The sequence below is a fragment of the Neofelis nebulosa genome, chromosome 7 (assembly GCF_028018385.1).
Source record: "Neofelis nebulosa isolate mNeoNeb1 chromosome 7, mNeoNeb1.pri, whole genome shotgun sequence".
In the NCBI taxonomy this organism is placed as follows: domain Eukaryota; kingdom Metazoa; phylum Chordata; class Mammalia; order Carnivora; family Felidae; genus Neofelis; species Neofelis nebulosa.
Genome location: NC_080788.1, coordinates 18,714,608 through 19,291,323, shown reverse-complemented (window position 1 = coordinate 19,291,323; position 576,716 = coordinate 18,714,608). Strand labels below are relative to the sequence as shown.

The 576,716-nt window shown below is 44.1% G+C and overlaps 4 protein-coding genes and 1 long non-coding RNA gene across 23 annotated transcripts in view; 3 read left to right on the top strand and 2 right to left on the bottom strand.

The window, feature by feature from the left end:
- The window catches only part of ASB7 (ankyrin repeat and SOCS box containing 7), a 50,778-nt gene extending 37,939 nt beyond the window's left edge, over positions 1-12,839 (bottom strand). The window contains exons 1-4 of one of the 5 annotated variants that reach the window (XM_058736768.1): positions 12,136-12,839; positions 11,879-11,972; positions 4,469-4,590; positions 1,571-1,832 (exon numbers count right to left, since the gene is read on the bottom strand). In XM_058736768.1, coding sequence (XP_058592751.1) covers positions 1,571-1,781 — 211 coding nt within the window. In that variant the 5' untranslated portion in view covers positions 1,782-1,832; positions 4,469-4,590; positions 11,879-11,972; positions 12,136-12,839. The remainder of the gene's footprint in view (positions 1-1,570; positions 1,833-4,468; positions 4,591-11,878; positions 11,973-12,135) is intronic. The other 4 variants (XM_058736769.1, XM_058736771.1, XM_058736766.1 and 1 more) reach the window with 4 other exon arrangements.
- Positions 12,840-12,933: 94 nt separating this feature from the next.
- On the top strand, positions 12,934-41,211 carry LINS1 (lines homolog 1). Of its 7 annotated transcripts, none has more exons than XM_058736759.1 (9): positions 12,967-13,839; positions 23,379-23,482; positions 24,668-24,832; positions 26,959-27,459; positions 27,569-27,658; positions 28,508-28,649; positions 29,527-30,117; positions 31,765-31,936; positions 33,771-41,211. In XM_058736759.1, the coding sequence occupies exons 4-9, from the start codon at positions 27,037-27,039 to the stop codon at positions 34,651-34,653; spliced, it is 2,301 nt and encodes a 766-aa protein (XP_058592742.1). In that variant the 5' UTR covers positions 12,967-13,839; positions 23,379-23,482; positions 24,668-24,832; positions 26,959-27,036; the 3' UTR covers positions 34,654-41,211. The 7 variants fall into 7 exon arrangements, with proteins under 7 accessions (XP_058592748.1, XP_058592745.1, XP_058592742.1 ...); XM_058736761.1 differs by having other exon boundaries at positions 12,997-13,055; positions 13,807-13,839; positions 23,379-24,832; XM_058736762.1 differs by lacking the exon at positions 23,379-23,482 and having other exon boundaries at positions 12,964-13,055.
- A 3,466-nt stretch (positions 41,212-44,677) lies between these two features.
- On the top strand, positions 44,678-170,561 carry CERS3 (ceramide synthase 3). 6 transcript variants are annotated; one of them, XM_058736754.1, is made up of 14 exons: positions 44,699-44,759; positions 48,295-48,357; positions 60,916-61,002; positions 64,885-64,997; positions 84,151-84,324; positions 96,268-96,385; positions 101,666-101,784; positions 108,485-108,542; positions 109,427-109,477; positions 113,654-113,746; positions 116,642-116,770; positions 118,993-119,099; positions 130,867-131,020; positions 168,244-170,561. In XM_058736754.1, the coding sequence occupies exons 5-14, from the start codon at positions 84,152-84,154 to the stop codon at positions 168,403-168,405; spliced, it is 1,164 nt and encodes a 387-aa protein (XP_058592737.1). In that variant the 5' UTR covers positions 44,699-44,759; positions 48,295-48,357; positions 60,916-61,002; positions 64,885-64,997; position 84,151; the 3' UTR covers positions 168,406-170,561. The 6 variants fall into 6 exon arrangements, with proteins under 6 accessions (XP_058592741.1, XP_058592737.1, XP_058592736.1 ...); XM_058736753.1 differs by having other exon boundaries at positions 60,916-61,029; XM_058736756.1 differs by lacking the exon at positions 60,916-61,002.
- Positions 170,562-216,395: 45,834 nt separating this feature from the next.
- On the top strand, positions 216,396-562,919 carry ADAMTS17 (ADAM metallopeptidase with thrombospondin type 1 motif 17). 4 transcript variants are annotated; one of them, XM_058736749.1, is made up of 24 exons: positions 216,396-216,572; positions 217,077-217,447; positions 229,618-229,783; positions 280,767-280,939; positions 291,335-291,418; positions 292,139-292,296; positions 299,496-299,539; positions 352,805-352,910; positions 391,467-391,607; positions 394,058-394,208; positions 421,221-421,322; positions 422,365-422,510; positions 437,328-437,494; positions 445,522-445,649; positions 458,132-458,252; positions 462,692-462,760; positions 475,706-475,786; positions 485,242-485,399; positions 488,299-488,458; positions 491,042-491,177; positions 539,795-539,999; positions 544,358-544,510; positions 558,700-558,877; positions 560,006-562,919. In XM_058736749.1, exons 1-24 carry the CDS (start codon positions 216,494-216,496, stop codon positions 560,173-560,175), a joined length of 3,447 nt encoding a protein of 1,148 aa, XP_058592732.1. In that variant the 5' UTR covers positions 216,396-216,493; the 3' UTR covers positions 560,176-562,919. The 4 variants fall into 4 exon arrangements, with proteins under 4 accessions (XP_058592732.1, XP_058592731.1, XP_058592734.1 ...); XM_058736748.1 differs by having other exon boundaries at positions 421,218-421,322; XM_058736751.1 differs by lacking the exon at positions 462,692-462,760.
- On the bottom strand, positions 438,501-446,423 carry LOC131516128 (uncharacterized). The gene is made up of 2 exons (XR_009263911.1): positions 446,277-446,423; positions 438,501-439,830 (listed from the first exon to the last, which is right to left on the bottom strand). It is a non-coding gene; the product is annotated as an uncharacterized LOC131516128 (long non-coding RNA).
- Positions 562,920-576,716: the final 13,797 nt, after the last annotated feature.

The window sequence follows — 576,716 nt, the reverse complement described above, 5'->3', positions numbered from 1 at the left end:
GCAGAAGCAGAAAGTAACAGGACTAGGTTGTCAACTCTTGGGGTCACCTGGGTGGCTCAGCTGACAGAGCGCCCAACTTCAGCTCAGGTCATGATCCCACAGTTCATGAGTTCAAGCCCCGTGTCAGGCTCTGTGCTGACAGCTCGAAGCTGGGAGCCTGGAGCCTGTTTCAGACTCTGGGTGTGTGTCTCTCTCTACCTCTCCCTGCTTGCTCACTTGCACTCTGTCTCTCTCCCTCTTAAAAATAAACAAACATTAAAAAAAAATGTCAACTCTGATCTTGGTAAGCACTGCCAGAATTTTTCAGATCCTATGGCTTTCAATTTCCCTGATCTTTCTCCTGTTCCTCTCCGTATTTCCCCTTCATCAACATCAGGACTGAGGTTTCTAAAGAGGAAGGTGAACTGAGGGAAGAGCCAGGGTGGCAGGAGGGAGGGAGGACAGCTACACAGCAGGCATGGGACAGCGAATGGCTGGGCCGTCAACGATCCACCGTTTCAGGGATTTAGTTGCTGTTACAGAACCCCTGGGGTGTGTGAAGACCCGGGGTCCCGGGCTTAGCATTGCCCTGCAATTAGTTCCCACTCACAGCCTCCATGTCCCTAGTTTCACGTAATTCGCACGACCTTCAAGAGAGCCCTGGGACTTCTCAAGTTTTCTGTACTTCAGGTGGGTTTACAAGGCTGACTCATCTCATAACATAGCACACCTTAAAACAAAACCAAATGGTTGTCAAAGAGCAGTGCAGGCCCCGGAAGGGGCATGTGTGGAACCTGAGTCCCAAATAAGCTGCTTTACACCATAATTTACAAAGATAACATGGGTATGAATACAGAATACATCTAGCCCATCTTTGGAAAATTAAGAAATTCAACTGGGGAAAAAAGTAAACTAGTCTGGGATAATTATTAGTTCTTATTATTATGGAAATTGTTAACTATGGGAATGCACAGATTTTCAAAGCAAAAGCATAAAATGTCAGATGTCGTTCCCAAATGTGTATATTTATACACAACAAGACCTCAGATAATCTATCTTCTAACCTACAAACTATGTACAGATCTGGAAAAGGCAGGAGCTCTAAAACAGTAATAAAAGATGCCATCCAAAAGTTTTTTTTTTAAAGAGGTAACTTCAAAAGATAGGACTTCATTAAGGGCATGACACTTAAAGGGACCCCTGCTAGGTCTGTTTGCATGAGCAATTATCAAACGGGAAACTTGTGCAACTCTCTAATTGTGGGTACCACAACCACTTCTGCTTCCGAAACAGAAGCAGCCGGACAACATGGAGGGTTGCTTTTACTTGAAATGACCCAGGAAAATCTGGCTGTGTATAAATACAGTTACAGGCGGGGGAAGCACATTATATTCACCAAATTGCGCTTTAAACAATCTGGTTTTAAGCAAAACGCAGCACACCTGCAACAAATCTTCACAAAGGAGAGAATAAGAAGGTGGGTATCAACCAAAGGGAAGCATTAAACATTATATACATGTACACATATATTTAAACTAAATATAATTTAAGTTTCTCCTTGACAAAAAAGCTTTGCTTCCAGAAAACTCACCTCCATGTTCTAGAAATACTCGAACACATCTTTCCTTCCCTCTTGCTGCAGAGAAATGAAGAAGGGTCCAGCCATTAGCATCCCGGCCATTTGGAGAATAGCCTTGTTCTAACATCTTTCGTACTGTGTGAACATCCCCGGCAGCCACTGCAGCCTGAATCTGCAATTCTTCCTGGAGTTCAGGGTTCCTTCGACAATGGTGGTGTAACATCCTAGCTGAGTCCACTTTTTACCAAGGATTCATTAGGTCACAGGGAACAGCCTTTAAGGGCAAGTAGAATATGTGAAATTTAGAATACTTGGCTCCTCGCAGTGTGTCTATTAAATAGCACAGAATTTTCCATTGTTAAATCATGTAAATCTTAGTCATGACAGTTCATCCTACTACAACTAATTAATATGCACCTCCTATAACCGGAACTTTGGTAGCTTCCCAAAGATTATAAAAGATTTCAAACAAAAAGCCAGGCATAATGCCTTAAGTTGCGGTTACAGGAAATTTCTTCTGTAGTCTTTTGAAAACTCAAAGCAAACATCCTATGAACATAGCAGCATTATTTTAGGTATAATGGAAGGTGATGCTGGGCAGCCAGAAAATGGGAGACAACAGAGTAGTCAGGTGAGTGCTCGTCTTAAGAGTTTGATTTCCCTGGAGCACTGTCGGGGGTGGGGGGGGGGGGGGGACAGGGCTCAGTCGGTTAAGCATGTGACTTCCTCCACTCAGGTCATGATCTCATGATCCCTGAGTTCGAGCCCCCCGTCAGGCTCTGTGCTGAGCTCAGAACCTGGAGCCTGCTTCAGATTCTGTACCTCCCTCTCTCTCTGCTTCTCCTCCACTCATGCTCTGTCTCTCTCTCTCTCTCAAAAATAAACAAACATTTTAAAAAAATTTTTAAAAAGAGTTAATTTCCCTAATGCATGCAGTTATAAACCATTCAAGGACTCGATCACAGATCGAGTGAATGCAGGGTATCAAATGGTCAATTCATAGCCTATGAAGATTAAAGACTATGAGAAGCAGTTTAAAAAAAAAATGAAAAACTTCAGATGAGCCCCCTAAAGTATTTCAATATTTTATTTTTAGCTCCAAAAGGTGAAAGGTTTGGGGGGGAAAGAAGTGCGTGGGGTAAAGTAAAATGCATAGAGAGTATGCATTTTCCTTTTGTTCATTTCTTTCTATCCTCCCCACTTTGTTATTTGATGCATGATTTACCACCCCTCTTCTTCTGCCACGTTATCTTTTCTACTTTTCTAATTTCAGTTTTCTAAAAGTTTTACTCTAATTGGCAAAGTACCAAGATCACACAAAATATCTAAAAACTCTAAGAATCGGGGCACCTGGGTGGTTAGTCACTTAAGCATCTGACTTTGGCTCAGGTCATGATCTCACGGTTCATGAGTTTGAGCCCCTCTTCGGGCTCTCTGCTGTCAGTGCAGAGCCCACTTCGGATCCTCAGTCTGCCCCCTCCCCTCTCAAAAACAAATTAATTAAAAAAAAAGAAAATGTAGAAAATCCAAGTGAGATAAAAAAAAAAACAAAACAAAAAAAACTGTAAGAATCGAAACACCACCACATGAAAAAAAATCATTTTAAAGAAAAAGTAGTGTCCTGGACTTCTGCACCCTCTAACAGGTCACAAAAGAGGTGTGCACTCAGGCTCAATATAAAATGAGATCTCCTTCATGCAAAGAGGAAAAAGTCCAAAGTGAATTGTGAAAAGTGGCCCTTACATGTGTGTGTACAAAAACTTTTTCAGTGGGTTTTTAAGCTTTACAGAAGCTTACAGAAGCTTAAACTAACACGCTTCTATGAAGCCATTCCATCTGGGCTAATTTTAAGGAATAGATTAGACTCATCTCCTAATTAGGCGGCTTCCATTTCTAAAAATAAAAAATTATGTGATAAAGTCCTTTAAAGACATTTTGGTCTCCTATGTAGGTTAGACATCTTGGGATAATCTTGTTACCAATAATAATTTATCTTGCAAAACCTCTTGCTATAGATTGTGCAAAGGTAAACTTAAGCCTGACCTAGGTCAAATCATCACAGCTTAAGAATACAATCAAATGTCCTATGTTGTTTCATAAAGTGAAAATGGTTATTTCAAACTCGTATTCCTATTAAGTAATATAATTTAAAAATATCAGGCTACTATTACAAAGAGCTATCTCCTCAGAGAAAATTTGGAAATGAGAAATTTCCTGACAATTTGTCTCCTTAATAAACATGATTTTTCCCCTTATCCCTTTGCTTAATTACTTTTTCAATCAACACTATAAAACTAAGTCTCTCATCTTAAAAATGACCAAAAACCCTTTTGGAATAGGTTTCTGTGTATTTTTAGAGTTGTAAGCAAAGACACTGAATACCACTGGAAGAAATTAATGAAAACTACTACTATATGCTCAAAATCAGCTTTAACAGATTTTTTTTTTTAAATGAGACCATTATCTTGGCTCTTAAATGAGGTCTACTATGTAAGATTCAAACAGTATAAAAAATAAACAAACAAAAACCTGGATTTTCTTTTTTTTTTTTTTTTTTTAATTTTTTTTTTTTTTCAACGTTTTTTATTTATTTTTGGGACAGAGAGAGACATAGCATGAACGGGGGAGGGGCAGAGAGAGAGGGAGACACAGAATCGGAAACAGGCTCCAGGCTCCGAGCCATCAGCCCAGAGCCCGATGCGGGGCTCGAACTCACGGACCGCGAGATCGTGACCTGGCTGAAGTCGGACGCTTAACCGACTGCGCCACCCAGGCGCCCCAAAAACCTGGATTTTCTTTTAGCAAGTGTTGTGTTTAGTATATGTTAGCTGCTTTGAAGGGAAAAGCAACAGCTATATGGATTTTCCTCCCCAGAACTGCACAGATGACCAATAACCTTCAGTCACTTACCTTGTGGAAGAATGTCCCTTCTTCTGATACGTGGATTGCCTAATAACCATTGTGCACATACAGCATTGTGAGGAGAAGGCTCAGAGTGTGTCCAGATTGCAGCGTGATTGAGCTTTCTTAACCTAAAAACAAATACCAATTATGGGAAGATTCCTAAAAATAATAAAAAATCAGAGATGCCTACACACTCTACCTTTCGATGAGCTTAAATTTTAGTGCTTTCTATCAAACTTCCAGAGCAGAGAAAGAACTCAGGTCAGTTCTTACAGAAAATGATCTTGAGACTTACATTAATCTCCAAACTGGTACGGATATGGTGTATTTTCAGGATTTTTTTTCTTAAAAGGGCAGTTTTTTGAAAAAGTAAATTAAAAAAAAAATCACACATTTGAAATTCAGATGCAAGTACAGGTTCCTTTTATCTTATTTTTTGCTCTATTCAGAATATATTTTCAGGCTTGCTTCATCTGAATTACTTTTTAACTGACACTGTTAGGCGTGTGCTCTTTTCTAAACAGGACAAAAATGAAAGTATGTGTTCATTCAATATAGTAGGTGGTCAGGGCCAAAATGGAATCTATGACAACCAAAAGGAGAGTATATCTTTAAATGCTGGTTCTTCATATGCCCTAAAAAGCATTATGTTAATCATTTTGAAATGGTTATTCCTTTATATATACATCAAACTGCGTAAAAGATTAACAACATCCTTGCCAGCTTCCCTATATGAATTCTGGAAAAATCCTCTCTACAATTGAAAGAAAAAAAAAGGATCTTTCTTCATATAGATTAAACCCTAGGTCTATGAACTCCATTAAGGTTAAGAGCACATGCTAAGTGACTTCCACACTTTATGCTCAAATCACTCTAGAAATTACTCACTGGGAGAACTACTACCCCACCCCATCCCAGTAGGGTAGGTATGCTAAGCCCTCCATCACTTAAACAGGAAAGGCTGGGCTACCTGAAAACCTGACAACCTGATGTACTATGGGGAAGAGTGGCAGTCCTAGGTGCCGCTGGTTGCACACCAGAATTTACAACCAATCTACATCAGTATATAGTCCACTTTGACCCTTTCCTTTTTCCAAGGCCAAAGACTTGGCCAGCACGCACTTGGAAACAATATTTAACTTAAAACGGACTATCATTTCTTAAAAAAATGAATTAGAGAATTAGACATGATCAGAACAACTCCTACAAGGCAAGCTGCAAAAAATGCAGAACTATCATTACAGAGATGCCCAATTCTGAGAGTGGGGCAGGAAATATACAATATGAGCCTGGAGCATCTCACTGTGCCAAAAAGGAAGTACTCAAAGAGAAATGCAGTGATGGGGGAATGTCATAGGAACATGGGCCAACCACAAGAGCTCTTAGTAGCTAAGCTGGAACAACTTGAACAAGATAAATATAAGCGGTATGGATTCTAACCCAAAGTCTAGAATAAATACCAACAGGCCCATACTGCTCTGATTGAATAAATAAAGGATGGAGCAGAAACAAATCTCCTGTACAGAATTCCATATAATTGCATGGATCCCCCCTACTCAGGGAGGTAGAGCATAACTCCCTTCTCCTTTAGTGTGGGCCATGTAGAGATTTCCTTCCCATGAGGACAGCATGGAAAAGGAGGGAAAGAACAACTTTACGGCAAGAAACCTGAAAAACACTGCCTCAGCCTGGTGATCGTGGTTAACAGGCAGCAGTGCCAAGTCACGTGACAAGCATGGAATGAGGAGAATGGCAATTTACCGTGGTGATCTTTCTCTCCAAAGCCCATAACCCCCCTAATCATGAGAAAAACACCACACAAATTCCAGCTGAGGGACATTCTACAAAATACCTGACCAGTACTCCTCAAAATGTCAAAGCCATCAAAAACAAGGAAGTCTGTGGAATTGTCATGGCCAAGAAGAGCTTACGGAAACAAGAAGGCTAAATGTAATGTGGTATCCTAGATGAGATCCTGGAACAGAAAAAGCATATTAGGTAAAAGCTAAAGAAGTGTGAACACGATATGGATTTTAATTAATAATAATGCTCATTGTTGGTTCATTAATTGTGACAAATCCATCTATTAATATAAGCTGTTGGTGGCAACTGGGTGTGGAGTATATGGGAATTCTGTACTGTCTGTGCAATTTTTCTGTAAGTCTAAAACTATACTAAAATAAAAATTTGTTTAAAAAATGCAAACCGAGGTCTCCAATGATAAGCCTCCAGCATTTTCCACAAAGGAACAGGTGATTATTTTCCACATGAGCTACATCTACATTGCAAAAATCAATGGCACTGGCTGCCTTACTTCTAAGGGTGTCCTTGGTATCCCCTGCCTCCCAAGAGAAGGGGAGATAGCTCTCCACGGTTTCAAGCCTTTAGGAATCTTGTTCTTAGGCCTTCTATCTACCCATCGCCCCTTCCATGGAGGCAGAGGGGGTAAGTGGGGAGGAGGGCATGCAAAGTGGGGGTTGAGGGGAATATGAAATGGTACTGACTTATTAACAATATCAAGAAAAGGCTTTGTGTTAAAGGATGAAGTGACTATTTCTCTGAACAAGAAAGATGCACAAACCACAATAACTTGCAATAATGCCGTATGGGCTACTTCAATCAGACAGATGAAAGTCCACGGAGCCCCTGACATGTGTTTGGCACACTGCTAGGCCTTGGCCACTGGTGTCGCCCCCTGGTAAAACTTTACTAGAGAGTTCTGCATACTTAAAATAAATTAGATACACCTAAAAATGTTAAGATCATTTTTCCCTTTTCTGACAATACCAAGTGCTATAAACAATAACTATAGGTTTAAACCAAAAGAGCACTTTAGATGCAATAGTTTTTACTGGAAAAAAAACAAGACACACACACCATGCACACAGAATCCTTTGTCAGCTGCATCCCTTAAATTATGAAAGGCAATGACTTAATTACCATTACCAAAACATCCTAATAGTCCAAAGCACCAGACAAGTAATTAATTTTTATCTTGGTGTTATTTTAGGAGAGTTTGTACTTAATAGAGTATAGCTATCCACATATGAATACATTTAAAAAAAAAGACTATTGAACTTAAAAAGTAAATACAATATCTAGTGCTAAACATGCTATTTAAAAAATGAGAGAGAAGTTGGGGTGCCTGGGTGGCTCAGTCGGTTAAGTGTCCGACTTTGGCTCAGGTCATGATCTCACAGTTCATAAGTTCAAGCCCCGCATCGGGCTCTCCACTGTCACTGCATAGCCCACTTCAGGTCCTCTGTCTCCCTCTCTCTCTGCCCCTCCCCTGTTCCTCTGCACGTGTTCTTTCTCTCTCTCAAAAATAAATACTAAAAAAAAAAAAAAAAAAAAAAAAAAAAATCACAGAGAAGTCCAGACACAGGAAAATGGAGAAAAGTCTATATTCTCAAGGAGTGCACATTTGAAAATCTGATAGTTCATGAAGAAGTCACCTATAAAATAATAGAATATGGCCAAGGAGGCTATTTTCTAAAGAAATAAATGTACAGTGTAAGCTGTTTTTAAATTAATGACTCACAATGACTAAAATTCTGAGGGTATAATCTTAGAAATCCCATTCCAGGTTTCAGTCAGAAAAGACAAGAAACAAAAAACAAAAAACAAACCATGCAGACAAGACTTCAGAATTATGTATCAAAATGAGCCACTTCCCCAATGTCTATCATTTTTATATGAGGTTTTACTGCAGAATAGTGTGGTGAATTGTGTTGTTTAAATTTTACGAATCCATCTTTTCTAATCTACGTCAGGTCAAAAGGAAACAATGCAGGCCTCTGAGCTTTTACACTGTTGACCATACTAGAAAGTATACATTTAGGAATTAAAATTAACACTGAGGCACCTGGGTGGTTCGTTCAGTCGGTTGGGCATCTGACCTCAGCCCGGGTCATGATCTCACGGTTCGTGGGTTCAAGCCCCACATTGGGCTCTGTGCTGACAGCTCAGAGCCTGGAGCCTGCTTCGGATAATATGTCTCCCCCTTTCTCTCTCTGCCCCTTCCCACTTGCGCTGTCTCTCTCCCTCTCTCAAAAAGAAACATTTAAAAAAAATAAAAAATAAGATGTTAACACTAAATTCTATAAAGATGCCAAAGGAACTTCATTAAGTTAAAACTAAACTTCTTGCTTCACATAATTAAAAGAAGTTTATATTCACAGAACAGAGTGAAGAGTAAAATAACTATAATATAAAATATATTTAAGACCTGTCTAAAATTGTATAAAACTTTCACCAGATTTGCCACATGTCCCCGATTTCCTCTGGCATAAATGATTAGTCACTAATGGCTCTTTGCATATTATTTTCACTAAAAGTCCACATATTTTTGGATTAGGTGATACAAATTAGAACTGTGCTTTCAGATTTCACACCACTAGAAGCAAGATAACAGCTTGCTACTCAAAAAAGGAAATAAGCATTTCTTTGTAGAACAGACAGAGATATACAGGCTGGTAAGAAAATAAAATCAGCAACTCCAAGGATATTGGCTCTGAGGAAAAAAAAAAAAAAACAAAACAAAACACCATTGGGTCACAAGTTCTAAGAGGGAAGATGGCTGCATGGCTGCAGAAACACTGTAAGGCCCAAAGTATACAACATGGCCGAGGTCTATGTTGACCAGCACTATTGATATGATCAAGAGCCTGGAACCCAAAATAAAGTAGAAGTGTTTTCTAGTATCACTCCTCATGGTTAGCATGGTGTTTATGTTCTAAAACAAGTAAGGGTATTCATATTTCCTCCAAATTACTGGGCCTCTGCGTAACACAAGGATGTGTTATCATGCACAACTTATCTATAATTCTCAAATGTTCCAGCAGAAAAACCAACCATTTTCATGGAATGTGAAGGAGGCAAGAAAGGAAATTGTATAATTCACTATCCAGACTCAACTCAAGGCTTAAATCACAAATGTTGTAAATGAGGAGGTCTTGTCAATATTATCATATTAACCCCTGTCCGGCTTTATCATCTTAGCAGCCTTACATCAGTACCTAGAAGGTTTGCAAAAAAAGAGACAATCATTCTCCTTAGGGAATGTCTTCAGCTGAAAATGAAATAAAAGGCTGTAAGTCAGATATTAGGTAATATATAAACCTTATCTGACTTTAGGCTTTTTAGGAATAGTATGAACTTCTGTGTTACCAAAGTTAAACGTGAAGAAAATAGATATATATAGAATATTAAATAATCACGCATGGTATTACTTCAGGTATAAAGAATGTAAGTATAGAGCCACAGCATACTCTAAATGCATCACTGTAGATCTTCAGTTAAAATCAGTTATTCTCCCTATGTGACTATAAATCTATATTTGGTTATCAAATAATTCAGGCTCTTTCCATTTTTTTTTTCTCTAAAAACCTGTATACACGGCAATCGAATTAACACAAAGTTAACTACCAATCTGAAAAATATAAACTACCTAACTGTCCATGCTGGTAAATAATTACCCATATTAAACGTTTTAAATGTTCAGCATAATCTAGACCAAACACTCTCAATCATGCTAATACTAGGAATAGATGTCAACGATTTATATACATATTCCCTAATTAGAGAAAGGCAGTTAAAAGCTGAGAGGAGCAATGAAATATTATTTAAGCAATGAGAATGATCTGGCTGGCAACCAGAAGAAAGCAGTGTTCTCTCTGTAACTTACAAGCCTGACTCGCCACAGACCTGCTCCCTTACCATCTCAGGTGGTAACACCCCTTGCAAATGAAAACATGCTAGAGTCATATCTAAAGTAGAAAAAATATGTAAGTGAGAAGGCCTGAATAGAAAACACATCATTTGTCTTTACCTTAAAAACATATTCCAAATATGTTAGCATTTAAAAGACAAAATTCCTAAAGTAATCATTGGGCATCTCTCTGGAGATTTCCATATTTGCATAATGAAAATTGCCTTTAACTTTTATAGACTTCTGCCTAGCTTTTACTGAAGTGAAGTGGACCCTATATGCACATAAAGGCTGCCCTAAATGTTCACCATGGAACAGTCAGTGGTAGATACTGATTTTCAATTCCATTCAGTAGCATACACTCTCCCTTTGGAGTCCAGTACCAGGTCTCAAGAATATGCAAACCCTCAGAGCACTTAAAAGTATCTTTAGCAATGTCTTCACAATTAAAAGAATAAGGAAAGGCATAAATTTCTTTTGGGGGAAGGCAGAAAGTCCAGTGGAACAGAGTAAATCAACGATTTCCTAACAACTTCTGCTATTTTAAGTACTTCTTTGTACCTGAAATTCCCTAAACAATCTGAGATATTAAAATAACTCTGAGATTAACAAGTCACTTTATACTCCTGTTATTGGATGTTAGAGAAGTCATTCACTTGACTAATTTGTGAATTAACTCTTATATAATTTCCCTGATCATATTCCCTCTTTAGGAATTACATGAATGTCCTAAACTTACCTTTGGTGTATTTTCCAGAAGCAGCAACAAAATACGACGACAGAAATGTGATCACATGAATTAGATGCTTAAATTTCAATCTAACAAATTATCTGTAAGGATTTTGAAATAAACCTTATCTATGAAGAGTGCAAGAATAAAGCCCTAGATTCTAAACACACCAAAACATCCCTGTTTTCAAATTCTTGAGTGTCAAATGATTAACAAAATATTGTATGAAGTTTTGTAAGTTCTTCTAGAAAATCTAAGGTGTCATAAATATTACTTATCGTTTTATAACAGTTTCAGAACCCATTCACATCTGTCAACAGAAACACATAAAAGCCAGAAGAGTTAGTTACAGGTACGTGCTTCAGGAGCAAATATTGCTTTCATACTATCCACACTATTAAGGTACACAGATTCACTTTTCACTAGCAGAAAAAGTCAAGTTATTTTCCAAAAGTCATAAATTTCAAGCCATTACCGCATCTTCCTCTACCAAAACCTTGTCCGTTAGTTAACTCAAAAGATTTTCTGACAGAGTTAGAGGAAAGGTGATAGGCAGACATAAGGGGAAAACAGAAAATTGTGGTTTAATTAAAAAGCAGAGTCATTCAGAATTAACAAGCAATAACAAGGAATTGAGGAATTCCTCTGAGAGTAAGGTTTGGGGGGGGGGGGGCTACAAAAAGGTCTCAAAGTCTCAGAGCAGGGTAAATGGTACAGTGTACAGAAAGATAATGCAAAAAAGAAAAAGAAAAAAAGAAAACACAATGTACAGAGAAGGGAAAATATGTTTCTGGGATAGAGAAGTTATTATTAATTAAAATCTTAAGGATCAGGCACCGGCAGAGTTTTGTTTTTGCTGGGAAACTGGGTGCCAGGAAAGACTTGCATTTCCAGGTAACCACGCTGAAAATAAAGCAATGCTTAATGAGATAGGGGCTAGAAATAAACAATGGGGTGGGGAGATCTGGCTTATTACCTTTATACAGGATGCTGGTCAGAGGCTCTCTGCTGCTTCTCTGGTGGGTGGCTTGACCCTTCCTGCTCTCTCGTCTCCTCTAGCCAGCTCAAACCTGGAAAGCAAAAACCAGTGAGTGGTGCAGTGACCCAGGGGCGAGGAGGAAGGGGCTCTGAGAAGGGGTAGCAAAAGGAAGAGTGATAAGGGCAGGCAGGAAGAAGCAGTGATTCTTCCTCCCCGCCAGTCCCCTTCCCCTCGGGGGAGGTAACTGACTTTACCTGTCTCCTCAGCTGCTGCTTCTCTTCCTCCTTTCAGCCTTCTCCACACTCACCAACTTCTCCATTGAACAAACATCCCAGGCAGGGCCGGACACGGGTGTTCCTGATCCTTCTTGATGCCTCACGGCCCCAGCCCGCCGAGCATCCAGACAGCCGAGCAGAATGGGGACGACGGTCCTGACCGCCGGGCAGCCTCGGGGCAGGGGTGCAGGGAGGAAGTCCCGGCTCGGGTGGGGGGGGCAGTCCCGGTCTGAGGGCTCGGAGCAGGGGGCTGCCGCGCTCCGGGCCGAAGGCTCCCAGCTACCGGGGCACACGAGAGGTCTCGGGGCAGCGAGGTCCCGGGTCATACAGGGTCCGAAGTGCCAGCCGCAGGGGCTCCAGGCAGGGGGCTTTCGGGATGCACTTTGCACTGGGCCACCCCCGCCCCCTCCCTCCAGCACTTTGGGGTCACTGGGATGGGACCAAGCCTTCAGCAGCCAATCAGCGGCCGCACTGGAGCCTGAGCCCGGAGCCGTAAACCAGGTCCGGGGTGGGTGGGGGTGGGGGGTGGGGGCGACTTGGTTGGTTGGTTGCTTCCTTCTCCCCTCCTTACCCCCAGCTGCCCCCACCCCTTGCCTGCCGTAAAGCCATCTGCGCATTCGCGACAGTTAGAGGAGGCGTGCCGATCGAGGCTGGGACTCGTCTCGGATTGGCCTCACTCATTTCCCCCTCGGCTTCCCCACTGTGGCTTCCGATGCTCCGCCCCTGGCGGAGGGACTCGAAGCCGTTGCTAAGAGACACTGTACGCCGAACGGGACATCTGCGCATGCGGAAGGAGAAACTAGCTTATACTTTCCGCGAAGTACGGTGGCCTGGAGGGCGCTTTTGTGGGTTAGGATGGTGGTGGCCAGGCTGAGTCTCCCAAGCCAGATCCCTGGCAGGTAACTGAGAGCGGCCGCGGAGCTCGGCGGCGGGGGAGGAATGTGTGCCGCCGACTGAAAGGCAGGTCAGAGGGTCTAAGGTTGGGGTGGCAGCAGTCCGCAGGAAGCGAGGAGAGGGGCACCCTGAGTCGCCGCCCCTCCTCAGCGCTTTTCAGAGGCGGGTGTCGGGTCTGTGGCTCGTCTTTCGGTCCCCGAGGCCCCTTTACCGACCAGGCTGGGCTTGCCTCGCCCGGAGAGAAGAGGACTCTCTTTGGAACGGTGGTAACGCTGCAAAAGCTTTCCTGCGAGGATAGCCACCCTCACGGATTTCTGACAATGGAGGGGAAAGGAGAATGGAAAGTAATGCGAGATGGACGGGTTTATTGAGTGCGTGTATTCATTTAGAAAGTGATAACTGGCTAGACACGGTTCTAGCCGGTAGGGAGACAACAGTGAACAAGAGAGGTGCGATCACCTGTCCTCGTGGAGCTTTCGCTTTAAGATAGGAGACGGATAAGCACAAAATTATCACAAAGGGATAGGTTATATAAAGTGAAGCAAATAGTGGGATCGAGTTTGACTAGGATGTGATGACTATCTTAGATAAGTAGTCAGGAAAGGTCTCTGAGGAAGTGATATTTGAGCTGAGATCTGAATGAGGAGGGGCCAACCGTGCCAAGATCTGGGGCGATGGGTTGAGGATAATTTTGAAGGCAGGTGGAATCAACAGTGCAAAGGCTCTGATGCTGGAATAATCTTTGCTGTTTAACAGCAACCGCAAGAAAGACCCTCGTACTTGAGCAGAGTGAGTAAGAGGGAGAATGATTGGTAGTGAGGTTGGGGGTGTGGGAAAAGCTGCGGATCTTTGCAGGACATTGTAAGCCATGTAGGGAAATCACAATATCTTATTTATTTTTTGAAAAAATCCCTGACTGCTCAGGGGGAAAGACTGTAGCTGAGAGCGGAGTTACTGCAAATCTGGAAGGCTATTAGAGTAATCTAAACAAGCACTGACATTATTTTAAACTGAGCCATCTGATATACCAAACATTTGGCTACCACCAATGTCTACATAGAAAGGCCTATCTGATTATATAAAGGAAGTAATTTAATATGCCAATTACTTTTAAGTAATAAGATAAATTAAGATGTTGTGTGGCCGGTGGGGGTCGCTGCAAACACTTTGAATTTGCACGCGCCCCCCCCCCGCCCCACGTTGTCTTCTACACTATTCTTCATTCTGGAGTACATGTTTTGGTGCTTTCCTCATGAGCTACATACTGGCTTATGTAAGCAAGCACCTCAGTCCTGCCCAGGGAAGCCCATAGTCAAAGTGTGGGTAAACCAAACTAGAAAATATTTATAGACCATGCAGTGAGATAAATAGTGTAGTATAGGCTGAGGGAGCACTTGGCACAGCCCCCTAATCCTGAGTTAGATATGTGAAAGCCTTCCCCTGGACTGCAGGTTTCCACATTAAAGGTTGAACGTGGGAGGGAGAAAGTTGAATGTGATTTAGTCAGAGGGTGCCAGGCAAAGCTTGGGAACCCTTAAAGTGCATGGTTTTTGAGGACCTTAGAGAAATCCTGTAGCTTAGTTTGTGGGGCAGAAAGTTGAAGGGATTCCAAGAGGCAGATCTTGAAGGACCTCTAAGCCCTGTCCAGGGGTTTGGACTTTTTCCTAAGGAAGGTGGAGGGGTTTTTCAGAGGAAAGTGGGTGTGATGTGGGCTAAGAAACAACCACGTAGCAAAAAATCTGTTAGTTTGTGGGGGGCAGAAGTATTGTACTGCAATAGTGGCCGTGAAAATGGAGAGAATTGGGGTGAGGAAGAGTTCCAGGAAGATGCCTGAGTTTCTAGCTTGGTTGACTCAGAGATACACCTAAAGTGAGATGTAAGAGAAAACAAGTTTGAGGGACCTTAGAAGTTGAGCTGAATTTATGCTAAAGGTGCCTGTGGGACCTCCAAGTGCAACTCTCTGATAGCGTTTTGAGTCTGGAGCCCAAAACTCTCTGGGCATACTTGGGTATAGCACCCAGAAGACAGTTAGACCCTAACTGGATTCTGGAGTTGTTAGCATAGAGATAATAATTGAAGACATTGAGAATCCATGAAATTGCTCTAAGAGAGAGGCTATAGAGGACTGAACACTTAAAGATGCCAACTGTTTTTCTATTTTATTGAGAAATAATTGGCATACACGATTGTGTCTGTTTAAGGCATATGGCATGATGGTGTGATTTTTATAAATTGTGAAACGGTTGCCGCAGAAGGTGCAGCTAACACCCATCTTCTCATATAGATACAATAAAAAGAAACGAAAGAAAAAAAGGAAAAAAATGTTTTTCTGGTGATGAAAACTCTGAGGACTTACTCTCTTAGCAACTTTCCAGTATGTCGTACAGCAGTGTTAGCAATAGTCGTCATGGTGTACCTTACATCCCTAGTATTTATTGAACTTATAATTGGAAGTTTGTATCTTTTGGCCACCTTCCTTGAATTCCCCTCCGCTGCATCGTCTGCCTTTGTAACCACAAGTCTTTTTCTCTATGAGTTTGGAGTTGTTTTTTGTTTCGATTCCACATATAAGTGAGATTATACAGTATTTTTCTTAGCATAATGCCTCCAAGGTCCTTGCGTGTTGTTGCAAATGGATTTCCTCATTGTTTATGGCAGAATAATTTGCCATTGTATGTATATTACACAATTTTTTCATCCATTAATGGACACTTAGGTCACGTCCATGTCCTAGCTATTTAAATAATGTTGTTAGGAACATGAGGGTGCAGATATGTTTTCAGGTTGGTTTTTTTTGATGCTTTTGGATATATTCCCAGAAGTGGAATTTTTGCATCATATGGTAGTTCTGTTATTAATTTTTTAAGGATCCTCCATACTGCTTTCCAGATTCCAGAGTGGTTGCACCAGTTTACATTCAATGTAATTTACATTTACATTTACACCAATTTACATTACAATGGTGCACAAAGATTCCCTTTTCTCCACCTCTTGCCAGCATTTGTTAACTCTTTTTCATGATGGCAATTCTTAACAGGTGTGAAGTAATATCTCATTTTTGTAGTTTTAATTTGCATTTCCCTGAGTGGTGAGGTTGAGCATCTTTTCACGTACCTGTTGGCCTTTTGTATATTTTCCTTGGAAAAATGTCTATTTAGCTCTTTTGCCCATTTTTATTTTTTAAAATTATTTTTATTATTTTTTATTTTTTAATTTATATCCAAGTTAGTTAACATATAGTGCAATAATGATTTCAGGAGTAGAATCCAGTGATTCATCCCCTACATATAACATCCAGTGCTCATCCCAACAAGTGTCCTCCTTAATGCCCCTTGCCCATTTAGCCATCCCCCCACCCACAACCCCTCCAGCAACCCTCTGTTCTCTATATTTAAGAGTCTCTTATGTTTTGTCCCCCTCCCTGTTTTTATATTCTTTTTGCTTCCCTTCCCCTATGTTCATCTGTTTTGTATCTTAAATTCCACATATGAGTGTAGTCATAATGATATTTGTCTTTCTCTGACTAACTTTGCTTAGCATAATACCCTCTAGTTCCATCCACATTGCTGCAAATGGCAAGATTTCATTCTTTTTGATTGTCAAATAATACTCCATTGTGTATATACACCATATCTTCTTTATCCATTCATCTGTTGGTGTGCATATGGACTCTTTCCATACTTTGGCTATTGTCGATAGTGCTGCTATAAACATTGGGGTGCATGTGTCTCTTCGAAACAGCACACCTATATCCCTTGGATAAATACCTAGTAGTGCAATTTCTGGGTTGTAGGGTAGTTCTATTTTTAATTTTTTGAGGAACCTCCATACTGTTTTCCAGAGTGGCTATACCAGTTTGCATTCCCACCAGCAGTGCAAAAGGGTTCCTCTTTCTCCACATCCTTGCCAACATCTGTTGTTGCCTGAGTTGTTAATTTTAGCCATTCTGACTGGTGTGAGATGGTATCTCACTGTGGTTTTGATTTGTATTTCCCTGATGATGAGTGATGTTGAGCATTTTTTCATGTGTCTGTTAACCATCTGGGTGTCTTCTCTTGAAAAGTGTCTATTCTCGTGTCTTTTGCCCATTTCTTCATTGGATTATTTGTTTTTTGGGTTTGAGAAGTTCTTTGTAGATTTTGGATACTAACCCTTTATCTGATATGTCATTTGTAAATGTCTTCTCCCATTCTATTGGTTGCCTTTTAGTTTTGCTGATTGTTTCCTTTGCTGTGCAGAAGGTTTTTATCTTGATGAAGTCCCAATAGTTCATTTTTGCTTTTGTTTTGTTTCCTTTGCCCATTTTTAAATTGGATTATTTGTGGTTTTTTGGTTGAGTTGTACGAGTTCGTTATGTATTTTGGACATCAGATGTACGGTTTGCAAATATTTTTTTCCATCCTGTAGGTTTTCTTTTCACTTTACTGATGATTTATTCAGCTGTGCAGAAGCTTGTTAGTTGGACATAGTTCCACTTGTTTATTTTGTTGCTTGTGCTTTAGCAGTCATCCAAAAAATTACCAACACCCATGTCAAGGAGCTTTATTCCTGTGTTTTCTTATAGGAGTTTCATGCTTTCAGGTCTTATATCTAAGTCTTTAATTCATTTTGGGTTAATTTTTGTGAGTGTAAGATATGGATCCAATTTGATTCTTTTACATGTGAATATCCAATTATCTCAGCACTATTTATTGAAAAGACTGTCTTGTCCATTGAATATTCTTGAATCCATGGTTAGATATTAGTTGGCTGTATATGTGGGGATTTATTTCAGGGCTCTCAATTCTGTTTCATTGATCTGATTGTTTTCATGCCAGTTTTGATGGCTATAGCTTTATGGTGTAGCTTGAAATCAGGAACTGTAATGTCTCTTGCTTTGTTCTTTCTTAGGATTTTTTCTGGCTTTTGGGGGTCTTTAGTGGTTCTGTGTAAATTTTAGGAGTGTTTTTTCTACTTCTATAAAAAAATACCATTGGAATCTTAATAGGGGTGGCATTGAATCTATAGATGACTTTTAGTAGTATTGACATTTTGACAATATTAATTCTTCTAATACGTGAACATGAGATACCTTTCCACGTATTTTGTCTCTGAATTCTTTTATCAGTGCATTGTGATTTTCAGAGATCTTTCACCTCCTTAGTTACATTCATTCCTAAATGTTTTTGTTTGTTTATTTTTGGTGCTATTACATGTGGGATCAATTACTTTATTTCTTTTTCAGAAAACTTGTTGTTACTGTAACAAAATGCTACTCATTCTCATATTTAATTTTGTATCTTGCAGCTTCACTGAATTCTTTGATTAGATCCAACATTTTTTTGGTTGAGTCTTTAGGATTTCCTTTATGTCAAGTCATGTCATCTGCAAATAGAGATAGTTTTACTTCTTCCTTTCTAATTCTGATACTTTAATTTAATTTTCTTGCCTGATTGCTCTACCTAGGACTTCCAATATTGGAGAATACTGGGACATGGAGAAAGATGAAGAGTAGAACTAGGAGGGCAAAGCATGTGACATGCTGTTGGAAGATATCCCTTCTGCGTCCATCTTTTATAGGGGAGGGAGGTCCTCTTGAAATCACAGTTCACCAGCTATGTTCCTTTTGTGTTCCAGGCCTTGTCAGTGCCTTAGCCACCCTCCTCAGCCTCCTCTGACTTTGGCATCACCCTTGAACTTTCTGTAGACTCTAACTAGACTCATTTTATTTGTTTGTTCGTTCATTTGTTTGTTTAGACATAATGATTGCTGTCTTAGTTGGGACAGAAACCAGAATCATGGAAGGATAGCCTTTGTTTAGAAGTCTCAACTTCTGCCTTTAGAATCACAGCATCTTCATTAATGGAGCAATGTAGATTCAGTGACCTGTGGAGCTATGATCAGATTTGAACTTACTGTTGCATTTGGCCAAAGCCCAGTTTTGAGTTTTTCAGTCAATTGACAAACTATAGTAGCTTTTCATATAAAGAAAAGCATTTTTTCATTATAACAATGACCATGAAAGTAATTATTTTTCTGTATTCTGAATTTAAATATATAGGTTATCTAAAGAAAATCCTAAAGAGATAGTGGCACCTTTTTTGTTGTTGTTTTTATTTTCTGCATACAAAAAAGGATTAAATTACTAGCAGCTTGGTTTTTGATAATTTTGAAATTGGGTGATGGCAGAATGTTTTCTAATGAATAGACTGTGCACTTAAAATTTCTACCTATTTTTTACTTAGGAATATTAAAAAAGTTTTTTTAATGTTTATTTTTGAGAGAGAGAGAGAGAGTGAGAGAGACAGAGCATGAGCAGGGGACAGGCAGAGAGACAAGGAGACACAGAATCCATAGCAGGCTCCAGGCTCTGAGCTGTCAGCATAGCCCAACAACATGGGGCTCAATCCCACGAATGGCAAGATCATGACTTGAGCTGAAGTCAGATGCTTGACCGACTGAGCCACCCAGGCGCCCCTTACTTAGGAATATTTTTTAAGAAAATACTTTTTAGGGGCGCCTGGGTGGCTCAGTCAGCTAGGCATCCGACTTCTGCTCAGGTCATGATCTCACAGTTCCTGAGTTCGAGCCCCACATCAGGCTCTATGCTGACACTTCAGAACCTGGGGTCTGCTTCAGATTCTGTGTCTCCCTTTCTCTGTAACCCTCCCCTGCTTGCACTCTGTATCTCTCCCAATAACAAATAATAAAAAAAATTTTTTTTAATACTTTTTAGCATTTTAAATGCCTTTCTGCTTAGTTTTCACTCTAGGAATTTTCAGAATCAAAGTTCTAATATCTTTACATTTAGATAAAGTTGATATTAATGAAATTCTATGCATATTAATGCTTGGGATCAGAAGGCTGATGTCTGTAGCTGAAATCATTATATTTTCTTCTTCTTCTTCTACTTTTTTTTTTTTTTTTTTTTTTTTTTAGGTAGGCTTCATGCTCAGCTTGGAGCACAACATGGGGCTTGAACTCATGACCCTGAGATCAAGACCTGAGCTTAGATCAAGAGTTGGATGCTTAACTGACTGAGCCACCTAGGTGCCCCTGAAATTATGATATTTTTAATTGAATTGTTAATTTTGAGAAATTGTAGATTCACATGCAAGTGTAAGAAATAATACAGAGAGAGACTGTGTACCCTTTTCCTAGTTTTCCAATGGTAGCATCTTTCACAACTATCGTACAGTATCAGAAGCTAGATACTGACATTAGTACAATCACTGATCTTGTTCAGATTTCCTGTTTTACCTCTGTTCATTTATCTGTATGTATATTTAGTCCTATGCAATTTTATCACATACAGCAGGTTAGTGTTGCTCTCACCAGTTCCATGGTCATAAGGATCCCTTGTGTCGGCCTGTATAATCCTACTGCTAAGCGGGAGGGGCCCTCCCTAACCACTGGCAACCACTAATCTCTTCTCCATCTCTCTAATTTTGTCATTTCAAGAGTAGAGCCGTACAATATGCAACCTTCTGAGATTGGCTTTTTTCTCTTGGCTTAATTACGTAAGAGCTATCCAAATTATTATATTTATCAATAGTTCTTTCCTTATTGCTGTGTAGCGTTCCAGTATGGTATGGATGTACCACAGGACAACCATTCATCTATTGAAGAACATCTGGGTTATCTCCAGTTTTTGGCTATTATAAATGAACCTGCTGTGAACTTTCATGTACAGGTTTTTGTGTGAATGTAAGTCTTCATTTTGTTGGAATAAATGACCAGGTGTGTAATTATTAGGTCATATAGTAGTTGCATGTTTACTTTCTTATTTTGTTTTAAAGATCTTTTATTTTAGAGCAGGTTTAGGTTCACAGCAAAACTGATCAGAAAGTACAGAGATTTCCTGTATACATACCTCCTGCCCCTCACACGTGCATAGCCCTTCCCTGCATTATCAACACCCCCCCCCCATCAGAGTGGTACATTTGTTACAATTGATGAACCTACTTCCCAAGTCCATAGTTCACACTAGGGTTCACTCTTGGTAGCGTACATCCTCTGTGTTTGGGCAAAGATATAATGATACGTATCTACCATGATAGGATCATACAGAGTATTTTCACTGCCCTAATAGGGATGCTCCCCTATTCATCCCTTCCCTCCACCCCAACCCCTGGCAACCACTGATTTTTTTACTGTCTCCATAGCTTTACTTTTTCCAGAATGTCTTATAGTTGGAATCATACAATATATAGCCTTTCACATTGATTTTTTTTTACTTAATACTATGCATTGAAAGTTCCTTTGTGTCTTTTCATGGCTCAATAGCTCTTCCTTTTTAGGACTGAATAAGATTCGATTGTCTGAATGTACCGCAGTTTCTTTATTCATTCACCCACTGAAGGATATCTTAATTGCTTCCGAGTTTTGGAAATTTTGAACAAAGCTGCTGTGGACACTTGGGTGCAGGTGTTTGTGTTGACATAAGTTTTCAGCTCCTTCAAGTAAATACCAAGGAGCACAACTGGTGGAACATATGGTTAAGAGTATGTTAGCTTTTTAAAGAGACTCTACTAGACTGTTTTCCAGAGTTACTGTACCATTTCATAATCTCACCAGCACCATAAGAGTGGTCTGGTTCTCCATGTCCTCTCCAGAATTTGGTGTCACTAATTTTTATTTCAGTTATAATGATACTGGTATTTAATGTGATTTTAATTTATATTTCCCCAGTGGCTGATGTGGTTGAACATCTTTTTAAGCACTTATTTGCCATCTGTATATCCTCTTCAGGGAAAGGTTTGTTCATGTCTCTTGCCCATTTTCTAATTATTATTATCTTTTAAAATACTGAGTTTTGACAATTCTTTATAGATTTTTAGATACTAGCGCCATGTTGGATATGTGAGCAGCCAATATTTTCTCTCCGTCAATAGCTTGTCTTTTCATACTCTTAATAGGGTCTTTCACAGGGCATAAGTTTTTAATTTTGTTGAGGTCTGGTTTATCAATTTCTGTTTTTATAGACTGTACTTTTGGAGCCAAGTTTAAGAACTTTATGCCTAACCTTGAATCCCAAATATTTTTCTCCTATTTTTTTTCTTTTTTCCTAAAGTCTTATTTAAGTCTTAAGCCCATGATCCATTTTGAGTTAGTTTTTGTGAAGAGTTGAAACTATTTTAAGTGAAGTAAAATCAAGGTCTTAATTACTCATATTTATACTGCCTTTAACTGTTGATGGGCTGATGTTGATGTATGATGTGTGGATACTTTGGCTTTTCATCTTGGGTTTGATGTATCTTCTGAAAGTAATTTAATATAAAAATTCAATCAAATGGATGTCCTGATTAGTGTTTTAACCTTTGGTTGCTGAGTGTCTTTTGAAAAAAGTAATCTTGGTTTGCGTTGGGAAGTTGTTTGGTAATTGACCTTGAGTTTAGATTTTGTGCAGCATGTGAAAATCATTCTAAGAATAGGTATTCTGCTTTACAGTATTACGGGAGAAAATCTAGAGAGTGTTGAAGATTAGTCTGTGTGAATTTTTACTCACAAAGTTTTCGCTTTGGAAGCTTATTAGAGCTCCTCTGTTCATCCATTGTCCTGAGGCTTGGAGCATCAGACAAAATTTGAGGATGACCCCAGGCTTTCAAATCAGACTTTGTCAGTTCAAATCCTGACTCTGCCACTTAACTCTTTAACTTTATCTCTCCTTGCCTTAATTTACTTATTTGTAAAATGGGTATGATAATTATCCACCTCATAAATCTGTTGTGAAACTATCACTCACTTAGATCAGTGTCTGGTACATAGTAGGCACTCAGTAAACTTTAACAATTATTATTCCCAAAGCATCGACTTTATGTGAAGATGAGTGGGAATATATTGTTTTTATATTAAGACAAACACAGTTTATTAGGAATAGAATACACAATTCAAATCATTTATAGCACTTCAACAGTAAAAGAGAGACTGGAGGCAAATTTTATGCTTATACTAGGTATTCCCTTAGGCAGTCTGGTGGTGGAGTTCATTCTCCTCTGCCAAGAGGCCTTTTCTGAAAAAAACTCTTTGAAAGACACTACCCATTTACTGTCCCAAACAGACCTTTCCTAATATTTGTTTCCTTCTCAAGCTAGACATATTTCTCATGTATATCTAGCATGGCTTGCTCAAAAGCTTGTCTGAGGGGGTACGCCTTCCTCCAGCCCAGGCTGGTAATGAGCTTGAGATGTACCAACCTTGGAATGACACTTCAGGGGGAAAAAGTGTGGTTGGTCAAATCCCCTAGTTCGTTTTTGCAGGATTTGTCCTTTCATGTAATACTATAATTCCTTTCACAAAAAAAGCTATCATTCTCCATAGGCTGCTCACAGACGTTTGTTTCAGTGCAGGTTTCTTTGGCCAGCATCAGTACTTGAAAAGACATTGTCATGAGGAAAGATTGATGCTTAGTCACAGAAGAACCAGCCTAGCATCTGTCCTCTTCATTCATTTGGTGCGTGTGAAGGGAAGGAAAAATTCTTCCTCCATCCTTCAAGCTTCAAGGCCTTCCAGCAGGACTAAGAATTAAATTTACATGAGATGGATTAACAGAAAAAAAGTTTTATGATGTGTGCACAGAGGCCCAATAATGACCGGGACGCCTAAAGAAATGACCAAGATAAGCGGTTTTTATAGTTTTTAGACAAAGAGGCAATAAATCTGTGAGGAAGTAACAGGACAGAGAAAAACTTAACTTTGGGAGCTTTTATTAGTAAGGAATTCTAAAGAGAATTTGGGCTGGGGGAATAAATTAGTAAAAAGTCACAAGGGTTGTTATACAGCCTTCTTGGCTCTAAATTCCCTATCTCTAGAGGTAAGGGTATCTCTACCTCCTGATACAGGGAGGACTCCTCTCATGGGAGATTTATTTCCTGCTTTGGCAGGGACAGCGGAGGAGGGTCTGAGCGTTCTTGACAGGCCATCTCTTAAGTAACTTTTATTTGAAATAATCAATGTGCCAAAGTGGCACCTTTCAGGGCAGCCTGTCCTTGGCCCTGCTACACCTGCCTGGCATGTGTGAGCCCTCGTTGATGCTTTTGTTTTTTCCTCTGTCTATAAAGAGTCATTTTGAAAATGTCTCTCCTTAATTGAAAGTTTATAACTTTTAGATCTGATTTCTCGCGACCACGCTTACCAGAGAACCTGGGTCCCACTATGACAGAAAATAGCCCATATCCCCCCCGAAATGCTCACTTGATCATTTGTTTGTTTATTTATTCATTTACTGGTATCCACTTCAGTTTTGAGTGCTGAAATGGCCCTTTTCCTGGGTCAAAAACGGTTGATTAGCAGCAATCTTATTCTCATTCATGGTAAAAATTCAAGAACTTATAAGATATATAGAAATATTATTGGAAGTGTTTTTACTGTTGTAGCATTGAGATAAAAATAATTTCTTTTGTGGCTAAAAATTATAATACACTCACACATGTGCTATTAGTTAAAACCTAAAATAGTCTATTGTCATAGGATATTTGACATACAAAAGTGTCAGTAGTTTATGTCAACTTAAGTAAAAGATGTTATTGGTTTTATTGGGAAGAAATGTTACTGTCATAACTAAAATATAAAGTAAAATAAGTACAATGGAAATGGACTTTGAAGTAGAATATGAAAACTAGTTTCTGATTTGTGGCAGACGGAACTCACCAGACAATTAAGAAGATAAGTTTATTCAGGCTATTGCAAAAGGGAGAATGTTCATTAATAGAATACCTCTCAAAGAAGAAGGAGAGAATGTGAGTTTTTATGAAACAAGGGAGTCAATGAGGAAGCATGGAGGGGAGTCCTATCTGGGAATGTGGTGAGCACTTTGTTCTAACATTAACCATTTTTGCTTTCTGGGAGCACAGTGTTCAGGGTAACAGATAACACTGAACTTTGTCAGATAGAACAAAGTTACCGATAATTACTTACATTTCCAAATGATGTGGGATGTATGTCACAGTTTGAAAAGAGGATTCAGAGAAACTTAACCAAAGTTTCACTCATAACTTTACATTAAAATTTACAGGTTTCTTAATACTTACAGGGCAAAAACAAGGCAGTTCATCTTGGTGGAGGAGAGGGTAGGAATCAGGAGTTGAAATGCCCTAGAAGCTAAGCCAGGGAAAGAAACCTGTAGTGAGGGAGGTTTAAAGACCAGGCAGGGGCAAGTCAGTGGGCCATACTGTAGAAGTGAGACCAACCCAAAGTAAGTGACAGGACTCCTAGTAGGTTTCCTCCAGGGATGACTGAGGTTAAAGATGGGCAGGGCATTTATAAATGGGCCAGAGCAGATGAGGCAAGGCCCTGGAGTTTATTAAAGGGTAGATTGTCAGACAACAAAATCATCACCAGTACACAATGAACTTTATTGGCAATTGTATTTAACTTGTTAACTAATGAAAGAACTAGGCAAATGCCACAACTGGCCTAAAGAGGAAAAGTTAAAGAGCCACATGAGTTTATATGGAGTAAGAAATGTGGAAATAAATTTACAAATAGAAAGCATAATTGGCTTTTCCCACCGATTGGGGAGGTTGCCCCTCCCCAGACAATTATTTACATGATTTGGGGGTTCCCCCTTCCCCCATACCCCCCCCCCGTTTTAGTGGGGGGTTTTTTTACATTCTTTTTTTTCCCTGTTATTCTCAAGTTAGTTAACATACTGTATAGTCTTATATTTGCATGTTGTAAGATAACAATTATTTGCATTGCTATCAGTAATCTACAATTTACAAAGGTGTGAAATAGCTCAAAGGCTATGAAAGGACTGAGTCCCAGAGGATCAGATAATTTCCTGAGGCTCAGCATTCCATTGGATTTTCAGTAATTTCTAGTTTCTGCCAAGATCCTATTTTTCCTCATCATCTTGCTATTTAGTAACTACATTAATACCATTAATACTCCTATTACTCATAATATTTTCTGTTCTATTCATCTATCAGTGATTGTCCATATTCCCTGCTTTATAAGCCATGCCTGACCCCTTCTTCCCACTCTTGCTGGTCTCCATTGTGTCAGAGTCAGGGACACCCGAATGTCTAAAGTTGTATCCAGCTACAAGTACAGTGTGCTCCCGTTTGGATTACTTTTGCTTATTAACATCTTGTTTTTTCCTTGGGATGGCATTTTTAAATTTTTTATTAAATGTTGAAAGCGGTGACTAAGGATCTTTATATTATCACTAAATTGAAGTTGGGAATTAATCATCATAACCACAATAGTTTGACCACATAACTATCTAACTAGGTTTTCATCTGTACATTGAAGGTAGTGTTTTTTTCTTAGTTTATTTATTTATTTTTGAGAGAGAGAGAGAGAGAGAGAGAGAGAGAGAGAGAGAGAGAATCCCAAGCAGGCTCCACACTGTCAGCACAGAGCCCGATATGGGGCCCGATCCCACGAAACATGGGATCATGATCTGAGCGAGCCAAGATCAAGAGTTGGACACATAACCAACTGAGCCACCCAGGCGCCCCTGAGATGAAGGTTAATGAATTGGAATTGAGCCCCATGGGTCTCAGCCTGAGTGGGTTTGCCCCCAAAGGAGGTGCTATAGGCATCTAGTGGGTAGAGGCCAAGAATGCTGCTATGCCACCTACAAGGCACAGGCCAGCTTCCCCATAACAAAATTATCCAGTCCCGAGTGTCAGTGCCAAGGCTGAGAAGCCCTTGTGGCCCACTGAAAAATGTTAGAGGGAAGGTGAAGTTTCTGCTCCGATAAAATTAAAAATAATTTTATGGCCTTAAATCTTATAGAAAGCATGCATTTCGTTTTTATGGTCTTAAAATAATGTTCTTATTACCAGTTTTCCATTTTAGAAATTAAGCAGTCATCCTTACCTTTAACTTGAGAGACTAATGATTAAGTGGAAACAGATGCCTTTCCCTTGTACTACGATGTATATAACACTTGTAATTTAAAAATTATTTTTCCTATTTTAGGTTTCACCGAAGAACCCTCTTAGAGATTCATCGCATTTCTAAGATTAATATTTACAGTTTGGAGTCGTCAGCTTTCTCATGAGATGTATTTTGGCAGCCAAAATGAAAGCTTTTTTTGAAGTGTTAGAACAATTCTACAAGAAGGTACTTCTGGGAGCCACACTTGAAAATGAGAGCCAGGAATACATCTTTTATCTCAACCCAGCAGTTTTAGCTCAGGATTGCTCTACAGCCACTTCTCCAGAATGCTCGAACCGCCATGGTGTCCAAGGCAGGCACCAGCCACCCAGCACCACGTTGGGTACCATTTCCGTAGTGTCTGTGTGTTTGAAGAGACACTCTCCGACATGCAGCGCCCGAGAAATCATGCTCCTTCAGTTAACAGTAATCAAAGTGATGATAACCAGAATATTGTCTGTTGAAACGGACTTCCACGCAAAGGAAAAATACAGAGATATAATTACAATTCTTTTAAAATCCTCTGACATCGATTCAACCTTAGTAAGCCAGTTGTTTTTTGTGGATTTTTTTTTCTTTAGATGCAGATTTTTAGGACAAAAGTTTTGACAACATTTGGCAATAGTGGATAAACTTATTTGTTTTCCCATAGACCTGTATGTTCCAAAACTCGGATAAATTGTTATGTCACATGGCTGCCAAGTGCCTTGCACTACTTCTGTATTTCCAAATGAGAGAAGAGGTAAGATAAGTAATCAAATTATGTTACTTCTTTTATAGTTTCTTTAAAATTGTTCTTTGGCCCTCGATTTTCCCCTTCAGATGTTTGTACCAATAAAATGTTTGCTCACCTAAGAACACATAAATCCACAAAAGTGTAAGAATGGAGTAATATAATAGTGACTTATATCAAAGATTAGAGTCTTAAATATGTTGTAAACCATTATAAATCCGATTCTTCACCTCAAGGATGGGTTTCAAGTCAGTCCATAACTTTCTTCAGCTTCTCAGAGGAGCAGGTAGGCCTGCTTCCTTGTCTCCAAAGAAAGATTTAGGAACCCCTGCTGAAGACCAAGACCATTTTTACAGGTTTAACATAAATAAATTCTAAGAATGGTCCTCAGCATAATATTAAAAAAAAAAAAATACAAACAGCATCAGATTTTTCTCTTATCTCAGAATTCGTTAATAAATGTAAGCACCTACTGATTTATTTTAGCTATAATTCCTTGTTGTTTTCTCAACATTTTTTTCCTAAATACAAAAAGGTGGTATTTGTAGTAGAAAATCTGGAAAATGGGAGAAAGTGTAAAGAACAAAATAACCACACGTTAACCACACATTATCCTACCACCTAGAAGTAATCACTGCTAATATTTTCATGTTCACTGTTGAGCTTTTATTTCTATGGCATATTGAATTTTTTAGTTAAAGAATATTAGGATATTTGTGTCCTTGTTTTCCAAATACTCTGCTTTCTTTTTTTCCCCCAAGGGAATAAGAAATGTTATATGGAGTTGTATATAATAGGTAATTTGTAATTATAAAGAAAATTTTATGTTATAACTTTACTTTTTGTTTTTTGTCGTAGATAGCATTAAGTAATTCCTGGATTGCTTTTTGCAAGACAAATCTTTCTGAATACCCTGAAAATGAGAAAGCAGTGTACTGCCTCTGGACCCTTACTTTTATAATAAAGGAAATCTTTAAAGACACATGTTCACAAAAAACAGGTACAAATTATGGTCCCCCATAAATGCCATTCCTTTGCTCCCAAGGGGTGTGATGTTTATAATGAAGATTAAAATTTATTTTACAGCATCTGATCTGTCCTCATGTATGAAAAACTAAAGACTCTCCCTCCAAATTTTTTGACTGAAGATACCTTTTTAAAATAAAACATAAGACAAAAATTAAACCTCTTTATTATTATATATCCCTTTCATAGTCTGATGCTATTGATATTTGTAAAAAGGATAATTAACCATGATTATTAGCTTTTATTCTTTTGTTTGTTCATTTGTTTCAAGTTTTTATTTAAATCCTAGTTAGTTAAGAAATAGTGTAATATTGGCTTCAGGAGTAGAATTCAGGATTCATCACTTACATACAACACCCAGTGCTCATCCCAGCAAGTGCCCAGCTGAATCCCCAGTACCCATTTAGCCCATCCCCCTGGCCACCTCTCTCCCAGTAACCCTCAGTTTGTTCTCTGTAGTTAAGAGTCTGGTTTTTGGTTTGCCTTTTCTTTTCTTTTTTCCCGTGTTCATCTGTTCTGCTTCTTAAATTCCACATACAAGTACAATCCTGTGTATTTGTCTTTCTCTGACCGACTTATTTCGCTTAGCATAATTCACTCTAGCTCCATCCACGTCATTGCAAATGGCAAGATTTCTTTTTGATGGCTGGGTAGTATTCCATTGTGTATAAAATCCTCCTCTTCTTATTAGCCGTTATCCTATGTATCTTCACTTGTTCACATGAGTGAAATAATCCAAATCCATTTTTCATCGTGTAAAGTGATAGTATTTATAAAAATTGAATTGTAAATTGTGTTTTAAGAAACCTTTGTTTTTCTTGTTGTTAATATTACTGTTTTTATCATTGCAGAAATTTTAAAGCAGTTCCTGACTCTTTTTGACACTGCTTTTGAAGTTTTTTACAATTCCTTATTTTCTCAGCATTTTGAAAGCTGCCAAGATACCTCTAAAATAATAAATAGCTTGATATGTTCCCTGGAATTGCTTGAACTTCTTATAGCTTCCAGAGTCCATCTGAAGCTACATTTCACTTGCCAGAGGATTTTATTTTTGAAACCCTCTTGTGTGCTAGGTGTTATTACCTGGCCCGTTCAGGCTTTTGTCAAAAGGAGGTTCATCATATTCATCAAAAAGTGCCTTCTCTGGAAAGTGGGTGAAGATCTGTGTCGGGGATCTGGCCCTGCCCTGATGCCACCAGATCAGCATTTAGGTGTAGACATGTTGGCTTTAGCTGATGCTGTTTTGCAAGCTGTGGATTTGGGCTTATTGAGGACATTGTCTGTCCATGGAAAACCTCCCTTCTTCGGTGGAGATGAAGTTCAACTTGCACATGAGCGTGTCCCTGGTCCAGATCATGTAATCCTCAGAGCAGCAAGCCTACTTATCATTAAATCCTTAGAAATCAAGTTTCAAAACTGTGCTTCAGCAAATGAAATGAAAGGTAATTCTCTGAATTCCTTTTGTGTGCAAAGTGATGAGTAATTGTTTAGTGATATAAAATAATTCATAATTATCAAATCTTAGGACTATAACTTCACTAATCTACATGTTATCATAGTTATAATTTATTAAGGTTTCTTTTAAAACAAGAATTAGAATTCCCTTAAGAAACATGTCAACTTTGGGGCACCTGGGTGGCTCAGTCGGTTAAGTATCTAATCTCCACTCAGGTCATGATCTCACAATTCATGAGTTCGAGCCCCCATTGACAGTGCAGAGCCTGTTTGGGATTGTGTCTCTCTTCCTCTCTCTCTCTGCCTCTCTCTCTCTTTTAAATAAGCTTTAAAAAAAAGAAGAAACAAGTCAACTTTTTGTGGGCTAAACTGAATTCATATAGTATAATTAATGACAAAAGTTAAAAAGGTGTTATTGAGTCGCCTCAAGGCAGGTGATATAAGTCTGTTCAGTTAAGATATTTGTACTATTTCATTCATATTCTGCTTCATAAAATTGGGGTAACTACTAATGTAGATAATGGATAACTAGGAAATGAATTGAAACTAACATGTGAGAAGTTACACTGATTAAGAAATTGTTGCATATAGGGGCACCTGGGTGACTCACTCGGTTAAGCGTCTGACTTCGGCTCAGGTCATGATCTCATGGTTTGTGAGTTCGAGCCCCATGTCAAGCTCTGTGCTGACAGCTCAGAGCCTGGAGCGTGCTTCGGATTGTGTGTCTCTCTCTCTGCCCCTCCCCCACTCATGCTGTCTCTCTCTCTCTCTCTCTCTCTCTCTCGCTCTCATAAATAAACTTAAAAAAGATAAAAAGAAATTGTTACATATAATATTCAGGATCTTAACTCCAAAGACTTCTGTTTAAAGTAGAATATTTAATTTAGGTGTTGGGGAAGACATGTCCTCCATTTCATGTGATAAAAAGGAATAGTAGATGTCTCTAAACAAGCAACATATAGTTTTACTAAAAGGTTTGAATTGTAAGCGGTGACTTCCCTGCGTTGCTTTGAATGGATACCATTTACGGTGTAATTACTACATCCTAAATACTATCATCCTCACCCTGTGTAGTTATAATTTACAACACTAGGTGGCGTATGTTCTACAAGTCAGAGTTTTAAATTGCGGTTACAACTCCCCAAAACTTTTTTGGTTTTTGTGCTTGATAGTAGTCTTTCTTTTAATACTTTAAATATTTAAACAAAAATTTTTCCTGTTATTTTGAAGGCAAAATGATTTTTTCTTGGTTGCATTGTTGCTTCTAGTAACAGACAGCTGCAGCTTCCGGCGAAGTGATTTCTTTTGTCTGCTACTCCTTCATTTGTATGTTTCTAGCAAGAATTCATGTAACTCTTGCTTCTCAGAGAGCATCCATTATTTGGCACTTGTGGCAAGTAGATGATCTGGTTGTACATTTTAATTGTATCTTCTTGAATGAGTCACTTCTTTTTCTCTGATGTTCAGTTTCCTAATTTGCAAAAGAGAGCTCATCCCTCACAGGATTTTTGAAAAGTGTGCATTATGATGATAATGCATGTTGGAATACTTGAAATGCTATAGTTTTCTATATAGCAAGATATAAATGCATTCCTGAGCTGTTGCCTGCTCTTTGAAATTTGCATTTTTTGAAGTTGGTTTACAGAATTTCATGGCTGAGTTACTGACCTTCTTAAAGCCTCACCTTAAGCCCTCCCTTCAGCCACACAACGCATGTGAGTGGATCTCCAGGGTCTTCATAGAACAAGACGATGACATGGTGGAAGCTGCCAGAGCATCATTGGGCATCTACCTAACGTTGATCAGGCCAGTAGATTTTAAAGTAATGGTAGTAACTACATGCCAGGAAAGCAGAAAACATTTTTAATAATGTGCTGGACATACTGTTTACTTTCCATCATTAAGGGGGGAAAAAATCCGTAACAATCTTGTGGTTTCCTTATAAGTTCCAATTCCTTTCTTTAACCCTGCCCTACATGAAAATGAGATTACATTTGAGTTCTCATTATGAAAACTTGGCTGGGTAGGCAGATCTAAGGCAGTAGAACCAGACCAGGGGGCTGGAAAACTGGGGTTCTGGTTACGCTTCATCAGTTTTACCTGTGCGATCAGGAGTGCGTTAGTACCATTGTCCGAACCTTAATTTAATCGATGTTCAAAAATGCTTTTCACCCCCAAGACTAACTTTCCCATAATGAGCTTCTAGGACTTTCACCTTTTTAAAGGTGAGTAAAACGTGTAAGTAACCAAAGCAGCAGCTCGAAATTTTCATTTTAGTATACAGTTGCACTGAGGCTGATACCAACCTGATGCAAATATGTGAAATTGGTCATGAAGTTTTGTTAGTGATGACATGGTTTCCGCTGATCCTGTTTCTGCTTTAGTAAAGCAGCTGCACATGGGGTCATATCATCCCGTGGCAAATAGCTGTAATCGGCTACGGAGTTAATAACTGATGACCTTTTACACTATTTCTGCTCTGCTTTATTAAAGTCCTAAAGTATTTGCCTTATTTCCATTTCTTTCTTGGCTTCAGAGAAAGGGATTTCTTACTAATGACCAACGGCACAGTGTCACGCTGCCAGTTTCTGACTTGTATTATGGCCCTGCTGGCAGTGGCTGCCTTCAGACTGTAAGTGTTTGGGGCCAATTTTCAAAAGGTTCTAATCAAGAACACAAAATTCCTGCATGTGATTTGAGTTAAGCTCCAAAACGGTGAGACACAAATTCAATCTGAAAACACACATGCCTATTAAAATAGATCTTAGTTGTGCTCAAAGCTGACTTCTTACTCCTCAGGAAGGAGGAAACCTCTGAATTAAATTTCTAACTTTCTTAATTTCACTATGTCCAGAGAGGCATGTGCTCATGCCCTACAAATTTTTCCTAATGTAGTTGTATCTGTTAAGATTATTTGGTTGTAAAAGGACCAACACAAACTGGTCTAAGCAAAAAAAAAAAAAAAAAAAAAAAAGGAATTTATTAGCTCAAAATTAGAAATTCCAGGGGGTCATGTTGGCATCAGACGTCACCATATACACAGGGATACAGTCACGTCATTGATCATCGCTCTTCTTCTCTGCACTCATTCTCAGGCAGGGCTGCCGCAGTGCCCAGCTGACACCAGCCTTACAGTTCCAATCTTTAATAGCTCTAGCAAAAGTCCCAGCGGGGGGATCTGATTAGCCTGCTTGGGTCACAGATTCATCTAAGGAAGCAGTCCTTGTAGCCAGGAGCATGAGGCACTCTGACTGGCGGTCTGGGTCACATACCCATCCTTATTGAGGAGACCCTGGAAGGAAAGGAAGGAGGTCAGTCTCCAGCCCCCACCTTACTCCATGCAATTAGTTACCTGTAGGCGTGAGGAACTCTGATGTCAAGACAGGAAGACAGAGGACTTTTTTTGGCAGACAATAACTAGTACTGCCAAGGTCCCTGAATTTTACTTATTTTATTGACTTGGGTTATTATATAGAGTTTGTAGAGGAAGAGATTGTTTTGATGTTTTTTTCTTTGAAGATAATGCATAGATTAAAAAGTAATCCGATAGGTGAATTTGTGGTATGTGAATTGTATCTGTTAAAACTGTTATTTTTGTAAAAAGTCATTAATCTGAGGTCTCTGTTGCCTTTATTTTCAGAGAATGTAAAGCTGCTGAAAGCTTGACCCAAGAAAAAGAAACGTGCACCCATCACACACATGAATATGGCTATAATCCACACTGCATCTTTTTATTCTTACTAAAAAATATAGGATTTGATGCTTCAGTTCTTCTTGACTTTTTGATTTCATCGGAAACCTGTTTCCTTGAATATTTTGTTAAATATTTAAAGTTACTACAAAAAGACTGGACTGACTTTTTCACGATCTGCAAGTATTTTGATGTAACCAAATCTAAAGACAACATAAATATCTGTGCTTGTAGCCCCTCACTTGTCCAAGACACGAGCAGCAACCAAACAGAACTGAGACCTTCGGCTGCTCTTGGTAATCACAGAAATGCCCGTGCTTCCAGCTCCTGGGTTTCTGATGCCTCTTCCAAACCTCTGAACCAGCTTGTGATGCCCAAGGAGACCCCTGCCACGCTCCTGGCTGATAGTCCATCTCCCCCACGAGCTTCTCAAAGTCTGGTAGATTATGACAGCTCTGATGATTCTGAGGTAGAAGGCACAGACCAGCGTTCAGCAAACAGTAAACAAGTATCTTTACACCAAGAAGCAGTGAAGAAATTTCAGGACACAGTTGGAACAAGTGGGGATGAAAAAGAAGTGAGCCTCCAGCCTCAGTCAAGGCCTCTGGTTCCCAAACAGTCTAATATTCTCTTCTCCGTTGATTGGGATACAGTCCCGAATAACGTCTCTGAAGTGGGACTGTCTTCCAAAACACTGAAGTGCTTTGAGGAGCTACAAGGTGCTGTTTACCGCTTGCAGAAGAAAAATCTTTTCCCGTATAATCCCACAGCACTTTTAAAGTTGTTAAAACGTATCAGGGCAATATATAATGAGAGTATGAACGCCTTGTAAAACGGTAGCACTTTATTTCCAGGAGCTGTTTTTCCCTAATGTAAATTGTGCCTTAATGAGATAATAGTAAAAAAATAACAAACAAAAAACCAAAACACCCTCACAAGCATTCTCTAAATCAAGTCTATCTTTTTGTCCTTTCGAAGTAACCTAGTGACTGACAAATATACATCAAATGCCAAGTCACCTGATAAATCACTTGAAATTTACAGGGTTCAAATTTGGGTTGGTCATTTTGTTAGGTTGCTAGGGCTGCTGTAACAAATTACCACAAAACTTGGTGGTCCAAACAACAGAAATCTATTCTCTCATAGTTCTGGAGACTAGAAGTCCATAATCAAGGAGTCAACAGGGCCATGCTTTCTCTCAAGGCTCTAGGGAAGAACCTTCCCCGCCCCTTCCTATCTTATGGCGATTGCTGGCACTCCGTGGTATTCTTCAGCCTGGAGCTGTGTCCCTCCAGTCTCTTCCTCTGTTGTCACATGAGGTTTTCCCTGTATGTGTCTATCCAGTTTCCCTCTTACAAGGACACCAATCATTGGATTAGGGTCTGCTGTCGTGTAGTATGGGCTCATCTTACTACATCAGCAAAGACCCTATTTCCAGATAAGGTCACAGTCACAGGTTCTGGCTAGATGTGAGTTTTGGGAATGACACTATTTAATCCAGTGTTATTTGTTATTTCCCTCCGAGCTATTTACATGTTGTAATATGATACATAAGAACTTAAAATCTCAGTGACTATCTCTGTATATGTAGGTGTATGGTCTGTTCTGTGAAAAGGAGTCTATTCTTTAAAACACATTTTTCAATCACTAGATAATACTTCTATTTAAAATCGTTGTAAGGTGCCCCTGGTGCCTCAGTCGGCTAAGCATCCAACTTGATTTCAGCTCAGATCATGATCTCACAGTCATGAGATAGAGCCCTGTATCAGGCTTAGTAGTCATTCAGGTGGAAGTGGAAAGATCAGTGGAACTAAAAAGAGGACTGCTAACTGAGACAGCAATGAGATGCTAATGTTAACCAAATAGAAGTGCAGAGGTCAAGGGGTGCCTGGGTGGCTCAGTTGGTTTCACCCCAGGTCATGATCTCATGGTTCGTGGGTTTCAGCCCCACTTCGGGCCCCACACTGTCTGTGTGGAGCCTGCTTGGATTCTCTCTCTCCGCCTCTCCCCTGCTTACACTCTCTTTCTCTCTCAAAATAAATAAATTTTAAAAAAAAAAGAAAGAAAGAAATGCAGAAGTCAGCAAGTTTGCTAACAGTTGGTATACATTGGGGCAGTTTCTACATAATTTAAAAAGCATATTAAAGAATGTGTATTCAAAGATGTACGATGCGCATTGTAAAAAAAGCAGAAATACCTGGTTAAATAACATATATACTCTAGAAAACTTCATACTTGTGGAAACAATGGGCTATATCCATGTTTACAGAGATGAAGTATCTGCAGGAAAAAACAAGTGAATATATAGGGCTCCCATCTGTTTAAGAAAAGGAGACAGGAGTAATGCACCTATACATTTATATATGCTTTTGTGTGTACAAAACCTTTATATAAGAAAGTCCTAACTGATTGCCTCGGAAAACCAATCAGAAGATTTGGCTTCTCGTTGTATATCTTTTTTTACTCTTTTATTTGTTTTTAACTGGGTGCATAGTTTTATTTTTGTTGTTTTAGTGAAAGTAACCTTTTATTTAAGAAAAGCAGAAAACAAACTGGATTCTTTATGCTCCTAACGGTACATACATGTTGAATTCCTTAAAAGACATGCTTATACTGTTGTGGTTTTGACCTAACAGTGTTTCTCTATAAAGTTAATATGGAACCATCAGCCCCTTGTTAGACCTAAAATGAGGGAAGAGGCCATCTTCTACGTATACTGAGTGTTGGTATTTCAGTCTCTGACCTTTGGGTGTAAGTCAATTTGTCACACACTCATGAAGTCCTATTAGTGGTCAAGGTGACTGATGTTGGCTATCCTTGGCCATTCAGAGTATCCAAGAGCCCTTCTGAGTTAGCCCATAAACAAAGACCAAACTAGTGATGCTTGGCGTGATGAGTTCCCAACCTGTAGCTCCACCTCTTTAAGTGAACACATAATGTGTCTCCAAGTAAGCACAAAGTATCATGAGTCTAATTTATTTAACTAGAAATATTAACAGATATAGCAAGTTCCACATATAAGTGTACGGCTTGATAGATTTTCATAAACAGCATACCTGTGGAACCAGTAACGACATCAAGAAACTACTGGCAGCCCAGAAGTCCTGCTGGGATCCCCTCCTGGTCACTGTCCACTTGTAACCATCCCAAATTGCGACAACATAGACTAATTTTGCCTGGTTTTGTTTTTTATAAAGGGAATCATTAAGTATGTGTTCTTTTATGGCTGGCCTCTTGAACATTATTTGGAAATGTGTTCAAATTTGGTTTTTAAATAATTGCCAATGAAGCGCCTTTCAGCTATTATTAGTAACAAAATACCTTTAACCCCTCAAAATTGTCTTGGCATTCCCAGCATGCTAGGATGGTGAAATTGACAAACTGGTTGAAACAAAATACAGACTCAAACAGGTTATGCAGGGCCTTGTGCAATTGGCCCCAACCTGCTTCTCCAGCCTCACCTGTCGGGTCTCCCCCCACCCACTGTCTTAGCAGCACAACCTTTTGTTGTACATAATTGTTCATCAAGCCCCATCTTAAATGTCGGGTCTGTGAAGCCTTCCCCTACTGTTCTCAACCATTAGATCTTAACATGCTTCGTATTCTCTTCACTGTGCTCTTTCCTGTATTGTAGGGTTTGTCCCATTATATTTTAATCCTTAGTCTTCATTTGCCAAGCTCCTTTTACATAGTCGTTTGTGGATAGCATCATGTCTGTGCCATTATATGTCCCACAAATGCTGACTAAATGGGATAGAGCCCTTTCCAAGGACTTGATAATCTCCTGGAGGAGACAGGTGTGCAGAGGCTTTCCTTTAACACTCACATGGCACTTCCTATGCCAGCCACTGTTTTAAGGGCTCTAATAATACTCGCCATTATGTTGGAGGGCAGGTACTATTATAATCCTTGTGTTGCTGATGAGATAAGTAACTTGGCCAAGATCACCCAACTGGTAAAGTGGCAGAGCCCAGAGAATGGATCGAGGCAGTTTGGTTCCAATGTCCTCATACTGTTCTCCACGATCTCATGCTAGAAAGGGATATTGGGGTCAGATCATCCACGACCTTCGGGGCTATGCTAAGGAGTTTTAATTGTTTTATAGGCAATGGAGAGCTATTGAGGTTTTTGAGTAAATGACTGGTTTTGTGTTTGGAAAAAAAAAAAAAAGGTGACTTCCATAGCAGTATAGTAGCTAGGCGGACAAGCAGCAAGATTAGAAAGAGTCCTGCAGGAGTCCCACTGGAGTCAAGGGCAGTGGAAATGGCAATGAGGCAGCAAGTCCTGGCTGAATGCCTGCATCCAGCTCTCTCTCTCCAGAGACCCACTACAACAAGTGTAAAGAGGCAATGAGACACAAGGACTGACTGAGCAAACCTTAGAAAACCAAATTCTTGGCTGCAATGGAGAAAGTTGAGCATCCCGATTACCAGGTGAATCTCCCTGAAGACAGGAGTATCGAGCATTGCACTGTGTGCCAGGGGATGGTTGATTGAAAGCCTATTTGAGAATTGCCTCTAGACCCTCTGTCCAATTTCGTGTAGCTAAACCATTGTGCTCTCTCTCAGGTATGTAAGAGGCTTATTTCCCAGAGAGAGTGAAACGGGGACTTTGGACTAAGGAACACCAGGCACAGCTGAGGATAGGCATATCACACTGAAAATGGGATTAAGTAGACACACTGAAAGTTGAGAACCTCTGTTGTCCCCAGCCTTCTCCCCCACAAGACCAGATACCACTTTTCTGAGGAATCTGACCAACCCGAGAAAAAAGACCTAAAGCTATATGGGAAGGTTCCCCAAAGAAATTTCTCACCAAGTCACCCTACTCTGAAGCCCACAGTCACAAACCTCACCCAAATGCATAGACCTTCTGATGGGCATGTTCAACTCTTAAGTATGAGTGAACAGCCAAGGATCATCAGGCATTTGGGGAAAGTCTCTAACATGGAAGAGAGGCCAAAACAAACTAGACAGATGAAGCTGTTAGGAAGTTAATCTATGAATATCCTCAGAGATAAATGGTTATAGAGGATATTACACTTGAATTTTTTTTCATATAAATGAATAATATGATAGAAATGAGGGGTGCCTGAGTGGCCCAGTTGGTTAAGCATCCGACTCTTGATTTCAGCCCAGGTCATATCACAGTTCATGGGTTCAAGCCCTGCATCAGGCTCTGCTGACAACATGGGCCTGCTTGGGATTCTCTCCCTCTCTCTGCCACTCCCCCTTTGTGCTTTCTCTCTCTCTCTCAGAATAAATAAAATTTAAAAAAAATTTTTTTAAATATGATAGCAGAAATAAAAAACTCAACAAAAATGTAGTCAAATTAATTTGAGGAATTCTAGAAAGTATAGCAACATGACAAAGAAAATGGAAAACAGGACAGAGAAACTATAAGAAAACTTGAGGACCAGTCCACAAGTTTAAACAACAGGATAATGGAAGTTCCAGAAAGAGAAGGAAAAAAGGGAGACAGTACTAAAATTCAAGAAAAATTTCCAGAACTAAAAGACTTGCATCATGAAACAATATTTGCATATATAACTGAAAAGAAAAAAAAAATCTAAATTTTTAAAAGGGGAGACAGGACCAACCAGAGAGACAAGTGCCATTTTTTCACTTGTGTGGCTGAAGATGCTGCTGTTCATGGAAATAAGGAAGTAGAAAGTCTTGTGAGGAGGGAGACAGATTCAGTTTCTCCTGAGCGACTTCACACACTGTCCCCCACACATGTTGATGTCCAGCAGACAGACAGAAGTCCCATGTTGAAAGTTAGAATGGCCCTCGGCAAACATGGAGGGCAGTTGCACACAGGTCTGATGAAAATCATGGGGCAAAGTGTGATTGCCCTGAGACTCAAGTGAGGCTGGAGAAAAGGCCTGGTGGAAGAAGAAAAGTGGCAGGCCAAGGACAGGAGAGCAAGAAATACCCTGAGGAAACTCTGAGGTGTTAGGCAGGGCTTTGAGAAAGAAAATGCATATGGCTCTGAGTATCTCTGAGAAGAAGCTAATGGGCGCTTTAACCATTAGGAGGCTGTTGGTGAAGTAGGAAAGAGGGATTTGGTTGGACCAAGTATGCACAGGAGAAGATGGAGAAACCTCAGGGACAGTAGTTTTCAACACATTTGTACCATCTCAGTAGTTGGAATTTTTGGTGGCATCTTTGAAGTGGTAGAAATGCTGAAAAGCAAACTATCTGAGTTAACAACAATTTGAACACTATCCCCTGAGGCAATGTTCTTGCCACCAAGCATCTCCTCAGGCTCTGGTCTGACCTGCTGCTGCTCCTCCCACCTCTTCTTGGCTGCATTCAGCCTACTCCTACTGCCCAGGTGTTGGGAAACTTGACCTAAATACTGAACTTTAATGGGTCTTGTCATTTACCACAGTGTATAAAGTTGTCTTGCTCTATTAAAATGTCTATTTTAAAACTGGGGTTGATAAAATGCTTTTTCTGACTATATTATCATAGTCCAAACTAACAAACCAAGTCTAAGTTTTTCTTGATTATGGAGCTGAACAACGCAGATCAAAAAGCCCTTACAGTTAACGCCATGTATCCCGTCCTAATTACAAAACCCACTAGGATGCTTTTTTTTACGATCTGGGAAAAACAATGATCCCTCTCTAAATTTCCCATTGACATTGAGCTATACCAAGTAGTTTGATGCAAACTAATACAGTTACTTCCCACACTGGGTAAAATACATGTTTGTGGAGAGCTAGTATTGCTTGTACTTTTCCGCTTGGAACTTTAGCTTTGTTTGCAAGGAAAATACAGTTGTTGGTTTTTTTGTTTTTTGGTTTTTTTATACTTAGAAGAACTGAGAAATGGGAGGTGATCAGGGTATGATTTCCTTCCTGGTGAGAAAAGTTCAGGTATTTTTAGTCTGGCTTCAGACAAGAGTCCACCTAGTCATTGAAAGCCACAGAGTTTAAAACATGCATCTATATTAAAGATATCTTCTAATGTGCTTGAGATTGTCTGTGGCTTCATGGCAGCACTTGTTTTTTTAAAGGCTCTATGTCTCCCGTCGGCATATTTCTCCCTTGAGTCTCATGGGACGAACACACCAACAGCACATTTATGACTGCTTATGACTTTGTTTTTTTTTAAGGTATTCAATACGTTGTAATAAGGACTGGTGGCTTTCCCAGAAGCTACACTATTTTTATTTGGTAAGAAGAGAAAAGTATATTTTCTATCTCTAAATTGCTAGGTGTTTTTTTTGTTGTTGTTGTTGTTCATTTCTGAAAACAAAAGAGTAGTATAGCTTTCTTGTATAAAATAGAATTGGAATTTTGACTGTCAAATCTCTTGTAAATGACAAAATTCTTTCTGAGTTTGCTTAATTTCTACAATAAAGATATTTCCCTTACTCTCTAGATTGTTGACAAGTAAATCATTTTTGATGTCATGTGGCATCTTTTGCTTGAATATGGCATATGCCCTCTTAAATGTGTGTCACTTTTGATATGTATAAGGAATGATTTGATGATTACATGGAAGGGAAGTGGTAAGTGGAAAATAATATTAGTTGGCAACAGCTTTTCTACCATATGGGTGAGTCTCATTGCAAACTAATAGGAGAATAAAAGTAACATTTGAGAGTAATCACAAATAGCCCAATTCTCTCCAACGTCCACACGGGCAAAAAAAAGAACGTCAGCACACCTTCAGATGGAGATTTGGAAATGGATCTAGAACAGTACTCTGCACATCCTAGATTGGCATGGAGAAAGAAGAAGCCACTGGGATTCCATCAGAAGCATTTCTTTTAACAACATCGCAAAAAGTACATTAACAAGACTACTTATTTTGTTCTTTAGTGGTCTGTTGTGGAGGATGGAAAAGGCCCATCTGCAGTGAAGATGTGTCATTACAGTGGTTATAGGTCAGTGACGACATATCCACTGCGGGAGACTGGACTCACAAACATGGGGACATGGCATTTGGAATAGTGATACGTAGAACATATGACACTGGAACCCTTGTGCAGTGTACATTGTCTACCTTGACCCTGCAAATTGAGCTGGGAACCAGCCGGTGAGAAAAACCACTGTAGTATCTAAAGAAAAGTGCATGGGGATCATCCAAGACCAGGGGTTTTGGATGATCTATTATGTGACCTTGACAACTAAACCTTTTGGAATGATTTCTTTGGTCTGACCACGTACAGTTGACCCTCGAACAATACAGGTTTGAACTGCATAGTTCCACTTCTATTTGGAATTAAAAAAAAAAATAAATACAGTACAGTACTGTGAATGTATTTTCTCAATACATTTTCTTAATAACATTTTACTTTCTCTAGCCCACTTTATTATAAGAATACAGTATATAATACATAGGACATACAAAATATGTGTTAATTGGCTGCTTATGGTATCAGTAAGGCTTCAAGTCAAGAGTAGGCTACTATAAAGTTTTTGGGGAGTCAAAGTTATACATGGATTTTTCTACTGCACAAGAGTCAGCACCTCAAGGTGTGCTGCAACACCATATTTTTCAAGAGTCAACCATATAAACAGCAGATTTATTTTATAATATAAACACAATCAAAAAGTTTTTAATAATCCAAAAGTTATTCCTTTTTATTCAAAGTATAACATACATAGTTTTAACCTTACAGATGATTTTTCTTGTCATAAATTACATCTTTGCTATTTCAGTTTATTCTTCCTCGATGTTTCCTTTGTTTTTTCTTGGGTTGCATATGGGTTGTTAGTAATTTATATTTATTCGTATAAATAATTTGGATTTATGTCTTGTAGTTAATTAGAAACATACCTACTTTTTTTTAACTATACAAATCATTATCTTTTTATGCTTTCAAAAACCATGTTCGAAAATTCCTTTTTCTAGTCATCAAAACCAAGACCAAAGCCATAAGCATAGACTCCATGCTGTGTAACATTTTGCTCACTTTCACTTCCTTGCTCCTCCAGCTCTCTGGCCATTGCTAATGTCATCTGAACTCATAAACCACATGGCTATTACCAATAAACTTTTACCCTACGTATCTTCTACAAATTTTACTTTTGCTTTTTACATTCCATTTTATTATCATTACTATATTTATTACTATTATTATATTTATCACTTAGTCTTCATTCTCCTTTCCTCTTCTGTCACAAGTGTGTCCAATGAGCTAATCTTAATTTTGATTCCTCTCCAGGTAAAGTTTCCAGGAAGGATGACTGGTGTATGGCTCTCAGCAACTGAAGGTGGGTATATTTTCTGAGACCTTGCATATCAGACCGTGTCTTTTGGTTGCCATTCCTTTTGTTGACCTAAATGACTTATCTGGGAATAGTTTTTTGTGTTGCAACTTTTCTTCAACCGTTGCCATTTTGCCTCATTGTTTTCTATCCTTAGTTGTTCTGGAGGAGAAAGGCAAGACCATCCTCACTGATTATTTTTAGGGTTAACTGTGATTTCTCCGGTGGGTGCATCCCAGATAATTTCTTGTCCTCAAAAGGTAAAAATTTCCTGAAACTCTGTCTAGATCTGGTTCTCTTTTGAGTACTCTTGTCTAGAACATGTCTTATATAACATCCTAGATATTCTTTATGTTGTCATTTGTAGATTGAGTTTCTGCTTTCTTACCTCCATGCTTATCTTCCTCCCTTATCACCTTGATCTTTGTTCTCCAGTGCATTCTGAGAGAACGTCTGAACTTTTTACTTCTTTGTACCTGATCTGATTTTCTCCAATGTCAGTTCAACTCATTATCACTTCCAAAGCATGTTTAAATCTGTGATTACTTTTCCACTTCCTTGAAATCTTTCCTCCATCTCTATTCATATGGTGCCTGTATCCCAACTCCTTGCTTGCCATTTTATCTCATCCCGAGCTCTCCTTGATGCCTTTTTATTTTTATCTCATGGAAAATGTAGTAAGACCTAACAAAACAAAACAGTAATAATTGAGTTACTTATTATTAAGAACATACATTTCCTAAACGTTTTTGTGTACTTAAATAGCAAAACAGCTATCATTTTCTGAGCACTTAATTTTTACCAGGTATCATACTAAATACTTCATAGACTTTCTTTCATATGACCCTTAGGACCCCCTGCAAAGAGGAATTATTACCCTCATTTTACTCATGAGGAAAGTAGCATTTTAAAAGGCTATGATAAAGCATTTAAAAGCCCAAGGTCACATATCCCAAAGTTAGTAAATTTTAGAGTCAGAATTTGAACTCAGGGCTGCCTGGCTCCAAAGCCTTTTTTCCTAACCACTACACAATACTGTCTCCTGTATAAATGATTTTCACAGGTTCATATTTTAGTCAAATATTCAAAGAAATAATGTTCCCTCTCTTTTGCTGGAGATTTTTCATCGCTTCATTTTATCTCTATGCTATGTATTGATCTATCTCTGTTAATTCAACCTTGTAATGAGAGATCACCACCTACCTGGGCTTACAGAATTATTCCAGAACTGCTTCGAGCTTCCTCGCCCTGCACCCGGAAGTTGTGGACAGTTTGTAGACCAGTTGCTACTTAACCTCTGGAGAGGTTGTGTAATGGAGTAACAAGGGCGCCGGGTTTGGAATTATTAGAAACCCAGATTAGAACCCCAGCTGAGCTATGTACCAGCAGGACAGCTCGGGCAAGTCACTCGGCCTGTGGTACAAGTCTGTGTTACAAGGTCAGTGTGCCCATTAACAGAAGTGCAGCCTAGGTACAGTACCTGCCGTGAACCTGGCACCCACACAGGAAGCTGTTGTCATTCCCTTTGCAGTATTCTGATGGCCTGTTGGGCCTCCCCACCCCCACCCCGCCTCCCGCGCGCCACCCCCCGCCCCTCCACCGTGCCCCCTCCGGCCTCGAGGGGCCCTCGTCCCAGGATGCACCGCTGTGCTGACCCCTGGCCCTGGCTCTGCGCACTGGAGTCCCGGCTCGGCTCCGAGCAGAGGAGAAAGGTGCTGGGGAAGGATGTGGCTCCGGGGGCTCTGGGGGTGGGGGTGTACGCGGGGCAGGCTGACCTCCCTGCCGGAGCCGATGCTGCGCAGGCTGAGCCAGGCCCCCGTCCCCACGCAGGCCGAGGACATGCCCTGAGTCCCTGTCCCCACGCAGGCCGGGGCCCTGTCCCTGTCCCCTCTCAGGGCTGAGGTCGTTGTCCCTGTCTCCACCCAGGCCTTGTCCCCGGTCCATATCCCCACGCAGGCCCTGGCCCTGTCCCCGCGCAAGCCCAGGCTGTGTCCTGGGCCGAGTTGCCTCCCCATCTTGCTGCAGCCCACTGGTACTGGGCCTTGCAAAGTCAGTTAGGCCCATCCCAGGCTGGAGTGCCTTTGTCTTCGTGGGTTTTTGTGAATCGCTGGGTTGGCTCCATATTTTCTGAATATTAACCCCACCCAGGTGAATAGAGATCTGGCCCAGGTTACTGCTCTTTTCTGTGGTAGGGGGCTCAGCAGGGAGCTGTGGACACTGTCCAGAAATGGACTTGAGAGCCTAGACTTGATCCCACAAGCCTATGGCCTTTGTGCCTCTGGCCGGGAAGCCTCTTTGAGTGGGCTTGGTTTTTGTCAGGTAAAAGTTATTATCCCTACTTTCAAAAAATACTGAAAATACACATTTATTTACTCTAAAATTCAGCAAAATTTATCAAGTGTTCAGCATGTGCTTAGACTCAGTTGTAGGTTTCTCTTCCTAGTAGTCATAGTTTGGAGACCAAAATTATGAAACTTGAAGCTTATCCAAATTTGTCTTTTATCTCATCAGAAAATGTCTTTAAATTAACTGAAATGAAGGGGGAAAAAATCTAAGTAGTATGTAGAATTATAGAAAGGGTAAAGCAATCCAATTAGGTAGTTTTGGACCCTATAAATTGTGCTCTGTCACCCCATAATGGGTCAGTAAACCAGTATAGTAGGTCCATACCAGCATTTTTTAAAGAGTCAATATTAGACTAGAATAGATAATAGATAGTATGGATAAGTATTGTTTTGTGAAACTTTCGTTTCAGTTATGTATATTTGTAGGTATATTTGTATTAGGTCATGATGTAAAAGGTATGTACAAAGGTATTGTGGGTTACATTTAAAAATTAAGTTACTGGTTTAGACCAGGATAAATATGTTACCTATACAGAAAGTACGCTTACAGTAGTAATAACCTATCTTAATAACAATTATTTACATGATTGGAACTGTGGAAGAATCAAATGGTATTTCTGTCCTCATTAGCTCTGTGTGTTTTACATTTACTTTACATGTATTAGCATGGCATGTATCTGGGTGTCCGGTCCATCACATTCAGTATAGATCATTCGTGATATGTAAGGAATGGAATGGGAGAATTGCTTCACTATGTGAGATCAGTCACTGGTGGTTAGCAATTATGGGAGCCACAAGCCATCATTGTTACTGTGAAATTATGCATGATTTACACATACCTCTGTTCCTATTGTGTGACTATGTGAGGATCTTTGCTTTACATTGTCCCTGCTGAAACTCAGTGATGACCTGTATTAACAGTCCAAGAGTTTTCCCATCTGTTCTGGTTATTATGTTACTGTCTTGGAAAACAGGACCTTGATGCAGAGCATATCTGAGGCCAAAGTTTTGCTGTTGACAGTCAGGTGGTCTTCTTCTCAGCTTTGAAGAAAGATTTCTTAAAAATTTAACTAAAATCTGGGGCACCTGGGTGGCTCAGTTGGTTGAGCGTCCGACTTCAGCTCAGGCCATGATCTCACAGTTCATGAATTTGAACCCCGTGTCAGGCTCTGTGCTGACAGCTCAGAGCCTGGAACCTGCTTCAGATTCTTTGTCTCCCTCTTTGTCTGCTCCTCTCCCACTCCCTCTCTGTCTCTCAAAAATAAATATATAAATGTTAAAAAAAATTTTAACTAAAATCTGAAGCGCTTGGTGCTCATTATAATAATTATTTTCATATTTTGTATTTGCATTTGTCTGTTGAATGATTGGTCAGTTGATTTTGATTTTAAGGATTTAAATAATGAGAAGTTTGAACCAGAGTTGTTGGGGATAATTTCCCTGTATACAATTTATCCACAAAAGCAACTGATGGGGGGAAATGTATTTGCTTTAGAACTCCACCACAGGGAGTCTGGAAATGACCAAAGAGTGACCAAGGTGGTCCAATAGCCACTATCCCACAGGTGGTCAACATTCTTAACCTCAAGTCTGGGCTTTGTATCTAGTGCCTCGTGGAATAACCAGTCTTGTTCATAAGCAGGCAGATGGGTGACAGTCTTGTTCATGGAAATAAGTCTTAGTTGGCTGACTTCATGAAACTTAGTCCGGCTTTTAAAAAAGTTTAGGCCAGACATTTACTTTTAATTTTTTTAATGTTTATTTATTTTTGAGAGAGAGAGAGACAGAGCATGAACAGGGGAGGAGCAGAGAGATAGGGAGACCAAGAATCCGAAGCAGGCTCCAGGCTCCAAGCTGTCAGCACAAAGCCTGACGCGGAGCTTGAACCCACAAACCAGAAGATCATGACCTGAGCCGAAGTCAGTTAACTGACTGAGCCACCCAAGTGCCCCTAGATATTTACTTATAAATGGCTAGTATTCTCTTTTGCAAATGCACCTTGCAGACAGTTTAATATGATCAAGCAAACTATTGTTATTATAACCACACTTATAGTTGTCATAACTGCTATGATGTAGTATATATAGTATATAGTATGATGTAGTACGTACAACTCCATAGATGTATGAATGAATGAACATTATAAATTATTCATGGAAACATTCAGTGATGCATATTATTAGTTTTTAGTGAAACTTAATTTTTATACCTGGTTTTTTTAAAGAGGAACTAGGGGCACCTGGGTGACTCAGTCAGTTAAACATCTGACTCTTGATTTTGGCTCAGGTCATGATCTCACAGTTCGTGAGATCGAGCTCTGCATTGGACTCTGTGCTGATAGCATGGAGCCTGCTTGGGATTCTCTCTCTCTCTCTATCTGCCCCCCCCTCTCTTTCAAACTAAGTAAATAAACATTTAAAATAAAGAAAGAAAGAAGAACCAACATTTGGTGTTTTTTTCAGGAAAGATACGAAACATCTGCTGTGTAAGTGAATAGAAATCATCCTATCTCATTGAACACTTTGTGGCAGCACCCAGAAGTGAAACAAGTTATGTGACATCTGAATTTCTAATTCAAAACCAGTCTAATGTAAAAGAGGTCAAAAGGGGTTCTTTTTCCTGATGTGAGGTCTCAGTAGAAGGCCGTGAAGGACCCTTTGTAATCAACTTGGTGTATATAGTATTGTGCTCATATCCTTTTAGTGTCTTCCAAAGTGTTAGACCCCAGCATTGGCTGGGTAGCACCGTTGGCCTATGGATAGTCTCCCAAAGAGGGAGAAGAAATGGGTGCTGACATTCAGGGAATGTGGTTGCCTTTCCAACCTTAGGCAGAGCTTGAGACTGAGTAACTAGAGAGCAGCGTCCATAGCTGCCTTGTTCATTGTGATTTTCCTGTTTCCAGGCTCAATAAATAATTGTTGAAGGAATGAAAATACTGTGGAAGGAGGAAGAGCGGCAGCAGAAGGTACCTATAGCTTAAAACGTAGGGGGAAGGAGTGTTATCATATCCTCGACTAATATTTATTGAGGGTCTCCTATGAACCTGGTAGTGTTTCCAGGCTATCTGGGCTCATAGGGTGTTTACAGCCTAGTGGAGACAAGGCACATACCTGCATGTGTATGACACACACACTCATCCAGTTATATGATGGAAGGATTTTGTTCTATACTGGTAAGAATGGGGCTGCATATAAAATGGGGCTCATGGTGTGATGCAGATTAAGTGTAAAGGCTCAAGTAAGAGAAAGGGTGATTCAGGTTGATTAGAGAGGCAGAATTTCCCAGAGGAAATGGAAATGGAGGTCTTGGATGAGGAGGGATTGGTCACAGGTGGGATGCAAGCGAAGGTCAGAGTGAGCATAGCTACGGACTCAGCCCAGGGACTCAAGGTACTGGAGTACAGTGGGGATGACAAGAGGATAGCCTAGGTGGGGATCCCATTTTTGAGGGGAGTTTAGGAAATCAGCTGTCATAGAAATTTAGATCGAATGTAACCAGCATAAAGATGCCATAGATTCTGGAGGAAAGAAGTAAGTTGATAAAGGCTGTGTTGTGAGATTATTTGGTAGCAACATGCAGGAGGATGGCTCTACCTCAGGAACCAGAAAGGAAAAGGGAAACAGCCCCCAAGGATTGGGATCTCAGTACCATTCTAGGTTGCACTGGGATGTTCTGGTCACTGTGGGTGCTTTGGTGGCAAAAAAGCAGCTGATGAAGGGAAATGTACTTGGTTTAGAACTCCATCATAGGGAATCTGGAAATGACCAGAGAGTGACTGAGGTGGTCCGATAGCCACTATCCCACAGGTGATCAGCACTCTTAACCTCAAGCCTGGGCTGCATTTCTGGTGCCCCATGGAATAATCAGTCTTTTGTTCACAAGCAGGCAGATGGGTGAGTGTCTTTTTCATGCGAATAAGTCTTAGTTGGCTGACTTCATGAAACTTAGTCCGGCTTGAAAAAAAAAATCATACCCAAGAATTCACAAGCTGAAGAAATGTGCCCATTTTGGGGTGTCTCAGGCTAGCCAAGCAGATCTTCTCCTGGTTCCTTGTTGGCAGGTAGCATGTAGGGTATGGGGTAGGAGGGAGAATAAAGTAAGGGGGCAAAGATAGATGGTAGTCTCCTTGAGGTCAGGGACATTGTCTCCATCTTTATATGTCAAGCACCTCGTATAGTATATGTGTTGAATAAGTGATGGCTGGATGGATCAGGGGCATTTTGTTTCCCATTATCACACATAACATGGTATTGACAGCCCATGTGTTTATTGAGACACTCATCTCCCTCTTATTGCTTGTTGCTTCCTACCTATTGTTGACACAACTCATATAAGTCTATTCAAAGCACATGGACTATTTACTTTGATGCCCAACACGATGCTGGATAAAGGAGCACAGCTGTTGAAGCTACCAAGCTGTACCTTCACAGACCTAGACAATCAGGGGATTGGTTGTTTGGGGGATGAAAATTTTATTTACCCTTCTGTCTGCTTCCTGATGCCATATTATACAGTCTTAGCTCCTCATCTAAAATCCGCAGCTTATGCTTGCATGCATGTAGGATATGAAATAGTAAATGTTTGAGAGTTCATCTCCTCTGTGGTCCCAATTTGTCCGATGCAGAGCCTATTGTACTCTGTACAACAGGTTTGTGAACACTTATGCTCATCCATATGAGTGTGTGTCTGTATCAGTTTGGGCAATCACGCTATATTTTTATTCTTGAGATCCTTAGCTCCCACAAAAGATATGATGTGCCTGGCACATGGTATGAACCCAATGAAATACTTGATCAATGAGTTAATGAATAAATGTGTGTGTTCAGAGAATGGTAATGGGTGCTACTTGGAGTCTTACTCAAGATTTAATTGGAGAATCTATGTCTATGTGCATGAAATAAAGTCTATTATAAAGTAACATAGGAATAAAGCTTATAGATGAAATGAATTAGTAACAGCAATTATAATTATCATCATAGCTAACGTCAACAGAGGTCTTACTATATGCCAGGTGCTCTTCTATGGACATTACCTCATTTACTGTTTTTACAACTCTGAGGCATTGCTGTTATTTTCCTCATTTTTCATGTGAGAAATCCAACGGGCTGAGAGGTTAGGTGATTTGCCTGGAGTCACACAGCTAATAAGCATAAGATCACATAGTTAGCACAAAGTGGAAACGGGTGTAGCAACAAGAACTTTCTGGAAGAGGCAAGTTGAGATGAGGGCTGCCTGGTCACCCACAGCCACACTTGTGGCCAGGGCCATATGCAAAGACCGTCTGGCCATCTCTCAGTGAGGGCTGTGGACTGAGAGGCAGGCAGCTCACACGACAATGTATGATCTGGCTGGCAGACAGCTCCATGGCCTTCCCAGAGTATGAGCCAGATGGATTCTAAAAACCCTTTGCTTTAAGTACTCAGAGTGTAACAGACGTAAGTCTTTGAGGGAAAAATCTCCCTCTCTCCCAACAAACTCAGACTAGAACTGGCCATCTTCGTGACACCCAGTACCCACCTGTAAGTTTTGAGAAAGCCCAATGAACTACCTTTGAAAAAAGCAACTGTCTATTGTGGTAGATAGGAAGAGACTCAACCATAAATAACCAAATTAAGTGTACCCACTCAGCATTGAGTGCCAAGAACTGTTCTGTCCCCAGAGGACTCAGCCATGAGCAAGTTAGACAAGAATCCCAGCACTCATGGAGCTAATATTCTGATGGGGAAGATGGGTCACAAATAAGTCAATAAGAGGTCACATGTGGTATATGGTGATGAATGTGATATGAAGAGACCTAAAGCAGGAGAGGGGAAGGAGCTTAGGGGGTGGCACTCAAGTATGAATATATGAGAACCATCAGTTCTGATGATCTCTCTTTCATTTTCTCACTTTCTCTCAAATTATCTGCCAGGAAATCTTTTAACACTGGGCCAGGGGGAGTGTGGAACCTGGTGAATGGGGGTAATAGAGACTCAGTTCAGATTCTATGCAGACATTCCTGTATTATTGTGCTTTACTTTATTGTGGTTCACAGATCATGCATTTTTTACAAACTGGAACTTTGTGGCAACTGTGCATGTAACAAGTCTATCGGCAGGCACCATTTCCCAACAGCATTTGCTCACTTGGTGTCTCTGTCACATTTTGGTAATTCTTGCAACAGTTCAAACTTTTTCATTATAATTATATTTGTTATAGTGATCTGTGATCTTTGATGTTACTCTTGTAATCATAAGACAGCGAACTTGACCAATAAATATGTGTGTTTTGACTGCTCCCCCAACCAGATGTTCCCCTGTCTCTCTCCCTCTCCTCAGGGCTTCCTGTTCCCTAAAATATAACAATATTGAAACTAGGCCAGTTAATAACCCAACAATGCCTTCTAAGTGCTCAAGTACCAGGAAGAGCCATGGGTCTCTCACTTTAAATCAAAACCTAGAAATGATTAAGCTTAGTGAGGAAGGTGTGTTGAAAGCCAACATGGGCTGAAAGCTAGGCCTCTGGAGCCAGCTAGCCAAGCTGTGAATGCAAAGGGAAAGTTCTTGAAAGAAATGAAAAGTGCTACTCCAGTGAACATACGAACGATAAGAAAGTGAAACAGCCTTATTGCTGATACAGAGAAAGTAAAACTTTGTCTGGATAGAAGATCAAACCAGCCATACATTCCCTGAAGCCAAAGCCTAATCCAGAGCCAGGCCCTCACTCTCTTCAATTCTGTGAAGGCTCAGAGAGAGGAGGAAGCTACAGACAGAATGTTTGATGCTGGAAGAAGTTGGTTCATGATGTTTAGGGAAGGAACCCATCTCCATAACATCAAAGTACAAAGTGAGCATCAAGTCAAGTGCTGATGTAGAAGCTGCATCAAGTTCTCTAGAAGATCTAGTTGAGACAATGAAGGTGAGTGCACTAAACAACAGATTTTCAGTGTAGATGAACCAGCCTGCTCTTGGAAGAAGATGCCATCCAAGATTTTCACAGCTAGAGAGGAGAAGTCAGTGCCTGGCATCAAAGCTTCAAAAAACAGTCCAACTCTTGTTAGGGGCTAATGCAGCTAGTGACTTTAACTTGAAGTCCGTGCCCACTTCCATTTTGAAAATCCTAGGACACTTAAGAATTAAGCTAAATCTTCTCATCCTGCCCTCAGTAAAGGGAACGACAAAGCCTGGGTGACAGCACATCTTTTTACAACATGATTTACTGACTATTTTTAAGCCTACTGTTGACACTTATGGCTTAGTAAAAAGATTCTTTTCAAAATATGACTGCTTATTGACAATGCACCTGGCTACCCAGGAGCTCTGATAGAGATGTACAGTAGGATTAATGTTGTTTTCATGCCTGCTAACCCAATATCCATTCTGCAATCAATGGATCAAGGAGTCATTTCAAGTTGCAAATCTTATTGTTTAAGAAATACATTTCATAAGGCTACAGCTGCCATAGATAGTGCTTCCTCTGCTGGACCTGGGCAAAGTCAACTGCAAGGATTCATCATTACACATGCCCTCAAGAACATTGTGATTCATGGGAAGAGGTCAACATATCAACATGAACAAGAGTTTGGAACAAGTTGACTCCAAACCTCATGGGGTGACCTCAAGGGTTCAAGACCTCAGAGAAGGAAGGGAGGGAGAGCAAGAATCCCAAGCAGCCTCTGCACTGTCACCACAAAGCTTGACACAGGGCTTGAACCCATGAACCGTGAAATCATACCCTGAGCTGAAACTCAGTGAACACACAAATGATGCTCTTTAACACTGGGCCAGGGGGATTGTGGAACCTGGTGAGTGGGGGTAACGGATACTTCACTGACTGAGCCACCCAGGTGCCCCTGCCATCTCGTGATCAAACGTAACTAGATGAAAAGCTGCCTCTTAAGGATAAGCAAAGAAAGTGGTTTCTTGAGATGGAATCTACTCCTGGTGAAGATGTTGTGAAGATTTTTGAAATGACAACAAAGGATTTAGAATATTACAAAACTTAGTTGGTCAAACAACGGCAGGATTGACTCCAACTTTGAAAGAAGTTCTACTGTGAGTAAAATGCTATCAAACAGCATTGCAAGCCACAGAGAAATGTTCATGAAAGGGAGAGTCTATCGATGCAACAAACTTCACTGTCATCTCATTTTAAGAAATTGCCCCTGCCGCCCTGCCCTTTAGCAGCCACCACCCTGATCAGCCAGCAGCCATCAACATCGAGGCAAGACCCTCCACCAGCAAAAAGATTAGGACTGGTTGAAAGCTCAGATGATACTGTATTTTTAGCAAGAAAGTATTTTTGAATTAAGATATATACATTCTTTAGATATAATGCTATTGCACATTTAATATACTACAGTAGAGTATAAAGATAACTTTTACATGCACTGGGAAGGCAAAAAAATTCCTCGACTAGCTTTATTGAGATGTTCACTTTATTGCAGTGGTCTGGAAACCAAACCTATAATGTTTCTGAGGTGGGTCTGTAATCTATCGTCCATTGTGGGGATTTAGGCAAATCATCCAGGGAGCTTTTTACACCAAGAAGATGTAGTGTTCAAATTGAGTCGGTGTACGTATTGTTCTAGGCATTTGTGAAGACATCACCTTGTCCCATAGGAGGTTTTCCATGTACCTATTTAAAGAATACACAGTTTGGTAGCATTTTGACTTAACATATCTGTCTATCAGAAAAACCTTTGCATTTGGAAAGTCTGTGAAAATGATAAGATGAAACATTATAAGGAAACAGTGTTTTTTTACCTAAAAGCCCAGAAAATTGGACTGGTTAGGTTAAGATCAATGTAGCCCAAACTGTACTCATTAAGTTTCTTGGAAGGGTTTCTCTCCTTTGAGGTAAAAGCAGGTCACTTCTATCAAACTTAAATTTCCTTCTCTAGAAAATTAGGCTCAGACTTGGTTTGCAATGTAACATGCAATTTAAATATCAGAAATTGCTCCCCGTCCCTTTCCTCTGTGTCTATACCCTGTGCACCCTCTGCTCCTGGCTAGCAGAACTTTGGACACAATTTCTAGTTCTGTGCTTTCCTCCTGTGGCCCAGAGTCCATTTTCCAGCGTCCTGCTTATGCTGTGTTTCTCTTGTGAGTTCCTAAGTGGCCCTCCAGACTCCTGACTAGGTTTGCCTAGGGTCCTCACTGCTCTTACCTTGTCCCCCTCTCCTGTTTTACTCTTTGAAATATTCCCAGTAGGTGTTTTACACACTCACTCACTTCGGTAACAGTTAGTAACAAGCTTGCTCTGCGTGTTAAAACCCATCCATTTTGCAATGCAGCCCCTGGCGGCTCCCCGTGAAACTTTGTCCACTAATATCAGGCTTAACTGCCCACGTTTAATTGGCAGAGGTGTGATGTTCACTTTCAAAAAGCAAATCATTAGGATTTAATAAACAACATCTATTTATGAGGACTTAAAATGTACAACAGATTTAATGTCTTAACTGGCTTCTAAACTTTTCTCATAAAATGAGACAGTTAAGTGTTACCCAGGGAAGAGACACCCACACACGCATGTTACCTGCTTCCTGGGGTTACATGCTTCCTGGGGTTCTCTCTCTTCTGTTAGCAGTGAACTGATACATTCATCATGAGGCACAAGGGGGAAAGGGAAAAGGAAAGGCGTCACCTTCGGAGTCTTTGAAAGAACCATATTTGTATTTATTTGTCTTCCTCAGAGGAGTTGTGCAAAGACACACTGGGCTGATGTGCACGCACACAGCTCCCCCCATGTCACAACCCACAAACCATCAGAATTCCCCACTTCTATCCCTCTGGAGGTACCCCATCACATAGATTGTGCAACAGGTTAAGTTTTACCTTTGTCCCTGAAGGAAGAAAGGACTACACCCTGACAGTGACTCAGTACAGCATATGATGATGGGATTCTTCTGGTTATTGAGGAGGTACTGAGCTCTGCCATTTGCAACCAGGAACCAGGCCGTCATCCATGCTAAGAAAGCTTACAGGGAAAAGGTAGCTGGTAGAGCTTTATCAGTGGGGAAGAGAGACACGATAAAGAAAAACAATTTAATTAGGAAGGTAAGCTGGGTGGCAGTTGGAGAATGATGGACTAGAAAGGGATAGTAGCCTGGGGTCAGGAAGACCAGGCAATTCTACGGAGTCGCCTGGTAAGGCATGATCAGAATCTGAACCACACAACCTGCCTCACTTAGTGACCACTCTGCTGAGAGCTCAGCCCTCCTGCCAGATGAGCTTTAAGATTTCCGAACCCTGTCAATAGCCCAAAGAAAGTCTGGGAAGAGGGGCGCCTGGGTAGCTCAGTCAGTTGAGCATCTGACTTTGGCCCAGGTTGTGATCTCTCAGTTCTTAAGTTTGAGCCCCATGTCGGGCTCTGTGCTGACATCTCGGAGCATGGAACCTGCTTTGGAATCTGTGTCTCCCTCTCTGTCTGTCCCTTCCCCATTGTGTGTATGCACTATCTCTTTCTCTCTCTCAAAAAATAAATAAAAACAATTAAAAAAAACGAAAGTCTGGAGAGAAAAACAGGGTAGGGAGAATTCAGTGAACGAGGCTCCCGTGAAAGGGCCTTCACCAATCCTCCATCTGTGAATGGAATTTCATTAGTGAAACTTGAGAAACTGTGGAGTCTGAAACTGGCCTCCCCTCTTCTTTGCCTCTAGTTAATTTTTAATTTGCTGTCATTGATTAGCTGACAGGAGAAGAAAGGTGTCTCTCAGCAGCTGAAGTCAGCCGATGGGAAGGGCCTTGAATCAGGCCCTCAGAGTAGGCGGCCCGGCCGGAACCGCCCGGGAGGTGAGGTTTGGCTACGAGGGGGTGCAAGTACCAACTTGTGAAGCTTCCTTGCTCGTCAAAGCACCTTTAAATAATCCACGCCCAGAGTTGTTTCATCTTCAGGCAAGAGAAAGTGAAAACGGCCCCAAAAGGTCTAATATCTCAAATAAACACTGTAAATGTAGGCATACTTGCCTTTGAAATTGGAGCGCCTCAAGCAGACAGACAACGTTTGTGTCCTGCTACTAACAGGTTCGCCTTTCGTTGTCTGTGATGGCTGTTCTCTGAGGCTGACACGAATATAAACAAAGTGCATTACCTCTGACTATTCTGAAAGGAAAGGGCGGTCAGACTTTTATTTTTTGTGACGTGGTTCAAAAAACTGATATTCCTCGCCGCCCCCCCCCCCCCCCACTAGGAAACAGGCAGAGAAGTAGTTGCCTTTCTGCGGATGGGTGGCATGCTGTTGGTGGTTGTGGTAGGGATTTAGTTAGTCCAAAGCTCCGCCAATATTCCCAGGCTTCTAGAAAGTGCTATAGCTGCTGTCAGACGCGCTCGGCGGCGAGTAGAGTAGGGTTGTCAACAGTGTTTCAGGTTTCTCTCCACCACATAAACCCCTTCCTTTTAATGCAAACAGTAAGACCACCTCGTTTAGTAGTTGGCCAATGACGGTGAGCATCAAAACCAACAACGATGAGGCAATCGTGCATTTGTCATCCCGTGTCTGACTGAGTTCCAGTCCTCTCCTCTCCCAAGTGGTGAAACAGGAAGCATCCTCCCGTCAGGAAGAAATTCAAGGTGCCATCCAGTAGCTTTGCCTCACGTCACTGATCGCCCTCAGTCGGAAATCTTGACTTGCAACTTTAGAGGGTGGGTCTCTGAAAGAATTTCAGAGCTTACACAGAGATGAGGTGTGTTGCTCTCTGATGAGAACGAAGCTGACTGGAACGCTGGAAATCTGCCTCTGACTGCTCCTCACAGGCAAGGGGCATCTTTTGTGGGCTGAGATTTCAGAAAAGGTAGGCACCATTTTGCTTTTGTTGTGGCCATTTGAGAGCTTTCAAACCACGTTGGCCTTGACTGTGTGTGTGTGTGTGTGTGTGTGTGTGTGTGTGTGTGTAAGAGAGAGAGAGAGAGAGAGAGAGAGAGAGAGAGAGATGATCAAAATGCTCATTTTTGGCCTGGTCATTTGAATCCCATTGCTTGATGACTTTTCCTTCAAAAATATTCAGTAGTGGAGAGCAAATGTTGAGTCCAGACTTCTCGTCGTGACCTGTATCACTTGCTCTCTGGCAAGTGTAAATGGATTCATTGTAGGGGTAGGAAGTGGAGTGGAATCAGGGAGTGGACTCACATGAGGCTGAGCCCTCAGTCAGTACAGCTTGGTGTATTCAGAAGGAGAAATGGAAAGGGTGACCACAGATCTCCAGGTGGCATGGCCAAGGCCATCTCAGACCGTTTCGGCATGTCTTAAGTTTGGAACAAGGCAGGACTTGCTCACCTCACAGCGGCCAACTTCTCTAAACCGGCTCTATCTTGGATGAGACCCTCTCCATGCTGTGTGTGTCCAGAGGGCATTAGCCGATTAGTTATAAAACTGTCAGCCTTGGCTAAAGGAACATAATAAAATTTTTTCTAACTCATGTACACGTTTAGTGAGGATATTCTTTGAAACAGTGTTGTTTCCTGAAAAGCCTTATGCAGAGCAAGGGAAAGAAACCTATGGGACTCACCAGATGATGAATATTAATTTATGTGTTGATCCTCAATATTCAAGTACTTTCTCAATCACGAGTGAGGTTTTTGACTTTAAACAGCACCTTTTCCTGCCTTTTCCCCTATAAGCTTTTAAAAAAGGGGTTGCCACTTAAAAATTTCATCAGTAGAATTTGCTGAACAAAGGGGCACATTTTTTAAGGGGGGGAAATAGATAATAATTGCATAATCTTCCCTTTAAAAATACTTCTGCCTTTTCCAAAAGCAATCAAATTAATTGACATAGTTTGGAGACAATTCTGGGTCAGTAATAACCTACATAATTCTGGGTTAGTAATAATCTACATTTATTGAGTCCTTGCTGTGCATAAATGCATTGCCCATTTAATTCAGTGAGACAGAACTCATGTTCTGAAGTTTTCCAATGAGGACATTTCAGCTTAGTGAGAGGTATAGTAGCATAGCAGAGAAGTGAGAAAGCCCAAAGTCTGTTGCACACAGAAATACATGATTGGAGCCTTCTCTGTTCGTATCCTGTTCTGTCAGCCCTTCAGAAACCTTGTCCTATAGAGGGGTTTCTGAAGCCATGACAATATGTAAATATGCCAACCTGGTATCTGATAGCAAAAGACCAAAAGTCAGTCTATAATTTGCTTCTGTTGGGGTGAAGGCATGGTGTGGTGAACAGAACATGGGCTAGAAAGGCAGACAGATCTAGATTTGAATCCCTGCTTTCTGCTTACTATTTTTGTGACCTAGGCAAGCCAGTGAAATTCTTCAAACCTCAGTTTCTTTATTTATAAGCTAATTATTATAATATCCATCCCGCAGGGTTATTTGTTATAAAGGATAGAAAGACAAGGTATGCAAAGTGCCTTCTGCATGACTGACAAATGATAGGCTTTTGATAAATAGTATTCATTTCTCCAGTTATTTGCTAATGTTTTCAGTGTGCTGGATCCTGTTCTGGGCTCAGGGGTATCAGCAGTGAACAGACAAGACTGTGCCCTCATGGAACTGACCAGTGTTGTTTATTCTATCATAGTGTCACTGACTTTCCTTGAAAACCAGGTGGTGATTATTGAGATCTTCTGTGGTGGAGCTGATCTGGCTTTGACACAGCCTATGAGGCAGAGTGGTAAACATCCTATGCAAAGAGCCCCCCGAAGCATAGTAAAATCAGGCAAAAAGCAAGAGCATCAGATAACTCTTTTGCAAGTATCAGTTTGTTGTGCTAATCTTTGCAGAGTTAAAGGAAAGATATGTTTTTACACGCGCCTTCACACACATGCACACACACACACACAGAGTTCGTTTGAGTTTTCTTAGGCCCCCAAGACGTTGCCCGCAGGCTGTGCATGGGAGGAGAGTCCAAGGTCTCATAAAACACAGAGTGTAGCATGGCAACCATTCATTTACCTTGGGCTCTAGGCCATCTGTACAATAGCCTTGGGCTTTCTGAGGCATCCCCAATGTGAATTTAGGGATGGAGTCCAAAGAATGAACTGGAGATAATACACCTTCAAAAACGTGGATTTGAAGAAGAGTATTTGATTTATTTACTGGCTAAAAGCCTATAGTCACGTTCACCAAATAGGCTAGTTGGCATCAAGAATGGTGCTTTGACAATCTCTCCCTACAGAGAGATAGAAGAGAGGAACAGGGGGGCTCCCTTTGGAATCAAATGCAGGTCTCCCTTCTCTTAGAAACACCTGCACACCCAATACACCAACTTTATTGGTCCTACACAGCCCAAGTTTGTTGTTTTGTTTATTTGGTGGACTCAGAATGATTGAAGAAATCTTTGTGACAGCCCTAGACAGTCCAGACAATTGTCACTATGAAATAAGACTTTCTAAAGTAGCAAGACTTGTTTTCCTAAGCCCTATGCAACCATCAGTCTCATCATGTTATGGGTCATACTATATACCTTGCCTTAAGATTGCATCTTGCAGTGGGTTTTTTAGATGAAAACAGAAATCACGCTAAAAACCTAAATTAGGGCTTAGGCATAAAACCCTAAAATGGCAAGTGAGTGGAGATATTAAAAATCTTCGACCTTGTACAACACTGTAACAGCCAAAATTCTTCACAGGGCTTTCTGTTGATGGAAGACAGATGTTTGGTTATAAATAGACGTTAGCAATCACTGTCTTTTAAAGACAGTTATTTTCAAATTTCATTATTATCATACCTTAAAGTCTGAGAAAGCCCACTAATAAATAGATGGTGGCTCTAGTGAGAAGGGGATTTAACTTGGGTGACCTTGACACAAACTTCACCTTTCCTAATTATGAGAATTTAAAATTTCTCAAGCTGTGAGTGTCTACATTCCTCGCAAATATAAAGAAATGTAAAGTCAAAGGGATTTGGTTCATTTTAATAACCATTTCTCCTCCTCCTCCTCCTCCTCCTTCTTCTTCTTCTTTTTGTTTTGTTTGTTTGTTTGTTTGTTTTTGGTTTTTTTTCCCCATCTGGTCATTGGAAAGTCTGTGGAGACAGTTCATGCTGCATTCTTAAGGAGAGTAAACTCAACAGACCCAAGGCCTATCACATAGCTGGTATTTGGTTTATAGAGGTTTCAGTTCAATGGAAATCTTCCTTTTTATTGATCTCCAAATTCTATCTTCAGGAAATATCCAAAAAATGGAGATATTTAATGAAAATCTCCAAATCTCTTTAAGACTGGCACACATGGGGCACCTGGGTGGCTCAGTTGGTTAAGCGTCCGACTTCGGCTCAGGTCATGATCTCGCGGTCTGTGAATTCGAGCCCCACATTGGGCTCTGTGCTGACAGCTCGGGGCCTGGAGCCTGCTTCAGATTCTGTGTCTCCCTCTCTCTCTGCCCCTCCCTGCTCGTGCTCTGTCTCTCTCTGTCAAAAATAAATAAACATTACAAAAAAAAATTTTTTTAAAGATTGGCACGCGCACACACACCACAGTCTCTCTCTTGCACACATACATTTACGTGCAGGTGGATAATATAAAAATAAAACCAAAGGATACATATATTGTGTGTGTGTGTAACCAAGGTTTATTTCTCTTTCTGTCATAGATGGTTCTTCTTCCATCTTTGTAGCTGGGCCTTCTGAAACATGTGACATGTGGTCACTAGGACTGGAGAAGGGAAAAATGAAAACAGGTCTCCAGCTTTTTAATTTTTTTTGAGGTATAACTGATATAGAACATGGTGTTAGTTTCAGGTATATGACATAATAATTCAACATTTGTATGTCTTATGAAATAACCACCAAGTATATCCCTCCTTTATCTCTTAATGGGAAAACTGTGAAATTCACAGATAAGGCATGCATTTGAAGAGACAAAATATTACATTTGGAGAGACAAAATGTTACATTAAGGGGCTTGAAATCATTTTTATTTACTATATCCATGTTCTAAAATGAAGTACTTAGGGAAAATCGTATGCCACAATCCATTTGTTCTCTACAGAGTACTTGTATGCAAGAACAAAGTGTTTTCCTCTTATTTTGATTCCTTTGCCAGACATATTTTAGTGGATAGTCAATAAATAGTTGTTGATTAGATTGATCTTGACATAAGCCGAACATTAAAATAATCCTTTCAAAATTCAAGCAAAAATTCTGAGAGCATTTTCTTCAATAACGAAGGTTATTTAACATCATTTAATAGCTAAATTGGCTTCAATTTCTTCCCCTCAAATTTTGTTTTCTTGTTTGACATCCCATTAAAACTTGAAGACCATAAAATCTGCTGATGCTGAACAAATCTCAAATTATGCAGATTAGCAATTTTCATTTGTAATGTTCACATCATGAATTCATTATCATATTCCGCTTTGGGTCAAAGTTGCAGGGTTTTATAATGAGCTCCTCCTGTCCTATTAGCTGTAAGTGGCTTTCCCTGACTTGTTTCAAATGGAGATCTGCTTTGGTCTATAACCAATGGTATAAGAATAAAGCTTCAGAGCATTTCTAGATGACAACTATAAGATAACATGCAAGCTGAATTTTCCCAAGTAATTGGTTCACAGATTGCACTATTGTAGTAGATTTCAGACCTTTTTTTTTGGGGGGGGGGACATCACTGATGGTAAGAAATACTTTTTAGATCTCAATTTAAATACACACACACACACACACACACACACACACCCTGACCGAAATGAAAGTTTCACAGAACAATACTGGGTACGTATTGATGTTTTCTCTTCTATTCCATCCCATTCCACTCCATAAAATTTCTGGTCATAGCTACTAATAAATTTTGTGACCTACTGGTAGTGGTTCTCAATACTGGCTGAATATAAGAATCAACTAGGGAACTTAAAAAAAAAAAAAGAAAAGAAAAGAAACTAAAGCCAAAAGCACAGTAGACCAATGAAATGAACTAGAGATTCTAGACATAAGCCTCCATCTATTTGGACTCTTGATTTATGATCATGTTGATACTATACAGAAGGGATAGGCATTTGAATATACAGACGGGGGGAAAAACCTAGAATCCTGATTCTAACCTCGAAATTTATGCACATCTGAATGTTAATTTAGGTGTGGCGGGTAAAACTATAATTTCTAAATCTGCATTGTTCTGATATGATAGCCACTAGCAACTTGTTGCAATTGTGTCCCTGAAATATGGCTGGTCCAGTAGAGACAGGTTATAAGTGCAAAACGCACACCAGATTTCAAAAACTTACCAGAGAGAAAAAATTCATAATGTCTCATTAATAATTTTTATACTGGTTATATGTTGAGATGATAGTATTTGAGATATATCGTGTTAAATAAAATACATCATTATAATTAGTTTCACTTTTTTTCTTACTACCTTAAATGTGACTAGGAGAAAACTTTCAGTTACATATTTGGCTCCAACTATTTTTCCACTGGACAACATCATTCTTGATGACGAAATAGAATATATTCATGACCTGGGGGCAGGCAGTGATTTTTTTTTAAAACAAGACACAAAAAGTACTAGCATAATGAAAAAGATCTATATATTGGACTATCCTAAAGCGAATAGCTTCTTTCCATCAAAGCTTACTATTAAAAGAGTAAGAGACAAGCTGCAGAGAGGAAGGAGACATTTGCCATACATATAAACAATGAAGAGTCATGTCCAGAATCAGTAAACAGGTCCATTAAAAAAGGTAGACCAACACAATAGAAAATAGGGCAAGAGATTTTTTTTAATGTTTATTTATTTTTTTTAATTTTTTTTAACGTTTATTTATTTTTGAGACAGAGAGAGACAGAGCATGAACGGGGGAGGGTCAGAGAGAGGGAGACACAGAATCTGAAGCAGGCTCCAGGCTCTGAGCTGTCAGCACAGAGCCCGACACGGGGCTCGAACTCACAGACCGTGAGATCATGACCTGAGCTGAAGTTGGCCGCTTAACCGACTGAGCCACCCAGGTTCCCCTAATGTTTATTTTTGAGAGAGAGAGAGAGAGAGAGAGAGAGAGAGAGAGAGAGAGAGAATCCCAAACAGGCTCCGTGCCGTCAGCACAGAGCCCAACACGGGGTTCAAACTCACGAACCGTGAGATTATGACCTGAGCCAAAATCAGGAGTCAGATGTTTAACTAACTGAATCACCCAGGCACCCCTGGGCAAGAGATTTGAACAGGTACTTCACAAAAGAGCATATCCAAATGGCCAAGAAACATGAAACATGCTCAAAAATATGAAACAAGGTACTTCCCCTGATTAACCATTAGGGGGATGCAAATTAAAACCACAGGGATGTACCACTACACACCCACCAGAGAGGCTAAAATTTGAAAGACCACAGAGGTGTTGGTGAGAATGTGAAGCAGCTAGAACTCTTATACACACATGTGGGAGTATATATTGGCACAACAGCTTTAGAAAACTACGTAACTATATGCCCTACAGAAATGCATATGTATGTTTACCAAAGGTATGTTCGAGAATGTTAACAAATAGTAGCATTATTTGTTACAGCCCCCAATTCAAAACAACCCACATTTCCTTCAACAGGAGAATAAAAAAATAGATTGCGATATAGTTATACCATGGAATACTAAACACCAGTGAAAATGAGTCAACCACTGTTACCTGCATCAACCTGGATGTATCTTAGTCATACATGTTGAGGGAAAGACTCTACATGCAAACGAATGCATTCAGTGGGATTCTGTTCATATAAGTTCCACTAGGCAACATTAATCCTTCCTGTTAGAAGTTAGTCTAGGATAGTTGGAAAAAGTGGGGTAGTGACTGGGAAGGGACACAAATGCAGGGGTTAGGATGCTGGTAATACCCTGTTTCTTGGTCTGGCTGTTGGTTCTAACACAGGTGTGTTTACTTTAGTGATTTGTTACTTTACTATCCTACACTGTGCTTTAATACATATGTTTGTTAAGCAACAATAACAACAATACTGATGACAGGATGGCACCTTCAGAGGTCCTGATTTATGTGGTCTAAGGGGAGAGCTTGGCTTAAAAATATTTTCCAGGTAATTCCCATAGAGAGCCAGAGTTGAGAGCCAGTGCATTAATGGGTCACAACTGGCTCCTTCAAACACCATGCGCTGATACAAACTATAATCATTAAATGAGGCTGTGCTAGGCTCATACTATCTTTACTTAACTTGCACTGACTTTGAAGACATAGTTCACATTGATAAATCTTAGAGACATAAGGAATCACAAAGTTAAATGGCTTAGAAAGCAAAGCAGGTAACAAATTAGCAGTGATTAGCAGGGCCTGGTGATTAATCTTGTGCCTCCCTTAAGGCCTGCAGGTCCTATGATTATTTCCAGATCTTCTGGTCTTTTCAAATGAAACTATAGATCTGGATTTTTATGTGAAAATTCCTAAATTTGAAATGTTGGCTCAAATTGTTTTAAAGCACTATGTAGGTCCCAAACTGATTGGGAGGTCCAATTCAGCCTATATCAAGATCTGCCACCGGTTTGTAACCCTGACTTAAAGTTTTAGAGTTAGAAGGAAACTTATGGGTATAATTGTATAGACTGTTAATTATGTTTCCCTTTTCTGCTTCTGCAGGGATGCTGTGAAAGTGAAGGCGAAACTTTTATATATATATACATATATATATACACATACATACATATATAGTACGTGAATTCCTCTGCAGAAAGCTCTCATTTATACTCAAGGTAATTACTGTTCATTTTATTTGTACATTTACTGTTTAATTTATTTTACATTTTGTTTTATTTTATCTCTACTGTGTTTTCTTAGCTGTGATCTTGGAAAACTACAGCTGTGACCCAAAGCTTTATTATTATGTGATATTGTTTTACGTGTTCTGGGGAGGAGAGGTGTCTGGGGAAGGCAAGTGCCGTGTTCTTCTCTATGAAATACTGTAGGTCCATATTCTGGTTTTGTTTTTTTGTTTTGTTTTGTTTTGTTTTGTTTTGTTTTGAGAGGAGAGAGGTTGAGTGAAAGTTTCCTTTGAGAGCACCAGGTGGCAAAGAGCTCCATCTGTGCTCTGGTCTGGCCCCCACCCTCCCCTTCCCATTTCCCCGAACCCCCTTTCTAATCAGAAGGAAGGAAAGGTTAGCTCTATCTGTCCTGCACTTTCCAGCTTCCAGTCTCTTCCCTGTGAGAGAAGGACTTTCAAAAGCACATTGCTTCATGGGGCGCCTGGGTGGCGCAGTCGGTTAAGCGTCCGACTTCAGCCAGGTCACGATCTCGCGGTCCGTGAGTTTGAGCCCCGCGTCAGGCTCTGGGCTGATGGCTCGGAGCCTGGAGCCTGTTTCCGATTCTGTGTCTCCCTCTCTCTGCACCTCCCCTGTTCATGCTCTGTCTCTCTCTGTCCCAAAAATAAATAAAAAAACGTTGAAAAAAAATTTAAAAAAAAAAAAAAAAACAAAAAAAAACAAAAGCACATTGCTTCAAAGTCATCACAAGTGACAGAACTGATTATTTGTATGGGGAAGAGTTATTCACAGCGCACATTTACAGATATTGACTTGAGGAAAGGCAAAACCAGGTACTTTAAAGAGAAATAGCCTTTTTACCCTCAGAGTTTACTTTGAGTCTAGCTCTGGGTCACCTTGAGCAAGTAACTTTATCCCTATAACCTTCACTTTGCATCTGTAAATTGAGGGCATGGTTTTCTGAGGATACAATGAGTGGAATGTGAGGAAGGAAATTTTGTAAATTGTGATGTATGTTATGATCGTTATAATTATGATCATCTCATTGAACTTTTTTTAAATGTTTATCCGTTTTTGAGAGAGAGAGAGAGAGAGAGAGAAGAGAAGGGGCAGAGAGAGAAAGGGGGACAGAGGATCCCAAGTGGGCTCTGAGCTGACAGCATGGAGCCTGATCTGGGGCTCAAACTCACAAATGGTGAGATCATGACCTGAGCTGAAGTTGGACACTCAACCGACTGAGCCACCCAGGTGCTCCTCATTGAACTTCTGTAAAGGTCTGTGAAAAGATAATGCTGCTATTCCCAGTTTACAGGTGCAAAAGCAGATATCAGAGCCGCTGGGCATCTGAATCACATCTCTTACCCTGTCCCCTGAGCCCACAGTCCTTGCTTGCAGGGGCCTTCGCCCCACATCCCACCAAAGCAATTCCTAGTGGGTCAGTAGAGAATGCAGAAGGTATTCATGACCAACACACCCCACCCCTGCCTTTTAGCCTACAGTTTTCTACACCTTACCAAAAGCTTTGCTAAACACAAACCCCATTGATCACAAATATTATTTCTCCTGCCTACCTTCTAGTGAGGGGAGAGCCAACAGTGAAGCAGTAGTCTGCTAGAGGGGAAACTGGGTAAGCATGTGTAAGCTGGAGTGAATAAACTACTTTCTGCTAATGAAGAAGGCGCTTTCTCTGGGAAGGAGTGGTTCAGCTGGACAGTCAGAAATTACATGAGGATTTCTGTCTCCTCTGGTGGCTGCACAGCCTGGGTAGATCTTTGGCTTCCAGAATTGCTGGGACTTTCTAGAGTTGCAGACCTACCCTGAGGCCCTGTAGACAGGCCCACCCCTAACATTGGAAGGGCCCAGGGCAGGAGTGCGTGTGGAATTAGGTGGCCCTCAGCCTGGCCCTATCCCCCTTCCCAGCCCCAAAATTGTCCTGCTGGGCTAGAAGCCCAGGACATATGTGTGCAGATGCCCCAGTGTAGGTGCCCAAGTGTGAGTTCCTTGTCTCCTCCCCAACAGTCTCCTTTTGGCCATCCCTAGGCCTAAGGGTATGTTGTGCTGTCACTTTTTTGAAGGATACACCTGGAGAAGTGTCCATGTAGGCCTTGGAAGTGGACTTAGAGGTTGTTTAGGCATGGAATTCTAGGGTCCTAGGCAGCCCTAGCGAGTCTAGAAAGGGGCTATGGTGTGTGTGGGGGCATGTAGCCTTGGCCCTATGGACTCTTTGCCCAGTGGGAGACAAGTGTGGCCAGAGGAATGCCAAAGTGGCATCTTTTAAAATAAGGCCAGGGTGTAAGGGTGGGACTGCTCCTGGGCATGAAGCTTAGGGCCCTTTGTACACAGTTGGTGCTTAATGATATCACTAATTGATGCATGACAGAGTGACAAAGGCTGAGCGATTTCAGAATTGCCATGGACTATGTAAATGTGACTCCTCTCTACCATCACGCCCTGTAAACATCCACCTGACAGCATGGCAAAGGTTGAAATTGCTTAGATTTCATAAGGTGACTGACAGCTGAGTAACATTCCCAACCTCATAAACTAGCAGGAAGAAAAATTTACTGAGAAACAGCTTCACTTGGCAGGGAAGAGAAGCATCTAGGGTTCTCCCCACCCTTGAACGAAAGGACTTCACTGAGGCTCCAATAGGGATCTCTTGGTATATTTTAAGAGACTCCACACAAGTTTAGTGTCTCTCTCTCTCTCTCTCTCTCTCTTTAATATTTACATATTTTTGAGAGACAGGACAAGCAGGGGAGGGGCAGAGTCGGGGTGGGGCACAGAGGATCTGAAGCAAGTTCTGTGCTGACAGCAGAGAGCCCAATTCGGGGCTGGAACTTGTGAACCATGAGATCATGACCTGAGCCAAAGCCAGACTCTTAACCGACTGAGCCGCCCAGATGCCCCTAGAGTGGTGTCTCTTTCACTTATATTTCATACACTTCTTGCACTTGGGATCTTTGCTGTTGAATATCATGCAATCCTTTCATTCACCATCTTTCAGAGCATTGCTGTCTTTCACATCGGCCTTAAGACATCCATATTTAAACTTCACTAACATGAGTGACACAGAGGAACTCTGAATCCCCCCGTTCAGCACGTGAAGCTAGCCGCCTGCCCTGTGGGTCCTCTCTAGTCCAGTTGCACCACCGTCTCTTCCCCTAGGTTCACATGTTGCCCTGCTCACAAAATTCGGATTAGTCATCCCCAGTAACACTTCAGCCAACTATATTTCTTGGAGAAAAAAGTCTTAGCTTAAAGAAAAAGGTCTCTAAAAAGGAAGGCTTAGGAAGCCGTAGACCTCAAATTAGGATCAATAGAGGAGTAGCTGGAAAATCACACTGGCACATGACCGACGTATGTTCCCCAGGGAAAAGGGTATTGACTGGGTGCAAGATGTGGCCTTGACATAGGGAACTCTGTATATGTTAGCATAGTGTTTTCTCTTGTTTGTAGCATAGATTTGCATTAATAGACAGAAATCAGAGACTGAAATGAAAATTATGTTTTGGGGAGAAAGTTAAGGATACCCTTTTGGAAAGAATGTATGTTTGAAAAGTCTGGTGGCTCAGTAGGCTCGGGTCATTACCCGAGGTCTTGATTTCGGCTCTTGATTTTGGCTCGGGTCATTACCCCCTGGGTCATGGGATCGAGCCCCATGTTGGGCTTTGAGCTGGGCATGGAACCTGCTTGGGATTCTGTCTCTCTTTCCCTCTGCCCCTCTCCCCCACTCACACTCTCAGTCTCTCTCTAAAAAATAAAAATAAATTTTAAAAAGTTCAAAAAAAAAGTCTGGAAACCTAGGAAAATTTTTATTTTTAAATAATGTTGCATTTTCATACAATATATGCAGGATGTTTTTCCCTCCAGCCACTTTTGCAGGCAAAATTGCTCTAAATTTGAAGCCATGGATTTAATCATTAATCAAAAGCTGTAAAATGAATAAATGAAATATTTTCCCTATGTTCTAGACTTTGCACATGCCCTCCCTAAGTCTCTGTCTCTGTCTCTCTTGATCTCTATTGTCTCTCTGTCTCTGTCTCTCCCGCTCTGTACTTAAATTGCGCTGTGCTGATACAGTGCAGAGCCCGACTGCGGACTCGAACTCACAAACCGTGAGATCGTGTCCTGAGCCAAAATCAGGAGCTGAACGTTTGACTGAGCCAGCCACGTGCCCCTTATTGTCCTAAATTTGTTGTGATTTCGGACTCAAAGAAGAAGGCCCTTGCGAACATGCAGTTGGGATTTTTTTCCTGCACTCCTTCACTACCTCTGGGCCCCATACTGTAAGCTTCCACACCCACCACAACTCACCCTCCTCTGAAGATTTCTAGAATCTTTGTCATCTTGTTCTTTTCCAAACACTGCTTCATTCTGCGGGGGCAGCAGGCTGTGTGACAGGAAACCCTGCCTTTAAGTATTACGTAAGCATATGTTTTAAAACCATTAAAATCTGGGCTTGCTTCATCAGTGTGCCTTAGTAACCCCATGTCCTTCCCTGAAAGTAATTTGGCATCCTCCTCATCTGTGAGAGGAATGTTCCAGATTCTTTCTTGATCAAGATGGGGCCCCACACCCTCCTTTAGGTTTTACTCTCTTTCATAAAATGACTCCTTTGGTGACACTGCCCAAGACAGGTTCTAGTGAGGTAAGAAATCCCTCTGTCACTGAGGAACTGAGTTACCGCGTCAAGTGACACTCATCCCTCAGAAAAGCTGCCGCCTTGCCAACACTTGGTCTAGGCAGCCTTAACACTGATGAGGGTATTGCAGGAAGCCAGTGAATGATGGCTGACTATTGGGCCACCTGGAAGGCCATGGTGCCATTGATGAGGAAATGTAAATAGTGACAGTACTAACACCTACAGCTTATTGAGCACTTCCTGGACGCCCCAAGTTACACAAAGTGATTTAGACACATGACCTTATTTAATGCCGACTTAGACTGTAGAGAAGTAAAAAATATTGTGCCTATTTTGCAGATGAGGAATTCAAGGCTTAGAGGAAGTCATGCACTCTCCTAGCTCAGGTATCGGGAAAGGGTGACGATGAGCATTCAGAGTCCCAAACCCCTATTCCTTGGTAAGCCAATAGGCCTAGGGTTGCCCCATGTCCTGTCCCAGAAATTCTACCACGGTGTGTCGTGGTTGGGGGGTGCTGGGGTCTGGGTATCACCCTAGGGGAGTCTGATCATCGGGAAGGTCTGAACTAGATGACACTGTGTAGTATTGCCTCTGCAGGACTGTCTCCAAGTTTTCTGTTTGGCAAAGTTTGTGTCCATCACGTAGGCTTCCCTTACTGAAAGAAAGAAATGGAACTGGTTATCGTTTCCCAGCAGTGAGCAATGTGCAGGTTATGGGGAGAACGTAGTTGTGAAGGTGCAGGGGTGTCTCCTTACTCTCCCTTGGGGAATCTTTTTAAACTTAGAATTTAATCCTACTGTCTAAACCAGCCTGACGTCGGATTCTTGTCCAGACCCGGTAAGGGTTAAGATCATAAGATACCATGACTCTGTAACATAGGTCCAGCATTCTGCCGTGTTCAGGTATTTCTACATACCGAATCACTCTTAAATCTGCAATAGGTCTCTGTGGAAGGCAGGACTGGCACCATGGAGCACGTGGAGCAAACAAAGATTCAGAGGGACTGAGTTGCTCAAGTTCACTTAGTTTTAGGAGGCAGGGCTGGCCCTCGAACCTTGGGCTTTCTGACACTAAAGCCATAGTTCTTTCTCAAGTTTTGTGACTGGTTGAAAGACAACGAGCTACTTGAGCTGGTGTGTGAAGCACTACATTCTTTTTTTTTTTTTCTTCTTTTTAAATTTTTGATTATATTCATCAGTCACGGGCCTGCAGTTTGTGGGACAGTCTTGCTGACTCTTCTGACTACATGGAGGGGAGGCTCCTGCAGCAGCACCCTTCCGCGCCACCCAGGAGGGCTCTGCAGACACGAGGCCAATCCTCTGGTCTCTCAAATGGGAGAACTGAGACAGGACCAGGGCGTCTCCTCAGGCTCTTCTGTGAGTCACCGTCAGTGAGCTTCCCAGCCCCCTTCTTGCCTACATCACTCACTTGTGCCTGTGACTAATAACAGGGTAATTTGTGGAGCAAGATGGGTGACTGACCAGGCCAGGGAAGACAGCTTGCAAGAAAGGACTCGGTGGAGAGGAGCAAAATATTTAATAGCAGTTGGAAAGGAAACGGTGATGTGATGCTAACTGGGTTAAAATTTCTTTACATTGCAACAGCATTGCCTAGTTACCCAGCTATTCATTTACCTTTTAGACTTCGAAAGTTAACTTTAAAAGAATGGGGGGTGGGGGTGGGGAGGAATTCTACCTTTGAAGGCAGAATTATGAACAATCCATCCTATGTAACTTTCTCATAGATTCCCTCCCAATCATCTCTCGGCCCGTTTTCTTTGAACCCTAGGATTTACATGCTTCTAAGACTTATCTATTCTGTAACTTTGCTTCACATCCTTCTGATTTCAGTCATACCTGCTTTTCTGCAAGTTCTTAGCCATGTGACTGGTCTCAGTAAACATCCTTGATCAGGGCCTCGTTTTTGGCCCTGAGCTGGACTTTGGCAATGTCTGTCAATTAATGACTGGAACAGAGATAAAGTAGAAATGTGATAAAGTTGAAGAGGCATCTGGAAGAATTACATTTTGGTGAATCCTGTCTCCGTAAGCTGCATTTTCTCTCTTATCTTCATTACCTTTGGCATCTCAAGTCAGTTTATATAGATAGATCTTTCTACTGGCTATGGAAGCACACTCTATTTTCTCTGAAATTGTTAGAGTACAAAAGATATTCTCATAGTTAGCTTTTGCATCTTTAAGAAGGCTATGAGAAGTTTTAGGTAGGTAACAAACTTGCCTTACTTCAAATCAGCCATTAGCTTTTGTAAGTGAAACATTTACATGAAAAAATGATTGTCTTAAAATGTTAATGTGAAACAAATCACCTTAATAACACCTTTTAGTAATGGGAAACTGTGTGTGTATTGGGAAAAAGCTGGCTTTCCTGGGTTTGCTTGGACAGTGCACCTGTATTTCCCTGGGACTCCGTTTCTTCATATGTACAGGGCTGGACTGGATGATTGTATGGTTTTTAGAGCAAAATTTACTTTTGTTGATTTGAGTCATTAAGCAGAAATCGGTTATAAATTTTCCTAATATTGGATCAACAGTAACAAATTGTCAACAGTAACAATAATTTAAAATTTTCAACACCAAGAATTTTACCATTTTTTCATTCCTTCTAGTTTGCCTTTGCACACACACACACACACACACACACACACACACACACTGAGATGTATATGTATAAAGTAGTATAAAAATGAGATGATATACCATCATATCATTATAGTATAGATATAATTTTGAATTTTGGGGTTTTTTTACAAGTCTAAACACTTCTCATTTTGGTAAACATCATAATTGTTAGTCTTAGCTGAATGTTATTGCATAGAGCTAACATTTCAAAATATACTTAAACCTTTCAGATTTTTAAAAATCATTATTACGAACACTGAGACTGAAGTAGTATTTATTAACTATAGCCTAAACATATTTTTTGTCCAGTTTCACATATATTCCTAAGTAGGCTTGAACATTTTGGTGACTCCTAAACTTACTACTCTAAAGGATGGTATCATTTATGTTTTTTTTTTAAATGTAGTAGTTTTAACTATATCACAGCACTGTATATTATTTTTAAATAACTTAATTTAAGAAGTGTCAGTTAAAGAATTTAAAGTTAAAGAAGAAAGTTCATTTCAGTTCCTCCTCTTCAGAAGGGCAAATGATATTGAACAGCTTGACTCCAATTTATTATTATTTATTATTATTTATTTATTATTTATTATTTATTAACAGGCATGTGATAAAGTGATTTACAAACATTTACTCACTCACGGAGTACAGTTACCATCACTGTTTTATAGATGGAGAGATTGACATTGACATTAAGTTAGCTGTCTGGGGCACATAGTTAGTCAACTGTCAGAACCAGTTCTTAAATCCAGGCAGCCTGCTCCAAAATCCATGTGCTTGACTACTGTGCTGTATACTGACTCCCTTAATATCTATTGAGCACTTACTGTTTGTACACTTACTGTATGCCAAGTTAGGGATGCTGTTGTGAGCATAACAGGTGTCCCGCCTATTCTTGTGCATCTTGAAGTCTAAGGTGGGAGCCAGAATCCAATCAACATACAAACATGTAATTACAAATTTAATACAGGTTATGAAGGAAAAGAACAGGGGGCGATGGCAATGTTTGGTTTAGATTTGGAGTAATGTGTGGTGGGGGGCAGGGGTCAGGGAAATCCTTGCTGGAACTCTTAGGGAGGCTTAAGTTGGGGCTTGAAGGATTAGGAGGAGAGAGTTGGGTGAAGATGGGGAAAAGGAGTCCTGGCAGAAGGAATAGTCAATGCACATACTGGGAGGCAGGTAAGAACTTTGTGTTTTGTTCTCAAGAGTCTGAAAGCAGACCTGACTTGCGAGATCACAAAGTGAGGAGCATGGGAGGCACAAGTCAGCCTGGAAAAGCAGACAGGGATCTAGTGTTCCAGGGTCATTCCCAGGAGACCATGCAGAGGTGAGGGCAGGCCATGAGGAGCTGCCTCCAAACAAAGGGGGGGCCGCTGGGACCCTAAGCCTCTGGCAGAGCCATCCCCACGTTGGGTTTTTCTGCACACAACAGCAAACAGTAAGTTGTGATTTTCTAGGAATTAAACTTCATTGGCTCAATATTTAAGTTAGGAAGCGGGCTATTTAAGCTAGGAACCCAGATCAAGGCATATTGTGAAATTTTATTACAGAGCCAAGAGAAACATGGCCTGAAGAGAATGGCACTAGGGGATAGCCCTGGCTTCAAAGAGAGCTTGACCCCATACAGATGCCAAGTGCCTAGTTGGCATTTTAGGAGTTTATTAGTTTTGCTGGGAAAATATCCCAATTATGTTTACTAAACAGGGAGAACTTATTGCCCTAGTGGAAAGTGATGGCTACTCATGGGGACATTAACCTAAGCCTTGGAATGGACAAAGGAGCAGAGGAGGAGAAGCACATCTTTCTGAAATCTCCAGGCATCATTTAATCTGTAACCAAACTCTACACACAGTATTAGAAGGGAAAAATGAGAGGGTTCTCCCTTCTGCTTTGGAACTTCAGAGGCTTTTTTGACTTTTTGATTTTTTTTGTTCAGAATAACTTTAACTTCTGTTAATTCATATTAGATTAAGCATATTAGATTAAAAATTGGACTTTTCCACCAAGGCAGTCTGGGCCCAATCAAGATTGGAGAAAATAAAGGATTGGCCAGTAGGAAGAACTAGAAACCCTCATGACCCCTGGGGCTGAGCTAGAGCATGCAAGGAAATGCCACCCTATCTGCACCGCCCCCTCCCCCTCCGCCAGAGGCACACCTGTTGGGGAAGACACAGAGGAATTACCAGCAGAATAGGCTGGAAAGCAGCCCCCTAGAACTTGCCAGGAATCTGCCCTCTAGAATGCGGGGGAGACCTAGTCACTGGAAAGTGTCTCACTGGCAGCACTCCCCAAGTACAAAACTCCCCAGGGAGAATCTGCTGGCTGCCCGGGGCTCCTGGAGCCTTTCACTGGGAGTGCACCAGAGTCAGGAAGCAAAACCCTTTCATCCTGCAACATCCCTCCACCATCCTCTATTGATAGAGCTCCAGGGCCAGCTGGCAAAGGGAAAATAGGAAAGGAAGCAGACCCGTTCACAGACAGGCAAAAAAAAAAACCGGTGGATTTGCAGTTGAGAGGCAATGAATTGATAATTGGCACAGGCTCCATACAAGAAGCCCTGTAGGCAGAGCAAATCCTGAGCATGCTCCCCAGTAGGCAGAATACTAATGGAAATACAGGTCCCCAATTGACTTATTATTTTAAAAAGTCCCCCAGAGTTTTTAAATTATTGAATTTAAATTACTGAGCTCTTTATATATTCTAGATACAATGTTTTCCTATTGCAAATATTGCAAATATTTTCTCCCAGTCTATAGGCTTCCTTTTTGTTCTCTAAGTGATATTTTTGTTGTTGTTGAGCAGATGTCTCCAGATTTTATAATCTACCTGGAAAAAATATAACACAATATGGCAATGTAGTTTTTATTTCCTTCTCCTTCATATTTTTCTATATATATGAGAGTTACGGTCTGAGCTGTTAAAACAAAAAGGACCCAAAATTCAATGGCTTCTTGACAACAAGAGTTTCTTTCTCTTGTATGTAACTGTGCAGACATGTGGTAGGCCAGGATAATGGGCTAATTGGCCTCAAAGATTGCTTCTATCCTGTCATCCCTCCTTCTAGTTATTAGGATGGAAGAAAGAGAGAAACAGAGACACACAGCTTGGTATTTAGGGAGATTACTCAAGTGAATTCCACTGCTGTGTCATTGACGTGGACAGTCACGCATGGCCAAATCTAGCCACAGGGGAGGTTGGGCAGTGTCTCACATGGCAGGACAGCCACATGCCCAGTGAAAACCTGGGGCCAGGGGTATATGGGGACTATAACCAAAAGGAAGAATCATTGAATACTCAAGACATCCTGATACCCCTCAATGACATCTTTGAGGTGATATCCTGGTTGTGTTTGCAAATGCTCTGTATTTTTCTTTTTTTTAAGCTATAGGTCTGTCTTGAATTTCTTCAAGGTTTTAAATTGATATAATGGTAAAATTTAACATGAGAGAGTTACTTATCTTATTGTAAGTCAGTTACTTCTCTACACAGAGTATAGGTTTTGTTTATTTATTTATTTATTTATTTTTCATTCATTTTTCTCTTCAGTTTTCTCACTGTAAGCCCAAACATTTATAGGCTTTTAGTGCACTAATTTAATCACAATAAATATTCCTCAGAGGTAAGTTAGTCTATCACTTGCATTGTCTTATCCATTTGAAATGGCACAATTTATTTATTTTTAAGTTTTTGTTTATTTTGAGAGAAAGCGCACCAGAGCACGCACGAGAGGGGAGGGGCAGGGAGAGACTCCCAAGCAGGTTCAGTACTGTCAGTGCAGAGCCTGACACAGGACTTGATCTCACGAACTGTGAGATCATGCCCTGAACGGAAGTCAAGAGTCAGAGGCTTATAACTGAGCCGCCCAGATGCCCCTTAAAATGCTTTTAGAGCTGGAATTTACAGTTGGCTCAGTCCTTACGCCATTGACAGGAAGCAAGTAGCTGCTAATGTTTTCCTATGTGTTTATCTTGAAGGCTTAACCAGTTTTTTTGGACGAGTTAGTAGAATTCATTCCAAAGAAAACACAAACAGATGAAATGTAGATAAACATATTTACCTGATCCCTTGCACCAAATTTTAAAAATTGTTTTGCAACTAATAAAAATGAGATGGTTTTTAGATAATTAAATTACATATCACTTTTGGCTCTAGCGTCACTCCTTGATTGTTCAAAAGTCTATGCCAGCCTCGGCAAACCTTCTGTCCATCCATTCAACAAGTCTTTACTTGGTGTGTACTGTGTGGCAAGCCTCGGGTGTACAATAGTGAACAATCCAGGCACACTCTTTGCTCCTCTGGAGTTGCCTTTCTTGTTAGCAGAGGACCCTGGTCCCACTGTAATCTGGCCGGTCACCCAGTCTCCAAAGCTCTCACCAACTCTCACATCCTCCAACACTAATAATGCTCTGAGATGGTGAACATCGATTCAAATGGGTCTTTCCATCACTTTATTGCTCAGAAATACACCGTAACTTCAATTAGAGTTGTCTGCCTAGTTTCCCATTTCTTGTCACTGGCCTCTGAGAGCTGTGTTCTGTTCTGTAGACTCACTCTCTCGTCACTCTCCTCTCTCCAAGAGATATGTTCTGTAGCGTTATCTCCTCAGGTGATGGGGTTACTTACAGTCGGTACTGCATGGATAATTAGCAGTAGGGATTGCATGGATAATTACCAGAATTTGATAGTTTGCCCAAAACTTCAGCCTAACTTGGAGTTCTCACCTCAGCAAGGGTTCAAGTGCCACATTTTTTTTTAGTACTTTGCAAAAATGTTGCTTCAAATAGTGATGAACTTGTGGTGCAGATGGTTTTATTTCTTCAGTCCTAAGGTCAAATTTAATGGTGTTCATTTGAGAAAGTGGCTCAGCAGGCTTCTTTCACCCTGTTGGGGTTCTGTATCCATGAGGTCAGAAAATCATGAGTCATAAAAACCCACATTAGTTAGATTGTCTTCCTGCAAACTACTGGCAGCTGCAGCCGCAAATAGGGTTTGAAACTTCCACAGTATTGGCAGGTGGGAAAACACAGCTGGACTGTGATGCTACCTCCAATACTGATACTTCCTCAAAGTGAAAAGAAATAAATGCAGGTATTTTTCTTGCAAATATTTCTTACTTTAAAAAAGAGCTTCAGATATTTTTAAATACTACGTTTCCTTCAGATATTTTTATATAAATAGGAGTTGCAGTACTCAGAGAATGGACGAGGGATGGGAAAGGGGGACTTTTGAGTAGCAGATGAGAAAAAAAAAAAAGAAAGGCACTGGGAGTGGCCAACGAGTAAAATACATTTGCTTAAAGAGCGTACCAAGCAGAGACAGAAGAGTTGTCAACAGAGCTGACAATATTTCAGTTGCCAGAAAGGCCTAGAGCTGAGCTAAAGGAATGGAGAGGTGGGCTGCGAATTTGCCATGGGAATCAGTGGGCTTCCCAGACTGTCCCAGACGCCACCGGTATAGAGGGCTTGAATGACAGATTCATTGTTGCCGATGCTCAGGATTGTGCTTACAGCAGTAACCTGTGTAGGCTTTTAAAAATGCAGGCTTTTCCTGGGATGCCTAGGTGATTCAGCCGGTTGAGCATCTGGACTCTTGATTTCAGCTCAGGTCACGATCCTAGGTTATGATCCCAATGTCGTGCCACATCAGGCTCCCTGCTGAGCATGGAGCCTGCTTAAGATCCTCTCTCTCTCTCTCTCTCTCTCTCTCTCTCTCTCTCTCCCCCTCTGCCCCTCTCCCCTCCTCGAATGTGAGCTCTCTCTCTCTCTCTAACATAAAAAAATGCAAGTATTCCCCCATGTCAGTATTTTCTAATTCTCTTTCCACCTGGCTATTATTGAAATATTGCTATACTTCATTAACACAGCATAAAGATATCGCTTCACTGGCTGCACAGGTAATATATCTTGTCATCTACCACGCATCTTTTTAAGGCTGTGTCAGGGAGGCCAGCAGCCTCTTTTACACTGAACCAAAAAATACCTTACACAGTGACTATTACTAATGCCACTGTGATTTGAAACTTAGGCAGTGCAGGAGCCAAAATGGAAGAGGGAGAGAAGAAAGGGGATAAATAAGTGCTCGTTGTCTGCAAGATGAGATCAGAGGGAGGAACTGACAAATGCTACAGGCTGCCTGCCCCTAGATGCCTGCTTCTCCGTGTAAGCCCTCTTGGTTAGAGGCAACAAAATCCACCTCTCTCTTAACCATCTTAAACACAGGGCTTCATTGGAAGCAGCCCACAGCCCTGAAGGAAGGCCGGTGGACCAGACTTGGATGACAGTGGAAACCAAGAAACCGGGGTTGGGGGGTGGGGTGGGGGGATGGGATCAGGAAGGCCAAAAAGCTAAGAGATGACAACGATCTTTTCAACAGCAGCAGCCTAGGCAGGATGCCATCGGCTGCCGCTGGATATCGCTGTCTCCTCCAGACTCAAAGCCCTGAGAAAAGCATCCAACTGGCCAAGCCTAGGCCATCCCAGCCAACTGTCAGCAGATGGAGAACGGTCCATGTTGGCTCTCTCAGTGGGAAAGGCAGTGCTCCGCCCCCCCCCCCCCCCCCCCCCCCGCCCATTGGTGGTGATTTCCCCTGCTGCTCTGAGAGCCAGATGCTGGGCTACCTCCAAAATGGCATGTCTGATACACTAGGGTCAGGGAGAGGTGGCTATAAAGGAGGCCAGAGGTACTGGCACAGGCTTGTGGCCGTAGGAACAGCTAGCGGGAGGCTGAGGGACCGTGACCTGTTTCTTGCTAGTAGACCCAAGTGGCCCAGAGGATTGGAGACTGCTGGCCCCGGTTTTCTTCAGCTCATTTCTCTGTGTTTAGCCTCTGATCTCATCCTGAGAGAAGTAACAGGATGGTAGAGAGGCTGGCTGGAGGCATCGCCTGAATTTTTAAAGCCCACTGCTAGAGCTAAAACATGGGCTTGTGGATGTCTACTGAACACCCTTACACCCAGGGGGGCGATCATCTAGGACAGCCGCTTCTGCTTCAAGGCGGTTAGTCTGTTTTTGCTTTTTAAAGCATGCTATTTCTTTCCCCCAGAAAGTCATGAACTTTAAATCGTGCTGAAATCTGAATCTGGATATAGTCTTTCCTTCATTTAATTACTTTTCTTGGTTCGTGGACACAAGCTTGACACAGGTGAATTTGGGAGGTAAACATAAGCCCCATAAATGAAATAATGGGAAGCTTTAGCAGGATGAGCTCTGGGTTAAAAGGGTTGAAGCGGAAGAGGATTCTTTGTTTAATTTTTTAAAAGTTTATTTATTTATTTATTTAGAGAGCAGGGGAGGGGCAGAGAGAGAGGGAGAGAGAGAATCCCAAGCAGGCTCCACACTGTCAGTGAGGAGCCTGATGCAGAGCCTGAACTCATGAACCACGAGATCATGACCTGAGCCTAAATGAAGGGTCGGACGTTTAACTGACTGAGCCATCCAGGCACCCTGTGGAGGAAGCTTCTTTCCTGTTTCTTTTTTCTTTTTTTGTGATGTAATTCATATACCACACAATTCACCCATCTAAAGTGTGCAATTCAACATTTTTTAGTATCTTCATGGTTGTGTAGCCAACACCACATTCAATCTTTGAACATTTTCATCAGCCCAAAAAGAAACCCTGTACCCATTATCAATCACTCCCCATTTTGCCCCACACTCCCTTCATACACCCTAAGGAACTAGTAACCTACATTCTGTCCCTATGGATTTACCTCTTCCGGACATTTCACATAAATGGAATCATACAATATGTGGCCTTTTGTGTCTGGCTCCTTAGCACATTTTCAAGAGCCATCCATGTTGTAACATGAATCCTTCCAATTCTCCTACATACCCTCTTGAATGCCTACATGTAGAATTGCTGGGTCATACAGTAACTCCACGGTGAACGTTTCAAGGAACTGCCAGACTGTCTTCCACAGCATCTGTACCATTTTACTTCCCACCAGCCATGTCCTCCACATCCTTGCCAACACCTGTTATCTTTATGATGATAACCAACCTACTGGGTGTGAACAGTACCTCTGAGGTGGTTTTGATTTGCATTTCCTTCATGGCTAATGAAGTTGAGAGTTTTTTTCATGAGCTTAGTGGCCATTTGTGTATCTTCTTTGGTGAGATATTCAGGTTCAGATTCTTTGCCCATTTTTAAGTTGGATTATGTGTCCTTTTATTATTGAGTTGCAAGAGTTCTTTATATAGTCTAAATACAAATCACTGATCAGACATATGATTTTCAGGTATTTTCTCCCATCCTGTGGGTTGTCTTCTTCACTTCCTGATGGTGTTCCTTGGCGCACAAAAGGTTTTCATTTTGATGAAGTCCAATTTATCAATTATTAAAATTTTGGCATTTGTGCTTTTGGTGTGATATGTAAGGAGGCTTTGCCTAACCCACAGGACTGCGTAAACCTATCTAGTCTTCTAAGAGTGTTTTAATTTTAGCCCTATAAGGATCCATAAAGGCCTATAAGGTTTGTGCTTCATGTTGAGTTAAACTTTGTGAATGGTGTGAAGAAGGGATCCTTGACTGTTTGAAGCAGCAATAATTGATGTTTGGTGGCAGCACATAAAAAAGAATGAATAAATAATTAGATTTATTTTTTTCGCAGTCTGAGCCACATTTTCCAGGGGCCACCCTCAACTTTTGTATTGTTTCTATTTCCCTTTAAATGTTTTAAGCTGTGGGATATTAGCATTACTATGGCTTTCAACATCTTGGTTCATTGCTTGCATATGAGGCACAAGGGCATAATTTAGAGTGGCAACTCCTAAATAGCTGTTGTAAACTATTTATTTAATTGGTTTTCACTCTGGACAAAATAATCTGTGCTGCCTGGAGTTGCATTCTAGGAGTGAGCGAACTATTTTGTATAACAATTACTATAACAATAGCAAAAGAAAAAGTAACTCAATCACCATTGCTGTTTGTTCCCTGAACCCTAGATTATTAAATTAAAAAAAATTTTTTTAACATTGATTTATTTTTTTGAGAGACAGAGACAGAGTGCAGGTGGGGGAGGGGCAGAGAGAGGGGGAGACACAGAATCCGAAGCAGGCTCCAGGCTCCAAGCTATCAGCACAGAACCCCACCCGAGGCTCAAACCCACAAACTGAGATCATGACCTGAGCCAAAGTTGGAAGCTTAACCGACTGAGCCACCCAGGCACCCTTAGACTATTAAATTTACAGCCAACAAAGTTATGAACATACTGAGGCAAAGTTTTAGGGAAAAAAAAAAAAATCTCTCTGCCCTTGCAGGTGTAGCTCATTCTGATGTGAAGGTTAAGGCCTGGCCCAAGATTTGCCCATTACACAGAGCCTCCCATGGCCAGAGTTGGTTTCTGAGATCTGTAGGAAGTTTGAATTTCAGCTGGAGTTGGACTCAAGGCTTAGGCCTGTTGTTTTACTGAGCTGTATCTGGCCATGCATTCAAAACAGATTACCTCTCTTCATGCCTTCTTTTGGCCAGTTATGTCAGATGGCCCAGGCAACTGAGCTTGAATCGCCAGTTCCCTTCCCAAAGTGTGTGACTTCCCCTTCCTGACTACCCTCTCCCCTGTTCTCACTGCCTCCCTCTGAGTCCAGAGCCACATGAGTCCTGACTCAGTCATAAGCTCCCTGAGTCCAGGATTACCCCTTTCCTTTCTGTAGCCCCACAGCCTGATAGGGAGGAAATATCAACTAGTCTTTCTTGATTATCTTCATTCCATATTTGCACAACTGCAGCTATATTCATAGGACTCATCCTCCCCCAGAGTAGAAATCAGAATGAAATAATTAACACATGAGAAAGAAGTCAGCACTTCTCTTTCTGCACACAAGCCTTGCAGCTGTGGGTGTGACCGAGTTAATGCTACTTCGGATAAGCACATCTCTTAACATTGGATGAGAGACGAAATGAAGCACAGAATTATCTCAGCAGGCTTCAGCTGTTGCTTGGGGTGTGGATTTTTCAGAAGGATATCGGGGTCCACACTCCGGAATTCTTCCTCACCTGAAGTTGGAACTCTGTAACGTCAGGACTCCACCCTCTGATCCTCACCTCTGATTGAGACTTCCTGCCCTCTGGGGTCCTTAGTCCCTCCCATCATACTTGTTCTTTGACCTCTGCTTCTTGGGGTTGTCTATTTCCCCCTTCAACCTCACTTCTCTCTTAATTCTTTGTTCTCTACCTCGTCGGGATCTCATGTGTAGTCTCATGTAGGATGTTACTATCAGCATACTCAGTGCCTGATGCCAGCACTGCAGTGCAAGCCTTCCCATTTCTGACTGTATTCAGCGCTTGAAACTCCTAATTGCTCTCCAGTCTTCCTGTCTCCTGAAACGGACTCCATACCACTGCCAACCAAGTAGCCACATATGTGCCTGGCCAGGGGACTCACGGGGCCTTAACATCCAGCCCTCAGCCCCCTGGGTAGAAGGGCTGTGTCTGCCCAGAGGCAACACCATCCTCCTATCTGCAGAAAGACACCATTTGGGCTCACAGAGGACCTGGCTGCCAAGTGGCCTTTGAAAAATATCTGACCATTTTACTCCTTTGCATAATACTGTTCAGTGGGTGTCATTAGCTAAAGTCCAAGCTACTTAGCATGGGTCTCACACCCTCCATGACAAAGTCCTACTTGACTCACCAGCCTTTTGATGAGAGTGACCATATGATTTATTGGCCAAACTAGAGCACTTCTGAAAGTAAGGGGGCACTATTAAGAAGCGTGCCGAGGCAATGAACTTAGACTGTCGGGGCACCTGTGTGTAACCATCCCACACCTTGGATTCTTACAGTGTAGTAGTACCAAACTGCTGGTCGTGTTCAACGGGAACTGCAATATTTACAAATCAAGATGTTTCGATAGAGTTACTTTGACCACCTTGTGATCAATCTGAGGACATTTTTATTCCTTTCTCTGATTAACTATTAAAAGATGAAATCAAAACATCCTCAAGGTCAATATGTCAAGACTAAAAATTGTTCATAGCTTAAACAATGAGATTAGGGCATCTAATTCTGTTTTCTTCTTTGTTTCTGGTTATTTGATCATAGCATTTTTCCCTCCTTAAAACTTCAATTTCCCACTCCCATTTCCTGCCTTTCCCTAGTTTATCTCCATTATTGTTCAGGACATCTCAAGGATCATCTGTTCCAGGGATCTTTCTCTGACACTTCCTGGCTGGGCTCAGTGCCCATCATCTCGTTCCAACAACACCCTGTGCCTTTTTTATTGTACCTAAAAAAGATATGTCAAAGTCATCTAGATATTCAGGCCTGCCTTGCCCACAAGACTGTAAGGTCCTCAAGGCAAGAATGCTATCTTTTCAATCTTTATATTTTCAGTGCCTAGCACAGTGGTTGACAAATAATAGAATCTCAATAAATATTTGTTGACATGAACAGATTTGAGCTCCTTATTGTACTATGAAATTAAATATACTTATTCTTTATTTCCCAAAGAAGTTATCAGGATACTAATGTAGATTTATACATACTTGGAGCTTTCATGAGGTTGACCTTGGGCATGTTGAAGGTGTAGAGATAGATTACTGTTAAATAATTTTTAATACCATAGATAGAGTCATAGAAGAGGAAGAAACATACCCATGATATCAATGTATGTTGTGCCAAAAGTATGAACAGTGGTATGTTAAACTTCAGTTTGCCATGCCACAGCCAAATTGTTCTGAGAGTATCGGCAGAGTAATTCTTGTTTAATGCAATGAACAATCATGAAACCCATTGAATAACAGGATTCCATTTTGCCTTGTCTTCAAAACTCTCTGGCATAGGTATTTTGAGTAATGGTGTTCGATGTTATTTTAATTTTAAGTATTTGCTTTATAAGCCTAACATATTCTTTTTCCATCTCTCTAGAATGTTTCAGACGTTTAAAGAATGGTTTTGGTTGGAACGGTTCTGGCTTCCTCCAACAATAAAGTGGTCAGATCTTGAAGATCATGATGGACTTGTCTTTGTAAAACCCTCTCATTTGTACATGACAATTCCGTATGCTTTCGTCTTGCTGGTTATCAGACATTTCTTTGAAAAGTAAGTAGTATTTGTGTGTCTTTCCTTCCCATTCCTCTTCTTTGCCCCAACTCTGGAATACTGGAATCTTTGTAAGAGCGTTAAATAATCTGTTGTTCAGAGGTGGCCATTAATGGGCTACAGATTTCTGGGGGAGTTCATCAAATAGTATATACGCCAAACATTATCTAGAAGCCGAACAAGTGAAAATTAGGAGCACAATCTCCTCAAGTGTGTTAGTTTCACAGTGAAGAAAATTGAGGTCAAGAGATGTTAAGGATCATAGGACTTATTAGTGCCAGTGACAACGTGGGGACCCACTTCATCTTCCATGTCCCATGCTGTCTGACAAAGGATAAACGTTCCCAGAAAGTCAGTGCTAGAAGAGTCTGTGTCATTTTGGAATGCCTATAAAATAGCAAAAATGGCTCATTAAAGACCAAACTTAATATTTGCTTTATAGCATAATTTTAAAGGTTTACTGAAAGTTTTAATAGCAGTCCTTCATTCCAAAGTATAAGGAAATCAAAGAAAAAATATCAATTTGCTTTCTCAGAAAAAGCAAACTTTTCTTTTTCTTTAATTTAATTTAAATAGATACTGCTTCCAACCTTTTTATTAAAACTGTGCTTGTGTTATGATAACAGGAGATAAATGTTCATCTATAATCTCCATGGCTGTCTCTATTTCAAAAACTGTTATTAACACATTAACTTTTTTGGAGCAAAAAGAATATTTGAATGTCAAAGTTGGAAAAACTTAAGACAAAACTTGATAAAGATCATTTAGTCCAAGACTAACTGTAATTCAGATCATATGTTTATAACCATTTGCAGGGTCCTTATCTCAAGAGTTAGTTTGACCAACTCTGCTTCATAGACTCTCCAAAAGGTTTTTGTGCAAATAACAACTTTTCTTGGGCCAACAATGTGCTATTGCTATCGAGAGGAAGAGGAAGCCCCTGGATACCACTTAAACTTTAGCTGGAAACATTTGCAAATGTTCTTCCTTTTTGACCATTAATTCCACTTTTTACTCACATGTTTGGATTTGTCAAAGAATGCATAAATAAAGTAGGATTTGCCGCTGCACGTCCGATTTAGCAAATTACTTTCTACTACCCTGAACTCCTTGCTTGTCTTGCATAGCATGTGGTGATCTTTGAATTTGGCATCCAGGTCTTCTCCTGATTTGCACTGCTGATTTCCCACTTCTCGGTGGACAGCTCCATTTTTTACATTTTGATCAGGACTAGAACTAGAAAACTCTTTTGGTTGCCAAAGCAGCACAGCTGTGGAGGACCAACTTGCTCTGTCTTAGCCTAAGCTGCTCCAACAATAATCAGGAAGGAATCCAATCCACTTGTAATTCCTAGGACCATTCTTGCTTCTTCTCAAGAGATTAAGTATAGTCTATGTCATTTTTCCAATCTCCTCATGTAGCTTTAACTCCCAATAATTCACCCTTAGCTTTTTCCATTCACTACAGAAAATGATGTGTTGGTCCACTAGCCTCACATCTCTGTTTGAATGCAATAGAAGTAAGGAAAATCTAACTTGGAAGTGAGATTATGTCTTTTGAAGCATGCATTTATATCTTTTTCAAGGTTTACCATATCATTTGCATTAGATTAAACCACATATGTCATAAATAAAATATTGCTTACACCTTGCATTTGAATAGAAACTTACAGTTTAACAAGTACATAAAATCACAACTGATGTGATCTTAGTCAAGAAAATAAGAAGTGAGTAACCTGGCCAAGATTGCACAGTTAGTATTCAAGGGGTAGATTTGGGACATGAACTGACATGTTATGACACCAAGTTCAGGGCTGTTGGGTTTTTCTTTTCCCATTATACCAGTACTTCTTGGACTTTCACAGTACAATACTCCTGATGGCAGACAAGAGTTAGTTAGTATCTCTTGAAAATGCAGAAAACATAAGCTAGCAAATGTGAAATTTTCTGAACTATCTTAAAAACTCATGTAAATTTGATACTGTTTCAGCATCTCCCATGATATATTTATCACACGAAACCTTTCTTCTTTGGTCCTAGACTGTGTTTATATTACACGTACTCATTCCATGAAGTGACCAGTAGCTGTGATTTGGCTGGTTTATTTTTATCCCTTAGTGCTAGCCAGGAGCCATTTAAGATCAGAAAGTGATGTCCCTTCCTAGAATAGCAAGAACGGAGAGAGAGAATTGATAAAGAACAAAGAAGTAGATCATTTGAAAGGGACTGACATTTGCTTTGTATTTTGGACTCCTTTTCCTTCTAAGTTTTAGCTTGTGGCATATATGTATGTGCATGTTGTTGTTGCTGACTGGGGTTGGTAGTGGGGAGTCCAGCACAGCACTTTCTAACCAGTTTTTCCAGACTCTTCTATGCATTCCTTTATGTGTCTGAAATGTGATTTAAAGGGGATCTGAGCCACTCAAATTTAAATACTTGTGGAATAAACACATTGTCTCAAAGTAAATTGTGGTCCCAGAAAGGTCAAGGCAAGGACGGAGGTGGTAAAGTCAAAAGGTAATCTTTTTTCTTTCATTTAATTGTGCCTTGAATACACTCCCCGTTTCTACCATTTCTACTGAGCAACATAAGCTCATGATGGGCTAATATGTCCCCATTCTTCAAAGAAGGAAAGGTGGAATGACCCATCTGTAGCAATTTCCAAGAGTTGAAGAAGGATTGTTATTAACTGTCCTAAATTGAAATCGTCTCAAAATATGTCTAAAAAACATTAGACTCAAATGTTATCTGAGACTTACATTGCTCCAGATATTTTGTTCTCTCATATAAACCCCGGCTTGGGGCACCTGGGTGGCTCGGTCGGTCGAGCGGCCAACTCTGGCTCAGGTCATGAGCTTACAGTCCGTTAGTCTGTGAGTTCGAGTCCCACCTCAGGCTCTGTGCTGACAGCTCAGAGCCTGGAGCCTGACTTGAGTTCTGTGTCTCCCTCTCTCTCTCTGCACCTCCTCCACTCGCACCCTGTCTCTCTCTCTCTCTCTCTCAAAAATAAATAAACATTAAAAAAATTTTTTTTAATAAATAAAATAAACCCCGGCTTAAACTCTGTTCAAAGAGCCTTTGAATCCTTCGTTAGCAACTGAGAATCGACCATAATTATGCCAGTGGGTTATTGTTTCTGTTTAGGAGAAGTATTTAATTTTTTTTTATGTTTATTTATTTTTGAAAGAGAGAGAGAAAGCAGGGGAGGGGCAGAGAGAGAGGGAGACAGAATCCAGAGCAGGCTCCAGGCTCTGAGCTGGCAGCACAGAGCCTTACATGGGGCTCCAACTCACAAACTGCGAGATCATGACCTGAGCCGAAGTTGGACGCTTACTGAGTCACCCAGGTGCCCTGTGGTTAAGGAACAGTATTTAGACTTCACATGCTTAATATCTGCCTAGGGCTGCCTTCCTTTTATTCTATAAAAGAATATTGAAAAAAGGGGAGGGGGATCTCAAATTGCTAGGCTTTTGGCTCCCAGGCAACTGATGAAGTGCCAGATGAAGAGGGGGCTGTCTGGGTGTCTGCATGGGGCCATCTGAAGGCTCAGTTCTGCAATAGTAGCAAACCTGAGAGACTCATTCCTTGGCAATTAACCTAACATTGAACCGTTTACATGGGAGCAGAAGTTCGCATTCTTTTTTCTTCCTCTTGGACATTTTTTTTTTATATTCCATATCCATAAAATGAAAGTTCAGGCAAGTTAATCTCTAAGGTATTTCTAGAGTTAAGACCTGTCTCCCTTCTCTTTTCAGTTTATCAAATATTTTTATACTCCATTCTTTTCTCCTTTTTCAAAACAGAGTTTTAAATTAAGTACCTCTTCATAATTATTTACACTTACATCAGATGAAGTGATTGATTTTCCAGATTTATTTGAAAAGGAAAGATAATACTAAAATAGAAAACTATATACTTCCTGTGTTTCGTCAAAAATGTTATTTCTGTCCTTGAAACCTGGGCATCTTAAAAAAAAAGAGACCATATTTCTCTTTTTTGGTTAAATTGATAATTTTAATACAGGTGGGTTCTTCAGATCAGCAAGTGTGCTATGGATATGTATATTCACCCATTGTATATATTTATCCATATACTAATCTCCCACATGACCCTCTAGAGTGGAATGTTACACTTTATTCGGCTTTGAGGTTGGTTGTATTCCTTTACTGCATAAAGCTTTTTTTGGCTCAATTCTGCTTTGCTTTTAAAATTGTTCCTAATTTCTTCATTTCTAACATTTGAAAGAGCATTGAGTGACTCTGACTGAGAATATTACCATATTAAAACATTGTATATTTGTGTTATTCTATTAGTAAAAACAATGAATGTTTCCCTCCCAATAAAACGTTTCAACTCGTAGGTTGGACAAATGAACAAATTCCATTATTTATCCAAAACCTTGTCAAATATGTATTTGGAGACTTTGTTAGTTTCGAGGACATCTTAGTTTTTGTTTGATTTGGACATTTTATGTGAAGGGAAAATTAATCATAGTTCTCAAATCATAGCATTCTCTCTTTGGTCTGTGTAAGACCTCTTGACTGATTGATTTGAATTAACTCTTTTCATTAATTACCTTTCATCCTTGTTTCCTAGTCCATTCCTGCCCTCTGGGTTCTAATGGATTTGATGGCTTTTTGTTTGTATGACCCGGCAAAACATGTGCATAAACATAAAGTGCATGTTATCGTTGGTTGACATAAACGGTATTGTGATGAGACCTCATTTTCTTTCTTCTTTGTAAAAATGCAGCCTCGTGTTTTATGATCTATCCACATTGCTCTATGTACATGTGGCGCATACTTAGTTTGTTTTTCTACGTCTCTGAAATGTATGGGCCATTTCCAGGAGAATTCAGTCCACTTGGAAGTTGGATTGGCTTATATATTTTATCAAATTGTTTTAGAAAAAATTTTATTCAACTCCCACGGTCATAAAAAAGTGAATTGAAGAGCTAAATGATCATTCATAACCAAAAATTTCTGGCGTTTAATTAAACACAGAAACCTCTAAGTAAGTACTAAAATAGACTGACCTGGCAGAAGATAGAGCCTTTGTTAGAACTGAAGAAAGAATAGGGACATATCATTATTTTTTAAGATCAGCTTTATTGGGGTATGATTTACATATAATAGAGTTCATCCAAAACTTGATGCCTTTTAGCCACTATACAGTCGTGTAACCATCACCACAATTATGACATGGAAGATTTCCATCAGCTTAAAGACTTCCCTGTACCCTGTCTGGTTTATCTTCTCCCTTCCTACTAGCCCCTGGCAATCACTGATATGCTTTCTATCAGCATAATTTGCCTTTTCTATTACTAGAAATGTAATCATGTAAATCATAGTCTTTTGTGTCTGGCTTCTTTCATTGAACATAATGCACTGGAGATTGTTTTCATGTTGTTGTATGTATCAGTGATTCCTTGTCATTGCTGGGTAGTCTTTCAACACTGATACACCACAATTCATTTATCCTTCAACTAATTGTTGGAAATTTGGATTGTTTATAGTTTTTAGCTATTACAAATAAAGGTGCTATGAATATTTGAGTACAAGAATTTAAGGGGCGCCTGGGTGGCGCAGTCGGTTAAGCGTCCGACTTCAGCCAGGTCACGATCTCGCGGTCCTTGAGTTCGAGCCCCGCGTCAGGCTCTGGGCTGATGGCTCGGAGCCTGGAGCCTGTTTCCGATTCTGTGTCTCCCTCTCTCTCTGCCCCTCCCCCGTTCATGCTCTGTCTCTCTCTGTCCCAAAAATGGATGGAAAATGTTGAAAAAAAAAATTAAAAAAAAAAAAAAAAAAAAAAGAATTTATAAGGACACATGTTCTTGTTTCCCTTGGTAAACTGCTAAAGTATTTGCTCTTCAAAAGACATTGTTAATGTATGTCTATACATACATACAATGGATTTTTATTCATTAATAAAAAGGAACAAACTCCAAATATATCCCCAAATACAAATGGACCTCAAAAACATTAAGTTCAGTGAAAGGAGCCAGATATAAACAATCACATATTATTTTATGATTCCATTACATTAAATATCCAAAAAAGACAAAGTTGTAAAGGCAGAAAATAGATTAGTGATTTCCTGGGGCAGGGGTGAGAGGGAACAAGATTAACAGTAAATATGCATAAGGGATTAGATCGGGACAATGAAAATCTTCTAAAGCTGATTTGTGATGATGATTCTAAACTTGGTAAATTTACTTAAAAAAGCACTGAATAGTATATTTGGAAAAGGTGAATTATATGATATGCAAAAATGCCTTAATGGTTATTATTTTTTTAATGTTTATTTATTTTTGAGAGCCAGAGTGTGAGTGGGGGAGGGGCAGAGAGAGAGAGAGAGAGAGAGAGAGAGAGAGAGACAGCCAGAATCTGAAGCAAGCTCCAGGCTCTGAGCTGTCAGCACAGAGCCCAAAGTGGGGCTCAAACTCATGAACCCTGAGCCGAAGTTGGATGCTCAACCGACTGAGCCACCCAAGGACCCTGCCTTTGTGGTTATTTTAAAAATGTAAATAGAATGAAAAGACAAACCACAGCCTGGGAGAAAATATATGCAAAACATGTATCTAATGAGGGACTAAAATTCAGAATATATAAAGAACTCTTATAATTAAATTATAATAAAAAAATTACTTGATTTTTAAAATGGCAGAAGGCTTGAATAGATAATTCACCAGGGATATACAAATGGCAAGTAAACACATAAAAAGGTGTCCAATATCCTTAGTCATTAGCAAATGCAAATTAAAACCACTACACCCTGGAAATTAACAAAAATGTCAAAGTTCCTCTAAAAATTCTGTCTTCCCTAAAGGCAATCAGAAAACTAGCAAAAATTGTCAAAATAAACTTTTCAGAATTCATAATTAACAATCCAGGGATTGTTGTTTAAGAAAAACAACTGACTCTTGGAAGGAATAGCAAGCTTTGTGGCATATTAACTTCCCTATTTCTATCCTTCCTTTCCACCTCTGTGATAGCCTTGAAAAACCAACAACCTGTAATTTCAGTGGAAACCATCACCTTGGCAGCCATTGAAGGGAGCAGAAGAGAGTTAGAGCTCCTTCAAAGCATCATTACCAGAGAATTATCCTTACCTGACCTGTCTTGTGGTTGCCTAGAATACAGTACTTACAAGGCTGTTGTACTGGATCTGACTCAGAAAAGTCTTTCCTTGAGGGTGCTTGTCTAAAACAAGTAGAGGCAATAGTTTAACTTTGAAACTGCCTGAGGTAGTAGATAACAATTGGGACAAACAATAGATTAAGCAAAATACTTAAAAAGGAAAACTGGAAAGGTTCCTGGGTGGCTCAGTTGGTTAAGCATCCAACTCTTGATTTCAGCTCAGGTCAGGACATCCCAGTTGTGAGATTGAACCCCACATTGGGGTTCCCACTGAGTGTGGAGGTACTTAAGATTCTGTCTCTTTCCCTCTTCCTCTCCCTCTCCCTCTGCCTCTCCCCTCCCCCCCCCGTCAAAAATAAAATAAAAAATAAAGTAAAATAAAATAAAATAAAATGGAAAATGAGATGTCCATAGAGGGCTTTGAAAAGATCGGACATATTCTTGGAAATCAGAAGGCCACTTGAAGTTGTAGAGCTTTGAGTATGTCCAGGGCTATCCACGTGCCCAGGAAAGATCTGAGAAGGCCCTTAGCTCTCACCTCTGGATGATCTTGAGGCTCTGTGCAAAAAGAAAGTGAAGGCTAAGGCAAAGTTGGCAACTGCCTAGCTGAGTGCTGAAGGTGTGTCCCAAAATGTATGCAGAGCTCCTTGGCAAAGACTGAGAGAATTAATGGTTCCAGTCATTTAAGGAAATCTATGTCCAATCATGAAATGATACCTAAGCTAATCCAATAGAGACTCCACTGCCCAAACATGACGAAGAATACAGACTTCACAGATCAGTTCAAAAGAGGAACTAGGTAAACAAATGGACAATGATAACAAACAGCAAAACAAACAAACTCTGAGGAGAGGGACAGTTTCGTTTCTAGAATTGACACATCATATTATTTAACATGTCTGATTGTCAACAAAACTTATGAGGCATGTAAAGAAACAAGGAAGAATGGTTCATGCACAGGAAAAAAATAGTAATCAGCAGAAAGTGTCCCCTACAAAGCCTAGATGTTGGACTTACTAGACAAAAACTCTAAATCAGCTATTTTAAACATGTTCAAAGAACTAGAGAAAACCATGCTTGAGAACTAAAGGAGGGAATGAGAACAATGTCCCACCAAATCAAGAATATCAATAAAAAGATTATAGTTAGAAATTATAAAAGAAATAAGAAATTTTGGAGTTGAAAAGTACAATAACTCATGAAAAACTCACTAGAGGAGTCCAACTGCGTATTTGAGCAGGTAGAAGAGTCATCAGTCTGAGTAAGAGAAAGGAAATAAAAGAATGAAAGAAAATGAAGAACCTTGGAGAGATGTGGGATACCAGGAAGCATAATGACATATGCATAATGGAAGTTCCAGAAGAAGGGGAGAAAATGAATAGGATAGAAAATATTTGAGGAAATATTGCCCAAAATTTCCCCAAATTTGATGACAAACAATATACACATCCAAGAGGCTAAACAAATTCCAGGTAGGGTAAATTTAAAGAGATCAGCAGCTAGATACATCACAGTCAAAAGACAAAGACAGTGAATCTTGAAAGCTCAAGAGGAGCATCTATCATATACAAGAGATCTTCAATAAGATTAAGAGTCGATGTCTTATCAGCAACCATAGAAGCCAAAGGCAGTTGGAAGACATATAAAAAGTGCTGAAATGAAAAAAAAAAGATACTGTCAACTGAACAAGCTATCTTTCAAGATGGAATAAAAATTAAGACATTCTCTGATGAACAAAAACTGGAAGAATTTGTTGCTTCCAGAGCCATCCTACAAGATATATTAAAGGAAATCCTTCAGACTGAAATTAGAGGACAGAAGACAGTAACTTGAATCCACAGGAAGAAATAAAAAGCACTTCCAGTAAAGTCACCTACATAAGAAATAAAAAGGGGGCGCCTTAGTGGCCTAGTTGGTTAAGTGTGCAACTCTTGATTTCATTTCAGGTCATGATCTCACTGTTCAATGAGTTTGAACTCTCATTGGGCTCTGTGCTGACAGTGTGGAGCCTGCTTGGGATTCTCTCTCTCCTGTCCCTCTGCCCCTCCCTGCCCTCAAAATAAATAAATAAACTTAAAAAAAAAAGAAATAAAAAGAAAGTATACACACAGTTTTAATTTATAACACATTTTCCTCCTATCTGATTTAAAAGACAACTGCATAAAACTGAAATCATGAATCTGTGTTGATTAGTATATAATTTATAAATGTATGATTTATATGATAATAACAGCACAGAGAGGGGAGGTAATGAAGCTTTTGTATATTGCTGAAATTATTTTGGTATTAATCTGAACTATGATGTTATAAATGAAAATGCCAATTGTAATCCCTAGGTTAACCACTAGGAAAAATAATTTAAAAGAAGAATATTTTAAGGAAGAGAGAATTAAAAAGATACACTTAAATATCTAACACAAAAGGAGATAGCTTATGGAAGAATAGAGAAATAACAGACATAAGATATATAGAAAACAAATAACAAAATAACAGACCTAAATCCTGTTTTATCAGTAATTAAATATAATTTGCATTAATGTAAATACTTAAGTATTTAATGTAATTAAATACTCCAACTAAAAGGCATAGATAGGAGAGATGGATAGAAATACATGATCCAACTATATGCTTTCTAGAAGAAACACACTTGAGGTTCAAGGACATAAATAGGTTGAAAGTAAAAGTATGGAAAAAGTAAGCAAACAGTAACCAAAAGAGACTTGGAGTGGCTGTACTAATATCAGACAATTTAGACTTTCATAGATTTTTAAATTGTTACTGGAGACAAGGACATTTTATAATGTAAAAGGGTAAATATATCAAGATGATATAATAATTATAAACATATATGCACCTAACAACAAAGTTGTGAAATACATGAAGCAAAAACTGACAGAATTGAAGGGAGGAATAGACAACAAATAGCTGTGAGTGTCTATATCTCACTTTTTAAAGTATTTATTTATTTCTTTATTTACAGACAGCGCAAAGTGGGGGAGGGGCAAAAAGAGAGGGGGACAGAGGATCTAAAGCAGGTTCTATGCTGACAGCAGAGAGCCCAGTATGGGACTTGAACCCACAAACTGTGAGATTATGACCTGACTGGAAGTCCAACCCTTAACCGGCTAAGCCACTCAGGTGCTCCTATATCTCACTTTTAATAATGCATAGAATTAGGGGAGAGATTAAAAAGGAAATAGAAGACTTGATCAGCACTATAAACCAACTTGGTCAACACTACAGACATCTGTAGAACATAGCACCCAATAACAATGGAAGACACATTCTTCTCATGTGCACAAGGAGCATTCTCTAGGATAAACCATATGTTAGGCCATAAAACAAGTCTCAATAATATAAAAAAATGGAAATCATACCAAGTATGTTTTCCAATCACAATGAAATGAAATTAGAAGTCAGTAGCAGAAAGAAATTGGGAAATGAGCAAATATGTGGCAATTGAACAGCATACTTCTAAATAACCAATGAGTTAAAGGAGGAATCATGGTAAATTAGAAAATACTTTGAGATGAATGACAAAGAGAACATAATATCAAAACTTATGAGATGCAGCAAAAAACAGTGAGCAGAAGGAAATTTATAGCTGTGAACACCTATATTAAAAAAGAAGGAAGATCTCAAATCAGTAATCTGACCTTCTACCTTAATAAACTAGAAAAGGGACCCCTGGGTGACTCAAGTCATGGCCTCAAAGATCATGAGAGTGAGCCTCACATCAGTGTCCTTGCTGTTTTTGGGATTCTTCCTCTCCCTCTGTCTTTGCCCCTCCCCTGCTCACACTCACGCGCTCTCTCTCTCTCTCTCTCTCTCTCTCTCTGTCTCTCAAAATAAATAAAATAAACATTAAAAAAAAAGAAGATGCTAGAAAAAAAAGAGCAAACTAAACTTATAGCAAGCAGAAGTTAGGAAATAATAAGGATTAGATTGGAAAGTCAGTGAAAACCAGTACACACCCCATAGAATTGATGAGATTGAAAAGACTGGCAATACCAAGTGTTGGCAGGGATATGGAGTAACTGGAACTCTGGCACTTTACTGGCAGGAATGCAGTGTGGTACAGCCATCTTGGAAAACAGTTTGCCAGTTTCTTATAAAGTTAAGTGTATACTTGTCCTATCAATTCCACTCTGAGATATTTACCCAAGAATCAGGCTATTTTTCTCATAAGTTGGAACTTCAGATAAGAACACAGTAATTCTTTAAGAGAATATCACCAAATAAAACTTTCCAGAACTGCACCTGGGTGGCTCAGTTGGTTAAGCATTCGACTCTTGGTTTCAGCTCGGGCCATGATCTCATGGTTCATGAGTTCAAGCCCCACATTGGACTCAGAGCTGATGGCGCAGAGACTGCTTGGAAATCTCCCTCTCCCTCTTTCTCTGCCCTTCCCCTGCTCGTGCTCTCTCTGTCTCTCAAAATAAATAAATAAACTTAAAAATATAATAAAATTATTCATTTTAATCCCTAGGAGTCTTAAAACGAAACTCTAAGTGAAATGGCTTATCCTAATTCCTGGATCTTATATATAAATATATTTGGTTTTACATAAAGTAGATTTGAGAACAACATGCAACTTATTTTTTTAAGTTATTGCTTGTATAAGAGGGTCTCAAAATTTGCTCTCCTTGAACTTCTTTGTCAGCCAGAGGTTGGTTGTAGATAGCCCAAGAATAACATGACCCAATGACTGGTCCTTCATTTGGAACCTAAAGTTACAGCTTGAGTTTTCTGGTGTCATTGTGGGTTCATTCTCAGATTTTGGACTTACTTTCTTTCATATTTTGTAGGTTTATCGCCATGCCTCTAGCAAAAGCATTTGGCATTAAAGAGGAAGTTAGAAAGAAGATTATACCAAATACCATCTTAGAGAATTTTTTCAAATGTTCCACAAGGCAACCATCTCAAGTAAGTACAAAGTCTTTGTTTTGGGATTAAAAAAAACAAACAAAAAAAAACAACTCCTTTCTTAATGTTTCAGTCACCAGTGGTTTACCTCATCTGTACAAGATATCTGTTCCAGTTAACCATTAAATGATTTGATTCATTTGGATTTTTTCCCTCTATTGAGGGCATATGTTATATGCTTGGAATGCATTCCAAACATAATATAAAATGACAAGTAAATATTATAATATAAAATAACCAATGTTCGTAGCTGAACTATTGTTTTCAACTAAAGTGTTTAACAATCAATGCCATAATTTAGGTATAAAGATCAAAATTAAATTTTGGAGGGTAGATATGCCAAGTATACTAATATATACACAAAGTACAAAATATACTTATACAAAAGTACACTAATCACAAAAGACCGTTGTTAAGGCAGAGTAGCTCCTATCTGAGACTTCTGATGATTGTGGCACCATTGATATACATTGCACACATTTTTAAAGTCTTCACTGGGATGGCTTTTGTGAGAAGGGGCACTTCATTTTATCCAAGGCCTCAACACATTCAGAAATGTGCTGTGCTCCTACGATGCCCCAGAGATAGAAATTTTAGGAAAGTCAGAATTCTATTCACAATACAAGATGCACTTAATGAAATGTTGTAGTACACTGCTTGTGTGCATAACATTAAAAAAAAAAAAGGGTTTTGATGTAATGGCTGTAAAAAAGATAGTGTCTAGGCAAGTCTAGTTTCATTTTCCCACCATAGTTAAAATGAGAGATGGAATACAAACTGTTTCAAAAGTGGTACACCCTCTATGATGACTACAGACAGCAATCACCAGTAATTTTGGAAGTCGAGAGTGTATGCTAACACAGTTTAGGATAGGTAGATTTTTTTACACTTTATTTATTTTGAGAGAGAGAGAGAGAACAGGTGAGGGGCAGAGAGAGAATCCCAAGCCAGCTCTGCAGTACGGAGCCTGATGCAGGGCTCGAACCCACGGACCGTGAGATCATGACCTGAGCTGAAGTCAAGAGTCGGTCAATTAACCGAGTGAGCCACCCAGGCGCCCCTAGGATAGGTAGATTTTTAAGGGCGCTGAACTTTATTTGCTGAATTCAGTTGTTTCATGATAACTGTTTCTATTGTTGGTCTGGTGGGCTCCCTGCCCAAAGAAGGCATGTGGAAGTCTGAGCACATAGCATGAGGCATCATGTCCAGAATAGTTCACAGCTAGCCAGCACTGTCTGTAACTTATTCTGCCCTCAGCTTCTGTCCTGGAATTCTTTGTTTTTTCTAAAATGAGGGCAGTCTGACAAGCCATTTCCACGTGTTTTTTATTTCCACCTGCTCTAAATGACTGCTGTTGTTTAATTCAGTACTGTTGTTACTACTGGTGATGATAGTGCCCACACATCATTTCACATTTCTTGAAATGTGTTTATGAGAAATTGGGACTCTTTCAGAGAGTCCCTATTATTTTTCTCTCTTTCTGTTTGAGGACAACGAACTTGGGTAATACCTTATATAACACATAAGGAACTGTGCTATGCTACCCATCACTTGATATATTTGTTATAGCAAAACCTTCAGGTCAGCTTTTAGGAAATTTAAAATTATGTAGAAAATTTTATCTTTATCAAGTCTCCCTGCTGTGGAGAGAAAAGAGCCATGTGACAGTTGAAGAAGTACTAACATAACATCTTGCACAATTTTCTGTGCATTGTAGGTATTGTTTTGTATATCAATAAGAAAATACTTCTAGAGACTTTTGTTTGCAAGAGGATTCTATCCCAATAATATTAGAGTATATGAAGCCAGTATTGTCAAGACTGATGTTCAACCAGATTCATCTGTGCTCTAAAACAGAAAATAAATTTCTTCAAATCATGTTCGAGTGCTATTTCTAGATGCAATTTATTAAGCAGATATCTGTAGAAATGATGGGATAATAAAATTGAGTTGTTCCCAGGTTTGAGAAGATTCTAGTATGAGAGCAGGGACTTTCTTTTGCTCACTGCCGAATGTCCAACATCTAGAATGGTGCCTGGCACTTGTGAATAGAGGCCCACTAAATATTTTCGAATGACTGAATATATAAAACTTTTATAACAGTCAAACTAGACCCAGAACTCTTTCAGTCTACAAGCAAATAGGATATAGTGCTGCAGCATAGCAGTATATGTCCTACTGTGGACCAACCAACAGCATTTGAAGCATGTCCTCTGTTTCGAGGAATCAATTCTTGCTTGCAAAGTATTTCAGAAGTAAAGGAATGCTTTTTCTTAAATGATTTTCAGCCCATGGTGTCCTTTCTGGGTTCAGCCATAATCTCTGGCACTGATGTAGCACAGGATAGTTTGCACAGCACGTTTTCCCTCAGGAGCCCCCAGATCCTGTAACCATCCCCGTGAGGTGATGCAGGAAGCAAGCACTTATGCTGTTAGCACCCCGTTTCCACAGGGGGTCAGAGGAAGTGCTCCGGGCTACCCAGCGATGAAGTAGCAGAACTGGGTCCTCTGCTCTCAGTTCCCTGCCATATTTTGTTATGGAAATACTGTGTTCTTGCTTCCTGTGAGGGAGTTTGATGTGCGTGGGGCTCGTGGGCTAGGGAATCTAGACTTCCAGAGTTGTCCAGCACGAGGTCCTCGCTGTGAGAGCAGAGGGATTGGACAAAAAGGCGAAAGATGTCCATCTCCAGATGTGTTCCTGCGCCTCCATTCAGTTCACACCGCAAGAGGGGGACTTTAACAGTGCAAATGTCCGGTCACCCCCAAGATAGATCCCCAACAAAGCCCCCCTTGATGTGAGCCTAGCCACATTTTCCCTCCTTTCCTCTTCCTATGTTTCTACCCAGCCAGACTTCTTTCTGTTCCTCAGGCTTCCCTGTGCATCCACACTCTCATCTCCAGATGACCTCATGTGCTGGACCCTCTGCCAGGACACTTCCCTTCTTTATCCTCTCCTTCTCAGGGCATTTTTCAGGGTCCAGCGTATGTGTGACTTCCAGGAACTGCTTACACAGAGTTAGGTCCCATGGTATCCTAATCTTCCCCTGTCTTAGCACTCTTGGTATTTGATTGGAATTCTTTTGTTTTATTTTCTTACTTCCTCACCAGACTGTACCCTGTGAAAGGGAGGCCCACATCAGGGTTACTCATTTGGACCTCCAATGACTGGCACAAGGCCTGCAAAAAGTAGACACCAATCAATGGTTTTGCCAACTCAGTCTCCTCAAGAGCACAAAAGCAAAACAACAACAAAAAACAACAGCAGGTGAACCCTTAGCCTATAAAAAGAATAGGTATTAGGGCAGTTTACCAGAGTATAATATCGGCTATATCCTGTTTTTGTTTTGTCTTGTTTTCCTTCTTGCAGATTAAATCACAGGTAGCAATTTAGTAGGGACATAGAAGCTGCAATTAGTCTTTTGCCAGTCTTTAGCATGAGAGCTTCGTTTTGAATTTTATCTACTGTTACCTTGTGCTACTGAACAATTATGCGAATTATGCACAACAACATAGCAGAAACTGTATGACTGAACACAGACTATTGGGTGTCCTGCCACTGGGGAGGCTTTGTTCGGCCCTTGCAATGTTGATCCACAATTGTTTTTTTTGTTGGGTTTTTTTGTTTGTTTTTCGGTTTTTGGGTTTTTTTTTAATGTTTATTCATTTTTTGAGAGACAGAGAGCCCAAACCAAGTGGGGGAGGAACAGAGAGAGGGGGAGACACAGAATCCGAAGCAGGCTCCAGGCTCTGAGCTGTCAGCACAGACGCGGGGCTCAAACCCAGGAACTGCGAGATCATGACCTGAGCTGAAGTCAGATGCTTAACCGACTGAGCCACCCAGATGCCCCCAAAATTGGTTTTAAATTTATTTTGATAGGCACCTGGTGGCTCAGTCAGTTAAGCATCTGACTCTTGGTTTGGGCTCAGGTCATAATCTCACAGTTCGTGAATTCAAGCCCCGCGTTGGACTCTGCACTGACAGTGCAGTCTGCTTGGGATTCTCTCTCTTTCCCTCTTGATGTGGCCCTTCCCTGCTCGCATGCTTGCTCTCTCTCTCTCTCTCTCTCTCTCTCTCAAAATAAATAAATAAATAAAAATAAAAAAGAAATTTACTTTGAGGTATTAGTCATCAACATTAAAATCCCTGGTGATTTCACATAAAAGCTCTGTGTGTACACTTGGACTCTGGGAACCATCAGCCAGAGCTTGTTCATGGCCGCACTCTTGGGGGAGGGCATGTGCTTTTCTTTCCACTGCATCTGTAGCTCCTGCTTGTTTCCTCCACACTGAAGCTGAGGGCCAGTATGAAATTTTATTTTTTCTAGTGACGAGAAAATGGAAATATTTCTTGTACTGGTGTTGGAAAATGAAAGATCAAGAGAGCAGGTGTTTCAGAAAATTACAGAGCTAATTTCTCCATGCTGGCTGAAAGAACTGTGGGTTTAATGTATAAAACCTGCCTGTGTGAAAAGAATACAACTTCCAATCCCACCACGAAACAGACCTGGTCTACTCAATCATGTTTGTTTCTTGTCTGGCCCAAGGAGAACTTCGAGTTTATGACCTTTGGGCTAATCGATCATCCATATTATTTCCAGATTTAAATAATAATTTCTGCCTCCCAGAAGAGAAGCCATCATCACTATTATATTCTGCAATCTTTACTTTTTTTTATGATTGATATTATTTTGGACTCATTTGAAATAGGCTCTACATCTGATTAAATGTGAAAGTGATGGCCAACACCTGTTTGTGTCTTTCCTGTATTATCTTTTGGAGCCATCAGAAAGATCGTGTGAAAGAACAGAAAGTGCATTACCCTAAGTTCTTGTCCTTGCTTTCCTATTAACTTTAGGTCTTGGAAAACTTACTAACATGCTTGGTGTTCCAGCTTCTCATAGGAAAGATGAGGCAGTTGGATCTGATCAACATCTAAGCTATGCTTCTCTACCTGGTACCTGGGAAGCCCTCAATAAAACTTTGCTGATTGAGTGAGCTCACATCTGCAGCTTGAATGTATGGGTTGCTGCCAACTTACAGAGAATTGATCGTTTTTAGTAACTCAGAGTGCTGGGAAACTAACAGCCTTTTCTTTTTTTTCCTGTGTATGTGTGTGTGTGATTCCATAAGCAAAAGAGGCAAATTCACTGTCCCAAGATCTAACACATGGTCTCTCTCCTCTCCAGTGCACAAACTCTTGTAAGCCAGTTGCACTGTCTCTTGACTGCTGGCCAATATGACTGCTCTTTATCACTTGTTCATTCATTTTATCGCCTTTCAGGATGATATTTATGGACTGGCGAAGAAGTGTAACTTGACAGAGCGCCAGGTGGAAAGATGGTTTAGGAGTCGGCGGAATCAACAGAGGCCTTGCAGGATGAAAAGATTCCAAGAAGCTTGGTAAGTAGGACAGTTCAAGCTTTTGAAATGTCATGATTTTACATGGAGCAGGATGGTCATTTCAGAAAGAACATTGAAATTGGAGCAAAAGAAGTTTTGAACCCAGCTCTGTCACTGACCAGTTGGGTGTTTTAGGCTAGTCACCCATTGACCTTCTCTGCTTCAGTTTCCTTCTCCATGAAATGGGGCATGCTATGAACTCTCTGAAATGAATAGGACATATTATGTATTCACCTTGAAGTCCAGAAAAACAATACAAACGTCTTAACTGGTGTTTATTTTTTCTAGGGTAGAGGTTGGCCCTACTTCACAAGACTTTATCACCTGTTTCCAAGCACATTCCAATTATTATATCACATTATAAGAGCAGAAAATGAGACGGTGTCTGTTCCTCTGTCTCGCTTGGCTCCTCCTCCACCAGCCCCTCCACCCCTTGCCTGTGGACTGGATGGCCAATTCCTCTGGGTTTCCCAGTTGGTTTTAGCAGGGGAGTCAGGGTAGGCTAGGGTACCAAGTAAGATTTTTCAGAGCTGGCTACTTTGAATATGCTCTGCAGGCAGTGAGGCTGCATTGCACTTATTTTTGGTTTCATTTGGGCTCTGTGGGTTTTTTTTCCCCCTCCTGTAGAATTTTGTTGTACTTTGGGTTACTCCCTTGGTGGCAGAAATTGATACCTGGGTGAAAAAGGAACACTAGGTCACCACTCTTACTCTTTTCCTCCTCTTTTTTTTTCCTTTTTTCTTTTTTTTTTTTGAGAGAGAGAGAGTGCATGAGTGGGGGAGAGGGGCAGGGAAGAGAGAGAGAGAGAGAGAGAGAGAGAGAGAGAGAGAGAGAGTTTCAAGCAGGTCCCATGACCAGTGCAAAGCCCAATGTAGGGGCCTGATCCCACGACCCTGGGATCATGACCTGAGCCGATATCAAGAGTCAGATGCTTGGGCACCTGGGTGGTTCAGTCGGTTAAGCATCCAACTCTTGGTTTCAGCTCAGGTCATGATCTCATGGCTCATGAGCTCGAGTCCCACGTCAGGCTCTGGACTGGTGGTGCAGAGCCTGCTTCGGATTCTCTCTTCCTCCCCCACTCACTCTGTCTCTGTCTCTCTCAAAATAAATAAATAAACTTTAAAAAAAAGAGAGAGAGATGCTTAACTGACTGAGCCACCTAGGCACCCCCTTTTCCTCTGCTTTGCATCCAGACAAATGCTCATTTATTAGGTTGTGTTTGATTCCACACTTTATACACTAATAGCATCCCTTCCTTCTCCCTCTTTCTTACAGTTCTCTCATTGCCGGTGATTTTCACCAGATATATTATTTTATTTTAATGGTGAAGTGAATAGCGAGCTGATGTAAGAGTGTCAAATAAATAGAGTCTGAGGCTAAGCTTTAATGGCTTCCTTCAGTTTACCTGGATATTCCTGACTGATGTGATCTGGCTGTGATGCTGATCGTGTGTAGGAGTACAGCCCACGTCTTCAGGGTGTCTCAAAACAGTAATTTCTCATCACTGGCTTCCAATGGAAGTTCAATGTGAATGTCCTGGTTTGTTTTCTTTTCTTTTTTCTTAAGTGTTTATTTATTTTAGAGAGAGAGAGAAAGAGAGAGAGAGAGAGAGAGAGAGAGAGAGAGAGAGAGAGAGAATGAACGGGGGAGGGGCAGAGAGAGGGGGAGACACAGAATCCAAAGCAGGTTCCAGGCTCTGAGCTGTCAGCATAGAGCCCAATGCGGGGCTTGAACTCACAAACCGTGAGATCGTGATCTGAGCTGAAGTCAGACACTTAACCGACTGAGCCACCCAGGCACCCCTCCTGGTTTGTCTTCTAACTAGCTCTTTGATTTTTAGCTCTTGAGAGATTAATATTGTTGCTACTGATGTCAGCTTGGCATGACAGAATCTCTTTAAACCATTAGTGCAAACACTAAAAAGTCTCATATTACATATTACATCTTCCTGTTTGCCTACTGTCATTCATTAATTTTTTTCTAGTAAATGATTCTTATCTTAAATAAAGTCCCCAGGCAGGAATTAATTGTCTACTCCTGAGCTGGATCATGCGCCCCTGAAAGTCTGTGATAATTTCTTATACATTACAGTGCCTTACAGCTTAAATTTTTTTTAAATGTTTATTTATTTTTGAGACAGAGAGACAGAGAACGTGAGTAGGGGATGGGGAGAGAGAGAGGGAAACACAGAATCCGAAGCAGTCTCCAGGCTCTGAGCTTTCAGGACAGAGCCCCACGTGGGGCTTGAACTCATGAACTGTGAGATCATGACCAGAGTCGAAGTTGGAGGCTTAACTGACTGAGCCACCCAGCTACCCAACAGTGCTGACTTACAGTTTATGAATAATTTTGCAGCCTCCCACCAATGGTGTGAAACAATCAGGAAAGGTGGAGCTAGCTCTGTGTAAGAAATGAAAATTTTTTCAACTTACACAGTGCCTTATGTCAATGAAATCTCAATAAAAATGGAGAGGAAAAGAAAAAGAAATGACAAACTAGAGGTCCATCTTCTTAAAGGAATTTGCTTGAGATAACCTAGCTGTTGGCCGGGCTACTGCACTCGTATCTTCTGACTCCTTTTGTGGTATTCTTTCTGCTCCATGGTACTGCCCCTTGACACCTAATGCTTACCTCTTAGCAAGGAGAAACCCACCATATCAGCTAACTGGTTGGGTCAACAAGGCCTAACACTTGGGAATCTGGCTGTCAATTAGCCTGCTGAAAGTCAGCCTAATAATTCAGGCCATGGAAGGGAATTTCAAATTGTCAACTATTCATCAGTCAGGCAAAGGAGAGGGTTATGTTGACGGTCTTCTCTGTATGTGGCACTCTCCCACATTGGGTGGAGTTCTAGATTTTAGGAGGGAAATAAAAGTGGAAGGCCTGGTCACTCGCCTTACACAGCTAATCAGGGAGACAAGACTATCGCTTAGGAAACCACAACATCCATCCAGTGATTCCACCCCGATGGTGCATGAGCCTGTATACCTGTAGTTCACGGTCATGTTTAGATGCATTGTGGGCATTCAGAGGAGATGGTGTCAGTAAGCCTGGATACGTTAGAGAAAGGGAGGTCAGACCAAGAGGAATGAGTTGGGATTTCCATGAGAAAAGAAATCAGGATTGGAGAGTAGCATGTTTCAAGTAAGGCAAAGACACAAAGCAGGAAATTCTACAATGTGTTCAGGAAGTAGGAGAGGGCCAACAAATAAAATTTAAGCTTTACCTTCTTCTTTAGAAATGTCACAAATTTCCTCTAAGTCAGAACACTGCTATTATAGACTAAATAAATAGACGAAAGCAAAATGCCAAGCTATTTAATTACACTTTATTGCACCAGCTATGGGATGTGCTATGGGAATCATAGGAAGAGATACTTAGCCCCAGGCATTTTGGAAATCTCAGGAAACTTATTTCCCAACACCAAGCTTTTACAAATTATTCTCCAACAGGCAGAAACTCCTCTATAATATCAGGATGAACACCTTAAGTTTACTGTATTGTTTCCTTGGTTACTTTCTTTTTTTTTTTTATTGAGGTATAGTTGACATATAATATTAGATTAGTTTCAGCTGTACAACATGGCGATTTGACATTTATATACATTCCAAAGTGATCACAACAATAAATCTAGCAACCATCTGCCACCATATAAAGTTGTTACAGTATTATTAACTACATTCCCTATGCTGCACATTGCATCCCCGAATTTTACACACTTAATAACTGGTAGTTTGTACCTTTTAATCTCCTTCCTTTATTTCATCCATTCCCCTATACCCTCCCCTCTGGCAGACACCAGATTGTTGTCTGTATCTGTGAGTCTGTTTCTGTTTTGTTTTATTTGTTCATTTGCTGTGGGTTTTTTTTTTTTTGATCCTACATCTAAGTGAAATCGTATGGTATTTGTCTTTCTCTGTATGACTTATTTCACTTAGTATAACACCTTCTAGGTCCATCCACATTGTCACAAATGACAAGATTTCATTTTCATACATGTTCCACTGTGTGTGTGTGTGTGTGTGTGTGTGTGTGTGCGCGTATTCCATGTGCCCATGGACACATTCCATTGTGTCCATATATATCACATCTTCTTTATCCAGTCATCTGTTGATGGGCACCTGGTTGCTTCCATATCTTGGCTATTGTACTTCTTTACTTTTTAAAATAATGACCCCTAAGTCCTGTTCCTCAGAATTCAGGGTTTTAATCCACACTGCATCCTTTATTTTTAAAGCAAATTCCATATTACCTGACCACTTTTTAAAATAAGCATTTCCATCTAGCGGTGAGAAGTTTATTATGAAAATACCAGGTAATTCCCAGTACTCAATACCTGGAGCATTCCTCTGGCTGGGTGGGCTGCCATCTTGCCTTAGCTGACCCTGGGGCTGGTCCCTGCCTGCTCCACTGGGCCTTGCCCATTCCTGAGCCCTGCCACTGCCCTTGTCAGCTTCTGTTGCCATTGCCCGAATTTACTCTGTCCAGTCCCCCTGGCTGTACTTACTGTCTGAGCCTGACCAATCAGTTTCTGGATTTCCTCCCCCCAACCCCCCCCACCACCAAGAGATCGTTTTCCCTTGCGATTATATTTGTCTGCATCTTTCCTGGGAGAAAGGGAAGTTTTACCAACTATTTCATCTGAAACCAGTGAAACAATATTGGCCAATGATAAGACCTTATCATTTGTCTTATAATTAGTGAAGGGCAGCCGCTCTCAAACTTCTTGGTTTGAAAGTGTCAAAGACCACAAAGAGCATTAGCTTGTGTGTGTTATGCCTACCGATATTGGAAATGAAAGCTGAGACATTTATAAAATACGAGAGTACACAAGCACACAGTGTATCAGCTCTTAGAGCAAAGATGGCGCCCCACGTCAGGTAGCCTCTGGAAATCACTGTATGCTTGTGAGGGGATGAGTGAAAATGGCAATAACACGGTGGTGGTGTTATGAAAATATTTTGATGCCAGGAATTCCTCGCACACACCTTGAAACCCCTGGGATGGTGTAATGCAACCTGACAAGACCAGTCCAGGAAAATGTTGACACTTGGGTTTTGTGCTTGCATCTGATGGTCACTGCACAGCCTCGGGGAGTTATGTGATCTCTCCCAACCTCTTTTGTCCTTTAGTGGTAGCCACCTTATCTGCCCTTTATCCATAATGAGGAGCTAATTACAGTTCCTAGTCCACAAACGTGAAGATAGAAATGTGATAACACACATGTGCTTAGCACAGTGCTTGGCACAGAGTCAAGAGGTCAGTAGATGTTGGTATATAATGAAATATATGTGCTATGTACCCATCACGGACTTTAATTATTACCAACTGAAGGCAATCCTGTGTCATCTGTGTCCCTGACCTACTTTTCTCTCCTAGCACAGATTGTGTTTTGTGGATAAATTTTTTTTCTTTCAGTTTTACTGAGATACAGTTGACATACATCACTGTGTAAGTCTAAAGCACCCAGTATGATGGTTTGACTTTCATATATTATGAGATGATTACCACAGTAAGTTTAGTTAATGTCTGTCATCTCATCCAGGTACAAAAAAGAAAAAAAAAGTTTTTTTCCTTGTGATGAGGACACATGTCTACTGTCTTAGCATCTTGTCAGTACACCAGACAGCAGCATCAACTATCATCATCATGTTGTACATCACATCCCCAGTATTTGTTTATCCCATACTGAAAGTTTCGTTTTTTTGACCACCTTCAACCAATTATGACTGACGATTACTTTTTAAAAAAAAATTTTTAATGTTTATTTATTTTTGAGAGAGAGAGAGAGAGACAGAGTGTGAGCGGGGTAGGGGCAGAAAGAGGGAGACACAGAATCTGAAACAGCTCCAGGATCTGAGCTGTCAGCACAGAGCCTGATGTGGGGCTCCAACTCATGGACCTTGAGATCATGACCTGAGCCGAACCTCAGATGCTTAACCAATTAAGCCACCCAGGTGCCCCTTGAGGATTACTTTTGACACAAATATCAGACATTATATGACTTCACTATAAATATTTCAGTATGTATCTCTAAGAGATACTCTGTTTTTTTAAACAAAATTGCAACACCAGTATCATACCTCAGGAAAACTGTAATAACAGTAAATATTTAATCAGTGTTCAGATTCCCTTGATTGACTCATAATTTTCTTTACAGTCTGTTTGTTTGAATTGGGATCTTAATAAAACCCACACAGTACAGTTGATTGATATGTCTTTTTAAGTCTCTGTTCATACATGAGGAAAAGATTTTCTTTCAAAATCTGCTTTTCAGAGACAAGATGAAAATCTGGCCACATGGAAACCTTTTCACTGGGGATTACATGGGGTGCAAATAAACGATTAGATTAATACTAATGTCAACCCATTGTCTATTGTGTGTCAGGAACTGGGTCTATTGTATGTCAGGTATGATACTAACGGTAATAATAGTAGTCACCTGTTGTTGCTTACTTCATACCAGATGCTTACTTTTCACAAATTAGCTTCAATTCTTTCTGCAGTTTGAGGTAATTTTTGTCATTCCCATTTTATAGGTGAAAAAATTAAGGCTAACCTACAGTTTCAGCCATTTAACAAGTGGCAGAGTCAGGATGTCACATTAGATTTGTCCGTGCATTCTTTCCAAACTGTCATACAAAGTGCGTTTCTCCTCAGATGTCAATCACCTTCACAAGATTTTTCTTTCTTTTGGCAGCTGGCGATTTACATTTTACTTAATAATGACTGTTGCTGGAATTGTATTTCTTTATGATGTAAGTTGTCTCTTTGATATTCTTTGACTGGAATTTGTCTTTAATTTTAAAAATTCTTGCCTGTGAATTCCTTAGAAAATAATATTCTCAGTAAAATAACCAGCTTTTATGCCTTTAAACTCATCCTAATGTCTAGAGGAGTCAGAAACCCTCAGGCTGTCTTTCAGAGCCTTTGTTAAGCTTTGAATTTGCAAATACTATTTTTTTTTTTTGCAAACATAAGTCTTAAACCTAATCTCTATTTCCACTCGCACAACCCATGTGCCAGCTACCCCTGAACTACTAACAATCCACTGAACACACTGGTATATCCTCACTTTTGGATTTTAGCACATTTCATCCCCTTTGCCAGAAACTTCTTGCCCTTCCCACCCCTATCCACCTGCCAAATCCCATCCCTGCCATATCGAATCCCACTTGTTCTATCAAGACTCGGTACTCACTCATCAGAAATCTTCCCTTCCCATATTACCTTTGCATTGTCTGCTTAAATAGTTATTAAATGATTACCTCATTAAGTGATAGATAGTTCACAGAAAAAAAAGAGATAACCAGCTTTTAGAGATTTCTTTCAAGATATTTTTATTGCTGCAGAAACAGCAGTCTGGTTCGGAAGTAATATCGTTAGAGGTTTCGCTTGTTTGAATAATTCCCTGCATGAGACAGCAAGGTGTGTGGTCCCAGATTCACTGGAAGTCATGAGCATCACAGATATGTTGTATGGGAAGATGTACAAAGAGAGAGAGGTTCAGCAGGAGCCACAGTTTACTGTGCATGTGTGCCCCCATCAGTGACATCAGGAAGAGCTTATGTTTTCTGCTGAAATCTGCCTTTGACTCCAAAGACATTTTCTCTCCCTTGGTTCCTTTTTTTTTCTTTTTCAGAAACCTTGGGTTTATGACCTGTGGGAAGTGTGGAATGGCTATCCCAGGCAGGTAAGTCCCCTGTGATACGGTCCCTCCCTTATGTCAGCTTTGGGCCCCTTAAATTGTCCCATGAGTTAGGTCTGAGCCCCCTTCCTACTCTCTGTCCATGTCTGTGCAATTCTTTGGCTCTTTCTCTACTGAAGCTTACTCCTCCTTATTCCTTATTTACCCGTCACATGTGTTTTTCCTTTAGTCTGTTTATGGTTAATGCAATTACATATTTGAGTTTAAATCTAGTATCTTACTATTTATTTTCTATTTGTACCACCTAGTGCATTTCCTTTTATTGTACTCTCTTCTTACTTTTTTATGGGCCAGTCAAGTTTTTGAAAAAAAAATTATTATTCCACTTTTTTCTTTATATTAGCTTTTCAGTTAGCTTTTATTCTTTTAGTATTTATCCCAGAGATCACCATGTGCATTTTTAAATTATTGGATGGAGTCTAATAAAACTTAGTGCTCTTACCTCTTTCCAGCCACTGGACAGTCATTAGAATACTTTGTATATATCCCCCTCCTATTTCCTCCTTCAAATATTTAAAACCTGACAAGTCATTGCTATTATTGTTTTGTAAATCAGTTAAATCTCCCTCCCAATGCTATGCCTTGTATCTTGCTTTTCCATGCTTCCATCTGGGATGATTATCCTTCTGGCTGAAGAAGTCCCTCTGGTTTGCTTTTCTGAGATGTTATCACTTTGCCTTCATTTTTTAGAGGATATTTTTCCTGGGTATAGAATTCTAGGTTAGCAGTGATTTTCCTTTAGCACTTTGAAAATGGCATTCCATTGCCTTCTGGATCCCATAATTTTCTTTAAGAATTCAGCTGTCAGTTTTTATTTTTGCCTCCTTGAACAAAATGTCTTTTTTCTCTGAGTTCTATATCTTGTCTTTGTCTTTCACATTTTATTATGATACGCATAAATGTGGTTTTCTTTGAATGCATCCTCTTTAATGTCCATAGTACTTCTTGAATCTGTGGTGTGATATCTTCAGTCAGTTTTAGAAAATCCTCAGCCATTGGGGCACCTGGGTGGCTCCGTCATTTAAGCATCTGACTGAAGCTCAGTTCATGATCTCACAGTTCGTGAGTTCGAGCCCCATATTGGGCCCTCTGCTGTCAGCATGGAGCCTGTTTCAGATCCTTTGTTTCCCTCTTTTTGCCCCTCCCCTGCTTGCTCTCTCTCTCAAAAATAAATAAAACATTTTTTAAAAAGAAAGGAAAATTCTTAGCCATTACTTTAGTTCCTTTCTCTTTCTTTTCTCTTTCTGGAATTCCAGTTACAGGTGTACTAACATGCTAGACCTTTACACTAAGTCCCATATGTCTCTTTTGCTTTTTCCAGTGTTTTCCATCCTCTTGCTTCTCTGAGCTTTAGTCTGTTGGGAGTTAATCCACCACAGATTTCTTGCATTTTTGCATGTCAAATGAAATGAAGCACTGCCTGCCTTTTGTTCTGTACTATCTTCTCAAGGATGTTTATATAACAGACAACCTGGGAAAATAGAAATGTCTCCTTCTGGAGCAAAGGGTAGGCATGTTACTATCTATTATGAAAGATTCAGGTTTCCTAGCTCAGTGTTCCTCTCTTGTAATACAACCCATTACATGTGCAGATGTCATCTGACCCTTTTTTTTTTTAGCCCTACATGAATTAAGATGGGAGAACTGGCCCAAATATTCATACTCTGGCAACTACTATTACTGTGAATAATAAACTATTCTTTATCTCTGACCCAGGAGTTTCATATCTTCAATCATTATCCATGAAACTGTGGCAAGCTATCCTGCAAGTAGGGTAAAATCTCAGATCCTTCACAGATCTGGATATATTGTATTTCGTGTCCTCTAGTTTGCTAGTGTCTTTTCTAGCAGTGTCTAAACTGCTGTTAAATATATCTTATAAATTATAGTTACTCTGTTTTCCAGTTCTCAAATTTTCATTTAATTCTTTTTTTAAATGGATTCCAGTTCTTTACTGAAATTTTCCACATATTAACCAAGTTTTCAAAGTTATTTTAAAGTCCTGGTCTGATGAATCCCATGTCTTCATCACCTATGGGTCTGTTCTATTTTCTTATTCTTATCTCCTTGTGCTTGATAACTTTCTATTGAATGATAGATATTGTATATGAAAAAGTATAGATGCTCAGGATAATATTATCTTCCTCTTGAGAAGATTTACTTTCACTTCAATTAGTTATAATAGAGACAGATCACCTTCATCTTATATGTGATTGAGTTGATTCAAGGTTGATTCCAGTCTTTTTGAGGGCAGATGTATTTACAACTTACCCATATTCCTAGGATATTTTCCTAGTGGTTTTAATAAAAGACTACAGCGTTTGCCAGGACTCTTCTTGCTTGGCTGGCCCTGAGTACCAATTTGCATCCTAGCAGTATGAGATTGCCAAAAGTCCATTTAACTTCGTCTACTTCTTAGTCTCTGGGTCCATGCTGCTTATAAATTGACAAATACTCACTAATGCTATACACAGGTGTAGTTTTCTTTGAATTTACCCTCTTTAGGGTCTGTAGTACTTCTTGAATTAAGGATGCATTTGAAATAAAGGATTCACTTTTAATGCATTTTTCTCTTTGAACTCTTAGCTTCACAGGTTCTGGATGCCTTGGTTGCTCTTTGATGCCTTCTCACAGATATTTTTATGCATTTTACCCGGATTTTTTTTTAGTTATTCTCACTAGGAGAATTAGTCTCATAGGTGCTTGTCTGACATAGAAGAAAGCAGCAGCTGTCTCATTCTTTTATGGCCTTACTGAGGATGATTAGTTGACCAGAAAATTATTCCTTTTAATATGTTAGCTTCAGTATTAAAGAATCAAAGGTTAGACCATAAGATACTCAGGCATTATGTAGGCCAAACTCCAGTCTTATTCTTCTGCTTCCAACTTACTCTGAACTTCTTAGGTATGTTAGTTATCTATTGGTACCTAACAAACCATCCTCAATACAGTGTCTTAAAACAACAACCATTTATTTGCTCGTGATTTGGGTTAACAATTTGAGCTGGGCTCAACTGAGCAGTTCTTTCTGTTCCATGTTGTGTTAAATGAATTCGTGCATGCATTTTTCAGTTGGTTGGTGGGTTGATTAGGGGATGGTTCATGTCCCTGGTGTCCTCATTCATATTTTTGGCGGTGGGCACCTTGATCCTCTACTTTGTTCTTATCAGCAGGATAGCTCAGATTTCTTACCTGGTGATTATAGACTCTCTGCTTGCATCATATTTGCTTATGATCCCTTGACCAAAGCCCAAGATCAAGTTCATGGTCATATAGACTATACCAGTGCATGGATATCAGAAGGTGAAATTCACTGGAGGCATTAATGTAACAATCCATTACACCAAGTAATATATCAACTTACCTAAAATAGGCACCGCACACACATACACACACTATAACATTATTAAGTAAGATTCTAGATGTAGAAATTTTTTTCAGAAGACATTTTTGGAGTATTTAAATAATTGTGTATATTTTATTACTGCCCTTTTTGAGAATAGGCCAATTCTGATTACTTAACTGCCACCAGTAAAGAGGTTAGGACATCAAATTTTGAATAGTATTCAAGAAACATAAAACAAGGTAAATTATGGGAATAGCAGAACAGACTGGCCAATATTCTTAAGGAAAGATTTTTGAATTTTTTTCCTAATTTAACTTTTAATCAACTAAAATAATGCAATCACACCTGTGGTAGTTTTATTAACTTTTTTTTTTAAGTGTTTATTTATTTTGAGAGAGTGAGAGAGAGAGAGCATGCATGTGCACATGTCAGTGGGGGAGGTGCAGAGAGAGAGGGAGAGAGAGAATCCCAAGCAGGCTCTGAGCTGTCAGCACAGAGGGCTTGATCTCATGGTTCGTGAGATGATGACCTAAGCCAAAATCAAGAGTTGAGTGCTTAACCGACCGAGCCACCCAGGCACTCCATAGTTTTATAAACTTTTAAATAAAACATTTAACTTGATTTTGGAATTTTTATCTACCCTTTTGGAAATAAAATGCTTTGAAATATTATCTTTGATTCCTTTTCAGAAATTGAAATCTTAAAGCATTGTAATTTTGTGGAATTAAATAGGTATAAACAATAGTTTAATGCCTTATAATGAGTTATTGATGATGCTAAAGCAGTGAATTTTTCTCATTTCTCATTTTCCTCAGCCCTTGCTGCCTTCTCAGTACTGGTACTACATTTTGGAGATGAGTTTTTATTGGTCTCTGATATTTAGCTTTGGCTCTGATGTCAAGAGGAAGGTAAGTATCTTGTTTACAAAACTACTTGTTGTACTTCTTCAAAAATTTTTACCCTCCCCCCCAAATCTTAGTCTTTAAATTGTATTCTTCCATGTGTGTAGTTTCAGTTCATAGCCTTTTTGCATTTTATATAGCACATAGATTAATGCAAATCTTGCTCATACTTTGGTGCCTTGGCAGGTTTTTGTAGTGGAACATTAGAGAAACTTTAATGTGGAACCCCCCCCCCCACCACCCCGCCTTTTGTTCAGTGAGAAGAGAACTCTCCATTATGTGATCTGTTTTTTCCTTTTGGTTTGGGAATTTGATGTTCTTTAGGTCCTAGTAGTTTTAATTCTGCGGCCACATCTTTTAGTTGATTACAACCTACCTTATGTAATTCTTTGATGTACTCAAAAGGTTTTAAAAACATGCTGTCCTTAATTCATCCAAGATCTTTACAAGGAAACTTTGCTTCAGGCATGATTAGTTTTGCTTTATATGCAGGGAAATTGAGTTACAGGCATGTTAAATGTATCCTCCCACATAACAAAGTGAGGCGTTTTAGGAACTGTTTAGGAACCATTTGCTGGTAAAGAAAACCATATTAGAATCTCAATGCAATCACAAGATTTCATCATCTATGTTAGCAACACATATCAAATGATACTCTTGGCATATACTTCATATGGTATACTCTATTTAAAAGTCAGTTTGTAACAAAATTTGTGTGATAAGTAAAGTTAAGTTGAACTCAGTTTTAAGGAGATAAGACCAATTGGCTTGAATAAATGATGTTTGGGGGTGTGATGGTGTCCACTGTCCACATTAAGGGGTTCAATCAACTGCAGTTAACTGGAGATCTAACAGAAAACTTCTGGAATGTAAGTATAAGAACATATTATGAAAAAATCTGATAGAAACAATCTCCTTCCCACACACTTAATAATAGCTGTGGATTAACTGTCATTAAGTTATTAACTGTCATTTAGTTTGGGCTAAGAATACATCAAAATGAAATTGTTTGAGCCATTTTCTCAAGGGAGAGAATTGAAAATAATCACTTTTAGAAGGTCTTCATAGATATACTAAGGTGGGTTGATCCTATAACGATCCTGTCTTTCTCCCACCTTTGATTTTTCAGTAGTTGGTTTCTCTTTATTACATACAAGTGCATTGGGTACCTTTTCAAAAATTAAATGTAAATATATGTCATATATTTGTAAATACATGTCTTCAGAGACATACGAGACATACAACTATCAGGAGGGGGGTAAAACACAGGCTCTGGAATTGGAACGCCTGGGTTTGAATCTGTGACTTCACCACTCACTAACATCTCAAGCTAACTGGCCAAACCCCCTGATCTTCATTTTCTTATCTGTAAAATAGAGCTAAAAATAGTTCCTGTCTCTGGTTATTATGAGAATTAAGCAGATTCACCCATACAGAGCACTTCTTGGTATACAGTAAGTGCTCAATTAGTTAGGCTGTTATTAGTATCATATTTACTCTTTTACTTTGGCTACAAGGAAACTGAAATCTTTAAGTTTTTTTAAAACATCTTTATTGAGGTGTCTGCATACTACAATCCATTCATCTAAAGTACATAGTTCAGTGGTTTTGAATATATCCACAGAGCTGTGCAATCATCACCATAGTCAGTACTAGAGCATTTTTGTCACCCCCAACAAGAAATTCTGTACCTTTTTGCAGTCACTCCCCATTCCTCCTAACTTCCTCAGCCCTAGGCAACCACTAATCTACTTTCTGTCTTTGTGGATTTTCCTCTTCTGTATATTTCGTATAAATTGAATCATATAACAAATCGTTTTTTGTGTCTGGTTTTCACTTAACATAATGTTTTCAAGGTTCATTCATGTTGAAGCATGTATCCATACTTCATTCCTTTTAATTGCTAAATAATAGTCCACTGTATGGATATACTACATTTTATTCATCTATTTATCACTTGATGGCTATTCGGGATGTTTTCTTTTTTTGGCTGCCAGCAATAATGCTGCTGTGAACATTCATAGGCCAGTTTTTGCATGGAGATATTTTTATTTCTCTTGGGTCTTATACCTAAGAGTGGAATTGCTGGGCTATATGGTAATTTTATATTTAACCTTTTGAGCAACTGCAAGGTAGCCATAGCATTTTACATCCTACCAGCAATATATAAGCATGCCAGTTTTCTACCTCCTTGCCAACACTTGTTATTTTTCTTCATCATTTTTATTATAGCCATCCTAGTGGGGATGAAGTGGTTTTGATTTACATTTTCTTGACAGCCCATGGGTTGAGTGTCTTTTTTGTGTACTTTTTGGCCATTTGTATATTTTGTTTGCAGAAAACCTTTTAAGGTTTTATGTTCAATTGTAATAGCTTTCTTTAGCCTAGATTTGCTAATATATTTGTTACACTTTCATTTGTTACTTGTTTCATATGCAGCAACTCTTATTTTAATGGTTGTATAGTTTCACTATATTGTGTATCTGTCTTTTTCCCTTGTTGGAATTAGACAGGGAATAAGTGATAGATTTAAATATACACATGAATATACTCATGTGTGTATGTGTATGGGATGGGATGTGTATGTATATCCAGTGTGAGGCAGTGGAAAGATGTTAGGAGATGTTTAGGATTTAGATGACAACTATTCAATGCTGTCTCAGAGTTCAGTGACTTCAGTGATGCGGATAATATGTGCTAGTTCCCTTGCAAGAATTGTGTTTAAGAATTAAAGTGAAAGCATTTTACAAATTTCAAAAAGGTGCAGATGTAAGTTACTGGTTTTTTTTTTTTTAAATGTTGTTGTTGTTGTTGTTGTTGTTGTTGTTGTTGTTAGCTCTTCCAGTGATTAGGAAATAACTGCATTTGCTTAATAGCCGCTATTTTCCTCTCATTATATAGGATTTTCTAGCTCATGTCATCCACCACCTGGCTGCTATTAGTTTGATGAGCTTCTCTTGGTGTGCTAATTATATCCGCAGTGGGACCCTCGTGATGATCGTGCATGACGTGGCTGACATTTGGCTGGAGGTAAACTTTTGCCATTAAAAAAAGTAATAACAATACCACGTCCCGGGTTTTTGTGTCTCGTCCCAGGAAGAATTGTCTGTGAGTGATTTAGCAGGGCTCTCTGTCGTGAAAACACCCGAAGTCTGAGGATGTCTCCGGGCTTAAAGAAAGGAAATCTTTTAGTTTTTAGTTTCCATCCTTCTCCAGGGTACTTGAGAGAGGTTAACTCATGGGATCCCACTTGCAAAAGTCGCACGCAGATACTAGCTCACAAAGTACACTGATGTCTCTGAGGAAGGAATGAACTCTAGTCTTTGAAAAGGAAACCTTGGATTTGTGGCATTATGGATTCTTAATATTGGATGATACCATATATTTCCTTAAGCCAAAGATGAACACCCATTGGATGCTTGCACTCCCCCACACGGATGGTCCTCCAGCTTTAAGGAATGAGAGCTGATGTTTATTTAAATGACATTTCTTTTCTAAGGACGGAATGTTTTGGAGCAGGGGACATTAAAGCAAGAGTCTTCTTAATCCCAAACAACACAAAATATGAGAAACAAAACAAAATTAGGATTGTTTTCTCTACATGTTTCTGTTATGTATTGGTTCCCGTTTGCCCTGAGGCAGTGATCCGAGGGTCCTCTTCCCGGCCAGCTCTCCTGCTGTACTTAGGGTCACATTTCCCAGAGCCACTTAGTGTGTCCTTTAAATACCTTCGTTTATAATACAGCTGAGGAAAATGATGCCAACCCGTTTCATGTTCAGGATCGCCTGAATATAGGTTGGTATGGAAGAAATTAAATTTGATAGGATCTTGTTTTTCTAGAGCAGCGTTCACCAAACTTTTTGGTGAAGAGCCAGATAGTAAATCTCGCCTTGTGGGCAACATAGGATCTCTTGCCATATATTCTTTTTGTTTTTTATTTTCTCATACCCCTTTAAAAAGTGAAACCCATCCTTAAGGAGTGACAAGCTTTAGCCCATAGGCTGGACTGTAGTTTGCTAAACCCTTTTCTAGATGTAACCAGAAGTCATTTGAAGCTATTTTGAAGCAACTGGCTACTGTTAAAATATCAGATGTGCACAGAATTTTGTTTCTTCTATGCAATTGCAGTTAGACATGTAAATCCCATTCTAAAGGTCTGGATTATTCAGGGCAGCAGATGGCTTAGCAAAAGAAGGATTATGCCAGTTTTCCCATGTATCGCTGTCTGAATGTAGCCATCTCTGTTATAATTACCTCCTTCTCTGATCATATCTCGGTAACCCTGCCTGTAAATTAAAACCATATTGGCCATGACTTAAGAATTTTATGCTACTCTGTTGCTTCTAAGCCCTCTAGCCTTTGGTGTAAATCCACTGTAAAACAGCTTCACTGTGTTGTTAAAAGGGAGTTAGCTGTTGGGACTGGGAATAAGCACTGGGCTGTCCCTGTCCACCCTCCCCCACCTTATCACTGACACGATAGAACTCCCTGGGTGATTTGGGCAAATCACTTAATGCTTTGTTTTCTGTCCTCAGCTGTAATATGAGAAGTCATATCTACCCCTTAGGGTATATTGTGAAATTTAGCTCATTACTGTTTGGAAATGTTCTGGGGTTCTTAGGTGAAAAAAAAAAAAAGAACAGAAGAAAAATGAAATGTCAAACTCAGAGGTCCCTTCGTGAATAAACTATGAGAACAGCTTCATGTTGTTAGTGATCATGAATCATTTCTGATTCACAAGCCATGATCTAACTTGAGGTTCAACGAGCAAGGCCAGTACCTTCCACCAGCTGGGAAGAGGCAGCATGAAGTAGTGGAATGGAGCTCATTTTTTATATCTTCCAGAGGGTGCCTAGTCCACAGCTTCCTTGAGTAGTTGGTTTTAGTGTTTGTCTTCTTGGGCAAGTTCTATCTGAACCCAGACGTGGTACAACTTTTGCCCCTGTTTAGACCCTCCTAAAGATGGTGCCTATTGATCTTTCAGATTCCTCAAGAGAGTTGGTAGGTCATTTTCTTAGCTCTTTCTTTGCAAGGAAAAATAGCCCCAATATCTATGATCACTCTTACTCAGAAGGTGCCTTTGCCTTCTTCAAGCATCTTCCTGACCCTCTAGTTTTCCACACGTTCAAGTTTGGATCCAGGACCCAACCCTTTAATGGTATCATCATATCATTTCATTTATGAATATTTAATTGAAGAATTTTATACTAAATCACTTTATCTGAACGCAATTGCTTTCTTTTGTTTTCAGTCTGCGAAGATGTTTTCTTATGCTGGATGGAAGCAAACTTGTAACACACTGTTTTTCATCTTCTCCGCCATATTTTTCATCAGCCGCCTCGTTGTCTTTCCCTTCTGGTGAGTAGACAAGGTGCTGTACCATGACTTTGGTCACTGTGCTGAGGTGGCCTTGGCATGTTGTCGAAGTCAGAGTGTTGCCCTCTCCTCCTTACACTGATGTCCGGTTGTTAGTGCCAAGTTCAGTTGGAAACACTAATGTGAAGGGGCCATTTTTATAAATAATTAAAACAACGCCTTCCAGCGTGGAAAAGGCTTATTACAAAAGGAGGTGGGAAATGTGTAACCCAATGGGTAAGCAGCAGCTCTGACTCTATGTTTTGTTTTGTGAATATGGATCTTTGTGATTAACAGCTTTTCCAGTTATTCAGTGAAATATCATTGGCCAATCAGCAGCTCTTTGAAAGAGAGGCATGTTCTATGTTAAAAATAACATTAATTGTGGTCACCATTAATTGAATGCCAGACACTGGATTAGGCCCTTTGTATAATTTGGCTCTAGTCTATACAACAAATCATAAAGATAGGTATTACCAGTCCTACTTCACAGATGAAGAAAGTGATACTGATTTCATTCTCCATGATCACTGGCCCTAACAAAGTTCTGGATATCTTTTCAATATTGATCGGCTCTCGATCAGCCTGTTGATTTTATTTAGTCAAGGGCAAGGGTTGAAGAACTTATATAGTGTCTCCCCTGACAGTCATCCCTTTGACAAGCATACTTTTCCACGTGTTGATTGACAGGAACCAGAGGACAAATGTGAGGAAGTCTTTGATGGTTTGGAAGAAAGAATTTATAACCAGCCATAGATTGGGGCCGGACTAGGAGTTTCAGATCCTCTCAGCAGAAAAGTTAGTGTCATTGAAGATCCTGGGTTGCAGGGGAAGGGGATGGAGACCCACTTCCAGGCCTGGTTCCTAGTGGGTGGACAGCATCCTTGACTAGACCCCAGGGAAGTCTGGTCAGAGAGGTCAAGGGATGCTGCCCTCCCTATGGAAGCCAGCTACAGCTTTAAACATAGACCAATATCTTACTTAGACATTTTCTGGAGAGGAGCAGCAGCGTGTGGTAGTTAAGTTCATGGATGCAAGTTGGGCGTGGATTCAAATCCTGGCCCCACACTTACTACCTGTGTAATCTTGGACATATTAGATATTTCCTTGTGCCTCAGTTTTCTCATATGTAAAATGTAAGTGTTGTCACAAGGCTTAAATAAAATAATACATATAAAATAGTTCAGAATGACATCTGAAACGTAGTAAGGACTCAGCAAATGTCAGCTATGTTTGCTGAAGTTATTAATAATTCTCCAAGAATTTGAAGTTTCATCTAGAATCATCTAGATGATTCATCTAGAATTTTCACCTAGAATCAAATGTGAGATCCATCTTTGAAATACTCTCCTTGGTTGAAGAATCACATTATCCTCACTTTTGCTTTGGTTGAGCAAGTGTGTTTATGAAATTATAATATTGTATGATAGCAATTATTGATAGGATAAGTACTGACTTTCAGGTAACTGTTGACTTACGGCTTTTCAGTGTGAATTTTATGATGCTATAAATCCAGCATTTGTCCATCGATTCCTCTTATTATGTTCCAAAGACACCATGCGTTCCAGTTATCTGTTGCTACATAATAAACCATCTGTACACTTAGTGGCTTAAGACAGTGTTTAAGGAGCTTTTTTTGTAAAGGGCCGTAGAATAACTATTTTAGGATTTAAGGGCTACATATGGTCTCTGTCACATATTATTCTTTGCTTTGTTTTGTTTCTTTTACACCCCTTTAAAAATGTACCAAACCCAGATGATCTCACAGGCTGTAGAAAAACAGGTTGCAGGCCAGATTTTACCACCAGGCCTCAGTTTGCAGACCTCTCTTTTAAAAAAACAACACTTATTGATTATTATTATTATTATGACTTACGGGTTTGGGAGTTGCCCAACCTCAGCTAGGTGGTTTTCATTTAGAGTCTCTTCATGTGGTTACAGTCAGATGTGGCCAGAATTGGACTCTTCTTAAAGACTTCCACACTCCACATGGTTGAGATAACACACATAGGATCAATTGGTTGATGCTGATGGCTAGTTGGGACCTTGGGTAGGCCTGTCAGCTGGCGTACCCTCCATTGGCCTGACCTCCCCATAGCATGGCAGCCGGATTTCAATAGTGAGCAGCTCATAAGAGAGCTAGGCAGATGCTGTGTCTCCTTTTATAACCCACCTGCAGAAGTACCATCATGCCACGTCCGACCTCTTGTTCTTCATTGGATCCAGGTGACTAAGCCCAGCTCATATTTGAGGGAAGGAAAATTAGACTCCATTTATCCACAGGAGTAGTTTCAAAGAATTTGCGGGGATATTTTAAAAAGCATACACCGTGGAAGCTCTCAGTGCAGGGAACTCTCTGAGAAGCTTCTAAGTGTTGCTGCTGTGGTTGGCTTTTGATTTAGCAATGAAGGACATTAACCTCAGACATTCCCATGATGTCTTAAATCAACAAGCAAGCTTACTCTTGCCCAGAAAACAACCAAACATCATGCTGGGGTTGAGGGATTGTGGAGGTGGTGTGTGAACTTTCCCACATACCCTCGTCTTTAAAAATCCTAGATTTAAGTCATTCCCTTGCCAGCATTTCTGCATTTCAAGGAGAATTAGTTGCATGTATTTGGCATTTTCTTGATCTTGATACTTCACTGACTTCACCAGCCCACTGCAGAGGGCAGCCAATACCACGGTTTGCTGTCTTCAGGGAGTTGGATTGCAAATAAACCAGTATTAACAGACTTGACTGTAAAAATCGTTTTGCTGGTAAAAATTTTTCTGCGCTGACGTTGACTGGTCCTCATTGGAAGGTTGAGGAAAACTTCACCAAGCTATTGGAAGTTTGGGTGATTGGTTCTTGATGGTTTTTGAAAGAATCAGTTGCAGTGTGTTACTCTAGCTTAAATAGTGTTCCCATCAGCTTGAACGTGTTACACAATCATCTTGCGGTGCCAAAGAGGAAAAGTCAGTTCCTTGTTGTTAGCCTGACTCCAAGCATCTGTCTAAAATGTGTAACTGTAGATTCATTTTTCAAGGATATTTTATTAGTTCAGTTTTGGGGGGGATGGAATTTACTACGGACCAAACAATGTGCAGATGATCGACCTATTTCCAGATTCAGACATTTTTGAGGTGCCGTGGGAGGCAGCTGGCCATCAGTTGCTCTGTTCCTCCCAACTGTTTTTGTTGCACCTTTTGTGGTAAGATGAAGGGCTGAGTGGGGAGAAAGCTGACCCCTCTGAAATGTATCCAGAAACTTTGAGAGAAGGAACTAGAGCTTGTCCATTACACATGTCTTTCCCTTTCTTTCACTTTCCCTACATTTTCCCCAGCCTCAAGCATATTTGCTATTGTCTGATCGCTTTCTCTTTGTATTAGTACAACTGTGCCTTCTCTTCTCTCCTCCTTTTTTCCGGAATCTTACTTAGCCAGTTCTTACTCAATCAGTGTCAGCAAGAAGTAATTACATTGTTTTTTAAAATACTGTTCCTCTCAACATTAGGCAGGAATTCCAACTGGCCTTGGTCAAATTACTTTAATCTAACTGCCTACTTACCTCATTTGTTTGCATTTTTATTCAAAGCCATTTAAATCTCAGGCTTAGTTTTTTACACTTTATTACCAACTGTTGTTTTAAAATAATGACTTCTAAACTGTTGAATTATTGGATGTACCTATCTATTGGAACAGTATCTGAACACTTCCAGGGAATCATTAGGCTAGAAAGCCCTTCCTAAGTTCAGGTAAACAACTCCCCTGACTCTCGAAAATTTCCTCCATAAACAACAAGAACAGATAACAATTTAGTCCAGGCTGTTCCAGCTGAAGGAAAGGAGCTCTCTGTCTCAGCTGAAGTTTACAGGTGGTGGTGCTGGCTCACTGTACTTCTCCATTTCTGGAACTCATCACAGCTAGATGTTGTGAGAAATACATGGACGAACAAGACACAGTTCCTACTGTGCAGGAGGTCACGACGGTGGTAGAAGAGATCTTTGTATCAACTACCTCATCTATATATGTGAAGACTATTATATTATGTGATCTGTCTACTGGATGTTCAAAAAAAATTTTCCAACAGTGAGTAATATTCAAATAAGTAACTTCCTGACCTCCAAGGGTCCACATGCTGTGGTAACTTTATATTCCCCATCACTGGCTCACTAGGCTTCAGCCTGCAGCTTTTGGTGATCTGGCTCTCACTGGCATAGAAAAATGGTACTCTGGGAAGCCTCATGTGAAAGGGAATTCTGTGAATGATGTGACGATATAAATACTCAGAATGGCTATCAGAAAGAGGACAGTTTTAAAAAAGACAAGACAAAGCTGAAAGCGTAGAGCAGTGCATTTAGCAGACACTCATCGGAGGGAAACAAGAATAAGGACACAGTGGACCTTTCCCATTGTCATAAGGCCTGGAGCCTCTGTTCTTTTTTTTGTAATGTTAATTTATTTTTGAGAGAGAGAGACAGAGCGCAAGCAGGAGAGGGGCAGAGAGAGAGGGAGGCACAGAATCCCAAGCAGGCTCCAGGCTCTGAGCTGTCAGCACAGAGCCCCACGCGGGGCTCGAACTCACTGACTGTGAGATCATGACCTGAGCCCAAGTCTGGCACTTAACTGTTTAAGCTACCCATGTGCCCCTGGGTACCTCTGGAGCCTCTGTTCTGAATGATAAGGGCAGAGCATGGGTCCAATTGTGCCATGGCGCCATGCCCTCATGGGATGGTACAGTGCCCTTCGCATAGCCACCAGAGGAAAGGAGGGACTTGTGCAATGCAAGAGTGGCTCTGCTGAAGCTGGGGCCACTCCCTTGAGCCTCTGCTGCAGATGAGTATCTCGGAACTAGACTTTCCAGTTACATACTTTATGAGGGAGACTGTGAATTTCACCGCCTGTGTTTGTTCAGTGTCTCATTCGACAGGGTGCCCTCACTGGAGCTCCTTCCCTCGCACCCCACATGCTTGGCACTTCTGCTGTTCATAAGTTCATAAAGGACAACTACAGCACTCACCCTTCTTCAAATCATGGTATTTTAGAAAAAGGACCTTTTACAGAATTTGGTCATTTATATATTTGGAAATAATTCCAGGCTTACAGGATAATTTCAAGTATGTTACAAAGAGCTTCACTGTATTCACCCAGATTTACTAGTTAGTATTGTGTCCTGTTTGCTTTCTCCTCCCTTCTCTCTCCCCACTGCCCCATCACTCTCAGCGCACACACACACACACACACACACACGCACGCACACACACACAAGCACGTGTGTACATATATATTTTTTCTAAATCATTTGAAAGTTGCAAGCATCATGTCCCTTTATTCTTTTGTTCTTCGGTGCGGATTTCCTAAGAACAGGGAGATCCTTTTACAGAATCACAGGAATAGTTGTCGATTTCAGGAAATGTAGCAATCTACCATCCATGTTTCAGTTTTGTCCATTGATGCAATAATGCCTTTATTGCTTTGTTCCCTCCTCCTGGATCCCGCCCAGGATCACATTTTGCCTTCAGTTGTCATTCCCCCAGGGACAGTTCCTCACCCTTCCCGTGTCTCGTGTCATCAACATTATTGAAGCATTTAGACCCCCGATTTATTTTCCAGGTGAGGGGTTAAGATATTTCTGGGCTCACACAGCTAGTTATGAAAGAACCGAGACAAGAAACAGGACAGTTGAAACTGAGAACAGATATGTTTCAAATTAAATGACTAAACTGGACAGCTAAAAGCAGGCATAATTTGCCTTCCCTAAGTATTTATTAAGTTTTCTTCAACTACGCAGTCACTTTGAAATACAAGACATCCCTGAAATATAAGGTAGGCAATTACTCACCAGTAGAACCAGTATTTGTTATCCTGAAAAGGCTTAGGGCTCACCCCCGTGATTAGCAGAAGACCTTTCGGTGTGCATTAGGAAAATACAACTTGTGGTGGCTGCCTTATCTAGCCCAGCAAAACCAGCTACTATTTATACCAGCAATGTGATCTTTTCAAGCCACCAAAGCTGCACTGATTGCCATAGAGTGGAGATGGGAAACAGAACCAAAGCGGGGAAAAGCCAAGGTTCGCAATCCCGGGGCGTGGTACTCCTGCCACCGTTTGGACAGATTAAAGGCGGTGGACGGAACAAAGTGGCTCCAGGAATCCAGGAGCGCAGCAGTCTCGGGGCATCCCCTGTGAAGTGAGAAATTCCATGTAGCCCGGAAGGTAAACAGGTGTTGGCGTGCTCATTCATGTGCCAGCACACATGACACACATGTGTTTGGGACAAAACTGAGGAGGACAAAGTGTTTATTTTTCCCTTCCTCCCATTCTTCTTTTAGCAAAGGAGGAGAAGAAATTGGGATTGAGAGACTGGACCATCCTTAGTGAGCACCCTGAGACCAACAGAAGGAGGTCCTGAAAATGTAACCACAGCCCCCAAACCTGCTGTCCCTGGGGCCACGGTGGCCACCCCCTTTGGAGCTCCTCTCCACTTCTGTCCCCTCTGTCCTCCCACAGAGAATGTTCTGGCAGCACAGCGTCCCCACTCCTCTGGAGCTCCTCTCCCTCTCCTGAGTGGCTCCCCCCTCCTCTCCCTAAGCAGAAACTCCAGCCCAGGGAGCTGCACTCCCCTCCCACCCCATAAGCCACCTGTAGTGGGAACGGGTGGGTGGAAAAGCAGTCATCCTCACAACAGTAGTGACAGTAATAGTCCCAGCTACCATTTTTCGAGTGCTTCCTGTATGCTAAGCTCTTCCCATTTGTCAACTCCTCTAACCCTCACGACAGTCTGACGAGGGGAGTGGTGTTGTTTTGATCTGACAGAAGAAACCATGCCCAGAGCAGTTCTGTAACTCGCTGAAGACAGCAGGAGAGACATGATCCTAATCTACCAGGCTCCAGAGCCCACGCCTTGTCTCTCTCCTCTCTGCAGCTCTCTCAGAAGGCATTTGCATTTTAATGGTAGTCTCCTCCATTTCTAGGACTCCACAGTTTGCAAAGCTGGCTGTGTGTCCCCCTGGAGCCTCCCTGTCACAGGGGTAGGGGGTGACTTCCACCCTGTCCCAGGACCAGGAAGCTCAGTGACATGTGCTCAGGTTATGAGGCAAGAAAACAGCCCCGGAATGGCCTCAGCCCGGGCATCCTCTCTGCTGAGTTTAGTCCTAGCGTATCACTCCCCTTTCTACATCCAGCAAAGCTTCCTGATGCCATGACATGCAAGGCCAACATGAGATGGCTCCATTCAACTCTCCACTGGCATCTCACACCGCCCCCCTCTAACGGTCCTCTCCCTTAAGCTGCACCGGTCTTGTTTTAGCCCTTGACTTTTCCATGATGCCTCCCACCCGAGGGCTCTGTACATGTGGTTCCTTCCAACCAGAACCCTCTTTTCTGTGTCTTCCCTTTAAGAATAGAGAAATAGGGAAATCACAGGTCAGTCAGAACCCTTTTTCTTTCCTTTGCATGGATCACAATGAGTAACTGCATTATTCACATTCCCTGGTAGAATCTGTAAAGTGGATGCTTTTGAGTAGTTCCCTTTACTGTTTTTGATACTGACAAATCCCTATCGGGGACCTAGTAAGGAGCAAGCCTCTGGAACAGGTGAAGGGAGGGCACAGAGATGAAGACGTACAAGCATCTATTAGTACAAGGCAGGTTGAATGAATCAGGCCAAACGCTCTAAAGGAGGAGGTAGTGGGGGAGCCTAGAGAAATACTATACATTCAGAGGTGATCAGAACAGCACCGAGACTTGTTACAGAGGCTCCCGTGCTTGCTTTGATGGGTGAAAAGAGTTTTAGCTGAAGATGGGAAGGGCGGGGCGCCTGGGTGGTTCAGTCAGTTAAGAATCTGACTTTGGGGCGCCTGGGTGGCTCAGTCGGTTGCGCGGCCGACCTCGGCTCAGGTCATGATCTCTCGGTCCGTGAGTTCAAGCCCCGCGTCAGGCTCTGTGCTGACAGCTCAGAGCCTGGAGCCTGTTTCAGATTCTGTGTCTCCCTCTCTCTGACCCTCCCCCATTCATGCTCAGTCTCTCTCCGTCTCAAAAATAAATAAACGTTAAAAAAGATTCTGACTTCGTCTCAGGTCATGATTTGGCTCAGGTCACCATTCGAACCCCGGGTCAAGCTCTGTGCTGACAGCTTGGAGCCTGAAGCCTGTTTCAGATTCTGTGTCTCCCTCTCTCTCTGCTCCTCCCCTGCTTACTCTCTCTCTCTCTCTCTGTCTCAAAAATAAATAAAACATTTTAAAAAATTAAAAAAATAAAAGGGAACAGGTGAGGACATTCTAGGCTGAGAGAGTACAGAAAAAGGCACACAATTCCCCAAAGATCCAGCAAATCAGAATGACAAAGAGGCTCTCTGTACATTCTTTCCTGAAATCCCTGTGAATGCAGGCCCCAGAATGTGAGCCTTAGCACTTCAGGGATTTGGGTCTGTTTTATTCATTGCTACATTCCTGGCTCCTATGAAGTGCCAAGTAGCACTTTGGTAGGTGCTCAATAAATATTTATTGAATGAATAAAGTAGATAATCATTGCTTCCATTTTACAATTGAGAAAATGCACAGAGAAGTGGATCAAGGTTACATAGAACCAGGATTTTAAGTGATAGAGCCGGTTATGTTAAGAACATATAGGAGGGGCGCCTGGGTGGCTCAGTCAGTTAAGTGTCCAACTTCAGCTCAGGTCATGATCTCCCAGTCTGTGAGTTCAAGCCCCACGTTGGGCTCTGTGCTAACAGCTTAGAGCCTGGAGCCTGCTTCGGATTCTGTGTCTCCCTCTCTCTCTGTCCCTCCCCCACTCATGCTCTGTCTCTGTCTCAAAAATAAACATTAAAAATTAAAAAAAAAAAAAAAAAGAATACACGGGAAAATATAGTTTATAATGATGGAGGTGAGAAAGGCCTTTTAAAGTATAACATGGAGGCTACCTATAAAGGCAAAAATTGATAAAGTTGGTTACAAAAATATTTTAGAAGCTGATTTGCCACCCCCGCCCAAAAAAAAAAAAAATAAACAAGGTTGAAAGAATCAGACTATGTGATGATATTTAATATGATTTTAAAAATAATGTTGTGCTTGATATGTAAAGAACATTTATGAGTCAACAGAAAAAGTAAACACCCCAATAGAAAAATGGACAGATACCATGAAGAAGCAGTTCACCAATGTATAAATCAAAGTAACCAAATAAAATATAAATATACATACACGTATATTCATTTCACAAGAAATACAAATGTAACTATAAACAACGTGATGTTCTTGGGGCGCCTGGGTGGCTCAGTCAGTTGAGCATCCGACTTCGGCTCAGGTCATGATCTCACGGTCCGTGGGTTCGAGCCCCGCGTTGGGCTCTGTGCTGACAGCTCAGAGCCTGGAGCCTGTTTCGGAGTCTGTGTCTCCCTCTTTCTCTGACCCTCCCCTGTTCATGCTCTCTCTCTCTCTGTCTCAAAAATAAATAAAATGTTAAAAAAATTAAAAAAAAAAAAAGACAATGTGATGTTCTTTTAGGTAGAGGCTGACAGAGTACAATGTTGCTCAAGATCTAAGGAAGCAGGTACCCTCATACATTGAATGCAAGACTATAAACTGGTATGGTCTTCTAGAAAGCAGTCCTGTAACATATTCTAAAATGTAAAATGAGTATACTTTCTGATTAAGGATTTTAGCCATTCTAATAAACAGTTCTATCAAAATATCTTTACAAGTAATTCTTACAGTATTCTCTATAATGTAATGAAACTTTGGAAACAAATAGCTATCAATAAGGGATTAGATAAATTATGATACCTGTAAATAGATTTCTGTGCAGCTGTTTAGAGGATGGCATATAGTAGGGGTTGGCAAACTCTGGCTCACAGGCCAAATCCAGCCCACTGACTATTTTTGTTAATAAAGTTTTATTGGCCCACAGCCACACCCACTAGTTGATGTATTTCTACGGCTGCTTTCACACTACAGTGGCAGAGTTGAGTAGTCGTAACTGTAACCAAATGGCCCAGAGGCCTAAATTATTTATTATCCGTCCTTTTACAAAAATGTTTGCTGATTCCTGATATATAGATAGAGTCATTGACATGGAAATCTCCCTGTATCATATTATTTAGTCATAAAAGCAGGATACAAAATCACATGCAGGGGCGCCTGGATGGCTCAGTCGGTTACACGTCCTACTTTGGCTCAGGTCATGATCTCGCGGTTTGTGGGTTTGAGCCCTGCGTCGGGCTCTGTGCTGACAGCTCAGAGCCTGGAGCCTGCTTCTGATTCTGTGTCTCCCTCTCTCTCTGACCCTCCCCCGTTCATGCTTTGTCTCTGTCTCAAAAATAAATAAACATTAAAAAAAATTTTTAAAATCACATGCAAAGTGTGTTTCTGTTATATAAAATTATGTGATGATGAGGAAGGGGAAAAAAGACTTAAAGACTTAAAGAATGTATTTTTAGGAGCAATGACTTCAGTTACGTTTACCAAAATGTACTGGGTTACCTGTGAGTTGTGAGATTTTGGGTGACTTTTACTTAACCTCTTTATATTTTTCTATAATTCCTAAGTGTCTAAAAATGATTGGCATACTTAAAATGGATAAATGGCTATTATCTTTGTTATACAGAGTTTAGAGTTCATTTAATTACTTTTTTTTAATTTGTTTATTTTGTTTGTTTGTTTGTTTGTTTTTGAGAGAGACAGAGGAAAATCGGGAGGAGGAACAGAGAGAGAGGGAGACACAGAATCCGAATCAGGCTCCAGGCTCTGAGCTGTCAGTCCAGAGCCTGACCTGGGTCTTGAACTCATGAACTGCAAGTTCATGACCTAAGCCGAAATCAGGAGTTGCATACCTAACTGGCTGAGCCAACTAGATGCCTCATGAATAGATTTTTTAAAATTTATTTGTTTTGAGAGAGAGAGAGAAAGAGAGCAAGAGAGAGGGAGAGAGAGAACAAGTGGGGGAGGGGCCGAGAGGGGGGGAGCAGAGGATCTGAAGCTGGCTCTGTGCTGAAAGCAGAGAGCCTGATGCAGGGCTTGAACTCACGAACCATGAGATCATGACCTGAGCCGAAGTCAGGTGTTTAACTAACTGAACCACCCAGATGCCCTTAGATTATTTTTATAATTAGAATAATATACTTACAAGTCAACCTATCCAGAAACTCTAAGATCATGGTAGTGTATGAAGTTTGGGAAGGAAACAGGTAGCCCTTCACACTGTAGTTGTATCTGAAGGCACTGTGCATTCTGGGTCATCAAGGGCAGTTCCAATGATGTCCGGGAGTCTGTTCATGAAATCAATAAAGTATTCAGTTCACTTCAGAAAGTGGAAGTAATAGAATCATTGCTTCTTTAAAAGCCTCTCTTATTGGAAAATTTACTTTCATAAAATCCCCCATTCACCTTTGCTGTCAAATAAATGAGATTGTGTTATAAGGCAATTATAACTCCATGTAAACATGCATTATCCTATTTGTTCTACAAATCCCGGGAAGCCTAGTAGGGTTCTGTATGCTCTTCTGTTTGCAAAGAGGAAACCCAGGTACAGAAACTTTTGAGTGGAGGCAGTGTGACAATAAAAATTCCATTTGCTTTAACTTTTCTCCCAAAAGGCAGACTGTATTTTTGTGTGTGTGTCTCGCCAGTGATATAAAAGGTAATGTTAGTATACTGTTTTCCCTTGAGGATTTCCTGGACGTGGTTAGAAATGAATTAAATGTTGTATGCCTTGGGAGAAAAAGTATTTGTTTTCTCACAGAAAATTCACAAGTGCTTTTTAATGAAATACTCTTCTCTGTTTTTTTTAGGATTTTATATTGCACGCTGATCCTTCCTCTGCACTACCTTGAGCCTTTCTTTTCATACATCTTCCTCAACCTCCAGCTCATGGTCCTGCAAGCCCTTCACCTCTACTGGTGTTACTTCATCCTGAAGATGCTCAGAAGATGTATATTCATGAAGGTAAGGGCTGTCTGAGTCTTACTGTTCTTAACGAGTGGATTTCATTGCTAGATTGAAGGTGAGGCCCAGGTGGTGGAACTTCCTCGTTAATTAATAGTTAACCAGAATTCTTTATATTTTCTTGATTTGATCATTATTGATTAAAATGTATCTAAAAGGTAACTATCTTTTCCATTAAGTAGGTCTCTAAGGTGCTTTTTAAAAATTGCTTTTATTAGAAGACAAGTAATTTTTATAAAACTTTTATCCAAATATTGATTGCTGCTTCTTAATTTATTTTTATTTTTATTTTTATTTATTTGAGAGAGCACAAGCATGAACAGGGGAGAGGGGCAGAGGGAGAGAGAGGGAGAAAGAATCCCAAGCAGGCTCCACACTCAGCGCAGAGCCCGATGCAGGGCTCAATCCCACGGCATTGGGACTATGACCCGAGCAGAAATCAAGAGTCAAACCCTCAACCAACTGAGCCACCCAAGTGCCCCTTGGTTGTTGCATTTTAAAGAGTGTCCTAATAAGTCTAAATTTGGTCTGGTTTGGGGTAAGCTTTATTGTGAAAGTTGAGTAGTATTTCAGAGCCTTACGGTTACCTTCACTGAACACTCAATTTGCACATAATGCTCTCCCTCTGAGCTTTCTCCTACATCTGAAATATTGTCTGTCATTTGGCTATGCTTTTTCTCTGAAAACAGCTTCTTCTCTAAGTAATAACAAATTAATAATACATTTTAGACAATAGAAGTTTTTGTTTGTTTGTTTTGAATTCAGTTCTGGGATTTAATCCTAGAACAGGGGTGGGAAAGGCTTCCAAAATGAGTAAGATATGATTACTGCCATTGGGGAAACAACCCAGCATCTGGGGTGGGGGGCATATTTACCTACTAGTGACCACCTATATTGTGGAAGACAGAAACTAGTTGACTCCAGGGGGGAAACCAGGGAAAGTTTTATCGAATAGACAGAATTTGACTTGAGCCTTTAAGGCAAGTAAAAGAATAAATAAATAAAATAAAATCCTAGTTCCTTCTTTGTCTGGAAATCATACTTTAAAAAAAAAAAGTTTATTTATTTATTTATTTTGAGGGAGAGAGAGCAGGAGAGGGGCAGAGAGAAAATCTCAAGCAGGCTCTGTGCTGTCTATGCAGAGCCAGATGTGGGGCTTGATCTCACAAACCGTGAGATCATGACCTGAACCAAAATCAAGAGTCAGACACTTAAGATTCAGTCACCCAAGTGCCCCTGGAAATCATACTTTTAAGGGAGTTTTAATTAAGGATCTTTCAAGGTGGAAGTTACAGTGGGCCCATTTTTGGTGTCACCATTCATGTGTAGTATGACACTGTATCATCAGAGGGAGTGGCTTGTAATGTAACTGGTATCCTGTCAATTTATCTGATAAGCTCACATTTTGATCAACCGTCCAATTCATTTGTTTTCCTATTTTAGTAAATGTGCCTCAAAGATTATTGAAGAGTTGACAAATGAAATGGACATTGCGATAATCGACCTCTGGGTTTTCTACCCTCTCTTAGCTTCTAGATCTAGACAGAGGTATAGGAAATTGCATCTGGATTAATCTCAAACCAGATTCTGAAAGTAGTGTTTGTTTGTTTAAATAAATTACTGACTTGAACTTGTTTTCTTGAGAGTGGACTCTTTCCCTTAAGTAGGAATGCCCAGGAAAAAACAAACAAACAAACAAACAAACAAACAAACAAACAAACTTTCATCCAAATATTCTAGTTTATTAATATTCTAAATAGTTTTCTCCTGACCTCTGCAAAAGTTATTTTACCTCTGAGCAACTGATAAAGTTAAAGGGACTGAGATAAGGTTAAGAAGTTGAGTCTTTAGACAATTTGCACATCCAGGGGCTGGAAGGAAGGCAGGCCACTGAACTGAGCCTGTCCCACCACTGAGTCAAGCCTTCCTGGAGCGCCCGTCCCTAGGCAGAAACGGTTCCCTTAATGGCTGGTGAGTGACAATAATTACAGGCCTGGAAGGGATCCAAGCAGAACAAAACTTGGAGACCAGGAGGTACTCTTGTTTGGTTTCAGCATAATTTTTCATATTTCTGACCTCTAATGTGTTGTACCAGGCCTGATTAAAAACCCAGTGCGTTGGGGAGCCGTGGACAGGAATTCCCGATTTCTCATGCTGTACTTTGGAAAAGCTGTTTCCAATTGCATTTTGACAGCAGTAGTGGAGGCCCTGCAGCCCTAATCCCTGAAGTTCTTATGACTTCAGCTGGCTTGCATGCACACTCTGTTTTCCATAGCGGTGGCAAAACTGGCTGTGAAATCAGCTTATTCCTCCAAAGCCGTAAAGTGCCTTTTAAAGAATGCTATTTGAAGGCACAGTTGCATTGCAAAGGGGGAGGAGACAGATAAAGGTGGGAGTTGACATTCTTAGAGGAACAACTAACAAGTCAGTTTTCAACTCTATTTAATACATAGTTAGCATTTAATGTACACCTCAGTTGTTACTAAGGTGACTAATTCTTGGATATTTAAAAAAGGGAATTGCAGAAGTTCTCAGGCCTCTTCAAATGTCTTTCAAATCTTGTAACAGAGGTTGGGAATTTGCCTTTTTAAGCTTCTAGGCCTTTAATGAGTAGTTTTGAATATGCAAATAAATACGTCATTCAAGGGAACAAACCACACGGGCGTGGAAAGTCACAAAATTGTTTATTAACCTTTTTGTGCCCTCCACGGATTTGCCTGGTAGGCTGGCAAGACAAAAGTGATTATACATCCTAAAAATAGCAATTTTGGAAATATCCATACCTTATTTTCCCTAAATAGTAGGGTCACTGCACGAGTATGACGAATGAAAACCTTCTACCGTTTGCTCCTGTTGTTGAAGACCTTAAAGCAACAGAGGAACGGAAGTGGTTCCTCTAAACGGGGGGGGGGGGGGGTTGTGAGGAACTACCAGCCCACACATCACATTGGGAAGTATGACGGGCTGATACATCCGTCTTGTCATTCTCTTTGCAAACACGAGAAGTGCTTTCAGAGGAAGTTGGAAGGAGAGTGGCAGGCTTTCGTTTAATATTACTTCAGAGAATTTGATCATCCTTCTGGTTTTATTTTCTTCTTTCTAAATATCACACTGGGTGCTGGCCAACTCAAGCATGTCTCTCTGACATCTTAGGCTGGTGCACAGCCAAAATGCAAAGGGAGGAGCATTGCACGCAGCCGTCACAGCCAGGACGGGGCAACTGGCCCCTGGCAACCTGCCCCAGCCATCTTCTCCGGACAGGCAGCGTCTCTTCAGTTCAGAGATGACACTTTATGCGCGGTGAACTCTTTTAGTTAAAGAAAGGAACCCTCTCAGAAATAGGGGAAACTGAGGCCTCGACCAAAGTCACATAGTAAGTTTATGGCAAAGCTGAGACTAGAACGTGGGTCTCTTAACATGTAATACTCTGCCTTTTCTAATTATTGTTGCTTTGAAATAACCAGAAAATTAATTTAAAATACTTGTAGGGGGTAAAAAAAATAGTCCATAAAACAACTTGAGTCATCAAGATAATAGAATAAAACCCAGCACGAATCCTTTAACTTGTGCTTGAACGTTCTGAAAACATAAGAACATGTTTTGTATTTACTTTTTTAGTTTCAAATCACTTCCTTGTGAAGCAGGCTCTGTGTAGATTCAAATCTCTGCTTTCTCATTTGCTGGCTGTGTGATCTTAGGGATATTACTTCCATCGATTGCCTGAGTTTCTCCACCTATAAAATGGAGGTGGTGATATTAACACCTGCCTTGTAGTATAAAGCCCTTAGAACAGCATCTGGCACATGGCAAGCACATGATAATGTCAGCTACCATTGTCATTACCATTATTACTATTAACTCAGGTTCTTTGTGCCAAGTCATGGAGAGCCTTTGACTTCCAGGTAGCCTGGCACTTGGCTGTCAGTCAAGCCCTCCCTCCCTTCGGCTTAGATAATGCCGCAGCTGAGTCAGGCGTCAGTCCAAGGGCTCCCATGAGCCCTTGCTAAGCTGTCTTCTGCCAGACAACTTTCGGGACTCACATTCTGATGATCCTTTTTGACACACTCCGATATCAGCATGTTGGGGAAGAAATACAAAATTTGTAACATCTAGGAAACCTCTAGGTCTCTTTTCGTGGTAGTTAGCAGTGGATGTAAAACCTGCCGTTTGCTGGACAAGAGGTAAAATATCACAAAGGCTGGCGGTCAAAATAGCGTTATTATAAAAATGCTATCAGTTTACATTTCCATAGTTCCAAGTATTTATGTAGATTAACTACTTTACCAATCTATTGGGGGCACTTGGGTGGCTCTGTTGGTTAAGTGTCCAACTTTGGCTCAGGCCATGATCTCATGGTTCTTGAGTTCAAGCCCTGCATCAGGTTCTGTACTGGCAGCACGAAGCCTGCTCGGGATTCTCTCTCTCTCCTTCTCTATCTTCCCCTCCCCTGCTCGCATGCACACGCACACACATGCTCCCTCTCTTTCTCTCTCTCTCAAAAATAAATAAACACTAAAAAACACTTTAAAAACCCTACAACAATCTATTGAAGAAGCAACAGTAGAGTTTATAAACTTGTAAAAAGTAACCATGCAAAGTTGCTTGGCTTAAGGAATTTCAAATTTGAATCTTCTTCCACACACTACATTCAGCCAAGCCGTGAAATAGACTTGCAGAACTGGGAGAGACCACTACACATCCACCAGGACACCATGACCCCCTCCTCAAGTCCTTCCCACTGTACTGCAGTGTACCACTCCCTTGCACATCAAACTGTGCTCTGTGTTTCCTAGAGGAAGAGAGGGGGGTGAGTGACGAAGCTACATGACTTACCCAAGGTCACACAGGAGTGGGGTTCATGCCTGCAAAGCTTGAGACTTCACAGCCTATGTTGCTCATGTGCTGTGCTCTCCTGCCTCTGCAGCAGCTCTGTGTTTGTGAATGTACGTCCTCCTAACATGAGTGATATGTATTTAATATGTGTGTGTTTATATGTATTTCCCTGCATGTGCATTCAGTGGATGTACACTCAGTCCTCACAAATTTCATTATCTTTTTGTTTATTGTTTGGTGAGTTTTAGTAAATGTATAGACCAAGCGGCCAATACTCTATTAAGATGTAGAACATTTGGGGCGCCTGGGTGACTCAGTTGGTTGAGCGTCCAACTTTGGTTCAGATCATGATCTCCTGGTTCGAGGCTCTGGGCTGACAGCTCAGAGCCTGGAGCCTGCTTGAATTCTGTGTCTCCCTCTCTCTCTGCTCCTCCCCCACTCATGCTCTGTCTTTCTCTCCTTCAAAAATAAATAAACATCAAAAAAATAATAATAAAAAAGAAAGATGTAGAACATTTCCTTGACCCTATAACGTTCTTAGCGCCTATTTCTGGTCATCACCAATTCCCACATTGGCAGACACTGTTTATTTTGAGAGAGAGAGAGAGAGAGAGAGAAAGAGAGAGGGAGAGAGAGAGAGAGAGAGAGAGAGAGAGAGAGAGAATCCCAAGCAGGCTCTGTGCTCAGCTCGGAGCCTGACACAGAGTTCGATCCCAGGACTCTGGGATCATGACCTGAGCTGAAATCAAGAGTCGGACGCTCAACTGACTGAGCCACCCAGGCTCCCCAGAAACCACTGTTCTTATTTCTGTCCCCATAGACTAGTTTTGACTTTCTTAAACCTTATATAATTGAAGTTACACAGCATGCTCTTCTCTACATTCTTTTACTACAAACTTCATAGTCTTATCATGACTTTGCTCACTTGTCATTGTCTCCTTGCCAGTAATCCATGAATTCCTGCTCTTCCTAGAGAATGCTCTTTAGAAAATCTCCCTAGGGCTATCCCCATTAGGGGATTCTGTGGCTTGAAACAATCATAAATTTGAGTTTTTAGAAACTTAAAAGTGTGGAATTGTTTAAAGAAATCAGAGTAGAACAGGCAACCATCATGGCTCTAAGATAATCACAGAAGGGAAATGTATCCTGAGAGGACTGTGAGCAAACCCGCCTCTTGCCAGCTCTCTGCCTCCAGCAGGATTCCTGTTGCTTCGCCCTGGACTAGGAGGCCTCGGAACAGATGCCAGGGCACAACCAGAGCACCTAGGATGGCAGTAGGCACTCAAATCCTGCCTTTCTTTCCCTGTCCAAATATGGCCCTGGATGTTTCCTTGAACCACTGATCATATCTTGCTGAAGTTGAAAAGGAGGTGAGGGATGGGGGAAGATCTAAATAAGAAGAGATAAAAGATGCTCTGACAGCTTTCATACCTGATTTTAAAAACCATTTCACGAAAATGGAATTGAATTTTATATATTCCTGAAAAGAACAGATACTCCATTTAATTAGTAGAGAAGAAGCCACACACACATGCCCATTAGCACATGTACACACAGAGATATCTTATATGGGACTTGAGTTTCTCCTTTTTTATTTTTAGTTTATGTGTTTATTTTGAGAGAGAGAGAGAGAGAGAAAGCACAAGTGGAGGAGGGGAAGAGAGAAGGGGAGAGAGAATCCCAAGCAGGCTCCATGCTGTCAGCGCAGAGCCCAACGCAGGGCTCAAACTCACAAACCCCGAGATCATGACCTGAGCCGAGATCAAGAGTCAGATGCTTAACCGACTGCACCACCAGGCGCCCCTGGAACTTGAGTTTCTGTTTCCATCAGCCTAGACAAGGAGACAGGAACAATTTATGGCTTGTTAATAAATCTACACACTCACCCCAGGATGTGAAAGTACTATTAATGGGCTCTTGGGCCAGAGAGCCTGGTAAAAACAGGGGTAGGGGGGAGAGGTGCACTGTTTCTGTTAATATCCCACAAATCTCTGTGGCCACACCCTCCCTGTGGTCCCCATCCCTCCCCCACCACATAAGTCTCAGAAGAGAGCTTTATGTAACACAAAAGAAACCTTACTCCCGAAGATTCATTCAGTTTATAGATAATGGGTAAAACAAATTAATTTGTACAACATTTTCATTTTGATGTATCACGTGGGCCTTAGCATCATGATGCCTTTATCTATGTTCTGTTTGGGGCATAACAGGTATGCCATCCGTGGGACCCTGGACTCTCAGTGGGGGCTATTTTCTGCAAATTGTGTCTGCTTGCCACATACGGTGGACTCTGGAAATCCTAAAGAGAGCATCACTGGACACACACACTCTTCCTGTGGTCCCACAGCCCATTTTTGCATGCCAGCTCTGAGACTTTCATTTCAGTCAGACCTCAGCCTCAGTGTTATTCCAAGAGACTTGGGCTTGTATGTACACTTCTATAACATTTTTAGAATTTCCGGAGATGATGGTCATGTCTTTCAAGGGAATGGGGTTGGTTGTTCTCACTCACATGGTTGGATTTGGGACCACCAATCAAATCTCTAGAGCATTCCACCAAGGCCCAGCCGCGGTGGGGTCACAGGCTAAAGTCAGAGCTGATCCTATAGGAGCTATAATGGGTGACTACTTATGTCATGATTTGGTAGGAGCCTCTAAATCTACATGCACATCCCCTCAGAAATCTCCTTTACCCACTTCTCTGGGCACAAGATGATATGAAGAATGTGTGGAAAGTCCAGGCTCTGGGATGACCCCAGACTCCTGGCTGTCCAGAAGAGAGTAACAGGTAAGGGCAAAGGTCAGCGAAGGTGTAGAGGAGATGGAAAACAAACTGCCTGCATTCTGTACCATTCTTGCTTCCCTGACTCAGTTGCGTGCGTGTGTGTGTGTGTGTGTGTGTGTGTGTGTGTGTGTGAGACCATGCACACATGTACACATACAGGGGGATTTTCAGGGGTGCTGTGGGACTCCACACCCGTGAGGGGATGAAGGGAGCTGAACTGAGCAGAGATGGTGCTGTTACAGCTAAGGCCTCAGCCAACCCTAGAGAAAACCCTAGAGCTGGGTGGCCCTCCAGAGATGTCCAGTTGTGGCAAAGAGGCTGGACCTCTGTCCCCTGACATTAACCTATCGCTAAATGTGGGCTGCCCTGTGGGGAGGGAGCTTAACTCCAGACAAGGCAACTCTCTTCAACCAAGGATAATACCAGAGAAGGACATTCCTGGGGCCCCCAGGGCTGGGGGTTTAGAACCATGGTTCTGAGGGCCTCCCACCTCTTCCTGCCCCATCCTGAACCTAACAGCAGTCCCCATGAAGAGGACTGAGTGTACCTCTATAGGCAGACTAGGCATCCGAGAGCATGGGCTCCAAACACGTAGAAGTGAGGCCTTGGAAAAGTCATTTATTTATTATTTTACCTTCTGTTTTCTCATTGGGGGTGATAACTGCCCAATGTACTTTACAGGATAAAATGCCAACGTGAATGAGATGGCTCTCTAAACTTCAAGGGGCAGAGAAATCTTTGATTATAACAATTGCAGTAAACATTCCATGGTTTCCTAGTCAGTCATTTCCAGTTACTTCCTGTCCCCCACCCCCCACTCGCAAGACACTTGTTTCTCTCATGCCAAAAGTCCTTTCTGAGCTGTGGAAGATCAGTCACCAAGCCCTAGGGCATCCAGGAGGCACTGAAACAGTTTGCTGAAGTGTCTGGTGAGAAAGGGGCACTCACAGGTTTCTGGAGAGGGAAGGTGGGGAGGCTGCAGGACGCCGAACCCCTAGACACTGCCGTGTAGGGTTTGGAGTCAGGCCGGGCCTTTCTGAGAGCCTTTAGAAATGTGTCGGGTGCCAGGCACTGGAGGTGGCAGGTCTGGTGGCTCTGCGTGTCTCCTCCACTTGTTCCCCATCACCCCTGGAGAAGGTGGCCCTCCCAGCTCCCACTTTCTACAGGCAGTCCTGGCACTCACACTTGCGTTCCTCCCCAGGAGTGATATGTGTTCTGGAAGCGTCTCTGCAATTGGCAGGTCTGCATCTGTCTCAGGGTTTCTCCACAGTAGCACTGGTGACCCCTGGAACCAGATGATTCTTTGTCATGGGGGCCGTCCTGGGGACTGTACGGTGGTTAGCAGCACCCCTGGCCTCTCCCTGCCAGATGCTGGTAGCAATCCCATCCCTAGTTGTGGCAACTTGAAATGTCTCCAGATGTTGCCAGATGTTCTCATCCTGTTTGAGAACCACCACCTATCGGTTCATATGTCCATTTCCCTTTCTGTAGAGGTGCATCATGTTTTCTTCCCCCAGCACACGGTGTTTTTTATAGAAGTTTCAAAGGCTTCATTTTATTGCATTATTTATTTATTCCTGTGCTTTGTGCTGTTGTCATCATGCATTTTAATAATATATAATAAATGTCATATGTTTATATATGAAAATATACATCTACATATAAATATTAATTACATTTATTATATTGCTATTTTTTTGTTTTGAACATTTAATTATTTTCTAAAATGATAAAATTTTAACTTTTTTAATATTTCCCTTTATTCTTACCATTTTTGGCTCTCTTCATATTTTTACTGGATTTAAGATACCACGGTTTTCTTTATCTTCTTCTTCTTTTTCTTTTTACTACTTTAAAGAAGCTGCTTTATTATCTTCTGCCTCACATGCTTTCTGATGAGATGTCTGTTTTATCTTTGTTCCTCTAAACAAATATGCTCTTTGTTGCGGGGGGGCGGGCTGCTTTAAAATTGTTCTCATTAGCACTGGTTTGCAGCAATTTGATCATGATGTATCTTGATAAGATTTTTTTTTAATGTTTATTCTGCTTGGAGTTTGTCGAGCTTCTTGAACCTGTGGGTTTCCAGATCTCATCAAACTTAGATTGCTACAAATGTTTCAAAATTTCTTCTGTTATCCCTTCTGTTGTCCTGTTCTTGTGGCACTTGCATGGCCACTTCATTTGCCCAGAAATCAATGATATTTTGTTCATTTTCAGTCTTTTTATTTCCCTTCTAGGCTTCATTTTGACTGATTACTATTGCTATGTCTTCACAATCTTTCATTTTTTCTTTTGTAGTGTCTGATCAACAGTTAATCCCATCTAGTGTGTTTTTTAATTTCATATATCATATTTTTCATCTCTATAAATTATATTTTGGTCTTTTTTGCATCCTCCCTTTTTCTTACTATGTTTATGTTTTTCTCTACTTTCTTGAATATATGGAGCATATTTATAAAAGCCATTTTAACATCTTTGATAATTCCATCATCTCTGATATTCTTGATTCTGTTTCTATTCATAGAAATTTGTCTTGGTTATGTGCCATATTTTCCAAATTCTTTGCAAGCCTGGTAATTTTTCATTAGATGCCAGGCAGTGCTCATTTCAGCAGCACATATACTAATATAGATGTGAGACGTTTTGAATTTTACATTGTTGGATGCTGGATTTTGTTGTATGCCTTTAAATAGTGTTTTTGTATGTAGTACAACTAGTGTATTTTGTTTTTGTATGCAGTCAAGGTGTTGTCATAAGTTTGATGCTTTCAAGGCTTGTTTTTAAGCTTTGTTAGTGTGAGACCAGAATAACCATTGGTCGATGGCTATTAATTAACAGTAAAATCCTTCTTAGTGTTCTCCTTGATGTCCATATACTAAGAGTTCTTTTTGGAGCACTTGAGTGGCTCAGTCAGTTAAGCGTCTGACTCTTGATTTCGGCTCAGGTCATGATCCCAGAGTCATGGGATCAATCCCCTCATCAGGCTCTACACTGAGTGTGGAGCCAGCTTGAAATTGTTTTTAACACTCTTCTCCATTCACACTCCCTCTCCATATATAAAAAAAATAATAATAATAAAATTTTAAAATTAAAAAAAACATTAAGGAGCAAGTGGGTGGCTCAGTCAGTTAGGCATCTGGCTTAGGTTCAGGTCATGAGCTCGAGGTTCATGGGTTCAAGCCTTGCATCAGGCTCTGTGCTGACAGCTTAGAGCCTGGAGTCTACAATTCTGTGTGTGTGTCTTTCTCTCTCTGCCCCTCTCCCACTTGCACTCTGTCTCTGTCTCTGTCTCTGTCTCTGTCTCTCTCGCAAAAGTAAATAAACATTAAAAGAAAGAAGAACTTTAAAAAAAAATTTAAAAAGAGTTCTTTTCACTCTGGCTGCTGAGCAGACAACAAACTGCCACCCCAGTATGAGCTCCAGGGGTTGTTTTTCAACTTTTTTTCTGGTGATTCTTTGCCTGGCCTTTGGTAGTTTCCTGACACACACACATTGGTCAGTGCTGAGTCAAAGACTGAAGGGAATTCCACTAAAGATCTCTGAAGCTCTCTCTCTCTGCATATCTTCCTTCTCTCCAGCATTCTGTCCCACAAATACCTGCCTGGTGGTAAACTCCAATTCTATTTCCTCAACTCAGTGGAACCATGGGGCTCTGTTTGGTTTCTTCACTGTGCTTCAGCTTAGAAATGGTAAGATGGTATGCTGGGACAGGCGAACGGCTCCCTTCCTCCATTTTCCTTTTCTCAGGAATCACAGTCCTGAGCTACTTCTTGAACAGTGTCTAAAAACTATTTTTATATTTTATCCAGCTTTCTAGTTGTTTAACATGCTAGGATAATCTATTCCCTGTTTTTCCATCCTGGCCAGAAGCAGTTGTCACAGTATTTTATTTTCTAAATAACAATAGTTTATACACTTCCTGAGATAGTCTGTTTCATTTTCAAACGAGCATAACTGTTAGGTAGCTCCTCTTTACTCCTGATCTTTCCCTCTAGGCCAATGCTGTCCAATAAAAATATAATGTGAGCCACATATATAATTTTAAGTTCTCTAGTAGTGTCATTTAAAACCATAAGAAACAGGTGAAATTAATTTTAGCAATATATTTAACACAACATAAGCAAAATATTATCATTTCAATTTTGCCTGTGGTATCTTTTGCCTGGTGTGTATTTTAATCAGGGAAGGATTATAATCATATTTACAGCTAATACAGTGATGCAGCAGTCAATACAAAAAACTAGGAATGAGACCTTTTTCATTCTTTTTTTTTTTCATGTTAAGTCTTTGAAATCCAGTGTGGATTTTACACTTACAGCACACCTCAATTTGGACTGACCACAACTCAATTGCTCAAAAGACACATGTGGCAAATGGCTACCACATTGGATGTTGTAGCTCCCAGCTCTAGAATAGCCATTGTACTTCTCTCCTCCTACATCTGAGACAGATGGTGGGATATGTTCTCATGTGTGATCTGTTCTCATGGGGCCCCTGGTGTTATGCTCAATTATACTGTTATGCTTGATTATACTATGCTGGCTGTACCCACTACCTTTCCTTTTCCACTCAAGAAGTTTTCAGTTTGTGAGCAATAGAGGACAAAAGCCAACCTATTGTCTTTAAAAAATTTTTTTTAAATTATTTAGTATTTATTTATTTTTGAGAGAGAGAGAGAGAGAGAGAGAGAGAGAGTGAGAGAACAAGCTGGGGAGGGTTATAGAGAGTGGAGAACTGGGGATCTGAAGTGATGCAGGGCTCAAACTCACAAACCATGAGATCATGACCAGGGCCAAAGTGTGACACTTAACTGACTGAGCCACCCAGGTGCCCCCCATCCTTATTTTTTGTTTTTTGTTTGTTTGTTTTTTGTTTGACATCCTTATTTTTTGTTTTTTCCCTTCATTGCTTATCTCCAAGTACCACATCTTCTTTATATACCTGATTCTCCCCAACAAACTCTGGTTCTCTGAGAGTGACACTTCCTGTCTGGTACAATTTGGGGTTCCTTCTCTTTAATAAGGGCTATGAACTACCAGGTCCCAGCCTGTGCATTTATACTTTCCCTTTCTCTTTCTGGAGGTGATTTTGTCTGCACTTCTAGGTCAATACACCCATCCTGCTCATTCTTCCAACCTTCCCCTCTCCATGTTCCCAGCACAAGTTAGAGGGCTGAGGGAGCTCATTCGAATTTGTATATATATTTTTTTCTTCTTATAGATACCCAAACAGTGTTCTCTCTTCCCCAGGAAAATTGAAGGCATTTGATGCTGTATTTGTTTTTGGAAAGTGAGGGAGAAATGTGGAATCAGTCTACGATTGTTCTCCAAGCCCAGAAGTCCTCAAGTAAATCATTTGCACACAGGTGCTTAAAACGTTTTTAATAATAGACTTCTTCCTCCATTCTCACATGTAATCTTGATGATGTCTCAGTATGGAAGCTGCATTTAGCAGCACAGAACTGCATGGTAGCCATTAGATATCAACCATATGCCCTACTCTCACCCGCGTGGCTCTGCTTCTGTGGATTGAACATCTCCAATTCTTTTAGAGCACCTGGGTGGCTCAGTCAGTTAAGTGTCCGACTTTCAATTTTGGTTCAGGTCATGATCTCATGGTTCGTGAGATCAAGCCCTACATCAGGCTCTGTGCTGACAGTGTGGAGCCTGCTTGGGATTCTCTCTCTCTCTTGTCTCTCTGCATCTCCTCCACTCTCTCTCTTTCTCTCCCTCTCACTTTCTCTCTCTCAAAATAAATAAACTTAAAAAAATGTTTAAACATCTCCAATTCTTTAAACTGTACCTCATCCCAAGGTATGCTATTGAGCCTTTTCACCTACCTCTCTCATTTCATTTTATCCAGATTCTCCTTTAAATGAGCATCAGTTTCTACACATGGTCTGACTAATACAAAAGCAGGTCTGATGTCTCATTTTGTGAAAACTCTACTTCCATCGATGCAGCCTAGTTTTGCTTCGAGTTGCTGATAATCACATTACATTGTTAATTTATAGTGAGCTTGAAATTGATTAAAACCTCTAAGTCTTTTTCACATGGGCCAAGTCACATTTCCTCCATTTGGGGATTGTCTGGTGATGGTGGTGATTTGTGATGGAAGTTATATTCCTTCTTATTAAACATCACTTTGCTTAATAAGCTTATCATTTGAACGTTTTGCTTAAGAATGGAAAAGTAGTAGGGGCCCCTAGGTGGCTCAGTCGGTTAAGCATTCGACTTTGGCTCAGGTCATGATCTTGCAGTTTGTGAGTTCGAGCCCTGTATTGGGCTCTGTGCTGACAGCTCAGAGCCTGGAGCTTGCTTTGGATTCTGTGTCTCCTTCTCTCTCTGCCCCTCCCCCACTTATGCTCTCTGTCTATCAAAAATAAATAAATGTAAAAGATTTTTTAAAAAAACAGAATGGAAAAGAGGACATTTGGTGATGGATGCTTAAATGTTTCTGAGGACCTTTTGTCTAGGACGTCTGTTATAAGAATTAAGGAGTATTCTACATAAACCATCTCATGAAGAAAGTCTTTATTATTTTTCCTGATATATATTTTCATCAGGTGAGGATTGTGATTATATTTAGGGCAAATACAGAGTGAGGTATACTGCTCACACTGACAAGAAGATCTCCTAGGATTTCCACTTTTTGTTTCAGATGAACTTTTTACACATTAGCTATGTTGACTACACCTGACCAGAATGACCTGTGGAACCTTTAAAGAAGGACACTCATGGCCAGGTCCTAACTCAGACCATTTAAATCAGGATTTATGAGACAAGGCCCAGACATTGGAATTTTTTTTTTTTAACAGCTTTATTGAGATATGATTCACCTACCATACAATCCACCTGTTTATAACGTACCATTCATTGTCTTTTTTTTTTTTTTTAATATATGAAATTTACTGTCAAATTGGTTTCCATACAACACCCAGTGCTCATCCCAAAAGGTGCCCTCCTCAATACCCATCACCCACCCTGCCCTCCCTCCCACCCCCCATCAACCCTCAGTTTGTTCTCAGTTTTTAACAGTCTCTTATGCTTTGGCTCTCTCCCACTCTAACCTCTTTTTTTTTTTTTCCCTTCCCCTCCCCCATGGGTTTCTGTTACGTTTCTCAGGATCCACATAAGAGTGAAACCATATGGTATCTGTCTTTCTCTGTATGGCTTATTTCACTTAGCATCACACTCTCCAGTTCCATCCACGTTGCTACAAAAGGCCATATTTCATTTTTTCTCATTGCCACGTAGTATTCCATTGTGTATATAAACCACAACTTCTTTATCCATTCATCAGTTGATGGACATTTAGGCTCTTTCCATAATTTGGCTATTGTTGAGAGTGCTGCTATAAACATTGGGGTACAAGTGCCCCTATGCATCAGTACTCCTGTATCCCTTGGATAAATTCCTAGCAGTGCTATTGCTGGGTCATAGGGTAGGTCTATTTTTAATTTTCTGAGGAACCTCCACACTGCTTTCCAGAGCGGCTGCACCAATTTGCATTCCCACCAACAGTGCAAGAGGGTTCCCATTTCTCCACATCCTCTCCAGCATCTATAGTCTCCTGATTTCTTCATTTTGGCCACTCTGACTGGCGTGAGGTGGTATCTGAGTGTGGTTTTGATTTGTATTTCCCTGATGAGGAGCGACGTTGAACATCTTTTCATGTGCCTGTTGGCCATCCGGATGTCTTCTTTAGAGAAGTGTCTATTCATGTTTTCTGCCCATTTCTTCACTGGGTTATTTGTTTTTCGGGTGTGGAGTTTGATGAGCTCTTTATAGATTTTGGATACTAGCCCTTTGTCCGATGTGTCATTTGCAAATATCTTTTCCCATTCCGTTGGTTGCCTTTTAGTTTTGTTGGTTGTTTCCTTTGCTGTGCAGAAGCTTTTTATCTTCATAAGGTCCCAGTAATTCACTTTTGCTTTTAATTCCCTTGCCTTTGGGGATGTGCCGAGTAAGAGATTGCTACGGCTGAGGTCAGAGAGGTCTTTTCCTGCTTTCTCCTCTAAGGTTTTGATGGTTTCCTGTCTCACATTCAGGTCCTTTATCCATTTTGAGTTTATTTTTGTGAATGGTGTGAGAAAGTGGTCTAGTTTCAACCTTCTGCATGTTGCTGTCCAGTTCTCCCAGCACCATTTGTTAAAGAGACTGTCTTTTTTCCATTGGATGTTCTTTCCTGCTTTGTCAAAAATGAGTTGGCCATACGTTTGTGGGTCTAGTTCTGGGGTTTCTATTCGATTCCATTGGTCTATGTGTCTGTTTTTATGCCAATACCATACTGTCTTGATGATTACAGCTTTGTAGTAGAGGCTAAAGTCTGGGATTGTGATGCCTCCTGCTTTGGTCTTCTTCTTCAAAATTACTTTGGCTATTCGGGGCCTTTTGTGGTTCCATATGAATTTTAGGATGGCTTGTTCTAGTTTCAAGAAGAATGCTGGTGCAATTTTGATTGGGATTGCATTGAATGTGTAGATAGCTTTGGGTAGTATTGACATTTTGACAATATTTATTCTTCCAATCCATGAGCAGGGAATGTCTTTCCATTTCTTTATATCTTCTTCAATTACCTGCATAAGCTTTCTATAGTTTTCAGCATACAGATCTTTTACATCTTTGGTTAGATTTATTCCTAGGTATTTTATGCTTCTTGGTGCAATTGTGAATGGGATTAGTTTCTTTATTTGTCTTTCTGTGGCTTCATTGTTAGTGTATAAGAATGCAACTGATTTCTGTACATTGATTTTGTATCCTGCAACTTTGCTGAATTCATGTATCAGTTCTAGCAGACTTTTGGTGGAGTCTATCGGATTTTCCATGTATAATATCATGTCATCTGCAAAAAGCGAAAGCTTGACTTCATCTTTGCCAATTTGGATGCCTTTGATTTCCTTTTGTTGTCTGATTGCTGATGCTAGAACTTCCAGCACTATATTAAACAACAGCGGTGAGAGTGGGCATCCCTGTCGTGTTCCTGATCTCAGGGAAAAAGCTCTCAGTTTTTCCCCATTGAGGATGATGTTAGCTGTGGGCTTTTCATAAATGGCTTTTATGATCTTTAAGTATGTTCCTTCTATCCCGACTTTCTCAAGGGTTTTTATTACGAAAGGGTGCTGGATTTTGTCAAAGGCCTTTTCTGCATCGATTGACAGGATCATATGGTTCTTCTCTTTTTTTTTGTTAATGTGATGTATCACGTTGATCGATTTGCGAATGTTGAACCAGCCCTGCATCCCAGGAATGAATCCCACTTGATCATGGTGAATAATCCTTTTTATATGCTGTTGAATTCGATTTGCTAGTATCTTATTGAGAATTTTTGCATCCATATTCATCAGGGATATTGGCCTGTAGTTCTCTTTTTTTACTGGGTCTCTGTCTGGTTTAGGAATCAAAGTAATACTGGCTTCATAGAATGAGTCTGGAAGTTTTCCTTCCCTTTCTATTTCTTGGAATAGCTTGAGAAGGATAGGTATTATCTCTGCTTTAAATGTCTGGTAGAACTCCCCTGGGAAGCCATCTGGTCCTGGAATCTTATTTGTTGGGAGATTTTTGATAACCGATTCAATTTCTTCGCTGGTTATGGGTCTGTTCAAGCTTTCTATTTCCTCCTGATTGAGTTTTGGAAGAGTGTGGGTGTTTAGGAATTTGTCCATTTCTTCAAGGTTGTCCAATTTGTTGGCATATAATTTTTCATAGTATTCCCTGATAATTGTTTGTATCTCTGAGGGATTGGTTGTAATATTTCCATTTTCATTCATGATTTTATCTATTTGGGTCATCTCCCTTTTCTTTTTGAGAAGCCTGGCTAGAGGTTTGTCAATTTTGTTTATTTTTTCAAAAAACCAACTCTTGGTTTCGTTGATCTGCTCTACAGTTTTTTTAGATTCTATATTATTTATTTCTGCTCTGATCTTTATGATTTCTCTTCTTCTGCTGGGTTTAGGCTGCCTTTGCTGTTCTGCTTCTATTTCCTTTAGGTGTGCTGTTAGATTTTGTATTTGGGATTTTTCTTGTTTCTTGAGATAGGCCTGGATTGCAATGTATTTTCCTCTCAGGACTGCCTTCGCTGCATCCCAAAGCGTTTGGATTGTTGTATTTTCATTTTCGTTTGTTTCCATATATTTTTTAATTTCTTCTCTAATTGCCTGGTTGACCCACTCATTCGTTAGTAGGGTGTTCTTTAACCTCCATGCTTTTGGAGGTTTTCCAGACTTTTTCCTGTGGTTGATTTCAAGCTTCATAGCATTGTGGTCTGAAAGTATGCATGGTATAATTTCAATTCTTGTAAACTTATGAAGGGCTGTTTTGTGACCCAGTATATGATCTATCTTGGAGAATGTTCCATGTGCACTCGAGAAGAAAGTATATTCTGTTGCTTTGGGATGCAGAGTTCTAAATATATCTGTCAAGTCCATCTGATCCAATGTATCATTCAGGGCCCTTGTTTCTTTATTGACTGTGTGTCTAGATGATCTATCCATTTCTGTAAGTGGGGTGTTAAAGTCCCCTGCAATGACCACATTCTTATCAATAAGGTTGCTTATGTTTATGAGTAACTGTTTTATATATCTGGGGGCTCCGGTATTTGGCGCATAGACATTTATAATTGTTAGCTCTTCCTGATGGATAGACCCTGTAATTATTATATAATGCCCTTCTTCATCTCTTGTTACAGCCTTTAATTTAAAGTCTAGTTTGTCTGATATAAGTATGGCTACTCCAGCTTTCTTTTGGCTTCCAGTAGCATGATAAATAGTTCTCCATCCCCTCACTCTCAATCTAAAGGTGTCCTCAGATCTCAAATGAGTCTCTTGTAGACAGCAAATAGATGGGTCTTGTTTTTTTATCCATTCTGATACCCTATGTCTTTTGGTTGGTGCATTTAATCCATTTACATTCAGTGTTATTATAGAAAGATACGGGTTTAGAGTCATTGTGATGTCTGTATGTTTTATGCTTGTAGTGATGTCTCTGGTACTTTGTCTCACAGGATCCCCCTTAGGATCTCTTGTAGGGCTGGTTTCGTGGTGACAAATTCCTTCAGTTTTTGTTTGTTTGGGAAGACCTTTATCTCTCCTTCTATTCTAAATGACAGACTTGCTGGATAAAGGATTCTCGGCTGCATATTTTTTCTGTTTAGCACACTGAAGATATCGTGCCAAGCCTTTCTGGCCTGCCAAGTTTCAAAGGAGAGATCAGTCACGAGTCTTATAGGTCTCCCTTTATATGTGAGGGCACGTTTATCCCTTGCTGCTTTCAGAATTTTCTCTTTCTCCTTGTATTTTGCCAGTTTCACTATGATATGTCGTGCAGAAGATGGATTCAAGTTACGTCTGAAGGGAGTTCTCTGTGCCTCTTGGATTTCAATGCCTTTTTCCTTCCCCAGTTCAGGGAAGTTCTCAGCTATAATTTCTTCAAGTACCCCTTCAGCACCTTTCCCTCTCTCTTCCTCCTCTGGGATACCAATTATGCGTATATTATTTCTTTTTAGTGTATCACTTAGTTCTCTAATTTTCCCCTCATACTCCTGGATTTTTTTATCTCTCTTTCTTTCAGCTTCCTCTTTCTCCATAACTTTATCTTCTAGTTCACCTATTCTCTCCTCTGCCTCTTCAATCCGAGCCGTCGTGGTTTCCATTTTGTTTTGCATTTCGTTTAAAGCGTTTTTCAGCTCCTCGTGACTGTGCCTTAGTCCCTTGATCTCTGTAGCAAGAGATTCTCTGCTGTCCTGTATACTGTTTTCAAGCCCAGCGATTAATTTTATGACTATTATTCTAAATTCACTTTCTGTTATATTATTTAAATCCTTTTTGATCAGTTCATTAGCTGTTGTTATTTCCTGGAGATTCTTCTGAGGGGAATTCTTCCGTTTGGTCATTTTGGATAGTCCCTGGAGTGGTGAGGACCTGCAGGGCACTTCCCCCGTGCTGTGGTGTATAACTGGAGTTGGTGGGCGGGGCCGCAGTCCGACCTGATGTCTGCCCCCAGCCCACCGCTGGGGCCACAGTCAGACTGGTGTGTGCCTTCTCTTCCCCTCTCCTAGGGGCGGGATTCACTGTGGGGTGGTGTGGCCCGTCTGGTCTACTTGCACACTGCCAGGCTTGTGGTGCTGGGGAGCTGGCGTATTAGCTGGGGTGGGTAGGCAAGGTGCACGGGGGCAGGAGGGGCAGGCTTAGCTCGCTTCTCCTTAGGTGATCCACTTCAGGAGGCGCCCTGTGGCAGCGGGAGGGAGTCAGATCCACTGCCGGAGGTTTGGCTCCGCAGAAGCACAGAGTTGGGTGTTTGCGCGGAGCGAGCAAGTTCCCTGGCAGGAACTGGTTCTCTTTGGGATTTTGGCTGGGGGATGGGCGGGGGAGATGGTGCTGGCGAGCGCCTTTGTTCCCCGCCAAGCTGAGCTCTGCCGTCCGGGGGCTCAGCAGCTCTCCCTCCCTTTGTCCTCCAGCCTTCCCGCTTTCTGAGCAGAGCTGTTAACTTATGACCTCCCAGACGCTAAGTCGAGCTTGCTGTCAGAACACAGTCCGTCCGGCCCCTCCGCTTTTGCCAGCCCGACTCGGGGGCTCTGCTTGGCCGGCGAGCCGCCCCTCCGCCCCGGCTCCCTCCCGCCAGTCCGTGGAGCGCGCACCGCCTCGCCGCCCTTCCTACCCTCTTCCGTGGGCCTCTCGTCTGCGCTTGGCTCCGGAGACTCCGTTCTGCTAATCCTCTGGCGGTTTTCTGGGTTCTTTAGGCAGGTGTAGGTGGAATCTAAGTGATCAGCAGGACGCGCGGTGAGCCCAGCGTCCTCCTACGCCGCCATCTTCCGGAACTCCCCGACATTGGAATTTTTTAAATGTTTATTTACTTATTTTTTTGAGAGAGATAAAGAGAAAGTGGGGAAGGGCAGAGAGAGAGAGGGAGACAGAGAACCCCAAGCAGGCTCCAGGCTGTTGGCACAGAGCCTGAAGCAGGGCTTGAACTCACAAACTATGATATCATGACCTGAGCTGAAACCAAGAGTCAGACGCTTAACCAACTGAGCCACCCAGGTGGCCCTGGACATTGGAATTTTTGACTGACTTCTTCCCCTGATATAAGTGATTCCGATCTGCCTCTCAGGTTGAGTGCCACTAGAAAGTCGAGAAGTCCATGTATGTGTGTATCTGTGTGTCTTCTCCACTGCTGTACAGATGTCCGTGGATGACTCTCCATTTATTGTCTACTTTCTAAAAACCAAAGATAGCTGCATTTCTCCCCCACATGTGTGGAGTTTGTGGACATGACTTCAACAAATACTCCCATCTTGCAAATTTTAACAAGAGCAGCAGACTTTCATGTCACATAGGTGCTCAATGCTAAAACATCCTTACAAAAGAAAACTCAGACTATTGACACACTTGGAGATTATTTCCTTTGTGGAAACCCAGAATTCTTTAAGTAGTACATTTCTCTGGAGAATTAAAGGCCTGACTCATTTTATAAGATGATTGACTAATTAATTGTAAACAGCCATCCTTTATAGGAAGTGAGACATATTGGTAATTTTATATTGCCTTTCTGGATTAAAAAGACTCATCTTAGGGGGTGCCTGGGTGGCTCAGTAAGTTAAGTCCAACCCTCAGTTTTGGTTCAGGTCATGACCTCATGGTTTGGTGAGTTCAAGTCCCATGTCAGGCTCTGAGCTAACGGTGCAGAGCCTGCTTGGGATTCTCTCTCCCTCCCTCTATCTCTGCCCCTCCTCTGCTCACGCTGTTTCTGTCTCTCTCAAAGCAAACAAATACACTTAAAAAAATTTTTTAAAGACTCATGATATATAGATACTAAAGAAATAAAAATTATTTGAAATCATGGAATTTTCAAACTAGAAAGATCCTTAGGTGACTCGCTGCACCTCTTTTCACAGAGGGCAGCAATCTAGGGAGAGTCTGTGGCCTCAGAAACAGCCTGCTAACCACAGTGGTGACTCTGCCTGGGCATCACCTACAGCTGGTTAGAAATGCAGCTTCACCAGGGGTTCCTGGCTGGCTCATTCAGTTAAGCGTCTGACTCTGGATTTTGGCTCAGGTCATCATTTCACACTTCATGGGATCAAGCCCTACATCAGGCTCTGTGCCAGCATCGTGGAGCCTGCTTGGGATTCTCTCCCTCTCTCCTCTGCTCCTCCCTCCTCAAAATAAATAAGTGAAAACTTACCAAAAAAACCCCTCAGAAATGCAGTATCTCAGGTCCCACTTCTGAATGAGAGCATGTACTTCATCAAGAACTCTGGGTGATTATATGCCTATTAAAGTTTGAGAAGCCCTGGTCTAGAAAATTCAGATCTGGGTAACTAACAGTAACTGTCCCTGTGTAGCTAGGTTTGATAGAATCCAATTTAAATTTAATGCAGCCTCTTTGAGGAAAAAAAAAAAAGAAAGAAAAACCCAATTGTTTTTTTCTGTGACCTTGTCATTTTGGATCATAAGAACTAATATAACAAAAAGGAATGTATTTGGGTAGTAGTTCAGAAAATTGAACTCTTTGACTGAATGCACCTCTTTTTCTTTTCATACAGTTGAAGTGAAAAGTTTGCTTTCAAAACAGCATAAAATGCTTATTATATTGTCCTTTGTTTCATTGCCAACTGTGGATTTAGATGTGGAGCCATTCAAAAAGCAGTGGGACATTATGAGTCATTCATGACCTCCTGGGCTTTTGACATTAATGTAGAACCACAGATTCCCAAGCCCAGAGTTTCCTTAAGGCATTTCAAAAACACAGCTCTACAATTTTATTGAAACCATAGCTGCAGATGTCTTTCCCAGAGGTATACGGAAATGCTATGGCAGAGATCATTCATTTACTTGAAATGAGCATTTTATCTCATTAGCATTAGTATATTTTTTCCTCATTGTCAATGTTTATTTTGCTTGGTAATCCTTGCAATCAGTTTTTAGGAAGACAGGCCAGGGCCAGATGTTACCTTCGTTAACAGGCAAATCATGATTAATTGATAAAGATCTTATATTCCAGTATCTTAAAATATAAGAAAAAGTTACACGAAACAGTAAAGTCAGAAGTGTAGATATCAGGGTTTGATTTACATTTATTGTTCGCCCCCTCTCCCACTTTTTTTTTTTTTTTGGTGGATATGAAAGTGATAAGTCGTGTATGACTTGGGTGGTGCTGGTTGTGTTACACACATTAATACAACTCAGATTGATGGCTACAGATGGGAGTATATTCTCTAAGATAACACAGCACGGGGAGGGGTTCTGATGTTGTGTCATATGAGGAGCTGTGGGAGGAAATTGGAATATTTAGCTTGAAGAGGATTTAACTGTCTTTAAATGTTTGAAAAACTGACCGATGTTTGAAGGAAGTACACAGACTCCTTTTGGACAATTACTGTAGTTATTGGAGATGTATGAGCAGGAGTGTGTATGTGTCAACAGAAACTAGATTAGATGAGCCTAAATGTCCCTTCCAAACCTGGGGGCCGTTGGGCACTGATCTTTCTTAAGTAACACCCCTTCTGCATCTCCAGTGCTAACCCTCCAATCCGTGCCACTGCTCCCCTGGACTACAGTCACAGCCTGCACAGCCTCTACCTCTGGTGTCTCCGAAGTCCTTCCAGCCCCTTCCACACAGCAATCAGGAATGCTGTTATATAGCAACCAGCTGCCCCCATTAGAGCAGGAGTTTTCTGAGTATAGATGCCTTGTCTGTTTTGGTCATTGCTATCTCAGACGGTGCTGCACAGTGGCTTCTGGTTGGACTTAGAAATAAAATATACCTCCTGACCGTGATCTTTGAAATTGATAATCTGGTCCATGCTCACTCCCTGACTTCATCTTAGGACATGCTCCATGTTTCTCACTATGCTTCAGCTGCATTGGCCTTTCTGATCCCTCAAACGTGACAAGATTTTACCCCACCTGAGGCCCTTTGCACATACTATTTCCTCTTGAAACGTTCTTCACCCCACTCTTTCCTGACCACTCCTACTTACCCTTCAGGTTACTACCTCCGAGTTCCATTTCCCTTGCACAGCTACCTGACGTCACCCCATCTAAGTGAGATCCCTAATTTACACATGGTGGTTTTCTCTACTTCATAGTAACACTTATAAATGCATAGTTCTATATTTATTGTTATTTGTTTGAGCTCTTAGCATTTGGCTCTTCTAGTAGACTATAAGTTATGTGAAAACAAAGACTATTATGTCCTTGACGCCTGCACAATGCACTGGGGCTCAAGAAATAGTTTTTGAGCCAGCTGTTCTCAGTGGGGATTTTGCCCTCCAGAGACATTTGACAATCTCTGGAGACATTTCTGATTGTCACAGCTGTATCTAGTGGAAAGAAACTAAAGAAACTTACTGCTAACCATCCTAAATGAGTAGAACAGTCCCCACACCACAAATTGCCAGGCTCACAATGTCAAGAGTGCCTAGGCTGAGGTTCCTGGAATGGATGGATGAACTTCTTTCTCTTTTGGCTGATTCCACTTTGTGGTTGGTGGTGTTCCCAAAGTATTCCCTGCTTTCCCACCTCCCGTTGTCATTCTATACAGAGGGAAGGTAGGTTATGCCGGAACAGCCAAACTCGCTAGTTCTTGAGAAGCCAAGCTCCGTGTAATTAGCTGGGTAGCATTTCTTCAAATGTAAATATTGGTGGTTTAAAATTATTCAAATGATAATTCCAAATGGTTGCCAGCCATTTCCTTTTGAAATCAGGCAACTGCATTGGGAAAGTTCTGATGAATGGAGAGAGTAAGATTGTAGCTTATTGTTCAGTTGGAACTGGGTGAAAATGAATACATTTATAACACTACCAACTTTCCATTCCTTCATGGTCATGTACAGTTTGGGTTGGGAAGGGAATAGTGGTAGGGTTGACCATGCCAAGCAGTCATTCTTGGTTCCTTTTCATTCACTTAGTGACCATTTCTGTCTTGTCATTTCTTCTCTTCTTAACCTTGTCGAATGTTGGGTCTAAGCAGCAGAACCGTTCATGTCCTGGAAGCAGCTAATTCTCACCTCCTGCCCTTCGCACATACCTTTCCCTCCCCTGGAATCACAGCATCCAAGTTTGAGCTACACAGTTTCCCATCTTTAGTTCAAGCAACTGTACTTAGGAGGAAGTCTTCCAAGGTTGCTACTTATTGAAACATTTCTTTCAGCCCCATACAGCGCTTCCCAATCTTCCTTCCCTCAGGGCACTGAGAGACTGATACTTGCACAGCATGCTAGGGAAAATCGCCGCTACCGTCCAAAGAATGAGGAGACTGGGGTTCTGGTAGCAGCTCCAAGATCTAAAGGAATCAATGTCTCAGCATATTTTAACCTTTTCCTGGCACACCAGTTGGGAAACTCTGGTGTAGAATAGCCCCACGATACTCTAGTTGCTATGGGCCATAATGATGTTATGTATTCCATTTTGAATGTGAGCTGGTGGATTGGGGTTGCCTAAGAACAAGTTGTATTTTGTCTACCACTGGAGAAGGACAGTGGTGAGATACTTTGTGAATTTTCCTTATTCAGAAAGCTCAGCAACAATGGCAGCATGGCTCCTCTGAACCAAGGAAATGGCCCTGTCCCGCAAGAACTCTCTGAAGTGGTTGTCATGAGTCTGCTGCAAAGTGCTCTAGGTCAGGAGGGGGCTCTGGGGATCCAAACCTGTGTGGCACAGCTCTGCTGACTGCTGTGCTACAGTTTGCTGAGCCCATGGGCCAAGCCAACGCAGAATCTAGATCCTGGCCAGAGGGATTTGATGCAGTTTGGAAATTGCTGAAGACAAGGGAAGAGGTCTGTACCAAAGAGCCCCACTGAGTGTGATGGGCTGGGAAACAAGGTCTCCCATACAGGGCAGGACTGAGGATGATCTGGAGGTTTTTGTCTGGAACAACTGAATGAATGGAAGTGCCATTTGCTGAAATAGGGAAGACCGGAGAAAAGGTGGTGTATGAGTTGACCAGCATTTGATAAGCCCATTAGGCAGCTGAGGGGAGATTGTCTAGCTGTGAGCATTTGAGTTTGAAGCCAGGGAGAGAGGTCCACACTGGGGTATAAATTTGGGAGTCAAGGTGGGGGTTTCTGCTGTGGTGTTAGATTCATTCATTCACTCACTCATCAAACAGATACTGAGGGCCTACTGCACACTAGATGGAATCACCTAAGAGAAACTAGAAAGAAAGATTGTATTCCCCTCTCTCCCCCTGCAAAGAGAACCACTGAAGCTGTGTCCTTCCACCCATGCTTTCATATGCTTGTTAGACTTGAATACAGTCAAAAATATGGAGTATTGCTTTCTTATTTTTAAACTTTACATCTAGTATATATAATTGTGCATCTTGTTTTCTTCATCCATGACATTCACATTGACACATGTTACTCTGTGGATCAATTCATTTAACTCCTGTACAGTTTTCTACCAATCAGATACCCCACACTCTGTTTAGCCTCCTGTTTATAGTCAATTCTACCATAAACATCCTTATATCTGTCTCCTTGGGAATGTATAATGAGAGTTTCTCTGTAGGGAGGATTCCCACATCACCTTTACTGGATGCTGTCAAACTATCTTTCAAACCGAGTGTGTGAGAGTCTCTCGTTCCCCACATCCTCACCAACACTTGCTTTTATCGGACTTTTCAATATTTACCAGTTTGATGAATGTGAGATTTTTTTAAATCTCATTTTAATTCTCATCTTCCTGATTACTAAGCATTTTGTATAGTTTATTTGTCACAAATGTTGCCTCTTCCGTGAACTGCCTGCTCAGATCCTTTGTCTACTTTTCTGTCACATTGTGTTTTTCCCCCCTTCTTAATGGAGTGTAGAAATTCTTTGTTGGATGCTAATATTTAAAACAAATTTGAACGTTTCAATTTTAATACACATTTTCTATGACTATATACTTAACCCTCCACCTTTCTATGATTATTTCTTAAACGATGCTTACCTAAATCCTAGTGATTTTTTTTTTTCCAAAATCGTTTTGTATCTTTGCCTTGTTAGGGTTGTCGAATTTCCAGGTCATAGAATCTAAAGCTGTTTCTAAAGGCCATAAAATATGACAGTTTAGAGAATGCGCTAATTTTAATGGTTCCAATCCCCAAAGCAAATTACATTTACGAAACCAAATCATTTTCCACATCCATCGCAATTGGATGATTATGACAGAGTCTGGTACATTGTTAATTGATTTTTAGGTAATACAGAGAATATGAAAGACATCTATGGTTGTTATCAAGAACCATGCAGCTGCTGCGGGGCTGTGTCACTCAGCTGGGTGCGACGGAGTCTTGAAGTTCTTATTTAACCTGGAAAATGAACATGTTTGACAAGACACTTTCTAGAATCCACCTAGCCCTAAAACTGACTTCTTCTCTTAGAAGCTCATTTTTCAAAGCCCCCATAAGCCTTAGCAAAATGAATTCATTTCTTAAGGAAATTAGAGACATTGATAGCACCAAGTGAAATGAAAAAAGCCATCAGTGGAAAATAGAATGCACACTTGACCTTTGTATGACACGGGTTTGAACTGTGCTATACTGCAAATGTATGTTCTCTTCCTTATGATTGTCTTAATAATATTTTCTTTTCTCTAGCTCCTTAAGTATATAGTATATAGTACACGTAACACACAAAATATGTGTTAGTCAACTATTCATGTTATTGATAACATTTCCAGTTAACAGTAGACTACTAGCAGTTAAATTTTTGGTGAGTCAAAAGTTATACGTGGATTTTCAACTGTGCAGAGGTCAATGCCCCTAAACCCCATGTTGTTCAAGGGTTATATTCTAGTTTACACTGGTGAGTTGGGCAGTTTAAAAAGCAACTTTTGTGTCTGGCTCTGAAATTCAAGAGGAAACATTCTGTGTACACAGACAAGCCAATCTCAGGGTATGTTTTCAGGGATGTGGATCCAAACTCCACAGGACATAAAGGGCTAGGTACTACATTGACTCACACTCAGAATTATAGGCAGCTGGGGCTGTGATCTTGATCCTGGCATTCTGTGTCCAAGAGATTTGACACCAACCAAAGGTAATTACCATGTACTATTACAAAGTCAGCCAGGTTTTTGTGAGCTCCCCAAAAGAAAAGGAGACTAGCAGAAGCTGGAAGTGTGTTCATTACTTTAGGGATCAGATGCTTGAGTCTTTGGACATAAGTCAGTTCAGCTCTGTGCCCCCATTCCTAGCACCCACTCTTCAAAGGGGTATTTTGACTTCATGACTTTAATTGAGGAAGGCCATTTTTATCCCAATTTCAGAGCTTTCTTTCTTTCTTTCTTTCTTTCTTTCTTTCTTTCTTTCTTTCTTTCTTATGTTTATTCATCTTTGGGGGTGGAGGGAGGAACAGAGAGAGAGGGAGACACAGAATCCAAAGCAGGCTCCAGGCTCTGAGCTGCTAGCACAGAGCCCGACACAGGGCTCAAACCCACAAACCATGAGATCATGACCTGAGCCGAAGTTCGACGCTTAACTGACTGAGCCACCCAGGCGTCCCCCAATTTCAGAGGTTTCTATTTCTTCTAGTGTATGGGATGCTTCCAGTCTCCTTTCACAGTGGCTGTGATTTCAGCCCATCCTCTGAACACACATCTTCTCTGCGCTCTTGGAGTGCCAGGCAGATGACATTTGCCAATATTGATGCCTTTTGGTGATGTGGGGGCTCCAGAGCCCCCTTTAGGGCTAGTAACACGGTCTCCGCTACATACGTAACTTGTCCCTCATTCTTTCCACCACCGTTTTGTGCAACCAAAGGTTGTTGCCAGGTGAGAAGGGGATTCTTAAAAGACTTTGCAAAAATTATACTCATCCACTTTAATCGTGGAATGAATAATATTGTTAATAATGTGTTCTAGAGGGCCCAGGTCATTTCTGGAAAAAGTTCAGCTGCATATAGATATCTTTGCTAATTCAAAAGAATGCTATCTAAAGTGATCAGATAGTGATGTGCTCTCTGTAATGGCAGCTGCTGAGACCTTCACTGAGGGGCAGCTCAGGTGGGCAGATCACGGTGAACATGTGAGCCCATACGCTTGGGCAAGTGGGAGAACTGAACCAAGTAGCTGTGACCCTTTGGCTGCTGATCCAAGGTCCAGTTCACTCTTCAAAAGGTTCTGGGTCCTCTTTATGCATGCATTTTCTTGGGCCTTTAATAATTTGTGGGAGGGTTTCAGGCCAACATTTGCATGAGACAAGTTCTACTAGCCCAGTGACAACTAAAAGTGTGCAGAGAAAAGTGTAGGGAAAGGCAATGCAGGAAAAGAAATGGGCTGATTCCAAGAGACAGACTCAATGCTGCTGTGTAAGCAGAGTCTTGGCACTCTGTCAAAGCAGACAGGTAGTGTTCCAGAAAACACTGTGGCTTGACCTTTAGCAAGTATTTAATTCCTTGTTCCACTAGAGCAAGCTTGATTTGTTTTTGATTTCTGTTAAGTGTTGTAATTGCTGGGAAAGATTTGTAGTTGTGAAAAGGTGCTTTGCAGAACATGCATTATGGTTTGTATTTTAATATTCTCTGATTTGGGCTATTTAGAAAAACCTCTTTTTTCTGGCATACCCGAAGTCAGCTTTTTTCAAACTGTGGATCAGTTTTTCAAACTGTGCAGATCAGTAATCCAGTTTCCTAGGTCTCAACCACCGTTTTTGCAATGAAACAGAACAGAATAAAACATGTCAGTGTTTGTCTCACAGAGTAAAAATAATTAATTAGGGGTGATTTTCATTATTTCCAATTTTATGCTTCGAAGTCAGTCCTGCTGGTACCAAGGGCAGAGTCAGAACAGGGTGAGGAGGTATAAGGAGACCACTGGTGCTCTGTTCAGTAGGAAAGGAGAGGGAGCTTTCTTATGCAGAGAACTGACCTCAAACAGAACTGAGTGTCTGCCTCCTGGGTGCCCTGTCTCAAGTGTGTGTGCAGAAGACTCCAGCAGGGGTCTGTAGAGCACTGCGGTTCACAGTTTCTAAGCTTAGAGTAGGGTTTTCATCCGATCTGCCTTTCTTAGCTGTGTGGCCTTCTAAGTTACTTAATCCCTCTGAGCCTCAGTTTCCTCTCTTGTAAAGTAAAGAGACTGGCTCCTATGTCCTAGGGTTACTGTGAGGAGGGAATGTTATTGTTCACACTAGCTGCTTGGTCCAGTGCTCAGCACATAGACATTTAGAGCATGAGTGTCTATAGCAGCCTTATCCACAATTGACAAAACTCGGAAGCAACCAAGACGTCCTCCAGTAGGTGGATGTGTACATAAACTGTGGTACCTCCGACGGTGGAATATTCCTTAGCAATAAAAAGAAATGAGCAATTGAGCCATGAAAAGACATGGAGGAACCTTAATGCACATAACTAAGTGAAAGAGGTCAATCTTAAAAGACTACATACTCTATGATTCCAACTATATGACATTCTGGAAAAGACAAATCTGTGAGGCAGTAGACAGGTCAGTGGTCACGAGGGGTTGGGGAAGAGGGAGGGATGAATAGGTGGAGCACAGCGGACTTTTAGAGAAGAGGAAAAAAATCCGTTTGAGGTTTCCACTGCTGTTACGGTTTTATTATAGACGGCATATACAAGATAAAATTGAATATAACATGAGCTTTTAGCAATACTTTAATACCCATCATTTCCGATTTATATTTTGTAAGCTTGCATAACATGCAACCACTTGTACATCCATCTAACAAACTCTCACTATCCAAAAATCCTTTCTGAGCTTGATGCATCATCTAGGGCCATGGTTCTCAATCCTACTGGACCTATATCTCATTCGCTAGCCTGAAATTAAATTCCCAGGTTAAGGGGGCGCCTGGGTGGCTGAGTCGGTTGAGCGTCCAACTCTTGATTTCAGCTCAGGTCATGGTCCCAGTGTCATAGGATTGAGCCCCGCATTGGACCCCATGCTGAGCGTGGAGCCTGGTTAAGATTCTCAATCTCTCTCTCTCTCTCAAAATTAAAAAAAAAATCCCAGGTAATATAACTCACCTATAATCATAATTTCAAAATTAATATAATGCTACAACTGTAATAGAAAAAGATATAATAAGAGGCATTTCTGATAAAACATTCATTTCATGTGTAACCTACGTGCAAAACTACACTCAAGAGGATCCTGGGGTCAACAGATGCCGTGCTTGCTCATGTGGAGACTCACCATGAATGGGGCAGCTGTAAACACAGACTGATAAAGGCATGTTGTGCTGGGACTCAACTTCCCCCCGGTAGTGTTGTGTCATCTGTGACATGGTTTTCTGAAATTATGAAGCCCTGAACAAAACAAAGTATAGCCTTCCTTTGAATTGTGTACATAGTTATGTTCCTGGAGAATTGAGAGTATATTAAAACCACACAAGAATTACTATGCTTGAATGTAAAATGGAATTAGGTTCTAGGCTTGGATGATTAAACACAGAAACACAGTTTCACTTACACAGAGGTCTGGCAGGATGCTAGGATGTCAGGCACATTGTAGGATATATGGTATCTCTAGCCACTGCTTACTGAAAATCAGTGATGCTCCCCAACCTTTGTGACCATTAGACGCCATTGATTTCCAGAAGGCTCCACTGGTCCAGGACCCCTTCCTAGAGGTAAGAGGGCTGGAGATGTGGCTTGGGGCAATGGGAAGCATCTTCTAGGACCAGTTCATATCTCAGCTGAAGCAGCTCCTTAAGTCCTGGAGAAATGGGACAGTAGATGCTAGTCTGCTTTTCTGGAGAGAAATTTATTTCTTTATTCTGACTCAAATTTCCCCTTGTTCCCTACAAAAATCTTTTGAAGAAGGAGACTCAAGGGGCGTGGTCCATGAAAGCAATCATCAGCCACGCATGATCCTTCCCTGAAGGACCCCATCTGCAGAGGGGAACAGCACTTCTGATCCCTGCTCCCAGCATATCATAAAAGATTGCCTTTCTCCATTGCATAACAGATGAGACACCAAGTTTATGCCTCCATGTTTACAGTGAGCCTTTTTACTTTAAGACCCTTTCTGTGTTGTTGCGGAAAAGAACCAATCATACTGAGAAGAGCCCATGACGTGACATTTCTGTGATTAAGGCAGCAGAATATGGGTACATTGGGTTTTTTCAAAAGCCGTGTTTGCAGGAAGATTGTACACAGAGGAGGTATTCGGTTACATATACCCAGAGGTGGTCAGGTTTAGTCTGGAGGTCACAAAAGGAGAAAGTGACTCATATGGCTATAGATGGCATCTCAAAAAATGGGGTGTCAGGAACCAGCCTTCATCTTCCATGTTCTTTTTCTTTTTTTAAATTTCTATTCACTTTGGCGGGGAGGGGGGCATGGAAGAGGCAGAGAAATAGGGGGATAGAGGATCTGAAGTAGGCTCTGTGCTGACAGCAGAGAGCCTGATGAAGGGTTTGAACTCATGAGCCAGGAGATCACGACCTGAGCTGAAGTCGGATGCTCAACCAACCGAGCCACCCAGATGCTCCCATGTTTGTTTGTTTGTTTGTTTTCTTTTCTAGTCTAAGTTTAATAGAGATGTTTGTGAACTGGTTTAGAGGGGTGCGGGGTCATGGCCAACACTGGCCTTGCCCAGAGCCTGAGTTCTCAGTATTGTTCTAATAATCCATACCATCTTTTCTGTTTTGGAATGAAGCCTGATCTGTAGCAATGTCATTCTTCTGAGAGTCTTCCTCCCAGAATTTCTCTGAGAATACCTGAGAGAGGTGGGGGAGCCTATACCCCTTCATTAAGAACTGCCCTTGAAAGAGTCCCTGCATAAAGAAAATAGAACCCATCCTAATTCCCGACAATAAGAGCATCTTGACAACCAAAAGGCCTACATGAGTAATACTTTACTTAGCAAATGCATATTGGGAAAACCATAGTATTTTCTATCTGAAAAGAAATATGATTAATTTTTAAACACCATCGGGAAAATTGACTTTTTCCCATCTGTATAAAGTTTGATGAATCTATACACAGGTATAGATTTGTGTAGCCATCACCATAATGGTGCCCCTGGCATCCCATCTCCATCCAGATAGGTGGTATTTTCAAGAAGAGCATGTAAATGTGATCTCGCTGTTAGTGAGTTCGAGCCCGGTGTCAGTGTCAGTGTGCACTCGCACTGTCAGTGAGGAGCCTGCTTAGGATTCTCTCTCTCTCTCTCTCTCTCTCTCTCTCTCTCTCTCTCTCTCTCTCCCCCACTCTTCCCTTGCTCTCTCTCTCTCAAAATAAATAAACTTTAAGAAAAATGTATCATTTTTTAAAAAGAAGAGAATGTAAATAACATTAGTATGTCATATGGTAGGTATCCTTTTAAAACTAATTTATTTTCACTTAGCATAATGCCTCTGAGATTCCCCCAATTTCTTGTAAATGTCAACACTTGGGGCGCCTGGGTGGCGCAGTCGGTTAAGCGTCCGACTTCAGCCAGGTCACGATCTTGCGGTCTGTGAGTTCGAGCCCCACGTCAGGCTCTGGGCTGATGGCTCGGAGCCTGGAGCCTGTTTCCAATTCTGAGTCTCCCTCTCTCTCTGCCCCTCCCCCGTTCATGCTCTGTCTCTCTCGTCCCAAAAATAAATAAAAAACGTTGAAAAAATTTTAAAAAATAAATAAATAAATAAATGTCAACACTTGGTTCTTTTTCATTGGTAAGTAGTATTGCATTGTACAGATGCACCACCATTTATCCATTTACTGATTGAAGAACATTTGGGTTGCTTCCAATTTTCGCAGTTATGAATAGAGATGTTATAAACATTTGTTTTTATGTGAACATAATGTTCATTTCTCCAGGGTGGATACTCGGAAATAGGATTGCTGCCATATATAGTAAACGTATGTTTAACTTTATAAGTAACTGTCAAACTATTTTCCAAAGTGCCTGTACCGTTTTGTATTTCCATCAGCAATGTGTAAGAGTTCCTTCCAGTCACTCTGCGTCTTTGTCAGCACTTGGTATTGTCAGTAATTTTAATTTTAGGTATTCTAATGGGTTTATAGTTGTATCTCATCCTGGTTTTAATTTGCATTTTGCTAACAGTTAATGATGTTGAACATCCTTTCAAATGCTTTTTGACATCCTGTATCCTCTTTAAGGAAATGCTTCTCTTTGCATATTTTGCCCACTTTTCAGTTGGTTTGCTTTTTTCTTATTGTTGAGTTTTGAGAGTGCTTTATTATGCATACAAGTCAGCTATGAGGTTGGCAAATATTATTTCCTAGTTTGCACCTTGTCTTTTTATTCTCTAAATAGTGTCTTTTATAGTGGACTTCATTTTGATGAAGTCCAGATTATTGGTTTTTTCCAATGGAGTTTTTTGTTGTTGTTGTTGTTGTTGTTCCACATCTTGGAACCCCTCACCCAACCTAAGATCACGTGTTTCTTCTAAAAGTTTTATAGTCTTGGGGCGCCTGGGTGGCTCAGTCGGTTGAGCGTCCGACTTCGGCTCAGGTCACGATCTCGTGGTCTGTGAGTTCGAGCCCCGCCTCGGGCTCTGGGCTGATGGCTCAGAGCCTGGAGCCTGCTTCCGATTCTGTGGCTCCCTCTCTCTCTGACCCTCCCCCCATTCATGCTCTCTCTCTGTCTCAAAAATAAATAAACTTAAAAAAAATTTTAAAGTTTTATAGTCTTATATTCTACATTTAGATCTATGATCCATTTTAGGTTGGCTTTTGTGTAAGATATGACACTTAGGTTAAAGTTTAGTTTTTTGCCTATGGATTTCTAATTGTTCCAACACTGTTGGAAACACTATTCTTTCTCCATTGAATTCCTTTTGCACCTTTGTCAAAACTCAATTGGCCATATTTATGTGTGCCTATTTTTAGATTTCCTATTCTGTTCCACTGATCTATGTGCTTATCCCTTTGCTAATACCACCCAGCTTTGATTACTATAACTTTATAGTAAGTTTCAAATTTGGGTAGTTTGAGTCCTCCAATTTTATCAGAATTTCTTTAGCTTTTCCATATAAATTTTAGAATCAGCTTGTCTATATGTACAAGAAATCTTGCTGAGATTTTAATTGGTATTGTGTGGAATCTGTAGATCAACTTGGGGGTAATTAACATTTTTACTATGTTTAATCTTCCAATCCATGAACATAGTATATCTCTCCAATTATTTAGATCTTTGATTTCTTTCGTCAGAGTTTTATAGATTTTATATACAGATCCTATATGTGTTTTGTTAGATTTATACCTAAGCATTTTATTTTTTGGAAACTTTTGTAATGTTACAGATATTTAAATTTCTTTTTTTAGTCAGACATTGCTAGTCATGTTAGTTTCCTGTGGCTGCTGTAACAAAACTTGATGGCTTAAAACAGCAAACTTGATGGCTTAAAACAGCAAATTTATTCTTTCACAGTTCTGGAGGCCAGAAGTCTATAATCAGTTTTGAGCTGAAATCAAGGTGTGGCAGGGCTGTGTTCCCTCCAGAGGCTGTAGGAGAATCTGTTCTTTGTCTTTTCCAACTTCTGGTGGCTGCCAGTATTCCCTTCTTGCAACCACATTACTCCAGTCTCTAACTCCATCTTAACATTGCCTATTCTCTGTGTTGAATCTCCCTTTGCCTCTCTTATACACTTCGGATGGCCTTAGGGCATTCCTAGATTATCCAGGAGTCTTCTCAAGATTCTTAACTTAATCATATCTGCAAAAACTTTACCATATCGGGTAACAGTCACAGGTTTTTAGGGATTAGTACTTAATATCTTTGAGGACATTTTTCAGGCTACTACATTATTGTTTAGAAATGCAGGGCACCTTGGTGGCTCAGTCAGTTAAGCTTCCGACTTTGGCTCAGGTCATGATCTCACAGTTGTGAGTTTGAGCCCCACGTCAGGCTCTGTACTGACAGCATAGAGCCTGGAGCCTGCTTCGGATTCTGGGTCTCCCTCCCTCTCTGCCTCTCCCCTGCTCATGCTCTCTCTCTCTCTCTCTCTCTCAAGCAATAAAATAAACATTAAAAAACATATAGAAATCAAGACTGTGTGTGTGTGTGTGTGTGTGTGTGTGTGTGTGTGTGTGTTAACCTTGTGTCCTGCAACTTTGTGCTAAACTCACTTATGAATTTTAGGAGCTTTCGGTAGAGTCTCTGGGATTTTCTACATAGATAATCATGTCATCTTCAAATAGTGATGCTTTTACTTCTTTCTTTCCAATCTGTTTGACTTCTGTTTCTTTTTCTTACCTTATTACATTGACTAGGACTGCCAATACAATGTTGTATAGGAGTAGTGAAAGTAGATATTCTTGCTTTGTTCCTAATCTTAGGAGGAAAGCGATCGTTTGGTCATTCATCATTAAGTATGATGTTAGCTTCTATTTCTTCTTTGCTGAATTTTTTTTGATCATGAGTGGATGTAGAATTTTGTCATATGATTTTTCTTCATCAACTGATATAATTATATATTTTTTCCTTCTTTAGATTATTAATAGGTTGAATTACATTCATTGATTTCTAAATATTGAAACAGCCTTACATTACTGGGACTAACCCCACTTCATTGTGATGTATTATTATTTTTATACATTGCTGGTTTTGATTTGGACTATTGTGTTGAGGTTTTTTTATGTGTATATTCATTAGAGATATTGGTCTGTAGTTGTTTGTTTTTTCTTATGCTGTCTTTTTTCTGGCCTTGGTATGTGGGTAGTTCTAGCCTCAAAATAAATTGGGAAGTATTCCTTCTTCTTTTTAATGGAAGATATTGTGGAACTTTGGTGTTATTTCTTCTTTATATGTTTCATAGAATTTGCCAGTGAAAACTTCTGGGCCTGATGATATTCGTTTCCAGAAGATCTATAACTAATTTAATTTATTCTATAGTTATATGACTTTTTTAAGTTACCTATGCCATATTGGGTGAATTTTGGTAGTTTGTAGTTTTTGAGAAATTAGTCCATTTCATCCAAGTTGTCAAATATATATGCATAATATTGCTCATTGTATTCTGTTATTTTTATAATATTTGTAGTATCCATAGTTGAATCCTCTTTTTATTTTCTGACAAGTTGTGCCCTCTCTCTCTTTTCCTTTGCTAGTGATTTATCAATTTTATGGATCTTTTCAAAGAACCAGCTTTTGGTTTACTGCTTTTTCTCTATTGTTTTTTCTGTTTTCGGTTTCATTGATTTCTTTATTATTTCCTCCCTTTTGCTTGCTTTGGGCTTATTTTGCACTTCTTTTTTCTAATTTCTTAAGCTGGAAGCTCAAATTATTTGAGACTTGTCTTCTTTTTAATATAAACATTTAATGCTATAAATTTCCTTATAAGCACTATTTAGCTACCTTTGACAAATTTTGATATGCTGTAGTTTCATTTTAATAAAAATGTTTTTTAATATCCATTGTGACTTACTCTTTGATCCATTGTCAAGTGTGTGTTGTTTAATTTCCAACTTGTTTGAGATTTTCCTATTTTTTGTATTGATTTCTAGATTAATTCCATTATAATCTGAAGTATACTTTGCATAATTTCAATTCTTTAAGTTTGTTGAGATTGTGTGACCCATGATATGTTCTACCTTGGTGAATGTTTGGTTTTTGAAATTTGCATTTTCTTTCTGAGTTTGGGATTTGGGTTTTCTTAATCACTCAAGCCTCTTTCTGGAAGGTTGTCACTCACATCCCATTCCTTTCTTTCTCTAGGACACCCATGATGTGCGGAGTGATGATGAGGATGGGTATGAAGAGGACGAGGAAGAGGAGGAGGAGGAGGAAGAAGCCACCAAAGGCAAAGAGAGAGACTGTTTGAAGAATGGCCTCGGGGCCAACAGGCATCTCATTCTCAACGGTCAACATGGCCGTTAGGTTGAAGTCCATGCAGCTACCGGGTCACAGTGTCCTCTAAGGGCTGCTGGAAGCCAGAGTTGCTTCCCCCTCCACAGCTATGGCCTACAGGAGCCACAGGGACCCCAGATTCTGCCCTTTCCTCTTTTCAACCACTACCTTCCTCTCCCCCTGAGATGTATTTAACAAAATGTTGTTAATTTGTGTTAAAATGTTAAATATAGCATCCCTATGGATTTTACTGCAGTTAGGACTCAGACTGGTCAAAGATTTCAAGGATTTCTCCAGAGGCCCATTTCAGTTCAGTTGTGTTCATTCATATATGTGAGACTGGTGGTTTTCCATGCGCTCATGTCATGCCAGTAGGACTTTGCACCTTGCCACCTTGCTCACTCTCAGGATTACTTGAGAGGTTCTAGGGGAACCCACTTTTTCAGGTGTGTTCAGCCACAGAGAACAGCTCATTGCCTCCCAAAGTGATGTAGAGGATGCAATGCAACAGTGGCAGAAGGACCAAAGGAGGTGACCAGGCTTCCAGGGCTCACTGGCCACTTTCTGATGTGTGTGGTTTTTTTAAACCTTCCAAGCCTTGGTGTCCAGTGGGAATAGTAATATTTGCCTGGCCTACCTCATGGAGTTGGAGTAAGGATCAAATGAGATAACAACAGAAGGAAAGCATATAACTGCCAACTGCAATGTGACTGTTACCTGACCCTGTTTTCACTATGATGCCAACTCTGGGAGACAGAAACCTGGCTACACTTGGCACTGAATGGGCCTGAACAAAAGGCACAATCTTAAAAAATTTATTTTAAATGTGTCTGGAGATACCCAGAAGTGCAAATATCCAGAAGGTTGTTTCCATTATATTTGGTAACAGCTACCCAGGGATGATTCTCAAATTCCCCCAAATTCTCTACCCCCAGGTCCCCTGGCCAGTGGAGGCAGCCTGGGCCCCAATTCCTTATTGTCTTTTGCTGGCCTCTCACTCGCTTCCTGAGAAGGAAGCTTTCCTGCCCCTGCCCCTGCCCTGAGCCCCTCCTTCAGGCTGGCAGAGCTGCCCAGACAGCAGTAGGATCCCTCTGGGGGCCTGTCCCGGAGAGTCAGACCCAGGGCAGGCTGCTCACCTAGCCATTATTTCCCGGAAAACCTGAGCCTTTGGGGCATGACATGTGTGCGAGCTGTTGACCCAAGTGAAATCTTAGAAACAGAAAGAGAATGCCACACTCTTTCATCTCTGCTATGCAACCCAATCAGACTGCTCAACAGTAAGACAGAACAAAACAAAAGGCTGCAAAATACCCCCTGAGAAATATCCAAGGACAAGTGTTAGAGTCAATGGCAGCTCTTGGGGCTGCAGACCACTCAGGGAATACAGATACAAATACCAATACAGATACAGATACCAATACAGGCTGGTGGGTCAGTAGCCTGCTGGCGGCCCACTCAGGGGGCACATCTGAGCCCAGAGTGCAGGGCAGACCTGAGACTTAGGGTTCAGCTGGCTGAGGAGAGGCTGAGCCTTGCAGAGGAAGAGCTTGAACGGAACACACAAATACCCCTACACACACACACACACCAATCTCTCATATTTTGGGGGCCACATTTTGCACTTTTGTCCCATTTGCTTGGGGCCCCTATTATAAAACCAAGCGGGAGTTAGGGCTGTGAGGGCTGGCAAGACATCCACACAGGCCCCCCTGATGCAGGCTGCTGCTGCTGAGTGGAAAGGCACGGCCCAGCAAGGGTTCCCCGGTTTTTATTCTTTAATAAAAAGATGTTTTTAAAATCTTCAGGATAAACAAAGACAAAACTCAAAACCCTTGCTAATTCTTTCCCCATCAAGATCTCTTCCTGAGGAGTCATTAGAACAACAGAAAAACTTATGTCAAGTTTTCTCTGCCTGTTATTTGCTTTTATGAGTACAATGACATAGGCATCATATGTACAATGTTATATTATAAATCTAGAATGCCTCCACTCCCTTTAGGACATAACTTAAATTATTATTAATATTATATTATATTATTATTATTGGTGGAAGAAAAATCCCATTGAGACACTATGTTTTATGTTTCCAGTTAACATACTGTTTTTTTCCTTGATTTATTTTGGTCTTGTCTCTGTACCAAATTATCTTCTCACTTAAGGTAAAAACATGTTTATTGGCTGCTCTAGCTTCCAGTTCTTTTTTTTTTTCTTATTTAAATGTGAAAGGTAAACTTGATAGGCCAACTTCAGCTCTCTCTGATACAACCGGAAGCACTGAACTACCTCTGGAAAGGTAGATACGCATTTTTGTAACATCCTCTATGGCTTTTGTGGTCATTTTAAAGGTCACCTCTCTTCCTACCAGAACCAAGGGCTCACACTATGCCAGATGACTTTATAAAAACACAGTCCACTGTGCCACCAATGTTATAATGGTGAAGACTTACAATAAAGCAAAGGCAGAATCCGGAGGAGTAGATTCAGCACACACATTGCTTGGCTTCTGAGAGATCATTATCGCTCTCACCAAGTGGAAAAAAAAAGATTTGCCTCTAGAAATGCCCTGCCGGAAATCAGAGGGAACAGGGAGAAGGGTAGAACCAAGTTAGGACATTAAGGCTGCTGCCTTTGGCGTATCAGACTCCAGACAAGAGGAAATAGGCCTGACGGGGGTGACCTTCTTGGCTGTACACAGTGCGGACAGACCAGTGTGGGCTGGGGTCTAACCTGGGTCATGGCATCTGGGGCCTGTGGTGCAAGGCAATGTTGAAGTGCTAAGAAAGGGGACTGATCCAAAAGGAACTTTCTTGACATTTTCACTGTGACTGTAGAGCAAGTAGACATTCAACAGATAAGAGAATGTTACGAGCAACTTTATATCACTAAATTTGAAGGTGTGAACAAAATGTGTAAGTTCCTAGAAAAATGCAACTTGTTAACATGGGCACAAAAAGAAGTAGATATTTAAATAGCCATCTAAATGAAACAAAATTCAATCCAAAATTTTGAAATCCACTCCTCTACCCCCTACACACACAAAATCTTTAGGCCCAGATGGTTCATCCAGTGGATTCTTCCAATATTTAAGGAGTAATTAACACAGGTATTATACAAACTTCTGTAGAGACTAAAGGAACACATCCATACCTGTCTCATAAGGCCTGCATAATCTCAATACTAAAATCTGAAAAGAATATTAGGAGGCAAAAACCCAACAACTATTAGCTAAATCATTTGTGAACCTAAGTACAAAATTCCTCAACACAAAGCAAACTGAATTCAACAATATGTAAAGAAGAGAATGCATGACAGACAAGTTGGGTTTATTTCAGGAAGTTGTGGTTGATTTATTATTTGAAAATCAATGTTACCATTTTAAAAGAGTAAAGGAAAAAGCCATATCTTCAAAAGCTTTAGATAAAATTCAACAACTATTTATTTGAAAAAAAAAACTTCACAGAAAAGAAGGAACTTCCTTAATCTGATTTAATAGCACCTTCAAAAAGCATCAAGCCAGCATCATATGATGCTATAATGGCCAAATACTGAAAGCTTTCCCCAAAGGGATGATCACTGAGGGATGTCCATTAATGATGCCCATCATCCTGAATATATTCAACATTGTATTTTTCATCCTGCCTAATGTAATATTTCAAGAAATAAAAATTATGAGGCTTGAAAAAAGTAAATAAAAACTCATATTACAAATGAAATGCAAAACATCCCACACATAGTGTGTGTGTGTGTGTGTGTGTGTGTGTTTAAATTTATACAGAAATATCAAGAAACAAGACTGGCTAAGACAATCTTTAAAATAACAAAGCAAGAGAACTCATTTTACTAAGTACCAGGACATACTACCAAAAAGGATAGTAAAGCAGTGTGAGATTGGTATGAGGATAGACAAATAGAACAATAAAATTGTATAAAGACCAAGAACAAACTCATGCGTATATGCACAGTTGGCTATCTTAAGGATAAAAATCAAACTTGATCCTTACCTAATACCATATACAAAATAAATTCCAGGTGTTTTTGTAGATCTAAATGTGAAAAAGCTTCCAGAGGGAAACATAAGAGGACATTCATCTTCATGACCTTAAGATAAGCAAAGGATTCTTTTTTTTTTCAATATATGAAATTTATTGTCAAATTAGTTTCCATACAACACCCAGTGCTCATCCCAAAAGGTGCCCTCCTCAATACCCATCACCCACCTTCCCCTCCCTCCCACCCCCCATCAACCCTCAGTTTCTTCTCAGTTTTTAAGAGTCTCTTATGCTTTGGCTCTCTCCCACTCTAACCTCTTTCTTATTTTTTTCCTTCCCCTCCTCCATGGGTTTCTGTTAAGTTTCTCAGGATCCACATAAGAGTGAAAACATATGGTATCTTTGTCTGTATGGCTTATTTCACTTAGCATCACACTCTCCAGTTCCACCCATGTTGCTACAAAGGGCCATATTTCGTTCTTTCTCATTGCCATGTAGTACTCCATTGTGTATATAAACCACAATTTCTTTATCCATTCATCAGTTGATGGACATTTAGGCTCTTTCCATAATTTGGCTATTGTTGAGAGTGCTGCTATAAACATTGGGGTAGAAGTGCCCCTATGCATCAGTACTCCTGTAGCCCTTGGGTAAATTCCTAGCAGTGCTATTGCTGGGTCATAGGGTAGGTCTATTTTTAATTTTCTGAGGAACCTCCACACTGTTTTCCAGAGTGGCTGCACCAATTTGCATTCCCACCAACAGTGCAAGAGGGTTCCCGTTTTTCCACATCCTCTCCAGCATCTATAGTCTCCTGATATGTTCATTTTGGCCACTCTGACTGGGATGAGGTGATATCTGAGTGTGGTTTTGATTTGTATTTCCCTGATGAGGATCAACGTTGAGCATCTTTTCATGTGCCTGTTGGCCATCTGGATGTTTTCTTTAGAGAAGTGTCTATTCATGTTTTCTGCCCATTTCTTCACTGGGTTGTTTTTCAGGTGTGGAGTTTGGTGAGCTCTTTATAGATTTTGGATACTAGCCCTTAAGCAAAGGATTCTTAAAACAAAAAGCAATATGGGGCGCACCTGGGTGGCTCAGTTAAGCATCTGACTTTGGTTCAGGTCATGATCTCACGGTTCATGAGTTCAAGCCCCTAGTCGGCCTCTCTTGCTGACACTGTGGAGCCTGCATGGGATCTGTCTTTCTCCCTCTCTCCACACATCCCCTGCTTGCACGCTCTCTTTCTCTCTTTCTATCTGTCTCAATAGAAATAAAACTTAAAAAAATAAAGCATTACACATAGAGGAAAACATTAACAAATCAGAGTAAATAATAATAAAGAAATTCTATTTCTCAATAGACACCATGAAGAGAGTGAAAGGGAAAGCCATAGAGCAGGAGAAAATATCTGCAATACTTAAAACTGACAAGACTCATATCCAACACATATAAAGAACTCCTACAAATAAAATCTGACAACCCAATTAAAAAAAAATCAACACGGCACTTAACCAGATGCTTTACAGAATACCATAACAGTTAAGTAAATATATGAAAAGGCACTCAATTTCATTAATCATTAGGAAGGCTGCTAGTACCAAGCAGCGATCATGTGGAACAATAAGAACTTACATACTGCTGCAGGAGTATCATTACAGCCACTTTGAAAATGTTTGTCATTTCCTAAAATTGGATGTATGTGCATATTACAATCCAGCAGCTTTACTATTAGGTGCGTATCTAAAAAGCACATACATGAACCTCAAAAGAATGCATATGCATGTTCTTACCAGCAATGTTCATGATAGCCTAAACAAGTCATTTCCAAATACCTATTAAGAGTAGAATGGGTAAGTAAATTGTGGTAGACAGTAAAACCTTGGTTTACGAGCATAATTTGTTCTGTAAACATGCTTGTAATCCAAAGCACTTGTATATCAAAGCGAATTTCCTCATAAAAAATAATGGAAACTCAGATGTTTCATTCTACAACCCAAAAATATTCATATACAAATTATTACAATACAGTAATATAATACAAAATATTTTAAAAAATAGAAACTATAAAGAAAAATAAATTAACCTGCACTTACTTTTGAAGACCTTCACAGCTGGTGTGAGGGAGACAAGAGAGAGGAGGGTTATTATGACTGTCACTGTCTCTAATGGAATCACTGCTATTGGCTCAGTGGAATCTTTTCTTCACGTGCAACTTTAATAAGGAATCTATCCAATGACACTTGCTTTTGCAGCCTTTTGAGGATTTCACGGAAATGTGACTTTGCGTCGTCGCTAGATTCATCCCTCGCACTGCTACAGCCTTATTCGGTGGTGCTTTTCTACAAAACTTTGCACTGTCTCCCACATTTTACACATCTCCCTAATCTCATTTGAAGTGAGGGATTCCTCCCCCTTTTTCTCCTCCTCTGCAGACAAGATGCAGATGTAGACTTCTTACAAAATCTTGCAATTTTGGCCAGTAGCATACCTCATTTGTACTTCTTGATGACTTCTTAACTTCCACTGTAATCATCTTCTTCTCACTGCCTTTCTTTTCAACCTTTTTCTTTTTAAAAAATTTTTTTCAGTGTTTATTTTTGAGAGAGAGAGTGTGAGCAAGGGAAGGTTGGAGAGAGAGGGAGACACAGAATCAGAGGCAGGCTCCAGGCTCTGAGCTGTCAGCACAGAGCCCAACGCAGGCCTCAAACCCACGAACCATGAGACCATGACCCAAGCCAAAGTCGGATGCTTAACTGAGTGAGCCACCCATATGCCCCTCAACCTTGTTCTGCCTGGGGGCCATTGTATACGCTTGCATGGATGTTGACTACAGTACAGTATCAATAAACTCTTGTCATATACTGTATTTAACATAACTGGTAATAAGGTGGTAGAGGAAAGGGTCTATATCTGCAGGCAGTCTGACCTAGAACGAAGCAAAGCATTCTTTTTTTTTTTTTTTTTTTTTAACGTTTTTTATTTATTTTTTTGGGACAGAGAGAGACAGAGCATGAACGGGGGAGGGGCAGAGAGAGAGGGAGACACAGAATCGGAAACAGGCTCCAGGCTCCGAGCCATCAGCCCAGAGCCCGACGCGGGGCTCGAACCCACGGACCGCGAGATCGTGACCTGGCTGAAGTCGGCCGCTTAACCGACTGCGCCACCCAGGCGCCCCACGAAGCAAAGCATTCTTAAGCTAACTCTTGGATGGAAAAGCAAAGGACTGTCTATAGGTGCTTCGCAGTGACAAAAAATACACTAGTATTAGTTGTGGAAACCTTCCAATGTTCTGAAAAAAATCACTGATTTCTGCCAAACGCCTTGGCCTGAGACCAAGCATCTGAGCATAGGAGACCATCACCCACATTCTCATAGAGAGAGACCAAGAGAAAGAGAGAGAGAAGAATCATTGGCACAACCGTGATCAAGTGATATTCAGCATCCATACTATTCATATTGCAAGACATTGCTCATTTTATCAAGTTAAAATTTATTAAGTGTGTTTGGTAGTCTTGTGGAACACTTGCAGAACAAGTTACTGGCAATCCAAGGTTTTATTGTATTTATATTATGGGATACAATATAGCAATGGAAGTGAACTGGTATTTACAACAATGTAGCTTCATCTTCCTATCTGTTTTTCAAAAGAAGCTAATGGAAAATGAATATATAATTTACATTTCCATCTTTTCATAAAGTTCAAAAACAGACAAAACCAATCTATGATGGAAAAAGTCAGAGGGTGCCTGGGTGGCTCTGTTGGTTAAGCATCCAACTCTTGGTTTCAGCTCAGATCATGATATTGCGGTTTTGTGAGTTCAAGCCCTGCATTGGGTTCTGTGCTGGCAATGCAGATCCTGCTTAGGATTCTCTCTTTCCCTCTCTCTCTGCCCCTCCCTCATTCATGCTCTCTCTGTCTCTCTCAAAATAAATAAATAAACTTAAAAAAAGAAAAAGTCAGGATGCTTGTTACTTTTGGGGAGAAGAGAGATCCTGCGCCCGGATTGGGTCAGAGTGGGTTTTAAGGTACCAGTGACTTTCTGCATCTTGACCTGGATAGGGCTTACATGAGTGTGTTGAGTTTGTGATAGATCATCAAACTGTACACTTATGGTTTGTATGCTTTTATGTAGGTATAAGTTTCTTAAAAAGTTGCGAAAATGAGGGGCTCGGGTGGCTCAGTCGATTAAGCATCTGACTCTTGGTTTTGGTTCAGGTCATGATCATCTCACGGTTTGGTTCATGAGATCAAGCCCTGCGTTGGGCTCTGCACTGGCAGTTTGGGATAATAATAACGTGATATAGGTGTGCCTGGGTGGCTCAGTCAATTAAGCATCTAACTCTTGGTTTCAGCTCAGGTCATGATCTCACAGTTTCCTGACTTCCAACCCTGCATAGGGCTCTGGGCTGGCAGTGCAGAACCTGCTTGGGATTCTCTCCCTCTCTCTCTTCCCCTTCTCCGCTCATGCTGTCTCTGTCTCTATCAAACAAATAAAATAAATAATAAGGTAAAATAATAAATGCACATGATGCACATAATATTCATGTACATGCCTTAGGTCTCTCTCCCTCCCTCTCTCTCTGTCCCTCCCCTGCTCACGCTTTCTCTCTCTTTCTCAAAATAAATAAACTTTTTAAAAATTGGTTAAAAAAAAGAAAAGTTGAAGGGATCTGTTATATTCACCCATATTGTTACTCATTCTGCTGTGTTCTCTTCCTTCCTGGTATTCTAAGTTTCCTTCTTTTATCATGCCTTTCTGTCTTGAATATTGTCTTTAGACACTTTTTTGGGGTAGGTGCTGATAATTCCTTGCTTCCTTTAGCTAAGGAGGTTCTGATTTTCCCTTCATTCCTAAAGGATATTTTTGCTGGGTATAGAATTATAGAATAAATAACTATATAATTATAGTTAGTTTCTTTCAGCATTTGAAAAATGTTGTTTCCTTCCAGTTTTTATGGTCTCTGATGAGAAATCTGTCCTTATTTGAATTGTCTGTCCCCTATTGATAGATGTCATGTGTCTCTTGACACTGTAAGTTTTGTCTTCAGTTTTTAAAAGTTTGATTATGACACATGTTGATATGAATTTCTTTGGATTTATCCTATATTGTGTTTCCTCAGCTTCTTAAATCTATAGGCTTATGTCTAACTGAATGAAGACAATTTTCAGTCATTATTTATTTGAAGACTTTTCCAGCCCCTCTCTTTTTTTTCCTTTCCCATCTGGGAGTCCAATGACACACATATTAGCTCTTCAGTTACACTTACACAGGTCCATGAGGCTACCTTCATGGTTTTGTTTGGGGTTATTTTGTTTGTTTTTAATGTTTATATTATTTTTGAGAGAGAATGTGAGCAGGGGAGGGGCAGAGAGAGAGACTCTGAAGTGGGCTCTGCACCAAAAAGCAACGAGCCTGACATGGGGCTCAAACTCACGAACCATGAGATCATGACCTGAGCCAAAGTCAGCTGCTCAACCAACTGAGACGCCCAGGCACCGCATGTTTTTGTTTGTTGGTTCACTCTATTTTCTCAGGCTCCCCACCAGACTTAGGCTGATACACTGATGCCACCCTGGCTGGTAGGGACACCTCATTTCTTCCCCATGTGGCTTCCACTGACACTGCAGAGCAGGGTGAGTTCTCATTATTGATAGAGTGTAGTGAAAGTCCTAGTTCACTCTGCCTTCTCTGACACCAGCCCACTGTAGGGAGGGGGGCAGTATGCCTTGTTACAGCTGCTGAAAATCTAGACTTCTCCACTGATCTTTGCTGATAGAAGTAGGGGGAAAGCATAGTTTTTCCCATAGTGTTAGGGTAGAGAAGTTGTCATTGTTCAATGTCTTGCTAAGCTCTCTTTTCTAGTCTCTTGGCTAGAGATAATGGGGCTTTTGGAGGGCTGTCTGTGCCTGTGATTTGCTAGCTTCTCCAGCACTCAGTTCTGGATTTATGAGGTAGAAGGAAAACCCAAGGAAGTCACTACTGTTGTTCCTTGGATCCTGAGGTCCCTAGCCAGTCTGCTTTCTTTTCTCCACCTTTCAGTGTCTTCTCATGCTTGCTTGATGTTTTGTATCCAGGGTTTGTAACTGTACTTAGTGGGCAGAATAGGAAGAAGTGCATTTACTCCATCTTGTCTAGAAGTCTTCTCTTGTAATAATTAAGTTTATTCCATTCATATTTATTGGTATAACATTTATATTTGGTCTAAGTTCTCTCTTATTTTCAGATTTTAAATTTCTCCTCCTTTTTATCTTTTCTGTGGGGATTATTTTGCAGTGCATGTAGGTATGTGTTTCCCTTCTGTGAATCTGGAAGCTTTACAGTCATGTTAGACTTCTGAATGGTTAACTTTATACATATTATGTGTGATAATTTCAGATGTTAACTAGAGTTTCCTAGCTTCCAGTCTTAGTAGAGCTCTGGCTCACACCAGGAAACTGGGGAGAGCCTTCCTGCTCAGGGTGACCCAGACCAAGAGCTATAGATAACATTTGGCTCTGGCAGTGCCCTGAAGAAGGTTAGTTCCTCCTTTTTCCATGTTAAATGTCTTGAAAGGGAAGTGAAATCTGGTTCAAATTTCTAACATGGAAACCTTGGTGTCTACCTAATTGTGGATGTGTTCCTTTGGAAAATGAAGAGATAATTGGGGTCAACCAATATATATTTTAAATAGTACAACTTGGGTATTTTTCTTACATTTTACTCACCCTGCAACCACTTAGGAATATTTTGTGTAACAAGGTTTCATTTTCTATTGGAAACCCGCATACATTCTGGAATTGCAGAAGGGGGAAACCAAATCCCTGAGGAGGTCTGGGGATTCCGAGTCTATGGGGAGCTGGTTCCACCCACTGCCTGCTGACCTTGGGGAAGGCAACACTTTGTCTTCCATCTTCCATTAGTCCCATCAGTAAGATGATTTTATTGAACTTTCTTTTCTGTCCCAGGTGTTAAAAACAAGACAACAGGCCATTACTGAGGATCCCTGGATGGGCCAATGTTTATTTTTATTTATTTTTTAAACGTTTATTTATTTTTGAGTGAGAGAGCACAAGCAGGGGATGTGCAGAGAGAAAGAAGGACAGAGGATCCAAAGCAGGCTCTAAGCTGACAGCAGCAAACCCAATGTGGGGCTTGAACTCAAGAACTGTGAGATCATGACCTGAGCTGAAGTCAGCCAATCAACCAACTGAGCCACCCAGGCACCGCATGGATGGGTCAGTTTTTAAATGAAGAAACCTAAGTCCACCTAGGAGAAGGGACTTGCCCATTGTGACTAAGTCATACTAGGTCCCATCTGGGCACCTTTTGGTAAAGGACTCAGGTCCTTTGTGATAGTGACAGAGGCCTGGCAGAACACAGAATCCATACAAAGGGGCTGAAACTTTCCCACTTGAAATCTGAACAGGAAACCCCACACCTTCCCCTCAAGACTTGGCTCTAAACCCCCACACTACAAGCAGCTTTCTTACTCTGGCAGTTTTCTTGGCTCTTTACCCCCACCTCCCCACCAGTGATAGCCATATATCTCCAGAGGTTTACCAGCTAATGTCCCTGGGTCCCTGCGAACAGCCACCATTCAGCCCCAGTACCTGTGAGCAAGTAACTCAGCCTGTCTCACACAGGCTGGTGCAGAGAACGTTAAGTCATTGGTAAGTAAATCTGTCCTATGTCCCAGTGAAGCTTAGACCTGCCTAGACCTGTGAGTTGCCATCTGGCTGCTTCCCCACACACAACCTGTTGATTTTTTTTTTAATGTTTATTCATTTATTTTGAGAGAGAGAGCAAGAGTGTGTGCCAGCCTGGAGAGGGGCAGAGAAAGAGAGAGAGAAAATCCCAAGCAGGCTCTGCTCTGTCAGTACAGAGCCCAACATGGGGCTCTATCTCACAAATCATGAGATCATGACCTGATCATGACCTGCTGTTCGGAGGAAGGCGAAGGGGTAAGGGAAGGGCTTTGTAACATTTACATTGAAATCCTAGGATATGAATTTGATCTTAGAAGACAGAACTCAGTGCTTCTCACTGCAGGCTGTAAATACCACTGAAGGGTCTGGATGCTGTTGGAGCTTTGTATCCAACACACTCTAGAGTAGGAGCCCTTAACCTGGACCCAACTGAGTCATCCTCTGCAGAGGCAGAAGAATCTGTCCCCTTAGGCATCCAAAGACAGCCCCACTGGGGTCAGGTTAGAGATAAGAGGGCAACAAGTCAGATGGTACATTAAGATAACTCAACAGAATATGCATGGTGGCCACCAAGGAAAGGTATGGGAAGGCCAGGCCCATGGGTAGGGCTTGCTTTGGATTTACTATTAAGGTTAAACTATGAAGCCACAGATTATTTATTTTAAAAAGAAAAAAAAAACGGGGCACCTGGGTGGCTCAGTTAGTTAAGCGTCCAACTTCAGCCCAGGTCATGATCTCATGGCTTGTGAGTGCAACCCCCACATCAGGGTCTCTGCTGACAGCTCAGAGCCTGGAGCCTGCTTCTGATTCTGTGTCTCTCTCTTTCTGTGCCCCTACCCTGCTTGTGCTCTGTCTCTAAAAAATAAACATTAAAAAAAATTTTTTTAAGTGGATTCACTTTTTTATTTATATAATTTCATCTGTGATATTTCATATAATTTCACCCAAATGATGAATTATAGGTCATCAGTGTGCAGATGAGGAGACAAGCGTTCGTGGGGAGCTAGGTAAAGCTGAACTCCATACAACAGAGGATGGTTTCTGGAGTCTGGTGTCCCCACTTTGGAGTCACAGCACACCGCTTATGAAATATGCAGCCTGGGGAAGCTTCTTCATCTGTGTGAACCACTATTTTCTTGGTTCTAAGAATAATGCTTTCCCCTAAGGTATGTTGTAAGGATTAAATGAGATCTCTTTTGAAATGACACAAAAATAGTACTAGCTTTGTTTCTGAAATACAGGCAGAAGTCACCCATCTTGTAAATGGCAGAGCTTAGATTTAAATCTGCACTTTTGACTGATCTCTAAGAATGATACTCTTTGCATTGATGTGATTAAAACATATTTATCGAGTCCTACTATGTGTCATTCCAAGACACACATTATCACAAAACACACCCCAACCTTGCTCATGCTAAATCTAGTGGGCAACGGACACAGAAAACAGGTGTATCAGTCAGAGAAGCACTGAAATCACTCAAGGTATTTCAAACAGAAGAGATTTAATGCAGGGAATTGGCTCTAAAGGGGCTGAAGACTGAGAAAGGTCAAAGGGACACCAAGTTACCTAGAGATAGTAAATGCAGGAAGTGGATACAAAGGCTTTTCCAGAATGTAAGTGCCTGGAGGAGAGGTCCCCCCTGGGATTAATGCATAAATTCCCAGAGAATTGACTCTGCACTGCTGGCCCCCATACTCTGGGTAGGTGATAAGTCCAGGCAGCTGCTGCTTGTACCACTGAGGAGAGGAGGCCCTGTGGCTGGTTCTTGAACCTCTGAGAAGGGGACACAGTGCTGGGACCTCCATAGAGGAAGCCCAGGCTGGCAGGTGAAAGAGGCAGAAGGCTGCGGCACCTGGGTGGCTCATTTGGTTGAGCATCTCTTGATCTCAGCTCAGGTCATGACCTCACAGTTCATGAGTTCAAGCCCCACACTGGGCTCTGTGCTGGCATTATAGAGCCTGCTTGGGGTTTTCTCTCCCTGTCTCTCTGCCCCTCCCCCACTCCCTCTCTCTAAATAAATAAATAAATAAATACTTTAAAAAAAGAAAGAAAGAGGCAGAGGGCTGGCACTCTGTTTCTCAAAGGGGCAGCACTTGGCTCTTGCTGGCATTTTTGAGGGGCTCAGTTGAAGCTGGTTCTGAGCACTAGGGCCAGGCTGTCAGCTGCTGCCAACAGAAGCTGGAAAATAGGGGGGCACCTTGGTGGCTTAGTCATCTGACTCTTGATTTTAGCTCAGATAATTATCTCTTGGTTTGTGGGTTGGAGCCCCCCATGGGGGGCTTTCTCTGTCTCCCTTTTTAGCTCTACTTGGGATATCCTTACTTGGGATTCTTGTTTCCCTTTCTATCTCTAACTTTCTTCTGTTCACATTCTCTTTCTCTCTCTCACTTTCTCAAATAAACAAACATTAAAAGAAAGAAGCTTAAAATTAGGAAGGAGCATCCTTCTCACTTCCTCCTACATTCCCAGTTAACTAATTAGTTAACTAGTTCCAGTTAGTACCTTCCTAAGTATTCCTATAAGCAAACCTAACAAGAAGCCAACTGGCAAGGGTCTGGGATGTGTAGTTAGGAGAGAACCGGCCTCAGCAAGACGGAGCAGAGTTTAAAAGGGGGCATTTAGAGCTGAGTGGTAATAGGTAATTAACACAGCTTCTCCATCTGACAACTCAGCACCCACACAGGACCTTCTACACATATTTAGAATTCCATACAACAATGATAATGTCATGCTTCTGCATAACAAGATGCAACTGAAAAAGAAGAGATAAAAATTAGTACAAATACACACACACACACACACACACACACACACACACAAAGGGCAAGCAACAAAGATATTTATTTACACAGTGCTATAATCCTCATTACAGTCAAAGGACCAGTATTTGTAATTTATAAATTTCCTTAACAAGTTAGGACATTATCACTCTTTCTATTCCAGAAGAATGTGTGGAAGATTGGCATTCGACCTTTTTTTTTTTTTTTTTTTTTTTTGAGAGTGAGAGACAGAGAGAGAGAGACAGAGACAGAGACAGAACAAGCCCAGGGAAGGGGCAGAGGGAGAGGGAGAGAGAGAATCTTAAGCAGATGCCACACCCAGAACAGAGCCTGATGTGGGGCTTCCTCTCACCATAGTGAGATCATGACCTGAGCCAAAATCAAGAGTCGGACGCTTAACCAACTGAGCCACCCACACACCCGATATTTTCTACCTTTTTGATATGAGTATTTATAGGTTTTTCAGCCTTTCTTCCGTTTTACTATAAAGGCTATAAATTATCCTTTTACAGATGGCTTTAGTCAAATCAGAAATTTTAATACATAGTTGTTTCATTGTCATTTAATTGAAAATATATTAAAATTTCCATTATGACTCCATTTTGGCCCATAGGTTACTCAGAAGTATATCTCTTAATTTCTAAACACATATACATTTCCTAGTGATATTTTTATTGTCATTTTCTAGCTGAATTGCACCGATCAGGGATTATGCTCTATTAGGGTCGGGATTGGGGCCTGCGTGAAATAATCCTACGACTGTGTAAACATTAAATTCAACCATCCCATAAAGAACACTGCAGTTCCAATGGCTTCATTGGTGAATTCTACCAAATATTTAAACAATAATAATGCCATTCAATATATATACTTTTACAGAGAATAGGAAAAGAAGAATCACTTCCAGTTTCCTTTACGAGACTATAATAATCTTGATTATCTAACAAAAACATTGTGAGAAAGGAAAATTGCAGGCCGAGCTCACTCATGAACACGAATTAAAAAATCCAAAACAAATTACGAACAAACAGAATTTAAAAATTTAAAAACTTATTTTAAAATACACCATACGAAGTTAAGTTTATTCTAGAAAAGCAGGAGTGGTTTAACTTTAAAAAATTACTGTCCAACAAAGGGTGATGAGATAATTGGTGAGGCACATGCAAAGAACAAACACAACAAGAACTTGGATCCACATCTCTTTATTAACTCAAGATGATCATTAACTCAAAATGATCATGAATCTAAACGTAAAATCTAAAACACAAATTTCTAGAACTCATAGAAGAATATCTTTGTGACCTTGGAAGAGACAAATATTTTTTCAGTACAACCCCAAAAGCTGGATCCATAAAAGAAAAGAAATGATCAGCTGGGTTTCATTACAATTAAGAATGTTTACTTTTCAAAAGACATAGCTAAGAAAACAAAAAGACAAGTGACAGAGTGGGAGAAAAAATAATTTCAGATCACATATTTAATAAAGGGCTTGTATCCAGAATACATAAAGAACTCTCAAGCCTAAATATTAAGAAAACAAACAACTAGATTTCTAAATGGGCAAAAGATTTGAGCAGATCCTCAACCAAATAAGACAGATGAATGGCAAATAAACACATTAAAAAATACCCAACATTATCAGTCAGCAAACTAAAACCACACATGTTAGAATTTCTCAAAATGAAAAGACTGACCATTGTAAGTGTTGGCAAGGATTTGAAGCAAGTGGAAATCTCATCTGCTGATAGGATTGTAAAATGGTACAGTTGCTTTGGGAAATCATTTGGCATTTCTTTTTCTTTTTAATGTTTATTTATTTTTGAAGGAGAGAGAGACAGAGTGTGAGTGGGGGAAAGGCAGAGAGAGAGGGAGACACAGAATCCGAAGCAGGCTCCAGGCTCTGAGCTGTCAGCACAAAGCCCAATGCGGGGCTCAAACTCATGACAGTGAGATCATGACCTGAGCCAAAGTCGGATGCTTAACCGACTGAGTCACTCAGGAGTCATTTGGCATTTCCTAAAAAGTTAAAGACTCATCTACCATATGGGCCGGTCATTCTACTCCTAGGTACTTACCTCAAAACAATAAAAGCATATGTCTATATAAATATTTTATAGGAATGTTCATAGAGGCATTATTTGTAACAGAAAAAAACTAGACACAGCCCAATGTCAACGAGCAAATGAATGGTTCAATAAACTTGGATTATCCATAACTAATGAAATACTACTCAGCAACAGAAAAGAATAAACTGTTGATACACATAACAACATGGAAGAATGAATCTGGAGCAAAAAAAGCCAGACAAGAAAGAGCACAAACTTTGATATTCCATTTTTAATATATATATATATATATATATATATATATATATATATATAAGATATACACACAAAACACAGATACATACATTTATATATGTACACAGATATATACATACATGTACGTATATTTATTTATAAAATTGTACACAACTTAATATGTGAAGTTTATTATGTGTCAATGTTACCTGAATAAAGTTTTTAAAATTTTATGAACGTTGGATGTAAAAAAAAAAAAGTCAATATAGTTCTCCCTCCGCCTCTGGGTAGGATGGAGTAGGCCTCAGCCAGCTAATGTTCCTGCTGACAACCAACTAGAAAAGGTGAACACATTTTTAAAACATTTTTTTAAGTTCATTTATTTTGAGAGAGAGAGACAGGACATGAGCAGGGGAGGGGCAGAGAAAGAGGGAGAAAAAATCTCAAGCAGGCTCCACACTGTCAATGAAGAGCCTGGTGTGGGGCTCGAACCCACGAACCATGAGATCATAACCTGAGCCGAAATCAAGAGGTGGTTGCTTAACTGACTAAGCCACCTAGGATCCTCTGGGTGAACGTATTTTTAAATCCTGTGTGCAAAAGCACTGGGAAGCTAGGAAAACAATGAGGGCTGAAGAGAGTGGAAGTTGGGGGGAAGACAGAACCTCAGCTAGGATACTCCCCTGCCTCTGCCTGCAGGGAATTTGGTTGCATTTGCTCCTCTGCTGCCCTGGCTGCTGCCCAGGGCCAGAAAAGCCAACCTGGCTTTGGGCAGCACCCTGGAGTGATGAAATATAAAGCTGAGGGCCTCAAGCCCCTGGCTGGTGTTTCCTGGAGACATTTGCTGAATTCTGAAGGCACGCAGGCAAGAAGCTAATGAGTGAAGAAAAAACTTTAGAAAAGCAGAGAAATGGACCAGTGCTTGGGCGAGAAAAGACTCAGGAGGGAGAGAGGCCCTGGGGGACAGTAAGTAAGAACCGAATGTCCTCAAGGGAAGAGTGAGTTGATACTGGCTTGCTGAGATTAGTCTTTCCCTGGGGACACTTCTCAATTTGGGGTGAGTAAGGGTCCCAGAATCCATGGGGAGATGCCAGAAGAGGGCTGTTTCTGTGGGACAAAGAACTCAGCACAAACAACTTTTTGTTTAGTTGGGGCTGGACTTGCAAGTTGCAGACAGATGCCCAGATGGACCCTTGAGATGTGTGTCAACTTCTGAAACCACACAGCAGGACAAAATGCAAGGACATTCCTGTAGTGCCAAGTGTCGTGGAAAAAATCATCCTCCAAATCTCAAAGGAGAGCCTAGACGGGGGGACCCAAATGCAGACTATTTCTTACCAGCTATAAGTTATTTACAGCGATACACTTTATTTTTTTAAGTTTATTCATTTATTTTGAGAGAGAGAGAGAGAGAGAGTGTGTGTGTGTATGCGCACGTGCGCGCCCGCCTGCACGAGTGGGGGGAGGGGCAGAGAGAAAGGGAGAGAGAGAATCCCAAGCAGGTTCTGCACTGTCAGGGCAGAGCCCAATGTGGGGCTTGAGCTCATGAACATGTGAGATCATGACCTGAGTTGAAATCAAGAGTCAGATGCCTAAACCAACGAAGTCACCCAAGTGCCCCTACAGGGATACACTTTAAATACAAAGATGTAGAAAGTTGTACTAAAAGCAAGGGAAATAATTTATACTTGACCCTTGAACAATGCAGGGGTTAGGAGCCCTATATATTAGATATACAATATTATATCTTATACATATATATTATATGTATATTATACATATTAGATATTGTATTAGATATACAATATTATATACATATATATATGTGGACTTCTCGTTAGCTAGAAGTCCACATATAATTTTGACTCCCCCAAAACTTAGCTACTATTAGCCTGCTGTTGACCAGAGGCCTTACAGGTAACATAAACAGCTGATTATCACTATTTTGCACATCGTCTGTACTATATCCTGTATTCTTACAATAAAGTAAGCTAGAGAAAAGAAAATGTTATTAAGAAGATCATAAGGAAAAGAAATACATTTGCAATACTGTATTGTAGTCATAAAAAAATCCACATATAAGTGGACTGGTGCCATTCAAACCCATGTTTTTTAAAGGTCAACTGGACTGTAAAAAAAAAAAAAAAAGAAAGAAAGAAAACAGCTCTCTAAAAGCAATAAAAAACAGGTACTTACAGAACTAAAACGACAATAGACAAATTCACTCAAGTGGAAGACTCTAACCCACCTCTCTAAATAACATAAGCAGAACATTAAAAAAGAGAAAAAAACTAATAGAGATATAAAAGATCTGAATAAGACAATCCACAAACCTGACCTAGTTAATACACAAAGAACTCTTTACCAAACCATGACAGAATTTGCATGTTTGTCAAATGCCGATAGAGCACATATTAAAATGGACTATATGTGGGCCAGAAAGAAAGCCTCAATACATTTCTTTTCAACAGGACAGAGTATGTTCTTGTCCACAGGGTAGTAAGCCAGAAAACAGAGCCATGGGAGAGTCAGAAAATTCTCAACTGCCTGGAAATTAAAGACTCTGCTTATAAATAGTCCATGTGTCCAAAGTTCCAAACAAAAATTTGAAAATATTTTAGCATGAATGGTAAAGAAGAGATCAAAACACATGGGCAGTAGCTGTTAACAGTGCCAGGAGGAATTTTGACTTCACATGCATATATATATACATGAAAGGCCAAAAGGCAAAAAAAAAAAAAAAAAAAAGAGCAAAAACAAAAACATAAACCCAGTGTTATTAGATGCCATCAAAAGAGCTGTAAGCAAAGAAATCAAACTTAAGTGAGAGAAAGGAAAGAAACAAAAAAGACAAGCCAAGTATTAATGAAGCAGCAAATGGATGGGCATTAGAAAAATCAACAAAGCCACAAGTGGGTCCTTTGAAAAGAATAATAAAATGAAAATCCTCCTCACAAACGAATTTGTTATTGTAAACTTTCCTACAAAGAAAATCCCAAGCCCAGATGGCTTTCTTGATGACATTTCCTAAATATTTAAAAAATAACACCAACTGCACCTAAATGCTTCCAGATAACGGAAAAAGAGGAAACATTGTAGCACTTTCATGAGACCAGCATGATCTTGATCTCAAACCCTGACATGGGTGTTCTGACAAAGAATTATAGCCCATCTCTTTGATGAACGTAGATGAAAAATCCTTACTAAAATAGTAGCAAATTGAATCCAATGATATATAAAGAAGATAATACATACTGACTAACTGGGTTTTATTCCAGAAATGCAATCATGGTTTGACACCCAAAATTGAATTAATGCAACTTATCACATTAACAGGAAAAAATGAGAAACAAATAATATGATGATGTTACTATATGCATTCTCAGTAGAGATGGTATTACTCCAAAAGGGATGAAAATTGGTTTGTGCACCAACAGATACACACTATATCTGTAGTATGTATTGGTGAAGTGGTGAAGATGTTCTCTCTGAGATCCAGGGTGAAACAAAAATGCCCTCTATCATTATTCCTATTCAGCATTGTCCTGGAGGTCCTAGCTAATGAATAAGTTACAATGAAAAATGAAAAGGCAGAAGAAATGGGAAGAAATAAAATAATCATTATTCTCAAATGACATTATTATATACATAGAACGTTCAAAGGGTCTACTTACAAACTATTAGAATTAGTCAGTCAGTAAATCTACTAAGCTTTCTAAATGTAAAGTCAACCTACAGAAGTCAATTGTACAGACCTGCCTCAAATTGCGTTGGGGCTACATCCCAATAAACGCATCATTAAGTTGAAACTGTACTTAATACACATAACCTACTGAACATTATAGGTTAGCCTGGCTCATCTTGAATGTGCTCAGAACACTTACAGTCGCCTACAGTTGTGCAAAATCACCTAGCACAAGCCTATTTTATAATAACATGTTGAATAGCTCATGGAATTTATTGAACACCACCCTGAAAGTGGAAAATACGATGGCTGTATGGGGACAGAATGGTGGTAAGTATATGGATTGTTTACCCTCGTGACAGCATGGCTGGCTGGGAGCTGGGGCTCACCGCCACTGCTCAGCATCAAAGAATATTGTACCACGTTATCACTGGCTCAGGAGGAGATCAATATTCAAAATTTGAATTACTGTTTCTACTGAACATGTAAAAAATGTTAAGTTGGACCACTGTTAGTCGAACACTGTATTTTACATACCAATAACAAAAGATAGAAAGTCAAAATTTAAAGATTTAAACCATTTACTATGACATAACAATGCAAATATATGACAATAAAAATATAACAAAAAATTCCGGGACCTCAGTATTGAAACCGTTATGACATTATTGTGGTTATTGGCTCAAGGTTAGACGAAGATACATGAGACAGAATAGAGTCTGGCCCCAGACCCACACATGCCTAGGAGGCTGCCCCAAAGCACAATGGGGAAATGATGGTTATTGTATCAGTTTGTGTCCAATCAGGACACGGAAACCCAGTGACTTAAAGAAGGGAAGTTTAGTTCTTTATAACTGATTAAGCTATGATACATGAGATAACATAAGATATAAGAGGATGCTGGGTCTGAGCAAGAGTACTCAGGGAGGTACAAACTTGGAAGAAGGGTTCCATTCTCAGACTGAGGCTCAGATTTCTTCAGATAAGGCATGGTTGGAGCCCCTGGATGTCAGAATTCTCTGGTTTTCCCCAACCAGAGCTGGACGACAGTTGCTGGGCAAGCAGGACACAACCCCTAGATTGCAAATGAGCCACAGCTGAAGGCCAAGCATATAAATGTGCAGAAGGGGGCACTGGTGGAAGTGAGAGGTCGGAGTGTGCAGTGCCTGTGCCCAAGGGAGCCATGGAAATGTGAGCACCAGGCTGGGCTGGTATTGCCAAGTTGGTGAGAAAGTGGGCTTATGGCTTAGGCAAACATCACTGGATGTCCTCAAACTCACACTGCAGCCACTGAAAGCACAGGAGAGGCCCCTCCCCTTTCAGTGTCCCTCCAGTTCTTTCTACTGAAAAAGGGTAGTGTGGAGTTCACATAACAGAGAACTGCTTAAGAAGCTCTGTGCCCTACTGCAGAGAAGGCATTGAAATGTGTAATTGGAGCTGAGAGGCAGTAAGTTGATCACTGGCACAATTACTTTCAATAAATAATACTGGTTCAATTGGAAACATAAATAGAAAAATATCTTTTCCCCTTTTCTGCAAAATTAATTCTACAGATAATTAATCTAAATGTCAAAGATAAAATAACTCCAGGGGCGCCTGGGTGGCGCAGTCGGTTAAGCGTCCGACTTCAGCCAGGTCACGATCTCGCGGTCCGTGAGTTCGAGCCCCGCGTCGGGCTCTGGGCTGATGGCTCGGAGCCTGGAGCCTGTTTCCGATTCTGTGTCTCCCTCTCTCTCTGCCCCTCCCCCGTTCATGCTCTGTCTCTCTCTGTCCCAAAAATAAATAAAAAACGTTGAAAAAAAAAATTAAAAAAAAAATAACTCCAGAAGAAAACATAGATTTGGGGAACATTTCTAGATTTTAGAATGGTTTCTAGCTTTTAAAAATGTATTATAGGTTTTTGGAAGGAAACATAGGTGAAAATCTTCAATATTTGGCAATAGGCAAATGTTTCTTAAGTAGGACACAAAAGCACTAACAACAAAGGCAAAAATTGGTAAATTGGACGTTACTAAGATTTGAATCATCTGTGCTTCAAAAACCACCATTAATCAAGTGAAAATAAAACCAACAAAGTGGGAAAACATAATTGCAATATATCTGGCCAAAAATTCATATCCGGAATATGTGAGGAAAGTTTAAAACTCAACCAGAAAAAGAATAGAAAATGGGCAACAGACTTGAATTGGCACCTTACAAAGAAAATAGCTTAATAGCCAAGAAAATCTAAAATGTAAATTTTTTAGTTGTCGTAGACTCTAAGTCTAAAGTTCTCTTTTGCCTAGCAAGAGAGCGGACGCGGGATTAAAAAGAGAGATGGCTAATGTCCGGAGGAAAAAGACAAGAGCCTTGCCCCATATTTATTCAGATCAGAAGGCTTGCAAACGTGATGGGAATGTACAAAGAGACAAAGAAACTAGGAACATTAACTTGTGGATGTGAGGGGGGAAAGGGGATTTTGAAGATATACGCTGTTTGGGGTTTGGGTCAATATAAAAAAAATCCAGGCGCCGGGCAGATGGGTAGATGGTTGTTAACAGCAGACAGGAGGCACCGTGCCTGTTGATCTTTGCTATCCTAGGGGATGAGACAGATAGGTGAAATAACCTCAGAGTTAACAAGACACCTTTTCTTTTGTTAACCATCTCCACTCCGGGCTGCTTTGCCTACAAGCCCAGTGGTCCAAAGTCCAATTCACCAATTTACCTAATCTGGCCCTATTTTCCTATGAAAGCAGCTTTCTGCTATAGTACTAAACTTGGGGTGCTTTCACCCTGAATATCTAATCTTGTTATTCCTATGTATTGGGCACCTTTGTGCCGATTCTATTTCAGGCCTTTGCCTCTATTTTGGGGAGTTCAGCACCCCCTCCCTATTTTGGGGTGCCTTTGCACCTCCCTATTCTTGGCACCTTTGTGCCTCCCTATTCTTTGAGTGCCAATCTGGTTACCCAAACTCGGGTGTGAGCATTTTATGACTTTGTGTTTCTTTATGCCTTGTTAACCCATTGGTGTAGGCCTGGGGGATTCCTAAGTTTATCCCCCACATTTAGTCATTAGGGAAGTGGACATTAAAACTACTACTGATGTACAATTATAGATGCACGATACTAGCTAAAATTAGAGTTGTTTTTAAATTTATTTCTGGGCTCTCAAGTCTACTCCCTTTATATGTCTATCCTTCCAAACTTGTTCCTTTTCAAAATTGTTCTGCTATTTGGATCCCTTGTATCTCCGCATTACTTTTAGGGTCACCTTGCTGATTTCTGTAAAAAGTCAACTAGCATTTTGACAGATATTATGCTGAATCTGTAGATCAGCTCCTTCATACAATTAACATGTTATAAATATTGTCTTCCAGTCCAGGGGCACACAAAAATTTGTATACAAATGTTCAAAGCAGCATTATTCATGATAGCCAAAAAGTAAAACAAAATGTGTACAGCCACACATTAGAGTTATTTGACAAAAAAGAAAAAGAAAAAAAAGAAAAGAAATAAAAGTATTGATACATTCTACAACATGGATGAACTTTGAAAACATTATGCTATGTTAAAGAAACTTGTCACAAGAGACTCATCCCATATACACAAAATGTCTGGGATAGCTGAATCCATGGTGACAAAAAGTGTATCCTCAGGGTAGGGGTGTCATGGAGAGAATAGGAAGTGATGGCTAATGGTAACTGGATCAAGATTAATTATTCTTTTTTTATTTATTTTAGAGAGACACAGTGAGCAAGTGGAGGAGAGAGGCAGAGGGAGAGAGAGAAAATCTTAAGCAGGCTCCACAATTGGCACAGAGCCCAACAAGGGGCTCAATCCCACGATTTTGGGATCATGACCTGAGCCGAAATCAAGAGTCAGATGCTCAACAGACTGAGCCACCGAGGCACCCCAAAGATTAATTATTCTAACATTAGATTGTGGTGATGAGTACGCAGCCCTGTGAATGTACTAAAAAAAACTGAACAGTATGCCTTAAAAAAGTCAGTTTTGTAATATGTGAATTACATCTGAATAAAGCTGTTAAAAACAAATTGTGGTAATTTTAGACAGTGAAAGAATAAATAGCAATGAAAATGAACTGCCGTTGTACGTAGTATGATGTGTGCATGGACCAATTTAACAAACATGTGACTTATGTCAAAGTAGCTACATACAAATAGTGTGTGATTCCATCCATGTAAAATCCAAGAATCACAAAATTAAACTATAGCATCAAAGTTAAGACAGCAGTGATGGCAGGTGCCAATGGGGCTCCTGATCTGATGGCCATGATCTTGTTATTCTATAGGTTGATTATATGGGTCTTCACTTCGTAGTGGTTCACTGAGCCTTCCATTTACATTTTGCCCATTTTTCATATGTGGGTTATACCTTAGTAAAGATTTTTGTATTCTTATTTTTTTTTAAGTTTATTTATTTATTTATTTTGAGAGAGAGAGACAGAGTATGCGAGCAGGGAAGGGCAGAGAGAGAGGGAGAGAGAGAGAATCCCAAGCAGGCTCTGCACTATACTATGAGTGCAGAACCCAACTCGGGGCTCGAACTCATGAACCCTGAGATCATGACCTGAGCTGAAACCAAGAGTCAGATGCTTAATTGACTGAGCCTCCCAGGTGCCTCTACTTTAGTAAATATTTTTAAAAGAACCTGATAAGCAAGCGTTCTTGAGAAAAATCAATGTGTCCTGATTCCAGAGTCATTATCTTCCAAGCAGCCATCCTCTCTTTGGAACGGGCAGCCCTTCACTCGACACCTGTCTGTAGGACACAACTAATTGGTCACCCTGGTGAAAGACTCCAGCCTGCCTGCTTGTCCTGGGATGGGCCACAACCGAAAGTTCTCTCTGCTACCAAGGCCCTGGATTTTCCACCAAGCTTAGCTGGACAATGTAAGTTCTCACCTATAGGTGGTCTTGAGGGCTTTTCGAGAAAGAAAAGGCTGTGATAAACCCAGATGCTTTCAAGTTGGCAAACACCCTGGATTCTATCTTTGACCAAAGGAACTTGGCTAGGTTCCACTTGCATTTTGCCAAAACCCCCTCTTACTTTAACTTGAGAAATTTCATTGAGAAACTTGAGATATTGTGGATCCCAAGGTCAGCTTCTTCCCAGGAGTGTTACTTCTTCCATTTTGCTCCCAGAGATATGGCACAGTCAGAAACCAGGAACACCTGGAGCCCACTGTGAGGAACAACACCAGGGGCCCGGCACCTAGGAAGTTCTCAAAGGGGCACCTGGGTAGCTCAGTTGGTCGAGCATCTGACTTGGGCTCAGGTCATGATCTTGTGGTCCATGGGTTCGAGCCCCACATCAGGCTCGCTGCTGTGAGCACAGAGCCCGCTTCAGATCCTGTCCCCACTTCTCTGCCTCGCTCATGCTCTCTTTCTTTCAAAAATAAATAAACATAAAAAAAATGTGTGCAAAGCGTCTCTAGAAGTGATGTCCTTCCAAGACAGTCACACTGTAGTACGTGCTCTGGTCTGCCAGCCTTGTTTCAGGATTTTCACACTTTGTGGACATTCTCTTTCTGGAAATAATTTTATCAATCTTGGACCTGTTGATAGCTCCCTTCTTTTCTACTGTTTTTTAAAATTTTTTTAATGTTCATTTATTTTAGAGAGATAGACAGAACGTGAGTGGGGAGGGGCAGAGAGAGAGGGAGACACAGAATCTGAAGCGGGCTGTAGGCTCCGAGCTGTCATCATAGAGCCTGACGTGGAGCTCGCACTCACAAACCATGAGCTCATGACCTGAGCCGTGAGTCACCCAGGAGCCCCCCACCCCTTTTTAATGTACTATACTTGCTCTCCTTGGAGGCATCTGGTGAGAGCCTGATTGTTCAGTGGGATTTAGTGTTAATTTTTCTAACAACATGATACTTGAACTTGGACATTTTTTGTCTTCTAGGTTTTTAGAGGATGTGGGTTTTCCGAAGTTATGGTTGTTCTTCATGTTGTTCTGTATTACTTTTCCAAGGATGTGTTTGGAGATTTGTATTTAAATGGCTGCCATTACCTTGACTGCATAACTCTCTTGTTTTTAAGAAGAAGCAGCCAAAACCTGGAGATAAGAGTCATTGATCAAAAAGTAACCCAGTTGAGTACGGCAGAGCTGGGCTTGAAAACCAAGCAGGATGTTCTTGTTTTATCTTGTAAAGCTTGTAGTGTCAAGATAACCGTATCATTATACATTTTAATTTGAAAATGAACTTCAAATGTATTTATTCTCAGGATGTTCTATTCAGGCTTTCAGTGGATTGCATGATGCCCATCCACAGCAAGGAGGGCACCCTACCGAGACTGCCAATTTAAATGCGAATCCATCCAGAAACATCCTCACAGACACACCCAGAAACAATGTTTAATCCAGTGGCCCATGGCCAGTCAAGTTGACATGTAAGATTAACCATTGCAAAAGGTCTGCTAGAAAACCTGTTTGATCTTGGCCCCAGAGGAAGATATTATTTGTATTACACAGGACAGCCAACAGATCTTTTTGATACAGAGATACTATCTCCACTTCCAAGACATTGTGTCTTTGTTTCTTTGTTTGTACAAATACCCTTAAAAAGATAGTCTGGAACAGAAGTGATCAATGTTTTAAAATTCACAGAAATGCAAAAGGCCTGTGAGAATTGTCTTCCAGCAGCAACGGCTAGCCTAGAAGCCAGACTTATTAAGCATCTCATTCCTTACCCTACATACTACTGAGGAAAGACCAACATCTAGTCATTCTCTGTAAGCTTAGTGAGATAAGACTTGTGTTTCTAGGGCTTGCTTGTGATCTTGCCACGATACTTGAAAATTTTTTTTTTCTTAATGTATATTTATTTTTGAGAGAGAGAGAGAGAGAGAGAGACAGAGTGTGAGTGGGGGAGGGGCAAAGAGAGAGGGAGACACAGAATCTGAAGCAGGCTCCAGGCCCTGAGCTGTCAGCACAGAGCCCAATGTGGGGCTCAAACTTATGAACTGTGAGATCGTGACCCAAGCTAAAGTTGGACGCTTAACCGATTGAGCCACTCAGGCGCCCTGCCATGATACTTTCTGAGAATGGCCTCTTGGGAAGCTCTCAGGGGAGCCAAAACCAAACTATGACCTGGGGATTCTGTTTAGCAACTTTTCTCCAGAGAGCCTCTCCCTAACAGGGGCTATTCTGCTATTTGGTTTTCTAAACTTCAACAACATATTATGTGGGGATACATACTTAGGTATGAATTGAATGTAAAAGTCCAGAGAGCAGTTGTCTATTGGGAGAGGAGGAGGTGTATAAATCTAGGGAGCATGGGGGGCAGGGGCTTAGTGATAGGTTCATGGGTACTCATTTTACTATTTGTTAAATGTACGCATACCTTTTATGTACACTTCTGTATATGGGTTTTATGTACACTTCTGTATATGGGATGCATTCTACAGTTTAAAAATAATGTAACCACAACAGGGCGCCTGGGTGGCTCAGTGGGTTAAGTGTCGGACTTTGGCTCAGGTCACAATCTCGCCATTTGTGGGTTCAAGCCCTGGTGTCAGGCTCTGTGCTGACAGCTCAAGAGCCTGGAGGCTGCTTTGGATTCTGTGTCTCCCTCTCTCTGCCCCTTCCCTGCTCGTGTTCTGTCTTTCTCACTTCAAAATAAATAAAAATTTAAAAAAAATTTTTTTTTAAATACAAATAAGGCACGAGTAGTAGGCACGAGTAGGCACGAGTGAGTAGAGCTTTGGGGTCAGAAACTCCAAACTCTGCTCCCCACTGTCTTGGGCTTTGGTGAACTCCTCTTAATCTTTGGGAGCTCAGCTTTTTTGTAATTAATTGGGAATAATTGCAAATGCAGCAGAGGTGTGGACTTTGAACAGAGGTTGGGATTTGGTCAGGGTAAATGACAGGGAAGGCTGGCTCCTTCCCCTTCCCAGTAATGGAGCTTAGCTTAGGGTGACAAAATAGGGGGATGAATGATGGGTGTTTTTAACTCTCCCCTCCCCCCCATTATATTAAATGGGCCATGACAATGAATTCATTACACCTATCCCTAAAAGGCAAAAAAAAAAAAGAAAAATCTGGAGCAATTATAAAGTGATATATTATGGGCTTCTGGCGCAGGATGGACATCCAAGAACACAGTGGTCAATGTGGTCACTCTGATTAGAAGTCTTAGAGAAAATGCCTGGCTGGGGTCCACCTTGGGAAGAGTCTGTGGTCTCCTGCAGAGGCCAGCTCAGCCTCCTCAGGCCCCCATAACTGGCAGCTCAAGCGCACTGCTCTCACTGGAGTCAGAGAGGGCCTGGGGGGGGGGGGGGGGGGGGGTAGTGCAAGCACAGGCAACCTAGAGGGAGAGAGAACAGAGTAAACCCAAAAAGAGTAAATGAGAGGGACACCTGGGTGGCTCAGTGGGTTAAGTGCCCGACTTCTGCTCAGGTCATGATCATGCAGTGCGTGAGTTCAAGCCCCGCATCAGGCTCTGGGCTGACAGCTCGGGAGTCTGGAGCCTGCTTGGAGTTCTGTGTCTCCCTCTCTGCTCCTCCCCCACTCGTGCTCTGTCTCCATCTCAAAAATAAATGAACATTCAAAAATTATTCTTAAAAAGAGTACATGAGAGAGAGGGAGAAAGGGTGAACAAGAGAGGGATGGGGTGGGAGATGGGGGCTGGGGGCAGCGGGTGAAGAGAGAGCAAAGGACAAAAAGCCAGAGGGCCAGAAAGAGAAAGAGTGGGTTGGGGTAGTGGGGAGAGAAAGCGGGGACAAGGGCAGATCCCGGGAGGTGGAGCAGATCTGGAACAGAGTGTTCGAGAGGTCCCCTTCCTCCTCCCCTCTCTCCTGGCTCCTCCCAACTCAGCCCTGCCTTCACCGCCCCCTCTGCCCCACCTCCCGACGTCCCGCGCTCTTTCCCAGCCTCCCTCCCGGCTTCCCTCTCCACTTCTCCTACCTTCCAACCCCCGTCCCACCCCCCACCATCACTTCTCTGCACCTCTGCATTCTGTCCGCATCTCGGTGCACGGGTGGCTCTGTCCATCTGTCCGCTTGGAAGATCCCCAAGGTATCTCTGGGTGCCCGTTTGACTTTCGCTTCGGGGACTGTGTATTATCACAATACAAATATTTTCGGACGGAAAAGAATGGGAGCAAGCCTCCTCGAGAGCAAGCCGCAGCGCCCGCCAAGTTCAAGGGCTCCCCCCCACCCCGCCCGCGCGCGCGCGCACACACACACACACACGCACCCCTGCCAGGCTACCCCAGCGGCCCGGCTCTTGGCCGGACGGTGGAGAGCTGTGCAAATGCTTCTGGAGAAGCTTCTCCTCGCGTGTGTGAACTTCCTGCTCTGCGCCCGGGCCAGGCTAAGAAGGCGGAGCGGGCGGGCGCGCGCGCGAGTGGAGACGAGATCCCGCGGGTGGAGACGCCGCCGCCACGCGGGGGAACGCAGAGGGGCGGCTCCTGGAGAGCCCCGGACCAGCGCCGCGGCCTCTTCTCCCGGCGCCCGGGAGCGGCGGAGGCGCACCTGGCCTCCCGCCTCTAAGGAAGCTGTTTTGGGCAGAGGCTGGGGTTGCATCCCCGCCTTCGGTGCCCTTCTGCGGCTTTGGGGGACCCGGTGCAGCGCGCCTCACTTGGTCCCACCCTTTGCCCAACTCCCACGTCTTACCCCCTCCGCAGCTGGGGCCGGATGGTCCCCGGGGAGAAGTAAGACGGAGGAAAACACGAAATCAGGTCCAAGGGGAAAAAAAGAGAGACAAAGGGACGGATTTTCCCCCCTTCTGTTCTTGGCAACAACTTCCAGAGGCTCCAGGAAAGGGGAATTTGATAACCCATGTAAGTTCACCCTTAGATGTAGCCCAGGCCTTGTCTGGCCCTTCGCCAGGGGCGTGTTTGCCAAGCCCAGCTTGCGAGAGGCCTTTCTGCAGACTCCATATATCTTTGAGATCTGTGTGTCTGGCTGCCCCCTCCCCACCTTGTCCTCCTTTATTTTTCTTCCTCCCTGCCTTCAATTCTCTTTCTCTCCTTCCTCCCTCCAATTTTCCCTTGCACCACCCCTCCCCTCTCCCAGGACAATAGTGGACAGATTGGACTTAATCATACTCTCTGCACGGTATCATCATTGGGCCCCCCAACGCCCTCTTCATTATTTTCTTTTTAATCCTTTACTTCCCATTCCCTGATAGAGGAATTCAATCTGCATATTTAATGTATGTCTTTCCAGCCCACTCTGTCTGAATTCAATACAGTGTTGATTTGAGCTTTAACTACATAAAAGTATCGTCAACATTTCATCCCATTTGTATTTTAAATTCAACATTGCTTTTGAAACGACTTTAGTGAGCTATAGTTGACATACAACAGACTGCACATATTTCAGGCGTGTCCTTTGATAAGCTTTGACATAGGTATGCATCCATGGGACCACCGCTTCAATCAACATGATGAGTATAGTTAGCACTCCCTGCAGTTCCCTCCTATCCCTTTGTATTTTCTTTTTTTTTTTTTTTTTTAATTTTTTTTTTCAACGTTTTTTATTTATTTTGGGGACAGAGAGAGACAGAGCATGAACGGGGGAGGGGCAGAGAGAGAGGGAGACACAGAATCGGAAACAGGCTCCAGGCTCTGAGCCATAAGCCCAGAGCCCGACGCGGGGCTCGAACTCACGGACCGCGAGATCGTGACCTGGCTGAAGTCGGACGCTTAACCGACTGCGCCACCCAGGCGCCCCTCCCTTTGTATTTTCTTCCATGTACCTCCCTGTGCGGACCCCTTCCCCAGATGGCAATTGATCTGTCAACCACAGATGAGTTTGCATTTTCTAGAATTTTATGTAAATGTGATCCTGGATGCTTACACTATGTATTGGTTTTCTATATGTGGCTTCCTCCACTCAATTATTTTGAGATTCCTTCCTATTGTCACAAGTATGAATAATTCATTCTTCTTTATTGCCAAGTAGTATTTCATTGTGTATTGTGTGTACACGTCACTGTATACTGTGTATTCTACAATTTATCCATTCACCTGTTGATGGGCATTTGGGTTATTTCTAGTTTTTGACTGTTACGAATAAAACTGCCATGATCATTCATTTACAAGTCTTTGTGTGGAGATATACTTTCATACCTGAGAGTGGAATGACTAGGTAGGCATATGTTTAACTTTTTTTTTTTTTTAACATCTTATGTGTGATGTTTTGAGCACAATCCACTTTATTTATTTATTTATTTTTTTTCTACGTTTATTTTTATTTTTGAGACAGAGAGAGACAGAGCATGAACGGGGGAGGGTCAGAGAGAGAGGGAGACAAAGAATCTGAAACAGGCTCCAGGCTCTGAGCTGTCAGCACAGAGCCCGATGCGGGGCTCGAACTCACAGACTGCGAGATCATGACCTGAGCCGAAGTCGGTCACCCAACCGACTGAGCCACCCAGGCGCCCCGGCATATGTTTACCTTTTAAAAGAATTGCCAAAATGTTTTCCAAAGTGGTTGTACCATTTTACATTCTCCTGGTAGCGCATAAAAATTCCTGTTCCTCCACATCCCCACTATGCTTGGTATCATTTTTTCTTTTTTTTGTTTTAAGTCATTAGATACAGAGTTGTTATTTCATTGTGGTTTTTAATTTGCATTTCCCTAAGACTAATGAAATTGGACATATTTCAGATACTATTCATCTGTGCTTCTTCTTTGGCAATATGTCTACTCAAATCTTTTGCTCATTTAAAAAAAATTTGAGTGTATTAGTTCAGGTATACAACATAGTGATTTAATTTCTCTTCAAGTTATACTCTGCTTATTACTGTAGCCATTATCTGTCACCCTACAATGCTATCACAATATCACTGATTATATTTCCTATACTGTGACTTTTAGTCCTGTGATTTAATCATTCCATAACTGGAAGTCTGTATTTCCCTCTCTCCTTCACTCATTTTGTCTACACCATCACCTTCTTAACCTTATGGAAACCATCAGTTTGTTCTCTGTATGTGTAGGTCTGATTCTGCTTTTTGTTCATTTATTCATTCGTTTTTTTTAGATTCCAATATAAGTGAATTAATATGGCATTTATCTTTCTCAGTCTGACTTACTTCACTTAGCATAATACTTTTTAGGTCCATCCATGTCATTGCAAGTAGCACAGTCTCATCCTTTTTATGGCTGTGTACTATTCCATTGTTCTTTATCCATTCACCAATCAATGGACACTCGGGTTGTTTCCATATCTTGGTTATTGTTAATAATGCTGCAGTAGGGGCGCCTGGGTGGCGCAGTCGGTTAAGCGTCCGACTTCAGCCAGGTCACGATCTCGCGGTCCGTGAGTTCGAGCCCCGCGTCAGGCTCTGGGCTGATGGCTCGGAGCCTGGAGCCTGTTTCCGATTCTGTGTCTCCCTCTCTCTCTCTGCCCCTCCCCCGTTCATGCTCTGTCTCTCTCTGTCCCAAAAATAAATAAAAAACGTTGAAAAAAAATTAAAATAATGCTGCAATAGACATAGGGATGTGTGTATCTTTTCAAATTAGTGTTTTCATTTATAAGGGATAATTACCCAGTGTTGGAATTATTGGATCATATGGTGTTTTTATTTTTAATTTTGGCGGGAAACTCTGTCCTGTTTTCCATAGTGGCTGTATCATCATGCTTGTAAGCCTTCTTATCCTAATAAAAATGGAGCAAGGACCCTTACTCGGGGCTCTTGTCTCCTCCCGGACATTAACCTCTCCTGCATTTTAATCCTGCCTCCGCTCTCTTGCTGGACAAGAGAGAACTCCAGACTCAGAGTCTACGATAGTGATACCTGCAGCTTTGTTCTTCTTTCTCAGGATTGCTTTGGCTATTCAGTCTTTTGTAGTTCTTTACAGATTTTAGTATTATTTGTCTAGTTCTGTGCAAAAGACTGTTGGTATTTTGATAGAGATTGCATTGCATCTATAGATTGCTTCGGGCAGTATGGACATTTTAACAATATTAATTCTTCCAATCCATGAGCATGGAATATTTTTCCACTTGTGTCATCTTTAGTTTCTTTCATCAATGTGTTATAGTTTTCAGAGTAAATGTCTTTTACTTCCTTGGTTAAGTTTGATTCTAGGTAGTTTATTCTTTTTGGTTCAATTGTAAATGGAATTGTTTTTTCAATTTCTCTTTCAGCTACTTCATTATTTGTGTATAGAAATGCTACCAATTTCTGGGTATCTGTATTGTATCCTGCAACTTTACTGAATTCACTTATTACTTCTAGTAGTTTTTTGGTGGAGTCTTCTGGATTTTCTAAGTATAGTATCATGTCATCTGCAAATAGTGACAGTTTAACTTCTTTACCAATTTGGATACTTCTTTTTTTTTCTTGTCTGATTGCTGAGGCTAGGACTTCCAATACTATGTTGAAGAAAATGTTGGCCATTGTTTGAAAAATTGGATGTGTGTTGTCTTATTATTGAGTTTTTTATTATTTTAAAATATATGTAACATAAAACTTATCATTTTAGTCATTTTTAAGTGTACAATTCAGTAGCCTTAAGTACATTCACAATTACCATTACCACTATCTATTCCTAAAACTTTTTTTAATCATCCATCCATCTATACCCATTGTACAACTCTCCAACCCCACGGGCTTTATTCTATATGATGAGCTATATGGTAATTCCATGTTTGACATTTACAAATTTTTTTAATGTTTATCATTTTTATTATTTTTGAGAGAGAGAGAGAGAGTGAGTTGGGGAGGGCCAGAGAGAAGGAGACACAGAATCTGAAGCAGGCTCCAGGCTCTGAGCTGTCAACATAGAACCTGATGCGGGGCTTGAACTCACGAACTATGAGATCATGACCTGAGCTGAAGTCGGACACTTAACCAACTGAGCCACCCAAGTGCCCCTATATTTGGCATTTTGAGAACTGCCATATTTTTATACAAAGGCTGCAACATTTTATTTTCCCACCAGCAATGTATGAGGGTTTCAATTTCTCCATATCCTCATCAACACTTCATATTTTCCATTGTTTTGAGAGTAGTCATTCTAATGGGTATGAGTATTTCATCATGGTTTTGATTTGCGTTTCCCTAATGATTAGTGATGTTGAGTATCTTTCTTTCTACTTACTGGCCATTTGTGAAACTTCTTTGGAGAAATTTGTGAAACATTTGGAGAATGTAAAAGTTCAAATCTTTACTATTTTTGAATAAGGTTATTATTGAGTTTTGAGAGTTCTGTATATATTTGGGATGGAAGTATCCTATCAGATATATGCTCTGAAAATATGTTCTCCTGGCCTGTGCCTTATCTTTTCATTCCTTAATAGTGTTTTATGTAGAGCGAATGTTTTTAATTTTGGTGAAGTCCAGTCTATCAATATGCCCTTGGATATTGATAGACTGAAATGGATCATTCTTTTGGTGACCTATCTTAAGAAGTCTTTGCCTATACCAAAGTCATAAAGATTTTCTCCTGAAAGTTTTAAGTTTTACATTTAGGTTTATATTCCATTTTGAATTAATTTTATACGTGATGCAAGGTATGCCTGTTAATTTTTTTCCTATGGATTTCTGAATTTTCTAGCCACATTTTTGAAAAGACTATGCTTTCTCCACCTTTGCACCTTTTCCAAAAGTCAGTTGTCTGCATATGTGTGGGTCTATATCTGGATTCTATTTTCTGTCCTATTGATCTCTTTTGTCTAACTTGATGCAAATACCATGCTGTCCTGATTAGTGTAGATTTACAATAAATCTTGAAATCACATAGCCCACCAAATTGTTCTTTTTCAGAGTTGTTTTCTAGGACTTTTGCATTTCCGTATGAGTTTTAGACTCAGGCTATCAGTTTCTCCAAAAGTCTGCAGGGAATTTGTTTAAGGATGTATCAGATATGTATATCAATTTGGAGAGATTTGACATTTTAGCAATACCAAGTCTTATGAATATTGTACATCTCCCCAGGCATTTAGGCCTTCTTTAATTTTGCTCTGTGATGTTCTATAGTTTTAGTATACAGGTCTTTGGCATCTTTTTTCAGACATATCCCTAAGTATTTCATATTTTTTGTGCTATTGTAAGTGATATTTATAGATTTTAATTTCTGATTGTTCATTGCTAATGTATAGAAATAAAATTGAAATTTAATTTAAAAATTTTTAATGTTTTATTTATTTTTGAGAGAGAGAGAGAGAGTTGGGGAGGGGCAGAGAGAGAGGGAGACCCAGAATCCAAAGCAGGCTCAAGGGTCTGAGCTGTCAGAGCCTGACACAGGACTTGAACTCATGGACTGTGAGATAATGACCTGAGCCAAAGTCAGTTGCTTAACTGACTGAGCCATCCAGACACCCCCACAAGAAATTTTTATATTGATCTTGTATTTTGGATCCTTGCTGAACATACTTATTAGTCCTTATAACTTCAAAAAATCTTATAACTTATAACTACAAGTATGATCATATTCTCTGTGAATAAAGGCAATTTTATTTCTTCCTTCCCAATAGAATTTTTATTTATTTTTCTTACCTGATTTCATCAGCTAGGCTACAATCAAGTTCCAGCTCAAAAGGGAGATAACCTAGCTCACCTTCTCCTTTTACAGATGAGAAAGTAGAGGATCTGAGGAGAGAAAAATGTTGCCTTAAACTATACAGACAGAGACAGATTTACTACCCAGTCATACGATCCATTCATAGGCAAGTGAGATTTTTTTTTATTTCCAGTTTCCCCCCCACTTAATGACAGGCATGACTCTGGTGCCCCAACACGGATTCAAATCCCAGTGTTACTACTGACCTGATGTGTGGCCTCAATGAGCACAATGCTTATTTTTATCCTAGTGCTATGGCCCCACCTGTAGTGTGGTTAATAACACAGGGTTATGATGAGGCCTTTGCACCTCACTTGCTTCTTCTTGCTTTCAGCTGTTAGATGCTGTGTTGATGGTCACCACTTCCCACAGAGGAAGCAACAAAGCAGGACGGAAGTAGGAACCATATTCATCCACCGTCTCCTTGGGTTCCAGGGGGGAGATTACATATCTTTGTTGCCATTATATTTTCATCCATGAGGTGGGACTCTTTACACTTCATGGGATGCTTGTAAGAAATGGTCAATGTTTTAGGAAGTTATAACTTTTTTTAATTTTTAGATTTTATATTTTTTTATTTTAGAGAGAAAGAGTGCAAGCTGGGGAGAGGGACAAAGTGGGGGGGGAGAGAAAGATAGAGAGAGGGAGAGAGAGGGAGAGAGAGAGAGAGAGAGAGAGAGAGAGAGAGGATCCTAAGCAGGCTCTACATTCAGCATGGAGCATGACATTGGGCTTGATCCCACGACCCTGGGATAATGAACATGAGCCAAAATCGAGAGTCAGTTGCTCAGCTGACTGAGCCACTCAGGCGCCCCAGAAGTTATAACTCTTAAGGAAATATTTTACTAAGTCCTCTTGGGCAAGTCATTAGCATTTCTCAGTTCACTTTCCCTATCTGATAATGATGAAAGATCATGTGTTTTCCCTGACAGAATTATTGTAAGATTAAGTAGTTTGTGGATATTATGTGATACAAATGTACCCTACTTGAAAACACAAGGCAATATGCTAAGTATATTAAAGGTGGGAATACATTGGAATTTTTAAAGATTTACTTTTTTCAAAATACTATATTCAACAAAGAAAGCAAATGATAGTTCAGGAAAGTTCTTGAAGTCTGAAACAATGACACCTCCTCCAATTATATCTCCATACTCATTCCTTTTTAACTATTTCTGTTAGTTTTTCTGATGGCTTCCTTCATGTCATTAAAAAACTATTCTTGGGGCCCCTGGGTGGCTTAGTTGGTTGAGCGTCCAACTTTGGCTCAGATCATGATCTCACTGTTGTGAGTTCGAGCCCCGCATCGGGCTCTGTGCTGACAGCTTACAGCCTGGAGCCTGCTTCAGATTCTGTGTTTCCTTGTCTCTCTGTCCCTCCCCTACTTACAGTCTGTCTTTCTCTGTCTCTCAAAAATGAATAAACGTTAAAAAAAATAAAAGAAAAAAGCTATTCTTTTTTTTAAGTTTATTTATTTACTTTGAGAGAGACAGAGACAATGTGAGTAGGGGAAGGGCCAAGAGAGAGGGACAGAATGAGAATCCCAAGCAGGCTCTGCACTGTCAGCACAGAGCCCCATGTGGGGCTTGAACCCGTGAACCATGAGATCATGACCTGAGCCAAAACCAAGAGTAGGACGCTTAGCTGAGCCACCCAGGTACCCCTAAAACACTATTCTTATATCAGTGTTTTTTAGATATCAAGATTAGACATACCAGTTGATTTACTGCTACAATGGATAAGGATTTACCTCACTTTTATCACATTCCTGTCCCAGGTAAAGAGAGTTTTACTTCTTTTATTGGTTGCCTTGGTAAATAAAAAACATATATATGTATACCTTCACTTCTTATTTTATCAACCACAGGTAGTATCTTTGGATTCTCCACTTTGGAAGGAGAGGGTACTTGCCCTGCACACTTTTCTTCATTTTTTCCCCCTTTTAACCTCCTACCTCCCTTCCTTCTTTGTTTATTATTTGTACATTTTCCAGGGTGATAACTTTTACAGTTGGTTCTATAGCCAGAATGACTTATTCTGGAATTTCTTTCTGGTTGACTTGAACAGTTGAAAATCATCTCACAGTGTTTACATTATGATGACTATGCATGTATTATGGTTATATTTCCTTTGTGTATGACTCTCTCTCTCTTTCTCTCTCTCTTTTTGTTTTCAGCGTTTCTGCTTATGTTCTGGGTGCTGAGACTCCCAGTTTCTCTTTGATGGTGCCAAACACATGTAGGCATGGGTTCAAGCACCCACACTGATTACTTTCGAGGCAAGCCAGTCAGTCTCGTCCTTGGACCTGGGCCAAGGCTTAGTGAAGGAGCCATGGAGGGTGACCAACCAGCTGTCTGGAGGCTCTTGTGAATGTGGTTACCCTGCTTACCCTGCAGGTTGCTTCTGGGTAGACTGAACTCCTAATGGCCACCTCCCGCATGCCACCATTGAATGAATGTTTGCTTACAAAACTTTAATCTATCTTGGAGTCAATTTTAGTATGTGTTATGAGTCTGTATTAGTTAGCTATTGCTGTGTAACAAATTATCCACTCTGCCCCCCAAAACTTAGTGGCTTAAAAAACTAATTATAGTTTATTTTCTCTTGTTTTATTGTGTGTCACGGATTCAGCCAGGGCACAGTTGGGATAGTTTGTCTCTGCTCACAATGTTTGGGGTTGACTCTAAGGCTGGGGCCTGAAATCATCTGAAGGCTTGACTGAGGATGGAGAATCTGCTTTCAAAGTTGCTCACTCACATGGTTAGTTAGTTGGTTCTGGCAAGTTGGTTTCCTTTTTGTTGGGCTTTTTCACAGGGCTGCCTGAGTATCCTCATGATATAGCCACTTATTTCCGCCAAAGTAAGTGATGAAAGAGAGAAACAGAAAGAATAAGAGAGAGGGGGAACAACAGGCAGGGGGTGTATTCTTTTTATGACAGAGTCCCAGAAATCACAAAGCCTCACTCTGTCACTCCCAATACATTCTGTTAGAAATAAGTCAACGAATGTAGCACACTTTCCAAGTGGGGGAATTAGGTTCTGTCTGTTGAAGGGAAGGGGGTCATAATTAGCCGATATGCAGTTGACCCCTGAGCAATGGGAGGGTTAGAAGTGCTGACTCCTGTGCAGTTGAAAATCCACATGAACTTTTGACTCCCCCAGAACTTAACTACTAATAGCCTCCTGTTGACCAGAATCCTTACTGATAGCATAAACTGTCAATTAACACATAGTTTGCATGTGATATGTAGTATACACTGTATTCTTATAATAAAGTAAGCTGGAGAAAGGAGAATGTTATTAAGAAAGTCATAAGGAAGAAAAAATACCTATATAGTACTGTGCTGTATTTATATTTAAAAAATCGGCATGTTAGTGGACCCGCCCAGTTCAAAACTATGTTGTTCAAGGTCAAGTGTATTTTACAGCCATCACACAATCTAACTTGGGTTTTGTCTGAGTTTCTAGACAGCTATCCAATGCCATATACTGTATACCGTATCATCACCACACAATTTGAGTCGTCATCATTTGCATTTATACTGAAATCAAACATAAATTTGGGTCAATTCTGTTTTTCAGCCTGTGTTGTTGCATCACACTTTAGCCTAGTGCATCAGACAAGCCGCTTTCTTGAGCAAACGGAGAACTGGGACAGAAAGAGATCTCTGGGACCTTGACGGGCAACGCTGAAAGAGGAGAAAGACATGAGAGAGTAGAACAGTGTGTTGTGGAACAACAGAAAATATGCTGCTTCTCTCGGTTGTTCCCTGGGGAGAGGAATCGGTGTCCTCACGTCTGACACTAAAGGCCCTCATTGTGCTAATTCAGACACATGGGGGCTGCAAAGTGCTGCCTTCTAGTCAGGCGGTGCCTCTGGTGATGCTCAGAAGGAGCTGGAGATAGAGTTGTCTTTTCAACAATGGGGACACCAAAAGGCTTTGATGCACACTCTGCTCCAAAAGGCAGTCTGAGATCTGGGGCACAGCCCGGGGGTGGGTAGGGCCAAGATATTGGGAATGGGTAGGGCGAGTAGCAGACCCTCACTGAATAAATAATAGCTAGACTAAAAAAAAAATCACTTGTATTTTTAAAAAGATGTTTATTTATTTTGAGAGAGAGAGAGTGAGAGAGGAAAAACGTGAGTGGGGGGAGGGGCAGAGAGAGAGAGAGGGAGAGAGAGGATCCCAAGCAGGCTTCACATTGTCAGTGCAGAGCCCTGCGCGGGGCTCCCTCCCACGAACTGCGAGATCATGACCTGAGCCGAAATCAAGAGTGGGACACCTAACCCACTGAACCACCTGGGCACTCCCCCCTCAAAAAAACACTTCTCAAAGGAGTAGTAACTTGCATCTGTTCTGCAGTATCGCCCTGCAGGCCTGTTTGAGTGAGCAGGAATGGAGCACAGCAGGAATTTCCAGATGGGGCCATTCCTGGAGTCAGGCAGCAATGGTCCCATGTGGGAAGGGCACTCATTCCTGGTGAAGCAGATGTGGCCCAGCACCCTGGTACCAGGGAGGAGCATGCAGACCCCACAGGGAGAGGGTAGCAAGATTCACTCAGGGGATTAGGATGCTGGCTGAGTAGCTGCATTTCAGGCCAGGATCCAGGCTCAATAGGGAAAGGGTGAAATATAAATCAGAAAACCTTTGTCTTGGAAGCAGGAACGGCGGCATTTCAAACCAATTCTGGTTTAGGAAGACAAGACTGATGCTGGATGCCCCCTGCTGGAGAGGATGGGCCATCTCGTTGGTTGCCAAAGGAGGGCTTTTTGTCTCAAATATCAAGTGAATTGAGTCTCAAAGAGGAGGTTGTAGTGTGGAATCCCCTCACTTACCCTCTCTCCTCAACCCTGCCACTGCCTACTGATCTTTAGGCCACAGGACCCTTCTTCCACCTACACACAGATCAAGTCAACACATGAGTCTTGTCCCCTGGACTCACCAAGGAGCAGCTCAAGAAAGCCCTGAGTGAAGGATTCAAGAGGATCATATTTGGCCCGAATGCCTATAGTTCTGTTTATGCTCTGCCCGGGCTGTGGCTCAGGCCCTCTATTTCTAAGTATGGGCTTTGAAATGGTGGGTCTTGGCAGAGTCTTGCTTTCACTAACAACAACAGTTATGGTCTCTGATGCCTACCAGCATCCAAACCCGAGTGTCCACTGTGAAGCATCTGGAGAGAGGCCAAGAGACGCAATATACCCGACCTTCTGGGGGTCCGTTGCTGGGTAACATGATTGGAAAAGACCACTGTCCACCAGAATAGAGCCGTTCACAAAAAAAAACTTGTGGACATGCTGAAAAGTTGAATTTTGTCAACTATGGGCACAACGAATTGTTCTGAACACCAGACCAGGAAGATGGCTTTCCTTACACCAGAGTCAGATCACCACTGCCACCTGTAGGCGTTTTGTTTGCTTATTCGGCTCATTTTAATCTCACCCTGAGTCCTCTGCTCCATCCAAAATGGGATTAAGCTCTGCCCTTACACAAAATTAAGACAAGGCAAGACAAAGTATGTTAAGATGAAATGGTAATGGTAATTACCAGCCAATGGTAACGGTTTCTTTTTAAAGCATTCTTTTATTGTGGGGAAATATACATAACACAAAATTTACCATTTTAGCCATTTTAAGTATGCAGTTCATTAAGTACATTCACACTGTTGTGCAGCCATCACAACCCTCCTCCAGAACTTTTTCATCTTTCCAAATGGACACTTTGTACCCATTAAATAACCCATTATTCTCCTTTCCCCCTGCAGGTGGTAATCACCTTCCTACCTTGCATCTCTATGAATTTGACCATTCTAGGTACCTTGTATACATGGAATTGTATTTGTGTTTTAGTGACTGACTTATTTCACCTAATATAATGTCCTCCTTCAGATATACGTGCAAAAATGGAATTGCTGGATCACAGGGTAGTTCTATTTAAAATTTTTTTGAGGAGCCTCCATACTGTTTTCCTTAGTGGCTGAACCAGTTTACATTCCCTCCAACAGTGCATGAGGGTTCCTTTTCCTCCACATCCTCATCAACACTTTATATCTCTTGCCTTTGTTGTGACAGCTATCCAAACAGGTGTGAGGTGATATCTCATAATGGTTCTGATTTGCTTTTCCCTGATAGTGAGCGATGCTGAGCATCTCTTCATGTACCTGTTGGCCATTTGTAGGTCTTCTTTGGAAGAATGTTGATTTGGGTCCCTTGCCCATTTGCAAATCAGATTATTACTTTTTATTAAGTTGTGTGATTTCCCTATATATTTTGGATATCAACTCCTTACCCCATACATGGTTTGCAGACATATTCTCCCATTTCATTTTGTTGGTGGTTTCGTTTGCTGTGCAGAAGCTTTTAGATTTGATGTAAAATCTACTTGTTGAGTTTTGCTTTGTTGCTTGTGCTTTTGGTGTCATCCAGAAACATCATTGCCAAGAATAATGCCAAGGAGCTTGCTCCCTGTGCTATGTTCCCTTGTTCTGTGAGTTTTATCATTTCAAGTTTTACATTATGTCTTTAATCCAATTCAAGTAGATTTTGGTGAGTGGTATGAGATAGGGGTCTAATTTCATTCATTTGCATGTGAATATCCAGGTTTCCTATCACCACTTATTGAAGAGCTGTCCTTTCCCCTCAAGTATTCTTGGCTGCCTTGTCAAATATTAGTTGACTGGAAATACCTGGGTTTATTTCTGGGCTCTTGATTCTGTTCCATTGGTCTGTGTGTCTGTATGCTAGAACCCTACTGTTCTAGCTATATTGGAACTGTTCTAGCTATATATATAATATATATATTATAATATATAATATAAAATATAATATATAATATAGCTATATTACTATAGCTTTATAATATAGTTTGAAACCAGGAAGTGGGATACCTCCCCATCTTTGTTCTTTCTCAAGGTTGCTTTTTCTATTTGGGGTCTTTTGTGGTTCCATATGAATTTTGGATTTTTGCTATTTCTGTGAAAAAATGCCAGTGGAATTTAGATAGGGATTGCATTGGACCAATAGATCATTTTGGAAGAGAGACTTAAACTTCCAATGGTGACTGATGAACACAATGGTGAGAGGCAAAGGGGATTCAGACTCATTGAGGCCAGATTAAGACCGTTAGAAGGTCTGTCTGTCAGCTCCATGTGCTTGCCTCTGAGTTCTGCTTTTCATTGTTGAGGCTGAAAGTCCTCAACCTACGTGCCATGGCTCCCTTATATTTTTTTAGGTTTCCTGTTAGATTCTGCCAAAAAGAGGCTCTAGCAGGAGATCAGATGACAAGAAACAGAGATAAGGGTCTGGTGTTTGAAGTTGCTGGTGCAGCAATGGGCACAGGGGCAGTCTACTTCACATGTCTGATAGATCCAGAACCAACTGTGACAGTGTCTTCAATAGTGCAGCAGAGGCAGAGGCCCCTGGGGCTGGAATGCACCACAGGGACAGGGGCAGCATTTAATCACTGAACTTATGGTTTCAGCTCTTCCTAACTTTTGTAATCAATTCTTCATGTTAAACTCCCCTGCTTGAAATACCTACAATGGTAGCAGTTATCCCAACTGGACCCTGACATATATCCTTTCATGCAATTTAAAATAAAAAGAACACCAAACCTTAAAAAAAAGTTTGGTGTGTATCCTTCCAGACTTTTCCTATGATCTTACCATACAAATGATTTAATACTGTGCATATTTATGGAAGTCTTGACATTTTCTTTTTTTTTCAATATATGAAATTTATTGTCAAATTGGTTTCCATACAACACCCAGTGCTCATCCCAAAAGGTGCCCTCCTCAATACCCATCACCCACCCTCCTCTCCCTCCCACCCCCCATCAACCCTCAGTTTGTTCTCAGTTTTTAAGAGTCTCTTATGCTTTGGCTCTCTCCCACTCTAACCTCTTTTTTTTTTTTTCCTTCCCCTCCCCCATGGGTTTCTGTTAAGTTTCTCAGGATCCACATAAGAGTGAAAGCATATGGTATCTGTCTTTCTCTGTATGGCTTATTTCACTTAGCATCACATTCTCCAGTTCCATCCACGTTGCTACAAAGGGCCATATTTCGTTCTTTCTCATTGCCATGTAGTACTCCATTGTGTATATAAACCACAATTTCTTTATCCATTCATCAGTTGATGGACATTTAGGCTCTTTCCATAATTTGGCTATTGTTGAGAGTGCTGCTATAAACATTGGGGTAGAAGTGCCCCTATGCATCAGTACTCCTGTAGCCCTTGGGTAAATTCCTAGCAGTGCTATTGCTGGGTCATAGGGTAGGTCTATTTTTAATTTTCTGAGGAACCTCCACACTGTTTTCCAGAGTGGCTGCACCAATTTGCATTCCCACCAACAGTGCAAGAGGGTTCCCGTTTTTCCACAACCTCTCCAGCATCTATAGTCTCCTGGTTTGTTCATTTTGGCCACTCTGACTGGCGTGAGGTGATATCTGAGTGTGGTTTTGATTTGTATTTCCCTGATAAGGAGCGATGTTGAGCATCTTTTCATGTGCCTGTTGGCCATCCGGATGTCTTCTTTAGAGAAGTGTCTGTTCATGTTTTCTGCCCATTTCTTCACTGGGTTATTTGTTTTTCGGGTGTGGAGTTTGGTGAGCTCTTTATAGATTTTGGATACTAGCCCTTTGTCCGATATGTCATTTGCAAATATCTTTTCCCATTCCGTTGGTTGCCTTTTAGTTTTGTTGGTTGTTTCCTTTGCTGTGCAGAAGCTTTTTATCTTCATAAAGTCCCAGTAATTCATTTTTGCTTTTAATTCCCTTGCCTTTGGGGATGTGTCGAGTAAGAGATTGCTACGGCTGAGGTCAGAGAGGTCTTTCCCTGCTTTCTCCTCTAGGGTTTTGATGGTTTCCTGTCTCACAGTCAGGTCCTTTATCCATTTTGAGTTTATTTTTGTGAATGGTGTGGGAAAGTGGTCTAGTTTCAATCTTCTGCATGTTGCTGTCCAGTTCTCCCAGCACCATTTGTTAAAAAGACTGTCTTTTTTTCCATTGGATGTTCTTTCCTGCTTTGTCAAAGATTAGTTGGCCATACGTTTGTGGGTCTAGTTCTGGGGTTTCTATTCTATTCCATTGGTCTATGTGTCTGTTTTTGTGCCAATACCATGCTGTCTTGATGATTACAGCTTTGTAGTAGAGGCTAAAGTCTGGGATTGTGATGCCTCCTGCTTTGGTCTTCTTCTTCAAAATTACTTTGGCTATTCGGGGCCTTTTGTGGTTCCATATGAATTTTAGGATTGCTTGTTCTAGTTTCGAGAAGAATGCTGTTGCAATTTTGATTGGGATTGCATTGAATGTGTAGATAGCTTTGGGTAGTATTGACATTTTGACAATATTTATTCTTCCAATCCATGAGCAGGGAATGTCTTTCCATTTCTTTATATCTTCTTCAATTACCTTCATAAGCTTTCTATAGTTTTCAGCATACAGATCTTTTACATCTTTGGTTAGATTTATTCCTAGGTATTTTATGCTTCTTGGTGCAATTGTGAATGGGATCAGTTTCTTTATTTGTCTTTCTGTTGCTTCATTGTTAGTGTATAAGAATGCAACTGACTTCTGTACATTGATTTTGTATCCTGCAACTTTGCTGAATTCATGTATCAGTTCTAGCAGACTTTTGGTGGAGTCTATCGGATTTTCCATGTATAGTATCATGTCATCTGCAAAAAGTGAAAGTTTGACTTCATCTTTGCCAATTTTGATGCCTTTGATTTCCTTTTGTTGTCTGATTGCTGATGCTAGAACTTCCAACACTATGTTAAACAACAGCGGTGAGAGTGGGCATCCCTGTCGTGTTCCTGATCTCAGGGAGAAAGCTCTCAGTTTTTCCCCATTGAGGATGATGTTAGCTGTGGGCTTTGGAAGTCTTGACATTTTCATGTGCATTATGCTGCAACTTGATTTTTTTTTAAATTTGACAACCAGTCTTAGAGTTCTCTCCGTGTTGTTATAAATATGAGATTATTGCATGCAATTGATGCCTTGTCTTTTATTAGCCATTTACGTAATGATGGATATTCAGGTTTTCAATATTTTTGCCCTTTCATAATGCACTGTGGTGAACATTCTTATATGGATGCCAGTGTTTCTCTGTGGTAGTGAACCAGAAGAGGAATTGCAAAGTTGTAGGGTGTGTAGCATTCAGATTTTACTACGGTTTGCCCAGTTATTCGTCAAAAGTGGCTGTGCCAATTTACACTCCCACCCACGGGCAGGAGAACGTCTCCAAGGCTTGATGTTTCCAAGCTCTTTGGTCTTGGACGGTCTGGGGGGATGGAACAGTATCTTGCTGGTGTTTTAGTTTGCATGCTCCTAAGGACGGATGCATTTGAGCATCATGTCGTAGGTTGATGATGACTACCTCAAATGGCAGAAGTAATTGTTCTTATGAAGCACAGTGGCTGCTGTTCCCTGGCTTTCAGGGGCAGGTCTGCCCCAGGAGGCTCTTTTGCTAACAAAGCTGCATCGAAAAGCTCACCACGATTTCTTGTGCCATCAGCAAGGGGCTGAGGCTGCTGTCAAGGGGGAGGGAAAAAGCTCCAAGCCTTTTTTGGACAAGTGTGGACGTGTGGTACGTAGCAGTGAGTGGCAGCCCGTGGAGCTAAGTGGCTAGCAGCGGTCAGCCCCTGTGGAGGGCAGGGGTAGACAAAGCAGGAAAGGATTCCGTCAGCCATACCTTGGAGGATGCGCAGAGTAGCGAGTTTGCTACAGTAAAAGCAGTGGGCTTTATTGAGAACCAGGAACACAGTTGACTCCTGGGGTTAATTAAATGTCATGGAAGCTGGACAGTTTTCATCACTGGATTCCTTATTTCTAAAAAAATTTTTTTATTATTAGTTTATTTTTTGAGAGAGGGAGAGAGAGCAGGGAAGGGGCAGAGAGAGAGGGAGACAGAATCCCAAGCAGGCTCCACCATCAGAGCACAGAGCCTGATATGGGGCTCAAACTCACAAACCATGAGATCATGACCTGAGCCAAAATCACCAATCAGACGCTTGACAGACTGAGCCACCCAGGCGCCCCACCTCTGGATTCCTTCGGATAAATTTTAGATTTTGAAAGGCCCCAAGCAGAATCCACTAAGAGTGCTGTAACCTCTCTGCTTTGAGAAAACAGTAACAGGCAGGACACGGAGTGGAGGGGGGAGACCCGAGAACGGGGAGTGTTTCAGTTGATTCTATTTTGCTTTGTTTTCTACAAGATGCTCCTTGGGAAGCTAAAGGAATCATCTTTCTTGCAAACCGCAGTTATACTCTGGTGGGAACAGAATGAACTCATTTTGTTGCCGGAAGATTCAAGTCCAGGCTTTGCCACTTTGTGCGAGTTTCCTAACCCATAAAATCGGGCTAATATGGCCTCCTGCCTGCCTTTGAAGCCCCTTGCTGTTCATTGTAAGCAGCACCGAGCTGGAAGTCAGGACTACGCTCTAGCTCCTGTTCTGACAGAAACTCACCGGGTAACTTAGCAAGCTCCTTAAGGTCTCTCTCCCTCAGTTTCTCAGTCTGTAAGAGGGTGTGATCATGCCTGGACTCCTGGCTTCTGTGAGGATAAAGAGGACAGGAGGTGTGAGGGGTTTGGATAAACACCGCCGTGTTGTATGTAACCATCAGGTGTGCAAGAAGTATACAGCGGCAGACAACCCAAACTAGTTTTACTCTAGATGCGGAGAGAATATGGTTTTATGGTTGAAACCGGCCTGTCTTCTTGGCACGCGGGGCAGCAGGGTCAGAGAGCATTTTGACAAGGAGAACAAACTCTGAAGACCCAGTCAGGTGTCCTCCCAAGTCCTCCGGGCTAGCGCAGCTCCAGGAGGCTCCCTCGCGCCACCTGGTGTCCCGTCCCCGCCACTGCCCAGAAACCACGTGTAAGAAAGTGCTTACAACCTAACTACGCACTCTGGTTTAGACTTGTCCTAGCCAATGGGAAAGCGGGAGGCGGGGCAGGGGAAAGCGAGAGTCCAATCGCCCCCTGTCTTCCGAGGAGAAGGCGGGGCTTTGGATTTACCACGTTGGGTTTGTCCGCAGCGCTAATTACTTTTTCCAAAGGCTGGAGGGCTTCACTCCGGCTGGCGCCGCTGCCTCGCGAGCTCCTGCTTCGCCGCGACCTTCTGGGGGGCTGCTCCTCCCGAATACCATGTGTGACGGCGCCCTGCTGCCTCCTCTCGTCCTGCCCTTGCTGCTGCTGCTTTTTTGGGGACTGGACCCGGGCACAGGTAGCGCTCCCTCGCCCACCGCCCCTTCCTTGCTCGTGCCTCTCGCGGCCACCTTCCATCTACCCTCCCGAGGCATCCTGGCGGCCCCCGCCTGCCTGCGCGGCCGGGGTCCGGTGGTGGACCGCTGACAGCGCTCGGGGCCGAGGGGGTGCTGGCCGCTGCGGAGGACCGGGCTCCAGGCGGCTCCCGGGCGGCAGCGCAGCCGCCGGATCTCCGGATGCCTGTGTCGCGCCGCTGGCCCCGGAGGTGCTCCGGGCGGCCGGGCTGGAGACCTTCCCCGGGTGGCGCGGGGCCCGGGCGGAGGCGCCGGCCGGCACGGAGGTGCCGGGGTGAGGGAAGGGAGGGGAGCGCCCGCCCGGGGCCGCGTTGTCCCCACGCTGGCGCAAGTGCCCGGCGCTGGACCCCGTGCGCGGCGGGCGGCCGGCCGGAGGGAGGGCGGGAGGCCGGGCGGGAGGCCGGGCGGGCGGGCCCCGCCGCGCTGACGCGTCTCCTCTCTCCCCGCAGCTGTCGGCGACGCGGCGGCCGACGTGGAGGTGGTACTGCCGCGGCGGGTGCGCCCCGACGACGTGCACCTGCCGCCGCTGCCCGGGGCCCCCGGGCCTCGAAAGCGCCGGCGCCCCCGCGCGCCCCCAGCCGCCCTGCGAGTCCGGCCCGGAGAGCGCGCCCTGCTGCTGCACCTGCCGGCCTTCGGGCGCGACCTGTACCTGCAGCTTCGCCACGACCTGCGTTTCCTGTCCCGGGGCTTCGAGGTGGAGGAGGCCGGCGCGGCGGGGCGCCGCGGACGCCCCGCCGAGCTGTGCTTCTACTCGGGCCGCGTGCTCGGCCACCCCGGTTCCCTCGTCTCGCTCAGCGCCTGCGGCGCCGGCGGCGGCCTGGTACTGACCGCGCCCCCTGCGGGTCTGCGCGTCTTTCTGTCATGGAGTCAGGGGTGGTCCCTGGGGGAGGTTGGGATGAGGTGGGGGTGCCTCGGCGGGAAGTTCAGCCTCCAGGGGTGCTCTCCTGCCGTCCGAAGGGAACCTCGCCTCTTCCCGCCCTGACCTTTCGGAGGGTGTCTGAGCAAAGGGGTTGAGAAGGGAAGCGTCTAATTATCCAGTGCCTTCTTCTGGATAATTAGGTCCAGTATTGATCCAGTAGCCAGGTAGTGAACCTCTGAAGTGCACAGGGACTGCGCTGTTCGGGGGTTGCATAAGAGGGTATGCAGCAGTCCGCCCAGGGGGGCACCGGTGTGGTGGAGAAGAAACCTGTCAGGCCTCTGGACTGAGAGGCGCACTTCACCCAGGTGTAGAGAGAACACGATTGATGTCCATCTGCACAGGTGTGTATGTGTGCGCCTCCTGGGGAACACTTTAGGTGTATATCGCATCTATTCTTGGATGTGGGGGTAGGGTAGTGAGCACTCATTCACCTTCCTTCTGTCCTTTTGAGTGTTTACCCAGAGAAGGAAAGTTTGGAGGGGTCCCCTGCCAGATCACTACACTTCTCTTCTTAGCTGAAACGTGAGAACCAAGAGACGGAGTGTTCATACCCTTGTTCCCTTATACCACAAGCAGCCACCCTCAGCCAGGCCTGAGGGGTGCTTACCATTGGTGATAAGACCCCCTTCCAGTCCCCAGAAGCGCCCTTGCTGTGGCAGTAGCTACCCCATCCTAGGGACCCTGCTTTGCTACATTTGAGGCACTGTGACAGTGCTCGGAGGGGCCGGGGACGTTCTTGTGCACCTCTGCCCCGCTTGTGCTCCCACTTGCTCACTACATGCTGGTGCCCAGCCAAATGCTTCTCAGCTCCTCCATTGTGCCCCCTAGGAGTGCACATGGCTGGCAGATGGGCTGCCCCACCACAAAGCTTGGTATCGGCTCAGAGCATGAAATGCACAAGTTGTTTTTCTATCTCCTGTCATGATCGTCCTCTGGGGATGCAGCGCCTGCTATTCTTTTGCGTCTGTTCTTCCTTGGCGGAAGAGACGGCTTCCCCCACCTTTGCCTTATCTTGCTCCACCATCTAGAATTCTCTAGCCCTTCCCCCACACAGTATGCAACAAGTCCTCGAGAATCTGCAGCAGAGCCAGAGAGCCTGGGGGTCCAAGTCTTTATGTAAGACTTCTGCTTTCTTCCCAGCCCTGTAGAGGAACTCTGGGGGTAATTTCCTAGGATTGGCTTTCACTGATTCTCCTTGAAAGACTTTTCTGAGTCCTGATCAACATGATCTGCTTTTTGCTGGCCTGGGAGAAATTGGCGTCTTTGGTTAAACAAGGAAAACGGACCGTGGAGGGAGCCTGTTAGGAGCTAATGTGGAACAGGGGGCAGAGAATGTGGGCTGTGGGTGAGGAGTCTTAAGTAGGAGTGAGAAAGTCTCAGATCACCGTAGGACTCGGGTCAAGGCTGTATCATGTTCTGGGAGGGACTGGAAGGCCCACATCATTTTTCCTGTTTTTGCCAAAGTGTTTAAAGTCTAGGTCACATCACTGTACTGTACATGGAAACATCTGAATCCCATTTGCTGTGGTTTAGTGAGTTTCTCTAGAGGTCAGAGTTTATACTTCTTGGTGTAAAGTTTCCAGCGAGGAGCTATCTGTGAAGGGGCTGAGGGTGGAAATCTGGATACCGTGGATTCCAAATCCTCACAGAGTTGAAAGCTGGGCCCTCTCACAGGTGGCATCTGAGCTGCCAGAGAGGGTTCACTTCAGTCCTCCGGTGTTCGGGAAGGCTGTCCTTCCCTTCAGCACCATGTGAGGGCGCTGTGCTTTAGATAAAGGAACCCCGCCAAGAGGCTGAGTTCAGCGTATGCCAGCCGCTGGTGCACCTCTAAGACTTGAGATTCTAAAATTCCTGCGTGAGCAGACGCCTCTGTTGTTTAGTCTGCTGTGTTCATCCTGTTCGTATGAGCTGGATGTCGGACGCTTCTTCCCAAGTACACTCTACTGAGGAAGGCTGGAGGCAGGCAGGAAGGAAGAGACAGTAGCGTGGTGACTTGGAGCGAGCCCCTTTGTTGCGGGGTAGCCCTGGAGACATGTTGGGAAAAGAGAGCAGCAGGATCTCAGGCTAACCACATTTGCATCGCACTCTAGCTTGCTTTGATTTTGGTGCTCACGTGCACTTGAGGCAGTTCAGGTGGGTGGCAATGTTGTGTTAGTCGCTGTCGACCCTGGTGGAAGCACTGAGAAGTGGGGATTGTGGTGTGTGTGGTGTGCTCGTCAGGACAGGATGCAACAAGGTGTGGGAGAGGAGCTATTGCAAGTAGGAGATTTAAAAAAAAATTTTTTTTAATGTTTATTATTTTGAGAGAGAGAGAGCTCGAACAAGGGAGGAGCAGAGAGAGACGGAGACAGAGAATCCGAAGCAGGCTCCAGGCTCTGAGCTGTCAGCACAGAGACTCACACGGGGCTCGAACTCACAAACCACGAGATAACCAACTCAGCCACCCAGGCACCCCTCAAGTAGGAGATTTTTGATGTCCACAGATGGGAGCATTCCATAGCTTCTTTGTATCTAAAGATCATGTAGAGCCCCAGGGCTGGCAAACGTTTTCTGTAACAGACCAAATCGTCAATATTTTAGGCCTTGTGGGCCATATGGTCTCTGTCACGGTTAAGTCCACAGTGTCCTTTTAGTGCAAACGCAGCCATAGACGGTAAATAAACAGATGGACGTGGCTGTATTCAATAAAACTTTATTCCGACTTTGAGTAGTAATTAAGTCCTGACGCATTAAACATCTCCCAAATGGCTTAGTGTGGAGTGTTTGGTGCACAGGTGGGGGAATGTTCTGTTCCCCTCTGCGTGGCTTCTGTGCTGTCTTCCGAGATGTTTGTTATCGGTTTAAGGGAAGGAGATGCATGATTAGAATAGATAATTGCTTGTTTATGGGGCATGAATCGCAAAGTTCGTGCTCCATTTTGCCCCTCCTTCTTTGGACTGTGGGCAGAGGCGTAGGCCCTGTGATGTTCTCCCTGTCTCTGTCTTATCTTGAGAAGCCATGCAGGCTGCGCTTCTTGGCTCTTCAAAGACCATAGGTACAAGTATTAATTGTTTTTTGTTTATGCTTCTTCATTTTATTTACATTTCAGGGAGTCCTTAGACATCACGTAAGTTTTTGGAAGGGTTTCTATAACCGTATGATTTCAAAGCAGTGAACTTTGGGCATGTGAGGAAGGTATTTCCACCCCCAGAGAGTTTATGTAAGTTTGGATCAGCTGCCTCCTGGGAATCAGACCAGCTCATAGAAGGCCAGCGGAATTGGAATCAGGTTAAACTTCACCCGAGCAGGCCGCCGAGATGGAACTTTAAGGGATAGAATGAGTGTCAGTCTTTGGAAAGGCTGTGTTCCTTGTCTGAAATGAGTGAATAAAGGGGAGGACACATGAGGACAGAGAGCAGGGGAGGCGCCTGCCAGCGGGTTTGGGCTGCTGAGTGGTGGCCTTTCTTCCTTAACGGATGTAAGCTCAGGGGAGTCCAGCCACCTGAATCTGTCCATCGCTTCTGGGCTGAGGCCGTGACCTGCCTGCAGCGTGCTGTGAGAGAAATATTGAGATCAGACAGGACATCCAGGAGCTCTGGGCTGTGGGACTTTAAGAAGCCATGCCCATTTTCCAGGCCACCCCAGAGGGACAGAGAGGTCAGGGATGTTCCTGCTTTCTTTGGAGTCACAGCCATACTCCACAGAACCCTTGCTTGGAGTCTCTTTCATCCTGGTTGGTCACTGGGGTTGACCTGATGGCCCAGCTCAACCTGGCTCTGGCTGGTCCGCTTGATCGCAGCGCAGGGGGCTGTTTTGGTAGCACATCATTTATGATCTCCGTGAGAGCGTTGCAAGAATGTTCTTCTCTGTTCCATGAGCTAGACAGATAAGAACAGAGTGGGGCTGTGGTCAGCCAGTCAGTGAGCAGGTGGCTCAGAAGAGTTGGGGACTCCATTCTCAAGAAAGCAGCCTGCGTTTGCGTGACTCCTCTGATGAAGGGGCAGGTGTGGGAGGTGGCTGCCTCTCCCTTTAGAGTTCTCAGACTCTATTTGGATTGATTATAAAATTGCCCAACTTTTTGATACAGCACCACTTGATTGCATACAGCCGAACAGGAATCCACCGTGGCAAGAGTATGGAGACCATTCGGAAGGGAGCAAATAGCACAGAATACAGTGTCCGACATCATCCTATTGGTACAGGTGTGGGGAGAGCACAGCGTCCTAAGTGATTCATCAGCTAAGATTACTGAAGAACTTATCACATACAGCATAAATGTATCTGGAAAATGCATACACATTTTTAAAGTGTTGTAAAAAGACAACAGTTGAGTGGCTGTTAGGGAAGGTAAGGAAAATAAGGGAAAAGATTGTGCAAAATTTGGGAGGCATGAAGGATTTGAAGGGAAGACGTTGAATCGGAGGATTCTGGGGCATTCCACCTCTTCCTCTGAAGAATGGTCATGTGACCTCATGGTGACTTTCTACGCTCACTGCTCAAGGGGATCACCTAGGCCGCATAACCCTCCCCAGTGTCCTACTGACGGCACGTAACTAGATTTCCCCATCTGAACTTTTGTTTAGTTGGCAACATCTTAAGAGAAAGAAGTGCAAGATGAGATGATAAACCAAAGAGGTCTTAGACTGATTGCATTCTTGGGGTTTATTTCCTGAGCTTTGAAATGCTACAGCTGCCTGGTTTGGGACGTGTGCAGCGGGGGATGTTTTTGTAGTCAGTACGTCGGAGGGAACCATGCAGAGTCACTGGCTATCCTTTCCCCCGGCACGCCTCTGCACACAGATGCACGGTCACGTTCTTGTTCTTTAGGAAATGAGGCTGCACGGCCGTTTGGGGCTGTGATCCTAAGTGAGCCACCTCCTCTGAACGTTCCCGTCTGCAGCCAAGATGACGGGTAAATAACATCAGCCTTGTGTGGCTGTTGATAGAATGAAGTAAGATCGAGTCTGTGAAATCATTTAGGGAGAGGGCCTGGCACATTAAGGCATAAAAAACAGGTTTCTTCTGTTGCCCTATGGGGCCCAGACTTTTCCAGTTATAAATCAACCAGTCAGTCAACACTGTTGCCTAAATGAACAGATCATTATCACACACCTGCCCTGTGTAGGACACTTTGCGGGGGCTCAGAGAGGAATACAAGGTGGGCCCTGTCTCAGAAGGCAGTCCAGGTACGCCCAGGAAGGAAGGTGTACTGGAGCCTGCATGGTGGCAGAAGGGTGGGGTGGGGTCTTCAGGGAGAAGTGGGATTGGAGCAAAGGGGGTGGGCTCAGGTTCTAAGAGGGTGGAGAGACCCCAAAGCCTCCAAAGCCAGGTTCTTCGCCAGATCAGGGGCCCATGAGGCAGCTGCGGAATGGGGGTGGGAGTGGTAATTTAAGGCGATGGTAAGAGATGAGCTGAACAGACAGGTGTGTGGCTTAGACCAGGCGGGGGCCCTGGGTACCAACCTAAGGCATTTGGAATTTATCCTAGAGCAGTGGTTCTCAGCTTTGAGCTGGAATCCACCTTCCCTGGAGGATTTGTTGCCCTGGTGGCTGGGCCCCACCACCAGCACTCCTGATCCAGCCTGTCTGGGTGGGCCCGAGAGCTTGAATTTCTAACATATTCCCAAGTGCCGTTGTTGGTTTGGGACCACATTTTGAGGATCACCGGCCTAGAAGCAATGGGGAGCATTTCTGGCTATTGACTGGGGTCCCTGGTGATAGCGTGGGGGGGGGGGGGCACTGGAGTTGGAGAGCATTCAGAGGCCCGAGGAGACAAGCTTAAGCCTTGAGTGGTGGAGATGGGAAGGAAGATGATGCAGGAGAGATTCTGAAGAAGAGCTGAGTCTTTGTGACCGACTCTAGGGATCAGAAAGAGGGAGAGCCTGGCAGTGACTGGCCCATGTTAAGGTGGGGGAAGCTGGCTTCAGAAGGAAGACCAAGAATCAGTTTAGGCACCTGGTGTTTGCAGAGGCAGCGGCTGGACTTTGAAAGGGGGCTCTGGAGGGCGCCTGGGTGGCGCAGTCGGTTAAGCGTCCGACTTCAGCCAGGTCACGATTTCGCGGTCCGTGAGTTCGAGCCCCGCGTCAGGCTCTGGGCTGATGGCTCGGAGCCTGGAGCCTGTTTCCGATTCTGTGTCTCCCTCTCTCTGCCCCTCCCCCGTTCATGCTCTGTCTCTCTCTGTCCCAAAAATAAATAAAAAACGTTGAAAAAAAAATTTAAAAAAAAAAAAAAAAAAGAAAGGGGGCTCTGGTTGGCATTCCAGGAGAGAGGCAGTGGGACTTGATGGGGGGTGGTTGGGGAGCCCCTCTTCCGCAGGAACTCCTCTGAGCCCCCCCCCCCCCCCCCCCAGAAAGTTGGAGGCAGGTACAGGCAGCCCTGAGGTCACAGGATTCTTTTTCCTTCTTGGAAGCAGACTTGCTCACACAAGAGGCAAACTAACAACCCCATTTGCTTCATACTCTCAAACCACCCACGCTAGCCCATCGATGGGGAGGCGGCAACCTAAGACCCACACCAACTAACCAAGGAGCCACAGCCTCCTGATGAAAGAGCTCAGAGGGCTCCCCAGGTACCAAAGTTCCAGTGGGGTCTTTATGGGACAGCAAGGTCTGCAGTCACGGGGCGTCCTCCCCTCAGACAGGTATGTGCTTTGGTTCTATAGCATCCATAGGACACACTTTTTGTTTTTGTTTTTGGGTTTTTTTTTGCATGATCTTAATTTTCTACGTGATGCTGAGAAGTTGTGCTGATGTTAGCAGATGATGAAAACCCGTGTGTCCTTCGTGCATTTTCCACGCTGCAAGGAGAGGCAGTTCTGCTTCAGAGGGTGGGGTGGAGTTCATGACACCTGATTTATAACGCTCTCCTAACACAGTGCAGAAACCCTTCAAAGAAAGCACCAGAACAAAGAGAATTGAGAAGGAGCCACTCTGAACTGTTATAATATCAGGTTATACCTGATGGCATTTTATTTGACACACATTTCTTTGGTGGGATACCACATCTTAGAAAACTTTAGATTTCTCTTTTAAGAACACCGTTTCATGGAGGGTCATTGTATCCTTTAAAACCACGCAGCCTCAGGGCTTCCAGTCCTATCTGCTACAGGCATTCCTTTACTGTGGTGCCTCTTCAGATGAAGTCTGCAGGCCTCTTTCATCAGGCTCATAACTGCTGTTTCCTTGGCCTTGGAGGAATATCCCTGTGTCTCACCTCTCAGCACAGATGGCGACCAGAGGGTTAATGCAAATCTAAGCAGCTCTGCCCAGTTTCTGGGGCCACAGGGCAGCAGTGGGCTAGAAGCCAGGGGGCAGAGCCCCACGGTCAGAGGAAGGTCCAGGTTCATGCAGGCAGTTTAAATCCGGGCTGCCTCCAGACAACTAAATCAAGTGCATCGCTGGCACCCATTTAAAAGCTAGCACAATGTGGGGTGGGGGAGGGGCACCTGGGTGGCTCAGTAGGTTAGGCATCTGACTTCAACTCAGGTTATGATCTCACGGTTTGTGGGTTCGAGCCCTGTATTGGGCTCTGTGCTGACAGCTCAGATTCTGGGTCTCCCTCTCTCTTCCCCTCCCCCTGCTCACATTCTGTCTCTCTCTCAAAAATAAAATAAAAACATAAAAAAAAAAAGCTAGCCCAATGGTTTTCAGCCCTGGCTATACTTTGAAATCTCCTGGCGAGCTCTGAATACCAGTGCTGGAACTCTACCCCCCGGGGATTCGGATTCAGTTGGCCTGGAGTGGGTGCTGGGCATCAGGAGTTTCCAAAGTTTGCCAAACAACTCCAATGTGTAGCCGGGGATGAGAATCACTGAATTAAGGAGACTACAGAAAGTTCATGCTGGTCCAGCCCATTTGATTCTGTTCCACTCCACTCACATTTTCTTGAGGAACTGTTAGGTGGCAGACACTGGAAAAATAAATGAGGGATAACTGTGATCCTGTCTCAGAGGAACAAACGATTAGGTTGTGACAAATGCCCCATAACACAGTGGGCAGTGGGCTGCAACACAGAGTGCCAGGGAGGAGGGAGGGCTTTGGGAGGAAGAAAGGAGGAAGTGGGAAGGTCAGGAGAAGATAAAGAGGGCTGACCAGTATTTGCCCTGGGCCTAGATTGTGTGTGAGTAGGGGCATAAGCGGCACTTTTCAGCAGAACGTTTTATCATTGGTAATGTGATGGCAGGATGAGCATTAAGAGACATTTCAGGGAGCCTAGTGACAGACTGTGAGCCTGGGGGAGGGGCAGGGCAATGTCCTTCCTTGTGCCCGGCTCCTTCCCTCCTGGGTGCTGGTCCAGGCCACATCTCTGCTTACAAGTCAGGTCCCAGGCGGGTAAGTAGCTGCCAGGGAGGATGCAGTCCCTCAGGCCACATAATCATCTTACCAGTGTTCCCATTTCCTCCCTTGAAGGGGTAGGAACCAGCACGTGGGCCCCTCCAAACAAGACCTGCTGAGGCAGAGCTGCAACGGGCTAGATTATGCTTGTGTGTATGTACCTGCAGGCTTCCTCACCAATGGGCCATGCTGTATTCTTGTATTGCATTAGAACTACCTGCTAGCTGCCTTTTTTTTTTTTTTAATTTATTTTGAGAGAGAGAGAGAGAGAGAGGGAGAAAGAGAATCCTAAGCAGGCTCCGTGCTGTCAGTGCAGAGCCCATTGTGGGCCTCAAACTCATAGACTGTGAGATCATGACCTGAGCTGAAATCAAGAGTCTGATGCTTAACTGAGCCACCTGGGCGCCCCTGCTAACTGGCCTTTTACACTAGCTTGTGAATGCAAACACTAGACTGGTCTGGAAACTGACCCTGAAAGTGCTAGTCTCAAGGGGGCCTGTGGCCTCCCAAAGCCAGAGCATTTCAGGAAGAGTCCAGGTTGAGCGCATCCTCCAGAGAGCACAGGGCTCCTTCCATGTGGGGCTCATCCCATGTGCTGGGCCATCCCTGCCAACTTTATTTCGACACATGGAAGTGTTCGCCACGGTCACGGAGGTGTGTGTTCTGCGCTGAGGCTTTCTTTAGTTGTAGCTGCAGTGGAGCCCTGCATACCCCCCCCAGCCACCTTCTGCATCTGCTTCAGTCTCCCCGAAGTATCTTCGTGAACAAATTCAAGTTTTAACTTCAAAGGAGAGGGAAGAAGGCCGTGCTTCCCTGCAGGTCACACAGTGCCACTTTAAGACAGTTTTATTTGGGCAGTAAAATCTCAGAGTTGTTCTTGGCAGAAGTTCTAATGAAATGGAAACCTTGAGATCTGTGTAGAGCTGTAAGTACGGTCTCCCCCTGTGTTTTGGGGGCTCAAAGTTGTAGGCGATCTTACTCGCAGATCTGATGTACTTGCAGAGAGGCTTGGTATCTAGGCATCCTTTCCAAACGTAAAGGAGTTCTACCATTTGGCTTGAGGGAGCTCTGTCCTTGAGACCAGAGGACTGGCTGGGAGGGAGAGCAATGCTTCTCAAAGCCTGGTCCCTGGCCTGGTGGGGTGAGTATCACGTGGGGACTACTTAGAAATGCACATTCTCAGGGCCTACCAAGACGTCCAGGTGATTTTCATGTGCAGCTGGAGTTTGAGAGCCCCTGGTTCAGTATGACTTGGCCTTTGGAGAATAGTGTAGGAGAGAGAGAAGAGATGATGCTCATTTCAGCCTAAGACTGATCTGCTTGATCTACTGAATCTGGTTAGCCAAGATGGTCTTGGGCATCCACTCAGAGGAGGCACCGGGCACTGTACAGACCAGTGTGCAAACACGGGTCCTTCTCCAGCCCTGACCCAGTCGGGTTCCTTGTGGGGGGTTTACCTTGCTTTATTGACACCTCAGAAGGGAAGATGATAGCTAGTATCCCAGGGAAGGAGCACAAACTGGTTTCGTGCCATCAGCGTTGGTTCCAAGGGATAGGAAAGTTCTCTGTACTATGTATATTTATTTTAGAATTAGTATTCACTCTGTTAAAGCAGCAAACTAAAAATCCTAGGTCTTAAATTTTCCTTTCAGTTTACAAATCACGTCCTATTTAGGGGCGCCTAGGTGGCTCAGTTGGTTAAATGTCCAACTCCTGATTTCGGGTCAGATTGTGATCTCATGGTTGGTGAGATTGAGCCCAGCGTTCGGCTCTGCACTGACAGCGTGGAGCCTGCTTGGGATATTCTCTCTCTCCCTCTCCCTCTCCCCTCCCTCCATCTCTCCCCCCCTCTTCCCCCATCTTTCTTTCTCTCCCCCGCCCCTCCCCTGGAGCCCATGTTCTCTCTCTTTCTCTCTCTCTCTCTCTCAAACATTAAAAAAAACAAAAACAAATCACATCCTATTTATAATCTAGCAAGTTTTCCAACGATTTTTGTTGAAGTATAATTAAGATACAGTTATTAGTTTCAGGTGTACAATATTCAATAATTCCGTACATTTCTCTGTGCTCATCTACATAAGTGTACTCTTAACCCCTTTTATCTAGGAAGGTTTTTGCAATCCTTTTCAAGGAAGCTTTAGATAAGATTTGCCCCCCCCCTTGTAAATTTGGCAATTAACAACTTTTAAACCTTTAAACCTGCATTGAGAAATTTAACATATTCAGTTTCCTTGTCAAGTTTTTTCATTGGCTGAGGAGCCCTTTGTAAATACTCAAGTGTCCAAACCTAATAAGCTAGTCCTATAAACATGGGAAGTCTCAAGTTGTCTTACACATTCTAATATTGCTTATAGACCTAATAAGACTTTAAAATCAAATCTAACTCGACTTTAAACTAGAATCACAAATCTAATTCATTGGACACTGTCAAGTTCTCTTTTTTTTAACATTTATTTATTTTTGAGACAGAGAGAGACAGAGCATGAATAGGGGAGGGGCAGAGAGAGAGGGAGACACAGAATCTGAAACAGGCTCCAGGCTCTGAGCTGTCAGCACAGAGCCCGACGCGGGGCTCGAACTCACGGACTGTGAGATCATGACCTGAGCCGAAGTCAGACGCTTAACCAACCAAGCCACCCAGGCGCCCCTGTCAAGTTCTCTTAAGGACTTCAAGTTCATTTATTTATTTATTTATTTATTTATTTATTTGTTTGTTTGTTTGTTTGTTTAGTTAGTTAGTTTTGAGAGTGAGAGAGACAGAGCCCAAGCAGGGAAGGGGCAAAGGGAGAAGGAGATGCAGAATTTGAAGCAGGCTCCAGGGCTCTGAGCTGTCAGCACAGAGCCTGATGCAGGGCTCAAAGTCACAAACCTCAAGATCATGACCTGAGCCAAAGTCAGATGCTTAACCAGCTGAGCCACCCAGGTGTCCCAAACACCGCAAGTTCTGAACAAAATGTACGAAACCCCTATCACAAAGCTATTCCTACCACAGGACTGACTCCCTTTTTTCTTTCTTTCTTTCTTTCTTTCTTTCTTTCTTTCTTTCTTTCTTTCTTTCTTTCTTTCTTTCTTTCTTTTCTTTTCTTTTCTTTTCTTTTCTTTCTTTCTTTTCTTTCTTTCATGTTTGTTTATTTGAGAGAGTACGCAAGTGGAGTAAGGGGCAGATAGAGGGACAGAGAGAATCCCAAGCAGACTCAGCACTGTCAGTGCAGAGCCCGATGTGGGGCTTGAACTCACGAACCGGGAGATCATGCCCTGAGCCGAAATCAAGAGTCGGATGCTTCACCAACTGAGCCACCCAGGCACCCCAGCCATCCTCTTTAATTCTAAATATCCCCGGGAATAAGCTGCAGTTTTTCCCATTAAGGATGTAACCGTCATTCATTCCCAACAGTTTTGGTATTGCTTCCTCAAGTGGGCTTTTGGAGGATGATTTAAGGAATAATTTTTAAAAGGAAGTTTCTTTTTATTAATAATAAAGTAATACATTTCTTTTGAAAGTGAACCTGGAAAGTGGGTGCTGTGGTATATATCTCTGCACCCCTGCACCGCCCCTCCCCAAACACAGCCACTGGGTGGGATGTTTCAAGTCACACAAAAGCTCGTTCTTGGGCTCGGCAAATCGGAGCAACCTGCAGAGCCAAAGCCCAGACGTGGGGACCAGGCCATAGCCAGGTGGCTTTGCTGCCCTCGGGTTGTTGGCGTCGTGGGTGTGTGTGAACGAGGCTGACTCATGTCCCGTTTCCCTCTTTCTGGGCAGATTGGCCTCATCCAGCTTGGGCAGGAGCAGGTGCTAATCCAGCCACTCAACAGCTCTCGGGGCCCACTCAGCGGACGAGAGCACCTGGTCAGGCGCAAATGGTCCTTGACACCCAGCCCCTCCACCGAGGCCCCGATACCTGGGCAGCTCTGCAAGGTTCTAACAGGTGAGTCTGGGAAACCTCGCGACTGACAGCACACACCATTCGGCACCGTTGCATGTCCCCAAATGCACTGAAATCATGTGAGCAAGAACTCACCTTTCCCGGTACTTTGAAGCTGTTTTGTTTGTTGCCCCTAAGGCCACTTCCTTTTCCTGTTTATGTGGATTGGTGTTAGCATTTCATGCATGATTCTAATAAGTAGCTTGGGGATGAGAACCCAGGGTTCTTGGTTTCTGTGCTTCTGTTTGAGCCACCTGTGGCTTATCAGGTGTTTAAGAATATGTCACAGTCACTGTGAAATTGACCCTGCTGTGTCACTGGCCATCTTCCTGTGACTGTCCCCTGATGAAGATGGATAAACTGCTTCTCACAGGTGGCACTTCCTCCTTGGAGGGCATGGGACCCCATGGCTGACATTTGGGAGTTGTGCTTTTGGCATTTAAAGACTTACCTGGATAAAGAAATATAGTGTCTTGGTTTGATATTCCAATGACCTTGGAAATATTTATTTATTTTTGAGAGAGACAGAGTGTGAGCAGGGGAGGGGCAGAGGGAGAGGGAGACACAGAATCCGAAGCAGGCTCCATGCTCTGAGCTGTCAGCAAAGAGCCCGATGCAGGGCTTGAACTCACAAATGTGAGATCATGACCTCAGCCGAAGTCGGATGCTTAACCGACTGAGCCACCCAGGTGCCCCTAAAAAATACTCTTTAATAGGAAGCAGGGGTTTGGGTAAGTTGGTTGGTTGTATGTTTCGGCTTGATGTTGGTGTGTTATTTTAAGCCACTTGACAGTCTCGGTGGAGCATTTTTAAAAAAATCTGCTTTCAAAGTAAATGACTGTTGGTCATTCCACATCTGAGTGCGCTTTCTGCTGCTAATGTGAATATATTGTTTTAGAGGCAGGGGGAATAGCAAAGGCAGTAGGACTCAGCACTGGCTGTCCATGGGCATCACCTGGGGAACTTTAACAGTCACTCAGGCCTGGGTCCTGCCCCCCCGGAGAGCTGCTTTAATTGGTCTCGGGCACAGCCTGGGCATCTGGTGATTTAAAACCTCCCCAGGCAGTTCTAATGTTCAGCTGGTGCTGAGAATCACTGTGCTAAGGAGTATTAGACGAGAGTAATAGCACCAGTGGGCCATCAGAAGTGGGTTTTTGCAGGTGAGAACCACCAGGCAGGGCCCCACAATGAAGTCCAAGGGCAAATACGTTTTATTCTCACTTTTGCCTCTATTCAAGTGGCTGATCTCATGGAATATTTGTCTCATTCCCCCCATTGACATCCTCTTTAGGGGCATGCATGATACCAAGGATTGCTGACCAAATGATACATCGTGCTCAGGTTTGGATTTTTGTCTCTGAGGCTGGCTACAAGGCGCCCTTTTTTTTTTTTCAACTTTTTTTTTTTTTATTTATTTTTGGGACAGAGAGAGACAGAGCATGAACGGGGAAGGGGCAGAGAGAGAGGGAGACACAGAATCAGAAACAGGCTCCAGGCTCCGAGCCATCAGCCCAGAGCCTGACGCGGGGCTCGAACTCACGGACCGCGAGATCGTGACCTGGCTGAAGTCGGACGCTTAACCGACTGCGCCACCCAGGCGCCCCCAAGGCGCCCTTTTGATAGAGTGTTTAGCCTGTAATGAAGGAAAGGAACAAAAACAGGGTGGGGAGGATGTGATATAGATGAAGTTAAACTAAGAGCAGCCTTGTGAGAAATTTCTGAATTTGCTTAAAAAAAATCCTCTCCCCTTCCCTGCCCCCACATCTCCCATCAGTGCGCTCTGCTGTGCCAGGCTCTGGCCTGGGTAGGTACACGGACACGGGAGAAAAGTGTGTATTTATTTCCCTTCTGGTCCTTCTTGCTTTGTGTGAAATACGCTGTAAATTTTGTTGCTGTATTGAGACAGACAGTGGGCCTTCTAATAAGTTTAGCTAATTAACAGTCAATTAGGCCCTATCTAGTGTGAATTAACTTTCTGGGAGTTCAGAAATTTAATTTAGAAATTGAGAAAATCAATTTACTGGGAAACCAGCAAGGTAACATTTTTGTTTTCCCGGACGTATGAATCAGATTAATCATCCAAGATTTCTGACGGGAACATATTCTCTAGGGATGAACATGGCTGTCAGATGTGGCATTGTGCCTTGTCTTGGATCTTGTGTTGCCCTGACTTTGGACCCAGACTGGGAGTAACCAGCTGGCTCTTGCAGGTGAGGAGTGTAGTGATTTTTCCTCCTCCATGAAACGCTCAATTTACCTGAGAGTTGAACTGTGGTAAGCCACCCTGTTCTCTCCAGGGATGGACTAGATGGACTAGCACAATGGAGGCTCCTGGGAGGACCCACTGCCTTCTTGTAGGTACCACTGAGGTTGCATTTCTTTCTGGCAGTCTTTGGGGCTCCCAGGGAGAGGACAGTCTTATCCTATCACCTTTATTGCTCCTTATTTTTAGGACCTTATAAACTGATCCATAAAGCATCACTCCAGGTTGGAACTTGGCATGAAAAATATGGAGTCTGTGGGCTTTTCTTTTCTTTCTTTTTTTTCATTTTTTTCTTTTTTGTCACAGCACAAGTTTTTGAAGGTTTTGGGGGCTATTCCCAACAACTAAATTGGCAGTTTGGATATTTTTAAATGTGTCTCAATTTCGACTTCAAAACTTTTTGTCTGTCTTCTATGCTTATTTTAATTTCTCCATTGGATTCTGTTTAGAATCTCCCCACTTAGCATTTTCATGGACTTTAGTAACAGTTTCAATCTCTGTCTTCTCCTCCATCACGGTAGATGTAACATGTTGATGGTTAAGGTAGATGGCAGAATGTTAAAACTCCTTTGCCACAAGGCACTGTCAGAATAGGAATCCTACAGTGTTTCAGTGGGCTCTTTATAACCCAGATATGCCATCTGACAATGGTACCTGCAAAGACATTGATATCTCTCTTTTTTTTTAATGTTTATTTATTTTGAGGAGAGAGACAGAGAGAGCAGGGGAAGGAAGGGGGGAGAGAGAGAGAAAGAGAGAGAGAATTCCAAGCAGACTCCATGCTGTCAGCACAGAGCCTGATGTGGGGCTAGAACTGTGAGATCATGACCTGATCTGAAATCAAGAGTCGGATGCTTAACCGACTGAGCCACCCAGGCGCTCTAGATGTCTGCTTTATAGTTCAAGTTCTGTTATGACTGTTTTAAAAGATCATTACAGTTATTTTGTAGTATTGTTTGGTTCATTTATATAGCATTATAAAGTTAACTTTAGTGAGTATTTAGAGGATGCCACAAGTCTTTAGAAATTGTGTATTGCTAATTTGTGCCATAATTTGCATAACAACTGTGTTTATAATCTGCAATAAATAATTGGTTGGGGCTTGTGCTTTGCATCCATTAAGATTCATTTGGTTGGAAATGACAGAAACCAAACTGGCTTAACCACCAACACCACCACTGCCCTGGGCTCTTGGAAGTGAGGAGCAGAGCAGGAGGTTGGACCTCAGGTAGGCTACACAGGTGGAGCTCCTCAGAAGTTGCTTCTCTCTCTGACAGCCTGTCCTCCGCCAGCTTCTCTTGTAGTGACAGAGAGGCAGCAGGGCTCAGGAGGTAAACTCTACTGTTGAGTCTGGAGATGAAGTGGGTTGATTCGGATTGCAACTTGGACGACTTCCAGCTCGTCACTGGTTCACATGTCTGGAGGCAGGACCAAAAGAGCTTCGGTCCCAGCCCCCACATCACCACGGAGGTATCATTCTGCTTTCTGTCCTCATCCCGGCTTCTCACGGGCCGCCATATCGGTAAAAATCTGGTGGACCAGAGGTCAGACCTCTACTCCAGGTCTGACCCGTCATTTCGGCTCACATGGTTGGTCAGAATTTGGCTGTTTTTTTCCCCCCACACTTCCGCAAGATCCTCTGTCTGATGCTTCTTAGCTCCTTATCTCATCTGTGGTCCAGGGATAAAAGTGGCTCATGGTCTTTACTTAGGAAGAGTTCCATTCCTCTGAAATTTGGTTCTACTCTAAATGTCATCAAGACCTCAGCTGCCCAAGTGGATAAAAATGAGGGGCACCTGGGTGGCTCAGTCCATTAAGCATCCGACTCTTGATATCAGCTCAGGTCATGATCTCATGGCTAGTGAGATCTCGAGAACTGTGAGATCGAGTCCTGCGTTGGTGTCTATGCTGATAGTGCAGAGACTGCTTGCGATTCCACCCCCACCCCTCTCTCACTCTCACTTTGCCCCTCCCCACTCACGCTCCTTCTCAAAGCAAATAAATAAACTTAAAATGACTTCATAGCTTATACAGTATTTTGTTGTTTCATGTTCTTCTACGTCTTAATTGGAAGAAGAACCCAACATAAATGGAATTAAAATGCTACTACTTTGAGTTTCTCCATCTTAATATTTTAAGTGTTTATTTACATATAAAAACATTAACTCCAAAACCAGACACTGATCGTTTAAGAATTATTCCAAAGGAAAGAAAGGAGAACATGCTAGAAGCCTGACTCTGTCTTTCTTGGATGTGACCCCAGGAGAGTCCCTTGATATCTCTGTGCCTCTGTTGTAATTTGTTAGGGCTGCCAGAACAAAGTGCCACAGGCTGGGTGACTTATACAATAGGCATTTATTTCCTTACAATTCTGGAGGCTAGAAGTCCAAGGTCAAGGTGTTCGTAGAGTTGGTTTCTTCAGAGGCCTCTTTCCTTGGCTTGTAGATGGCCACCTTCTTCCTGTGTCCTGACATGGTCTTCCCTCTGTGCGTGTCTGTGTCCTAATCTTCTGTTCTTATAAGGGCACTGATTATATTGGATTAGAGCCTATTGATGACATCATCTGCACTTAGTTACCTTTTTAAGACCTTCTCTTCAAACACTGTACTCTAAGTTGCTGAGAGTTCTAGTACACAATTCAGTCCGTAACCACCTCTGTGTTGTCCTCTGTAACATTGACATGATGATACCAGTGTTGTCTGCTTCTCAGGGTTATTGCTGAAGGGGAACACGCAGATGAGGAGTGATGTTAGACTTCCAGCTGCGCTGGTGGGGGGCATATTCTTGAGAACACTCACAAATGCCTAGAGGGTAGAAAACAAATTTAGAAGAAATTAGAAACAGGCTGTGTGAAGAGACCCTTTCTATAAGAATAGATGTCATAGTTGGCTGGTCATCTGTTCACATATTTTTCTTGATAAACAAATACTGAAGGAGCTGCAGAGCCTCAGACAAGGTAGAAAGGATTGAGCCACTCTGACCTTCAGTCCCATCAGCTAAGTAATGCCATCCACCTCTTAGTGGTTTTGTGAGTGTTACAGGAGATAATGCACTTGTCACTTAGCCACTAACAAATTTCCACTACTGTTGCAGCCACCGTGCTTGTAATTATTATTACTTGTACCCCCAGTCTTTATTGTCAGGGGACCACTTAATGCCCTTGGTTCTGTATAAAGTGGGAGATAAAGAGAAACCCTATAGGGCACTAAGCTAAGAGCCAAAAGCTTCCCTTGTTCTTCTTGAATCTGTCATTCTTGCCTCTTGAACAAATCCACAATGAAATCAAAGAATCTCAGTGTTTCTAGACCAGAAGTGACTCTTTGAGGTCATCTGCTTACATTTTTCCTCTTGTTTTTCATTTATTTAGCTATTAGATATTTGTTGACCCTCTAGACACTGGGTACACTGTGGTAAGCCTGACACAGCATGGTCCCTGCCTCCGGGGAGCTTATGTTTTGGTGGAGGAGATAGGGCAGAAGGAAACAAATGTAGTGGCTTTAAGTTATTTTTAGATCTGAAGTACTTATGACAGGCAAAACACACACACACAAAACCAGAAGTCCATGAACCCAGTATTCAGACTTAACCAATGTTAAGATCTGCCCTATCTGCTTCAGAACTTTTTTCTTTTTTGAGAGAAATTAACATTTATGGATATGACTGAGTATCTCCCCAGCCCCATCCCATATTGTCCCTCTAACTTACTCCTCAGAAGAAACCACCATCCCGAGGGATACATTCAAGACCCCCAGTGGACGCCTAAAATTGCAGATTGTACCAAACCCTGTACCTACTATGTTTTTTTCGTATATGTATGCACCTATGATAAAGTTTAATTTATAAATTAGGCATAGAAAGGGATTAACAGCAACCGTAATAAAATAAATGATTATGACAACAGGGGTGCCTGGGTGGCTCAGTCAGTTAAGTGCCCAACTCATGATTTTGACCCAGTCATGATCTCATGGGTTTGTGAGTTCGAACCCCCATATCAGGCTCTGTGCTGACAGTGTGGAGCCTGCTTGGGATTCTCTGTCTCCTGCTCTTTCTCCCCCACTCCTGCTCATGCTCTCTCTCTCTCAAAAATAAATAAATAAACATTAAAATAAAAACCAAAAAACTGTTATATGAGGCACCTGGGTGGCTCAGTCGGTTAAGCTTCAGACTTTGGCTCAGGTCATGATCTCATGGTTTGTGAGTTCAGGCGCTGTGCTGTGCTGACAGCTTGGAGCCTGGAGCCTGCTTCAGATTCTGTGTCACTCCCTTTCTCTCTGCCCCTTCCCTGTTTGTGCTGTGTCTCTCTTTCTCTCTCAAAAATAAATAAATAAATGAATGAATAAATGAAACATTAAAAAAAAACCCTGATAACAACATACTGTAATTAAGTTATGGGAATGCCTTTCTAGCATGTCCCCAGTTAGGTTCCTGTCACTTTGTTGCCCTGAACTCTATCCTTTGTGTCTTCAGGCCTGAGGACCACAGACCTCCTACTGGATTGATTATAAGCCACCCTTTATTTATTTATTAAAAAAAATTTTTTAAACGTTTATTTATTTTTGAGAGAGAGAGAGAGAGAGAGAGACAGAGTACAAGCAGGGGAGAGGCAGAGAGAGAGGGAGACACAGATCTGATGCAGGCTCCAGGCTCTGAGCTGTCAGCACAGAGCCTGACGCGGGCTCGAACTCACAAGCTGCGAGATCCTGACCTGAGCCAAAGTCAGACACTTAACTGACTGAGCCACCCGGGCGCCCTTATAAGCCACCCTTTAAAGCATGACTTTGTGGTATTCTTCAGCCCCCTGTGCTATTCTTTTCTTCCTAGCCTTGCCCACCCCCTATTCCAGAGTCTTCCTGCATTGGCTCACTTTCCAGCCCTCAGGTCATTGGGTTTTTATATTTTGTTCAAATTTATAATTGCTGTCTACAGGAAGGTTAGGTCTAGTAGAAGCTTGTTGGCAATATTATATTCCATATGATACTGATTCTTTAGCAGTGGTTGAGATTTGCATTGTGGTTTAGAGTATAGGCATTTTTTTGTTTTAATAAATGTTTTATGTGTAAATTAAAAAAACCGTGTATTCTTTAATTGCTGTGAACAGTGTTCTGTATATGTGTTCATTAGCTCTAACTGTTGTGATGTCAAATCATCCTGTCCTCATTATTTTTGGCTGGCTTGATGTATTCGTTTTACCAAGAGGTATGTTAAAAAGTCTCATAACTTTTGTGGTTTGGCCAATTTCACCTTTCAAATCTATCAATTTTTCACTTTATGTTATGAGGTGATAGTGTTTGACGTATTCAGGTGTAGGAGCCGTATTCCTGGTGAGTTATTCCTTTTACTATCATGTAATGGGCCATTTTGGTTTTTTTTATCCCTAGTAAAGCTTTTGGCATCCTAGCTATTTTTACATAATATTAATACTGTCAGAGTTTCTATTTTGGTCAATGTTTGCCTAATGTTTCCTTTTCCTTTTATTTTCAGGCTTTCTCCATAACGGTGGCTTATATATGTTTCTTAAAAGTATTATGTGTCCTAATTTTTTAAAAAAATGTCCAGTTTGAGAATATCTGTCTTTTCATTGGCAATGTTAGTGTTTTTACATTTGTGGTGTTACTGATTTATAATTAGGTTTATTTCCACCACCTTATATTTTGTTTTCGATTGACAATACTATGCTTTTTCTTTGCTTCTGTATCTTTTTGTTGTTTTTCTTTCTTTTGATTTCACCAGATATTCTCAATTCCCCCTTCTTTCTTCCATGGATGTGGAGTAGATTATAAACTTTCACATTATATATTTTTACAGTTAGAGTTACTTAGATTTATTTATATATTTGCCAATTTAATCAGTATTATTTCTTGCAACCTACTTTTCTGTGTCTAAGATCCTTCTGGAAATAACTCCTTTTTAAAAAAATTGTGTTTTACTTTTAGTTTTTTGGGGTATAGTTGACACGCAATGTTACATTAGTTTCAGGTGTACAACTTAGTGATTTGACAAGTTAATATGTTATGCCATGTTCTGTTAATGTCGCTATTACAGCATCATTGACCACATTCCTTATGCTGTGCCCTTGATTCCTGTGACTTGTTCCAGAACTGGAGGACTGTATCTCCCTCTCCCCTTTGCCCACTTTGCCTCACTTTCCACTCCCTCCCCTCTGGCAACCATCAGTTTGTTCTCTGTATTTATGGGTCTGTTTCTGCTTTTTTGTTTGTTTATTGTTTTTTAATCTTGGCGAGGGTTAAATTATTATCTTTGTTTTTCCTAAACTGCCCTGATTTCACCTACACTCTTGGTGATGATTTAGCTGAATATAGAACTCTAGGTTTAGCCTTAACTCTCATCAACACGTTGAAGATATTATTCCACTGTCTTCTGACTTCTGACTTCTGTTTTTGCTACAGAAGGTCTTCTGTCCATTCAAATTTAGATTCTGTGCAAGTAACCTGTCTTTTCTCTCTGCAGGTTAAATCATGTTATCTTTGTGTTTATAGTATATCTATGGCAGATTTTTTCCATATTTATCCCATTTGGGACCCACTGTGATTGTTGGATGTGAGAAATCATAGCTTCTGTCAGTTCTGAGAGAGGCCCAGCCTCCATCTTAGGGGCCTCTTCTCTGTGATCAGCTCATTCCCCTCCTGGAACTCCTACTCAGTAGATGTGCACCTTCCTGTTCGTTCCTCTGGTTTTGTTTTTTTAATTTTAAAAAAATGTTTATTTATTTTTGAGAGCGAGCACGAGCAGGGGAGGGGCAGAGAGAGAGGGAGACACAGAATCTGAAGCAACATCCAGGCTCTGAGCTGTCAGCACAGAGACCAACATGGGGCTTAAGCTCATGAGCTGTGAGATCATGACCTGAGCTGAAGTTGGATGCCTAACTAACTGAGCCACCCAGGAGCCCCATTTTTTTTTTAACCTATTAGGTCTCTTCTGTATTCTGGATTATTTCTTCTCATTGGTCTTCCAGTTCACCAGATTTCTGTTAAATAGGGTCTAATCTCCATTTAATCGAACCACTGAGTTTTCAGTTTTAGTGTTTAGAATCTAGACTTCTGGAAGTTACATTTTGACTCTTTTCCAGTTCTGCCTTATATTTTTCATAGTGCCCTGTTCTTTCATTATGATTTTACCCTTCCCTTTATCAGATTGGTAATTTTGTCCTAATTACTATTATTTTTTAATGTTTATTTTTGAGAGAGAGAGAGAGAGAGAAAGTGTGAGCAGGGGAGGGGCAGAGAGAGAGAGGGAGACACAGTATCCAAAGCAGGCTCCAGGCTCTGAGCTGTCAACACAGAGCCTGATGTGGAGATGGAACCCACGAACTGTAAGGTCATGACCTGAACCGAAGTCAGACGCTTAACAGACTAAGCCACCCAGGCATCCCTTACCATAAGTATTTGAAGTCTCTTTTGAATTATTCCACCTTCTGAATTTCTTGGGATGTTGATCTTGCTGTTTGTCATATTGGCCCACTCACACTTACGCTGGACCATTTTCTATGTGGATTCTAATTTTATACTGTGCTCAGTGTAGACATCTATGTACCCCACTGCCCCATCCTCTGCAGGTGTGCTCTATATGTTGGGTTATGGAAAAATCTCTACTGAGTAATTTTACATGCGCTTCTGTCAGATGCCCCAGGACATTTTCACCAGTCCCAATGTGATTTCTACTTTCACGTTTTTCCTTAGGAAAACCTTGAGAGTGACATGTATTTGTGTGTAGCACAGGCGGGGGCAGTTTGTATCCGAGACTCTACCTGACATTCCACTGGAATTCAGGGCTGTGTACGGAGACAAATTTCTCCCAATTTCCCTGTGCCTGTGGGTGCAGGTGTCCTGCCACTCCGGGGCCCCAGCCACATCTCTTTTTTTTTTTTTTTTTTCAACATTTATTTATTTTTGGGACAGAGAGAGACAGAGCATGAACGGGGGAGGGGCAGAGAGAGAGGGAGACACAGAATTGGAAACAGGCTCCAGGCTCTGAGCCATCAGCCCAGAGCCTGACGCGGGGCTCGAACTCACGGACCACGAGATCGTGACCTGGCTGAAGTCGGACGCCCAACCGACTGCGCCACCCAGGCGCCCCAGCCACATCTCTTATTTCACGGTAGCAAGTGTAACACTGGCCCCTCACCCTTAGGCCAATATTTGGGCCTGATGTCTGCTAGGTTCTCGTTAACTGTCCCAGGTATGAAATTTCCCAGCATCTCTGTGCCATCCTTGATGACAGGGACCCTTCAGAGGGGCCGTGGGGTGGCTGGGACCCACCCCCTGGGGGCTACAAGTGTGAGGTGCCTCCCTGCTGCTCAGAGAAGCCTCCCCTTTTGCTCTTGCTGCTTCGGCCCCTGCCCCTGGTCTCCAGGGCACTCCTTCCCCTACTGTTATTCATTTAGGGAGCTTAGGTTTCTGAAACTACAGCCTGGAATGGCAGCTATGCCCAGGCGGCTTCTGCTTTGGGCCCAACAGAATGCCCGTGGCAAAGGAACACAAAGGCTGCCTTATGACAGTAGCTTTAGAAAAAAACTGCATTAATACCTAGTAAATCAGCACACTGGAGTCACTCACTGCTTTTCATGGACCGAATAGAAGCGCTATCTCCTTGGTCAGTGTTGTTTGAAGAAGATCCTCTATGATTTTCATATTCTCTGGAACTTGAGTTTATTCCCTTGGGCCAAAAGGAGCTCCTGTAACGACCTGGCAGAGTGTTTCCTGGGCCACCTGTGGCATTTCTGATGTGTACCCACCACCTGCTCTGGAGGGATCTGGCACCCGTGTTAGGCTGGGCAAGGATCCGCCCTGGAAGGCCAGGGGGTCAGACAGACCCTCTGCCTCTGTTTAGGCTGGGGACCCACACCAACATCTCCTGGCTGCCTGATGCTCCTAGGGGGCACTTTGGAGATCACCAGATAAGTGTTTCTTGTACTTCAGAGCTTTCTTAGAAAAGCCCATGGGGCCCCTTTGGCATCTTGAGTGTTTAGTAATAATTGGTTTTGCATTTGCTCTTGTGTTCTGACTGAGTTCTCACAAGCTCGAGGGGCAATCTCCAATCCTGCCATTTGCTTTATGTGAACCATGTGTTCATCCGAATGCCTTTGATCTCATTTTTATTTCTTTTTAAGACAAATGACTGAAGAAGTCTTTTGGGTTTTTGTCGGGGCTGTTTGGGTAGCAGGAGGATGCTTGGTAATCACTTTGGAAAGAATAAAATTAAAACCCAGTAATATTGTTCTATAAAATCATCATCATCATTATACTATTATTATAATTATTGCCATTATTATTCCCTGAGGCTGTATAACTCTGTGGATTTGGAGCCTGTAAGATGCTGTAAAATGGACACTGCCCGTCCATGTGGCCTGGGAGTGAACGCAGCCAGGGGGATGGGGCCCAGCAGCTTTGGGCAGCATCTGATACTGCTTCCCTGTTAATTGCTCTTACTCCTATGCTTCCTCATCTGTAAAATAGAGGGTAATATTTTTCTCAGTATCTTCATTTCACCCGGGTGCTAGGAGTTAAATGAGCTAATGCCAATGGACTTTCATTGAGTAGAAAGTATTCTTAAAACATAAGGTGTCTTCTCTTTATGGAAAAGGTCCATAGAGTGGGTTCCCTAAAATCCAGGTGTCAGATGAGGGCTTGAGTACAGGTGGTTAGATTGAGAAAGGGAGGAGTCCCAGGAAGCAGGAGAGAGAGACCGGGAGGAGCAAAACTTCCATTGGAATCCAATGGAAAATCCAGTGGAAGGTGAGTTTGCCAAGGGGACTGCTGCAGGCAGCGGGGGCGTGGTTCCTACAGCAGCAACTCTGAAAAGTACATGGAAGCATCCAGAGTGATCTCAAGGATGCAGATGGGGCAGAGCTTGGATGTTACCCAGCACTTCTTGTCTCCCAGATTTCCAACTGCTCTTGTGTAGGCCAGGCAGGCTTCTTAGGTATAAGAGCCTGAAAAAAAGGAGAGGCCAGGGCCATATGCTTGAGGAGGGGCACTGTTGGCACAAGCTGACCATCACAGTGGTAGCAGAAATTGGGGTGACATGGGGTGCTGCAGGGAGGATACCAGAAGAGACCCTGCAGGTGTCCTGGCTGGGAGGCAGCATGTAGTGGGAGGGACCCCTAAGCATTTAAAAATGTTAATAGTTAAAGAAAGCTTGTTACCTTCTAAAAATTCCTATATGTTCAGTTAAAAAAATTCTTCCCACCGGAATAATCAGCTGACCTGTGGTATATTCTTCCCTTCCCTCCTCCATCCTTCCTTCTTTAAAAAATTCTGGTCATTCAGCAAAAGAAGCCCCGAGATCTCCAAAGGAGTGGACAGATCATTGCACACAAGGGCCTCCTGGAGGCTTGGTGAAGGCCAGCTGGGAGGGAAGGCCGTCTTGCCTGGGGGACTCACCCGTGCTCTTGCGGTCCCCTCTGGAGGCTCTGATTCTGGGCTGACCAATGGAGACTCAGGGAAAATGGGCAAGCCAGGCCTGGAGGCAGTGTCTGAATGAGTCTCCGTGTAAATATTCTTTTGCTTTTAAGCTTTCAGTGACTGTGTGGATATTTCCTACAAATTGGCTTGAACATATTTTATTCTTGGGTCTCTGCCTTAAAACTTGTAACAGGCCCTGTTATCCAAGGCAGGAATTTAATCGCTTGACCGATGTTTATTTGAGACTGTGTGTCTGGCCCAGTTGTGGGCGCTGGGCATCCTGTAGTAAACAAGAGACCTTATCTGGTCCCTGCCCTCATGGAGCCAACATTCCAGGAGATGATTGCGGACACTCGAATGGCAGACTGATGACCGGTCTCATTCTGGATGTGCTCTAGGGAAGTGGGCCCTCCGTCCTCACTTCACCCCTTCCTCCTGTGCTAACCTAGGGGTTTCAGACTGGAAGGATGTTCTCATTCCCAGTGGTTCTTGCTGGGCGGGGTAGAGGGAGAAAAGAAGGGAGTGAGAACCAAGCCACCAGACTGATGTTGTGACTTCACCAACATCAAATGAGGGGTGTCCAAACCAGGGCTGGGGGTTTGTTGAGTGGCACATTGCTCCTGAGATTGGAATCTGATACATGGGGGGAGGGGGGGAGTCATGCCTCCCGCACTACCTGCCCACCTGCTGACCTCTGGTATGGCCTTCCCAGCCTTCTTTTACTGTTCTCCGGTTTCCTTTTACCTCTGGGATCAGATGCGGTCAGTGGAACTAAAGTGTCCCCCTCAGAACCCAAGCCTAGTTCATTTTCTCAGTTGTATTTTCCCAGCATCATGGACACATTGCCGGCAAGGAATGCTCGCCCCTCGTCCGCTCTCCTGGCCTCCACATGCCAGCACTTGCCAGGGTGCACCTGTGCTCACTGCCACCCTTCCTTTTTCTCACTGCCTTGGGGTCCTTATCTGGTCCACCCTGCTCCACTACTCTCTTCCCAGACTGTGTCTTGAGCCCTTCGTCTTTCCTTTGATCCATCTACACGTCTCTGCTGACCGACTACTGTCACCACCTGCTCTCTGGAAGTTGGTGTTTCCCAGCCAAGTCCCTGTCTGACAATGCCCACTTGCACCGGCCTAGTTCCCAGTGTTCTGACTCCCTGTCTCCAGCCATCCAGACTGAAAATTGTTTGCTCTGCTATCCCTGCCCTCTTGTATTCCTCCATATTTTTGTTAGCTGCTTCTTTTGATATAGTTGCAAAGAGCGTTGGTGTACCCGTTACTCACAGTCACTGATCATTAACACTTTGTCTACTCGCTCTGTAGCTTGCTTTCTCTCTTTCTCTCTCTCACCCCCCTTCCTCTTGTCCTCCCTTGATCCCTCCCCCTCTTCCTTCCTGCCACCCTCCTCAGCACTCTCTCCCCTACACACACTTTTCCCCCCTGAACCACCTGAGGGTAATTTGCAGACATCGTTTCCTTTTACCTATAAATACTTCCATTTGTATCTTCAAACAACTCTTACTAACCATCGTATAGCTAGCAGACTTGGGATATGACCCATTGACACAATGCCATTATCTAAAGTACAATTTATATTTGACTTTTGTTGGGAGTCCCAATGAGGTCTTTAAGCCATGGTGTTTGGTGTTCTTTTCTTGCTCCAGAATCCAATCTAGAGTCACACGTGTTGTGTTTAGTTGTTCTGTCTTAGTCTCCTCCAGTCAGGGTCAGTTACTTAGTATTTGTCTCTCCTAATCTTCATGCTTCTTTCAAAAACAGGTTTTTGAAAGGTTTTTTTTTTTTGTTTGTTTGTTTGTTTTTGTTTTTGTTTTTGTTTTTTGTCAGAGGTCTCTAAATTTGGTCTTGTCTGTTGTTTCTTCATGATTGGGCACAGGTTATGCATTTTTGGCAGGAATACCACCAACGTGATATTGTGTTCTTCTCAGCGCATCTTATCAGGAGGCCCGTGCTGGCAGTTTATCCCGTTATTGGGATGTCAGCTTTTACTATTTAATTCAGGTTGTGTTTCTAGGTGAATCTGATGTAAGGTTTTGATCTTTACATATACAATTAGCAAAATTTTGTGGGATATTTCTGAGACTATGTGAATATTCTGTTCTTTAAAAAAAAATTTTTTTTTAATGTTTATTTTTGAGAGAGAGAGACTGAGAGTGAGTAGGGGAGGGGCACAGAGAGAGGGAGACACAAAATCCGAAGCAGGCTCCAGGCTCTGAGCTGTCAGCACAGAGCCTGCTGCGGGGCTTGAACCCACAAACCACAAGATCGTGACCTGAGCCGAAGTCAGATGCTTAACCGACTGAGCCACCCAGGTGCCCTGTGAATATCCTGTCCTTCATCAGACTTTCGCTCACTAGTTTTAGCATCTCTTGATTCTCCAGACTCAATTATTATTGTGGGGGCTTCAAAATGGTGCTTTTCTGAGTCCATTATTTCCTCCACATTTTTAATCCTCTTCTTCCCCCATTTATTTATATTGATGTGGGCTTGTAAATTCTTATTTTAGTCTATGGATACTCATTTATTTACTTATATTTTTTTTAATGCACAGATGGTCTCAGATTTGTCCTGTGAGTATACTTTTTAAATTTTTTTTAATGTTTATTCTTGAGAGAGAGAGAGAGAGAGAGAGAGAGAGAGACAGAGTGCAAGCAGGGGAGGGACAGAGGGAGAGGAAGACACAGAGTCTGAAGCAGGCTCCAGGCTCTGAGCTGTCAGCACAGAGCCTGACGCGGGGCACGAACTCACGAACCATGAGATCATGACCTGAACCAAAGTTGGATGCTTAACTGACTGAGCCACCCAGGTGCCCCCGTGAGTGTGCTTTTTAAAATCAGACATGGATGTTTGATTTTCTAAAGGCTTTTACAGCACTGGGGAGACAGAGATACATGTGACTATTCTTAGATGTACTAATATGGTATATTATGTAAATTATACCAACCTTGAATTCCTGGTATAAGTCTCACTTGGTTGTAGTGTATTATTTCCTTAAAGTGTTATTGTTATTTGCTAATGCTTTGTTTAGGCTTTTTGCATCCATATTTGTATGTGATGTTGCTCTGTCATTCGTGTGTGTGTGTGTGTGTGTGCATGCACGTGTGTGCGCTTGTGTGTGTGCACATGTATGCGTGCTAGTGTAGAAGCTTTCCTTTGTTTTCAGTACTCTGGAATGATTTATGCATCGTTGAGGCCGTCTGGTCTGGGAAGGCTTGGTAGAATCATCTTTGGAACCATCTCAGCCCGGTGCTTTCCTGGGACTGTAGTTCCTTTATAACTTTCCCTGTTTCTTCTATAAAAAAGTTGATGTACATTTTGTATTGCTAATGGGATCAATGTTGGTGAATTTTGTTTTCCTAGCAAATTTTGTCTCGGTTTCCAAATTTCAGTGCATCAAGGTTCCCCCCTTACTTAATGTATAAAATAGTTATTATTTCTTGTGGTTCAAACTAGATTATGAATTGTTTGGTCACAGGACCTACTGTGACCAAAAGGTCTACTTTGGCTTATGGAACTGTATGGAATGACCCCTTTGTGTCTGTCTTTGTACTGCTCTTGAACACCCATCGTATTTTTGAAGGCCCACCTTAGAGGGTACCTATTCCAGGAAATCCATCCTAATTGCCTCACTTAGTTTTCTGGAATCCTGAGGTGCTTTGTCTGTGTTCTGAATATCACCCTCATCTCTGTCCACTGTTTGTCTTAGTTGCGTCCAAGGCCCTCTGGCTAGAAGACACATGTATTACTTTCCCATTGCCGCTGTAACAAATTACCACAAACTTAGTGGCTTAAAACAACACAAATATATTCTCTTACAGTTATGGAAGTCAGAAGCCTAAAATCTGTTTCACTGGGCTAATGTCAAGATGTTAGCAGACCTTCATTCTTTCTGGAGGCTCTAGGGGAGAATCCATTTCCTTGCCTCTTCCAGCTTCTAGAGGCCGCCTGTATTCCTTGGCTCCCAGCCCCTTCCTTCATCTTCAAAGCCAGCAATGGGCAGTGGAGTTTTTCTCATGCAGCATCCCTCTGATGGTTCTCTTCTTTGTCAAACCTCTGTCTGTTTCCCTTATATAATAACATGTGTCATTACATCAGGCCCACATGGGTAATGCCAGATAATCTCCCCGTCTCAAGGTCCTTAACTTAATCCCATCTGCAAAGCCCCTTTTACCATGTAAGTTAACATTCACATGTTCCAGGGATCAGGCTGTGGACATCTTTGGGGGGGGGGGTGCATTCTCCACCCTACCACAATCATAAATATATTTCCAGTGTCTCTATGAAACATTTCACAAATGTGTTTCTCCCGTAAGGCTGAGCATTGCAGCCTCTATTTAGTAATTCTTTGTTTTCCTCTGTCAGTTGTCTTTTGAACATATTCTCTGAGAGAACACAGGAAAACTAGTATGGGACACGCACATCAGTCCTCTTCTTGAATATTCCCAGTACTTGACTGAGAAAGAAAATCTGAAATTCCAGCACCAAGAAAAAAAAAAAAAAAAGGATACCAGGGTATTTTTTTGTGCGTGTGTGTCTGAATCCTTTTTCCCACATGCGGCTCCACCAAGCAGAGGGATCGGAAGAGAAGTGTTGTCTTTCCCCAGTTGTCTCCTGGGCTCTTATGCAACACACACCCGCCCCTCCTGGGTAACTCAAAGCAGAGAAGGCCTCCAGCTTAAATAGGAAAATCTGCTTCGAGCTGCAGACGGATCAAGAATGCATAGTTTATTATTTAAAGTGCACGCTGGCTGGGGCTGTCCAGGTGGCTCAAGGAAGCTCCTGGCAGCCGGTCCAGCCCTGAGGCTGGAGGAGGGACCGTGGCCCCCAGAAGGCGTGGCCCAGGCGGCCGAGTGAGCGCATGGCCCCGAGGAGGCGCTGACTTGATGTTCCAGGGGCGGTGGGGGTGGAGATCCAGGTCTTGCCAACTCCCGCAGAAGTGTCTGATTTTTGAATCAGCAGTGTTCATGGTTCATGTTCCCTCCAAGGGAGAGAGTGGGAGAGAATGTGTGACTGAGTGAAGGAGCACGCCCGGGCTTCCCTCCCAGCAGGCAGACTCTCGGGCCAGGAAGTCCGACACAGGGAAAGGGAAGGGGGAACAGACGATGTGTTTGGAGCAACTGTTTGGTCTTTTTCAGAAATGACTTTAGGGTTGCATTCCCCACCCTGCAGAAAGGTCTAGCCTTTTCAGTACACTAATTTCTCATGGAAAAGCCCAGCAAAAAAAAAAAAAAAGAAAGAAAGAAAAAAAAAAAGTGTCTCATCAGGACATCTGCTGCCCAGTTTTCTTGGGTGCTTTCCAGCCACGAATGCAGTGGGTTCATTTTGCACAGCCTTCTTTCAAAGCAACGGGCAATTTCTTGTGCACGAACAGACAGGGAATTTGCTTGCTGGAACGGGTATGGGGTTGCACAAAATGCCTTCAGGCCGAAGGAGCTCTAGTACCTTTCTCAATCCATTAGCAAGTCGTAGATCAAATTCCCTGTCACTGTGTTTGGACAGAGCTGGACAGTGGGCCATAGGGGAAAAGCCCAATAAAGCTGATAGTGTTCCTACTCAGTTGAGCAGAAAATACCGGGCATCACTGGTGGGCAGCTGTGATGGTGGTGTGGATGGGACCTGGGACCAGCTCTGAAGGGCCAGAGCCCCCAGCAGGGGACCCAGAGAGACCTCGCCCATGTCTGCTGGGGTGTTGATGCCATTTCCCCAGGCCCAGGGATGCTCAGGGCCTGGGTCAGGGGTAAAGGGGCTTTTCTTCTCTGCAAGGAGACAGCCATTATTTAGAGATGGAGCTTCTAGGCCATGTCCCCACGGACCCCTTAGGGAGTCCATACTTGGCCTTCTGGGCTCTCACAAAGGGAATGAGCCTTCTTTATGTCAGCATTTAATGAACCACAATTTTCTCCCAGAAAATAAACTGTTACCCATCACCGCCTAGGCCGGCTGCTACTTTTCTGATTCTGCTTTTGGGTGAGTTTTGATTTCCCTCGACTGTCTCCAACCTCCTGACCTTGACACAGTGCCTTTTCCTTGTGTGGAGCTGACAGTCGACAGCGGGGATAGCTGAGCATTTGTGTTTCATGCCTTCTCTGTCCCAGAGGGTCTTGTCTGAGTCATATTTGGACTGATGGTCCCCTTTCTGTGAAGCAGTTAATCATTTTGTTGGTGTGGAGTGTTCAGAGCAGCATTGAGGCTGAGGCCCTCAATTAATTTCTGTCAGGGGCCTTGTTGGCTTGTCTCTGAGTTTGAAAAACTGTCTCTTTCAGTATAAATACGCATTTTCCAGCGACGAGTGATATCTTGGCTGTTCTAGGGATGTGAGCATCTGCGTTTCAGGCCCTTAGGGGAAGTGGTGTCCCTTGCCAGCAGGTTGTCTGTCCCAGATGCCACTGTTTCCCTACCCTGTCACCTTTCAGACCTGGCTCTGGTAGGGTTTTTGGGTCTCTGTCCATCCCGTACAAAGGCGGAGATTTTTCACTTGATTGTCTCAAGGCTGAGAACAGTACAGTTACTCTTTTCTCCAGTGTCATATGACCCATACCTCGTGAAGTGTTTAGGAATTCCATTTGAGAGCCCCTCCGGGGACGCCCCAAACACATTTCCTCTTCCTCTGTGTTCACGTCATCCCATGAGTACCAGGCCCTCAAGGGATGCCGTGGTGGATGGCGGGGAACATGGCGAAAGAGCTTAAAGAAGCGGGCTAAGCTGCACGGAATCCGGTTACCCGACCCAAGGTGGGCACTGATGGGATGGGAAGGGGGATTTGGGAATGCTCACAGGAGCGTGGGGTGGGGGGGTGTGAGGCTTGAGCTGGGCCTTGAACATGACAGGACTTGAGTGGGTGTGCTGAAGAGATGATTCCAGAGAAGGGGAACCATTCCCATCACATGTCTCTTTGTACACTGCCAGCGTGCCCGGGAGTCCGTAGGGCCTGGAAATCTCATTCGGCCGGCAGGAATTGGTCTGGAAATATGGAGAGGGGCTCATGGCAGCCAGGAGAGTAAGTGCAGAGCCTGGGGTCAGGCAGCCCTGAACTTGAGGCCTGGCTCAAAATGCATATGTACTGCGTGACCTTGAGCAGGCGGGTCTCCCCATGTGATTGTTGCCAAGGTACTGTCCCTGGTGGACCGCCGGTGTGATCCCCTGGGCTGTGGGACAGCAGCATCAGGGGGGAAGTTCTGTTGGCATGAGGCTTTTAGCCATGGTAGAAAATGGGCATCATGTGATTAAAAATTTACTTTCCTTTGGGACACCTGTGCTGTAAAAAAAAAAAAAAAAAAAAAAAAAAAAAAAAAAAATCAGTGTTCTTCCACAAAACGCCCTGTTGGCGGTAGAGACCAAATAATTGCTAGATTTGGGGACACGATGACTCGGGAGGAAACAAAAGCAGGGACTGGTGGCCCTAAACCCAGTGTGGTTTCCTCACCTCTTCTGACCAGCACCCAAGATGTGTATCCAGGTAAATGAGACTTGCCCCTGGGTCCCCGGGGGTGGATTTTCCTGCTGCCCAGTCAGGCTCCCACAGGGATCTCACACCAGATCATCCAGTGGAGAGAGCAGACTGGGAGGGGAAGCCAGAACAAAGTTGGATAGCTAAGCCAGGATTCTGTTTTTATTTCCCATGACTTTTTTTTTTTTTTTCATGATTCTGATGCTGACAATACAGACTTCTTGAAGATACACCAGTTTTAACTGTATTAAAGAATAGTTACTTGGAGTTCTGATGTACCAGTAACTACCTAAAAAGGGAAAGCAGTTAGCAATAGCAAAAAAAGAAGGAAACTTGTAAATTGCAGGAAGAATGTAATTCTGATTTTTTTTATTTTTTTATTTTTTTATTTTTGGGACAGAGAGAGACATAGCATGAACGGGGGAGGGACAGAGAGAGAGGGAGACACAGAATCGGAAACAGGCTCCAGGCTCTGAGCCATCAGCCCAGAGCCTGACGCGGGGCTCGAACTCACGGACCGCGAGATCATGACCTGGCTGAAGTCGGATGCTTAACCGACTGCGCCACCCAGGCGCCCCTGTAATTCTGATTTAATTACAGGCCGCGTGAGAGACACGGTTGCTCTCTTGAGGAGGCCTGAGACTCTGACAGTGTGAACAATGGCCACTTGCTTTCTCTTTGGAGATTCTGTCCAGTCTTCTCCGTCCCTCCCTGCCCTTCCAGTCGTCTGTGACAAGCAGCCTCTAGCAGCCTGTGTTCCAGACAGCTGAACATCATTTCTGGCTGCCAGATAAAATAAAATGTTTTATAATAACTTTTTGACAAGGCTCTACTATAAAACATTTTGTGGTGTGTATGTGTGTGGGTGTGACTCGTCTGTGCATGTAAGGGGAAAAAAAAGTAGAGGTTGTTCTCCTCCGGGAGTGTGATGTTCTCGGTAATAGGTGTCACTGAAAAGTTGTTTAAAAAGTGAGATTTTGGCAAAATGAAGCAAATTTTAAATTAAGTACATGAGCTTACCATTTCAAGGAAATCTGGAGCGAATGCTTCTGTAGAGGGAAGTTTTTGGCGGGAGATGTACTAGCTTCTCAGAATGTACTTGGTGGTTGCTTCTGTATTTTTCATAAAACGGAGTAATTGTCTAGATCAGATCTGTGATAATGGGGCTGCCTTAGTGGATGCTCTTATGTGTGGGCAAGACGGTTTCCCGGGTGTGGCCTCGTCAGGTGTGTGTGGCTGGGTGCCAGGTTTAACTCCTGGCCCAGAAGGCAGCCTCACGTGCAAGAGGGTCTGTGGGAGCTCACACTGTGTTCTAGTCCTTGGGGACACGGAGGACATCAGCCACACGCCTGGCATCATGTCAGTCACATTACATCCGTTATCTCCTCTTATCCTCCTTTTTTTTTCTAAATATAACCAATATATTTTATTATTATTATTATTATTTTAATTTAAATACCAGTTGGTTAACATACCGTGTAGTCTTGGCTTTAGGAGTAGAACCCAGTGATTCATTTCTTACATATGACACCCAGGGCTCATCCCAACAATGCCCATCGTCCATTTAGCCCATCCCCCACCCACCTCCCCTCCAGCAATCAGTTTGCTCTTCGTATTTAAGCTTGAACTCTGTATTTTTTCTCTAGTTTGCCTCCCTCTCTGTTTTTATCTTCTTTTTCCTTCCCTTCCCCTATGTTGTACTTCTCAAATTCCACATATGAGTAAAATTGTATGATGTCTGTCTTTTTTCTGACTGACATTTCACTCTGCACAATACTCTGTAGTTCCATCCGTGGTGCTGCAAATGGCAAGATTTCGTTCTTTTTTTATGGCCGAGTAGTATTCCATTACATATATACATATACATATACATATACATATACATATACATATACATATACATGTATATATACACACCACATCTTCTTAATCCATTCAGCAGTCAGTGGACGTTTGGGCCCTTTCCATAATTTGGCTGTTGTTGATAGAACTGCTATAAACATTGGGGTGCGGGCAGCAACGTCTTTGACCTAAGCCATAGCAACTTCTTACTCGACATGTCTCTGGAGACATTTTACCCTTCTTTAAGTGCTCAGTTCCTTCTGTCACTGCCAAACTACGTGGTTCCCATTACAGCCCAGTAAACATGGAGGAGCCTTTAGGAATGAGAGGCAGGAGGAGCGCAGCATTGATCGGGTCTCTTTCTATCTCAAACTAAGCAAAAAAGAAAAAGGAATTTATTAGCTTATGTGGAAAGCCTTTCAGGCATCACTCATGAATGGAACCTGGGTTTTCAGTGATATGTGTGGTGGGACTTTGCTGCTTTCTCCTGCTGTCTCTTGCCTCTGTTTCCTATCATGGGGCTCCAATCTCAGCAGGTCTTCCCTGACAGTAGCAAAAGAAACCCCGGCAGCCGCATCGCATGTAGCTCTTCCTGCCCAGGAACTGAGTCACCTCAGATTTCATAAAGGGACTCACACGATCCTGCTTGGGTCACATGCCCTGCCCTGGACCAATCACTCTGAAGAGTTGAGTCCTTCATTTTGCCCACATAACACAGTCAGCATGCAGAAGCAGTGGAAGGCTTGTGATAGAAGCACCCCACATGTCGTATGGTCCCCAAAGGCAAAGAGACATTCTGTTGTCAGAAAAGGGCACAGCCTCAGATGGCCTCTTAGGTGGCACAGATCATTTTGCCAATCTCTGCCTTTTTCTCCTGGGTCAGACTCCAGGGGTGGCCTTTGCCAAGGGGTCTGTAAAGTGCAATGCCCTTTTTATCTTTCCTCTCCATTTTCCAAGGGTAGTGCAGGAAAGAAGTTCTGTTCATGCTGGGGGGCCATGCCTACGTGAAAGACTATTCTAAGAGCAGTGCTTTGGAATGGTGTTCTTGTAGAGTACCCAGGCCCCTGAGTCCAGGTTGGCACAAGTAATATAGGTAGGCACTTTGGGCTTTGGAAGCATAGCAGGGCATAGGAGTTGGCACCATACCTAGGTTGGCATGGGAGAAACCCAAGAAATTACTCCATTTACCTCTGCATCAGTCACTATTGCTGTGTAACAAGTTACCCTGAAGCTTAGTGGCTTGAAACTGCCTTTTTAATATACTTACAGATTCCTTGGGTCAGGAGTTCAGACAGGACATGGAGAAGATAGCTTGTTATCTGCTCCATGGTGTCTGAGCCTCCAGCCTGGGGAAGATTTGAAGGGGGGAGACGGGGTCGGGGGCGGGCTGGAGTGATCAGGAAGCCCCTTCGCTCACATCTGGCACTGAGAGTGAATCACTTCGAGGAGGATCAACCAGAGCATCTACACATGCCCTCTGCCTGTGACTTGGCCGCCTCACATTATGGTGGTATTCTGCTTGTTCCGTGGCCAGTCGGGGCTGCAAGTGCATGAGTTCCAGCAAACCCGCCTGGTGCTGCCCAGCCTTTTTGTCTCAGCCTGTGAAACCACAGAGCATTGATTCCACTGTGCCGTGTTGGTTGAAGCAGTCACCCAGTGCAACCAGATTTAAGGGGGGTGGGGACAGACTGCACCTATCAATGTCGAAGAATTTAGAAGCCTTACTCAAAGCCACCACGATGCACCTGAGGTTCGTGACGCTGCTAATGATGAGGGTCCTGTTCCATTGTGCGGGGGTCCCAGACAACATGAGGAGAGGTGTACCGCCTTCCTTCTTCCAAAGGGAGGAGAGAACATGTTGGGTGCTTCTCTCTTCAGCCCTGACTTCTTTAGAAACTGTTGGGCCATCACCGGTGGGTGGCAGAGCTGAAGCAGGGCTTTGTATCAGAAGTGTGGTACTGCCCCACTGAGTATGCTTAATCAGTCAACTGATTATAGCTTCAAGGAAATCAAATTAACGTATGCTAAACTGGACGTGTGTGAAATATACAATCTGAGAAGTTTTGATGCGTGAACACACCAGTAAAGCCACCACCACAATCAAGATAATGAACATGTCCATTACCCCCTGCCAACTGTCCTTGTGGACCCTGTAGCCTCTCCCCTGTCCCTCCCAGCATTTCCCCTCCTCAGGGACCACTGATCTGCTTTCTGCTATTCAGTTGGTGTCCATTGTGTAGAGTCTTGTGTATATGGAAGCATCCCGTGTACAGTGTATATTCTCATTTGTCTTTCACTTATAGTTATTTTGAGATACACATCCATGTTCTTGTGTGTATTTTTAGGTTATTCCTTCTTATTGCTGAGTAGTATACCATTGCGTGGATAATCCAGTTTATCTGTTCGCCTATGGATTGACATTTGGGTTTCCAGTTTTGAGCTATACTATCAAGCCACTGTGAATATTTGTTTACAAGTGTTTTTATGGACCATTTTCTTTTAATTCTTGGATAAGCAGATAGCTGTGGAGTGGCTGGATCATAAAGTAAGTATGTATTTACATTAAAAAAATTAATTTAGGGGTGCCTGGGTGGCTCAGTTGGTTAAACGTCTGGTTTCGGCTGAGGTCATGATTTCACAGTTTGTGAGTTTCAGCCCCGCGTCGGGCTCTGTGCTGACAGCTCGGAGCCTGGAGCCTGCTTCAGATTCTGTGTCTCCCTCTTACTCTTCCCCTCCCCTGCTCATGCTCTGTCTCTCTCCGTCTCTTAAAGATAAATAAACATTAAAATTTTTTTAAATTTTAATTTATTTTATATATAGATAGAGCACAAGGGAGAGGGGCAGAGAGAGAGAGAGAGAGAGAGAGAGAGAGAGAGAGAGAGAGAGCAGGCTCCATGCTCAGCGTAGAGCCCAATGCAGAGCTTGATCCCATAATCCTGTGATCATGACCTGAGCTGAAGTCAAGAGTTGGACACTCAACTGACTGAGCCACCTAGGTGCCCCTTTTTAGAAAGTACCTTTTTAAGAAAGTACCAGACTGTATTACAAAGGGTGTTTTCCTTTCCTTTCCTTTCCTTTCCTTTCCTTTCCTTTCCTTTCCTTTCCTTTCCTTTCCTTTCCTTTCCTTTCCTTTCCTCTTTCTTTCTTTTTTTTCTTCATTTTTAAAAAAATTATTATTCTGAGTTCCTTGAATTTCCATATGAATTTCAGGATCGGTTTCTTCAATTTCTGTAAAGAAGCCAGGTGGCATTTTGATAGGGATTGTTTTGAATCTATAGATCAGTTTGGGGAATATTGCCATTTTAAGAATATGAAGTCTTCTGATCCATGAACATAGGATACCTTTCCATTTAATTTAATTTAATTTAATTTAATTTAATTTAATTTAATTTCTTTCAGCAATGTTTTATAGTTTTCAGAGTGTAAGATTTTCACTTCTGTCCTTAAACATTTTAGTCATTTTGATGTTGTAAATGGAATTGCTTATTCATTTCATTTCTAGTTTCTTAATTGCTACTTTATAGAAAAAAATTTCTCTTTATTGATCTTGCATCCTTTAATCTTTTATTAATTCAATATCAATTCCACTCATTTATTAGTTCAGAGAGTTCGTAGTGGATTCCTTAGAGGTTTCTATGTATTAGTTCATGCTGTCTGTGAATAGAGATAGTTTTACTTCCTCCTTTTCAATTTGGATGTCTTTTATTTCTTTTTCTTGTCTCATTGCCCTGGCTAGACCCTTCAACACAATCCTGAATAGAAATGGCAAGAAATGACATCCTTTTCTTGATCCTGATCTTAGGGGGAAAGCATTCAGTCTTTCACCATTAAGGATGATGTCAATTGTGTGATTTTTGTAGGTAATCTTTCGGGTTGAGGACGTTTCCTTTATCCCTAGTTTGTTGAGTTTTTATTGTGGCTGATATTGTGGTTGATATTTTATTGTGGTTGATATTGTTGTTTAGAGGTGCTCGATTTTGTCAAATGTTTTTTTCCTGCTTCTATTGAAGTGACTTTGTGGTTTTTGCCCTCTGTTTTATAGGTATTACGTTGTGTTACTTTTTATTTTTGGATGTTAAATAGATTTTTCATTCTTTGGGGAAAATCCCAATTTGTCAGGGAGTATATTCCTTTTTTTTTTTTTTTTTTTTCTTATTGCTGGACTCAGTTTACTAATACCTTGTTGAGAATATTTACTTTTCATAAGAGGTATTGTTCTATAGTATTGGTCTTTTTCTTGTCATGTCTTTATCTGGTTTGGGTAATCAGGGTAATAATAAGTATAATAAGTGCCTCGTATAATAAGTAAGGAAGTGTTCCCTTCTTTTCCATTTTTTGGTAGAGTTTGTAAAGAATTAGTATCAATTTCTGTGTCAGTGTTTGGCAGAATTCACCAGTAATCCATCTTTGCCTGGCTTTTCTTTGTGGGTAGTTTTTAAATTACAAATTCACTCTCTTATAATAGGTCTGTTCAGATTGTTTATTTCTTCATGAGTCAGTTTTTGCAGTTTTTGTCTTTCTAGGAATTTGTCCATTTCCTCTATGTTATATTTGTTGGCATAAAGTTGTTCATAGTGTTCCTTTATAATCTGCTGTGTTTTTGTAAGATAAGTAGTAATGTTCCCTCTTTTATAACTGATGTAATGATTTGGGTCTCCACTCCTCCCCCCACCCCCACCCCCGCCCCCGCCCCAACCAATGTAGTTAAAGTCTGACAATTTTGTTGAACTTTTCAAGGAGCCAACTTTTGGTTTAGTTGATGTTTCTTTATAGTTTTTCTATTCTTTATTTCATTAGTTTTTTTCTCTAATTTTTGTTATTATTTTTTCCTCCTGTTTCCTTTGGATTTTGTTTGTTCTTCTAGTGTCTTAAGGTAAAGGTTAAGTTATTGAGTTGAAGTATCTTGGTTATTATTGTTGAATTGTCTATTTCTCCCTTTAATTCTTTTTGTTTTGGCTTTGTATATTAAGCAGCTCTATTAGGTAAACATATGTTTATAATTGTTTTGTCTTCCGGATAATTTGATGGTTTATCATTATAACATGTCCTTATTTATCTCCAGTAACAGTTTGTTTCAATTTGCCTGATAGTGCTATAAGCCATTTCCGCTTTCTTATGGTTGCTGTTTGCATGTTATGTTTTTCTATTCTTTTACCATTAACTATTTGTATCATTTAATGTAAAGTATGTCTTTCAATAACTGCACTTAGTTGGATTTTTGAAATCTGTTCTGCCAGTCTCTGCCTTCTAATCGGATTAATCCACTCACATCTAATGTTGTTGATATGGTTGGATTTATGTCTGCCATTGAAATTTTTGATTTCTACATGTTGTCTTTTTGTTCCTCTGTTTCTCTTTTTTGCTTTATTTTTTTATTAAGCGAATATTTTCTAGCTTAGCATTTTAATTCTATTAATTATTTCACTATGCATTTTTAAGTTATTTTCCTAATGGTCGCCATAGAAATATCATACATTTTACCAGAATCGACTTCACATTTACTAACTTAATTCTAGTGAGATATAGAAATGTTGCTCCTATATAGCTCTATTCTCTTCTACCTTTTTTGTGCTGATATATACGTGTGTGTGTGTGTGTGTGTGTATTACATATATCACGTTACCTGTTTTGTGCTATTATATATATAATGTATATATACGTATATATAGATATGAGAGAGTTTATTATATCAACCTTATTCACCATTCCTGATTCTCTTCATTTGTTTTTGTGGGTTTGAGTTACCATCTGGTCCCCAAGACAACTTTCCTCTCACTCAACTCTTTTGTGCTGATTGTCAAACATGTTACATTTCTGTATGTGAAAGCCTGGCAGTGCAACTGTATACATACATAATGTTTTATACAGTTTATTTTTAAATTGGATATGAGAAGAAGGGGAGGAAATATGTAGTTATATGTCTCTTATAATTACATATTCACCTTTCCTCTTTTTTGAGTGTCTCGATTTGAATTAGCATCTGGTGTCACTTGTTTTCAGTCTGAAGAACTTTCTTTACTATATGTTGTAGGCAAGTCTTGTAGGAACAACCTCTCTGTTGTTTTTTATTAGAGAATGTCTTTATTTTGCCTTTATTTATGGAGGATAGTTTTTAATGTGTCATCCCACTGCCTCTGGCCTTTATTGATTCTGATGAGAAGTCGGGTGTTAATTTTATTGAGATTCCCTTACACATGACCAGTCCTTTTTCTGTTGCTGCTTTCTAGATTTTATCTCTGTTTATTAATTTTTTTTTTTTTTTTTTTTTTTTTTTGGCTTTCATCATTTTCACTGTATGTCTGGGTGTGGATTTCTGTTTTTATTCTGTTTGGAGTTTGTTGGGCTTAGCGTATGTAGATTCATGGTTTTCATCATACTTGGGAATTTTTCCGTCATTAAATCTTCAAAGATGTTTTTCTAGTCCTTCTACTCTCTCCTTTCCTTCTGGTATTCCCATTACATTTATATTGGTATGCCTTCTGTTGTCCTATGTTCTCTGAAGGCTCTGTTCACTTTTCCCCTAGTCTTCAGATTATACAATCTCTATCAATAGGTCCTTAAATTCACTTTTTATTCTTCCAGTTTAAATCTGTTTTTTAGCCCCTATCACGAAATTTTCTTCTTCGTTATGGTACTTTTCAAATCCAGAATTTCAGTTTGGTTCTGTTTAACAGAGGTAATTTGTATCTCTTTCTTGATATTCTCCATTTGATGAAACATTGTCATCATAGTTTTCTTTACTTCTTTAAGCATGGTTTCTTTTAGTTCTTTGTACATTTTTATTGTGTCTGCTTTGAAGTCTTTTTCTTTTATTTCTCTCATCTGGGCTCTCTCCCAGACAGTTTCTGTTACTTGCCTTTTTTTTTTTATGTATCGGTGACACTTTCCTTTTCTTCGTATGTCTCATATGTTTTTGTTGAAAACTGTACATTTTAGGTAATAAGTATAGGAAGCTGGATACTGATTCTCGTATTCTTTTTTTAGGTCTTGCTTTTGATGTTGCTTGCTTATTTATTTGTTGGTGACTCAGACTATTTTGGTGATTGTTTTTTTCCCCTGTACAGAGTGAATCCTGTTGTTTTGCTCCTCAGAAGGAGCAGGCTTTGGCATGTGTACAGTCTCTCTGAGATGACAGTGGTTTAATCAGGGCCGTCTTTGACTTTCTCTTTCCATGATCTTTCTGTTAAGCTGTCTCCCCCATTTGATATCACACCCAGCATGTAGGTTTCACTGATTGCTGGCTTATCACTCTATTATTTTCAACAGTGCCCTGGGACATACTGGCTTCAAGTTTGATCCAACTGAGTGCAGGTAGGGGTTATTTTTGTGACAACCCTTTAAGATTTGTTCTAACTCCAGGAGGGCTGTCCTTACCTGTCTTTCCCCACCTTGATTCTCTCTGATGAACTAGGTGGCCTATCATTTAGCTTCTGTTAGATAAAAGGAGCTTCCAGTCTCATATTTGCTTGCTACTAAAATCTGCATTGTTTCTGGAGAGTGCCCTTAGATTTGAATGTTTCCACACCGTGTTTTAAATAACACCAGTTCTTCTGGGGAAAGCATGCTGCCTTTATCCCTGGGGAAAATCTCAGAGCCATTACTCTAGGCAGTAGGCAGGTTGGTAATCTGTGATCTTCTCAGCTTATCTCTTCTACCATGGAATATATGCCTTATGAGAGAGCTGATGTAAGGGTGATTGGTGCCTCTAGTATTTTCAGGGGATAGAGCCACATTCTTCTGAGTGGTGGGGGCTTGGTGAAGGAAGGGAGCCTTGACCTTTTGGATGTACTCATTAAGAATTAGACTCTTCAGTTTGGACTTGGAGGGGATGAGAAATGCTGGTGGCCTGCCACTCCTGGTGAAGTACCATACCCCTTGATTGGCAACTGAGGGGAAGAAGAGCCAGTCTTCTTGGACTCACTCATCTGGAATGAAGCTTCCATTAAGCAGAGCTAAGATGGGAGGGAGTGAGTGGTGGCTCAAATGTCACAGACTCTTGTTCCTAAGATGCTCTTGAATAAATTTTCCTTCATTTCCTGAATATCCTTAGGAAAACTTCCAGAGATCTTCGAACCTTTTTAATAGTTTTCCCCAGTGAGCTCCTCATACTTTCTTCCCAGAAGTGGGACACAAGAAACTATTTCTAGCAGCTCATGGACTGAAAGAGAAAAATGGCCAGGTTGGGAACCAATGTTGTCATAAAATTGGCTCTTCTAGGCAGGAAGTCTAAGTGTCATAAATCTGAGGTTAGCTTGCCCGTGGCAGTGTGCTAGTGAAGGTGATGACTTAATTTATACAGCATTGAAGTGGATCTTCTGAAGTACAGTCTGTCATCTAATATTCCTTAAAGATTTCTCAGAGCAAGAGAGGCCCCCTGTTGGATGTGACAGGGAGTGTGGGCTTTTTCTCCTGTTGACCAGGACAGCTGGCCCTGAGAAGAGGGCATTCTAGAAAAAAACTCATTGATGCCATTCCCAGAGCTGGGGAGCAGGTTGGTCGTGGAAATAGCAGGTGACCTGTGCATTTCCCTGGCTGGACTTTCATCTTCTCTTGGCCAGTGTCCAGGCAGGGAGTGGGTTGACCTGCAGTGGGACTAGGGCCACAAGTGGTGAGCTCATGTGGCTTCTGTGCCCCATCCGAGGCTTCTGCTGGGGACATGTAGGCAGGCATGATTGCAGATTGAGGCATATCCAGAGCTAATCCCAGACCGCTGTGCTGATTGGTGACACAGGGTGGTCACCACAGGTAAGGCTCCTGCTGGAAGTGGTCAGGTTACATGGTGGCAGAATTTCATCCTAGAAGATTGCTCACTGGACTGGTGACTTTATGTTGGTCTGCTCCTATAGGCTTCTAGATCAGAAAATCAGTGTGGTTTCCAGGGATGCAAGTAGCTGGAGTCACATTAACAGAAACTCACCATGTAATTCATAGAGGGAGGCATCCTCCTGCAACAGAACAGTCCTGGGGCCACTTGGTACAAGCCAGGCTTGTGCAGTGAATGATTGGCTCAGGTGTGCCAGGATCAGAGCAGAAGTGATAAAAGCCTGACTTAAAAGGGATGTGCAGTAAACATGGGTGAAAGGACATGGAGGCAAGGAAGGGAGGCCATGAATGGGCTACCCTGCCTCTGAGAGATAGGGCAGGACAGTACCATTAAAAAAAAGGGGGGGGGGGCATAGGGCATGTCCTGAGGAGGTACTGGGACATCTCAGCGTCCAACACATTGCCAGCATTTGGAATTGTCATACAACAGTGTTATGCAGTGTTATCTCTCAGGAATTGAATGCTAAGGCTGTTGGGCTTAGGACTTACTGAGCCTCTTATAAAGGCTGTGCCACAGAGCTTAGGACAGTCCACTGGCGCTTGTTATAATCTGCAGTGGCAGCAGATTGAAATAAATCCCCCTGGATATGATGACACATTCAGATTAGGAAGCCATAGAAATGCTCTCTTATTAATCTCTGGATGACTAGGGTATTACAAAGCATGCTTGCAGCATGACCTTGAGTTTAATACTGGATCTAGCAAGCAGTCCTTCCTACTAAAACCCATATGAAGATCGAAAAGAACAAAAACATATTTAGAAAAATGAAGGGATTTTTCTTAATTCTTTAAGAAATTGTTAAATTTCATTGTTAAAATCAGTGAGGACCTTCCATTGACTACAAAGGATGGTGGGCCCAGATCGCCAAGGACAGTCAGTGGCCTTTTCAGAGTGGCCAAACCTTGCCTGTCCAAACGAGGGCAAGAGAAAATATTTTTCCACCTTCACTCATTTTTCCTTGGCTTTGACATTCAGGGGATTTGGGATACTTAGGAAACTGGTCAGCTGTCCTTCTTGGTTTGGCATTAGCTGTTGTTTTGTAGCCATTCTGTAGCCAATTCCAGGACAGCCCTGTAGCAGGAGGTGTGACGCTGGTACTTTGCATCTAGAATTGCCCTGTGGACAGAAGGAGGCCTGTAGATCCATATTTAAGTGCCCTATCAGTTCAGAATATATAGTACCAGTGTTTGGGGGGATTAAGATACTATCCCAGCCTGGCAGAGCCGACTGTGCAGAAAGAATTTATTTCAGGGACCAGAGTAAATCTTAGAAAAGTAGTATGCCAAGTGGGAAGCAAAAAGATAGGGCTTTTAAGAAGCAAAAGTCCTAAGGACTATAGAATGAGATGTAAAAACAATAGCCTTAGAATAAAAGGGGCTTGGCGAGGTAATGAAAGCTTATAAAGCTCAAGTTTGCTATAACAAAATTAAAACCCCAAGCAGAAGGCAGTAGTGGACAGGAATGACACTGCCCATTTGAAATAGTGATGCAGAGAAAAAATGTGAGATGCTTCCTTGGGACACAAAGCAAAGAAAGCAGTAAGAAAAAAAATACACTGTAGAGAAAAAAAAATGCATTATAGAAAATGGAAACCCAATTTAAGTATATCTGGAGAAGGAGTCCTCTTCCCCCCAGGTTAGATTAGGAGCAGTTAAAAAAAATTTGTAATGAATGAAGACTTTTGGAATGTTTAAAAAAAAAAAACCCAAAAACGGGGCGCCTGGGTGGCTCAGTTGGTTGAGCATCCGACTTTGGCTCAGGTCATGATCTCACAGCTCGTGAGTTCGAGCCCCGCGTCAGGCTCTGTGCTAACAGCTCGGAGCCCTGGAGCCTGCTTCAGATTCTGTGCCTCCCTCTGTCTCTGCCCCAACCCACTTGCATTCTGTCTCTGTCTCTCTCGAAAATAAATAAACATTAAAAACAATTAAAAAAGTAAAAAAAAAAAAAACTTAGTTTACAGGATAAAAGACTTTCTGTGTTCTGGTAAAAATTAATATACATAGGCCCACAGTTATTTCTTCTGGCAAAATTTGTGAATTACAAGAGTCCCAACAAAAGTTATGCCATCTTCAAGCAGACAAAATGGGTGACTCAAAAGAGACGAAAATCTGGCAGGCCTCAGAGCTGTCCAAGATACTAAGTCCTAGAAGACAATGGAACCAAGGTGACAGTGCTGGGGTGAGAAATGGTTATGTTGCTCAGCCAAGTTGTTGATCAGGTGTGAGGGCAACCGAGGGTAAGAGTTTCAAAACTCTACACCCCACATGTCTTTCTTCTAGGAAGAATTTCCTTGAGATGTAATCGCAGGTGATTCTGAACTGAAGCAAAATCGAGAGACTGGAAATCGGGAAGTCATGATGTAAAGAGTTGGTGTTGATGATTGAAACTGGCTAGAGTTAAGCCTAACTAACGGATGCAAATATAGTCGCACATGAAATGCAATAATTGAAAAATCAAGGGAAGATCGAAGACCTAAATGTGAGAGCTAAAACTATCAAACTCTTGGAGTAAAATATAGGTATAAATTTTTGCGACCTTGGATCCGGCAGTGATTTCTGAGATACAACACCAAAAAAACCCACAAGTAACCAAAGACAATATGGATAAATTGGACTTCTTCACAACTAAAAATTTTTGTGCTTCAAAGGACATCATCAAGAAAGTGCAAAGACAGCTCACGTGATAGAAGATTTCTCCAAATCATAGATCTGATACGGGACTTGTATTTGGAATATATTCTGTAGCTCGATTATGAAAAAAGAAACCTGCATTTAAAAATGGGCAAAGGACTAGAATATACAGTTCTCCAAAGAAGCTATACAAATGTTCAATAAGCACATGAAAAGATGCTCAGCATCGTTGGACATCAGGGGAATGGAAATTAAAGCCACAGTGAGATACTATTTCACACTCATGTGGATAGCTATAATTAAAGAGATGGATAATAGTGAGCGTTGGTGGGAACATAGAGAAATTGGAACCTTCATACACTACTGCTGGGGATGTACAATGGTGCAGCCACTTTGGAAAACAGCCTGGCAGTTCCTCAAAAGTGTAAGCATACAGTTACCATATGGTCTAGCAATTCCACTCTCAGGTATAGACCAAAAGGAAACGAAAACATTTGTCCACATAAAAACCTGTGCATGAATGTTCATAGCAGCCTTATTCACAACAGCCAAAAAGTGGAAAACAACCCAAATGTCAGTCAACTAGTGAATGGATGAATAAAATGTGGTACATTCATACAGTGGAAACTTATTTGGCAATAAAAAGGAATGAAGTACCGATACATGCTACAATACGGATGGGCCTTGTAAACTTTACCGTAAGTGAAAGAAATCAGAAAGGACCAGGTAGCATATGATCCTGTCTATATGGAATGTTTAGAATAGACAAATCTAGGAGGAAAGAAAATAGATCAGTGGTTTCCTAGGGCTGCAATTAGGGAAGACAGAAATAGGGAGAGATTGTTAAAGAATATGCAGTTTCATTTTGGGTGATGAAAATGTTCTATTGTGGTGAGGATCGTATAACTCTGAATATACTAAGAAACCATTGAATTGTATACTTAAGATGGGTGAATTTTATGGTATGTGGATTATATCTCAACAAAGCTGTTGTGAAAATTAAGAAACAATATAAAATATAAAGTATAATAATAGTTTCATAATAGTCTGTACCTCAAGTTTAAGAAATATTCATAAATCTGAGAAGTAGAAGGAATATGGGAGAAAAAAAGAGAAGCTAAATTCTTTTCTGTACAAAGGGGAAAAGCCAAAATTCTATGTTGATATCGATAATGAGAAAGCTGTATAAAGAATGTTTCTCAAGATTATAAAAGATAACTCACTAATAGAATTGCCTCCTCAGTACTAGAGATGAAAAATTTATGTAATACAGTTCACGTAGGAAAACACTGGGAGAAAAGGAGCTAAAAAGAAAACATTACTAATTAAAATAATAAATATAATGGCATTAAAATCCTCTTTTCAATGACAAAGACTCAGAAATGATACCCAAGAAATTACTTTAAGTGCATGGGTAAAGATTTAAATATTAAACACAATTAAAAGGTGATAACATTGAGAATATATTCACTTGTCATGGTACACATGTGGAAAATTCTTTCATTTGCTCTTTCATTGGCTTATTTTAAAGCTATTTGTAAAAAAAAGTTAGAGAGGGAGGGATCCAAACCAGAAAAGACTTAAAAACAGAATAAACTGAGGGTTGATGGGGGGGTTGGGGGAAGGGGAAGTGGGTGATGGGCATTGAGGAGGGCACCTGTTGGGATGAGCACTGGGTGTTGTATGGAAACCAATTGGACAATAAATTTCATATATAAGAAAAAGCTATTTGTTGAACGGCTACTACATGCTAAGCACTAGGTATCCATGATGAATAAACTGACCTAGGTGCTGTTCTCATTGAGCTTCCTGTCCAGGGGAAGAGACTAATACTATACGTAGAACAATTAAATGATTACCGGCTTTGAGAAGTGGTCCCAGGAAAAAGGAGAATGTGCTATAGTGACTTAGATGAAGGAATCCAAGGAAAGTTTCTTTGAGGAAGTGGCATTCGAGTTGTAAGTACCAGTTAGTCATGTGACTGTTGGTTAGCCGGAGTTATGACCTGTTCAGAGGCCAGGATGTGGGAAAGAGATGAGGTGCTTGAATTCATGAAGGCAATAATGTGGGGGCCTCCTTGGATTTTAGAGGAAGCCACAGGACAACAGAGGGAGGCTGTTCTAGTGAATTTTTGAGTTGGCCTGACAGAGGTTTCCATCGCCTCCATGGATTTGCTGGTTGGCTCACCCTGGTGGAGCCCAAGGCTGCTTTGCATGTGGACGTCCAAGAAATGGTTGAGCTGGCCATAAGAGAACAAGTCCCCTCTGGGTGATGTGGTAGGGGCATTGGAAGGGTGGGAGCAGGAGTCCAACTAGTAAGAGTCACCCTGGTGCCAGGAGAACTGCGCCCATGTTCGGGTTTGCCCTGGAGCATCCTGGGCATTTGGAAAGGAGGCTCTTTACTTGGGAAACAAGCGTAGTCTGGTGACTGGTTCTGGGCCAGAAGAGGAGCACTTGGACTTGTTTTCCCACCTGTACATCAGGTATTTTGAGCTCTTTTTCCATGTGTTAGGGGACATCTGGAGCTTCTGTGAAACCCAAGAGGCCTTTAGAGGAGTGAATGCTGTCTCACTGCAGACTGCTCTGGAAATATGTGGGAATTTAATACATTTGGAAGAACCCCTGACACCCAAGAGCTCTACAAAGGCCAAGGAGATTGTTTTTTTCTAAGGCTCTAAAAAAGAGGGCAAAAGGATCCTTTGACCCTTTGTTCATCATTCATTCACTTCATTCTCTCATTCACGTATATATTCCAGAACGGTGACTGAAGCCTGACGGTGTATCAGGTGCCCTCCTCAGGGTGGAGATACAGAAATGAAAGGGGCAGTCTCCACCCTCAGAGCCCTGAAGCTTGGGGGAGATGTCCTACCTACCATGCTAGGGTGTGCTGAGTGCCACAGGGGTGTCGGGGGGAGGGGTAGAAAGAGCCTTTTGCTTTATTTTAGTTTTACATTTGAGTTCCTAATCCATAGTGTGGCCTGCCCTTCTTGCAGAGGTGGAGGAATTTCTGAGCGATCTAAAGTTTCTTGTGTTTCCTTGTCAAAGATGAAAGACCATCTGTCTAAAGGAACAATGCCCAGGATTCCGATGGGGGAGTCCAGGTGCAGAAGACAAGTGGGTTTCTTTTCAGGCTTTTGTTTGCCCCGTCTTGCTCTGGTTGAAACATGAGCATGTTCATTAATTTCTTCCCCCAAGCTGTGCATTTGGGGAATGTTCTTCTTCTTCATCTTCTTCTTCTTTTTTTTTCTTTTCCATCACTTTAAAAGATAAAACTGTCAAACGCCAGTAGGCTTGTGTATACACTTTCAGCGAGACTTAAAGCACGTGAGCATTCCGAGAACTTGTCATTGTTTGTTTCAGATTTGCCAAATGAATCTCCATGGACCCCCGCAAGGATTGTCCTTGCTAGGAATTGCCACACTGTCCTGACCATACGGTTATACACGCACCAACTCCTGCAAAGGTGACCTTCCCAGTCCACACTTCTTAAGGCGGGAAAGACGACGAATATCTGTTACGGGCTGAATTCTCTCCCTGCCATGCATGTGGTGAAGTCCTCATCTCCGGTACCTCAGAATAGGACTGTATTTGGAAGGAGGGTCTTTAAAGAAATGATTAAGTTAGAATGAGGTCATTAGTGTGGGTCCTAATCCAGTATGACTGGTGTCCTTATAACAAGAGGACATTTGGGGCGCCTGGGTGGCTCAGTCAGTTAAGTGTCCGACTTCGGCTCAGGTCTTGATCTCATGGTTCACAGGTTTGAGTCCCATGTTGGGCTCTGTGCTGACAGCTCAGAGCCTGGAGCCTGCTTTGGATTCTTTGTCCCCCTCTCTCTGCCCCTCCTCCACTTATGTTCTCTTTCTCTCTCTCTCTCTTTCTCAAAAAATGAATAAACATTAAAACAAAAACAAAAAAACCCCAACAGGACGTTGGCCATAGATGCTTACAGGGGAAAGACCTGTGAAATGACAGGGATAGGATGGCCATCTGCAAGCTAAGGAGGGAGATGTCAAGAGAAACCCGCCCTGTCGACACCTCTGTCTTAAACCCCCAGCCTCTAGAACTGTGAAGAAATATGTGTGTTGTTTGAGCCACCCAAGTGTGTGTCACTCTGTAATGACAACCCTGGGCCAGCTACAGATCTGGGGCTTGGCTAGTGCCTGTTGAATGGGAGGTCGTCTTTTCTCAGTTGGTGTAAGGTGGGCATATTAGAAGCCTTATTCTTCCTGGTTGGGAGTCTGTGGATTTCCATTCGTGAACATGATGAGAGGGAAAGACTGGTAGAAATTGAGTGAAGATGGCAGCCCTCCATGGGCCTGGGTTTCCCCATTGGATGTGCAAGTTCTTGCCATCTCAGGGAAATGGCCCCTCTATTCTAGTATATTTCAAGTGCATCCCTGTTTCTCTGCTCCCCGACCTCGCCAAAGTCTGCACCATTTCCTTACCTTGCCTTCATCCCCTCCCTGGTCTGGTTTCAGGGTATCTTAACTCTTCTCCTATCTTCCTCTGGTAGGTAGATTGCTCACTGAGACCTTCATGAGCCCCTCTTTTGTTCCATCCAATCTCTCTTGACCTGGCTGTGTCCTGTGTTGAGGATGCTGAGCAACCCTCCCTCCTGAGACCTTATTTTCTTGGCTCCTGTGACTCCATGCTCTGTACCCCTTGCACCTCATGTGTTCCCCCCACCCCAGCCTTTGCCCCCTGCGTGTTGGTTCAAGCTCTTCCATCTAGCCATGTAGTTTTGAAGTCCCTAAGAGATTGGTCTAGGACCACTGGTTCCTAAGTGCCAGTTGGTCTCTGATCTCACCTTGCTGTTAAGCTCCAAGTCTGCACATCCAACAGCCTCTCCACTTGGGTACTTCAAGAACATCTGAAATGTATCTAGCCTAAAACCACACTGTCTTTGTTTTTGTTTTTGATTTTTAACCACCTGACCCTGAACCAGTGGTTCCTGATTCTGTGATTAACACAACATTCAAAGTGGGAATCATCCTTGGTTGGGAATCATCCTTGCTGATTGGGAATCTACTGTGTGCCAGGCACTGCCACCATGTAGGTGACCATCTAGAAGGAACAGAGGTTAACCAAATGCACAAATGGTGCATTCTCCTTCCTTCCTTACTGGCCCTCCTTCCTTACTCATGCAAATATCCCCAGTACTGTTGGGGTCACCTTCTAAGTTTTCACCTTCAGTTGCCCCCCTTGTCCAAGTGTGGGGCCCATCTCCCTGAGCTCCTGAAGTAGTCATTCAGCCAGTGTCCCTGCTTTCCATGGTGGCCCCTAGAATCTGTTCTACCCACAGCAGCCAGGATAACACGTTCAAGGGCTTCCCACTGCTCCTGGGGTGAAGAAAACCCTGAACACATGCCACACTTGCCCCTGCCTGTGGCTCAAGCCTCTTTGCCAGCCACACTTTCTCTTTCACTTGGCCCTCTGCAGGTTCTAGAACATGCCATGTTCTGACCCCAGGGCCTATGCACATGCTGTGCCCACTGCCAGGACCGCTCCCAACTTCTCTCTCTCTCCACCCCCATGTTAACTCTGGCCCTTCTGATCTTGTCCCATGTGGCACTTCCCCATGGAACCGAGGCTAAATTGGAACACCCTCCTTTATATTCTCTCATGGCATTATCTATTCTTTCTTGCAAGCATGTGTTGCATTTATAAACTTTCATACATTTGTACATTTGGTTAACATCTGTTCCTTCTGGATGGTCACCTACATGGTGGCAGTACCTGGCACACAGTAGATTCCCAATCAACACTTATTGGCTGAATACCTTTCAACCTCACCCGTAGGCAGTGGTGTTTGGCTACTTGGTATAGGACTCCGACCATGGGTCAAAGGTCCAGTTGGGGCCAACACACATTTCTTGCCCTTGGCCCTCCTGTGTCTCAGGGCACAAGTATAGCTCATACTTCCTGAGTAATGTAGGGACTGATTTTGGATTCCAAGATTGATCAGTTCTTCATTTGAGATCTTTGACACACACACACACACACACACACACACACACACACAAACACAACTCTTATTTTCCACCTTTCTTTGTAAGGAATTTACGTGAAAAAAAAAGCCTTTTATGAAAATGACTTGGCCTTGGGGTAAGTTATTTAAAGAATTCATACTTGGAGAGAAAAAGTTTTTTTTTTTTTCCCCCTATTTGAAAAAAAAAGAGCAAGAGAGAGAAGGTCATTATTTTTCAAGGATGTTGGATTTCTGCAGCTGCCGAAAAGTTCACCTGGCTGGGAGCTCTTCTGCACACGTGGAACCATCGTTTCCAGTTGGAAAAGATGGCTTTTCTACAAACAGACCCTTTGCTTTGCTTGAAAAAAAAAAAAAGTGATGGGAACCTGTTGATTTTATTGCAGAGCACAGTGTGTGTAAGTCTGTGTGTGCAGACTTCTGAAGCTACGCCTTAAAACCCACTGCTGGCTCACTGGTTGTTCATATTTCCTCCTCCATTGCTTTTCCCCACGTTGACTCTGAGTCTGTGCGGCACTGTTCCCAGGTCCTTGGTTGTGACAGTGACAGGTTGACAAATCTGTGCCATGCATCCATGTTTGTATTCCCTTCCTGGAGCCCCATAGTGATTAGTTTTTATGAAATGGTGACTCAGAATATAGGGTAGCATTCCTGTTCATGGCAGTGTTCTATGGTGTGGAAGTACACATCCAATCCCTTCATACTCCAATGGTGAAAAAATGAATCCTTAGTTCCAAAACGGGGAAGTGCGAATGAAATCTAGTAGGTAGTTCAAGGACTGACCCTCTCATTGTAGGCTCTATGCATTTGTGTCTAGTCAAGAAAATGGAGACAATGCTAGGTGTTCCTAACTAGAGGGATTTCACATGGAATTGGTTATAGCCGTGCCCAAGTCAGAATGAGCAGAAGGGGGAGCTGGGGTACCCAGGAAACAGCTGTTGCCTGAGGGCTGGGGTAAGAAAAGGAAGAGGTGCTTTTCTAGGACCAAAGAGCTTGGGGTAAGTGTCTGAAGGGGTATCAGACCACCAAAGGGTGTAGCCAAGCTGGTGTCACTACGGATGTACCTCTGAGGGGGGTAGGGGAGCTGGGCTAGGAGTGTCCCAGGAGCTGGAGGCTGGATCCATATGGTCCAGTAGTACTGCTTGAACAGTGCCACCCTGAGCTGAGAACACAAGGAGCCTCTTCTCTCCATCTGGTCCCCCTCTGGTCTCCCTCTAGTGCCCCCTGTTGGTGAGCTGAACAGAAAGTCAACTGGCAAAGGGGTCTGGGAAATGTAGTTTGCAGGCTTTCAGCCCCAGAGCACAGTGCAGAAGGGGAGCTGAGAGACAAAAGGCAAATTACGCATGCATGGAAAACAGAGACCTTTCTATTAAGTGGCACCTTTGAGGGCATCAGGGTCAGGCCCAGGTGAATATCTGGATCTCTCAATTCCCAACCTGAGGGTGTTTTCTTTTCTTTTCTTTCCTTTTTTTAAAATATAATTTATTGTCAGGTTAGCTAACATACAGTGTATACAGTGTGCTCTTGGTTTTGGGGGTAGATTCCCGTGATTTCATTGCTTACATACAACACCCAGTGCTCATCCTAACAAATGCTCGTCACCCATTTTCCCCTCTCCCCTGTCTCCCCCCCATCGACACTCAGTTTGTTCTCTGTATTTAAGAGTCTCTTATGGTTTGCCTCCCTCTCTGAAACTTTTTTCATTACACCTCATGGTTGCTTATTTTTGGAAAGTGGGGCTATTGGATATACAGTTGAAACAACACATCTTACTGTTTCTCGTGCTGTAGCAGTGGTGGCATTGGTGAGGGTCTGTGTGCAGAAAGCCCGCTCGCGGCAGCACTAGGTGTCTCCCCGCAAGGAGACGGATTTGTACTGTTTTCCAAGCTCTAATGAAAAGCATTTGGTTTTCATTCTTCTATCCAGTGTGAAATGTTATGAATGTTTCATGGTTTAAGTAGACAACTTCACGTACAGTCATGTTTTATGTTCTATCACGTTTGGGATGATTAAAATATTCCCCCCTCTGGAATGTTGGAAGGTTACATTGGGATGTTGAGCAGGAGTTACAGGCCACTCCCTCACTCTTCTTGAAGCTGTTGTTTCTGTATTATTTTAATTTATTGTTGCATGGTTGAGGATAGCCTTGAAGAAATTTGTTCATGCCCCCTGGACCCAGGAAGAAATATCAAAGGCAACAAGCTGATTGATGAGTGTCTAGACTAGAGGTGCTGGTAGATGGAGAATATGAGCAGCTAGACCCCATAGAGCACATATGAGCATCCAAGTTTCCTGTTTGTTTCCAGGATCAGACAAAGCTTAGAAATTAGTGTTTAGACCCTAATATGTGGTTAACTACCACAATAATAGTAATGCAATGCTAAAGACAGAAATCAGACTAGCGGCATGACTTGGATGTGGTATTCTATATCTGATCCCATATTGGAGGCTGAGCACGCATCTCTTAGTTACTACCCACATCCACCCTAAGAGAGAGGAGTAATTATCACCTTGGTTTATTGATGAGGGAACTGGCCCATGGTCACCCTGCAAGTCCATGGGCAGATTCCAACCAGCTCTATCAGATGTCAGAGCTGTGGGCCTCTCAGGACCAGGTTGGCCACCTCCTTCTTAGGTGGAGGAAGCCACTTTTGAGAATATAATTCTGGAACATTTATGTTAAGTTCCCTAAAAATTAATCTTGATATTAATTAGGAAGTTCAACGAGTTTAACGAAATTCATTCAGCTAAGTATAATTCTGGAATTCCTACTGTGCACCAGACAGTGCCACGTAGGCACTGTGGCGGGTCCAGAGGGTGACGCTTGGGCTCGTGAATTCACAGTCGACCCCAGTACGCAAGCATCGACCCTTGAGATTGGCTGACCGGATCTCCCACCAACAATAGGCCACGGCGGGGTGGGGTGCTCTCAGGCACTCTTCGTGGACCCCAGAGCCTCACTCTCCTGCTTGATCTGGTCTGGGAGGCTCTGCTATTCCCACAGTTAGGTGTGTTCTCTAGATTTGAATGAGCTTTTGGTGTGGCAGTCCAGAAAATAAAAAATTAAAAACAATCTGTTCACATGTCCTGCATGGTAGCCCAGGCAGCCTACATGGTGGGGGGAGCCACACACTCTTGGTGCCTTAGATGGGTTGCCAGGGAGACCTCTCTTGGGGCTTGTGCCATCAGGCAAATGAGTGGGTCTTACCTGCCAAACAGCACCTCTCTTATTCCAGAAGCTACTGTCACCATCTTTGACCTCACACATCCTTTCTAACCCAGGCCACTTGCTGTCCTCCTTTTCTGATTCTGCCCCACTCTTGCCCTCCCCATGTTATGCTGGCTGCCCGGCCCTCCTTGGACAGAAAGACCATCTAAGGCTGCTGACTTGGGACACAGGGTAGGATTTTTCTGGAATTCTTTTTGATGCGTGTTTAATTTTAGGCTCTTTGGTGTTGCAGAAGGTTCCTAGCCAATAGAAGTGAACAGAATTCATGATCACATTTGCCATAAAACATTACTGAAAACACTGCCTTGTGGGGTGCCTGGGTGACTCAGTCGGTTCAGCGTCTGACTTCGACTCAGGTCGTGGGCTCTGTGCTGACAGCTCAGAGCCTGGAGCCTGCTTTAGATTCTGTGTCTCCCTCTCTCTCTGCCCCACTCCTGCTTGGGCTCTTTCTCTCAAAAATGAATGTTAAAAAACAACAACAACAACAACACTGCCTTGTACATCACCAAGAGGACCCCATGTGAAGTCTTATTGTATCTTTATTTTAGAGGTTGGTGTTAGGTCAATACTGCTTTTCCCTGAGGAGTGGTATTTTTCCACCTGTCAGAGGAGAGCGAGAAAACTCACAAGCACGCACGTTTACCTTTACAAAAAAAAAAAAAAAAAAAAAAAAGTTTTCCCTCATTTCAGAACACTCAGAACCAAATTCTGAGGCAGAATGGACGGACTGGACCATTGACCCTGGAATCCCCATGAAGTGGGTTCGAGGCCCAGAGCTAGGTATTTAACAAACATCTTTGTGCCTGGGCTTGTTTGTCTGTGACTCCGGCTGCGAGGAGAGGAAACCAGCAGTGTGGGTAGCAGTGCCTGATGCTCTGCGTGCCTTGGGCTAACATCCCACAGTGATGGTTTTTTTGTTTTGCTTTGTTTTGTTTTTTTGGTAGTTTAGAGCAAGTTTGCAGGAGGGCAGAGAGAAAGAGAGAGAATCCCAAGCAGGCTCCGTGCTGTCAGCTCAGAGCCCGATGTGGGGCTCGAACTCACAAACTGAGATTGTGACCTGAGATGAAACCAACAGTTGGCCGCTCAACCCACTGAGCCACCCAGGCGCCCCCACCCCCACCTCCACCACAGTGATTTTTATCACCAGAGCTGCCATAGTGACCTTGTTAGCATATTTGGATTTTTTTTTTGGTTATTAATGTCTCTAATTTAATTTCAATCTATTTTGGGGGTACGTCACTTTAAATCTTTTATGCTCAGCGGTAAATCGTGAGGGTGCGTAGAGTCTCTCTCGCTCTCTGTCCTCATTTCCCCCACACGGTGTTCCATCAGCCAGAGCTGGATCCTATTTCAGTGGAAGTTGAGGGAGTGGCCGTTTTTATAAATTCCACCCTTGGCCTATTTTTCATGCCACTCAGAGGGAGGAAACTCACCTGTCAGCCCTCAAAGACTGTGCAAGGGTGTGTTTTGCACCGAGCTGGGATATCCAGGTATGTCACTGTCCCGCTCCAGGGGATGTCACCTCATGGGGTGCTGGCTCCGCCAGAAGACCCCAAATGCCCCTTGCAGTGGACGCACCATCCCACTGTCCCACACATATCAGTTCCTCATGGGGAGTGATAGCCTGGCTCCTGGAGGCTGTGGTCGGGACCTTAGCTGCAGGCTAGGGGAGCACACGGAGACCCAACACAGAGACTGTGTTCCTTACATGCTGGCAAGGCAAGTGTGATCTTATCTGTCCCCAGTGCTCACACTTGGCTGGTGCATTTCCTCCAGAAAACCTTCAGATGGAATAATTGCTCTCTAGGAGCGATTCTCTGAAGGGTGCCCTCGGATAGCCTAGGGCTGTTTGTTCCCATAGGAACCAGGTGTGAAAACAAGAAGGTTCTCACCAAAGTGATTCCCTGGGGGGAACCTTATCTTAAAAATCAAAATCCTCACACCCAAATTGTGGCTTGGGAGGACTGTCTTACTGTCTCAGAAGGTTTCTCTGTGGACAGTTGTGTTCCTGCGATGGTGAGCCCGGGCCTGCCCCCTCCTCCTCCTAACTGCAGCATGGACTGTGTGCTCCCTCTACTGAACTTCCCGTGGCTCCCTCATTTCCTCCTCACCAGCTTTGAGAGGAAGACTCAGGCGACCCGCCTGGGGGGATACCCTAGCTGCAGCCTCCGCAGGCTCCTCTGTCTCCTTGAACAACAGCAGTCAAGCTAAGCTTTACTGAGCACTTACTATGAGCCAGGCGCTCTGCTAAGGGCTTACATCTGGGATCTCCTTTCAGCCCCACAGCAGCCCCTTGGGGAAGGAGCTGTGATTCTCCCTGCTTCATTGATGAGTCATCAGAGACTAAAAGAGGGTGAGAGATTTATCCTAGGTCAGACAAAACAATCGGGGAGCCAGGATTGGAATTCATGTGTTTTGTCTTTAAAACCACATCTTTAACCACAAGGCAACTGCCCACTGCCACCATCAACATGCTCCTCATCATAATACAGGTGCCATTTATTGAGGACTCATAACATTCCAGGGAAGGTAGTAAGCGTTTGATACACATTTCACTTAATCACTGCACACCGGGGCTGTGGGTGTGGTTGCTCTGATTGGAAAGATGGTCACATCAGGCTTGGAGAGAGTCTGCAACTTGCCCAGCATCCCACCCACTGGCTCTTGGTTAAGCTGAGCGTGCCCTCTGGTCTGCCCCAGACCACAGTCCTCCTTTGAATTCTTGTCATCAACTCTGTGGCCCTCAGGGCACAGACCTCCCTGCCCTCTGTGCTCACTCTGGGCAGTGGGGCCTACACTGCCCCTGTCCTGCCAGTGTGGATCCCCCTGCCAGCACTGGAAGGGATTCTTTGCCCCAGGGCTTAGAAAGGTCTCAGCGGTTTGGGTGCAAATCACCCATCATCTGTGTCTCAAGATGAGAATGAGGGGTGGGTAGCCTTCCTCTAACCACAGGTAAATACTTTGCAACATGTCACAATGGCACCCAGGGCTTCTGATGGGATTGCCTTTACCCTGTGCTCAAGAGAGCTGGAGAAAACCCGTGGTCAGCGCAGCTAGGTGAATGTCTGTTTCTGGAGTCTTCTGCTGTGCCCGTGTGCCCAGGTGCAGACATTCTTGTATCTGGACATTGAGTGCTATGTGTGGGAAAAGTTGACGTTTCTGGCTTGCATGACAACAAGGTTAAGTCTGAATCTTTCCTGTAACTCTGTAAGCATGTTGGACCAATTCCTAGCACTGACACCAGTCTCAGACTTCTCGGCCTGAAGCGCTGTCTGTCCTTGGTCTCGAAGGGCCCAGTGGCCTTGGGCACCTGCCCCCATTTCCTCTGCCATGTCTGTTTTCTCTCTAACTTGCTTCTCCTGCTGGCACAAGCTGGTTTGCCTCTCCCTTGGCACAAAGGTGACCTGAGGTCTTCCCTGGAAATGAAATTGGTAGAATCACAGAGCAATTCAGGGATGGCTTCTGGCTGTTAAACTCTCACACAGAATATTTTGTGATCCATGTGTTGTTTTTCCTTGGGAAATACCTAAATACTCTATTTTTAAACTAAAGAAATATTTAATTCATGTGGAGTTTGTTAATTTACAACTGAGATTTTTTTTTAGCTTGCCAAGAGCAAAACTCATAACTAAAATGACAATTTATGTATTTGCTCAACATTTTCAGTAACCCCAAATTCTTATGATAAATAGTGATGTGAATATTCTAAAAGTCCCAGACATAGAATGCCCTTTGTCTTGTCTTTTTCTCTTCCTCCTCTTGTTCTAGAAAAGACTTGGTCTAGGGGTGGGGGTGGTGCCTGGGTGGCTCAGTCGGTTAAGCATCTGACTTCGGCTCATGGTTTGTGGGTTCAAGCTCCACATCCGGACTCTCTGCTGACAGCTCAGAGCCTGGAGCCTCCTTCGGATTCTGTCTCCCTCTCTCTCTGCCCCTCCCCCACTCAGGCTCGCTCTCTCTCTCTCTCTCTCTCTCTCTCTCAAAAATAAATAAACATTAAAAAAAATTAAAACAAAAAAGACTTGGAGTATCTTCCATAAGTACATAGAATTTTCTTTTTTAATGGATAATTGGGGCAAAGGGAAAATAAATGTAAGAAAAATAATATGAAGCCAGAGATTGAAAATCTACCCAGTCAGCACCAGCTCCAGTAGTGTGCTGGCAAACAAGACCACAGGGTGAACTTAGAATGATCGCTGGTATCTGTAGCAGCCAGAGAGGGCCAGGGGCCCCACAGGCTGTGGTCTGTCCTCATCAGAGGGGTGAGGGCCGTTCCCACAGTGGCTGGAGATGGCGTATTACCAAGTCCAGCATGGAAGGCCCCGCAGATGGCTGCACACCTGCCCAGCTTGAACTTTGACCTCTCCCATGAGATCTGGATCCAGCACCCTTGTTATTCTGAAATTGGTATTGTTCTTCTTCCTTTTCATGATGCTTACAACTCGTGAATATTGGTGTTGATGAAGCGTGTCTGTTAGGGTATATGTATGCAGTTTGTGGCATTAAAGGTAAAAATGTATTACGGTTCTGTTCTCGCTATAGGGAAGGAATAACCATCGCGGAGCTACTGGTAGAGTGGCTGACGAGAGGGAGGAGAAGGGAGGAGGCAAGCTTCCGTTTACCCTGCTGTTCCCCTCCGCCACTACCCCCCAGGAAGGACATGGGCATGGAGAGGGAATACAGGTCCTTGGTCTCTTATCTGCAACTCCCAAATCCAGGATTTTCGACACTCATTTTGTGGAAGGCCTGCCCTGCCCTGATAGGAGCCTATGGAGCATCTCTCCTGACCCCCTTTTTCTCATTTCTCTGCAGAATTAATAGTGCCTTTGATAACCGCTCGCTGCCCTAGACCTCAGGGAAACTATTCAGTATGTGGCACATGCACCGCATGGCCTTGCAAAATCTGAAAAATTCTGAATTCCTGCAACCTATCTAGCTGCAGGGGTTTGGATCAAGGCGTCAGGCCTCTGCCCTTGAATGCGGGGACAGGACAGAGCACTGGGGTGTGTCTCTGAGTCCCCAGCCAGCCTGGCATGGTTCTGGCCTGACAGACCAAATTAGCAACGCTCGGTGAGGGGAGTGCAGGCAGCCCGGAGGGATAATTATGCTATAGCTGCTGCAGGGCCTGGAACAAGCTAGAGACCATCCAAGGGGAAGGAGCACTATCACTGAAGGCTGCTCAGAGTCGCCGTGCACGCTGTGTGTGCAGCATGCAGCAGCAAAGTCCGTTTCATCATGCTCAACACAGAATCCTTTCCTGCTAAGCTTTCTTCGACCCTCCTACTGTTATGTTTTAAGTTCAGATGGCAATGAGGACCATGTTGGCACACATAGGGCAGCTGGAGAGAGTCAGAGCCGAGGGGGGAAGCTTTGGGTTCTAGGGCCGAATTCACCACTGCCCAGTACTTGGCTTCAGCTTTGTTATGTGGGAAACAGGGATTCCACTCACTCATTCATTCATCCATGCATTCATTCATTCATTTACTCACGTGTGCATTCATTCAATGAATATTTATTTCACACCAAGTCCTATGCCAGGGGCTGGGGGGTGGGGTGGGCAATGAATGGAAGAAATGAGACCGTCTCAGTGAAAATCCTTTAACAACCACAGAGCACCTGACCATTGTGTTGTACCTGTTACTTAGTATTCTGGGCATATGCCAACCCCCAGCATCGTGCCCGTTGTGACAGCCTATTTATTAGCTCTCTGTGGCCCATCAGGGAGGGAGGGGCAGGTCTTAGGAGTCCTACTTTGTGCTAGAAAGACTGATGCTTCAGTGCAGCAGTTTGATCTGTTGAATGTCTGGGAGCAACCCTGCCGTTCTGGTCTGGGAGTGATGGGCTACTCTTCTTCGAGACTGTTCAGCTCTTACGTGTTTGAGCTCGCCATCTTCCAGAGAGATATTGCCAATGTGTCCTCAGGGCCAAGCTGAAACTGTAGCTCTTCTCACGTGAGAACCTGAAAATATAGGACACTTTGCAAAGAGAAGTACTGAGCAGCCCACTTGGGGAGGAATCTGCAGGTGAGAACAGGAGTTGGTGACTCCAAGAGGGGAGTTATCAAGAGGGGAGTTAGCACCATGAGACAGAGCACCATGTGGCTCCTGGCCGGTTGCCTGGGAGCACGTGGGTGTGCTCGTGACAACAGAGCTCTTGCTTGGTAGCCCGTCACTTCCACAGTGTTGAAATGGGAGCAAGGGGGTTTGTTGCAAATTTCCAAGTTGGACAGATCGGTCTGATCCAGGCCGTGAGCACCCAGCAAACAAGCACCCTGAGCCCAGAATTTGGAGATCATGTGTGGTCCGTCTTCCTTGCGTTCAGAGATGATCTGGTTGGTGAAGATAGGTATATGGGTATTGATTTTATAGATATGTGGGTATAGATTTTACAAAGAGATTTTTAACAAGCGGCCTCTTTCCTTCTGACTGCATGCAAGGCAGTGCCATCTGGGACCTTGCCTGTTGACTTGAAATGGAGTCTTCCTTCCCTCGTTCCACTGCTGAGGCCCAGAAGTCTCGATGGAGGTGTGCCTGGCTCTGGGCGAGGAGAGACCCATCCTGTGGGGCCAAGGCGTTCATGTTTTTCATCTTGTATTTCTATGGCTAACTTTGTTCCTCCATGCCTTCTGTATTGTTGAGAGTTTAAAAGTGACCTCTGTATTTTTCTCAAACTCAACATATATTATTTTAAGTGAATAGAGTAATTCTAGTTTATTATATACATTTGAAAACTACAAATGGAAAAGAAAAACGAAGATCATATGTTCCCTATCATTCACGTTTTAGTTATGTTCTACCCAGGTTGGTTGGTTGTCTATCTGTCCATCTGTTTATCTATTTTTTATTTTTAAATTTATTTCCTCCTCCTCCTTCACCTGAAGATACTTGTGTGCTGAATCTTTGCAGAATTGGGACCGAACTGTATATGCAGATTTATTCTTGCTTTTCTCTACATCACTAAATCACCTTCACAAACATGCCTTTCACAGCTACATATTGTGTTCCCATTGCTGGCTCTCTCTGTGGTTGGATGTTTAGATTGCTTTTCAGTTTTCACGATTGTAAATTATATCATACAGAGTATTCTTGTTTGTTCATTATGACCCATATCTCGGGCTATTTCGTAGTGTGTATTTGGGGTCCTGGAATGATCAGGTCACTTGATGAAGCCAGTTTGTGCATATGGGGCTGGGTTTGCTGCATGAAAGTTGTAGCAGGGCTGACTTCTGTATGGTTTAGTGCTGAAAATGGGAATGATAGCTAACAAATTTAAGCACTGCCTTTCTATTTACATTTGGATCCTGAAAGTACACACTATTCATACCACACTTTGGTGTCGGTCAGAGGGGTTTTCACCAACAAAGTCTAGGTTGCCCTCGCATGGCAGCTTGAATGCCTAGGCACTGTGATATGGGCTCTAATTAATAACAACACCTGCTTATCAAAGTGAGATCTTACAGGGCATCAGTTTAAAGAGTCAGAAGAGGGGTTGCCTGGGTGGCTCAGTCAGTGAAGCGTCCAACTCTTGATTTCATCTCAGGTCATGATCTCACGGTTCATGAGATCTAGCCCCATGTCAAGACAGCACAGAGCCTGCTGGGGATTCTCTCTCCCTCTCTCTCTGCCCTCTTCTGTGCACACATAGACACACACACACACACACACACACACACTCTCTCTCTCTCTCTCTCTCTCTCTCTCTCTCTCAAAAATAAATAATCTAAAAAAAAATCCGAGAGTCAACAGAAGATTAATAACCTTTCCCTGTGCTGAGGAAAGGACACACTTACTTGCATTTTGGCTGGGATGTGTGTGGCATGCAATATTTTTTTCTGATTATATTTTGTTTTCCTTTGAAATAATGCTTTGTGATTGCTAATGTTTATGGCTCTTTACTCACGACTCTCAGAACGGTGGCCAGAATGCCACCTCCCTGGGTCCCAGCCATCACCAGTGGGTAGAACCCTTTCTATGCCGTTAACCTGAGGTGCTTTCTGATCTCTCCCCACTGGGCCTAGGCTGCCTTTTCCTCCGCCAGCTGTGTCCTGCTGTCTGCCTTCCTCTGATGGGACAGATTTTCTCTTCCCTGATTTTCAGTCCCTTTTGCCTCCTCGGCTGTGATGTGGACAGGTGTGAGCCGTCTTCTGCCCATCGGCTCCACCTGTAGCAAGTGAGCTCAGGTCCCCCACCCCCCACCCCATGACGGTGGAGGTCCATCTCCTGGCCACTGGAGACTGACCATTCTCTGTGGGAGGCTCAACAGAAGGCTGGCTTCCCTTATGGCTTTGGAAATCAAAGTGCCAAGGACTGCATGAATGTCTCCGTTGTCTTCTAGAAAAGAAGAAGCCAAGGAGGGGCAGGCCGTCCCAGGACTGGCGGGAGCGGAGGAACGCCATCCAGCTCACCAGCGAGCACACGGTGGAGACCCTGGTGGTGGCCGATGCCGACATGGTGCAGTACCATGGGGCAGAGGCCGCCCAGAGGTTCATCCTCACGGTCATGAACATGGTGAGTCTCCAGTCGGTGTTCTGACCCAGGGGGGCTCTGTTTCCTCCTGGATGAATGCTCTGTCATTGTCTTTTCCCCAGCTAAGGAAGAAGCTGGGCTGAGGGCTGGAGACACACACAGCCCTGTGACCCTGAGCAGGGAACTGAAGGGCTTCCCAAGGGAGAGGGCCCACCCATCGCCCCTGCCCTCGTGCGTTGTTTCGGCACCTGGGTCTGCCCCGTGGTTGTGCCCTGCCTGCCACTCTTATCAGAGGTTTGCCAAAACCTTTGTTGAGTGCTAGACCCCCTGGATTTGAAGTTGAGTGAGTCAGTGCCCATTTTAAGGAGTCAGTGGTCTAGTAGAAAGAATCAGGATCAAATTTTAATGTGAATCGGTTCTTGCCGTGTGCTGTGAGGGCTGGGGGAAAGCGGGGGGGCGGGGGGGGGGAGGTTATCTGTTTGAGTGTACCAGGGAAGGAGCTCGGAAGCCTGTGTCTACATCTGACTCAATGAGGATAGAGGGAAATCTTCACATGATGGCTGGGCAGGGGAGGGGCTGCACTCCTCACAGTGGAGACACAGAAAGACTTTTGCATGCATCCCAATTCTACCTATCCATCCGCTCTCCTAACAAGCATCTCTGAAGACCACTGGCACTACGTTAGGTGTTGGAGATACAGGTGCACAACAGACCTGGTCCTTCCCTTGGGAGGTGGTGGTATCGGCAGACAGATAAAACACCATCTTACAGTAGAATTATCTGCAAGGGGCCACTGGGGCCCAGGTGGAGGGCTGCTGAGCGATCATCCTGAATGATGGGCACTTTGGGAAAGAGCTGACCTTTGAGCTGAGCGAGAGTGAGGGTTTGCAAGATCAGGGTAGGGGTGACAGGTCTCGCAGCAGGTGCGGCAGGGGCTGCATTTGTGGGCGGGGGGGTGGGTGGTGTGTGGTATGATGTGGCTGCAACAGGGAATAGGGGAGCCTTAGGGGAACAGTTGAGGAGAGCTGGTAGACATCCTGAGCAGTGGGGCCGCTGAAGGGGGAAGGGAGGAACGGCCCCAGCAGCTGTGCCCCGCCTGGGGGAGGGGGGCATTGGAGTTGGAGAACGTGTCGGGGAGAGGGAGCTAGGGGGCAGGAGTGAGGGTGGAGGCGGGGGTCAGGCAGGGAGGAGGGAGGTGCTGGCCTGGGTTTCTGAGAAATATGCCTGAGTTCTTCATTTGCACAAACCCAAGTCCTCCTGGTGGCTGCTTAATGATGGGCTGCTGTGCTTTGTCCTGCCCTGAGGAAACCCGGGAGGACGGCTGGTGGGGCTGGCTCCACACCAGACCCTTTCATCTGTAGTTAATTTCATCTCGTTTATTGTTTTTAATTGTCCAGAGTACGAGTGCCAAGAGTAAACACTCATTATGGCAACTAAAGTAGTAATGAGGCAAAGCTTCTACTTTGATATTTGCTTTCATAATTTTATCGTCAGCACAGCGGCAGCTGTTTTTTTATCACAGGCAGGGAGGGGGAGGTACGTGGCAGTGTTGCCCCCCACCCCCCTCTGCCCCCCAAAGCTGTAAGGCTGAAGGACAGAGACTGAGTGGTCCTCTTGCTTGGCTTTAATTCCACGGCCTTGGCTTCTCTTCCACTGCTTGTACTAAGACGTTGGAGGCTCCAGATCCCATCGCTGAGGGCAAATCTGGGGCCAGCCACATTAAATTGGGATTTAGATGTTTTCTGATGAGGCCTGCCTAATAAGAGCAGTGCCGCTGTGGTGAGAGGCATATGGCATGTGTATGCTAATACTGAGCCCTCCAGTCACCTCCCGTGGGGGATCTTGGCTGGGGTGGCGAGACCAGAGAGCAAATGAAGGTGGAGTCTCTTGACCCAGTCACACAGACTCTCAGCACCGAACACTGGTTTCTGTCGCTCTAGCGGTGGTTAGCTCTTCAGCAAGTTTAACGGCGGGTTGCATTCAGACTCTGCCCCTTGTTTGGAACGAGATCCCCCCTCCACCACTACCATCCTTCAGTCCCTCAAAACCCTAGTTTTGAAAGAATTCCAAAGAATTCTGTTCTTCCTGTGGCTGTTGTAGCCAAGGGATTTCTGTTAGGAAGTAAGATGATCTTTAAGCCAGGAGGATGGGAAAGGATTGTGGTCAGGATGAGGAACCCTGTCATTAGCCAAGCCTTCAGGTGCCGTGAGCGGGAAGGTGAGGCCAACCAGCCCATCTCTCTCCCGCCAGAGTGTTTACTGTGGGGCTGCAGGATGGAAATGGCTCTGTGTGCCTAGCTTCTGTGGATTCGGGGGAGTCTGCTGGAGTGGCTGCCACCTTCCTTGCAACACGTTTCTCTCCAGGCTGAGGGAAGTAGCATCATTGGGTCTCACTTGGGTCTCTGGATAGAGACCTGCCAGTCCACGCTTGCCACTCTGACCCTTGAGGCTAAATCTAGGCAGGCTTCTGGGCACTTGTGGGGACTTGGTGTATGAAAACACGTTCAAAGCTGGGGGAATATGGTGTTACGTGTCGGCTCCCAGTTTTCATAGCGTCTCATGGTTGTGACGTGTGAATTAGATCGGTGTCCGTCAGTGGCCTGATGGCACGTGTTTGAGAGGAGGGAAAGGAGTGGATGTCCATGATGAGTGGCTGGGTTTTTTCTCCTCATCATCTGACCTGGTGGATTTCATTGTTTGCCCATCTTACAGAGAAGGAAGTGGAGCCTTGCGGGGGGAGTGACACAGTCAGGGTGCACGGCCAGTGAGTGAGTATGTAGTGGGGCGAGCACGCAACACCAGGGCTGAGGGACCCCTGTCTCACCTGTTCAAGGTGACAAGCATGTCTGGGGCCTGTTGTTTCTCTCCCTCTCCTCCCTGGTCTGCCCATCATTACCTTTAGCCTTGACGACTGCAGGAGCCACCTTGCTGGGCTCCTCACTTTCATTTTCTTCTCTCTTGAATCCTTGTCCCAGAATGGCCAGCAAGAGGTTCATCCAAGAGAGTTAGGACTTTGTCACTAAGCAGCCCTAAGCCCTTCTGTGGCTTCCCGTGCAGTTGATGCAGAATGCCCCTGTTTTGCATGGCCCTCCCAGGCTGTACAGTGGAGACCTGCCTGATTCTCCTGGACTTTATTCACTTCTCCACCTCAACACCAAACTGTCATGTGGGCCACTGTTTCTCAGTTGCCCCAGGCTCTTCCCTCACCCTCTTTGGGCTCTCTTTGTCAGGAATGCTCTTCTCCCCACTCCTTATCAAGCTAGCTTCTCTATCTTTAAAGCCTCTGGGTAAATATCCCCTCAGAGGGGCTCTTCTTATAGATCCCTCTGAAAAGGCCAACCTGTTTTCTTTCTTTTTTTTTTTTAAGCTTTCTTGCTTTCTTTCTTTCTTTCTTTCTTTCTTTCTTTCCTTTCTTTCTTCCTTTCTTCCTTCCTTTCTTTTTCCTTTCCTTTCCTTTCCTTTCCTTTCCTTTCCTTTCCTTTCCTTTCCTTTCCTTTCCTTTCCTTTCCTTTCCTTTCCTTTCGACAGAGTGTGTGAGTGGGTCAGAGAGAGGGAGAGAGAGAGAATCCCAGGCAAGCTCCATGCTCTCAGGGCAGAGCCTGATGCAGGGCTTGATCCCACGAACCTCAAGATCATGACTTGAGCTAAAATCAAGAGTTGGTTGGACAGTTTAAGTGTCCAAGGCCAACTTGTTTTCTTTATCATAGCTGGCTGCTTTTGTACTTGGTCCTTATCTTGAGTTATAATTTAATATTTATTTGCTTTTTAAAAACCATTTTGCTGTGGAGATTTGTTATGCTACTGAATTTAAGCTGGTATAAAATCAATTTAGAGTATTGTAACTTTAGGATGTTAAGCATAATCCCTACAGTAAACACAAAGAAAATAGCTACAGAATATACAGAATATAAGAAGAGAAAATGAGACATGAATTAAAACAATTTCACTGTTAAAAAAAATCAACTAAACACAAAAAAGTCAATGCAGGAGATGAGGGACAAAAAAAGGCTATCAAGTATAGGGGCACCTGTTCAAGGTGACAGGCATGTGTGGATCTTTACCTAATATAATATACAAAAAATGAACTTGCAATGGATTAAAGACCTGAACATATAAGAGCTAAACTATAAAACCCTTAGAAGAAAGCGTAGGGAAAAACATCATGACCTTGGATTTGCCAATGACTTCTTGGCCATGACACCAAAGACACAGGCAACAAACGAAGAAATAGGTAGAGCCGACTTCACCAAATTTAAAAACTTTTGTGCATCAAAGGACACTATCCACAGAGTAAAAAGGCAACTCCTAGAATGAGAGAAAATACTTGCAAATAAATATTTGACAATATCCAGAATATAGAGAACTTCTGAAAGTCAACAACAAAATAAACAACCTGATTGAAAAATCAGCCAAAGGACTTGAATGGACATCTCTCCACAGAAGATCTGGAAGTGGCCTATAAGAGCCAGAAAAGATGTTCAGTGTCGCTGATCATTAGGGAAATGCACATCAAAACCACAATGAGATACCACTTCATTACCTTTAGGATATTTTTATTTATTTATCCGTTTATTTCGAGTAGAGTCGACACACAATGTGACATTAGTTCCAGGTGTACAACATGGTGATTTGACAACTGGGTGAGTTATGCTGTGCTCACCACTGGTGTAGTTACCATCTGTGACCACGCAACACTATTGCAATACCAATGGCTATATTCCCTATGGTGTACCTTTCATTCCCGTGACTTGTTCATTCCCATAACTGGAAGCCTGTATCTCTCGCTGCCTTTCTATCGTTTTGATCGAGATGCTATTATTTCAAAATCTACATAATAGCAAGCCGAGTGGATGTGGAGAAATGGAACCTTCGTGTTGGTGTCACGGTAGATTGAGGCAGTGCTTATGGGAAAAAGACCAGTGGTTCTTCCAGAAAAAAAAAAAAAAGGTAAAAATAGAATTATCATGTCATCTAGCAGTTCTGCTTCTGAGTATATACCCAAAAGAAGGGAAATTAGGGCCATAGGCAGATATTTGTATGTCCATGTTCACAGCAGAATTGTTCAGAGCAGCCAAAAGGAGGAAGTAGCCCAAGTATCCATGGATGGATAAATGGATAAAGTGTGGTTTATATGTGCTATGGAATATTAGCCTTAAAAAGGAAAGAAACTCAGACACAGGCTACAACGTGGATGAATCTTGAAGATATTCTATTAAGTGAAATAAGCCAGTCACAAATACCCAAATACTATATGCTTCCACTTATATGAGGTCCTCGGAGTAGTTCAAATTCATAGAGATAGAAAGTCGAATGGGGGCTGCCGGGGGCTGCCAGGGGCTGGGGGAGGGGGCATGGAGAGTTTGTGTTTAATGGGGACAAGGGTTTAGTTTTGCAAGATGAATGAGTTCTTGGATGCATGGTGGTGATCATAGCACAATAAAGTGAATGCATTTAATACTACTGAACACTATTTAATAGTGGTTAAGATGGTAACTTTTATGTCATATGTATTGACTGCAATTTAGAAAGTTCACTCACTAATTCAGCTCTGTTTACTGGCTACTTCATGTGTGCTAGTCACTCTTCTAGGGTCTGGGGCTAGAATAGGGACCATGACAGGTCCCACTCCTATGGACCTCATGCAGGTCCCTGTTGGAGGGACCAACAGACAGCGCTCAACATGACAATCGGTAAAATTCGTGTGCGAATTTTATAAACTGCGATATGAAGATCCAGGCGATAGCAAGCGAGTGAGGCGGTCAGGACACCTCTGTGAGAAGTGAGTGATGTTCCCCCTAGAAGGGAGGAGGCACTGAGGAGCCAGCCAGTGGAAGTCAGTCTGGCATTTGGGAGGCACAGAAAGAGGAGGTTTCTGGTGGGTGATGGGGGAGGGGACACAGTGAGAGGCCGTGGCAGCTGGCCGACCTCACAGTCTGGTACACCAGGGCATGGAGAGTGGACTTCGCTGCAGGCACGACTGGAAGCTACTTGTAGGGGTTTAAGCAGAAGAGTGGCATGTGCTGATTTGTGTTTTTTAAAAACCCCTCTGGGGGTGCCTGGGTGGCTCAGTCGCTTAAGCCTCTGACTCTTGATTTCTGCTCAGGTCATGGTCTCGCGGTTTGTGAGATCGAGCCCTGCATTGGGCTCCGTGTGCTGACAGTGCAGAGCCTGCCTGGGATTCTCTCTCTCCCTCTCTCTATCCCCCCACCCCCCGCTCATTCCTGCTCTCTCAAAATAAACAAACATTAAGAAAAAAAAAAAAAAAAACCCTCGGCCTGACTCTTATCCCAGGAACTGGAGTCCTGCCCCAGGCTCTGTGTCCCCAGCAAACCGCTCATGTGCACGGGTGTACGCGGAGGGAGATGCCTCTGCCAGGCTGGGTCTTTCCGCCAGCAGCAGGCTGCAGAGTGGTCCTCTGGACCTGGCTTTTGTCAGTTTTTCAAATGTGCTGAAGTGCCTACTTATGTATGTATCTCGGGTTTCCCGCGGTTGGGGATGGTAATGACACAGGAGCAGGAATATTTTCAAGAACAAATTGCCGGTGGAAGCAGGTGGCGCTGACAGCAGAAACCCTGGGTTTGGGCAGCCAGATTGGAAAATGGGGCCCCTCGACGGAGCTTTGGTTGTTTTTAGCTTCCTTAACAACCATGGAGTGAGATGAAAACCTGCGGTGTTCCAGGCAAGCTCTGTTTGGAGGAAAAATGACATCAATTTCACCCCATTACCATGTGAAACAGACAGGAAGCCTCTTTCTGGTGCCCAGAGAAACTGTCACAGTGTTAGAGCACTCCCCAGTCCTCACACGCCAGCAGTCATCCCTGGGAAGGATTGACTGGAAGGATCCTGGGGGGATTGTAAACTGCGGGTGGCCGGGCCCACCCCCAGGGTCTCTGGCTCAGTGGCTCTGGGGTGGGCTTCAGAATGCATTTCCAACAAATGCCCAGGTGCTACTGCTTCAGGGACCCCACTCAGAGGCACTGTGCTAGAGAAAGAGTTCTTTACTACATGGGGGTCTGAATGGGCACCCAATGTGATTGGAGGGTGTCATCCGCGGTCCCTGTCTGTCCTTGGGGAGGCTCCAGGTAGCACAGGTAGGTGGTGCTCTTATGAAACCCCTGCATTGGCCCTTGAACAGCTCCTCTCCGTGTGTTCCCATCACCTGCTTCTTCTCTGGCCCTGTCTGCCCCTCCCTGCCTGTGTCCCCAAGTCGCCCAGGCAGGAGAGCTGCATCGTGGTGCTGGCAGGGTCTACCCGGCTTGGCCCCCAGGCTGCCAAGGAAATGTGACAAATTCAGTCAGGGCTCTGAACACTTGCCAGGACGCAGCCAGAGCTGGACGCCGGAGACAGAATTTCCAGACGATTGGCGGTGCTGTTCCTTTGCCCAACCAGGTGTCTCCCTAAACATCGTATGGCTGCCGCCTCCAGGACTTCTCCTGAGCTTGAATTTCCATGGGGAAAAAAAGACGAGGAGACTTCGTTACATGTCTTTGGGGCCTGCTGCTTTGTGTTTGTGGCTGCCATTAGATTTTCGTCTGGCTCTCCTGGCTTGGCTCTGGGTCTCCCCGGAGATCCTGTGCTCCGCTGAGCTCTGTGGGAACATGGTATGGTGCCCACCAGGTGACGAGGTGCTCTAGCTGTGGTCAGGCTCCCAGATCTGCTTTCCTGGATGTGAGTACCCTAGGCACACGTCAAGGGGAAATGCCTGCCTTCGGTCTTGCTAGAGAATGTCGCTAGGGCATGAAGCTTCTTCCAAAAAAATTAATTAAATTCCAATTGTGGTAAAATACATACTAAATTTACCACCTTAGCCACTTAAAAAAATTTTTTTTAAAGTTTAGTTGAAAGAGAGAGAGAGAGAGACTGGGGGAGGTACAGAGAGTGGGAGACACAGAATCGGAAGCAGGCTTCAGGCTCTGAGCTGTCAGCACAGAGAGGGATGTGAGGCTCCAGCCCATGAACCAGGAGATCATGACCTGAGCCTGAAATGGGATGCTCAGCTGACTGAGCCACCCAGGTGCCCCCCACCTTAGCCATTTTTAAGTATACAGTTCAGTATTGTTAAGTATATTCACACTGTGCAACCAAATCTCTAGAACTTTGTCATCTTGCAAAATTGAAACTCTGTGCATGAAGCAGTTCCCATCTCTTACCCCTTCCTCCCAGACCCTGAAGTATGAAGGTTTTTCTTCCCCTCTGTCTCACATCCTTTTTACCCCATGGGAAGCGACTGAGACTTTGGGGCTCATGGTTGTACAGGATGCACAGAACTGTCATCAGCCCAGCAAGGAGGAGATGGAATGTTCTGGAGAGGCAGATTGTTCCTATGGTTTTGCTGTCCTGAAATTTGCACTATTTCATGCAGATTCTTTATGCCTCCTTTATGTGCTGTGTCTCAGTACTGTTGAGAAGTGCTTTACTGTGTCATTCCTTTAAACCTTCTTTAAACAATATCTTTTAACATCTTTGGCTGGGGTTGACATTTTAGGTGATGAGTAGATTGCACCTTGAAGCCCTGTGCAACTTGCATTTTCTCCCTCAGAACTTCAGGGTTTCATTCTTCCTATTTTTTTTTTTTTTCATGTTTTGAATTGAGGTTTTCCAGTTTGGGCCCAATCCTACTGCTGAATATTTCTGGAAAAATTTGAATTGCAGCCATTGGGTGGTTCTCAAAATATCAAAACAAGGAAAAAGTTATGTGTTTTCCCCTTCTTCACCCAGGTTTGGGGATAGGTAATTAAGACATGACTTCAGAATTGGCCTACAGATGGTCCAGTGTGAAAAAAAAAAAAAAGAAAAAGAAAAAGAAAAAAAACTATTTTGTTCTTGAGGGGAAAAAATGGGAGGTGGGGATTAAGAACAGAACAACTAAACGTGTTCTGTTTTTCCTTGTGGGAAAGAATATTAAATTACACAAAGATTTTATTTTGCTTTAATAATAGTTTTCAAAGAGTAAGATCTAAGCAATGAGACAGCTAATTCCTTTGTCACACAGATGCTCAAACATCGTGCGTGCCTGGCTTCTGATGTTTGTATGCCAGACGCTGTGTCCAGCTTCATGTGGCCTGAATTAACGGTGACTGCCCTGTCTGCTCTGGTGCTTGCTTTATGTTGCCACCGATGTACCAAGGAACACAGTACCAGCTGGAGAAAGTTCTAATGTCCCTGCTGCAAAATTCTGCCTCCTAGATTGTGTCTGTCAGAAAGAAAACAAAGTAGAATATTCAAAACCATGTGAAATAAGAGAAAAAGAAAAACTGTATGATCTCACTTATATGTGGGATCTAAGAAGACTGAGCTCCTAGATACAGAGGAAGCGATGGCTGGTTGCCAGAGAAGGGGGTGGGCAGTGGGCAAAGTGCACTTTTTCAAAAGGCTCTCCTCCCTGTTCTCTCTATATCTTAAACCTACATGATCTACCCCTGGGGCACCCCCTACCTCCTTCTTTGTCCATGTTACAGGAAAGGGACCCACGGATCCTCACATTCAGTGGGCTTTTCCCATCCAGGTCAACTTGGATTCCTCTGCCTTGTTTGAGATTTCTTATCTCTCTTCCCCTTGAAACGCTTTCCTTTGATTTTTTTTTTTGATATTGAGGTCCTTATAATTAGGTTCTACCAACAAGAGGTGCAAAACTGAGGGACAAATCCTCTTTTATTGCTGTGCCTCTATCTCCATGACGTGCCATGGTTGGAATGAGGACTTTAGGGAATAAAGAAGGAATATGGTCTTATTGGCTGGACAAGCCTGGATATGAATTGGGGTCATTGTTGACTGACTGGGGGTATTGAGCAGGTGGTGTTATCTTGGTGAGCTGAGGGTGGTGGAGATAATGTCAAAGAGAAAAAACTTGATGGGTTGTGATGAGGGTTAGAGATGACACAGGCTGGCACATGGCAGATGGCTACAGGCATTGACCTCCCCCCTCCCCTACATGAAGGTCCCTTTCAACCTCCTGCATAAAAGCCAAGAATGGGAGTTTTGAGTTTTCTATCAGAATCATCTAATATCCATTCCTCTTTTCAGAATCTGCTGTCCTATATCTTTTTAACAACTGATTTCCAATCAACAGTGTGCCTTTACCTCCACATCATCATCAACACTTGTTATTTCTTGTCTTTTTGATACTCATCATTCTGACAGGTGTAAAGTCATATGTCATTGTGGTTTTGATTTCCCCTGATTGAGCATCTTTTCATGTGTCTGTTGGCCATCCATATGTCTTCTTTGAAGAAATGTCTGTTCGCATCATGTGCCCCTTGGATTATTTGTGGTTTTTTGGCATTCTGACTGATTGTGATTAACTGAAGTCCATAGTTTATTCAGACGCCATTAGTTTTTATCTAACATCTTTTCTCTGTCCCAGGATCCCATCCAGGATACTGCTGTATTTTTGTTAATTTTTATATTTACACCACATTTATTTTTTCTCTCTTGACAGGTGTACAATATGTTTCAGCACCAGAGCCTTGGAAGTAAAGTGAACATCCAAGTTACCAAGCTTGTCCTGCTACGACAACGGCCTGTAAGTCCCCAGGGGTGCCCTTTAGAGTGTGCAGATGGTGCAACCGGTCTTGAAGTTTCCTGCTTGCTGTTGAGAGCTCAGGAGGTTGTCGGTCTCCTCTGTGGTCCCTGGCTTTGCAGATGGCAACAGCATGCCCTGGGCCAGGGCCTGGGGATGTCCAGAGCAGGGAGGGCAGGCACTGTGACTCGAAGCTTGGTGTGCACATAATCTGCTTGGAATCTTGAGGGAGCCCTGAGCAGTGGACCTGTGCACATCCTCCCTCCACCCCTAGCACATCTCACATGTGCAGTCTGGATGGAGAGGTCTTTGGAAGCCCTCTGGAGCTTCCAAATTTGGATTCACTGTAGAGATGTTTTCTGGTCTTTCAGTTGAGTGCATTCCCACGTGATAACGTCGCCTTGCAGAGGCAGGCCATGAATTTGATAATGGGAGACTAATGCTTGGTTGGGTACACTGTTCAGTTTGCCAAAAAAAAAAAAAAAAAAAATAGAATAATAACATGGTCTTCATTTGAACTTACAAATAAGGCCCTGGTGGCCTCTCTCTGGGTCTCTGCATCTTCCATCTTCCTACCGGCATTAGGTTTGTATCTGGGGGAAGCACATCATTGAATGACATCCCAACAAGCAGCTGTCTCCACACTATATTCTGAACATAAACTCAGGCTTCCCTGGGTGTTTGCTTCTTTAACTGCCCTCCCCCACCCCTGATTTACTTTAGGCCAAATTGTCCATCGGGCACCATGGTGAGCGGTCCCTGGAGAGCTTCTGTCACTGGCAGAATGAGGAATATGGAGGAGCCAGATACCTCGGCAACAATCAGGTTCCAGGAGGGAAGGACGATACGCCCCCTGTGGATGCTGCTGTGTTTGTGACCAGGTACAGCTGGATTTGGTCTGTAGCTGGAAATGTGATGGGAAAAAGACATTTCCCTCTTTGGAGGGGAATAGAGGGCCATTTGCTAGGAATTCAGGCTTGGAAATCAGACCCGGGGCCGCCTCTCTGAGCCTCAGTTTCCTCATCAGTAAAATGGGGATGAATGATAGTACCTACCTCTGAGTTATGAGGATTCAGTGAACGTGGGAAAATGCTTTTCTTTTCTTTTTTTTTTAATGTTTATTTAATTGAGAGAGAAAGAGAAAGAGAGAAAATGCTAGTGGGGGAGAGCAGAGAGAGAGAGAGAGAGAGAGAGAGAGAGACAGAAAATTCAAAGCAGACTCTGCAATATCAGTGCAAAGCCTGATGTGGGGCTTGAATTCACGAACCACAAGATCATGACCTCAGCTGAAGTTGGACACTGAACCAACTGAGCCACCCAGGCATCCCTGGGAAGGGTTTTACACAGTGCCTGGCCCAGAGTAAGGGCATGATAAATGTTAGCCATAATTTCTGCTATTGCTATTATTAGTATAAAAGTACTGAAATCCTGGCTACCCAGGAGTCCCAAGCAATTCATCTACTACCTCTCCCCTGCACCAAATATAATGTTCACTGGGAAAGAGCTAACTTGTGTTTGAGGCTGCCTCCAAACTGGCTTAAACACACTATTATGGGGGCCTTGGATACCCCGAGTTCCTGTAGGAGGAGGTCCACGTCGGCACACGTGTGCTGTGCGCAACCCCATCCGTGGGACCCCCTCAGGACAACAGCAGTGGGCAGAGATGCCTGGGGAATTCACATGGTGGTTCTACTTGAAGTAGGGAGCTGAGCTTCTTTCTAGACTACAGAGGTGGACTTTTCCAGACTGAGAGGGAAACCAGGGGCCAGCAGTGGACAACAGAAACCAGGGGCAGCCTTGTTTCCACATAGGCGGCAGCAATGTTATCTTAGTCTGCCAGGGCTGCAGTAACAAATTACCACCAACTGGGTGTGTCAAAACAACAGAAATTTAGTCTTTCACCGTTTTGGGGGCCAGAAGTCCAGGATCAAGGTGTGGGCAGGGCTGTGCTCTCTCGGAAGCTCTAGGCAAGGATCTTTCCTTCTTCCTAACTTCCAGTGGTTGCCTGCAGTCTGGCATTTTTGCCTTGTAGATGCATCATTCCAAACCTCACCCTTGGAATGCTAAACTTCCAAGGTCACTACTTTGAAAGTGGTTTGTATCAAAACTATATAAAATGTACAGGTTCTGATGTTCGTGAGAACTTTCCCCATGTAGTGTCTTCCCTGAAGTTTCATTGCTTGGCTGGAAAGCACAGGCAAGTGGTCTTGGTTTGGGAAGAGTAGCCACTGCTCCCCTCCCCTTTTTTGTCTAGAGGCAATAATAAATGTCACTGAAATCGCTGTTGACAAAGCTTCTGGATGAGCTCTTGCACAAAATGCCATCTGCAGACGTGAATGCACCCTCAGCCTGAGAAGGCTGCCAGTTAGGATTTCTGGCTTTCTTTTCTTTTTCCTGCTTCCAACAAACCTATTTACTGTATTGGAAATATTTGGTATAAACATGTTGGTTTTCTACATCTCACACCCATCAGGATGGCTGCTACCAAAAACAAACACAATAACAAGTGTTGGCAAGGATGCGGAGACATGGGAACCCTTCCTTGAGCACTCCTGGTGGGGCTGTAAAATGGTGTGGGTGCTGTGGAAAACAGTATGGAGGCTCTTCAAAATACCAAATACAGAATTACCATATGATCCAGCAATCCTGCTTCTGAGTATATACCCAAAAGCATTGAAAGGAGGGTTTCAAAGAGCTATTTGTGTACCTATGTTCCTAGCAGCATGACTCATAATAGCTAAAAAGTGGAAGCTGCCCAGGTTTCCTTCGATGGATGAGTAGATAAACAAAATGTGGTCCATCCATGCAACGGAACATTGTTCAGCCTTATGAAGGAAGTTATGTCTTGTCACATGCGACAGCATGGATGAACCTGGAGGACATTACGCTAAGTGAAATACACCAGTCATAAAAAGACCAATGTTGTATGATTCTATTTACATGAGACACCTAGAACAGTTAAATTCCTAGACACAGAGTGTAGAGCTGGAGAGAAGAAGGAATAGGAAGCTAGTGTTTAATGGATATAGTTTCAGTTTTGCAAGACGAAAAGAGTTCTGGAGATTAGTTGCACAGCATTATAAATGCATTCAACATCACTGAACTGTACACTTGAAAAACGTTTTAAGAGAGTAAATTTTATGTTCTGTGTAATCACAATAAAACAGTTTACAATTTTTTTTCTGGTTAAGCACCTGGGGGGGGGGCCGGGGGTGGTGGTCCTGAATGCATGGGGGTGGTTCTGAGTATGGGTGCTGGGGAGGGGGGGATGTCTGGTGGCCCCGAAAAGCAAGGTTCCTTCCGCTGCAGTCAGCATCAATGAAAAGGCATCCTACGTCCCATGGCCGTGCATCTCCCTCAGGAAGCCATGAAGATAGGATTTCCCCCCAAACCCAGCTCTGTGCTCCTGAGAAGCACCTGGAGCAAACATGCAGGGCCAGCTTGGAGCTCAACCACAGGTACACCTCTGCAGCTGCTCTTGAGAAACAGCCCCTTCCTTCCCTGAGGCCAGCTTGGGGCTGGGATTCTCTTTCCCGGTTTCATGCTGACATCTGATGAACTACCTGAGCAGTCGAGGTGCTTCCTCTCACCTGCTTCTGTGGAGCTGCCGGACCGAATCGGCCAGTGCCCAACCCACTCTCTGGGTCCTCGCAGCTGTTAAATGCAAGGCCTCCCAGAAGGACAGGGGAGGCAGCGCCAGAGTCGGGGCTGGGAGCCGAGTTGGCTGCGAGGCATTGTTTAATAATTAGAGGCCGAGAGCTGCAGTTCCTATGTTGGGATAATAACGGGCTGATGTTTTCACGTGGAAATTGGGTGCGAGGCAGCAGCTGCTCTTGAGAAACAGCCCCTTCCTCCCGGAGTAATCTGAGCTGAGGGTCTAATCACAGCTTGCACAGGCCAGGCGGTGTTTGGGGGCCAGTGTCCCCCAGTCCTGGGACTGAGACTGGCTTATGCAAGGGTTTCTTCTCTGCCCCCCCCCCCTTATGTGCTGTGGCTGAGCCTGAGAGTGCATTCTCCTGGACATCCACCAGCCCTACAGATGGCCAGCCGCAGAGATGTGAGCATGACATCATGTCCAGCAAAAGCTGCTGAGCCAGAAGCCACAGAAGCTGGCTTTCTGGCAGCTGCGGTCATGTCTGGGGCTAGAAAACACCTCTGAGTGAACTGAGTCTGGGACCATGTGGGACCCACACAGAGGACTGGGGTCCAGGAGGCTTCAGCACCTGGCACAGCTTTACCTTTGGCCGTGCATCTCCCTCAGGAAGCCATGAAGATAGGATTTCCCCCCAAACCCAGCTCTGTGCTCCTGAGAAGCACCTGGAGCAAACATGCAGGGCCAGCTTGGAGCTCAACCACAGGTACACCTCCTGCCATCCCTGAACCTTCCCCTCCACGTAACTCCATCCCACTCCCCGGGAATCGTCTTCTCTTCAGACTTTGACCAAGAGGGTCTCTTGCTGGCTTTGCTCATGGTGAGGGCTCAGTGAGTATCTGTGGAGCATCACGTTACATTTTCCTGGGGTTTCCAAACACTGGGGAGACCAGGCCACCGGGAAGCTTGCTGGGCACATTGCAAGTGGTCTGGAAATGTGTGTCTGCCAATAATAAAGGAGCCACTATTTATTAAGCCCCAACTGTATGCCAAGGCAATCGGTTATGCACAGGATTAGCTACATAAACTGTGGGGCCCAGTGCAGAAGGAAAATGTGGGACCCCACATGACAAAGACTTTCAAGATGGTGATAGCAGAACAGTAAAAACCATGTTGCAGGACGGGAAGCTTGTGAGCACACAGGCACGAAGCACACCAGGTCACAGAGGTCCACACAGCCTTCCTTCTCTTGAGGAACAAGTGGCGGAAAGGGAATGGACTAGAGACTGTAGAGTTGTGTTGGGACCTCACTTGAATCCTACAGCCCCTGAAAGTGGGTTTGGCATGAATTTGCGGTGGGAGCACCTGAAGATGAAGCTGCCCCTGCGGCAACATGGCTTGTGTTTTCTCTTCTGAGAAACATCCTTGGCAGGAAGAAGAAAGAAGAGTCAAATTTTGGCTGACTCTTTTAAGCCAGAATTCTTTTTTTTTTTTTTTTTTTTTAATGTTTATTACTTTGAGGATGAGAGAGAGAGAGAGTGTGTGAGCAGGGGAGGGGCAGAGAGAGAGGGAGACAGAGAATTGGAAGCAGGCTCCAGGCTCCGAGCTGTCAGCACAGAGCCTGACGTGGGGCTCAAACTCACACACTGCGAGATCATGACCTGAGCCAAGCCGAAGTCGGACACTTAACCGACTGAGCCACCCCCGTGCCCCTCTTAAGCCAGCGTTCTAATTGAGCTTGCCTCTGTCCTCTGTGAGCAACTCCCACTTCCTCAGGTGACGCAATGGATGATGTTGCAGGGTCCATCATTTGAGATCACCTGTTTCCCTTCAGGGAAGTCACGGGATGAGAGAATACACAATGCTCCTGTCAGCCAACAGCGCTGGCTATCCCCAAGATGGCGCCCGTGAAGTGGGCACCATCTTCTCGGTTCTGTTTAGTTCTTGACTGTGAGACTTGTGGTCATGTGTGATTTCTCCTTTTGCCCACGCTTCAGTTGCTCACGCTGGGAAACCCTGGAACAAGGCATTGGGCCAGCTTGGTTATTTAAATGGAAGGGGTGTCTGATCAAGAATGTTGAGTTGGGGTCAGATCCATACCAGAGCAGCGAGCATATATATGTCCCTAATTTTACTTGTTTGTTTTTCTCTCTGCTGCTACTTCTTGCACCTTCTACTGCCTATTACTTAGTCTTTTAAAAGGTCATCTTTTTTTTTGAAGTTTTTATTTTAATTCCAGTTAGTTAACATGCATTGTTATATTAGTTTTAGATGCACAGTATAATGATTCAACACTTCCATACATCACCCTGTGCTCATCACAAGTGTACTCTTTAATCCCCATCACCTATTTCCCCCCCCCACCCCCCACCCCCGACCCCCCAACTCTGGTAACCATCAGTTTGTTCTCTATACCTGAGAGTCTGTTTCTTGGTTTGTCTCTCTTTTTTCCTATGCTTGTTTGTTTTGTTTCTTAAAATCCACATGTGAGTGAAATCATATGGAATGTATCTTTCTCTGACTGGTTTATTTCACTTAGCATTATACTCTCTAGCTCCATCCATGTCGTTGCAAATGGCAGGATTTCATTCTTTTTGTGGCCAAATAATAATCCATTTTATGTATATACCACATCTTCTGTATCTATTCATCAACCGATGGACACTTGGGCTGCTTCCATAGCTTGGTTATTGTACATAATGCTGCTGTAAACATAGGGGTGCGTGTATCTCTTTGAATTAGTGTTTTTGTATTCTCACTACTGGGCATTTACCCAAAGAATACAAAAACACTCAAAGGTCATCTTTGACAAAAACAAACAAAAACAGACAAACAAGAAACCTCAAGGCTTCCTTTTATGGCTCTTGTGGTTATCCTCTCTCCATTTCCATGAAAGTTCCCTTGGTTTTGGGGTAAGGTTATGAAAAATGTGGGGTTTGTGAAAACTTCCTTTTTCCCTTTATTAAGATTGTTTTACAATTGATGATAAAAATAGAAGGGCTTGCTAGGAAAAAATTAGAAACTTGTAGTAAGCAGAACCCACGGGCGCTGCTGACAGGATTGGTCCCTGCTCCTCCTCGATGTCTCCCTGGCCAGTTCCGCGGGCCACACCTTCCGAGCTGCCCCAGCCTCTCCCCCAGGCTTGCCGGCTGTCTGGCACATCTGGTTTTGTACATCAGGACTCCAAGTGGAATCTGTGGGTCTAAGTAGGCAAGTGGAGTCTTTGACAAGCTTCAGGTGAGCCTGAAGCAAAGCCAGAGTCAGGAACGCACAGACTTTTATCTGTTTCCAGGGGATCCCACACAGCGCTGAGAGGCATCAGGCGCGGGTTACACTTTGGAAACAGATGCAACAGAACACACTGCACATTGGATTGGGATTGACATGGAGGGAGAAGGAGAGATGACCATACAAAGTTAGGTTAGGAGAGTACCACATGGGCTTCTCTGTCATTGTGCCCTCTGTGAACAAATGGGTCAGATCCTTCCCTGAGAATAGGTTGTGACAGAGGGTAGGAGAAGAATTGAGGACACTGATGCCAGGGGACAGAGTGTCAGAAAGGGGAAAGATGGCCCAACCCAGACCTGCCGTGTTCTTCCGTAACTTGGTTTAGTGTCAACCTTATCCGGCTGGCTTGTCCGGAAGAACTTAGAAAGTGAAATGAGACGTGGCTTCAGAACACACCTTGTAAACCTGAAGGAATTTAAGGGAGTGGGTGCTTTCTCTCAGCCCTCCATGGGCCTCCATGAGAAGATGAGCACGGGGCCCTGGAGGACCAGGCCACTGCTATTCATGGCCGGTCCCAGGCAGGGCACTGCCCCAACCGCTGGTTTGGTCAGCCCCTAACTGTGGGAACTTTGGGAAAGTATCATGGGAACGCTCTGGTTTGGGAAAAGAAGGGCCCAGACCTGTTGTTTCACACATGAGTGGCTAGAGGCCACAGCGAACCCCTTGTACCTGTGGAACTGGGGCTGGACCAGTGCTCTTCTCACATAGCCACACACCCGGGGGATCCTGGGAAGCTTTAAAGGGCATAACTTTCAGACATTACTTTTGTTGTCTTCTCCTGTAAGTGCCATTTGGTCACTTCAGCATCTAAGGCCAGTTGCTGCCCATGTCGAGGAGCTTGTGGAGGTCACTATAGTTTGACGATAGTGAATATTAATCGTCTCTGATGCATGATTTGCAAATGTCTGCTTCAAGAACTTTCTCAGCTGTTGGGAGGGAGTCCTCCCAGCAACTGAGTGTTAGGTGGAGTCGTTAAGCTATGAAAGGGGGCTTTATGTGGGGTAACTGGGCCTACGAGGTGGGAACTGTGGATGGGTTATTCTTGACAAGTGGCTAATTGGTGTTCTTCACTATAAGCTGGGCCACCTGAACCAGTAACAGAGCAGGATAACCAATCGGGCTTCATTGACAGTGTTTTCTTCTCCCATTCTTGGGGGCCACTGCATACACCTGACCAGGTCTGTCTTTGTTTTTTTTCAGGACAGATTTCTGCGTACACAAAGATGAACCGTGTGACACCGTTGGTAAGTCTAGAGGCAGAATAATAATAATTTAAGGGGCTGCCGCCCCCCTGTGATAATCTGGAGACTTGGTAAGACTTCTAGTCTGGAGGAACTGTCCTCAGACACACTCTGCCTTTTCTGTTGCCTCTTTTCTTATAAATTAGTTCTTTGACTTTATTTTACTTCATTTTTTTTCCCCTGATAAATGTTGAGGTTGTTCATGGCAGAAGATGTCCAAACAGATGCTTAATAAGGAAGGTATGAAAAGTTAAATCATAGAAGGTGTCTCCAGGGGCTGCCTAAAGATGACTGTGGTAGGGGACACAGTTGGCACTGAGCCTCTTGGTCACTCATGCAGGAGGGGAACCCCCCCCCCCCACCAAGTTAACACAGTTGTCATGAGACAAAAGCTTACCGTTTACTCTCGTGTATGTGGGTGATCTTTACCAAGTGTCCTAACAGGTGACTGTATGGGGGTGAGACAGGTCTCCTCTGCCAGTCTGGGCACCAGGCTCGTTTCCTTCTGGTCAAATGGTACTGAGACCAACACGTGGCGCTGACAAGGCACATTTTTCTTCTTCCCCTTCCCTCCCTTCCTCCCTCCTTCTACTTTTGCTTCCTCCCTCAGCTTTTTCTTCATTTGCCATTTTTTTTTCTCTTCTATCCTCAGTTGTATCTGGCTTGTTGTTGACATGTTGTAGGTTTCAAACTGGAACCAGTCTTTGAGCATAGGAATAGGGCCCTTGGTTAACAGAGGAAACCCCAAGACGGTTTCCAATTTTGACTGCTATAGCACTAACCTTTATCCACCAGGAGGTTGAAATATTGTACTGCCAAGAGCAAGATTCTGAACGTGATGTGCTTTGAATTGTAGTAAAACAGTATGGGATTGACAAATATTATTGTGGAATTCAAATGTTTAAAAACCTGTGTTTCCTAGGGAGTCCTGGCAGTGGGTAATCCTGAGCCTTAGCTCTGGCTCGGCCACATATGAGCTGGGTGACCTTGATCATTTTAAACTAGGTGGCTTAAAAGGCCCTACAAAATCTAGTATGATGGGGGGTGCCTGGGTGGTTCAGTCTGTTAAGTGTCTGACTTCAGCTCAGGTCATGATCTCACGGTTTGTGAGTTCAGGCCCCTCGTCAGGCTCTCCCTGACAGCTCAGAACCTGGAGCCTGCTTCAGATTCTGGGTCTCCTTCACTCTCTGCCCCTCCCCCACTTGTGTGCACGTACTATTTCTCTATCACTCAAAAATAAATAAATAAACGTTACAAAAAAACCTAGTATGATGATAGCTAGCATTCATGTCACATTTTAGAGTTTTCGAGATGATTTTTTTTATCTTATATTCCACCAGTCCCCTAAACAAATCTGGGAGACAAGTGTCAAAAACTACCCCACCAATCCATGCTTCATTGTCAGGGGCTGTCTCCATAAAGGAATCGCTATGCAAATGCATCATAAAATCAGCTCCAACAGAGGGATAGCTGACACCCATCGCAGTCCATTTGGGGCTTGAGGAAGACCAGTATCCCTTGGCAGAGCCAAAAAAGCATGTACTATCTCAAGGAGCGGCTGTTCCTTCCCAGCATTTGTTCACAAATCAGCTTCTGCACTTCTGCCCAGCAGGGGGTGGGGTGCGGTGGGGGTTGAGGCTGCTCCAGACCCCTCCCACTCCCTGTGCTAGCCTCTGAGGAGATACCCGTTGCATTGCCCTTGCCTGAATGTCTTTCCCAGAAGACTCTGTACCAGGCAGAGCCAAGCTCTGCCCTTCACCTGTGTGACCTGGTACAGGGCTTTCAAGTCTTGGTCACCACTGTTGATTGATTGATTGATTGATTGATTGATTGAATGCATGCATAAATGCAGATGAAGGAATTGCAGGTTTTCTTTCATATGATTTATAGCTGGCTTTCTTTTGAGTATATAATTTTCACATCAACCATCAATTGTGATTATGTACTCTATTTCAGACCCCCTGTTAAAGAGCGAAGAGCTAGTTCTGTCTTTCTTCTTTCTTCTGAACTAGTTCACCTTGCTACTTAAGTCCATCTGCTAAGGCTATTCTATTGAAGTACCATAGATTGAGCTGCTTAAACAACGGAAATTTGTTGTCTCATGCTTTTAGAGGCTGGAAGTCCAAAATCAACATGTCGGCCTTGGTGGTTTCTCCTTGAAGCCTCTCCCCTTGGTGTGCAGATGGCTGCCTTCTCCCCCATGTCCTTAGCTGGTCTTTCTTGTGTGTGTCTGTGTCCGGACTGCCTCTTTTTTTTTTTTTTTTTTAACTTAATTATTTATTTTGAGAGAGAGAAAGAGAGAGAGAATCTCAAGCAGGCTCTGCCCTGTTAGCACAGAGCCCAGTATGGGGCTCTAACTCATGAACCATGAGACCATGACCTGAGCCGAAACCAAGAGTTGGACACTTAACCAACTGAGCCACCCAGGCGTCTCCTGATTACCTCTTCTTTCACGCATACCAGTCATATTCCATTAGTGCCCCACTCTCATGACCTCATTTAACCTTTGTTACCTTTTAAAAGCCCTATCTCCCAATACATTTACATTGGGAGTTAGCACTCCAACATAGGAATTTGGGGGAGGGGGGCACAATAGCAATCCATAGCACTGCTGGGGAAATCTTACGTCCTTATGTGACCTCCCAGATGTGTGTGTCTCATTTCCTCCACAAAGTCTTTTAATTGCATGGACCAGCTGTAATAATTCTTTATGTGACAGCCGGTTAGCTCAGGGCTGAACTAGCCCCGTCTCTTACTTCCTTATGGCATGCTCTTTCCAATACCTCAGTGATTTTCAGCTTTTACAAAGGAAATGAATCCCTTCCTTGAAAACAAAAAATAGTTACATGGTGCTTTTGTTTTAATGTGTCATAATTTATTTGTACTATTAAGTCAGTTCGTAAGGACAATGGTGAGTCCAGGAAGAGAAAAATTTGAAAGCTGGGGTTATGACAGGCTTCTAGCAGTCTCATTTGATCTGTTTCTGTGCTTTTTTAACTTTTTATTTTGAAATAATTATAGAATAGCTGAAGGTTGCCAGAGTAATTCAGAGAAGTCTCTTGTACCTATCACCCCACTTCCTCCCATGGTTACATCTTATGTAACCGTAGTGTTATTTCCAAAACCAGGAAATTGATTGGCACAATGCAATGAGCTAGACTACAAATTCTACTCAGATTTCACAGGGTTTTTGCATGAACCCATTTTGGGGTATGTTTTTACATATGGTTCTATGACATTTTATCCCATATGTAGATATTCATCCAACCCCCAGGAGAGTCAGGAGCAGAACCAGTCCATCACCTCCAAGCAACTCCCTTGGGCTGCTCCTGTAGAATCTCCCTTCCTCCCTCCCTGCTCCCCTCCCTGCTTCCCTCCCTTTCTCTAACCCCTGGCTACCATGTATCTGTATTCCATCTCTGTAGTTTTGTCATTCCAGCATCCAATTTATTTTTGTATTTTGTTTTGATTCCACGGAATGGAAAAAATAATCTGAATCACATAGATATGTGGTTGCCAGTGCTAAGAGATTTTGAACAGCTGCCTTCAAATCTCAGGATCCAGCTCTACCAGGAGGGCTGTGCCCTGGGTTCTGCAGAAAATGAGATAATGTGGTACCTTGAGAAACTTAGGAAAGCTTGGGAATCACCAGTGTTTTATAACTTGGCATATTACAGTGTTTTTTTATGTGTGTGCTTTCTTGTTTTGATTAGGGTATAACTTACATATGGGAAAGGGTGCAAATCTTGGTGAAATTTTAAGTTATGCCTATGCGCTTTTTTGGTATTTATTGAAATAGTTTTAAAGCTGCATTTTAAATTCTGTTTTAACCTATTTTTAAATGGTGGTAAAATGTATATAACATAAAACTTATACATAAAATCTTAACCATTTTTAAGTGTGTGTTTCAGTGACGTTAAGTACGTCCACACTGTTGTGCGATCATATGTATGTAGTCTCAAAACCACTACTCAGATTAAGGTATGGAATGTCATCTGACCCCTTCAAAGGTTCCCTCCTATCCCCTCCCAGCCACTATCCCTCCAAAAGCAACTTACCATTGTAAATGTTTTATTACTGTCCTGTAAAGTAGCTTAAAATAGATTTAAAAGTTAAATTTGAACAATCCATTTGGAGAATCTCTGAGGTAGTTAGTAGAATTTGGGGTTCTGTTAAAAATACTTCCCCTCAAAAAAAAAAAGGTGGGGGTGCCTGGGTGGCTCAATTGGTTAAGCATCTGACTTCAGCTCAGGTCATGATCTCACAGCTCATGGGTTCGAGCCCCGTGTCAGGCTCTGTGCTGACAGCTCAGAGCCTGGAGCCTGCTTCAGATTCTGTTTCCCCCTCTCTTTGCCCCTCCCCTGCTCACACTCTCTCTCTCTCTTCAAAAATAAACATAAAAAGAAAATTTAAAAATACTTCCTCTCTACATTGTTCCATCTGCATTAGCCCATTTCAGCAGACCAGGACCCTGATTGCAAGGAGCAAGCAAAAAGGGCGTTTATCAGAAAGGGCCTGCCATGACGGTGGCAGATCTGGTGGGAACACAGCACCCTAGGCAGCCCTGGCAGGTGAGGCCATAGACACCATGCAGAGGTCAGTGTTGGGGCCTGCAGGGAATGGCCTCCATCTATACGCACAGCCAGCTGTTTTTCACCAGCTCCCAGGCCTGCCCTAGGTCACCTGCGCAGGATATGAGGGGGGCTCTGGCTCTTTGGGCTTGCGCAGGGGGGGCTATACTCCTTCCCACAACAATGCATGGGATGGAGTTCTCCATGGCGGGGGGGGTGGTCCGCGTGCTTTAGCCAGGAGGAGGGACGGATGCTGGACATTCCAGAACCACCAATGTCACTACATCCTTTCAGTAAAGACTGAAATATGAGAGACCAGCATATCTGCAGCTTACTGTCTGTGCACATCACAAGGGTCCTACTAACAGAGGCAAGGGGAGCTTCCCTGGCCCTAACCAAGGTGGTCCCGACCCCTGAGGGGGCTCGCCAAGATCTACCACACTGGATAGGGATTTGCCTACACAGACTGAGTGAACATGATTTTAAAACCATCATACCTTATGGACCCTCCCTCCCAGCTCTGGAAGGAAAAGGGATGGCACCATAGAGGTTCTGCTGATCTCTACCTTGGAGGAGGACACACACAAGAAGAGACAACTCAAGGCAGGAGGATCTGGAAAAACAGCTTCATCCCTAAGAGAAGTAACTGTCCCCCTCACTGGGGGGGGGGGGCTTACTTTGCACATTACAAGCCTTGCCTTTGTGGGGGTTGGGGGTGGGCTTTTCCTTTGTTGAGTTGGTTCACCCTGAGCCATTGGCTTTGCTGCCAGCATCCTGAGGAAAATGCTGCCCTAGATGAGAAGGGGTGAGGAGTGCTCAGGAGTGTGAAAAGGCAAGACCTCTGGAAGCCTTTGTTGGCCGTTCACATTCCCACATTCCTCTTCCCAACACACATCTCTGCAGCCTGGATGACCAGACAGATTTCGGTTCCATGGCATTTGTCCCGCTCCCACATTTAGCTGTAAACTGAGCTGTGGTGAATTTTTTTTTTTTTTTTGATAGCCACCTTATTCAAGCTTCACTAATTTAATTACTGGGATTTATATTTTTCCTTGTTTGCCTTCATTTTTTTAATTAATGGAAAAGCCTCCTTTACCCGTGCCACTGCCAAGTCAAGGGATGTGATAATCCTGCACAGAGGACAATGGAAGTAAATGTTCGGTGGCCTCATGAAGTGTTTCACACACAAGGCCAGGGAGATGCTGCTGAGGGGCTCCAAGATGGGTCCATGCTCTGGGGCCCTGCTGCTCTGCACTGAGGGTCCCATGGCTGTCCCTGAACTTGGGAGGAAGGAGCCCTTCCCTATGTGGCCCACAGCACTGGTGCTGAACTCCCTAATAGGTGTGGGCAGCCCAGTGGGGACTTCATGGATATGGCCACTGACCTCCACATAACAGGTCTGTCATTGAGGGAGGAAAGGCAGAAAGGAGCATCACACATCAGGATGAAGGTTTGGGGGAATGATATTTCTGCTTTGGAAGTCTGTTTCAGTCCAACCTACACAGAGTCACGGAAGGAAGATGTGCTGGGGAACCAGTGAGAGACGAGGGAGGGTGGGGCTAGTGTCCTAACACTGCACCTGTTGGGTTTTTATTAAGTGCATCAAGGAGTTCATCAAGCTCTGAACTATGTCATGTCTAAGTAGGGCTAGGCAACTGGTGCTGTGGCTGAAAAAAGTGTGTAGATTCCCCCTGCCCTCTTTTGTGGAATTTCCTTCAGAGTGCACATTCATTTTTATGTGTTTTCATGGTAGTGTTAAGTCTTCATTCTGTGAGGGTGTGTTTGAATTGTAGAGATGTCAAGGTTCTGTTTGCTGAATGAGGCTGGAAAATTTGTTTGGGATAAAAATACAAAAGTTTTACTCATTAGACTTGAGCTTTGGGTTTCTTTGTTTCTGAGAGCTTTCCTATGGGTTTGTTTGCTTTATTTTGTTATTCCTTATGACCTTACAGAAGTTAGGGTTTGATTTTGCCACAAAATTGTTTGTCAGAAGTAGTCTCAGATGATTGCCTCTGATTACCCCATTGAATGAATAAGTTCTTATGTGTTTTCCTTATAACCTCACCCCATGCTGGGCACATGTTGCTTCAGTGTCAGGCTTACCCACACTGTGTCCTTTGTGTCTACTCTGAGAAGCTTACAGAGGAGAAGGCATACCATTCAATGACATGTTAGTTGTCCCAAATCAGATGACCTTAGGTCTTCGGCAAATTCATCTGTTTTTTAGAAGTTATATTGGTATTTATAGTTAGGCTCTTGACCATGATATGTGATTTTTTAGAGGTTTTATGAAAGGTTTCAATTTTGGAAATCAAATATGCATGCATCTAGCAATCAGGGATTCAGACTGTTTGGACAAGTGCTGCCTCCCTCATCATACAATAAAAAAATAGTCCATCCCCATAAGAGGGTTAGGAAAGTTGCATTTTGTTAATGTTAGAGCTTTGCTCCCCACAAATTCAGCTTAGATTTCTCAGCTAATAGAGTTTCTGGGAAAGCTAAATAGTATATACTTCAGTAAGCTGGCTTCTTCTCTCACTCATTCAGCTTTAAATGTAGGCATAGATTGTTTTCTCAAAAATGACAACTAAGTTGTGTCTGGATGTTGGAGAGGGTCTTCTAAAAGACTTTCCTAAGAGCCACCATGCCTAAAGAGAACAGAAGCGGACAAGAACGGGGTGGCCCTGGGGAGTTTCCTGCCTGTTTACCTCTGCACAGCTATCCTGTGGTGTGACTTGAAAATAGTATCTGGGAGAATAAAAAGGTGAATGAATGTGTGTGTGTGTGTGTGTGTGTGTGTGTGTGCGCGCGCGCACACACATACCTGCCTTGAAACACATGCCAAACTACACATGTATGGCAGAAGTGCATAGTGTGTGTGCATACTTCCTGTATATTGAAGTCTGGAGGGGCTTCCTTTGTGCCCACAAAATTCTGTGAGTTCCCTAGAAGGGACTCGCCCCAAGAAGGCCTGCCTGCCCTGGCGATAACACAAGAACCCAGGGCGGGAGCTTTCTGTTTGGGACTTGGCGGGAAGTCCACATGGAAACCAGTTGCCCCAGGGGACCGAATTCAACTTTTCTTCTTCCTTGTGCCAGGGTCATGTTCAAGGTTACATAATGGCTGAAATTTTAAAATGGTGAAAATACATGGGTCTGTTTTGCATGGGGTAAGCTTCTGCCAGCCCTTTGGAGATCGCAACTCTATTTATTTTGGAACTACACAGAGACCAACAAAACACGTAGCCATGGTTGATTGCCTTTGGGGCTGGAAATCAACAGGGCTGAACAGGAAAAAAAAAAACCTGGCCCCTGTAGGGTTTCCAGCTGTGGCCCTTCAAATGTAGGCTTTGGAATCCTCTTCTATGTTCAGCTCAGAAAGTGTGTACCTTGTGTCCTTCCCCAAGACTGCTGATTAGCCCCTTCCCAGGTTCTGTGCTCAGGTGGCTTGAAGGGGATTCTGAAACAGATGCCCTTCCAGTGGCCTTTCACCTGCACATAATGTCGGTAACATTGGTGTCAGGCCACAGTCTGCCACCCTATTTATCACGGGCCTTGGCATGATATGGGCAGAGGCTGGCTGTCTCCATTGCTCCCTCTATGTCTCCATTTCTCATGGCCAGAGGAGTGCTTTATGATTAGCTTGGCATGAAGGGGGATGCTTCATCTCATTATGGTACTGCTCTTCCTCCAGTCATGCAATTCTCAGTCCCAACCCTTTATTAACTTTGTGAGAAACAATAACAAAAACCCTCTCTGAATGGGGCCCGGGGCAGGGAAGAAGGACAGGGAGTAGAATCATAAACAGGAAACGAGGTCTTTGTGAGATGCCTTTTGTGTGATTGTGAATCCTTGAACATTCTTGGAGCCTGCATGCTGCCTGCTCGTTGAAAGCCTCAGGACTGAGCAGGAGGTGAAGAGATCAGCTTTACATCTGCAGTAGGTCCAGTGAGAACAAAGAATGGGAGAAGTGCTCCCACTGCTGCTTTCTTTACAGTGTGACCCTTGTGGTGGTCTCTTATATCACCCAAAAAGTCCCACCATCTTCCCAGTGAACACTGAACCATCCTCAGGGACCAAGGTTGGCTTAGTGTGGTGGTCTAAGCATTGGCCCTGTAGCTAGACCTGGGTTCGAGTCCTGCCTCCACCAGTGTCCTTGCATGAGTCATCTAAAATCTCCAGCTCTGTTTTCTCATCTGGAAAATGGGAATAATAATGCCCAGGGTTATTCTCAAGGTTAAACAAGATGATTGATCCCACTCATTAGGATGGCTGTTGCCCAAAAGAACCCCAGAAAATAGCAAGTTATGGTGAAGATGTGGAGGAACAGGAGCCCTTGTATAGTGCTAGAGGGAACGTATGGTTTATCTGCTATGGAAAACAGTATGGCAGTTCCTCAAAAAATAAAACTATCATCTAGGAATTCCTTTTCTAGGTATATACCCAAAAGAAATGGGACTTGAATAGTTATTTGTATGTCCACATTCATAGCAGCATTATTCACAAAGAAGCAATTCAGGGTATCCTTTGAACAATGAACAGATAAACAGATAAATAATGAACAGATACACACACACACACACACGGGAATTACTCAGCCTTAAAAGCAAAGGGTTTTCTGAAATATGCTATAATGTGGATAAAACTTGAAGACATTAGGCTAAATGAAATAAGCCTGTCAGAAAAAGACAAATAATGTATGTTCCACTTATGTGAGGTTCCTAGAGTCATCAAAATTCCAGAGACCATGTAGGATGGTAGTTGCCAGGCATTCAAGAGGAGGAAGGGTGAAGAGTTAGTGTTTGATGAGTGTAGAGTTTCAGTTTGGGAAGATGGAAAAGCTCTGAAGATGGATGGTAGTGACAGTTGCAAGACAGCGTTTGTTACACAGCAATGTGAGTGTCTTTAAAGCTATTGAACTGTACACTTAAAAATGGTTAAAATGGTAAATTTTGTGTTATATATACTTCATCACAATTTTTTTAAGTGAGATGGCCAAAAGAGCTAAGTTATGAATTTTATTCACTCCCCCTTCTTCTCAAAGATTTCTTCTGAGAAAAATTAATCAGGATGGGAGAAGTACAATTCCCACAGAAGGAGGTTCTTGTGCTTTCCTCCCTGGGAGGCCGAGTGGGAGGTGATGAGATAGAAGTGGATGAGACTCTAGGTGGGGGGAAGAGTAAAGAGACGAGAGAGAATTCTGAGCAGGGATTGAATTGTAGTGCCTTCATTAATATTCTTAGAGAGATGCAAGTAGGGGTTAGGAGGCCTTTTGCAAGTTTCTTGGTTGCTAGGTATGCTTCTTTGGCTTAGATTCTAGGGTCAGATTGGACCATGCAGGCTCTGAGACTTAGTGAAGTTACTGCTGATATTTTTGGCCCATGGGGCCATCGTTGTCTGTATCTGGCATTAAAGTCCTCACTTTATAGTTGAGTCAAGAATTCACTTTTCAGTGACTGCTCAACTGTTGGACTCATGGTATACAGAGCTGGGGTTGGTCACACTCAAGCCATGTGGTCAGTGCTCAGAATTAACCACAGGGTAGGATGTGTGTGACCTTCCAGAGGCAGAACTACAATTTAGGGAAGAATGTTTGTGTGTTGCTTGTATATTTCAGGTAGTTTACCAGAATCCTGTGGCCTTTGTGGGCTCTTAAATGGAAGGACCCCCAATTCTCCTGTATGAAGTTGAAAGTTGGCTCTGAGGTTTCTAGCTCACTTTCTATAAATATGAAGGTTAACACTTAGTGCTTCAGAACAGGAAGAAGAGATTATGTCAGGCCAGCCTGTTGGTCTGTTCTGTTGCACAGATACCAGATATGGGCCTGGATGTTATCTAGGGTTTGGATTCAAACAACCTTTGTAATTACTGGCATGGACAACTTGGATCAGAAATTCCTGATGAGCGCTGTTGTGTGGGGGAGGGGGGGTTCCACTGATACATTGGAAAGGCTAGGTCCTAGCTAGGAAGGGGCTAAGTCTTGATTAGGAAGGGACTGAGCCATGGTTGGGAAGGGGCTGAGCCATGGTTAGGGAGGGCTGAGTCCTTATTAGGAAGGGCTGAGTCCCAGTCAGGAGGGACTGAGTCATGGTTAGGAAGGGGCTGAGTCCTGGTTGGGAAGGGACTGAGTCCTTATTAGGAAGGGCTGAGTCATGGTTAGGAAGGAGCTGAGTCCTGGTTGGGAAGGGCTGAGTCCTAGTTAGGAGGGACTGAATCATGGTTAGGAAGGGACTGAGTCCTGGTTAGGAAGGGACTGAGTCCTGGTTAGGAGAGACTGAATCCTGGTTAGGAGGGGACTTGAGCCCTGGTTAGGAAGAGCTGAATCATGGTTAGGGAGAGCTAAGTCTTGGTTAGGAAGCCACTGAATTTTGGTTAAGATATGTTGCTGACATGGTCCAGGGTGTTATGGAAAGACTGCTAGCTGATATCCACACATATTTTTTCTCTCTGAGTGATTAAATTTCCCTGCCTTCCTAACAATAGGTGTGGCTAAATGACTACCTTGTCCAGTGGGAAGGAGAGTAGAAATGATTTCTAGGCATGGCCCTTACAAATCTTTCTGAATAGTACTGGAGGTTCTTTCTCCATTGGATGACTGGCAAAGGTTCCCCAGGGAGCTGCAGCCATGGACCCTAACACATTGGATGCTATGTGAGTGAGAAGTAAAACGTGTGTAGACTCTGAAATTTGACATCTTGTCTGCTAATGTGCTTACTTCTAATGACCAAAAATGTCAGAGTCTGAGTACATATAAGACTCTGTCCTTGAGGTACTTGGCAGTCCCGATACAGTGAGGACTTCTGCTCTGGGGCACTGACAGGACAGCGGCACCGTCTCCACATTCAGGCTGGAAGGAACAAATCTGGCAGGTGTCCCATGGGGTGTGGGGAGGACAAGAGACAGAGCCCAGAACCTTGAGCATTCTTCCCATGAAGAATTAAAAAGCAGTCTTGGAGTTGGAGGGGAGGAAAACCTATTTTTCTTCTACCAGTCTTAGGTGTCTTGGCTGGGTGCCTGTCAATTTGACTGACAGAGGATAAACTAATAAGAGAAAAGCAGACAAGTTTATTAACACATGCAATGCACATGGGAGCATTGTGCAGTAATGGGTAACTCCAAGGGTAGTTAGAACTCAGGCTTATCTAGCATCTTTAAAAAAAAAAAAAAAAAAAAAAATACAGTTTCAGAGAAGTGACCAGACAGAGGCAAAGGACTTTGGGTTTCTGTAGTGACAAGTCTTAGGAAGACCTATGGTCGATAAGGGCTGGTTTAAGCCTGTATTGATATACAGATTCCTCTGGTGCCATCTCTAGGCTGATAAGGATCTAGGGTTATCTCTGGTGATTAACTTCTATGGAAAGGAGAAGGAGGCACCTTTACAAATGCATGTTCTGCTTTTAGGCAAATGGGGGAAGGACAGAGATTTTCTTGTAACTGCTTCATAATTGCCTTCATTCAAAATAATCCTTATGCCCAAATGGCACATTTTGGGGTGGTGTATTCTACGACCCCTCAGACTTCACCATGATCTTTGGGGAAATTCCTTCCCTTGTAGAAGGTATTGAGGGCAGAGAAGGGAAGAGAAGTACAAAGATTGCTGTTCCTTGAGATCAGTACTGAGAGCCAGGGAGCCCATCGGTGCTGAACAACTCCTATCTCTTGAGGTGGTCTAAGTGTGGATCAGCAGTTTCCCAGCTTTGATCAAGAGTCCGGAACCAGTCTTGGGCTGGAAGTGGAGCCCAGAGCCGCTCACGTGTCTGGAAGGCAGCAGGTGGGCATTGAGAGGAGTCCTGTAACAACTGGACCACCCCGTGTGAGGGGAGCAGATTCACTGATGAACCAGCATGACCTAGGGCTTTAGGGTTAGGGCATGCTGTGACTGAGGGTGAAGAGAGATGTCCAGTGATGGTTTTAACCTGGAGACCATCTCCTCCTTCACTAGCCAGGGGCCTGGGAGCCAATCCTGAGGATAGGGCATATTTCCCCAGAGGGTTTACAGTCTCCTGCCCTGAGGGTAGTAAGGCCCTGATGGATGAGATTCACATTAGATTTCTTTGTCAAGTTGAGTAAATAGTGGTGTTGTGTCCTTGTCCATCCTCTTCCTGGCCACATTGGCGTTCTGTCTGCAGTGTCCTGGTCCTCAGTCCAGTAGCACCAGGAAGGTCAAGGAACCTAGCATCTCAGTAGACATCCACATGTGGACAAGATGGCAGCTTCTGTGGTCCTAGAGCACTTCTTTGGGGCTCCCTTCTCCAGGGCTGGAGAGGGTCCCTCTTCTTTGCTCATGTCCACAAATGGTAGCCTCTTCTAGCTCTTTATGCCCTCTTCCATCTCCTGTTGATCAAGGACATTGTCTTCACCAGCTTGGGCTGCTGTAGCAAAATACCATAGACTGGGAGGCTTAAATACAGACCTTTGTTTTTCATAGTTCTGGAGGCTGGAAAGTCCCAGATCAAGGTGTTGGCCAATTCTGTGTCTGATGAGGTCCAGCTTCCCAGCTTGCAGATGACCTCTGTGTCCTCACTAGTGGAGAGTGAGCCAGTGAGCCTGGTCTCTCTTCCTCTTCTTACAAAGACACTCATCCCCTCATGCGGGCTCCACCCCCATGACTCATCTAAATCTGATCACCTCCCAAAGGCCCCCACCTCCTAAAGCCATCCCACTGGGAGTTAGGGCTTCAGTAAATGGGAAGAGGGGTGCTTCAAGCATGCAGTGCATAGCAGGCAGCAGCAGGCAACAGTTTAGCACCTCACGAGCCTGGGAGTGGTGCCAAGATCCAAGCCTTCTTTGAACTTCCCCTTGGAATGTGGAGGAGCTTTGCTTTCAACAGAGCCTTCTGCTGTATCCTCACACCGGACCCTCGTGGCCAGATGGCATCCATGCTGCTGCTCATCCTGTCGTCTGGTGGTGACAGAGCTGCAACTAGGAGCAGCTACCGTTTGTTGGGAACTTGGATATCAGAGACTTCATGCTTTTATTTTTTATTTTCTTAAGATGTTTATTTATTTACTTTTGACAGAGAAAGAGCATGTACACAAGCAGGGGAGAGGCAGAGAGAGAGAGAGGGAGACACAGAATCGGAAGCAGTCTCCAGGCTTTGGGCTATCAGCTCAGAGCCTGACATGGGGCTCGAACCCACAAACTGAGATCATGACCTGAGCCGAAGTCAGACGTTTAACCAACTGAGCCACCCAGGAGCTCCCAGATCCTTCATGCTTTTAATTCATTTAGTCCTCCCGATTCTCTGAGGAAGTGCTGCTAAATTTACATATGGGGAAACTGAGGTATAAGAAGGTAACTAACTTGCCCAGAGCCACATACTGCGTGTAAGGGGTGGAGCCAACCCTTGACCCCAGACAGTTCAGCTCCAGTCTTTTAACTATATTTTGCCTTTCAATAACCTTTGAAGTGAAGTATCATTATTCCTGTGAGCAGATGGGGACACTGAGCTCCCAAAAGGATACATTTCTTGTCTGAAATTATACCATTAATGAGTGACAGCTGGCATTGAAGGAACTCACTGGAAACCCTGAGGGTTTAACTCCTATCTCTCTTGCCAGATCTGTGCCCATTTGGTTTTCTTTTTCTGCAATTATCGATTGTCCATCATTATTTTTACCCAGTATGGCCTTTTTGCCCCCTGTCTTTATCATGCACTGTTTTCGGAATAGACCTGTGTCCTCGCAGACACTTGGCTTCTGCGGGCTTTGCATTTGTATATATTCATTGAGTACCTGTTGTGTGCCTGGCTCTGCTCCAGCTCTGGGGATCCTGGATGTGCAAAACAAAGGTCCCTGTCTTTGTGGCATGAACATTTTAGTAGAGGAGATGGATATGTGTGATCTAGAAGTCACCTTAGCAGGAGTAGAGGTAATCAACAAAGAGGAAAAATAGAGAAGGGAAATGGAGCTTTGAGGAAGAGGGCCTTCAGATTTCAGCAGGAGTGAGTGGATGAAGACTTTGGAGAGAGGGTGACATTCAGAAATCAGACTCGTCACCTGAAATCTGTTTGGCAGGCCAGGGCTTCTAGAGGTGTTGATGTTAATTATGCCACCAGTATTAATCCCTAAGAGCAAAGGAAGGGTCCCCAGGGTGACCAGCCATCCCCCAGTGAGGACAAGCAGGGTGTCCCCTGGCCCATTCCACCTTTGCTTTCCTTATGTAGGACTCCTGGCTCTGCTTCTTGGCCACAGTCAGACCTGAGTGTGGATCCTCATGCTGGTGTTTACTTGACATTGGGCATGTCACTTAATAAAGTCAGGATTCCTCAGTTTCCCTGTTTGTAGGAGACCTCAGCATCCTCCTTCAGGCCTGCTCTAAGCATCACATGAGAAAGTGCCTGCGGGGGACCCTAATAATGGTGCTGCTCTGAATGCCTGCTTCCTTGCCATTGGCTATAGGCCTTCCTCTTCCCGCTGTGTGGGTCTTCCGGGAAGGGTGCTGGGGCAGGGTTTCAGAGCAGGTCAGGGTGACGGCTCCTCAGGCACGAGTCACTGTGTGAGCAAGGACAGTGGAGATAGAGGGGAGCAAGGGCTGATGTTTATTGAGGTTCTCCCACCTGCCAGGTGCTTGTGTCCAAGCTAACGTTCCAACAGACAGATGGAGAAACCAAGGCTGAGTTACTCTAAGTTGCACAGTGGGAGAATGTAGGCCAGCCTGACACCCAACTTGTGCTTCTGCCAAAGTGGGTAGCTGACTCCGGGGCAGGGCCTCGGGGACCCAGGGAGCCCGACGTGCAAGTTTGGATTTGAGTCCAGAGCAGGAGGGAGTGGAAGTTTCCAGAACAGCCTCTGGTTTCCCCATACCTATTTCAAATACCAACTCTGCTAACAGTAGAGACCTGGGCATGTCTCTTGTCCTCACGTTTCACTTTCCTAGTAAAGTGGGCCTATGCCTATTTCACTATACCTAGTAAAATGGGCATAATCGTAATTCCTCCTCACGTGGTGATCGTGGATGAGTCAGTGTAGATAGAGGCCCAGCACTCATAATAAATGTGCCGTCTGCGCTAACTCTGTGGGTCTTGTTTCAGTGCCCCCTGCCCAACAAGTGTCAGAAGAGGAACTGGAAGTCCTTGGTGCTGCCGTTCAGGAAAAGAGATGCTCAAAGTTAATGTTTCTTAAAGGGTGATCCCAGCATTCGGAGCACCTGGGAAGCAGGAAGGTGGTGGAAATACAGTCTTGGCCCCATCCAAGCTCTCCTGCATTAGAATTTCTGTGCAGTCTGTGTTTTCACCAGCTCTCAGGGGATTCTGATGTGCACTCAAGTTTGAGAACCACTGATTAAGCCTTGGCAGTACTAGAGAAACAGGAGGACTTAATTCTGTTGGCTGTGTGTGTATGTGTTGGATGGAAGGAACAAGGAGATCTGAGCTCAGGGAAGCTAGATAGATACCCTTAATGCAGCTGCATTAAGTTACCAGGGAAGCAGCACTGTGGACCCCCTCCCCAACGTCAGCACCACTGGCTTCCTTCCCAGAGCACGCTCTGAGTATTCTGGCAAATAGAATTCTCTTCCTATCACTGCTGAAGAAGACACTTTCCCTAAACACGATTATACCATTTTTCCTTCTCCACCCCCCCCTTCCCCCTGCCCCCCACTGAGAATCTTCTGGCTCCCTGCCTCACTGTGGGGCCATTTGGGCCTGCTTCTCAAATTGCCAAAAGGTGCTGCTTATATAGCATGCAGCTCCTTGTTTCGTTTTCCCACGGCATTCCAGGGTCGTTGTTTTTTTTTTTTTTTTTTTTTCTTCTTCAATTCTATGAAAATGATTAGTGGTTTTTGCTTTTGTTTTTTTGGAAAAGCCAATTCAACTTCATGCTTCCTCTGTTGGGTTCTCACTGCTTTCCTCTTGTTGGTCTCCTATTATTCCAGATATTTCTTACTGTCCCCTGTACCCCATGGTTACAGAATCAAACAGGACCAAATAGCTGTGCCTGGTCGTGGAGGGGCTGCCTCAGGAGCCCACTGCTCTCCACCTTGGCCGGGCTGCTGATTAAATGGAGGGGTTCCCAGAGAGGCAGGGCAAGGGGAGCAGCGGGAGCCCCAGGGGCCGGCCTCTACCGGCTGCTTACAGCATTTCCTTTGCCACAGAGCTCCGGTTGCCAAGGTAAACATAAGTTTTGAGATAAAGTGGAAGCCCCAAGAGGTTTTTATCTTGGAAAAGGAAATCAATAAGACAGTCTCGGTGTTGAGCCAAGCAGCCTTTTCCCTCCACGCCCAGATTTGCACAGCCTGCGTGTAAAAGAGAGAGCTGTGAATTTGGGATTATGTGTAACGCCAAGGAGGCAGGTCGCAGAGCAGAAGAAGAAGGGGCTCTAGTGCGGCCTGCCGGCTTAGCTCCTCACCAATGTGACATTGGGCTATTCCCTTCACCCTCCGCAGCAGTGGAATTGTGGCGGGGTGCCTGCCGGCCTGGCGGTGTTGTCAGGGTGGAGGATGCGAACAAATGTGAAGCATTTGGCGTTAGGCCTGCCTGCCTCGTGGAAAATGGTGGCTGTGACCTTTCTTAGCCTTTTCTGGAAATCAGCTGGCTGTCCGATGGTCTGTTTCAGGAGGTGCCTGATACTTCTAAACCACCAGCAATTCCCACCTGCTGTGGCTTCAAAATACATTCTGAATCAGACCTCCTTTAACCATATCTGCTGTTCCTCCTTGTGGTCCAGGCTTCTTACCCCCACCTGCTGGGTCTCCAGGCCTCTGTGGTGACCTCCTGGACAGCTCATTCTTCTGGGGGTAACCAGAGGGTTCCTTTTAAAACATAGATCATGGGCATTCCTTGCTTAAACTCCTCCAATGGCTTTGGATAAAATCCAAAGGCCCCAGAACACCCTTGGTAGCCCTTGGCTCCCTTACTGACCTCACCTCCCAGTGCTCATGGCCTTGCTCACCTGTGCCTTCTATTCATTCCTCCCTTGCTAAGCTTTCCACTGTCTCAGAGCTTCTTGCTTGTGTCACTGGGCCCCACATTCTCTCCCCCTTACGTCTTGATTGTTCACTCTGTCCTTTCCTTCAGATCCCTGTTCAAATAGCATCTAAGAGAAGCAGAAACAGCCTCTCCATTTCCTGCTTAATCAGTACCCCAGGTTGCATGGGTATCTGTGTGCTGTCAGCCTCTGCAGCAGGAGCGCAAACCCCAAGAAGACCCTTCTTTGTCTTTGTGTCCCCATTGTATTCCCAGCCCCAGCTTGTGATGGCCCCATGAATGTGTATTGCATAACCGAATAGATGAATTAAAGTGAATTTGTTGACCAGATAAATTGGTAGTGGTGTTCAGAGAGATTAGAGGTTCATGACCCACCACGGGGGAGTTTTCAGCCCCATTTATGACTCCAACTTACCATCTTAAAAAAGGATACCCAATGCAACCTTCCAGTGCGTTAATCTTCCATAAAGGAGCTTCAGATGCAACTGCTATTTGTTAAATATCTAGGTAGCTTCCACGTTTGAGGACTAAAACTATGCAGTGGGCCTTGGAGGTTAAGCAGGATGTACCTCCAGTGGGGTGTACCTGAGGTGGCCCTTCTACCTGTGAAACTGTGGGCAGTTGACTGAACACGTGCTGCCTCAGATCTTAAGTGCAAGGGAAATGGTGTCTGTGCACAGACGTGTTGTGAGTATGAAATGAGATGAAGCTGGGCTGTGTGGTCTGCGGGTAAGGCCTGCTCAATCCGCGGTAGCCCACATCACCCTTACTGCTCCATGGCAGCAGGTGGTCAGGAAGTGGGCTGGGAGAGCATGCGGCAAGAGGAAGGATGCAGATCTGGTAACTCTGGGCCTGACACTTGCCCACATAGCCTTCCATGGCCAGACAAGCTTTCCCAGCACAAGCAGGGAGGGGCACAGCCAAGGTAGCATCTATGTCCCACCAGCATGTTTTTGATCAAGAAGAGAATAGGCTTACCGGGAGCGCATATAACCTCTCCGTGTGACTTGAAATTAGTCTAGGAATACCAGAGAGTTCATTCTGTATCTGGCACTGTTTTCCTCTCCTTCAGGCTTCCAAAGCCCAGGGATGCATCCACACCCAGGACTTGAATGTCACCTCTGCCTTTGGGGAGATGATGCAGATTGGGGTGGGGGAGGTGGCTGTAGGGGAGAAGCTGAGGCCCCCCCATGCTGACTCCACACCACAGGCAGGAGGGGTCCCACCTGGAGGGATTGGCTTTCTGTGCTACTTTGGGGCTATTTTGGCCCTATTGGAGAATGTTTTGCCTTCTGAAATTTGCAGTGAAATCTGGAACTGCCTTCTGGCCAGGTATCCCCAGCCCAACCCAGCTTTTCTGCTTATTTTATTCTGAGCATAAATCCCTTCATTACTTCAGCAGAGGGAAAACAAGTCTTGACCCTGAAAGCAATTCAAGTGAGGCTAAGGTCTCCTTGATTCATTTTTGCTGACTTGCTGAGTTCTAGAGTAACTGTAATTTATAAGTAGAATGAAGGTTCAGGAATTAGACGTGGAGACTAATGAAGAAGATTGGTGCCAAGGATTTTGTCTCTGTGCTCAGTCCAAATTTGGGCTCAAAAGAAGAAAACTGACAAGGAATTCCTATACATCATTGAAGTCTCTGGGGGATTACCACAAGATTACATAATATAATCGTTAGCTGAATCAAAGGCCAAAAAATGTATACTCAAAGCTCACAAGAAAGCAGCAGACAGTCAACCCTTTTGGACAAGATTTAGTGAGTTCAGGGGAAGCCTGCACCTGACCAGCCAAGCAAGTGATTCCAAATACCTCCTGCCCTGAGAAAGCCTCAGGGCATGCCGGGAAATTACTCATCCTGTGACGTCAGCTCTGGAGAAGGCCTTCTAATCCCAACTAAGAGACCAGGTGGTGAAATACTTAGAAAAATATGGTTTGATCACACGTAGTCCTTCGAGAAGGGAGCAAGGTCTCCTGTCAGTAACTGGACCCCTGATCTGATCGCCTCCCATCCCGGCCAGGCCAGCAGTGGAGAGGTGCCACTCATTCCTCTAAGAAGGCGATCATCATCTGTGCAGTTCCAGTGGCCAGTTTAAGAAGTAAGAAGCTTTGGCACACTGGGAAATGTACTTTAATGAAATGAGAATTAGCGAGAGTTAGATGTGTAGGGGTCATGGCCAAGAGGCATTGCACTGAAGCCTCAATTAAACTTTCCATTGGATTATCTGATGATAAGTAGTTGTGCCTTTGGGATTTTCTTGTCTTTGATAAATGGCATGAGTTCAGAATTGAACGCGACATGAGCCATAACATAACACAGCGCTGGAAATAATGAGGCACGCCATCGCTAGATACAAAGCACTTAAATTACCCTGATGGAAGTATTTATCTTAAAGACTGCTTTGGATTATTTCCCCCACTAGGATGTGCGGGCTCTCCATCTGCACTCTGATGGGGAAGGGTTTACAACTTCAAAATTCCTTTTGGTGCCAACAGAGTTCCCGGTGCTGGGAGTGGGGGGAAGAGTGGCTGCCTTCCAGGACTTACCTTGCTGAGATAATTCCCCGTCCCCCATCCCAACTCCTTCCTCCTCCCTGCAGATGGTTCTTGTCCCCTAGCTGCTGGGAGACAGAGTGATGGCCTCCTAATTGGGTCACCAGACAGAGTCAAAACACCTGTGCAGTGGTGTTCAGTGTAAACAATGGGCTTCGATTCTCCCGCTAAAATATGTTTCCGTGTGTGTGTATATTTTTAAATCTACTCTTCTAATTACCTTTTTCCTAGTGTAACTGTTATCCACAAGGTACTTTTCAAAAAATTTTTTTAATGTTTATTTTTGAGAGAGACAGAGACAGAATGCGAGTGGGTTAGGGGCAGAGAGAGAGGGAGACACAGAAGCAGAAGCACAGAGCCCGACGTGGGGCTCGAACTCACAAGCTGTGAGATCATGACCTGAGGTGAAGTCAGAGGCTCAACTGACTGAGCCACCCAGGCGCCCCCCAAGGTACTTTTCATTTAAACAGTAAAGCCAGTATTTCCTAACCTTTTGTTGGATTGCTACATCTGGTGGAAGTGTTCAGTATCAGTCTCTCCTGGGCTAACCTGTGGCCAGGACTGAGATGGACGTTATGAAGATGACTCTGGACCCTCAGACCCTGTGTCTTTCAGGAGCTTTTTATTGAGCATACTGTCACTATCTTCAGACCATTCTAATCCAAACTGGTTTCTTCTACACCTCTGTCTGCTCTTGAGCCAGTGCTGGCCTCAGGAATAAGCACCCCTCCCCTGCACCTCACACCCAACCACCCATGGGTTTGGGAATCACTCACATGCATCCCTGGCATAGACTGCTTCTCCTCCAACTCTGTCCATATCTGGAAAGGGTTATCTTACACACCAGGATCTGCTACCATTTAGTCTACCATTAGCCCCGGGTACTTACTCATTCGACGGGCTCTGTAGAATGTGGCAATCACTCTGAGAATGTCAGAAGGCAGTGGCCAGCAAGGCCAGGCAGCCTCGGCCCGCCATGAGTGTCCTTGCTAATGTTGCTGCATCATGAGTGTCCTTGCTAATGTTTCTGAGGGGTTTTGCTGCAAAAATTCGATGGTTCTCCTTACATGCCTCATTTTCGTTATGCCTGTGCAGGCTTGACCAGGAAGCTTCTAAAACTTCATTATGGGCTGGTGGTTAGAGGTCAGAGCAGAGTGATTTGAAACCCTTGAAGTCGGCTGATGGTCTGCCAGCCTGTCTGCCTTCCTTCAGTGAGGGAGGCTGATGCAGTCATAGTTTCCTTGTGTCGGTTGCTTTCCTTGACTCTGTGCAGCAGTGTCGTGCTGGCTGGGCAGCCCGTGTGAGCCTTCTGTCTTCGCTCTGTGTGCACCTTCCCTCTGCATCTCAGCACACCACCACCTTGGGACAATTTTCCTCACATTCAGCAGAAAGCTTTTGCCTTTGCTCAGGTGGCCGGAGCTTTGTGCCGAGTTCTCCAGACTCTGTGGGCGTGGTTGGGGGTTAGCAGCTTCAACGGCATGCGTGGCCTTTGAGTGGCTGCTTCTGGGACATCGTGTGGTTCTGTGCAGTCAGCATGGAGTGGACTCTGGACTGTAGTCCGGGACAGTGGGCCTCTTCAATTTAGTGGGGCCAGCCTTGTTGTGGCTCTCAGTCCATGGAGTGTCCTTGCACACGTGAAGTCAGTGCCCTGGCAAACAGGTGGGACTGTGTGCTGCAGAGAGCAGAAGCCACCAAGCTGAGAGTGAACTGTGCTACAGACCAGGACATGAGCAAAGATTAGTCAGGACTCACAGTCCAGGTCAGAGGAGTAGGGCAGAATATGAGACCATGGGACTGGGAAGCTGGGCCACACTCACCAGGTCACTCAGCCCTGGGAATGGATGGGGAGAGGCACTTAGGAGGAAGGAAGGTGTTTTGATAGCCATTGTCTGTGGAATAAATGGTGAACTGCTGGGCCGCCTGGGTGGCTCAGTCACTTAAGTGTCCAGCTCTGGATTTTGGCTCAGGTCATGATCTCACGGTTGTGAGCTTGAGCCCATGTCGGGCTCTGTGCTGGGCGTGGACCTTGCTTGGGATTCTCTCTCTCCCTCTGCCCCTCCTTCATGCATGCACACTCATGTTCCCTCATTCTCTCAAAAAATTAAAAAAAAAATGGTGAACTGCTGAGTTGGGGTCTTTAGGGCTAACATGCAGTAGCCATCTTCCCCTCCCAAGTTTGGAGCCAGTGGCAGCCACAGCTCTTACTGAAGAAGGTGACTGAGGAAAAAGCCCTGAATGTCACTGAGTGTTTCACCCAAGAATGGCCAAGCTTCATCCCCTGCAGCCATTGTGGCAGAGGAGAGGCCATGCTGTAAATGATGAGCCCACCTCAGGGCCTCATTTTCCTTAGGTAGAAAGGTGAGCCAGCAAGGCTAGTGAGCATGTGAACTCCTTCCCCCAGACCCTCAGGCAGGCAAGCCACCCACTTTTACTGGGTAGAACCTTACCGCAGCTGAGGTTTATCCACATGGAAACATGGCGGATGGAGCATCCTAAAAGAACCCTAAAAGATGGAGCCCTAAAAGAACACACTGAGCATGACAGTCAAAGGTCCAAACCTCTGCCCACCTTATGTGTTCAGTGGTTTTTTTGTATCTCACACTAAGACCTCCGCTTCGGCCGACCCAGGGTCCTGGACCTTGCCTTCCTGCACAAAGTATCCTATGCACCATCACCCTTGAGCCTTCCTCTTCCCCTTGGGCCAGTCTGACTTTCAAGGGCTGTTTTGTTCATTCTCTAATTAACCAACTGTGAATTCGATAGTGTTTATTTGCATGTGCTACCTGTCAGGCACTGAGTGCCCTCCCGTGGTTACGGTGGTGTGTAGACCAGAGAAAATTCCTGATGTCAGAACATTTACATTCTAGTTGAGGAGGCCGACATAAAAGAAATGGTCATACAGGTAGGTATACACTATAAACCGTGCTAGGGTTTATGCAGGCAAAGTTCATGGTGTTAAGAGAGTGTACTTACAGAAACTGAGAGAGTTGCATGAGGGTCAAGACCTGAAATGTGAGGAGTCCACCATGTAAAGGGTTGGGGAAAGAATGTTCTAGATATGGAGACAGCCCCTTCTGAAGGCTCTGAGGCAAGAAAATGCTTGTTGCATTCGAGGGACAAAAAGGAGCCAAATGGTGACAGATAAGCCAGGAGGGAGGTGAGAGGCCATACCAAATGAGGCCTTGTAGGTGCTGTTGGAGGCTATCGATTGTATCCCCTGCAGTGATTTATTGTTAAATAGCCTCAGGCAGAATGCTGTGACCTGATTTACTTTTAAGGGGTTGGAGGTGGAGTGGTGATCAGGAGGAAGCAGTTATTGTAAGACGATGGCCGTGTGAAGACACCGCTAGCTGCTAGCTCCATGCCTAACAGCCATTCCCTCATACCTCACCTGCCAGAGTGCCCACCCTCAGGGGCTGATCCAGTCATCGCAGGTGATTTGCTTTGGCCAGATAATCCCTTGTACAGCCTCCCTTGCAGCAGTGGTCCTGTGACCACATTTAGGGAAACCTACAGGAGAGCCTGCTGGGAGCTTTAGAAGAAGATTTTCTTCCCTGGGAAGCTGCTGTGCGGGGATCGTGCCTGGAACTACAGCAGCCATCTTGGGGCCATGAGGGAAAGGCCAGAAGTCACAGACTTGCCCACCCAGAGCTATGCCACCACCCACTATCTAATCAACCCGGAACTACCCACCTCCAGACCCCTGTTTTGTGCAGCGATGTTGTCTCTATGAACGAGACACAGTCAGCTAGCTTGTTTGTAACTCACAGCCAAATGCACCCTAACTTATATGTCAGAGGAGACGAAGGAAAGGGGGTATCCGAGGTAGCCAAATAGAAATGATTTCATAATGAATTGGAGGTGAATGGGGAGGGATGGAGAGGGGCTAGTGAGGATTTCTGGCATGACAGAAGGTAGATGGCAGGTGGGAGATAAAGGATGAAGGATGTCAATCTTGTTCACCAACCAGCACCTGGCTCAGCATCCAGTATGGTAGACAGTTGTTACTTGGGTCAAGTTGAAACACTTTTGATTTGGAGCTGGACCTGAGGCTGGGGTTTGGCTTTAGACCAGGAGAAATCCAGGTGGAAGTGTCCAAGAGGCATGCTACATGGACCTGCCTGAGATGGCAGTTGGGGCTTATTAGCACTCAGACAGAACTGGAGCCATGGAAAGGGGTGAGGTCACCTGGAGGAGCCGGGGGGGGGGGGCGGGGGAGTAAGGAGATGGCCAGATGCAGACATCTCTCCCCTTCTTCTTATCAGCCCTCCATTTTTTTTTTTTTAAATTTAAATTCAAGTTGGTTAACATGTAGTGTAGTCTTGATTTCAGGAGTAGAACCCAGTGATTCATCTCTTACTTATGACACCCAGTGCTTATCTCAAAAAGTACCCTCCTTAATGCCCATCACCCATTTAACCTCCCCTCCAGCAACCTTCAGTTTGTTCTCTGTATTTAAGAGTCTCTTATTTATGGTTTGTTTCCCTCTTAGTTTTTCTTGTTTTTCCTTCCCTTCCCCTATGTTCATCTGTTGTGTTTCTCATATTCCACATATGCGTAAAATCATGTGATATCTTTCTCTGACATATTTCACCTAAGTGAATACCCTCTAGTTCCATCTATGTTGTTGCAAATGCCAAGATTTCATTCTTTTTCATCACCGAGTAGTATTCAATTGTATATATATACAACATCCTCTTTGTTCACCAGTTGATGGACATTTGGCCCCTTTCCATAATTTGGCTATTGTTGATAGTGCTGATCAGCCCTCCCTATATCTTTAGTCATTAAATGATAAATGTTGCCTGTCACTTAATTGCATCAAATCACATATATTAGGTTGAATCAAGTGACACTGTCATTTTTATATGTCGACGCCATTGACTATCCGCAATTTCAGATGGTTCAGCCTAATAGTTCTTAGTACCAAGTCTGTACCAGATACTGTCTTCTAGGTCAAACCAACCAGTTTACCATGGCTTACTTTCTATTTAAATGTATTCCTGTCATTCTCCTACATAAAACTAGCCCCTGGTTTCCTCCACGCCCACAGGGTGAAATCCCAACTGAGATGAATCTTCCAAGGCCTTTTATTGTTCACCCCTCACCTGCCTCTCCAGAGACTCCTCTTTTGATAGAAACCCCCTGCACTTCACTCTCCAGATCATGCCCCAGATTTTCAAACGTGGTGATGGGATTATAGGATTTCTTCAGGGTCATATTTCCTTTGAGTATCTTGTCTTTCTTGTGCATTTCTTCATACCGCAGATTCAGCTGCACCAGAAGTCTTCTCTTCACTTGACGGTCTAGCTGTGGGCGATACCAGTTTTGGCTTCCGGTGGTGACATGGTCCCTCAGACTCTACCTGTTTCCATGTTTCATGATTCTGGGGTTCAGGCCAGAAAGGCCCTGCACCCTTCCACCTTGGCTGATTCCCTGCTTGTCTTTGGAGACATAGGACACCCGTCTTCCTCTGTCTTTGATCATCCCCCATGGGCTGACACAGCTCCACTCTCGGCCCCTCAGGTGCAGCAGCCATCAGGTTGGGGGAACTCTTCTGGGTCCCCTTTGTACCCTCTTAGGTCCTAGTTTGGTCTGTGCCCTGGCACTTGATTGTTTTAAGGAAACCACATGCACTTTCTGCCACAAGAGAGAAATAATTCTTTATATATGCCTCCCCAACCTTAAAAAAAAAAAAAGATTTTTTTTAGATCTCTGTGTGAAATTTTTGTCCCTTGAAGGCTTTTGCCAAGATGGTTGGACACTTTTCAACAATGGAGCAATTAGTGGCTGTGTGCTTTGCTGCAAATGGAAGAAAATTGGTTGCTTGTGGAACTCAGGCCACAAAGGACGCATTCCCCAAGGCTGTGAAGTTGGTGGTGGATTTTCCCTGCAGGGACATAAGAGGGATGACAGGGTTCCAGCAAGGCCACCGCTTAGACCTGCACTGCACCTGGGGACCGGGTAATTCTGGGTGCTCCTGGGTCCAAGCAGAACTTTGGTGGTGACATCTGTGGGATTCTTGAGTTGCCTGCCCAATTCTGTAGCTTCCTTTGCTGTTCCTTCCCTCCAAAACCTGTGGGTGGACCCATAAGGGACAAAGAGTAGAACTATCCAGAGCCTGGGGTTATGCCCGTGGGGCTCTCTCTGGAACTGAAGGGAGGTCCCCTCCCTGGAATGTCAGTGCCTGAGGCAGCCAGTGCGGGACAAAGAGCTTTCTGTGTCCCTCTGTGGCTGCTTCCGAAAGCCTTGGGGAACATCAAGGCAGATCGGAGGGGATGCTGGGAAAACAATGGCCTTTCCTGACCTTTGCACTTGGGGTAAAGAACTGGGACATCTAAGAAAGGATAACTTTTTGCCTCTTTACAATCACAAGCATTTTTCTGTCTCCAGTCAAATCCTTTTGAGTTCCCTCCTTGGAATTTGTGGGGACTGAGTAACGTTACGACAGCGTAACCGTGTCTGAATCTCAGCCAGTTCTTCCACCCTGGGGTGTCGACATCTGGCTGCAGAGGAAGAAATCGCTACTCATGAAAACTTCTTCGTCCGTGGCACCCCCCCTCAGGTGCATATGCTTCCCCCACTGCACTCCCCACACTTGGACACTTGCACTGGACGTGTCTCTGCTGTGTAATTGCTGAGCAAGACCAGAGGGCTGCAGCCAGTGTAGACACCCTTAAACATGTAGGTCCCTGAAACAGAAGTCATTGTGATTCTTGTGAGTCTCCTTGTTTGGGAGCTCTGCCCTGCTCCTAACGTCCCAGGAAGGCAGGGTCCAGCTGTTGGCCTCGTGAGAGCAGCTCGGGACCAGCGCAGGTGGATAGCATGTGAAATGCTTTCACACCCCCTGCAGAAATCGCAAACTAGGTACCGAGAGGCTGCCTCTGGTCTCAAACGTGTTTTGTTTACCTTTTCTTTTTCTTTCTTTCTTTCTTTCTTTCTTTCTTTCTTTCTTTCTTTCTTTCTTTCTTTCTTTCTTTCTTTCTTTCTCTCAAACGTGTTTTGTTTACCTTTTCTCTTTCTTTCTTTCTTTCTTTCTTTCTTTCTTTCTTTCTTTCTTTCTTTCTTTCTTTCTTTCTTTCTTTTTTTTTTTAGTTTAGCTTTTCTTATTAGTTTTCCAGTATTTACCAAAAAAGAAAACCACACCGTGCTTTTCTCGTCCCTGACTCTCCGGCTTTCCTGGATAGGTTTGGCAACTCCTGGCCCACATCCTGGATGACAGCAATCTGTTCGAGCTGAGCAGTGGCTGCCCCTTTAGACAGTTTCCAGTTTGCCACAGTGTCTGCCTTGACCTCTTGTCTCTCTGGCGCTAATTGGTGAAGGGCAAATGCCATTCATTTGCAAATTTGTGCAGTTGCTTTCCTTGTGGTACGGTTAAGAGGAAACTAAAATGTTGCTTTACCTACATGTTTATAAAAGGTGGGAAAATGAAGAGAAGGGTCAGTAAGGCTGAGCGTTTCAAGGAAAAAAATGTGAAAGATTGTATTTTTTGGTAGAGTTAAATCACAGAAAATACCCATTTGTAGTGAAAAGGCCAGCACAGTGTGTTTGTGTCAAAAGAACACAATTCACAAGACCATTATAAGGGAACCTGTGTCACCCATGGGATACTCAGCTGGTCTTCACTGGCATTTGAGTTGTGACTGTTTTTTAAAGTTTATTTATTTATTTTGAGAGAGAGCGAGCGAGAGAGAGAGAGAGAGAGAGAGAGAGTACACACATGTGCGTGAGAGGGAGAGAGAGAGAATCCCAAGCAGGCTCTGCACTGTCATCACAGAGCCCGATGCAGGGCTCAGTCCCCTGAACGACCAGATCATGACCTGAGCCAAAATCAAGAGTTGGACGCTTCCCTGACTGAGCCACCCAGGTGCCCCCTGGGTTTAGGACTCTTGCCCTAAAAGGGTCACCTCTCAACTGCAGCCACATTGACATCATGGGCGGAGTAGTATGCTCAGTGTGCAGGTCTGTCTGGTTTGCTCATGAGCATTTGGCATCCCTGGCCTCTGCCCACGAGTGACCCCACAGTCATCATAACGCAGTATTTCCAAATATTCCCCAGGTGGAGGAGCACTGACCTCCAGGGCTTGCCCCCTGGAAGGGGCCAAACACGGCAGGTTGTGCCCTGGGATAGCTGTCGACAAGAGTGGAGGGACCCAAGCCCATGAGTCTGGTGTGGGGAGTGCTCGCAGGCGGCGCAGGTGCATGAGTCACCCGAGCGCCATGCTCCCCCGGCTCAGTGCCGAGGCCCATCTGAGCTGCCTCCTCCTGCAGCAGGGCCATCCAGCAGAACAAAGCCACATTGTTCTTATCACACCTTTCTGTTCAAATGTGCCATGATCCCTTTGATCCAAGTGCGCTGGCAGGAGCGTCCGGCTTGTCTGCCAGTGTGGTATTAAGAGCGATCCAAAGCCGGACGGGTGCCCAGACTTAAAGCAGAGAACCGTCTGCACAAAATAGCACCTCCTCCGTGGTTACCTGACTCTTTGCTTCTTCCTGGGATCTATGTTAGTGTGTACACCCCGGCCACAGTACATTGTTCTGTGTGGATTCGTCTCTAGGGGCTATAAGGAAATGGTCTCGGTGAAAGTTGATGGGTTGATTGCAGTGGTAGGTCAGACTACCACCAAAGCAGTCTTAAGGCTAAGGCGCTGTTTGGTTTACTAGACAGTTTGGGGCATGTACTAGCCCACATGGCCGACCAGGTCCCAGATTATATGGGTGTCATCTGGGCCCCGTGTGGTGGAGCTGAGAGCATTTCCAAGGCCCTCAGATGGTGCCTGCATGGTGCCTCTTGGACACCCCAAGCCACTGTCGGCAGAGGCGGAAGAAGTCTCTAGGTCCTGCCAACCCTGAGCACAAACAGTGGGGCCTCATTTCAGGCCCTGCTAATAGAACCTAGAGTCCTTAGAAGTAGATACGATTCCGGACCGTTGTACACCAGCCCTCAGACCACCCACAAACCCCTGTACCGTGACACCCTTTCCCTACCTCTTTGAGAAACAACATTCTGGAAAGACTTGTGATCTCCTGCGAACGATGTGGAAGTTGGAACATATACGGGGTCTTTGGCAAATAGTCATGATTGACCCAGTACCTGACAGGTTTTAGAACAAGCGAGAATATATTTAAAGGGGAACCTATAAGGATACCTTGGGATATCTGTTACCCCAGGGAAATGCTTCTGTTTCCTCAAAAGGACAACAAAAGCAGAATAAAATTTTTACGGTGTGTTATTCGTATTATTTTAATTGAGAAGATTTGTATACGTCTCGTAGGCTACTGTTTGAAGAACAGCACAGGCATTTGCCCATTCACTTGGCAGTATTAAATTGGAAATCAAGAAGCATATCCTGGGGCGCCTGTGGCTCAGTTGGTTGGGCGTCCGACTTCGGTTCAGGTCATGCTCCCACAGCTCATGAATTCGAGCCCCGCGTTGGGCTCTGTGTTGACAGCTCGGAGCCTGGAGCCTGCTTCGGATTCTGTGTCTCCCTCTCTCTGCCCCACCCCTGCTTGCTCTCTGTCTCTCAAAACTGAATAAACATTAAATAATTTTTTTTAAAAAAGCGTATCCTCCATTCTTCAAAGAATTAAATATGGAAGTACTGCATGAATTCATAAATTCATAAATTCCCAAGAGTGGACACTACCCAAATATTACATGAGTTGAGGTATACCCACACAATGGATCATATTATTCAGCTAGAAGGAGTATGAATTCAGGCCACAGCAGAGATGAATCTTGAAAATGTCAAGCAGAGTGAAAGAAGCCGGGCATAAAAGGTCACATGCTGTATGATTCCATTTAGAGGAAATGTCTAGAATAGGGAAATCAGAGACCATGAGTGCATTAGTGGTTTCCTCGGACTGGGGGAACGGGGAGAGGGGAGTGACTTCTAATGAGTACAGTTTCTTTTTGGGGTGATGAAAATATTCTAAAATTAGATCCTGGCGATGGTTGTACAACTTTCTGAATATACCAACACCCACAGAATTACACATTTTAAAAGTCGAATTTTATGGTATGTGAATTGTATCTCAAAATGGTAGATAAAGCAAATAGAAGAAAATGTCACCTGTTATTGATTCTAGTGGAAGGAACGAGGCTGATCATATTACTTTTCTTTCAACTTTTCGGTGTGAAGATTTTCACAATGAATGGTTCATGGCGGGGGGGGGAGCAAAGACAAGAAAACTATATGTTTCTGCTCTAGGCTACTGAGGCACCCACATTTGAGATGGATTTGAGTTGAAAAAAAAAAGACACAGAAGAAACTATTCGACCCTCAAGCTACTGAATGCTATTTTGGGATTAGTCTGACCCTGGTTGAGGAGTCTCCTGGTAGAGAGGCCTGACTTGACACACGTCTGTTGTCCAGCCAAATTGAGCCAAAGTGTTCAATTTATGAACACTTAAAGAGTGTTCAAGGCCATACTTTCACTTCATCGGGTTAGCACTCCTGGTTAAATACATGAATGAGTGTATTGGTGGTAAAACTGTACACATCAGAAATGATCATGGCAAGTGTGTCAGGAATAGGTTATGCACCTAGGACATAAGGACATGCGTGTACGTCTCGGTTTCCTCCTCTGCAAAATGGAAATAATAATTGTACCTGCTACATAAAATTGTGAGGCAGCATGTAGAAAGTGCTTATCACAATTCCTGGCACACATTATTTAAGAAGTTGTTATGTACCGAGTTCAGTGGAAGGTAAAAAGAGTTGGAGGGAGATGGAGAGCTAGGGGAATTAGCTGAATGATTTCCTTCTTGCTTCAGAATACTTCTGGATCTCTAGCACCCCAAGATCAGGTGATGGATTCAGTTCCACCTGGAAGGGTGACTTCCAAGGGAAGTCAGAATTATTCTTCCCTTGGCCATCTCCTGAGCATAAAGCTACCTTGACTTCTCCCTGGCTTCTCTCCTTACCTGCCTCCCCCAACCCACATTAGGACGATGACTGAGACCACCTAAAAGACATAGTTGCAGGACTTCTGGGGATGCTGGGTGCCAGTTTACTTCTGTCTGCCATCACGATCCTGGGTTTGAAATGAGAAAAGCCCTAAGGAGAGTAACATTACCTCCTTATGTAGGGGCAAGGTTGTGAGTGGTTTTTATTTTCCTGTTCCAAGTTCTTCAGTGTTTTCGAGAATGTCTGCTCTGATAAACTCTTTTTAATTAGGAAAAAGGGCAAAAAAACCTTTGCAGGATAACATTTTAGAAACAGCTTTATTAAAATATGATTTTATTTTATTATTAATAGAGTAAATTATTTTTATTCATTAAAATATGATTTGCATACTATAAAGTTCACCTGTTTACAATGTTTAAACTTCAGTGTTTCTTAGTGTATTTATAGCATTGTGCAACCATGACCATAACTTAACTTTAGAATGTTTCCATCACCCTAGACAAAAACTCTGGACCCATTGGATGAAGGCCATACTCCCTCCTTACCCCCTACCCCCACCAAGCCCTAACCAACCACGAATTTACCTTCTGTCTCTACGGATTTACCTATTCTGGACGTTTCATTTAAATGGAATCATACACTTTGTGGCCTTTTGTTTCTGGCTTCTTTCATATAGCATAATGTTTTCAGGGTATATTCATGTTTTAGCATGTATCACTTCTTCATTCTTTTTATTGCCAAATAATATTCCATTGCTTGGCTATACTACATTTTGCTTATCCACCCTCAGGAGATGGGTATTTGGGTTATTCCTCCTTTTTGGCTGTTATGAATAATACTTCTGTGAACATTTATGTAAGAGTTTTTATGCAGATGGCTTTTTAGGTCTCCTGGGCATATAATTAGAAGCAGCATTGCTAAGTGGAGAGCTAACTCTATGTCAAACTGTTTTCCCAGGTGTCTACCCATTTTACATTCCTACCAGCAATGTGTGAAGGTTCTAATCTCTGCCTCCTTGCCAACACCTGTCTTTTGAATTACCGTCATTCCGGTGGAGGTGAGGTAGCATCTCCTTGTGGTTTTCAGTTGCAATTCCCTGACAGCTAATGATGAGCAACGCTTTACATGCTCATTGTCCATTTACAGATCTTCTTTGAGAAAAGTGTCTGTTCAGCATCTTTGCCATTTTTAAATTGTTTTTTCTTCTCTTTTCTTCTTATTGAGTTGTAAGAACTCTTTATATATTCTAGGTACAGCTCCCTTATCAGGTGGGTAATTTGCAAATATTTTCTCCCAAGGCAGGCACTGCCCTTTTCACTTAGTAAGAGTATTACATGGAAGCTTTTCAACTTAGATGAAAGTCAGCTTGAGTCTTCTCTTAACACTTATACTTTCTGGTGTCAAACTTAAGAAGTCATTGCCTAATCACATGTCACCCGATTTACTTCTAAGTTTTCTTCTGAGAGTTTTATCATTTTATCTCTTATGTTTAGGTCTACAATCCATTTGGAGTTAATATTTGTATGTGATACAAGGAGCAGGTCTACATCCATTTTCTTGCATCTCCAGTTGGCACACGACCATTTATTGAAAAGATTATTCTTTCCTCCACTGAATTGTCTTGGCCTGGATGATAAGTTGGTGGGGAAACACAGATAGATATTTTCTCCAGTGGAATACGAGATATCCTACTTCTTTTTTCCTTTCAGAAATATACTTCTGAGCTATAATACATACTCCCAGGATAAGTCACTATTGTCTAGTTATAAGTTTAATGTCAACTCTTCCTCTTGAAAGTAGCATTTTCTGACTCAGAAAACTAATTTTATCAATTTTTAGAATTGTGTTTGATCAGATACATAGGAGGCTTATAGCAAGGAGGTAAGGTGACTTCAGGGAGACAACAGAACATGATGTTTGCAAGGAGTGCATTCAGTATGCATTGTAGATTTAATCTTAGTAAAGATCTTTATTCAAGTTTTAGAAATTCTATTTCCAAACCTGAGAAGGTTTTTAAAGGGTTCTCTTTCCCTTTGGAGCCCAGGGAAGTTATCAGGCATGCCTGGTGCACCAGGACGTAGATAACTGGCTTGTAGAAACATCTGGATTAAGCATCGTGGTAGCTTAGTGGACACAGGCAGGGTCCGGGCAGGTAGAAGTGTCCCCAAAAGGAGTTCTTTGAGCCCTGTGCTTGAAAGGACTCAACCCAGGGGTGCTTGGGTGGCTCAGTTGGTTAAGCATCCTACTCTTGACTTTGGCTCAGGTCATGATCTCATGGTTCGTGAGTTCAAGCCCCACATTGGACTCTGCACTGGCAGCATGGAGCTTGCTTGGGATTTTCTGTCTCCTCCCTCTCGGCTTCTCCCCCACTGCGGGGAATAGGCTTAGGAATTCCCTGAGCTTGTTAACAAGGCATAAAGAATTAGAAAGCCATAGGATGTCTACACCCAAGTTTGGGTAAACAAGATTAGGTAAATAAGCTTAGGTAAATGGAGCAAAGGCCTGCAGTATAGGACAAAGGCATAGGAATGGGAAATCTCAGGATGAAAACATCCAAGATGAGGTTAACAAGATTAGGCATTCAGGGTGGAAATGCCCCCCAACTTCTTAGTACAATAGCCGAAAGCTGCTTTCACTGGAAGGAAGGACCAAAATAGGTAAACAGGTAGACAGGACTTAGACCGCAGGCAAAGTTGCCCAGAGCAGAGATAATTAGCAAAAGAAAGGTGCCTTTTTGACCCTGAGGTAGCATGCTCTGTCTTTCTTGTCCCCTAGATCAGTTCAAGTAAACAGAGGTGGTGCCTCATGTTTGCTGTAAGCAACCTTCCACCCAGCACCAGAATCTTGTTTTGTATTGACCCAAACCCCTAACACCGCATATCTTTAAAACCCCCTTTCTCCAACACCCATGAGTTAATGTTCATAATTCGGGGCTCTTGTCTCCTCCCAGACATTAGCCTCTCTCGCATTTTCAATCCTGCTTCCTGCTGTCCTGCTGGACAAGAGAGAACATCAGACCCAGAGTCTATGACACCTCACTTGTGCTCTCTCTCTCTCTCACCCTCTCTCTCAGAAATAAACTTAAAAAAAAGAAAAACAAAAACGGAAGGAATCAGTACAAAATCCAAGTTGAAATTGGGTCAGCCGAGGAAGCCCAGATCAAGAGTGAGGAAATACAGCATGGTTCCAAACAATGGAAGGGCACGTTGATAGCTCTTGCTACCAGGCTGCATCCTTGCCCCCAGAGGATGTAGAGGAGTGGCACCAAAGACCACTGAGGATGGTGCTTTCCAAACCCCCTGTCATGTTGATAAAAGCATTTAGAGGCTTAGCACATCTTTACACTGGCAACTAAAGCTTATAATTGAGAAATTGTTGTATGCTATTTGGCACAGAATTTTAGCTTGATAAATACTTTTTGTTAAAACTTCTTTTTTTAAATTTGGATTTGGTAAAAAATAATTGCAGTAATAGATAATACTTGTTCTGTGTTTACTATGTGAAAAATGCTTTACTGGCATTATTCATTTAATCCTCAAACCATTAGTTAGGTATTAGACTCATCTTACGAATGGGGAAAAATGCTTGGAGAGATTAAGTAATTGCCATAATCACCCAGGTGGTAAATGGCAGAGTGGGATTCAGACACAGACCTGAGTCCAGAACTGTCTTCCCCAGCCCCTCAGAGTCAGCTGGCCCAGAGAGAAGTCTACCCATGGTTTATATCCCCAAGAATGGCCAAGGGTATGTTGGATACAGTGGCTTCCAAGTCAGCCCTGCTTGAATAAGCACAATCCCAATTCTCTTATGGAGAGTCAGACAGTATCCTTAATCATAAATTCATAACTCTGAGTTTGAGAACCGTCTTCGGAAGAATTGGGTCTCTTGTGTGGTTCATTGGCCATTCTGCCATGTCTTTGAGCAGGAGAATGGAAATGCACTAGAAGCTTTTTTCAGGGAGGTCCATTTGCCCTTACCTAGAGAGAAGCCCAGGGGCCTTGTGGACCATCCCTTATACCCAGAGAGGGACCTCTGCTGCCTTGGTCACTCACACCAGGACAGTCAGAGACTTTGCTGACTATCAGCTGGAGGGACAAATGGCCCACCAAGGGTAGTGATGACCAGTGTGGGTGTCCCAGAGGTCTTCCAAGTCTCTGATGGTTGTATAAAGACTCCAAGTGGCATTATCTGTGCTAGAAAAGCTCAGGTGATAAAAGAGGAGAGTCTGTCATAACCTGAAATCAAGGCTAGAAATGTCCCACTACCATGGCCAAGGGACAGTCACAGGGCTGGAGTTATAAAAGGAATGCCAGATATTTGGGGTCTCGATCAGTTTGGTAGATGTTCCAGACAAAATCCAGACACGAACTCTAAAAAGGAGTTCAGGAAGACTGTCACTTAATCTCATGAACAGCTGATCCTCCATCAACCTCTTGCTTTGTTTTGGGAAATTTGCTCTGCCACATTCTGGTTTGATTCCTGCGTTCACCAGTCCATCTGATTTATTATTGCCTCTGCATTTCAAACCAGTCATTGGGGCTGGCTTTGGCTATAGCCAGAGCCTGCCCTGCATGGTACAGCGTCAAGAATTTTCAGTTTGCATTCTTGGGTTCTTATGTTTTTGAATGGAAGATCTTCTAAACCGAGAGGGTTGGGATTAATATTTATTTCATGATACCAGACTGAGGTTCAAAAGATCAGTGGGACAACAGAATGGAATGGGGGCAGTTCTATCCCACTAAGACACAGGAGTGGGATAAATTGTTGATGGGACAGTTTCACAGCAAACCTCCACGTCTCCATGGTGTCATTGTTCCCATAGTGATAACCTAAGCCCATCTCAGAAGAAGTCTGTAGCATATTTGGAATTGGAGTGACCAGTTAAGGGAGGTAATACAAGAGGCATTAAGAAATGGTTTCAGCATCCTATGTGGGTGGCGGGCAGGGCAGATGAACCCAGAACATTCTGTGGTTTCCAGTACCAGGAAGAGTGGATGGTGGCCAGGCCAGCAGTGTGGTTAAGAAATGCCTTAAAAATTTGTGTGCAATTTCATACTTTCTCAGAAGATGGTCTTGAAGGACTTATCCTTTTATGAGAGGGATTCTCCCTGCCTTGTCTCCAAGTATTGGTTGGTTGTTTATGTTAGACCAATTTTGAGGAGGACTTAAAGAAAACCAAAGCTCTATTCTATTCATGTGCTGGTGTTGTCAGGATGTCAGGTGTGCTGTGGACAGGATGAAGCAGGATAAATGCTCCTTTGACCTTAACCTTGAAGCTGATACAGCAGATGCTGACATAAGTTTTATGAATGAGAATGCTAATTTGTCAGTATCCTTCAAGTGGAGAGTGAAATCAACAAATGGCTTTTATGTTGTGTTTCTACTCTTATTAACCCAAAACAAATTCATTTTTAAGAAATAGTCATTTGCAGAAAACAAAGACAATTTGTAACAAATGTCACTTGTACTCTGTTGTATGAGGTCCACTTCCACATACGTGCAATTCCCTGATCCAATAAAACACTCTAAGATACAGTAAAAGTGCTATAGTTAAATGCAGCCCGAGGGAACAGATAGGGGCCTTGTCAAAACAGAACAGTGGTTTCTTTGAAAAGTTCATATATATATTTCAACACTCTGGGTTATGTATTTGTAAATCATACACATGTGCATGCATATCCCCCAGCTGTTTTCTTTCTTTCATTGTTAAATTCTTTACAACCACAGTGTCCGTTATAACTTGAATACTTAATTTAAAGTGTTTTCTCAATAAAGTGCATGCACCTAATTGACAAAATCCACCTTCCAATGTTTGTACTGCTTTGGCTGCTCTTTTAAAAGTAACATTGTTGGTGAATAATGGGAGTTCGACCCTTACTCGTCTACTCCATGAGTCAGTCAGTTAAGATCTGGCAAAGAAAAGCACATTCTGCAAAACGTTGGTGGTTATCACCTTCTGAGGAATGCTTGGGTAGTCCCTGAGGCCTGAAGGGTAATTTTCTCAGGATCTTTTGGTCTGACTTGGCTGTCCAGAGAGGATTTTTTCCTAGGGAATGTCCTTGATTATATTCTGGGATTCCTGTGTTTAGTGTTTTTAACTTTTTTGAGGTTATGGACCCCTTTGGAAATTTGAGGAACGCTATAAACCCGCCTGCAAGAAATACACACATGTACCAAATTTTGCACAGTTTTAAGGGTTAAAGACATCTGTATTAGAGTCTTTTGAGTTTATGTTTTAATAGAAAACTCCCTGGGCTTTGAACAGTAGTTGGCAGGCTTCTCCTTTAGCCCCTGGAATGCGTTCTGCACAGACCTGGCTGTGTGTCTGTCTCCCCTGCCTGCCTCCAGCTCCCTGAAGCAGAGGTGTCCTCTGGGGACTGACAGGGGGACCTACAGCCAGCCTACCTGGTTCAGTGGGTTCTTCTTCTTGTAGCATGAGCCTGGGACAGTGGCTCATCCTGTGGGTGCCTTAGTTTTCTCACGGGCCAGTGAGGATGGTAATAGCATCTTTTTGTAGAGTTGTGGTTGTATGTGTGCACACGTGCATGTGTGCATATGTGTGCATGCATGTGGACATGTGTGGACGTGCCCAGGTGTTCGGAGGGGGGAGGATTGCAGAGATTGCTGTCACCAGGGCCAGTGGGTAGGGCATGCCAGTGCAGAAATGCAGCCTGGTACTTCCTGGGGTATAGCCACTTTTCAATGCCTGCACATCTTTCAGCTTTTCTGGATGGGCCAGATCGCTCTTGGAAATGGCCTTTCTACCAGTTTTTACTCTCATTAACAGCATCCAAGAGTCTTTTTAAAAATTTTTATTGATTTATTTTGAGATAGAGAGAGAGAGAGAATGAACAAGCAGGGAGAGGGGCAGAGAGAGAGAGAGAGGAGAGAGAGAATCCCAAGCAGGCTCCTTGATGACAGACACACGGGCTCAATCTCACAGACCATGAGATCATGACCTCAGACAAAATCAAGAGTCAGGCTTTTAACAAACTGAGCCACCCAGGCACCCCCAGCACCCGAGAGTCTTTAATCCTGATGACCTTGCTGGGTTTTATCAACATGCTGGGTGCGAGTGGCTATTTTGCACTTCCGACTGCTAGTGAGGTGGAAGGAACATCTTTTACGTTTTTGCTTGGCCATGCAAGCCGCAAGTCACTTCATCCTGGCTGCCCTCTGTCTTGAACTTTGTGATGCCTTTTGTCACATAGACATGTCCAGTGTGGATTTAGCTAGGTTTCTCAGTCTTTTCCCTTATGATTGCTGCTCTTTAGGTATTGCTTTAATTTAATTTTTATTTTTATTTTTTTACTATCTAAGATCATAATGGCATTGCCCTGCATTTCCTTCTGATAGAATGCACAAGTTTGGTTTTCACATTTGTGTATTTAATCTGTTTAGAGTTGGTTTTTGTGTATGGTATGGCAAGGCAGAGAACTTAATTCATTTGTTGCCCTGCAGACCACCTGTTGCCATAGCAGTTTATTAAATGGTCCATCATCTCTGTGGTCCAGATCCTGCTTGTGGGCACCGTTTGCCAGCCTCTGGTGCAAGTTTCAGATAAGGCCTGTTGTACAAAAGCCCTGAGATTGAATCTCAGCACCTTTACTCGATGCTTGAACTTGGGCAAACTATCCACTTCTTAGGGTCTTGGTTTCTTCATCAGTACCATGGGGATAATAATAGTATGTAGCTCATCAGGTGATTATAAGCATACAGTGAGATAATGTATGGAAATCATCAGCACAGGGCCTGGTGTGCACATGGTAAGTGTTTAAGAAATGTTAGCATTCATCAACATCTTCCTCCTTCTTATTTATTCCTCCCTGTTCCAGTTGACCTCTCTGAAGCAGCAGAGGCTGGTGTTATATGAAGAGTAAGCTGGCAGGGCTGGCATGTGTTCGTTCATTTGTGAACTTTAAAAAAAATTTTTTTTTAAGTTTATTTATTTATTTTGGGAGAGACAGAAACAGCGTGAGCAGGGGAGGGGCAGAGAGGTGGGGAGGGAGAGAATTCCAAGAAGGCTCTGCACCATCAGCACAGAGCCCGATGTGGGGCTCGAACCCTCAAAATTGTGAGATCATGGTCTGAGCTAAAACCAAGAGTCAGATGCTTAGCCGACCAAGCCACCCAGGCTCCCCCACTTGCAAACTTTTGGAGGATGTGTTAACCTACACTGTGGCATGCAGGTCGAATTGGCCAGAGAGGCTGCTTAGTGTCTTTACAGACGTAAGGTTTGTTCAGATGCCTGGGCTACCGTGAACACAGGGCTTCTGCTGCAGTAAAGGTACCATGATGGGCTCTGGGCATCTAGAGGAGGAGAGAAGCATGCCCTGGCAGGATTGGAGAAGAATCAATGGAGGAGGGCACACTCCAGTCTGGTGTTTTAAGGACTAGAGTGGGGAGACACAGGGAGGTGACCCCTGAGGAGATATGACTTAAGTCCACGCTTAAAGTGATGGCAAAGGTCTGGGCTTGGACCCAGAGATAAAGGAGTAAGTCTCCAAGTCTGTGAGCAGCAGGAAATGACAGCTTGATGATTTCTGAGATGGGGTGGGGGGGAGGAGAGAAAGAGAGGTTCCCTGGGTCTGTGAGCTTTTGAACTTGGAAGTGGGGGACGGGGGTGCTCGAGAATGCTTAGTTTGGAGTAGCAAATCCTGTTTGGTATGGGCTGCATCTGGGGTAAAGTGTGGGATGGCCAGGCTGGCCAGGCTCGGTAGAATGAATGCCACAGCAAGGCTTGAATCCCCAAGTCTCGTCCTGGAGATAGAGTGTAGGGACCGTCAGCACAAAAATGAGATGGAAATATGTGGAATTGCTTAAAAGATGAAGAACACTTACCTATTCTCTGCCTTTGACATTTTAGATAGAGACACCGACATTCATGCTATTTTTGCAGTCCAAGATAATCCTGAAACTCAATGTACCTGCTGTGGTCTGAATATTTGTGTCCCTCCCCATGCCTCCCAAATCTATATGTTGAAATCCTCATCCTCAAGGTGATGGTGTCAGGAGGTGATGAGGTCACAAGGGTGGAGCCTTCATGTTTGATATTAGTGCCCTTAGAACGAGCCCCACAGAGCTCCCTCACCCCTTCTGCCATATGAGGATAAAACAGGAAGATTGTGGTCTGTGACCTGGAAGAGGGCCCTCACCTGACCACAGTGACACACTTCCAGGATCCGGAACTGTGAAAAATAAATTTCTGTTGTGTATGAGCACCCGGTCTGTGGTATTTTGTTGTAGCAGCCTGAACGGACCAAGACAGTAGCCGGGTGGTTATGAGTTGTGTCCACAAGCTCAGAGCAGCAAAGTGACTTCAGCCCAAAGGCGGGGCCTGGGAATTTATACCATCCACTTTCAGCCACGCCAGAGGCTGGGCATCTTCCTCATCTGCCACGTCCACCACAGATCCGCTTGTTTCCTCTCCACGTGCTTGGCACTCTCCTGACTTCATGGCATTACTCTTGTCAACATAGAGGCTAGATTTTATTTTGTTTTTACGTCAAATGGAATGACATCAGCAGATGCAGAGCCCCACCCAAGCCTCCCTAGGCCATCAGAAGGGAGGGCTTGTCATGGTTGGTGGACTAGCTCATGAATGTTGAGTCAAAAATGACAGCCAACTTCCACTTTGGGTTACTTTCTCAGTTGAGGGGGCTGTAGTGTCCTGCCAGTGGGGGATTTACGGATTTGGGCTCAGGAGCTGGTGCACAGAGATGCCCTGGGGCTTGGCCTGACCTTTCCCTGTCTCCCCCCACCACCCCCCCCCCCCCCCAGCCCCATGCACAGCCAATGAGCCAGGCCCACCCTACAGGGGCGTAGAACAAAACACAGTATGGAAGCGCCTTTGGTGCTGCTGTTGACCCTTGTCCTGGGGTCTCACTTAGATTTCACAGTGTATCCCCAAGAGGGTGACTTTGCTGGGCTAAGCATTTAGCAGGAAATGTGGTTTCTTAATTATTCTGAGAAAGCTTTTCTTTTTTTCTTGTGGTTTTTTTTTTTTTTTTTTTTGCTAACTTGGCAAATATTTCTATGCGTGACCTCGTATTTTATTCTGACTGTGGAAATACAGCTATTAGCATGAGAGGGAGTGAAGCTGTTTATCAGGGCTGTCTCAGGCAAGTTTCGAGAACATCCCGTCGCAAGAGTCCTTGCAAGACGATAAAGGTAAATTCTAGAAGCAGCACATATGGTCTGAGAAATACAGGTAATACAGGTGAGGTCTGGTGATACTGATAAACCTGACCTTGACTAGTTAATACCTCTGTGATTAATTAATTAACTAATTATTAGCACTGTGACTTCATCAACCTATGACCCTTGAATGCTCTCAATACAAACTCTGTTTCCTGCCCCCACCCAGCTTTATTAAGGTATCATTGACAAACAAAATTGTAAGATACACTTTTTAAAGTGTACCATGTGATGTTTGATATATGTATACATTGTAAAGGAATTCCCCTCAAGTTAATTAATAAATCCATCACCTCACATATTTACTTTCTTTTTTTTTGGGGGGGGGGTAGTGAGAACACTTAAGTGCCACTCTCATTAGCAAATTTCAATTAAACAATACAGTAGCATCAATGGTAGTTGCCATGTCATACATTAGCTCCTGAGAGAAGACCAATTTCCATCATCTAAATTGGCCAATAATCGTGGTCATTCCCACACTGTTAAATCAGGTCTGTACTTTCCTATTTCACTTGTACATGCATCTCTTTATAGTTTTTATTTTTTTAAAAATTTTTTTTAACGTTTATTTATTTTTGAGACAGAGAGAGACAGAGCATGAATGGAGGAGGGTCAGAGAGAGAGGGAGACACAGAATCTGAAACAGGCTCCAGGCTCTGAGCCATCAGCACAGAGCCTGACGCGGGGCTTCAACTCCCGAACCGCGAGATCATGACCTGAGCCGAAGTCGGACACTTAACTGACTGAGCCACCCAGGAGCCCCTCTTTATAGTTTTAAAAATTCAGTTGGAGTCTAATTTACATAGAGACAGGTCCATCTAAGTGTACTGCTCAGCAAATATTTGCAAACTGAGCACCCTGTATCACCAGACCACAGACTAGGAAACCTGACACTACCAGGCCCTGGGAAGACTCGCTCAGGCCCCTTCCGTGTCTGTTCCCTCCGGGGTAACCAGACCTGACTTTTTAAATTGCTTCGGTGAATTATGATAATGGGAGCGTCTGTGTGACAGTCCCCCCCGCCCCCACCCCCACCCCCGCCCGGTCAGCCACTGGAGTTCGTCCGCCAGGCAGACGCCCCTCCCCGGGCCCCATCTCAGTCATGGCTCCTCTCCTCCCACACGTAACCACTGTCTGGCCGTCTGCACCGAAAGCTCCCGTGTGTCTCCTGGCTCGTGCGCTCGTCGTTTTTGAATGAGTCAAGGTGAAAAGAACAACCGCGTTTGTGTTTCCCGGCTTGCTGAGCTTGGCCCTGTGCACATGGAGTGCCCCCGCTGCTGCCGGTTCCGCTTTCATTGAGAGTCACTGAGCAGAAACAGCAGCAAGGCTCCCTTTCCCTTGCTTGGCAGAAATTTGGGGGCTTGCTGTGTGCCTGGTGCGGCTCCCAGGTTCCCACGCAGACCCAGAAGGTCGGTTCCCTAGCTCCCTGCCCCCTGAGTCCTCTCCCTGTCCCCTCTCCCTGGCGTTCTTTGCAGTTCCCTGGGGATTTGAAGAGAAGCTTTGAGCCTCCCGCCCTTCAGACCTGGCACACCGTGTCACTTTTACAAGCATCATTGGAAACTGGCTCTTCCCTCAGAGGCTGTGCTGGTGAACTTTTTGAGAGCATTTCAGAGGGACGGGCAATCTCAAGATGCCGATGCTGTGGATGGCGGGGGTGTGCCTTTGGCAAAACCTCGTCTTCTCCCTTCTCCCCAGGCAGGGGGACCCCAGCCCCAACCCCACTGCCACATGACTGAGATGTCAGCTCTGTGCCTCCAAGTGCCACTGGTTGAGGGGTTTTATGACCTTAAACACAGAGAGCCATAGATACACCCTTGACTCCCAGAATGCCACTCTGGGACTACCACGCGTTTTTGCTGTTTTGACTGATGGCCTGTACAACATTCCAGATCAGTTTCCTATTACCAAACTGTGTCCTAAACAGGGAGCCCGGTCCCCCAGCATGTTGGGCGGCTCTGCTGTCATCTGGCACATGAGGATGGCGAGTTCCTGTGTCAGTTACTCACGTGAATAAGGGAGACACGGGGCACTTGCATCTGTACCCAGGTCACGTGCTGGGTGTATTCGTCTGCTCAGGCTGCCGTAACGAAATATCCCATCCTGGGTAGCTTAAATAGCAGATTTATTTTCTCAGGTTTTCAGGCTGGAAGTCCAAGATCCAGGTGCTATCAGGGTCGATTTCTGGTGAAGCCACTCTTCCTAACTTGTACACGGCCATCTTCTCACTGTGTCCTCACATGTGCTCTCTGTGCGTGCATGGGGAGAGAGGTCTCTGGTGTCTCTTCCTCTTCGTATGAGGACACCAGTCATATTGGATTCCATCCCATCCTTATGACCTCACTTAAACTAAATTACATCTTTCTTTTTTTTTTTTTTTCAATTTTAGAGACACACACAGAGAGAAAGAGCCTGTGAGTGGGAGAGAGTGGCAGAGGGAGAGAAAGAGAGCAGGCTTTATCTCACAACCCTGGGATCATGACCTGAGCCGAAATCAAGTGTTGGGTGCCCAATCCACTGAGCCACCCAGGCGACCCAAACTTAATTACACCTTTAAGGGGCCTATCTCTGGGTACAGTGACACTGGGGGTTAGGGCTTCAGCATGTGAATTTGGGGGGACACAGTGCAGTTCTCCACGCTGGGCATGATGAACGTACATGAGATCCCTCTTATCAGCCACCAGTCATTTTGCCTTCTTCGTGGCTCTGGCTGCCACCACGATTTAGCCGTCTTCCCATGTGGCACTGTCTTTGGGCCCTCTAACAAGCTCAAACAGAATGGTGGAGAAGGGACTATGACTCAGGGCACATCCTTTGGCCATGAGAAGGCTGAGTCGGGAATATGTTCTCTTTCCAGGGAGCACTTGGTTCCCACAGGGAGCACTTCAGTTTACTCACAGACCCTCCTTTGGAGACATCTGACCCTGTGGAAGCCTTAGCTGTCTCTTTCCCCTCATGGAGGAGATATTTTTAGACAAAACCCCTCACATGTCCCTCCAGCCTCATCCGCACCTAAACCCCACCTTTCCAGAGGGAGAGGGAGAGCATTTTAACCTACTGGTAAAGGGAAAACATTAATGGGGAGAGAAGAAGACAGAGGAGTCTTAAAGCTGTTGAAGCAGGACCGTCAAAGTTCCTTCTTACATTATTGGCAAAAATAAATGCCAAGCAATCCAGTTGATAACAACGCATGAAAGCATCCAAAATTCGTTTGCATCTGTTGCTATGGGAGTGTAGGCATCAACCTCGTGGTATCAGCTTACAGAAAGAGTGTTCTGTGTCATCTGCCTGGGACCATGTCCACACATGCACACTCACGTGTGCACACACACAAACCCACACACGTGCACGCACACACACAGGCACGGTTGCTGTGCTACAGAGGTGCAGACCTTGAGCAGGCTCAGTATTAGGTGGTCGTGCTTCCGGAATGGCAAATGCTAGAAGATGGGTCGGCGTCCCTGTCGTGCTCAGGGAGTACATGCAAGCGTGCATGACACCTGGCATGATACTGTCATGTATAGGTAGCCCAGGAAACACTTGATGAGGTATTTGTTAAAATAAGAGATCTTCAGGGATGTCTGGACAGACCCCCCACCTCCAATGTCCTGAGGTGGGCCTGCTGGGGGCCCTTTCTAGTGGGTGTCCAGGCCTCTTCCAGAAGCCCCTGAGCCTCTGTGGAGTCCTCCGAGGAGAGGCACCTTGCTTATTTGAGGAATGTTAAGTCTACACTCTAGAGATCCCCTCCCACGTGATGCCACCCCCCCCCCCACCCCAGGATGCAAGTGCCATCTTCCCTGAAGGGTGGGAAATCTGCAGGATGTCTCTGTGCACTTGGCTCATGTTGGTCATGGTCTGTTGAATATCAACGGTTACTTCTCTTCCTTCCCCTGTCCCAGCACGTTTGGGTTTTCTAAGAAAGCAGTAAAGTGGGGCGCCTGGGTGGCGCAGTCGGTTAAGCGTCCGACTTCAGCCAGGTCACGATCTCGCGGTCCGTGAGTTCGAGCCCCGCGTCAGGCTCTGGGCTGATGGCTCGGAGCCTGGAGCCTGTTTCCGATTCTGTGTCTCCCTCTCTCTCTGCCCCTCCCGTGTTCATGCTCTGTCTCTCTCTGTCCCAAAAATAAATAAAAAACGTTGAAAAAAAAATTAAAAAAAAAAAAAAAAAAGAAAGCAGTAAAGTGTTAGGATAAACTTTTTTGCTTCAAACTTGTAAATCCCCAGGGAGAGTTGACCCCTACACTTACTCACTTAACTCATCAAAATGTTGTTGGAGCCATGGCTCCAGCCCTGGGACCCTCCAGTCCACTCTGGGGATTTGGCTCTGTGATTGCCTCACCGGGGTGGCATCTTTTCCCAAAGTCCTGGATCCTGGAGACACTTGCGAAACCTGGAGTAAGAGTGTGTAGTTCTCCTTGACTCTGACCATCATCAAGAACCCCCCTGTCTCAAAACTGCAGTTCGTGTGACATTTGGACTGGCTAAGCAAGTTAGCCTGTGACCCAAAGGCTGCTGGGCCATGGCTCCCAATTAGCAGAAAGCCGTATTGCACGGGGAAGGCTGGGAAGCGTCCTTGGGATGCATCTGTATGTCCATTGCCTGTCTTGGTGACTCTTCTCCCCACCTCACTCTCAGCCCCACACAGCTATTCTCTTGTTCCAGGGAAGGTGTCTGACTCGATGAACACTCTGGCATGAGTTTTTCTTTTCCTCCATTGCACCTTTAATGTTCTACTTAAGAAGGCTTTGCCTACCCCAAGGTCAGAAAGACTTAACTTCTATGTTTTCTTCTAAGAGTTTTATAGTTTCAGATCTTACATCTAGCTCGGTGATCCACTTGGAGTTAGTTTCTGTGTACCACATAAAGAAGGAGGTGTGATGTCAGTCTTTGGCATGCGGCTGTCCAGGTGTCCCAGCACCATTTGTTGAAAAGGCTCTTTTTTCTCTGCGCTGGATGGTCTTGGCACCTTGTTGAAAACCGATTGACTAGAAATGTGAACGTTTAATTCTGGACTCTCAGTTATGGTCCATTGACCTAAATGTCTGTTTATTCAACTACTACATTGTTTTGGTTACTCTAATTTTGTATTAGTTTCAAAATTGGGAATGTTGAACCCTTCAGTGATCAGGCTCGCAAGCTCTTCCCTTTACTTTGTGCATTTACTGCTTCCTTTAGCCTTGAGTAAGTTGCTGAATTTTTCGGTTTATTGGCATCCTGCTCGGTAAATAGCTGTGTAGGTATCAGCACTTTTGAATTACAGTGGCAGCCTCTGCAATGCTCACGTTTAAGGAAGGAACTAATGCCCCTCTGTGAGCCATGGCCCTCACCCTCTGTTCATGGTGTAGGAATAAAGACCTTGGCTAACTCAACTTCCTTCCATAGTAGCTGACCCCAAGGGATCCAGAAAACAAGAAACAGGGAAACTGGTATACATACTGGTAGTGGAATTGCTAAGACAAGGCTAGGTCTGGGAAGGCTTATCCAGCTGTGCTCCTGGGAGATAGGGGCACTGAGCTGGGGCAGAGAGCCATCGACAGGGCCAGCTCTGGAAGGCGGTGCTCCTCAGTCCCAAGAAGCGGGGCTGTGCTGCTCAGGCCACTTCTACCAGCCCTCCAGAGCCTTCCCATTAATGTTCTGTCCCAGCAGAAATGTTCTGTCCCCTTAAAAGACAAGCTGTGCCTGTCTTTCAGCACATCTGAGGCTTTGTCCACCCTGTGCAGAACCATTTAGGAGGTCAGTGACTTACAGTGGAGGCGATGGCCCTGTGGGCCACTCACCTTGGAGAGGAAGCAGAAGCAAAAGTGCGGAGGAGGACAGACCTGAGTTAACCAAACGATTTGGATAGTACAGAGTTCAGAAATGAACGTGACAGTTAAATGTAGGCTGAATTTCCTGATTGCAACTGATGAGGACTCCACTGTGTCTGATAATAGAACATGATTTTTTAGAATACAGTTCATTGTCATCACTCGAGGATTCTGCATTGGTGAATTGCCTACTTGCTAAAATTTATTTGTGACTCTGAAATCAGTCTTTGTAGTGCTTATGTGGTCATTTTGCAGACATGTGCAGAGAAGCAAAAATTTGAGACACCAAAGAGGCATGTTCCCAGATGAACAGAGTGACCTTTTGCCTTCTCGTTCCAGCTGTCATACTGTACACAAATGCCTTTCTCGTGGCCTGTCTGGTGCCACCTTTTTTTTTTTTTTTTTTTTTTTTTTTTTTTTTTTTTACATTTTTGTGCTTTTTTTTCTTTCTTTCTTTTTTTTTTTTTTTTTTTTTTTGGTGATTTTGCTGTTTACAATGGCTTCCAAGAATAGTGCTTAAGTGCTATCTAGTGGTCTAAAGCAGAGAAAGGCTGTCATGTGCCTAACAGAGAAAATACATAAGCTTCATTCGGGCAGGAGTTATAGGACTGTTGGCCATGAATTCAATGTGAAGGAATCAACCGTATATTAAATGAGGTGTCTTTGAACACAAACACATAACACAAGGTTATGTATTAATCAGTTGACAAAGATGTTGTGACTAGAAGCTCATAGGAGCCTAACCCTATAATGTCCTCTGGGAGCAATGACTATGTATTTGAGAATCCGGTGTTTACACTGACTTTTTAGAATCTACCTACCACTGATAATAAGAATCAACTGTAATTCCTTTTCTTTTGTCACATACTAGACTGTAAGACTTTAGCTCTTTTAAAATTTTTTTAAGTTTGTTTATTTATTTTGAGAGAGACTGAGTGAGTGGGGAAGGGATGGGAGAGAGGGAGAGAGAGAATCCCAAGCAGGCTCTGCACTGTCAGCATGGAGCCCGACACGGGGCTTGAACTCATGAACCGTGAGTTCATGACCTGTGCTGAAACCCCAAGAGTCGAATGCTTAACCGGTGCCCCAAGACTTTGCTCTTAAATGCTGTTTACACATTCAGCTCATACTTCCAACCGCTTAGCGATATTTACAAGAGCACGAGGACATGTCCACGAGCCTGAATGTGCAACTCTGTCCCAACCACTGTGATTGCCAAGTGAGTAGATATAAGTTGCTTTCTCGCAATTGGCAGCATTGCGTCCCAGTGATAACCATAGTGGTGTTAGTACTTTGAGCAGTTGGTAGAAGAAATTCAACCGTTTCTTTCAGAGGCAGAGTCCAAGAAGGTCTGAGTAATGGGCAACAAGGCCAACAGCTGTAAACTGTTTACACGTGACAATTTGCTGGATAAATCAGAGTTTATACAGCTATGTGTTGTTTACTTCTTAAACCTAGAAAGAATATGGTCAACCCAGAGTTTAAGAATTCTGTGCTTACACCGTGCAGTTTTCTACTGAGAAAGAAAATAATTAAATCTCCTCAGCCAATTTCCTCTCCAAAATTGCAATCCTATCAAGGAAAGGAGGAGAAGGGAGAATGTCCACAATGTGTTGGCATGGCTGGGAGGGTAGGTTAGGAGACAGGCTTTTCTGAATGAGTCAGGTAGACTTCTCCAGGCATCAGAAAAACTCTTTACAGCCCATCAACATTTCAGATTTTTATTTTATTTTTTTTAAGTTTATTTGTTTATTTTGAGAGAGAGAGCATGAGCAGGAGAGTGGCAGAGAGGGAGAGAATCCCAAGCAGGCTCTGTGCTGTCAGCACAGAGCCCGACGTGGGGCTTGATCCCATGAACTGTGAGATCATGACCTGAACTGAGATCAAGAGTCAGATGCTTAACTGACTGAGCCACCCAGGGGCCCCAGCATTTCAGATTTTTAAAAGTGTGTTTTGCTTCCCTAATCTGCCAGAAGTGTAGCAAAGATGGAGTGAGCTGCTATTTGGAAACAATCATACACTCAGTGATGCCTTGACTGTGACCTCCCTTCATCTCTGCTGTCTGAAGGGCCACATACTCAGGATCAAAATTTGGAGGGTATTTTTTTGAGGCAGGGAGTGGTCAGGGAGGTCGCTCCCACCTTTGCCTCTGCTATAAGTCACCTTGGATAAATGGAATATAAGCAAGAACTTTGATTTTCATGGCAAGCACATACTCATTATATTAGGTTTAAACCAAGAGAAAAAGAGGGGCACCTGGGTGGCTCAGTAGGTTGAGCGTCAGACTCCAGCTCGGGTCATGATCTCACAGTTCGTGAGTTTGAGCCTCGCGTCGGGCTCTGTGCTGACAGCTCAGAGCCTGGAGCCTGCTTCAGATTCTGTGTCTCCCTCCCTCTGCCTCTTCCCCACTCATGCTCTGTCTCTCTCTGTCTCTCAAAAATGAATAAACGCTAAAAAAATTTTTAAAAAAACGAGAAAAAGGAAGAAAATTTAAGATTTATAATGACTTCACCATGTCCTAGAGGTAACTGTTATTATTGTTGCATATATCCAGTGAGTCTTTATCTTTCGTTTTAAAACCGTTTGGACTTGGGGCGCCTGGGTGGCGCAGTCGGTTAAGCGTCCGACTTCAGCCAGGTCACGATCTCGCGGTCTGTGAGTTCGAGCCCCGCGTCAGGCTCTGGGCTGATGGCTCGGAGCCTGGAGCCTGTTTCCAATTCTGTGTGTCTCCCTCTCTCTCTGCCCCTTCCCCGTTCATGCTCTGTCTCTCTCTGTCCCAAAAATAAATAAAAAACATTGAAAAAAAATTTTTTAAAAATAAAAAAAAATAAAACCTTTTGGACTTGAACACCTGAAACCTTTATTTTATGCCCCCATCTCTGCAGAAACACACATTAAGATTTATGAAAATTGTCAAAACCCCCAAAGATTATTCATTGTTGTTGGTCACCAAAGCTATGGTGAGGGAGGCCCAGGGTTTGCCTGGAGAAGCCCTGGTGTTGGAGAAAAGAGAGTCCTGCCCGTGGATCCGGGCCTGGGCTTGGTCAGCCCTATAACCGGTGACTGGGCCTCCATTTCCCTGTCTGTAAATTGGGCCAGTAACCATACCCGCCAAATAAGGGAGGGTCCCGTGTGCAGAGCAGTGCTTGTCTGCAGAGAGGACCCTAAGACCCCGTTGTCTGTTTCCCTTTTATTCCAGGGAGCTCTGTAAACATGTGTTGTTTGATGTTTTTAAAATTTCAAAAGTAAGTTCTGTGATTTTTTTATGTGTGTGGAGAATTTTAAGTCATGGAAAAGCACCACTCTAGGGTCTTGCTGTCTGCGTAGGGAATTCCAGTGACCAGGGAAGGCCCCCCTCTGGTCCCACACCTTCAGCATCGATGTTACCAGAACTTGGGCTTACAGACCTCATTTTTTTAACAGGAAATCAACGTAGAGAAAAGTGGTATTTCCTCATTTCTTGACAAGTGCCAGTGTGGGGCTGGGGCAGGTTTTCCAGGTTGGTGCCTTTGCGTCCTGAGGTGACAGGTCTCTCTCCAGGGCTTCTGCACACTGTCCGCCCCACACTGCTGTTCTTCCCAGGGAGCATGGAATAGCAGTGGCTTTGTTTCCCGTGGGAGCTCATGGCTTAATGACCATTTATTCCCCGAAGCTCTTACTTTGACAACAACCTGGGATTTTCTCCAGACTTTGCTTTGTGACTTCTACGCATTTCCACACTGTGGCACATAAATGCTCAAGTCCCCTGCACTCCAGATCAGGAGCCGTCCTCTTTTACACGCTTTGCTTTGCTCGCTCTTATGACCAGGCTGTTCACGATTGGACTACGTCACTGAAAGCACTAGACCTTAATCCACCTTTGTGTGAGAACATTTCTTGTAAATAAACCGACCCTTTGTTTTCTAGTTTAAAAAAAATCATCTGGGCCTTGGAAAAATTAAAATGCAATTATTGGAAGGCTCCTTGCTTAGCCGTTTCCCTCATGTCGCGTGTTACCTAATCCCAGTGGAAACTCAGAACTGCCAGCTCTGGGTGCTGAGCGCGGCAGAGGCCAGGGGACGTGTTTGTGTGGCATTGAAGCTGCTGGTTCAGCACACGCTCGTGGGACAGCAAGCTCAGCACAGCTGGCTTTAGATGCCTCCTTCCCCCATTCACCAGATGACTTCTCCCAGGGGCGACCACATCTGATTGTTCCAATTGATTCATTGACCCAGGAGGCCACAGTCCGGGCTGGGAGAGCACTTCTGGGTGTGCATCGGAGTGTGTGCGTGTGTTGTTGCACGCACATACCATCGGCACTATGTAGAAGTGTTCCACCTACTCACTGCTGGACTTGGTGTAGCAACCCACAAAGCATTTTTAAACAAAACCAGAATAATGACCTTGAAGGCACCGAGAAGCCAGAGCATGTCCTTTCTCTGCTTGTCATTTTTCTCCTTCCAATAGTCTGCATTGCCGGATTATGATGTCCACGTGCAAAAAAAAGCATCTTGAGGCCAAATAACATTTCTTTTTTTTTTTTTTTTTTAATTCTGCAAACTTGGCCAAGCACATTGCATGTTTCCAAATAAAAATAGACATACCCCGTGGTGCCGGCTTGGTGTGCCGAATGTGAGTGGAGTCTGGGAGAAGCATCTCCCTGCAGAGCAGGGATGTGGGCGCCATACTTCTAAGGGGTTCATGGGGGACAGTCAGGAGGAAGGAGGGGGTGCCCGGTGTGTGGCTGAGGTCTACCTCAGTTAGAACTTGATGTCAACAAAGAGGATTGGATTAGCTTTGGGGGAGAAGAGAAAGAGGCTCATTTTTAATTAATTCCCCCCCGCCCCCAACCGCCCCATCCATTCTCTTCCACCTTCTGCCAACTCGTTCTCTCCCCAACTCTTGTGCCCGCAAGGCAGGTGTCAGCTCCAGGGATATCCTGTGCACGTTGTGAAAGGGGCCCTCTGAATGGAGCAGCATGTAGCTTGGCGGTTGATGGTGTTGTGGGTGGAAAAGAGGCGACTCTTGCTCTGGTGGCCGCAGTCCCTCCCAGGGCACAGGGCTGTTGGGCAGAGTCAGGCTGGGAGAGCCTCTAGCCAGCCAGTCAACAGGCACCACTAAGCGGCACATGCCTGCCCCCCGCCCCCCACATCCTTTGTGAACTCACAGCAGGAGCAACACTGAATCTTCTCAGGCGTGTGACCGGCCAGCCACCCTGTGCCACCACCCACTCATCCATTTCACGGTGTATGGAGGAGGCAGGTGCCACAGTGCTTCCAGCCCTCACTCGAGTTCTGTCCCAAGCCCTGGGAGGGGGTGGGGTCCACGGACTCTTTTGTTGAGATAAGCCCTAGGGCCACCTGGATCTGTAAGAGATGCCTGTCCTGGGCGCAGAGATAGCAGAAGCGAACAGGAAGTGCAGAGAGCTGCCGTGGGGCAGGGGCAGCTTGCAGACAGGTGGCCAGTACATGCCTCAGATGTGCCCAGCCTGGCCAGAGCCCTCCTGTTTTATACACACCTTTCTGCCAGAATAACCTTTCTTCCCTAGAAGACTCCCATCTGCCCACCAGAGGCTGTGGCAGCCTCCTGTCCCTCACTCACCCCAGTCCCCCACATCTGTCTTGCTCCCAGTTGGCTGGGTTGGGTTCTTGTCTCAGGGAGGGGCCTAAGGACCCCAGTCAGGTGTGTGTGCAGAGGAGTTGGTCCACAGGGCACATCCTCAGTGATGATTTCCAGGCCCTCACTCTTCAATGGTCCTCTCCCTCCCTTGGGCTCCCTGTTTCATTTTCTCCCAAGGATTCCTGAAACATCTTTCTGAATATTCTGCCCAGCTCTCCCTGGCCTGCTTTCTGGGAGCCCCGCTGCTCCTCTGCTTCCTGCTCACACCTGAGAGCATTGGCCCTCAAAGGGCTAGGGCTGGGATGAGGGGAAGAAGGTGCCCAGAGTGCAGGACTTAGGGAGATGCTCCCTCCCTCCCTCTCTGGGCCAATCCACCTTACCTTTCACCTCTGAGCCTTGGTTTCCTTCTGTTACTGCCATCGTGGGTAATTAGGATTAAATTAGATAATGTGTATGCACTCAGCACATTGCCTGACACCACTTAGATGCTTAGGAGAGCTGCATGGTGGCTTATTATTGTGAATCCAAAAGCGATATACTCAAGCCCATCCCCCACGTGAGCTCTGGAATGACAGCTCTAGCCCCGTGGCCACATCATCCTCCCAGTTTGCCCCTCTTCTCTCAATCATGTGTGATGTTGACCATATGGACTTGCCCCGCAAGGTCAGGGCCTCCCACGTTCTGAAGAGGATGTGTTTTGTGTCTCTGCTGCAGGAATTGCTTACTTAGGAGGTGTGTGCAGTGCTAAGAGGAAATGTGTCCTTGCCGAAGACAATGGTCTCAATTTGGCCTTTACCATCGCTCATGAGCTGGGCCACAAGTAAGTATCAGACTCTGTGTTGTTCTGCCTCTTCCAATTCCTTTCTGAATATATATATTTTTTCACTTGAATTCTGTAAGTTCTAAAACAGTTCTGCTCTAAGCCTTTGCTTCTTTCGTAACACAGACCTAGGTCAGCAAGCCTGGGTCCCAGCCCTTCAGGGAGCCCCAGAGATTACTGAACAGATGGTCTCTGAGAGTTGAAATGTTAATTCCGTGTTCATGTCTATTTTGTAGAGGGGAGAAGTTTTTCCCAGAGTGTCCTCTTTGGTTGCATTTCCTTTCCTGGACCAGCACGATCTTTGATTCACTCTAAGTATATTGTTCAAATAATGGGATTTGTCTTCATAGATAAAGTCCAGCTGTCTGAAGGTAGAATGTCAGTGTCTTAGGTTTAAAGAATTATCAGCTACTGCCTTTGTACATGGAAATTCTTCCCTTGAGGATGGGATAGCCATTGGACCCCAGAGCCCAAAGATGTTCTAGAAAGGGTCTTTTCAGAGGAGGAAACAGAAGGTCAGAGGGGTTGAGTGGCTGGCCTATGAGTAAGATCACCTGCAGGAAGTCTCAGGTGGCAGCCAGCCAGCCGACTCTAAAACTGTGGCCTGAGTGTTGACTGTTTCTCCTGCAATAGGTGTCTGTTTTGTTTTTCTTTGAAGGAAAAATTGTGGTATGACTGCATGAGAACTTAAAAAAATAAATAAGCAAATTGAGGAGGTCAGGGCATGAAGAACAATAGGAACATTTATATTGGGTTGACTCGAACAAAGTTAAATGGAAATCTAGTTCTTGAGGGGATAAATGTACTGTAAATGTTTCCTAGTGATCTATGGACTACTAGATGCCTGGGACCCTAAATGTGAACTCAAGCTGCTTCTTGAGTAAAGCCCATCTATAAGGAGGAGGACAAAAGCAATTTCCTCTAGGATTAGCCCTATCTATGGCTAGATATAGATGTATATTTCTTCTTCTTCTTTTTCTTCTTCTTCGTCGTCGTCTCCTCCTCCTCCTCCTCCTCCTCCTCCTCCTCCTCCTCCTTCTTCGTTTTGTTTATCTGGCCCCATTCTCCTGTTTTTCACTCCTGTAGATGGGTTTGGTAGTTGACTTTTCTATATCTATTGAGTATCATGATGTGAGTACAATGAGTGATAAAACACTGGTGACAGCACATTGCCTATACCTTTTTACCTACCGGGAAATAATTTTTAAAATTAATGGTAATCAAATATATTTTCATATTTCTGGTTTATGGAAAAAAAAACAAGAGTGGTTGCTGAGAGAAAAGTGTAAATCAGTACGACTTTGGCAAACACCTTCCCGCTATTCAGTGACCCACCCAGCCTGTCCCAGTTCCTCAGAACCAACTACCTAATGGTTTTGAGAATGCAGTTGTCAAAACGTTTCCCAGCATGTGGGTTGTCGTGGACTTTTGAATAGATTTCTATGAACTGCAATATTCCTTGCAGCATTTGGAGCCAGGGCACATGCCAGAGTGCTTTTTGCACCCACATGTGAACATGCACGTCCTGCACAGAGGCCTTTCTCCTTGGACAGTAAGAACACAGAGGGCCATTTTCTCCCTGATGACCTGTGCGATCATGCTGGGTCACTGGCACCTCAGCGCAGGTCTGCAGAAATGAATGGTTAGATTTAGTCATATTCCAGTAGCCTTTAGGTACAGTCTGCTTAAATTTCTTGGAGGGCTCTTTATAGCTTGCTATTGAACTCTAATTACCTACAAAAACAAACACCTTATTGTTAATCAAAGCCAATAAATTCTGTTAGCATTTGGCCCTGCCCCTAGTCTGGTGATTATGGTTTTCTCAGAGAAAGTCTGTTGTCTCTGATTATTCATGAGCACTGGGAAGTGGGTCCCCCTGGGAATGAAGCCACATTCTCTCCATCTGCAGACCCTTCTGGTCAGCTGGGCTCCAAGCTGCAGAGCAGACTGTGTGGAGGCCTAACAAGAAGGCTCAGCCTGCACTCTCCGTGAAGCCACTGGCCAGGCTGCTTCACAGATATGAAACCTGGAAGCTGTCGTATATTTTGAAATATAGTAACTTAAATTTCCATGTTTTCCGAGTAATTTAACTCCGTGTTCCTTAAGTACAGGTGAACTAAGGATAGGATGGTATTCTCAGTGGACCTAAGCCAACTGGTCCATGTTCTTCAGGAAGATTTCTCAGTGAAAGCTTTAGAAAATGAGAGTACTCTTCTGCATACCCCTAGAAAGTCCCCAGGGGACTCACCAACTGGTGTCTCTAACCTTTTAATACTGATAAAGTGAAACTTGTCTTCTGAAGGAGGGGCGTGTGCCCTTGCACGTGGGCACACGTAAGCATGGCCCTTCTGTTGTTTACCCCAAATACCTCATATGAGGATCTGTGAGAGCAGTTACCCCAGCTCTGAATGTTAGGAGAAAGGTGTACTTTCCACATGAGCTACTCATTGCATTTATCAGACAATGAGGGTCGCATAAGTGAACCTGATTTTCTTTCTGCTTTGGCTGTCAGAGAACGCAAAGCAAATGTCAGGCTCGTTTTCAGACTCATTTTCCTAAGTCCCAAAATTGTGGTTTTCTCCCCTTTTCTGGGTCTCTTTGTACGAATGGTTGTATTTTACATATTACAGTTCAAAAATAATTTTTTGGTACTGTAAACTGGCTCCGATCCAATCTGCAATCAGATAGGTTCTAAATTATGAATTAAATGAAAAATTCTTACCATGATAATATGAATAATTCTGCTTAGGACAGGAATTAATAATGTACTAGTGATGGTTATGTCAAATCCAATCTCATTTATTGAACATCTACTGTGTTAGATACTATGCATTCATTATGCTATTGATCAGTTCTGTGGGGTAGGTATTATGTAACTTTTATAGATTAGGGAACTAGTATTACTTTTTAAAAATTTCTAGTCTCTACTTGATATGATTTGGGATCCCCTTTATGATAATATACCCATATGTTAGGGCTATTAAAGTAAGGATCCACGTTCTAAGAGAAGGGTAATAAGGAGACAACTTTTACATCTCCACAAAACCAAGGCACCTTCAGATTGCTACCAACCAAGGCAGAAGGGACAGTCAGTGGCAGAAGAAAGCCAATGTGTCAGCAAGAGGGGCTTCCCTACGAAACTCAAGTACTGTAGCTGCAATCGACAGCTTTCTGGTGATTACCTGGTAAAGAAGTGGGGTGGAAAGACTCCAGGCCTGGGTTTAGATGAGGACTGAAGGATTTGCAATTTCTGGTGGGGGTTGGAGGATGAGAACCTGGGAGGGGCTGTTCTGCACTTCCGCTAGGAGGATGAGTTGGTGCCACACAGAAGCCGTGATGGACCGTGACTTTGACTTTGAGGTTTTCTAGCCTTCATGACCTTAGTTGCCTTCTTGCTCATGAAAGACTGCCTGGTAGGCAGCTGTATGTTTACCTAGTGAACAGAAATGTGGTAGCGTGCATTTGGGAAGGCATCTGTCTCTCTGTCTTGCCATGATTGCTTGAGAACCCAGCTGAAAATGAGGGACTACTTCATCCTGCAGTGGCCAGGAGAGGGGAGTAGCTCCTGAATGCTAGAAGATGGCCATGATGGACCTCTCTTACTCCAGAGAGCTATAGCTGACACCTGGTATTGGTTACAACTGAAATTGATGAAGTGGGGGCCAGGGTGTGCCTTTAGAGACACAACCCAGCTGGGCCAGCACTGCCCAGGTGTTTTCCCATGAGAAACCAGAACAGGGTACGTTATGGTAGACCTCGGTGTCCAAGATGTTTATCAGTATTTGGCTTTCAAGTTAAAGAAGGACAGCTAGAAGCAAGCATTTGTTTCTCTTGGGCAAGCTCATGCTTTTGAGGCTCAACCCTGATCGGCCATGGGAAGGACTCTCCCCTGCCGAGGATTAGAAGCTTAGGTCCATGCTGATGGCCCATGAGAAAAGCAAAAACAAAATCAAGGGACACCCTCACAGATCAAGGAGGAAGTTGCTAGTGGCTTTAGTATAATATTAAGATAATTGGGTATAATACATCAGATGATATTGGGCGCACTCAGGGTGGTAAACACCTGGGTATAGTACATATAATATATAACATATGACGTATAATGTATAACATATAATACATAATACATAATATATAATATATAACATATAACATATAATATATCTACCAGAATTTTAGAATATATTGTTTGTTGTGATTTGGAAGTTTTAGTGTAGAAGGGAGAAATTAAGTGGTTCTAGGACAGCTGGTTAGAATGCCTTTTGTTTGGGGGGAAAATGGCATGATTAGGCCCAGGGGAGGTACTTGACGGCAAGAGCCCTCCCTAGCACTGTTGGAGGGCAAGAGGGCACAGAGCTGAGTCTCAACTGAACATTTGGGGCCTGGGGAGACCCAGAACGCCATGCATGCAGCTTCTCAATCAGGTAAGACTGAGAGCTCTCGGGAAATGTCTAAACACAGGCCCTTCTGGGTGGGGGGTTGAGAGGGGGAAGGGGAACCACATAGTGCCCACTTGGCCACCCACACACAGGGGAAAAAAAAAGACAGGACATATCTTTATATGTAGAAACAAAGAGCTTTCTCTTGCAGAAAATAAATCTCAGCTTCTGTTGGATTTAGGAGGCTCTGTTAGATAAGCCTGAGCCAGATCAGTTCCTGCCTTGAGTCAAACTACGTGACCTCTCTAACCCAAGTACATCTACAGAAAGCCTTCCTGACAGACCCACAAGCCACGCCCCATGTTTGGGCTCTTGCTGCCTGTTCTCCAGGTGGGCACTCTCCCCACCTGCTCTTCCAGGGATTTTTTTCTGACTTCCATATGCCCTTTCTCAGCTCTTCCCATTCTGGAATTTATCTTGTCTCTGGTTGGTCGGCTCAGGTTGTGGCCTCTGCAAAATGTTCTCTTCAGGAAAGCTTGGGGCCCTGGTACAGGTGACAGCTGGGCGTTGCTGCCCAAGGGGAGCTCCTGAAGCATTTATAAGTGGCAGGAGCCTGAGTTTCACCCGAGATCAATTAGAACACACCCTCTGGGGGAGAAGCAGCTCAGGAAGGCCCTCCAGGAGATTCCCAGGACATTCATGGCTCATAATAGTACTCAGGCTTCATTGTTGCTTTTTGGCCTCCTCTACCTTCTTGCTTCTGTCTCAACCCCTTTCTCCAGTCCCTCTGGGCCACCCTCAGCTGAGCCACATAATGCTAGATATGGTCCTGCTGTCCCAGTCCTGGCTTGCCTCTCGGTCACCCTGAAGCCCACGCCCTCCGCTGCTTCCCTAACACCAAACCAACCACATGCACTCACAGTTGACGAGGCAGGTGAAGAAAAGCCCAGCCATCCTGACAGTGGCAGTATGTAGGCAGGGTTAGTTCTGTTACCTGTCGTCCGACACCTGCTGGGAGACCTCACTGAGGGCCCGGAACAAAGCATCAAGAACTTAGTGATGAGAAAAATGTGAATGTGATGGGCAGAAGCCTGGAAACGGAGGATCAGAGGTAGAAGGAGGCCCACAGGAGGCTTGTGCCCCATCGAGGACTGAGGTGCTGAGTACATGAGTACTCAGAAATGGAGAGAAACGCAGGACTGAGGCATAGAGATACAAGTGTCCTGATAAGGAGCGATGTTTGGTGATCTAGCAGCCATGTGTGCACCTGTAGGCATGCGAACAGTTATAAATGGGCTCAGTTGCAGCAATGTGTGGGGCACGGCTGGGTTCTCAGACTTGCTCATATGCCCATGGCCCTTAGAACCATGCCCATCCCCTGTTTTGGAAACACGGCCTGACTGGCAGAACTTGGAAGGAGTATTGAAGCATGAACAGAGCAGAGACTTTGTTCCCCAGCTCAGTCCTATGAGGACAGGGCAGGTGGGATGCCACTACATGTCCCGAAGTAACAAGTGGGATCTTTGGCCCCAGGCAGGTCCCATGTGAAGCTTGGTATCCTCCAATAAAGACATTCCCTAAAAAGCTAGATCCAGGCACTCTGGATGTTTCCAGCCAGAATGTGACAGTGTGCAAATGAGCTCAGGGCAGTGGATGTTGGAAGGATGTCTCATTTACACATGCCTGGGGACGTGCTCGCCTGGTGTGCAGCACAGAATGTCAACTGACTCCCATCCCTGAGAATCGTGGCTTATGGGCAGAGAGTGGGTGGGTGTCCAGGGAGGGCTGGGGAGCAGAGGGAAAGGGGAGGAGACAGCTGTTCTGGGGGAGGAATGTTCTTCTAACTGGAGCCGACACAGTTCAATCTGAAAAGAGTGGTCTCGAGTCCAGAACAGGAAGTAAAGAAAGCCATTATCCAGATGTGTGAAGAGGGGAAATGTTTGTCTGTGATCTGTATTAGCAATGAGCTGCCCGGCGCAGCGTGGGGGAGACGCAGAGTGAATGGAGGCCAGATGTGATCAGGCAGGTCACCTGCCCGCGGACGCACCGGCAGCCACTGCTGTTGCCCGAACCCTTTGCTGAGGGTCTCAGTCTGGTAGGTGCAGCATTAGACATCAGATGGGCCAGCCTTATAAAGAAGGCACAGCAGAAAGAGGATTTCTGGAAATGTCATAACTGCTTAGAAACCCCGGGAGGAGGGGGAGTGTGCTTTTGTTCTAGTTAGAGTTAGGGTGGTTGTATTCACATAGAGGATCAGTCTTTCTCACAGAACAGAAAGGTGGGGGCAGTATGTGCCCCCAGGAGGTCTGCAGGGTGGTTCTGGTTCTAGAGCAGGCACAGGTTCTAGAGCAGACCCTGGATTTTCAGAAGGGTTCCTCCCGGGTTCTCTGGGTCTTACCCTCTGTTCCCACTCAGCTCCCACAGTCTCCCGCGGCCTCCCCCTCCAGGCTGAAGGGTAATCCGTGGTGCTAGCAGTGTTTAGGGCTCTCAGGTTTCACGCAGAGGAGCTTAGAGGGATTCCTGAGTATGATTTCCTCGGCATTTGGCCCCTGGATCAAAGTCAGTGTGTGAGCATCCGCAGGGCGCGGCAGTCTTATCCAAATTCCAGAGTTGTACAAAGCGTTCAGGCCTCATTGCCTTTCATTTTATCATTATTTCTTAAATTTGCCGCCGGAAGCTGTGGGGTCTTTGACGTTAATTTACAAGCTACCTTCCTCCTCATGTCTTCACTGAGCTAGTGACCTGTGACTTCAGAGGATACGGTGCCGGAGGATTTGCAAGGCAGGCCTGTGCCCTGCACAGCTTCTATGAGCCCACTCAGTGTGGCCCTGAGCATCTCTTTCATAAAAGCAGTTTCCTTCTGGCCCCTTCCAGACGTGTGATTTTGAATGGGAGGTGCAGTGTCCAGAGCAGCAAAGGCATGTTGTAACCGATGGCTGTATTTATGTGGCTTTTCTGCCCTGAGCTAGGATTTCTCACTGCACAGTCTTAACAGGAATTGCACAGAACTTACTAGGATGTCCTCTGCAGTCTTACCCTTCACACTAAGTCGAATGTGGGGACAGAACACTTATTCCAGTTGCTTGGCGAGCCCCGAGCCGCTGTCCTTAAGAGGACCTTGACCACAGCCTTCCCAGATCTGCCCAGGCCAGGCCTGGGAGGGGAACACAAACAAAGGGAAAAGCATTAAAAGCTCTTCTGCAAGCAGACAGATGTGGTCCCACCTGCATCCAGAGCAGCCAGTCCGTGCAGCTATTGGCCGGACGTTATCGCTCTGATGGAAAATCCAGCTGGATGTGGGGCGCCTGCTGCCCCCAGAGAACCATTACTGTAACAGGGAAGGCTACAGAAGCTGTTGCGAGTGTCTGTCTCTGCCCCAGGAATTCTTTGCATTTAATTGTCGGTAGATTTCCTTACCTAAAAGGCTGTGGTCCGGGATGGTGTTGGAGGAAAATGGGAGGAAGTCTGACTTTGGCTGAAGAACCAAATTCCGAAATCCCCTCAGAACTTCCTTACGTTACAGACTATTCCAGGAATTAGATGAGATCCAGTTTTCTCGTTAGATCGCCAGAGCTTCTGGCAGCTTCACCAAAGTGGCTTTTCTCCCAGTTCTCAGAGCAAGGGACGTCCACAGTCCTCTTAGCCTCATTTCGCCAATGGAGAGTTACCTTGCTTCCCATGGCTCTAAGTGTCCAGAGACATCAAGCAAAGCCCTTTGCACAAGCGAATAAATGTGTGCTGAGGCCTAGCCCTACCCACATGGGTCCCCTGGTGCCTGGATTTACCCACCTTTACCTGGAAAGACGCCCTCTGCTCACATGGCTAGGGTTTTGTAAGGACCATGGGAGGTGGCAGGGGTATATGATGGAAATTTCTCTACAGGTGGAGTTTTCTGTTAGGGGCTGATTATTTGTGACCCCCCAGAATTCATAGGATGACATCTAACCTCCATTCTGATGGTATTAGCAGGTGCTTAGGTCATGAGGATGGAACCCCCATAAATGAGATAAGTGTCCTTATAAGAAAGGACCCGAGAGCTAGCTACTTCTTTTTCTGCCATGTGAGGATGCAAAGAGAACATGGCTGTTTGCAGCCTAAAAAAGGGCCCTTGGACTTCCAGCGTCTACAACTGTGAGAAATATCCATTATTGATAAGCTGCCCAGCTTATGGTATTTTGTTATAGCAGCCCAAGCTAGCTAAGAGATGCCCTCCATTCTCCCAAGGTGTTTGGCTTCATGCCTGAAATCCTTGTTTATCTACTGCCCACTGCTGATGGAAAATTCCAGACTAAAGACCTGAGGGCAGCTGCACATTCTCTAAGACCTTGGGAACTTTGCCACCAGCATTGCCAACAGCATGTTCTAGGAAAGAGCCCTTCTCATTCTTGTCCATTTGCAGGCACACAGGGTGTGGAAGTAGTGGTTTTGCCAGATGGTGGTGTCAGAAAGGACCAGCAGAAAGGGTTAAGGGGAGCCATGAGATCACACATCTTGTTCCTGACGTCAGAGCAGAGCACAGAAGTTGCTAAGGGCCCATGTGAGGATCTGGGAATGGCCTGTCTTGGGGGAAAAAAAAAAAAAAACAAACATAAATAGATGGATCTAGAAGGAGGGTGGTTATAATTTCTTAGCAAGTCACTGGAAGCATTACAAAGACATTGTCTTGTTAATCATAGCCACACTTCTGTGGTGTTGAGAGGGGGCAGGTGTGAAGTAAGCCCGGTGATTACCTGACGCTCACTTATGATTATCATCCGGAGAGAGAATAGAAAGGAGGCGGCTTGGTCAGTTTTGACCCGAACCAGGAACAGTCTTGGGGCTGGCAGGGCCCCTGAGCTGCTGATGCTGCAGGGTGGGGTGGGCGCATAGCCACTGGGAGATGCTGGACCCTGGGACCCTGGGATGTGTCACTTGGGGGGCAAGCCTGCACCATGGCCACGACTCCCCCCTCCCCCAATTCCCACCCAGCTTCCAACTGGGTAGACTGTTAAAGAGAAGGAGGGAGGGTAAGAAACAGTCATGGCCTTTGCAAGTCAAACTTGTTAACAGTGTCCCCACAATGAGGACGTAGCAGGTCCAGTAGGACACCCACCATGAGGCAGTTTTAAACACACTGAGGACTAGACAGCCGGCACCCTGTGCATTTCCAAGAGGCACGTGCAGGGTGGTTTCTGGTTAGAGGAGCCTTCCTGACAGGAGCACATAGGCTCATTGAGTAAGTGACACCTAATGAACCGACGGTTGACTGTGTGAGCAGCTCTGCGGTGAGGAGAGCACATGCACTACTTATTCATCTTTGTTGCACATGTTCTATGACCGCCAAGGGGAGGCAGGAACTGCCCCATCAGCAGGACGGAAAAAAAAGGCCAGCTTGCTGTTGGCTGTCTGGTCCATGCAGAGCTTGGTTTTGTCAGCAGAGCAAGCTCCCAGAAACCCCACTCCTTTCCTCCCCCACCCAACCCCAAACCGAATTGTCCTTCCTGACTTGACAGTTGTCGCCTAAAATCCCCCTATCCCATGCCCTGTCCAGAATCTGGCAGAGAAGCATGAGGCAGCCCCACTGTGATGACAGTGCACCAGGAACGGACTGGAGAAACACGTGCAACTGCAGCTAGCCAGTGCCTTGCTCTTCAGAGTGTGGTCTGAGCACCAGCAGCATCACGCCACCTGGGAGCTGGCTAGAAATGTGGGGATCGGGCGCACCCGGTGTTCTTGATGCAAGACAGCTGAGCAGGGCAGTTCCAGCACATCTGAGTGGTAGCCCTGTCTGCCGACCCCATCTCAGCGGATGCTGCTTCTGGCTGGATGCTGTACCTGCCAGCTGGCCATGAAGGGAACATGGATGTTTGTTTCATTTGTAAGTTTTTCCCATGGGGCAGTTTTTCGAATAGCCTTCTTGCCCTGGTTTTGGAATTTCTTCTATGACCCTTCCTTTCCACCCATGCTTTGTTTAACACCCGTGCCATGCCAGCAGGCGCTGAGGGCTCTCCCGCCGGCGTTCAGAGCTAGATTCCAGGTTCCCGCTCAACTTGCTCTGGAGCTTGGACACCAGTTTACTTTGAAGACATGGTTGGAATGGCCACCACCCATCCTATCTGTTGAAAGAGACCCCACTCCAGTCTAAATATTTAACTTGGTGCATCATAAAATCTGGTACATTTTTGGCTATCCTCCAGAATGTCCAACTCTTGGGTAGCGACAGACGTCTTGGGGAATGTGCTGGTCAACCAGAGTTTGGTCTGCCCACAAAATGGAGGTTGTGCCATGTGAAGATGGAAGGAAGAGGCAGGACTGAAACACTGAACAGGAATGTCAAACTATCCCTAAAAGCCCCAGAGCAGTGAGTGGTCTTTGACATGCTCAAAGGGCAGAAGAGGGTCCTAGACTTGGAAATGCTGGCATTCCTGTCTTGCCCCCTCCCAGTCAGATTTTCTTTGAGTTTTGGTGGCAGAAGCAGATGCCTGAGTGACTGTGCCTGTCCTAAGGATGGCTTCTTCCCATCCTTGCCACCAGTGACACATGTGTGAAGACTCCATCCCTCCAGCTGCCCTGTTTGTGGAATTACACAGGTGGCAGGTATTAAAGGCATCATTGTCTCTCTTCACGTTTTCCATTGACTACTCAGTCCTAGAAGACCTCTAGAAGGCCAGTACTATGTGGAATGCTGCAATCCGAAGGTTTAGAGTGAGCCCTAAAGCCCAGGTCTCTTCTTGCTGCAACATGTGTTGAGTCATGAGAAGCTGGTCTGCCCCTGGGGCTTGAGTCTGGAGATCACCTGGCATCAGTCTTCAGTACTTACTGTTCTCTGGTCCTTGTGCATACAGTAACTCCTACAAAGTGATCATAAAATTCACTTCTTCATGAAAGATGGCTCATTATGATGGTTGGTTACCCAAGTGGAAAGCAAGTTAAAGAACCCCCCCTCATATCCCCGACACACACAAAAGCAATCCTAATTCCAAACTTGTGAATTTGCAGTGGGTTATAAAGACCCCCCCCTTTTGAAAACCAGGGGCACTTTGTGTTTTGAAGAGCCACACCCTGCAGGATACTGCCTTTTGTGACTTAATTGCCTCTATTGCTGGACATACTCAAGACCTGACTGCCTAGTGCCTCCTACCTGGTTTTCATACATCCTGAGATTGTACATACACCTTGTTCTGTGAGGAGCTAAAGACCCAGATGATGGAGGAGGTGATAAGAGATCAACCAGCTGCTTCACATGATTTGGGCTCTCTTGGCCCAGACAGATAGAACTTGTTTGCAGATGAGAGTGCCAGCCCACTTTGATAATTGTGCAGAAGCAATGAAGGAGAAGCAAGGTGTGCCAAAGACTTAAATAGGTAAATGGCATCTTGTAAGAGGGAAATGAGACAAGTGGTATACATTTTAGACTTAGGTAATTTGTAGGAAAGATTCCCAAATGGCTCGTCAGACATAATTTGTGAGCATTCAGAATTAGAAGAGGCAATCCTAGAAGTCAGGCAAGAATCTGTGGATAACCAGCCACACCCAAAACAGATTCTGCAGAGGCAGGGAATGTAAATTTCACCAAGGTTTCTGCAAAACTCTTAACATTCCAAATGAGAAGTAGGGGGAACTGTAGGTTGGATACTCCTACAAATGAACTTGTAACTGCCGGACAGCCTTACTCAAGGCATGGTTGGTAGAGAGGTGTGTGTCTGGGAGAGAAGCTTCCTTCTGCCGTGGCACTCCCTGATTTAACATTTCGGTCATGACCTGCTTGCAGAGAGGGATAGCATGCTCATCAGTCATTGAGATGGCACAAAGATGGGAGGGAGAACAGTGTGTAAAAATTCAGAGTACACAAAGTCCATGACCACCTTGGACCAAGTGGCCAATGCAGCAATGCAGGATGGCGTTTCATTTGCACCCATTTCTCTACTACTGTGATTATTTACATTTTATAGAGAGGAAAATGAGGCCTAGGGACCTTCCAATGGTAAATGGCAGAATCCAGCTTTCAAGCCTTTTGTCGGTGTTCAAGTCTGCGCACTAACCATATGCCTTACAGCTTTCCAGATGGTATTTAATTTGATTTAAGCCCCAGATGAACCAGACATAATGCACAGGATGGTAGAAACATGGCCTAATGGCAGCATGTTTGAAAAGCTTCTAGTCACTGCCAACAAACACGTCTGTCTTTGCTTCCACTGACAGACATTACTAATTGATCCCAGGACCCTTTTCCACTGAGTCCCAGCTCATAATACTTCCTAATTCTGTAGGCAGCCACTGCCCATAGATTAAGCTTGACACAAGAGATCTCCTGTATGTAAGGGGGCATGGTTAGCTACATGCTTACAAAACCAGGGCATTCTTAGACCATATTAACATGAACCTCATCTCCAGGAATGAAGGAGGCAGTTGGAACTCCGCTCCGCCCTTCAGAAGTTAAGTAGGAGACTTGCATTCAATATTAGGGGATCTGTTTTAAGAAGGACATCAGGACCCAGGACCATGCCCATATGCAAGGGAGGGGGATAATGAAGGAAACAGCTGGAAGAAAGCATATATGTGAACAAGAGGTATGCAGAGGGACAGAAGCACTGAGGGGGCCACATGAGAGGCTGCCAGGACACAAGAGAGCTCTGCATGGCCCCCGGGGCAGAGCCCAGCCAGTGTGCTCAAAACACAGGGAAAGCGGTTTCAGCACAGTGGAAGGAAGAAAGTTCTTAAAATTCGAGCTGTCTAGAAACTCGTGAGGCAGTGCTGGTTCCCTTCCGCTGGTATTTGCAGAGCTGGCCCTCCAGCCTGAGGGTTGAAGGAGCGGTTCTTGGAATATGAGGATGGCTGAACTGATCTCTGATCTCACATCAGACTCTCTCATGGTTGATTCTGTGACCCTCGGATGGCATAGGAGATGAAAGGAACCAGGATCGGGGTGGTACACGGACCCCAGGGCCAAGCTTATAGCACATATACACCTCTGTGAAATAGGAGCAAATCTCACGGGTTTAGTAAACAAGCTTGTTTTCATTGTTTTTACATGTATTCATTAGTCGAATCCTCCCTATCATCCCACGGATTCAGTACTGTCATTCTCCCCATTTTATAGGTAAGGAGACTGAAGCACAGAGAGGTTAAGCAACTCACCACAGCTCTGTGGTCCAGCTTCTAGGTGGTGGAATCCAAATTTGAACAGGGAGGCCAGAACTTGGAGCCCACGCTGCTAGCCCTGGATACCCAGCCTCTGGCATTGGGCCTTCGCACCCTCAGCACTATCACAGGCACTGGTTTCACATGAGGACATTGTCATAATATTAGGGTGCTTTTGGAAGTAAGATAGTTGGTAATAGGTAATTTTTTGTGAAGTGCAAAATATCAAGTGCAGAGAGGTCAGCAGGTGATGATAAAAGTCTCCTCAGAGCCTCTGCCCGGATGTGCAATCCAAGCCTGCAGCTTTAATTTAGGCTTTCACGGCGTAAATCCTGGAGGCAGCTTTGTCCCACGTGAAGCAAGTTACCAACCTCCGTGTGCGCCCTCCCCACCCAGTTTCCCCATCTGTATAATAGACATACTGATTTTTTTTCCCTTCCTCACAGCATGGTCAGGAGGATTAAAAGAGACAGTAGGGACATCTGATACTGGAATGAGATGGTCCAGAGTCACTTTTCCATACTCCTGTCCTTTATTTATTATTTTTAAAGTTTATTTATTATTTTTTGAGAGAGAGAGAGAGACAGAGCATGAGCAGGGGAGGGGCAGAGAGAGAGGGAGACAGAATCTGAAGCAGGCTCCAGACTCTGAGCTGTCAGAATAGAGCCCAATGCGTGGCCCGAACTCAAGAACCGTGAGATCATGACCTGAGCCGAAGTTCGATGCTCAACCAGCTGAGCCACCCAGGCGCCCCGATACTCCTGTCCTTTAAATACAACCAAATACCTTGGAAATGAGTCCATAGACAAGCACTTAAAAGGCTATGAAAGCCGAATCTTAGCGCTTGAGGAACGTGCACAGAGTGAGTTCTGGGGTTTTCTTTTTGCTTCCCACACACAAACCCTGGACTGAATACCTGGAGCCACACAAAACCCAAGAACAGCCTGCTCTCTCTAGCCAGCGGGCTGGGAAAGGCAAAGCCCAAGAGAGAGCTCATGAGGAGCCCTCACACACGCTCCATAAACAGAGTGCAGTGTGCCCACTCTACTTGAAGCTGCAGCAACAACCCCTAAGGTCACCCCTGCTCCTGCCTCCCACCCAGGACATGGGTGGGCAGCCGGATCTGCTGGCGGCTGCAGCAACAGCGAAGGCGTTTGTCACCCTGCCCCCCGCCCCCACCAGTGGCATAAGGAGACCCAGGCCCAGCAGCTCCTCGTTCCCATACCCCTCTCCCCCAGAAGGTGCCTGGTGACCCCAGGTGACATTTGACAAGTTCCCTCCACCTCTGTGGTTATCACCACCAGGGACTGAACGGGAGCCCCAGCAGCACCAGGAAATCAGGGCAGACCAGAAGAAGGGTCCTGAACACTGTAGTGTCTTTGGAACCGAAGCTCACGAAAGGAGGCCAGGGTGACTGCCTGGTAAAATAGAAGACTTAAATAGGATAAGACTTACCTAACATCAGAGCCAAAATATCCAGGACCCAGTTGATGAAAATTAGCCATCCCACCAGGACCGGGAAGTCCACAACTTGAACGAGAGGTCTGTCAGCAGACGCCAGTGATACATGTTGGAATTATCTGACAATAATTTTATTTTGTTTAATGTTTGTTTATTTTGAGAGAGAGAGAGGGAGGGGCAGAGAGAAAGGGAGACAGGATCTGAAGCAGGCTCCACACTAACAGCACAGAGCCCGACGCGGGGCTCAAACTCACGAACTGTGAGATCATGACCTGAGCTGAAGTAGGACGCTTAACTGACTGAGCCACCCAGATGCCCCTCTCAGAACAATTTTAAAGAATAAAAATGTTCCAACAATTAATTATAAGTTAATATAAAAGGACTGAACACACCATCAAGCAATAGGATCTGATGCTTATAGAACATCTATCCAACAACAGCCAAATACACATCCTTTTCCATGGATGCCCATGGAACATCCACCAAGATAGATGGCAACAGCACCAAATACTGGCCAGGATGGAGAAACCAGGTGGGATGTAAAATGCTAGGGCCACTCTGGAACAGAGTTTGGCAGTTCTTTTTAAAACTAAAATTTACTGGGGTGCCTGGGTGGCTCAGGTGGTTGAGTGTCTGACTCTGGATTTTGCCTTGGATCATGTTCTCGTGGTTCATGGGTTTGAGCCCCGTATCAGGCTCTGCACTGTCAGTACGGAGACTGCTTGGGATTACCTGTCTCCCTCTCTTTTTGCCTCTGCCCTGCTTGCTCTCTCTCTTGCTCTCTCTCTCTCTCTGTCAAAAATAGATGAATAAACATTAAAAACCCTAAAATTTACTATACAACCCGGTGATTGCACTCTGGGGCATCTATCCCAGAGAAATAAAAACTTATCTTTGGGGCACCTGTGTGGTTCAGTCGGTTGCGGGTCTGACTCTTGATTTCGGGTCATGTCATGATCCCAGGGTTGTGGGATCAAGCCCCTGCATCAAGCTCCGTGCTGAGTGTGCAGCCTGCTTGAGATTCTCTCCTTCTCTTCCCATCTGCCCCTCTCCCCTGCTCATGCTCTCTTTCTAAAATAAAATAAATCAATAAATAAAAATAAAAAACTTACTTTTACCTAGAAACTTACACATGAATGTCTATATTAGCTTTTCATCGTAGTAGCCCCAAATTTGAAACTACCCAGATGTCTTTCCATGGGTGCATGACGACATGACTGGCAGAGCCTCCGTGTTGCAGAATACTACTTGGCAGTAAAAAATGAATGGATTATGGATACACACAACCATTTGGATGAACACCTAAGAAATTATACCGAGTAAAGAAAATCCAGTCTTGAAGGGATGAATACCGCATGATCCTATTTACATAACATTTGTGAAATAACATAATTACAGAGATGGGGAACAGACTGGTGGTTGTTTGGGTTTAAAGGGATGGGGGAAAGGGTGAGTGTGGCCGAAAAAGGGTAGTCTTGTGGTAGTGCTCTGATTTCTCGGTTGAGGCGGTAGTTACGGAAGCTGTGTGACAGAATTACACAGAACCACCCCCATGCACAGAAAGTGTGTATATAACTGGTGAGATCTGGAGAAGCACTATGGATTGTCCCAACGTCAACTTCATGGTTTTGACGTTGCACTGCAGTTATTACACAAGATGTTGCCATAGTGGGAGGCGCAGAACCTCCCTATATTTTACTTTTTGCTGTCTGTGCACCTTTAATTCAGAATTTTAAAATTCAGAATAAGAGAGAATGTCTTAAAGATCTTTTTAAAACGCAGGTATCCAGGCCACACCTCATACCAATTAAATCAGGATTCCTGCAGGGAGGATTTTTCTGAACTTCCTTAGGTGGTTCCAATGAACAGCCAAGTTTTAGGGCTGTTCTCATTAATGTTGAGCACTTGCCATTATTGTCTTCTTTCTCTCAGTCATCATGGTGGTGGCTGCAGGAATAGAGCACTTGTGCTGTACCGCGCACTGTTCGAAGCTCCCTGCATCCATTGGTCACATCGGTTCACTGTCGGTAATAACCACTCTTCTGCATGTAATGCCCCTGATTTCGAATCTGAGAGACCACCAAGGAGCTGATACCGATGCAAACACACGAGGGTTTATTTACAAGCTCGAGCTTGGGCCCAAGTATACCCGACACAGCGGAGCAGGGACTTGGACCCCTAGGTTAAAAGGTGTAGCAGTTTTATGGGGGCCAGTGGCCAATGAGATTGTAACACACACAGGAAGTTGCACATTCATGTCAGTCCACACGCAGGTGGCCAATTGAATTACAATTTACCCTATAGTAACTGTTTGAACTAGCCTATCACTCTGGTCAGAATTGGCGCGCAAGTTTGGCGGGCAAAAGGCGGGGTTTACATTCTTTGGCGGTTAGGGGTTCTGCATTCCTATGTGAGCCGGTTTCCAGTAAGGGTGTGCTCAGCAGCTTGACTAGGGTGGGGGAGTGTCTTAAGCAATAAGTAGGTTATGTGGGGGTTATATATGAGATGGTGGGTGTAGCACAAAATGGAGATAGTCTTGCTCTGCTTGTCCAGGGGTAGGGGATTTTTGTAAAGTACCTTGGGTCCCGCATGCATTCCCTGCCATCGTTCTATGGCCTTCCCCATGTGGACAGATGACTGTCTCATGAGCCCGGAAGCATAGAAGATGTGGAGCTCCCTCATTCTTACACAGTGACGTTGCTTTTGAAAAAGAGCCTCTGCTGTCACGGGTTCTGGTGTGGTGCTGTCCCTTTGACTTTTCCCTGTGATGACAGAGAAAAGGCACTTGGACATTGTTGCTGAGTGTGTTCCCTGCTTCTGAAGAGCTCTCTCTGTTTCCAGAGAAGGTCGGGAGGAGTTGGCTTTGGAAAGCCTTCACTCATTATGGTCTTTGGGGTTTCTCACATCTCTTCCTTCTACCCGGAGATGGTCCTTTATGGTTTAGACACATCTGTGTTGCTGTTGTGGTGCCTTCTGGAACCATAATGGAGCAGGGAAGGTGGGGAGCAAGAAGGTAGGCCCTAGGCCCCCAGGACTTGACCAGATGCAGATACAGCTTGTAGACACTTCTTCTGGACACTTAGGGTGACTCAGAAAGAAAGATGTGGAGGCAGAGGAAATCCATACCCGTGTGGGTCATTCTAACTTTGGCCTCATGGCCCAGGCACAGGGCCTTTACCTTGTTTTTGGAGGATATTACAGCCTTGTTCCAGGGAATTCTTACAACAAACAGCAGGTCAGTCTATCACTGTTTCCACCACCTTGGGCACTCTCTGTCTTTCTCTGTTTCTCCCTCTCTCTCTCTCTCTCTGCCCTGCATCTCCAGCTGTCTTCCTTCCAGTGCCCCAAAAAGAAAAGCCATGGCCACAAAAAAGTATTTGCAGGGGCGCCTGGGTGGCTCAGTTGGTTAAGCATCTGACTCTCAATTTCAGCTTTTAGGTCATAATCTCTCAGTGCGTAGGTTTGAGCCCCATGTCTGCACCGTCAGTGCAGAGCCTGCTTGAAATCTTCGCTCTCCTCTTTCTGCCCCTCCCCTGCTCATGTTCATCCTCTCTCTCTCTCAAAATAAATAAAGAAACTTAAAAAAGTATTTCTGTGCCTGTGACACTGACAAGCCTGAGTCTGTGTTGAAGCTGGAGGGTGAAGGGACAGAAAGCATACGAAATCTTGCAAAGCAGAAAGCAGGGCCACCGCATTGACTCCTGGGGGGCCACTCACATCAGCAGCGGTGTGGCCCCTGCAGCTGGACTCGGTGCTGACGCGATATGAGGAAGACTGAGCATGAGCTGGTGACTTCATGAGAGTGAGAATGAAGTGACAAAAGGTGACCCGTGAGGAGAGGTGACCCCTAAGGTCTGGTGTTTCCATCCTGCCCTGGCACACCTTCCCTCACCACCCCCTGCACATCAGCTGCTGCTCTGCCTCAGCCTCCTTTGCTGCACGAAGGATCAGTGCATTGGTTCCTTTGCCTAAAGAATTGGGATTCTCTTGAAAACCTCAAAATGCAGGGGGCGGGGCAGGGGAACCTATGGTATTTGCAGTGGATGAGCCCTCTGATGCCTTCAAGTAGGTGAAGCCTCCCTGACATCCTACCTGGAGGATACGGCTTGGGCGGTGGAAGTGGCCAAAGATGAGGACGGATGGCTGGCCCTTGGCAGCTCCTATTTCAGACCAGTCAGCCTCCGCCCCATCGGGGTGGCCAGATTTGATGCTGATCTGTTAGGTTTACAGAAGGGTTGAAAGCAGACATTTCAATAAAAGCCAGTATCAAAATTGTTTTTTGAAAAGGAGCAGGGATGGCAGGACACTTGGTACCCTTGCTCTTTCTGTGTCCCTGCCTCACTCCAAAAGTGTGACAGAGTCCCAGCTAGAGCCGGGTCGCGTGTGGCTGGGTGAACAGGCAGCCTCTGCCCTGGCCTCAGCCGTGGAGACCCTGCAACAAGGAGGTTACTCTTCTCTGCTTTCTGCCTGGGGCTGCACATTCTGGAAGATATGGGACCTGCCAGAACCACCCTTTATTGACACCTAGGGGCTTTTTGTCTGAAACACCTTTCCTTTTACATCTCAGATGGGATTCTGTGGGGAGGGCCTCTTTTCCTGTTTTAATAACCCATTATCAACTACAAAGTTGCCGCTAGTAAAAATATCAATTATCGCTTATGCAATACTCCTGGCATTGCTTGAAACCGCATTCCATCCTCTTAACATGATAGCTGCTCTGAGCCAAAACTCAGAGAGGGTTTGAGGACAAGCTGTGTACACAGTCGTTAAGGCGGCCAAAAGAATATATTTTTATCCTGTAAATTGAATGCCAGTTAAGCAGTAGTGATTACTGTAAGAAGCTATAATTTATACTAGGAGAAGCGAAGATTTCTCTTTTAAGATAAAAAGTATTGCTTAAGAGCCTCAAAAAAAAAAAAAAAAAGGAAAAAGAAATGGCAGTAACAAAGCCCCCAAGGTCTCAATTGGGTTGAAATTTCTCAGACAAACCCTTGGTGTTAGAGAAACAATGAGTCTATATATACAGGACCCAGAATACTTCACGGAAAGTCACACAGACTAGCATTTAATAATTTAGCAATTGGGGGAGTCCCATTCCCGAAATTGGTCTGTTCCTTAGAATCTTCACCATCGGGGTCGAATTTACAGATGATACGTTTGGGCCTTGTAGTGTGTGTGTGTCCAGAATCTACCAACAGTAATGCGCTCCCTCGGTCTTGCCTCCAATCTGGGAATCCAGGCAGATATAAAGTACAGTTAGGATTTTGACTTTGACTAACCAAGAAGGGTTTGTCCCTAAACCTTTTGTTGCTTGGCCAAAAGCTTGATGAGAAGTCCTGCTCTTTGTTACCAATGTGGGCTTCTCCCTGGAATGTGTGGGCAAGAGGAGGGAAGAGCAAAGGAGGGCAAGAGTGTGATCTCAAATATTTGCACTCCGTCACAGCACGAAGAGTGAGGGTTCCGGTCCGTGCTCACTACGAAGGCAGGCGTGGGGTCTGTGCATGGAAGCTGCGTGGAGGCCCATCTCCATTCAGCATAGGAAGAAGCTGTTGTGTGGTCCCCTGCTGCCATCTTAACGGACAGCCTGTTTCTGGAGGCAACGTTCTTAGTTCTGGAGGTACACCAGTCTCACTTGGGAGCCTCTCAAAAATACAGGTGCTGGCCACAGGCTCAGGAATCCTGATTCACTTGGTCTGAGGTGGGCCCCAGGTATTGGTGTGTTCAAAGTTTCTCAGGTGATTGTCACCCAAGGCCAATGTGGGACACTTGGTAAAACCATCAATAGTGGGTCTCAGCTGTGCATCCCTGGGGAATTTAATAGAAATGCAAATCATTATCCCCCTCCCTGTCACCCCATCCCCAGGCCCCTTAGACCTATTGAATCAGAAACTCTGGTTTCTGAGTTTCTGGCCCAGCCCTCTGAGTTTTCACAGGCCCTGATAGGGGATTCTAGTGTGCACTGAAGTCTGAGAGTTGATGAGGTTTTTGGGGTGATAGTGGGTTCATGGGGTCCGGAGCCGATGACCAGGAAAGAATTCTTCAAGACGTCTTTGCTGCAGAAAGGTGATTTATTGAAGCACGGGGACAGGACCCATGGGCAGGAAGAGCTGCCCTGGGACATAAGGAGAGACTGGTTATATACTATGGGGTTCTTAGGGGAAGTCCAGGGGAAGTTTCCAGTGAGATTTCCATATGCTGAAGAAGACTCAGAGGATACTGGAGGCCTAAGGTTGTTTTTCCCTCTAGCAAAGCATTAAGACAGGAGGGAGTTCCTGGGGAAATGTTTTACTCTGCCAGCCTCAAGTATTTGTTAGTGGGTTATAAGGAAGTTTAGTTCTATCTGCCATTTTCTTCTCCTTTGTTTCCCACATTACTATGGAGGGGTGATGGAGACATAGGTCCTGCAGGACTATGATCTCTATTAGTTAGCCCTTTGTTTTCCCCCTTTCCTTTGTTCTTGGGCAGCCTGGAGTGCCTGAGAAGGAATATCACACATATTGCACCTGGCGGGGGGCGGGGGGGGGGCAGGTTGCAGCCTGTCAGCTTGCCTTATGCTCCTTCATCAAGAGCCACTTGGTCAACACTGTGGCAGCGGTCCTAATGGACTTGACCATCACTGGGGAACATTTAAAAATCTGATGCTCAGGTCATGCCTCATACCAGTGAAATCAGAACCTCTGCTGGTGGGGTAGTGTTTTCTAGGGATCGCCTGGAGATTCCACTGCGTGACTGTGTTTGAGAGCCAGTGCTCTGCAGAAATTGAGCCAGGTCCCTCTTGGTCGCAAGACTGTAGAATTGGTCTCTGAAATTCTCTGTCTCTAGTGCTCAATTTCATTAAGTGGGACATAACCTGCTTTACAGCTGGAGAAGAAGGACAGGGAACCCGTTGTTGCGGATGGAAGGTGTGGCGGCTTGCTTCTGATTTATTACACTTGCAGCAGGAAGGACCCACAAGAATTCTGTGATGTTTTCAGACTGACCCTACCACCTAAATATAGCAAAGAGACCCTAGACCCATGAGGGTGAAAGCTTTTAGGGGAAACTCTTAGATACACTCAACTTGGTTTTGTTCAATTTATTCTATCACTTATTTCATTCTATCACTTATTTATTATTTTATCACTTAACTAACACTTATCCGCACCTTCTGTGTGGTGAGCACAGGGCCAGACTGTAGGGAGGCTCTGGGCTGTTTTGAGGAGTAAAGAAGAATGACAAGTTTTGCCTTTAGGGAATTCTTGAGAGAAGGACCATGGTGCTTGGCAGCTCAGGCTAGAGGGATCCTCGGGCAGGGTCAAGGGCAGCTACAGAGAGGCCGTTATCTGCCCTCTGGGCCTTACAGAAAGAAGAGGACCTCAGCTGGTAGGAAGTGTGGGAAGGGGCATCTACAGAGAGGTGAAGGGCTTGAGCAAAGGCCCTGGGGTCTTTGTGGGAGTTGCCCTTGGGGTCTTATGGGAGTCATACAGTGCTTGCTGTGGGGCTGCAGTTGTTTGGGGCTGCACCCCTCTCAGGCCTGCTGACGCATAGCATATATTTCACAGTTCTGTGAGGAAGGGAGGGGGATGCACATGCCTCCCCCCACACTCTCAATCCAACCGCCCCCCCCCCCCCCGCCCCAGGAAAGGTGGAAAAGGCAGAGTCCAAATAATTAGGCCATAAAGCCCCTCCTGATGTGTGGTTTTTAAGGAAAGGAAGGGGTTGATGGTCATTAGGAGCAGGAAGCAGCCTATCCTTAGGGTTTCTGCTGCCTGGAGCATCCTGTGCCCTTTGATGTCCCTCAGGGGTCTTTGAACTTGGAGAAGCTGCAGGTTTTCTCTGGGCAGCAGGTCCCTCCTGCAGGTCAGCTAATCCCCTCCTCTGCACTGCCTTTGAAGGGGTTAGGAAGTGCTGGGGGCTGGTTTCCAGCGCCCATTAACACAGCAGCCCCTAGAAGAATTAGTGACTGAGATTGCCACTGGGGTGGGGGTGGGGGGGGAGACTCCGTTTTCATCTCCTACCCCCTTGTCTCTTTTCAGTTTCTACCCTACACTTATCCAAGCCAGGCCTTCTCCTATCGGCTGAGGAAAACCCTCCCTTGAGAAATCAGGCAGTTGCCACCGTTTGTGAATGGAAAGCTTATTAAATCCAAACTTCCAAGCAAATCAAAGTTGCTAAGTCTAGGTGGACTTGAAAATACTCTTGCTTAGGTAAGGGATGCCAGTGGTTAAAAAGGAGAAAAATACTGTCCTTCTGTTCCTTGGTGGGGGTGGGGGAGGCCAATACAAAACCAATGAACGTACGGCATTTCTTCTAGGTAAATCTAAAAGATGGTCATTTGAGGCCTGATTATGAGGTTTTCCAACACCACACCAAATTTCATCTTCAAGTCCATAGAGGACCTTTGAAGGATTTCTAATGTGACGTCCTCTCAAGCTTTAGACACTGTTTCCCATCGCTGTTCACAAGATGGCTGGGTTGGATTAAGGCAGAACCTGGGAGGTAGACCAGAAATCTGATTTCAGACCAGCTGGCAGGAAACCCTTGGTTCCTGGAAGTGTTTGCTGCTGCTGGCAGAAAGGTACTGGGTGGGCATCTCTCTTTGGGCTCTGGTTTCCACCCTGGCTCAGACAGAGGAGCTTCAGGAAGCCTTAATGCTTCAAATCTTGTGGCTCTTTAGAGCCTAGGTCTCAACCAGAAAAGGAGTCAGTATCCTGAGTGGCAGTCTCCTAGTAATATATTTTTAATGTGCAAAATTTTCAAATATCAAAAAGGAGAGGATGGGTAGAGATCACAAAAACTTCAAGGTTCCCCACCCTGATCCCACGCTCCTTGAGTCATTCTCCAACCTTAACGTGCCCCCCCCCCCAGCTTTTCATGACCCTGGATATGTCTGTGTCCCTCTCCTGCCCATGTCCTCTGAGCCTCAGGTATTTATGGGAAGGCTGGAGGGTAGAGTGGGTGCTAGCAATGTCTCAGATGCATGCTTCAGGTAAGAGAACTAGGAGGTGTCTAGAAGGAGACCAAGTCTGAAGCCCCTCCTGAGTGTCTCAGTCCCCAGAGAACCAGAGGTGTGATTCCTCCAAGCTGGGCCCAGGAAGGCTCTTGGCTGCTGCCCAGCACCTGTTCTCTGCAAGGCCATGTCCACACTCTGTAGGCCCCTCTTCTCGCTCCATACTGTCTTACTGGCATTACCCTGACGGTAGACCTTGAGCCTTCCAGTGCCTCTTGGCTTTCCACTGCTAATCCTAAAAGGGGTTTTCATATCCAGTCCATAGTATTTTGAGGGCTCTCTGCCAGCCCCTCGACCTTCAAGACAAGCCACTCCTGCATGGGTTAGCAGGTCCCATCATTTGCTCTCCTTTGGGTGTGGAGGCAAATTTCATCCTCAAAGGGCTGGGCCATGCATGCAGGTTCAGAGTATATACTGCATAGGCTCAAATTGTGCTTGACCATTTATCAGCTATTTGACCCTGGGCAAGCTTCTCATCTTCTTAGTTCCCTCTCCATTGGCCTCATTTCCCTCCTCTGTGAAGTGGGGACAGTAAGGTATCCTGTGAGTGAGGCAATATATGTAACGGGTACTGGAACAATGAAAACACTGTTTCTCTGCTTTTCTGGGTGCTCTCTCCTTCTTAGGCAGGAGGCCACCATTGTATCACATCTCCTTTCCCAGTTCCCACTGTTAACATCCCATTGAGCATCCATGTTCAGGGAGAGAGCCACCTTTGTCTGCACCTTTGATGCATGTCCCATGGGCACATGGGTGCTTTGAGCCATGCCTGGTATGTGACAGGCATGGAGTTGGTGTTGGTAGATGAATGAGCACACGATTAGGGTGTCGACTTAGGGCCTCCATATCCTCTGGGCTTGCCTGGCTCAGACCGTAGTGAACGGCAGCCTTCAGCTGACACAGGAGGGTATGAATCTCCACCTCTGATGAGTGTGGTGAGCAAAGCCTGCCCTTGGATCCCATCATTTTTTACCCTCTTTGCCTCATCCACTACCACAGTGCCCAACACACCTGCCATTACAGTTGCTCCTCTGGATGGATGTGCTGAGGCTGACTGTGTTAAAATGCAAACTGCTTTGGGGAGCAGGGAGGGAAAGGGAAGGTTCCTCTGAATCAGGGACTCAAGGAGGACAGGAGCAGACAGGTAACCCTGGGTGTTGGATACTGGAAGTGGGAAGAGAAGGAACCACATTCTTCTCCCTTCTCTACCTCACTGTGGAGCTGGGCAGTGGAGATTTGACCCACTGCAGAAGGACCAGGAGATTTGACCTTGGCTCCCTGAAGTGCTTGCCTCTGTGGCATTGTGCAGAGCCCAGCTCTGTAGGATTGGAAGTGGCCATATATTTCCCTAAAACTGGGATAGCGCTCTCCATTTGCACATCAGTTGTTGCCATCCATTGTTAACTGCAAGTTCCTTCTTGACGTCTGGATGGTAGGATGGATTAGCCCGGAATTTACGTCTTTGGAAGGTTTTAGCTGTCCTTCCATTTCCTGCCCTATTCCATTCTGGTGTCTGCAGCCCCCTTATGCTAATTACCCTTTAGACCAAGAAGCAGAAAGCATGTGTTTGTCATTCTCACCCAACCTCCCCGTTTCCTTTCACAAAGTAAGTGCTGTGATAGGGACAGCGCAGTCTTTCCTTGGCAGGACCTTGGGAGCACGTTTATCGAAAGAGAAACACTTTGTGCTGTTCAACTTCTCTGTTATGGTCTTGCTCGCCAAGCTGGGCACGTGGTCTCCTTGTAGATCCACCCGGGAATGAAAGTTTGGGGTTGGTTCCCCCATCATTGCAATGCACCTTTGGCAGACCAGGAAAAGTGAGTGGAGCTGAGACCCACTTATGCTGCATCAGCCTGGGTTCTCAGAACGCTTCCTGATGCTGGCAGGCCAGGTCCTCGGACGCAGAGGGGATCCCGCAGGACCAGCCAAGAGGGTCCTTGGTTTTATGCAGGATGGAAATAAAATAGGAGTCAGCACAGAGTTTGTTGAAGATTTAGAGAGAGGAGATACAGAGCATCTGGGAGACTCAGAAAGGAACGGAGCACAAGTCTTTTCTTTGGGGCCTGCATTTTTTTTTTTTTTTTTTTTTTACAGAGGGTGATAGTCTGCTGTAAAGTCCCTCAGGCATCCAGGAACCAGTTAGAACAAAGACAAGGGTCTAGGTGTTATTCCTTGGACCCAGGGTTCTTGGTGTCCTCCAGCTGTTTAGCACCAGTGGTCTGGAATACACACATGGTAGCTTTGTCTGGTCATTCTCACTGGTTCCTCCTTAGATGTTGCCTGTTCTAGAGAAATCATTAACTCCCTGTCCCCTATAAGGAGGACATACACTATTTGTACTATGAGGCATGGGTAAAGTGGAGTGAGGGTTCAAGTCCTAGCAAGAGTAGAAGCAGGAAAAGGGGCAATAGGCAGATTTTTTAGGGAGTCTTTCAGTTTCCCTACCTCATTCCCATGCCCCATGCATGCCTCCATCAAATACAGCTAAGCCAAAGGAGGACCCACCATAGACTTGATGGAGAACAGGAGGCCCAGTGAACCATCATGCAATTTGGGAGGGTGGGGGGAGCACATCACAGGGATGTCAGCCTTATTGATGCTGCTGGCCTCTGGAGCTGATGGTGTCTACATGGGCTTCACAGCATTCTGGACTTCAACAGGTCACACCAACCCTTGGCTGGGAGCATCTCTGCATTGTAGGCCCCAGAGCAGGCCACAGAAGGGACAACAGCTCTGAGGCCAGGATGGCATTCATTGTGTCTGTGATTATTTTTGGAAGAGCTCAGTGCTTTTGTAGTCTTCCTTTGAAATAAAAATAATGTTTTCTTTTTTTCCCAATAAATGTTCTCCTTTTAAAAAGCTAAGGAGAACCTCACAGAACTTAACATCTTACCATTCACTTTTTCAATCAGCAAAGGCACACTCTTTTATGTCACTCCTTGACTAAATGGATTTGATACTGAGAATGTCCCAGGTTTAGTTGCACAGAAGAAGCATCCCTCTTTCTGTTAGAGATTTTATTTGCTCTCCAGGCACCTTCTTGTCAAAATCGACTTAGGCTGATGTTCTTTCATTTTCTTGGATGCTGTGAAAAGCTCTCAGAGGATATCCAGGCTCTTCCAATACCTCACCCTCCAGCCCAGGGATTTGGAGGACTTTTCACAGGTGGTACCAGCAGCATAACCATCAGCAGGCAGAAAAACTAGGCGTAAGTTAGGTCGTACAAGAAGTCACTATGAGACGATGTGTGGAAGTTTCCCTTCTCTAAGATGGCTCTTAGCTCCTGATAGCTACGCCTGGCCACTAATTCTTCTCCAGGTGTGTCATCAGCTTGTCTTCTTTCTCCCAGAATCTGTAAGTCTGTAAGTAATTTGTGGACATGGATATACTCTTACACCAGTGTATGATATCCACAGCTCCTAGCACAATGGTGGTATTCAAATTAGTTCAATGGCATTATTGGCTACAGCTGTACGGTCCAACGAGGTGGCACTTAGCCACAGGTGGATCTTGAAATTTATCTTAAATAAAATTTCGTATCATCAGAACTTCCATTCTTTGGTCACATAGCACATTTTAAACACTCAGTAGCCACCTGTGGTCTATGTGCCATGACAGCACACAGGGAGATTTTTCCTCCATTACAGAAAATTTCACTGGACAGCATGGGTCAGAACGTATTGATTTATCTGTGATCCCTGCCAGACCGTGGGATTTCTGCGGGCAGGCCTGTGTGTGCCGCTCCTTGCTGTGAAACTGGTGCCCCGAAAATGCCTGGTGCAAGATTATGTTCAGTCAGCTCTTATTAAAAGACTGAATAGCAACTCTACCTTAAATTGTATTCAGTTCTACAGATTAAGAATCATGAAATGATTACATCTTGAACTAGAAAACCTTGTTTTTTTAAAATTATTATCATTTTAAATGTTTATTTATTTATAATATAATTTATTGTCAAATTGGCTTACATGTAACACCCAGTGCTCATCCCAACAAGCGCCCTCCTCAATGCCCATCACCCACTTTCCCCTCTCCCCCACCTCCCCATCCACCCTCAGTTTGTTCTCTGTATTCAAGAGTCTCTTATGGTTTGCCTCCCTCCCTCTCTGTTTCTAACTATTTTTCCCCCATTCCTTTCTCCATGGTCTTCTGTTAAAATTCTCAAGATCCACATATGAGTGAAAACATATGATATCTGTCCTTCTCTGACTAACTTATTTCACTTGGCATACATAATACGTTCCAGTTGAACTGGAAAACCTTTTAATAGTCATCTGGTTCAAGCCCCTCACTTCCCAGATGGGAAGACAGTCCTGATATGACTGGAACCTTGTCTTAGGTCCCCAAACTAATTAGGGCAAATCTTTAACACTAGCAATGACCTCTTTCTCCTTGGACCATCACTCTGTCCACCATGTTAAACTCTCTTAGTGTTTACTTTGAAATGGCAGTGAAGAAGTCCTCAAATGATCATTTAGAAGAAAATGTCCTTAAGTTGAGCCAGTTTAACTACCTAGAAGCCCTCTAGAGCAGGTGTATTCAGTGTGCATGTATTAATAGCATTTCCATTTGACTTGGGACCAGTGTAAAGGTGCCCATGTGGTAACTAACAATATTTTACATTGTTTTGGAAGTCTGCCAAATTTCATAAGGCAAGAAAGGTATACGCATTGAAAGGGAAGAGTCAGAGTGGTTGTTATCTGCATGTTGTAAAAGACTCATCTGACAGGAGCGCCTGGGTGGCTCAGTCGGTTGAGTGTTCGACTTCAGCTCAGGTCATGATCTCACAGTGCGTGGGTTCAAGCCCCGCATCAGGCTCTGTGCTAACAGCTCAGAGCCTGGAGCCTGCTTCAGATTCTGTGTCTCCCTCTCTCTCTGTCCCTACCCCACTTGCACTCTGTCTCTGTCTCTCTCTCAAAAATAAAAAGCATTTAAAAAAAATTTTTTTTAAAAGAATCATCTGACAAGACTATTGCAAACAATAAGTGTTCATCATGGTGCAAATCACAAGACCAATATAGAATAATCTATGGCTTTCCTATACATAGGCAGATCAGTTACAGAAGAATGATAAGCAAACCTCATTCCACACATCTGCCAAAGATCTGGAATACCCAGGAATGATGCTAATAAGAAATGTAATACCTTTCTTTACAAAATAAAACTTTGCCAGAGGTCACTTAAGAAAGCCTGAAAAGATAAAGAGGTGCCTGTGTCCCAGGATGGCAAGACTCGAAACTTTAGTGATTCTAGTTCTCCCCAAATGAATTAGTTCATTGAGTGCAGTCCCAAACTGAAAGGCCTTTTGGGGAACTTAACAAGCCAAATGCATAATGGGAGTAAAGTTCTTAAAATATCTGAGATAATTCTGGAAACACACACACACACACAAAGAGGAAAGGAGAATTGGCTTATTAGTCTGTTTACCTTGTCATAGGTAAAGTTTCTGTTTTCTTCTAAATGTTTATTTATTTATTTTGGGAAAGAGAGAGCTCAAGCAGGGTAGGGGCAGAAAGAGAGAGAGGGAGAGAGAGAATCCTGAGCAGGCTCTACACTGTCAGTGCAGAGCCCAATGTGGGGTTTCATCTCACCAACCGCAAGATCATGACCTGAGGCAAAATCAAGAGTCAGGGGCTTAACTGGCCGAGCCACCCAGGCGCCACACAGATGGAATTTTTTCTTAACACTTACAGCCTTTCCATCCGAATCAATGCTGTCACTTCTAAGTAGTCACCTTGGGAGGGTACGTCCTTATTCTATCAATGTAGCTACCTTTCGTAGCATCTTTGGAATGTCTACCAGGAATCCACTTCAAATGCCCTTCTCCCCTTTTATAGAATATCTGCCCAGGTCAGAAACCCAACATACCTTTGTAGATATTTTTTTTGTAAAATTTTTAAGCATCATTTGATTGAAGCGTATGGAAGCATTCGCCCTGGACGCACTCACAGAATGCTTTAAGCAGTGAGGGCCCTATGCACAGAAGGCTATGGATGTCCTAAGAAGGTGCCTCTCATTTGTTCATGTGTTCATGTTGGGGACCATCCCATCCTGGAGTCATCCTTGTGTTTATGAGGCAGAGGAAGGAGACCACAGGTAGCCTGTATTCTGGGTGCTTGTTGAGCTGTCATATGGACCTAGATGTCCACGTGCTGCTTTTGTTCTATAGCCATTTATTGAGCCCTGCCATGTGCCCAGCCCTGCCCTGAGACCTGGTGGAGCAGGGAAGGGTGGCCCATGTCACAGTGTAAGGACTATCTTTGTCATGGGTTGGGGAGGTGAGGGAAGGACCAGAAGCACGGGGGCTGGAGAGCCAGTAGGAGTTATCAGAGCCAGGAAATGGTTTTCACTAAGATGGCAATAGCTTCAGCCCTCCAGGCCTGTGTGCCTCAAGCCTTCACCAGCCCCAGGCTGCTGGATGCTCAGAGAAACAAGCAAGAGTGTGATTGGTGTGTGCTTTCAAACCTAGATCTGCTGCTGGGAGATGTAAAGAAACGGGAGGCTGTGCCATGGACCCCCATCTTCGTGCTCTTCCTACAAAGGGCAACGAGTGGTATAGACCAGTGGTCATCAGTGATTATCCTTCACAGGTGTCCTGGGAGGTGTCTGCAGTCTTGGACAGGATGACTGCCTCCCAAGAGCAGTTGGGCTTCTGGGGCTCCCACAAAGCTGCTCTTCAGGGGCCTTACTCCAGTCCCTGCACCACATCTGCCAGGACAGACCTGTTCTATTCAGTTAGCTCACTGCAAAAGAAAAATGGAATTTTTTTTAAGTTTATTTATTTTATTTTGAAAGAGACAGAGACAGCACAAGTGGGGTAGGGGCAGAGAGAGAGGGAGGCAGAGAGAGAATCCCAAGCAGACCACACTGCCAGCGCAGATTCCAATGTGGAGCTCGAACCCACGAAGCTGTGAGATCATGACCTGAGTGGAAACCAGGAGTCAGATGCTCAACCAACTGAACCACCCAGGCGCCGCAAAAAATGGAATTTAAAGGCATTTGACAGAGTAGCACCTTTTCCGTTCACCATGAGCCCACCTTCCCTTTGGTGTGGCATCTCCCCACCTCCCTCGTTAACTCTGTGGCTCTCTGAGGGCACCGGGTTTGCAGTTTGGGGACTGTAGCCTTCTTCCCTCAAGCGTGTGTGTGTGTGTTCGTTCCCACGTATGCCTCGCTTCCAGTCCTTTAGAATACAGACTCCAGGGGCACCTGGGTGGCGCAGTCGGTTAAGTGTCCGACTTCAGCCAGGTCACGATCTCGCGGTCCGGTCCGTGAGTTCGAGCCCCGTGTCAGGCTCTGGGCCGATGGCTTGGAGCCTGGAGCCTGTTTCCGATTCTGTGTCTCCCTCTCTCTCTGCCCCTCCCCCGTTCATGCTCTGTCTCTCTCTGTCCCAAAAATAAAAAAAATAAAAATAAAAAACGTTGAAAAAAAAAAAAAAAAGAATACAGACTCCACGAAGGCAGGGGTCTAGCCTCTGCCAGACTTCTATTCGTAGAAGATACCTGACGAATATTTGTTGAATGAATGAACAAATAAATGAGTGGCATTAAGATTTTGTCCCTGTTTAGTCGTAGATGAGGAATTGGAGGTGCACAGTTGCTGGAATCCTCATCCAAGTCTGTGTGACTCCAAAGCCAGGACCCTCAAATATAGCACTTGCTTCTGCATGATGAGAATGGGGTTTCATATCATCTCTTTCTTTTTTCCTTTTTCTTTTTTCTTTAAGGTATGTTATCATTGAAAACTTCACCTTGTTAGCAGATTCTTTCAGAATTCATTTTATTTCAAAAGCCTTTAACAGGAATTACGAGATGACCACTATCCTGAAACAGACATGCTCACAATCAGACTTTCATTTTGACAGTTCTTGAGAGAAATCCAAATCTTGATACCCTTTACTGGATGTGTATGTTTTTTGGCGTGTCTACACTTACATCATCTACTAGGGTTGAATTGAAGTCTACTCATAAACTACATACTTGCAACAGAAATTTTTTTCTACATAGGTTTTTTTTATTGTTTTAAATTTTAACTAAATTAGTTTAATTACTTTAAATTAGTTAACATACACTGTTATGTAAGACTCAGGTGTACAATGTAGTGATTCAGCAATACTGTCCCTTACTCAGCATTCATCATGATCAATGTGCTCTTAATCCCCTTCACCTGTTTCACACATTTCCCCCCACCCCACCTCTCTAGTAACAGTTTGTCCTCTAGGGTTGAGTCTGTTTCTTGGTTTCTCTCTCTCTCTCTCTCTCTCTCTCTCTCTCTCTCTCTCTTTCCCTTTGTTCATTTGTTTTCTTTCTTAAATTCCACATACGAGGGAAATCATATGGTATTTGTCTTTCTCTGACTAATTTCACGTACCATTATACTCCCTAGCTCCATCCATGTTGCTGCAAATGGCAAGTTCTCATTCTTTTTACAGCTGAGTAATATTCTATTCTATATATATACACCACATCTTCTTTATCCATTCATCTGTTGATGGGCACTCGTACTGCTTCCCTAATTTGATTATTGTTGATAATGCTACTATGAACATAGAGGTGCATGTATCCCTTTGAATTAGTATCATCTCTTTGTTTACATATGTTCATTAAACTATCAGAAAATTGGAAGCCAGCTTCTCTGTGTGCAACGTGTCCAAGCAGAAGGGAGTCTATGGGGGAAGGTGCCGGAAGGGGAGAAGCCTCATCATCGAGAGCCACCGTGCCTGCTGTGGTCTACCTGGCCTGGAAAGATAGTCTCAGAAAAAAGAGTCTGGCCTGGTGTGTGACCTGAAGCAAGTCACCCTAGTTTTACAGCCCCAAAGGGGCTCATCAAGAATGAAGGAAGTGGGGCGCCTGGGTGGCTCAGTCGGTTGAGCGTCCGGCTTTGGCTCAGGTCATGATCTAGCAGTCTGTGAGTTCGAACCCCGCATCGGGCTCTGTGCTGATAGCTCAGAGCCTGGAGCCTGCTTCAGATTCTGTGTCCCCTTCTCTCTCTGCCCCTCCCCCACTCATGCTCTGTCTCTCTGTCTCAGAAATAAATAAACATTAAAACAAAATAATAAAAACAAAAAAGAATGAAGGAAGTGTTTGCTTCATCTGGAGGGTATAAAGATACAAATGGAAATAGAAGTGAAGATACTCAGGCCAAATGATGGCCCAGTGATACTGCAACTGCTTGTACAGAGTGGATTCTTAAACAAGAATAAAAGGTGAAAATACTTATCAACATTACCTTTAAAAATTGCTTTTCGGAGGTGCGCCTCAGGCACCCGACACCAAGGCCGTCACACCTGATCTTCCTGCCCCTGTTGGAACCGGCAGCCATTTCTTCAAGCATCAGATAAAATTTAAACTTCATACCTTGTGCCCATGTTGCATGCAAATGTGTGTTGTGAAACACCATAATCACCCTCAGCGTCGTGCTGCATTCACAGAGAGCAGCCCGGAGACCTCCTGAGAGGAGGGCAGATACACAGAGCTGTCCCACTGTCTTAGGGGATGCACGGTCTTGCACACGCACACATACATGCACGCTCTTGCACATGCACATGTACACGCTCAGGGACCAGAGTGAGGGCCAGAATCACTCAGGTTATGCACGCCTTCTCTCTTGACCTCTCTCTCAACACAGTCAGTTGCATTTTTGTTCAATGAAAAGTTAGAGCCCGTTTGATGGGAATCTTCTGTACGGATAAACACACAATACACAAGCCCAGGCAGAAGGAGGAGACAGACCTGACTCATATACCTGACATCAAAATCCCTTATACGTAAATTCAGGAACTTGAGTGTTTTCATTACTTTTGTGCTCTGGCGAGTGAAGAGAGACGGTGTATACTGCATGTGTCTTAACCATTGTCAGCTGCTGTGATATAATCCACTACAGCAAAGCACACTTAACACCAACGCTGTGCTGATCATTATTTACCCACTGGTGATCCAAACTTCATGGTGACTTAGGATCATTCTTACTGTGATGATCCTGTGTGTGTAGGAGGCAAAGCTGAGTCTGTAGAGACCCCAGATCTACTCTGCTGGTTGCATTGCTACTGAATCCCTGAAGGCTGATAGGCTCATTTCCTTGGACAAAAACAGAAACAAACAAAACCTCCTCCGGTGGGGGGAGAGGATTTTGATGTTATTGTTGCCTAGTTGTTTTGTTCCCTCTAAATCGGGTTATTGATGATCATGACAATTTAAGCTGGATAAATGAGTGCGACCTGTTACTCCTAGTGACTTTTAATACTTGCAAGTGACGTTTCTGAGTAGCTGAAGATTGAGGGCACAGTGTGGTTCTTGTCAAAGAAGTGTCGACAGTCGAGAATTTTCCTTCCAGTATAAAGCTGATGTGTTAGTTGTTACTGTTAAGTAATACGAATTAATACAAATCTAACTACTATTTCCTAGAAACTGCCATGAGCCATCCCTATTACTGCAGCGGAGTGCTGCTTCAGTGAGCACTTACTGAAAATGGACTGTCAGTATGCCCACAGGGCTAACAGGGTTGGCCTGGGTTGGCCAGCAGCCCCTTCAGTGTGGAGGCTATGTCACGGGAGCCATTTCCCCAGGTTCCCTGTTTGGAGGGGAGGTGGGACCTCATTGTATACCTGTTGTCAAAATCCCAAAGCTTCTGAGAAACAGACTCAGAGCCAGGTAAAACCAACACTTTCAAGATGGCAGATATACCAAACCTAAAATACACAGCCGTCTCCATGGTTTTCAGGATTTGGGGTGAAGCTAGGAGGGGTGAAACATTGTAGGGATTCTTTTAGAACTCCCTGCATGGTACATATTGGATTTCCTAAAGCTAATACAGAAGCAATGTGTTACTTGTTTTAAGATAAAATCAACTCAAGGCCATTAAGTTGTGATTGTGTCTGATAAATCTCAGTCACATGTGACATGAGGCATGTCCGTGTCCTTAACCCCACTGTTACTTAGAGTCAGAATTACTGTGTTCGCTTAATGCTACTCCTTCTTGTTAAATATAATGTTGCCAGAAGTAATAGATGCCCTGGGACATAAACCTAAAACAACATACATTTCTCAGTCAAGTAATCCTGAATTTAATCTAAAAATAGCCTAAACAGTAGTTTATGTAAACCTCAAATATCAGGACTCCCAGCCCAATGCTAGTTCATCAAACTGTAAATTTATGAGGCACTTAGTTAGCATTTGAACATTTTAAACTAGATCAAGCATGATCTGTGTTAGAAACAGGCTCCAGAAATCCAAGAATCCCACTCTTGGCTGATCTTGCTGACTGGAACATTCCTTGGGGAAGTCCTTCTCTGGGGCCGGCTTAGTGAAACACTAACATAGCACACTGTGTAGGCATATGGTTATCGACGGCATAGTCAGCTTTTCTGAGCACTGTTTTAAACATAGTTTTGTCTCCTGAGAGACCAGGCCCTCTGGCCAGCAGAGTCTGGCAGTGTGAGCAAAGGAACCTCTTTCATTTTACGACCAACTTGACCACGAGAGAAAACTTAGAAGTGGTCACAGATGAAATATTCCTCCATAGGTGGTGAGGCCATTCTGCCAGGACTTGGATCTCCTCCCGTTGTGGTTTCCCAAACAACATCCTTGTTGTTTGAAAAAACCCATCTGGTGGCCACTCAGGGGATCCCAGCCCAGGATGATGGGAACCGGCTTATAAAAGTGCAAAGCTAGAAGAAAAACTGACTCACAGGTTGGTTCTCTGTAGGACTATATTCCCCAAGGGTGACAGCAGACCAGTTGCATCTGGTCTGTGCACCGTGCTTACACCTTGTCATTGAAGATAGAACGGAGCCACTGTTTTCCTGAGACATTTTCTTTCTGGAACCTGTACACATTTAGCAGAGTTCACCGAAATCCATCAAAATTTTCAGAAGATCTGTTTATTTTGAAAACCCTATCTCTAGTTTCATTTAAAGATATCAGATAAAACCCTAAGACAAATTTAAGATGCCTTTTAGCATCCTTTGCTAAAGGCACTTGAAAAACCAGCCACTTCCTTCAAAAGTTAACACAAAACAGGGACGCCTGGGTGGCATGGTCGGTTAAGCGTCCGACTTCGGCTCAGGTCATGATCTCATGGTCCATGAGTTCAAGCCCCGCGTCAGGCTCTGTGCTGACCACTCAGAGCCTGGAGCCTGTTTCAGATTCTGTGTCTCCCTCTCTCTCTGCTCCTCCCCTGTTCATGCTCTGTCTCTCTCTGTCTCAAAAATAAATAAATGTTAAAAAAAAAAAAAGTTAACACAAAACAAAGAGATGATAGGCAGATAGACAGATGGATAGCTGTAGATACCTATTGGCATAGATAGATAACAAGCAGGGAAAAAAACTAAAAAGCTGAACAATGGTGCTAAAAAATAGGACTCATTTTATTCAGTGAAGTAACCAATAGAAACGTATCTAAATTACTCCTATTGGTCAGATTTATCTGACAATTTCTTGGCTCTTCATTTAACTTGAATTGGACGGATACCTGGTTTCTTGGCAAGAGGGCAAGACTGAATCTAGCCAGAGAAGGCTTTCATCATTCTGTTGAGCAAGACGCCATGGTGCTAGACTTAGTGCCCTCGTAATGGACATGGATTCTCTGATTTTTGTGGTGCTTTCTCCATTATTAAATAGCTAGTTTATTCAGTAAATATTCACAGAGTGCCCACTCTGTGCCATTCACTGGTAGAGACTCCACCAGGGATAGAAAACTGCCCTGGGGAGTTGGAAGCGCCTTTTGGGAAATGCAGAGGGAGAGTGCTGTTCAGGGTGACATCTAGGAGAGCAGTCTGGACCACGGAAAAACATGGCCACCAACACATGGGTCCATGGCACCACAGATAAGCTTTCTTCTGACAGGGTAGTAGTTGGTCAATTGACCAATTGACACCCCCCCACCAAAAAACAAGGTTCAAGTGGAGAAACGTAAAGAAATTATACTTAGGTGCCTTAAACATTTGGTTTAAGCTTAAGCCATGAAAATGTTAATTTTTTCACCAATATTGCAGTGGCGGTGAACGCTTTTTCTTAGAGGGTATGTGTCTGCTGATTGCCCTTGCACGTCACCTTCTTCACACAAACCACGAGTTATAATGAAATGAGTTCAAATTCCAGTTTCTTTTTCTTTTTTAGATTGGGTAGAATACAAAAGATCCTTGTGAAGCAGTCTGGACCAGATTTTTATGATATTTTTTCCCCTCATCTCTTACACTTGTCTTGCCCACATCCAATTTGGCAGTGGGCTATTTTTAGCGAGCTAAGTTAGTTTTCATGAAAACAACTACTCTTGTTCTCGTGTTTCATGTATTAATTGAAATAGCAAGTATTACTGACATAAATAGGCTTAAGAATAAATGCAGTTAAGTCTTGATAAGCGTTCCCTTAACTCACAGGAGCAGATATGTGGGTGATCAGAGACTGCCCTGCCAGTCTGAGGATTCAGGAGCACGAGTGCCAGGTGGTGTGTTTTCCAAGGACTAGGATAGCTTTGGCTAATCCAGCTCCCCATGGTATTGGTGAAGGGAGTGTCTCCATTGGCAAGAGTATGGGAGTGGCTTGGAGGGTGTGCAGAGTAAGAATACAGGCAGGCCTCTGTCGACAGACCCCAGGATTAAGCAGCAAGCAGGGGGCATTGATGGAAGATGGTCAGAGATGTATGACGGAAACTGGAAAATGAGGCTCCAGAGAAGCCTTTAGAACCTCTTTTTATAATTATCTCTGTTTGTGTTGTCTCCTTGCCCAGGCAGGCAGTGATCTGGAGTCAGGGATGGCATTTTGTGCACCGTCGTATCTTTGTAGTCCATTAGCTGGCACTTGGGAAACCTCTGGTAAATATTTTTGAATGAAAGGAAGTACATGTTTTCTCCATTGGGCTTGTTGGCAAAGGATGGGCGTCCTTCTGCACAGTGAATCTCTGCCCTGGATATCACAGGTCAGCAAAGTGTGGGCCATCTGATCTTGTATGTTCTGTGCCTCAGGTTACCCCAGTGACAGCATGTGAGCAAACTAAGATCCTTGTTCAGCTTCTAGTGTGCGGTCAGCCACATACATCTAGACAGGCATCCTGGTGTCTATTAGGTACAACTGGGCATGGAGGCCACAGGTATGATGTTGGTGGACCCAGGTATAATGATGTGAAAGACAGAAAAGCCACATTTTCCACTGATTTGAAGGTTTACACCCATGATATTATTATATAAGTCAAAGTCATGGGTGGTTCCCACTAGACCTTCCCATAATGACTTCTCCATAGGACAGCAATACACTTAGATCATTAGCATTGGTCTATTATAGTGTCACAAATAAGCGTAACCATCAGAAGTTTACAGTGTAAGAATGATAATATCACAGCATTAATGTAATTTTTCATTTATTCATATACTTAGCAAATGCTCCTTGTGTCTGCTCTGTCTTCGTTCATTAAGTAAGGAAGTCATCACTCAATGTCTCTATAAGCTCATGGTTGCTGGTCTGCTTTGTTGAGAATAGTGTACTGGGTGTCAGCCTGTGTCACTCTTTGTGTTTCAGACCTGATTTAAGTTAGCATGGTATGCTGGAACCTGGAACTGCAGATGAAAGCCTATAGCATAAGCGTCCCTCTCTCCTTTTCCTTTCCCTCGGGCAGCTTGGGAATGAACCATGATGATGACCACTCATCCTGCGCTGGCAGATCCCACATCATGTCAGGAGAGTGGGTAAAAGGCCGGAACCCCAGTGACCTCTCTTGGTCATCCTGCAGCCGAGATGACCTGGAAAACTTCCTCAAGTAAGTCCTTGAATCATTCCGTACAAGCACTATAATAGAAAATATTTCTGGGACGTGTGGGTGGCTCAGTCGGTTAAGCGTCCGACTCTTGATTTCACGGTTGTGAAAATGGTCTCACGGTTGAGAGCCCTGCATCAGGCTCCGCCCCCACTTTCAAAAAAAAAAAAAGTAATAAAAAATATAAAATAATGTTTCTAAACAAGTGCTTCCAGAAGACATAATAATAATTGAGGTCTTAGCAAGTGTGGGAAAGAGAAATGAATCGCTTAGAACTCTGATCTGGCCTAAAGAGGTGGTCAGCGCAGAGTCTCCTATATCTGGCCAAAACTTCCTCTCACGTGTGCATATGCTAGGATGCTGGGCACCCAGCTGCTACTCGTAAATGCATTATTGATTGACAGAATATCAGCACAGTGACCAGGACTTGAAAAGAACCCCATTTCGTTTCTCTGCAGTACTTTGACTCTGAGTGGACACCACCATAGCGGTGTCCTTGGGTGCTACAGAAAAAGTCACTTCCTTAACGCTCAGCCTGCTTCCCTTGATAGGGGGCACACTTGCTGGGGAGCAGGGCTTGCTCACCTCCCCCCTCACATGTAAGGATGGGCTGTGTTTATCTCGCTGCCACCTTCTTTCCAGAATATATCTGCATCATTCCACTTGCAGATTGCTACAGAAGAGCTGGCCGTCTGATTTCAGACCTTCGTCAAACAAAGTCTTTGCTCAGGTACCATAAGGATCCCTTAGTGTCAAGACCTCAGGGATAAACTTACAGATTGACAGGTAGACCCCGATCACTTCCGTACTTAGTTGTAGTCGTCCGTCCACCACATGGAGATGGAAGGAACTGAGTCTTACCTGCGTACGGAGCTTTGCGGTTCAGTAACACATTAAAGTACCCTCGTGAATTCGGGATGCAGAAGCCGGGCATCACTCTGCCTTCTGTCCCTATCCTGGGTCTTCTTTCATGATATTTCCTCTGGGTGGAGAAATTATGTGCTACACAAGGCTTAAAAACGGATTCATTAGTTTTAATAGCGTCTATTTCTTCCTGAGTACTTGTTATCAAAGAATCTCCATGAAATGTTGTTGTAAACCTCTTGACATTGTTTCATTTTCCCCAGAAGGGTCAGTGAAACAAGGCAGGATATTTTCATTTGCTTATATACACATTGCTGGTCCCACTGCCTTTCTTAAAGTGTTGTGTGTGTCTGAGCCTGGGGGAGGTGGCCAGCGTCGGCCTGTGTATACTTGCGTGCAACTCTCTTCTTCAAGAATCTTGGGGTGAGGCTGGGTTTCCTTTCTACTACCATCTGCCTTGCTTTTGGGAATTGAAAAGCAAAAGCATTCAAATATTTAACCTCCTAAGGGAGCCACAGGCTCTTAGCCCCCAATTCAGTTTTTCAGAGTTGTTCTCAACATCTGTGAATGTTTCCATCGTGGTGGAAATCCTGACCTCCTTTGCAAATCGTGCCTCCAGCCGGTTTTTACTGAGGGCAGAATGTGTGCTCAGGTAGGACACCTAGACCAGTCAGCTGCCATGGCCTGACACAGGCTCTCCAAGAGAGTCTGCAGAGTTGGAAATAAGCACTTTGTTTTTTATTCAAAATAAAGCAAAAATGACCCTAGCTTCTATTTTTTTCTTTATTCATGATAATTTTGCTCAAAAACGTATTCTTTTGTTTTAATGTTTATTTATTTAAGGGAAATATAGGAAGCAGGAGAGGGGTAGAGAGAGAGGGGGAGAGAGAAAATCCCAAGCAGACACCACAGCTGTCATCACAGAGCCGTACACAGAGCTCAAACCCACGAACTGTGAGATCATGACCTGAGCCAAAACCAAGAGGCCAAAACCATGAGTTGGATACTTAACCAACTGAGCCACCCAGGCACCCCTCAAAGATGTATTCTAAGAAAATACTGTGGGGGGGCGCCTGGGTGGCGCAGTCGGTTAAGCGTCCGACTTCAGCCAGGTCACGATCTCGCGGTCCGTGAGTTCGAGCCCCACGTCAGGCTCTGGGCTGATGGCTTGGAGCCTGGAGCCTGTTTCCGATTCTGTGTCTCCCTCTCTCTCTGCCCCTCCCCCGTTCATGCTCTGTCTCTCTCTGTCCCAAAAATAAATAAAAAACGTTGAAAAAAAAAATTTAAAAAAAAGAAAATACTGTGGGAATCGATTTCAGAAATAGATTTTCACCCAAGAAAGCTCAAACTTGAGAAAAGTACGTTAGCCTCACGGGGTGTTATTCCCAGGCCCTTTCCTAGTTGCTAAGCCCTCATTGTCTTCTTAGTAAAGATCTGCATTTGGCCAGGTAGAAAAAGAGTCCAGTGCCTGGGTCATCTTCCCATACATAATTCGGAGATGCGTCCTTCTCCCCTTCTCTTGAGTGACAAATCAAAACAAAAACCTGGGAAGTAGCCTTATAAGTCAACTTGCCCCTTGGCTGTTTCAGGTCAAAAGTCAGCACCTGTTTGCTGGTCACAGACCCCAGGAGCCAGCATGCGGTGCGTCTCCCTCACAAGCTGCCAGGCATGCACTACAGTGCCAACGAGCAATGCCAGATCCTGTTTGGCACCAATGCCACCTTCTGCAGAAACATGGAGGTAAGCAGCCGCGGGAGGACCGGCTTGGGATGGAGCGTCTGGCTTCTGTTGGAGGACACAGGTATCCATACTCCACACACACACATGCACACGTATATGCACGCACCTGTTCGCTTACCCTGACGCGTGTTTACGTACGCCCTTGCGGGCATTTGCATAGGTGTACCTGTAGAGAGCTACACGTGCGCACATGCACACATGCAGTTACATGCGTGCATAGACATACTTCCACACACAGGAAGCTTTTTTTTTTTTTTTTAATTTTTTTTAAGTTGATTGATTCTGAGAGAGGAAAAGAGCGAGCAGGGGAGCGGCAAAGAGAGAGGGAGAGAGGGAATCCCGAGCGGGCTCCGCATTGTCAGTGCAGAGCTCACACAGGGCTCGAACTCACAAACTGTGAGATCATGACCTGAGCCAAAGTCGGAAGCTCGACCGACGGAGCCACCCAGGCACCCCTGTCCTAAGGCTTCTAAACGCGTGTGAGCCTGATGAGCCGTCACCACAGGTTCCCTGGGTTGCTGTCCCCAGTGTACAGATGGTAACGCCAAGCCTCAGAGATTCAGCGGTCATTCAAAATGGCTTGGTTAGCAGGTAGTAGAGCAGGGATTTGACTTGGGTCTGTTCACCCCCAGAGCACACACTTCCCCCACCATGCTGTTGACAGCAGGCCGTGGCTTGGCCACTTTTGTGGGTGCGGATGCTGGGGTAGAGGTGCCAGGACCTGGGGCAGCACGGTCTCCATGCCATGGACCAAGTGGAGGCCACAGCAACCTGCGTTGGCAGTTGGCTCAGGTCGAGGAGCAGAGCCTGTGCCATTCTGGAGCAGAAGGACAGAAGCAGAACTAGCTGGGGATGTGTGGGACTCAGGAGCCACCCAGTGGCAGTTGGCCTGAGGGAGGGCTCTCCAAGAGCTGGAGCTCAAGATGGTATCTGGTCCCAGGGAGGGAGGCTGGAGGGCTGGCCACGTTCCCCGAGCGAGACCCCAGCCCAGGGCAGGACCATCTCCAAGAGGGACACACCAGGGACTGTGCCTCTAGAACGTGACCCTGGGGTCGCAGCCAGCAGAACGAGTCAGCCTGGACCGCGGGAGGCAGGAGGCGGCCTCTTGAGAGCTTCCTGGCTATGTGGGAGTTGGTCTGGGAAATCAGGGTGGAGTCCCCAGTCCATTGTTTGGGGTGCAGAAACCCCCAAACCAGGCTAGCACCTCCTGCTAGCTGTTTCCCCAAAGGGCATTTGTGCCCAGCATTGTCCTCCCCCATTGCCCTGCGGAGGTGCCAGCAAGGGTCCCGTCCAGGCTGAGTAATGGAGAGCTGAGTCCCACTTTACACCCCTGTGCCTTGTATCTTCTGCCCAGCAGCTGCAGGGTTGAAGGACGCCTCTCTGAGGAGATGCAGTGGGCCCCAGGACTCGATCATCCCTGGCTGTCTGCCCCTGGTGCCTGATGTGCTCACCATCAGCCTTGGCCATTAAGACTCTCCTTCACATACCATATGCCAGCCAGGAGGCACCCTGTTTACCCTTCCCAGCCTTCAGTCCTTTAAAGTACCTGCTGATGCAGAACCATCAGAAAGGGCGGTTTCAAAGGGTCCTCGGATGGTGTGGTGACAGCACGAAATCCATATGATTAAAACCCCAGGGGAAGACCCTGAGCATTCAGGAAGAGTAGAAACGTCCTGGGCTCCTGGGGTGGAGAAGAGGGAAGTGCCCAGCTGAGTCATGGGACACAGAGCAGCCACTCTGCCCACCATGGAGTCTTCTCGGGGCTGGTGGGTTGTTGCGGGCCAGGCTGTACTGGCCCTACCAGGGGCAGGATGGATGGGGAGTTACGGAGAGTGGGGCAGAGACTGCCTCCTCCCTGAGAGCTGCAGCCACGTTTGCCTTTTAGGAGCCAATTGCACACCAATTGAGCCAGGAGGGACAGGAGGAGGGAGGTGCCTATGCTAGGGGCTCATGATTTCCCAGGCAGAGAGAATACATGGAGAGAGTGAATAGGAAGGGTCAGCTTCCCATGCACTGTCACATGAAACCCTGGCTGAGACCCTTGAGGCAGAGGCTTTGAACCCCATTTAACAGATGAGAAGACAGAGGCTAGGAGAGGTTAGGTAATGGGCTGAGATCACCCAGCCAGGAAGGAATGGGCTGCAGAGGGAGCCCAGGTGTGTCTATTACTGAAGGAGAAAAGGAAAGCTACATATAGTCATTCAAACACAGACCCCAAAGGGGAGGAAGGTGACCTGGTATTTTATTTTCCTCTGCTAGCATCATTTTGCTAGAAGACAGTGAAAATGTCAACAAGTAATGATCAGCTCAGCTGTGTCACTTTTTATTCTCCCTAGAAGCTCAAGATACAATTACATAAAGTGAAATCTTCTTATTTTGTAAGTTACAGGGAAGCTGAACATTTTATTCCTACACCTCACCAGGAACCACAAAACATGTTCTCGTCCTTGCCTTTTCCTGAGAGTTTCACCAGTACTAAAATATAAAATGGGCATTTTCCTCCCCCTGGTACCTAGCGGGAGTGATTCCTTAGGGGAGTGAAAGAGCACCTCTTAGCACGGCTGACTTAGATGGCCAGTAGCCTCGGGGAAGCTGGTGGAAATTGTCCTGCTTGCGAGGCTAGGGTGCTTCCTTCATTGTGAATCTCACAGATGGCGGTAACTTCACACGGGAGAAAATGTCATACAAATGCACAGGAGGCAGTGTCGGAGAACGGAGAGACAGAAGGCCAGCTGGGAACCAAGAACTTTGGAAGTGCTGGCCCTAGGCCTGGGACACACCATATGACTCAAAGACAAACCAAGGCAGCACCCCGCTGTGGGATTCTAAGGCTTGTCGTATCATCAGTTTCCTCGTGTTGTACCTTTACGGGTCCATGTTTCAGTCGGTGTTCAGTCTAACAGGAGAGCGTATATACGTCGTATTATTCCTTTCTTGTTCCCGTGTAACACTGACTCTTTGATGCTGGTGTGAGTCCTTCTTCTTCCTGGTCCTCATTTCCTTCTGCACTCCCCTTCCCCTACTCCATTCCAGTTGAATTGCTTTTCCACTCTTTCTTGAACCTGGAAGGCATGCTCCTAGCAAGGCCACTTTGCTTCATGCCGGCTGTTTCCTCTGCCTGGACACTCTTCTCCCACTTGTCCCCGTGACTAAGTCCCTCATCTTTTTTCTTTCTTTCTTTTTTTTTTTTTTTTTTGATTTTTTGATTTTGTTTTTTTCCAAGGTAACCTTCTCAAGGAGGCCTGCCCTGACCTGCTATTTAAAATTTCAACTGGGTAACCCTCCCCCATCCACTCTTAGAGCACCCAGGACTCCTGATTCCCTAAGGGAAAGCCCTGTATTCATAAACTTAACCCTCTTTAGGTTTATTTATTTTTGAGAGAGAGAGAGAGATCAGGGGACATGCAGAGAGCAGGGTGGGGAGGTGTGCTGACAGCAGAGAGTCCCATATGAGGCTTGAACTCACCAACTGCAAGATCATGACCTGAGCCAAAGTCGGACACTTAACTGACTGAACCACCCAGGCACCCCCGCAAACATAGCATTTTTCAATATGCTGTATAATTCATTTGTTTGTCATGACTACTGATAATCTCCCTCTTCTGGATTATAAACCTTTCAAGGGCAGGAATTTTACTTTTGCTCCCCAGTGTTTTCCACCTACCTTGGTCAGTGCCTGGCACATAGTAGGTGCTCAGTAACTATGTTTTGATCTGGGATCCATCCATAACCCTAAACAGAAAATTTAAGTTCTTATGTGACTTTATCCAACCACTGATGACCCTGTGGGCAAGCTGAGTTGAGGAAAAACTGTTAGAGACCTCCCCGTATAATTATAATATATCGATTCTCTAAGCCTCAGTTCACCATCTGGTTCACCAGCGTACATGTAAGACTCTGTCAAATATCTTGCAGAGGTCAATACAGATCTGTCCTGTGGCTTCCTCCCAGGGCAAGAAACTGTCCAAAGCAGCACGGCAGATCTGATAGTGACTGACTACAGGCTGGTTCCTAGTGACCACCTCTGTGTGTGTCTTTCTTTGTGTACTAGTGCCCTCATTGGTAAAAATCCAAGGCTCCTGGTGAGTTAATTGATACACATAAGGCGCTGAGAACTGGGTCTGTCACAATGCCAGCACCCAAAGTTTTGAGCTGATATGTACGTTATTATTACCTTTATGGATAACACTGATTCCCATCCGTTGGAGCACAGAACTAATCTGTCTGTGTACATCTCTTAGATCAGCATTTCTCTGTATTGAACTTCTGAGGGCCATGGAAAATTAAGCATTATGTAAAACCTGTACTCCTTTGGTAGCCAGAGACATCCAGAACCAATCAGAAAGGTCTTTTAATCCAGTGCCACACAGGTCTTTATAACCATTATTATTCTTTAATGCCCTTGAGGATTAAAGTGGATCTCACATTATAAAATGATCATGGTTGCAATGTTGCCTTTAAATTTCTTATCTTGACTTCTGCCTTTGGCCAAGACAAAGTAAAAGGGACCAGATTTACCCTCCCACCTGAAGCAACTGAAAAATCCAATGAACTGTATGTAACAGTGATTTTTCATGACATTGCACATCAAGCAAGGAAGAATTATGATCCTTGAGAGATGTGAAGCACATAGTGAGCCCCCTAGTTGTCCTGGCTTACTGCCTGGATGGTCTCCAGGCTGTGACACAGGGAGGGAGAACTGAGAAGAAGCAAGTCTTCTTGAGTTGAAGAAACAGAGCTGGGAGTACAAGTTGTTCACAGAGCAGAGTACCATAGAAGAGAGAGTTTTATAAAAAGCGAACCTCAGAAATCTGCACAAGATCTCCATCAATCTTCAGCTTAGTACTCAGCAATGTATGTGTGAGAAAACTACCCAAGGCCAGGAAAAGAACCATCTGAAAATTTTAGAGGTACAACCTCTGGAGCTCACTTAAATGCGCATAAGGGCGTTGCATCAGTAGCATGGCAAAATTAGCCCTATACTGAATGCTGATCAGTGCCACCTATGTAAGTTTATAAGCAAAATCTGAAAAAATTAAACGGTTTCCAGGTGATCTAACCAAGTCCTAGAACAAAGCTCAAAAATATTTGTAGAAATACAAAACCATCCAGCACTCAATAAAATAAAATTCACAATATCTAGCATCAAATAAAAAATTACTAGGCCTTCAAAGGAGCAAAAAAATATATCCATAATGAGGAGAAAAATTAGTCAGAACTGACCAAGAAAGACACAGATGATAGCATTAACAGACTACAGGGCATTAAAATAGTAATTATCATCAGGTCCCAGGTTCAAGAAGGTAGCAGAAAGATTTAACACATTAAGTAGAGATATGGAAGATATAAAACAGATCCCAAGGAAACTTCTAGAAATGAAAACTACACTGTTGGAGATGAAAGAGATTCTGCATGAGGTTGCTGGGAAATGAGAGATTGTAGAAGAAATGATTGGTGAACTTGAGGACAAAGTGATTGAAACTATCCAAAATGAAACACAAGGAGAAAAAATTATGGACAAGAAAAAGATGGCATCAGTGAGCTGTGGGTCTTTAAGTGGCCTAATACATATGCAGTTGACACCCCAAAAGGAGATGAGAGAGAACAAGGACAAAAATAATATTTGAAGAAACTATAGCTAAAAAAAATTCCAAACTTGATGAAGATGATAATCCCACATATTCAAGAAGCTCAGTGAACCCCAAGCACAAGAAACACAAAGAAATCCAGACCAGCACTTATCAAAATCCAACTGCTTAAAAGTAATGATAAAGAGAACGTCTTAAAAGTGCCAGAGGAAAAAACGTTATGAACACATAAACAGAGGTAAAGAAGATAGTGTATTTCTCATTCAAAACAATGTAAGCAGAAAAGACGGGGAGCCGCATCTTTAAAGTGCTGAGAGAAGGGACACCTTGGTGGCTCTGTCGGTTAAGCAACCAACTCTTGGTTTTGGCCCAGGTCGTGATCTCACTGTTTCGTGGGTTCAAGCCTCATATCGGGCTCTGTGCTGGCAGTGTGGAGACTGCTTGGGATTCTCTCCCTCTGCCTCTCTTCCCCTCCCCCACTCACGCTCTCTCTGTCTCAAAATAAATAAACTTAAAAAATAAAATAATAAATAAAGTACTGAGGGCAAAGAAAAACCTGTCACGTTAGAAATTTACACCCAGCAAAAATCTCTTTCAAAAATTAAGGTGAAATGGAGTCTTTTTATGATGCAAAAGCGGAAAAGCTGAAATGTCGCTGGCCAACCCATGTTAGAAGAAATGTTAAAGGAGGGACAGCTGAGTGGCTCAGTCAGTTAAGCATCCAACTTTGGCTCAGGTCATGACCTCCCAGTTTGTGGGTTTGAACCCTGCATTGGGCTCTGTGCTGACAGCTCAGAGCCTGGAGCCTGCTTCAGATTCTGTGTCTCCCTCCCTCTCTCTCTGCCCCTCCCCTGCTTGTGCTCTGTGTCTGTCTCTCTCAAAAATAAATGTAAAGAAAGAAATTTAAAAAAAAAATAAAGGAAGTCTTTCAGGCAGAACAAAGGAATGAAGAACCCTGGAAGTAGTGACTGTATGGGTGGATATATGATATATTTAAATATGTTCAAATGTCTTTAAAAAGGATCACTGATCATTTAAACAACTGTCTTACAAAAAAAAATAATAAGAATATAGTCATGGTACATATCCAGCGTCCTAATCCCCAGAACCTGTGAGCTTTATCGTATATGACAAAAAGGTTAAAGATCTTGAGATGGGGACATTTCCTGGATTATCTGGGTGGCCTGATGTAATGAGAAGGGTCCTTACTAAGGGGGAAGCAGGAATCAGAATAGGCAGGAGGAGACATGATAGTCAAAATGAGAGGTGGGGGTCATGCAAGGAGAGGCCATAAACCAAGGAGAGCAAGGGAGCCTCTAGAAGCTGGAAGTTCAGAGAAACAAATTCTCCCCTTGGAGCCTCCAGATGGAACCAGCCCTGTTAAAACCTTTACTTAAGCCCAGTGAGACTGATTTTGGACTTCTAACCTCCAGAACCATACAATGAGACATTGGTGTTATTTTAAGCCACTGTGTTTATGGCAATGTTTTTTAGAGAAGAAGTTGGAAACACTAATAGCTTTGCCATAGGAAACCAATACAGTAATGCAGAGTTTATAACATATGTAAATGTAAAATGTGTGATATACACACAAAAGACCAGAATGGGAGCAAATGGTCATATACTGTTGTAAGGTCTTTATGCTATGTATGAGGTGGAATAATTGCACATAAAGACAGACTGTGATAAGTTAAAGATATATAATACCAACTGTAAATCAACCAATAAATAACACAGCAAAAGTATAGCTAATAAGCCAACAAAGAAAACAAAATGTGAGCATATATCACTTATCCCTGTGACCCCTTAAGTATATTAGAACTGATTATGTAAAGGTGAATTATAAGTCCATAGACATTTATATTCCATTATGCTAAGAAGCTGTTGCAATTGACATTAGGGCCCATGACCTGTTCTATTTAGATGTGGGTCTCCTCGTAGCCCCGTGCTCATCCCATGTCTCCAGCTGTCGACTTCTTCACAATAATCACACCCATGACGTCATGACACGTCAAGGTATCTCTGGTTATTTCAGAGGCAATTCTCAACAAAATTCTGTGTATCATAAGGCCCCCTTTAATAGGAAAAAAAAAAATTACTACTTACTAGATACCATGAAAAAGAAAGAAAAACACTCCAAGCCAGGAAGTTTAGAAGAATGAATATCATAAAGCCATTAAAATTCCAGAACTCTGGGGGTGCCTGGCTGGCTCAATCGGTTAAGCATCTGACTTTAGCTCAGGTCATGATCTCACGGTTTGTGAGTACAAGCCGCACGTCGGGCTCTGTGCTGATAGCTAGAGCCTGGAACCTGCTTCGGATTCTGTGTCTCCCTCTCTCTGCTGCTCCCCCGCTCATACTCTGTCTCTCAAAAATAAATAAACATTCAAAAAAAAAAAAAAAAACCCTCCAGAAATCTAAAAGAATCTCTCCCTTTACAAACTGCATTCATACATGGCAGTGGGAACGTTGTCCATGTTCTCAGGTCCTGGCTCCCTCAAAGACTTTAGATGGCAAGAAGTTCATTGGCAAGCCCCTCGGCTGGCATTCCTGTGCAGAGCAGTAGGGGGTTAGGTTGGAAAAGGACCTACACATCAACGAGACAAATAGGGTGTGTGTATCTTTTATCTTAGAAATTCCTAGAACTTTAAGCCTATCACACAAAAGAAAATAATAATGAAATGTAACAGAGGTTGGAAACTGCCAAGGGAATGAAACCATGAAACACATCAGTGCTGAGGAGTTGAACATTTTCTTTTTTGCTTTCTGGAATATGGACCCATAAAAATAAGAAGAGAAGGAACTGGAGAGATTATATTTTGAGGAAAATACTAACCCATGACTCCTGGTGGGAAGAGTTTTCATTTTGCTTCTGCCTTTTATGAGGAACAAAAGCTTATCCCTGGCAGAAGGTAGAGGCCTGTCGTCCCAAGAGGGCTGTGTTTCTCATGAACACATCTTTATTATCGTGTGGAAGCAGGGGTTCTGAACCAGGGTCTGCGAATAGATTTCAGAGGGTTTGTGAACAAGGATCATGAAACTTTACATATTTTGTTATCTTCAATCTGTAACTGAAACGACTACGGTTAAACCATGTGAACTCTGTGAATCCACTTATGTATGGATTTTTTTTTTATAAATCCAGTACAGCACTACGAATGCACTTTCTCCTATGATTTTCTTAACGTGTTCTTTTACTTCCAGTAAATTTCCTGTAAGACTACAGTATGTAATACATGTAACATACAAAATATGTGGTAATCAACTATTTGTGTGGTTGGTAAGGACTCCAACAGTAAGCTGTTAGTAGTTCGAAAGCTATATGTGGATTTTTGTTGGTGTTGGGATCGGCATCCTTATGCCTGTGCTGTTCAGTGATCGGCTGTATTTCCTTCAACCGTGGATGTTGGCAGGAAGCCACAGCAGGGTTAGCAGTACCTGTGACTGTCTCGTGATTAGGACTCACAGATCTTTTCATATCATGTGACAGTTGTAGCTGCTATCTCAAATTATCATTTACACTCACCACTACTTTATTTTTTATTACACCAATTTATACTTTTATTCCTTTATTAATTTATTTTTTAAATTTAAATCCAAGTGAGTTAACATACTGTGTAATAATGATTTCGGGAATAGGATTCAGTGATTCATCAGTTACACATAACACCCAGTGCACATCCCAACAAGTGCCCTCCTTAATGCCAGTCAGCCGTTTAGCCCATCCCCCCCGCAAACACCCCACCAGCAACCCTCAGTTTGTTCTCTGTTATTTAAGAGTCTCTCGTGGTTTGTCTCCCTGTCTGTTTTTATCTTATCGTCACTTCCCTTCCCCTATGTTCATCAGTTTTGTTTCTTAAATTCTACATATGAGTGAAATCATATATTTGTCTTTCTCTGATGGACTTAATTCGCTTAGCATAATACCCTCTAGTTCCATCCACGTTGTTGCAAATGGTAAGATTTCATTCCATTCCATGGAAGTAATATTCCATTGTATATATACACCACATCTTCTTTATCCATTCATTAGTCGATGGACATTGGGCTCTTTCCATACTTTGGCTATTGTTGATTGTGTGGCTATAAACATTGGGGTGCATGTGCCTCTCTGAATCAGCATTTTTGTATCGTTTACCTACTAGTGCAATTGCTGGGTCATAGGGTAGTTCTATTTTTAACTTCCTGAGGAACCTCCATACTGTTTTCCAGAGCGGCTGCACTAGTTTGCGTTCCCACCAGAAGTGCAAAAGCGTTCCCCTTTCTCCACATCCTTGCCAACATCTGTTGTTTCCTGAGTTGTCAATGTTAGCCATTCTGACAGGTGTGAGGTGGTATCTCATTGTGGTTTTGTCACCGCTACTTTAAAATTACAGGGGCGCCTGGGTGGCTCACTCGGGTAAGCATCCAACTTCGGCTCAGGTCATGAATCCGCAGTTCCGTGGGTTCGAGCCCCATGTCAGGCTCTGTGCTGCCAGCTCAGATCCTGGAGCCTGCTTCGGATTCTGTGTCTCCCTCTCTCTCTGCCACTCCCCCACTCACTCTCTGTCCTCTCTCTCTCTCTCTCTCAAAAATAAATACTAAAAAAATTAAAATTACACGGGCACTAGGTGGCTTAGTCGGTTGAGTGTCCAATCCTTGATTTTGATTTTGGCTCAAGTCTTGATCCCAGGGTTGTGAGATAGAGCCCCATGTTGTGCTATGCGCTGAGCATGGAGCCTGTTTAAAATTCTCTCTCTCTCTCTCTCTCTCTCTCTCTCTCTCTCTCTCTCTCTCTCTCCCTCTCTCCCCCTCCCTCCCTCCCTTCCCCCTCCCTCTGCCCCCTCCCCTGCTCACTTGTGTGCTTTCTCTCCCCCTCCCTACTCCCTCTCAAATGAAAAAAAAAGAAAGAAAAATATTTGAAATTATGGTGGTTATTAGACCCATGGCTAGATCTTCTTAGGTAACGTGCTGACAAAGAAATACATACATGTTACAATATTACGAACTGGTATTTATTCTTGTATTTCGAATTATAGTTAAATTTGTTTCCTTGGCAATCTTGTGAATTTTATAATAATACATTGACAAATACTGTTCTGAAAAGGTGTTTATAGGCTCCCCAGGTGCCTCGTAGCACAAGGCCAGGTGCCCAGCATTAGGCATGTCAGGCCCCCATCTCTCCCCAACAGGAAATGCTAGCTTGCCCTGAGCTATTTTACTCTTTAGCTGGAATTTCAAATACACAACCTCCTGACTGGGTCTTTGTGTATGTTCTTCAACACAATTCATGGCCATTTTAAGGTCAAACTTAAAAGCCATTTCCTCTCTCAAGGGCATAGGGTAAATAACTTCAGAAAAATGATTGCTTTGGGAACAGCCTCGCTTCAAATATTAACCAGGTTTCTTGCCTTCTTAAATATTTGCATACCAGAGAACCAAGAAAAAATTAAAATATAGTCCATTTTCATATCTAGGGCCCTGGAGATCCCCACACCATCACCATTACATCTGCAAAATGCTGGTATTGTAAGCCTCAAAGCTGTCTATGGAAATATGAACTACCAAAAAAAAAAAATTGGCATCAATAGCTGGCATTTGTTGCAGTAATTATTGGCAAATATAGCTGTCTCCTCTTTTAGCCAATGGTAATGTGATGTTTTTAATTCAATAAAGCATTTCAAGAAAGTCCAAACACAAAAGTTATAAACATTGGATGGTAAATATTTATGACAAAGGGGAAATGAACTTTATGCAATTAGCCCAATCCATCTTTTTTATGATTACAAGTTCCTCCTGTCTTGGTCAGGAAAGTCACTGGAAATCAAAGTCACTATGTAACAAGCCTTTAAAGCTGTTGAGTCTCAGATATCCTGGAAGGTGCGGCAGAGGGTAGGAAAGGCAAAGGTAGGCATCACCAACTGAAAGAAAGACTATGACATTGCTCCCAGAGACAGAGCAAGAAATAGGGAGCTCGGGCAACGTTCCGACAATGATCACAGCCTCATAAAGCCCTCACTTCTTTCCAGCATGAAAGATATTTGTCTATGCCCCCTCATCACCCCAGTTCCTGGAGATTCAGAGTTGAAAGATGCTATGTAATGACCACTCATCCCTTTACCAGACGAGCTTCTTGGCAGCACGTTCTGCCATCATTGCCCTGAAGCCCATGCCTGACTGCCCTACCTGGAAAGGAAGGTAGTTCTGGGAAATGATGAACACCAGCCTTATAACTGACTTGAGCAAAGGTGTGCCTACATGTCATGGCATTTGCACTGGCCTAAGATGTGCATGTCATGCTATTTTTTTAAGTATTGAGCACAGAAGCCATAGGCCAATTGTTTCAGTAAGACGAGAGTGTCTAGAATGGTGATAGACATTCGAGGGTATTATGTGTTCTTTTCTACCTATTGTTTGCTCCTTCGTTCTTCCCATTTAGTTCTCTTGGCCTGTAAGTACAGGGTGGAGGTTCTGTTCATAACACACAATGGTTAAGAAGGGAGCCTCCCAAGTCAGGCACCCAGGGTCATGTCTAGCCTCTGCCTCTTCAGCAAGTTACACGGTCTCTTCTGCCTCAGTTTTCTAGTCTGCAAAATGGGGAAAATAGCTCTGCTTAAACATCATAGGGTTATTACGAGGGCTAAGTAACAAATGAGTTAGAGTGCTTAGGACGTAGTATACACTCAGGAAAGGTTAGCTAGTACCATTTTTTCCATCCTGGAGCCAGTGGTAGTGGAGCAGATTATGTAGCTGGCAGTCTTGTTGGCCGGCTTTTCTTTTCTGCATCTTTCCTTGTGTTGTCCTTTCCGTTCCTCCTGCTACCCTGGAAGCCCCAGGAATTGCTCTCCAGCATCAGTATCTCTCTCTTGGCACACCCCCAGGCCCCAGGACGGAAGAGCTCTTTGCAGACTTTCCCAGATCCCATAGAGATTCTCACAGGCATCTCGATGGCTAGAGACCCCTGTGGGGTCCAGGAAGCTCAGGGTGTTACATTCCATCTGGAACTACAGTGCTCTTTTCTCTGATGTTGGTCACTTCTAATCCTGGCAGGTCATTAGAAGCTCCTCCCAAGAATGTCAAAAGTTGTAACGTCCGACTCCAGATCTTGGGCCTTTGAATCTCTGGAAGACCACTTCCCCGGTGGATCTCACACTCAGCTGGGCTTGGGGACTGCTGATTTAAATGAAACCTGCCCCTTTAATGCTGCATACCTGGCCGGAGTGGGCAGCTGGCCGGAACCAGAGCCTCGCCCTGCTGCTCTCAGACAGACAGAGCCGCGCGGTAGGACGTTGGGTTGGGTGCCAGGTTGAAAGCTGTCCTGCCTGCCTCAGTCTCAGCCTACTGCCCAGCATCTGCAGCCTCTCTCAAAACTGTTGGGCTTTGGCAGCAGATGGCCCCAATTTTCCAGAAGTGTTTGGAAGTTTACAGTAGACTGCCTCCTCAGAGAGCTCTCCAGACTTTGCAAGTTGTGTGTTATCTGCCATTTCTTGCCCGCCCCCCCCATCTGCACCCCTTGCCAGGAGCGTGACCGGGTGCCCTGACCCTGCCTTCGCCCAGCAGCGTCCCCCCTCCCCACCCGCCCTACACACAAAGTGACCCCAGCCAGGTGACCATCTCTGCAGCCCACAGGACATGGAAGGAGTGACCAACCTCAGGACTCAGGGAGCCTTCCAGAAGTGGGGCTGGCATGCCAGCCTGGGGGAGGACTTCAAACTGCAGTAGTACTTGTGGAAAATTTGGATTTAGTAACTTTTTTTTCATCCAGCTCTTATTGTATCTCCCTTTTGGCTTGTGTTATCAGCAACACATTTCTGAGGCTTTTTACATAACCATTGCCTTCAGTATTGCTTTGAGACAGAGCTGTTCTCCAAACACTCAGTGGGTGCCCAGTGGAGGGAGAGGATCAAAACAGCCTTCCCAGCACTTAATACGGACCACCGCCAGTTGAAGAAAAATGGCAAAGCCTTGAGTGCAGGAGCAGTGCTGTCTTCCGAGGGACTCAGACCTTGCCTGTGTTTTCCTTCCAGGGGAAGGAAGCTGGGCATTGGCTCGTTTGTCCTGCAGACGCTTGAGTAATTCTGCTGCAAAATGTAGTTGATGCTTAAGTGTAGCCAGGGAGGTAACAGATGCTAGAACCAGACAGCTGTTTCATTTTCCTTGTTCTTTGCCCCGGACAGTGGCTTTCCACTGCTGTTTGATCTGCTTTGGTTTGGTTTTGAGGGTTTTTTTGTTCATTCTGTTTTGCTTTCCCATCTGACTTTATTTCCCTCTTTTTTTTCCCCCTATAAAACTTTACTCTTTCCCAATTTACCAAAAAGTTTAAAATCCAGGACAGGATAAAATCCTGTGTATTACAAACACAATTCTCCCTTATCCCTCTTATCCAGGAGTTGGTCTTGAGCAGAGTGTCCTGGTTTCGGGTGCAGGAGCAGGGAAAACCTGTGTGCCCCCGCCCCTGATGTGGCTTCAGTGGCTGTACGTTTCCTTTGAGCCAAGACTATGTTGCCTGGCAATGCTTGCAAATGCAACATTGTGGGCGGAGGGCCCAGAGCATTCCATTCCCCTGCAAATACGAGACGATGATGGGCATTCCTGCCTGGTTGGTGCAGAGGATGCGAGGTTGCAGGGGGAGGAAGCAGAAGAGGAAATTGGGAGCCATCAAGAGACAGTATCATAACCAGTGAATAACGAGTATGTGTTGTAGGGCCAGGAGATGTCCCAGCTCTGCAGTCCCAGTCTGCAAAGTGTGACTTATGACAGTTTCTGTCTCTCAAGGTTGGTGTGAGTAGTAATGAAGTACTTAGCTTAATGCCTGATCTCCGTAAGTGCTTAGAATACGACAGCTCTTCCCTCACACTATCAAAGCTGTGCATTGCCTCACTAGTGAATGTATTTGTTCGTTCATTCATTCGTGCGTTCATTTGCTCATTCAGCAAAGCTTTTTTGGGGTATGTTCAATGTGCTTCCAGACATGTGCCAACTAATGCAATGAGGAGGCACTAAAACACAGCCAATGCCCCCCGGGAGATCGTGATGAAGGGGAACCAAGTGGGTAGGAGGTGAGACACGTAGGGTGGTCACTCAGCAGTTGAGTGTGGAATGCGTATTGAACCCACATGGGTTCTTGCTGGTTGGAATAGAGGAGAGGAGGGAAGACTTCACAAAGATGGGGCTCCTGGATTTGGCCTTGAAGAATACAAAGGATGATTTCATGGCTGTCTCTTATTTACTTCACTTCTGGTTCCTTCCCTGGACTGAGCTGTGTGAGGGCAGGCAGCAGGTGATGCTTACTGTTCACTTCTCCAGCGTGGCATGGTGCAGTCTGCAGGGAGGTGGGCCTGGACGAGGGGCTGGGAGGGCTCTCCCAGCAGAAGCAGCAGCCTGGGCAGGGGCACAGAGGAGCTGTGGATGTGGGTAGTCAGGTGCAGTTAGCGCAGTTAGCACTGCCTGCGGAGGCAGCAGGCAGAGGAGAGGGGCAGAAACGAAGTGAAGAGTGGGGCTATGTCGTACGGGTTTTCAGTGAGTCCCAAAGGGAGTGGTGGGATGCGTTCAGTTGAGATCTGTGTCTTCAAAAAGATTTTACAGCCATATTGAGCCCAAGGAAGACTGCATTCACAAGACCTGCAGGAAATGACTGCATTTGTCCAGATGAGAGAGGATGAGGACTTGAATGAGGCAGTGGAATTGAAGATGAAAAGAAAGAACTCACTATGGAAAAGCCACATTGCCAATCTTTGAATTTGTCTCATCAGTGCTTTGTAAATAGGCATGTGGGTACTAGATAATTATAGCAAAGACCATCTCTACCACAGATGCTTGGTTATCAGTGTGACTTGGGAATGAATTTGTTTTCTGAATAAGAAATCTATGCACAAGGTGTGAAATTCAAAACTTGTATGTTTGCATGTTTGCTTTCCCCTTTTTCATACAAATATTAGCATCCTACCATACTGTTGCGTATCTTTTTTTCCTCTTAACTACGCTTTAGAGTTGTTCAGTACCAGTGTAAATAGAGTTGCCTCATCCCCCCCCCCCCACCCTTTACTACAGATTTTGTTATTTTTTTAACTTTTTGTTGGGAGGTAGGTTTAGACTTAAGAAGAGTTACAAAACTAGTCCAGAAAGCATATGCCTTTCCCCCAGCTTCCTTCTGTGTCAGCATCTTACAGAATCATAGAATCATTATCAAAACCAGGTTGTTAATCCCAGTACAATGTTATTCACTAAAGTGCATGCAGATTTCACCGCTTTTCCCACCAATGTCCTTCTTTCTGTACCGGCATCCTGTTTTGCATTTAGTTGTCCTGTCTCTTGGTCTCCTCCGGTCTGTGGTAGTTCCTTGGTCTCTGTCTCTCATGGCCTCATCACTTGAACGTATTAGTCAATTACGTTTGCAATTTGGGTTTATCTGATGTTTCCTCATGATGATATTGAGGCAATGCATTATTGGCAAGGGGCCCACCATACATCTTATGGCAGTGGTGCCCCCTTATCTGCAGTTTTGCTTTCCATGGTCTCAGTTACCCACAGTCAACCGCGGTCTGAAGCGGATGACCCTTCTGACATGGTCAGAAGGGCACCTGTAGCCTCTCATTATATCACAATGCCCACATCATGAAGTGATGATGTTCCTTTATCTCATCACGTGGGCATTTTATCATCTCACATCCATCACATGAAGAAGAAGGGTGAGTACAATAAGATATTTTGAGAGAGAGAGGCTACATTCACATAACTTTTATTACAGTATATTGTTATAATTGTTCTGTTTTGCTAATGTTCTCTCTCTCTTACTGTGCCTAATTTATAAATTAAGCTTTGTCATAGGGATGTACATACGGGAAATAACAGTATATATAAGGGTCCATAGGGTTAGTATTCTCCATAGTTTCAGGCATCCACTGGGGGTCATGGAACACATCCCCTATGGATAAAGGGGGACTGCCATACTGGTGATGTTAACCTTGGTCACCTGGCTAAGGTGTTTTGGAGGATTCTCCACTGTAACTTACTTTTTATTTATTTATTTATTTATTTTTGTCATTACCAGTGAGTTTATCTGTAGTTTCCTGACCTCAGCACTCTTGACATCTGGGCCAGACCGTTCTTTGCGGTGGGGCTTATGCACTATAGGATATTTAGCAACGTCATTAGCCTCTTCCACTATAAGTCAGGGGCCTCCCCTAGTTGTGACAACCAAAAAATGTCTTCACACATTGTCAAATATCTTGCAGGGGGGCAAAATCACCCCTAATTGAGAACCATTAATCTACAATATAAATGCCTACAAGTGGATAAAAGGCTATTTTTGCATGTATGTAATTTTTGGAGTTTTATTCACCTATGTATAACACAACATGAAACACAGAAAAGTTCAAATCCTAAGTGTACAGTTACATTCTTGTGTGTGTGTGTGTGTGTGTTTTATAAACTGAACACACCGGTATAACCTACACATCAAGAAATACAGCATTTCTGGGGCACCTGGGTGACTCAGTTGGTTAAGCATCTGTTGATTTTGCCTCAGGTCATGATCTCATAGTTTGTGGGATTGAGCCCCCATTGGGCTCTGCGCTGACGTTGCGGAGCCTGCTTGGGATTCTCTCTTTGCCTCTCTCTTTGCGCCTCCCTAACTCATGCTCACATATATGCTCTCTCTCTCTCTCTCTCAAAAGAAATAAACATTAAAAAAATAAATAAATACAGCATTTCTTCAATTCCAGAAGCTTCCTTGAAGTTCCCTTCTACTCTGTAACCCTCAGCAATAATCACTCTTTCCTTTTTTTTTTTTTTTTTAATTTTTTAACATTTTTATTCATTTGTGAGAGACAGAGAGAGAGTGCTAGCAGGGGAGGGGCAGAGAGAGAGGGAGACACAGAATCTGAAGGAGACTCCAGGCTCTGAGCTGTCAACACAGAGCCGGATGCGGGGCTCAAACCCACACACTGTGAGATCATGACCTGGGTTGAAGTCACTTAACTGACTGAGCCACCCAGGTACCCTCACTGTCTTTCTTTGTGACCCCACAGATTAATTTTGCCTGTCTTTGAACTCTAGATGAAATTATGTACATGCCTCAGTACTTGATAGATATTGTCAGATTGCTCTCCAAAGAGGCTTCTCTATTTACACTCTCATAAACAACATATGGAAGTGCCTGTTTTCCCATATCTGCTTAGCCTCTCTGGTCTTTGCCAATCTGAGCATTTAGGAAATGAGTCTTGCAGGTTAAATGACACTTTCTTTATTGATGCATTTGAGTATTTTTTTCATATATTAAAAAACCAGTTGGGTTGTCTTTTCTGTGGACTGTCTTTTTAAATCTTTTGGATTATTGATTTCTTTTTAGTGATTTGTTGGAAATTTTATAGATTAAGGAAATTGGCCCTTTAGATGAAATATGAGTTACAGATTTTTTGATGTTTGTTTTTTACTTCTTTAAAATCATTTTATGTCAAGCAGAAGTGTGTGTGTGTGTGTGTGTGTGTGTCTGTGTGTGTGTCTGTGTGTGTGTAAAGTCAAATATATCAATATCTTTAGTCTTCTGGGTTTTATGTCATGGTTTGAAAGGTCTTTCCCATTCCTAAATTGTAAATAAACTTAATTTGTATCGTATCTTCTAGTACTTTTATGATTTCATTTTTGTGTTTAAATCCTTAATACAGCAATCATTTATTTTAGTGTAAGGTGTGAGGTAGGGATCCAACCTCACTTGGTTTCCAGATGGCCCCTCAGGTGGCTCCATACCATTTACTGATTAATTCATACCTCCCCATAAATTCGAAATGCCATCTTTATAATACATTATACTTCTTTATTTCTCATTTAAAAAATATATTTCTGGATTTCCCAGCCTGTTCCACTGATATAATCATGTACCTCTTAATATTTACACGGCCATTATTTTATATTTTAATGCACTATCCATATGCTTTTCCACAGTTTTCCAGGCTATTATTTGTTTGTTTCTTCATATGGTCTTTAGAATCTGCTTGTTTAGTTCCAAATTATATTGGTATTTTAAATTCAATTATATTATTTTAGAGACTAACTCAGGGAAAAATAATACCTTTATACTCTTGAGTTTTCCTACATAGTATTTCTTTACATCCATTCAAGACATCCTCCCTCCCTCAAGGAAATTTAAATTTTTTCTTTATGTATATTTTATAAGTTTCTTAATATATTTATTTCTATAGTATATTTTTTTCTATTTTAATGGTGTCTTTTATTCCATTATATCTTTTATTTTATTTTTTATTTTTTAAAATTTACATCCAAATTAGTTATCATATAGCGCAACAATGATTTCAGGAGTAGATTCCTTAGTGCCCCTTACCCATTTAGCCCATCCCCCCTCCCACAACCCCTCCCGTAACCCTCAGTTTGTTCTCCATATTTATGAGCCTCTTCTGTTTTGTCCCCTTCCCTGTTTTTATATTATTTTTGTTTCCCTTCCCTTATGTCCATCTGTTTTGTCTCTTAAAGTCCTCATATGAGTGAAGTCATATGATTTTTGTCTTCCTCTGACTAATTTCGCTTAGCATAATACCCTCCAGTTCCATCCATGTAGTTGCAAATGGCAAGATTTCATTCTTTTTGATTGCTGAGTAATACTCTGTTGTGTGTGTGTGTGTGTGTGTGTGTGTGTGTTTATTTATCCATTCATCCACTGATGGACATTTGGGTTCTTTCTATACTTCGGCTGTTGTCGATAGTGCTGCTATAAACATGGAGGTGAATGTGTCCCTTAGAAACAGCACAGCTGTATCCTGTGGATAAATGCCTAGTAGTGCAATTGCTGGGTCATAGGGTTGTTCTATTTTTAGTTTTTTGAGGAACCTCCATACTGTTTTCCAGAGTGGCTGCACCAGCTTGCAATCCCATATTCCATTATATCTTTAAAACTGGTTGTATTTGATATTTATAAAGAACTTTGATTACTGTATTTTCATTTTATGTCCAGCCATCTGACTGAATTCTTCTAGAGATTATAATAGTTCTTTAATTGAGTCATTTGGGTTTTTAGTTATATAATTCTATATTAGCCCCTAATTCTCTCTCTCATCTAAAATAAAAAGTGTGATAATATCCATTCTTTTCTCATCTAAAATAAAAACTGTAATAATATACATTCTATACATCAGAAGCATTAATGAGAAATTCTTCTGATGTTTCTCCATGAGATAGGTATTTATCAAGTGAAGAAAGTATCCATTTATTTATATTGTTAAGAACTTTAATAAGAGGTTATGATTAAATTTTAGTAAATGTCTTCTCTGCATCCATAATGAGGAATGGATGAGTTCTGTCTTTGAATTATTAATGTGGCAAATTATATTAGCAGATTTTCTAATATTAAACCATCTTCAGGTTCTCAGAGTAAAGCTTTCTTGGTCATGGTGCATGCTTCACTTTTATTTAGGATTTTTACAGTAGTGTTCATAAATGAGTTTGGTATGAAGCTTTTCTCCTTTCCTGCCCTGTTCAGTTTGGTTTCAAAGTCATATTGATTAATACAAAGAATAAGGAAAGCTTTCCCTCCTTTTGTATGCCATTAAACAGTTTGAATGCATTGGTATTATCTGTTTCTTAAAGACTAAATAGAATCCCCCTATGAAAAATACTGCTAAGAAACCAGAGGTTTTCAGAAAGGGTAGCTCATTGGCAAGCTTCCCTAGGTCTTCTGTATTAACTAGTCTGTATACATTTTTAGTCTATTCTCAACAATAGATCTATTAATTTATATGCTGTTAGGAAATCATTTCATCTTAAGCTTATGTAATAGAATTGAGCTCAGTGATCACTGATTATTTTTTTTAATTTCCTTTACATTTTGATTATTTTCTTTCCTTCTTTCTTTCCTCCTTTCCTTTCTTTTCTCTCTCTTTCTTTTCTTTTCTTTCTTTCTTTCTTTTTCTGTTATTCCTGCTTTCTCCCCTTTTTCTTAAATAGATTAACTAGCGGTTTATCCCATTTATTTTTCCCCCAAAGAGCCAACTCCTATTTGCCTATTGTTTTTCTTCTTCCTAAATAATAAATTTCTCCTTTCCTCATCATTAATTTATTCTGCTTTCTTATAGATTTATGTTTTTCCCCTTTCAAACTTTTTCAAATGGATACTTAATTTATTTTCCTTATTGTCTATGAGTATTTGAGACTCTTCCTTCATTTGTCATGATATCTAGCACTTCACCTTCATTATTTTCTTTATCATTTGCAGCTTTCATTATGACTTTCCCATTAGCCCAAGAATTGTTTCAAATGACATCCTGTGATTTTTGCTGCATTATATGGATCCAAAGCAAGCTGGTAGTTTCATCAAATGTACAAGAGGAGGGCGTTACACTTACAGTATGAGTAGCAGGAGGAGGGGTTGTTGGGCTGTAATAGAAGACTGCCCCCCACTAAGTATGGGAACTCATTATTCTATATGATACATGTTCTATGTCAGCTATTTTCTTCTCAAATACTTCCTGTCTCCCATTCTTTCTATTCTCTCCTTCTGGGACTATGATTAGACACATACATCAGTATTTTTCTTTCTTATCTCTTAACCCATTTTTTTTCTTTTTAGTATTTCCCAATTCCTTTTCTCTCCATACTGTACTGTGTATAATTTATTCACATCTATTTTCCAGTCACTCATTCTGTCTTTCAATGATGTCAGAATCTACTGCTTTTCTTCAACAATTATACATTCAGTTTTTAAAAGGTTCTTTCTAGTTTCTTTTTCAGATTAGCCTGGTCATACTCAACAGTATCTTCCTGCCAGCTTGTGTATGTGATCTCATCTTCTAGTTCTTTAAACATTTTATAGATATTCTATATTCTGTATCTGATCATTCTGTTATCTAAACACTTTGAAAGTTTAAGTCTTGTGTTTGTGTCTTCCGCCAGCTGTCATTCATGTTTCCATGTTTCATTGTAAGTTTACTTTTATTGACTACCACCGTGGAATTGTGAGAGGCTGAATGGTGATTTGCTTTCCTTCAGAGAGAATTTATATTTGTCTCAACCAGAGCCAGGGATGTCACGAATCCTTCCAGATTCCAGACTTACTCTCCCAACTGTAGTATCAAGATCATTGCTGGCCCTCAAGGGAATGCACCTCTTCTATGTGCTTACCCCCAGATTGGACTATGTTGTATGTATGTAGAGATATAGCTATGTGTGTATTTTGTGTTTGCTTTCTTGAATAGTTCCTTTACTTCTGGTGAGCGCAGCAATAAGGATGATATTTTATTACAATACCTCACTGCTTTTGTAATGGATGAGCAGCCCTGCCTCCCACAGACTATTTGGTCTGACATTTGCTGGAAGCAAAAGGTGCCTTAGGTCAACTTCTATCTATTTTACTGTATCCTAATTCCTTGAGCTTGATAAAATAGATGAATTTCTACCTTCAAACCCCTTCTTTCCATTCCCTCTACCCCCCAATTTAATTATTTTCTTAGTGGTTAACATTTTACCTTTAAAAGCTCTTATATCTCAGTTACTATATTTATCTGTTATGTTTTGTTACTCCCCCAGCCAAAAACAATAAAGAAATTGATGTATATGGACAATCTCATAAAACCTTCTTTTCTAACCTGTTCTTATACCTATATTATTTCTGCCTCATATTAGCTTATAGCCTCTGCATTCTGTTGTCTAACTTCAGTCCCCACGTTTCAGTCAGTGTCTTTGATCCATGTTCACTTCTAATCCTTGGGTTTTCCCCTCATTTCTCTGCTCGCTGAATTTCATCCTCTAGTATTGTCTCCCAAAAAAGATCCAGCTCTTTATAGGTTTGAAAATAATTTTCCGTAACCTAAATATTTGGGCAACACTTCAGTTGCTAGAAGTTGCTTGGGTTACATTTTCTTTCCTTGTGTCTTTCTGAGCATTGTTCCATTGCCTTCCAGCATTGAGGGCTGCTGTGGAGAAATCTGCATGTAGCCTGATACCTTTTCCCATTATCAGTGACTTGGTCTTTTTGCCTGGCTGCCTAAAATATTTTTTGCTTTATCTCTGAAATCCAGTAACTTTTATCAGGACATGCCTCCGTGTTCATGATTCTTCGCCATTTTCCCTGGAACAAGGCTTTGCTTTTCAATCTGAGACTGAGGTATTCTTTCATTTCAGGATAGGGTCTTGAATTTATATACATTTTTTAGTGTTCATTTATTTTTTGAGAGAGAGAGAGACAGCATGAGCAAGGGAGGGGCAGAGAGAGAGGGAGACAAAGAAGCCCAAGCAGGCTCCACACTGTTAGCACAGAGCCCTACACGGGGCTTGAACTCACAAACTGCGAGATCATGACCTAAGCCGAAGTCAGATTCTTAACCAACTGAGCCACCCAGGCATCCCTTGAATTTGTATTCAAATACCTTTTCTGTTACATTACTTTGGTTCTCTCCTTTAGGAGAGACCAGCCAGCTCTGATGGTTAATATTTTATCTCATTTGACCTGACCATCATTTCCCTGAGTTCTTATGTATTTTCCTTTTGCAAGTACAAAAAGTGAAAAAACAGGGGTGCCTGCATGACTCGGTCAGTTGAGCGTCAAACTCTGGATTTCGGCTCAGGTCATGGTTTCACAGTTCATGGGTTTGAACCCTGTGTCAGGCTCTGTGCTGACAGTGTGGAGCCTACTTGGAATTCCCTCTCCCTCTCCCTCTGCCCCTCCCCTACTTGCTCTCTCTCTTTCAAAATAAATAAATAAACTTAAAAAACAAGAAACAAAACCAAAAAAAATGCAATTACTTTGTTCTTAAAAAATAATAATGCACATGTGCTTGCACATTATTTTTAGCCATTTTATGATCATTTTATCCAGTGAGTGAATATTCTTCACATGCTTTCTCCTTCCCGTAACTTCTCCCTTTTTGTACTAATGAGTACAGATCCTGTGCTGATTATTTCTATGAATTGTTCACCTCTGAGTTATTCCTGGACCAGCTATAGATAGGATGTTCATTTTGGAGAGTGTCAGGGCTATTTCCAGGCTAGCAGGCATTCTCCTTATGAGACCACTGTGTGTGTCCTGACCTAAAGAGACCAGCAATTGCAAGACTATCCACCATGCAGTCTTTCTCCTGCTCTGAGGAATGGCTCCCCCCACACGTGGTCTATCCTTGTACTTTCCTTGTGAAGCCCTGATTTTCCCGCTTCTACCTTGTGATAGGTTGGTCCAGAGAATCTTCCATTATCAGAGCATGCATTTCTCTCTTGTCTTCTCTCTTTCAGTAAGTGGTTTTACCATAAATAGTATACTAAGCATGCATAAAAAATGCACAGGTCATACATTTAGAGCTTGATTCTTTTTTAGAAAGTGAACACACGTGTGGAGCCACTACATAGGTCAAGGACCAGGATATGAACCTTGATAAATGAACTCCCCAGTCTGGTGCTTCTGACCAGCTCAGGCCCTTGACCTCCACAAACATGTGCCTGTTCTTTGGGAAGAAGGAAAAATATAGAGAAAGCCCTGCCCTACCTGCCTTCCACAGCTGTCCTCAGGATGACAGATGTTAGAGGACTTTGTCCTACAGATGGCAGAGCACTGGGTCATTTGGAAAGCATGACATGAATGCCAGCTATCTCACAGGCACCGCAGTGACAAGCATTAATGCAGTCCTTACCATTTGTCCTGTACTCACAAGGAATCACAGAAGGGTGATTGCTTAGCTTGGGCACACACGGCAGTGCTGGTGGCTGAGCTGGGATCAGAGGCTGCAGCTCTAAAGTTGTCTTTTCCGCTCAACTCCCTTGTCTTTGTTTTTAAACTAAACACAGAAAGGTATCCACTATCCTGACTCACAGAAAACGATAATTTTATCTTATTTGTTTTTAAACCTCATAAAAATGGGATACACACATTTCTGTCCGATGCATACGTCAGAGTGGAATTGTTGAGTGTTAGAATGTGCATGTCTTCAGTGTTAGTAAGTACTGCCAAAGAGTTTTCCAGAGTTGTTGAACCAAGTTAGAAGCTCAGCATCAGTTTTAGAGCATTCATATCATACCACATCCTTGCCAACACTTTGTATTCTCTGTCTCTGTCATTCTAGCCATTCTGGTGCATGTGTAGAGGTACCAAGTGGTAGTGGCTGATGAAATTAAGCACCTGCTCATATGTTTATTGGCCATCCTTATGTTTTGGCTTTTTTTAAGTGATCTCTACACCCAACGTAGGGCTCAAATTCACAACCCCAACATCAAGAGTCACACGCTCCACCAATTGAGCCAGCTAGGCACCCCATCCTTAAGTTTAAATGCCCTTGTTTGTAAAGTGTTCAAGTTTTTTGCCCATTTTTCTGCTGGGCTATTTTCTTAATTGTCTGTGGGAGCTTTCGTGTTTTTACAGATATTCTTGATACAAATCCTTTGTTGGCTCCATGCGTTATAAGTATCTCTCCCTTTTATTGCAAATATCCTCTCTCATTTTCTTATGGTTGTCTCTTGATACACAGAAGTTCTTCATTTTAACATAATATAATTCATTTCTTTTGGCCTTTATGGTTACTACTTTTTGTGTTCTTGAAAGTCTTTGCCAGACTCATCTCCTTTTCTTTGATGGCTAGAAAAGTTTTATGGGAATTCATGGTCTATAAAGTGCATAACAAACCGTTCACACCGCCTTCCTCCTCTCCCTCTTGATGGGGCAGGTGTGTCTCCTAATCCCAAGCACTCCTACCCATAAATTACCTGCCGGGTCAGCCTTGTTCTCACGAACACATGTCCACACGCTGACACCACACTCTCGAAGAGCTCCGAGGTCAAGGTGCATGGAATCAAACATTTAATGAGGTGCAGTCTGTCTTTATGGGACCAGCTGGGGTTGTGCTCAGAGTTCTCATCTTTTTACCGGTCCGCTGAGAACTGAACAATAATGGGAACACAGGGGTTTTCCTGAACCCACGGGCACACTATTCCCCTTGAATCATCAATTTCTTTAAGGGCATGGAGTGGCTTCGACACACTTGAAAAAATGAGCAAGAGCTTACGCTCTGTGAGCTCTTTGTCAAAGCCCCTTCAGCCCTGTTTTCCTTCCCTGTTTCTCCTTTTGTCTCTTCAGCTTCTAAATATTTTTTGACTTGAGACAGCACAGTGCACACTATTCTATGCAGATGTTTGAGATTACTTGGAACAGCAGAACTCTACACGAAGCACAGCACACCCTTTGTGAGCCCCACTGTGACTATCCTGAGCAAGGACCCTTGACCCTCACCCTGCCCAAAATGTACCCACAGGTGCCCCGGCCACGCCCGGGAGGGTGATATCTCCCTACTGCGGCTCAGGCCTTTTCCCCGTGTGCTTGGGCTTGGCATCCCAGAAGTGCTGTGTCTTTAAAAGAGCCTTCTGTACATCTGTTCTCAATTTTCAGACCACGAGGCGAGGATTTGGGTGCAAGTAGTTTATCTGGGAAGTGATCCCAGGAAGCACCGTGAGGGGGCAGGGAAGGGAGAGGAGGGTGGCAAGTCCAAAGTACACTGATGGGCAGGCGACTGCATGGACAATGGGACCATCCCACCGGGACCCTCAGAGAGAAGTGTGGTGCTGGCCTCAGAGCCATTGCACCCAAGGAGATGGGGTGTCCAGCTCCCATCCCCATGACCGACGGTTGCTCCGTGGTCAGGGGATGGCCTCCAGCAGAGAGACTGGGGAAGCAGCAGCCGGTGAGTGTGCTGTCTTCTCCGAGTCCTGCAAGGGAGACTGAAGCAGCCAGGGAGGACACTGGCCATGTATCCAGCTATTTTCATAAATAGTCCCATCTTGAGCACTCTGTCTACATGCAGGTTTCCTATTAATACAAATGGGAGTCTGTTTTTAAATGCCTATTCTTAAATAGAATTATTTCAATTATTTGTGCAGTTAAGAAATTCTTTAGGTGAAACACTATAAGAAATTAGGCATAATGCAGCTGAGCTAGAAAGCAGGTGACCACAGGGAGAATGGAAAGCCTTCTTTAACCCCTTGGGGGTCTCAATTCTGGGCCTGCACAGTGGACCCTCCAGCCTCAGCTCTGAAGCTGCCTTTTCCGGCAAGCCCTCCTTGGTGAGGTTAGGATGGAGAGATTCCTTTCCTATGCACTCGGTCTGACCCATGGGTGTCTGCCTCATACCTTCCTACATTAAATGGAAAGTATGTGTTTGTTACTGGCTCCCAGCCTGCGCCCTGCATCGGACAACTCCTAGGCCCTCAATAGCTAATGCAGGAATTGCCGAACTGAATCCCCTTGAGACAAGCATGGGAAATAAAGGCACAGAATTTTGTTGAGTTAAAATGAACCAGTTGAATGATGCACATATTTTTTTTTCTTCACATCCAGACTCATGACCCTCCTTCCCTTCATGTTTCAAATTCTCAATCCAAACCAGTCATCAAGCCCCACCTTCTGCCCCCAGTAGTGACCTGTGTGTGGTGCTCTAGGCAGTTACCTTCCTTCCCTTGTCAGCAGCATCTGATGTGCGCTGGACTGTGGTGCCTGGTGGAAGGAGATACGTCCTGCAAGACCAAGCTGGACCCTCCCCTGGACGGCACTGAGTGTGGGGCAGACAAGGTAACCCCCGCCTCCCACTGCCCTCCCCCAGCCCCCATCTCCTGAGTATTGGGTGTCTCTCCTGAAGGGCAGTGGTCTGTGCTTTACTCAGGAGTACCTGAAGCACCCTCTGGGCTGCCCCAGAAATGCCCATGGAGCCCACTCTGGGAAAAGAGGGGCACCCACATCACCTCTCCTTTTTCTGCTGATAAGATACAAGAACCACTTGCTATTTTTGTTCAATCGACTCTTTTTGTCATACAAGTGAATTTACTTAAAACTTGCACGTCAATAAACCATACATAGAAAAACAGGATCGCTCGCCATACACAAAGGGCTATCATAAAATAAATTCTATGAGAACTGTGTTGCTCACTTCTAGCTCAAGTTTAAGAGAGCAAGCCTGTAGGCCTGATCTTCATTAACCGGAGAGATTGGTGTTGGAGAGGAGAGGTGTTCAGGGCCAGCAGCCGCAGAGTTCTCTTAGTCTTCCTGCAAGGAATGAATGAGATGCCGTGGTTGGGAACCACTAAATCACCTGTCCTGCCCTGGATGTGCCACACACGTTGGGAAATTTCCATTTTAGAGGATTGGCTTTCCCTTATCCTTGGAGCCAAGGTTCACCCGTGTGGAACTTACGGTGTCATCTCTGAAGCACCAAACCCAACTTTGAAGTTCAAAACCACAAAGCCAGGAGACTCAGCCTTCCAGAGAGATGCACTCCCAGTCAGGAAAGTTGGCAGAAACTCAGGTCTCTCCATAAGCCATGTGAACTAATCCTTTTTCTGAGAACTTAGAAAACTCCAACGGAGCACACGTCACGTGGGATTTTAGGGCACGCTGCAAATGCCACAGGTGTACAGGTGTCAGGTTGAGTGAGGAAGGTCGCTAGAGCTAAGAAGCATGCATGCCCCAAAACGGTCTGCTCGTATGTGAATTACAGAAGGCAATTTGGGACGGCAAGGTGCTTTTTCACGTGGTGGGAATCGCAAGTTACCGGGTGAGTGAGCAGGTTTGATCCTTGGGCACTGAGGGCCCCTGGGGCCCCCCTGCTGTGTTTCAGTGGTGCCGCGCAGGGGAGTGCGTGAGCAAGACACCCATCCCGGAGCACGTGGACGGAGACTGGAGCCCCTGGGGCGCGTGGAGCATGTGCAGCCGGACGTGTGGGACGGGAGCCCGCTTCCGGCAGAGGAAATGTGACAACCCCCCGTAAGTTCCCCTTGAGCAGGCATTCTCCAGGGTGCCTTGATCGGGGTTTCCCAGCAGCAGCTCTTCCTGCCTTAGGCAAAGGAGGGTCTGTCTCCTGCGAGAATTTGAGCGGAAGGAAGACCAAGTCCCTCCAAGGGCCACGGACGCAGGGTGTTGAGTGTGTCATAGGCCACCTCAACTTCGACAGAGCTCTTTCTGTGAGCACAGATACCCTGAGTCCCATGGCTCCTTACTCCTCACGTGGGCCTTGCTAGAAAGCTGTCCTGAGACAGCTGGGTGACACACTCCCCTGGCCTGCAGCTTCCTTAGGGGACCTTCCGGGGAGGCCTGTGGACCTTCGAAAGAGAGGCTCACCTTTCGATTGGCTCTTAGCTGATCTGGGAGCTGCCTGGCTGTTGATGAGTCACAAAGCACCTGGGGGTTCAGCTGTCCTGTACATCCAGATACTTTTCATGGGTCCTTTTAGAACGATTTGAGAGAAAATTGTTTTTTGGGTTTTTTTGTTTTGTTTTGTTTTGTTCTTGTTTTTTATCTTATAAGCTTCCTTTTATTGACCTAGAAGACACCATGACCCCTCTTGTTCTTGGCACATTTGCTCCAGAAAGCTCAGGGGTAGATGTTGTGCTTAATTATAAAAATTCCTTGCCCACAGGTGTTTCTCGTCTCCTCTGAAATTTCCCATTTTTAGTATTTCTTAAAAGAGTCTGTTTCATGTCCTGTGTGCCATCAGCTTCATCACATTCACTTCAAAAAGAGCAAGTTATAAATTATCAGTGAAAAAGAAATGCTTTATATCCATAATTAAGTCATGGTGATGAATAATTAGCAAATCCCTCCTGTGTTTAAAAATCCTGAAGCCCAGGCTGTATCCCAGACCAATTAATTCACAAATTCTGGGGATGGGACCTAGGAACTGGATGTTTTAAATCTCTCCAGGTGAACCCAATGGCCAGCCAAGGTCAAGAACTTCCCGATTAAAGGAAAACATGCACACAGTTTAGTCAACGTCAAGAACACTGTTTTTCCCCCAGTAGTGCTATAAGAATTGGCATCACATACTGTGTCTTGTTAAAACTTTTCCTTCCGGTATTTAGCAGAGTGGCTGAAAAATAATAGGTGTGTCTTTAATCTTTTAGGAATGACTTCTTAATTAAAAGCATAGAGGCTATACTGGGATCCTCCAGAGAAACAGAATCAACGAATATATGTATGAATCTTGATGAGAACTTGGCTCATATAATTATGGAGGCCGAGGGGGTCCCACGATCTGCCATCTGCAAGCTGGAGACCCAGGAAAGCTGGTGATGTCATCCAGTCAGGTCTGAAGGCCTGAGACCCAAAGGAGCTGATGGTGAAATCCCAGGGGAGGGCAAGAGAAGATGAGAAGAGAGGTCCTAGTGGGGGTAGGGGCACAGGGTGCGTGTGTGAATTCCTTCTTCTTCTGCCTTTTGTTCTATTCAGACCTTTAGGGATTGGACGATGCCCATTAGGGAGGGCCATCTACGTTACTGCGTCCACAGGCCCGCATGCCAGCCTCATCCAGAAACCCTCACAGACACACCCAGAAATAACCTTTCATCTGCACACCCTGTGGCCAGTCACATCAACACATAAAAGTAACCATCACAGATGTGTAGAAGGTTAGAAAGCCTGTTTTGCTAAATGGTGAGAAATTAATAGAGGTTTCTATTTATTCATGGCTCTGTGAGGAAGTTAAAATAGTTTCATCTGTGGCCCTGAGACGAGAGCTCTGGATTTGGAATCAGGATGCGGAGATTTAGGCCTGGCTTAATTGTGGGTCGTGTGTCCTCAAGGAAGCCCCTTCTTCCCTCTGGGTATCAGTTTTGCCATTAGAGGGAGCTGGCACATTATGGTGGGAAGAGCTGGACTTCAAAGTGAAACAGAGAAGGCTTCAAGTCCCAGGGCCACTCCCTATAGCAGGTGATGGCTATTACCTGTGTCTCTGTCTGAAGTTGGAATAATTCATGGGCATACATATAACATACATGGTCTGTCTTTAGTATATGGTCCTTCTCTATATTAGCACTAATGGAAGATTAGGGATGGGATGAGACTGTGTGCCCTGCCCCCTAACTCACAGCACTGTTTGAGGCTCAGAGGAGGGTGATTTACACGGAAAGGCTTTGTTGTAAGACATAGCTGTCATGGATGCGTCATGTTTGCATCTGGAGCTCCTGTACTCTAGCCGAGGATTGGTCTCCTTTGGCACAGCATTCCACACCAGATGTCACCCAGGAAATGTCATAGTAGGGGCCTATCAGAACCTTTAAATGCCCAGAAGGACCCTGTGCCCAGAGACGGTTGACAATTGGATTGTATTCAGGTAAGGACACCCCTTACAAGAATAAGATGTCATCGATGCTGAGCAGATGCATTGGGCACAACTTTTAAGGGCCCTGACTTTGTTTTCTTGGCATGATGTTGGCTAAGGCATCCCCCATGCCTTGGCTCTACCCACTGTTCTCATCCCAGCTGCTTTCTGCCCACCCACTCCTAAAGAACCCCTAGTTCAGAAAGCCAAGTTAACGTGCTTCCCTGGCCTGACCTGCTGTGGGATTTCATGGGCTGGGTCCTCACCCTATCCCTCCACACCCAGTGGCCCCAAGAGAGAGGCTGTTCCAGAAATCCCAAAGTTGTAAAAATCTTCCATTCCTCTTCTTTATCAGGTGCCCTTCCTCCCCACCCAGTGGTGGTCATGGACTTTCTCTCTCCTTGCCCCTCTTCCTGTGTATTATCATTGAGGAATGGGGGGGGGGCGGGATTTGTCAGGCTATCACAAACAGGCCACTGAGGGGTATGCAGGTCTTAGCACATCAAATGGTTATGGGCACTGACACATCCCTGAGAGGGAAGTCTTTATGTCTGATCTCTGTCATCCAACAACATCCCATGGGGCAGGCAATGGTAGAAGGACCAGAAAAAGAATACTGGTGCTCTCATGTCTCCTGGCTCCTGTTCCCCTTCGCAATGACACCTTTCCAACATGGTGCCTTCACACACCTTGACAAGGCTCTGACTCTGGACTAAGGACTCAGCTAGTTATAGGCTTATAGTGACAAGCAAAAACAGATTAAAAAGTCCTCACCGACTTCCCTTGGTCTTCTCCTGGACCTGACCCTTCCCAAACTGATCTCTCCTCCCAGCCCACTTCCCCACTCAGTTCATAGCACCACCCTCTGTGACATTGCCACAGTCCAAAGCCCCTGAGTCTGTGAATGGTCCTCTTGTCCCGTCTCTTCCTCCTCCATGTCCTCTCAGGGGAAGAATGGCAAATACAGTGAGCCCACACCGTGTGCCACGTTCCCTCCTATGCATTTACAGAAAGTGAATCATGTAAAAATGCTGCCCTATGAGGATAGGTATTCTTTTTGGCTCCACTGATTAGAAATTGAGTGGTAGAAAGGTTAGGTAACTTGCCCGTGGTCACACAGCTGGTTTAGAACCTAGCAACGAGGCTCCATTGTTCTTTCAGACGTTTTGCACTGGCCTCCCTGCTTCCCACATGCTCCTTGTCCCCCAGATTCATTTCCCACACAGAGCCAGAGAGATCCACTTAAGCATAAATCCAGTTATATTTCTTCCTGCTTCAGCCCTGTCAATCATTTCCCTCTGCACTTAGAATAAAATCCATACTCTTGACCATAGCCTCTGTATTCATTTCCTGGGGCTGCTGTAATAACTGACCACAACTTGGTGTCTTAAACAGAAATTTATCCTCCTCTCCCCATTCTAGAAACCAGAAGTCTGAAATCAAGGTATTGGCAGGATTGATTCCTTCTTGAAATTGAAGAATTGATCCCACCCATGCCTCTCCCTGACCTTCTGGTGGCTTCCGGTGCCCTTTGGCATTCTTTGCCCCTGTAGACTTGCCTCTGGTCTCTGCCTCTGTCTTCACATGGTCTTCTTGGTGTGTCTTCTCCTCTCCTAAGGACCCCTGTAGTTGGATTTAGGGCCTACCCTAATTCAGGATGACCTCATCTCATGATTAAGAGATCCTTTTGTTTTGTTTTGTTTTTAATGTTTATTTATTTTGAGAGGGAGACACAGAATCCTAAGCAGGCTCCAGGCTCCAAGCTGTCAGCACAGATCCCGATGCGGGGCTTGAACTCATGAACCAGATCATGACCTGAGCCAAAGTCGGATGCCCAACTGACTGAGCCACCCAGGCACCCCAAGAGATCCTTAATTACATCAACCAAGACCCTCTTTCCAATTAAGGTCACATTCGAAGGTTCTGAGCAGGATTATCTTGGAGGGGAAGGGGCCACCATTCAACTCACTGCAGCTTCCTTTTTGTCCTCAGATACAGCACTTCAGGCTCCAAACACTTGTCAGTATTCCTTTCCCTCTCCCCAGCTTGCCTGTGTCTCTCCTTGGGTCTCTAACTAAATGTCCTCTCAGGCCTCCTTCCTGAGCACCTTGCACCAGACTGGGTGCCTGCTTTACCCTCTCTCTCAGCACCCTCTTTCTACTTTACAGGTATGATAACAATTTGTAATTACTCTTTTGTACTTGCTTGTTTTCACTCTGTCCTCCCCCCACTGGCCTCTGGGCTCCACGAAGGCCACACCTGTCTGGGCACCATTTTCCTTTCCGTGCTTATAGCAGAACGGTCCTCAATGATATGCGCTTCCTACCTCATCACTTGGATGCATGCTGGCTGAGAAAAAGTAGTCTCTGCTTTTTTTTTTTTTTTTTTAATTTTTTTTTTCAACGTTTTTTATTTATTTTTGGGACAGAGAGAGACAGAGCATGAACGGGGGAGGGGCAGAGAGAGAGGGAGACACAGAATCGGAAACAGGCTCCAGGCTCCGAGCCATCAGCCCAGAGCCTGACGCGGGGCTCGAACTCACGGACCGCGAGATCGTGACCTGGCTGAAGTCGGCCGCTTAACCGACTGCGCCATCCAGGCGCCCCAGTCTCTGCTTTTCTACTGCCCCAGAAGACACACTTCATACTGTTCTCCCCCCCAAACACAAAGGTTATTGTAAATTATTATGCCAAGAAGGTAGATCACCCGCTAGCCTCCCCTTTCTTGTACTGTCTCACCTCACTGAGGCCTAGATGCCGTGAACAGCCATGAGTGGGGTTCAGGTTCCCCTACACATGAGGGTCACCTTCTCACACACCTGCCCAACCCTGGCGAGGCTGTAGGCCACAGCTAGGGAGGCTCAGGGCCTTCTCAAGAACAAAGTCCAAAATGTAGCCCAGTCTTGTTTACTCCATGTGACAGAAACACTATGTCTTTGCATCTGTAATATTTATGCCTTGGTAGCCTGTCCAACCTTTCGTAATAACAGCATAGATCTGTTTTCCGTTCTGGAAAGCAACAACAGGCTCTTTCCCCCAGGTAGTTTCTATAAGGTTCCTTCCCTTTCAGGGAACCACCCCAGGTGAATGGGAAGAGAAGGGCCCAGTCCTTGGGTGGGTGGTTTAACGGCAGCCCCAGGTGTTTCCGGGGGAGATGCAGACAGCGTTTTACGAAGTCCAGGCAACAGTTGTTAACCTGTTTTGGCAGAGAAGCCTGACGTGGTGATTGTTACAAAGCACAGCTGATCGAGGACCTGGAGCCAATCTCTGACCAAAACAATGTCCTCTGCCTGGCTCACTCCTTAAATCACCAGGCTCGCTGCCTTGAGATTTCCCAAGGATGTCCGAATCACACTGCTATGAACATCTCGGACTTGGAACGCTCCCACCAACCTCTCCCTACCCAACTCCCCCCCCCCCACCTCACTTTGTATTCCTGGCTCCTTCCCCGTCTTCTGCAGCTGGTTTATTCACTGTCCAAAAATACTGGCAAGAGAGTCCGCTCCCCCACCCCACCTTTTTCTCTCCCTAGCCTTGGTCTTTACAGCTCTTGGAATTCGTATTTCTTGCCAGCTGACATCAAGGCCTTGGGGACCATCCGTGTTTTTAATCCAGCTTCCTGGGCTCGCCCCTTCCTGCCATAATTTTGTGTCACTGTGGGTGGTAGTCTCTGCCAAAAGACTGCAAGGCAGAAAGTTCATCTCCAATTTGAATTCTGGTACCCCATCAGGAGGCTTGTGTTTCAGGGAGAGGGCTGGAGACGTAGGGTCAGGAGAAAGGGTTCAGATGGTCTTGTGTGAGAAGCCCGCTCTGTCAGAGAAGGACCAGAAGGTGAGTGTAGCATAGATATGGAATGCGCTGGGGTTAGCACACAGCATCACCCCATGAGCATCCAGAAGGAGAGCAGTCAGCCTCCTAAGACCAAGCAGGAAGCCTTGGGGTGGGACGTGAAGCTATATGCCTATACTTGCTTTTTGCTTCCAAAGCAAAGCCCCCATGTGTCTACTTTCAAAATGCCAGTGACCTGGTGTTCCCACGGATGGATTTTTAAAAATCTCAGTCTTCTACACTTGAGCCTAAGTTACATGTGTTACTTGGATACCTCGAAGGGGAGGCCTTAAACCTGGGATGTCTGCTGCCCTGAAAGGGCGTTAGCAGCCCCACCCTACCCCTGACACCTGGAGCTGCTGTCCGTTAAGCAGTCTGTGCCTCCAGATGGTGAGCAGGTCTGAACCACTTTTGTGACTTTATCTTATAATCTATCTTCATTGAGTAGAACAGAGCAAAAAACATGTGTCACTCAGTTGGAGTGTCTTCCTCTTATCCTGATTCTATGTGTTTATCCACCCCTGAGGGAAAGTGCCTTGGGTTCCTGTTCATCTCAGTGACCCCTTGCCTTGTCCCTGCTCTGCCCTGGGGTCTGCCCAAGGCACTTCAGACCCCGTCCTAACAAGCCACAGTCCTGCCCTGCAGGAGCTCACCTGTCTGTCCACACTTTCAGTCTCTCACCAAAGCCTCTCTACCTTATTGTTTGTCCTTATTTTTAAACATCCTTATCAAGGGGGGCACCTGGGTGGCTCAGTCGGTTGAGCGTCTGACTTTGGCTCAGTTCGTGATCTCAGTTGTGAGTTCGAGCCCCATGTCAGGCTCTGTGCTGACAGCTCAGACCCTAGAGCCTGCTTCAGATTCTGTGTCTCCATCTCTGCCCCTCCCCTGCTCATGCCTCTGTCTCTCTCTCTCTTTCTCTCAAAAGTAAATAAACATTAAAAAAAAATCTTTATCAAGGTATAACATAGAGAAACGGGCACCTGTTCTAGAGCATGCTTCCTGCTGCAGTACTGCCCATCTAGTCAAGTGTGTGTGTTGGGCAGGTGTATGTTCACACAGCGGGAAGGAGTCATTGCCTCCTAACGTGCGTGTATGTGACCGAAGGAGGGTGTGGTTTTGCAGAGCAACCCTACCATATCCACTGCCGTGAGCCACAGTGGGCTTCCACTTGCTCTCAGCGTCACCAGTGCCCCATATTGTCAGTCTTTTCCACGTTGGCCTTTCTGGTGGGTGTAGAGTGGTATCTCCCTGGGGTTTTCGTTGGCATTTCCTTTCCAAGTAATGAGGCTGAGCATTGTTTGTGTCTGTGTTTGCCATTTGGATATCTTTTCTTATGATGTGCCCATTCAAGTCATTTCATTTTATATCTGATCTTCTACTTTATTCATGTTTATAAAGTCCCAACAGAGGGGCGCCTGGGTGGCTCAGTTGGTTAAATGTCCAACTCTTGGTTTCAGCTCAGGTCACAATCTCACAGTTTCATGAGTTTGATCCTCGCATCGTGCCCTGCACTGACAGGGTGGAGCTTAGTTGGGATTCTCTCTCTCTCTCTCTCTCTCTCTCTCTCTCTCTCTCTCCCTCTCCCTCCCTCCCTCCCTCCCTCCCTCCCCCCACTCACACCATCTCTGTCTCTCCCAAAATAAATAAATAAACTTAAAAAAACCAACAGAGTACAAGTAGAAATTGAGGATTAATGTGGGAGAAGCATCTTGAAAAGTCCAACACATCCCAGCTGACTATACTCGTAGGTCAGGCTGGCTTCTCAGTCTCACAACAGCTGATGGGCAGCCCCCTTGCCAGCCTGCTCCAGCTGCATCCAGAACCTCTTGGGAATCACACTTCTTATCTCCATCTCTTACCCACTGAGCTTTGTTCTATCATATTAGATCTTTGATTTCCTCATCTGAAGGATGCAGGCAGAAACCCCTTCAGATGTCTTGCATAGATTTATCAAGGTAATGGTTCTAAGGAACAGGTAACAGGTAAGCCCTCTGGCCATATTAGTCTATAATTGCAGTGTATGTGAAAGTGCCTCTTTATATATAAGCTCTTCACCTGTGTCCTCAGCTGACCACACCTCACCTCAAGATGAGATTTCAAATTACTGTGTCATATCCCCATCTATTTCCGTGAGTCCTTGTGAGGCTATGGAGCCTGGCAGGCTTGTCTGTGCCTTGCAGCCCTCTTAGGAAAGGCTGAGGGAAGGACATAGGTCTACTTTTAGCCCTCAAAAAGAAACAGTTCTTTTCTACCAGAATTCTGTTATTTCACCTGTCCCTCATTTTAGCCATGTCAAGCTTGGTTTCTGTTGTTTTGGTTTTCCTAGGTGTCTTTTTATTTTATCCATGCTTCGTAGCCAAGAGAATCTTACCAGAGTGAATGAGAACCTCAGCCCTCTGCTCCTCAGACATGGGGAGGGTGATCTCTCCTGCCTGTGTCTGCCAACCCCAATACAGCATGCCCTAAAGCCCTTGTGTCCATACAAGTGAAGCTTGGCACTCTCACATGACGTGGGTTCCTTGGTGAAGTTGGCCCCCTCCTTCCAAGTCCTCCCACCACAGAACTTCAGTTTGTGGACCACCCTGTCACACACACCCTTCCCACACATTGATGCTCCTCTCTCTTCCTATATGGAGGGTGTCTTTCTGTTGTCTCACACCAGTGTATACCTGGGAAGCCATCACTGGTGTCATGGTAGCTCTCAGATAACCCAGATTATAGACACAGTCATGAAGAAGGAAGGGGCTGGCCATGGATTGACATACTGGGATGATTTGGGTAAGAAATCATGCTACTCATGGATTGCTTCTCTCTTTTTCCTATGTTGCTCAAATAACCCAAAGGAAAACAAGAAAAATCAATGCTTTGGGCCATTTTCTTTTTGAGCAGGAAATTTTAATGTAAAAACAAAACAAAAAAAAAACATTAGCTATAACAGGTGATTGGGCAAATGGGAATTAACTGCTAAGAGATAAAGAGAACACCGGAAGAGCACTGAAAGAGCAAATATAAAAGTGGCCACTGTCATTGGATCTGAGGCAAAGTACCCAAAGAAGGAACAAATACAGATGAAGGTGCCCATCTCTCTCTCCCTCCCTCCCCTCCCTCTCCCTCCCTCTCTCCCTCTGCCTCTCCCTTTCCTTCTCCCTCCTTCCCTCCCTCCCTCCCTGTCTCTCTCTCTCTCTCTCTCTCTCTCTGTTTCTGTCACACACACACACACACACACACACACACACACACACGGGTGAGATTCCTTGGACTTTGTTGGAGTGGATGAAACTAAGGCTCATTGGATGAGGGAGAAGTTTGCAGAGATGGTGCACTGGTAGAACCCTCTGGAAAGTCACACTAAGGGGTGTTAGGGAAAGCTATCCAAGGGGAGAGACTACACCTGAAACCAGGCTGGGAATTTCCCCAAAGCATTGGTGTTCTTGGAAGCTGCCCTATGGGATGAATGCTGCCCTAGGGAAGTAGCCTGCATCACAGGCCACTGCAGGAGTCTGCTGAAAGGAATTAATTACCAGAACCAGAGAGAAAAGTCTGTTCTTTCTCTAGCATCACTCTAGTGCTTACAAAGCTTAGCATCATGCCTGCTTGACTGGAGATCTTTAATTCCTTATACGGCCTTAAGTCACCATCTAGCATTTTCTCATTTGAACTGTGAAGGACTCTCTAGTATTTTGTGTAGAGCAGGTCTGGTAGTAAAAACAAACAAACGGGGGCACCTGGGTGGCTCAGTTGGTTGAGCGTCCGACTTTGGCTCAGGTCATGATCTCGCGGTCTGTGAGTTCGAGCCCCAGGTCGGGCTCTGTGCTGACAGCTTGGAGCCTGGAGCCTGCTTCGGATTCTGTGTCTCCCTCTCTCTCTGCTCCTCCCCTGCTCATGCTCTGTCTCTCTCTGTCAAAAATAAGATAAACATTAAAAAAATAAAAACAAACAAAAACGTCCTCAATTTTTACTTATCTGGAAATGTCTGAATTTGTCCATTTTTTTGAATGACAGTTTTGCTGGATATAGAATTCTTAGTTGATAGATTTTTTTTCTTTGAGAACTTTGAATGTATAAAGCCACTGCCTTCTCGTCTCCAAAGTTTCTAATGAGAAATAGTCTCATAATTTATTGAGATTGTCTTGTATGTGGTGTTTGTTGACTCTCTCTTGCTACTTTTAAGATTCTCTTTCTCTCTTTTTTTTTTTTTTTTGACAGTTTGATTGAAAAATGTATCAGTGAATTTATCCTACTGGGATTTTGTTGAGCTTCTTGGATTTGTAGATTCATGTCTTTCTTCTACATTTAAATTTGATGATTCTGTCTTTTGCCTGCTTAAATCTGCTTTTGAACCACCTGGTGAATTTTTCATTTCTGTTATTATATTTTTCAACTCTGGAATTTAACTTTTCATCATTTCTATCTCTACTGATACTCTCATTTTCTCATACATCATTTTTATTTATATCTTCCTTCAGTATTTTGAGCATTTTTAAGACAGTTGTTTTAAGTCTTTGTCTAATAAGCCCAACATCTGAGTTTCCCCAGACCCAGTTTCTGCTTATGTATTTTGTTCCTTTGATTGGACCATACTTTCCTTTCCCTTTGTATCCCTTGTGATTTTGTTGTTGTTGTTGAAAACTGGACATTCGAATCTTATAATGTAGCCTTGATAATCAGCTTGCCCCTGTCCCATAATTTGCTGTTTCTTTGTTGTTAAAAATTTTCTCTATGCTGGGGATCAACCTGAAGTGAAAGTATAAGGTCTTCTCAAGCCTTTAATGAGACTTCATCTTTCCCTGAGCATACTTGGTGGCTTTCTAAATTTTCCCATATGTGCAGTTGCTTCTTAATGACTTAATCCTTAAATATCTGACTCCCAAAAGGGAGAAAAGAAGGGAAAAATGTATTGCTCATTGAAATTCCCGGGAAGTCACTTCAGCTCAGAGGAGTTGCAACAATGGTGGCCACCCTCTGTCCCCACATCTCAGAAATCAAAAGTAGCACTGAATAATCAGAACAGAACCCCAGTATTTGGAGAATAAGGTTCTCATTGTCCACCCTGGCTCCAGCCAGCCACATCAGGAATACAGGCACAGCTGCCTGCCGTGGGGCTGGAGTGTGGAGGACAGATAGCCACTACCACAATAAAGGCTGAAATTTATCTAAATTCACCACAGCTTACCAGCCAAACTTTTTCCAGGAGGTTGCACGCTTTCAAACAGACTCCAGAATTTCAAAATGGTCACTTCAAACAGTTTTTGCCAATACAATTATCATCTAAGTGGAGAAATGGATCCCTGGTGCTTCCTACTCCACCATCTTCCTGACCTTGCTCTGTCTTTTGGTCATTTTTTAAAAATTTTCTTTTTTTTAATGTTTATTTTTAAGAGAGAGAGAGAGACAAAGCATGAGCAGGACAGGGGCAGAGAGAGGGAGACACAGAATCAGAAGCAGGCTCCAGGCTCTGAGCTGTCAGCACAGAGCCCGACATGGGGCTCAAACTCACTAACCACAAGATCATGACCTGGGCCCAAGTTGGACGCTCAACCAACTGAGCCACCCAGGCGCCCCTATCTTTTGGTCATTTTAAGATAAATTTTGATAATATAGTTCAACTCAGTCTACCGTTTGTTAACGGTTCGTTAACTTGCCTGTGCAAGTTTCTCTGCTAAAAGCTACAGAAAAGTAGGAGGAAGACAGTAATCTAGCTCACCATTTCACAAGGTTGATAATAAGCAGTATAGCAGAGAACCAAGCCGGGTCAGGACAGGCTCCAGGTAGAAAATAAAAAGAGGCTGCAGGGTGGAGGTGGCCTCAAGGATGGACAGAGAGTCGGGGTGGGGGGTGGAGAAGATGGGACAGTGAGCTAGATGGGTGGCTGAAAGGGGACTTGCCCGTGGGAGAAGGGACAGGGAGAAGAAACAAGATAAACAGAGTTCAGGAAGAAAGCACCCTGAGGCACATGAGGAATCCCTCCAGGCCCACTTTCTCCTGGATCCAGGAGTTTTCTCATCCTATCTAATCTCTCCACCAACCTGCTATTAACCATAAAGTTAGTTGGTTTATGAGGGTCAGTCAGATGCAAACCTGGAAAAAACAATTGACACAGGTGGGTACAATGGAAGCTAAAATAAAGCTCGGTGACATCTCAGGAGCGTAATTACATGATGTGCACAGATCTCAGTTCACACCCTAAACTGTGTAGGAAAACATAGCTTTATTTTTCTAGAAACCAATTTTTCATTTGCATTTGTGTTTTTGATTTTTTTAATTTGTGTTTTTGAACTCCATTCTAGTCCATGTTGGATTCTTAATCACTTCCGGAGTTTTTGCCCCATTTTCCCTGAGTCTGCAGCTAAGTTCAGTGATCCTTGTGTTGTCTGGTATGTTTGTCCTCTAGGGTTGCCATGACCAACTGCTACTAACTGGGTGGCATAAACAACACAAGTTTTTTCGCTTCTAGTTCTGGAGGCCAGAATTGCCAGATCAAGGTCTTGGAAGGATTGGTTCCTTCAGAAGGCTGTGAAGGAGAATCTGTTCCTTGCACCTCTCCTAACTGCTTAGTGGCTTGCTGGTGATCTTTGTCGTTCCTTAGAGTATAGAAACATCACCCTGATTTCTGTCTTCATCTCTGCATGGTGCTCTCCCTCTGTGTTTCCATCTCCATATTTCCCCTTTTTATAACAAGACTAGTCAGTCATATTGGATTAGGAACTCACCCTGCTCTGGTATGATCTCATCTTAATTAACTACATCTGCAGTGGTCCTATTTTTAAATAAGGCCACATTCTGAGGCATTGGGGTTAGGACTTCATATGATTTTAGGATGGACACAATTCAACCCAGAACTTCTCACCATACAGCATCTGTAGCCTTACCCATCCCTTCTCTGATCCCAGCCATGGGAACTTGCCTATTACAAAGAAGATGTCCTCCTGCTGGTCCGCATGGCTTTTCCCCTCTCTGTTTCTTCCACAGTGTGCTTTGTGGCACAGGAACCCATTCATCTGTTCACACTTGGTATGCAGGCCCTAGGTTCTTGGGAGGCTGTCTGAGACTCTCTCTATGCCATGCAATCATTTCTCTGAGATCCAGCTGCCTGCCTTGTGCTCTGGGAAGGAAAAAGAACAAAAGGTCCCTCTGTTCTCAGATCCTATAAACCTCAGAGAGGTTCTGCTATTTCCTAACTTGGAGATCAGAACTCAGGGTCCCTCTCTAGATCCACCAGTATGTACCCTCTCACAAGGCTGTCACTGTCACCATGCCCAGGTGAGAGAGATGTCTGGTGTATATGAAATGGTCATAGGGGTATGAAAGAAGCCTTTCTTCCCATTCCAGATGTTTTCTCCAACACATTTATGCAGACAAAGAGCTGGAAAACAATGGCCCATGGACCAAATCTGGTTCATCACCTGGTTTTCTAAATAAGGTGTTATTGGCGCACAGTTATGCCCTTTTGTTTATGCATCATCTCTGGCTCTTTTTTTGCTACAGTGGCAGAGTTGAGTAGTTCCTACAGAAATATTCACCATCTGGCCCTTTGCCAAAAATGTTTGTAGAGCCCCTGGTGTAGACTTTTGTGACACAAAAGCCTGAGGACTTCTGCTGTGATGTATCTCCCCATATGTGATCAGAGGGTGGCCTCCAGTTGTCTAAACACAAGGAATGGCAAAGGGAGGAAAAGAAATACTTAGTATGAAATGGTTAATGTGTCAAAAATATCTTGCCAACAGGTAAATGCAATTTGTGAGAATCCATTGAGCAAAACAATTGTGATTTGTGTTCTTTTCTCTTGAATGCTCAATTTCAGTAAAAAGTACAGGGAGAAAACAGCGGTACTCCATCATGGTGATTTGGGTCTTGTGGAAATGAAAGGAGCCACTGAGGTTGCTTGGTTCAGAGCCTGATGGGGACACCCCAGGGCCTCATGGAAGCGGTGGGCAGAGCCACGTTTCAGCCACAGCTGGACCAGCGTCCTGTTATTCCTCCTCAGTGCCCCTCACACACATGGGCTAGGCCAGAGAACACAGCTGAGTCTCCGGAACTGCTTAGAACCCCAGTCTAAGCACAGAGCTGGGACCCATGCCATGTCATTGATCACATTTGGTCTCACGCTTGCCCCAGCAAAGGTTGCAGAGCCCAGATCTGACCAGTCTCCACCCAAAGCCCATGAACAAGTTAATTAATCATTCTGATTCTTTTTATTATAAAGTAAACAAGAGCTATTTACTCATACTTAGCGACCTCCAGAATGTATGCAGGAGCCATTTAAAGGCCTTTGTTTTATAGAAAAATAAAACAAACAAACAGACAAAAAAAACCCCACACACTAAAAATTCCCCTTTGGGTTTTCAGTGTTACAGATGGCCAAGTTTTAGGTTCAGATGAAAGACACAATTTGTGGATCTTGCCGAACTTATACTCACTGTATTCTATTTCCAGATGACCCTGATTTACAGTTCTTGGATGCATTTTTCTGACGGCTCACTTAAACATGCCGTCAGCACAGGGCTGGGATTGCCGAGATATGGTGTGTAAGAGCAGAGGGAGGGTGCTTTGGAAACTTTGCCTGGCCCCTCCCCCTTTTGGCAAGAGAGGCAAAATCCAAACGCCCCTGCTGTTTCCACAGCACTGTCTGGTTAACACGGACCTTTCTCTTCCTTCTAGCCCTGGGCCTGGAGGCACGCACTGCCTGGGCGCCAGTGTGGAGCACGCCGTCTGCGAGAACCTTCCCTGCCCCAAGGGCCTGCCCAGCTTCCGGGACCAGCAGTGCCAGACGCATGACCGGCTCAGCAGCAAGAAGAAGGGCCTGCTGACAGCAGTAGTGGTTGATGGTAAAGGCATATGGCACGTCCTTTCACAGTGCCCCCCCCTTCTCCAAGAATGTAAACACCTCCTGGGAAAACCCACAGGGCCCCCCCCTTCCCAGCAGTCCATCCAACAGGACGCTCCAGGCAGCAGTGGGCCCACTTCTCTAGCAGTGGGGTTGAACTTGGATGACCCAGCCCTGGGAGATTTCTTAAAAGCAGCTGTGAGGCGGGCAGCAGACCAGAATTGTTCTGCACCCCCGTTTGCAGCGAGGCGGGTGTGCTGGCGGCCTGCCGCACAGTGCCATGTGCTGAGGGGCCCAGGGCCAGCTTTGAGGAGAGCAAGGCTCTGCAGGGACAGGATGGTGGGTCTCTGTGTCTGCTGTCTCTATTTCCAAGGTTGATGCTTTCTTGCATTTCTTTCTCGGTTCGTTTTGGGGTTGGCTTTTACTCTTTGCCTAGAGTGTTTGAAAAAAAAAAAAAGTTTGGAGGCGAGTTCACAACTCGCCGAAGACGATGATAGGCACAGGTCACGTTTTCCTTCCAAGAGATTTCTCCCAACTCAAGGGAGGCTTCCCCATGGACCGCTGCAGGCATTTCCAGTGGCTGATAAACTAGGTGGTATATCTTGTCTGTAGGATTTGTGATGTTTATTTATCATTGATAAAGACTGCCATCCCCCCCAGCCTCTCCCCCCCCCCCCCCCCCACAGCCTCCTGTGGCCATGGCCTAGTTCAGGGTTTTTTAGACTTTTGTCTCCTGGAGATAAGACTGTATTGTAATGATGACAATATGGTCCTATTTGTTGAGCACATCATATGCCAGGCACAGGTTAGCTCTGCATACATCATCTCAATTAATATGCATAATGAGCCATGCAGAGAGGAGAGGTTACGGGTCATGGGACCTATCTGAGTCCCTGCAGCTGATAAGAAGCAGGGAGGGACCCCAGTTCTGGAGGAGGTGACTCAGAAAATAACCAACTATCATCTGGCTTCCCATACTCGAGTAAGAGAGCATGACTTCAGAAGTGTCAAGTGAAGAGGCTTTAATAAGAACTGCAGTAACAGAGTCTCTAAGGCTTCTGTAGGAGAATGAAGTTCCTGTGCCAGGTCTTAGGTTTCTTCTTTGTGGTTTAAAGAACTTCTAAAATCTACATGCTGCAGTCTGTTCTTACAGGGTCAAGTGTACCTAGCTGTAGGGGTAGACCCAGGCATCACAGGGAGTAATGGCCTCAGACCTGTCGCTTTTAACCCAGCAACCTGACCCACGTGCTTTGAACTGAGTTGTAAAATAACATGAGATGCTCTAAATCATCGCAGATAATACCGACCCGCTCGGCTATGGGATCATTTAAAAGCATCTGGGAGCTCCCCAGACCTTTTCCTTTTTAAAAAGGAACACCACCGTTTGGAGCTGTGTGATTGTAGGTATACCATCACATAACCAAGACTTCAAGAGAAGAGCGGCCTCCGTACCCTCAGCTGTTTCTGCAGACCAAGGAGAGAGGAGGCCGAGCAGACTCGCCCTCCCCAAAGGAACACATGCAGCTGGACGCAGGGGCTCGCCCAGGATCCTCACTTCTCTCTGCCTGGCCATTCCTCAGATGCAGGAAGACACAGGAGGCTTCCACATGTCACGAGCACATTCAAGCCCCTAATCTGGAGGGAGCAAGCCCCAAGCAGAAGCTGTTTCCAGCACTGCAGTCAGTTCTGATGCGGAGCAGACTTGTTTCCATACCATCAGCCATCCCAGCTTGCTGGGTAAAGACCCCTTAGGCCCTCTGTCGTGTCCTCTGCTGCTTGTCAGGAGCAAAAAGAGGTCAGATCTAAGAAAGACTCACCCATTTCCACCCAGCTATGCACACAGAGTTGTTATTCTTTCCTTGGTCTGCTTCAGCTTTCAGTCCTCTTTTATTCGATGCAGAAATCCCACTTAAATGGCTGGTTTTCCACAGATTTCTCCAAGTCCAGATTAAGCTTCTATTTTACTTGTAACCACTTTTGGATCACTGAGCTCCTTAGTTCTCTTATCATCACAGTGGCTGAAACTGATGTCTGCCCTGGATCCCCCTCCAAAGAAGCTTCTCAGGGCAGCAATTTGGGGAAGCTTGCCGGATTCAGAATATGTTCTTGCCCACTCACTTTTCATGTCTCTCTACCAAAACCATCAATAATTATAGCCAGAGTGCTACTGTCTTTGATCTGGAAAGCACTACCCTATTTGATAAGGACAGCTAGCGGGCAGTATGCATTTTGTCTTTGAAGGAGGGACCCCAAGTTCAGGGCTTTGCAAGGGTAGCTTGACACCTCCTCCTCCGGGGTGGAATTGTCATGACTTCTTGCATATTTGGTTTCATTTCCCTGTCAAATATAAACAGAAGCCAGCATTTGTGAAAGGAGCATTTAACAAGGATGAAAACAAAATAATAAATGGCCAATTCAGAGGGCAAGGGGGAGAATACAGATTATAAGTGCGTTCTTCTGAAAAATCAGCTTATAAAAGGCCCAATTCTAGCTCAGCCGTGATGGGAACGATTCCTGTGGTCGGGCTCTGGGCTCTCTCGAAGCCCATTATGACTGCCCTATTCATAGCATTGCTATCACTGCGGAATTCTTTGGCGAGTGACGCACAGTTCAAGAAAGGGGAAGCTATATTTTTTCTTTTTTTTCCTGCTGAAAAAAAAAAAAGAATTCTTGCAGAGGTAGATTTTCCAAGAGAGGTCTCAGGACCACAAATCCATACCACCTCTAAAAGAAGACAAAGGCTCTCCTTAGAAAATAGTTCTGGGTGGGAAAGCCTTTAGACAGAAACCCATTGAGATGCCCTGTTGCCAGACCCACCCCATTTCTGCTTTCCCCATGGAATCTCATTTAAGTAGAAACCTTCAGGAGTTCAGTCCTTCCCGCCCAAGCCAGCAGGCCACATGCCCACTGAAGTGTCGGAGGGCTTGGCGAAGGCCATGTCTGGACGTGGAGGTGCATTCCCAGCGCCTCCCCGGCATGGCAGAAGCCACTCTGGGTCTCAGCCTTCCAGGGGCTGGAGGGTATGATGGTTAAGGACTCTCTGACTGCAATTTGGCCAAGCTGACTCCACTTGCTTAATGAAAAAGAGAAAGTTGTTGCAAAGATGAAGGGTGTCTCAGATTCCGAGGGCCCAGATGAGGGTCTGAGGCCAGGGCCTCTGAAAATATCTGAACCCCCTCTCCATGCCCACCACAACTAATGTGTTTGTGAGTCGTATCTTCCTGCCCCCCACCTGCAGACTGGCTTTCTCATGATTTGTCCACATGCAGGCTGATGGGTCACCCACAGCACCTTTCCTGATAAAGGACCTTTATCCTTTATCTGAGCGCTTTGGGGCCAGATATGGCCAAACATTTTTGGTGTTAGGTAACAACAGTATATCGACCGTATATTACTTAATACCCCCAGTGGAGCCCTGGGAAGCACCCCACAGTCCAGGGACGCATGTGATATCTCTACCAAGTAATCCATGAACAATCTCTAATGAGGATACTGCACACTACCAACAGCCTCATGTCAGTCAAGCCCGGTTTTGCTGCCAAATGCGTTTGCCACAAATATAAGAACATGCTTGCAGTTTCCAGAGCTTTTTGGAATTCTGGATTATGGATAAGGGGGTATAGACTTATTTCAGATCCACCAATCATGAACAGACACAGCTGTTCCATATCTGAATTTAGTGCTGATTTTTTCAAGAGAGAGACTCTGATTGGTCTACCTGTGGCTACACTTAGTCTAATCAGTTGAGGCGTGGCTATGAGGTTGTGGTGGAGAAAAAGAACTGAGTGGCACAACTACAGTCAAGTGGCTGCTTCTGGTCCAATCAACTAAGGCTTGGCTTTGGACTCATGGTGGGCAGCTTTGGGGATAGGGGACAAAGCAGCCTCCTCAGCATGTACCCCCCCCCCCTCAAGATAGCCAGCCAGAGCTGGAGTGAGCACTTGTGATGGCCTCAAAATTCAGTGGTGTCTCCACCTTAGTAAGACCTTGTAACCACTTGGCAGAGAGAACAGCAAGAGTGCCAGTAGCCACAAGTGTCCTTTTCATCATGAAGCACCAGGGGGAGTCCTCCAGGCATCCAATGAGTAGATATGATCAGGTGGCTCTCAAGCCCCTGAGCTCATCTCCCCTGCCCTGTGTGGTTTCTTCATCAAAATATGAGTCCTGGAGACAAGTGGGCCAGTGAGAGACCAGGATTTACAGCAGACAGTCCAGCCTCAATCAGAATTTCATCTTGGCACATATCAGCCAAGAGGGACACTCTAAGCTTTCTTTGGAGTGTGTGGTTGTATAGCTTTTAAGATTTGACCTCCTTCTGTACTACTAAGAATGTAAGATACTGTGCTCAGAGAAAATCACAGCACCTTATTTATCTGGAGGTTAATTGCCCATCCAATGGGAATATTCAGGGAATTTTGAGGGGCTTCTCCTCAAGTTTTATAAAGGTTATCCTGAGTCCCTTTGGGAGAGAGTACTACACCTTCCTAGAGGTGTGGGGTACCCTAAATTCTGAGCACAGACCTCAGAAAAGGAGATGGACAAATGGAGTTTCAGTCTGAGCAAAGGAAGGAAGTGTTATGTCTGAACTCTGTTCTGGAGTCTGGGTGCCCCCAGACTTCCCAAGCCAAGGAGGACAGTGTCTGTAGCTGCAAGAGTCCAGTGTGGATGGAGTTGAGTATACTTTCTTGCCTGGGGTCATTGCTAAAAATCCTCCATTTGAGGTCAACCCCCCCTGCTTTGGAGAATCTCTACTTTCCTGTTTACACCAAAGAGCCCCCCAAAATCTTCACCCCTCGAAGTCTGGTCTTTCTAACTTGTCTCAAAAGACCCTCTACTTTTTCACCCAAATCCCATTTCCATTTCTGCTCAAGTCAGAGTATATTCAGAAGCCAGAAACATTCATGAAACTAGTGGTTTGTTTTCAGTAACACCATTTTGTCTCTTGGTTTTTTTGGCCCCCAGTGTCCGAAAGACAACTAGGCTGGCACAAAGAGGCTAGGGTCTGGCCCTGCCAATCAAGAGACTCTGGGTAGCCTGTACCTTTTCTGAGCTTCACATGCTCGTCTATAAGATGGAGCAATGACAGCACCCACCTGAAGTGCACAGGTACTACTTAGCATGCTGCCTTGTACACGAAATATAATTAATGTTATTTATGATTTTATCAACATCATCACCATTATTACTGCTATTGTACAAATCACTTCAAAGCTCAGTTATGCCAAGTATTGAGGCAGTTTAAAGGTAAAATACGTAGTTTTCAGATTTCTTGGACCCAGGGGACCCTTCCTTCCTTACAATGTAACATTAGAGGAAGCCTACCTAGGATGTGAAGAAGATACACCCATCAACTCAGACTGGGGGCTGTGGTGCTGCATTCTCCCAGTCATTCCCCAAGGTGCTCACAGGAAACCTCAAGGTCCCAAAGAGCACCTCAAAAATTTTGTCAGATGAGCCTCCCAGAACCTGATCTCAGTTTACATTTTAGTCTCCCATACCTCTTCCACTGGCTGCCTTCCTGGGTCATTCCACTTAAATGGAGGGACAACTGCCTCTAGCCTGCTAGCTGGGAAATGGGTCATTCTTTCCACTTAGTGCCTGTCCTCTGACAGCTCAGGTCCATTTCATGTGGCTTTTCACAGTCTGCCTCTTCTGGGATTTGCTGTGTACTTGTCCCTTAGACCACCAGGGCCTTGAAAAGCATACACGACTCATCTTTCTTTCCCCACAGTGCCACAAGAGTGCCTTGTGTGGTGGAGGGGCTCAATTCCTGTTTTTTGAATGAATAAACATTGAAATATCATTACTTTACTTACCTGGGAAACTACTCTTCACAGCAGTTTCCGCCCACAACTAACTGGAACAAACAAGCTGAACATTTCTACTGAACCTCTGTAGCTTCTCTCTAGTGTTATAAGACAAGACATCCCACTGGGCATGTTGGTCAGCAGAGCTCCATGAGAGAGGAGCTTTGGAAAGCTGCTGAAAATGGTGGTGGTTTAGTGAATGTCATTCAGTCATGAAAGCCGCAGAGCCTGAGTGAGACAGCACATCTGCTCTGACAAGAACTATCCAGCTGGAATGTCAAGGTCTTCTGAGGCCAAGTCAATTCCAGAAGCCTTTTTCTACCCCTGCCCTTGCTCCCCTGAAACCAGTGGAAGGACCCAGTGGAGAAAGATCATGGTGGAAACAAAGGGCCTGACAAAGGCAGCACAGACGTGCTGCTGTTTCTCTCTCTGGAGGTTTCCTTGCAAAATAATCACATAAACATCATTGGAATTAGGTGACACAGAGAGATAAGGGTGCATTCCTCTTTCTCAGTTACATACGGAAGAACAAAATCCATTCATTTATTAAAAAAAGAAGCTTGATTTTTCTGTTACGATCAAGAACAAGGCAAGGCTTTTTTTTTTCACCACTCCTTTTCAACATCATACTGGTAGTCCTAGCTAATGCAATAAGACAAGAAAAGGAAATGAAAAATACACAAATTGGGAAGGGAAAAATAAAACTACCTTTGTTTGCAGATGACATGATGATTTATGTAGAAAATCCAAAAGAATCAACAACAACAACAACAACAAAAAAAAAATAGAAGAAAAGAAAAAAACTCCTGGAATTAGTAAATGATTATAGCAAGGTTACAAGATACAAAGTAAATGTACAAAAATCACTTTTGTGTATACCAGCAATGAGCAAATGGAGTTTGAAATTAAAAGCACAATACCATTTACACGAGCACCCAAGAAATGAAATATTTAGGTATAAATCTAACAAAATATGTGTAAGATCTATATGAGAAAAACTGTAAGGAATGAATTTAAAAAATGGGGAGAAATTCCATGTTTCAATGATTCATGACAAGAATCAATATTGTCATGTCAGTTGATCTTGTCAACTTGACCTATAGATTCAGTGCAATCCCGATCAAAATCCCAGGAAGTTATTTTGTAGATACTGAAAAACTAATTCTAAAGTTTATATGGAAAGATTAAAATATTTACCAAGTCCTTCTGCAAGCCAGGTCCTGGACCTGGCCTGAGGACAAGAGAGAAAAATCTCAGTCCCTTGTCCTCCAAGGGCTCCCAGTACTGTCAGTTCTTCAAATCCAAAGATAATAATTAAAATCCATCCCTTTCAAACTCTTTTAGCAATGGAACTCACCTTATAAGAAACCCTCTTGTATATGGAAGTTACTCAAACAATTATAAAACAATAGGATAATAGTTAAGGGCTTTAATGGAGGCATAAGCAAAGTGCAGAGGGAGATTCCATGTCAGAGATGGCATGAGAGGAGAGCTCTGGAGTAGAAGCTTCTAGGGTGATAGGAATCTCCCAGAAAGCTATGTGCAGAGAGAGGTTTCCAAGCATAAAGAAGAGTTTTGGCAAAGGCATGAGAGCTTGTCATGTTCTAGGAGCTCTCTTGGTTCTGACATGACCCTTCCAAGTTGTCCTAGAGGCTGCTATGTTCCTGTATTTTACTCCTGCTCAGTTTCTTCCAGGACCTTCTTGCTACATATCTCAGCCCTGCAGTTTTTATCCAACAGCCAGTGGAGCACTAAAGCTTTTAATAAAAGCCACTGCTGTAGAGACATCCATGGGGCTCACACCCCCTCCTACCCAAAGGCATTCTGATTCACCTTCTCCCCCTTTCCAGCCCCTGCAACAAGAGACGCTCCTAGTCTCACCCTTCATATATATTCAACTCACTTAGATGTTAGCACACAACAAAATGCTTTTTCAACCTGGTATTTTTAATGTCTTAAAGAAAAGGAAGAATAAGATGAATAAAAGCCCACAGAGCCCTCACCCATGTGTTGTTCACCTGTGCCTGAGGGTCTTTCTCCATTTGTTGAGTTGAGTGTTCCAAGGGGCAGGTCCATGTCTCTGAGCATGTGCCAGGTTCCTGTGACCTTTATTCCATGCTGACCTCTCATCATTTGGGCCACCATCCGTATGCACCTGCACCTTGCATGGCCCACAAACCACTTCCCACATCAATGTCCACCTTCCCCTTTCCCTCCTCAGATAAACCATGTGAACTCTACTGCTCACCCCTTGGGAAGGAGTCCCCGCTGCTGGTGGCCGACAGAGTCCTGGATGGCACACCCTGTGGGCCCTATGAGACCGACCTCTGTGTGCACGGCAAGTGCCAGGTGACGTGTTTTCCTTGTGTCTTTGGTGGGGCTTTCTTTGGAGGGGAGCCTCCCTCACCCCAGAAGGTTTCAGGGAGGGGCAGAGCCCTGGGGAGGGAACGGATTTTCTCCATAAGGCACCCATGGTGCTGTCTCCTGCAGCTTGGCACCCCTCCCTCCCTCAGCAGTGACTGAGCATGAAGCTTATCTATAGGCCAGCTGGTAGTTGAGGTGGCTGGAAGAGTAGTGGCGACATCATAATCTCAAAAATCTTAAAATAACTTTAGCCATTCCGGTGAAGGGAAGAACAGGTAGAATGCTAAGGTAAGACTGGAAGATGTACGTGCATGTGTTTTTGGACAAGCTATGTTCTGTTCAGCTACAAAAGATCTCGTCGAGCTAAGCAGATTCCTTCACAGGTGGTTCAGTATGCTGAATTGAATGTGCTGGGAATTCAATTCAATATGCTGGCTTTGGGGACAACTGCAACTTAGTCCCCAAAGCCATCCTGGTGTTGGATGTCTGCAACTCATTAGAATGATGATAAGTAACATTCAAGAAGACAAAAGGAAAAAGAGAGGGAGGGAGAGGGTATGGGTAGAAGTGCACCTTCCACCTGCGTTAAATCTGCCTGAGCTGGGGGCTCACCTGAAGCTGGGCCCTCCTGACTCAAGGCCCCCTGGCCCAGCGTAACGGTCCTATTTGTCCATCAGAATGACCATCCTCCTGATGTGTACAGCAGATGGAATTGGGGTAGGAGTCAAGAGGGTGTGTGCCCAGAGGGCCATGACTCAGATGATGCCACCCTCCATTGTACTGTATGTGCCATATTTCCTGCTGATTCAGTTGGGTCTGCACCTGTCATGAGGGAGTCCTCGCCCTCAGCCACAGACATGTGCCCTCCTCATGGTTGAGGCCAGGCTGCCTCAGCCGTGTCCTCAGCAGGTGAGCCCACTGAGAGCCGGAGGAGGCGGTGGCTCCCAGAGCCCTCAGCAGGCAGATGGATAGCAGGGTTGCTGTGCATTTGGCACAGAAAGGAAAACCAGGGCTTGCCTCTGATTTTCACTCTTCCTTGTTTGGCCTCCATTGACCAGCATCTGCAGCATGAGACTAATAAGCAAGGAGTCCACTGACCAAGGGCTTCTGAGGGATCTTCTCATTTTGCTTGGAAAAGAGAAACCGCAACCCAGGAGCCATGTGGCTACTGATGCTTCGGGGCGCCCACACCTCCCAAAGTCAACACCCACCTCTGATGTCCAGATTCATGGAACTATTAAAAGCATGTGAAAAATTTTAAAGTCTAGGGGTCACGGGAGAGAGAAACTATTATTCCCCCTAACTATACTTACACCAGAAACCTGCCTCCAGGCCTGGGACCGACTGACCCCATAAGGTAGCGCGTCTTGTTCTCTCTGCTTCCCAAGTATGGCTGAGGGCAGCGTTTTGGTGAATCAGTGAAGACAGACAGAGTAAAAGGGGAGGCAGGCAGCAAGACACACAAATGCAACCTCTAAGGTGATTCCTGGGGCCATTTCAACCCTAGTGGATTTTTTTTCCCTGCGAAGTCCAAACTAGTCCCCAAACGGGATTTTTCAGAAAAAAGCTTGGCAATATCCAGACCCCTCTGGCCCTGCCTAGCTTTGTTATCAAATCCAGATATGCATGGGTGACAGGCACTAGGTGCCCAAGAGTCTTGGCAAGGCATCCTTCTGGGGAAGGAGGCCATGATGGTGGTGGAGTTGGACCCTCAGGGCTGCAGCGTTGTCGTGGAGAACGTGCAGGGCCTTGGGGGGTGTGAACACAGGTCTTATCATTGTCACCAAAATGAGGAATTGTCGGCCTTTCCCTATAAATCTGCTAGCAAATCTAGTGGAGGATTTTTTTCTTTCCTAACTTACACACTTCCAGGGCCCATCCTACAGTGTGGCGATGAACATTTCTTTAGGACAATTTTCCAAGTAAAAAGCACTTGTACCCTTTAGAAGGCACCATCTGAGCTACCTCTGGGCTGTTGCCAGCATCTTTTGCAATGTTCTTGCCAATGTGCAGACATTTCTAAGAGTCCTGAAATTTTCTGGCCAGTGGGGTCAATGTTAAGTGGCCAGACATGATTTCAGCTCTAAGTGATCAGTGCCAATGGGTCCCTTCTGTGACCTTGGTTCTTTTTTTTTTTTTTAATGTTTATTTATTTTTGAGAGAGAGACAGAGCACAAGTCGTGGGGGGGGGGGGGGGGAGGGACAGAAAGAGAGGGAGACACAGAATCTGAAACAGGCTCCAGGCTCCAAGTTGTCAGCACAGAGCCCCACGCACGGCTCAAACTTGCGAATTGGGAGATCATGACCTGAGCCAAAGTCGGACATTCAACCTATTGAGCCACCCAGGTGCCCCATGTGACCTTGGTTCTCACTGCACACTCTTCAGTTAGGGAACTTCCCTGCGCCATGACAGCAAAATATCCAGTTTTTCAGTCAGAACAATATGGGTGAGATGCCACCCAAGTCTCTACCAAGTCTCTGCCAGCCTTCAAGCCAGAACCTGCCCTACACTTGGGCGTGATGGCAGTAACATGGGTACACCTGCCTTGCCATTCCTGGATGCCACCCATTCCCTAACCCCCACCCCAGTCTCTCTCAAATGCCTCAAACGATCATTGCATTTACTGACAGCTGAAGTGAGACTAGCACTAACCAGGCACCACTGCTCAGCACAGGAGCACTAGGGCACACAGGTACAGACAGTGTCCCCTCTGGCCCTGCTCTGTGGCAGATGGGCAGACTCATGCTCATCGGAGCCTTGCCCCACCTGTCAGTTCTCAGAACTGCCATCTCCTCTGCATGGATGTTCCCAAGTACCAGCTGCCTCCAGGCAGCCCACCGGTCCTAGCAAGAAGACCACCATCCTGGTAGGTGGTGGGAGCATGCACCCATAAGCACCTCATGAAGTCAAATCCCTGCAAAACAACTCACTTTTTGACGGAAGTTAAAAATACCACCTGTGATTTTTCTAACAGCACTTATTCCTCTGAGAGAAACTATAAAGGTTAAATTTAGCCCCTTGGGGAGTCCGTTCTCATAAGAATCCAAATGAGTAAAGTCAGAGTTAATAAAGTTTTATAAGAATGTTGAGCATACTTAAATAAGAGTATAAGAAATTAAATACAAGTACAGTATCGATACCTAGTTACAGTAATTGCCAAAGTAGAATGTTTTGGATTCCTGTGGTACTTGTGAATGAGTAAGGCAAAGAAAATTGGTTAAAGAGAAGAATAGTAATAAAACAAAATCTTGAGTTTAGTGAGCAAAGGATCTGTACCTATTCACCAATACTATTATCTAATTATATTGGATAAAAGGTAGAAATCATCCACATTTTATGTAAGACAGCACTTACAGAAATACTGCCATGGTTCACTTACTAGCTTTTTCCTCTGTTCCCTTCAGCTATAAATTTTGCTATTTTAGGGTGGCAGAAGGAGTTCTGGGAAATTTTGAGAAGCACGGTGACGAGCTGGTAGGGAATGGAGGGGACAAGAGGCTCCCACATGGCATTTTGAGCAGATTCCACTAAGCTCCACAGAGCAGGCTGATTCAAACCAGAACACGAAACATGGAAATACCATTTTATTCTGCTTTTATGAGGACTGAGTGGAGTTTCATTTCAGTGAGTCACAAATTATTTCACATGCTGAAATGAAACTTAACAGCACTCATAAAAGTAGGAGCGAACTGGGGAAAGAAACACAAACATTGTCTATTTTTCGGCAAGTCTGTATAAATCAGGACTCCCATCATCTGCAGTGCCTATGTTGACCTGCAGAGACAAAGAAATCAAGTTCATACGTTTCAAATGTACAACTTCCCTCAGAGCTACTGACCTTCAGTCGATGAGTCAAAGTGAAGGGTAGATCTGAAGATAACCTGAGACCAGGTACACTTGGCTATTCTTTAAGGCCTCATCAGCTCACGTATGCTCATAGGCATCCAATTAGGGTCCCACTTCTTTGAGATCCTTACACGTATGCATATCCTGGGCTTGATAAACACCCAAAAGACTTTCAGGTCCCATAAACTTCCTCGGTGGAAGGACTGTGTCCAATTATCTGTGTTCCACCAGCTGCTGGCTCGGAGGAGAGCCTTTGATTACATACTGAAAAGAGAACAGCAGTGAGTGGATGCATGGGTGGATGGCTCCCCTGCTCTTAGGACTCTAGTGATTCTGGAATCTGGAGCCCATTTCAATGAACTATTTTCACTGTCCAGTGTTTCTTGGCCTCCCATTTTGTGTATAGTGGTCCATTAGGCAAATAGAATTACTTGTGGAATTTAGGAGAATTCTAAGACTCTGGCCTCAGAGTCCCCCTGTGTGAAGAAGGAGGTAACAAGCATGTAGGAAAACCTAACAGGTGTTTGTGCTTACGCCTATATTTCAACAACACCTTCCTTGTTGCTGCTTCTCCCCATGTCACAACACTGCAGTTGACATCTCTGAAGTGTGTGACTTTTGGTGCCGAACCTTTACTGACAGCAGGGCCTAAAAAGTCTGGAGTCATTCCCTGCACCCCCCTTTGTCTAATTAACTTCCCATTGCAACTTCTGGATTAAGCTGGCAGATGGAGCCTCACGTGGGACTCCACTAAACCGATGGTAAATGCAGAATAGCACAAACCATGATGGCGGAGAGAAGCAGAGGCCCTTTGACAAAAGAAAGATACCACCTCTTTGTGGAGGGTGGAAGTAGATGGAAGTTTCGTTGAAGGAACAAAGCAGCCGAGGCCAGAAATGAAACAAGAGGAGAGTCGCAATGGAAAAGAAAGCAGAATGCTCAAGGGAGTCTAGGACTTGAGAACAGAGTGTGGGAGTGAGGTGTGGGCTGAAAATTGAAAGAAGGCAAAGGGTCATACAACATGGCTGATCACGACTGGCCCTGCACTTGGAGCTTGATGGGCTGTTAGGTGATAAGCTCAATGCAAAGTATCAGGGGGCTCCTTTCCAAAGTCGTGTGATAAACTGTATAAGGACAACTGAGGCAGATGTGTGACCTCGGCACTTGAGCACACACTCACCCTCCTGAGTTTAGGGGTGAACTCCAGCTTTCCTGCCACCAGTCCCAAATAGAAGCCTGCCACATGACCCCTCCCACCCCCAAATATAGAGCCCTTTCAGTCTACCTTTCTGTACCTCATTCTCCAATACGAGTGGTCAACTGGAGATCAACTATTTGAAGAAAACCAGCAGCAGGAACAAGAAAGACCAAGAAAAACAAACAGAGAAACTGACCCCGGCAGAAAATTGGGATAATCATAGAATTCTCCACAGCTAAATTATCAATCAAGCATGTGGACAAAATAATTACGAGACACAGAAGAACTTAGAAATTTTATTTTCCATGCATCCATTCTGAGGAAATTATGTGTAGTTTAATAAGACAAAGGTAAAGTGGAAAAAAAAAAAAAGATAAGCACAGTAAGAGTTGGTGCAACTAACACAGAAGCCCAGGAAACACTGGGCTGGGGGCTGTGCCGCTGGCCTAAAAGCATTCAGTTAAAATTAAAACAAGAAGTTAGTGGCATCCCTCCAACAGAAGAGACTGAATGAAGCATAGTTGGAAGATAGCTATGAAGTTAAAGAGTGCAAGTGCTTCTATTCCTGGTCAAAAGAAAACAAAAAAACAAAGGCCATCCAAACCTATATGAGAAAGTCCCAGTTCAAATAAGAGACAATAAACTTCACCACTGGGGAAGGGTTGCTGGCTGGCTCAGGGTGCATAAGAGAGAGACAGAGGTCCCATTCTGAAAATCAAAGTCTCCTGATCCCAGTTTGCCCAGGGCCCAGCTCGGTAAGAAGGCATCATTCTTGTGCATTTATTGAACACCTGTGATGTGCTTAACACCATGCTGGCTGCTGGGATCAGGTGTGGGGGACAAGAATACAAGAAGTCACAAGAAGTCTTAGAATTCTCCTAAATTCCACAAGTAATTCTATTTGCCTAATGGACCACCATACACAAAGAATTGTAAGACACCACCCTCCATGCGCTTACAGTCTGTCCCGAAGATGAGACTTAAGCAAAACCCTAACAACCAAAGGTGAAGTCATAATTGAGAGCCAGTGAGATTTGGTTTAGACATAGCAGAAAGTATATAGGGTAGAACTGGGTTCATTCATTCATCAGATATTTATTGAGCACATTTCACATGCTAAGCACTAACGTGTGCTAGACGTTCAACGGTGAGCAGGACTGAGAGGGTCCCTGTCCCCATGCAATGTGCAGATGAGAAACACATAAACTCACAAACATGGTCTCTCCAAAGACTGGTCCATGTGAAGAAGAAAATGGTTTCATAGATTGAGAGGGGGATTGTAGCTGAGGAAGACTGAATGGCATGGTGGGTCTCTCCAGGGAGATGGCATTTATGGAAGATCCAGCCTCATGAAGACAGAACAGAATGATCCAGGCAGAAGGTGGCTCCAAGGCTGGTAGGTTCCAGAAGCAGAGGAGATCTGGGTGGCAGGTGCTGGAGGAGTGGATGTGAGGGCAGAGGTGTCAGGGCCCACACCCTACAGGGCCTCAGGCCATGACAGGAATCTAGATTTCATTCTGTCGGGAGTGGAGGGATTGAAGCAGAGGTGTGAACCCACCTTGGTTATGGAGAATCAGCTGTGTGGGACCTGAATGGAACCCAGGAAACCAGGTAGGAGGTTGTTAGGGTGAATCATGTAGCTGAGAGGCAATGGGACTGGGAGGAGATTGGGTTCAGTGTGCATTTAGAGGACGAGGGAGGAAAGCTGAGGTGATGAGCAGGTGTCATGGCATCGTGGAGCATCTTGAATCCCTAAGTGTGGACGTACTCCACCATGGGTCTTCTCATCTCTTAGGTGAAGATCAATCTGGCAGCAAAGGGGAGGAAACAGGTACAATAGGTCATGTCCCGAATAGTGAGGGTCTAAACTGGGCTGTGACCATGAGCATGGAGAAAAAGTAGACACTACAGTCTATTAGGGGACAAAGCCACCAAGTCAAAGAAGATGGAGAAATGGCCACTATATGTGGTGACCAGGAGGTTGTCTGTTGCTGGTGATCTTCTACCTGCAGGGGCAGGATTCTGCGGGCAGAATCCAGGTTTCAGATCACCAAAGATGGATATTTCTCATGTCTGGGAGAAATGGCTGCACTGTCCATGGCTCATCCTGTCCCCTCCTCCAGCACAGCGTGCTGAGCCCTAAAGCCTTTCTAGGCTTTTTGTGTGTTTCACAGGGACTGCCTCTACCAAAAAAGAGCTTGTGCTTTCCCCACCAGTTCCCTATCATCTTGAGCCTTTGATTAATTATGCCCCCGGCAGTGTCCTCCCCTGGTGTCCTACATACCCCAGTTTGTTAGCAGAACAGGGCTCAGACCTGCAGATGCTGACCAGGAACTTTAAGACCTGCTCTGAAATCTCAGAAATCGGTAGCAGGAATGCCTAGTGTATGTGGAAAAGTAACTGCTAGGGATCGCTAGGAAAGCATAGGAAGATCCTAGAATTCATTGTTTGGAGTTTGCTTTGGTTTGGTCATCTTGCCCTCTTAGAACACCAGTCCTCATAAATACAATTGTTAAAACTCCTCTAACATTCAGAATTAATGAGTTTTATGCTTTGGTAACTTCCATTTTGAAAAAAAAAAAAATCCCAGTCCCTTGCAAAAATATTCTATGTCACTTGCACTAACTGTGGGGCAAAGGGAGAAAATGCCACTATTGGCAGGTTAGTTTGACTTCTCTTCTTTGCCTCTGTGATTGCTGCTTCTTAGACATTGACATCCCTTGTGTGCCCTGCCTTCAAACACACTAGGTGCCTAAGATAATACCAGACAGTGGGCAGAACATACAAACCTGTCCTGACCCCTTGGGTGTCTCGAAGAATTAATACAAAGGGTGACCATGTGTCCTTGTTTGCACATGATCTGAGAAGCCCACTGGGGCAGACAGTGACCCATTGCATGGGGGCGCTGCTTGATATTATGGGAGAACCCACCTGTGGATGACCCTCTGGACACTGGCTCTCTCTGCATGTTTCACGAAGAGGGACCAGGGAAAGGATGTGGTCCTGCCTACTTTCTCCTTCCCTGTCTTCCTTTTTTGGAGAGGGCAGGGGTTCTGTGGAAGGACAATTACCTTTTGAGCCCTACTGTGCTCAGATAAGGTACTAGCTGTCCCCCATCCCCTTAGGGGGAGGATGGTCTGTGTGCTGTCTCCATCTGTCCTGACAGCACCCACCTGTCACGAGGGTCCCAAGAAGTGAGCCAGAGGAGAGGTCATTTTTTTTAACCTCTGAGGTTGAGGTTGAGGTTAATATTCCAGTTTATATAATGGGTAAACTGAGGCGCCTATCCAAATCTGTAATTATCCTCAGGATATGCATAGTGACCACAGCCTTGAGCATGACATTTGTGGAAGAGAAGCTTATGGTCTACCTGCCTGGGTAATTTAGCCCTAATCCAGAAGGCAATCAACCTACAATTTGAAGTCATGTCTGAGTTACGTTTGCTCTTAGAGGTGAAGTTTTAGCAAAGGAGGCTGGTTTTTAAAATTGAAACAAGATGCTGGGTGGGGAAAGGGGAGAAAAGAGCAGAGCACTTTCCGCCTGTATCCAGCCATTGACAGTTTTACACATAAGATGATGTGAATCCTACAAGCAAGGCTTATCAAAGGCTCCAGATCTGAGTTTCTGTTTCCCTGGTGGAGAGGGGTAGAAGTGTAACCGCCCTGTGAGCGGAAGGACCGAACAGCATCCAGGTGATCCGTGAGGCCCTCAGTTGAGGGCATTTGGGGTTTTGTAACTAGAGAGTGTGTCATGGTGGAGCCTCCCATGGATCATTTACCTGCCCTGGGCACCATTGTAGGGGGGGATCTGCTTCCTGAGAGTATAGGGGAACCAGCCTCTGTTGTCCTTGTTGCTCTGCTAGCCTCCCCCACATGCCTCCAGGATACCTCAGCCCAGAACTGCTTCAGCTCAGGGGTGACAGAGGATGGAGGTAACAGTAGTTACTTTCCCAGTGGGAATTCATGCCTCGGGTCTTTCAGTGGCACGGGGAGGGGGGGCGGGTATCAGTTAAGTAGACACTGCCTCCTCGGGACACAGAAAGCTCAGCGTCCGTGGCAGTGGCCGTCTCCGTGAGGGGCTCTGTCTCTGAGCTCCAAACCTAGCCCAGTGGTCTCCCAATCTGACCTGGGCCCACAGCATTGCCTGAGAACTCCCTGGGGAAGGCAGATTCGTGGGCCCCGCCCTAACAATGGGTGACCTGCCCAGCCCTCCAGGAGATTCTGGCATGCTGGAGTTGGAGAACAGCTACCCCACGTGATCTTGTGGCTCTGGGCCTGGGAGATCTTTGGTCTACCCTAGAAACTGACCACTGCTGGTCAGACTGAGAGGAGTTGTTCCCTTTAGGTTCTCCAGAACATGCAGAGCAAGACTTTGTCTGAAAGGGCATACCATCTGCATAGACTAATTTTAGCTCTCAAGAACAATTGTCCCAGTCAAAAAAATAAGCAGGTGATCATGTTTCAGAAAGGATCCTCCATTGTCTCAGATCCAGATCTAAGCCCATGTGCTTTAGATGCTTTATTTGGCCCCCTGAGAGGAACAGACACTGATGAGGATGGGCCGCACTGGCTTGCCTGGAAACATCCTAGACTCTCAGAAAAGAGGCAGGTGCTAGTTCTGTGCAGGCCAAGCATGCCCTAGCAGCCCCACAGACATCAGGCCTTGCTGGGCTCCCAACTAACTTGGACTTCTTCCCGGAAAAAAGGGAAATCAATGCCAAACATTGTATCTACTTAAACTCTGGATCCCCTGAGGTCTAAATCAGTACTGGTCAGAGCTTCGCTGCTGCATTGTATACATGTTCTTTTTGCCACGTTTCGGGAGCCGTGGCAAGAATATCAGGAGGAGTAGAAAATTGCTCCCTAACTTGCCTCTGCTTGTTTGGGGCCAACAGCATCTCCTGCCAGGATTGGCCATGAGGGCACCTAGTGCTGGTCTGGCTGTGCAGGCGCTTTGCAAGTGCTCACTTAATCCACAGCCTTTTCTCCTTCTCATTTGTCTCTTTCCACCGAGGTCCTTCTTTCAGGGGACTCTGGGAGAAGTGGTTTGTTCATCTAGGAAGGTGTGTGTTCTCCTAAGTGCCCTTCCTCCCAGTGGGGTCTTTGCCCTGTTCCTCCCTGAAGCACCTCCCACATCTGTCCTTCCAGCTTCCCAGTGAACTCCTGCTCTGGAAGATTGCCAACTGCACACTTTGCCTCCTTGTCCTGATCACCTAGCCAAAGGGCACGTGGCCTTTTGAAATTCTGGCGCAGATGCTCTCCTCACTTTCCTTTTTCTTGTGTTCTTTTAGCTTCTTTATTCTACATTCTTGCAAACCCAGCAGGCTTTGGGAAGGGGCCCTACCCTCTCCAGAATGCCTCCCAGTGACCCTGGTCCTTGACTGAAGACAATCAGGGGAGATTCCCAGGCAGCCAGGGCTGGGAGGCAAGAGGTGAGGTACTGCTCCCGGCCCCACCAAACAACTTGCTGTGTGGCCTTCGATTCGTCAGGTGCCATCATTGTGGCTGGGGGAAAGGTGGTCTGGACAAAGTGGGATGCTAACTTAGAACATCTAGAAGCTATTTAATCAGGAAACCCTAACAGAGGTACCAGATAGGGATGGCAAGCCAGCAGGAGTGTGGTTAAAAGATAACAGGAAGTCCACATCGTTAGAGTCTAGAGCTCAGAGCACCTGAGAGAGAGGGAAGCCACGTGTGGCGACATGTCAGGATGACATGAAAGAAGCCAGCGTTTGGGGGCCGGGAGCAAGCTGGAGCTTTAGAACCCAAAGGAGCAGCACAGATTGACAGCACACGTGCAGCCAGGGCCCTCGCTAACCATGCTGGTTGAGCAAAATTTTGGATCGTGGCTGCCTTGGATTCTTAGCCCATATAATTTTGTATCGAGCAACTTTGCAATAATCAGCCGGCAGTCCCGATCATGAATCTAGGCAGCTCCTGCAATGTTCTCCAGGCTCCGGGTCCACTGTGGCAGCCTGTCTTCCTCCAGGCTGTTCTTGGGTGCAGCCAGGTGTTGCAGATGGCGTCTGGGTCTCCATGATCCCCAGGCCCACCCAGACCTGCCGGGCACAGGATCCCGGAGTCTGCGCCTTGACAGCCCTCCTAGAGAGGCGGATGCACATTCCCGTTGAAGACCCACTCCTATCATGAAGCAGGGGGTCCTGATTAAGTTGGGGAGCCGGGAGGTCATGAACTGTTCAGCCAGCTCCACTCCACGCCCTGCTGGAGTGGGGTGCAAGGAGGGAAGCCCCTGGCCAGATTCACCCAAGCATCATGGGAAGGAGTGAAATCACCTTGGCCTGAGTTATCTGGCTGTTGACTTCCTTATGGCCTGAACCGTCAATCCCTAATGCAGGGCATGGGGCAGTGGAGAAACTCCGTTCTTGTTCTGGAAGTACTCACTTCTGGGGGGAAAGCAGAGTTTCAGCAATTTAGCCAACACATACTCCGTGTTTGCCAGAATATAAAGTTAGATGTGTTTTTTTGCGGAATATAAAATTCTCACGCATTTTTTTTTGTTTTTTAAGGAAAAACAAGAGTTCACAATCTTTTCCCAGTTTTCGCACACTGACTTGGGCTGTGCCACCCAGAACCACTCTAGGTCAGGTTACTCTTCTCTGCCCTCACACATGCCTTTTTGAAAGTTTTGGGAGACATGGGTCTTCTTGGGCTCAGTCTCTACAGGGAAATGGGGGGGGGTCTCATGTCTTCAGCCATGTCTCAAGGAGCTCTGGGCTTCCTGGCCTCAACAGAAAAGTCGGTGTGGTTTGTGCACACTGTTCTGTTGGCTGTTAGAACCCAGATACAGGTGCCCCACACAGCCCCAGGGAAACATGAATTCTGTGAAGTTGTGGCCACACCAGTGGGTGTGTGGGAGTCAGAGGCATGGCCTCTGCCTCAGGAGGTGCTAGAAAGGCCAGGCCTCAGGCCTCAGTCTGACTTCGGAGGCATAAATATGTGCCTTCCTGGGTCCCCTCCTCTGTAACAAATAATAAAAAATATGTCTGGCAACTATGTGGGTATAAAAACAGATATAATACAAGCTGGATTCTATTCATTTTTTTCTCTTCTGATTTTGAGTTTTGTTTTGCATTTATTTATTTTTGAGAGAGAGAGAGGGAGACACAGAATCCAGAGCAGGCTCTAGGCTCTAAGCTGTCACCACAGAGCCCGATGCAGGGCTCGAACCCACAAACCGTGAGATCATGACCTGAGCTGAAGTCGGATGCTTAACCGACTGAGCCACCCAGGTGCCCCTTCTCTTCTGATCTTGAAATAAAATATTTTCATGGGCTCTGAGAGTCCAGCAGGCCCCAGGCACCATGCCTGCCAGGTCTGTTGGAGAAGTCAGCCCTGTAGAGATTCTCCTGGAAGATCCCTCTGAGTCTTAGACACAGAATAACCCGGCCCTTTGGTTGTTCAGAAAATCGGCTGTGATGGCATCATCGGGTCTGCGGCCAAGGAAGACCGGTGTGGGGTCTGCAGTGGTGACGGCAAGACCTGCCGCGTAGTGAAGGGCGACTTCAGCCACTCTCGGGGCACAGGTGAGTGCGAAGCCCGAGGGACAGGGGACCCTGGCCATTCGTGGGGGGCGAGGAGGGTGTGGGTGAGGGGGAGCCCCGAGGGTTACTGCCGCTGCAGGACGGCCTGTAGGTGTTTATAGATTGTAATTCCTTTACCCAAAGCCAATGATCACACACCTTCTAGTTGATAATAGGTGACCTGGCCCTTCAGTTTTATGATTTCTGAAAGGCAAAGAGAAAACAGTTTAGCCAGATTATCTTTAGGTTCCTAGAAGCGAGCGGTTTCCCTATGGTGGCCAGTGGTGCTGCCCTGACCTGCCCAATGGGCTCCCCTGCGCTTTGCATCAGCCTGTCTTCCGATGTGACATTGGCCAGGTCATTTTTACCTATAGACAGAAGATTCTCTGAGTGTTCTGTCAGCTAAAGTAGGACTGCATTTACACACATCCCTAAAACACGCATGAAGCCGAATGTTCCAGGAAGTCTGAGCTGCCTCTCTGGCAACTGTGAATGCAGAAGAGAGGAGTCTCCTGTTTCCCAGATGTAGACCTCCCCCAACACTGTGCTTACAGAGGTCCATCCAAGTTCAGCTGATGGGTCTTCGGAGGCTTTCTGCTAGAACTATCTTCGCAGCTGTGGGCTGCTTAGCCCAGAGGTGGGAGATGGTTTCTGATCGCCTGTCCTGGGGGACACTAGCTTATGATGTTCAGGGATGTGTCTGGGTTGACACATAACGAGGGGAGCATGAAGCAGACAAGTCCTCTGGGGAGAGAGCTCTTCTCAGAGCCTTAGTGAGTGTCTGCTCGCCCAAGTGCGACATCACCAAGGTAGCTTGGTGGGCGGAGCTGAGCTGAAAAGTCTCTATTCGAATTTGAACGATTACTTTCCATAGAAGCTTTTCCCTTCAATTTTACCCCACAGGGGAACACAATCACAGGTAATCCTCTCTGTCCCACAGAACAGGCCTCTGGGAATGAGGCAGAGAGGAGAAGTCTGTGTGTGCTCCCCCTCTCCTCTATCTGGATAGAAGACCTGGTCTAGCGGAAACATTCCTTCTTGATACCTTGCAGAAAGGGCAACCTATTGCACAAGGATTTTGCAGGATCTGGTGAAAGCAAAACCAGAGGCAAATGTAAGCACAAAATTTAATTTTAAACTTATGCTTAGGAAGTGCATTTCAGGCCTGGTTTCTGGATTTTAAAGACAGGTGCCCAGTCTACAAAATAGGACACTTGTGTGAGAATCTGTGCCTGCTGCGTGGCTCCTGAGGTCAACTGAGGAAAGTAGTGCTAGAGCAAGTCAGTTTGGGGGGAAAGTGCCCTCCGAAGCTACACCTTCCGGGACAGTAGTCACAGGCCACTTTAGGCTATTCAAATTTTAGTTATAGGGACGTCTGGGTGGCTTAGTCAGTTAAGTGTCTGACTCTGGATTTCATCTCAGGTCATGATCTCACGGTTCATGAGTTTGAGCCCCACATGGGACCCTGCACTGACAGTGAGGAGCCTGCTTGGGGTTCTCTGTGTCCCTCTCTGTCCCTGCCCCACTCGAGCACACACGTGTGTGCACTCTCTCTTAAATCAATGTTTAAATTTTTTTTTTAATTATAATTAAAATTAAACAAACTTAAAAGTTCAGCCCTCAGTCCTACTAGCTACATTTCAAGTGTTCCATTGCCACAGGTGGCTAGTGGCTCCTGTGCCAGACAGCACAGAGAGAGAACATTTCCATCATCGCAGAAAGTTCTCGAACAACACTGCTCTGGAACGTTGGTGATTTCTATTTGTTTTGACATGTCTAATGGCACTTTCTCTGTTTGGATCCCCAGCTCCAATCTGCCATGAGACTCTGACCTTGCCTACTTAGCAACAAAACCTCTGCAAGTTTTAGTACTGATTTTTTAAAAAGTGGGGGAGAGATTAGAACCTTTTATTTAAATTGGGGCACCTGGGTGGCTCAGTTGGTTAAATGTTCTACTTTGGCTCAGATCATAATCTCATGGTTTGTGAGTTTGAGCCCAACATGGGGCTCAGAGTCTGGAACCTGCTTCGGATTCTGTGTCTCCCTCTCTCTCTGCCTCTCTCTCTGCACCCTCCGTGGGTCCTTGCTCTCTCTCTCTCTCAAAAATAAATAAACAAATGTTGTTCAGTAAACTGAGTTAACTCCAGTTGCTCCCTTATGTGGAAGGCAAGTTGAACACATCTGTGCCGCTCCTGCCCCCGGGGCAATTCAGTCGAACACTAAGGGTGGTTCTGTCACACACCTTTGAAAATCTCCACTGGAGGCAACATCGCAGCTCATTTCCAAGAGAACCCCAATGGGGGTAAAAAATGTTCTCTGTTTTTTCCTGGAGTCTAATCTGCTTCTTGACCTTTGATCTCATCGTGAGTAGATGCATTCTTCCAATCACAGTAACTTTTTTTTTTTCTTGCCTCCCCTTTCTTCATCCTACCTGTTCACAGGAGGAATGTGGGCAGGAATGTGTAGGCTTCCTCCCAGGGAGGTCAGGATTCTGGGGCTCTGGCAGCCAGTCCCCTGTGGAGGGACAGAGAACCATTGGAAGCCTCCTGGGGGTAGCTGCCCCCACCCAGGCCTGTGGTTAATGTGCTTCCTTCCAGCTTCTGGCGCACAAAAGCCTTAGCAAACCTTCAGAGAAAGATAAGCACCCATAGCCTCACCCACCTGGAAAAGTTCTGTCCTGAGCAGTTGCCAGATGTCACATCTTTGTTTTAAAGTCTGAAGTTGTTTTTCCCAAGTGTTCACCGTCTGTGAGCAGAAGCTTATATCATTGTAGATTCTGCCTACAGAAGATGTGCATGAAATGCTCACTCACACATAAATGAATTGCTATTTAACATAGTTTCATCAACCCTGTAATCGTGGTCTGACATTCTGGAATGCACATATACAGAGATACTGACAAAGGGTCACCAATAGTCCACTTACCCAGCAAACATTTATTCAACACTACTACATTTTAATTTTTTTAATGTTTGTTTTTGAGAGAGAGAGAGCATGAGCAGGGGAGGGGCAGAGAGAATGGGAGACCCAGAATTCGAAGCAGGCTCCAGGCTCCGAGCTGTCAGCACAGAGCCTGACACGGGGTTTGAAACCACGAACCATGAGATCATGACCTGAGCCGAAGTTTGGACGCTTAGCCGACTGAGCCACCCAGGTGCCCCAGTGCTACTACACTTTGAATGTGAGTTGTACAGAAATAAAAGCTAGAGGTTCCCCAAGTCGGTCACAGTCAAGGGAGGGAACCCCCAGGCAAGCAGCTTGAGTGTGAGGCCAAAGCATCTCAGTGGGGGGTGCTGCGGGGCCTCAAATTCTCCTGGGCCACCTGGCCCAGGCCTGCTGAAAGATGAGGGTGGTCCCCAAGCCCTAAAAGGCCAGTAGAAATTAACTGACAGTGGGGGTGGAGGAAGGGCATTTCAGGCTGAAGGAAAAACCCAATTTAGGACTGGTATAAAGCCCCAGGTCATATAACATCTGGGTGACTCCAAGTGTGGCTGGATGGATTCAGTAATCCTGTCAGTTTAGATAGGAAGGTAACTTTCATCTTAGCCCAGCTCCTAAAGATTGGGAAAAGGAGGAATGTCTTATCACCCTTAAGGGTAAATATCAAAAAGAAATACCATACCAGAAAGATAACAAGTAATCAAATGCAGGATTTTTGCCCAATTATCTGAAGTCCTGACCCTTGCCTGAACCCTTCTGGGTTTTTTCACCTAAGTGCTTGAGCTGAGAATCCAGAGCAGACCCACACAGGGACCGTGTCCACATCCCCCATGGTATCCCCCTCTTGGGTCCTTGTGAGGTCAGTGTTGGCTGTTTATTACACCCCCTGGCCTATTGACTCCTGACTTTGAAGCACCGAGGCCCTCAGCAACTCAGCTATAGGAGGGATCTGCTCGAATTGGCTGTCGTATTACTTCCTGGATGGATGGAGGGCTTGCACATTCTCAAGCTTTTGGTTGAGTTCAAACAGTGGAGTTTTTTAATTTAGAAATTTGGAAGTTCTTGGTGTGCTGCCTTCACCTCCTTCACTAAATTGTCATTGTGACATTTGTATCTTTCTGCTGTGCTCCTCCTCAGTGCTACAAAGGAGACTAGTACCCACCGAAGTCCCCACCAAGAACCACTCTATGGGTTCCGAATTGCATTACCCTTGCTTTCAAAGAGAACCTCCTTAAACTATGAATTTTTAAAAGAGAAGGTGATGTCATCTATCCCTTTTGAGTGCGGATGGATCCTCAAGTCACATATTTATTTATTCAGTAATTACCTTTAGAACCTCTGTCACGTGCCAAGTCTCTCGGTGTGGGGTATGCAAGTTCTGTGGAGAAATTTACCCTCTATGATAACAAATAATGAGCCTTCTCTCCACCGTGATTAAGAACACCAGTCTCAGTTCTGGAAATGTGCATGTAAACCAAGTACAATATACTTCTTTTCCTCAGTCAAGAATAATCCTTGTACGAAGGTGTCCACGTGTGTGATGGCAAAGGCTGTTCCCAAGTGTTTCTCATGTAAGATGTTTATATGTTATGTGCAGTACCAGTGGTTAAATGTGTGGTGTGGGATTCTTTCCTCGCTTACATGCCTGAATGTTTTCTGAGCACAGTCGACGGGAATGAGTCATGCATGAAGCCACGGATAAACACAAAGGCCATTAATCACTTACATATAATTGATGTGTAGGACTGATTGCGAAAAAGAAAAACTGTAGAGTAAAACCAATTTTAAAGCTATAAAAGGTAAAGGGTTATGAGACTGGAGACCAGAAACATGCATTAGTGTGCCATGGATACGTCTTCATTCTCAGCCACACCTGACACTTCGGCAGAAGATGCAAAGACGTGCCAGAGAATTTGCCGAAAGTGGCACTTTCTTCCATAGTGAAGTCTCCATACCACAGGGTTGGATTTCCCAAAGGGCAGGGGATAACATCCTCCTGGTCTTCATACTAGAGATAAGGTCATGGCCTTGCTTTGGCCCACCTACACTGACCTCACGTTCTGGGAACTGAACAAGGGTATTAGTCTGGCCCCCCGGGGTTCCCAAACAATGAGGTCTTTCCAATTAGACCCAGAACAGCCCTTAGGGATAAACATAAAGATAGAGGTATTCTCATAAACAACTTTTGTAAAAAGGGAAAACTATAAACTTACACAAAAGCCTAAGTATTTTGTAAGAAAACTACAAAAAAAAAAAAAAATTGAACTTTGGTTTCTTTTACATGTTTGATACAATCTTGTGAAAGAGCTCCAGGCCACATAGCCAGAGTTTTACCTGCATTCCATCATGGTACCTTGCCAGTTCAATGGTTTTCTTTCAAAGACAGTTAATGTTACTAAAAACACAAAAAGTGATCATCTAAAAGCAAGGCTACTTGGGGAATTCAGACAAAAATTATTTTGCAGGGGAACGTGTTCATAGCCTGGTGATATGAACTCCTCAGAAGATTTAAGATTGGTTTCAAGTCAACATCACACTGATGTTCCTTCTAACTACTCGTTCTTACAGCAAAAATTACCTGTCCTCCCAGGAGGATGGCAAAGGCATTGAATTTTATCCACGGCTTCCTCATGAACCCAAATCACATCCCTCTAACTGGATTTCTCCTACTTGATTGCAGAGACTAGAATGAAAAATTATTCCAAAGATAAAGTCCTGCTACGCTACCTCAAATGTGACTTTATCTTGTGAATTCTTAGAGTAAATCACCCCCCCCCCCCTTTAATTATACTTCATGCCTAGTCAACATGTGGTATCTGGCTTCTGCATAGGGGGCCATCTGGTTTGAGGGATGACAGCAGGGTGCTCTGGGACTTGGTGATGGGACTCTTACCATTTCCAGTCACTTTTTACACCAACTTCAGCATGGGCTTTGAGCTGTGAGTCAAAGTAGGGGCCATCAGACAAAGGACAGTGAGGTAGAGGTGGTTTCCTTGCTCTGTGGACAAAACACTTGCCTTCCATTTCAGGGATTGTCTCTTTGATTGGTTCCCTGCAGGTCATGAGCAGAGGAGCTCATCTTAGAAAGGTTAGCAGAACCCATGAATGGCAATGATTCCTCTGCCGTGTTACTCAGGGGTCACCTGAGGATAAACCTCATCTACCCTGAGCTTTTCACTGCTCATCTGCTCTACCCCCCAGGGTTCTTGAGAGAAGAGAGAAAAAACGGGTGCCTTTTCGGTATTATTATTTGTGCCAAAGTTAAGTTTAAACACAGGCATGGTGACCAGACATTGGTTGCAAACATACTACCTTGCTGGGGAATGTGGAAAATGAACTAATCTGGATCTTGGTGAATGTATCCAGTGCCTCAGATTCTAGCAGCCTAGTAATGTTCACACTAAGGTTTGTTAGTCACAAAATAGAAAGATTCCATTAACAGCAGCTTCTCTCCGAGAATACTTCAGCTCTCCAAGCAGATCCTTATTCCCGGGTCAGTTCTGTAGTTTAAATGGAGATTCCTCTCCAGAAGGGTTTGAATCACATTGACCCCAAACAGTTTTTGTCTCTGCTTTTGACATTTTATTGTCTTGTATCCCTAGAATCCAATAAGTCTTCAAACTCCCCCAGAAGGAATGGATTTCACTGAGAGAAATCTGTGGCACAAAAGCCAATGTTGTAATCCTAAAAGATGTGTTTTGTTGTTGTTTGGTTTGGTTCTTTGTGTTTTGTTGTGTTTTTGGTGGCCAGACTTTTCAAGTAGAGAAGCATTACTAGAGTAAAAACTGTTTTTAATCAAAAACCCCTGCCTCACGGTGTGAGGACTGGACAGTGCAGGGGCCGCATGCAGCAGGCTGTTTGGATGAGCCAGCACTGCCCTTCTCCGTGCCTGGGGGAAGTGTCTGGAAGGAATCACGTTGGAGGACCACACCCCGGCTGGTTCCAGTCATCCTGCCTGGGAATCAGGATGGATCAGGGCACTAGAAGTAAGGCAACCGCTGCCCTCAGGCTGAACTGTGTTTACATCTGGGGAGTCAAGTAGAACATGTATTTCGGAAAGTTCTGGGGCTGGATCTGTAGTAACAATGCCCAGACATTTGCTGTCTGTGTGGCAGATGCTACCAAACTTTCCATCAAAGATGGCTGGTTGAACAACAAGTACTTCCTGTCTTCCTGAGCTCAACTTAAAACGAATGAAAAGGAGCCTATGATAAGGTCTGAGGAGAACAAGGACATCTCAGGTGGACATTCATACACATATGAATCTGAATTAATAGATTTGGATTTGCCACAATAAAGACTCAATGCGAAAGCTCCCCACATCTCAGTGGCTTAACACAAAAGTTTATTTCTTGCTCATGTTACATGTCCAGCATGGGGAGGTAGGAGGGTGTGTGTGTTTGAGCCACTCATGGACCTGGGCTGACAGATTTTATTGTTCAGATGCCGCCACAGCCACCTTGGCAGGAAAAAGGGAACACAACAAATCAGGTCCTGATGCTCTTAAAGCTCCTATGTGCACCTCAGTTTTACTCACATTTTTAAGGTCAAAGTATGTCACATGGTCCCACAATTTTAAGAATGTAGGGAGATGCATCCTTAACATTTCTGGAGAGAGACCTGGAAATATTTGGTGACCAGCACCACGGCACACAGCTCCTATAGCTGACGTTCTGCTATTCTGGTTGTCAGCCCTCAACAATGGCTCCCTGCCCCTCAGCTGAAAGCCAGCCCTCATGGTCACCAAACCCCATCTGTATATACAAAGACACCCCATCTTTGGCCTCCTTCTTGAAGGAGTCTCAACACAAAGGGGAGAGCAAGGTAAGATGAAAAGATGGGAAAAGATCACTCAAATAATAGAAATACAAAATCTCTACCAACTGTTCTTAAAAAGATCCAAGATGCGACTGTATTCATAAAACTAGTACGGAATGTTCTAAGAAGAAACCATCAGAAAACAAAAAGATCTCAAAAATATGTCTCTCAAATTAAAAATATGTGATAAAGAGCTTCATAAAAAAACAACAAATGACGGAAAAAATGTTTACAATAAGTCTGGTAAGTAAAGAGTTTGGGTTCAAAACATTAAATATATATTGATAAGTACTAAGGTGTATATATATATATATATATATATATATATATATATATATTTTTTTTTTTTTTTTTTTTAATTTTAGAGAGAGAGCTCCCACGAGTGGGGGAGAGAGAGAGAATGAATCTTAAGCAGGGTCCATGCTCATTGTGAGGCCCCCAATGGAGGGCTCAATCCCCCAACCCTGTGATCATGACCTGAGCTAGAATCAAGAGTTGGACATCAACCAACTGAGCCATCCAGGTGCCCCTAAGATATACTTCTAAAATTCCTGCTCATCAAACTAAAAAAAAAACAAAAAACCAAAAAACCAGCCAGTAGAAAACATGGGCGATGCTTATCAACAAGGCAGTTAACTGAAAAGGATATGCAAATAGCCAACCAATATATAATAAGATGCCAAGCCACATCAATAGTGAGGGAAATGCAAATGAAATCTCCAGCATAATTTTTTTGCACCTATTAGATTAGCAAATATTAAGATTTATGGACTTCAAGCTGTATTACAAAGCTGTAATCATCAAGACAGTATGGTACTGGCATAAAAACAGACACTCAGATCAATGAACAGAATGGAGAACCCAGAAATGGACCCACAAACATATGGCCAACTAATCGTTGACAAAGCAGGAAAGAATATCCAGTGGAATAAAGACTCTTCTGCAGGTGGTGCTGGGAAAACTGGACAGCGACATGCAGAAAAATGAACCTCGACCACTTTCTTACACCATACCCAAAAATAAACTCAAAATGGATAAAAGACCTAAATGTAAGACAGGAAGCCATCAAAATCCTTGAGGCAATGGGGCACCTGGGTGGCTTAGTCGGTTAAGCGTACGACTTCGGCTCAGGTCATGATCTCTCGGTTCGTGGGCTCAAGCTCCACATTGGTCTCAGCTCAGAGCCTGGAGCCTGCTTCAGATTCTGTCTCCCTCACTCTCTGCCCCTTCCCCACTCATGCTCTGTCTCTCTCTGTCTCTCTGTCTCTCTGTCTCTCTCAAAAATAGACATTAAAAAAATTTTTTTAAATCCTTGAGGAGAAAGCAGGCAAAAAGCTCTTTGACCTTTGCCACAGCAACTTTTTACTTGACATGTCTCTGGAGGCAAGGGAAACAAAAGCAAAAATAAGCTATTGGGACCTCATCAAGATAAAAAGCTCTGCACAGTGAAGGAAACAATCAGCAAAACCAAAAGGCAACCAACAGAATGGGAGAAGGTGTTTGCAAATGGTGTATCAGATAAAGGGTTAGTATCCAAAATCTATAAAGAACTTACCAAACTCAACACCCAAAAAACAAATAACCCAGTGAAGAAATGGGCAAAAGACATGAACAGACACTTCTCCAAGGAAGACATCCAGATGGCCAACCGACACATGAAAAAATGCTCAACATCACTGATCGTCAGGGAAATACAAATCAAAACCACAATGAGATACCACCTCACACCTGTCAGAATGGCTAACAACTCAGGCAACAACAGGTGTTGGTGAGGATGCAGAGAAAGAGGATCTCTTTCGCACTGCTTGTGGGAATGCAAACTAGTGCAGCCATTCTGGAAAACAGTATGGAGGTTCCTCAAAAAATTAAAAATAGAACTACCTTACAACCCAGAAATTGCAATACTAGGTATTTATCTAAGGGATACAGGTATGCTGTTTTGAAGGAACACATGCACCTCAATGTTTATAGCAGTACTATCAACAACAGCCAAAGTATGAAAAGAGCCCAAATGTCCACTGATGGATGAATGGATAAAGAAGATGTGGTGTATACATATACAATGGAGTATTACTCAGCAATCAAAGAGAATGAAATCTTGCCATTTGCAACGTGGATGGAACTAGAGGGTATTATGCTAAGCAAAATTAGCCACAGAAAAACAAACATCATATGACTTCACTCATATGAGGACTTTAAGATATAAAACAGATGAACATAAGGGAAAGGAAGCAAAAATAATATAAAAACAGGGAGGGGAACAAAACATAAGATATTCTTAAATATGGAGAACAAACAGGGTTACTGGAGGGGTTGTGGGAGGGGGTATGGGCTAAATGGGTAAGGGGCTTAAGGAATCTACTCCTGAAATCATTGTTGCACTATACGCTAACTAATTTGGATGTAAATTTAAAAAATAAATAATAAAAAAAGAAGATTGATAATTTCAAGTATTTAGAAGTTTATGAATAAACAGAAAACTTCATATAGTGTTGGTTGACTTATCTATTAGTTAAGCTGTTATGGAGGGTAATTTAGCTATACGTAAACACATAAATTGATGTTTATTTGACCCAGCAATTCTCACAGCTGACTGGTAGGACGTCATATATATGCACAATAAGACATGTGCAAAGCTGTTCACTGCAGTATTGGGTTTTCTTTTTAAGCATCTTTGTTGAAATATAATCCATACACCATAAAATTCACCCATTTAACATGTGCAATTCAGTGGGTGTTTAATACATGCACAAAGTTGCACAGCCATCACCACAATCATCCTAAAAAGAAGTCCTACACTCATTAGCACTCATTCCCCATCTCCCTCCTACCCCAGCCCTCAGCAACTACTTTCTGTGTATATTTGTCTCTTCTGAACGTTTCATATAAATGGCACATACGATATGTGGGCCTTTGCGACTGGCTTCTTTAACTTAGCATAAGATTTTCAGGGTTCGCCCATATGAACCATCACAGCCATGTATCAGTGGCTTCCATCTTTTTATTGCTGAATAACATTCCATTGTATGGTTATACCACATTTTTTAAATCATTCATCAGTTGATGGGTATTTGAGTTGTTTCTACTTTTTTTAGCTATTATGAATAATACTGATGTGAACATCTGTATTTGCATGGACATGTGCTTTCATTTTTCTTGGCTATATACATAGGAACAGAATTGGTAGGCCATATGGTAATTCTGTTTAATTTTTTTTGGAAACTGCCAAACTCTTCTCCAAAGTGTCTACCATTTTACATTCCTGCTGGTAATGAATGAGGCCTCCATTTGCTCCACCTTCTCTACAGCTCTTCTTGTCTATTGTTTTGGTTATAGGCATCTTCGTGGGTATGAAGAAGTATCTCACGGTGGTTTTGATTTGCATTTCCCTAATGACTAATGATTTTGAGAATCTTTTCATGTGCCTGGTGGCCATTCATACCATATATCTTCTTTGGAGAAAAACGTCTATTAAAATCCTATGCCTATTTTTAAATGGAATTATTTGTCCCTTTATTATTGAGTTATAAGCTTTCTTTATATATTCTTGGTATAGTTTCTTTATCAAAATGATTTACAAATTGTTTCTTCCAGTGAATGAATTTGCTTTTCACTTTGTTGATGGTGTTTTTGGAAGCACAAAGTTTTAAATTCTGATATAATCTACTTTGGTTTTTTCCTTTAGTTGCTTATGCATTTGCAGTCATATCTAAGAATCCATTGCCTAACCCAAGGTCAAAAAATTGTACTTCTGTGTTTCCTTCTAAGACTTTTATAGTCTGAGCTCTTAGATTTTGGTCTTTGATCCATTTTTTGGTTAGGGTTTTCGTATCCTCTGACATAGCTGCATTCCTTTGTATGTGGATATCCAGTTATCCCAACACTGTTGAAAAGACTATTATTTCCCCCATTTAATATTCTTGGCACCTTTGCTTTTAAAAAGTCAATAAAGGATTTATTTCTAGATTCTCAATTATACCCCATTAATAAAAATGTCTGCCTTTATGCCAGTATCACATTATCCTCATTACTGTAACTGGCTAGAAAGCCTTAAAATCAGTTAGTGTCAGTTCTCCAACTTTGCTCTTTTTAGGTATTGATTTCTGTATTCTAGGTCCCTTGTATTTCCATATGAATTTTAGGAGTAGCTTGTCATTCTTGGCAAAAAAGCAAAATCAAAGAGCTGGAATTTTTATACACACTATTGATCGGTAAATCAATTTGTGAAGTATTCCATTTTAACGTTATTAAGTCTTCTGATCCATGAATATGGAATGTCTTTCCACTTACTTAGATCTTCTTCAGTATCTTTTCAACAGTGTTTTCTAGTTTTTGGTGTAGAGATCTTGCACATCTTTTGTGAAGTTTATTCCTAAGTATTTTATTTTTTTTGACACTATTTAATTCAGATTGTTAATTTAATTTTTAACTGTTTAGCCCTAATGCCTGGCAATCCAGTTGATTCTTGTATACTGATCTCATATCTTATAACCTTGCTAAACCTGTTTTAATATGTTTTAGTGTATTCTTTAGGATTTTCCTTATATATAAAATCTTGACATCTGCAAATAGAGATGTTTTTACTTCTTTTCTAATTTGGATGCCTTTTAAAAAGCTTTCTTGCCTAATTGACATGAAGAGAACTTCCTATGCAATGCTACATAGAAGTACCTAGAATGGACATCCTTGTCTCCTTCCTGATTTTAGGGGGAAGGCTTTAAGTATTTCACCATTAAGTCTGATGTTAGCTGTGGGTTTTTCAAAGAGCTGTTTATCAGGTTGAGGAAGTTCCCTTTTATTCCTAGTTTGTTCAGTGCTTTTATCATGAAAGGGTATTAAATTTTGTCAAATGCTTTCTCTGAATCTGTTAAAAGGATCTTGTGGTTTTTTGTGTTTTATATAGATTTCATTGATTCATTTCTATATATTAAACTAACCTTGAATTCCTGGAACAAATTTTATTTGATCATGGTATACAATCCTTTTTATATGTTGCTGGATTAGATTGCTAGTGTTTTGTTAGGGGTTTGTGTGCATATTTTTATATAATATAGCATTATTTCTAACAATGACGAATTTGAAACAAATGTCCATCATTAAGGGAGTAGTCATATAACTACATAGCAATTTAAATGAAAAATGAAGTATAACTATACACACTCACATGGATCTCCAAGAAATAGCGTGTTAAAAAAAGTATAGTACAATATTTAGTTATAATGTTACTCCTAACACTTATGAAAAATATAGACAAATATAAATATGAAAATGCCACACAGTATATTTTTAGTTTGCATGAATATATGTATAAATAGTAAAATATATGAATGAATATACACCAAACTGATGGTGGCAGTTCTCACAGGAAGGGGAGTGAGATTAAGACTTGAGATTTACTTGTATTATAAAATTCTTATGAGAAAATATACATGTGTATTTGTATAAATTTAAAATATATAAAAAAAATTAGCTCAACGATACACATAAACTTACATCCTAGTAATTTTTACTGTATATCAAGAAAAAGTGCTGTTGCCTACGACACTGTCCCATCCTTACCCACAGTATAAGCCTACCGCAAGCAGCTTATACAGTTAGAACTTGTGTCACTTAAAAACTAGTAATCTAGGAAGAGAATCAGAACAGTATCCATAACTGCAATAAGAAAGGAATAAAAAGCAGGAGAACAAATGAATGGTTAAAAAAAAATAACCACCAGCAAAGTGTTACCAAGGAGAAAATGAAAATTGCAACCAAATGTTACTGTTATAAATGCCAAAAACTGATTAAACAATAGCCTCAATAAAATAAGAACTCATGACTAGGACATAAGACCCCAATGAAGATATGGTGAAGTGGCAGAGGGAGACAAAACATGACTTGTCAGAGCTGAGGAAACATGTCAAGGAAGAAAATGAATCCATCACAAAAACCAAGTCCCTGTGGAAGCAAGGAAATTGATATTGCTGAGAACACAAGAAGCAGCACGGAGGACAAGACTGAGAAAAATGAGCCGAGCAAAATGCAAATGGAAAAAAGCATCAAAAGAGTAAGAGATTAAATGAACACAATGGAAGAAAAAGAAAATCAAGCCTAATTTGGTGTCCCTGAAAAAGAAAACCAAACAAGTATAATAATAGTATACCTTCATGTCCCGGGAAAAAATTATACTAAACGGTGACTAGTCCAGTAGATATCAGATTTTTAATATAAGACTCAAGTAGGCATTCAATCCCAATTTTAGGTAACCTAATGAAAAGAAAATATCAGATTGGCCTCAATCTTCTCCTCATTGACATTCAATGGAACAACGCCTACAGTGAGCTCAGAGAAAGCGTGAGCCAAGAGGGACGCCTGGGTGGCTTAGTTGGTTAGGCGTCCGACTTCGGCCCAGGTCATGATCTCTCAGTCTGTGAGTTCGAGCCCCGCATCGGGCTGTGTGCTGACAGCTCAGAGCCTGGAGCCTGTTTCAGATTCTGTGTCTCCCTCTCTCTCTGACCCTCCCCCGTTCATGTTCTCTCTCTGTCTCCAAAATAAATAAACGTTAAAAAAAATTTTTTTATAAAGTGTGAGCCAATAATTTTATAGCTATGAAACTGACATTCAAGTATAAAAACAACAAACAATAATTTTTAACTATATTACATTTCAGAAAATATAATTCTCACAAGCCCATCACAAAGAGTGCAAACATGAGGGACATAAGAATTTGCTGAAGAAATTGTGGCAGAAGGGACACATAATGAACATTAAATTAATTTTTAAGATTAAGACTAAAACAACTGCAGGAATTATCTTAGCAAAAAATGTTATAAATTAATACAGTGTAGGATTCATACAGTAAAAATTGAAAAGATGTAAGAAAGTGGAGCACAGTGTAGCTATGCTGACTTCCTCTTTTTTTGAGAGAGAGAGAGAGACAACACATGTATGCACGCAAGCAGGGGAGAGTCAGACAGAGAGCGGGGGGCGGTGGAGAGAGAGAATCTCAAGCAGGCTATCTACTGTCAACACAGAGTCCGACACAGGCTCAATCTCACAGCCATGAGATCATGACCCGGGCAGAAAATCAAAGTCAGACGCTTAACTGACTGAGCCACCCAGGAGCCCCTCCTCGTCTTTTAATATCCAGGGATTAAAATATTTCACTTAGAGGGGCGCCTGGGTGGCTCAGTCGGTTAAGCGGCCGACTTCGGCTCAGGTCATGATCTCGCGGTCCATGAGTTCAAGCCCCGCGTCGGGCTCTGTGCTGACAGCTCAGAGCCTGGAGCCTGTTTCAGGTTCTGTGTCTCCCTCTCTCTGACCCTCCCCTGTTCATGCTCTGTCTCTCTCTGTCTCAAAAATAAATAAACGTTAAAAAAAATTTTTTTTTTTAATTTTACTTACAGCTGACAAATCACATAATAGAAATGTAACTATAACTAAAGATTTACAGAAAAACATCAGAACGGAAAAGAAATAACAATTAAGTAAAATGTGTTGGTGAAGGAAAGACAAAGCTGAGATACTGACCCACATGCCATGTGAGCCGTGACCAGTGTGATTACAGTTCAACTGTCCTGGGGTCTTCAGATTGTTTGGGGAAAACAACAATATGATGACCTCAGTACAGACAAAAAAGAACTTGATTCACTCCAGTACCTCTTTGTGACAAAAGCTTTTAACAAACTAGGACGAAGGGGGAACTTCCTTAACCTGATAATTGTTACCTATCACATTATCACGAAGACCTCATTTTCAGTGGGACAACTTTGGAGGCATTCCTGTGAACATCATGAATAAGGCAAGGATGACACAGTCCCATGTTGCATGCAACGTGATTTTGTAAGTTCTAGTCACGGTGGTGAAAGGAGAAGAAATTAAAACCGTAACGATTAGAAAGGAAGAAATAAAACTGCCATATGAGCGGATGTTTCAATTAGCTTTATGGAAACCAAGCCAAAATAGACAAATTATTATAAATAGTAATAATATGTAAATAATGAAATGGTAGCTAAGTGCAGGATATATCTTATTAAAGAAACATACTTTCTACCATATCCTTTTGTAATTTGAATTTTGCACCTTGGACACATATTGCCTAGCAAAACTCTATCTTAAAGTTGTCCTTGACCTTTTAAAACTACGTACAATATCCTATTCGTGTAAAATGATGTATGTATTTTTATGTGCATTAACATGCTGAAAAGGCTAGCCACCAAAATATTACCTTTTTAGGGGTCATTTCTCTAGTGCAATGTGGTACAGGTTGATTTTGGGTTTTCTCCCCCCTTTTGTGGTTTAAATTATCATGTACTATTTTTATAACGAAAATGAAGCTAGTTTTGCTGGGAGAAAATGAGGGAGTAAATAGACCCCTCAAAAATAGATATTTCCACAATCTCTACATAGCTGGGCTCAGAAATCTCTCATTTTTAAAGCTCCCTTGCTGATTCTGATGATCACATTTAGGAACCACAGTGAAAAGATTCATAATCTAATTTGGAATGATCACCTAAATTGCTGAAGCAAACACGCATAACCCTTGTCCAAACCCAAATGAAAATCATAACAAAATGATTACCAGCCTGCATTTCAGAATCTCACCGATAGTGTTGGGTTCGTTTATTGACACAGTTAAACCAGGCATCCGCTGGTTGCTGACCTCCTCCCTGGCAGCCTCAGCCATTTCCTCCCTGAATCATCATTATCCACCCACTGTCTGGGTACAAGTCGGGTCAGAGTATGGGCAGAGGAAGCCCTCTGGCCTCTGAAGGGCTCCCATTATAGCTGGAAATACTCAAGGAAATAGACAAAAGCATGCACTGAGAGAGTTGCAGAAATTCCTGAAGGTCAATGGAAGTAGGAAATGGGGCACAGTGTGGTAAAGAGTGGTTTTGTCACTGGGGGAGTCGCTTAACTTCCGCTATCATTCCACAGATTCAGGAAAAGCTCAAAGTCCGGCAAAGACCAAAGGAACCTCCAGCAGATGAAGTGATCAGGGGCTCTGTGCGTCCATGCTCCCTGGAGGGGCTCTCTTAGTCTGCTAGGATTCTAGGCTGCCTTAGTCTGCTAGGGCTGCTGTAACCAAGTACCACAAACTGAGTAGCATAAATCACAGACCCTCACTGACTGTCTCATGGCTCTAGAAGCTAGAAGTCCAAGATCAAATTGTGGGCAGGGTTGCTTCCTTTGGATTGCTGTAAGGAAGAATCTGCTTCGTGCCTCTCTCCTAGCTTCTGGTGGTTTGCTGGCAATCTGTGGTGTCCCTTGGCTTGTAGATGCATCATTCTGACCTCTGTTTACATGGAGTTCTGTGTGCGTGTCTGCATCCGGGTTTCCCCTTTTTATAAGATTAGGTGCCCACCCTACTCCAGTGCGATCTCATCTTAACGAATTACATCTGCAAGGGCCTAATTTCCAAATTAAGTCACATTCTGAGATAGTGGGGGTTAGGACTTGAACATAAGAATGGGAGTGGGGGAGAGACAGCTCAACTCTTAACACATACAAATGGTGCTGTCTGGAATTTGGGCAGCTGGGCGGTGCTGGCCATCAAAGAACAACTCTTGGTTGGTTGACTTGATTTCTCGGAGCTGGACCATCCCATTCCACAGGCTCTGAAGTTACCATAGGGGTGGATCTTTCTGGGAGGTTCTACGTGGACCTCTGATGGAGCGTGGAGGTGTGCTTTACCTGTATCTTGTCTGTCACTACAGGTTATATTGAAGCTGCTGTCATTCCAGCTGGAGCTCGGAGGATCCGCGTGGTGGAGGATAAACCTGCCCACAGTTTTCTGGGTAAAATGAAAATGATCTGATCCGTGGTTCATGTTCTAAGGTTTGCATGATCAGGCTGATTATTTGGTCCAGCATCATTCTCCCAGGCCACGGGTTTTACACCGGTATTTGAGACATAAAGACAGAAGTAATCAGAGCACTCCACACAATGTTGTCGTCTTTGGCTAAAGTGCAGCCACCCCCAGAGTAGATGGGGTGGGGGAGAGCAGGAGGAACCACCAGCTTTGGATATGTCATGGAAGATGACAGAGGAAGGAAGGATGGAATTGGGGTGGCGAAAGCCCCCCAAAGTAACCCCCAGAGAACTCAGAGCAGCCTTAGCCTACACAGCATAGACCCGTTGCCTGGCTTGGAGGAAGCCCCTGGAGGCTGTTGATGGCTCTGAGGATGATTTCTTAGCTGGAAAAAAGAGTAATAGCCCTAAATCCAATGGAAGCACAAAAGAACCCTGGTTTTCACTGAGTGTTGTGTACCCCAAATTCCTAACAGCCACCTCTATTGACTTCAGGCACAAATGCCTGCATCTGTCTGCAGAAGGATTGGCTTCCATTCCAGATTTTTCCTCATTGCCTTCAACAGAACCATACTTAAAGCCTAAGAAGAGGGGCTCCTGGGTGGCTCAGTCATTTTGGTGACCGACTTTGGCTCAGCTCATGATCTCACAGCTCGAGCCCCGAATTGGGCTCTGTGCTGACAGCTCAGACCCTGGATTCTGTGTCACCCTCCCTCTCTGCCCCTTCCTCCCTCCCTCCCTCCCTCCCTCTCTCTGTCTCTCTCTCTCTTTCTCTCTCTCAAAAATAAATAGTTTAAAAAAAAAATTTTTTTTAAAGCCTACGAAGAATTGTTCAACTGAACACCTCCTTGGGCACAGAAGTCCCTCTGAGTGTATCCTAAGCTTAGCTGCCAGCCTCTCCATTGGCCCTCTCAAAGGTCTGCCTGGTACTTGAGCACCAGAGTAGAGTGATGTGCTCTTTATGCTGCTGTGGGGACCAGCAGGGTGCTCAGAGCCTGCCTCTACTGCTAGTCCCCTGGGATGGGACATGCTGTGACCCGTGCCCTCCTGCCAGCCCTTTTCCTTCCTATGTTCTGTCTCAGGTTGGATTTCAAACTGGAGGTGGCTGATCTCCTACCCAGGTCCTTCTCCAGGGCTTTCTCGTATTATAATCTCCTCCGTCTGTGTTGCAAGGTGCCGTTTGAGATTGAAAAGAATTTATAAGACACGATCTCTCTCTCTCTGGCTTCAAACTTAAGAATTAAGTTGTTTTGGCTCAAATGAAGCTCCTGATGAAATGCTTTTAGTTCAACTTTTATCACTAATTTTTTTATTAATTATATCATTATCCACATTCCTGCCTTTGCAGCTTCAGAAGGATCTAGGTCTTTCTTTGAAATGGTCTCTACTTGAGAAACTCCAAGTCTCGTTAGACAGACATAAAACAAACCTCTCTTAGGCAAGTTTCCAACGAAGACCACTGTCCTGTCACTTAAGAAAACACTTTGCAGGCACTCAGATAATCCTCACACATGTGCTTTGGGGAACGGCGGGAGTAGGGACAGGAACTCTCATTCCTGAATGCCCACACCAGGGCTCACCAGCAAGCAGCCGCCTGGGGCCCCTACTGTGTCCCAGGCAACCCTGTCACCTCCTCTTCAGATTTCTCTTCTGCTGTCCACTCTGCCTCCGTGAGGCCACCGCTGCTCCTTAAGCCGGGGTAGAACCTTACAGGTTCATACTCAAATCTGTCTCCATCAGCCCTGTGGTTTTTCCACCTGCCTGGCATGGACGCTGTCCCCGTCTAGCCTGGCCCCCTTCATTGCAGCTGTCTGAGCTGTTGCCGCAGATGGAACAGTGCTTATACATGCTTTCGAAAACAGCCTTGTGCTGCTTCTGGCAGCTTCCTTGGAGCTATGGCCTTTTTACCAAATTCTCAAAGAGCCCACCCCCGCCCCTTTCCTCCCACCTGAGGAAATTGGGTCAGCCTCACTGGCATCTGTCACCTTGGGTCACTCCCAGATGTTACCCTTTCCGACTGGTTCATCAGCCGTTGCCTACCTGGAAAGGACATTTCTACCCCCGGGGTCACCAGGTGTCTTTGGGAGGCAGACATTGCCTTTGACCCTTATCTTATTCAAAAATCATAATCTCAATATCCTCAGAGCTGGCACAGTTCCAAGGTCAACTTATTGGCTGGCCAGCAGGTGCCCCTGCAGGTGAGTCCCTTGGCTTCTGGTCCTGGCTTCCGAGACGTCCCAGCCCCAGGTTTCTGTCCAAAATAGGAACGTTATCTGTGCTTTTCTGTGGCAACCTAAGAATGACAGAAGGATGTCAGAATCCTTTAGATTGTTCAACTTCTGTAGTAAACACAGATGTTTTGCTGGAACCCACTTTAGGGCCAAGTAAATAGTGATGCTGCCCATGGTGGGGGGGGCGGGGGCGGCGAGCTCTCCTATTGGCTCCTCTCAGCTTCCAGAGCCTGTGGGCCACACATGCAGGTAACAGGAGCATCGACGTTTGTGGTTCCCAGTCACTGAGCCCTGCTTGGCTCTGTAGACCTGACCCCTAACCGCCCGCATTAAGTATTGCTTTTCCTATTTCGCTGAGGAAGAAACTGAGGCTCCAGGGGTTCAGCAGCTTGTCCAAAGGTCCTCATTTCATCTGGGCCTGTGGCAATCCACAGAGCCTCCTGGAATTGCTCTGATGTGTTCCATTACAGCCAGAGATCAATAGAGGGAAACGACTTTTCCCTGGCTAACATGCGTTAAACCTGCCCATTGCTGTGACTTATTTATGTGGACTTCAAAGAAGCGAACCTCCAGCCCAAGGAAATTGGTTCAGTGTCTCAGGACAACTTCCCCAGAAGCACCGGGCCTCCTGCAGAGGGGGAAGCCAGCTTTTGTCTTCTTATCTTATTCATACATTTTAATCCCAGGATTCCAGGGCCTGGTGTGTGAGCAAGGGCAAATCCGAAGGTGGTCCATGCTCATTATGTTTCTAAAGTTAGTTCAAACAAGCCTTGTTTCCACTCGGGGCTGGGTGCTTTGGAAGTCAACCCAGTGTAACTTTGAATTACTCTCACATTTGCTGGGAGCAGTTCCTGAAGAATTTCACCCCACCTACCTTCAGCCCACGCTGCCTGGCTTTCTGCTCAAAACCACCTGGAACAGGAAATGCCTCTGCAGTTTGCATCCACAGCTAAGAACAGAGCTGGCAGAACTGTGAGTGGAAATAAAAGGAACTGACTGGATGCCAGGATTAGAAGTAGGTTGACTGTGGGTCAAGTCTTCCAGTGGAATCCAAGAGGGAGAAGGACAAAAAAGAAGCAGCTTCTGCACAGCGCCATGCAAGAGGAGGGCATGGGGATGGGGTTGGACCTCTCGTGCCTGCCTCCAGCCAGCTATAAGGAGGAGCTGTGCCCTCCCATCAGGAATGTCCCCGTTCCCCCCACCACCACCACTTGCTCCCCAGTGAAGTCCAGGGATGATGTGTAGATGTTCACAGGGCAAAAGAAGGGCCCAGGGATGGAAATGGACATTTGCCACATGACCTCACGTTCCAGGCCGTTAAGGAGGTTTTGTTCTTCACAGGTAGCGAGAAAGAGCACGTGCTCATCCTCATCCCTGCAAAAGTCTCTCCAAAAGCTGCCAAAAGGCTTCTAATGGTTCCTGAGCCAAATACACAAAAGCAGACACTGGTCTATTTCAGACGGTGGCTTCAAACATCCAGCCTCTGACCCAGGCAGAACCAGCAAGCGAAACTTTGCTCCCCAGCAAATCTGAACTTCAGACAGCACAGATCCCATTAGGTCGCTCAGGATTTCCCTGTGTTCTGAACTCCATCGTTTGCCTGTCAAATCAAAGCATCTGTCTTCATTTCAGTAGCCCCTGTTGAGTTTCTAGGCCTAAAAATCTCAAACTGCCTACAACAAGGGGTGTCCTTGCCCATACCCATCGATGCCTCAGGATTGAGAGGGACAGGAACTTGTGGGGCCCAAACCTTGTTTAACTCAGGGGCCTTCTTTAAGAAAAGGAACGCCACATTATGTGCAAGGCCTTAGAAAGTATTCCTGCACCAACTTGGGGGGTGGGGGGGCCCTGGTGCTTCCTCCTGGCGGGCTCTGGCAAGCCCTGCAGAGTGAAGGAGCATGCTCAGGGTAGGGGCTGCTGCAATGGGCCAGGGGTTGTCTGCGTTACCCCTCTCTGGAGCTGGAGCTGACACGGCCCCAGGACATGGTTTTCTCATTGGACCCACAAGGAACCTATTTACTCACTGCTGATAATGATCATGATGTTCGGAGATTCTCTGAGGCCACTGTCCCTCCCTTTTGAAGGAATCTCAGGTGCTAAATTCCGATTTCAGCAGGAAGTTCCAGGGTCACCGCTGGACCCCAGCAAAAACCTTGCAAATTTTCAATCTTGCTGACTAAATTACTCACCCGAAGTCAGTAGGTTTGAGGCGATCTCCATGCTTCTTGGGATTGCTGAGCTCCTACTTTTAACTCTGTGTTTTTCCTCCCACTGCAAAATTCAGAAAGTATGGTCATCACGATCAAACTGTCCTGAGGATGGGGGTGCCAAGTGGCAGTTGCGAAACCACGTTTGCAGTGCCTGGAAGCTTGTAGCCGCCCGTGGAGGTAGCCACAAGCAGAGCTTGGACACGCAAAGTTTATTCATTCTGGGGACGTGAGAGCCCCACCCACCCACCCCCAAAGCTGTGATAGTGGGAGACTTCACCAAGTCAGCAGCTCCACACCAGTCCCTCCAGAACAAAGACAGGCACTTCCAGAGCTCATGGGGGTGCCCTAGCAGCGGCATGTGGCTTGGAGGAGGTCTGCGTTCACTGAGGGCACACAGATTACTTGAAAGCCTCCATGGTGGGGGCATTGACCCCATGGGAGCAACAAGCACTCTAGATCTAGGCTTCTTTCCTAAGGGGGCTGGTTGCCAATGTTCCACTGACTGACGTGTTCTTCCCCAGTCGGCTGCTGGCCTTGTTCTGACATAGCCTGCTAGCCACAGCCTGCCCCCTCACTTCCTTTCCCCCAATTCTTTGACCACACCCACTCCTCCAAAGCAGAGGACCTCCTGCAAGGTCTCCTCCACCAACCCCTCTCAGCACCTCCCCTTTCTGACAGGGACAACCTCTGGTGATCGGAGGCTGATGAGCCCCAAGCCCCAGCTGGCTGGACATCTGTCCCCTGCATCTCACCCACAGTGGGTGCCCCTGCCAGCAGAAGCAGGGCTCCCCAGGCTGGCCCCCACACCTCTGTGCACTGTTTCTGTAGATGGTTTCATAATCATCTCCAGGTGTGCCCTCCCTCACTTTTCCCAGTCCTTCCCACTCCTGACCCCCCAGATGTTTGACTTCTGGCATGGAGGCCAGGTAGCTTTCAAGTTTTCAGTTTATAATTCACTAAGTCACTTTAAAGTGCTTCCCACAAAGGGCGGGGAAATGCACAAACAAGGCTGAGTGAGAAAGAGTCACCTCATCCTGAACATTAGTGTCGGACAGGAGCAGAGGCCTGGGAGACAGTTTAAGGCATAGATAATGTCAGACCTTCTAAATCTCTGGCTACTAAGCTTAACGCTAGTAAGGATCCTAGCGTGCTTTCTAGGAGTCCACACTAGTAATCTTTCCCAAACTGCTCTGCCCCTATCATGGTTAGTATTTTTTTTTTTTTTAACTGACCTCCAAAAAGCAAATGTGAAAGCAAAACCCAGTTCTCAGTTGCTGAGCATCAGCTTCAGGCACAGCTGGATCCAGGAGCTCTAAATGATATCATGGGAAAATATTCTCTCTCTCCCCTGGGCACTGCTGTCCTCTCTCAGTTGACCTTATTCTGGGGGCCTCTTCCCATGTACTGGTAACCCAGACTTACATCGAGTCTCTGGGCAATTCTGTGGTAAGAAGGCTGCTGCTTCCCAAGGTGAACGAAGTCTTGGGACTGACTCTCACTGTCCAGGGTTGGGTGATGGGTCCATGCCTGGAACTGGGGTGAGTTTGGAGTCTGCCCAGCATGGCTAGAGGAAGAACATATCCCCAAAGGCAACCCCAGGTTGTTACTTGAAGAAATAAATGCCAGACAACAACACACGATTCATAGCAGCCATAACCTGAGAAGGTCAGGGCCCCAAGTCTTAAACCCAAGGCCCCAACCCTGGGCACTGAGTGGGGGAGTCAGCAGGCACATGTGGGTAGGCCGCGACAAGGAGCACAGTCACCCCAGAGTGCCTCTGGTGTCTGTGTGGGCAGTGGGTTCTCTGAGATGGGCCCAAGCATGCTGGTGGTCAGCATGTAGCTCTAAAGAAACTCTTCTGTTCATCCCTCTAACCCCAAGTTACGGGGCGGGGGGGGGGGGGGGGGGGGAGGGGCAGGGGGGGGGGTCTTGACATGCTCAAATCCCCCACCCCAATAACAGGAACACTGAAACTTCTCTCCCCTTCTCCACCCTCTAGAGCCACTCTTTACCTCACCTCCTTTGCTCAGCCAAACTTCTAGGGAAAAAGAAAATGCCTTTGCCTCCCTCTACTCCACACAGAGCCTTCCTCTCTCCACCAGCCCACCACAGGAACATCAGTCATGGCCGCCCAGGTCAGGATCCATGCCATCCAGTCCTTGCCTACCAGGCACTCCCAGGCCACTTCTTCTCCCTGCCTCTGCGTTGCTTTCAGACAGTCTTCCCCATCTGCCCCTGTCCCTGTCCCTGTCCCCCGCACACACATATGGGGGCCCCGAACTCACCTCTGCCACAGAGTCTATGAAACTGTGTTGTGTTCATCCATTCTCTCACCTTCCATACAGGGAGCTGGCTGAGGGCAGGAGCTGTGTGCTTAGCACCTGCTAGGAGGCCCTCAGAAAAGCGTGAGGGGCTGAGGGGGGGGGAGGGGGTTGGGGGGGCATGTGTGGGTCACTCCCTATGCTTCCCAGTCTTGTTCTTTCGGAGACAGTTCTTTCTGAGACTCTGGCCCCTCCTTTGGCCTGTCTGCCACATCCCACCAGCCTGCACTGATTTCTGAAACCAAATTTTCGTATGCATGTGCAAGAACCAATTTTCCAAACCTATGGAGAAATTAGAACAATGAACACCCATACAGGCTTCACCTAGATTCCCCAATAATTAACATTACCGAACACATTTGAGGCTGTTCATTCACTGGAAGCTTTGGAAATCTGCAAAGTTAGTGATTTTTAGGAGGGTATATGGAATGTGAGACCCTGTACCCTTTCGAGCCTGGAATTTGTCCTCTTTAAAAACAAGGGTGACATTTGCCCATCTCAGCATTTTTCCTAAAACTCTAGACTGAGGTTATAACCTAAGGAATATGGGGATTTATATAGCCAGAATGGTAAGGGTGCTGAGCTTGGTCTGTTTAGGTTCAGGTGTCTACTCGTAATAGCTGTGTGACTTTAGGCAGGTAACTTAACCTCTCTGGGCCCCCATTTCCTCATCTGAGGAAAGAGCAAAATGATCCTTTACCTTGGAGAGTTGTTGGGAAGGTTACATGGGTAAAAGTACATGAGGGGCTAAATCAGAGCACATGGCCCTTAAATGGTGGCTTTAGGTGGTGGCTGAGGAAGCAGAAATTGTGAGTATCCTGATACTCTCACTTCCTTTTAGGAGCCAGGAAATGTCAGTAGCAGGTAGAATTTCTTGAAGGGAAACATTTGATTCCAAGAAGTAGAGCCTTCTCTCTTCTAAGCCTTCCCTGGAGTCCTGTAATCCTCAACCGCTCACTCTGCACAACCACCCTGGATATGAAACCCCAACTGGAAGTTGCTCTGCTGGAAAGCGGCCCTCCCTGTTTCTTTCTCAGTTTCTCTTGGCAGTTCCTATAAGCAAGGAGTCCTGAGCATGCATGTCCTCTGCGTGTGCCAGGAGAGCCTTGCTGGGCGGGAGTGAGGGCTGGGACCATCATGTCTTGGAGATGAGGAAGCAGAGGCCCAGCGTCTCCCAGGTGCTTGTGGCCTGGCCAGGACCGGGTCCAACCAGATCCTAACCCAGCCCAGAGCTCACGGATTCCGGGTTCACAGGAAGCCCCTTTTTGGCTTCAACTCTTATTATGCAAAATCAGTATTAAATGCAAGTGTTTTATTTCTGGCCTCAGTAAGCAGAGAAGAGGGAGCAGGGTGGAACGTGATTTCACTGATTGTGGACGGAGCAGTGTCCCCAAGCCATTGGGGGCATCGGGGGCTCCAGCTGTATTTACAGAGACTGAGGCATTGCACTCTGGGTGCCCTGAAGTTTCATTTTTTGGGTGGCATAAGACTTGGTGTCACCTACTGTCATTTGCCACCTTCTCCTAACTGCCAGAGTAGTTCTTTGCTTTCCTAAACAACAACAACAACAAAAAAAAAAAAAAAACGGGCTTTCACCACAGAGTGCTCTCCTCATGAGAACGACAGGCGAGGAGACACTAACGAGTCACCATCAGCCCTCAGACCATCACTATGTGGCTTGTGTGGAAAAACCGCAGTTTTGCTCCGGCCGATCAGCACACTATTGGCTTTGTCTCTTCCAACACATTTTGTACCCGGTGGAGGTGTGAGCCAGCAGAGAGTGAACCCGAAGCCCACGGAGCCCTAGTCTCACAGCCCTGGTGGAGCTCTGCCGTCCTGTCTGTGGGCAGCCCGGGTTCCCGGACTCGACTGGGAAAGACTTAAAAGAGTAACGGTGGTTTCTTGAGGAGGCATCCACTTCACTAGTGCAGGGCTATCAAATCCTTAAGAGAAGCTGGATTAAGCTGTAACTTTACGACTCTTCTTTTTTTATTTTTTCTTAATTTATATTTGAGAGAGAGAGAGAGAGATAGTGCACAAGCAGGGGAGGGGCAGAGAGAGAGACAGAGACAGAATCCGAAGCAGGCTCCAGGCTCCCAGTTGTCAGCACAGAACCCCAAACGGGGCTCAGACCCACGCGCCGTGAGTTCATGATCTGAGCCGATGCCGGACGCTTACCCGACCGAGCCACCCAGGCGCCCCTGGGCTGTGACTTTAAGAAGCCCCAGGTAGGTAACAGTAAAATGAGTTGATGCGTTTTGCTAAAGCGGCAAGTCCCTCTTGGTAGGCTTGGGCACGTTAAGGTAGAATTCACCCACCAGGCAGGAGACCCTCTCCCCTGGGAGTTTAGGAACGTGTGATTGTGCTGTGTTTGTCTCCACCCTCTGGCGCTCCTCCCCGCACCCCCACTGGGTGGGTGGATTCTGAGGCAGCCCACACGTGAAGCTGCCGCTATCGCAACCGCTCTTTCTCAGGTTTCTCCAGGTCCTGCGGCCCTTGGGCTGTTTGCCCCCTGTGAGCCAGGCTTCTGTTGCCGGTACACAGAAAACTCACCTTCTATCACTGCACGCCACCCTCCTCCCTTCCCCTGTAGAGGCGGAGGCTGAGACCTCTGCCCCACCACTCAGAACACCCAGACTGACTCCCCCTGGTTCCCATGGTGTCCCCTTTTTCTTCCTAGCCCTGAAAGACACCAGTAAGAGATCCATCAACAGCGACTGGAAGATCGAGCTCCCCGGGGAGTACCAGATCGCCGGCACCACTGTGCGCTACGTTAGAAGGGGCCTGTGGGAGAAAATTTCTGCCAAGGGACCAACCAAAATACCACTGCATCTGATGGTAACTTGCTGTGCTTTTGTGTTTGTCTTGAGCCTGATTCTCCAAGGGGTCTGCTGGCCCTCTTCTTCCCTGGGACCTGGGGAGAGGTTCCTGGGGACCTGGCTCCTGGTGGGTTACCTGGCCACCTGCTGCTCAAGCCTCCCCTGCCCCCTCTCTCTCTCCATCTTCTCTTATCTCATCCCTTTTGCCACATGCCTGAGAATTTTCCCCTCCCAAAACTTCACCCTGGCTCTTCACTGGCAGAGAGAGTTACCATCTTTTTCAAAAGGAACCGCCTCCAGGAAGGAAATACTTCGCCATGTGGCAGCCAGGGAGAATTGGCCTCATCGAGCAGACAGCCTCGCTTGGAGTCTGTGTTTTTATATCAGATGGCACAGATCCGCCCCACAGTTTGTATATCCACATTGGAAACTACCTTTTGGAAATGAACTGTTGACTCTCTTTCCAAACCAGTGTCGCTCAGATTTTCCAGACTCGGCTTGCAACAGGAGTTCGGGAATCGGGAAGGAGAACCAGGTTCTACAGGAAGATTTACTCCCTGGGTAGTCAGCCCAGGTTGGGGCAACCTTGTCTTACCTCTTGTCTCGGGCGGGCACCCCATGTAAACCACTTTATCATCAGTCATACATCCTTGTAAAAGCATTAAAGATCTCCAGAGAAGGGGATACCACCATTTCTTTCTCAGGGTCCAGAAGTTCTCATGGCTAACTTCTGATAGCTCATAATTATTGATTCCATGTCTCATTCCAAAGAACGGATTTTGTGGCAGCTTGTGCGTCTGTAATCAAAGCACATTTTGTCCTCTGTGCTTGCCAAAGTCTCCGCTTGGAAATTTTTTTTTTTTTCCTCCATTAATTTGCGGTCTCTGGCAATCTGCAGCCGTTCAAGGTTAGGTGACAGCCAGAAGATTCCCTGGCCACTTCTCAGGGAATCCCCTGAGGAGACCAGCTCTGCCTGTGAGCACGGGCACCCAGTACAACATCACCCATGATGGCCCTACCCCTGCTACACCTTCTGACTGATTAGAGTGAACTGGTTTCCATGCATGATTTCAACCATCCTGCAGCCTGCCCATGCGACCAGCACTCAGCCCACGAAGTCCACTGTAGACGCAGCCCTGCAAGTTTGATTTCTGGGGCCCAAGAACCTATACTGAAGCCACTGCCCTGCAATAGATTACTGGATTAGAACAAATCCTCCTGTCCTGATGTAAGAGGAAGCATAAGACGAGATAAAAGTCATACAGCACTGTCACCTGTTAGCACATGAATCTGCTTTATTATCAAACCCTAAGACGGGTATATTTTCCTTCTTTGCCCAATGCTTTCATCAACTGTGAGTGAACCGTCAGCCCATCAAAGCAAACGCGCAGCCTGGACTCATGCAGACCGTGCCTGATAAGCAAGACTCAGCTGAAGTTGCAACCGTTTTTAATATTTATTAATCACTTTTTTCTCTTGAAAAATGAGTACTTCAAGTTTTTAAATCCAGAAAGGAGACGTGCCCCTCTGCCTCTAAATAGAAGTCTGCTGTCCCCAAACTGGGGTGCATACATTGCCTGCAGGGTCGGGAGCATCCATAAGAGGCACGGGGACCTGCATTTGAAACCAATTACACACTCACACACACAAATTATACGTGGCTGCAAAATTGCATGAAATTGGTTTCATATGGATTCTTGATTCACCAGTCTTATTCCCATACTGAGATAATAAAGATCTTTTAAAGAGGTTTTTTTAATCTTTTTTTTTTTTTTTTTAACTGGAGGCATTTTTCCAAATGCATTACTGCACGTCTGTTTCTTGGAGAAGTGGATGTGTATGCGGTTCAGGCTGCTCTTAGCACCTCACCCCCGCCCCACCACTCAAGCTCTGGGAGGGGTGGGAGATGCTCAGGAGCTGTGCAGTCCCCTCCCCGGGTCCAGGCAGGTGGAGCACACTCAGCCTGTAGCTGTCTGCTGCTTCTCCAGGCCTGGAAGTGAACTTGAGAGCTGCCTTGACCCAGAAGTACCCACTGGTTCTGAGTCTAACCCAAAGACACATCACCTCCAGCCAGGCTCCCGCAAGAAGGCTTGTTCTGCACCAAAGCCTGTGTGTCGAGAAACAAAGCTGAGAGAGCACTTCTGTCTTTACAGGGCTTGTGATGCCTTGTCATACGAAGAGCAGGCCCGTCCATCTGCTCACTCACCAGGATTTCAGACCCAAGGGTCCCCAAGCTGCAGGATGGCTCCCCGCCCCTCACTTTGAGCTTTCAGCCTCGAGCCAGGCCCCTGTCACCCCGTGGGCATCGGCATCCTAACTCCTGTGGCAGCAAGAAGGCTCGTGTGTCCTTGGACTCCTAAACAGAAGTCCCCAAGGCTCCTCTGTGGTGGGCTGTGTTTGCCCTTGAGCCTGCCTTCCATGTGGCAATGACCGGCGCTAAGGGAATGAAGAGTGATGTTCATTCTCAAAGAAGTAGAATAACCCTACTTGTTCACATGCCTTTTTAGGGAAAAACAGTATGTTTGTGTCTTTCTTGCCTGCAAGGGCAGCTTCGTGGGTGAGTATGCGGAAACAGGCTCTTTTCTCTGCAGCTAGGGGCTCTCCACATAGAGTTCAGTGAGAGCCCACAAATTTTGCCTGTCTCCAAATTCCTCATCCAAACTGGTCCTGTCTCCAATGGGAAGGGGCAGAGCTCCCTGCTGATGGTCCACATACACTCCAGCCCCTGAGTTGAGTATCTGAGGAAGCCAAGACCCAAATAAGGGGGTGCCCCTAGACTGAACGTGTTTTGAAACCCAGAAACGAACTGGTTACCCTGGTAGAGAGACAGCCCCAAGGGCGGCCTGGTTTGCAAATTCAGCAAGCCCGGATGCTTCCGCTTGATTCCAGAATGGCCTTTTATTTTGCTGCTGATCCAGGTGTTGTTATTTCATGACCAAAATTATGGAATCCATTACGAGTACACCGTTCCTGTAAACTACACTGCCGAAAATCAAAGCGAGCCGGAAAAACCCCAGGACTCTTTGTTCATCTGGACCCACAGCGGCTGGGAAGGGTGCAGCGTGCAGTGCGGAGGAGGTGAGCATCCGGGGTCACGCGCCCATGGGGTGTGGGGTTTTGCTCAAGGAAGGTTGTGAACTCGAGGCACTCGGCAGCCAGTGCAGAGGGCACGAGAAGGGCTGGCCACGTCACCTGTATTTCCCGGGAAACTTAAGCACACCCCACTGAACTCTCTCTGCAAAACACTTGTGTAGCCTTCCAAATTCCTCCGTGTTGGAGCTGTGCCCCCAAGGCTGATTTGCCTATGGCCCAGGGCCCTTGGACTCTGACCTGAGTGGAGGTTTGGCCGCTATGCAGATACATCACAGGTATGACAGGTGAGTGACCCTGGGGATGAACAGGATAGACCTTCACTTGTTACTGTTTGGTGGAAGGGAACCAGATGTGTTGCCCCAAAATACTCTTTCCTTTTTGCCACAGGTGTCCCACTACAGGATACAGCAGAAGGAAAAAGCCCCACGAGTCTGATGAAACATTCTGAGCATGAGTCCTGGCTGAGTCACAATTTGCTGCCATATATTAGCAAATGACTTACCCTATCTATACTAAAATTTTCTCACCTCTCAAATAGAGTGATCGGCCCCTATGCCTACTGCAGGGAAGGAACTGCCATACTGCAAAAATTAGTATCGGCAAAAGGCACCATATTCATTACGGGGAGGTTTAGGGGGAGCAGTAGGAAGCCATTCTGAACTCTTAGCCAGCAGCCCCTTGGGACAGGGCAATTTGTCACCCTGATAGGACACACAGCCCAGTGATGAGGGGTGGGACACAGGATGTATGGGGTTTTATGGGCACAGAGTTAGGATGGAAAGTTCACCTAGACTCTGGAATGCCAGCCCAGAGAGTGGGATGGCCCCACCAATACCCAATCCCACATGGCTATTGACCGCTAAGATGGTGTTTGTCAGGTATCTAATATGTAGAGGATTGCTTACCATTTAGTGACTTGTCCCATTTCTAATAGGTAGGAATTCTAGCCATAACATCATTGGGCCATCAGACACTGCCAGGGCCAGCTGTGAATTCCTTCCTTCTCCTGCACATCTTGGCTAACTGCCCTTGCTGTTTGTTCTTAGCCTGTTCCTCAGGCAGCCCTGGCAGTTGGCATAGCTTCAGAAACCCTCATCAGCCCTGTCGTTGTCCCACTTTGCACTTCTCCCTAGGAGCCCCCCATCCCTCAGCTGTCCCCCTGTGCCAATGTCCCTGCAACCTCCAAATCCAGCAACTCCCATATCCCTAATGGCCAGACTTTTTTCTTGGGCAAACGAAGCATGGCCCAAATGGAGCAGTTAGCAGCCTCCCCTCAGCTGGGGGCGGGTGGGGCAGGGGGTACTGTTCTGCTGTCACTGTTGGCCCAGTGGCATTCTTTTATGACGCCAGTGACTCTCAGGTTGTCAGATGACAACCAATGACTCACCATTGTCAGACCTGCAGCCAAAATGAAAATGTGTCTTGAGACGGCCCCATGCTTTCTGCACTCACCCAAGGCTGCAGTTGCAGGCAGTAACAGTTGATGGTATAATTCAGGACTCCACACTTTTGAGGCATCCCTAAAGGACAAATTCTCCAGGAGACCAAGCGAGAAATCTGGGGTCCAAATAGTTGTCCTTGACATCCTCTTAATCTTTTATTGCCATACTTCCCAAATAACAATGAAAATAAAATACAGCTAACATGGAGTGTTAACCCTTGCTAGGCTCTGTTCTAAATACTTTATATGTATCGCTTAATTTTAACCATCCCTGGAACACCCTAAGGCATGGGGGTTAAATAAACCAGCCTGGTTGAGAAGATCGAGGCACAGAAGCATGGTGGCTGGCTGCTGATACGGTGATCATTATGCTAGTGATGGAGCCAGGTTTGAACCCAGGCTGCCTGACTCCAGAAACTACCCTCCCTGCTCCCTATCATCTGCCTCCGTGGCAAAGTCACGACCAAGCAGTGTGTAGGGTGCTTTGGGGACACCCAGAGAATGGCTACACCCATCTGGGACAACCAGTTAGTGAAGTTCCCAAATGCAAGTGATACCCTGGACAAGTAGTAGTTGGCGAAACAGATTCTCAGATTGGCTCAAGATTGCCTGCCTGGACGATGAAGTTCTGTGTGTCCTTCAGACCAGCCCCTCTGCTTCTCACTTCTCTCCAACACGTAGGAATTCTGTAATAGGGAGCCGTGATCTTCTGGTGAGGGCTGATGTACAGGTAATTAATCAAGACCAGACCTGCATAGACTTTAAATATCAAAGGAACGGATAAAGAGATTGGCAATCTTTGTTGGAAATTAAAGAGCCTAATCAGAACTCTGGCCTCAATGAATCCCAAGCTGTCTAAGCACATAGCTAATCTGAGGTGTTGCCTCTTTCTGATCCTGTTCTAGAATCTTCCTCCTGCCCATGGTGCCCCTTGTCATGTCTTACACACTCTCATCCCTAACCTTATGGTTCTTTCTCTCTGACAACCAATAAAGCATTACAACAGCCACTTTAAAATGGCAAACTGATCAAAAGATGCACCTGAATGTTCCTCCATCCGCATCAATGAACGGCCTTTCCAGGTGTGTGTAGCCATAGCCTCTCAGTTCCCTGTGTTTGGTTTCCAGGGGAACGCAGAACCATTGTGTCCTGCACACGGATTGTTAACAAGACCACAACTCTGGTGAATGACAGTGACTGTCCTCAAGCAAGCCGTCCAGAGCCCCAGGTCCGAAGGTGCAACTCACACCCGTGCCAATCACGGTAAGTCACTGTGTTCTCAAACTTGGACCCTCCAGGGTCGGGGTAGAAGCACCTATGAGTTGGGGGGTGAGATACAGTTAACACCACAGTACCTCTCTCTGCCACATTCTCTTGTTGTTGGCAAGTGATTTCTGCTTGCTCGAAATACTGACTTTCTGGCGAGAGGTCTGATAAAAATGTACAATCCTAGCTAGAAGGTATTTTTTAGCAGGCCACTAAGAACATCTCATGCAGAAAAAATCATCACATGCTTTCAACTGATACATGTCAGCTCCCGCCAAGTTATTTTGTCTTGGAGAAAAAGGAAATCGAAGTCCGAGTGTGAGAACCCATGAGTAAGTAACACAGGTTGGTGTCTGTGGTTGATCTGTTTCAGTGGCAGAAACTAACACCAGTGAGTGTGGATCTTGCTGTACATTGTTTAGAACCCATCAGGAGGTCTGTTGCCAACCCCAGCTTTCGTGGCCATGTTTCTCATGTGCTCTGGAGTGAATTTTCTTGGGCTGTCAACCAAGATGAGTTGTGTGAAACGTGTTTGTCAGTTCAGCCTCCTTATTTCCGGCCATTTCAGTGAGACTTTGCATAGCGCTGTGGTTGTTAGAGTGTGTAATATCACCCCTGGCCTCCCATTCTGCTCTGGGTTGCGGTACGTGGTTTTTGCTTCGTGGTTCTCTGCATGTTTTCCTTTTATAAAGAAGCTGGACTTTTGACATGGCAGCTTTTTAAGACCAACTTGTGCCTCTCACCTGGCACAAAAGTTTCACAAAGCATTTTGGTTTTCGTGCCAACCTCCTTTGCTTTGTCAAACTGGTAAAGCGTGTATGAGTGAGAGAGGGAAGATAAGAGGGAAAGCAAGAGGTGAGACTTACTCTGTGGGTTGTGTGTGGTCCATGGCAACTTAAGGATGAAGGTGGGTGGCAAGGGGAAATAGGTGAGGGGGATTAAGAGGTACAAACTTCCAGTTACAAAATAAATAAGACATGGAGATAAAAGTCGCAGCATAGGGAATATAGTCAATAAGATGGTAGCGGTGTTGTTTGGTGACAGATGGTGACTACACTTATTGTGGTGAGCAATATATAGAATTACTGAATTGTTATGTTGTACATGTGAAACTAATATAGTGCTGTATGTTAATTATACTTCAATTTAAACGAAAGAATAAAATTCCACCCTAACACTGAAGGCCATGAGGAATGGCTCACTCTCAGAAGTCTCCCTGAGCATCTTTGGTATGAGCAGCCATCCCACAAATGCATCAATTGGTGAATGAATCAACCACACACACACCCAGGACCAAAGAAGGAAGGCCTTGCCACCGTGAAGACTCAAAGATCAGACAGGTCACAGAGACAGCCCAGCTCTGTGACATATTGGAAAGTAGGATAAGTGAATCTAGAAGAGGAGAGGTCAGCATGGGCTCAAGGGCATGACTGAGCAAGAATGATCTTAGGAATCCATTCAAGAATCATTTTATTTTATTTTATTTTATTTTATTTTATTTTATTTTTTTACATTTATTTATTTTTGAGAGACAGAGTGTGAGCAGGGGACAGGCAGAGAGAGAGGGAGACACAGAATCAGAAGCAGGCTCCAGGCTCCAAGCTGTCAGCACAGAGCCCAATGTGGGGCTCAAACCCACAAACCGTGAGATCATGACCTGAGCCAAAGTCAGACGGTTAACCAAGTGAGCTACCCAGACACCCTTTATTTTATTTTATTTTGTTTTATTTTGTGTGTGTGCAAGCAGGGGAGGGGCAAAGGGAGAGAGCGAATCCCAAGCAGGCTCCACGCTCAGTGCAGAGCCCAATGCAGGACTCGATCTCACAACCATTAGATCATGACCTGAGCCGAAATCAAGTCAGATGCTTAACTGAGTGAGCCACCCAGGTGCTCTAAGAATCCTGTTTTAAAATCATTTATGTTTTCAAACTATTTTAGCGTCCAAATATTTCTAAAATTATGCACATAAGCCAAATAATATAAAACATGGAATCAGAGTTTCTCTGATTGAATTGAGACACATATGTGATGGGGAAGAGAAGCCCAGTGTACTCTTTCCTTCTTCATATCCTAGTAGGCCCTCAGTATCTCTGCAGAATGCCAACGAATAGAATTTAAATGATGGGGTTACTTTTATTGGACCACTTCTCAATATTCTTCACTAATGATACTCCTAACTGTGCTGAGCACATAACCATCTTTGGTAGCAGTGTTGTCCAAATTGAAATGTGCTGTAAAAGTATACACCTGATTTCAAAGGTTTAGTATGGAAAGAGATTGTGAAATATCTTAGTGATTTTTAATACTGATTACATGTTGAAATAGTTATATTTTGAATACATTGGGTTAAATGCAATATATTAGTAAAATTCACCAATTTCTTTTTAATTTTTTAATATGGATAATAGAAAATTAAAATTACATATATGGCTCATGTGTTAATTCTATTGAACTGCACTACTATAGATTAACATAGCAGTCACAATGTTCAAGATACGGTCCAAAATTACTAGACATACAAAAAAAAAAACCCAGAAACATGTGACCCATACATTAAAGGAAACTGACTCCAAGAGGACACATATATTAAGATTAATAGATAATAGTTTCAAAGCAGCTATTATAATTATGCTCAAAGACATAAGAAAAAATATAGCCACAATCAATGAACATATAGGAAACCTAAGCACAAAAAAGAGACACTCTAAAAGCAAACCAAATTTTAGCACTGAGAAATATAGTGTCTGAAATTTTTTTAAAAAAATCACTTGATGGGCCTAACAGCAGATGATGAAAAAAAAAAAAAAATCAACGAACTTAAAGATAGAAGAATAGAAATTATCCATCTGGAAAATGGAAAGAAAAGATTGTTGACAGTGACAGAGACTCTGTGATCTGTGCCATAATATCAGGCATCCTAACATAAATGCAATTAGAGTCAGAGAAGGGGAAGAGGGGAAGATTAGGGCAGAAAATAATCATAAACAATGACCGAAAATTTCCCAGCTTTAATGAAAGACAGAAGGGAGATAATTAGGTTATGCCTTGAGCATTTCAGCTGGATTCCAGATGAATCCAAAGCTCCATAACAAAGCTCTGTGATCATTACACCATATTACATGCAACACCTTTATGATTTTGCCACACACAGATATTCTAGGAAGGGACTTTGTTGCACTGTGAAACTCTAACGAGAAAATCATGTCGGAAAACACCTACAAAAGTCACATCACCAAGCATGAATTAACAAAGGTATAAACTCTATAATTCAGTGCTACGGAGCTGCTCTAAGTTTGGATGGAGAACATCGAGTGTGTGTGTGTGTGTGTGCGCGCGCGCGTGCGCTCACAGAGCATTCTGACAGACCACAGGCCTGCAGTCTCACCGTGGTTGAACACAAGTTCAAGCCAAACACACTTTAGACTAAAAGTAAGCTCAGAGGCACATTTTTAGTATCTCCTTAGCACGAGGGTTAGCAAACTTTTTCTGTTAAGGGCTAGATAATAAGTAGTTTTGGTTTTACAGGCCACATAAGGTTTCTGATGTCTGTTTTTCTTTGTTTTGTTTATAACCCTTTTAAAAATGTAAAAACCTATTTTCAACTCCTGGGTTGTAGGAAAACAGTCTGCAGGCCAGACTTGGCCCCACCTTAGATTACTGCTTACCCTTGCTCTGCCCTCTGGGACTTTGGGACCACAGCCTCAGCATGAGCCCAAGTTCTAAAGGTACTGCCTCAGGAAATACGTGTTCTTATTACACAAAGAAGAACATGTTGTTATACCTAGTTACTTTTTATTGCCCAGTTGTTCGGTACTCTTTTTAAAAGCACCCAGCCTGGCGCGCCTGGGTGGCTCAATCGCTAAGCAGTTAAGCTTCCATTTTCGGCTCAGGTCGTGGTCTCACAGTTTGTGAGTTCCAGTCCCATGTCAAGCGCTGTACTGACAGCTCAGAGCCTGGAGCCTACTTCAGATGCTGTGTCTCATTCTCTCTCTGCCCCTCCCCAACTTGTGCTCTCTCTCTGTCTCTCAAAAATAAATAAATGTAAAAGCACCCAACCTGACCCTAAGTGCACGGTACAACATCAGTAATTTCCCTCATCTGGCATGTATTTGTTGAGTACCATCCCATTCACCAGGCCCTGTTCTAAGTACCAAGGTATTTAGAGGTAAGAAAGACACACAGGTTCCTTGTTCTCATGTGACTTGGTTTCTCCCTCCCCCTCTCTGACCTACCTTTCTGGGTCATCTTTTTTTCCTCTCTGACCCCCTTCCTGACTCTGTAAAATCATATGAATCAGACTTAAAGAATGAGTGGAGTTTCCAAGAGCAGAGGATAAAATGAAATTGATAGAAGACAGCACCTGAAATTTGTCTCAGAGCCTAGAAAAGAAAGCCTGGATGCCTCTTTTAGTCTGGTTTTATTTGTTGTTTGTTTGTTTATATTTTAAACCATCTGACTTTGTACTGATTCTTAAAGTGTGGACTCATGAAAATGAACTGCCATGGCTTATCAAAGAATATTGTTTGAAGAAACGTGATCTGATAGATTTTAAAATTCCTATAAATCTTAGTTATATTTATTTATATTTAAGCACACAGATGCACACACATGTATGTATATACACACATACATACACTATATATGCAAATGTTATATAGAGATATATACATATGCACATATGTATGTACACACACATATATTTGAACAATAAAACTTGAATTCTTGCATAGCGTGATCTAGTTGACCTGTCTTCAGAACATATAGCAATATGGATGAAGGTGAAGAAAAGTGAAGAGATTGGCCTCAGAAAACTAGTGCTAAATAATCAGAAAGAGATTTAATCTGTAAGTAAAAACTGGACCTTAGTGAAGGGGGTGAGTGTGGAGATGTATAGCATCTGGAGAATAAATGACTCTTTCAGGTGGGATGGGCATGACTGGAAGACAGAGCCTGTAACCTGGAAGGAGACCCCAAGATCCCAATGGTGTAAATTTTATTGAAGGAGCCAAAATGCAACTCACTGTTGAATCTGGCAAGGTGAAAGAGCCTTTCTATATTATTGTTACTCCTTGACCTTTAAAACAACAGCAATGTTTGTCTTCTCCCTTATATTTTTCTTTATTTCCCCTGATCTTTCTTTAATTTTCTTCAACCCTCTTTTTCCATCAAGTTCCCGACAGTTTCCTTTACCTTCCCAACTGCACGCCATTAGCACCTCTTTATTCTAATCCTGCCCCTAGCTCTGTGGATACTTCTCCCAAACCCTGCCATAACCATACGGAATCTGGAATCTGACACGCAGGGCAGATGGCCTCTCTCCAGCATCTTGCACACCAACACAAACACATCGGCAAATCTGGCCCCGACATTGGCAGGAGAGGCAGAAATCACAGATCAGCTCAGCTGTTATGACTGTGGCCAGCAGCCTTCACCTTGCTGACCACAGTCTGCAGGGAAGAGGCCCCACCATCATTTGGCATCCAAAGAGTAACACCATGTGCCAGCTCCTTAAGACCCAGTCCCCAATAGTGCTGGAGTAAGGAGGTGGGGTATGGCAGGGAGATGGGCTCATTCTGGAACACATAGCTCATGCTTCACCAGATTTAATATGTTTGCAGTCTCTTAGAGCTTATTGGCCACTTGCAAAGGCCATTCCAAGCTATTAGATGTTTCCCATAGTATTTATGATTTGAACTTCATCCCAGACAGTACATACTGTACTGTACATTGAATTACAGTGATTCAGAAAAGAATATCTAATATTGTACTGCCAGTTGAATTGAATAGTCATCTGTAAGGAAGTGTATTTGGATTTTAAATTTGTCCTCTTTGCTCATTATCTTAACCAGGTGTGCCTTGTTTTAGTTAAAATGGAATGGAACCCCTCCTGTTTTTATGAAAGCATATTCGTGTGTGTGTGTGTGTGTGTGTGTGTGTGTGTGTGTGTGTGTGTGTGTGAGATCATGACTTAAGAATGAAACCTAGAACATGTGGATCTTTAGACACAGCCAAAATCTGAACAGAAACATTGTTTAATCCATTTCTAGCCAGTCTAAAACGTTAAGCTTTTAAGTTTACTGCTTTCTTGGAAAATAAAATAGGTAAATCTAATTGCCACATCTCTATCTACCATGCCCTGGATGTGGGAGGCCAGAGGAGGCCACCTTTGGCACTGACTGCCCCCTGTGGCAGAAAAGGAGCCCATGATGCAGGACTGCTTGTGGGCAGGAGGGCAAGGCCTATGGTTGTATGTTACTACAAGTCAACAGTGATAGCCTGGGGATCTTCAGAGTGGGACTCCCCTCTTTCAGGCTTGGCCCACTTTTCAGACACCTTAGCATATGTCCACAGGTCTACGATGAGGGGCACCCCACAAACCATATGAAATAACAGTGCCTGAAAAGGAAAGATAGCAAATAGCATTACTGAGCTCTTACATGCCTTATCGGTATGGGAATGGTGAGGAGAAATTTAGATGGATTCCAGATCTGTTTTCCAACACTAATCAAATTCCAGAATTTCACTCATATTTAAATTAGATAGTAAAGCTTTGAAGCTTTTAGTTATTTGTTTAAATTAGGAAACATTCCAGATGGAGAAAGAGAAAGCATTTCAGAGTACTATTTTGAATTTGAAGATGCAATTTTCTTCTTTTCCGCCATACTTAACCATTTGATTATTTGAACATCCCTGTCCTTTGATTATTACAGAGGACAAGAGAATTCCGAGATTCGAGTTCCACAGGTAACAGAATTCTCCTGTCAAGAAATATTTTACATGTAGACCCTGGGGTCCATTAAAAGTCCTTCTCTCTTTCTGACTTTCTGAGTATTAAAATATAAAGAGCATTGAGCACTCAATGTTTGCATTGATTTTTTTTATGCTGCAATTACAAAAAAGGACAAGTAAATTGCAAAGTTGAAACTCAGTCTGAGGAATAAAAACAAATACAACCAAGATCACAGTGAAGAAATGAGAGGGAAATATGTACTCTCCACGTTCTAGGGGAAAAAGAAAACATCAGACCAAGAAGGAATGGCTCTACAGTGGGAGTAGACAATGAAGTATTTCTGACTTGTAGAATCTCTGGAGATATTTCAGAACTGAGGTTGGGGTATGCTTGGTGGCAGCTTCCCAGATTATTAGCCCCTTCTCATGAAAGCCACTGATGACAGTTCTGTGCTGGCTGGCTCTCTTACAGGAATAAATAATCCATAGATATAACTGATTTTTTCTAGAAAAGTATTATTCTTTCCTCCTTATTTGTATACAAAGACTTTTCGAAGTAAAAGGATGGAAAAAGATGTGTCACAAAAAGAAACCATAAAAAATCAGGACGCTGATTTTTATCGGGATACCTTGGGGCGCCTGGGTGGCTCAGTCGGTTAAGCATCTGACTTCAGCTCAGGTCATGATTTCATGGTGCGTGAGTTCAAGCCCTGCGTCGGGCTCTGTGCTGACAGCTCAGAGCCTGAAGCCCGTTTCAGATTCTGTGTCTCCCTCTCTCTCTGCCCCTCCCCTGCTCATGCTCTGTCTCTCTCTGTCTCAAAAATAAATAAACATTAAAAAAAAATGTTTTTTTAAATCAGGAGTACCTATACAAATACCAGACAAAATAGACTTTAAAACAAAACAAATTGCTAGAAATAAAAAGTATTTTATAATGGTATAGGGCAGTCCATCAAAGATATAACAATTATAAATGTGTCTGTACCTAATAACAGAGCCCTAAAATATACAATATAAAGAGAAAAATAGTTCAACCATATTAGAGACTTTAATGCCAGACTTTCAGTAATGGATTTTTAAAACTAGAAAATATCAATAAGGAAGTATAAGACTTGAACAACACTATAAACCTACTAGACCTAAGAGGTATCTATAGAGCACTACCCAACGAGAGCAGAATATACATTCTTCTTATGTGCGTGTGAAACATTCCGCAGGATAGACCATCATCTAGGCCATTTAATAAACCTCAACAAATGTAAAGGGACTGAAATAATGCAAAGTATATTCTCTTACCTTAATGGGATAAAGTTAGAAATCAACAACAGAAAGAAATTTTGGAAATTTGCAAATGCATGGAAATAAAAAAAAAAAAAAGCACAAAACTTCCTAAATAGCAATTGCATCAAAGAGAAATCATGAGGGAATTTACAAAATACTTTCAGATGAATGAAAATGAAGATACAACATATCAAAGTTAGACAATGCAGCTAAAGTAGTCCTTAGGGCAAATTTTATCGCTGGGGGTGGGTGGGTGGTGATATTTGAAATACAGAGTAGAAAAACAATAAAAAGTCAGACCAAAAGTTGATTATATGAAGAGAACAAAAATAAAACAATGACATTTAGCTAGATCAACCAAGAAAAAAATGAGAGAAGACTCAAATTACTAAAATTAGAAATGAAAGAGGTTATAAGGGAATACTACAAACAGTTGTATGCCAATAAATTTGATAACTAACATAAAATGGACAAATTCCTAGAAAGATACAAGCTACCAAAATTGAATAAAGAAGAAATAGAAAATCTGAATAGACCCATAACAAGTAGATTAAATTACTAATCAAAAAGCTTCCCAAAAAGAAAAACCCAGGACCAGTAGCCTTCACTTGCAAATTCTACCAAATATTTAAAGCAGAATTAACACCAATCCTGCACAAACTCTTCCAAAAAAATAGAAGAGGAGGGAATACTTCCCAGTTTATTCTATGAAGCCAGTATTACCCAGATAATAAAACCGGACAAAGACATCACTAGAAAAAAATACTACAGGGGCGCCTGGGTGGCGCAGTCGGTTAAGCGTCTGACTTCAGCCAGGTCACGATCTCGCGGTCCGTGAGTTCGAGCCCCGCGTCGGGCTCTGGGCTGATGGCTCGGAGCCTGGAGCCTGTTTCCGATTCTGTGTCTCCCTCTCTCTCTGCCCCTCCCCCGTTCATGCTCTGTCTCTCTGTGTCCCAAAAATAAATAAAAAACGTTGAAAAAAAAATTTAGAAAAAGAAAAAAATACTACAAACCAGTATCTCTTATGAGCATTGATGAGGGGCACCTGGGTGGCTCAGTCGGTTAAAGTCGGTGGCTTACTCAGTATCAGCTCAGGTCATGATCTTTTGTGAGGTCAAGCCCCGCATCCACCTGTGTGCTGACAGCATGGAGCCTGCTTGGGATTCTCTCTCTCCCTCTCTCTGCCCCTCCCCCATTTGCATGCATGCTCTTTCAAAATAAATAATTAAACATTAAAAAAATATTAATGAAAAATCTTCAACAAAATGCAAGCAAACCATATCCAGCAACACATAAAAAGGATTATACGCCATGACCAAGTGGGTCTTATCCCAAGAATGCAGGGTTGATTGATCATTTGAAAATGAATTAATGTAACACATTATATCAATGAAATAATTTTTTAAACATGATTATCTCAATAGATGCAGAAAAAGCTGTTGACAAAACCCAAGACCTTTTTGTGATTTAAAAAAACAAACAAAACAAAACAAAATTTAACAAACTAGAATTGGAAGAGAATTTCCTCAACCTGATAAAGGGCATCTATAAGAAATCCACAACTAACATCATACTTAATGGTGAAAGACTGTATGTTTTTCCCCTAGGAACAAGAATAAGACACAATATTCTGGCCACTTCTATTCTACATTTTACTGGAGATTCTAGCCAGGACATTTAGACAAGAAAATGAAATAAAAGGCATCCAGATTGGAAGTGAGGAAGTAAAACTACCTCTCTTTACAGCTGTCATGATCTTGAATGTAGAATATTCTAAGGAATCCACTAAAAAAAGTATTAGAACCAATAAATTCAGTAAGGTTGCAAGATATAAGATCAATAAGCTAAAATCAATTGTATTGCTATACAGTAATGGTGAACAAACCAAAAATGAAGTTTAAAAAATGCCATTTACAATAACATCAAAAAGAATAAAGTATTTGAGAATAAATTTAACAAAAGAGGTGCAAAACTCATACTCTGAAAACTACAAAACATTGTTAAAAGAAATTAAAGAATATCTCAATAAATGGAAAGATGTACCATGTTCATGGCTTGGAAAACCTAATATTGTGAAGGTGGAAATATTCCACAAATTGATCTACAGATTCAATGCCATTTCTATCAAAATCCCAGCTATTTTTATTGCACAAATGGATAAGCTGATCCTGAAATTCAAATGGAATTGTAAAGGGCCCTGAATAGTCAAAAAAAATCTTTAAAAAGAGGAACGAAGTTGGAAGACTCATACTTCCAACTTTAAAACTTACTACAAAACTACAGTAATCAAGATAGTGTGTTACAATAAAGACAGACATATAGAACATGGTATATATTTGAAAGTCCAGAAATAGACCCTCACATTTACTGTTCATTGACTGTTGACAAGGTGGCCAAGAGGATTCAATGAGGAAAGAACAGTCTTTTCAACAAATGGTATTGTGACAACTTTATGTCCACACATAGAAGAATAAAGATGGACACCTGGCTCACACATATATGAAAATTAACCCAATGATCAAAGATTTAAAGAGCTAAATGTATAAAATTCTTGAAAGAAAGCAGGAAAAAAATCTTTATTATGTATGATTTATTAGATATGACAGCAAAAGTACAAGCAAAAAAAGAAAAATAGATAAATTAGGTTTAATCAAAATTATAAACTTATGTGCTAATAGGCTCCCACTGTGTCCTGAGATACCCTGAAATATCAAGAAAAGTGAAAAAAAAATTAAGCAAATGAAAAGACAACCCACAAATGGGAAAATATATTTTCAAATCATCTATCTGATAAGAGCCTTCTATCTAGAATATATAAAGAACTATTACAACTCAATAATAAAATGACACATAACCCAATTATAAAGGATCTGAATAGATATTTCTCCTGAGGAGAAGGGGGAGAGAAGGAATTGGGGGTTGGTAGCAAAAAGGCATAGAGTTTCTTTTTGACATATTAAGAATATTCTAGATTGTGGTAAAGGCCACTGAATTGCTGAACTCTGTGGCATAGTTATATCTCCGTAAGGCTGTTAAAAAATAAACACACAAGTGCACATTTTAAAAAGTGCAGGCTCTTTCAGCTCTAAGCAGAGGCCTCTAGCTGGTTCCCATGAATACAGAGGCTGAAGGGCCAGCCCCAACCCAGAACCCAGGTATCTCAGAATATGTGGAGCTCATGACAGGAGCATTGGCTGAAATACCTTAGGTGTCACCTCTTAAACAAGCATCACCAGATCTTAATTTAATGGCCACTATTATCATGCATGGGCTGCTGATCTCTTCCATTCTCTCCCACTACAAAATGCCAGATCTCTCCCTGAGCCTCTGGTTGGAGATTCTTGGGTCAGATCATTTGATGGGTGCATTCAGTTGCCCTCCCATTGATCCTGTTTGAATTGACCTTTCCCCTCGGCTATCTCCCAAGCCTCCCTGTGTCCTCTATGCCTTTCCTCCAGAGAGCTTTCTAGTAAGATATGTGCCTAACATTGCTGCCATTCCCCAAACACACTGGCAAATGAGGCTGAAAGTCCTTTTCCCCATGCCAGCCATCATTCTTGTGGCCTTACCAAAAAACCACCCCCTATTATCAAATTAGTGAAGCCACACAAGTAAGCAGGCAGCGTTTTGAATCCAGAGGCAGTGAATCCCACTCACAAACTAGTGCTTTGCATTCCTCTCAATGGGGGATGGGGAATTTGGGGGTGACCACCTGTGTCTCTGAGCAGTGGCTTGTGCATCCATAACATGATGGGAATAACTACCAGTTGGTACTCCATAACTTTATTTACTTGGTCATTTCTTTTTAGTATCTATATAATGTACTACCATGTTCCAAGTAGTCTAAGTAGTCAAATGATTTGATACTGGCTTAATAGCCCCCTATCTACCTTCATCACAGAGTTTGGACAAGATGAGAAAGGACTCAATAAACAGAAAAGGGAAGCCAGTCTCTGAAACTAGGAGTCCCTACTTCAAGGGTCCTTCTAGAGCACACAGACCTGCCCATTCTCTCGGTGGCCCCTAGCCTACCCAGATCAGTCAAATACCACCCTGAGGAAAGCCCTGTCTCTCCCTTTCTTCTCACCCATGGCACCTTTTCTCCAAACCTCAAAGCAGAAACATCACAATAAGAATGAACAAACCGTGTACATGGTTGAGACAACTAAAATAAGAACTTGACATACTCTGTGGTGAAAAATTGAGAGCTTTTCCTCTAAGATCAGGAACAAGAAAATGATGTCTACTCCCACCACTTTTATTCAACATAATTCTAGAAATCCTAGCCAGAGCAATTAGTCAAGAAAAAGAAATAAAAGGTATCCAAATTATAAAGTGGGAAGTAAAACTGTCATTGCAGATGACCTGGTACTACATATAGAAAACCCTAGGGGCGCCTGGGTGGCTCAGTCGGTTAAGCATCCGACTTCAGCTCAGGTCACGATCTCGCGGTCCATGAGTTCGAGCCCCGCATCGGGCTCTGTGCTGACAGCTCAGAGCCTGGAGCCTGTTTCAGATTCTGTGTCTCCCTCTCTTTCTGACCCTCCCCCGTTCATGCTGTCTCTCCCTATCTCAAAAATAAATAAACGTTAAAAAAAAAATTAAAAAAAAAAGAAAACCCTAAAGATTCCACCAAAAAAAAAAAAAACCTGTTTGAACAAATGAATTCAGTAAGGTTGCAAAATTAATGTACAGAAGTCTGTTGCATTTCTATACACTAATAATTATCAGAGAAATTCAGAAAATCCCATTTATAATTGCATCAAAATGATAAAATACCTAGGAATAAATTGAGAATTATAAGACATGGAAGAAAAAACAAATAAATGGAAAGATATGCCGTGCTCATGGATTGGAAGAATTAATATTGTTAAAATGTTCATACTACCCAAAGAGATCTACAGTTTCAATGCAATCCCTATCAAAATTCCAATGGTATTTTCCACAAAACTAGAACAAACAATCCAAACATTTGTCTGGAGCCACAAAAGACCCCAAATAGCCAAAGCAGTCTTGAGAAGGAAGAATGAAACATCACACTCCCTGTTTTCAAACTATATTACAAAGCTAGTAATCAAAACTGTGTGGTAGTGGTATAAAAACAGACACACAGATCAATGGAACAGAATAGGCAATCCAAAAACAAACCCACACATACATGGTCAATTAATTTACAACAAAGGATCCAAGAATATACAATGGGGAAAGGACAGTCTCTTCAATAGATGGGGAAACTGGACAGCAACACACAAAAGAATGAAATTGGACTACAATCTTACACCATACACAAAAAAAGAACTCAAAATGGTGTAAAGACTTGACTGTAACACCTGAAACCATAAAACTCCTAGAAAAAAAACATAGGCAATAAACTCCTTGCAATCATTCTTGATGGTGATTGTTTTGATTTGATACCAAAAGCAAAGACAACAAAATGAAAAATTAATAAGTGGAACCACATCAAACTAAAAAGCTTCTGCCAAGGAAACCATAAAAAAATGGAAAGACCACCTACTGAATGAGAGAAGATATTTGCAAATCGTATCTCTGATAAGGGGTTAATATCGAAAATATATAGAGAATTCCTACAACTCAATACCAAGAAAAAAAAATCCAACCAAAAAATTGGTCAGAGGATATGAGTAGACATTTTTCCAAAAGCAAACATGACCAACAGGTACGTTAAAAGATGTCCAATGACACTAATCATCAGGGAAATGCAAATTAAAACCACAACGAGATATTACCTCACACCTGTTAGAATGGCTATTAGCAGAAAGACAAGAAATAACAGGTGTTGATGAGGATGTGAAGAAAAGGGGACCCTTGTGTTGGTGGGAATGAATATTGGTGCAGCCGCTATGGAAAATAGTATGGACGTTCCTAAGAAATTAAAAACAGAAGTCCCATATGATCCAGCAATTTCACTTCTAGGTATTTTTCCAAAGAAAATGAAAACACTAACTCAAAAAGGTGTATGCACGTTGTTCATTGCAGCATTATTTACAATAGCTAAGATATGGAAACAACCTAAATTTCCATTGACAGATGAATAGTTAATAGATAGTAGAATATTATTCAACCATAAAAAAGAATGAAATCTTGGCATTGGCAACAACATGGATGGACTTTGAGGGCATTATGTGAAATGAAATAAGTCAGAGAAAGATGAATACTGTATGACCTCACTTACATGTAGAATCTAAAACAAAAACAAAAATTTTTAAACACAGAGAACAGATTGGTGGTTGCTAGAGGCAGAGGGTGGAGGGGTGGGTGAAATGGGTGAAGGAAGTCAAAAGATACCTACTTCCAGTTATAAAATAAGTCCTGGGGATGTAATGTACAGCATGGCTCATTATTGTAGCTATTATAGTTATTATAACTATTATTATAGTTAATAATACTGTATCACATGTTTGAAAGTTGCTAAGAGAGTAAATCTTAAAAGTTCTCATCACAAGAAAAACAATTCTGTGGTCACATATGGTAACAGATGTTAGCTAGACTTACTGCCATGAACATTTTGCAATATAAGCAAATTTTGAATCATTACGTTGTACACATAGATGTAAAAATAAAAAAAGAAAGAACTCGACAGAGGCTTTGGTCAGGACTCCTTCATACAAAGACAGGATCACTCTTGCTGGATTAGAGTAATGCATATGCTCTGGAAATACCCCAGCATTTGTATTAAATTGTTTAAATAACTAATGCCTTACAGTGGCATTATGCATCCATTGCTTCCTAAGAAACCACTTGAGCCTTTCTAGAAGGACCCCAAACAGGCTGGATCCATAAGTCTTCCAAGGGGTACCTGTGAGAGGTGGCACCATGGGACTTAGGTTATTTCTGAGCATCTAAAGCAAAGCTGTGTACCTGCATGCCTGGCCTTTGCTCAGCCTTATCACACTTATAAAAACTAAGCTCCCTCAGTACCTTGAGTATCTTTTTACAAATATCTCAAGTGCTTGGGGTTTCCCTATGGTACACAGCGTTATTCTTGTCCTTCCTGAGAACAGGGTGGGTTAGCTGGAAGATATACCAGCTTCTGCTACTCCAAGGAAGCTAGCCTTCCAGTTCTGTGTGCCTGCACAGTTAGGCTAAGGAGCCATTGTGTCAAGGAAGGAATGGAATGAAGGATTTCTTTGGTAGGCCAAAGACAATGCCCTGGGAGGGAAGAAATATTACCTTTTTCTTAACCTTCTTCCTGTGTCCAAGTGAATTTATAGGGTCTATTTCTGAAAGAGGTTTTATTTTTATTTATTTTTTAATATCTTTATTTAAAGAGAGACAGAGCGTGAGTGGGGGAGGGGTAGAGAGAGGGAGACACAGAATATGAAGCAGACTCCAGGCTCTGAGCTGTCAGCACAGAGACCGACGTGGGGCTCAAACTCAAGAACTGCGAGATCATGACCTGAGCCAAAGTCGGATGCTCAACTGACTGAGCCACACAGGCACCTGCCTGAGAGAGGTTTTAATCCTGGTGGAGTAAGGCTAATAGTAGGAGTTGGGCACACAAGGAGGCAGGATGGAGAATGGGTGGAGGAAGTCAGTACAGGGTGAAGCCATCCCTGGCCCTTTCCCCTGTTCGGCTTAGAACCTTTCCTGAGAGAGTCGTAGAGAACAGCTTCAGACGTCACAGGAAAGGGTTCACAATTTGAAATATATAAGGTTGCTACAAATGCCAGTTCAGTTACTAGCAACGGTACATGACAGTGTCTTTTGTTCCAAGACCAGCTGTGGTGTTCGCTTCCACAGGGATTCATGATTCTCTTAAGGTAAGAGTGTGTGTCTTGCCTCTGAGTGTCCTTCCTTCTTGGAATTATAGATGGCAAGTCCTGTGACCCTCCTACCAGCTGGCTGGCCAGGCCTCCGCTATGTGTACACACTGGTGCTGGTCAACAGCAGCACTTCCCAAAGCAGGGCCCGTGGCAAGTTTAGAGGGAGGAAGAACTTCATGGTCACATCAGAAAGGGAAATGGGATATCACACAGAGCCACATGGGGCTCATCATTGCAACGTCCCTAACTAGTACACTTTTGATGTGCCACTGCACCCTGTGAATTGCTGTGAGAACTCCGTGCCCGGGCTATTTCCCCAGGAGAATTTCGATCTTGGAAGTCCCTCTTCCTAGAGTTTCTAGAGGCAGGTGCTCCTGGCAGAAGGTTCAAGGGGCCACCACCCTGCAAGGTGACCCTATGCCTCTCCCAGAAAAGTACACTCAGTACTCAGACCTCTTTCTTCCACTGAAGAGATGATCAAGTATGGCGAGAGGCAGTAGACCACCCAGTTAGCTAATGACATGTCTACAAATGGTACTTCTGACCCCACAAGACTCCCACCTGTTCCAAAGCCCTGGCAACAGCATAGAAATGCAACAGAGGTGACCTCAGACCACCAGCTTCTCTAACACACTGGGTTCTGTCTTTAGTGAAGCTGGATTCAGGAAACATGTGCATCAAGGTTCTTTGGTCCCAGGCAATGGCAACTGAATCTACAAATGTAGCAAAAAGATAAGAGTACATAGAAAGGACGTGGAGTAGCTCCCCACATTGAAGAGATGCTGAACAGCATATCTTGGAGAAGGGTTCTCAGAGCCAGCTGCAGGCAACAGGCTCCACACGGCACTGTGAACTCACTGCCTCCCCTCCAGGAGCTGCTCCACTTAAATCCAGGTTCTCTGATAAGGTCTGATTGGCCTGATTCAGCTCACATGATCCGCCCAAGCATGGCATAGACACCAGAAGGAAAACCAAAAAAGGAACACAACAGCAAGCAGGCGGAAACAGCAGACTGTCCTCCACCCCGAACACGTAGGGGCATGCTGATGTCATGACCAAAGCGAGACTAAGGAAAACCATCCAGTAGATGCTGTCCAGCTAGTGTGAGAGCCGGCAAGTCTATTAACAGGAGGGCTACTGTACTGGAAAATTCCTGTGTCCCAGTAAGAAAGGCAGCCTGATGAGAATGTTACTCTTGGATGTGAACTTTCAGCATCAGCAATTGTACGATTCTCAAAGCATGAGAGTTTTTTTTCCAGACTTTTAGTGATGGGTGTGGTACGATGTGTTACCAAACCCAGGCTTCTCCTGGTTATTTTAACCCCCAAACAAGTACCAACACAAGTGCCAGTTCCTGGAGTGTAACTGGATCAGGTGTGACGGCTGAAAAGAAATGTCTCTGGGTCCAGTGATCTCATCAGCTGCTGGTTAAACTCTCTTCACTTGTCCTTCTGCTTCCCTACTGACAATTCAGTCTGTTCCTATAAATCTCAGAGAAACTTCTTTCCCTCCCAAAAGAATGTTTGAAAATGAATTTATTGTAAAAGCAGAGAATCTTTTCTTAACACCTTTATTGAGATATAATTCACATACCATTACAATTTGTCCGTTTAAAATTGTACTTGAACTCATGGAGCTGTGCAACCATCACTCTAATTGAAGAACATTTTCATCACTGCAAAGAAAAAAAAAAACTCCATACTCATTAGCAAACAGACGGAAAAAAAAAAACCAGACTCATAAATACAGAGAACAAAATGGTCTTTGCCAGAGAGGTGGAGGGTGATGGGGATGGGTAGAATCGGTAAGGAGATTAAGAGGTACAAACTTCAAGTTTTAAAAGAAATCAAGTCGTGGAGATGAAAAGTATAGCATAAAAATATAGTTAATAGTATTGCAATGTGTGGTGACACACTCACTGTGGTGAGCACTGAGAGTAACATACAGAATTGTTGAATCACTATGTCGTACACGTGAAAGCAGAGAATCTTAAAACTTAGAAGTTGTGGGGTGCCTGGGTGGCTCAGTCAGTTAAACATCTGACTCTTGATTTGGGCTCAGGTCATGATCTCATGGTCTGTGGGATCAAGCACCGCATCAGGCTCTGTACTATTCGTGTGGAGCCTGCTTGGGATTCTCTCTCTCTCCCTCTTTCTGCCTCTCTTCTCTTCTCTCTCTCTCTCTCTCTCTCTCTCTCTCTCTCTCTCTCTCTCCCTTCCAATCTCTCTCTCTCTCCCTTCCAATCTCTCTCTCTCTCTCTCTCTCTCTCTCTCTCTCCCAAAATAAATAAATAAACATTTTACAAAACCTGAGAAGTTGTGTTCTTCTTGATATGATGTAAATTATGGAGATGGCAGAAATCCAGAGCAGGGTAGGAGGGGTCCAGTCCATTCCTGCCTGTCAGTGGTGAGGTGAGAAGGGAGGGAAGGGCTGGTCATCTCACTTTACAGATGAAGACTTTGAGAAGAAACTTACCCAAGGTCATACAGGCAGATAGCAGAACTCAAACCAAGTTTTCTGACTTTAAATCTGACATGCTCCTGCTATACATTCCTATTTAAAAATAGTACAACCTGCTTCTACCATAGCATGAAAAGGAACCCTTTGTGACCAGGCCACCTTTAAATAGATATTCACAAGTGGGACAAGAGAAGGCAGTGGATAGCCTTGGAGCAGACTTCAGCTCAGAGTGAGGGGGTTAAAAGGAAGCTGTGGTGGCTCCCTTCTCTGGAAGTGAAACATGCAGCCAGAGGTTTGAAGTTTCGCAGTTAAACACTAGAGCAGTTTTGCTAAATGCCGTATAGATGGTCCCCAACTTACCATGGTTTGACATGAGATTTTTTGCCTTTACAGTACTGTGAAAGCAACACACGTTCTGTAGAAATCATACTTAAAATTTTGACTTTTAAAAAAAATGTTTATTTATTTTGAGAGAGTGCGAAAAGGGGAGGGAGCAGAAAGAGAGAGACAGAGAGACAAGAGAGAGAGAGAGAGAGAGAGAGAGAGAGAGAGAGAGAGAGAGAGAATCCCAAGCAGGCTCCACGCTGTCAGCACAGAGCCCAAAATGGGGCTTGATTTCTTGAACCATGAGATTGTGACCTGAGCAGAAATCAAGAGTAGGATGCTTAACCAACTGAGCCACCCAGGCAGCCCACAAATTTTGACTTTGATCTTTTCCTAGGCTAGTGACACATGATATGATCCTCTCTCATGATGCCGGGCAGCAGCAACAAGCCCCAGCTCTCCATCACCCACACGATCTTGAGGGTAAAGGACCAACACATGTATGACCATTCTGCACCCATACAGCCATTCTGTTCTTCAGTTTCAATACAGTAACCAATAAATCACATGAGACGTTCAACACTTTATTATAAAATAGGCTTTGTGTTAGATTTTGCCCAAGTGTGGGCTAATGTAAGTGTTCTGAGCACATTTAAGTTGGGCTGGGCCATGATATTCAGTAGGTTTGGTTTATTCAATGCATTTTCAGCTTAGGGTATTTTCAACTGATGATGGTCTGTCAGGACATAACTCCATCATAAATTGAGGAAGACCTGTAGTTGTTCAGTTTTCTGGTTTGTTCTTTGTGTTATCTGGACTCATGCTGGAAATGAAATTAAAATTCAGGACTTTGGCAGCTAAAACAGGAGATTCAAATATGAAGGTGGCTTCCCAGAGGCCTGTGTATGTGCCAAGTTTTGGGGGGCAGGAAGATATCCTTGCAGGGGTGCTTTCCTGTGAAACCAAGACAAGTCACTCTTGACCCCCAGCTAGCCAATCACGGGCTTGGAGAGGCTGCGAGAGAACCTCACGCTCACTGAGACCTGAATGAGCAAAGACACAATTTATAGCGACTAGACAGGTAAGATGTGGTCTGTCTAAGGTCTGGTCTGGCCCAGGTCTAAGATTTTTCTGTGTTAAAAGCTAAGCCAGCCCATTTAGGGATCAAATTTGTAGCCTCTAACACCTCCAGTGTGCCCACTGTGGCCAAACAGTGAGTTTTCCTGTGGCCAAGTACGAGGTATGGGCAAGGCACGTCTGTCACTCCTGCCAAGTAGTCTGCATGGCTCTGTTTATTCCTTTGTTTATTGTTCCCCTTCTTTATCTTGTTCTCTTCTCCACAAGGACAAGGACCTTGTCAATATGCCATTCATTCAGCAAATATTTGTAGAGCACCTACAATGTGCCATGTGGGCAGGGAACACTTGGGTATGCTGGTCTCTGTCCAATACCCAGCAGTGCCCAGAGCTTAAGAGGGCTAGTAAGTTGCTTGAATGGATGAATGGATTATTTAATATGCAGAGAGACAGGATTCCTCATCTCCTAGTAAAGCAGCACTGTGTTGAAGATGAGGTTTCGTTCAGCACCATATGCATTTACCCACCGTGGAGCACATGTCTGACCTGGATAGGTGTTCCATTGACAAGGGGGTGGAAGTCAGAGGCTGGTTTGGACCGCTGGTGTGTGCTCGACCAGCCCCTGGTTAAATCATTCACCCATCCTCAGTGCAGCCCATGGTGGACTTTATCCAGGCCCACCTTGACCCCTCCCAGGAGTCCTTCTTATCCATTCTGTTAGTATCAGTTCCTGCAGAAGTTCCTTAGATCCGTCCTTCTCCCAGGCATGCTTTACTCTGGCCTTTATTTAAATAGAATATTTTTAAGGTTGGGAAGAAAAGATGATTACTTCCTTATTGTGTAGAGGTACCAAGACACACAAGTTGTTAGGCTTGGTAACTGAGGACAAGAGTGAACTGCTCTCTCCATATTTCCCAGGGGCAGCCTCTCATGGGGGTTATTGAGATCACACACTGGTTGGTCAGTTGCAGCATGGGTCAGGTTCCAGCACCCACCACTAGCTACAGGCAAACACGTGGGTAAGTTACATGATCTTGCCATCTATAAGTTGGGAAGTTAGAACCTCTCTCATAGAAGTCTTGAGAAGATTAGATGAAGTAATGCCTATAAATTCCTCCATCCCAAGTAAGCACTAGATGAATGCTGGCCAAAACCATCATCACTGCTCAGCTACAAAACTATATTCATGATAAACATCAGCCAGCTGTTGGACCCCAGCATTTTATGGATTATCCATCATTTCTTAAGACACAAGACACACATGCACCCCCCCCCACACACACACACACATGCACGGACACACACCACGTTTTTAATAGTGTATAACTACAAAATTTAAATAACCTGTGCTAGTATTTTCCTGGTAATAAAAGATTGGGGGAAGGTCCTGGTATATGCTAATGTTCCCCTTCTTGTCAGAACAAGTTTATATAATTTATATGTATTTCAGGGTAAATTGAAATAACAGAAAAATCTCGAGTGGTTCATTTCTGACATCATGAATGTTTCTGAGCGCTGTGTTTGTGAACTCCAGATAATATTATCAGCAGGATGGAGGTAGGACTTGGGGAGGAAAAGGGATTATATGAAAGGGTTTCCGCGTCATCCAGACCCCACGATTGGGTTACTGGCATGGTGCGTGACTAGAAGCTTCACAGGTGTCTCATGCCCAGGTGGCTCGTTACAAACCAGGCTGGAGACATTGTGGGGAGTAAGTAATAAGGTTACACTTGACATGGATGGATACAAAATGCTGGAACCTGCCCTCACCTCTGCCTGCTAACCTGTATTTGGAATTACACACCACTGAAGGAAGGAGCCTGGTGAAATATAAGTACATAATTTCCAAGAGGAATTCCTGACGGCATTAAGGGCAGAAATTAGCACCATGGAGGTAATGAATGTGCTCTGGCCCACACCCAGCACACAGCTCAGGAGTGTTTTCCCTTCCACAACTCCTAATCCGCTTCCTGGGAAGCAAACGCAAACTGGCCACTTGGAGAGAGCTTTACACTAAATCTTGAGAGCAGGGAGGGGAAAAAATTTCAACTGCACCTGCCCAGTGAGTTGTCAAGGAGAACAAAAGGTGACCTGAAGACCAGCTATCTTCACAGAGCTAATCAGAAATAAGTCAGAAATCAGGTGATTATTTTTTTAAGTTTATTATTTTTTTAGAGAGAGAGAAAGAGAGCAGAGGAGAGGCAGAGAGAAAGGGAGAGAAAGAACCCCGAGCAAGCTCTTTGCTGTCAGTGCAGAGCCTGACATTGGGCTCAATCCCGTGAACTGTGAGATCATGATCTGAGCTGAAGTCAAGAGTCAGATGCTTAACCGACTAAACCACCCAAGTGCTCCTCAGGTGATTGTTTTTATAGCATATGTAGTGGTTCTAGTGCACTAGGATCTCCTGGGGGCTTGTTAACTGACAGATAACGAGACCTACTCCCAGAGTTTCTGATTCAGTAGATCTATAGATGGACCTGAGAATCTGCATCCCAGTGATGCTTTCCAATGATGCTGGTCCAGGCACCACACCAAAAGCCACCAACATATGGTAACAAAGGTTACTTGAAATTTTAACTCAGGAAGTATGGTGAGAATAACCAGATTTCATGGATTAGGTCCCATGACTTGAATTTAATGGCAGATGCCAAAATCCTCCAGTAGAAAGAGGGTGTGGACGATCTAGGAAGGAAAGGTAGTCTGTTAGCTCATCTTCTGAGGGCTGGAGGACAAGGGGGCCCAGACCCCAGATCATTGAGGGGAAAGAGCAACTGGGGCTGGAGACCCTAACCAAGTCAGGAAAGCAAGCAGGACCCTCAAGGAGGCTCTGGGCCTTGCATAGCAGAAGCTTTAGTGACATGATGGCAGGAAGGGGGTGCAGACAGCTGGTCACCCAAGCTTATAGACAAAGCATTGCCCACTTGCTCTTCTCTCAGATGAAGGTGCTGTGAAAGGGTCCACCACCCTCATTTTAATCCTTACAAATAAGAAAAGAGTCATTATTATATGACAGTGACAGAAACCTAGGAAGCAATGACTAACCTTATCATTTTTTCAGTTTGTCACAGTCAGGAAAGGGAATTCAACAAGGTTAAGTACAGACCTCTCTGCTTTTGGAAAATAGAAGAAATAAAGGTCAAATTAGAGACAGTTCTGATCTGCTAAAGAAGGTCAGTACACCTTAAAAGGTAGAGCGAATTCTGGAGGATTTGATTCTGACTCCATAATCATGGACAGATATAACAAGACATACAAGGGGAGACAGGTGAAGACCCAGGAAGCTACCCAGGAGCATAACACCAGGAGAAAGGGACATGTGGCCAGAAAACAGGCCGGTCAAGCAGAGGCCTGCCAGCTAAGCCCTGTTTAGAAGGGTTCAACAAAAGCAGCTTTTTGTTGTTGGTTAAATTAACCTTCAAAGTAAGAAAAACTGGGAAGGATAAGGTCAATATATTGCTTTTTAACAAGGAGAATGAGGCTAAAACTGGAACAAGGCAGAATAAAAAGCACACCAACATGTGTGTGCATGACAGCCAAGGACGATATGGGGAACGTAAAGCATGAGCCCCAGGAAGCAAAGTGTGTCCAAGTTCAAGGATGAGAGCTCAGCTGCTGGGTTCCTGTCCCATCACAGCTCCACAGTTGCCACTGGGGGATCTAGACCAGACCACTCAGCCTCCGTAAAACGGGAGACACAGCACCTACTGCAATAGGTCTATCAGGAGAATTATATGAGTTAGTAGAAATAAATTGCTTAGGACAGTTCCTGGCACACAGTAAGTGCTAAATAAGTCATTTTTATGATCACTGTTGTTATTATCATGATTTTTCAGAAGTGTCCAAAACGCCATTCCAGAAGGAAATCCAATCCAAGATGCTACAGAACTCTACAAATGTTACCTCCAAATCTCTGCTGATTGGTTCTATGAAGTCATGGCTGATGAGAGAGGGGCCAAATTCTGAGGGCGGGTTTCAGTTTCCCAAATGGATAAATGGGCAGGTCCAAGGAATTCAGCCTCAGCCTGCTGTCAACCCCTGGCACAACTAGCAGACAAATTAATGACTTAGGACGATGGTTTATGTGCATTTTAGGGAGAAGGCTGCATGCATGCCCCAGATGAGGGAGGGTTTAATGAGAACACCAGTGCCTGTAAGACAGTGTTATTGGGGTGGTGGGTCAGGTCAGCAGAGCACTTAACAAGTCTCCATGATGTTACTATGGATGAAGCAGGAAAACAGGGGCAAGGTGATGGCCCATCGCCATGGAGCTACAGCTAGATCCAGGTCTCCTTTATCTGTGTTCAGGGAGCATGTGACTGCTCTGGCAAGGGTCCATGGTGGGGGCTGCCACAGGACCAGGGTGCACCACAGAAACCTGTGCTGTTAAGTGGTGAGGCTTTTGCCAGAACCAGGGCACTCACTCTGCTCTCCCTTGCTTCCATCCCCCACCCACTCCTTGTGGCTCCAGTGACTGACACACCCTTCCAGGATTTGTGTAGAGGTGTGTCAGTTCTCAGTGATCATAAGAATATGAATGGTGTCAGGACAGGACAGCAGACCAGGAAGGAGAACGTGAACAGGAAGAAGAACATGAACTGAAGATTTTATATCCAGCAAAAGTGTGCTTCAAATATCAAGCTTTAGAAAAACAGCCTTAAATATGCGAGAGCTTAGGATACTGTACCCATGAGCCCTTCTTGAGGAATCTACTAGACCAGAACTCAGCAAACTTTCTAAAAAGGGAAAATACTAAATATTTTAGCTCTGCAAGCCATATGATCTCTGTCATAACTATTCCACTCTATCTTTGTAGCATAAAAGCAGCCATAGACAGTATATAAACCAATAGGTAGGACTGTGTTCCAATAAAACTTTACAAAAACAAGAGTCAAAGGGACAAGAGTCAAAAACAAGAGTCAAAGAGTCAAACTTTACAAAAACAAGAGTCAAAGTCAAAAACTTTACAAAAACAAGAGTCAGGCCACATAGTTGGCCAGCCCCTGCATGATAGGATGCTCTTCCTCTAACTAGGAGATGCCTAGAGACATTTTGGTCAAAGGACTGACTGTGAACATTTTAATATTTGTAAAACTAAGACCAAAGCAGATGTGTATACAGGAATATTAACAATGAAGATACAACAGTTATGAATAGTTATACCCCAAATAACATAACAACTTCAAGCCTAAACCATGGAATATGCAAAGGGATTAGGAGAGAAATTTATTGGGTTTAAGAGAAATTAACACACCATTAGCAATGTGGGACAGATCAAGTGGCAAGTAGATATAAAATAAAGAGGGGCACCTGGGTGGCTCAGTCAGTTAAGCATTCAACTCTTGGTTTCAGGTCAGGTCATGAACTTACAGTTTCATGGGTTTGAGCCCCGCGTCAGGCGCCAAACTGGAAGGTCAGAGCCTGCTTGGGATTCTGTCTCTCTCTCTCCCTCTCTCTCTTCCCCTCCCCAACTCACACTGTCTCTCTCAAATAAATAAACTAAAAAAAAAGAAATATTAAAAAATAATGAAGGATATAGAAGATCTAAACAACACAATTGACAAGGCAAGTAATATATCTCAAACACTACACCAAGATAGTAGAAAATCACCTTTTTCTCAAGGGCACAGAGAAGACTCATGAAATCTGATCATATATTTGATCACAAAGAAAGCATCAAAGCTCCATGAATTAGAACTAGTACAAATAAGACCCTTTGATCACAAAGCAATAAAGTTGGAAGTTAATAACAAAAAAGTTTTTTAATGCAAAAGCCCCCTCTACCCAGAAATAAAAATATACAAGATACAACACACCCACATATGGAAGTAACTCAGAAGTGGGAAGACTGGGGATGTCCACTGACATTAAACATCCTAAGCGCTTAAAGCTGTTCCTTCATTCACTCATTTGACAGACATAACTGAGCACCTTCTATGTGCAAATGTTGTGTTCAGTCGAGGCTTACCTAAGATAAAGAGGATCCCATCTGCCTTTCAGAGCTTCCTCTGGGTGGAAGAGTATAAGAGAAGCAAGGCAGCTCCAGCCCCTGTAGGAAGAGCCCATGACTGGGGACACAGGACAAACACCCTGCCAGGATATGTGTAGAGTTGTGTCGAGGTCCCAGGAAGCAGTGATTGGGCTGTATCACACCAGAGCTGGGTGGAGTATGATGGGAGAACCCACCTCGCTCACTGGCTACATGATCCTGAGCAGGGTACTTCATAGGAACCTCTCTTTCCTCATCTGACTAGGGATCCAGTGAGAACTACAGCACATGATGACATCTGGCATACAGAAATGTTCGATCAGTGTTATTGACTGGAAGCTGGTCAGGTTATAACTGGAGCATGTATCTGTTAAGGCCACATGCTAAGGAAACCTTGACCAGCTGGATGTGTCCAAAGAAGGAGATGGGAGTCAAGGGCGAGTGTCCTGGATACTGCTGCCTCATTAAGAACAACTGAAGGGTTGTGTATGTTGGTTTAAAAAAAAAAAACACTAAAGACAAATATAGAAGGATTTCAGAGACCTTGCCCAAGTGTCCTTGGGCACATACTTTAAGCATCATCATCTAGAGAACAAGTATGCCTATGCTGGTGCTTCAGCAGCCTAGTGGGACAGATGTCAACAGTCACAGTGCAATGTGCTGCCATCATACACAAATCCTAGCAGTCCCTGCTGGTTGTCTGAATACGTCACTCATCACCTTGGATCCAGGACTTCAATTTCTACCCTTTGGAAATCGTCCAAAAAATGGACAAAATTGGCAGCTACCCAAATGTCCAACAAGTATGTGCTAGTTGAGTAATTTGGCTCTATCCGTGTGACGGAGTGTTATGCAAGCATTAAAAAATCACTCTTGAGAAAAGATTTTTGATCATATAGGAATTGCACCTGCTCTCAAGAGTGAAATAAGCAAAATACAAAATGACTTGTTTAGAGTATATCAACATTGAAGAAAATATGTTTAGGTAGAGACTAGGATCATATGTGTTCTTTGGTCGTCTTGTTTTATATTGCCATGTACCTTCCAGATTTTCTACAGTGTGCATGGATTATATTTATAATTTATACTAAGTATACAAAAAACATGGCTATAGGAGAGATTCCTAAAACGAGTAAAAGTGTAGATAGAGATTCCTCTAGAGACCGGCACAAAAATCCTTTCAAGAAACTCCAGATCACTTCTCAATTTTCTTCATTGACAACCATGAATTCAGTTACACTCAAAAAACATTTGTTGGGTCTTCAATGAGCACAAAGCTCTATGCTAGAAACTTCCCATCAAAAGTGGACAAGAATAATCCACACAGCAGAATGTGACCAAGGCCTTGGAGCATGAAGGGAGAGGAATCTGGTGACCCCAGGTATTTCACCAGGGGGAGGAACATTCTCTACAGTTTTCTAAATAAAACTTTATCTTGTTCACCTAAAAATTGACAACATGCAACACTTACAGCACAAGGGAGAAGATGTCACAAAACTCAGTTTGACAAGACTTATCTAAAAGTCTGTCCTCTCAGGTTCCGGAAGGTGTAATGGGGACAGCCAGTCCTGTGCGCCTCTCCTCATGGTATATCCTTAAAGCCCAATTAGAGACACCTTCACTGAACAGATACTTAGGAAACTTTTTTAAAATCAAGGAGAAGAAGCTGTGTTCTGGTGAAACAGATCATTCTGAAATACTTGCTGAATAAAAACCTCAAAAGTATGTAGGTGATTTAATGCCATGGACTTAATAAATCCAGGAATAAAATTAATTTCTTTCCTTTCTGTTTGGAGGTCTCAGGGACATGTTTTCTGTAGCTCATTAGCTATTAAAATTATTAACAAATTATTATTTTCAATTGAAAGTGGTTATGGTATTCATTATTTCCTCTCATGCCAAGACTTTATGCAATTTACTCAGAACATGAATTATCCAAAGCAATCCAAAGTTTCTAAATCATTTTGGAACAGGTTCACCGACTTTGGCCCAGCAAGGCACTCCGGGCTGAGTGGCTAAAGGTCTCCGTTACATAATTTATTGAGAACTTAATTGAGACTAATTATTGTCCCTCATTTGCTTGCCTGAAGAAAATCTGCCCAGCATCTGCTGTGACTCCATTTAGTTGGGATGTTTGAATCTTTCTGTGAAGTGAAATAAAGGGCATGAATATTTTATTGTGGATTTATCCCACTGTAACTTTTTATAGGAAACTGCTGGTTGTTTTATTAGCCAGCAGCGTTAATGCACAGTGTCTCTCCAACGTGCTAGAGCCAAAGTTTAGGGTGTACTCAGAACACACTGCCTTCGTGAGATCCACGCCTGAGGAGGAAGTGGGCAGGTCTGTGAGTGGTGTGGCTAAGTCAGTGTACTTGGTGTGGGGTGAAGGAGAGCACAGATCCTGGGCTGTTCTTTAATGTGCCAACTGAAGACCTAAGTCATCCCGGAAGGGGATGTAGGACAATAACAGGTTGACCGTGTATGATTAATTGCTGGCAATTAATGCGTAGGAGCTATTCACCCCATTTCACAGAAGGGAAAACTGAACCTGGAGGAAGTTTATTAGCCAGAGTCATCAAAGACTTAGGCAAGGAGTGGTTCTTGATTTCAGCGCAGGTCACAGTGTCACAGTTCATGAGTTCAAGCCCCACATTGGGCTCTGCGCTGATGACATGAAGCATGCTTGGGATTCATTCATATTCTCTCTCTCTCTCTCTCTCTCTCAAAATGAATAAACTTAAAAAAAAAAAAAAGACTCATCCCGGGAGCCTGAACAGCAGAACCTGCTGCCTCCTAGGAGGTTCTCAGCTATGGCAAGGTGAAGATATTCTCAGGGGAAACCATATCATTCAGACCATTTAGGAACCATAGAAGTGCCAGAAGTAGAAGAGGGCACATCTAGAACCCATAGAAGAGTTCATGGTGAAGGGTAGACACTTGAGATTGGCCAACTGAGAGAAATGAGGAGGGCGTGCCAAGCAGAAAGAACAGTGCCCATCCACATCTCTGGGTCAGGGAATATGAGACAGTCTGGGGAGGGAAGGAGTATGTGAGGCCAACCAAAACCCAGGGGATAAGACTGGGTTCCCCTTACCTTAGATCTATCCTAATTCTTATTTTCCTTAACCCAGAGTCTTATTTTTGTTGGCTTGCATATATTCCTGAAAACATCTGCAATCTTTGGTGAAATGAAGGAGGAGCAGGGCTGAAGGAATGACTCAATTATCAGACTGAGCCTTGATTGCCAGGCCCAGGATGTAAAAAACAATAGGTCCTAGGGAGCCATTGAAAATTTCAGAGTGAGAAAGTCACATGATTGAAGCCATGGAAGAAGTGCACAGATCTCTTGAAGGGAAGAAGACAGGATACCAGTTAGGAGGGTGTAACAACCCCAGGCAAGGATGGCCATGGAAATGGGAAAATGAGGCAGATTGGAGATTCCTTGTGGAGGTTAGCTTGGCAATGCTTGGACATGGCTGAGGGAGCATTCTGAACTGCCCACTGGATCCTCACCCTGCATAGCTGCTCTCTGGGAAAGAAGGGGCCATGGGACTTGTCAGTGGGGAAAATAGGAATGGTTTATGACCACGCCCACCCAGAGCCAGAGGTGTGGTGGGATTCCCTGCTGTTCTCTCAGCTGTCAATGAGAGACAGAATTCCCAAGGTGGAGAATCAGGGGTCCTCTGTATTAAAGTACCTATGGAAACTGTGGCATAAGTAAGGTCTGGAAAAAGAAAAATGAGCCGTGGGAGCAAAAGAGCCAAAGACTGAACCAAGGGGAGGGCCAGAATCCAGAGAATTGGGGAGAAGGAGGCCACAGAGACCAGAGACAGGGTGGCAAGAGCTGTCAGCATCTAAGGAGTCAAGGAGAAAGCCAGCAATAATCAGGCAGAGTGGTGGCCAGTGTCAAACGTGTCAAAGACATCAGCTGCATTAAGGATTTTTAGGATAAGTTATGCTCACCAAAGACCCTGAGTCATTTCATTTAGTGCAGGAGGGTAGACATTGCAGGACACCAGTCACTGAACGGTATTTGGGTCCCGCATCACCCAGCCTTCTCCCCCTAGGCCTGGCCTGGATGTCTGTCACCCCTGAAGAATTTTTTCTCAGGTTCACAGTGGGCACAATCTTTCACAAGCCATAACCAGCAGAGCCACCACTTCTAACACAGCAGCATGGTGTGAGGCACCAGGGATTTGAAATAGACCAACAGAGAGTCACCTTGGAGGTTGTTGTTGAAGGGTCTGGCTAGCTCCTGTCTGCTCTGGGGCAGTCAGGGAGCACTTTTGGTGGGAGGGGTGCAGGGAGCAAATGTGAGGCTTGCAATTAAAGGTAGTCGTGGGTGGGGAAGCGGGCAGAGCTATAAATTCTTTGCTCATAAATCTGTGTGCCAGAACCCTCCCAGGGCGAGCTCAGAGCCAGAGTCAGCCAGCTCTTCAGGCTGGTCGTGCTGGAGCCCTGCCTCTGTCCCTCCAAACACAACGGCCTTTCCCCTCTGTACCCCTTCCAGAAGACGCAGAGCTGGCTCACTGCAGCTCTTGAGAACTCCCCCTAGGAACATTTTCAGAGAGTCTTGTGAAACTCTGAGCATTTTCATAGCCAAAGTGGGGCAGCAGCGACGGAGGAATGTTGGGGAGGTCTGCTTGCATGTTTTCACGTTGAATAATTTTGTGTAGCTGCGACGGCCAGGCAGGGACTCCTGCTGGTGTTAATCAGGCCACTGGGTGTTTTCTGCTGCCCGCTTGGTGCAGGACTTTGGTGTTATTTCTGATTGGTACTACTCAGACTGTCGTCTTGGGAAAACCATGTCACATCATTAATCCAGGGGAGTCTTTTTTCCTAATCTTCTTAGGACAGACTTCTTGGGGCTAACCTATTCAGCCGATCAAAAGATAAACTAGTATGTGCGTGGAACAGGAACGTGGGGACCAAAGCAATGATGGAGGACCCTTGTGGCAGGCAAATGGTGCAGAGTGGCCTCCTCAGGTAAGAGGTGGAGGAAAATACACATCTCGTTACTTGGGTTTAAAGTCTGAACCACCACAGCCACCTCCCCGGAATATTCAAGTGTGAAGTCCTAGACTGGAGACTGCAGGGCCAAATTCCACAGCAGACATGGCTTGGCCCATACGGGCATCTTAAGGTTTTAGAATCCACTTCCAACATTTTTACATAAGGAGATTACAAAAAGACTCTGGATTTTCGGCTTTGCTTTTAAAAAGGAAGGATATGGCAGCACATGACCTTTGTGGCCACAGGGTAACAGATGTCTGCCCCTGGGCCCCTGGGCACCATGTTCTTGGTTGACCACAGCTGTGGCCACTGTCTACAGTCAAGGTCAGTTAGTACATACTGACCTAGCTCTGGTGTGTATATGTATTTTTCTTGTATGCATATTCATTTATACAGAAAAATACTGAGACTAATAAACACCTATGACTGCACCTCCCAATTTTAACATCTTCACAACTGCCATTTTCATGTCCCATGGTTTTTTAAATTTATTTTTTAATGTTTATTTGTTTGAGAGAGAGACAGAGCACCAGAGGGGGAGGGACAGAAAGGGAGACACAGAATACAAAGCAGGCTCCAGGCTCTGAGCTGTCAGCACAGAGCCTGACGTGGGGCTCGAACTCATGAACCGCAAGATCATGACCTGAGCCAAAGTGGAACGCCCAACCGACTGAGTCACCCAGGCGCCCCGTCACTTCCCATGTTTTACGTAATAATATATTACAGACATATTTATAATCCTCCCTGACCCCTCCAGTCCTATTCTCCTTCCCTCCCTTTGGTGTGTATGCTTCCCACCCAAATTTTCAAACGTTTACTGTATGTATATATATCCACAAACAAGAAAAAGTATAATCTGGCATGTTTAAACAAGGTCATAGCATATGTCCATTCATTTTGCCTTTGGGATCTGTTCATGTTGCCACTGTGGCTATGGTGCACCTATTTTCTAGACTTTGTATTATTTCATCTTATGTATTTTAGTCATTCTGCCATTGGTGAACATTCGGAGAGTCTGCCAGTCGAGGTTTATATAAACAATTATGCAGTGAACATCCTTATCCAGTTTTCTTGTGCACGTGTGCAAGAAACTGTACCCATAGAAACTGAATTAGAGTCACAAGATGTGTGCAGCTTGAACTTTCTCAAATGGCTTACTTATAGATACCATGTCACCAATACTGGAGGAGCTATCATCACTCCAGACATGGCCAAATTTTGGTTTCATCAGACTTTTTTGGGTTGCCAGTCTGGTAGGTAGGAAATGGTGCATCACTATTTGATTTTTTTTAACTCCACTGCTCTGTAGTGAGATTGAGTATTTTCACATGTTAAGAAGATACTGATATTTCTTCCTCTGTGATGTATTCTCCTGTTCTTTGACCATTAATTTGTTGGGCCATTTATCTGCTCCTAATTGGTTTATGAGCATTGACAAGAAATTGGTTTATACATCCTGGATTATAAATATCTTCCTTTGAGCCCTGTCTTTTCATCTATGGTGTGTTTGAGTAAAAGCTGTTACCTTTAAGTAGGTTGCATTGATTAACTTTTAATTGAGGATTGTGCTTCTTTTGTCTTGTTTGACAATTCCTTCCCTACCTTGCCAGTCATAAATACATTTCTTTACATGTTCTTCTAGAACTTTTAAGGTTTGGCTTTTCTTATATATAAGGCTTTAACCTATCCAGAATGTCTTTCTCTATATGAGTTGAGGCAATGCATTTATTTTTTCCATATGATAATCTGTTGCTTCTGCATTTCATAATGGGTAGTTTACTCCTTTTCCATTGATTGACAAGGCTGCATTTATGGTGACCAAGGTAACAAAACACATTGTGTTTCTTGAGCACAAGAAAATTACATTGGAAGTAAGCGGTAAAAAGTAGTGATCCATCTTACTCTATATTTTCAGAAACTAGAAATATATATAACTCATGGGTTAAAAAGGAAATGGTACTGGGGCTCCTAGGTGGCCAAGTCAGTTGAACATCCAATTCTTGATTTTGGCTCAGGTAAGGATCCCAAGGTTGTAGGATTGAGCCCCACATTGGGCTCCACACTGAGTGTGAAGGCTGTGTAAGATTCGCTTTCTCTCCCCCTCTGTCCCTCTCCCCCACTTGCATGCACTCTCTCTCTCTCTAAAAAAAAAAAAAAGAAGAAATGGTAACGAAAATTACAAAACATTTAAAACTAGCAAGCATTTCTTATTTCCTTCTTTTCCTTCTATTAGTTTTTCTGTTCTTCTGATGGTTACCCTTAAATGTTTCCCATATATCTTAATTGTCAGAGTTTTAGTAAAGTCCAGAGTTACTCAGAATCACTACCCTGTTCTCAAACAACACAGTGACTTTGGCACATGTGACCCCTTAAGTACCCCAATTCTCCCATTATGTGGAGATTTGGTGCTACTATTTTGAAAAAAGAAAAGTGCTACTGATATGAAAATTAGATTACTTAGATGAAATGGACAAATTCCCAGAAGCACAAACTATTGAAACTGACTGAAGAAAAAAATAGATAACCTGAACAGACCTATAACAAGAGACTGAGTTAGTAATCAAACTTCCCACAAAGAAAGGCCCAGGATCAGATGCCTTTACTGGTGAATTTTACCAAACATACAAAAAAGAATTAGTATCAGTCCTTCACAAACTCATCTAAAAAGTGGAAGAGGAGGAAGCACTTTACAACTCATTCTATAAGGCCAGTGTTACCCTGATAACAAAACTAGACAAAGACATTACAAGGAAACTACAGACCAGTGTCTCTTATCAATAAAGACACAAAAATCCTCAACAAAATATTGGTAAAATGAATCCAGAAATATAAAAAGGATTATACATCATAACCAAGTGGAACTCATGCCAGGAATGCAATGTCGGTTTATCATCTGAAAATCAATTAAGGTAGCATACCACATCAACAGTATAAAAGACAAGATTGCATTATCATTGCAATTGACAAACACAAAACAGCTGACAAAATGCAATACTCATCACAGTCAAAGAATTCAACCAACTAGGAATAGAAGGGAGTTTCCTCAACCTCATAAAGAACATCTATAAAAAACCCACAGCTATCATCATACTTGAGGGAGACTGAATGTTTTCCCCCTAAGAGAGGAACAAGACAAGAATGTCTGTTTTCACCACCTATCTTCAACTTTGTACCAGTGGTTCTAGACAGAGAAATTAGGCAAGAAAATGAAGTGACATTGAAAAGGCATCTGGTTTGGAGTAGTGAAACTGTATCTATTTGCAGATGACACGGTCTTATATATATAGGAAATTTCTAAAGAATCCACTAAAAAGCTACTGAAACTAATATATGCATTGAGCAAGCAAAGTTATTAGATATGAAATCAATATTCAAAAATCTATTACATAGCCATACCCTTGCAATGAATTATCTGAAAAGGAAATTAAGAAAGCAGTTCCGTTTACTGTAACATCAAAATCAATAAAATACTTAGAAAAAATTTTACAAAAAAGTACAAGATTTCTACACTGAAAACAAAAAACATTTTTTAAGGTTTATTTATTTTTAGAGAGAGAGAGAGAGCAAACATGAGTGGGGAGGGGCAGAGAGAGAGGGAGAGAGAGAATCCCAAGCAGGCTTTGCATTGTCAGTGCAGAGCCTGGTGCGAGACTCACATTGTGAGATAATGACCCGAGCTACATGTCGGATCAAGAGCTGGATGCTTAACCAACTGAGCCATGCCCCAAAAAAATGTTATTGAAGAAGTATTGAATATCTAAATACATCCCATGTTCATGGACTGGAAGACTTAACATTGTTAAGATGGAAATACTCTACAAATTGATCTACTGCTATAACATGATCTCTATTAAAATTTCACTATTATATCTATAAAATATAGGTATAGATTGCTATAACGCAATCCCTATTAAAATTCCAGCTGTCTTTATTGCACAAACAGATTTTAAAGTTTATGTGGAATTGCAAAGAACCCCTAATAGTGAAAACAGTCTTTAAGAACAGGGGTCCCTGGGTGGCTCAGTTGATTAAGCATCCAAGTCTTGATTTCAGCTCAGGTCATAATCTCATAGTCATGAGATTGAGCCCCACATCAAGCTCTGTGCTGAGTATAGAGCCTGCTTGGGATATTCTCTTTCCATCTCTCTGCCCTTCCCCCACTTACACTCCCTTTCTCTGTCTCTCTCTCTCTCTCTCTCTCTTTTTCAAAATAAATAAATAAACATTAAAAAATAAGAACAAAGGTGGAAGACTGAAAAATTATTTGATTTCAAAAACTACTACAAATTTAGAGTAATCAAGACAGTATGGTACTGGCATAAAGAGAGACCATAAAGAACAATAGAATATAATTGAGTGTCTAGAAATAAACCCTTACATTTACTGTTAGTTGATTTTTTTTTTTAATTTTTTTTTCAACGTTTTTTATTTATTTTTGGGACAGAGAGAGACAGAGCATGAACGGGGGAGGGGCAGAGAGAGAGGGAGACACAGAATCGGAAACAGGCTCCAGGCTCCGAGCCATCAGCCCAGAGCCTGACGCGGGGCTCGAACTCACGGACCGCGAGATCGTGACCTGGCCGAAGTCGGACGCCTAACCGACTGCGCCACCCAGGCGCCCCTACTATTAGTTGATTTTTGACAAGGATTCCAAGACAATTCAATGGGTAAACAGAACCTTTTCTGCAAATTGTGCTGAGACACTGGATGTTTACATGCAAAAGAATGAAGTTGGATCCCTAGCTTATACCACAGACAAAAGTGAACTCAAAGTGAATCAAAGACCTAAATATAAGAGTTAAAGCTTTAAAACTTACAAGAAAACATAGGCATAAATCTTCCTGATTCCAGATTAGGCAATGGTTTGTTATATATGAGAGCAAAATCACCACAACAAAAGAAAAAAAATAGATGACTAGACATTATCCAAATTTTAAACTTTTGTGCTTCAAAATCATTGAGAAAATGAAAAGATAATTAAAAGAATTGAAGGAAAATTCTGGAAATCATATATCTGATAAAGTAGTCATATCTAGAATATATAAATAACACAACTCAGTAATAAAAAAGACAATCCAATTAAAAATGGACAAACCATCCGAATCGACATTTCTCCAAAGGTCTGCAAAATGGCCAATAAGCACATGAGTAGATACTCAGTATCAGCCATCACAGAAATACAAATCAAAACCACAAAGAAATCCAACAAATGGTAAATACATATAAAAGAATGAAGTTGGACCTTACTTTATACCATATGCAAAAATTGACTCCAAGTGGAACAAAGACCTAGATGTAAGAGATAAAACTGTAAGACTCTTAAAAGAAAACGTAGGAAAAAAGGGCCATGATATTGGATTTGGTGATGATTTCTTACATATAACTAGAAAAGCACAGACAACAAAGTAAAATGAGATAAGCTGTACTTGATCAAAATGAAAAACTTTTATGCATCGAAGACAGTATCAACAGAGTGAAAGGCAGTCCAATAATAGGAGAAAATATTTGCAAATCATATATTTGTTAAAGGAGTAATTTCCAGAATATATTTTTAAAAACTCCTATAAATCAACAACAAAAAACAACCCAATTTAAAAATAGGCTAAGGACTTAGTTATGTATTTCTCCAAATATGTATTTCTACAAAAGGGGGCGCCTGGGTGGTTCAGTCAGTTGAGCATCCAACTTCAGCTCAGGTCATGATCTCACTGTTCATGAATTCAAGCCCTGTTTGAACTCTGTGCTGACAGCTCAGAGCCTGGAGCCTGCTTCAGATTCTGTGTCTTCCTCTTTCTTCCCCTTCCTCACTTATGCTCTGTCTCCCTCTCTCTCTCAAAAATAAGTAAACATTTAAAAAAAGATACAAATGGTCACTAAGTATATGAAAAGATGCTTAACATCACTAGTCATTAGGGAAATGCCATTCAAAATCACGAGATAATCACTTCACACCCATTAGGATAGTTACTATCAAAAACAAGTGTTAGCGAAGATGTGGCAAAATTAGAACCCTTGTACATTCTGATTGGAATGTCAAGTGGCGCGGTCATTGTGAGAAACAGCATTATGGTTCCTCAAAAAATTTAAATACGGAATTACCATATCACTTAACAATTCCACTTCTGGGTATATGCGCAAAAGAATTGAAAGCAAAGACAAAAAAAAAAAAATACTGTACAACCATGTTCATAGCAGCATTACTCACAACAGCCAAATAGTGGAAGCAACCCAAAGTGTCCATCAATGGACAAATGAATAAATGAAATGTATTACATACATACCATGAGCCTTAAGAAGGGAAGAAATTCTGACACCTGCTACCATAGGAGTGAGACTTGAAGAAAATTATGCTGAATAAACCACTCACGGAAGGACAAATATTGTATGATTCCACTTATATGAGTTGTATCATATAAGTTGTCATAGAGACAGAAAGCATGATGGCTTCCAGGAGCTGGAGGGAAATGGGCATAGGTAGTTATTGTTTAATGAGTCCACAGTTTCAGTTTGGGAAGAAGAAAAGTTTGGAAGATAGTGGTGATGGCTGTACAGCAGTGTGAATGTAGTGAATGCGGCTGAACTGTACACTTAAAAGTGGTTAAAATGTTAAACTTTATGTTATGTGTCTTTTGCCACAATAAAACCAAACTATAATGAGATACCACGTTACACCCACCAGGATGACTATAATCAGAAAGACAGACACTAGCAAAAATGTATAAGGATGTAGAGCACTTAGAACCTTCATTAACCACTACAGGAATGCAGAATGGTGCAGCTGCTTTGGAAAAGTCTTAAATTCCTTAAATTGTTAAACTTAGAGTTAACATATCATCCAGCAATTCCACTCCTTGGAATATACCCAAGAGAAATGAGAACAGCCATCCATACAAAAATTATACACAGATGTTCATCATAATATGATTCATAATAGCCAAAACATGGAAACAGCCCAAATGCCCATGAACTGATGAGCTGATAAATGAAACGTGGTAGATACATGCAACAATATTATTTATTCAACAATAAAAGGGAATTAAATACTGCTCCATGCTACAACATACATGACCCTTGGAAACACTATGCTAAAAAAAGAAACCAGTCACAAAGCACCACACGTGATAGGATTCCATGTATATGAAATGTCGAGGAGAGGCAAATCTATAAAGATGGAAAGTAGATTAGTGATTGTGTAGGGCTGGGAGGGATGGAAATAGGGGGTATATACGATGGCAGCTAAGGCATAGGGATTTCTTTGGGGGGTAACTAAAGTGTTCTAAAATTGATTTTGGTGGTGGTTTCACAACTCTGTGAATATATTGAATTGTCCTCCATATGTGGATGAATTATATGCTATGTGACTTACACTTCAGTGGAACTGTTATGATTCTTCCACTTACTAGTGTGTGACCTTGGGCAAGACACTTAACCTCTCTGTGCCTCAATTTCCCCATCTGTAGGATGGCTTTATATAGGACCATTGTAAGGATCAAGTAAGTTGAATCATGTCAGGTGCTGAGAACATTGCCCAGTACAAAGGAAGCCATCAAAAAGGATTAGCTGGTATAATATCTAAAAAAACCATTTTTCATCAAGTTTTTTAAGTCCAATGTAATTAGCATACAGTGTTATATTAGTTTCAGGTATACAATATAGTGATTCAACAGTTCTATACATTACTTAGCTCTCATCATAAGTGTAGTCTTTAATCCCCATCACCTATTTTGCCCATCTCCCCCACCTCCCCTAGAGAGACCTTTTTTTTTTTTTAAGTTTATTTACTTTTGAGAGAGAGAGCACAAACAGAGGAGGGGCAGAGAGAGGGGGGGACAGAGGATCTGAAGCGGGCTCTGCACTGACATCAGAGAGCCAGATGCAGGACTTGAAGTCATGAACCATGTGATCATGACCTGAGCCAAAGTCAGACCTTCAACTGACTGAGTCACCCAGGTTCCCCGAGAAACTATTTTTAACACATTTTCCCTTAAACTATATTTTAGCTAAGTGTGGAATTCTGTCCGTCATTCCTTCCTTCCTCCCTCCTTCCCTCCCTCCCTTCCTTCCATCCCCCCTCCCTCTCTTTGCCTTCTTTTCCCTAGCAAATGAGAACCAACCACAGTGATCCAAAGACCCTTTCAGGAAAATGGGGAAGGTTCTCGGGCTCCGGCCAGTCACTCATCTTGGTTCTCAGGGCTGGACTAACACCCTCAAGCCCACAAAAGCTCACATTCACAGACTAGCATATTCGTTCCTTATTATGCCCTTCAGGTTTTCATTTCCTCCTTTAAAAAAACAAATATGTGAATAATATTACTTTTCGGGGGAATGTATATGAGAACTCATAATTCTCCAGTTGTAGATGGAGAAATGCTGAGCTGGAGCCGAACGTGCGGCTGTAAAGCATGACCCTGGTCCCCTCGGGAGAGCATCACAGCTGGGCCCATGAAGCCCCCGTTGTCCCTCCTCACCCCGCTCCTTCTTTCACAGACATCTGTTCCATAAAAGCAGCCACGTATCTTCAGAGACTATAAATGACACGTGTTGAAGTCGTGTTTTGATTGTTTTTTTAACGGAGTTGTTGGCTCTAATCTGGCTGGAGACGCAAGAGTGACTCGGGCAGATGGGAGTCTGCTGCTGCCTGAGGGTCCTCTGTGGTGTTTTGGGGAGAGAGTCCAGGAGGTCCGGCACTTGGCCAGCTGGCCTCTGCCATGTCTCCTGACCCCCAAGTGTGCAACACACGCAGTGACAGAAGCTTCAGGTGTGCTGGGAAAGGCCTTGTCATCCACAGGAAGGCAGAGCAAGGTGTTTGCGTTTCCTTGGCTCAACCCTCACAGCCCAATGGACAGCAGCCCTGCACAGGGGAGGAGGAGAAGAGACCCACATCCCTGGGGGCCTCCTCCATGCCAGCCATTTCCCTGGGATCTTACCTCCCATGCATTTATCATCTGGGCCTGGACCATGTAAGCAGAGATCACATGGGCCAATCCTCCACCAAAGCCTGTGAGAGGAAAGTACTACCGACATTGTGCAGAGGAGGAAACTGAGGCTTGAGCACTGATGTGCCCAAGGTCACGTGGCTGGTGAGTTGGTGAAGACTCGAGTCCAGGTCCTGAATGTGGGCTTCTGAGAATTTGAGAATGTGTGACTGAAATACGTGGGCACCTTTGATTTACAGGCATCATGGGGAGGTTGGTCAGGCGTACCCTAACCAGAAACATAATTGTATAAGTGAAAAACAAAGCCCCTGGATTGGGACACAGAGGACCTCCCACCACACACACAAACCCCCGCTACTTAATAACTGGTGGGTCTCGGGTGAGCCTGGTCACATGTCCCAGTGGTCTCTCCACCTGTAATGCAGAAAGTCCTTCCCCTGGGAGCTCTGGGAGGTGAAAGCAAGATGGCGGCAGGGAAGAACCAGGCCACAAAGCAGAGGGGTGACCATGCCCACACAGAGTATAGTGCTGACCCACCAGAGACCAAAGGTGAGCCTGTGCTTTCCAACTTTCTCTTGACAAAGAGTAAGTGAGAAGGGAGAGCTTCGATCTGTCTGGTTTTCCAAATCAGACTGCCTGGGTCCTCCATGGCTTACAGATGGACACGATCGTTCTTCAGACCAGACCCTTTTTCAAGGTACACGAGCCAGTTGACCTGAACTCTGGCCAAATCCCAAGGGGAGACAGTGGCGATCCCTGTCACACATTCTCTCTACTCACCCAGTCCCTGACCCGTGTCTTAGACGTTATGCAGGTCTCTGACAGGTCTCCCGCTCTGCCGTCTGTGCTGGGATGACTTTTCCCAAAGCCACTGCCAGTGGGCAGGGGTGGCCCCTCTAGACAGATGTGTCCATGAGAGAAACCTCCCTGTCTGTTCTGGATCCTTTGCTTCCACCCCTCAGTCCTCAGGTCTAACCTTCTAACTCAGCCTTCCTCCATGTGCAGCCCACCTGCCCAGAGCCTCAGTGAGAGTAGTGAGACGTCTTCCTTACCTCTGCCGTGAGGACAGGCCTGGTTTCCAAAGCCTAGACATTATTACTCCAGGACTGAGAGTCTGTGGACCCCACTGTGTAGGCATCAAACCAGATTTATTGAAGGGGCATTCTCGAAGTCTGTCTTCTGGCACCCTCTTCTCCCTGGGACCTCTCCTGTGTCAGCAACACCTCCTTGTGGCTAAATCCAGAGAATGCTTTTCAGGCCTCCTCCAACCCAACCCTGTCCTGGCTTCTCTTGAACAGTCCTCCCACCCTCCCTGGCCTTGCTGGCTGCTCCTTCTCTGGCTCCTTATTCCAATCATAGATGCTTGCATCCCCAACCCCTGCCATCCGTCCCCCATCCTCTTTTCTCCCTGTAGAAGCTCCCTGGGTGAGCTGTTCTTATCTTGCTTTCTACCATGACCTTGTTGCTGGTGACTTCCAACCCTGTGTCTCCACCCCAGATCCCACCCCTGAACTCCAGAACTGCACCTTCAGACCCTTCCCAGTACCACTCAGCTGCCCAGCGGCTGCCTCAACCTGACCCTCTCAAAGTGGTGCCCACCCTTCTTCCCCCAAGCTAAATCCTCTCCCTATGTTCTCCCTTGCAGTGGAGGTACTGTTGGACTCCTCTCAGCCCATTGGAATCCTGAGCTTGACTCTTGCCCCCTTTATCACCTTGACCCCACATACTCAAAGCCCTTTCAACCCCACTCTTAAATAGTCTTATATCTGTTTTTCTGCACTACTGCCTCGGTGAAAGTCATCATCTTGTCCCAAGATTCATGGTTACCTGAGACACCCAAGGCAACCTCTCTTCCACCCGCCCTTAAGTACTCTTCAAGAACCAGCCATCCCAAACTGGGCAGCTGCTCGCTCGCACTCTCTCTCTCTCTCCTCCCTCCCTCCCCCTGCTGCTTAAATATCATGGGATCATGGGCAGGCTCTCTCTATGAGAGCACCAGTCCTGCTTCTTTGGTTGGCCAACTTCACATTGACCATCAGGACCCAACTCAAGGCCCATTTCCTCCACAGCACTTATAAGATAGTGAAGAAATTGTCTGTTTATATGTTTCTCTTTCCCCCAAGGACCACACACTTGGCTGAGATGTTTCCCATCATTCTTTTTATGCTGTGATGTTTTACACGTGGCCTATAAGATGCTATGCCTGACATTTGTCTGTCTCCATAACAGTTGCTCAGATTATCACATACTGGCATCTTGTTTTCCTTACGTTGGTTAATTTAACTAATGTAGGGAACATTCCTGGCACAGAGCTAAGCATAGATCGATGCTCAGCCAATACCAGATCCTTCTTACTGATGCCTTTTGTAGATGCATAAAGTTGACTGAATCCCTTAGACACAGCACTTGTTAGCTCCAACACATCTTGTGTTGAAATACATCTCACAGTTTTTTGTTTTGTTTTGTTTATAGTTTGAAGTTGTTGAAAATGAATGACCTACCAGTGTTCTCTCTCTGGCTCTCTATATTTGAGATTCCCTAGATAGTCAACATAAAATAACTGTGTCAAAAGAACTTGATCCTAAATATGTCATTGTTTCTTTGTAACAACTAAGTCACATTGCAGCGGATTTCACAAGATTTTTACCTAGTTTAAATCTCAGCCAAATCAAGATCTGAACAGAAAGTGAATTTTGAATAGAAGCTGAAATTTTCAGAACTGGAATGTAGGCAGAATAGTGCCCCCCACCAGAGAGATTTTGATCTTAATTCCTGGAACTCCCTTTACATGTCAAAGGGAAATTAGGGAAATCAGAGGGTTCCAATTGGAAATAAAGTTGTGTGATGGGTTCAACTGCATCTCCACCACCACACATACACCAAAAAAGACACTGAAGTCCTAGCCGTCAGTATTTCAGAATGTGACCTTGTTTGGAAATAGGGTCATTACAGCTGTAATTAGTTAAAGTGAGGTCACACTGAGGTAGGGTGGGCCCCTAATCTAATCTGATTAGTGTCCTTCCAAAGACAGCTATTTAAGGACATGGAGACACAGGGTGAACATCATGTGAAGACAGAGGCAGAGATGGAGTAACACACATACAAGCAAAGGGACACCAAGAATTGCCAGCTGTCATTAGAACCTAGGAGAGAGGCATAGAACATCTTCCTCACAGCCCTCAGAAGGAAGCAACCCTACGACACTTTGCCTTCTGGCTTCGAACCTGCAGAACTGTGAGAGAATAGCTTTCTGGTGTTTTAAGCCACCTAGTTTGTGGTACTTTTTCCAGCAATAAAAAAAAAAGCAAACTACTACAGTTTGCTAATCAGTTGGCCCTAAACTAGATTATCCTGTATCATCTGCTTGGGTCCAGTGCAATCACAAAGGTTCTTAAAAGTGGAGGAAGAAGGCAGACGAGAATGTTGGAGTGATAGCATATGAGAAGGGCTTGGCCAGATGCTGCTGGCGTTGAAGATGGAGACAAGAGCATACGCCAAGGCACTGGGGCAGCATCTAGAAGCTGGAAGAGGCAAGTCTTCCCAGAGCATCTGGAGGGAACCAGCCCCGGCAGCACCTTTGTTTTAGACCAGTGAGATCCATGTCAGATTTCCAACCTCCAGGAGCGTAAAATAATAAATCTGTGTTGTTTTGTGCCATTAAGTTTATGGTCATTTGCTGCAGCAGCAATAAAAAAAAAAAAAAAAGAAAAAAAGAATACAAGGTCTCAGGCAGTGACTGAGCTGCCTGGAGGATCTGATGAGAAGCATCGAACTTGAAGTATGTGTAGAGGAGCTGAGTCTGTTTCCTGCTGGACAGGAAAGGAATCCAGTCCTTCCAGACTCGAGAGCAACCGAGGAAGGGTGGCCCGATCTAAGGAAGTGTTAATGGGGGCTTCCTGAAGCATGAATTTTACTGCTTTTAAGAAGATCTACAAACTCAAACTTAGCTAATAAATGTCATTGTTAAGGTTCTTAGAGGACATGAGTGAAAAAACAATCAGGCTTGAGCTGCACTTGTAATATGAATTGTTTTATGGAATCACAGTTCCTTTCTCCCATTCCTGGACTCGGGATTAGTGGGACTTCACTCTGATGTTTACTTGCATGATGTTCCTCTTCCACAGAGGACCCTCCTGCAGACTTCCTGGCTGCTGGTAAAATGGTTTCTTTCAGCCACCAGCAACAAAGTTTCCAGAAAGTCATCTTTTGCTCCCCCAGCCTCACGGAGGGAATGTGGCTGTTTGTCAAGATGAGCAAAAACAAGTCTAGCTGAAAAATAGCTCCCATCCCCTGCAGCTTGCGTGCCTATGTGGGGCAATAGGTCTCCTGGAGCTGGTTGGGCACGCACCTCAGGCGGGGCTATAGGCACTCAGTGAAGACGCCCTTCAGGGATGCTCCGCGGTTACCTGATGTCTGCACAGAGCTGAGCACCAGCCTTTCTCACCGGCTCATCATGGCCTCCCTGGGACTTGAGAACACTTCACTTCCTTGTCCTTCTCTCACTTACTTCCTGTTCCTAACCATCGCTTCTTTAAATTCTGAAGGAGCACCCGGCTCTTGGCTCAGGTCGTGATCTCATGGTTCGCAGGATCAAGCACAGAGCCTTCTTGGGCTTCTCTCTCTTCCTCTCTCTCTCTCTGCCCCTCCCCTGCTCACTCTCTGTCTAGTTGGGCACTTTGCTGGGATGAACACTGGGTGTTGTATGTAAGCAATGAATCACAGGAATCTACCCCAAAAACCAGGAACATACTGTATACACTGTATGTTAGCTGACTTGACGATAAAATATATTAAAATTTTTTTAATTAAATTGTGATGAAAATACACATAACATTTACCACCTCAACCCTGTTTAAGTGTACAGTTTAAGTGGCATTAGACACATTCACACTGAGTGCCCATTACTACCGTCTGTCTCCAGAACCCCACCTCCTGCTCACGTACAGCTCTGGATCCCTTAAACACTAGCTCCCCATTCCTTCCCACCTGATGGCCACCATCTTTCTGTCTCTATGAATCTACTCCAGTTACCTCATGTAAGTGGAGTCCTTCAGGACTTGTCCTTCTCTGACTGGCTTATTTCACTCAGCATGATGTCCCCATGGCTCCTCCATATTGTAGTGTGTTTTCGAATCTCCTTCCTTTTTAAGGCTGAATGATATTTTGTCGTACGTTCTCCTGAGGTGTTGTGCCATGGTTGCGTCTGGATAACCAGTACCCTGTGTGGAGCTGGGAAGTGGGAGGGGAGAAGGAAGGGTGGAGGGGCAAGGAGATGGGAATGTGCCATGAGCTGCCCCACGTGTGACTTGCAGGTGTGGGGTCATCTGTGAGAGCCACAGGAGGTTTGGAAGGGTGCCTTGGCCTCAGACAGAGCTTGTTTTGAATCTCAGCAGATCCTCAGTACATCTGACAGTAACTATCACCCCAAGGACAGGAGCAGGGACAGCGCTTTTACACAGCCCCAGGGGACAGAGAACCCCCCCCCCCCCTCCAGTTAAGGAGCAGGGCCAACCATAGATCAGTTTCATGCATCTCTACATGTGTGGGGCTCTGTCACCCATTCCTCTGCCAGACTCTGGGCAACAGCAACAGGGGACATTGCAGGGGGTCAAAGGATTCTTCTGGAAAGGGGAGGAGGGACACATAGGCTGTTTTCCATTCTGTCATACTGCTGCAAAGCACCCAAAATGCACAAGAGACACCAGAAGCAAAGGAAGGAGGAACGGGGAAGATTGGCAATCCCTCACAGCTCTATAAGAATCTGATCCCCTTGGGTCTGACTCTTCCAGTCACTGATAGAACAGGAGGCAGAGGAGACGTTTGAGGCGGGACTGCTGAACCTCTCCCAGCTCTTCCCCATCCCCTTGGCTGCCCAGATGGACCTTTGTGTGAATCAGAGTCAATTTGCATATTTCCTAGAGCACATGCTCTGGTTGTGTGCCCGGGGATGGAGACACCAGCACCCTCTGGCCAAAAGCCTACAGGTGACATTCTCATGAGTATGACACAGCAGTCCCAGTTCCCAGGGGTGGCCTCCAGGAAGCACAGCAAATACAAAAGACAAGAGGGGGACACAGCTCTGTTCACAGCTGGGGTCAGCACAACAGCAGGTGTCATCAGCCTAAAGCCTGACGTTTGTATTCACAAAGTCAGTTGCAAAAGGTCAGGACAAAGGGGATCTGGCTGAGAGTCCTCTAAGTTCTATTTTGTTTGGAAAATAGAAATGGCAAGGAGCTGAGCTGCATTAATAAACATGGAGCCTCCCCACTTAAAGAGAGAGAAAATCATCACATTCTCTCCTGCTGCTTTCAGACCCCATCTGGGCCATTTTGCCCATGACAAAGCAATCCATTTGGAGAACAGTAGTGACTGATTAGAGAGTTAGAAGGGAAAGGATTCAGATCTGCCACATGCAAATTATTTTGATTGGGATAAGAGAAAACTTACAAGGGGAACAACAGAGCCATCTTCAAATATTTAGGAAGGCAATCATGTCACTCCAAAGACCAGAACAAGGAGAAATGGGAAGGATTGGGTTTAGTTCTTACAGTGTCATTTAAATAGTTGTCAGGTGGTGAAATGGGGGCAAGATTTGCTCACTGCCCTCTGGGACTTCATCTTCTCCTGCCGAGAAGATAAGGAATAACAATTGCTACAAGTTATAAGGGCTGATGTGTGCCAGGTGCTGCTGTAAGCAACTTACAGGCAACATGTCACTTGTCCTCACACTCCAGGGTACACACACTCCTTTGCATCCCTTTCCATCCTGCAGTTTATGCAAGGGGTCTGGGAAGAGAAGCTTCCCTGGATTTATTCCCTGGGGGCATAGAGGACAGTGATGAGCTCTTCCAAGGGGACTGAAAGTCAGAGGAGGTGGCCTGAGCTTGCCCTAAGGGATGAGGAGGAGCAGTGGAGGGAGGGGCCCGGGGAGCTCCCTCTTCTCAACATTTACCCCAACCACTACCACTACCCCCAGCTGGTACAAGTTACCCTCATCCCCTGCCTGGACTGGTGCAGTGGCCTCCTCCCTGGTCTCCTTGCTGCTGCCCTGCAGGGCATGTCACTCCTGTCTCCAAACCCCCTGGGACTGCATCTTATTCAAACAAGAGCCACAGTGGCCAGCCAGGGCCTGTAGAATCCCTAACCCTAACCCTAACCCCCTGTGCCTTCTCATGCCCCTCTCTCTGCTCCTCCCTCCTCCCCCCTTCTCCAGCCACACTGGACTCCTTGCTGCTCCTCAACCCTGCCAGCACACTCCTCCCCAGGGCCTTTGCACCCACTGTGCCCTTGCCTGGAAGTCTTCTCTGCTTACTCCCTCGCTTCCTTCCAGGCTCTGCTCACACGTCAGCTTATCAGTGAGGCTGTCCCCGCCAACTTGTGTGCTCACCCCCCTCCTCCTCCCCTGACCTTCCCTACACTGCCCTACTTTTCTCTGAAGCACTTACTACCATGTGGCATCTCCTCTATTCATATATGATATATGTTATATATAGTTTACTGTGTTATATTCTATTGTATACATTTGTTGATTTACTGTCTGTTCCCATTAGGATGGTAAGATTTGTAGGGCAGGGCCTTGTCTTGGTCACTGCCTCATCATCAGAACCTAGGACAGTGCCCAGCACATGGGAAGCCCTCAGTGAATGTGCCATGCTAGGATGGGTGAATGAGCAAGTAAGCTAGAACTGGAGAAGAATTGGGGGGGTGGCACCATCCAGTGTCCCTTCAAGGACCTGCCTGTGGAAAGCCACTGCTGATATATTTTTTTAGGGTTTTTTTTAAGTGTTTTATTTAGATAGCATGAATGAGGGAGAGGCAGAGAGAGAGGAAGAGAGAAAATCTCAAGCAGGCTCTGCACTGTCAGCACAGAGCTCGACACGGGGCCCGATCTCACGAACCTTGAGATCATGACCTGAGCTGAAATCAAGAGTGGGACACTTAACCGACTGAGCCACCCAGGTGCCCAACACTGCTGTTATTTCTAAACAACAGGATAGCATAATCAGATTTGGTTTGAGCAACTTAGGACTCAATGATGATGATGAAGAGGAGTGTGTTTATCAGACATGGGCATAGATTGAGCCATTCTGTTAATATGGGAGCTCCTGGGAGCTAGGTGGACTTGAGGCTCATGCAGGGACCAAACAGGAGAGAGTCCTTTTGTGTCCCCAAAAGGCCATTCAAAGCCCCACTCGGTGTCCTGAGAAATCATGATTTACAACTGCTCAGCTTCCTTCCAATACCACAAGGCCAACAGGAGCCATGGCGGAACCAGGGTCATTGAAAGATAAGGCAGGTAGGCCAAGTTCTAGTCAAGCACTTGCAACAGCTCAGTTCTGTCACAGCCCACAAGTTGCCTCCTCAAGAGTGACAGTCCCCACCCAAAAGGGCTATCCACTCTTTGAAAAGCAGGGGGTACCTGGTCCTGGTGTGTTCAAGCTTGCCCTGGAGTGTCCCTTGTTATAGGCTATACCAGTCTGGTTTTGTTGCAGTGACAAACAAGCCCGGTATCTCAGTGGCTTATAGCAAATGGTGTCACATTATTACAGAGCTCAGCTGTTGGAGCATCCCCTGTATTGGGACCTGCTGCTCTCATGGCAGAGGGCAGGAAACAGGGAGAACCAGAGCCAAACCACATAATCACACTCAAAGCTTCTGCTGGGACATGGCCAGCTTCATGTCCACTCACACCCCATTGAGCAAAGCACGTCATAGACAGTGGGTGGGATATGGAATCCCGCTACAAGGAGAGTGACCACTTGGGAGCAATAATTGAATCAGCCATAGAGGTGTTGTGTGCAGAAGGATTTCTGTTTTGAATAAGCTATTGAACTACTCAACTCATGTGGCTTCCTCTGCCCTAATACTTCAGAATTATTTCTAAAGTTGATTGCAAAGCTCTTTGAGTCTATCTCCCTCTCTCACACTACAGACCCAAGATGCCGTGATCTGTCCAGAAGGCCCTCCGGGGAAACTGGCCTTTCCACCCAGTTATTTTTTCACTGTCTTTCCTCCTCCTGGACAGGTGGGTGGCAGGCCCATGGAGCCCCTGCTCAGCGACCTGTGAGAAGGGCATCCAGCATCGGGAGGTGACCTGCGTGTACCAGCTGCAGAACGGCACACATGTCACCACGCGGCCCCTCTATTGCCCGGGCCCCCGGCCAGCACCAGTGCAGAGCTGTGAAGGCCAGGACTGCCTGTCCATCTGGGAGGCGTCTGAGTGGTCACAGGTGGGTGCCTGGGCTGTCGCCAGTGCTGAACCCACCAACAGGGCCTCTGTGCCTTGTCCGCCACCCAATTGGTGCCTTTCCCTCCATGGTATTTGTGACTCAATACCACATATCACAGTCCTCGCCAACCCCCAGATAACCAAAAGATGTATTCTAGTCACATATTCTTAAATTCCATCTGAGATAACAATATGGCTAAAGGAAGCATGGATAATGTGGTTTTGATCATGTATACGTTTTTGATAATATATATCACAGTTTGATCCCATTTCCTATGACAATTCTCATGTAAAGTTGGATGGATGGATGGACGGATGGACGGATGGATGGATGGATGGATGAGTGCGTGGATGGATGGATAGATGGGTAGGTGTGGACATAAGTAGGTAGACAGACAGACCAACTGACCAATCTTTTAATTTTCTTTCAACACGTTTGAACTTTAGTGTGATCAGATTGGTAAGGTGGTATCATAGGCTTTCTTTGAACTCTGTGTCAGTCTTTGTAGATTGTAAGAGACAAGCAGATGCTGCAAGGGACAGTTTTTAGTGCGCAGGTTGGAATCACACACCTCATGCCATAAAACATGTTGGAAAGAGGTCAGTTAAGCCTTAGGTTTTAACTTAGGCTAAAGAGTGATTCTGGAAATATTTTATCTTTGGTAATATCATCTTTCAAGGCTTTGCATTGACTTTGCATTAATGATTTTGACTGGCCATAAAACAAAAAAATAGCTGAACAAAGGGCAAGTTTCCCTCAGATCCCCCATCAAATGTGTTCTAGGAAAGTCAGAAAGGCTAAATCCAAGACACTCTTCAGTGTGGAAAATATTTTTAAAGTTCCTTTTTATTGCCAAACAGTTGGAATTATTTTGAATAAGAAAGTATTCAGCCCATTCTTAATGAACGAAAAGTCTGCCCTTGGCTGCTCTGAAATGGGGATTACTTTTCAGATGGATCTTAACATGTACCCATTTAAAGACTTGAGTCTTTAACCTGCCCGCTATTATATTTTAGAGAAAAGAGAGAGTTTAAAATTTTTATTTTTTTTACATGTATTAAGGTTTGTAAGTTAAATGTTCAAGGGACCTCTTTTAGGGAGGGGGGCTACTTGCTGGAGGGGTAGAGGCAGGAATGCAGTCTTCCCCCAACCCACCTTGAGCCTAAGATCCTTGATCACCAGACTCCTGATCCAAACAAGATTTACACTGTAATCAGATCAAAGCCATACATTTTCCATTTGGATTCTTTCTCATAGAAAAAAGAGAAAAAAAGTCCTTACCAAAATAACCAAACCTGACATCATTAACTGTCACCATAGTGTTAAAGAATACCAGATTGAAAAAGGTGAGACAACTGAAGCCAAGATTTAAAGAAATATCTCTAGGGGCGCCTGGGTGACTCAGTCGGTTAAGTGTCCAACTTTGGCTCAGGTCATGATCTCACTCACAGTTTGTGAGTTCAAGCCCTGTGTCAGGCTCTGTGCTGACAGCTCAGAGCTTGGAGCCTGCTTTGGATTCTGTCTCTCTGTCTCTCTCTCTCTGTCTCTCTCTCTCTGTCTCTCTCTCTCTCTCTGCCTCCCCATTTGTGCTCTGTGTCTCAAAAATAAATAAATGCAAAAAAAAATTTTTTAAAAAGAAATATCTCTAATTTCACATCTGTATCTTTGCGCATATGTGATCCTAATGCTGAAATAGCATCTGTACCAATCAGTCTAATTCTGGCTCAGCCCAGCCTTGAGCCAAATGCATCTTTCTGCACATTGAACTTGGAATCAAATCTCGCCCCCATTCATGAGATGCTCACCAAACTCGTATTTCTACTACTTCACCACATGCTGAATCAACCCCTTTAATATTTCTTCTGGAAACAAATGGGTTTACGTTTCTGATGGCAGAGAAATGTATTTGATCAACAAGGTTGCCCTTATTCAGCCAGCAGTGTTGATCACCCTTACTGTCTACACCCCACCTTCTTCACAGCTTTGCTAGAATGAGGAGCAGAAACCAGGAAGGAGGCAAAAGATAGTGACTCTCTCCTGTCCTGGGCTTCTGGTCCCCATCCCTGGATCAGAAGCCAAGGGAGAAACTGAACATGGCCCTCCTAGGTCCCCCAGAGGAAACCCCACCTGCAGTGCTGCCCCTTTCTCAAGGCTTAAGGCTTCCAGCCAATGCTGTGGTCAGAAGGGCTGAGCTAGGGTTTGGTAAAGAAACAGACTGGACATTAGCATTTGAACTTCAAGGGAAAGGGATAGGGAACACAGAATAGAGTAAGACAATGCAGAAACTCAGGCATAAGTGGTAAGTAGGCTTCTAGTTGGAGAAAGAGCCAGTGGTGTGGGTGCCGGTGCCAGGGAGGAGCCCACACGTCAACTGGTGAGGGTGGGGCTGATGAAATGGTCATGGAGCATCACCTTACAGAGAAGCAGAAGTTGAAGGTCGACTCAGGAACCCAGGCTCCCTGCAGCAGCCCTCCTGGCCACAACCCAGCCTGCCCAGGAAGGTAACACCTGCCATAGACCGACTCCTTGTATCTGAGGTCCTGTTAAGCTGTCCCTCACCCATGCACAGGACCAAATACTCATGCTGTCTAGCTCCCTGCTAGGTGACCAGTTCTGAAGCCTGTGTATTTCATCTAAAGTTTCTTTATTTACCTTGAGAGAGAGAGAGAGAGAGAGAGAGAGAGAGAGAGAGAGAGAGAGAGAGAGAGAGAGAGAGAGAGAAGTGGGGAAGGACAGAGAGAGAGGGAGGGAGAGAGAATCCCAAGCAGGTTCCTCGCTGTCAGTGCAGAGCCCAACTTGGGACTCAAACTTATGAATTGTGGGATCATGCCCCTGCCTATATATTTCTTCTAAAACAAGCCAGTCTGAGTTTCAAAAAGAAAAGAGGGAAGAAAGGAGGGGAGGGGAGGGGAAGGGAGGGGAGGGGAGGGGGGAGGGGAGGGGAGGGAAGGGAAGGGAACGGAAGGGAAGGGAAGGGAAGAACCCCAAGGGGCCCGTCAGAGAGCTAAATGGGACAGGGAATTCATTAAAAAAATAAATAAATAAATAAATAAAGGTAAATAACATTTTGGGGTAAACATTAATAATGGAAATATAAAGAATAACATTTGATCTCTATGTGCATTTTTTCCGGGGACACAGTAGAACTTTTTAAAAATCAAGTTTATTGTAGCTCAAGAATATCACTGCTATATATTTCTGATAAATCAAGCAAGTATGAAAAGAGGCATTCACATTGCTAGGGCTCCATGTTGGGGCTACTACACTCACAAGCTGTCCCCACCATAGCTCTGGGACCCAGCAGTTGGGAGGAACTTTCCCAGGCAGCCTGGGTTTCCTTGTGTCTGTACATCTTGGCAGAACACCGCCTTCAGCCCCCTGTCGCCACGAGTTCCATGTTTGTTTGCGTGGTGGGAACAGGGCTTCCGCACCCGGCAGATACGAGGTAGGGCTCCATGGGTCTATGGCCATGTCTCCTCTTGCTGGCCAGATCATGCACGCTGTCAGACCTGTCCTCCCAAGGTCACAAATCTGCCTGGGCTTCCTTCTGCTTGGTGTGGAGGTGGGTAAGCCCTTTAACCCCGGGCGAGGTCCCTCCCTGAGCTCACGGGGAGAAGGCTCCAGATACACCCCGCAGGACCGCACTATTTACATCTTGTCACTCCATCTCTCATCCCTAACTCAGTGTATCTTGCTGCTTGGGGGAATGGGAATCTTGACCTCTCTCAGGACTCACCCATGATTTGTCATTCCTCAGGCCCTACTTGGGCCCCGTCCCCACACTGTCTCTCGAAGTGTCTCCCAAGAAGTAAGGTAAAATGCCACAGGGAACATGGCTCCATCACACTCTTGGCATCCATGCTTAAAACAGTCACTGTGGCTCTCTGCAAGAGCTTGCCACCTGCCTGATGTGAAAGTCACCTGTGGCCTGGCTTTGCGTCTCCCCTCTTCTCCACCCTGGACCTGTGCCTTTGCCCCAGGCTGGTCCAGACAGAGTGCATATAGCTGCAGGCCAGCTGGGAGGAGCCAGGGGCCTCACACATCTTTGCTTTGGTGTCTGTCCTCAGCAGCATTTGCCCCTTGAACTCACTCACTGCATTGGTCTTTGGGACCTGGCAGCAGGCCACTAAATTCTTAGTTTGGTCTTCTGGGTGCCCCTGAGCTCTCCCTACTCCCCCCATCACCAGCCACTTATCTGGAGTCACATAAGGGACCAGGTGCATCAGACTCTGGAAGACCAGGATCCTTTTCACCCTTGCGTCCCCAGAACTGGGTCTGGCACATAGGAGCGACTTAACAAGCATTGATGAACTTGAGCTGAATCAGACCAGATTAAACATCCAACCGGTGTCTTGCAGTGCTCTGCCACCTGTGGTAAAGGGACCCAAAAGCGAACTGTGACGTGCACCAACTCGCAAGGAAAATGCGACGCGTCCATGAGGCCGAAAGCAGAGGAGGCGTGCGAGGACTACTCAGGCTGCTACGAGTGGAAAACCGGGGACTGGTCCAAGGTGAGTCCAGTGCGCCTGCGTTTCCACCCTGCAGGGAACTCTAGAAACAGGAGCTCAGATCTCACCACGCGCCTCGATTCAACGAGGCGGTCCCAGTCTACCCAGGCAAGTGCACTTTCTCTCCAAGCTGTGCACCTGCCGGTGACCCCAGGCTGCGTGCAGTGGGAAGGAAACCGAACACCCCCCTGCAGCATGAAGCAGGGTGCTCCGGGTGCCAGTTGGCCATCCTGTGCTGCGTGCTGGCTGTGCCCCAGCATCCTGCGGGGGACTTGGCCGCCGGCCATGGCAAAAGCCTTGTGAACACACAGGAGCCTTGGCTGAGGCAAATGTGGAGGGGGCTCATGGGCAAACAACACTTCCATTCACTTCAGGACCCTTGGGTGAGGGCCTGGATGATGCAGGGGCAGATAGGTATGAGCCTTGGGGGTGGCAGAAAGGAAGAGCCTTCTTCCAGAGCCTGGCCTGCACCCCTGGGGGACAGAGAGGCTTAAATAGCACAGGAATGTAAACCCGATATAAAAACTTCTTTCCTGCTTAGCCCTTCTTTTGCTCATTCACCTGGTATCTGTCAACCTGTTACCTCTAAAGCCTGTTTACCAGGGGCTGAGCTAAGTCATCACATGTGAGCCCCAGCCAGTACACCTTCTAGAGAACATTTTCCCAACACCTGTAGAATTTCTTTTTTTTTAAGTTTGTTTATTTTGAGAGAGACAGCAGGAGTGGGGGAGGGGCGGAGAGAGAGGGAGAGAGAATCCCAAGCGGATTCTCACAAAGCTGGGATGGGATGCAGGGATCCATCTCACAAAGCTGCAAGGTGACCACCTGAGCTGAAACCAGAAGTCGGATGCTCAACCGACTGAGCCACCCAGGTGCCCCAACAGCTATAGAATTTCTAGTGACATTTGCTAATGTTGGATTTTCTAAGAAAATTTCTAATGACAGCCTAGAGTGTGTTTGTGTTTCTTTTTGGTCTTAGCAACTGAAAACTCCCTGTTTGTTTCTCTCGATGCCTCTTCACTCCTGGGTTGCACACTGATGGCCCGAGAGCCTCCGGTGTTTGCATGGCCTGCACAATGTCTTAAACATTTTAGAATTAGTTACTAACATTTAAAAACAGGACAATTCCACCTGAAAGTCTGGAGATGGGCCCCTGTCTGGAAATCTGGCAACAGGGCAATGTGGCCTGCGTCCTCACGTGGCTACCACGAACTGGGGCCAAGCAGGCCTGGTACCTTCCCCCAGACCCTGGTCCTCCAGCCTCTCCCCAGGCTCCTCCAGCCACTATGCATTTTGATTTACCTGCCTGGCCAAGGCAGTACCTTTCTTGGTTTGTGACTCTGCTTCATGGAAGGAGAGATGCTTTGGCCATTGGAAAGCAAAACTTCCCCAAATCTGGTACCCAAATGGCCACCTTCCCACAAGTCTGAATACAAACTCCTGCAAACTATTGGAGTGCATAAAAGCCAAATTCCTCCGGTTCCAGTTTGCTGTCTGTGCTGAAATGCAGCATCTGGATAACTGCGAATTTGGGGACGACCAAAAACACCTCCTGTTTATTTACGCCCTGATTAGAAAATCTGACCAGAGCAATAGAACCGAGGCCAGTAGGTCCGGTTTCTCCATGAATGTAATAACGCTTAGTATGGAGTTGCCAGGATGAGTCTTATCATTGGAAGAAGTCTCACTTGAACTTCACTTGAAGGCTCTTGCAAAACAAAACAAAAAAAAAAAGTGCCATTAGAACCTAGAATCCTGTGAGAAAGACGTCAAGGGGCTGAGTTACAGCTCTGACTCACCACTTAATGTGTCTTAATCTGTCTGGCTCTCAGTCTCTTTATCTCTGAAACGGAGAATCATTAACACTGGCCCTGGCCATTTCGCAGAGACGCTCCGAGCTTTCAACGTGCTAGTATATGTGACTCAGCACTTGGACATCTCAGCCCGTTTTCCTGCCCCAAACCTATCACCCAGGGCTCACACCATTGTGAGGCACAGGCACCAGGACTAACCCGTTCTGATCTCATCTAACTTTGTCTTATCAGTAGGAGTACCCAGGCTTTTATACAACCATACCCAAAACCGTCTCGTAGCCAAGCATGTCAGACCCAGCTTGACGTAAACAGGCTATCAACAGCTTGGGTTCTAACCAATAAGAAAACATTTGTGAGTGTCCTATGTCAGAACTGTCAGAAGATGTGGAGGGACAACTACCCAACATAGTAAAGTAACATCATCTGGACTCCAAAAGTCCAGGTGTGGATTGGAATAAAGCAGTCATTATACTCGGGGAATTGGAAGGGTCCTAGTGGTCACCACCCTAAGTGCATCCTGTGCTACTGATGGGTGGCTTCCATGGTCACAGATATCCCTGCGCAGGAAGCAGAGGGGAGGAGTGGTCAGTTAGGGCCTGGGCTGTGTGCACCCATCAGGGTCTGAGGGCACCTGGCATCGTTTCCCCTTTGAGGTTTACCTCTGTACCTGTGCCCTGCAGCCAGGGTCATTAGCCCTGGTTCACTGAAGAAGCAATAGATGCTCCAAGATTGAGTGGCGTGCCCACACCCCTCTGGCAGAGTCCAAGCTCCTGAACCCCAGTTCAGAGCTCAGTCCAACCAGTGGACACAGAACGAGAAGGGCTGCGGAGTCCCCGTGACGGTGCCTTTGAGCCACAGCATGCCCTACACGTGTTCATTGGCTCTCCAGGGCTTGGCTTTCTCCAGCCGTTATAGCCATCTGGTTTTGAGAACCAGAGGGACACTTTTGTTTCCTGAAGTACCATGAGCTTCCTGGCACGAGGAGCTGCAGAACACCAGAAAATGAATGTGACTAGTGCCTGAGAAGCTTAGCACGGCAGTGCCCCAGATCTAGCAGCTCAGGCTTTCCCTCCTCCGATGTTCAGGGGCACTTCCTTGGCTGAGGACGCTGGTGTGTGGTCCATCCAACTCCCACACACAGCCCACCAGGTAGAGCTGTTAGCTGGCCTGCTTCTCTAGTAGCCAGACCATGGCAAATAACACCTCCCAGCTTTCTGGAAAGGAAGGCTTTAGAAGGCCACCGTGCCCACTTTTTACCACAACCAGCTTGATCAGTTATCCCTGATCAGAGGAAAGTAAAAACAAGAAAGAATAATGGAACGGAATGATCTCGGCTGCCATCCAGGGCTGGTATCTGCTGGCATCTGATTGGTGTGCACAGAGCCTTTGGGGAGAGTACTCAGCATTTGTGGGTGCCACCAGCCCCCTCCCCAGCACATCTGGCCAGAGCCAGGACCCAGGCGCAGGCTCGTTCTCCAAGCTGAAAACTCGTCAAGCACACTGAACTGAAAGTCTGTGCATGCATGAACATACTGGGAACAAGTGTGGTGGGGCAGGAACAGCACAGAACTCAGCCGTGGGACCCTCACCCTGTTTGCCTCACCACCACTCCCTCCTGCCACCGCCATCCCTGGGTGGGCTGGCATGCACAGTTACAGAAATCTGTACAGTTAATAGAAATCTGCCCATGGTTTTTCCCCATTTCTTCTCTGGAGAAGTGGAAAGGATCCCGTAGGGATACTTGTCCTCTCTCACTGGGTGATCAGGTCAGTGTTGGTGGATTCCACTGGATGGTTCTTACGCTGACATTTTCACTTATTCAGACTAAATGTGCTTTGTGAGTAACATCTTGTCTCCGCTCTGCAGCTTGTGCACTGTCCCCTTGTTGCATGCCTGGGGTGGGTGCATTTTTTTTTTAAGTTTATTTTCTTGAAAGAGAGAGAGAGAGAAAACAAGCTCAGGAGGGGCAGAGAGAGAAGAGAGAGAGAGAGAATCCCAAGCAGGCACCACATTCTGAGCACAGAGCCGGATGCAGGGCTTGAACTCACGAACCGCAAGATCATGACTTGAGCAGAAGTCAAGAGTTGGACACTTAACTGACTGAGCCACCCAGTCGCCCCAAGGGTCAGTGCACTTTTAAACCCTCTCCATTGTAACCAGCCTCCAAACCTCCCCACATTCCAGACTTTGAAGGCTTCACACAAGTTGCCCCAAAGGAAAGTCAATAGAATTTCAAGGGCCGTCAGGGCATCAGTGTGTCTGGAAGCTTTGACATTTTGCATCCAAGCAGTCTCCTGTTACTTGGCCCCACGGGTGCCGTTGAGAAAGATAAGCCGTCTCCAGGGAGGTGAGGGACCAGCCAGTCCATGGACATTCCACCGGTGCCATCCTGCACTCACTGAAATAAGAAGGACCAGTCACCCCTGAGAAGGGGCTGGCACCCATCCCTTCCTGTAGCTGGGTGAGGGTGCCTGAGAACAACACCCAGAACCTGGGGGAGGCAGGGCCCCTCCCCTTCCCCCAGCCTCAGCAAATGACTGAACCGTAACCGGGGTCCCATATGAGGGACAGGCTTCACATTCCCATCCCTGCTGAGGGCCTTATTACTGCTCTGCCATGTTTGAAAAATGGCCTGCAGCTGGCTACCCTCCTGGGATATTAGCTATTTCCAGATCTGTGCAAATCATTGTTTTCACCCGCTAACTGCTGGGTATTCAACCCGGGGGGAGGGAGACGTCACTTAAAATGGGAGAGGAGGAAATCGCATTTCTTTCTAGAATAGCATGACTTTTGATCAAAAGTTGAGATGTTTCAGTTTCAAGACCAGAGGCATTAATCACCGCTGAAATGACGGGATGTTTCTAATTAGAAACAAATTATTCTGGAGGGATCATAATGGATGGTGTTTTTAAAGAAAACCGTTGGCTGTCTGTGTTAAGAGTATGGCTGTTCCCTTTCACTGAAGAGATCAAAGTGACCGTTGACTTCCTGGTGCCTGCGAAGGTCCCATGGAAGGGGGCTGGTCTAACTCCAAGGCCTCAGTCAGGCCCCAGGTGTGCCCCTCACACCCGAGCCCCAGACTGATGTGGAAATCACAGCACCTCCCAGGGGCCATAGGAGGTCAAAGGAAGAAATAAGCATGAAGAGTGTGTGAGCTGCAGACCCCCAAGAAGTCTGGGAGAGCCTCTCACTCAGTGGTGGAGGCCTTACTGTGCTCTAGGCAGGGAGATGGGGGTTTCAGCTCCATGGCCTTAGCAATGAACAGACCTTGCATCGCGAGAGGGGCTTGTTACGGGAAGTTTTTCAGCCCACACCACTTCCAAAGCTTGCACCTGTTTTGGTGGGGTCTGACCCCACTCCCCACTCTGCAAGGCTGGCCTGCCTGCCAAGCTGGGGGCCGGCAGCCAAGACTCTGGGATTCAACCAGCATTTCCTGAGCTCCCATTCTGTGCCAGAAAACCCGCTCTGGGCCCTGGGGGTATGAGAGTGGATAGTGACCCATCCAAGGTACAGACCGACAGGGAGCCAACTGCAGAAGGCCACCATGAGTCCCACTGGGCCAGTATGAGCACAGTGCTATGGGACCCAGGCAGCCTCTTCCTGGGAAAACTGTGGATGGGGATGCTGGCAGGGGGTGACACTGCTCCTGTTGGGACCAGTGACAGTGGCCCCTGACATACACCAGTGCTTTAAAATTTACAAAGCACATTCACTCATATTATCTCATTTGACCCCATCCTCATTTTACAGATGAGAAAACTGACTCAGAGTGGTGATGTGGCTTTTTTCCCCAAAGTCACACAGCCAGAAAATAGCAGGGCTAAGAGTCTGGTCCCTGCCTTCTGGCTCTTAATTCACCTTTCTTCCAGGTGCATAATAACCTCAGAGGCTTAGATTCCTAACCTGAAACGGGTAGGAGATGACCTATGGCCTGCAGCTCTAGTCGTCATAGGCATATGCTTGGTATAAAGTCAAGTGTCTACCTGCCCTTGTTTTGCTTTGTTTTTAATATTTATTTTTGAGAGAGTGCAAGCGGGGGAGGTCCAGAGAGAGGGGGACAGAGGATCTGAAGCCGGCTCTGCACTGACAGCACAGAGCTCGACACAGGGCTCAAACTCATGAACCGCGAGATAATGACCTGAGCTGAAGTCGGACACTCAACCGACTGATCCACCCCCCTCCCAAAAAAAACTAGTCAAGTATCTCCCTGCTCTCTCTCCACACCACCCCCATCTAAACCTGCTCTCCAAGGGCTTTGTATCAGTCATTGACATAATGGCAATCCCTTGCCTCTATCTGCGGTCCTACATGTTGTCTACCCTTATTTGTGAAATAAAAAGTTGAGTCCTTATTAAAAGAAACTTGCACATCAAAGAGGAAGTATGTGAGACATTGGGGATATCGGGGCCCTTCTCTGGGGCAGCCAGCGGGCAGCCAGCACTGTTGGCGAAGAGAGAGATAAGCCAATTCTCTCTCTATTTGACATTACTCTGAGGAGCATAAGCAGCCAATGAAAGGAAGGTCATCAGATCTCAACACGTTTCAGGCAGGGGCAGAAGGGAGACAGGGCAGAAAACCCCCTCAGTGTGGAGCACTTTGAGTGGGTGAACAGAGCCTGCCACTGGGTCGTGGACTTGCAGAGAAAAGTCCAGGACCCATACCTGCTCATGTGAGAGAAATGGGCTTGCTGTAGAGCAGCAGAGTCACCGGAAATTGCGAGGAGAAGTGCCTGCATGAAGTGAGCTGAATAATAGCTGATGCCTCTGACCCGTCCATTCACCTAGTGGTGTCCTTTGTCAAACCAGCTGCCTTGGTGTGGAGCAAGGGATCCGAGAGAGGGGGTGGCTCCCCCTGCATTGCAGCCTGGGTTTTAACCACTACCTGGACCTAATCATTGAATCAGAGGAGATGCTGCCCCTAAGGAACACTTTTGTTTCGACACATGCTACGTCAGTGACCCTAAAGTAGGGCAGACGGTCAGGATGACACAGGTCCACACCCCCCCACTGGGCTGTGGCCTCCTGTAAACTTGAACCAGCATCACCCTCTGTCAGCTGGGTCTAGGGGTACCCCCCTATAGGCATCTGTAAAAGCACTTAGCCCAAGGCCTGGCACAGGGAGATCACCCGGGAGGTGCTTGTTTCTATCATCATCATCATCTCGTTATTTTTGCCATTGTCTTCTGCTGCAGCCACAGATCTCTGGTGGAATCCCATTTCTTCCATGGGCCTATCAAATATGTGTCATCTTAAAGCAGCTCTTTGAATGTGGTTCAGGTCCCATAAAACAGTGTGTGCCCTGACCCGGTGTGTGCGCATGGCAACAGCGTGGCTAGGAGGCAGGAGAGGAGCTGCTGCGGCATTTGCTGGGCTCCTGGGCCGGCCTCCTCCAGCAGGGTGGAGCATCTTGTGTGCAGTCACTGACGGGCTGGGTGAGCTAAGCTACCGGAGTGATAACAGCCTCTGCCCAAGGACACACAGAGTGGCCAGGCAGAGTCCCCTGTGCTCCAGGCTCACAGAGCACAGTCCAGAGCTCTTGCAGATCCTCGGGAGTCAACTTGGCCTTCTGGCTCCCGGGCTGGCGTGGCCCAGCCAGAATCTGTAGGTCGCCAGGTTGCAAATTCAGAGACTTGGGGGAAACCCGAAGCTAAGGCTGAGGCTAGAAGGGAAAAACAGTTTGTGAGGGAGTATGAGTTGAAGGGTGTGTGTGTGTGTGTGTGTGTGTGTGTGTGTGTGTGTGTGTCTGTCTAAGAAAGCATTTCCAGTTTCAAGGCTGGAGCAAAGACAGTGGGGATTTTCATTACTGTTTAAAACCTGCTATTTCAGGTTTCAACAGCTTCCGATGTTTGCATTGCTCAATGCCAAGTCGGGGGAAAATCTGTCAAAAATGCTTTTGAAGAGCTTTTGACATTTCACCAGCCAAGTGCCTCTCAGACACAAAATGGAGTTTTACCTGGAGGGTATTCTCTTCCCCCACCCCCTGCCTCATTCTCTGCCATCCACACCCGCCCCGGGGGCGGGCTGGCCCCTCAGACACCAGGCTCTGGGAGAACGGGAGAACGTGGGGGCGGTTACACCGTGGGGTGAGGGCTCCCCCTTGCCAAGCCTCCTGCTCACCCCAGAGCCCCGGGGAGGAAGCCGGCCCACCCGCCCCCCCCCTCCCCGACTCTGTCGGAACCCCGGGCTCATGCAAGCACCAAACATTCCTGCAGCGTTTTCCCCTTCCTGAGGTTTTTACAACCTCCTTTAGCTAATTCTCAAAACACCCCTTTGGGATTCCGTGTTATTTATAGTGGTGATTTTATAGCTGCGAGAAGTGAAGAGAAGGAAGTCCTCACCGAAGTGGAGCATGTCATCAGGGTCAGGCCTCTGTGGGGTGACAGAGACCTGGATCCTCCCCCTCCGGGGAGCGGTGTGGCCCTGGAGGAGGCCGGGTGGGGGGCCTGGAGCTGTCACTGGGGAACAGTCACATGAACGCCCTAAGCCTCACATTCGGCCTCTCTGAAAGGCAGTCCTGTGCTCCTTGTGGTGCCATTCACGCATTTGTTGTGTGTTTATTGTGCACCTACTATGTTCTGAGCACTGCCCTGGCCACAGCCGCTGGTAGTAGAATGATTAACAAGGACTAACGAGAATGACGTTAAGTCCAGGGCCCAGCCCTCAGCGGGCATGCAGAAGGTGGACCTGGCTGCTATTACTGCTATTGTCACCATCATTGTCATCAAGGAAGCAGAGGCGGGAAGCCTTCCACCATGTCCTTGGGTCTGAGGGACCACAGGCCTTCCCACTCTTTTAGGGAATCCTCTTTTTCATAGCCACACCAGAACTAACACCACAAGCCCATGAGTAAATTCAAGTTGAAGATTTCTCTTTGTTGCCGTGAACCTTTTGCTCTCTGTGCACCAGAACTTTTGATTTTGTTATTGCTTTTCCAGTGAAACTCCCGCTGCAAGTGTCTTTGACTCCGCATCCTAGCCAGGGGAGGGCCCTGAGATCGGTGGCGGGTCACCAAGCCTAGTCTCTGACGTGCGGCTGCGGCCACTTGCTGGGGAGGGGGCTGCCCCTGCTTCAGGTCGTCTGGCAAGGAGCTTTTCTGCTGGATTTATCCCTGCTCCATTTCTATCTTTGTTTCCCGAGTCTCAGGGAGTCACGATAAATGTTAACGTAATGAGCGACCTGAAAAAAAAAAAAAAATACCCAACAGTGAAAGAGTGCTTCTAACAAGACCAGATACGTTTTTTTACAGATCTGTTTGCTTGGATTTTAAGAGCCTGAAAATGGCTTCACAGCAATGCTTGGGGCTAATCCGGTGCAATCTGGAGACACTGTGGTCTCCTCACTGTTTAATTAAAATTGAGGCCGAGGGGAGGCAGACAGAGATGGAGTCCATTGTCTGCGCCTGTGTTATCCTGAATGCAGCAAGCTCAAGTTACATACAAGGGGATGCTGTTCAAAGCAACCCTTCAGACCTGTCTGCAATCACGTTTGTCTTCAGGGTCAAATCAGCTTCTAACTGTGCTCTCAGAGGTAATCTGGCTGAGCTGCCAGATCAGGGCCAGGAGCCGGGCAAGGGTGGCCCCGCAACACCTGTCTGTGGCGGCCTGGTGCCAGGCAGGGCATGGCCGCCCCATGGAGAGCTAAGCAAGGTGGCCAAGTGACTCAGTGTGTTTTCCTGGGCTTGAGGGACTCCCTGGTCGGCTCTCTCTGTTCTTGTCCAAGCGCTAACTGTTAATAATAATAGCAGCACTTGTTGAGGGCTCGGTCTCTCCCAGACTCCCTGCTGGTCACCCGTCCAAGTGATTCTAATCACTAAATCATTCTGCAAGGAGAGTTTTATTATCCTCAAGCCACAAATGAAAAAACTGGGGCTCAGATAGGTTAAGTAACTTGCCTGAAGTCACACAGCGAGTAAGCAGGGATGGAGTGTGCTGACAGGCCTGTGCTGCCCCTATGGCTCTGTCCCCAGTAAAACCCCAGTCGGGGAGAGTGTGGTTACCCATGGGTGTTCGGCGGGGGCGGGCAGGCTTAACACCACCTGGACTGAAATGGAAGTTTCTTTACCTGCCACTTGGTTACGTGCTTGTCTTCTCACCTGAGGCATTGAAGCAGCCTCTGTGGGGCTGGCTCACACACAATTCAGGTGGATAAGCAAATGCTCTAAGGTTCTCAAAAGTTCTTTTTAATGAGTACAGGCCTTTCACAGCCCACCGCTGTGGGAACAGCAGAGTTCCTAGGACTCCAGCTAAAATTTAGCCCAGCCTAATCTGAGAGGCAAATCCCTATGAGGGGCAGGGCCTGCAGGGTCCCTACATGCCCCCACAGCAGTGGAGGGTCGGCCCCCAGCCTGTCACCTGGCCTTGCCCAGCTTCACATAGGTGCTGGAGAGCCATGAGAACAGACCCTTGAGTCTCTATGCGGGATCTTTGGAGAGAATTCCATGATCTCATGGAGCAGTTCTTTTCTCCAGACTGGGAAATTAAAGGCCAGTGACCCATACTAGGAAAGATAATGAATAAGAAGTGGACCTGGGCAGTGACCTAGCTTTTCATTTCCTGGCTCCCATAGAGGCTCCCACCAGTGCAAGCTGTAATTCGTACAGGAAGATGGAATTTGGTCCATGGAATGGGGCAGCTGGGGTCCTGTCCCTCCTCTGCCACTCACTCACTGTGTGACCTTGGACCAGACACCCCCACTGAGCTCAGTAGCCAGCAGCCTCTAGATTGTTGTGGAATGTTCCACCTTATTATGGAACCTTACAAGCAAACCCACAGGATAAGCAAACACACCATCTGCATATGCAGGGGGACATCATGAATGCTCTCCCTGCCCCCACCCAACCTCCTGGCCCCAGAGCATGTGAAACATGACTAAGAACTTTCAGAGGAGGAAATCATCCATCAAGGTCACCCTGAATACCTGAGTTTTACAATGGTCATTGATCATTTTCAGGCAGAGACCTTTGTCAGTTTTGCGCTTGGTGTGAATAGACCCACAGGATTGAGTTCTTGCCCTGATTTTTACGTAAGTAATAATGACACCTGCAAAAGACATCGAAACACTTCCTGAGGTTCCTGGCCAGGAAGTAACTCACCCCTGGCCGACCGCCTAGCCAGCAGGGCTTTGGGTACCTCGCGGTCAGGGGGTGCCATAGGAGCAAGATAGACATAGATTTAGGCACCTTGTCCATTAGGCTGTGCTGTTTCCTGGGGCCCCAACCACCACCAGTCCCACCCTGGGTGGTCCCCCTCTCCAAGGAATATTAAGACACGTAATTCCTAATTCTTCCTTGCGGGTGTGTCTCCTATAGCAGGTGGCTCCAGGGCCCATGGTGCAGTCAAGATCCGATGAGAAAAAGGATGTTGATGTCACTTGTAGATCAGCCTGCAGATACCTCTTTTCCTCACAAAGGCAGTTGAGTGCCAAATAGTCACAGGAATCTGGTCCCAAGTACATGGTAATCCCATTTTCCCAGGAAGTAGATTTTATTTTATTTTTTTGATTTTACAACCACCTTACATATAAAAAATCTTTAATGGTATAGGTGGACTAGTCAAATGTCTCCATAAACTATATAATTTATTCAGGTAGTTACACATTCATATTTAAAGGTATATAATAGGGGCGCCTGGGTGGCTCAGTCAGTTGAGTGTCCGTCTGACTTCAGCTCAGGTCATGATCTCGTGGTTCGTGAGTTCCAGCCCCATGTCAAGCTCTGTGCTGACAGCTCAGAGCCTGGAGCCTGCTTCGGATTCTGTGTCTCCCTCTTTGTCTGCCCCTCCGCTGCTCACACCCTGTCTTTCTCTGTCTCAAAAATAAATAAACATTAAAAAAAATTTTTTTTAATTTATTAGAAATGTTTGCTCATCTTGCAGAGCACTAGAAGAACAAGTTACAATCCAAGGTTTTACGGTATTTGTATATGAATATTCAACTACTTCAGTGTAAGAAGAGAGAGCTCATTCCACTACACAGGCCACTGGGCAGAAGTTCAGGATAAATCAGAGGTTCTCAGTTGTGGGTGCCCCTTCTCCATATATTGATTGATTTTCCTGGGACACCGAGGTTTTTAGAAGCTCACCAGGTGGGGCGCCTGGGTGGCGCAGTCGGTTAAGCGTCCGACTTCAGCCAGGTCACGATCTCGCGGTCCGTGAGTTCGAGCCCCGCGTCAGGCTCTGGGCTGATGGCTCGGAGCCTGGAGCCTGTTTCCGATTCTGTGTCTCCCTCTCTCCCTGCCCCTCCCCCGTTCATGCTCTGTTTCTCTCTGTCCCAAAAATAAATAAAAAACATTGAAAAAAAAAAATTAAAAAAAAAAAAAAAAGAAGCTCACCAGGTAATCCCAAGAACAGATCCCAACCTGCTGTCAGCTCCCCGCCCCCCCAGAGGCCCCCCAGGTATAAGTCCTGTTGCTATGGCAGCTGTCCTAAGTTTAAGGTCTCCTGTTGGTGGGACCTCCTCATGTGACCTCACTCCTCCACCTCAGCAGCCCTCAAACTTCCCTTGTGCTCCAGTGCCAACCCCCAAGGTCTAGGGTGGGGCCCAGAAATCTGCATCCATTAATGCACAATGAATTCTCAAGCCCACAAGCAGCCCATGCCTAGTGTATCCAGAAGATAGGATGTGAAGCAAGACACAAAGCGGGGGCCCTGGGGCCCGCCTTGCTTGTTGGGGAGCGTGCCTGTTCTGGTTTGAACATGCCAGAGCCCACAGTGGGTGTCACTTGTGGTTTTCCTACCTCCTTTTTGATTTGCAAAGACCCCTTCAGAGCACCATTCCCTCTGAGCCTCTTTATCCTTCTAAAGTGAAAACAAAAACAAAAACCCCACATGATTCTGCAGAGGAATTCACCTGGCACACAAAAGCTCTTTGCGGAGCAGACAGTGCCCACATGGTCACAAATGGTACCAGCAGTCTCCCATCAAGCCTGTGCCTGGTGACTCCTCGCAGACCCCTGGAGGGAAGGTCCTCCTTCCAGCACAGGCCAAGGTCCGGCCCAAAGGGGAGGAGACAGGGAGGCACACTCTCCGGACGGCACCTGGCGTCGTCACCGCATGTGGCATTCAGAGGGCAGGCCCCGCTCTCCTTTCTCCACCCCGAGGTGCCGGTATTAACTCCAGCTGGGCTATTGCACCTGAGGCCTTTGCTTTATTAAAGTTTTGCAGAGTGCTCTCAGAACCCCATAAATCACGGGTTGCGTGGGCGCTAGGGGACACCAGATGGGGAGAAAGTGCATAGGAACCTGGCTCTCTGGCTGGAAGCGACCAGCTTATTGGAGAGACAGTTCCAAGGGCCCCTGGGAGAGCGTGCAAGTGCCCAGGAGTTCGGAGAGCAGGATCAGGGTGGCGGAGCTGAGTCGCTGACAGTCTCCCTGTGGAGCACTTTAAAGGGATGCAAAGAGAGACAGGACTTGGGAAAGTCCTACCGAGTCCGCTCACTGGGAACCTGGGATGTCTGCTGAGCTACGCCAGGCGGGTTTTAGCAAACCCAGGTCTACCAGCAGCCCAGGATTTGGTGTCTGAGTTAAAGCCACAAACAGTATGAGATTCCGTGACTCTGTGATGTGAAAAAAAGATTGTGCTTCGTTTTCTCCACCTTGATTCTGAGCCCCGACCCTCCAGGCTTGCGGGAAATTTGACCCCGCTCATGCCTGAGCTCCCCTCCACAACCAAGACCAGGCAAAGACCCCAGAGCCTCCCACAGCACAAAGCACTGGGGAAGACCCACTTGGTCATCAGGCCCAGTGCCTCCTGGGTGCCATCAGGCCACCCTGTCCACTGTCTCAAGGATTTCAAAAGCCCAGCTCTCTGCTGGGAATGGGAGTAGAGAGGGTGGGAAGTGAAATGCAGGCCTCATACATTAATGTTTTAGCAACTGTCTTGCATCTTAGCTCAGGCTGCTGGGGTGAAACTCCATAGACTAGGGGGCTTAAACCACAGACATTTAGTTCTTATGATTCTGGAGGCTGAGAAGTCTAAGGTCAAAGTGCTAGCAGATTTGTTTCTTGGTGAGGGCCCATGTCCTGGCCGTGTCCTCACACGGGGGAAAGACAGACTCTGGTCTCTCTTCCTCTTTATAAAGACACAGTTCTCATCATGGAGGCTCTGCCCTCATACCCTCATCTAAACCTAACTACCTCCCAAAAGCCCCACCTTCAAATACGATCCCATTGGGAGTTAGGGATTTGGGGAGACAAAAGACATTCAGTCCGTAACATCTCGAAGCAGGTTTCTGTCAGACACCTGGGATGCAGTGAAGCCCCTTGTCCCGCATTATTCCAAGCCCCTGGGAATGACACCGAGGGGCAGCTGCATTGCAAAGCCATTGTCAAGGACTCCTGGGTGTAGGTTAGGCCCCCAGCTCAGGCTGTCCCTGTATCTGGCAGTGCTCCTCAACCTGTGGGAAGGGCCTCCAGTCCCGCGTAGTACAGTGCATGCACAAGGTCACCGGCCGCCATGGCAACGAGTGCCCCGCCCTCTCGAAGCCAGCAGCCTACAGACAGTGCCACCAGGAGGTCTGCAATGACAAGATCAACGTGAACACCATCACCTCCCCTCGCCTCGGTGAGTGGCCCCTGGTTTCTGGGGTGGGGAGGTGGGAGTTCTGTAAGCCAGAAAGCCCCCTTTGGGCCCTAGCTGAGCCCTGAAGAGGTCTTTTGTCAGCTCTGTAGAAGGTTAGAGGTTTCAGAGGTGGAATTTCGTTCCTTGTCATGAAAAAGACGTCTGCTAGCGACAACCTCAAACACAACAATGGCTCAAGCGTCCCGCTTAGTCCCTCTGCCAACAATGAGGAACACGGGAGGGTGGTCTTCAGTTAATGTTTTTGGGCTCCTGTGCACGAGGAGGGCAAAGGGAGGTGCGTTCTTCCAGAAGTGAAGGAGCTGGGGCGACATTCACAAAGCCTCGGTGACGTTCGCATGGGATGCTCCCCAAGCTAACACTTGAGAAGAAAACAGAGGTGTTGATAGGGTGGAGTATTTAATTCAGTGGCACAGGAGGGAGAAGAGGAGCATTTAACACTAATCTGGTGATTCCTTTTGACGGTGTCCACTTTTCCAAATAGAAATCCCTGAGGAATATTTTCCTACCCAGAGCCCCTTTCCCTAACACTGGAACACAGCCAGAATGAAGAGGGTTTCTAAGTTGTTTCACTGGAGGGTCTTTGAACTTGCAGAGGGGCACCCCGGGCTTTTGCATGCACACACCTCCTTGGTATGCTCCAGAGACCTCCCTCAGTCAGGACATTCTCTCTGCAGGATGACCCTGAAGGAGATTCGGGCCACTTGCTTAGGCTACGAGCTTATGCTTTGGTGGCCCTTTGATGTCCACCGCCCCGTGCCGTTCTGTTTTATGAATGCCAGCAACGATGGTGTCCTTCTCCAAAAAATAACAGCAAGTGCCACTTAGGTGAGAAGCAGGGTGCACAGTGCCCTGGCCCTAAGGAAGCAGCAGGCAGACCCATGCTCTGCCAAGGGGTCGGGTTAGACACAGGAGCGTGTCCCCTGTCGAAAACAGCGGCATCCCGTGGCCCCGGCAGGGGGTGTATTTCCTCCGTTTGCGCAAGGCTCCAGTGTGCTTGTCGGTGAGGGCAGCTCCGGAGGGTGTCAGACCACAGGCCGCCCCTGCGCAGGCATCCTGATGTCCCTGGGCCATCCGTAACCCCTGGGCTTTCTGTTTCCACCGTCCCTGTAGCCGCTCTGACCTACAAATGTACGCGGGACCAGTGGACAGTGTACTGCCGGGTCATCCGAGAAAAGAACCTCTGTCAGGACATGCGGTGGTACCAGCGCTGCTGCCAGACGTGCAGGGACTTCTATGCGAACAAGATGCGCCAGCCGCTGCCACCGCCACCAAGCTCATGACACGTGGCCCAAGGGTCCCTCGACGCGCCAGCGCGAGGCCTGAATCCTGATGACATGGCTCGTTGAAAGCCTCCCTACCCAAGAGCGCACCAGTCCTGCGGCCGGGACCCCCCTCCCCCAGAGCACAGCGCCGCTCCCCCCACCAGGCTGTCCCGAGAATCCAATCGCATAGAACTTGAGCGTGGACTTGACATTTGCTGTTAGTGCTTTTGTACTTAATATATTGTTAATGGCCACTGGATGGCTTTCTCCGGTAAGGAAAAAAATAGGCATGAGTCACAAAATTATTGTAATTTCTAAGGTTCTGTGTACCTCAAAGGGAACACCTCTGACAGACAGTTGTCAAAAGAAAGAGACGTCACTGAGCGCTTCTGTCCAGCTTTCTTTTGACGTTTGAATTCCCGGTGCTTGATGTGCCGGGGGCAGGGGGACTATCCCCCCAGTGAGACATTCCACGTTCAAACAGGCTTTATTCTGAAAGCCGGTGACACCCCGGAAGGAAGGACAGATGTCAGTGAGCCTCTGCCAATGGCTCCCCCCAAGAGGGCCAGGGTCAGCACTTAGCCTCTCAGCTCATCTCTGAAAAGGTGTTCTCTAGATCCTGGGCCTTCTCTTGGAAGTCTTGTCCCTGACAGTCTGAATCTGTATCAGCCAAAGACACCAGGGCCGCATAGTTTTGCGTAAAAACCTGTGTTGGGGAGAATATGCTGGAAGTGTTTGGGTTTGGGCAGGCATCTAATTTGTATACTCTACTGTCCACCACATAGGGAAACAGAAAAGTCTTTCTTCGAGGTGCTATGAAATGGGACATCTGTTCATTTGGGTGATGGGACTGTTCCCTGGCATAAAGGTGAGCTCAGGACAGCTTTGTCAGGGGTGTGTGACCCCTCCACATTCTGGGGGCCTCCACTCTTGTCAGTACTTCATAAAGCTTTGCACCTTAGACGTGGCTTCCCATTGACCTTGGCCATCTATCTGAAGTTGATTCTTTTTAGAAGCTCTGCCTCCTTCGCCCTGGCATGGGACTGGTTTCCTCCAGAAGCCCCTCGGCCTGGGGGGCCGGGATCACTGCACAAGCACCGAGCCTTCCCACAGCCCAGACCTTGGGGGACCCATTATTGTCATGCTGTCGGTATTGACCCATCTTCTTAGTAAGACAAGGATGACCCTCAGAAAAGCACGAAGAAAGTCTTTCCCTCCCGCAACCTATCAAAACAGAGCTGTGCCCTGTCTAGAAGTCTGAGGAAATGACAAGAACACAGAAGATGGTAGGACCCTGCCCGCTTTGGGAGCTGGGAGAGAAAGACCCTAGATGCCGGGAGACCTGTTTTGCTCACCAGCTTGGTGGGTGTTTGATAGGTGCTTATGTTCAAGGACTTTACCATGACAAACCCACCTTCTCCCTTATTGTAGACAGGGGAATCTCACTTATGCCAATGTCCCAGGGATCATCTCCAAGTTCTTCCTGATTTATTGGTGCTGTGTTTATGTATCTGCTTTGGTTTTTGATGATGTCACAACTTTAGGGTCCATTAGCTTAAATCAGAAAGAAAACAAAAAGAAAATCTCCTGCCTTCTCAACCCCGTCTTACAGGCTGTTTCAATTTATGATTTCTAATATTCCAGAGATAGAGACGTGGTAGGGATGACAAGAGATTTGTGCGGTTCCTCTTGAATCAACGAGAAGTTTTTGAGAAGCTTGCTTGGGTGCTCTGATTGAGAGAGTGCCAGGATAGCGCGATCCACCCTGCAGTGTAAACCCCGTCAGTGTTGCAGCACAGCCTATGCAAAACGCTGTCCTCCCCAGCTCAGGCTTGGCCACTGACAGACTCCCCCAAACCCCATTTCTGCAAAACTCTCAAATTCTTGGGGAGCTAGGGTTCCAAAATGGGCTGTGCTTCACCATGTAATGTCAGAAAGATAGCAGCCTCGGGGGCTGAGGAGCTGAGCCAGGGCAGCCAGCTAAGGAACCCACGGGGCCCACCCAAGCTGAGCATGTACGTGCCCCTAGGCTAGCACTTTCTCGGATGCCTCTGAATATTCCCCCCGACTGGCTACCTTGACTATATCAACTGGATGCATCTGGCAAGGGCCCCACCCTCTCAAAATGCAAATAATTGATTTCGTTATTATCGAACACCCACTGGTTCCCCCAGAGTCCATGTCTCTCTGACCTCCTTTAGCTCATGCTGGCACTTGCTGCTCTGAAATTCACCAGCCCGCCTTCTGTTCATGGCACAAGCAATGATTGATTTCAGCGAAGCCATGATGGCACTCTTGTTCCACTTTGTACAGAAGACATTGAAACCCTGTGATCACAACAGTGACGTTTCTTTATTCACAATACCCTGTACTGTCACTCAAGTACTGTACCTTTTTGATTGCACAAATGCGTTACTAACGACAGAGTCTTACGACCTTATGGTGCTACTTTTGTGGGTGCAAATGAAGCCCTCTCACTTGACCATGGCTTGACATTATCAGAACACAGGGAAAGATCCTCAGCAGCAATAATCTCATTGCTTTGTTCTCTTTTCTCCATTTCAGAGTCAAATGTATATATTTTCCATTAGTTAACTTACATTACGTACTGTACCCATGGTATTTTTGTTTTACTTTTTGGTGCTGGTTTTGAAAGAAAAAAAAAGAACAGAAGACAAACATTGGACACCACTGTAAATGAAAAATTAATCATTTCATTGGAAGTGAGTTGAACATGTTAATAAAATGTTTTTCCATAACAATTTTAAGCTGTCTGTGGAGTACGAGACAAAAACCAGTCCTCCGGGGCTGACAGAGGGAGGCCTGTCCTTCTGCGAGTGGTCACATAGCTTGCCTGGAACAGCGTCCCGACCACAGCTGTGGACAGGGTCAGAGGTCGCTGGTAAATGCAGTTCTGGCGGGTGGCTGTGTCTCCCTGCGTGAGCACTAACAAATCATTCCATCCCAGGCCTCACCCCTGTGTGGTTGCAAAACCGCGGGTGGGGACATGAGGGTCTGGCAGCTGTGCTGTCAGTCTGTGTCTGATGCAGAACAGCAGCCACCTCGCTCACGGAGACGCCCATGCACCATGGGGGTGCAGTGACCCCTGCTGCAGGGGACCCCTCAGAGCTCCAGCCCTGGTCGTGTCAGAATAGGCACCTGCTCCCTGCAACCCTGCTTGTCTGTCTTTAGCACCCCCGTCCCCAACCCTGCTGATGGTCCATACAGCTCCCCTCTTCGTGCAGGTGTGAGCAGGGGTCCTGGCCCCACCATCGTCCCAGACTGAGGACACAGCAAGGGTACTACACCACCATAACTGAGATTGCTGCAGTTATTGGGACCCTGTCTTGGCCTGACCGGGAGCAGGGATGTCACCTCTCCTTCTCATGGGAGTAGTTACATGAGGTCATGTAACTACTCAAAATTTACACAGGGTCTCATCTCCTCCTGGCATCAAGGAGAAAGAGCTCCCCAGCCAAGAACTTGGAACTCCATTCGACAGACAGCACTTCCTTTTAACATTGGAGCAGCCCCCAGAAATCTTGTGAAATAAAGACTATTTGTTTAACAGATGACAAACTGCCCACGGCCCCCCAGTTGCCAGGAAAGCTGTTGCTTGTCTTAATTCTCATTAATGATCAGCCATCTACCTCAGGCACCTGTTAGTATCTTCTCCTCCTTTCTCTGAGTTCTGATCTCTCTAGAACTTCTAACAGCCCTGATGGTTTGTGATTTCTCCATAAGCCGCTTAGACTCTGGGGTGGTCTTCAGCCATTTCAATTTCTTGGGTGAAATTGACAAGCGCTCAATCAGCAAGTGTTGAGTGGGTTTCTAGTAGGAACCAAGCACTCCCTGGAACTGATGGAACACAAAAGAACAAAAGACCAGCTCAGAAGCCCACAGCCCCATTGAGCCGACAAGCCTGGAGTTCAGAACAACAGAGAATGAGCTAGAGCTGCAGGAACTCCAAGGAGGGAAAGGTCAGGACCTCCTTTGTGGGTTCATTGATTGACCTCTGGACACAGGCTAGAAGGGTTAGGGTTGGAATTTCCATGAACTCTCCAGACCACTGGCACTGCCCCTGTGCTGCACTAACACTATTCTCAGGTCACCTGACCTTCAGGTATCCCATTGCACAGACGTTTTCACACCTGTCCTCAGCAGCCCTCTCCTTTGGGTCATCCTCTTCTCCCTGTCTATGGACGCACTGTGTCCTGACTTTTGTCCTCCTCCAACTCCTTCCTAGATCTCCTTTCCTGCCAACTCTATGTGATGGAATGCCCCAGGGCTCAGCCCTAACCCCCATCTCTCTCTATACTTTATCCCTAGGCTATGTCACCCAGACCTGAGACTTTGACAACCATGCACATTCTGGTATCTCCCAAATGAACATCTTTGGCCCTGACCTCTCCCTTGACCTCCATATATATACACGACCTCTCCATGTGCACAGGCAAGCCCACAGGAAGCTCTGATACTGGGATGGCCTTTCAGAGGTGTGCCAAATCTGAGACTTGGTGGGGATAGCTTACCTCTGGCTCCCTCCATGTGGCTTTAGCTGGGGTGGTTCAAAGGAGGAGAGGCTGGGGTTATCAGAAGGCTCCCATGCTTGCATATCTGACAACCAATGCTGGCTCTAAGAACCTCAGCCAGGACTGTTATCCAGAACACCTACAAGTGACCTCTCCAAGGGGCTGCTTGGCAGCCCTGAGGCACAATGGCAGGGTTTCAGTGGCAAACACTCTGAGAGAGACCATGACTCTCCTGACCTCATGTAACTACTCAAAATTTAACAGCATCACGTCCACCATCCTGTAATAGTTGAGGAAGTCACAAAGGCTCACCTAAGTTCAAAGATTCTAGGGGCGCCTGGGTGGCGCAGTCGGTTAAGCGTCCGACTTCAGCCAGGTCACGATCTCGCGGTCTGTGAGTTCGAGCCCCGCGTCAGGCTCTGGGCTGATGGCTCGGAGCCTGGAGCCTGTTTCCGATTCTGTGTCTCCCTCTCTCTCTGCCCCTCCCCCGTTCATGCTCTGTCTCTCTCTGTCCCAAAAATAAAAAAATAAAAAAAAAAAAAAAAAAACGTTGAAAAAAAAAAAAAGATTCTATGTCTTGCTGGGGGCAATGGCAAGACCCTGGAAGAGCAACTGAGATGAGAATTTGTGCAGCCATTTGGGGGAAGAGCCATATACTCCCACATGCAGAATATGCTCACCTTCCCCCCAGTGTTCCATCCCATTTCAACGTCATGTTCAGGCTCAAGGCCCTGGATTTCACCATCTAAGTCAGGTGCAGGTACAGGGAGGCATCTTCTTGAGCACTATTTCTCTCAATGTAGAGACCATGAAACTCAGAAGGGACATTATCTCCTCCCAACCTCCAACACCCAAGAGAAAAGAGTGGGATGGGCACAGGAGAGCCGATGTAGATACTCTCAGTTTAAAAAGGAGGGGAAAGGGAGGCCCATAGAAACTACTGTCTGTAGCAGTTCTAAAGTCCAGCATGGCACAAGTGGCCTGTTCCATTAGACCCAGCCCTACTGCCTGGGAGTGATTCTCCCAGAATTGCCTCCAGAAGCCAAAGATGCTTGCCATTTGCTGCGATTCATTCCTAATGGTAGGGGAAGCAAATGCAGTCAAGGGCCCTTCCCTCTGCTGAGGACATGCTAACATGCTCCAGACCTCTGGACTCCTAAAAACGTCACTGATCCGGTGTGTCCTTGAATATTCACAGTGCTAATCTCCCACCTGCTAGAGCACAAGAGTCTTTATGAGGCCTCCAATTTACATGTCTCTGCTCTGATTAACATGACATCGTGGATACAGTGGATCACTGTGGATTCTGTGAAGGGCCTGTATAGTCCAGGCCCTCCAGGGCTATGTTATAACAGAGTGTTAAGGTAGCCCTGGAGAAGACAGTACATGATGGCTATTGTTGTCTGTCACACACGAACATGACCTACTCTGGCCTTCCTTTCTGATAGAACTGGAAAAGGATGCATTTCCTAGCTTAAAAGTTGTATACCTTGTATCTTGAAGCTTGTTAATCTGCTCTGGAAAGGATACCACATCTGGCACAGCATACTCACTGGTGACTAATTCTTGGTTAAGACTGTCATGTGACAGGACCAAATCTAAATTTCGCAGGGGCCAGACTGATGACTTTTATGGGGAGATGGTGGAATAACCTCCCCCTGCACTCTTTCGGTCTTTAAGCATGATGCTGAAATACACCATTGCAATATTGCTATTTTGCAATATTGCTATTGACTCACTTTCTTGCCTGGAGAGAGGGAGGCAGGATCACAGGCTTCCACTTGGCCTTCCCCACTATAATGGTGCCTTATTCCACAGGACGAGGACTAAGTTCATTTACCCCAAGTGCCCATTCAGGGACAGGGGAAATGATCACTGGGTGGTCTTAAGGAACCACTGGGCCCACTATGAATCAAACCTGGACCAGGACTCCATTCATTATCTGAACCTCATCCCCCTTCACTCTAGAATGGGACCATGATAACACTCTGGGTCCCCAGCAGCATTGTCAACTTGGATCCCGTGTGCAGCATGTAATTGACTAAGGATTAAATTAATCATCCTCAGCACTCTTACTGCTTTTTGCCAATGCATCAGGGACACTCAGCAATAGCCATTCAATTTCTTCACTTTATAATTTCTGTTTCCCTGTGTCTTTCAAATGACTGAGACATTATGCCACTCGTACTGATGTCAGGGGCATGAGGTCCCTTGATCTAGCTGGCAGGAGATGCAACTCCAAAATCCTATTTTAGGGCCTGCTTCCTTAGGATCGCTCCTGGCACCAACTGCCTTAGTTTGCATGTTTGGGAACCAGTCTCTGAGGTGGAGATCTGTGGAGGGAGGTTCACAGGGAGGTGCCCTCAGGAACACAACAAAGGTGCAAGCGCATCAAGGTTGGTTGGGCACAGAGAGATAGGGAACCCTGACAGTCACAACAGGAGCTCAGCTGGTGCCATAGGGAGTTTTGAAGCTGGAATGGCCCTTCAAAGTTGTCCCACACTAATGCAAGGGGGCAGCCTGTGTATTTCGCTGCCAGCTGCCCTGGGGAAGGTGTAGTCTTAAGAGTTAGCTCCCTTCTGGGATGCCTGGGTTGCTCAATCGGTTAAGCATCTGACTCTTGATTTCGGCTCAAGTCATGATCTCAGGATCCTGAGATTGAGCCCCGCATCAGGCTTCATGCTGAGTGTGGACCCTGCTTAAGATCCTCTCTCTCTCTCTCTGCCCCTCTTGTGCTCTATCTCTCTAAAAAGTAAATTTAAAAAAACATAAAGAGTTATCTCCCTTCTGCCAAGGGCAAGGCCTGGGGACGTACTCTGCTGTGAGTCAGCCAAGACTGAGGGAGCTGGGAGAATGAGGGCCTCGATTCTGGAGGGAGATTTGTGTAGCACAGCACAACTCCCACTGCATGCCTCAAGCTTAGATCTTATGAAATTAAATTCTCAATTTCCTCCCTCTTATAAACTCCTTCCAGAGGTTTCTTCGTCTCAATGGCACCACTATCCACTAATGAGGTGGTTGGGGGGGTGGGCTAAATGGGCAGTGAACATTAGGAGGGCACTTGTTGGGATGAGCACTGGGTATTATATATAAGTGATGAATCATTAAATTCTACTCCTAAAACCCAGACTACACTGTATGTTAAGTAACTCATATTTAGATAGATGGATGAGTAGATACATACATACATACATGCATAAATACATAGATGATAGATGATAGATTGATAGGTAGATGGTAGGTAGATGATAGATAAGAAAAAGAAAAGGCAAAAAAGAAAAAAAAAACTTCAAAGTCATCCTTGTTTCCTCAGTTTCCCTTTTTATCCCCAGTCCAGTGCAGCCATAAATACCATTGGTTCTGCCTCCAAATTATGTCTCTAATCTGTCTGCCTTTCCCTCTGACTCTGCCACCACTGTGCACCACGTCACAGACCCCCACCAGGACCCTGCCTCCTGACCATCCCCCTCCCTCCTTTCGGCTCCTTCCAATATGTTCTCCACACCCCAGTCAGAGCAATATCTCCCAAACATAAACCCTGGCATCCTCCCCACTTAAAACCCTTCAATAGCTTCTCACCTCTGGAGTTTTCTCATCTCACAGCCCTGTGTGATCCTGCCCCTGCTGTCCTCCCTCCCACGTGGTCATTCTCACATATACATCAGCCTCACAGCCTCCTTTCTGTCTTATCATCCCCCACCCTCTTCCCCGCTTTGGGCCTTTGCAGGTCCTATTGCTTGTGTTGCCCCAACTAGCCCAGACCTTCCCGTGGCTGATTATCTACATCCTTCGTGCCTCTGCTGAAATGTTATTTACTCCTCAGACTTTCCTTGAACGCCATCTGAAGTGACTTCCCAGTCACGGCAGCCATCTTTATTTCCTCATCATATTCCTCATCATATTTCCTCATTCCTTGCCATAACCTATCATGACTCCCTTGACCTGTTGCACTACCATATAGTCTGTCTTCCCACCTAGAAAGTAAGTGCCACGAGGGCAAAACACCCATGCCCCTCATGTATCATCAGATCCCTAATGCCCAACACATGCAGACACTAAGCGAACATGTTTCCCCTTTGCTAGTCACAATGTATATTGTTTAGATTATTTTCAGAAAAGTTCAGATTGTACCACAAGGTGTTTGTACTGGATAATAGGAGTGCACTCTGAATTCAATGACTTTTTTTTTCTTGCATATACCTCAAATGATACAAATATTTGGACAACTAGCTGTAAGTCAATGAAAACAAGATGTTTGCAGTTTTTCAAATTCTCTCCCTTGTCAGCCACCCTTTGCCAACAGAGACAGGTGTTTCCAGATGGTTGCCGTGGTGATCTCGAAGCTGTTTTCTCTCCTTTTCATTTTATCTTTGGAACAGGAGAGTGAGATTCAGGAGGCAGAGAGTCTGAGGTTTGGTGAGGATCTTTGTAAAGCTTGACGTGGCGCCACCATCTGGTGTTTCTGGAATAAAAGTTTAACCATCAGGCTCATAGAGTTGTCAGGACAGGTCCCCATGACTGGCAGGATCCAGTGCAACATGGGTGCTCACTGTGGGGTTTCCTTGACCAGGGACACTTGTTACTCCCCCATGCACTATGACATTGTCATCCCCTTGGTTTTGAAGCCCTTCTCAGAAAAACAACCCCTTTTTGAACCCGAGCAGCTTCAGCATTCCAGGGGATAACTCTCAAAAATGACCAAGAAATTAGGTTTTCCTCCTGGAATTTCTTTTTCTTTTTAATGTTTATTCATTTTTGAGAGAGAGAGAGAGAACACGAGCAGGGGAGGAGCAGAGAAAGAGGGACAGGGGATCCAAAGCAGGCTCCATGCTGACAGCACAGAGCCCAATGCAGGGCTCGAACCCATGAACTGTGAGATCATGACCTGAGCCAAAGTCTGACACGTAACCGACTGAACCACCCAGGTGGTCCTCCTCCTGGAATTTCTTAGGAGAATGCTAGGGTTTCCCTTGGAAAAGACTATGTATTCAGGTCTGGGGGACTCAATCCTTCTGTAGGAAAAATGTAAATGGCCCAGTAAATCAAAGGGTCCCTTAGTAGACAGACCCTAGTCAAGCCGAAACAAAACTTTCCATCAGAGTGATGAGGATGTGGATCAGGACACTACCAGGGCTGTCCAGGTACCCACCCAGTGACTAACACTTCCATAAAATCCAACACATAGAAATTATGTGCACAGACACATAGGTTGGCCTAAATGAAGCTCAGGAAAAAGGAGTGTCCCTGCAGTCTCCAACAGGCTCCTCCCTGCTCCTTCCAAAGTCTCTCTCTCCATTCAGAATGTTCTCTTCTCCATGCTTTCCACCTCTTTAGCTTATGTTCTCCTTCAGTTTTATTTATTTATTCCCTCTCTCCCTTCCTCTACCCATCATTCCTCTTTTCCTTTTCACTTTCTACATTTTTCCCATTCCCAAGTTTCAGATGATTGTCCATTTCTGACTTTGACCCCATTGTTGATGTAGAAATGTTCACTGAAGGCCCACTAGGGACAGCGAGCTCCTCCAGGGACTGAGTTTCCACTGAGTCTTTAGATTGCCAAGTACCCTTTACAAATGCACTCTCAAACCACTCACCCAGGATCCTTGCAAACTAGCTGTTCTTTAGAAGTTTCAGAGGTCTCTGGGTGCTCACTTCAAGCTTAATTCTATGTGTGCCAATCACACGTGCAACAATCCTTCAGCTAATGATACACATCAGCAACTGGCTTTCTGGCCACTGAGGTTAGTTTTAATATGCCAGTGGATGATTATAAAATAGCAATTCTGGAAGTTCCATCCAAGGATTGCTATGTATTAACACGTTATTAAAACAGTATATTGCAAGGTCAACATACTATTGTAATTGTTGACCTATCAAATATGGAAAAATTTTGAAACTTCAGTGGAAGCCAGATGCTGTTTTATTAAATTGGAATACAGTACAGGGAAGAGAGAGTATTGCAAATGTTCAACAATATTGGTTTGATGTGTTCATGATTTTTTCCAATGTTGTTTTTTACAAAATAATTATATGATATATCCACATATATTATACTTCATTTGTATTCTGTATGCACCTAGTAGACATACGTGCATAAATACAATGCTTACATGTGAAGTGTGACCACACAGTTGGTTAACTGGAGACAGTCTGTTGTGGCTTATGAAATGGCCCTAGAGCAATTTCAGCAGGATCCCTGTATCCTCTGGAGCAGTGGCCACATCACTCAGGACAGAGGCTTCCAAGGCAGAAGCAACACCCATCTCAATGTACAGATCATGAAATATAAAATTTATTTATATCATGACTTCTATGCTAAATGACCATTTTACAGTGTAAGTCAATAAACTTTTATGGAGCAGTGTGATAGCTGTAGGGTGGAGGAAAGGATACACAGTCCCCTGTCCTTGGAGAATCATAACAATATGTTGTTGTACCCTTCTCTTGGCAAATAGTGGCTCTGCCCAAGTGTGGAAAAATATTTAAGTCAGTTCAAAACTAATAGGGCTGTTGGCTCAGCATTTAGGATAAACAAACCTCTGCCCAAGAAGAAATCAGATTGCTGTCTTTCGGATGGCTGTAATTCAGTGAAGCCCAGTTCTCAAAGTTTGAGTGCCTCCCTTGTAAGCCCCATCAAATAAATTCTGCACCTCCAATATTGCACTCATGACAAATGTCACTTCATAATGACATTACCTGTGCTTTTCAAGCTGTTGACAGGTCAAACTACACTGGATAGTCCTGTGGGGTTTTATCTGTCTAGACCACACCGCCTGGCCATGGCAGATGGACATATCTCTCTGCACACAGCCAGTTGCAGATGTGAGCTAGACTCCTACATGGCTATTTTAGGATGCCGAAAGAGAGAAATCAAGGAATAACATACATTTTTAAAGGAACTGGAAGTCATGAAACAAAATCAAGAGGATAGGAAAAAGAACCAACAAGAAAACTCATAATTGACAAGCAGAATGAAAAAGTGAAAAACACTGGATAAACTCTAGAGAAGAAAGAATCAGAATATTCATGATTGGAAGGTAGGATTGAAGAATTTCACATAAAAGACTATATTGAGAAATGAAGTTTTTCTGGGTTTTTTGTTTTGTTTTGTTTTTTTAATGAACATGTCATTAAGAAAGAGTGAAAACAGTTTGAGAGGTATCAACTTTTGTCTGATAGGCGCTCCCAAGATGAGAATGGAAGAAATGGCAGAGGAGCCATCTTTGAGGAGATACTCAGGATGGCCAAAAATTGAAGAAAGACATGAGTTTTTATATCAAAAGGCACTGCAAATAGTGAACAAAATAAATAGAAATCAATCTGTACCTCACACATAGTAGTGAAACTGCAGAAATCATGGATGAAGAGCAAATCTTGGAAGCGGCCAAAGAGAAAAGCCAGGTAACCCCTGTGGAATAATAGCCAACTGATGGCAGATGTGAGAAGGAAATTGAATAATATCTTCAAGGGCTGAGAGCCCCGATACCTACTTCTGCTTAGAAGTGTCCCATGGAACATACAGTGGGAAGCTCATCTTTGCCCTTCTCCAGAGTCTCCTACAATGGGCAGGAGTCAATTCTCACATTCATGGTCCCTCTCCAAGCCTACTCATCACAACGAGTGACCCCACCATCCACACCTTCTTGCAAAAGCCAGAAACCTGAGAACCAGCCCATAGACAGAATATCCCCAAGTCCTGTCATTTTCTGTCTTAAATTCCTTTCAGTCTGTCCTTCTTCCCCCCTCCCGCCCCCCCCCCCCAGTGGACACTGTTCTGGTTCAGGCCCATTCCAGTTGCCTCCCCATTAGCTTTGCCACCTCTGGCCACCATACTAATACCAAAATGACCCTTTGAGGTCTAATTGGTACTCTCTTTACTGCTTCGTTGCTCAAAGCTCATCTCTGGCTCACTCTCAAGGCAACGTGTTGCCCCTCCAGCCCTGTCCTTCCATCTCCTTCCATTCTCCTCCTGCCCATGCTTGCCTATGGACAGCAAAGTCTCTAAGCCAGGAATCTGCAAACCATGGCCCATCAGCCAATTCCTTCCCACCGCCTATTGTTAAAGTTTTATTGGAACAAGTACACCCACCTGTTTATGTATTGTCTATGGCAGCTTGATCACTACAAAGAGCTGAGTAGTTGAACAGATCTCCTCCCAGGGCTAGCCAATTCCTAGATGCTTGGTCATCTGAATATCCCAGGATAGACTATCCAAGAGTGTGCTTTCCGCATGCAAACCAACAAATCCCCAACTACTACACCACACACCCAATCACCTTCTTTGTGAGGCTCTCACTTTCATACTCCAGGCCACTCTCCCATGCCCTAATCACCAAAGGACCAGGTATTGAACAACCAGGGACAGCCCCAATGCTCCAGAGCCCACTGGTATCATTCAAACCAGGCAATCTTAATTCTGCTTACCCTGCCTTGCTCATTTCTTCCTGCAGAAACCACAGTAAAGACTTTTTGCCTACATCCACCCCCTAACACTTCCCCATGTGGCCCTGCACCCTCCTTTTGAGAACTGTGAATAACAAACTCTCTTTTTGTCTCTTGGTCTGCTGGTCTTGCTCTACTTTAAATATTCCATTAATACATTATATCAGGAGGATTCAGGCAGGACCCACATGTGGATATTCTAGGGCCTGTTTGCCTGGCTGGGTGGGTTCCCTGGGAGGGGAGCAGATGGGTCAATAGGTTGTGTTTAAGCAGATGGTCAACAGCCATTTACCACCCTGCCATGTTCATCCCACCCACTCTCAGCTGACCCACAGCCTGTTCTTCCTTCTTAAGTTGGGAAATCAGCCTGACTCTCCTTGAAAAGCGAAAACACTAATAAATCAAACTCCAAAATATGTATTCTTATCTTACTATCATGCAGGCTTCCTGGGGTCTTTCGAACCTTTGGCCTACCCACCCTGGACCCCAGCCTTCGGTAAGCCTACAATGCACATTACCTTCTCAGAACTAAAAACCCCTCCCACAGAGGCCTGGAGGAATGCTGGCTACAGGTTCTAGGTCCTGAGGCAGATTTATGGGTGAAATCACCTCAAGATGAGGTCCTATTTGGCTTTGAGTAATTCAGAGTAACCAGGGCCATCCGTCAGCACAGACTGGGCACGGCTGTGTTCAGCACCAGGAAGGCTGAAGCCAGGGAGGTGCTCTTGTCTTTGCCTCTCGCAGTGACAAGAACACAGAGTGACTTGCTCTGCTTAACAGAGCCCAGGAAAACCTCATAGAGAGGGTACTTGAAGGAAGAGTTAGGATTTGGCAGCCAGGAGAGAGAAAAGGGCATTCCTGGTAGAAGGGACAGAGTGCGCCATAGAACAGAGATGGATGAAAAGTTGCTGGGACACAGGGTGCATGTAGTGTGGTGGAAGTGACAGGAGTTGAAGCTGGAGGTAAAAACCAGTATGTTTCCAGTTTCACGCCCCCTGGCCCTGGTGCAGATGAAGGGCTCCATAAAGATTCTGGATGAATGAATGAGGACAAGAGGTAGGACCTTGATGCCTAACAGCATTTTTGTCTTCTGCTTGGATCAGACTGTCTGGGCTCCAAGCAGAAAAGGACACCTAATTAGACTTTGCTGCTTCTGAGAGACTCTGCCAGGATTGCCAGTTTCTGAGCTGAGCTGGAAGAGCTGGTTAAGCCATGCTTCTAGAATAAATAGCTTGTACTGTTTGTCCCTCCAAGACAAAATATGGTTTGTAGAGCCTGTTTTATTATACCTTGCAATATACACATGCAACGCATTAGCCAGCAGACTCCCCCACCCCACCCCAGGTTGTTTAGAGAGTAATGATGTTTGCCAAGGTCACACAGCACTGTAGCGGTGAAACTGGAAGCAGCAATGACCCTCGGCCCCTGTCCTAAACTGGGCCCCCCAGTCCTTGCTTTGACCAAGGGCCAAAAAGACCCACCAAACCATGGACTGAGGCCTTCTCTGAGGTCTGGGCCCAGGCAGGGCCTCCTCTCCTCCAGGGTAGCTGAGATACCAGTTCCTTCAGACCGGCTGCAGCCAGCTCACAGCGTTGTGGTTCTGTCCTCCGACAATTGTCTCCTTTGGGGGACAGGTGGAACTACAGCCCCTGAGGAAGCAGAGATGGCTCATGTATGCCTGAGAGAAAGCGGGGAGAAGGAGAAGCTGGACCCGAATGGTAATGGGCCTGCTCTAGCCCCATGGAAAATGTTCAGGCGGTAATATTTCACAGCTGCATCCCATGGAGGCTCCTTTTGCTGAACAGGCTTCCTTGGACCCTTCCGAGGAACCCAGAATTTTTACCTGATTCCCAACCCCTCATTCTGGTGCTAGAGAGTTCCACTCAACAATGTTAACATTATTTATTGAACCCTTGTTATGTGCCTGGCACTGTACTGGTTGATGTCCATGTGGCAATTACCACCTGCACGATAGCGTAGGCTCTGTGCTAAGTATGCCAGAAGTCAAGGGACACAGTGGTAAATGTGACAGACGCAGCCCTGCCCTCATGAGCCTATAGTCAGAAACCTTCCATTTCAGAAGGCAGGTGCAGTATTTTTGTGGAAAGACCACAAATCTTAAAGATACCTGGATTCAGTACAGAGATGATCTTCTTCCCATCTGTGTATTAAATGGCATTAATGTGGAAGTTTGGATCCATATCAAGACTGGATGCCATGTGCCTAAGATAGTGCCTGGCCAAAACTGTCAAACCCGTTATACATCTTTTAACCACATACCTACTTCATGGATCTAAAAATACTGGTGATGCCTGGGGTGCTGGGTGGCTCAGTTAGTTGAGCACCTGACTCAATTTCAGTTCAGGTCACAATCCCAGGGTCATGGGATTGAGCCTCACATTGAGCTCCATGCTGAGAATGAAGCCTGTTTGGGATTTTCTCTCTCTGTCTTTCTCTCTCTCTCCCTCTGCCCCCTCCCCTGTTCATGTTCTCTCTCTCTCTTTCAAATATAAATGAATGAATGAATGAATGAGTAAATAATTCAAGGATTTCTTTGGGGAACACTGCTGTGAGCCTCACTCTGGCCCTGTCAATGGGGAGAGGGAGATGGTACCTCCTACTCCCCTTAGGCCTAGGAAAAGAGGCCAAATGGGGACCTCTCAAGGATTCAACACATACCCAGAAGCTTGAGTGGCACAGTAAACTGCTGCCCAGCTCACACCAGAGAAGTAAAAACCTTGAGAGAGAGATGTATCAGTCCATGCAGGCTGCCATAACAAAATCTCTCAGACCAAGTGGCTTAAATAATCGAGATGTATTTCTCACAGTCCTGGAGGCTGGAAGCCCCAAGTCAAGGTCCAACAGGGTTTGGTTTCTGGCTATAGCCCTCTTCCTGGCTTACAGACAGCACCATAGTTCCTAAATGGTCTTCCCTCTAGATGCTGAGCCGGGAGGGAGACAGGGAGAGAGGGAAGGAGAGAGAAAGGGAGTGGAAGAGAGAACAAGTCTCTGGTATCTTGTCTTATAATGGTATTAATCCTACTGGATCAGGGCCCCACCCTTATGACCTCATTTAACCTTAATTACCTTGTTACAGGCCCCATCTCCAAATACAGTCACATTGGGGCTTAGGATTTCAACATATAAATGGGGGTAGAGGGACACAATTCAGTTCATAGCAGGCTGCCTAGCTGCCTTGACGGCAAAATGAAAGAGAGGTTGATGCACCAGGATCAGCCTACGTTTCCAGAGCGTGCAGAGTGTGTGGGCTCTATGTAAAAGAAAGCCAGTTTGGGGTAGGGGGGTGGTCACGGGGGAGGCTCAGGTCCTGTCCAAGAACATTATGTGGTGAGGGGACCACAAGGGCCCAACTCTAACCTGCCCATATCCAGGAGCTAAGGAAAGAGCCACAAGTCAGCCACAGATGAAGGAAAGATGTCTTCCACATAGCCCTACAGATGGGAGATCCCAGCAGATAATGGGACAGTGGGTGTGTATCTCCAAGCAACCTATTAAAGTGATCTAGGAGGAAAGTCAGCCTTTAGTGCCCCCGAGGCCCAAAGAATGCTTATATTCAATAGCCAC

Excerpts from the sequence above, each read along its gene's own strand:
- ADAMTS17 (XM_058736748.1), top strand. The coding sequence starts at position 216,494 with ATGTGTGACGGCGCCCTGCTGCCTCCTCTCGTCCTGCCCTTGCTGCTG. Across the intron at positions 488,459-491,041 it reads CAGCGTGCAGTGCGGAGGAG|GGGAACGCAGAACCATTGTG; the intron begins GTGAGCATCCGG and ends TTTGGTTTCCAG. Across the intron at positions 540,000-544,357 it reads AGGCGTCTGAGTGGTCACAG|TGCTCTGCCACCTGTGGTAA; the intron begins GTGGGTGCCTGG and ends GGTGTCTTGCAG.
- CERS3 (XM_058736758.1), top strand. The coding sequence starts at position 84,152 with ATGTTTCAGACGTTTAAAGAATGGTTTTGGTTGGAACGGTTCTGGCTT. Across the intron at positions 108,543-109,426 it reads GAATTGTATTTCTTTATGAT|AAACCTTGGGTTTATGACCT; the intron begins GTAAGTTGTCTC and ends TTTCTTTTTCAG. Across the intron at positions 131,021-168,243 it reads GAAGATGTATATTCATGAAG|GACACCCATGATGTGCGGAG; the intron begins GTAAGGGCTGTC and ends TTCTTTCTCTAG.
- LINS1 (XM_058736765.1), top strand. The coding sequence starts at position 27,037 with ATGAGATGTATTTTGGCAGCCAAAATGAAAGCTTTTTTTGAAGTGTTA. Across the intron at positions 27,659-28,507 it reads ATTTCCAAATGAGAGAAGAG|ATAGCATTAAGTAATTCCTG; the intron begins GTAAGATAAGTA and ends TTTTTGTCGTAG. Across the intron at positions 30,118-31,764 it reads TTCAGCAAATGAAATGAAAG|TTGGTTTACAGAATTTCATG; the intron begins GTAATTCTCTGA and ends CATTTTTTGAAG.